The 576,716-nt window shown below is 42.8% G+C and overlaps 4 protein-coding genes across 9 annotated transcripts in view; 1 reads left to right on the top strand and 3 right to left on the bottom strand.

Annotated features, from left to right (window-relative positions):
* Positions 1 to 49,134: 49,134 nt before the first annotated feature.
* PLD5 (phospholipase D family member 5) lies at positions 49,135 to 374,048 on the top strand. 5 transcript variants are annotated; one of them, XM_084785899.1, is made up of 10 exons: positions 49,135 to 49,735; positions 205,629 to 205,765; positions 245,679 to 245,847; positions 260,837 to 260,948; positions 293,448 to 293,575; positions 345,098 to 345,295; positions 355,639 to 355,775; positions 360,920 to 361,088; positions 365,934 to 366,048; positions 372,616 to 374,048. In XM_084785899.1, exons 1-10 carry the CDS (start codon positions 49,547 to 49,549, stop codon positions 372,870 to 372,872), a joined length of 1,611 nt encoding a protein of 536 aa, XP_084642025.1. In that variant the 5' UTR covers positions 49,135 to 49,546; the 3' UTR covers positions 372,873 to 374,048. The 5 variants fall into 5 exon arrangements, with proteins under 5 accessions (XP_084642025.1, XP_084642028.1, XP_084642029.1 ...); XM_084785902.1 differs by having other exon boundaries at positions 49,600 to 49,735; positions 205,629 to 205,772; XM_084785903.1 differs by lacking the exon at positions 49,135 to 49,735 and adding an exon at positions 106,359 to 106,673 and having other exon boundaries at positions 205,629 to 205,772.
* A 41,643-nt stretch (positions 374,049 to 415,691) lies between these two features.
* Positions 415,692 to 417,552, bottom strand: BECN2 (beclin 2). The gene has a single exon (XM_084780171.1). The coding sequence runs from the start codon at positions 417,138 to 417,140 to the stop codon at positions 415,884 to 415,886; it is 1,257 nt and encodes a 418-aa protein (XP_084636297.1). The 5' UTR covers positions 417,141 to 417,552; the 3' UTR covers positions 415,692 to 415,883.
* Positions 417,553 to 429,653: 12,101 nt separating this feature from the next.
* Positions 429,654 to 453,337, bottom strand: EXO1 (exonuclease 1). Its single transcript, XM_084777287.1, has 15 exons — positions 453,202 to 453,337; positions 452,724 to 452,944; positions 450,537 to 450,710; positions 447,978 to 448,097; positions 447,251 to 447,374; positions 445,645 to 445,782; positions 444,383 to 444,595; positions 443,413 to 443,600; positions 442,640 to 442,733; positions 440,798 to 441,023; positions 439,401 to 439,644; positions 437,683 to 438,256; positions 433,639 to 433,740; positions 432,463 to 432,656; positions 429,654 to 429,958 (listed from the first exon to the last, which is right to left on the bottom strand). Exons 3-15 carry the CDS (start codon positions 450,695 to 450,697, stop codon positions 429,823 to 429,825), a joined length of 2,514 nt encoding a protein of 837 aa, XP_084633413.1. The 5' UTR covers positions 450,698 to 450,710; positions 452,724 to 452,944; positions 453,202 to 453,337; the 3' UTR covers positions 429,654 to 429,822.
* A 47,883-nt stretch (positions 453,338 to 501,220) lies between these two features.
* The window catches only part of WDR64 (WD repeat domain 64), a 106,455-nt gene continuing 30,959 nt past the window's right edge, over positions 501,221 to 576,716 (bottom strand). The window contains exons 9-28 of one of the 2 annotated variants that reach the window (XM_084785885.1): positions 565,304 to 565,383; positions 553,732 to 553,871; positions 550,254 to 550,380; positions 547,309 to 547,457; positions 544,509 to 544,632; positions 541,639 to 541,814; positions 538,436 to 538,615; positions 526,437 to 526,567; positions 523,766 to 523,867; positions 522,536 to 522,605; positions 521,624 to 521,660; positions 520,637 to 520,773; positions 518,212 to 518,317; positions 516,452 to 516,510; positions 515,280 to 515,389; positions 509,882 to 510,070; positions 508,151 to 508,256; positions 507,170 to 507,250; positions 505,116 to 505,229; positions 501,221 to 501,842 (exon numbers count right to left, since the gene is read on the bottom strand). In XM_084785885.1, coding sequence (XP_084642011.1) covers positions 501,762 to 501,842; positions 505,116 to 505,229; positions 507,170 to 507,250; positions 508,151 to 508,256; positions 509,882 to 510,070; positions 515,280 to 515,389; positions 516,452 to 516,510; positions 518,212 to 518,317; positions 520,637 to 520,773; positions 521,624 to 521,660; positions 522,536 to 522,605; positions 523,766 to 523,867; positions 526,437 to 526,567; positions 538,436 to 538,615; positions 541,639 to 541,814; positions 544,509 to 544,632; positions 547,309 to 547,457; positions 550,254 to 550,380; positions 553,732 to 553,871; positions 565,304 to 565,383 — 2,299 coding nt within the window. In that variant the 3' untranslated portion in view covers positions 501,221 to 501,761. Of the gene's footprint in view, positions 501,843 to 505,115; positions 505,230 to 507,169; positions 507,251 to 507,308; positions 508,012 to 508,150; positions 508,257 to 509,881; positions 510,071 to 515,279; positions 515,390 to 516,451; positions 516,511 to 518,211; positions 518,318 to 520,636; positions 520,774 to 521,623; positions 521,661 to 522,535; positions 522,606 to 523,765; positions 523,868 to 526,436; positions 526,568 to 538,435; positions 538,616 to 541,638; positions 541,815 to 544,508; positions 544,633 to 547,308; positions 547,458 to 550,253; positions 550,381 to 553,731; positions 553,872 to 565,303; positions 565,384 to 576,716 lie in introns of those variants that run through there. The other variant, XM_084785886.1, reaches the window with a different exon arrangement.

Raw genomic sequence — 576,716 nt, forward strand, 5'->3', positions numbered from 1 at the left:
TATTATTCTTTTGGAGAAAAAAATATTCTAGGAAGAGTCACAAGAAAGGTCATATTTCTAAGAAAAAGAAATACACATTCTTTCTTCACAAGCTTATCATGACCTGATTTTTAAGGTATTTTACAACTCTCAGAGAACTCATTTATACTTTCTAGTTTAAAGAGTATTAATAGCTTCCTCCTGGGACTGCAACAAGTGTGCCTTGAGCTCTTTTCCACTTGCTTACTCAAGCATGGTTCTTACTCTGATGTCTTTAGTGAACCCTAATATTTACATCTCTCTCTTTGGGGCACAAGGATACAGAAAAAATCCACACTAATTTGTATTCATTTCACTTAGAATGTGTATTGCTCATGGATAATGTGTAGCTGTCATTTCTTTGCTCTATCAATTAGATACAAAGTTTTCTTGAATGATAATTATTTAATTAGTATTACCTAGTGATAGCACACTTTGTGTAGTTGACTTAAAAAGACAGTTAATGATGACAGCTGATACTATGCATGATTCTAAGTGTTTTCTATAAATTCACTACAAATTTGACACAACAGCTTTTAAAACACTCTATCTAGTTGGGGAATTTCAGAAGAAATGTATCTAAGTAATGTAAACTAATAAAAGAATAAGAGGCTGAAGGTGAAGCTTGGTGACAGCCTACTTTCCTAGCATTCCTAAGGCCCTGGGCTCAATCCTTAGCACCACAAATATAAAATAAAACAATCAAGTATACATACATATGTGTGCATAATCATCATGTTACTGAAAATGAATTCTAGCAATATGAGTGACTGCTAGATTCTGATTGAAATAGAAGACAGAAGACAAAGAGACCTTTATAGGCAAAGGGAAAAACTGTTAACCCATATTTTTCTGTAAATATATTTTTAAAAAATTGAGGTGATCACATAGCAGTTGATGGAAACAGACACAGAGACCCACAACCAAACAACAGGCAGAGCTTGGGGAACCTAGTGGAAGAGTGGGAAGAAGGATTGAGAAGCTGGAGGGGCCAAGGACAGCACAAGAAGACCTACAGAGCCAACCAACATGGGCCCATGGGAGCTCACAGAGACTGAACCATCAACCAAAGCCCATTCATGGGCTGGACCTCGGCCCCCTACACCTGTGTAGCAGATGAGCAGCTTGGTCACCATGCGGATCCCCTAACAACTAGAGTAGTAGCTGTCTCTGACACTGTTGCCTGCCTTTGTATCCCTCTCCCCAAGCTGGTCTGCTTTGTCTGGGCCACAGAGTGAGAGAATACTCTCAGTCCTGCTGTGGCTTGATGTACCAGTTGGGTTGGGACCCATGAGGGAACCTCCTCTTCTCAGAAAAGGAGAAAGGGAGTGGGGAGAGGGTGTGTGAGGGTGAAGCTGGGAGGAGAGGAGGGAGAGGGGACTACAAAGTGATTAAATAAATTAATTAATGTAAAAATATCAAGGTGAACATTATTGGTGTAATGAATAGCACAGTCACATCGCAAGACAGATCCATAGCTCCTTACCAGCCACGCATACTGTCACCAGAGGACCCAACCATAGGCACTTCTTGGTTTTTACCCGTAAGCTGAAGAATGTGTCCACATGAACACGTGAATCCCTGGAGCAGTTTCACAGTCATAAGTGAAACTGCAATCAACCACGGTACCCTCCAAGAGTGGATGAGGAATGGTGGTAACATTCATGGATGGAGTGGAAGATGACTTCAAGACAAAATAAATGAGCATGAAGAAAAGCTCAGTATTAGAGCGCATGCTTAGTATGCTGAAGACCCTGGCCTCAGTGCCTGAAGCCCAACAGAGGGAGCTGAGAGAGCCATAAGCCTACAAAGACATGGAAGACACTTAGGAACATCATGCAAAGGAAGCCAACCTATACAGGTCTTATATTGTACGCATCAGTTAGAGTTCTTCAGTAAAAACAGCAAGTATAGTATATGTGGAAAGATTTATTACAATAAACCTGATAATATGATTATGGAAGCTGAGCAGTATGGTATCTTCCGTTAGCACCCTGGGGACTTGGGAGAACAGTGGTGTGGTTACACCCGCATTCAAGATTAAAGAGATGAGACTTATGTCCTAGCTTGGAGTCTATGGGGGAGAAATATGCCTTGCTCAGTCTTCCTACTCCGTTTGCACCTTTGGCACTTTGACTGAAGCTCAGCATCACATCCGGAAGCACATCCCAGATGCAGCCAAAGCAATGCTCAACCCAGGTGGCATGTGGCCAGTCCAAAGTGATGCATGATATCAACTATGTCCTATGATTCTAACTGTATGGAAAAGCAAACCATGATGCTATTAAAAAGATCATGGTTTGCAGGAGTCTCAGGGGTGGAGTAAAGGATGAATGGATACAACCTGGGCTTTTTTTTTTTAAACCATGATAAAACTTATTCTGCATTGTGCTATAATACCCATTATGTGATATTTTGTATTTGTCAAAATCCATAGATTGTGCAACATCCAAGGATGAACTCTAATGCAAACTCTAAACTTTAGTTACTCATATTGTATCAGCATTGCTTTCACAACTACGACAAATACATTGAGTTAACATAGGAAGTTAATAACAGAAATGGAGGAGAAAGTAGAGTTTATGGAACAACTTGTGTTTTGTGGGGGCTTTTTGTTTGTTTCTTGTTACTTTCTGGTCCTTACACGTGCTAGACAGGTACTCCACCACTGAGTTACAGCCTCAGCCCTCTGTTTATGTTTTATTTTGAGACAAGGTCTCATTACATTACCTAGGTTGGTTTTGAACTCACTGTGTAACCCAGGCAGGTCTGGAACTTGAGATCTTCCTGCCTCAGCCTTTCCAAAGTGCTGGGATCACAGGTGTGTGCCATTGCATCCAGCTAAAGCATTTTCAGATTGACCAAAAAAAAAAAAAAAGCTAAAGTTCTTCATGTTTAATAGAAAATGTCACCGAGTAGAAACTCTCAAACCTCTGGAAGAAAAGAAATATGCTGGTGTTCATAAGCATGTGAATAAATATAAAATATTTTATTTTCTTTATTTTAACTGCTCCTCTCAATGATTTTATTAGTCAATGTAATGTCACCCTGAGGCTAGTTAATATGAGGAAAATGCAAATTAATTTTTTCAAAAACAGTCAATAAAATATACTTTTATCATTTAAGAAGTCCATTTATCCTAATTAAGTAGAATTTATGAGATTTCACCAAGAGAGGTTGTAAAAGAAAAATAACTAGATAAAATAATTCCTGCTGTTGATCTCTAAGTTTAGAGTAATTCAGTCTGGTGTGTTTCCGCAACCAAGGGGTGGGAGTCTCTAATGTCTGCAGGAGAGGTCTGTTAAACAGATCTGTTTTGTGTGTGCCATTTTATTTCCTCTACCTCCAGCTGTTGCAGTGCTTTTGGGATCCATGGCAGCACTCAAGCTAAAAACCGTGAAAGTATCCTGTCTTGGACATCTCCAGCCAGAGAGGAAGAGGGGGGGAGGGAGGGAAGGAAGGAGGGCTGGGGCTCTAAGGAACATGCAGGTGTAGTGTGAACGCAACCCCTTGTCTGGGGAGCTGTGAGCAGAGGGGCGGGGTGAGCCAGCTCCTGCTTTCAGGGGGTTCCTTAGGCTGCTTGCTGAGGATGCCTGGTGAGTCGGCCAAGGCATGCTCCTGGTCCATTTCTCCCGCAGGATGTGCTTCTTCCAGATACCACATCTTTGGCCTCATTGCTTTCAGGGCTTGATTCAGAGTTATTTAGTTTCAAATAAATATTTACTCAGATCCTCTTCAGTAAAATAAAAATGTTTGCGTCCTCTAGGATTTTTATCTAACTCGCTCCTGCTAGATTCCATTGCAGTAGGGCTAATGATTTTTGGAGGAGTTACATTGTTTTAGAGTTTCACGTTTCTTGCATTACTGCATTGGGATTTACACATCCGGCATTCCTCCTTTGCTTGGTTTATTTATTTATTTTTGTCAACTACGTTCTTTCGGTTGAACTATCTCCCGGATCCATGGGGGCTTGGATGTGTTGAATATGTAGTTCAGAAAATAACTCCTTAGACCCAAAGAAGTTCTATGCTATTTCCTGAGTAGGATATAAGCTGGGATAGCAACAGCCGCTGTTTGATGTCACCACTACGCAGTTGCCACTGCAGCCAGTTAATAACTGTGCCCCCTGAGCTTCAATGTTTGTTGGAAGATAAATAACCAAGGACAGTATGGAGTCTAGTCAGATATTAGGTAATGAGATTATAAGTGAAAGAGAAGTAGGGTGCATAAGGATAAGAATTAAAGATAAGATTGATTTTGAAAAGATAGGTGGGAGGTTGACAGATAGCCCTGGGAATAAGAGCACATACTGTTCTTTTAAAGAACTATGTTCAGATGCTAGCATCCATATTGGGCAGCTCACAACTACCTGTTACTCCAGCTCCAGGGGATCCAAAGCCTTCTTCTAGCTTCTATAGGCACTTGCACTCATATGCACATACGCCTTTATAGGCATATATATATATATATATATATATATATATATATATATATATGTATATATATGCATATGCTCATAGATAAAACATTTTTAATTAAACAAAGAAAAGATAGGGTGAATAAGAATAAGGATTAAGGATTAGGTCAACCTTGAGACACTTCTATGGTGTATGGATTTTGCAGACCAAAAAAATTTTTTTAAAGCAATGGAAGGTTATAATTAAGAAGTAAGAGGAAGGAATCAGGGTGTGGGAAAGAAGAAAAAGCATAGGAATGCAAGAAGGAGTAGATGAAATGCAACTTAAGAATGTAATGAAGAATGCTTTGTAGTAAACTGGGTGGAAAAATCATAAACAACAGTCCTAAAACCCATCTGTGCAGTGTACAGACAAAAGCAGAACCGCATGAGACATACGGGAAACAGTGGAAATCAGGTAACAGAAAACAAGGGAGAGGAAGAACAGTTACTGGGTGAAGAGCAGGCACAGCTGTCATGGGCTGGAAGCTGGACTTCTTAGGTCACTCTGGATCTGACAGGCAACACAGAGTGCTGTGCAACAGAGAGGAAAATGGGAGTTGTTTGTCTCCGTAGCCATGGTATCCTCAAGGTTCTCTAAGGATGATGGAGTAGAAAATATCCCACTGGTGCCACTGAAGTGGGAAGGCAGGTCTCTGCATGGTTCCCTTGTCCCATTGGAGTGTGAAGCCTGGTTTTTGGTACTATTGACCCTCCAAAATGAGAAGCCTAGTCCTACACCACAAATTTTCTTCTTTTCTTCTTCTTCTTCTTCTTCTTCTTCTTCTTCTTCTTCTTCTTCTTCTTCTTCTTCTTCTTCTTTGTCTTCTTCTTCTTCTTCTTCTTCTTCTTCTTATTATTATTATTATTATTACTATTACTATCATCATCATCATCATCTTCTTCACCACCACCACCATAACCATCATCATAGGTTGTTTGAGACAGAGTTTCTCTGTGTAACCCTGGCTGTCCTAGAACTCTCTCTCTCTGTAGACCAAGCTGGCCTCAGACTCCCAGAGATTCTTCTGCCTCTGACTCATGAGCACTGAGATTAAAGATATGTGCCATCACCACTCAGCTAAACTTTCTTTTTAATAGGCAAACTGCCTTGTTTGGGGATAGCGTCTTTCACTATGACCTCAGACTGATCAACTATGCCAAGACAGAAGGGGGATCTGCCTGCCTCTGCCTCCCCAAAGCTGACGCTCTCTGTATGCCATCACACCTGGATTTTTAATGCTGATGCTGAACATCATAATCAGGCTCCCATTGTGTGACCAGCACTATATAATCTGAACTCTTAATTTTTCTGTAGTTTTTTTTTGGAGTGTTTTCTCACATCCCAGAAGCCAAGAGATATATTTATTTTAGCATAGCCATCTGCCTGGCAGCTGGTGGAATGTTCGTCTTGATCTTGAAGAGAGCCTTGGGTAGCATCACCTTATACCTTTGGGGCCTTAACTTCACCAACACATTTTCACTTATTAAAATGAAATATCTGTATTTGAGACTGGCAAGTGGCTAGAGCACTCATTCTTTTTAAAATTTTTAGTATAAGGTAGTAGCATTACATATTGATTGTTATTCCCTCACTCCTATCTTCCCCTTCCTACCATCCCTCCCTCCCTCTTCTGCCTTATTCCCCTCCCCTAGACCTCTTATGGGAAGAGATGCTCTTCCCCCACCGTCTGACCTCAGACTATCAAGTCTGATCAGGATAGCCTGCATCCCCTGCATCCCCTGCTGCCCTGCCAAGGGGCAGTAATCAAAGCACAGGCACCAGAGTTTGTGTCAGAGGCAGCCTCTGCTCTCCTCCCCCATGCGAACATGAAGAGTGAGCTGTCTAACAGCTACATATGAGCAAGGGGTCTAGGTGCCTGCTTGTAATGTCCTTGGCTGGTGTATCAGTTTGTGCAGGCCCCCTGGGTCCAGATCTGCTGGGTTTGATAGTCTCCTTGGAGAGCTCCTGACCCCTCTGGGTCTTTTCATCCCCCAACTCTTCCATGCAACTCTCAGCACTTTGCCAGAGCCCAGGCTGTGAGTCCCAGTATCTGCCCTGATGCCCCGCTAAGTGGAGTGCTCATTCTTGAAGATGACCTGGGTTAAGTCTGTAGCACTCCCATGGCGGCTCACAGCCATCCCTAACTGCAGTTCCAGGGGGCCATGCCACCCTCCTCTGACTCTGAGGATATCCAGCACACCTGTGGGGCACATAACAAAACATGTAGGCAAAACACTCATACTCATAAAATGAAATAAATGATTAAAAATAAATATTTGTATTAACTAAATTATTTAATACATTGGGGTTTTTTTTTAAAGAAAGAAAAGGTCCTCTCCCACATGCATATATGCATAGGCTATTGCTGTATCAGCTGAACTCCTGGAAGCAGTCCCAATAGGTTTGTTGTTTTCAAGCTTAACAGCTGAAATAAGTTGTAAAAAGCAGAAGTCCAGGCTTAAGTGGGCAGTGCCAAGCAGGAGACTGAAATTAGACAGACAATCCAAGATTTAGAGTCGGCGAGTTGGCTGTACATTCACCAGGCTTGACACAGGTAGACCAGCTGAAGATAAATCTTCTAGCATTGTGCTGGGTGAATCTAATGTTGGGAGGCTGTGTGTGTTCCTGGGCTGTTCACAGAATTTCTGTTTGGTTTCTTCCCTTGGAACATTGAGCTGATACTTGTCAACATTAGGGAAAACTAGGTGAGATTGTCTTAAGTACTATCATGATACAGCACAGTGGCACATGGTGTGTGATGAACGTTGATTCCTTTTTTTAAAAAATGTATTTATTTTAAAGTGTGTATGCTTGTGTGTTTGCCTGTGTGAGTTTACATGCACCACATATGTGCAGTTACCCAGGGAGGCCAAAAGAGGGCATTTGGTCTCCTGAAACAGGTTATGAGGCACCTGAACTGCGTGCGTTCTGGAAACTAAGCTCTATTATAAAAGCATCATGTGATCCACCTTTCCAGCTGCAAATGTTAATTCCTAACTGTCCATGACTATTTTAAAAATATAGATGTTTTCTTTCTCATTTTCAATGGTAATATGCATTTGAGAAAACTAATTAAATTTAAAATGTAAGTAACAAATTAATGTCTTATGCCTGTATCAATATTGGATATTAAAATCACCGTAATGTTGCTTTCTTTGTCTGAATCAATAGTGAAGGGGTCTCAGAGTTGGTACAGAACACACCCAGACACCAGATTCTCAGCACAGAGGAGATTTTATTACCCGGGGGTGGGGGGTGAGGGGAGGGGAGGACAAGCAGGGGGTTGTCTCTGGCAAAGACAGCAAGTGTCTCTGCAGGAGTGGGGCTTTAGGAGGAAAATGGGAAGTCTGTTATGATGAGTTGGGAAGTCCTGATTGGACATGTTAGTCCGTGTGGCCAAATAGTGAATTTTGATTGGTGGACTTCTTCAGTGTTTTGATAGCTGGACCTTGGGGATCAGCTTCAGCCATGAGTTAGGCATAAGGAAGTGGCCAAATAAGGGAAGGGCAAGACCTGTTGGGGCCACATTTGCAAGGCCTGGGCCTGTTAGAGAGCCCTTCAAATCGAACTTCCTTCCCTAAGAGCAACAGACAGCTTCTTCAGGACAGCAGGACTGTGGGAGGCTGAGAATGGGGGAAGGGAGCGTCGTACTTAATTTTATTCCAGTCAAAGGGACAGGTTCATGAGTTATGCCTGCCTCAACAGGCAAGCATGTCTTCTCCTGGCGTGTCAGCCTAGATGAAGGTGAGGGGTAGCAGGCAGGGACTGTGGAGGTTAGGGATCTTGAGAGCTAGTAAAGGGAGAGGAAAATGAGGAAGCACCCTGGTCCTTAGCACTAAAGAAAGATCACAGGAAAGCTTCAGGGAGCCAATCAAATCAAAGACAACCACTGGAGATATCCCTTAGCCTCAGGTCTGACCTATTACTTCTTTCGAATAGGTTAGAACCACTGGGTCATTGGCTCAGAGCTGCCAGGAAGGTGGGGTGTCTGCATGCAGCCTGGCCAATGCAGGGGTTTACAGTTAGCCTCTCCTGAGCTGGGGGTGGGGTGGGGGGTGGATGGGGAGCTGGATGTGAACAGAAGAGAAGTGGGGATCCCAGAAGAGGTCCACCTACTAAGGTTGTAGCCTGCCCATGTGCTAGCTCCTTGGACCATTTTAACATAGGCTATGGCGCTGTCACACTTACTGTGCCTCATGTGTCACAGAACAGGATTGTGCTATTCTGATGAGCCTGAGAGCTTCTCTATAGTCTGACAAAATGTCCCTTGCCTGAGGAGCCTTCCTCTGATTGACGAAGTCCTTGACTGAGTTCGTTACTCACAATCATGACTTAAACACCTCTGGGGGTGAAGCCCGGGCTTCAAGGACAAACCAAACACCCTAGTCCCACCCTGAACACCGGTGTTAGCATGCAATTTTTGGTAATGCCTGTCATTTCTCTTCAGGAATTTGAAGGCCTGGGACCTCACAGATCAATCTTTCTAGTAGCAAGTTTGAAAGGTTATATTATGTTTGTAAGAAATACGAAGGAAAAAAAAAACGGGATGTGGGGCATGGCTAGTCCTGTAAATTGCTTTTCCGGGAAGCATGAGAACCTGTGTCACTGCAAGAGGCTGGGCCTGGCAGTGTGCACCTGTAATCCTAGTGCTTGGGAAGAGAGGATGCTGCAGGTCACTGGGCAGCCTATCCACGCCGACTGTGACATCCAGGTTCACTGAGAGACCTGGCCTCAGAAAAGTAAAGCCCAACAGTCGTTGAGTAGTCGTTACTGGTATGCATGTACAACACACACACACACACACACACACACACACACACATACACACACACACAAACACAAACACACACACAGAGGAAAAACTAGCTGGTCCTAATGACCCAGGCCTTTATTCCTGTACTCAGGAAGCTGAGGCATGAGGACCATGAATTCAAGACCAGTTACATATCAAGACACTGTCTCAAAAGTCCCCCAAGATGAAATAAGATGAAAGATTCCCTCATAGCACACATTTAAAGCTTTGAGATTTTTCTTACTAAACACTGTCTGCAGAAGTACGGGCTGACTGGCAATGCTGAGCTTTGGGGGCCCGCAGAAGCCCTCCCCTCCCCCGCGTTTTGGGCCTCCCAGACACCAATTCCATTCTCTGGATGCTGATTTAATTTTCTGCCAAGTTTGATATGAACTTCAATAACAACATTTACATCCTTCTTGTGAAGTCCTGCCTGGTTGAAGCTCTGCTCAGATTTTGATTAATTTTAGCCTTTATTTACTCTGTGTACTCTCATGGCAGAATTAATTATCTCTGGGGGTCCCACTGCTCCGACTGGCAGTGCAATCAATGGGTGTCCCTTGAGCCCTGGGATGGAGCACTGCTTTCCCATGGCCTGTTCCTCAAGGGTTGTATTTGTCATCAGAGAGGGAAAATCCTCTACCAGATTTATACACAAGTGGTCCCGAGTCATGCAGATGGCAGGCAGTGAGTTCCGGTAAATTTCGAGAAAATGCTACACATATTTCTACCCTGGAGTCGTAAATATCCTCAATACTTCCTCCTTAGTAACAATGTTACCTACTTATAGGGAAAACTCGTAGCTTTGCCTTCATGACCTCTTCTTGTTGGTAGAAAATGTGGCTTACCAGTTATTTGCTTGCAGGAATCAAGATCATTAAAAACCTACATTCCATTTAATATCAAAAGAGATGTGTTTATGGACTGGGGAGGTGGCACAGTAGGTGAGACCACTTGCTTTGCAAATACAAGGACCAGAGTTCAAATCCCCAAAACCCAAGTAAAAACAGGGTGTGGCTGTGTGTACCTGTAAGTCCTGCATTGGGGGATTCTGTACATGCATACACAGGTGTGTGCACCTGTGTGCTTGTGCAAAGGCACCACACACATGCAATCTATACGCCCCATTCAAATACATACCTTTAAGAAAAGGAGGGTTTGTCTTAGGTGTAGAAGTTGAGGTTGAGTACTCTGAATGCTATAGAATCTTGGTGATTCTCCCAAGTGAGGGACATTTGATTAGATGTACAAGTGAAACCGAGCAAGAGGAAGCTCCCTTCCTGTAAGTGGGTCATGCATTAATCATCCTGAGTGCTGAGCTTCAATCCTAGACAAATTGCTTTTCACCACGTAGTCTAAGGGCACCCTCGCATCGGGCTCACACTGCAGTACGAGCCATCCAATTAGCTCAGAGAACTAGTCTCTGCCTCTGCTCTCCTTTAAAGATCTTTTGGCTCATTATGAATTCCACTTATGTTGGATGCCATAAAAAACTGAAATGTGAGCCTTGGGGGTTTCTACTTTTGTAAGACATAGGTGGCCTTGGGTCAGACCAGTTCTCACTTAACCATGACTGCATTTTCTGTTACCCATTTTCTGTCATCTATGATGTCAGGCAGTTTAACTCAAACTTTGGTCTTTGCTCAGTAGTTAGGATAAGCGTATTGCTGTGCACTGTTGTAGGCCCTGTCACTAAATGCTTACAGATTCAGGACTGCTAAGCCTGACACTGAGAAATACAGTTGCCCATTTATAAGCATGGATACTGAGATCGCAGAAGGAGAGGAGCCAGCTACATACCAGTAGACCAGGCACTGAGGAGGAGAATTGCTTGGAGACAATTCCCATGGGAAAGAGATAGCTGAGGGTGTTTCCACAGGTATAATACAACATCTGCATTGTAAGTTGTTGCCTTTCCTATTTCCCACTTACCTTGCACCATCCTACAACCTGTTGAAGACCTTCAAACATGAAAGAACATTCTTTCTGGCTCAGTCTTGTGTCGGTGTATGAAGAAAACTTAAGAGATGAGCAATAATTGTGACCATGTCTGTGTCTACCTGCCAAGCCTCCTAAGGCCATGGAGTTCTGGGACACAAGAGCTTCAAGAAATGGCAGTCTATCCATCTTTTATGTAGAATCAAAAAGTGGCAAGTCTAGAAGAGGACCAATGAAATGGAGCCAGTCACTCTTTGCGCATGGGAAGTCTCATAGGGAAGACTGATTGGTTAGAGATAGGCTAAGTTTGATGCTGATTTCCCATTGTGGAAGGCATTGTAAAGTGTTCTTGGTACTTACAATGCTATAATACCACTTGAATCTTACTCCCCAACACACACTCTTTGGGAACAACTGAGCCCAGGACTACCAAGGTGTGATAGTTAACATTCTATATCAACTTGACATAACAGAACATCCTAAATGACAGATTATCTATATCATGTTGGACTGTGTGCATGAATTTGGGGGGGTGGATGGGGTTTTAACTAAGTTAATTTGATGTGAAAAGATGCAGCCCAGGGTGGGTGGCATCATTCCTTATGCTGTGGGTCCTCAACTATATGAGAGTGGAAAAGTTGAACTAAGCACAAGCAAGTGAGCTTGTATGGCTTCATCTTTTCCTGGTTTTGACCAGGGATGTGATGTGAGCAACCATTTGAGGTTTCTGTCTTGGCTTCTCCCCAGTGATGGAATGTAACCTGAAACTGTAAGAAGAAGAAAACCTTTTCTCCTCTAAGTCATTTTTTGTCAGAATGTTTTATCACAGCAACAGAAACAAAACTGGAACACAAAAGTTAATTGCTTTTGTTCTTTTCTATCTGACAGATAAGACTGTGTGTATTTATAACATACAACCTGGTATTTAAAAAGCTATTCAATTTTCCCAAGACAGAAATGATTGGATGGATCCAGAGTGGCATGATCAGTGAGAAAAACTCGATTTTCATCTGCCATTACTCTTTGCAATAATGTCCTATCCCTCCCCTTCACACCACCTGACAATCTAAAGGAAGTTGGCTTTGTACATTTAAGCTAGCAAATCCTACTCACTCACCAGTGTCTGGTATTTCTAAAAGAACAGTTATTTATTAGATAGCTATTGGTTTCTCCAGCTTGTCAAATGGAACTTACAGAGATGGTGTTCGCTGAACCATCACACACAGATCTCTCAGTAGACCCCAGCATGACAAACCACTACCAGGTGAGCCTCATCCTACTGGGGTCAGTCAAGGTGAGGGTAGGGGTAGGGGATGGTAAGCGTCAACTTCCACTGGAAAGTCCCAGAGAAGGAAGTCTCCCCAGGTGGCAGACAAATGACTGATGACCACATATTGGCTACTTTCATTGGAGAAAAGAAACCTATAGCAAGCCATAGGGCCCTGACAGAGAGAAGACACTGCTGCTGAGAGAGTATGAGCATCCCTTCAGGCCATGGAAACACTATCGTTTTTGCCATCTTTCATTGGTACAAACCAATGATAGCACTATTGGGAGATGCCTTTATTCTGTGCTCTTCAGTGGAGGCATTACCTAGAATACAGGGCAATCTTCATTATGGAAGATTTGAACCATTCCTAGTTACTTTCAATTTTTCTTTAATAATCACTTTTACCTTTTAAAACTATGCTTGTGGTGTCCCTAGGATAGAGCAGTGAAAGAAACAGGCTTTGGAAATCGATTTGAGTTTAAAAGCTCCTGTCAGTCATGTAAAGTGCTTTGGAGATGCGGTTTGTCTGATTTTCTGATCACCGGAACTTAGAGACCATGCGCCCCCTTCTCATATAGTGAGTGCCATTTCTGTGAGATGACCAGATGGAAAATTCCAGGTACATAATCAGGTCTTCATCAGTGCTCATCTTCCACACTCTTTGGCCTGGGTCTCTAAGCATGGAAGCCTAGATCATGGTGACTGTGCCTTGCCATCCCGTCCGGGAAGTCAGACTTCATTGGATCCCACATGTTTTCATTTCATGTTGTAGGCTTGCTTTACTCACCAGGATCGAAGAGGGTCCCACGGCCGAAGACGCTCATCATTTGCCCTTTAGATGAAATGCCTGCAGACCTTAGGTTTAGAGCAATGCTAAGGTCAATAGGATCCCGAGTTAGTAACCGAACTATGAGTATAGTTCTTCTCTACTGATACTCTCAGCTCATCAACCTGTGTAGAATCAGATGCTTCCCTTCCACTGCCTTGGGCAGGAAGGCTGGATAAAACTCTAGTCAGATAGATACTTAGATGACTACACTTATAAGTGAAAATTGATGGAAGGCATTGATGAGCAGGATCATATGGCGAGTTGCTTTCTTCCTCAGAGTAGAGAGGCACATCTTGGCAAGTTAGATTTATGGCTTTCACATGTTTTGGCCGACTTCAGTTCTGGAGGTGGATGGGTGTGGGTGGGAAGATTGTTGGAGGGTGGGATTCAGGGTGAAGTTTCACTGATGAATACACTGTTTTTCTACTGTTGATCACATGAGGCTGAAGATGAGTGCAAAGGTGGCCTCTGAGGCCTTCCTTCCTCAGATAGAACTGTACCCTCTGCTTTTTATCATAAGTTGGTACATACTGCAGTTCTGTATCTCCAAAATGTCCCTCGAAGTTCCATGTAGTAGAGCTTTGTCCGGTAGTCTGGTGCTATTGAAAATTGATGGAAACAGACCAGTGAGAGGCCTTGCGTGGTTGGTGCCTAACTTTGAAGGGGGATTCTCCCTCTCTCTCTCTCTCTCTCTCTCTCTCTCTCTCTCTCTCTCTCTCTCTCTCTCTCCCTCTCTCCTCTAACCATAGAATGACTGTATACTTTGCTATCTCTTCTTCTCCATTAGTTGCTGCCTTTCCACAGGCCCAGAGGGATGGGGCCAGTTAACCTTGACCTCAAGCCTCTGAAACACAAGCCAAAATAAATGTTCTCTCGGTGTTTATTAGAAAAATGGGAAGCTGGCTAATGAACCATGCTTGCCCACACTGAGAGGAACCGAGATGTCTGTGAGAGCATCACTCTGACCCAGACACTCTATAAGCATTACAGCACTTTATCCTCTCAGTGAAATCAGGGGGTTGTTAATTTAATATGCTTATTTAAATTTATATTATTCATTTATTTATACTGTGGTTGAGGAAACAAACTCCTACTGTAAGTGGCAACCATGACCATGAATGAGCACGTCCAAAGCTTGCCTTCCTTCCATAATGACACTCAACCTGAAACCTAGCCATGTGCAGGGATGCCTTCAATGACATCCCACTGGAAAGATGGTGCCTATCATGGTTAATGTTGTCACTAGACGAGACCCAGGATCACGGAAGAGACAAATCTCTGAGCGTGTCTATGAGAGGCCATCTAGACTCGGTTAGCTGAGGCTGGAAGAGCCACCTGAAATTTGGTTCCATCCATGGGCTGGGATCCTGAACTACGTATCAAGAGAAAGCAAGCTGGGCACAAGCGTTCCTTGCTTTCTTTTCTTTGACTGTGGGTGTGATGTGATCAGCTGCATCTGGTTCCTGCCACCATCATTTTCCTGCCATGATGAACTGTGTCCTTGAACTGTCTTCAAAACAAAACCTTCCTGAAGTTACATTTGTGTGATATTGTGTTTCTGCCACAAGCCAAGCCACTTGTACAACTCTCCCACTCACATCCCAGTTCATAATTTAGGCTTTTGTTGTTGTGCATTTTGAGCAATAGGCATCTCAGAGAGAGATCACCTGATTCAATTGTCCACCCTCCATGTGGCTCTTTTCTCTATGAACAGTGTAATGCGGAGATCCATGACTTCATAAGCCATCCCGATCCACTGCAGGGCAAGTCGTATCAATAATTATGTTTGTGTTTTGACAGGCTCTCATATCTCATTAGCCTGGCCTAATGAATACTCATTGCAATCTTGTGAGGAAAGAAAACAAGAGTTATTTCACCCATTATTGATTGCTGGAGGCTGGGACTATGGATTCTGAGTTGTCTGTCTCTGCTATCTGAGCCAGCATCTATGCTACAATCCCAGCTCTTCTCCCACGACTCTGTATGAAGTGTGTGTGCTCCTTGTAAAACCACCTTACTCACTCAGGCACTAGCTCCCCTTTCCCTCACCTACTCAAGAACATTATTCCAAGTAATCTCCTTTGTCTCACCCCCATTATTGATTTCCTGCTCTCTATTGGAGCATTGTGTCTGCATACGAATAAGTTCCTCCATATGTATGTATGCTTCAAAAAATTCCTCCTTAGATCCCATGCCAGAGCCCAGCCACTTCCTTGCTTTCTTCCTCAAAAAATGCCGACAAGTATCGATGCCCATGAACTCTAAGCCCATATTGCCTAATGCTTAAGCATTTAAAAAAGAAGAACAATTTAACATGAAAGCAAATGTTTATTAAGTATGTTTACTTGTATAGCCCAGAGAAGACACCACCCTCCATGAGTCTCTTGTGCTCTTTGACAATTATTATCTTTTCTTCACTAGAAGTAGCTATGGCTCTGATTTCTCTTACTATGGATTCATATCACCCATTACTGACTTTCATATATTAGAAAGTATCCAGTACTAAATTACATATATTAGATGTGGTTTTTTTTCCCTGTAGAATGTGTTAGTCTCAGCTGCATCAGTATTTTCTGTTTTGGACTTGCTTTGTAGACCAGGCTGGCCTCAAACTCACAGAGATCCACCTGCCTTTGACTCCCAGATTGCTGGAATTAAAGGCATGTGCCATCATACCAGACTGCAAGCTTTTCATTATGGGAATTATTACTAGGAATGATTTAATTGTGGACCTTAAGTAACATTGCAAAATCCTCTCACCTTTGCCATATGGCATAATATAATCATAAGAGTGACAACCATCAAATTCTCAGAGCCTGTGTACACCAAGGGCAAGTGTTGCATAGGGCTTATAAGCCATGGGTAATAACTTTGGGTACCATATTTTAATTATACTACATAACATTTCTATAATATGTATGTATGTATGTATGTATGTATGTATGTATGTATGTATGTATAATCTATCAATCCATCTATCTATCTGATAGATACCTAGAAACCATAAAGTCTGATAGATATCTGGTAGATAGATGGATGGATTGATAGATCAAATATCTGCTGAAGAGAAGTCTATTGTCAGATATGGGTATTTTTCTCCCAGGCTCTAGTTGCAGTATATTTACTTAATGTTGCCATTTGTTTGTGCGCTTTTTTTTTTCCTTTAAGAGAGGGTCTTGTGTAGCACATGCTAGTCTTAAACTTGCTATGCAGTTAAGTATGATCTTGAACTCTTGATCCTTCATCTAAGTCCCAAGAGCTGACAATATAAACTTGATCCGTTGTACAGGACCAATGTTGCCTTCTGATGAGAAAAAGTTTTTAACTTTAATAAATAGCAGTCCATAGTTATGTCACTTTTTATGGTTAGTGATTTTTATCTCTTGTCTAAGACATATTGTCCTTCCCATAAATGGTTGGTAGGCTTGTAAGTTATTTTTTCACTCAAGGCTGCATAGTGTTGCTTGTATATTAATCCTAGGATCCACTTAACAAACATTGCATGTTGCGTGGGTGCAGGTGCTGTGAGATAAGATTAAGGTTCACTTTTCATCCAAGTACAGTCTAATAAAAAGTATTTCTTTCTCTATTGAATTGTTTTGATACGTGCACCAAAAAAACCAGCCTTTCATAACCCTCTGTCTGTCCCTTTAATCTACCCGACAGCCATTACGTCAACAACACACTCTGTCTTCCAGCTATGTTCCCCTTCAGGGCTTCTGGGAAAAGCAGCATCAGGTCCTGGTCAGGCCTTTTTCACACATGCCAGAAAAGGTCTGTGAACAGGAGCCTGGCATGGGTGGAAACTGTCTCTGCTTCATAAGGACTGTGCCTTCTCGCACTAGCCCTCACTTGCCTTGTAGTCAGTCACTACCCACTTGTATGGCGTCCTGGCTCCCCATATCATAAATGAGAAGCCTCGTGTGTTGTCACCAAGAAAAGAAGAGATGTTATTTCTGACATTTCAAGCTGTTTTCCAGTCCCTGGCAAATCTGCAGGCCAATAGAGCATCCTCCCTCTCCCCCCCCCCCTCTCTCTCGTGTGTGTGTGTGTGTGTGTGTGTGTGTGTGTGTGTGTGTGTGTGTGTGTGTGTGTGTTGGGGAGGAATGGAGGGAGATGGGAAGTGCCTATGAGTGAGTTTTGGGCACACAGATTCATAGATAGCCTGTGTGCACACAGAGGCAAGAAGAGCATATGGTTGTCTCCCTCTCTTACTCTGCATCTTTGTCCTTTCAGACAGGGTCTCTCATCACACTATCATCACACTAGGAACTCACCACATTGGCTACACTGGCCGACCAGTGAACACCCGGTGACCCACCTGTGCCACCCTCAGGCCTAGGATTACAAACTCTGTCCATTACTTCCTGGAACATGTGGTAACAACGTGCTTATGCTTGGACACTGATCACTTTCCTCCCTGAACCATTTCCTCCCCTCCCCTCCTGATGTGGCAATCATGGTATTTATGTCTCTTTACTTTTTCTTGATCAGGTTTGTGGAGAATTTTTAAAATTGTTTTAAGCTTTTTTAAAGAAGTAAACTCCAGTATTGTTAATCTTCTGTTTGCTGATTTCCACTCTTCACTGCTTTCTCTTACAGACTTCAGGCTAAACATGCTTTTCCTTGTCACTTCTTTCTGTTTTTAATTTTTTAAAAAGTTTTTATTAAATATTTTTACATATACATTTATATTACTACACATATATACAATAAACTACACTAAGAAGAACAATGAAACAATAATATATATATATATATATATATATATATATATATATATATATATATATATATATTACATTCATAGTGTTTTGGCTATTTGTATTTGGCAGCCTTAAAGAAAACATCTTTCCTATCTTGGTGAGTCTTGCCACTTCTTAACATGAAAGCTTAGATAATTGATTGTGAACTTTGTTCTTCCCCCATATAAACATTTGCAGTCATAAATTTCTAAGGCTTTCCTTAGCTTTATCCTTCCCTCAAAATTCAACACTTTCATAGCAACTTTAACTATCATTCATTTAAAAAGAGTTCTCAATTCCCTTAACTTTTCTTTGGCACATGGTTCAAGGAGAAGAGCATCTTAATATCCTGATATTTAATTTTTTCTCCATCTATCTTTTTGTTGCCAGTTTTTAATTTAGATTTATTTTTGGTCTGAGACTATACTTTTAGAGACTTCAACCTTCAATGTGAAGTTTATAGAGGACTTGTTTTTATGATCGAGAATATTTTTTATTGGTTAATATACACTTAAAAATAATGGTCACATTACAGCTGTTAGTTATCTTGTACAAATGTCATTTTTCATAGTTTTTGTTCAAGTCTGATATGTCTTCACTGCTTTTCTTCCTGTCAATACCCCCCTTGCCTACTTGCTTGGTGACATGAATTTTCAACTTGACTGGATTTGGAATTACCTAGGAGACACACCTCTGGGTAGGTCTTCAAGGGCCTCTTTGGCTATTGACTGAATATCAATCTGCCACACACTAGGGTAACCTGGAAAGAGGGATCTCAGTTAAGAAATTGCTTCTAACAAATTGGCCTGTGATTATGTATGTGGGACATTTTCTTGATTAATGATTGATAGGGAAGACCCAAGCCCACTATGGGGAGTGCCATCCCTTAGACAGGTAGTCTTGGGTTATGTAAGAAAGCAGTGAACATGCCATGGGGACCAGGGCAGTAAGCAGTTTCTCTCCATGGTTCCTGCCTCTGCTCCTGGTTGACGTCCTTCAATGATCAACTATGATAGGTATGTGTAAGCCAAGTAAATTCTCTCTTCCCCAAGTTGTTTTTGGTCATGGTGTTTTTTACTACAACAAAAAAATCAAACCAGGACATACATTGGTACCACGAACGAGGTAATTACCGTGAATAACCTGGCCATATGGTTTTCAGGGATGATGGTTGTCAAAGTGTTTGAAACTTTGGGCTAGAGAAGCTGTTTGATGCTAGGAGTATAATGGGCTTTTCTGTGAGAGCCTGGAAAATAGGAATGTCGAGAGGAACATATATATTGGAAACCTGGGTTGGAAAGTTTAGGGGAAAGAAAAGATTCACTCTGTCTGGGCTATTTGTGTTACATATTTAAAGTAAGGATCTCTGGACATGGGAGCTCTGTTCCACACAAACCATTGATCTCTCTCTGCACTGGGCCCAGTTGTGGTTTTCTGTGATGATCTCGATCTGCTGTAAGGAGAAGTTTCTTTGATGAGGAGTGGAAGCTATGCTTCTCTGTGGGTGTAAGAATAAGTTTTATGATGCAGCTAGGAATTATGGTGGTCTAGTACACTGATAATGGGTTCTTCCAAGACACATGATCTCACTAACACTGGGTAGTTGGCTAGGTTTCTGATACCAGGCACAATTTCCGTTCTGTTGAGTGGGCCTTAAGTCTACTTAGAGAGCTATTGGTTATCACAAAGACATGAATGCCACATTGCACATTGTTATAGTTCACAAATGGAGAGGACTGTTGACTGGGTCCTTCCCTTGGCAGCTTACACAGTACTTTCTGGTACTCTGGAAGCTAGACTGCAGGAAGGAGGTTTTCAGGTTGTATGCACCTAGAACCTTCCAAGCCCTGTGCCCAGATTTTTCAGTGAGTTAAGCAATGGGAACTTACTGGCAACTTCTGAGAGGGAACCAAGGGCAACAGCAATAGCCTGCATTGTTTTGGGAATCAATTGGATTACACTGACCAACAATTCAAAGGAAGTTTCTCATGCCTGGTACTGTGGGGTTTGTTGATAGTCTACAGCTTTTGTGAGGAACATTGTCAGACTGAAGGACATAACACACAATTTTAGGTAAATATAGAGTAATGTTCTTTGAGGTTTTAGCCAAAGTCTTAGAACTATTTGTCTATCCTTTCTCCTTCTCATTCCACACTGACTTGCATCCCTCCCTTTTTTCTGTTTGCTCCTTCATATACTCTGTAAGCTGCTATTACCCTCTCATGTCTCCCTACACCTGGCCCCTTTACACTTTCCAGGTCTTAGTGACTACTACGTGTTTTATACCCACATCTCAAGACTTGCTTGGGAGCACAGATGAGAGAGGTCACTTGGCAGTTGTCTTTCTAGGTCTGGGTTACATCACTGAATATAATTTTTTCTAATTCCACCCATCAATGCTCAAATGTCAAGATTTCACTTTTCTTTACGTTAAATAGTATTCTATTGTGTGTGTATGTATTCCTTATTCATTCATCTCTACCACACAACTCCTGCACCAAGGCTCAGGGAACGACATGGAAGAGGAGATGGAAAGGTAATATAAGAGCCAGAGGGCTGGGAAATTTTCTGTGAGATTGTTTCATCTAGAAACAACAGGTAAGTTTTACCTATGATACGTCAACAAGATGGCTACCTAAACAAGGCTCAGACAAAGATAGTTTCAGTAGACATGCTAATGCAGAAAGAGGAAATCCCACCCCTAAACAAAAAACTATGGACAACTAATGACTTCTGAGAGAAAGAGCAAGAGGACACACACACACACACACACACACACACACACACACACACACACACACACAGAGAGAGAGAGAGAGAGAGAGAGAGAGAGAGAGAGAGAGAGAGAGAATAAATTAGTTTCTTGCAGTCTCCTAATTGGTTATCTAATACAAGTGATTAGCTCTGGAATCATCATATACACAATGTCCATACTAAATGAACTCAGAAGGTTTGTGTGTGTGTGTGTGTGTGTGTGTGTGTGTGTGTGTGTGTGTGTGTATGTATGTGTGTGTGTGTATGTGTGTGTGCATGTGTGACACAATAATTTTAAAAGGCCATTAACAAGATCAGAGGAAGGACAGAGAAAAAGGAGAGTGTGATGATTTTACTTTGGCTTCAAAAGTTCAATAATACTAAAAGTTTAAAATGAAACCAACAATAGGCAGTGGGACCTCTGCTTACTGAGACAACGGATGCTGGTAAGTGAGAACTGAAAAGTCAGCTGTGGTTAGTATGGGCTCAGCATCGCTGAGGTGCAATCCTGGTAGGCAGCACACCGAAGCCGTGGTCCAGAAGGAGCCGAAGCTGCATCTCAAGCTAGCAGATGAAATTACTGATGTGTAATAGTGCCCTTTTCAAAGGCGTTTGGTCTAAGGACTGATGGACTTTTTCTTGCTTCTGCCAAGTTTCTCTTTCACGTAGACCTGTTTTTCTGTTCTTTTAGTCCAGGTGTGGGAGCTATGAGGCTCTTTGACCTCCTTTGCATGATAATTTCTTTTGGGAACTCAATTCATCATAAAAGTCTTTGCCTCTAAAGTTCTTTGCTAGGCCCAAAGAAAAATATGATTATCATTGTCCCATGTTTTTCTTTTTGTTACCATAGGAACAAAGGACTTTCATATCATTCATACTGAAGCTGGAGCATCTTCCACAGTCTCATTTTTTTAAAAAATACACTCGAGTTAGGCTTTCTTTCATTCAGAGTACTCAGGTGAAGCGTCTTTTGTCAAAGTCAACAACGATTTCCATGTTACTAAGCCTAGCGGCTGATAATTAGTCTTCTGCTTCTGACTCTGTCTGACTACAAGCCACAGCTGACCATATTGTTCTTCAGATGCTGTCACTGTACTTCACATGGCTCCTAAATCGTTGGTCTCTACTAGCTCTTGTTTTACACCACGGCTGATTGTGTGTGTGTATGTGTGTGTGTGTGTGTGTGTGTGTGAGAGAGAGAGAGAGAGAGAGAGAGAGAGAGAGAGAGAGAGAGAGAGAGAGAGAGAGAGAACATATGTATGGGTCACCCAGTCTTCCTTACTTCTTGTAGTGGGAGTGATTCTATGTGATATCTGTCCATGTCTATGTCCTCCCTGGGTGATCCTATCCATCCTTATGGTATCAAAGTGCCACTGTTTGATTTATATTTTGAACTTATATTTATTAATAAACTTCCAACTTATATATATATATAACAATATTAAATAGGTGAATATACATTATAATACATATAGTATATAATTATATTATATATAATGTATATTATAACATGTAATGTACTATATATTCACTTATTTAATATTATACTTTATTCTGGAAAAAAAACCTCTGAAACTAGACATACTCAGAATCAAAGTTCTTCATCCAAAGACCACTTTCTCTGTGTTGTCTCCTCAAAGTGCATGACAATATCATTTTTTAATTGCACAAGTCAAAACCTACAAGTTCCTTTTGATTCCTCTTTACAAATTTTCAAATAATCAGACAGCAAATTCTGCAAATCTATCTCCAGATCACAGCTAGAATCCTAACTCCCTGATATCACCTTGTTCCAGCCACCATCCCTGGATTATTCCACAAACTTCCTTGCATTGTCTTCCAGCTTCCGGCCTTCTTCTCACTCATTACCACGCCCTGCTTTGCATTCCTGTCCACATAGCTGCGAGAAAATCTGGTAACCCCTCAAGCAAATCATCTATCCGTTCTGCCAAGTTCTAATGGTTTCTTCTCTTTCGCTAGATTAAAAGACCACATTTGATTTGCTCCCTTCTGCATCCCTAAACAGCACCTGCCAAGTGCTTGGGCTTACCTGTTACATTCTCTCTCTCTCTCCTTTGCCTTGTCCCACCCATGCTAGTCTACCTTGTATTTCTTCACCCACAGTAAACAGTTTTACTTTGGACCTTAGTCCCTTTGTTCTCTGCTAGAACTTGTTCTGTCAAAAAGCTTCCCATTTGTTTATAACTTCCTTTGAGTCTCAGATCAAGCATCGTTTCACCAGCCTTGCCTTTGCTGGTAGTTCTCTGTGCACAGGAACATCCCCTACAAGACCTACATGCCCAACCCTTCACACTTCTGCTTTATAGTTCCTTAAAGTTTCAATTTCTCTGTGACACGATGCACTTGGTCATTTGCCTACTGCCTTTCTTTCCCTCCGTATAGTATGCTTAATTGTAGCAAGAATCTTTGTGGTTCTGTGCCTCATTGTATCACTGGGATCTACAAAATGCCAGGTATACAGCAGATGCTCAGAAAGAGCCACTGAGCTAGCAGGAGGCCCCCTTATCCACTTCTACGGCTCCTGTCGTGTTCTGCAACTCAGCCCCACATTTGTTCCTGATGAACACTCTGAAACGTTAAGCCCTTCCGGCATCATTTAGGGAAAATCTTTCTGGTGTCATCATCACTGATTCTCACTTCCTGGAAGCTAGTGATAAGGATGTGAGGCAGTGACGCATCATACAACACCCTGCTGTGAAGGCCTTGCTCTCCTGCATCGTCCTTACCTTGACATATCTCTACCAAGCCTTGGAGCTCTCCTTCCCGCATTACTTTTCAAACCTTTGCTACTCTGTCTCAAACCACACAGGTCCCACGAGTGGCTCAAAACTCTTCCAGCAAATGCTATCTCCCATGGATTAATAGACACAGACTATTCTGGTATCTGTGCAAATTCTAATACAAAAAAATGAGCCTAAGAATGCTTTGTAGCTATGTGCATGTATGAAAATTAAAATAGAAAGAAGCTATGGACAACGACCTTCTATACAATTACAGTGTTGGCTCTTTCTTTCTCTCTGCAGGCCAAAGCAACAGAATCAAGTGACATAGGCCCCATATGTATATAAGGGACACAGGTCCTGCACTATCTCTGGTTATGGCTTTGGTGAGTTGAGTGATTGAGATGTCAAGTGTACTCTTGCTTTCTCAGCCCTAAAGCTCTGTTTTCATTGCAAATTTCCTTTTCCTCTAGTAGTCCATGTGCCATTCATTAGGAACTGTGTAGCACCATCTTCAGTTATATCCAGAATTTAAGCATTAACTTTGTTAGTAGCACCTGGTTCCAGCCACTGTATTATCTTCTGCTTTATTTTATCTTTCCAAGCCCAATAGTTCCTAAGATTACCTTAATCTTTTGTTCCCTACATGTCATGAATCTAGAGGTACAGGGACTTTGAGATATCTTCCCATTATAGAACCACTGTGTGGTGTTTCCTGGAGAAATGTGGACAATTGTCCTCCCAGATCAGGGCACTAACAACAGGCAAAAGAAACTGTTTCATCCAAGTCCAGCATGGTGAGTCAATAAGCCTACTGGGATTATTTACAGGAACATGGGGGATGGGTGCCTACAGGAGCTAGGTGTCTTAAGACAGTTGAATTACCCAAGTGCCCACCCCCGTATGGGTGATTACTCGTGGAAGCTGAATTTCCAGAGCTCTCTGCAACAACTGAGGTCCTCTCCACTGGGGAGATGCTTCTCGCCTCAGCAATGACGTGTTGCCATTATAACCCTGGGGAAGACAAAGAAGTTTGTAATGTCACCCAGGTGTTGGTGGTGCACGCCTTTAATCCCATTACTCGGGAGGCAGAGGCAGGCAGATCGCTGTGAGTTCAAGGCCAGTCTGGTCTACAAAGTAAGTCTAGGACAGCCAAGGCTACACAGAGAAACCCTGTCTTGAAAAACAAAACAAACAAACAAACAAACAAACAAAAGAAGTTTGTAATATACTGAACCTTTTATGTCTCCTTAGTTTTCAGGCCCTATATGGGTGAGGACTCACAGCTGGGTTACAGGTGTGAGCTGCCAGACTGAGTTTATGGTTTGTGCCTTGTAGGAGATTGAAGTCAGTGCTTGCTGCATACTAGGCAGCAGTTTACCAACTGAGCTTCATCTTCAGGCCCCCGATACAACTTTTGACTCAGAAAAATTAAATTTTGCCTCTTACTAAAAATTAAATTCCAAGGGTTTCGGAGGTCTTTTCCACTATGAGTACCTCTTCAAATTAGAACGCACTTATCTACTATTAATTCCCTAGCCCAGGGTGAACTTTCCATTTTCCAACATCAAATTGACAAGAGTGGAAATGAAAAATGTATTTACGCCTCTGTGCTCTCCACTGGGTAGGTAATGAGCCACGGGTCCTCTTCCGCTATGGGATGAAAGAAATAATCAGAAGGTTGGATAAGGTTGCAAATCTTTCACCATGGCATTTAGGACCTGCCTAATCTCATTATTGCCACCAGTACATCCAAGAAGGGGTGGCAAGATAAGAGAAGGAAAAAAAAAAAAAGAGAGAGAGAGAGAGAGATCTCCTCCTTTGGTCATTTTAATTTATAGGCTAACAGATTCATTTCCACAGAAATAAACACAAAAAATCTTATACCAGGCAAGCAGCATGTCATCTTCATAACACCGGAATCTGATTTTCATTCTTGGCTCCTCCTCTCTCCAATTCCAGAAACTCCCTTCTCCCTAGGCCCTGAGTTAGTGTGGGTACCCTAACAATTCAGTCAATAGGAAGAGGGACCCTGAAGGAGCATAGTACAGGGTTCAGAAAGTAATGACTTGGAGTTTCACCTTCGTACATGTGGGGTCTGAGGGTCCATTTTTTGGAGGACCAATGTGATTAGGCACTAAGGTAGAGCCTGTCAGTCATCTCATGAGATTTGGTCTTCATTCTGTCTTTACCCTGGACAGAAATCGCTGCCCCATCTCTCCCCTGCCACTGGTCTTCCTGTGGCCCTTCATATGTTTTTTTGTTTTGTTTTGTTTTGTTTTGTTTGTTTGTTTGTTTGTTTTCTGCATTTGTTATGACTTCCGTAAGTTTCAGGACAGCACATATGCGACTCAGCACCCCCATGAGCGAGTAGAAGTGTTGGCCACTTTAAGAACAAACCCTCATGTTTTGTATTAATGTGCATTCTTCATTTTCAAGCTAATTCTGTATTGGGTAACATTCTTTTTCAACATTCAGCTATCTGATTTCAGGTAGGTTCTCATTCACACGGAAGGGAAGGGTTGGGATGCTGCAAAGACAAAAAGACTTGGTTTGGGGGGATCCTGAGGCAAAGACAGAAAAAGATTAAACAGAACGTTATGTCTGGACTTCACTAAGTTTATGTCACCATCCATATGTGAGAACTGGAGTTTTGGGTTTAGCTATCTAAATGCTAAGATCTTGCAAAGTCATCCCTTCCTCACCCTCCTTCCCACTTCCCTTCCGCCCCTCTTTTCCTTTGTCCTAACTTTCCTCTTCTCATGGTGCTGGCAGCATGGCCTTGTCTATATAACAGATTTATATCTTCTTCATATAAAAGGGCCCTTTTTTTTTTTGTAACATAGGCACTCTTCCCTAGGTCCACAACCCATCACCAACTCTGACGACGTTACACAAGGGGTCAGCCCTCGCTTCTTCTTGAGCACAGCACAGCCTCGGAGTGATGCACTGATTCTTGCCCGTGTTAATTAGCTTTCCTTAGGCAGGCTACTTTGGATCTCTTCCCCCTCATTCTGTAGATCTGAGAGATAAAGAAAATAATGCTAATTGAGAGGATGCTCATGAATGCTAAATCAATAGCTGTAAAGACTTTGTCCTCAATGGACCCTTTGAAAAAAATACCTGGTTTTATATATAGGATGTCTCTGCCCTCAGCCTTGGTGTAATTGTGCCATGGAGACACCCTCCCTCCGTGTAGGAAGTTGGAGATTGCTGGGTAATGGAAGCTATAGGCAAGCATGATGTCTGGAGTTAGAATATGAGGGTTTGGGGTGTGGGTCTTCATTTAGCAAAGGCTGGGGGTAGGGAGAAGTAGGCTAGATTTCCAAAGACTTTCTAGAAACACAGGTCAAGATGTCAGAGTAGCAATAAAGGCCCATTAAGGAAAAAGGGCTTTTTTTGGTCAAGAGATTTAATCTTTGACCTGAGCAGGGACTTAACATTCAGGTAAGACCTGTCAATCACCAGGCCAAGGAACCTCCTCTCACAAAGGAGGAACAACTCCCCAGGAAGACAGGCTTGTCTCAAGTCATGCTAAAGAGATGGTGAGCTGTGATGAAATAACTGGCTCTTCCTTCCCCGGATTCCCACCTCTGGCTTAGTGGCAGGCAAAGCTCAGCCCTACAGCTCTGTTAGTTCACTGCTTTCCCAGCTGCTTTTCTTCCTTCTTCTTCTAAGCATTCCTTCCCAGTGCTTTGTGCTTCACTCTTGCTCTAACGCATAAGTGTTTTAATAGAGGCAGAAAAGACTGGAAAAATGAAGGGGCTGCCACAGAAGGAGAAACTCCTCATTGCAGGCTCTGGTCTAGCCTTTTGCCAGCCGAGAAACAAGAATGCCGACACAATTAACAACATAAAGTGGGAGTGTTATAGTAACAATTTTCCTTTTATACAGCTACAGTTTAAATAAGAATGTTTGAAAAAAATGAGCAAATGAGCTAAAGGCCCAAGCATTGATAGTGTTTTTCCTTTCCTAGATAAAAATCTGAAATTTTCTAAGAACCTCATAAGAAACCCTATTTTCCTATAAATGTAGGAAGGTATGTATTAATTCCTTTGTGTAAACCTTGTGAATCATGACTGAGACTTAAATAAAAAAACAGTGTCTGCCACAGAGACCATAGTCACGGGAAGGAACCAGGGGACCCTCACGTAGGAAAGGGGTACAACTAAATAATACATGTACTTTCACTTTAGTCTCATGGTTTTCTATAAACTAAAAATTGTAAGATGCTGCCAACACAGGCATGGTAGAGAGGAAATTAATTCCCTCACATAAATTTTGCTACCTTCTACTTGGCCAACCTGTAAAAAGAAAAATCCATTTTCTTTTAACAATTCTGGTTTCTTGTTTTCTTTTGTAAGACAGAGAAAGGAGTAGGTTCACAGACTTAGGTGTCGAGTCATACCACTAGGTAATAGTAAAAATAGGAAGAGATAACTAGCTAGCTGGCCATAGCTAGCTCTCTCTAATAAAAGGTCTAGGGAACAGAAATACAAAACAATCCTTCCTTGAACATTCTGGATAATTACATATATGTATGTGAAATGAGTTTCTGTATTTATCTAAAATAGCTATCTGTATGTTACTATAAAGTTTGAGGGGGTACCATCTTTGGGTTCTTAGTGTTTTTCATAAAGTAATTTTAAAAAGCTGACTCAGGAAGTTTGAAGACAGTTTTATTAGAGCCTAACATAAAACGGCAAAGTGGCAAGCTGTAAATTTTGGCAGCCACTGAGAGGCACATACAGAAGACAAGAAGAGAGAAAGCTGTACATCGTAGGCACGAGCTCATCAAGCATTTAGGCCAGCAGGACCATGCTGAGTTAGAGGACGCTTCAGGGCCCAGGTTCTGACTCGTAGCCAAAAGAAAGAAAAAAAAAAAGATATTTTTAAAAGAAAAAGAAAACCTTTCACATTTTAAAGTGATTCAGAAAAGCAGGCAGGCTTACTGGAAGAACCATGAAATGGCGACTCCGTGAGTGACTGCACTGAGAGTTGGGTTCACTAAGGGCATAATTACTCTGCCCATGTCTTTGAGGTTTCTCTAGATGAGCCAGTCTTCTTGAGAGGGTCAGGTGATTGACCGACCAGCTAGGAGGAGACACTAGTGTAGAATGTCTAATCTTTGGAGCAGGTCAGAAAGTCATGACTCCCCCCACCCCACCTCCAAGGTCAGAGGTATTCTATTCTTTTGACCAGGACTTACAGGGCAGCAGAGCTGATGTTCGCCTTTCAATGTTATTGTAAAAATAGAAGGTGAGATCCAAAGCTTCCGTGGCCTCCAAGCTTCTTGTGACCTATGTATCCACTTCTTTTGTTGTTTTCTTGTGTATATATAACATATGACATCATGTGGAGGCCACTATTATTGTAAATTCCATTTGACATGAGCTTTCACCTCATAGTGGATAAGACATCATGTATTTTGGAGCCAAATATGAGCAGCCATAGAATGGGAAGACAAATTTAGGTTCCTTCAGCATCCAAGTTCAGCACATTAACAATTGTATGGAGCTTTTCTAGTAGCAAAAGAAAGAGAGTCACAAATGAAGTCACTCTTCAAATATATTGTTGGGTGCATCAGGAAGATGTGTGCTGTGGCAAGGTGAGGAATCTCAATGACAGGACGCAGATGTTGTCTGAGGACACCTTTAGCTTTTGGGTTAGTAGAAGGCTGGGGCTCTGTACACACACTTCCAAAGGAGGTAGCACTGGTCACAGGATGGTAACCATGCACAGACATGACTTATAAGTAACTATTTAAAGGAGGCCAAGATAATTCAAGATAATCAATCTTTCATTAGGCTCTGGGCCTGCCACAGTCCAACCTTTCCAGAACTACTGAAGTCTTCCTAATCAGTTCATTGGTCTTTGTGAAATATTCAGTGTCAGGTCCAGTTTCTCTCCAGGGACTTCCATCCATACAATTGTGTTGCTATTCATCTCAGCTTTTTGTTTCCTTGTCCTGCAAGACAAATTTTCATACAAGGCACCATACCTACTCTTCAAACAAAACAAAACAAAACATTTATTTATTTGTTGTTGTTGTTTTCTGAAAAAAAAAACCATTTATTTATTTGTTGTTTTTTCCCCCCGAGACAGGGTTTGTTTGTGTAGCCTTGCCTGTCCTGGACTTGCTTTGTAGACCAGGCTGGCCTCGAACACACAGCAAGCGCGCACCTCTGCCTCTGGCAAGGAAGGGCTGGGATTAAAGGCATGTGCCACCATGCCATTTATTTGTTTGTTGTTTATTTCTTTATACAATGGTCTGCCGGCATACCCACCAGAAGAAGGCACCCAGATCCCATTATAGATGGTTGTGAGCCACCATATGGTTGCTGGGAATTAAACTCAGGACCTTTGAAAGAACAGTCAGTGCTCTTAATCTCTGAGCCATCTCTCCAGCCCCATGATACCTACTCTGTAGAAATCAGAAGCACTTCAGAAAAAATTAAACAGATACACATTTTCATTTTACATCAGAAAATTAAAATATTGAACAAAATGTAGGAATGGCAAAATAATGAATCTCCTTTCTTCCAGTTTTCATCCTTAACATGTTTTCTCTTCAATGTTTAAAAAGTCTCTTGGTTTAGTATATCTATTTAATAAACTAATTTGGTCATCATATTAATTGTATTATCTATTATGCCTCCTCCTGGTAAATTTTAAGTTCCTTTAGGTAGAATCATATCTGATTTAAATTTCTATTTCCAATTTTCTCACCCGCCTCCCAAGGCCTATCTCAATGACTTGTACCTAGCAAGTATTTGATGAATGCTCCTGAGTCATATTTTGCATGAAAATTGTAGAAGCCCTAAGAAGCCCTGGGAATAAAGATTCAAGTGTCAAATGAAAAATGAGTTTTAAATTGAAGACATAGTAACAAAGTATCTACAACGTTCCCAGGAGACCAGCTTCATTCCAAATACGCACTTGGCATTGGGGTTTCCATTTTCTGTTCCAGATTACTGGGTCCATTCAGGGTACCAGCAGACTCCTGTCATGCAAATCAGGTCAGCCCACAGAAATGGATTTAGGCAGCAGGGACATGGAAAGGAGATTTTGATTAACAGACGTCCCCGCTTGCTCAGTCTCCCAAAGGAAACGGCAGAATTGCTTTCTCACGATAAAGAGAATTGACTAAATGAACCACAGCAGCTAATCTCTGAGTGTCCAGATTATCCCGGCGTGCTCTTTTCCAAAATCAAATAGGAAAGTCCTGATTCCACTGGAGCTTGTTTGTTTGTTTTGGTTTGGTTTTGCCCACTTTCATTCAGTCTGCAAAGTGAATGAATTGTAAAGGATGTGTGTGAGGGGCACAGTCTCACCTTTGTCTGAGGTTTTGAATTTTATTTATTCACTTTTCTTCTAGTTTTTTAAGTCTCGGTGTGTGTATGAAGTACGCACATATATGGTGCGTGTGCAATGTGTGCGTGCATCTGTGTATTTATGTGCAGGTGCACAAACGCACAGTGGAGGTCAGAGGTCAACTCAGAATGTTGGTCCTTGCAGTCTGCCTTGTTTTAGACAAGGTTTCTTTTCTGTTGTTCATGAGTGCAAGAATCCGGAGTCTAAGTGTCTGAAGAGAAATATGAATGTTTTTTGTTTAGATCACCAGTTGGGGGGGGGGGTGAGAAAAAGATTTGTCAGAAAGCAGGTGATGTTTATCCCCTTAGAAGTTGAACCACTGTGTGTGGGAGATGGGTTGTTAACTAGCTGAAAAACATCCTTGAACAAATGCTGAGAAGAGGTATAAATGTGAGCCAAAAACAAGAGGCGGGGACTTTGGAGACTTGGGATAGTTTTGGCTGTTCATCGCTCCACTTTGAGATGCTCCTAGGGAGAACTGCTCGACGGAAGGCTTCGGGGCTCTGGGCCCCAGCTGAGGTTCCAGGTTCTGGTTGCCCCAGGTTCCAGCAGAAGAAATCCTGCTGATTACACCAGGAGAATCATTCCTCGGAACGGATACTCTTACAATTTCGTTATTGTATTCTTTAATTTTTTCCTATTGTCTATGTTAGTCAGGTTATAAGTGAGATACTCTCAGTTAATAAGTTTATAATAAAATATATTTGCTAAGAAAATTGAGCCTACAAGTACCGACTGACAACTCATGTTGCCAACCCTGACAGGAATTTGCAGGTCTTTTTTTTCTTTTATTTGTAGCATCAACCCTGAGGTTCAGACAGGTAATTGACTTGTTGAAAGTAAATCCAATTAGTGAGAGGCAGGGGTTCAAACAAGATTTGATAGCTCCAGAGCCCATAATCCTACCTCCCACAGCCCCTGTACTGGCACCCTTCCTGGCCACTAACATGTATGTGTACAGGTGGGAGTGAGTAGCTATAGGGTATCTGGGTGTCAAGGTGTTCTGAGAAGACCCAAATACAGACAGATAAACAGGAGTATAGTCTTAAGTCATTAGGGGAATGGTAAGAGATGGCCGGCCACTAAGAACCAACTGTACATCAGGCAGAATTCTAGAGACCTGAAGTAACAATAAGCCAGATGGTAGATTTAATGAAAAAATAATAAATAATTTCTGCTTTGGAAAGTAAATATTTCCAACATAAGATCTATGGAGGAATGATTTTTCTTGAGTTCCATACACTTACAGATTTCCCTCTAGGTCAGAGATTCTTAAATTTTTTTTCCATTGAGGCATATTTACACAACTGTGGGCATATAGCTACATCAAATAGATATGCCAATCAAATGATATAGATAGTGACCCATAAAGTCATTTCTTTTAAAACAATTTTTTAGAGTTAGGTGTTTTACTCAGTGATAGAGGGCTTGCCTAGCCGCCAGCCCAAGATCCTGGGCTTAACTCCAGCACCACAGACATGAACAAATAGACACAAACCACACAGACTCTGTGTGTGTATGTATAGATATTATATAGCAAATTTGAACATTAATGATATGAATATGTTTATGTTTACATAGAGGATTAAATCTTGGCCAAATATTTGATACTACAGGACATTTTTCAGAGCTGACTAATGATTTCATGCTTGCCAGTTATGAGAAGCTGATATATATATGTATATATATATCTATATATATATATGTGTATATATATGTATATATATATGATATGATAAGAAAATAAAATTTTCTTCCACAAAAGTAAAAAGAAAGTTTAATTGCCGTGTTTACCAACACCCAATAAGATCTTATGCTAGAACAACTAGGGTTAATACATAAATAAAAAACCTTCCTCCGTGTACATACAAGATGTACCCGTGCATTCATACAGGATGACACATGCTAAGTATGCTACACAAGCAGACAAATGAGATGAAGGTTTTAAACATAAGAGGAAAAAATATGAGAGCCATTTTATTGCCCTTGGACTTCAAAGTTCAGTTTGCAAACTTAGGAAGGAAAAAAAAAAAAACCCTTTAGCTCTTGCAGGTAAAACAAGTGCCAAACTACTCATTAAATGACTAATGATACATGCAAGGGGTGTGGCTTGACAGCCATCCACCAATACCTACTGCTTGCACTTGGTGCCAGAGGGATTTACAGAGAAGAAAGGGGCTTGCTGAGTTTCAGTCAGACACATGTGTGTGGTCAGGTTTTCTTTACCAATAGCTACGTCCTTAGACAGTGAATATGGTTGCTGGTGTCCACGTGGCTCCCATAACATCACCTGTGAAACCTTTCTTACCTCTCCTTGGAAGGGCAATCTGTTAACTCTCAGAGGCCAAATGCAATTGTATATTCCTATGTAACTCTCACGGGCCTGGTGAATTCGATTGGTCTGTTTTCTGATATTTTGTCTTGGTCATTTCCAAATGCCTTCAAATTGTTTTTGCAAGAAAATAAATGGAGTTCACCGAAGGTTACTAAGGTGATGCTTGGGAAGGATAAATGTGGCATGTCTGGATTCCGAGTTCATTCGTAAAGAAAATGCAAGGGCAGAAAACTGAAGTGTAGATGCTGTGAAACTCATGGGGAATAGGGTGATGCAGGGTCGGAGGGAAACAGCATCTTGTGTGCACACAATGCTGGTAACCCAAAAGGGGTTGCTCAGTGTCAGCCCTTAGGAGGCAAATGGCTGCAGCGCGTACCTTTGCTTCCCCATCGTGACAGGCAAGGCAAACGCTGCAGTTCTATAGAGTCACAGAGAAAGTCTGTGCTGCCCATTTTCACCAGGAGCAACTACTTAAGCTAGATAAGAACCATGCTGATATTTGCTGACATTTTCCAAACCTACCATGTTGGGGAAGGAACCTAAGGTTTTAGGCATGCTGGGTAAGGACTCTAGCCCTGTACTATGATCTAATGTTTTGCTATAATGAAACTGCTGCGTGGTAACGAAATAGACAAAAGGTCATCCCTCCGTCACTTTAATTCTTCTCCCATGTACATATAATTTCCTGGAAAATGTCTTAGCAGTTGGTTCTCAGGAATGGGGGTGGAAGTGACGTTGTGACATGGCATCTTGCCTGATCCCCATGATATTCCCATCATCGCTGACATCAGCTTATCAACCAGAAGTCTCTGAACACAGAGTCTGGAAGTTATACATATCTGCCAATGGCAGTGATCTGGGCATCACAACACCACATTGAGTGAGCAGGAGTCTACAAGTGACGTGTGACCTTAGACTGGGCCCATTATATATCTTATGATTGAGTCCTGGCTTGGCAACTTATTGCATTCAACTAGGATAAATGAGTTACTATGACATCATCACAGTGAGTACTGGATTGGTTAGGTGTGTTTCCTGTCCAAGCAGCCCATGACAGTATGATTGACCCTAAGAGTAAGCCCTGCCACTTAAAGCTGGCTTCTCCTTGCCTGTACTCACACACATGGCTCGGTGCTTTCCTGAAAAGTCACAGAATTCAATGCTTTGTGGGGCCTCTTTTGGTAAATGACTGTAATCCCGTAGTGTCGTGTGTATCCCCAGGGGCACTCTGGGATGACAATAACACGATGTAGCAGGGAACCCCTTTGGAAATATTTCCATCAAATGATTTTTTTGTTGAAGCTCTTAAAATAATTTCATCTCCATTCCTCTGGATAGCCTTCCTGTGGAGTTCAGATTGCTCCATCAGAAGGTCTACAAATTGGGATGAGAACTCAGGTCAAATAAAAATAAGTGATTTCTAGAGCTCAGTAAAATGGCTCAGTGGGTAAAGATGCTGGCCACCTGAGGATGTGACCCTGGCTACCCAAGTTCAGTCTCTAGAATCCAAAGAGAGGTGGGAGGAGAAGATGGGCTCCACAGAGTTTTCCCCTGACCTGTGTACTGTGAATATGGGGTGGTAGCATGCACACCCACAGATACACATCACACACACACACACACACACACACACACACACACACACACACACAGAGTTAATTAATTTTTTTTAAAGAAGAAGTGTTTTCTAAATGATAGCAAAGATCCAATTGGAAGAGGACACTTAGGGACTCTGAGGCACTTGAGGTGACTGCCAGGCACAGGTCTTTCTTATTATCTTTATTGCCTTTTCCTTTGATGCATAGCCAGTCATCCTGTGAACTCCTCCTAGGAAGTGGACACATACTCTATCACTCTGTGCTGTTGGTGTAGTGTAAGACATCACGCCACATCCATCACAAATGTCCATGCACTCTTCCACCCTTGCCCTCTCCCTCCTCTCCTGGAAATTTCACCTTGGGAGCCAGATGTTACAGTATCCTCCCTGTGTAAGGGAGCCATGATGTCTGCTGCTACTTAAAATGGATGTATCGCTCTCAGCAGAGAGCTTAGCTTCCCTCCCTCACAGTTTTGGCTTGTTAGCTCTTTGAAACAATTGTTTCCTCTGGTTTCTTGACTAAGAGCCCACTAGGGACAGAGGGAGACAAAGAGTGCTAGCACTCTGCCAGTGCATAGCCATCTGAGAGAAAGGAGGTGGTGCAGGGAAAGGCGGGGGATCTGTGGCCAGGACAGCAAGGTGCTGGTGACACTTTGTAAGGAGCTCAGTGTCTTTGTACAATGACAATGTCCTTATGTTCTTTGCTTCTTGACTGCAGCAAAATTCAGAATCCAGGATTTCCTATGAATGCTGGTGCAAGTATTGGAATGTACCAGGCCCTTTCCCTACTAGACACAGACTGTACTTTTGTTTTATTGAAGCCCAGAGAAAGAATTACAATCCTTCCTTCCAAGATCACTCAAGGTGAGGATCCCAGTTAGCGCCCCCCCCCCCCACCAGCTCATAACAAGCATAGCTCTTGCAGCTGGGAGACGGTTGATTGAGCAAGGGTGTTTTCTGCCCAACCTCGATGAGGCCTGAGTTCCAGATCTCCAGAAACAACATTTTTTAAAAAATGAGAAAGAGCAGAACACAGTCAGGAATGTACCTATAATCCTGGCAGTGTGGTGGACTGAGCTGGTGCTTCCTGGCTGCCAGCAGTATTCCAGGTTTGTTGGGGGATGGTCTGATGTATTTTGATGCTAATTACAGCTTGCTGTCTCTGTGACCCAACTTTTGCTTAATCAAAAGCTATCCCACCTGGGCAGGGCAGGAGATAGGTGGGGCTAGGAGAGAGAGGAATTCTGGGAAGAAGAAAGACTGCCAGGAGGAGAAGGAGAGAGACCTGAAGAGAGGAGAGGAAGGCCGCCATGGGTTAGGTGGAGGAGAAGCACACGGCCGGTGGCATGGATGGAGAATCCAGCCCAGATGAAGAACATGAGCAAGTATTTGGGATTATGGATGGGAAGTAGCTTGATAGAAGTTATTAGAAGCAAATGGCATGGGATTGAGGCAGGGATCTCATGCCTGCCCCACTATGGGAGGTAGTTTAGAGGATTGATATCTGCCCTGCCCCAGGTTAACCAAGGCTATTTTAAAATATAACAAGTGTCTGTGTCTTGATTGCTAGCCAGGCCTACAGGTAATACAGGTAATACAGATAATTTTACAGGTTCAGAGAGAGATTCTATGTCCAAGGAATAGAAAGCCATACAGAGGACATTCACCTCTAACTTCTGTGCACACATAGTCATGTACACATGCACACACTGAACACACACACACACACACACACACACACACACACACACACACCTTAAGATTAACCTAGAGGAGAGTCTTCTCTGCCTTTTCCTTAGCAATCCTGTCTAGTGCCTTAACACCCCCTGATGCTTTGGAGTCCCAAATCAGAGCAGCTGCTTGATAGGAATATTTTTCACGAATAAATGGGACCATCCGTGGGCTGTGACATGGAGACATGTCCTCTCTTCATCAACCTTGTGCTGGAGAAGCACAGGTAAAGGAAGTGCTGCCTGCGAGGGTCGCTGGGTGATGGTGATCAGCTGAATCTAATCAGTGCTTGAGATAATATTTGTTCTTTAGATTTACTTTTTGAAAAGCTAAACTATTTGCTCATTGTGAACCACCTAGTTCCCTCCCTCCCTCTTCCCCTTCCTTCCCATTCCTTTCTTTTCTCCTCTCTTTCAAGGTCTCACTCTATGTCCCAGGCTGGCCTGGAGCTCAGTGTCACTGAGGTTGGCCTTGAACTCATGGCAATCTTGCCTAAACCTTTCAAGCACCAGGATTACAGGTGTGAGCCACCATCACACCCAGCAGCCTAATTGTGTCTGTCCCCTACCAGTGTTAGCCCTTGTTGACTGGCCATGTGTGTCTGCTCCTTGCCTTGTTACTTGTTTCATAATGGCCAAGGAAATGAATGGATCAATAAAAGTGCCCATGCCTTTGTAACCAAGACCAAGTAATTTTGTCAAGGAGACGAGTGCTTCCCCCATCCTGGATGAGGGAAAAGCCACAACTGGATGGAGACTGAGTTTCCTGGCTCAGATTTGGACTGTGGCTCACTCCAGGCTGAGTGGAGGTAGCTGGAGATGCTCTACTGTGCCTTACTACTATGGGATCAGTTATCCCTACAGATTTTGCCCAGTAATTGATTTACTATGACTATGGGGATGGGAGTTTCTAGCTTATCCTATAGAGCTATGTAGCTCTGCAGTGTGGAGACAGTGGCAAAAACAGCTGAAAAATGTGAAGGGCTATTAGCTCAGGCCAGTGTGAGCAGAACTTCCGGTGAGAAGGACCTGACAGCCTGCCCTGCACTTCAATCAAGAGCTGCTCTCTTCTAGCTCCTGGAATGTGTTGCCTGTTTTATTCCTTAACCTTAACACCTGCTGTGCCACAGGCAGGGCACAGTGTTCTGTATCTTTTTCACACCCTAGACGGCAGAAGCGAGAATTGAACTGAGCCTCTGCCAAGTCAGGGAGGAATCAGAGCTCTGTAGAGACCACAGAGCACAAGTGCTTCTCATAGGTACTAGGAACAGGCACTTGACATTTGAACCATTTTTCCCTCACCACTTAAGCTGGCAGCTCTACCAGCACATTTTTGAATGTTTGTGTCTGCTCAGGGCTAAGGTGTAGGAATTATATTCTCTTGTACAGATTGTATAACCCTATGAAAATTGGCTCTCACAACTTGGCAAAGTACAGGAGTGACCTCCACACTTCCCCAAATGCAAAAGTGAAGGCAATTCCAGAATGACTGGGGGCAAACGATTGGAGGAAAAGAAACACAAACAGTCAGGGAGATTGCTTCAACTTTCTTCTTTAAAATATGTCAAGTAGTCGAATGCCCTATCACCCTTAACTTGTCCTAGTTAGCTTTAAATGTCAACTTGAGATGGCCTAGAGTCACCCAGGATGAGGGCCACAGCTGAGGGATTGCCCTGATCAGATTTGCCTATGGCTGTATCTGCGGGAGATTGTTTTGTTAGTTTTGTTAGTTGACGTAGGAGTGGTCAGCCTACTGTGGGCAGCACCATTCCCTGGGCAGGTTGTCTTGATCTATATAAGAAAGCCACTTATGCGCATACCTGAGAGTGAGCAGTGATCCATCAAGTAGTGTTCCAATGTAGTCTCTGCTGTGCTTCCTTGGCTGTGAGTGAGTTCCCTGGTCAGAGGTAGTGCTGGAGCCAGCGAACAGGGAGGGCCTGGCTCCAAGTTCCACTTAAGTTCACGCCCTGTCTTCAGTCAGTGGTGGGTTGTGGCCTGTAAGCTGAAATAAACCCATCCCTCCCCTAAGTTGCTTTTGGTTGGTGTTTTATCACAGCAACAGAAAGAAAGCCAGACAGCTCCTGACCTTGACAAAGGATGTTAAGTTTTGGAAATGTGTAGGGATGTCCATAACTTTTTAATAAATATTATCTACATAACCACTGAGTTGAAGAGATAGGAAGGCAGATGAATGTGACAGATTTGAAATGTGGTACCCTTCCTATGTGAGTCTTGGTAGCTTTCTCATGTAACAGATGAATTGTCTGCCCTTGACACTCTGTAGGAAAGGTTACTGTGGATGTCACTGATATCTTTACAGTGGGCTTCTCTCAAAATTTCTAGAATGAAGCGATTCCGGCAATGGTGAAAAGATTTAGTAGTGTAGTCAACTAAATATTGAGAACTCGAGAAGGCACATTCAGGAGGAAACATTGGCAGAAACCAGGGCTAGACCTGGTTAAGGTGCCCTTGGGAAGGCTGCAGTATCAATGTCACACTAAGTCTCTGCTCCTTGCTGGGACAATCAGAAAGCTGGATGTGGCTGCATTTCCCCCCTAGGCTGAATGAATGACTCATAAAAAGCAACACAATTTTGGATACATAAAATAAAATTAAGATTGAGTAGAGATTAAATTCTTGAAGTCAATGGTCAAGGCCAGTAGTTAGCCAAGGGGTGATGACTGCAGAAACTTCTGTCAGACCTGTTCAGTAAGTAAGCGAGCAATTTGGGTTAGTCTTTGACAGCTGAGGACCATTCTAAATCAATTAAGTGATGGCATTATGCAAAAGGAACATATGCAGCATGGGACATTGCAGTCATGTGCTATCAGTCAGACAATGTAGTGTGTGTGTGTGTGTGTGTGTGTGTGTGTGTGTGTGTATGTGTGTGTGCATGTGTGTCTGTGTGTGCACATGTGTGTGCATGCACACGCATATACCCACATGCATGCACACTTGCACATGCAGGTAAACTCACCCCCATGTACACACGTGGAGGCCAGAGGTTGATGTCAGATGTCTTCCTCTATTCGTTTCCATATTATATTTTTGAGACAGGGTCTCTTGCTGATTCAATTGCCTGGGCTCGCTGACCAGTGAACCCCAAGATCCATCTGTCTCACATCCCCAGAGCTGGTGTTCAGACTTATGCTGCCACTCCAGGCCTCTATGTTGCCGCTGAAATCAGATTCTCATGCTCACATAGCAAGCCCTTTCCATTCTGACCCACCTCTCAAGAGTCTCAATCACTATTTTTGGAAGGGCCTTGCTGTCTTGCGCTGTGTATGCCCTCTTCTCCTGTCTTGTTCACTCCCGCTTTTCCCCTTCCTTCTCTTCTTCCTTTTTATCCTCTCCCTCTCTTATTATCACTCCCTTTGGTGAGTCTCTGAGGTGAGCAGAAACCTGCTATGCTATGGTCAGCTCTGACTACCCATCTCAGCTTTAGGGAGTGCAGCCAGTTTGGAGAGATAACTGACAGGAAGTAGTCTAATGAGAGTACATGTAAAATGATACATTGGAGTTTCAGAAGTCCAACAAAGACCCTTCTTAGAGGACTCTCAAGGTACTATACCACTCTTGAAGTACCTATTCCCAAACCAGTTCTTCTTTTATTAGTTCATCAGAGAGAAGGAGAGAGACAGAGAGACAGAAAGCGACAGAGAGAAGAGAAAATTCCCTGAGACCTGAAAGGGCCAGGTGGGGAGGATTTTCCGGTGGAAGGTATACTTTCCTTGAAGCAACTCACACCAAGGGAAGGGCCTTTTGGAGTGTGAGTCTGGGAACTCAGCTGATGATCTTTGAAGTCTGACAGACTCTAGACTTAATAGCATATATTCCTGGGAAAGCCTGGACGTAGAAAAGCATCCTCCTTTCGAATGTCTGCATGTAGGGAGAGATAGGATCCATGATGCCCCACCCATGGGCAAAGAGTGCTCCCAGTAGATATTTCTGACACATCACCTGTGGGTTACCCATCAAGGACCCCACTTGGAGGGTGAAGTGACCTGAGAGCAAGCCTTCAAAACACAATCACTTGGTGGCCAGACACAAACTACAGCAAAAGGTGATCCTAAAAATGCTGAGGGCTTATCATGTTAGAATTCTGATGCAGTCAGAGATAAGCAATTGTGCAGATGACTAACAATTAAAAGGAGAGAGACAGCATGAACCTTTTATTTCTGTGTTAAGTTCGAATATTCCTCACAAGCCCACTTACGATAAAGAGGTTAAGAATACATTGTTTACTTTCTCACTTTCAAACTGTTAATTATCTATTGTAACCCCAAGCCTAGGTGAAGAGTGGACTCAGCTCTTTCGTTTTGAAGGTGGCCTGTGCGCCCATCTTATCCCACAGGCATACTTGAGCTCTATCTGTTGATCACTGTTTCTTTTCTTTCTTTCTTTTTTTTTTCACTGTTTCTTTTCTAAAGAAGGTGTTCTTATTTCAGCTCAGACAGCTCAGACCAACTTCATACTTACAATGAACTGACTTTTCAGCCATTTGGACCTACTTTCCCAAACCAGGACGCACACCCCAAATTCTGGGAACAAGTGCTTTTACCAGTTTAAGATGCTGTCTCATTTGGGAACTATTGACTTAGCATTTATTTTCTGTGTCATTAACCTTACCATCTCATCATGGGCTTATGATATTCATAGCTTTATTAGAATCTGTCTATTTATAAAACCTTCAGTTCCTTTAAGTTACACTTCATGGCTTCTCGGAATTTTGGCTTCTCCACGACACGTGCCAAACTCTCCTTGTTCACTAGAAACTCAAGACGTTTTTGTCAAGTAGAAATTCTGAGTTCCAGCTCAGCAAATCTAATCCCCACTCTCTCAGCTAGGATTATCTAAACGTGCAGCCTTGTTGTCTTTGAGAACCTTATCTCCATATGGAAAAAATTTCTCCCTTTTCAGGCTCACCCCCAGCCCAGGGGATTGGTGAGAGCCAGGAGTTATGCGACAATGTTTGTCTGCTTTCCCAGACAGACCAGGCTGGAGTGACATTTAGTCTTTTTTTTTCTTCTTCTTTTTTTTTTTTTGGGTGTGTGTGTGTGTGTGTGTGTGTGTGTGTGTGTGTGTGTGTGTGTGTGTGTGTCTATGGCCTTACACACATCAAATGTTAAAATGAGTGCTCTCAGGAAAAAAGCAGCACTGACTTGAACGTAATTAGAGAAGAAATATTGAAAGAGAGAAATGACAGATATTTAATATGCCTCTTCCAAGTTTGTATATCAATTTAATACTTTATATAACTTGGAACCTATCCATCAGTCTGACATGTTGTGAGGCAGTGTTGGTTCATGATAGATTAACTAATTCTTCATCTATTATTTATATTCTGCCTGTATTAAAAATGTCATTAGAGCAGCAAAAAGTTAAAAAAAAAAAAGGCCACAAATATAACACCATTATAGGAGAGTACAAAATCAGAAGAACTTCAAAATCAGAGTGGAGGAAGAAATCATTGGTTCTGAAAATGTAAGATCAAAGAAAACTTGCATTACTAAACATAAAAATTAGCTCTTGGAGCCAGATGCAGTGGTACATATTTACAAGTCTAGCACTTGGGAGGTGAAGGCAGAATAAGTGGTCAGTAGTTGTAGCCAGCCTGGGCTACAAGAGACTTCTTGAAACTATAAACAAACAAACAAATGAACAAACAGGCAAATAAAAATTACCTCTGGGTTTTCTGACTTTCGCTCCCAGGAAACATAAATTTACCCCCTCGTTTCTCGTGTGCTCTAATCCGTACAGAGCCATCGACAACGACCTGAGCCAGCACCGAGACACTGCATGCTGGGCTACCCTTGTTTAAGTGATTTACTGTAGGGACAGTTTCTCTATGTGTCAGGGATGAAGTTCTGAGGCATCAGCAGGTCCCTCTTTAGCACCGACAGCAGATGGCAGGTGTCAGTGATGTTCAGATTGTTTTATGACACTAATTCTATATTGCTGTTCTCAGTAACAGCAGGCTTCTGAAGCAGAAAAGTTTTACAAGCTCTGAATACCAGCATCGTGCAGGATATGTACATGCAGAAGGAATGGACCATTTGACTTCATTTAAGAGTAGATATCAGTTTCCAGAATCTACAGATGCATAAGAAATAGAGCCCAGTCAGATATGTCCTTCTTCATTGTTGAGTTGCACATACTTTATTCTGGGTACCATGTTAAATATGCAGATGACCCTAGATACGTTATACCTTGTTTGTTGAATACTCCACAAAAGCCTGTGTAGTTAAACATCTTACCCAGTGTGGTGCTATTGGAAATCTTAAATAGAAGATGAGGTCTATCCAGTGAGTCTTAAGTAATTGTGGGTGCATCCTTGATGGAGACTTAGGGACAAGTAGCGTAAATATATTTCACTCTGCAGTATAATCCCAACTCTTGCCACCTCAACTTCCTACATGCGTCTCAAAATAATGGAGCTTCTCAATCATGGACTGCAACTACAAATTTTCAGTCGAAACACACCCTTTCTATTTTAAGTTAATTTCTTAGGTATTTTATTATAGTAATGGAAAGTTGACTAACACAATAAGTAATTAAAATGAAATTTACACTATCAAGGGAAATAACTTGGAGGTACTCAATTAATGTTTCACAATTATTTAATCATAACTCACAGGCCATGGGCTGAAGGCCAAATGAAGCGGAAGTTTAATCAATTGTCTGATTAACCCATCCACACCATGAGCTGGGAGAACTGAAATGTTGGGTTTCTTAGTGGAAACTTTGAGTGTGCTGAATTATCAGGTTAACTCTTTGGACTACCTTCTTTATGTATTTGTTTCCCAGTGAGACATTGTTACATTTCCTACCCAAAGCGGTGGCCAGACACTAGCAACTTGACAGGCTGGCTAAGCAAAGCAGCCCACTTGTGTCTGCACAGCTGGTACCTTGTCAACTGAGCTGGGTAAACTCAGAACATCGCAGTCCCGTGTGGCTTGGTTTTTCTTGTGGAGATAAGATGGTAAGCTCCATATCATCATAGAAAGTTACTCTACTTGGATCTTACCTTGGGAATTGGATGCCCTTTCAATACTCCCTGACTCCTTCTAGGTCACCACTGGGGTTCGTAACCCACCAGAAATACTGGCTGTGAAAATACACATGGGATGCAGGCCCTATATTAGTCACAGTGCTTTTTCATCCCTTGTATCTTTGAGTCTTTGTTGGTTTATGTGTAATACTGTTCTATAGTTTGAAATGCACCTCTTTAATTCATTATTGGAGGCCTGTCCCCTCAAGGCAGTGATCCTGAGAGGTGGCCTAATGAGAGGTGGTTGGATTATATATGGGTAGAACCATCACAGACAGGATAGGTTCTGTTAGGATTCTGTGATAGTCCGCCTACCTGTGATGTCACTGCTTACCTGCCACGGGGGCGTGGCCCACCCAGAGCCATATAAAAGGACAGCCCCTCCATGTGGCTCTCTCTCATTTTACCTCTCTCTCTCTCTCTCTCTCCCTCTCCCTCTCCCTCTCCCTCTCTCTCCCCCCACCACGTGTGCTTCCAGAGACAGCTCTCCCCATTAAACCTCTTAAGTGGATCTGTTGCGTGGTGTGATTTCATCCCTCTGTACAGTTCCGCCGTTCACCTCAAACCTCCGCAGCTCAGCTTTTTACAGGTTCGTTATTATGAGAAGGAGTTACAAAAGCAACTGTACCCCGTGGGTCTTATACTTTGTATACAATTTCACCTTCTGTTCCAATGCAACATGAAATCCCTCTTCATTCATGACCTGTATACCTACTGAACCAAGAGCAAAATAAACTTCTATTCATAAATTACATAGTCTGCACTGATCTAACATCAGAAAGCAGAATCTTAACACACAGGGATAGTTGTGTTTATCTTGAAGGATTTTTTGGGGGGAATTAAATGATAGGATGCCTTCGAAGACCAGCCAATACTGTGCCTAGCACAGATTCCCAAGTGGGAACTGTTAGTCTAAAATAAGTTTGTAGGTAGATAGACCTACTTTATTAGTAATTAGCTAATTAATCACTCCCTTTATCATATTCCTTTCAAGGAAAAAATAACCCAAAAGCACTCTTGCTATTGTATACCAGCTCCATTTCCCCCTTAAGGTAGAAAATTAAAGTCCAGGGGTATTAAATAACCTGCTCAAATTCACTGTCTAATAAGTCACAGAGTGTGAGATATAAAAAATTTATGTAATGTTAACATTATATTAATTATAATTATAAAGAATTAAGATTATATATTTATATATTACATAATTGTATATTATAATTATAAATAAATAACATTATACATTTATTTTCTACATAAAGATAACCTTTTAAGTAAAGATAATAATGCAAAATAAAACATAATTTTCAGTGAGAATGAATGTTTGCATTTCCATTCAGGAAACATTTTAAATCTGGGGATACTTTAATTTTGTTCAAATAAGAGTGCTTTGTTTAAATTTTCTACAGAAATAAGCTTATAATTAACTTCTATTTTGAAAAGCAATGCCATTTTAGCTGTTACATATGTTTTTTGATAAGAAAAAATAGAGTGATTCTCAGTCCAGTGTTTCAGCACAGACTTGCATAGTGCAGAAGTAATTTGGATTTATCAGAGAATGTCTAATTACTGAAGATTTTTTTTTATTCATTAGTGGCAAGCGTCTGACAAAATCCAATGATACTTAGTGAAAATACTCGTGCAAAAAATACACACCATCATTTAAGAAGTGAGCTCAGCAGGCGACTCAGCGGGAAAGTCGTTATCACACAATCATGAGGACCTGAGGTCAGATGCTCAGCAGCCACATAAAAAAGCTGCAGGAGGGGGCGGTTTCTGTCAGCAACCCCAGTTCTAGGAGAGCAGCAGAGACAAGCAGATCCCATCCTCACTGGCCAGGCAGTCTAACCAAACTGGTGAGCTCCAGGCTCAGTGAAAAGACCCTGGTGGAGACCAACTGAGAAAGACACCCAGTGCTGACTCTTGGGCTACACACACACACACACACACACACACACACACACACACACTAAAAAGTAATCATTTGAAGTTTTTTTTTTAATCTGAAGTGATGGTGAATGAATCTTTATTTAGAGTTAGCAAGCTTGCCTTTTATATCTCACACTCTGTGACATATTAGACAGTGGATTTGAGCAGGTTATCTAATACTCCTGGACTTTAATTCTCCACCTTGGCCGGGAAAATGGAGCTGGTAGCCAATAGCGGGAACGCTTTCAGGTTATTTTTTTTTCTTAAAAAATGTGATGAAGGGAGTAAGCACATGCCACAGGTGTAGATATTATGGAACTATCAGGTGTCACCACAGGTGTGGGGGCTCTAACAGGATACTCTTACTTGTCAACAGAGCGGGTGTTAGGTTTTATTCCCATGAAGAATAGCTAAATCCACACAATATTCACGTGTCATAGTCAAGGACATCTATCAAATTTGGGTTTGAAATTAATAGATATGTGCTTTAGTTGCTATTCCATGTGGTTTTAAAGCATACAAGTACAGATAGCAACTAAGATAAAGTACTCCTAGAATAAACACAAATATCAGTGAGATGAGAGTTTGTGGCTGGATGCAGTTTCTGTACTAAACAGTTGCAGTTACTCAAATGGTGTAACTATTGAAGGGAAAGATAACTGACATTCCAACAGTGCAGGGAGCATCCTGGTACCTAGGAGTTCTAAGAACAGTAAGAGCTCCGTAGTTCCTGAAGTTTTGTTTGTTTGTGTGTTTCATTCTATCTCTGTAGCAGTCATTGGAACAAGGGACAGTTATTCCTCTAGTGCAGTTTTAAATAAGAGGCCATCAAAGGGCCATGTTGCCTAAAGGCTTGTGCCCCAGCCTGTGGCATTATTAGAAGGTAGAGAACTTTTTAAGACATGCAGTCCTGTGGGATGTATTCTGGTCATTAGGGGATGCCATTAGAGGGCATGTGGGGCCTCGGCTCCTGTTTCTTCCTTGCTTTCCTTCCCCATTGGGAGGTGAGCAGCTCACCATCTGCTGTGATATGCTGCTTCACCACAGGCCCCAACCATGAATGTAACTGACTGTGGACCAAGCTCTCCAACACCCAAGCCCAAATGAAGCCTTCCCTCTTCTCAAATGTTGGCTACTTCAGCAGTTCTTACAGTAACACTACATCCCCATTATATACTTGAAACTAATGGAAACCAAACAAAAACTGAGAAAGTTATAACTGAGCAATTAACGGAGGTGGTCCTAAAATCTGAATTTTTATTTATTTCGCATGCATGCGTGTGTGTGTGTGTGTGTGTATGTGTGTGTGTGTTGAGGATGGGGTGAATGAGTCGCATGAGTTAGTTCGACCGTGTGCAGTTCAGGAAGTGAACTCCAGTTGCCAAGCTTGGTGGCAAGTGCCCTTTCATGCTGAGCCATCTAGCTGGCTCTAAGCTCTTGAGTGTTGTAGTTTTGAGTTCTCTCAAAGAAAAAGAAGCCATGAGGTATTAGCACTCATTAACCTATTCTGTATGGTTTATTGTGTGATTATTACCACGAGGAACTGCCAGCAGAGTCAAAGACCATGTATGCACTGCCCAGCTTGCAAGCAGCCAGTGGGTTGGTAGGATAAACTGTGCGTAACACACTGCATCCAGCTAGCCAAAGGGCTGTGAAAATGGCCAGGAATAAGTGTTATGGGAGTAATTTGTGAGCGTTCCATAAGGCTAATCCTCTTCTAATGTTTCTTCCAGTGCAGCAATCCTATATAACTGGTCATCTTTAGAAATATTTTTCTTCCTTCCAGTACTTAGAACCAAATTCAATTTGATATAAGATGTTCCTTTTGAACATCACCTGGAAAGTTCCATATTAACATCACAAACAATAAACTTGAACCGGAGTCAAAGATAGAAGAAAAGGCTGGGAGTAAAGACGCAGACACTTCCTGGACTCATTGAGTCCGGTCTATGCCTTGTGTGCTACACCAATGAGGGGTCAGCATGATGCAGTAGAAATTCATGCTTTGCCTGATAGGTTTTGAACACAGCAGACATTGTCTGCGACTCGGTGACAATGCTCAGTTCAGTAGTTTACTGTGTGTTTTAGGTTTTTTGAGACAGAGTGCTTTTAAGCCTGGCTTAGGTGTTTGTGTTTGGAAGTGTGATTTCTTCTTCAGTCTCAGATCTCTCTCACTTTCTCTGGGAAATGGACTTTGTAACATTTACCTTGTAGAATTAGATGTGAGGTTTAGCAACAGTACGTACAGGTCACCCTGCCCAGTGGTTTAGACGCTAAGGCTGAAACATTGTGGATTTGAATTCAGTTGCTTCTTCCTTGCATGGACTGCCCACGGGATTCTATTTCAACTATTATATATATATATATATATATATATATATATATATATATATATATATATTTTTTTTTTTTTTTTTTTTGCATAGCCATTTGGAGAGACAGTGTGAGCCTGGGCCTGGTCATGCAAAGTTGGGTCTGTGCTTTCTGCTACCCTCCTCCTTCCAGCCAATCTTATAAAATGGGGACTCAGAATAGACAGGGGACCGCTGTCTTCACAAGTTTGACAGATTCCAACATTCCAGGTTCCTATGAAACCATCATGTGAGCAAGAATGTTAGGGTTTGGTTGGGGTGTGTGGGAATACTGCCCTCAGCAGCTTTTTCAACAGCCCTGGGTGCTTTTCAAATTTTTATTAACTTTCCAGGCTTTTAAAGCCGGATCTCATGAATTCTTAACAATAGTTAAGGTTCAGTTTTCTGATTAAAACAACAAACCAAAAATGTTTTCATCAATTGGCTACCAGGGAGAGCGAAGAATTTAAGAGTCAACATGTCACCCTGATCCTCAGGCTTGGTTGTTTGAGATTGAGCTTGGTAGTAAAGCCCTTGTGAGCCTAGACGCTGATAAAAGAACTGCGCCGGAGTCAGCCACACACATCTAAGGAACACACCACAAGGGGTAGACCAGTGCTGGGTCGCCTTTCCTGAGGTAGCAAATCCGGACAGCTCCCGGGAGTCTGACTCAAGGTGGACCCTGAGAGCTAAGGAGTGACAAGTCCGACAAGCTGGACAGGAAAGAGCTACCCTGGCTGGTGGAGAGGTATGCATCGCGTCATCCTCAGATGAAGTACAGTGCAAGGTTCGCAAAAACACATGTCCTCTAAGCTATTTTCTCAGCCAAGTTCCCTGGGGTGAGATGCCTGGGCTTCCGAGGTGGGAAGTTAGTGAACTTTCTAAGCAAGGATAGATGGTAGAATCGGAAGGACCTGGAGCAGCGCTGGGCGGAGGTAGTGGCTTGCTTCATCCTCCGAAGCTTTGCTAGGCATCGCATGGACGGCGCTCACTTCCCCAGCCGCTCGCTTGGTGGTTTGCTAGCGAGAGCCCATCCGGGCGAGGGCGAGAGCTAAGCAAGCCGGCTAGGGAGAGGCGTGCTCAGAGGGCGGTGGCCGGATTCAGTGCTCGCCTAGGGCTGCTCTACACTGCATCAACCTGCGGTCTCCAGCTCGGCCGCTGGGCCCCTCCCACCGCACCCCACCCCCGCCACCGCCCGCCCGGGGGCCCGGGTTACAGTTGGTGCGGAGCAGCCGCGAGCGGAGCTCCCGCCCGGGACCGCAGTGGCAGGCGACATCGCAGCCACCTCCGCTGCACCCTCACTTCTGCTACTCGGGAGCAGTCATCCACTCCTTTCCTGTCTCCCTTTGTCCGGTCTCCCCCATCCGCCCCCTCCCCCATCCCTTCTCCCATCCCCTGTCCTGAGACACCCTCCCCCCTACGTCCCTCTCTCCTCATCCCCGCTCCTGTGTGCCTCTAGCCAGCAGGCTGCGCACCCTCGGGCGATCCACACCCCTGCTTTCCGAGGGCAATAGGCACCCCGTGATCCCCTCCTTCAGCTCCACCTCACCGCCCGCCTGGCCTCTCGCTCTCCGGCGGCGCCCTGCTCCCATCCCGAGTGGGTTGCGCGTCGGGCGGCCGCCTGGTCATGTCAGGATGGAGATCCGGCAGCACGAGTGGCTCTCGGCCTCCCCCCACGAGGGCTTCGAGCAGATGAGGTTGAAAAGCCGCCCCAAGGAGCCCTCGCCCAGCCTGACCCGAGTGGGCGCGAACTTCTACAGCAGTGTCAAGCAGCAGGATTACAGCGCCAGCGTCTGGCTCCGGAGGAAAGATAAGCTGGAACATGTAAGGACCGCTTACTCCCAGGGCTAGGTGGTCTGAGAACCCAGCACTAGGGGTGTTGGGACGGTAGTGGGAACCCCAGAGGGCTGCTCCCCCCCCCCCCCCAGGACCAGGGTGCTTGTATAGTCAATCCTGAAACATCTTCTGCACTTTTCCCCCCTTCAACTGCATGGAGAAAAGAAAGGTTCCCTTTCAGGTACCTCAGTCCTGGCATCTTGCAGACCTCCTAACTAGCTCTTACCTGTAGGGTTCATGTGCACCGTGTTCTTGGGGTACCTGTGTGAAGAGTGGTTGATTGCGGGGGGGGGGGGGAGACTGGGCTTTGCACTAGGAGTGTTACAGCGGGATGTTTAGCTTTGAAGCTGTTTCTGCTCAGTGCAGAAACTACCAAAAAAGCTGCAATAAAGTTGTCTGAGGCGATCCAGAGCTTTTGGCAATGTCGGCTGGGGATGCTAGCAGGAGTTTTTAGGGAGCCTTTCCACCTGAGCCTAAGTGAAGACAAATTCTGCACTGAGAGGGGACAGACAGAAGGTCCCCAGTCATCTGCCACTCTGTTGAGAGGGACCCTGCAGGTGTGGATTCCCCGTTTTTCTCTCCCGGTTGAGGATTTGGGTCTTTGGTTCTTGGGCTACGTCCCTAAGACTGACCATTCTAGAAAGAAAACAAATCCTTTGACAAGGACCGTTTGGGAATCCACACTTAAAAACCTGACCTGTCAGGATCTCCTCAACCAAATGTTAAAATGAAACTAAGACTCTAGTATGCCAGCGGTAGAACTGCTGTTAACCTCAGCAGACCTGCAGAATCCAAACTGAGTCCGCTAATAGCTTGTGGCGGTGTTTGGTTTCCTGGTATTTGGGTCACCAAATAAAAAGATAAGACAGAAAACTCTGGAAACTCACGCATCCCCCAGCGCTGTATGGCCTGAATCCCATCTGGCACCCAAATCCCTTTCTGATCTTTGCCTCACCAACAGTGTCCCTGGAAAGAAGCTTGGAACTGGGTATTTCTGTTAGAAGCCGGAAGGACAGCCCGTGCCGTTTTGAGGGCCCGATTAAGTCACACCAATGACTAATTCTAAGGCTCTTATTTGAAGCTCCTAATTGAGTTGAGTAACAGGGTCTGTTTTGTGCGGAGAGAACAGAAAGAAGGCACTAGAACCTTAAGACAGGGGAGGTCGCTGAAGGATCGCTGGGACAGGAGTGCAAGTTGGTTGTTTGAAAGGCAAGAGCAATACCTGTTTAAAAACTCTAAAAAAACGTTCACTCCAGGATAGTGCTTGAAGGGATCAGTAATATCTGGAGTTTACAGAGGCTAGGTGGAATTAGCATCTTTGTGTAATGTAGCTGTGGATGCTCCTGAGAAATCTGGCCCCAGCCTCGGGCCTCAGAGTGGTGACGGAACACGCTTCATTTTCGTTCCCTCATAACTGTGTTCGTTTGTGGTGATTGCTCTAGGCTGCCCCATGTCTTTTATACTCTTACTGAAAATCAATAGTGCAACCCTCTGTGTGTCATCCCAAGTCACACATGCTGCTGCATACATTATACTGGAACGTTTTTTCCACTATTTGATTTGCATTGAACTTATGAGGTCAGCCTCATGGACCACAGCAGCTTCACCTTTCTGCTTTAAGTGTGAGGGGCTTGGCTTTCCTGAGGATGAGAGGGAAAGCAAAGGGAGATCTGGTTATTCATGAGTATGTGGGCATTTGCACTTCTCCTCACCCAGATGCGCTAAAGAGAGCATTGCATTCATTAAAAAAAAAAAATCATGTGCCCCATTTGGTGTTTAAATCAGAGCGTCATTTGTTTTGCTTTTTAAACTATGCTTATATGAGATGCATGTTCTATCTTCCTCTATATTTACCTTCAATTAGAAATGGAGCTTTTGTATAAAATGATTTTTTTGTGTTTTCTCTGGCCCCTTGAAACATTAATATTTTAATGAATCAGTGTTCATGAGAATGTTATGAAAAGTTAAAGCCATATAACGATGCCCATTTTATTCGAACTCAAGAACTCAGCATTGATATGGCCCATTTTGTATGTTATGATATTTAGGCAGATTGCTGCTAATTTGTAATTCAGTGTGTAAGATTTAAAAGCCCATAACAAACGTAATCTGGCATATAGTGGCTACATAAGGCATGAAGATAATCACGTTAAATTCATTATAAACAGCATGCCGAAGCTATGTGGAATCTTCCAGTTTAGATGTTGCAGGGTGTCAAAGAAAGTCCAGGGTAACTTAAAAACAACTCTTCTGGTCTGTCTAATCAAATGAATGACCACCGTTTTTATTATGTTAAAAATAATTATGATGGAGGCTATATGCCTGAAAACAGCCTATTTAGTTGCTTGGTGCTTTGAAAGCCAATCTGAATATTAAGGGAATAAATAAATTATGACTACAAATGACACATGCATTTAGTCATCACAGTAACGGGATTCCCCGAGATGAAATGTGGCAGTGTGTGGATTCTAGCCAAACTGTAGAGGCACAGCTTAATCTGAAAGTCAATAACATAGTGTAAAATGGCAGTTAAATAATATATTTCTATCCACTTTGCTAAAAAGTGAGAGTAAGTTATCTCTTAGTTTTCTGAAAGACATCACACAAACTCCAGGCTGTACAAGAGAAAGTGACACGAGTTTGATTAAAATATATTTAATTGATCTTAAACTTGATTCTTATTATTAGTTAGTTGATACCCAAAATGAAGATTTATACACAAATAAGTGGCTGTGATGGTGCGTGCCTATAATCCCAGTACTTGGGGGTGCTAAAGAAGGGTCTCCTGAGCCACTTAGTTCTGTGTTGGCTTGGGCCACAGAGTGAATAAATACATGGTTGGACATAGTGTCACATGTCTGTGATCCCAGCCCTCAGCATGCTGGAACAACAGGATCTGTAGTGAAAAGCCAGCCTGGGCTACAAAATAAGGTGCTATCTCAAAAACTGACTTAACCAACTGAAAGACAGAAATATGTGTAGGGAATTTTCCTATTCCTAAATCACAGTTAGAGTGTGCAAGAAGGCTATGTTCCGTACTGTGATCTCTGAATTTCAAACTCTGTTTGTACATTTGAGGCAAGTGAAAAATTTGGTTACATACAGAATATTGTCTTTCTCTCTGTGAGTGAGGCTTTTGATGCTTCTTAGATCGGTGATTCTCAACCTTCCTGATGCTGCGACCCTTTAATACAGTTCCTCATGTGGTGGTGACCAGCCAGCCTGCAACCATAAAATTTTTTTGTTGCTACTTCATAAACTGTTATTTTGCTACTGTTATGAATAATAACATAAATATCTGATACGCAGGATGTCTGATATGCCACCCCAGAAGAGTTCGAGACCCCCCAGGCTGAGAATGTTGCTTTATAGTTTTTTTTCCCATTCTTTTCTGTTCTCGAATTCCTATGGCTTGGGAGAACATTGGCGTGGGAAGCAATGGAAGTCTTATTTGTTGTAGGACTCTAGCATTTTCTTGAGGGATGATATGAGGGACTGTTATTTAGCAAAGCAAACTGGACAGGTGCTACCTCTGGAATCTCTCTAGGTTGGATCTCTATGAAGCTCTTGATTGTCTTGGATGACAGAATGACATTTGATACCACGTAGTGCTGTTCTTGAACTTTCTGCTATATATTTTTTTTCTGTTGGAAAGAGGGTGAGATGAGTCTGCTCTGCTCTGTAGGCAAGCAGTGAGTCTCCACGTTATATGGACAGCTGAGAAGCCTTGGCTTCTTCTCTGTGTAGTCCATTGGGTCTTGCTAATGCAGCTGTAAGTAAAGGCTCTAGTTAGACAGACCTGAATTTGGATTTCACTTCATTTTCAGTAAACCAGGCAACTATAAGTGAAGGGCTTAAAGTATATGCAGTCACATTTAAAAGTTCTGTATCCCCAATGGTGATTAAATGGGTTGTTCTCTGCCTATATTTCAGGAACAAATGTGCTGTATGTATCATGCAGAGTTTCTCATCGCTTTCCTCATCTGTACAGGCTGGTAGGGACTCTCCTCCTCTTCCGAATCTACCTGTTCGGTAGAAGGGTAGTTCTTATTTCCTTTCTTTTTTCTTACTTTATTCTTTTTTTCTATTTTCTTTCCTTTTTATTTTTTTTTTTTTATCTCTTACCCACAAGAGAGGAATCTGTATAGTTCATACCTAGTAGCCAAAGAAAGTTTCATGGGCAAGGTTCACCTGAAAGGGATGGAAAATGGGACCCAACCAAAACCCTGTGAAGAAGGAGATATATATTTTTTTTCCTAGCTTTTCATAGGACCACCATGAAGCACTCAGTGGAGTTATATTAGATGACCATAGGGCTATATTAGAAGATCAGTCATGCGCCTATTTGTAAAATGACTTCTCCAGCCTTCCCTTATCTCAGCCTAAGCACCTCTAGTACTCCCAGATTTCACATTAAACATCAGCCTGTGTTATAGTCCTAGACCCAAAGTATGGGTGTTTTGGCCAACAAGAATGTTTCCAGGCTTTCATTTTTGGGGGGGGTTTGACTTCCTGGCCGGTGAGTCTCTGCTTAGTCCCTGCTTGGTCAGTCTCCTCTCACTTCTTTGCCTCTCTTGATCTCTGATGGCTAATGCAAGGGAGACCAGCTAATTACAGGAGTCTCCAACCCTCATTTTCTTCTTGGCTTGTGCCAATGAGATGAAGTTGGAAGATGGGCTAGGGGGAAATCTTTTTAAACTGGAAGGAGAAAGAGGAAGAAGAGATTGGTAAAGAGTAAGTGACAAGGGACTGGAGGGATGGCTCTGTTGGTACAGCACTTGCTGCACAAGCATCAGGACCCAAGCTTGGGTCTCTAGCATGTGCATAAAAGCCCAGAGCTGCACTTCATGCCTGTCACTCTGGAGCTAAGGTATGCAAGCACATCCCCAGAACTCACTGGCCAGCCAGTCTCAGTGAACTGGTGAAGCTCTGGGCTCACAGAGTGGCTCTGACTTTAAAAAAAATAAGGTGGAGGGGGACTAAAGAGGATAACGGACATGGACCTCTGGCCACATGTATGCACTTGTTCACTTACATGTATGCACACGTGCATATATACATATCTATATACACACACACAGAAGAGAAAAAAATTTAATATTTTCACTTGTAGTGAGCATTGCATTTTGGTCTACTATCTTAACTTTAAAGAAAAGTCTCCTCTAGGTGTGTTTTACACCTGCTTTAATTGTTTGTGTTACTAGAAAATAGTAAATAAATGTCAAGTTCACACTTGCCTCCTACAATGAATTATTCATGCGATGAGCAAAGAATAAGTGGTAGGCTTGTGTTATATAATGCCATTTATGTCCCACAGAGCACACCCATGAAAGTACGATGCCCCACCGAGCAGATCAGCAATGCATGGGGAGACACGGTTCAACCCGAGGGAATGAATCTTTAAAATGCTGCTTTAAAAACCAACCAAACACACAGACTGGCAAATGCAGAAGGACAACAATGTTTGCTAGGGTTAGCTCCTGTGGTTTTAGATTAGCTGCATGGACAGTCTGGGCAGAGGCAATGTCCTCTGCCTCTCTAACTCATCCATTGAGAAAGGTACATTAGGTGTCTCAGGGTGCCTTCTAATGGCTGTCATTGGGTCCACACAGTGTCCTTGTCCCTACCATGGTCAGCATGGATTCCGTGCTAATGGACTTCTCATCCCTAGGATTGGCATGGCAGCTTGTTTTGAAGTTTTGTTTTCTCTGAACTCCATTGGATGTGGCTTCTTATTGACTATTGAATTCAATCATAGTGTGTGACATATCACATTCAGTACATTGAATTTGAGAAGTTCAAGATGATTGGATTGAAGCTTTATCTCCTCAGCTATGTAACTGTCAAATGCCAATTTTGGCTCATGTTTGTAAAAGTTTTTCCTTTTCTTTCTCTGTCTACCTCAGGCACATGTCTGCGTTTCATGATTCTGTGTTAGCTTTAGGGTTAACGACATCTGACGATGATTTGGGGCCTCTAGGATGTGACAGTGACAATAGTATGTTGTCAAACTGAATTGATGGGTGGATGGTATACAGGTAGATTGGTGGATTACGTGGCAAGATCTTGCTCCAGAAATATTGCCTGCATGGGTAGCATCAGAGCGAGTTACCTGGGGTTAATACATTTGCAAGTTGTGCTGGGAAATCTTAGGATGTGACATAGATGTCATGGTACGGTAGAGCTGTCAAAGTCTCATGCTTAAAGGCACAGCGCTTCTAAACAACAGGTATGTGGTCATTCTTTTCTTCCTCTTCTCCTCTTCTCTTTCTTCTCTCCTCCCCTTCTTCCCTTTCCTCTTCTTTGCTCCCTCATATTCTCTGGCTCGTTACGTAGTTCAGCTGTCCTAGAACTCAGTATAGTCCCACTTGCCTCTCTTGTTCTGGGGTTACACGTGTGTGCCACAGGGCCCAACTGCCTAATTTTGCTTTAAACACAGAAAGATGAGTTAAGTTTTGAAAAATCACAAATCTAGCCCTTAATACAAATTTACATGGAGACCATGGCAAATTTTCCCAGGTAGCCTTACCTCTATTACAGAATTCACTCTTGACTGACGTCAGTATAAAGTCCAAATTGTGGGATGGATGTCATGACAGCTGGATGATAAATATGCTTCCTTATTCTCCAGAACACAGTGATCCTTGTGAACACGGCATTTACCTGCAATGAGCTGTGACCTGCATCCTTCTCTTAGTAAGTTGTGAGATTAGATCCAGAAGTGGCCTGAAAATTTCGGTTGGGAAGATGGTGTCCACTTGCACAAAAACCACCACTAGCAATCTCATCCATGAAAGCATAGTTGTTGAGAGTGTCTTTTGTGTGAAAAACACAGTCAGGAGACTGCTAGGACTTCAGTACGACAAGTATTATCTGACATATGAACTTATCAAACCTGAATAATGGACAAAGACCAGGCAGGGGTACCTTTCTGCAAGCTGTTTACAGTTTTATAAATACTGTTGCAATATGATTATATTTTTGTGAGTAATAACGAAAAAGCAAAACAGTATAATACTGTTGTCAAAGGTCTCCTTGTTTAGAGTTGGATACATTACAGTTTAAAAAAATAAGCAATTAATACTATTATATACTGATACTATAACATGACAAAAAGTTTATTCCAATATACAAAGTTTATACAACATTTTACAATTAATGTAGTTCACCACTAATAGGCTAATAGAACAAAAGCATATAGATGGGCACAGTATCTGTGATAGTTAGTGTTAATTTTTAACTTGACACAATTTAGAATCACTTGGGAAGAGAGCCTCAGTGAGGAATCATCTGGATCAAGATGGCTCGTGGCATGTCTGTGGGAGATTGTCCTGGTCCATTAGTTCAGGTGAGGAGGTGTGGGCAGTACCATTCCCTGGCTTGTGGTATGTCTGTGGGAGATTGTCCTGGTCCATTAGTTCAGGTGAGAGGGTGTGGGCAGTACTATTCCCTGGATTCGCATCTGAGACCATGTAAGAGTAGAGTGGGTGGGCGTGAAAGGAGAAGCATGCATGGATGCATTCCTCTCTGCTCTTATGTACAGTTGTGGCCTGACTAGTTGTTTCAGGTTCCTGATCCCTTGTCTTCCCTAAGATAGCAGATGAAGAAAAGGCAAAGCATTTGATTATTTGATGAGATCAAGTATCCATATGTGATAAAATTATCAATGAGAAATAAAAACCTTTAGTGTTCTGATAATGGATTTCCTTAAAAACAATCCTATGTAATGGTGAAATATTAAAAATTATCTGCATAGATTGTGTGTGTATGTCATACTTTTTATTCATCACTGTATGAAAACTCTTAGGCAATGCAATCAGGCAAGAAAAAGAAATAAAATTTATAAGAATTAAAAAGAAAATAATAATATTGTTATTACTGCCAGATGATGTGATTTCCACATTTGAAAATCAAAGATAAACTGTATATATCCTCTATGAGTTAATAATTTTGCTAGATTTGACAGGTAACACAATCAGATAAGAAAAAGACATATAAAATGAGAATTTAAAAGGATTTTATTGTTTATTATCATTAAAAGATTCAAGGTAAACTATAGACATACTTAAGAAAGTAGTAATGCCCTTGGACTTTTCAGGGTCACAGGATAAAAAGGTCATTTTGTAAAAATAAGATTGAAAATAATTCCAAAGAAAAATTGAAGATGGTATTATTTATATTATCATAAAATAACAAATGCTAAGAATAAGTTTAACTTAAAAAATGATTTTTAATTTCCCACCAGATGTAATTCCTATGAAACTTTCAGCGTGTTTGTGTATGTGTGCAAATTGAAGTTTATATGGAAAGCAGAGGTTTGAGAACAGACAAGACAGCAGTGAAGCAAGAAGGAGACTGATTACAGATACCAACACTTATAATAAAGAGGATTTCATTAAGTCAATATTGTGGCAGTGTGAATGAGACTGGCTTCAGAGGCTCCTGTATTGGAACACCTGGTCCCCAGTTAGTGACTCTGTTAGAGGCCTAGGAGGTGTGGCCTTGTGAGGAGAGCTGTGTCCCTGGAGGGGGGACACTGAGATTTTAAAGACTGGACACTGCTTAGTGACTGTGGCTCAGTGTATGAGCTCCCAGCTTACTGTGTCAGCTGCCATGTCTGGCTCCTCCTGCATTCCTCTGCTTTGCCATCATGGACTCATATCCCTCTGGAACCATAAGCCAAAATAAACCCTTCTATAAGTTGGCTTGGTCATAATATCTTATCACAGCAACAGAAAAGTAACTAATATGATCATGGTCCTGGCACAAGGATGGGGAATAGATCAGTTATTAGGTATGAAAGTAAAGGAGCAGAGCTGTGTGCAATACAAAATGAATCATGGTTTCTCTTTCAAAGCACCAACAGTTGTCAGTTTAATGTGAGTTATAGACTTAAGTTATAAATTGAAACAATGAAACTTCTAGACTCAATAAAAAAATGCCACAAGGGAAAAACCTTAGCATTTTTAATAATCTTGATTTATTGAGATGAATAAATTAGACCCCAGTGAAATTAACCACCTTGTCTCCCGAAGATTAGTTCTAGAAGATGAAGGCAAGTCACAGACTAGGATGCCATATTTTCTATTTCTGCTCTGACAAAGGGTTTATATCCACAACATAAAGTATATACCTACAAATCAGTAAAAATAGACAACTCAACAGAAAGGAAAGCGAGCGTGGCATTTAAACAGGAACTTTACAGAAAAGAATATCTAAGTGCCCTTTGTCATCAGAAATCATGAATGTGCATAGTTTGTGTCTTAAACCACATAGCCAGCAAACAGATGAAATTGAAATGATTGATGGCACCTAAGATGTTAATGAAGATAAAGATTAGGTATACCTCAATAATGGACCATGGTAGAAGACGACTAAAAGACTGCTAAGCTAAGTGTGTGCATATCTAGTGATCCAGTGATTAGAATTCTGTGTGTTTAGTAGATGTGTGCTCATGTACACCAAGGATGTACACACATATTTACGGAAGCACTGACTTGGCAGCTCCCAAAAGAATGCATCCCATAGTAGCCAAGCATAGCTAAGTGACTATATAATTTCTTTGTGTGTGAGGGGATGACACATGTATGTCTGTCGCCCTTTCTCTTGCCTGCTGCTCCTCCCTGTTGTCCCCATGTTTTCTCTACCTTACTGTCTTGAACATGTCAGCCTGGGCAACCATGACTCCTGCTTTTATTTTCTTGAGATGGCTCGTTCCTGAGTCTTCCCTCATCTCACTCCAGCCTGCTAGGCTGCACACATTTTGTAGTATACTTGAATTGATTGTTTATTTCCCATCTCTACTAGAGGGTTCTAGTAAATTCCTACCAGTCTCTCTCGAGGAGCTCAGTGAATTGTGACTCGAGCAAAGAGACCTTCTGTGCCTGTTATTATTTTTGTCATCTTGACATGAACTAGAGCCAAGAGGCAAGTGTAACACCCAACTGAAAAACTCCTCATATCAGATTGGCCTGTGCCTATGTTTGTGAGGCATTTTTCTCAATTGCTAATGGACATAGAAGGGCCCAGGACACTGTGGGTTGTGCTGTCCCCAGGCAAATAGTCCTGGACTGTCTGACAAAGGTGGCTGTACACGCCAGGTAAGGCTAGTCTGTGCGTAGCCTTCTGCCTTCTTCCAGGAGCCATATAGCCTATAGGTCTTGATGCCTCATCAGTTTCACTCTGGGTGGTTCCTACAGGGCTACTGGTCCTTAGTCCAAGATGGAAGCCTGGAAGCGCTGATTCTGAATCAGTGAAGGAATCCGCAGCAACTGGGTGAGTCAACGCAGAGGCAAGAAGGAAGGCCAAGCAGGCAGGAGACCAGTGGTCCACCTTATCTATCTGGACTGCTCTCAGGGTGTGTTAGGAACTGGAAAAACTGCTGTTCGTTGTCTTAGGAATCATATGGGAATCACCAAAGAAATAACAAGAAGTGATAGAGGATTAAAAGTAAAGAGGCACAGAGACAAGACATATCATGGTTAAGAGTTTTTAGATCTTGGTGCTGGGTTATATGCTGAGTGTCTTAGGAAGCACCTTCACTTATTGAGTGCCAGGAATGACCCAGAAATTCCAACTGGCATCGTAAATCTAAGAGTGAACAGAGAATTAAAAAAAAAACAAAAAACAAAAAAACTCCTTGCAAGTTGGAATTTCTGCCTTGTTCAGTTTCATTTGTTGGACTCAAGACATTGGTATTTCCTCAATCCATATTATCAGTATTATTATTGATCATTGCTACATGCCAGTAGCTGCTCTTTATTAAATTCAAGTCTTGAAAGACTGAGATGGATACAACCAGGTCTTTTCCCTTGGGGTCATTTATGATCTAGCTGTTCTTCAGAACTCAAATGACATTCCCTAACCCATAAACCTAAAGTCTGGTTGGGTACCTATATTGGTTGCATTTTTTTTTTTAAAAATGCTGTCACGTATTTGACAAAGGCAGTACGAGATAGAGAGGGTTTATTTTGTCTCACGGTTTAAGAGTACAGCTCCTGTGGCTGGGAAGGCACGACAGCACAGCTGTAACTGAAGTGTCAGAAATGTGAGGCAGGTGGTCACATTGCATCGGTGGTCAGGAAGCTGAGAGAAGAATGCATTGTCCATTCATTTCCTCTTTTCTTGCCCTTTTTTAAATTCCATCTGGAACACCAGTCCATGGGCATGGGGTTGTCCACATTCAACATGTGTTTTCCCTCCTCAGTTAATTGCATAGAAAGAACCTCACAGACACGGCCAGAGCTGTGTCTTCTGGGAAGTTTCTAGATTGACAGTCAAGATTAAGCTTGTCTTATCTCCTAACATCATGACGGACATCAATTACAGCACCCAGCGCAACTTTTTAAAATTGCCAGGTGGTTTACCTTCTGCTTGGTCACTTGGGTAAATGCAAGTGCGTGTCAGGTTTTGTCATCGTAACGTTGTTAATTTTTCTTTTTCATGTTTTTTTTTTTGTCCAAAATTAAGCTGCAGACTCCCACATTCAACAGCTCCTAGAATAAAGAGAAATGGCATTTATTTTTGGAATATATTTTAGAGATATTTATTTTTTCTCTTTCAACATTAATTTGTATAAATCTTTTATTTATTTAGTAGAACTCTGCCATTTATCTTTTAAAAAAAGATTTTTTTTATTATTATTTTTAAGTATGGACTTATGTGAAGTATGTATGTGTCTCTATTTCAGTTTGTGCACTTGAGTGTAGATGCCCGTAGAGGCCAAACGCATGGGGTTCCCTGGGTAGTTGTGATCCACTTGACACCAGTGCTGCGAACTGGATCTGGGTCCTTTGCAAGAACAGTACATATTTGCAGTCATTGAGGCATCTCCCACCTGATATTTCTTTGATACTGAGATTATCATCTATTTGTGTTTGTTTGCTCCTTAAGGTCTTTCTACTTTGATCACAGGAGGCTTGCAGAAGGTTGACTCTTATGATCCTGGGACGTGTCTGCGTGTTCTCAGTTTGGGAGACTTTTCTTATTTTCTGATGTTACAGAACTCCACAAGCTTGTTTTGTGTTTTTCTCGTTCCTTCTCGATATAGCCTTAGAGACTTAAAAATAAATTAGTATCCTTTGGTTCAACTGAGTCCAGTCTCAAGTCTCCGGTGAGAGAAGTACTGAGTTACATGAAACATTCCCAGCAAAAGCTCAATGTACATGTTCTGATGAGGATGAAGTGTTTTTCCACAACTGGTTCTCGCCTTTACTGTATATATGTAGCTGAGGTAAGTCTGGTAGGGGTATAGTGTTTAGAAAAGGAGAACAAGTGCAGGTAATATTAGGTGACGAGAGAGGACAGAATGCAGGTACAGGACACACGAATCATAAAAGAGAATATAAAGGTAGTTACTTTCTAGTTTTTTGTTTTGTTTTGTTTTGATTTGGTTTTGGTTTTGGTTTTTTGAAATAGGCTTTTCCTGTGTAACCTTGGCTGTCCTAGACTCACTTTGTAGACGAGGCTGACCTTGAACTCACAGAGATCCACCTGGACACCTGCTGGGATTACAGGTGTGCGCTGCCAAACGCCCCCCACCCCCACCCCACCGCCTTCCTTTCTAGTTTTAACTCTGTCATGTTTTTTTTTCTTTTTCTGTCATTGATGAATATACAGAACACGGAATTGACAATAAACCTGTAAAGTCCTGAGCAAAGCACCGTAGCTTCAGAACAGTTGTTCTAACTGTATAGAAGTTCACTGAATTGCATCAAGTTTTGGATTGGGTGTTTGTTCCAGTGGCTGCTTTAATCTAGCTAGATATTTTTCATTTGTGAGTTCATTACAATAAAATAATTTGTATATTTTAAAAACTTGCAGATGTAGCCTCAGTTACAACCTTTCCCTGCGTAATATGATGAAAAGAAATGAACAGTGGAGGTGCCAAGTGACACAGTGACTTTGTGGTGTATCTCAAGGTGTGTGTGTGTGTGTGTGTGCGCGCACGCGCGCACATGTGCACTCATGTACATGTGTATGCAAATTCCAGTATGTGCATGGAGGTATTTCTATATTTTTTCTGTTGCCAGAATTAGGATTGTTTTGAAGATTGAAGAATAAACCCAGGGCCTTGTGTGTGCTAGGTAAGGACTCTACCTCTGAGCTATAATCATTAGGCCCAGGCTTGGGAATTACTATCCTCACTCATATTTCCTGGTTCCTGTTTTGGCATCATTCTTCCATCCTCCTTTTTTTTTTTAATTGAAAAGTGAAATCATTCATATTACATCTCATTTGCTATCCCATCCCATGCATCCTCCCATTCCTCTCTCCTTCCTGCTTTCACCCCATTCCCCTTCCCTATGACTGTGACTGAGGGGGACCTCCTCCTTCTGAATATGATGCTAGGATATCATGTCTCTTCTTGGTAGTCTGCTATCCTTCCTCGAGTGCCATTGGGCCTCCCCATTCAAGGGGACATGGCCAAATATGGGGCACCAGAGTTCATGTGAAAGTCGGCCCCCAGTCTCCACTTAACTGTGGAGAATGTTCTGTCCCTTGGCTAGATCTGGGTCCATCCTCCTTTTTAATGCTTAGACTGTTTGGCCAGTGTATAGAAAAGGGTCTTCAGTGATTGTGTGTTTTGTAGTTGTTGTTTTGGGTTCTTTTCGTATATTTTGTTTTCTGAGCTAAGATACTGTCATCTGATGTTTGAAATTCTCTTAAAAACTTAACTTGGGAACTTTTCCATACCAACATGCTCATCCCAAGAGAGTATCTTCGAAAGACCAAGAAAAGAAAGGGGGAAAAGAGAGGAAGCACTATGGTGAGCGAGGCACTGAGCAGCCTTGTACCCCAGGACACACACTGACTTCCGGTGGCGTGCTTCGGGAGAAGAAAACTGTGCAAAACGACCTTTGCTTCCAGTTCCCCATGTGTTCGTAGGATGCTTTTCTTCCATTCTGCCCTGCTGATAAAAACAGTGTAATAGGCAGCTCCTGCAGCTTTGCAGAAAGCAGCTGTGAAGAATGGGGTTTCCTCTCTGTGCCCATTTTGTTGAGCACTGGGCATAGATGGGCTGGAAGCCCATTCTCTGAGTAGGAGGAAGAAGAGCTTGCAGGTTCCCATGGCCCCGGGGAGCAGAGGAGCTTGGGCATGGTGCCTGTGTTGCCACTGTAGGGAATCCAGCAGCGAGATATTGTGTATAAGGGGACATTCAAAACAGGCCGCCGTTCGCACACTGTGGCTTCTCCATGGTTGCTGCTCTTATTTTATGAGATGACTGTTTTCTCTCTTTACGTTGCAGTGGAGTTTTGACTGGGTTTAGAAAAAGCATCACAGAGTTGGTACTGAAACCAAGGAAAGCTTGTTTGTTGACTTCCCTGAACAAAATAGGAATGGTAAAAGACCATATCCAGGAGGAAGGCTTGCAGATGACAGGGCGCTGGTGGGTATGGATAAACTAGCTGCCTCCCTTTAGTCTTTATTTCTTTTCTGTGTTTGAATGGTAGAAGGGAAGGATGTGTGTTCACCTACATAACAACACAAGGGCCCTCTGGACTTCTGACTAAATACCTCACATTTAGTCACTTATGCATTTAATTTTTGTGGTATTAAATGTATTTCTTCAGCTTAGAAACCAGCTAGATATTGGATAAAGGGTAGATCAGTATTGGAAAAAAATAACTAAATAAGTCTTTCTTTATAAAATTATTAGAAGGAAAAAATACTGCCTTCCATGGAAGGAAAAATAATTCCCATAATCATTAATTAAATTTCATTTCCACTAAAACAAGTCAGTCAACGCCGACACCTGCTCTGCAAGTTTGGTTTGCATATTTCTACACTGAAATAAAGATAAATGTTTTCAGATAAGCCACCGAGTTGTAGTTTGAGCTATTGGTAGAGAGAGACTTTTTGAATTGTATTGCTATAGCCAATAGGCATATTCAAATGAAAGGGAGATGCAATTTAATTATTGCCAGACATAATTTCCAGATTAGTCGTCTAGTTTGAAGATGTACTGAGTGTGTAGGTTTCGCCTGGGCTCGGTATTTACTTCTATAATAATCCACAAGGTATAGACACCCACATAGAGAATATGGCACTTTATTGCCTGTCACTGTCTCTGTGACAGCCCATTAAGTGTCTACCCTAAAGACATATTTCTTCCTAAAGAAATAGTGAAGCTGACTATTCTTTCCTAAACACAGGCCCAGCAAAGCTGCTGCAGGACCGAGGCTCCAATGTGTGGCATCTAAGAGTCAGCTTTGTGGCCCTACATTTTATTAATTATTTCATTTTATTAATTATCTTCAGGGTTAATTGTGAAAAGTGTAGACCAACTGCATTAAATGCCTCTGGTGTTCTATGGCCCTTACATCTTATTCGTATCTTTAAAGCACTCATATACTTATTTTTGAGACAGGGTCTGATTGTGTAGCCTTGACTGTGTTAGAACTGATGTTACCTCTGCCTCAACCTCCTGAATGTGTGGACTACAGGCAGGTGTCACTCCACCCAGCTCACAGCATTTTAAAATCAGGAACAAAATTATCTGAGTGTTAAGGTTTTTAGTGATCAGGGAACAAAAGACTTTCAAGATACTAGCTTTGCCAAGGATTACTCTTTGAATTCCCATAGCTGGGTGGAGAGATAATGGGCCACGGAGGCAGACTGGCAAGTCCAGGATAATATGTCCTGCTGCTCCCAAAGTCGTGAGGCCACCTGCCTGGGGTCTTCAGCCCCTGACTCCTCTGCTGAGCACAGTGGTCACACTGTATCACCTTCATTTCTGCTGCTGTTTCCCTCTTTGCAGACTGAGGGCTGAGGCCAGCCCCTCAACCCGTTCTGCTAACTGCTGTCCTCTCACTGAAGTTGCTCTTTCCACTGATGTTTGGATTTTTTTTTTTTTAGCACTGTTGATTTGCAGAGCCGCTGGGATCTTCTGTGGAAACCAACTTCACCGTCTCTATCCCCATCGCCTTCTTAGGACCAATAACTTTACAGAGACAAAGCTTGGAGGTGGAACCAAGAGACAAAGGAATATATCTTTCTCGAAAGTGGCTCTCGAGTGGCAGGAGCACATCTTGACTTTCTGTACTTTCTTTCAGGGACAGTTTCTTCTTGGGAAGTTCGTTATACCTCATGTTCCTGCCTTTAACCCTTAACATTTTTCCCAGGGTGTGTCAGTTCCTTGGAACCCACCTGTGCTTCGTATTTCACCCCCTCTCCTCGTGCTCCTGCCTAGTGAGTTCATCTTTCATTGCCTGGGCAACAGAGGTGGATGGTTCAGGAAGGGGAAAGCACCACAACAGAGCCTCACGTCCTGGAACCTCACATAGGAATAGCTGCCATGCAATTTAATGTCTCCACTGTAGACCACTAACAAAGGAAAGATAATGAACCACAGAGGCAGATCTCTCTCTCTCTCTCTCTCTCTCTCTATATATATATATATATACTCTTAATTTCATATATATAATATTCCCTCTTAATTTCATATATATATATATACATATATATACATATATATATATATCTTAATTGCATTAGTTTGTCATCATACAGTGAGCCTCCTCTACTACCTTTCATTTTCGATTCCTGTTTCCATTGCTTTTGTGATGCCATCATTCTGTTGAGAGCTCCTGATGCAGAATGGAGTAGGGGTAGCGATAATCCCAGAAGGTCGTTTGGTAGGTCAACACAGGTGTGATTGGAGGAATCTGTGCTCTTCATTTCCTGGTGCCCATCACTTACCAGTGCCTCAGGCACCTTCCCCTTCATCTTGAGGTCTGAGGATGCATGTTTAATTTACAACTCCACATTATACTTTTACTGCATCCCATAAATATCACAGCTAGGTGGTATTGTCTTACTAGAGTTAAAGGTCCTATATAATAGGCCAGAGAACAGGAGGTCTTCCCTCTAACGTGGACAGGCCTATCACAGCCTTCCTTACAAATGCATGCCACTTTCTTCATCTATTCATTGGGTATGTGGGTTTATTCTACAGCTTGGCCATTGTGAGTAATTAAATAAACATGAGACGAAGCTCTATAAAGATACATGATCATAATTTTTCAATGTTCAGTTACAAAAGAAACAGATCCTTAGAAATACCTTGCCATCTGATACCTCCATTATAAATGCATTTCTTCATTGTTCTCTTCTCTTCAGAGCATGGGACAGCTTATAGCTGGGTACCCCTTCCACAAAGGCCTGAAGTCCTGGTCAGCAGCTTCTGGCATTGCTTAGAAGTGATGAGACCTTCATGAGGAAGGGTCTGATGGAAGGAAGTTAAGTCATTGGAGTCAAGGGAGAATATCGTGACCCCAGCTCTTCCTCTCTGCCTGTTTCTCTTCCTAACTACAGTGATGTGGAGAGTTGAGAAGACTCCTCCACAGTGGGCATCTGCCATGGTGTACTGTGCTGCCACAGGCCCCAAATCAACAGGGCCTAGCAACCACAGGCTGACAAATGAGCCAGGAGAAGCTTTTTCATTTGCTAAGTTGATATTCTTTGGTATTTTGCCATAGAGAAGGAAAGCCGACTAATAGAAACAGAATAAAGCACGTTGGTTCATTCTGTAGTTCTTTCTAAAGGAAGATGGCCTCAAAACATAAGGGTAACTTCATAGTAATGTTAATTTTATAATTTTTTGAGTCATATAGTATTATATACTACATTTCAACAAAACTGTAATTTGCAAGTAATATTTTGAAGTTAAGGATAATTTGGGAAGTTCAATTTCTAAACTCTAAATAGGATAACTTATTATTTACTTAATATTTATTTTTAGAGTTAATAAAGGAAGGTAAAAAGTATGCTTAAACAATGAACTTGTTTTAGGGATATCTTATAACATATGTTTAGGAATTGTAGTGTTAGAGGTGTTTTCATGGATCACAGGAGACAGCAGTTTCTATAGAACAACTTAAAATTGTCCTTTGAGTGTTCAACTTGCTTAAACTGAAAACAAATGGAGGATCCCTCTGGCTATGTACAGCTACAATGGCACCAAAGGGCTTCTGGACTATAGATTTGGGTTGCAATGGCATGCGGTTTAAGTTTAATGGACCCTGGGATAGTGTGTATCTTGAGATACCTGTATCTGTCTTTCTTGAACTTACAGAAGCCCAAGAAGAAATCAATTGAAGGCAGATAAAGTTCTTGATTTTGATAGGAGTTGAAGGACCACCTCAGTTACTTCTGTAAGCACATAAACATTTAGTTCTTTTTATCTTTTTTTTCCAAGTCGATGGGACTTCCTCTCTTTTTCTTTTGGTGTTTTTACACTTTGATTATCTTACATCTGAAAATTATAGAAAAATAATTTCCTATTAGTTTATGAGAGAAGAAATGGCATCTATTTATTATATGCAAACAAAGCACAGAAGGCACTAGAAAATAAGTACGCTCTAATCTTTCTTAATTCTGATACATTCAGACTTGTTGTAGTTTCAGTCCCACTGGTGTGATAAAATTCCCTGACATAAAGCTACTTAGAGAAGAAAAAGTTTATTTTACTTGCAATTCCAGATTAGAATCCATTTTTGCAGGCAAGTCAAGGCAGGAATTCAAAACGTAACATCCTCAGTCAAGAGCAGGGAAAGAGCTTTGCTGGCGCAGACAGGAGCCTAATGTAACTGTCCTGTAAGAGGCTCCATTCAGCTAGCTGCAGACTGAAACAGATGCTAAGACCCACAGTCAAACATTACGCGGAGCTCGGGGAGTCTTATGGAAGAATTGGGGGAAGGATAGAGGGACCCCGGAGGGGACAAGAACTTCATAGGAAAACCAACAGAGTCAACTAATGGAGGACCACGGGGGCTCATGGAGTCAGAACCACCAACCACACAGCATGCATGGACTAGACCTAAGGCTCTACACATATGTAGCTGATGGGCAGCTTAGTCTTAATGTGGGTCCCCTAACAAGTGGAACAGGGGCTGACATGGACTTTGTTGGCTGATTTTGGATCACTTCCTCCAGCTGAGCTGTCTTGTCTGCCCCTAGTGGAAGAGGCTGTGCTTAGTCCTGATGTGACTTGATGTGCCAGGGCATGCTGGGCCGGAGGGGGGGGGTCCCCTCTTCTGAGAAGAGGAAGGGGTAAAGGGGAAAAAGTGTGTTGTGAGGAGGAGAGGAGGGAGGGAGGCTGCAATAGGGATGTAAAAATGAGTAAATAAATACTTTTAAAAGAGAAGAGAGAAAAAATACATAAATCCAATAAATGGGTTCTTCCTTGCGTGATTGCTCTCAGCCAGCTCTCTGCTCTCATACAGGGTTGAGGACTGCCCTCCTCTCCCCACTTAGGGAATGGTGCCACCCACAATGGGCCCAGACTTCCTGTATCCATTACCAATCAAGAAAATTCCTCATAAAGACTTTCTTCCTGGGCAGTTCTAGACCATATGAAGTAGTTAATTAAAGCCAACCAATGTAAGCCTTATCAACACAAACACCCAAATAAGGAAGCCTTAAATATTAAGGAAGAAATCTTAAAAACAAAAAAAAAACTTCACTGGGTTGATAACTCAGCAACTATACATCAAATTTGAGGACCCTGGCTTCTTTTCGTCTTTCCGCTGTGGCCCAGCCTCTAGATGTCCCAGGTGACAGCATGCCATCAGTAGTATCTTCATGGAGACAACACTAAGGGCTTGCTTACTGCTTGACCTTGTATCCCTTACCAGAACTATACAAGACCATTCCTGATCCAATTGAAAGGGAAACTGCAAACTCCCCATGCTAGGCTGGGGCAGGACACTTCTTCGAAAGGCCAGAGTGGTTATAACATCCCAATTGGGAGCCTCTGTGCAATAAAGAGGAAGCCAGCGGGTGGCCGGGGTGATTGAGAAGAGTCTCAAGCCTGCCATGCCACTCTTTACGCCGTGTTTGTATCTTTTCTCCACCTCAAGGTATCTGCAAAGCTGGGAGACACACAAACCCGCCTGCACATGTGCTTACACACATGGACACATGCAAGCACCCACAAACAAGTCATTGTCTCTGATTTGATTGATTATTTATAAGCATCTTGAGACTTTCTTAAATAATAAATGTAAGAAAACTCATGTAATATTTAATAGTGTCATGTGATCCATAGTGCTTTCAGCATTTGAAAAAATAGCTGTTTTTATCAGCTATTAACTATTAGAGTATATAATTGCATTGTGTTGCTAGTGTGTATTAGATCTTGCTAGTCAATAAGAATTTTACCTGAGTTCATAAAAATAAGCAGGTTACCAAGATGAGACTTGATAGCCTATGACCATATAGTGGGGGAGGAGGTCCCCCTTGGTCTTAGACCTAGGGTAGGGGAATAGGGTGAAAACAGGAGGAGCAGGAGGATACAAGTGATGGGATAACAATTGAGTTGTAATCTGAATAAATTAATTAAATTTTAAAAAAGGTTGTTACCTGAACTTCATAAGAAGTAGCCATATGTGTTCTCATTCACTGCTGGATAAGGGATGTGATCAAAATATTAGCTACCCTCTCTTGGATAACATCCTAGGTGGTGGCCATCGACATTATGAGCTTAAAGGCAAGCTCAGAATTTGAAGGGAGTGATGACGAAGCCTGTTTTGAGTGTGTGTAGTTTGAAGTTCTTGGGAGGCAACAAGAAACAGGTTTCCAGTAAAAAACTGGAAGTATGCATGAGATTTCTGAAGATGAGGGCATAGGAGTGGTCAGCACAGGAGCGATGAAATGAACAATTGAACTGCTTCATAGCATCATGGTCTACCTCTGGCTTCAGGCCCCCCATCTCTGTGCACAATGTTATTAGCATCTTAATAGCTTAATTTTAGACTGAACAAGCAAACATTAGAAAAATAAATCTTTTCTACTCACTCCCTGTCCCCAAATGCACGATACATTCTATAGCTTAAAAGATATAATATTGGGATTTTTTTTTCCTTTGCCTTAGTCCTCAGCATGTCAGAGCTCTCAATTCCAGCAAGAAGTATTTAGCCTCAAGACAAATAGAAAAATGTTTGCCTTACTCCATTTCTATTACTAACATTCATTATTAAGAACTTACAGCATCTGTGTCAGTGAAACAGGAAGATGCTTGGCCCTAAGGGCGACAGAGTAAACCTGGGAAAGCTCGGAGGGAGAGGGGAGAATGTTGGGAAGAGTCCCAGGGTTGGGGCAGCAGCCGTGGTGGTTCTGGCCACCCATTTGCTGGTGTCATGGGGTATGACCAGCTGTGTTGCTCTCTGCTCAGGGCTATGCACTGGGATTTCTCATAGCACCTGTGAAGGAGAGCATTTAAGAGGCATAGGCATGATGGGTAGTTTTAGCTTCTCTCAAAAAGAGAGTGGTTTCTTCTGTTCTCCTCTAATTCTGCCAATGCAGAAAAGGAGAAAAATCCCAATTCAGTGTCACTAAGCCTTTGACAGCTGTCAATCATTAATCTCTCTTACTGGCAGTGAGAAAGAGAGAGGGGAAAAAAATCTAGAAGTAATAGTTTTCCAAGTATAATATGGATACAAACCTTCTTTTCATTTTTACATAAACAGATAGTAAGCCTTCTATAGTTTTTGCATGGATTGTATCATGCATGGATTCAATCAACTTGGGTCAAAAGCACTGAGGAAAAAAGAGCCTCATGAATGTGCAGACTCTGGCCCTCACTGCCGTTCTCTAGATGAGTGGTTCTCAACCTTCCTAATGCTGTGACCCTTTAGTATAGTTTCTAATGTTGTGGTAGAGCCATAAGTCCCCTTAATCATGAAGTTATTTTTATTGCTAATCATAAGTGTAATTTTGTTGCTTTTATGATTCATAATACAAATATGTGATATGCAGGATATCTAGCATGAAGTTCTCAAAGGGATCACGACCCACAGGTTGAGAACCACTGCCCTAGGCAGTACACTATAACGACTGTTTATGTAGCAATCATCACATGTGTTAGATATAAGTAACCTAGAGATAAGTAATAAATGTGGAGATTTGAGGTTAGATGCAAGTAAGACATTTTATATAAAGGATTTGTCATCCATGGACCTTGATGCTAAAGAAAATCTAATAACGATGTGTCTGTGAACACCCAAGAATGGCTATATTTAGTTTTTAAAGACACAAGCTGACTTAATGTTAAATAATATACTGTGATAGACGGTAGGTGTGTGGATTCTAACGCTGAAGATTTATAGATGTAGATGCAGACAGATGTAAGTAATGATACACAAAGGCTTTAATGTACTTTTAACATAGTCCTTTTATTAGCACATTTGATCTCTCAGTTCTTTATACCTTTGAATCTATTTAAAGTCTTCCACAGCAATTATCATTCTTCCTGTTAATTTAGGTTGCTCTGTGGAACCTACTTGTTACATGTTAAAGCCTAAGAAAGAAGAGATATTCAAACTTTTCCCTGAGTCATTTTCTCTCAGATGTTAATGAGTAACTCATCCATGAAATAGCTTATCTTATCAAGAACTAGAGTTGAAAAATAAAGACTAGAAGAGCTTTAGATGTTCTAAAAGTGACACTTATTAAATGCTGGAGCACATGGGTGCCATGGCTTATACCTGTAGGCTTAGTACTTGAGAGGCTGAGGCAGGGGGATTATCATGAGTTGGAGGTCAGCATGAGCTGCAATGTGAAATCATGTCCCAAACAACAACAGCAAAACCAACAACAACAACAGCAATAACACAAAAATATAAAATACTAGTGATGGTGCAGAGAAATGGAATTTTTCTTTGGGGTGAGTTACTTATAGTCATTGTTGACTAAATAACTTGACACTGTAAGAGTTAATAGTGCCAGTATTCTTTGACTCACAAGTCTTTTCCCTTTGGTGGATTTCCTTTTAAGGAAATTACTACTGTAGCATGAACCGTTTGTTTGAGAATGTTCATCACAAACTCCCCTCTTGCCCACATTCACTCAATAATCACGTGTTAATATGATCAAAGATTGATCTCCAAGCTGTTCTACTAATGATGAGCAGGTCGCTGGCCATGTTGGGCATCAGTTCTCATGAGAGACCAAGCCATACGCCATGCACATATGATGTAATTTTAAAAACCCAAACTGTGCTGAAATAAAGAAGCGAAGAGCAGCTAGCTGTCTTAATGGAAAGGGGAAAGAATTCAACTTCCTCAAACAGAGACTTTCGAGTGAATGCTAGTACATCCAGGCAAGGGAATACACATGAACAATTGAAGTGGTAATGGCATAGAATTTTGTAAATTAATTTCAATAGTTTTTTTTAATAAAAAGCCTAATACATTTTGCACATTTTTATAGTTTGAAGTAGAAGGAGGGGTGTATCCCCAAATACTAACAATGCTTATTTCTAAATGGTCAAATTAAAAGTATATATATGTATCCAAAAAGCACCATGAGTTCTCTGCACCACCTTATAAAAGGAAGTTTTTTATAATGCAGCAAACCATTCTTTTAAAATACCCTCATGCTTTTGCCACCCACAGAAAACCCCACAAGGGTAGCCACTCTCTCCTGAGTTCTCCAATTCATTTCCAGGACCATGGTATGTGGTACTTTATAAATAATTATTGAGTGAATAAATATATACAGGTGCAAAAGAAAGTAATTATTAAGTACTTCTTCATATGCCAAGTGTCAGGTACTTAAAATATATGCTATCCCAATTAGCTTCTGCAGCAACAGCTTGACAGCATGAAACATTTTCATGGTCAGAAAACAGGCTTATAGAAATTAGATAATGCGTTTAAATAGATAAGGAGGGAGACCAGCACTTATGCCCCAGCCTGTTGCGCTGGATGGTAGGCCTCTAGTTTGTCACCACAGCAGCATCCCTACTTAGCCCCAGTCCACGACAAATCTGCAAGCCATAGACCTCTCTCTCTCTCTCTCTCTCTCTCTCTCTCTCTCTCTCTCTCTCTCTCTCTCTCTTCTCTCTCCTTCTCTCTCTCTCTCTCTCTCTCCCCCTCTTTTGTATGTGTGAGTGTGTGTGTGCATCCCACACATATAATGTGACTCCCAAAGCTTCTACTGCCTCTGAGGGCCACCAAGCTGGGACTAAGCCCACGAGACATGGGCTGTTTCGGGGGAGGGGGCGATTTCAGATCCAAGCTATAACATTACAGTATGAGTGAGGCCTAATTTGATGTAGGTGAGTATTAAGAAATTGTTAATAGTTTAGAAACATTACAGCAAAACATCATTTTAAACTTGTCTACTATTTGCTAAGGTTATTTGGTAGAAGCAGAAGAACTCTATTAGGGGCAGGGCAGAAGGAGAGTATGGAACTTAGTGGTAAAACATACATTTGACGCACAGAAGGCCCAGAGTCCAACACCTATACCCTAGTTTGTTTTTATAATGCAGTGATAAAACATCAATCAAAACCAACTGTGGAAGGAAAGGATTTATTTGTTTTAAATGCCCCAGGTCATAATCCAGCACTGAGGGAAGTCAAGAATGGCAACAGAGGCCAGGAGAAATGCTTCTTATTGGTTGGCATACCGCGGAGTACTCCATTTCCTTTCTTAGATCACCCAGGGCTGCCTGCCCAGGGGATGATACCTCCCACAGTGGGCCAGGCCCTCTCACATCAGTCACCAACCAAACCAAACCAAACCAAAACAAACCAAACCAAACCAAACCAAAACAAAACAAAACAAACAAAACAAACAAAACCAATGCCCCATAGGCTTGCCTGCAGGCCAATCCGATAGAGGCATTTTTCTCAGTTATGGGTTCCTCTGCTCAGATGACTCTAGGTAGTGTCAAGTTGACAAGAAACCAACCAGCACAGCACTGTAGAAGCATAAACAGAACAAAACAACAAACAAGCAAACAAACAAACAAAAAACTGCTCAAAAAGCAATAACAAAACAGGAAAAAGCAAGAACACTGGGACCTAAGGGACCTCGGTGTCACTCTCAGCTGAGTAGTATGGTGTCTCTACTGTTACAGTTTGGGTTGACAGTTCTGGGGACAATGACTTGTGCAGCTCAAACTTCATGTCTCATGCAGGAGTCCACATGTAGGCAGCTCATTAGCTTGTGTGGAGGTGCCACTGTCTCTCCCGACAACCTCAGTTGTCACCCAGCTTCTGCAGTATGGAGAGAGCCTTTTCTTCTAAGACACCTAGTCCTTTTTTTTTTTTTTTAACCTGCATGATGGAAGAAAGGCAAGACGAGGTTCTCCTCCCTGTTAACTAAAGATTGTATCATGGCAAACCCCATTCACCTCATTGTCTAGAACCCAGTCACAGGCACACCTCACAGCAGGGGAGGCTGGGTAGCTGTGTGCAGTTCTCTGAGAGCGTAGGGCCCTGAACATACCTGGAAATCCATGTGACAGACTCCGAAGGACCGCTAGCATCTGGTGGTTCTTAAGTTACCTCTCAAAGCAACTGTTTCGTGTGTATGTGTGTGTGTGTGAGTGTGTGTGCTTGTATGCTTGTGGTGTGTGTGTGTGTGTGTGTGTGTGTGTGTGTGTGTGTGTGTGTTGTATATGAAGACAAAAGAAGGGAATTAAAAATGACAGTACCAGCAATTTTAAAGTTGCCATTGGACTTACTCATTCTGCTGAAACAGGCTTTCAAAAGTCAGCTAAAGTGCAAAGCACCTGAATCCACTCAGAAATGCTTTTGTAAAAACTGCCAGCAGGCACATGATCAAGCGGTGTTTGATAAGGCTGCAGTGGAAGCTGCTAAGTCCTTACCTTAGATGACATGAATGAACAGAAACCTTCATTTTGAGAGAATTATTGAAAGGAGTGTCAGCCTGTGCCCATTGAAGTCAAAACTGGCATTTTCAAGAACAATGGTATGGAACAATATTTCCTTCAAAGCTGCCTTCTGTTGTGGGAGAGCAGAGAATTCAAGCAAGACAGGTCTTCCCCCCCCCCTCCCCTCCTCCTCCTGGCTTTATCTGCCTTCCACAGTTTAAAAGACAATTAAGCTTATTTTAGTTCGCTAACTCCCACCCCCAGACCCCTACCCCCACCCCGTTGCAAAAAAAATTTCCCAAAGGCATGTAATTTTGTGTTCTAAGATTCTGTTGTGGCCCAAGAAGCGTCCGTGGTCGTGTAGCAGACACACTAAAGAAATAAAGGCTTTCCCTGCCAACGACGGTCGCAAAAACACAAGGCATCATTTGAATGTAAGTACTGGCAATGATTCCTTTACTTATATTTTACCAGTTTGACGCTCAGAGTTAATGAGGGTGTTGTGGTTGTGTGATGTAACACAGGCTATGGCATGTTAGGACTCCATGCTAATACTTTTTCTGTGTGTATGTGTGTGTGTGTGTGTGTGTGTGTGTGTGTGTGTGTGTGTGTGTGTGTGTGTGTAACATGGTGAGTTCTGATTATAAATAGCATTTTCAGTACTTTGGGGTTTCTCGCATGTAAATGACTAATGTGGATGTGGCTTCTCTGGGTAGTGTTCTCTGAGCCGCTGGGAGTCCGAGTCCAGATGAGGCTGTGCTGGACTGCCGCCCGCAGTTATCAGAAATGCAGATCACTCTAATCAGATTTACCCTCGGAACCCTTTCTTTTCTCATTCACGGCCCCATTTTTTTCCACATTTCTCCTTCACCCACTTTCTCATTCAGAGATTTTCCTTGAACAGGCACATGTCTGCAACAAGATTATGCTAAAGGTGTCCCGGAATAGGAACAACAGCTGAGCAATAGTGACAGATTATTTCACTCCTAATTTTAGAAGGGTTGTTACGTCTTTGCCTGTCTTTCTCCATGGGATCCTGCTGGTGTCTTGTGTCTGCTTGGTTGTTTTCACTTCTGTGTTTGTTTGAAATCCAATTCTTCTAGGGCTTTCCCTCTTTTCTCTTCTTGAAGAAGGAAAAAAACAAAACCAAAAACCAATGGATCCCGTGCTGGAGGAAGAGGAGTTAGTCCACCTCAGGACCCTCCCTGGGCTTGGAGTATCAGGTGCTGGTAGACAACTGATAAGCGCCAGTCAGGAGCTAAAGGATGGGAAACTGGGGAGAAGCCTGGAAATCCAGTCGTGGGAAGTTGGTCCCTTCGTCTAGAGGGAGAGGTCTGGATGCTTTGTTAAATCTGGCTTTGAGTCTAGGCAGATGCTTCCTTCTGACTTAGCTAAACGATGTGTCTCTGTGTGTAAACATCTCTTAAAGTAGGTAGAGTCATAACGTCATTCTGATGGTGCCTTAGGAACCTAGTTACTACAATGACATTATAGGCTTTCGCTTTGATTGGGGGTTGAGGACTAACTGTGGCATGATTAGAGAGGGAAAAGTGACACAGAGCCAAATGAAAGCGTTGAAAAAAAAAAAAGACACAGACATGGCAACATGGTGGCAGGGGCTGGGCACTGAGGGGGCTGCTGCTGCAGGGGCAGCTTTGTCTTCGGACTGAATTTTCACTTGGAACTCGGTAGAGCTGTGAAGTGAGTCGCAGCGTGGTAGAAATCCACATGAGCAAAAATAAAATAAACCAAGGCAAGTAAGGGAAATTTGGATTGATTCTCCATAAAAGTTAAAAGGAGACATTTATTATCATGTTAGCTGATGCCTCTTGACTCACAGTGATATTGTAGCCTGATACACTCAGAGTAAGTTGAAAATCACAGAAGTGAAAACGCAGGTTAGTATATCTAACCTTGTAAGTGCCCTCGATTCAAAATGGCACGTTAGGCAGCTCCCTCATTGGTGGCACAAGTGGCTTGGGAGCTGTGGCTGGGTGGCCCTGCCCACCTTCACTGCCACTAACCTGGGGTTGGGGGAGGGGGAGGGGGAGGAATATCAAAATTTGGAACTCGAATTGTAGCTTCTACTGAGTGTACGTTGTGAATGCACAAAGTTTCCGGCTAAGCCATCGTGAGTTGGGAACAACCCATGCTCTGAAAAAGGGAAGGACTGCAGAAGAATGGAGACCGAGCCAGGGACAGAACCGCCTCCAAAATAATTAGTGAAAAGGTAATGTTCCTTTTCTGTCATTGCAGCTTTGTGGGTGAGAGCCAGAGCTGAGTTTCGGACTGTTGGTGGGCATTTTAGAATAGGACGAAAACCTTGCAGGGCTGAGGTGTTCTGCAACTCCACGTACCAGGCAGGCCTCTCCTGTAAACCCCAGTGTGGGGGCAGCCTGCCTGGCTTCAGGATCTGCAGGGGGAGTAAGCAAGTGCGCTCTGAGATGGGACGGGGGGGGGGGGGGGGGGAGTTGGGTGATGGGAAGCCAGTGTCCTCAGAGTCTGGGAGAAGCTATCGGTGTAGGCGGTTAGCAGCAAGGGAGGGCTCTCTGCTGCAGACCTGCTTTGTGTAGCTGGCAATTCACATGGATCTGTGGGACATTCTATTAGGGACTGTCACACACTAAGGTGTGCCGAGTGTACCAAGAGGGGTTTTGTGGGTTGAGGTGTAGAAACAGCGTCTTGTGTAGTAGCCTGTAGGAAGAGTGTCACTGGTTCTGGTTCGAGTAAGACACAGGAAGAGAAGTCCGGAAGGAAGCTTAACCATGGAATCCAAAGAGAAAAATGTGAGGACATCAAAGCGCAGACACATAGTATTATCTGAGGTGACTAAAAAGAAAAGGATATGTTTTTTTTTGGGGGGGGTTGCTTGTCTTTTCTGTCTGTCTGTTTGTTTTGAGATGCCTGGGCTCCCTTGTTAGGCCACATTTAAATGAAAAAGCTCACTGCTTTGTTACGTTCTAGCAGAGCTCAGCATGGCAAGAGACTACAGTCAGGAATGCTAAAAAGGGAGCTAGAGGGAACACAGATTAGAAAACTTGAATCATGAGCTCCCCTCTGCTAGAGCTGCATTTGGGGGGGCTGGCTCCGTATGTCTTGGCTGGGGCCATAGGTAAGGAGGCTTGAGTAAGGTTAATCTGTAACTGACCTATTCTGGAAGCCTCTGGAAAGGCTGTGGGGAAAAATGGGGTGTTCTGATTTCCCATGAGGCCCCGACTGGTCAAGAAACTTCTCTCATTGGTCATCCTAGAGAGCCCTGGGCTGGCCTCTGGCTTTTCAGGTAAAAGGGGGACACTAACAACAGTCACTGAGCCTTAGACAACCTGCCCTCCTTGCCAGCATTTCCCATTTGTTATGGACCTGCTCCTTTCTTCACAGTGCCCTGTGCCCACTGCAGCCCTCTTGCTCTGATTAAGCCTTGTTGTAGAGGCTTGGCTGTGACATCAGATAGGAACTGCAGGAGAGGGTAAGCTGCCCCCTGTCATCCCTGGGGAGTTTACAGCTTATTCTTTTTCACTCATTCTAAAAAACAAAGTAGTGTGCACAGGCAGTGGCTGGTATGTTAGGGCAATAATAGGAAATCGCCAAGGAAGATACTCTGAATACAGTTTGGAAAACTGAGGACTCCTTCAGAGTGCATTAGCTATCAGTCTGGGACTATAACAAGTACCAGAGACAAGCAACGTTAAAAAGAATAAAGGTCTCTTTTGCTGCACACAGTTTCATCTGTTTCCGTCTGTGCCCCCATTGACTATGTTGTTTTAGGACCACGGTAGCACACAGGGCATCACAATCATAGTAAGGAAGATTGAGGAAAATTGCTTGCCACGTGGTAGCGGAGACAACAAAGGCAACCAATGGGAAAGTGCCACAGTCCGGCTGTCCCCATCAAGGTGACACCTTTAGTGACTTGAACTCTTCCTACTAGCCCTCACTTCCTAAAGGTTTCACCACCTTCCCCCACAGCCTGGGGCATGGGGCAAGCCTTTGCCATGCAGACCTTTAGTCCATTTACGATATGCATTGTAGCAGGTAGCAAATGCTATTATTTCTGACAGTTTTTCCTAAGGCGCCTTAGCTAGAACAGTGTACATGGGATGAGTACAGATACCTGCTCCAACATTGCCCTGGTCTTAGACTTCCTAATACCCCAAACTGAAAGAAATTAATGTTTATCATTAAATCACCCAGTCTTTAGAAGTTACAGAAGCCTGGCCTAAGGCATGCAGGTTGTTGCTTTGCAAACTCATTCAGGTGTATGGGGTGGCAATACTCTGTGTTCATACACTGTGTGATGCTGCAGTCATATAATACTGTGCTGGCTGTTACGACGCGGTGGCACACACGCTTTGGCACTGGTGACTAGGAAGAAGAGACAAAGCGTTAGAGAGTGGGGTGTGCCCATAGAAGTCCTGGCTGTCCAAATGGACAGTCGATGCTCTTGGGAAAGACTGTTTGGTATATTGAAAAGCAGTGGGGTAAGAAGGTGATAAAAAAAAAAAAGACATGTTGAGACTGATATGTTGCTTACACGGATAAAAGTGATGCTGACTAGCAGAGAGATGGATTGTGGATGTCAAGCCTATGATAAATAACTGGAGTTCCAGCTCAGGATCTATAGATTACGTCAATGGTGAAGCTGCAGGGAGACTGAGAAGACGAGGCATGAGGGAGCGGAGTCCTAAGAACGTGCACAGAAACAAACTTCCACGGTTTCATGCAAAATCCTCTGCCTGCGTGTCAAAGGACTGATGCGCCCAACTATAGTCCAAAGCCAGCTTTCAAAGCGAGGAGTAGAAGACCATGATCAAGAACACGGGAAATCCCAGGGGCGGCTTTAGGAGAAAGAAAGAGACAGCACTCAGCTGGGAAGTGAGAAGAGAGAAAGCCTCGAGGTGATGAAGCTTCACTGAAAACGTCTGAAGTTCTTGCATGTGGCAAGCTGAGGGAGGAAAAGGAAGCGTTTGAGACCAGCACCAGCTTTACATAGTGAGACCCAATCTCAGGAAAACAACAATGGATCTGAAGTGCTCAGGAGCACTTGCTGCACATCATGAACACCGGAGTTCAGAAACCAGAACCCACATAAGCAGCTGAGTGCCCAGCACAGCCCTTAATCTCAGCGCCAAAGAGGCAGAAACAGGGAGGATGGCTTGCTAGCATCTGCTCACACATGTGCACATACACCTACCCATGGAAACACAAACACATGAAGCAAAGACAACAGCAAAATGTCCTCAAAGCTTCAACACAGGTGGATTTGAAAGGACTGAAGGAAGTGCGGTGTATAAGCAAAGCAAGGAAGAAAGGAAAGCGAGATGACGAAAAAGACGGGGGCACCGCCAAGAAGTTTTGGGCATGCAAGATTACCAACAGGAATTAGAAGTATAATTTAGGCCAGCTGAACCTGAAAATTCTTTAGTCAAGGTCAAGACCATAAATAAAAGGAAGAGGAGTCTAGCATTCCCCAAGGGTCCATGTGGTAGGGGAAAAAAAACCAGCACTTGGCAGCCTGAAGCGCTTGGCAAACTTTGCTGCTCTAAACGTCTGCAAAGGAGCAGCTGCTTCTCCAAGAATCTTGCTGGAAATACAAAATCTCAGATGTCTCCTCCAACCAAACTGGAGCAGGGATGAGTATAGCCAACCACGGTCTGATTGAATCTAAATCCTATTCCTAAAGATGAAACCCATACCTAGCACCACAGTTGGGGCAAGCACTTATGGCTGTATAAGGAAGAACCTATTACCAATCTTCTGGCAAATGTGCATAGTATTAAACAAATTAGTGTATATATATATATACACTATATATATATGTATATATATATATACACTATATATATATATATACATATATATATATGAAGAAACCATGTCTCAAAAAACCAAAACCAAAACAACAGCAACAACGAAAGCCACAAACCAGCTTCTAGGTAAAAGGTAATCCTGGGGATCACCAAGTCTCAGGCCTGCCTTCTGAAGCCATACTTTTCACCAGGACTGCCACCATTGGTCCTCAGTGGCAGGCATCAGACTGTACCAACCTGGCCCAAAGTTCTGTGTGTGGATGAAGCTGGAAAAAGGCATCAAGCACCAGGAAGATCAAAGTTTGGGTGCCGGTACCCACGTAACAAGCCAAGCATCCCCCAAAACACCTCTAACCCAAGCTCTGAGGTTGGTGGAGACAGGAAAACTGCTTGGGCTTGCTGGATTGTAGCATAGCTGAGAAAATGTGAGCACCAGCTTGAGGGATGAGACCCTGCCTCAGAGGAGTAGGCAGAGAGTAACGCAGGTTCAGGCAGCAGCCTCTTCTAGACCCGAGTAAGTGCAAAGATGTATACAACCACATATGGATATGGCTAGGAAGATGAATAATACATTATTTTAAAAAACAAATAAAACTTACATAAGGCTTCCAAACAGCCCTGCTCCCTTCCTCAATACAGCTTCCCCTGGTAACACCTAACATTAATGTTATCACAGATGAGTCAGTGTTTTACAGTGCTAACTGATTTCCACAGTTTACGTTAAGTCCTTGGATGATACCTTCTATGGGCTTTGGCAAGAGCATAATGGTGTCATACACAGTAGTTTCCCTGCTTTAACATCCCTTTGGTTTTAACTGGTGCTTCCCTTCCCTGAATCCATGGCCTACCTCTGATTGATCTTTGTACTTTGTCTGTAGGTTCCTCTTTCCAGAGTGATGAGCAGTTGGAACCACTTAGCTTGTAGCCTTTGTACACTGGCTTCTTTCCGTTATCCTTATCCATCTAGACGCCTCATGGTCATTCATTTCTTTTCAGCACTGAATAATAGCCCCTGGTGTGTATATGTTAGCTCATTATCCAATCAACCAATTACCAGTGGGATTGCTGCAAAGAGTGTGCAGGGGTTTGTTTCTTTGCTTATTTGTAGGTATGCTTTTTTCTTTTTTAACTCACTCGGGTAAAAACCAAGGGCCATCGTGGGAGAATGGTTAGCTGTGTGAGAAGCTGCTGTGCTATTTTCCAGAGTGGCTGTAGCATCCTACATTTCCACCAGTAAAGAATGCATGTGCCCACCACGTCAGAACAACCTGAGTCTGGAGTGCTTGTTCTGGCTTAGTTGTCTTACTCAGTGTTAGACATCCCCCGGGTCATCTGCATTCTCCTCCCATGGAGAGGAGTCCTGCTCCCTGCTCCCTGCTCTCTGCTCTCTGCCTCATGGTTGATCTCATCTGAAGTTCCCTGATGACAAGTCTTATCTAAAATCTCTCATATGTCTGTTTGTTTCTTTATTCTTTTTTTTTTTTTTTTTTTTTTTTTTTTTTTTTTTTTTGACACAGAGTCTCACTCTGTAGCCCAGGCTGTTCTGGAACTTACTATGTAGTCCAGGCTAACCTCAAACCCATGGCTGTCCTCCTGCTTGTGCTCCACCAGGTCAGGATTCTTTTTTTATTTTTCTTTCTTCAGTGAAGCATGCCTGGATTCTTTTCTCTGTATTTGATGTAGGGTGTTCGTTTTCTTATGGTTGAGTTTTAATTAAGAGTTCCTTGTATATAATGGCCACCAGTTCTTCATAAGTTGTATGCTTTTCAGATTTCCTCCTGGTCTCTGGATTGACTTTCATACTCTTGATGATGTTTTCCACAGAGCAGAAGGTCCTAGTTTTAATGCCATATAGTTCATCAATCAGTTCACTCACAAAGCCTCTCTTTTACATTATGTTTAGAGACTCATGGCCAGATGGGTGTGTTGACCCATATGTATAATCCCAGCACTGGGGAAGCCAAGGCATGAGGGTCACACACTTGAGGCCCCATAAAATACATACATGTCAATATACTGTCTCATCAAACAAAATAAAATAAGGCCAAGGAGATGTCCTTGCATGTAAAGGTGCCTGTCACCAAACCTAATGCCCCAAATTCAATCCCCAGGGAACTCACATATTGGAGAGAAAGAACTAGCTCCCATAACTTGTCCTTTGACTTCTGCATGCATGTAATGGAATGTGTGTGTGTGTAAAGGCATGCATACACAAAATTTTTAAAAATGTCAGTGCCAAACCAAGGCCACCTATAGACATTGTAGGTGTTTTAAATTTTATGTTTTATGCAAATTATAGCTTGGACTCACTGATGAATTTTTGTGAAAGGTAAGATGTATAAACTAGATCCCCCTTTTTTGTTTGTTTTGTGTGCATATGTTTTCTTATGCACATAGAATTCATTTTTTTTGTTTCTGACATGCAACAGATAGCATACTCTGACATTAATATTCCATATTTTTCTTGCTATTCATCCATTAATAGTCTGTTGTGATTAAATGCTAGTTGTCCCTATGTGAACATTGTATTGTTTTGATTATGATAGGCACTCAAGTAGAGGTACATAGAGTATAGAGACATAGTTTTTATTGATCATACATAAAACCTAGGATTGGGATGGGCATGAAATGTATGAAGTGTACCTTTATTTTATTAAAATTAATTAATTAAAAAAATTCCAAATTATTTCTCAAGTGATTATATCAGTTTAAACTCCCACTATCAATATAAAAAAAGTTTAATTTTCTCCATATCCTTGCTAACTCTTACTGTATTACACCTTCATTAATATGTGTACATGCAGTTCATTTGTATTAGATTTGCATTTGTCTAGTAACTAATGGTGTTGAATATCTCTTTATGTAGAAAACTTTTATAAAGTAGACACTCAGGTATTTTGCATATTTTGATAGACTATCTTATCTTAGAAGTTCTCTCTGGCAAATCCTTTTTTTCCCCAGCTATATAGTACAAATATTTTTCTCTATCTCTCTGGTTTGCACATTTACTTTCATAATGGTGTCTTTTGTAGATAAGATATTTTCCACTTTGATGGCATCCATTTTATTGTATTTTTGTGGTTCATAGTATTTGTGCCCTATTTGAGGTATTTTTGGCAAGCTGGGTTTGATGGCACATGTCTGCCATCCCATGAGTGAGAACAGTGTTTCATATTTGTAAGAACTGGAACTTGTCCCAAAAGAAAATTTTAAAGATTTTTTTTTTGCCTACTCCAATGTTTACATTTTTATCATCAGTGTTTTCCTTTTGGAGTTTTAGACTTTTGGCTTTTACACTTGTCCGCTATCCACTTTTTAATAATTACCAAACATGTGAGATAGTGACCCAAGTTCATGTTTAACATCTGGATCACCGTCCTTTGATTCCAGCAATGCGTTTTGGAAAACACTAACCAGACACCTTTCATTTTCCTAGCGCCACTACAAAAAATCAATTGACCAGATTTGTGTTAATCTGTCTTTTGACTCAGTGTTTTTTCCATTATCTTTTTGCTACCTCCATGCCAATATGACACTTTATTGATGACTTCCATTTTCCAGCCAGCCTTGAAATCAGATTAGGTAACCGCTCCAAGCTCCTCATCTCAAAGGGTCCATTCTCATTTGAGGTTGTGTTAAAACTGTCAGCCAGCATCAGAGGACTGAATTCATAACAGAATCAATCCCTCCATCTTTAAACATAGACTATTTCTCCATTTATTTAGACTTTCTTTCATCTACATTTGAACGGGCTTTGTTAAGCTTATCCTAAACTACGCTTGCTTCCAAGGTTTAATAAACTGTTCTCTTAATCAGATTGCCACACTTACGAGTTCCTTACTTGGATATAAGACTACGGATTGTTTGTGGTTGTTGGTTGTTTTACTTGATAGTTATTATATGACCTGTCTAAACTTTAGTAGATCTAGTGGCTTTTTAATGGTTCCTGAGTGGAGACAATTTAATTTTTTGGTGTGCCTACTGAATTCTTTGCTCTATTTGCTCTGTTGTCTACAATCCCATGTCTGAAAAGAAAACCCGTGTATTTTATTCAATTTACTAGCCTTTCACACTTATTCTAAGTATCTTACTTTGTTTATTTTAAATCACATGTTATCGCTAACGTTTTGTATTGTTAAAAACTTCTCCGTGAAAGCTCCCCTCTACAGGCTGTCTAGTATTCCATCACATGAGCATAATGTAGTTTACTCAGTTGTCCCTTTAGTGTCAGACTATTAGATGACTTTCATTAGTTTAAATATTGCTATCACAGACCTCTTAAGGTCAAATGTCTCGGCAAGAAAATAGGTCCTGGTATTCTGTAAAAAGTGGCTTCCCAGGAAATAAGCCTTCTATTTATGGAAGTAAGAAGATTTTTTTCCAGAGACTTCTACTGCCTCACATATCTGACAGGCCAGTAACTTAGATATCTTAAGTTAAGTCAACAAAACAGTTTTGCTGTGTTTCAGACACTTACATGTAGGAAAACCGGACGTTGGGCCAACTAGCTGGTTCCTGGCAGTGACAGGACCAGGGTGCAATCGCCTCACTCCTGCTCCTATTTTTATCCTCTCAACTCAGAAGTCCAGAGAGTTTTTGTGCTTCAACCTTGCATATCCTTCTCCAACATCAGACAAGCACTATGGGCCTTCTCATGACGTGTGCGATTCTGTGGTTGACTTCACAGTGCCCTCTCTTTTCTCCAGGACATTTTTCTTCTATCACTTGAGCCAGCCCATGGCAAAACCCCACTGCTTGCTTGTTCCAAGCCTGATGGCCAGGTATTGGCCCATCAGTCAAACTTGCAAGGCTCTTAATCACCAGTTAATACAGGTGGCCACCTGCCGCTCACCTGGACACTGTCCTTCACCCTCTGCTGCCTGATACTCTTCCATTCCAGGGTCCCACTCTACTCCCCTCTGCCTCTGCAGTGGGTGGAGTTCAGTATTCTAGTGGAAGACTGGGCGTGGTATTCTTTCCCTGAATCACCAGGAGAGCACACCTCTTCTGTACTTCTTGCTTTAAGTGGCCCAATACCGTGTTGCTAGGTCCAGACACTGTACAGCATACGGGAAGGCAGCTTTGTCACCTTACACATACCCTGCTGTTTTTGTGACATGAGTGTGTTTGGCATTGCATTCAAACACTTCTTAACAATTACCATGAAATAGGTTCCCTTCTGTCTTAGTTAGGTTCCTGCTGTGATAAAACACCATGGACAAAAGCAACTTGGAAGGAAAAGGGTTTATTGCCGCTCACAACTGTTAATGTTATACTCCGTCATTGAGAGACATCCAGAGCAGGAATTGGAGGTAGGAACAAGCTAAAGAAGACACTGGGGAAGAGTTCTGATCCCCACCTCACTCTCCATGGCTTATTCAGACTATTTTCTTAGACACCCCAGGACCCGACTGCCCAGGGGTGGGTGGCCCTCCACATCAACCACTAATTAAGAAAATGCCCCCACAGGCTTGTCTACAGGCCAGTCTTGTGCAGGCATTTTCTCAATTGAGGTTCCCTCTTGTCAGGCAATTCAAACTTGTATGAAGTTGACAAAAGTAACTCAACCAGGACACCTTCCTACCCTTTCTGGTCCTGAGAATAATGTCTTTCTAAGGATTTCCTTTTTTCTTCCTCCATTTTTTTTCTTCTGTTGCTTTACTCACATACACTACACTAGGCTTTCATGGTCCTTACTCTACATAGTACACAGCTGTCATTTCATGTCCCAGGAAGCCTTTTCATGGCAATCAATAGAAGAGGACAATTCTACTATAGGGGGAAGTAGGAGAAAGTAACAAAGAGCCAGAATTCCAGTTTGATCTGGGCTTGATCTCTGCCATCCTGTGATACTTAAGTGAAGCCTCACCAAAGATAACAGTCTATTTATAGAAGTGCTTTGACCGCTTAAGGGGTGATCTTGGCCCTGCGTGTAATTGAAGAGGATGTCTTTTTCTATGCTCATAGAGTATCATGACTAGATGTTATCTTGACAATGACCTAATCCTAACAATTGGCCCCTTTTTATTTTGATCTGAACTACAATTCAAATGGAATATGAATCCGATGTATTTCTCTACCTACTATGAGACTTTCAGATACTTGAAGACAAACTTTATTCCATCTAGGGATCATCTTTTTCTGAGCAGATCCCCCACAATGGGTACAGATGTGCAGTGTTTTATAAGACTGGAACTCCACGGGTGAGAGTCTAAAACAATAAAAATTTTGTCATTCTCACCCATTCTTTAGGCAGGGATCCTAAGATCAAGGTGCATCAGAGCTGATTTCTTCTGTGAATATGGAGGTAAACCTCTTTTGAAGAAATGCCCTTTTGCTAGTCATGTGGTGGCGTTTCTTCTCATAGGATAGTTTCGCTGTTAACTTGAGTGTTTCTAAATATCTTAGCTGTTTGGTTTTCCTTCCTTCCTTCCTTCCTTCCTTCCTTCCTTCCTTCCTTCCTTCCTTTCTTCCTTCCTCCTTTTCTCCCTCCCTCCCTCCCTTATTCTCTCCCTCCCTCCCTTCCCCTCTTTTTGTCTGTTTGTATGTTTCATTTTAGGCCATGGAAGCAGCTTATTTGATAGATTGTTTGCTTAGCATGCATGAAGTCCTGGGGTCAATTCCCAACAAAATGTAAAGTCCAGATTGGTGCCACAGACCTGGAACCCAGTGCTTCTGAGGTAGAGAAGTTCAAGGGTAGCCGGAGCTCTGTGAGATCTTGTCTTGACTACACAGCAAATTCCAGGCTAGCCTGGATGAGGCCCTGGGATTGTAGTTCCCACAGTGCACTTTGAAGGAGAACATGGTGCTGGGATTCTTTGCAGTGTTTTATTGTCTGTTGTGACACTCCTGGGCTCTATCTGGAACAGGTTGTCTTAGGAACAGGCACAGGGAATTTCAGACACAGATTTTGTTTGAAAAATCATTGGAAACTTCCATTTTCTCTCATGGTAGCACCTGACTTTTATTATTTTCTTGATCTTTGTTTTCTTCTTGTCTCTGTCTCTCTGTTTCTCTGTCTCTGTTTGTGTGTCTGTCTGTCTGTCTGTCTCTGTCTCTGTCTGTTTGTGTCTCTCTCTCTCTCTCTCTCTCTCTCTCTCTCTCTCTCTCTCTTGTCATTCTCTTTCTTCTGTGTGTACTTGAGTCCAGAATTTTAGGACAGAAGCCTTGACTCAAGCAGCTGTAATAGGCTAGGCTCTGGCACCTGTCCCAGTACACCAATTAAAGAGATGAATAATGGTAAAAAGTGGAGAGAGAAGGTTTAATTGGTGCTTTTGGCCAGCAGATATCTTTAGATGTCAAATGACCCCAGTACATCTTCAAGGTACAGATATGAGGTTCAGTATGAATCTGGGAAGAGTTAACATAGGGTTAGGAGGTATGCATAGTCTGGGCCTGTTCAAGGTGCATTCTTGAAGATCATTGTCACATCTCAGGCCCTAAAAGGTGGCCACATAAGAAGTTGCTTGAGGGGACGAGCTGGTTCTCAGAAGGTGCTCTATCCTGCGCCAAAAGTATAAACTCAGAAAATGGTTAAGTCTCCTTGTCTGGTTCTACTGCTCCTGGAATCCAAGGTGACTGTATGTTGGGACAATGACTAGAGACTTTCAGTGTTCTTTGAGGATCAAAAGAAGATCTAAAGTGTCCACAATCTGTGTGTCTTGAGCTTCGAAGGAGAATGACACAGGGTCATTGTTACTAGTCTCATGTGGGTGCTCCATGTGTGGTTAACATGTGTATACACAGAAACAACACTTCACCCAAAATAGAGGACACAGATAAAAAGGAAGACAGAAACACCAGTTCTCATCCTGTTTTAATTAGCTTGTTATGCTTTTTTAAAAAAAAAAAAAAAACAAAGCCAGCTTCCAACTGTACTACTAGTATGTGTGTGCATTGTGTGTGTTTGTGTACAGGCGTGTGCATGCCTTTGTATCTATTGCTTAGCCACCAGGAACAAGGGAAACAGCTTCCCTTGTTTTTCCAGTTGAACATTCATTTCTTGATTTCAGTTTCTTCAGACATGATGGACCCAAGAGACACAGAATAAATAAGAAATAGCTCTGCTCAGTGAGTTCCAAAGTTAGGGACAATTTGCATATGAGCACACATTTACAACGCAGTGTGCTAACAGTGGTAGTGTTAGGAGTACACTGCAGACCTGGCATAGAGAAAAGTATCGACCCACATAGAGCAGGTGGAGAAGACTTGACCAGAAAGGGTTACAATTAGCACAGTGCCTGATGGAGGCTATGGCAGCTGTGTACGCTTTTGAAAACACCTATGCTTTTGAGAATGGTAGTACATATGAGTCAAAATTAAAGAAGGCTGAGTGGTGGGATTGCTTGGAAAGGAGTAGATCACAGCGGGTGTTCTGCTTTCATTGAGGGGTTTTATCACGGTCCGTATTTGACAGATCTTTTTTTGTGATGTTGTAAAGGAGCATGACGGGAGAACCGGCTGAGACTCTCTCTGTTGCAGTGTTTTGGATAAGGGAAAACACGTAGCTATGTTGATGGTTAATGTGAGGCTCGTCATTGAGGAATGGTGCAGGTGAGACCTGGGAGCTGATGATCCAATTGGCAAGGAGGAGGTGTGGCCTGTATCTTGGTCCTGAATCTATTAGCTGAGCTTTGAGCATAGAAGATGCTAGGGTCTAGCTGTGGGAGCAACTGCCACTCCTGGGTGTACACTGACCTTGAGACCCATAGGAGTCCTTCTGGACATGGCCAGCGGCCTTGAAGGCGAAGTGGACCCCCCTCCCTGACTCTCTACCCAAGCTTTCTTCTCTTGAGAGTCCCCACTCAGGGAAGTGTCTCTTCTCAATTCATCCTGTCACACACCTAAGGGATAAAGCTCCTATTGTACAGCTTAACAGGCCATTTGGTTGGATTTATTTGTTTTAGAAACTTAACAGATTTACAATAATTTTCAGTAATTCCACGGAATTACTCTCTTGGGAATTCGAATGTTCTCTAGTAGTTGATGCTTTTTTTTTTTTTTTTAAGAAAAACTAGAAGTAAAACCTGTAACTAAACAGAAGCTTGTTAGTTCTTTATTCAAAGCTCTTGCCATTTTAAGAGATGTTTATCAGTACTTTGATCCAATATAACTCCTAATAAGTCCAGTAAATCCTTTTAACACACAAACTGTGGTGTGTTTTCTTTCCTTGTTACCAGGAAGGGTGAAGCTCTTGCCAGGACCCTGGTGCCCACAGCTCACCTGTGACTCTTGGCGTCTGTCCCCCGTCCTTCTGATACAAGATCACTCATTTCATGGAGGGGGAGGAACTTTTCTGTAATATATTTATTTCAATAAACTCATGGCACATCATAGAACACACCCACTATCCTCTTTAAAAAGACTGGAAACCCAGTGGAGTTAGTTTTCAATTATCACTAGTGTTTTAATTGGCCTGAGTCTCGTGGATTCACCTTTATGCTCTCTGCCCTTACTGTGTCCTGTCTCATTTGTCCTCACACTGTGCCCATGAAAAGGAAACAGATCAAAATTGAGAAGTCACATTTGACTCAAAGACTTACCGCAAATCGGTATTGAGTCAGAGAGAGCCCAGATTTTCCAGTTTCTTTTGTCTTCCTAATTCTATTTCTATCTACTTGTTTTAAGTTTCTCTGCCATTTTTTTTGGGGGGGGGTGTTATTTTTAACACAGAAGAATGATAAAAAGAAAAGTCTTTAAATCTCAACTTGGGGAATCTGACAGCATGAAATACATGGCTAATTGAAGCTTTCTTTGGGGGGCTCTCATGAAACATCCTTGCTTTCCTGGATGCTGGAGTGCTATTTTAGACTCACACCTCAGCGTTCTTCTTTACGTTCCCTTCCGCCTCTTCTCTTTCTCCATTTTCCTCTTCATAAAAATCTCAAGGGGCCAGGAGATTAAGACTATAAAAGGAAAGATTTTTCCTTTGGGTAAAAGTGGAGACCGTTAGCCAGGAAAGCAAGACACTTCACTCTTATTTAGTTATATTTTCTGAATTTTATTTGGCGATGTATATTTTTGGCTTGACACAGTCTCATAGAAGTTGGGCATATTAATGGGGTACACTGTGGCCCTCACGTCATTTCCTCTGTTCTCTTGTAGGCAACTGAGATAAGAGGGGGTGCTAAAGGGCCGCCTAGGTATGTGGAAGCTCCCATGGAAGGTAAAACGAGGGAAGGAAAACCTAGATAATAAACATTAATTTAACTTTTGTTTTTTATCTCAAATAGTGACTTGTACTCTGAAACATTAAAAGGTCATGGGCTGTAACAAAGGCCCAGGGATTTGCAGGTTAAAGACAGGAGCTGGGAAGTCTGTGGGGGGTGGGCATGGGATTTTAAGGCACTTGAAGTAGAGAAAGAATCTCTCTCTCTCTCTCTCTCTCTCTCTCTCTCTCTCTCTCTCTCTCTCTCTCTCAGACACACACACACACACACACACACCACACACACACACACACACACACACACACACACTTACACTCTGAGCTACATAGTCTAAGTAAACAAGCAGTGTAAATCCCAGGCTGCACCCATCCACAGCCTTTGAGTAAGGTTGGTCCTCTGTCATGGTTGAGCTGACCCTCCCGACAAAGGTCCACCGCTGTTAGTGGCAGAGCTGGGCCACCTGAAGAGAGGTATTGAAAGAGCCCAAAACCACAAACAGGAGTTGAGTTGAAGTCATAACTCTGACGTAGTGAGCAAGCTGGGTTTGGAACACAGCTGAGGTCGTTGGAGATAGAGATAGAAGAAAAGGGTGGAAATGGAAGACAGATGACTTCCTTGCTGAGTACATGGACACAGACATGGATTTTTATTTAGAAAATTAAAGATATCACCTGGTCTTTTTTTTTTCTCTATACCTAGGTTAATACAACCAATCACATCAGTTAGTAGGCAAGCCAGGACCTTTGTATCCTTAGTTGCCATCCGTATTCTTCACATTAACAATGAGAGTAACAATAACGCATATTAGTAGCGCTGATAACTGTAGACCAACTATGTGTAGAGTTTATGAGTTTTCATAGGGCTGGTGATGTAAGTGACAAACTTGGCACAAAAGAAGATGATAGGACATGGACCACTCATAAGCCTCAAATATGCTTTGTCATCTATTTGTTGGGGAAGTGACTGACATTATGAGTTCTGGCCTCAACTCTGCCTATGGACAGGAGTCTTTATGATGCAGCAACTGTGGCTTCAGTCCAGGGTGGGAACTCCTGCTGGGCTTGGCTCATGGTCACTGGATGCCCAGCCATGTGGATAGAGAGTATGTACCAACCCAAAAGAAAAGAATAACCCAATAGTGTAATAGTCCAACCGGTGAAAAGATGATAATCAGAGGACCAGCAGACACATGAAGACAAGAAACACTAGCAATGCTGCTGGACTCAGAAGCCAGCAGGGCCATTAAAATTAGAGATGATTTGTATTGCTCTTTTCTGTCAATTTCTTAGTACCTGGGGTCAGTGAAAGGCAAAATCACAGTCCTTCTTGGAGGGTTATAGGTAGGCACCGCTGTTCTTTGGGCCAATTTGGTATCATCCACCAAAGTTTTGAACACTGTATAAGCAAGATCATTTCTAGAAATGAAATTTCATAAACTACTGATATACATAGTTTTATCATGTTGTCGTAGTTTTGCTTAAAATAACAGAGCTGGAAAAATGGCTCAGTAGTTAAGTGCATATGCTACCCTTACAGAGGCCCCTAGGTCCATTCCTAGGGCAACTCACAATGGCATGAAACTCCAGCTTCAGAGTGTCTGATGCCCTCTTCTGGCCTCTGTGGGTACCTGCACTCATGTATACACACAGACACACACACACACACACAAATGCACACATATACAAACACACACCTTTTGGTAAGTTTTTTAAGGCCAGTTTTATTCAGTTATGCCCAAACTTTTGACATTATTATCTACAAGGTTCACACCTGAAAACCTTAAAATCAAGGTACCAAAACAAACAAACAAACCAACCTGGTAAAATAATAATAATTAATTCCGAGCATCCCACAATATTTTACATAGCATATGGTTTGGTATGGGCTAGGTGGATAGCCTTCCTCAGCTGCGGCTGACTGGACATGTCTAAATGAGTCTAGCCTGGTGCTTGAGCACAAAGCACTGGCTGCCTGAATTCACATTGCCTGTCATGGCTCACTAGCTCTGTGACATTTGAGGAATTTATTGTTATTACCAGTATTTCTCTCCACAAAGGGGATAGAACATAGCGCTGCCTTACAGGGCTCTTGTGAGTGAGAGTGAGCTAAAGTGCACAAAGCCCTTGGGGGCAGACACATAGTCGCATTCACAGACGCTCTGTGGTCTGTCTCCCCCTTACCTGAAGGTTCTCTGTCAGTAGCTCTTGTGAACTGTAACCAACTACAGTAACAGAACAGTAAGGAGGACATTCCAGAAATAAACAACTTGTGAGTTTAAAACAACTTTCATTAGAGTGTGTTGCTACAATTTGTGTTTTATATTATCAGCCGTTAACCTCTCCGTGTGGCTAATTTATGAGCAGCACTGCCACAGCTGTGTCACTCTTACCCTGTTAGTCCCCCATCAGCCAGCTTTCTGTCACTGCAACAAAAAGTCTGACGCACACTCCTTTGAAAGCATAGAGGGGTAGGCTTTGCTTTAAGTGTGGGGGTGTCAAAGCTCAAGATTAAGCAATCCCATAGGTTTCTTCTCAGAGAGTGTGGGCATATGTTGGTTCCTGCCGCTGAGGCACAGAGAGGACAAGAGTGGTCCCATAACTCTTGAGGGTGTAATCCCTCAACCAAACAGCTCCCATAAGACCCTATCTCTGAAAGGTATACAGCACCTGCAATTAAACACCACCATGGACACCAAGCTTTCAAGGACAATAGACATTGCAGCAATGCTAAGCAGTTAAACAGCATCCAAATGACCTTCGGGAGGGCACACCATGATTCTGACATAAAATGCTACGGTTATAGAGGGCTGTTCTGGAACAGTGTGTATTCATTCCATTTAGTATAATGAAAATAAAATTATACTTAAAGGTCTCCAAATGTGTGCATGAAAGCAGCAACAGCAATGTATGCAGGGACATATTTAAATAATTAAGTAAGACAAGCAGGATGGAAAATAAGGGGAAAAGTAAAACGTTGCGTTTTATTGTCCATATCTCTACGCCACCTGAGTTTTGTTTTCCACAAGGCAGCGTTGCTTCTGCAGTGAGGAAGTCAAAATAATTTACCTTTCTGGCTAGAATATCATGGGCGTGTTATATAGCCTGCGATGGCTTAATCTAATCTCAATGTTGGATTGCCTTGCAGTTGTTGGCATAGTTTAAAAAATGAATGTATTCAAATTTTGGTTGAGTCTACAAGTATGTAAAACAGTGAATCAGAAAAAAAAATACTCTACCATTTGGGGACGTGACTTGTTTTGAAACTTAAAATTCTTTGGCTAAGTTAAAAGACCTTGTTTTGAAAATAACAGATTTTCGTTTCCTCTCTAATTTTATGACTCTTGGCAATGCAACCTGTGTTTTGCCATGGAATGTTAGAGAAGGAAATGAGTACAGACACAGAGGGTTTCATTTTTGATTTTATTTTATTTTTTCAAAATAAATCCGCATTTCAAATTCTGCCTAGGTATCATGGTGTTATGAAATATGGGGTATTGCTAAAAAAGGTACCCCTGGGAGTGTGGAGAGGGGCTTTCTTGCGAATTCTGAACTTAGGCACCCGTGTCAGAGTCACAACTGGACTGAAATAGTTTGTGAACTTTGCCACAAGGGAAAGGAAACCACAGCAGGTTTCCTGGGACTCTTGGGAGCCCATATTCCCGAGGACAGATAGCGACTCTCGTCCAAGCACGCCACCTGGTGGTCTCTCATGGTAACCTCAGAGTGGGCCGACTTGATTGCAGCTTGATTTTTCAGATGGCGAGTTAATGACGAATCAAAGATCTTATATTTGTATCCAAAACTCTGCAGGATCCTTACATGATAAGAGATGGATGACGTAACTAGTAAACAACGGTATGTTGTCAATAAAGGAGATTACCATGGGGAGTTTTGTTTCTATGCTGTTTTGTTTGTTTGTTTTGGAAGAACAAAGAAAGTTTCTGCAGCTAAAAATGTTTATTTTTAATTAACAAATGATAACTACACAAACTTATGGAATTCAGCATGATACTGTCAAACGAGTAAATAAAAAGAATAGGTAGGACAAACCTATCACCAGAGTCAGGCCTGGACGTTCTCAGCTGGAATCTCAGCTACTCTTTCCACAGGGCTGGGACAGGAGGATGGCTCGAGCCTGTGAATTTAAGATCAACCAAGGCAGTATGGCAAGACTTCTTACCTCTAAATAAATAAATAAGTAAATTAATTACTTAACTAATATATGCCTACTTACTTTTATAGACAAGATATTAAAAACACACCTTCTCCCCATGATTGAAATCTATGTTAGTATTAACTACCATGGCTGAGCTACGCAGTAAGTCATGAAGGCTTGCTCGTCCTAACTGAACCGATACATATCCTTTGCCATTTGGCTCCCTGTTACCCGTGTCCTTGCAATCATCCTCATCATCCTGAAAATGACTGCTAAGCTTTACTTCTATGAGTTTGACGCCTTCAGAGCCCTCAAATAAGTGGGACCATGCCGTATCTGTCTTGCTGCCTGGTGTACTTCATCTAGCCCATTGTCCTTAATGACAGATTTTTCTGCGCCCACGGCAGAATCTTGTGTGTGTGTGTGTGTGTGTGTGTGTGTGTGTGTGTGTGTGTGTCACATGTGTGTGGTGCATGTGTGCATGTGTGTGTGTGTGTCGCACATGTGTGTGTATGTTTGTGTTGCTAGGACCCAGAACCTTACATATGATAGGCACATACATACAGTACCCACTAAGCTACTGCCCCGTGCTCTCTTTTTTAAATGCAGGCTTCAGTTTCCTTTTTCAAAGATGAGTCTCCTTTGAACCTATGTATAATCTCATGTTATTCCTAACCCAACTATTAGTTGGGTTAATATCTTTAAGGTGGGTTTTTATATTTTGAAGTTCGATATATTTCACCAAATATCTTGTACTGATGTCAAGTACTGTTTTGGTCGCCTAGGATATGTAAAGGGATGAAACAGACAAAGAGACTCCTGTTCATAAAGGCTGCACTCTAACAAGAAGGGTAAAAATCAATATATACTCTAACAAGGAGTTCTAAGCAATATATTACTCTAATAAGGGGATGTAAGCATTCTATTGCATTACAAGACCAGCATGAGATGGGGAAAGATAAAATTAGAATAGTTAAAGGAGAATCAGAGTTACTGTAATACAAGGGCGGTTTGTAGTACAAAGTGGGTCCGTCAAGATAAGCTCCTTTGACAAGGGGAGATTTGAGCGAAGACTTGAAAGAGATACAAGACTTAGCTGAGAGATTTTTTTTCAGGAAGAAAGGCATCCAGGCTAGATGGGTGCTTCTGCATTTCTGGTCTACAGAGAGGCACGAGAGGCTGTTTGGGAGAAAACGAATCAAAGAATAAAAGTGGATGAGGTGGAGCACCCAGGTGGCTCCTAGGAGACTGGATTGTGCCATCATGGGGGGACTTGGGACTGTCTTTGAAACTTTAGCTTTCACTCTTGAGAAAGGTGAGAAGCCACCCTAGGGTTCAAATAGACCAGTGCCCGAGCCAGCTGGATTCTGTGCTGAGAGCCCGTCATAAGGAGAGCGGAGGCGAGCCATTGGAGCACATCATAGCGTAATCGGTGTTCACTACTTTCTGGGTTCTTCTTTCTTCCACCCTTCTCCACCTGTTCAACCCCAGAACACTAGTTAAAAAAGAAAAAAGATGAGTAGGAGAGGAAAGAGATCTCTGCCTAAAGGGGACAACTTTACCGTTACATTACTCCCTGCTGATTAGGGGAGTCGGTTCACTGATGCGAGTTTCATCTTTGCTGTCAGGATATCTAATTTCTTGTTTCTAGTTTCATGATTCTTCCGTGACATGACTATGTTAACAAGCTACAGCCGACAGCCAGCCAACAACCCATCATTGGGGTCCTAGCTTTTATATACACTCTGAAAAGTCCCCAGAATTCCAAAAGTCACACTATGGCAGAAACTGTCTGCAAATGAGGCAAATCATAGTCAGCTGCTGTAAAACAGGCCCATATACCCACATCTGGGATTAAAACAAAAACATATTCTTATAATATTTTTTGTGTTTCTAACAGAAATCCAAATTCCAGAATGGTCACTACATTGTAGTCACCTAAAAGGGAGGCAGTACTAGCCATGTCTTGTATAACAAAGAGGTAAAGTGACCAAGTTTTGGATGTGTCCTGAAAGTAAAGTCAGCATTCTGACAGATTCAGGACATCAGTAAAAGAGTCTTTCCTAAATTATCATTATTGAGATGAAACTTGCATAACTTAAAAAGTACATTTTGGTTTTTTGTTTTGTTTTGTTGTTTTGTTTTTTGAGACAGGCGTTCTCTGTGTATCTCTGGCTGTCCTGGAACTCACTCTGCAGACCAGACTAGCCCCAAACTCAGAGATCCACCTGCCTCTGCCTCCCGAGTGCTGGGATTAAAGGTGTGAGCCACCACTGCCTGGCTCAAAATGCATAATTTTAAAGCGTATGACTCAGGGGCACGCATTAGATCTGTGCTCCTGAAACAAGTGCCTAGGGTACATCATCATAAATGAAGAAAGGTTTATTTTGCCCATTGTTTCAGAAGTTTCAGCCTGGTCCAAGGTCTAAGAGAGAGGAAAACAACCCCCCATACCTGTGTGGAGTTCAGAGGAAAGCTTGTAGCCCCCAACAGTGAGGCAGGAGGGTGAGGAATGGATGCTAATGTCCGAATCCATGAATCAGTCTGTTTATACAGCATAAAGCACCGTGGTGTTTACAAAAGATATTTAGTGATGGGGTTGGGGTGGTGGCTCAGTGGGTAGGAGGGCTTGCTGCACAAACATGAGAACCCAAGTTCGAATCCCCAGCACCCACAGAAAACATCAGGTGTGAGTATGCTATGCCTGTAATAGCGGTGCTGGTGAGGGTGAGTACAGGAGAATCCTGAGGCTCGGCAAGCTTCTAGCCTGGGTCCAGGCTGTCCCTGAGACGACATCTCAAAGGAATAAGATGGAGAATGATTGAACAGGACACCTGATGTCCTCGTCTGGCACTGTGTGTGCATGGGCACGTGTATGGATACACACACGTGTGTACACCCCTCCTCCAGTCACGGTTCCCTTTCTGTGACCCGCATCTTATGGAATCTGCTGCAGCATACCCTACCACAGCTCCAGCAGAGTCCCAGCATGCAGAAGGCCTTCTCCTCCTGTGGAAAGAATGGATAGAAAGCTCACTGTCAGGCTGCAGTCAAGGACACGTGATGAAAGCTCACCTTTCATAGGACAGCTTTTGCTCTTGTGAGGCTTCTGACCCTGAGAACTGAGTACCTATTACATGGACACTGAACAGGACACATGATGTCCCTGATGTGCTTATGGAGCTTAAATTTAAGTGGGTGTGATCCATGGGAGTAAGGCTAGGCCTTGAATGAAGATAAATATTGGAATGAGTTATGCTCACCAATATAACTGAAAATTGTATTTAGAAGTAGGTTCTTTATAAGTAAGCAGACTCCTTTTTTAGCCCATCACATTTGAGGTGTGTGTGTGTGTGTGTGTGTGTGTGTGTGTGTGTGTGTGTGTGTGTGTGCATAGCAATACTCATGCTATGTGCGTGAGTATTCAAGTGTATGTATGGGTGTGTGATATACAGAATGTGTTTGAGCATATATCAATGTGGTGTATGTAGGTGTGTGCATTCCTGTGTGGTATGTGTGCAATTGGGTGTGAATATATCTGTAGCGTGCATGTGTGTGTTCTGTGGTACATGTAGGGAGGTCACAGGACAGCTTGCAGGAGTTGGCTTTCACCTTCACTAGGTGGGATCCAGTGATAAAGCTTAGCTAAGGTCTGATGGCAAGAGTCTTTACGTACTCTGCCACCTCATCACCCCTCTCTTTTAACAGTTAGGAACTAATTCTGCCATGCTGACAACAGAGCAGAAACTAACTAATGTGCCCATCTTGCAAGTGGCCAGTTTCATGGGCCATCATCAAGCAAATGCCACCACTTTCAATCGTCATGATGCCGTAGGCCGTGATTTTGGTGTGCAAGCCTACCTATCTGCTGGCCTGTGCGCACGCTATGGAAATGTTTCCACCTTCCCAGATCTTACACTGATTCTTGAAGTTCTGCACAACACTTGTGCCCGACAGAGCATCCTGAAGTGATGCTGGAGTTTTGAAGGTTCACTCTCCAGTGCAGCCACCATCCTGGGGCGTCAAGTCAGATCTTGAGATTCAGGCCCCTGTGACTTACGGGACTGAGTTTTAAATTTTATTTAATCGGAATTAATGTAAACTTAAATTTAGATGACCACTTGCAGCCACTAGCTAGCAAGCCTTGCCTAGAGGTCCCCTGTGTACTTCTCGCGCCTGTAGAAACCCAGCTGGAAGTTATTGACTTTCTGGACCAAGGCATGCCTTTGATGAAACAGGAAGTAAGAAGAAAAGAGAGCATGTCCATCTAACACTGGTAGGGCCATGACAAAATGTCATGTCTAAGTATATGAAATTTATAAATCAAGTTGGCACAGTCTTAAATAAAATATCTCCAGCCCCATTTCCTGTTGCTCCTTCAGAACAGTCTAGAAGGACAGTGCAAATTTAGAATTCCTAGACTCCCAGAGTCCTACCTCAGAGCATGGTTGTACGGTGGCACCTGGCCTCTGACACCATGCATATATCTGGTCTCTGTGGGTAGCCAGGAAAGCCAGGTGGTGGTGGCTAATGCCTTTAATCCTAGTACTTGGGAGGCTAGAGGCAAGTGGATCTCTATGAGTTCAAGGCCAGCCTGGTCTACAAAGTGAGTTCAGGATAGCCAAGGCTACACAGAGAGAACCCTGTTTCAAAAAACAAAAAACCAAGCTGGAGCTTAGAGACCATCTTCAGGCATCCCCTACAGCTCTTATGGTATTATTTTTCTGCATGTGGATATGGTAGTGGCGTTGCTGTGAAGACAGCACATAAAGCTATGCAAAACAGGCACATCATATGAGCTCATATGTTGATTTGAGGACCAAGCTCCCCATGAGGACAACCACTATGGTTTGGTCAATACCTTTTGAGATTCTGAGTGAACACAACTTCATTGCCTATAAAATGAGGGATAATCATTTGTTTTATTTCTGTTGTTTGTTGTTTGCTTTTGGTTTTTGTTTTTCTAAATGGACTTGTGTTGACTTCTTCAGAGGCAAATCAGAAGCAAACTTTGCTGGTGCTCTGGATGTGCTAAAGAGCTGAAGCAAGGAACAGGTACCAATGTGACATTGACCAAAGGTTAATAAGCAGAGTTCACATCGTTAAACTGCTCATTTATTTACCATCACTGAACGTTCTGGAAGTGTGTCGTGGCAGACTTTGTGTGCTTGGATTAATCATTTATGCCTAAAGAATTAGTAAGTGGAAGATAAATTACAGACTGCTTTTAATCCATGCTTTAAAAAAATCAGTCCAATGAGTTCCATCCGATTGCAATAATTAGTTTTTTTTTTTTTTAAATCAAGCATAAAGTGTATCTGGATCATGATTTAAATAAACTCTCAGGTGATTTATGCTTTCTGGTATTAAAGTAGATAGAAGAGGATTAAAGCAAGAGTTGCGCTTTTTGCACACATGAATATATCAGTTGGGGCACAGCTTCTGAAGCTTTATGTTTTATTTTGTCTGAGGTAAGGCTTGATGGAGCCCAGGCTAGCCTCACACTCACTGTGTAGCCAAGACTCGTGTTAAATTCTTGATCTTACTTACAACTCCTGCCTCTCAAGTGCTGGAATGACAAGCATTGGGATTATAAGCCTGTGGTGTCACACCCAGCTCTGAAGTATGTATCAGTATCAGAGACAGTAACCGAGGTATCACTTTGGGGGCGGAAGAGAGGTGTTGCCAGGGTTGCCACTGGTAGTAAATGCCATTCGGTTACACTACCCTTACATGTCACAGCTCCCTCTTGTGGTGGAAAGGGCCAGGTACGCAGCCGATCTGACTGGGTGGAACAGGAAAGTGACCACTGGGATTGAGATGGTCCGCAGAGCTCTCTATGTGTAATTTACATATCTCCCTGAACACAGAGCCCTTGTTTTCTGAAGGTCTCAGGCCCACAAAACACTATGATTCGTGACTGCAACTGCCTTGCCAACAGTTTACCTGCCTCCTTAACTTCTTCCCTACTTTGGCCAGGTTAGAAGCTTTCATGTTTAGTTTTTGTATCTCAGAAGTGATAAACTGATTTATATCAATGTAAATATTTTCCTAAGAAGCTGAAATGTGTTTTCTCCACACCCTTATTTTCATACTTGGGAATGCCTGCCAACCTTGGGAGTGGTTTCAGGAAATCCTCCTCCTCCTCCTGCTCCTCCTCCTCCTGCTCCTCCTCCTGCTCCTCCTTCTCTTGATCTTCCTCCTGTTCCTCCTCCTTCTCTTGCTCCTCCTCCTGCTCCTCCTTCTCTTGATCTTCCTCCTGTTCCTCCTCCTTCTCTTGCTCCTCCTCCTGCTCCTCCTGCGATTCCGTTTGAAGGCACCATCTTGCCTGTGTAACAGCCTCTGTAGTCACTGGCCCCTAGGCTCTCTAGCCTGACAGCTTGGGTTGTCCATGTTAACGGGACTGCAAAGAAATGCATGCATTGCCATAGAACAGCACAAGGGCAAGTCAGGATCATAAGATTGGGGGCATGAAACTGCATACAAGAGAGGCTGGGAAAGAGAAACAGGCCAGGCTCTCTCTGTTCTCTGCTGGGGAGCAGGGCACATGGATGTGGGATTGCTGCTGGGGAATAACTTAAAGTTTTTATGTTCTTCATTTCCTCTACATTCTTGCCCACAGGAGAGCCCTGGTTTGAGCGGGTGTCATCCCAACTGTAGAAGGCTCCATCTTGTTACTATGTGCTAAAGCATGTAGTAAAATTTCCATCAGCAAAAGACCAACACTCTGAGATATTGAACTGGTAAATAGCGAGTATTCCATGGAGAGGTAATGATTTTTCTTGTTAGGCTTCTCAAATACATTTTAAACACCTTTTAAAGGTGCAATAAAGCTTTCATTTAAAAGATAAGACTTGACTATAAGAAAACACTAAATGAAATAGGTGCTACTAATACACATTTTGTCATTGTTTGGATAGCAGTTAGGTGCCATCAGTTAGGTGAATTACAAGCTATGGGCATTCATGGCTCACAGTGTTAGAAGCTGGGACGTGCGAGGTGAAAACTCTGGCAGCTCAGGCTTCTAGTGAGGGAAGACTTGGTCTTTACTGCCTAGAAGACATCTTCTCACCATCTACGAAGTATGTGCTCATGGCCAGAGGAGCAAGAGGACTCTGTTGGGCTCTTTTACAAGGACACGTGACCTTGTTACACTTCCTTCTGCCCTGTGAGCGTTGAGGAGCAAGGCAAGAGGGAGACTATAGCATCCTGTGTAGGGTGTCCCCCCCACGTTCACAGCAGCTCTCCCCTGGGTCTTCTACACTGTCAGTCTGAGGCATTTCATTATTCCAAGTGGATGGTCCATCTGTTTGGATGTGTGGGAGGATGTGATTCCAGGGCTGTGGGGAAAAGGCTGGCCTCTTGGATAGCCACACTCATTTTAATGAAAATGTACAAACTTCTGATTTATAGAAAATTCTGTAATTTTTTTTCTACTTCTCTCTGCAAAAATTTAAATTTTTCTTGCTGCTGATATCTGGAGCATGGAATTTTCCATCATCTCTTAGCAGGAAAAAACAAAAGCCTCTTTCTTTTTTTTAAAGCTTTACTTATGAAAAATATTTATTTGTATATTTTTATGTATATAAATGTTCTGTCTTAATGCAAGCCATAAGAGAGAATCAGATCCTATTACAGATGGTTATAGGCTACCATGTGGTTGCTGGGAATTGAACTCAGGACCACTGGAAGAGCAGCCAGTGCTCTTAACTGCTAAGCCGTCTCTCCGGCTCCCAAAAGCTGATTTCTAAAGGAAAAAAAAAAAAGGACCAATACACAGTATGAACATTTCTCAGTCATGCAGACAGGGTGCTGATCCTAAATCTACTCATGTTTGTGTGGAGATTTGACAAGGCCATGGGGACAGTACGTACACGTTGAGATTTAGTGTACTTTCTGCCTTCAGTCTGTCATTTGGTCCCTGAGGAGGAAAAAGAGAGATGGCAAAGACAGTGGAGATGGAGCAGGGATGTCTGTGGGAACAATTTTTCAAAACCATCCCTTGTGGAGAGCAGGTAGCAAGACTGAGCACAGTATTTTAAGGGAGCTGTGAAGAGTTCTTTGCAACTAAATATAGGATGCCTGTAGGGGTGTGATAGGAGAGGAAGTTTCAGGAAGTACCCCTGTGTGGGGTCCTAACCAGCATGGAGAATAATCTTGGTGTGTGTTAAACCAGTAAGGATTAACTTTGAAAAATTTAGATAGAATCCAGGGGCCTGGGATAGAATAGTTGCTAAGCATGTAAGAGGCCCCCCTCCAGCAAGAAAAAAATTAATGTATAATTAAAAGCATGATTGGTAGACATGTGCCTGTCACACTGGTGGGAAAGAGTGTCATGGTTGAAGCCATCAGAGGCACCTGCCAGAAGATGGAAAGAATACTGCTGCCCCTTGAATAACCAACAGAAGAAAAGATGGTGCTTCCCTAATGCTGTACTGGGGCCATCCATTGTTCCTGAGAACAAGGGTTGCTGGAGAAGAGCAAATACGGAAGAGCTGAGGCTGTGCACCAGTGTGTCCTCAAGGAGGGGATTCGGGTATAGCCCAAAGTAAGCAACATGGGTCATCCCAGCTTGGGAAAGTACCTGGCTTTCTGAAACTTCAGACTGGCACTTTGCAGCAGGCATTATAGGCACCCAGGATGTGTTTAGAGTACAAGCACCAAGCAACATCTTGTCCAGATACAATCTTCTCTGGGTACCATATTTGTCCTCCTCGCCAGCTTCTCTATTCTGAACGACTCCTGCCCAGGAAGAGCAGAGTGTTGAATTGGCTACTTCTAAATGCCATCTAGGCTGATGAATGCCACAGGCTCCTCCACAAACTCACGTTCCTTGGCCATTAGCATGAATTTCAGTCCTTGGCTTTTCTTCTATTGGTTATTCAAGGGGCAGCAATATTCTGAGACAAGAGCTTCACTGTGCTGGAACTTATCCCTGGTCATTCTAGATCTAATGAGAAGTGTGTGTATCACCTCTGGGTACCTGTGTGAAGGGCTGTGATGTGTGTACTTGTGGCTGTAGGTCAGCTCGCCCATGCAGGTCCATGAGGAAGGCAGATTTAGACATGGGAATGTCTTCCTAAAACATTTCTCCACCCTTTGTTTTTGAGACATGGCTAGACTGGCTGATCAGCCAGCTCCAGGGACCCACCTGCCACTGAGTCTCAGTTCTTTTTTTTTTTTTTAAGTCTCAGTTTTTATATTATAGTCATCTTACTATGCCTGGCATTTTATGTGGGTGCTGGATTTAAACTGCAGTTAAAAGGATCATTGCATCGACTGATCTTCATAAGGACATTCAGACTGTTAAGATTAAGGGATTAATAATTGTTTCTCTTGTAATAGTTAACTGTGTTATAGAGTTCTTATCTTAAACCAAAATGGGAAAGATGTAGAGGAATTTTAATCCAGCAGCACGGTTGCTCTGGCAAGGGATCACATCCAAACCTTCTAGGTCTGTGTGATCCTGCTGTACTGCAGACACACTCTGGATTACAGTGTGATCTGTCTGGAAGGCAGGCACGCCCTTAGTACATACTTTTAATTCCAAACAGTGAAAGTAAGATTAGTTTATGGAAGGAAGCAGGCATGTTTAAAAGTGACATCTAATTGAGGGGCAGACAAAGTGATGAATCAGAGAAAGGTTTCACAGAATGAGTCAGAGATAGGATATGCCCAACTCTCACTAGAACAGGCCAGGAAAGGGAACTGAGTTCCACGCAGCTCAGTTGAGTTTGTGCAGGTCCATTCAGTTTGTGCAGTCAGTGCATTTTTATTTCATGGAGTTCAGAGGCAGTTTTTCCAAGCAGAGCAATTCAGTCAGAAGCTGAGAGAGGCCACTTTGAATCTGTCAGCTTGGAGGAATTTGAGCCAGACCCGCTGAGTTGAACCAGCCAGCCAGAGTTCGGAAAGAACTAAACAGGGTGAGCTTATTCAGCAGTAAGTCTTGGAGACTGAAAACATCCTAGGCTTACATTAGCAGGTAGAGGCTGGAAGCTGAAGTCTTCAAGATCGCGGCTTGCCGATTTGATTGTGTGGAGGTTAGAAGCTTCAGGACCTGGGCCTAGGGATAGTTAGATAGAAACTTGAGGGCTCAGCCCAAGCCATGTATTCACAAAGCTTGAGTATGGCTCTCTTCTCATCCCCTCTTCTGAGGAAAAGCAATTATGAAGGGAACTCAGTGAAGGCCTAGAAAACTCCTCTGGTAAATAGTTCTAATAGCATAGATTCTGTGCTGGGAGTGACAAGCGTAGTTAGGTATCTCGTTAGAACTTGCAAGAGGGGAAGGGAAGGCAGGCAAGCGATTTGAGCATCAACACAGATTTTTTGCTTGTGTAAACTGTTACAAGCTGAACTTAGTCAGAGGTGCCATCCCTGCTAAGTGCTAGAGTAGTGATTTGATCCTCCTGAGATGAAACACTCAAACAATAAAATAGAGTCAACACATATTATGTTGTTTTGATACCATAGGCTAAATGAATGCCTTTCAGGAAAGAAAGCCTCGCGTTTGAAGAAGTTCGAGTTTATTTTAGAAGATACACAATTGCCGTGTAAAACTTTCCTTCCCGCCTGTCCAGACTTGACAGCCTCACAGAACGAATTCTTCTGGTTTTGCATAAGTCCCAGACGCTGTAGCCACCGAGTGTTCTGCAGCCCGGTTTACCTCTTCCTCACTCCTCTGTCTAGGTGGGCTTCTCCTTTTCTCTCATTAGGAAGCAAGTTGTTTGTGCTCAGGTTGGTGGCGTGTGGCCATCTGCACATGGAGTGAGTGCCTGCATCTCTCATCTCCCGGGTCAGTGTGAGCTGGTGCTGTAATTTCACTCCAGGAAGCTGCACGGCAGTTCTCAAGTGAAGAGGAAAAGCCAAAGAAATGTGATTTGAGTGCGCGGCAGCCCTCCGTGTTTGCTAAAATGCTAAACGAGGGGCCCGTGGTTCTCAGAGCATGTTCCACGGGAAATGCTGAAAGCCGGAGCTGCAGCCCTCTTCCTTCGTGCTTGGGCTGGCCGATTGCCAGAGCATTCAGGCCAGCAATTGGGGGACTGAAATACAATTGGTGGCGATACGTTTGCACTCCATGAGACCTGCTCTGCCTCGGAAGGCACTGGTGGCCCTGGGAAGCACCAGCTGGGGCAGCTACAATCTGAAAGGCGGGAGGATCGCATCGCAATGGTAAGGCTCTTGGGAGTTTTCTCCAGACTCATTTGTAACCTGGGGAAGGCTGATTAGCGGCTGTTGGGGACCATGGCCATTGGCAGCCTGAGAGTAAACAGTCCCTTGAGCTCTGGGACACAGTCAGGTTATCACTAGAGGGGAAAGGACACCTTTCACACCAGAGCCTGATTTTTCTTTTTCTTATATGACACCTTTCGTGCCAGGGGTAATGGGTAACTGTGCCTTGTAATTAATAATAATTAATAAGAAGCACTTGCTGGCCTCTGCCACAGAGGGACGTTTCTGTGATGACCTGAAATCTCTGCCCTGCCCTAATACTGTGTCTGAGTACACTTTCAGCTCTGAAAATAGCTTTAATTTCCATGTGACTCTTCAAAGAACTGATGGGTTGTCTGCTCAGTGTTTTCATGGGGGCGCAGACTCTCTGTACTAAGCTAGCTTTCTTTTTTGCCTCTTGAGATGTCAGTGTTCTGTGAGCTTTGCACTCTTCCCGCAGACACGCCACAGTACTGGAGAAAACTTCTGAGTGATTTTTCCTTTCAAGACTGTTGTATGCAGGTGACAGCAACAGGAGCCTGAGAGGTCAAGGAAAGCTTTGTGTGAAGTTAGTTCAATTCACTACAGGCATTGTCAGAGTGAAGTGTACCTTACCATAAACACAAGGTCTTAGCATTCGCAGGGGACATGGTTAGAGGCCATTGCATGGGCTGCTGTCTTTGTGGCTTTTTTCAACTGCTTCCCGGTCATTGTCATCCTTGACACAGGGGGGGGGGACAAAGCGGAAGATGAATTGACATTAACAGTGAAGGCTTTAAGTGTTTCCTTTAAAGAATGAAAAGATGTTGGTAATAGCAAGATTATATAACATTTACAAGAAAACAAAAACTATAATTACGTAGAAGGGATGCCTGAAATATACTTATCTCACACGCACAGACGATGTGTGAGAAATAATTATCCTGTTTATAACCCAGATGAATGGAGAGAGTACTGATGGAGGGTTGGGATTTTCAGACACATGTTTGTCTTCCCAACTATTCTGAAAAAGAGGCAACTGAGAAGCATAGATTCCTCACTTCCCTTCTGACCCCTGCTCCCTGCTCGGTCCCTAGGTCGCTCCTAAGCATGCAGTTTCAAGAAATAAAGCTGCAATGACAAGGCCAAGATTTCTACTCCCTTGTGGACATCTGCTGCCATTTGCCCTTGTAAACATTTTAGCAGCTTCTTTGACCTGTTGAGAAGAGTAAGCCTCATCCTTTCCCTCCACATCGGCAGTATTCCCAGCCTGGGGAGGAAAAGGGACTCTGGGTTTTGGTGTGTTCTGCTTAAATTCCTGAAGCATGGCGATTTTCCTTTCCACTTCCCCCTGAGAACATTCCTTTGGGGATTACCAAGGACCAGGCAGAACTGTAGCAAGTGCCCTGCCAGCGCACTGGGCATATAGGTGCAGACATAACACACAAGGCCAGTCTTGACAGTTCAGAGGTAAGGCGAGGAGGAAGTGGGGGGAGGGGGCCTAGATTCCTGAAATGCAGTAGTAAGCTTGCTGAGTGAAGGGATGCAAGTCCCCAGCAGCTGACTTAACCTTGAGTGTTGGGAGGAAGGCGTGACATGGATTGTAATGTCAAGATGCTTGTGTCTAGCCATCCACTGGGTATGTTGAATAGTTGCAATTGAGAAGTTCAGAAAGAATTCCCCCAGTTAAACCTGGTCCGTGTGGGTTTTTCTGGATAACAGACTCCAGAGTAAACGTGCTTACAAGGAAGATAGTCTAAGCAGTTATTCCGTTTCTTGACCGAAAACTATGAGTTGGGGTGAGGCAGCCTTTGATTGGAAGAAAAAATTAGTTCCTCGTGAAGATTTGTTTGTTTGTTTGTTTGTTTGTTTTTCCCCCAGGAGGGAAGGAAACCAATCAGGCTTCTCCCCATGCAAACCTGATCAGTTTTCCTAGTTCCCAGAGAGCAGACACTGCTTAGAATGCTCTCCTTGACCTTATTAGAACGGGAAGCATGTTGGGGCTTGCTGTGTGGTATAGCAAATAACCAGTCTTCCCAGGCGGCTGGCCTCTGGTTCCTTTTGTTTTATTTAGAAATGTAAAGGAAATGTGAATAATTAAATTCACCCTCCTTGTTTGCACACAATTTGAAATTATTCCAAAGCAAAGGAAATGTGTGGATGACCCCAAACAGTAGTTTGTAATCACGTGCTTAGTCATTTTTATCTTTGTCTGTAAGGGTATATTTTATTTATACTTGTGTTGATGGAAGGCACACGGAAGAGCTTTTTGTATGGACACACGGCTAACTAGTCTTTGCTCTTATATTGTGTGTGTGTGTGTGTGTGTGTGTGTGTGTGTGTGTGTTTGTGTTTGTGTGTGTGTACAGGTGTGCGAGTTTGTGTGGACTTGTACACGTGTGTGTATATGTGTGAAGAGGCCATGGGTTGACATCGGTTGTCTGTGTTAATATTTCTCTCCCTTTCTTCATCCTTGTTGTTTTTGACACTGGGTTTCTTGCCTAACCTAGAGCTAACTGTTTAGATAGGCTGACTGGCCAGTTAGCTTTAAGTATCACCCTGTCTCTCTTGCCTCAGCACTAGGAGTTTCAAATGCACATACGTGGTGTTTACATGGATCCGCATGCTTGCATGGCTGTCACTTTGCTAACTGAACCATGTCCTCATTTCAGAACTCCTAGTCATCACACAGTCTTGTCATACTATAGGAGGAGAGCAAGGCCTAGACAAGCCCTTGGCACCTAAGTTATGGAACCTTCTGCGACTGAACTCACTGTTGACACTTCTCCTCTGTTCCCAATGTCAGCTGTTTGAATTTTCTGTCACTTGTGTGTTGCATTTCTCTGGTTTGGTTCATGTAATAAAATAGCTAAAAAACAAAAAAGGAAAAAGAAAAAACCCACACACATTTGACCACTTCCCCTTGGTGGGGAGACCTGGTGGCACTTGGAGGAAAAGTAAGCAGGCCACCAGGATAAGACCTGATAGGCTGTGATCATATGGTGGGGGAGGAGGTCCCCTTCTGTCACAGACCTAGGGGAGAGGTACAGGATGAAAGAGAGAAGATGGAGGAATAGGAAGATACAATTGATGTGATAACAATTGAGGTGTAATCTGAATAAATTACTTAAATTTAAATTTTTTTCTATTAAGAAAAACCCACACAGGTTAACTTTGTAAAGAAAGGATGCTTATTTAGCTCCCAATCTGGAGGTTTGAGGACACAGACATCAACTCATGTCTGTTATAGACCTGAACACCACCATAGGGGCAGAAGTGAATGTGAGAGTGAGAGGCCGCATTGCCAGGCAGGAAGGTTGAGAGCTATTACCACCAGCCTTGGCTTTTATAGTAAATTAGTCTTTTGAGGTCTAATTCAAGGGTCCTGCAGGAGCTACCTTGATCCCTTAAGGCTCTTAGAGACCAAAGGACTTCCATGCAAGCCTTGCTTCCTCACATGCTAACCTGGGAATCCAACACACAAAGCCTTTGGGGAAAACTGTATCCAACCTGTCCAAAGTATCAGCCAACTAGGATTGCTAGGAGACGTGAAAACGAAACCAAAGCAGGCTATGATGTAAAAAAAAAGACATTTCTTCATGTTGGCCACTGTGCAGACAGAGTGTGAAAAGAAGCAAAGGTCGCCATGTGAAGCAAGTGTCATGAAAAAAGTGAAGGAAGGGGCCCCTTGTAACTCATGCATCACTAGTCAGGGTCCCTGCCATAGTCTCTTTGGGTTGTTACAACAAAATACCTTTCCCTGTGTCCATTATGAGCAACACAAATTCATTTCTTACCCTTCCAGGGGCCACAAGTCCAAGGTCACATCTCCTGTACCTTAGTGTCTGGTGATGATTCATAGATAATATGTTCTGGCCATCACAAGGTGAAAGGGCCTAGCTTATTCTCTGGGCTTCTTTATAAAGTCACCTGTCTCATTCATATGGCTGATGGCATACGGTCTCATTGACCCCCAAATGCCCACATTATGTTATTACCATACTGCAGATCAGGATTCGCTATAAAATGACTGGGAGAAAAAAATACTATTCAGGTAACTGATAACTGTAGTGCCTTTTACATAGAAGGTTCTGTTAGTGATTGATTAATAAATTAAAAATATTAGTAAAGAAAGGAAAATATGATATCATTTCTAGATATCATATACTTTATCACCTCAGTAATGGATCTCTCTATATGTGGTATATATTATTTTGTATATTGGACCATACGTAACAGGCAATAGAGAATATATCAAATAGTTAAATATGTGTTTTGAAATATTTTGTGTAGTATATATTTCTCTGCTTTCTGTCTTGCACATGTATGCACATGTATGCACACACATGTGTGCTTGCATGCACACACACACACACACACACACACACACACACACACAATGAAGTCGGCCCTACAGCTTAGTACCCAAAGTCTAATGAAGTGTCTTGAAGTGATTTGATATTCACTTCAACAGTATAGTGTGTTCTAGGAGGACCATGTAGGCGCAAAGTCTGAAATAGACTTTGATTATGTTTCCAATAAGAGGCTGGGGACTTAGAGGAGCCTAAGAACAGAGGAATACAGAACACTGTTCGTTCACATGTCCACAGGCTTAGGGGCTGATGTGTAGAGGACAAATTGAATAGATAGAAATTAGGGGTGACTGCAGTGGTGGTTTCTTAGTAACTTGTGGCCACATGGATGGTGAATAGAAAGATGTGAAGGTGTACAGAAAAGCTCCATGTCCCCAGCACCAAACCAAAGCATCTACAATAAAGGTACACATGACCTTAATGACATCTACAAGTGCTGACTATTAGGAAAGGGGGACCAGATGTGTTGTTTGGCTCTGAGTTTTTTCTTAAAGATCGTGCCAAGAGCATCAAAAGTTATAGCACACAGTGTTATAATGCTAACCATATAACGAGAGCATTTGTCTTTCATATATATATTGTAATATTTTGAGAAAGGCCTACTCATGAAGCTGAAAATAAACAAATTTGGAACTTGATTCATATTTTCATCACCAGCTTCATGGACGCTGATGATCCACTCTAGATACTACACCTCAGGTGAAGAGAGAAAAGAACACTATATGTGGGTACTGGAGAAAGTGCCAGTGGCCTAGTTGATGGCTGTGCTGCTTTTTTGTTTGTTTGTTTGTTTAGTTGTTTTGAGACAGAGTTTCTCTGTATAGCCCTGGCTGTTTCTGCCCCCTGAGTGCTGGGATTGCAGGCGTGCACTCTCATGTCTGGCTGATGGATATGACTCTTTTGGGTGATGTAGAGTGTGAAATCACCATGGTAGACACAAGACTTAGCACAAAAACACAACTTAGTAGACAGCTAGAGTCCAAACAGGCTTGAGGTGAGTGAGATCTCTAAAGAGGTGTTGGGGCCTTTGTCCATGTTTTCATCCTTGGCTGCAACTGACACATCTTTCTCTAAATACGAACACAGCAGTAGCATGGGGACTTCCTTGGGTCTTACTTTTTATTTTTATTAATTTTTATTAAATTAAAAAAACTTTACATAGAAATCTATTATTATTACACCTACATAAAACAAACTACATACAGTGAAAGAAACACAGAACATTCAAGAATTACATTCATGTACACTCATAGTGTTATGGCTATTTGTATTTGGCAACATTGAAGATAACATTTTCCTATCTTGATCAGTCTAAAATTCTGAATGTAACTCAATATCTATCATATCTGATCTCTATCAACTTAAAACATCTATCTAGACCTAAAGGCATCTAAATCCTCAAACAATTAGGCTCAATTGTGACACTCAACTATTTGGTCTTTAATGCCATCAGAGACTTGAAAAGGAGTAAAATTTGTTACCTGAGTAAACAGAAAGTGCAGATTAGCAGCTTCCTAATTTAGTAATAAGAGGGAAAAATGACAGAGATAGTTTGCTGCCTGTACAGTCACCCATAGCTCTCAAAAATGTTGGAGCATCATCTTCAGCCTTCTGGCCCAGTATATCTGACATATTTGTGAGGCAGGAACCATTGAGGACTTGCTTACCGTGTCTTAGCAGAGTTTGGCCATCAACTCTGCCTGCATCCAAGCTTGCCCTTTTTTAGGCAGCATTCTTTCTGAGGTAGAAACTAGGCCATTTTACCCAGTGGTTTGTTTACCATATTTGAAGCCATCTCCATAAGGAGGCTCTTTAATGCTCATCATCCTCTTTGAGGTAGGCTGGGTGTTGCCTGTCTTGTCTTGTTGACAAAGAATCATTAAAACACTATAAACATCTTTAAATGCCATCTTCTGTAAGACTCTGAGGTTTTTAAGACCTTAACTAACTATTTTATATTATTTGTCTATAGAATCATATCTCTCTGTTATATCTAGGATGTATAAATAGACTAGTAATTGAAATGACCATGATTTGATCAATTTATAATTAAACTTGTCTAACTAACTTATCCTATACACCCTGCAGTAGCATTTTCAATGTTTTGGAGGTAAACTTTGTATTCTATTTGAGTGGTATGGGTACAATACCTTAAAATAGAGTATCAATATATGTAATGTGTGTGAACATCAATCTTAAATTTGAATTATAAACCAATGTGTTGAAATTAAACTTATTTTGTATCAACATATACATTTCTACACCAATGAATTAAAAATAACCTTGTGTGCACAGTTAAAGCCTTAAGTTGAGGAGTCAACTCAACAATCCACTTTTTGTCATATCTTCACCATGCACCTCCACATTCCCCTTCTCTCTTTTCACCCCATCTCCAACCCCAAGAAATAATGATAAGGGAACAAAGAGAGATCCCTGAGTCCAACCTTGTTTTCTCTCTGGGTAAGACCAATAGTAACTTATATCCAACTCCCCATGAAAATAAATACCTAAAGTCCAAGAAAGCACCCAAAAACCTACCCAACCTCCCTTAAGGGAAATGAGCGTCACTCTCTTAAGGTTTCTTCTGGCTGATTTAGGATGAATAATACCTTTGTAGGGGCCCAAATAAAATTGGGGAAAATGGTTAAACAAGGTAGAAATATCATCTATGGTCAGTTTTCTAAATGTTGAGAACTTCCAGGCTTAGTAAAGTCCTGTGTGTGACAGTCTGAAATGCTGCACCAATTGAGTGCAGAAGCATTTTTCGAAGCTGTCTTGGGAGCTGTCCTGTTCTGATGGAGAAGAACAGCTGAAGCACTTGATGCTGGAACATAAAAGGTGTGGGATGTCAGCATCCAGCATGCTGAGGAATGCATCCTTTCAGGTCTGATCCAGCTTCAAAGTCTGCTTCTTTTGATCTGAAAACAGAGTTTCTCACAAGCATTATACCATCCTAAAATTATAAGTGCGTGAGGTGTGCACGGTGCACATAGCAATTAGGGCCAGTTCTCTGCTCTTTGCATGAGCAGAAGAAAGAGATCTGTAAATCTTCATTCATGTCGTACGAAGAACAGCATCTAGTCCTAAGTTACATGTATTCTGTAACCAATAAGAAGCATTGACTATGTATAGACATTCATGTCTCAGCCTGTCTCAGAGCTATTCCCATGTAGTGGGATTAGAAATGTAAGCTACCCGTTTGTTCTACAGTTTTTTTTTTACATCCTAATTATAGTCCCCTCCCTCATTACCTCCCAATCCTACCCTCTATCATCCCCTCCCCCTTGCTCCCCTAGCCCTCCACAAGGGGGACCCTCCTCCCCTAATATCTGATTTCACCTCTTCAAGTCTCATCTGTACTATCTGTATCCTCTTCTTCTGTGGTCTGGCAAGTCCACCTGGCCGGGGGAAATGATCCACACTGGGGGACCAGAGACCATGTCAGAAGTAGTCCCTATTCTCCATATTGGGGGACCCACAAGGAGCCTGTTCTGCCTATGTACTACAGCTGGGCTGAGTGTCTAGGTCCTTGCCATGCATGGTCCTTGGTTGGTGTATTGGTCTCTGCAGCAAACCCTGCCTCTATCCAGACTTTTAGTGTATATTTTATTTATTATAGTTTATTTACTTTACCTTCACTTCCTTTTGCCACCCTCCCCCTCCCTCTTCTGCTTATTCCTTCCTCTAGACCTCTGGGAACAGCCTATACTCAGGGTAGCCCACATTTCCTTCCACGGCATGCTCACTCGGCCATCTTGCCAAGGAGCATTGACCAAGTATTGGGCCACCAAGTGCATGTCAAAGGTTCAGCAGCAGTCCCTCCCTTCCCCCATGAGGAGAATCCGCAGTTCATTGGCTACATCTGAGTAATGGGTCTTGGTTCTCTGCATGCATTATTCTTGACTGGAGCCTCAGTTTGTGCAACCCCCACCCTCCCATGCCTCAGTCCACAGGACCCTCCCGGTCCTTCCAAGCCCCCACTCTTACTGGCAATTCTCAGCATACTGCCCAGAGTCCAGCTTCAAATCTCAATGACTGTCCCTATCCTCTGCTTGGTGGAAACTCTCAGAGGATACCTATGTTCTGCTAAAATCCACTTCCCTTGAGTCTTTTAGGTTAAGCTTAAACTGTTGTCCCTCCCCGTTTCTTTTCTGTCTTCTTGTTTGAATACTCTTCATTTGTAGCACCCCAGGGTCCTGGGTGTCTTCATGCACATCACCTTGATTAGGAGCCTCAGTAGATGAATAGTATTATGGCTTTACACCCTATTGCTATATGTAAGACTTCCTTAATTTATTCTTTGGTGACGAGTACTCTTTATAAAACTGCTTATAACTCAACTACAATACCAGTGTAGAAAAACCAACACTCATTTATTCAATCTAACACTTGGGAGAATTGCTTATTTAAATGTGTGTGCAAATGCATCAACAAACAACAAATTATTATTTTAAGGCCCAGAAAAATTAAACACTACACAAAAAATTGTTTTTTCTGAATTCAAGACTGTTTACATTTCTCTTCCCTGCCCATCTTCTTAATTTATTTGGGGTGTTGATTTACTTAAGCATGGTTCTTTTAGTAAAATGATCTGTTAAGCTAACTAAAGAACTGGAAAACATGCATAAATCATAAATGTACGACTTACATGTTTCTGACGGGAGCTCAGAGAATACAGTGTCACTGGCTCCGAGAAGTCATGATGCAGCTGTTAACAGTCCCGTCTACCTCCCTCGAGTTCATATCTACTTATTTTTTAGCTTAATATGTCCTTCTTTGTTTTTGCTTTTATAAATAAGCAAATAGTCTCATTGCTTAAACTTCTATCAATGAACGTTGCCTGTACATGGACAGAGATATGGGGGGGGAGCTTTCCATCCAGCTGATGGTGGTAGAACTGGGAGGAGATTTTAAATTTTTCTTCTTGCTTTCTCTTTAAATGATTCTCCTTATGAGCACGATTATACATCTTCTACAAAGCAGAAGCTGATTGAACATTTCTCACAGGGTCTATGTTGTTTAGAGTGAACCCCCAGGATGCCGTACAATGGGCTGATCCAGAACACCCTGTACATTCCCTGGAGACCAAGGCCAGGCCACCCTTTGTGCCCCAGAGTATGTGTTCTTGGGCCACCAGAGAGCTGTAAGCTGTCAGCAGGAAGACCATTCCCTCTTGCCTTAGAGCAAATATCAGGGCTGAGCTTGTAAAAGTACTGGGGACTTTTAAATAGAAGAGATAAATTATAAATTGCAAGGGCTAAAGTATGTCACAAGTTAATTTCTGCATATCTTTATAGGAACTCAGAAATAATTCAGTAGCCTTTTGAAGACTGTCATATTGAGATATAATGGATGCTTTGGCATTGGCAGAGGCTCAGTTATACAAAGTTGCCAAGTTCCAGCATCAACCACTTTGGACCTCTGACGACGTTTCTATCAAAGCTTATTATTACTCTTCCTTTTGTTGTTTTCGTTGTTTTGTTTGCTTTTTGTTTCTTTAGTTAGGGTCTCCGTATAGAACACAGGCTGTCCTGGAATTTGTGATCCTGCCTTAGCTGTCCTGCTGTTGGGATGCCAGGAATGAACTACCATGTCTAGTTTACTTTTAAATGTGCCAAAGTAATATATAATCAAAAACCAGGAAATATAAAGTTTTGATTTACTTTAAGAAAAGATGGGCAGAGCGTGTAACTCCAAATGTAAAGATAGCCTATAATGTAATAATAAAGCAAGATAATTTTAATATATCTCCCAGGTGAAAAGATGAGTGGTTGAGTACTTGCTGCCCTTCCAGAAAAATCTGTTTTCTTCCCAGAGCCTAAGTCAGGTGACTCACAAACTGCCTATAACTCTATCTCCAAGGATTCTAGACTATGCACACATATATGCACACACACACACACACACACACACACACACACACACACACACACACACATCCAAATAAATTAGTGACAGTGTTTTTCAACTGTCTATCTTCACATGAAGAACAAGCTGAGCACCTGCTACATATGTGTAGGAGGCCTAGGTCCAGCCCATGCATGGTCCTCAGTTGGTGGTTCAGTCTCTGTGAGCTCCCATGGTCCCAGGTAGGTCTTCTTATAGTATCCTTGACCCCTTTGGCTCCATCAATCCTTCCTCCCATTCTTCCACAAAACTCCCCAAGCTCTGCCTATTGTTTGGCTGTGGGTCTCTGCGTCTGTTTCCATCAGCTGCTGCATGAAACCTCTCAAAAGACAGTTATGCTAGGCTCCTGTCTGCAAATATAGCAGAGTATTATTAATTAATATCAAGGGTTGGCCCTCTCCCCAGGGGTGGTTCTCAGGTTGGGCCAGTCATTGGTCATCCATTCCCTCTATCTCTGCTCCATCTTTATCTCTGCACATCTTGTAGGCAGGACCAATTTTGGGTAGAAGGTTTTATGGTTGGTGTACCCTCCCTCTATTGGAAGTCCTATCTGGATACAGGAGGTGGCCACTACAGGCTCCATGTCCCCCACTGCTAGGAATCTCGTCTAGAGTCACCCTCACAGACTCCTGGGGGCCTCCCAAATCCCAGGTCTCCAGCTCTACCAGAGATGCCCCCTCTCTTTTCCAACTGTGTCCCCACCCACACTCCCCTCCATATCCCCTCTCCAACTCTGTTCCCTCTCTCCATTCACCTCAGATGTCTATTTTGTTTCCCCTTCTGAGTGAGGTTCAAGCATCCTCTCTTGGGCCTTCCTTGTTATTTAGCTTCTTTGGGTCTATGGATTGAAGCATGGTTATCCTGTACTTTATGGATAATATGCACTTATAAGTGAGTACATACCACGTGTGGCTTTCTGGATCTCAATTACCTCACTCAGGGTGATATTTTCTACTTCCACCCATTTGCCTGAAAATTTCAGGATGTCCTTGTTTTTAGTAGCTGAGTAGTATTCCACTGTGTAAATGTACCACAGTTTTTTTTTAATCTATTCTTTGTTGAGGGACATCTAGGTTGTTTCCAGATTCTGGCTTTTATTAATAAGGCTGCTATGAATATAGTTGAGCAAATGACCTTGTTGTATGATGGGGCATCCTTTGGGCATATGCCCAGTAGTAGTGGTGTACCTAGGTCTTGAGGTAGCACTATTTCCAATTCTCTGAGAAAGTGGTTTACAAGTTTGTACTCCCACCAGCAATGGAAGAGTACTCATCTTGATCCACATCCTTGCCAGCATGTGCTGTCACTTGAGTTTTTTTAAAATTTTAGCCATTCTCATGGGTATAAGATGGAATCTCAGAGTTGTTTTGATTTGCATTTCCCTAATGGCTAAGGACGTTGAAAATTTCTTTAAGTGCTTCTCAGCCACTAGAGATTCCTCTGTAGAGAATTCTCTTTTTAGCTCTGTGCCCCGTTTTTAAATTGGGTTATTTGGTTTCTTGGTGTTTAATTTTTTAAGTTCTTTATATATTTTTTATATTAGCTCTCTGTAGAATGTAGACTTGGTGAAGATCTTTTCCCAGTCTGTAGGTTGCCATTTTGGGCTATTGATGGTGGGTTTTTTCCCTTTCAGAAGCTTTTCAGTTGCACTAGTTCCCATTTATTAATTGTTAATCTTAGGGCCTGAGCTATTGGTGTTCTGTTCAGGAAGTTGTCTCCTGTGCCAATGAGTTCCAGACTTTCCCCGATCCTGTCTTCTACCAGGTTCAGTGTTTCTGATCTTATGTTGAAGACTTTCATTCAGTTGGACTTGAGTTTTGTCCAGGGTGATAAATATGGGTCTATTTTCATTCTTCTACTTGCAGACATGCAGTTAGACTGGCATCATTTGTTGAAGATCTTCCCCCGCCCATCATTGTATGGTTTTGGCTTCTTTGTCAAAAATCAAGCATGTGTGTGTGTGTGTGTGTGTGTGTGTGTGTGTGTGTGTGTGTGTAGGTGTGTGTGTGACTTTGATTCTATTCCATTGATCTACCTGTCTGTTTTATGCCAATACCATTGGTTTTTATTACTATTGTTCTGTAGTACAGCTTGAAACCAGTGATGGTGATACCTTGAGAAGTTCCTTTATTGTACAGGATTGTTTTAGCTGTCCTGGGTTTTTTATCTTTCCATATGAAGATGAAAATTACTCTTTCAAGGTCTGTAAAGAATTGTGTTGGGATTTTGATGGGAATCACTTTTAATATGTAGATTGGTTTTTGTAAGCTGGCTATTTTTACTATGTTAATACTATCAATTCATGAACATGGGATATCTTTCCATCTTCTGATATTTTCTTCCATTTCTTTAGTCAGAGAATTGAAGTTCTTGGCATACAAATCTTTCACCTCCTTATAGTTACATTATCTTGGTTACAGTTATATTATTTGTGGCTACTATGAAGGGTGTAGTTTCCCTGTTTTCTTTCTCAGGCTGTTTATCATTTGCATAAATGAGGGCTACTGATTTTTTGAGTTAATATTGTATCCAGCCACTTTGCTGTAGGAGTTCTCTGGTAGAATTTTGGGGGCTATTTTTGTATACTATCATGTCATCTGCAAATAGAAATACTTTTTTACTTCTTCCTTCCCTATTTGTATCCCTTTGATCTCCTTTAGTTGTCTAATTGCTCTAGTTAGAACTTCAAGTACTATATTGAATAGATATGAAGAGACTGGACAGCCTTGTCTTGTCCCTGATTTCAGTGGGATTGCTTTAAGTTTCTCTCCGTTTAATTTGATGTTGGCTATAGGTTTGCTGTACATTGCTTTTTATTGTCTTTAGTTATGAACTTTGTATCCCTAATCTCTTCAAAACTTTTAACATGAAAGAGTACTGGATTTTGTCAAATGCTTTTTCAGTATCTAATGAGATAATCATAAGGGTTTTTTTCCCTTTCAGTTTTTTTTTATATGGTGGATTACATTGATGGATTTCCATATATTGAACTATCCTTGAATCCCTGGGATGGAGCCTACTTGATAATGGTGGGTGATGCTTTTGATGTGTTGTGGATTCAGTTTTCAAGTATTTTATTAAGTATTTTTGCATCAATGTTCATAAGGAACATTGGTCTGAAATTCTTTTTCTTTGGTTGTTTTGTGGTTTAGGTATCAGGGTGACTGTTACCTCATAGAATGAGTTTAGCAACATTTTTTTGTTTTATTTTGAGAATAGTTTTGGGAGTATTGATATTAGCTTTTCTTTGAAAGTGTGGTAGAATTCTGTACTAAAACCATCTCGCCCTGAGCTCTTTGTTGTTGCTGTTGCTATTGTTGTTGTTGTGAGACTTTCAATAATTGCTTCTATTTCCTTAGGGGCTATACAACTATTTAAATTGTTTACCTGATCTTGATTTAACTTTGCTAAGTGGTATCTTTCAAGAAGATTGTCCATTTTGTTTAGATTTTCCAAATTTTTGGAGCATAGCTTTTTGAAGTAAGACCAACAATTCTTTGGGTTTCCTCAGTGTCTGCTACTATAGCCCACTTTCATTTCTGATTGTGTTAATTTGGATATTGTCTCTCTGTCTTTCAGTTAGTCTGGCCAAGGGTTTGTTTATCTTGTTGATTTGTCAAAGAACCAGATCTCGGAGTCTTTGTATTGCTCTTTTTGCTATTAATTTATTGATTTTAGCCCTTAATTTGAGTCTTTCCTGCTATCTATTCCTCTTGGGTGTGTTTGCTTCTTTTTGTTCTAGAACTTTCTGGTGTGTTTTTAAGTTGATTGTATGAGATCTCACTAATTTCTTTATGGAGGCACTTAGTGCTATGAACTTTCCTTTTAGCACTGTTTTCATTGTGTCCCGTAAATTTGGGTCTGTTTTGCCTTCATTTTCATTGAATTCTAGAAAAATTTTAATTTCTTTCTTTCTTCCCTGGCCCAGTTGTCATGGAGTAGAAAGTTGCCCAGTTTCCATTAGTTCATAGGCTTTCTGTTGTTTCTCTTGTTAAAGTCCAGCTTTAATCCATCATGGCTTGATAAGATACTATTTCAATTTTCTTGTACCTGTTGAGACTTGCTTTGTGACCAACTATATGCTCAATTTTGGAGAAAGTTTCATAAGGTTCTGAGAATAAGGTATATTCTTTTGTGTTTGAGTAAAATGTTCTGTATCTGTTAGGTCTATTTGATTCATAACACTGGCTAGTTTCATTATTTTCTGTTTAGTTTCTGTCTCAATGTCCTGTCTCTTGGTGAGAGCGGGATGTTCAAGTCTCCCACTATTAATTTGTGGGGACTGATGTGTGACTTAAGCTTTAGTAATGTTTCCTTTATGAATGTGGGTACCCTTTCATTTGGGGCATAATGTTCAGAATTGAGGTAACATCTTGGTAGATTTTTTCTTTTGATCACATAAAGTGTCCTTCCCTATCTCTTTTGATTAATTTTGGTAGAAAGTCTATTTTATTAGATATTAGAATGGCTACTCAAGATGGCTTCTTGGGTCTGTTTGCTTGGAAAATCTTTTTCCAGACCTTTACTCTGAGATAATGCCTATCTTTGTTGTTGAAGTATGTTTCTTGAATGCAACAGAATGATGGATCCTGTTTTCAGATCCATTCTGTTAGCCTGTGTCTTTTTAGTGGGGAATTGAGCCCATTGATGTTGAAAGATAGTAATGACCAGTGATTGATAATTCCTGTTATTTGATGTTGGTGGTTGTAGTGTGTGTGTGTGTGTGTGTGTGTGTTTGTCCCTTCTTTTGGTTTGGCTTGTGTAGAGTTATAGTTAACTTGCTTGGTTGGAGTTTTACTTCTAGTATCTTGTTTAGGGCTGGATTTTAGATAGGTATTATTTAAATTTGGTTTGTCATGAAATATATTGTTTTCTCCATTTATGGTGATTCAAAGTTTTTCTGGTTATAGTATTCTGAGCTGACATCTGTGGTCTCTTAGAGTCTGCAAGATATTTGCCCAGGTCCCTTTGTCTTTTAGAGTCTCTGTTGAGAGTCAGGTGTAATTCTTATAGGTCTGCCTTTATATGTTACTTGGTCTTTTTATTTTGCAGGATTTTTTTCTTTTTTCTCTTTGGTTGTTGTTTATTTTTTTCAAGACAGGATTTCTCTGTGTAGCCTTGGCTATCAGGAACTTCCTTTGTAGATCAGGTTGGCATTGAACTCAGAGTTTCGCCTGCCTCTGCCTCCCTTAGTGTTGGGATTACAGGCAACTAGATCCCTTGCAGCTTTTAATATTCTTTTTTTCTGTACATTTAGTGTTTTGGTTACTATGTGGCAAGAGACTTTTCTTTTTTTTATTAATTTATTCATATTACATCTCAATTGTTAGCCCTTCCCTTGTATCCTCCTATTCCTCCCTCCCCCCTCCTTCCCCCCTTCTCCCCTCCCCTATGACTGTGACTGAGGGAGACCTCCTCCCCCTATATATGTTCTTAGGGTATTGAGTCTCTTCTTGGTAACTTGCTATCCTTCCTCTGAGTGTCACCAGGCCTCCCCATCTAGAGGACGTGGTCAGAAAAGGGGCACCAGAGTTCGTGTGAGAGTCAGATCTCGCTCTCCACTCAACGGTGGAGAAAATCCTGTTCATCGGCTAGGTCTAGGTTGGGGTTTGAAGTTTACTGCCTGTATTTTCCTTGGCTGGTGCCTTAGTTTGAGGAGGACCCCAGGACCCAGATCTGCCTGTCATAAAGTTTTTCTTGTAAGTTTCCAGGACCCTCTGGATCCTTCTATTTCCCCATTCTTCCATGCTACTCTCACCTAAAGTCTCAATAGGATGTCCTCCCCTCTGACCCACTTTCCTGGTAAGTAAAGTTTTTCATGGGACATATCCCTTGGACTAGTGTCTCGATATACGTGAGTATATACCATTTATCTCTTTTTGCGTCTGGGTGAACTCACTCATTATGATAATTTCATTTCTAGTTCAATCCATTTGTCCACAAATTTTGGGAATTCCTTGTTTTTAATAGCTGAGTAGTATTCCATAGTGTAAATGTATCACAGTTTCTTAATCCATTCTTCTACTGAAGGATACTTAGGCTGTTTCCATGTTCTGGCTATTATGAACATGGTTGAACATATGTCCCATGAGGCTGAGAAGCTTCTGTAAGGCAGGAGACACTGTCAGAAGAACAAAGCGACAGCCTACAGACTGGGAAAAGATCTTCACCAACCCTTCATCTGACAAAGGTCTAATATCCAAAATATATAAAGAACTCAAGAAATTAAACACCACCAAACCAAACAACCCAATTGAGAAATGGGGCTCAGAATTAAACAGAGAATTCCCAACAAAGGAATATCAAATGGCTGAGAAACACTTAAAGAAATGCTCGTCCTCCTTAGTCATCAGAGAAATGCATATCAAAATGACACTGAGATTCCATCTTACACCCATCAGAATGGCTAAGATCAAAAACTCAAGCGGCACCACATGTTGACGAGGCTGTGGAGAGAGAGGAACACTCCTTCATTGCTGGTAGGAATGCAAACTAGTACAGCCACTTTGGAAAGCTATCTGGTGCTGTCTCAGAAAAATGGGAATAGGGCTTCCTCAAGACCCAGCTATCCCACTCCTTGGAATATACCCAGAGAATTTTCTTTTCTGTTCCAATTTATTTGGTGTTCTGTAAGCTTCTTGTATGTCTATAGGCATCTATTTCTTTAAGTTTGGGAAGTTTTCTTACATGATTTTGTTGAAAATACTGTCTGGGCCTTGAAGCTGGGATTATTCTCCTTTGTCTATTCTTATTATTCTTAGGTTTGGTGTTTTTTGTAGTATCCCAGATTTCTTGGATTATTTGTGTCAGAAATTTTTTAGATGTAACATTTTCTTTGACTGCTGTATCAATTTCTTCCATCTCTTGTATCATACCGTTGATATTTGTGTTGGTAGTTCCTGTCCTCTTCCCTAGGCTTTCCGTCTCCAGGGTTTCCTCAGCTTGTGTTTTCCTTATTGCTTTTATTTCAATTTTTATGTCTTGAGCAGTTTTATTGATTTCCTTCACCTGTTTGTATTTTTCTATATTTCTTTAAGGAATTTATTTATTTCCTCTCTTAAGGCTCTATCATCTTTATAAGTTTGAATTTAAGGTCATCTCTCTTACTACATGCATTAGCTGTGTTGGGATATCCAGGATTTGCTGTGGTAGGACAGTTGGACCATGGTGGTGCCATATTGCCCTGGCTCTTGTTGATTGTGTTCTTATGCTCATGTTTTGCCATTTGCTTGTCTCTGGTGTTGTCTGGATGTTCCTGAGGCTGGTACAGCTCCTTGGGGGGGGGCAGACAGAGCTGTGGGGGCCCTGACAGTAGAGCTCAGGGGACAGCATACGGCTCACCTCCGTTGGCTGTACCCAGGTAGACCTGACAGCAAGAATAGAGTTCTATATTTAGTTTGTGGATTGTGCTTAATCTGAGCATAAAGAGGGAGTTAGGAAGCCAAGAAAGGGAAATATGGATGGGTCCAGCATGTAAACTCAGATGCTTTGTAGCTCAACTCTCTGACTCTGAAGCTGGACCACCTTGAAGCAAAAGACTCTCTTATCCAGCTTCCCAGCTTTGTTCTTCCTTTGTTTCTGTTGTCCTACATGTATAGAGTTTTACAAGTGAGTTCTAGTCTGCCCTTGATTAGGCTGAGAATACAATCAGCCTTGTGCCTTTGTGTAATTAATGATCAGTTTCTAAGCATTGCACATTGAGCATCATGATCTAGAAAAAGTGCTCAGGTAGGCTACACCCTGCTTACCCTTGGTGTGCAAAGGCATCATTCTAACTTGCCCACTCAAGACAGAATAGTTGACTTGTTTCAGTGAAGTCATGACCCACTAGTAGCCCACTCTCAAGCTTCTGACTTTTGGGAAAATCAGCTGTGGCTCCTTAGAATGATACATTCAAAATCATACAACTACCTAAAATGGATGAACTATAAACTTTTAAAAGTACTTTTAAAACTTTTCAGCAAGGCACTTCATGTAACTGGAGCTTGTCTAGTCAATCTCAAATTGAACTAATCTGAGAAAAAAAATCACACAGAGCTGTCCCCAGCACTCAGTAGCTAATCAGAATGTATGATGGTGTCAAGTCTTCTAGACTAAACTCTGGTTTATATAGAACCCAAAGCTACCTGAGGATTTGGTATCTCTGCCATTCTTTCTCTCAATACTTGGGCAACATAAGGATTTTGCTTTGATTTTTTTTCCCTTCAAGGGTTTATTTAATATTAAGTACCATCATGACTTGCATGACCTTATTTTAGAGAGCTAGATTTAAGGAAAGGCTATGAATCTTATGGAGTTTTCTAAACCAGAGAAGACACAGCGAACACATACATCCACACCTATAGTAACAGTGTGGTGTCACAGCCACAAGCCTATGCGTTGAAAACTTGATCTTCAGCTTATCTTTGTCAGAAGGTTGTAGAACTTTTAAGACATGGGGTTTAAGTAGATATCTGGTCTTCAGAATGGATAGAGGATCTAGGTCCTTCCTTTTCTTCTCTCTTCACCATAAAGTAAGAGCTTTGTTCTAACATATCATGCAACAAGGATGTGATTCCTTACCACGTCCCCAAAACGACAGGGCCAATGACTCATGAACCCGAACCTTCAAGACTGAGCTTGTCTAAAAAGAAAAGTAACCCTTTTCTTAGCACAAGTTCCTTGTCTTGGATGTTTGCGAATATAATAGAAAGGTGAACAGTGGGTGGACAGAAAGAGCTGTTCCTCTAGGAAAAGAATCCAGCTACTCACCCATACCAGGGGGAACCTATCTTCCTTCTTCCTGCTTCCCTTGTTACTGCTTCTGCAGCAGGTATCTGTGGCCTGCTGACTGCTCATGGGCTACCAGGCACTAGTCTCCCCCATTCCAGACATACAAGTATACCCTATTCCCTTTGCTCTCCCAGTGAATGGATATGAAGACTGGATCAGTTGCACGTGGACCTTTCTGGGCCTGCCATAAGCACTCCCTACACATTCTTGGTCAGTGGTGAGAGTGCTTGCAATCCACGTTGTGAAGGTTGTAAAGCTATCATCAGCTTCATCTTCAGGGGACACTACTAAGAGAGCCCCACCTTCTCCTTCCACGCCTGCCCCTGACTTGATTTCTGCATGAATAAAGAGAAACTTTTGCTTCTAGCTGAGTCATTTCCCATCTTTTTTCAGCTTATTATAGCAGCAAACGATCTTTGTTTTATCCTCCTAAGTTTAGGCTTCATGACTGGTGAAGAGGATGTAGTAACATCTGGGGATAATGAGGTTTCTGCCTACTACTTGGGTCTATTTGGGGGAGGGAAACAAAACATGGAAAGAATAAACAGAAACTTGGTGTCTGGTCATAAGTGCTATAGTGGAGGAAACAAACAGGGCGAGAAGGCTGGTAAGTCCCACAGAAGACACCAGGCCTTGTGGGAAATGTAAGTCTTTAGTCTTAAGTAGTTGTTGCAAGTGAGATGAGGAAAATAAATATCAATGAACAATTCCAGAAACGCAAAATAGCATGCCACATTTACCTTCCAAACCCATTTTCACTGTTTCCATAAAAACACAGAAACCTAAAATTAAAAAAAAAAAGAAAGAAAGGAAAAGGAAAGGAAAGGAAAGGAAAGAAAGAAAGAAAGGAAGGAAGGAAGGAAGGAAGGAAGAAAGAAAGAAAGAAAATCTGTAGGCCATGTTGCTCTGGCAAGTTGAAGGTGGTTCTTTAGGATGATTGGTTTGGGAACATGTCCTTGAGGCTCTTGACAATCTCAAAGGCACTTGATGATTGTGCCGAGGGGCCCCAAGTGGCTTAGTATCGATTTTTTTTCCTTTTGATACCTTTAATGGTCAAAGGGAAAATAGCATTGAGTAAGAGACACTGGGGAGTTTCCATAAAGTCTGAATAACCCTCTGTGAAACAACAATTTGAGAAGGTAACTCCTTTTTCCTTAAATCCTTCAAAATATGGGTAAAACTAGGATGTTTATGTTTACATTGAAAATACAAACTTACCTGTGTCACAGGTTAAAATCTTACTCATAGAAGAATTTTTTTTTTACATCTAAGATGTGGAAGCATGCTTAAAATGGCCTAAGTTAATTTTAAGTTATTATTATGAGCAACTAGGGTGTTGTAACTGTGGAGAGCCTTTCAGCAGGGGCTTCTCTCTCCCCCTCTCTCTCTCACATCTCTGCTTTGGTGTTGGCACTGGGTTCTGTCTCGACCAAGTATCCCAGGTTCTCGGTGTCTTGTTAGTGAAATGGAAGGAGGACACACAACTAGCCTAGTAATAAAGGAGTTTACTTAGAAGCAAAGTCGAAGCACAGGGAGGCAGCACCACCAGGGAATAGCAGCTCCTGGGTTGGATTTGCTCAAGAATTCCTGGTTACTGCAGGAGACTTCCATTGGTGGGACCTGAAGGAGAGCTGCTTATGTGGGGTTGCGTAGGGGTTCTGTTCTAATAGATAGTCTTGGCTTGTTGTGTGTGCCCCTTCCCACGATGCATTTTTATTTTAATCATATGCATACCCAATCATGCATAGACACAGGATGATAAATGGGGGTGCTTCCTAAAAGTTCACATAAAGGACATAATTTGCTTTGCCACGCAAGCAGCACAAAGGTGGGAGTGTGAGAGGGTGGAGCCCAGATTTGGATCTCAGTTCTGCCGGGGGCACTGAGTGTGTGACCGTATGCAAAGGGCTTCTCTGTGTCTTAGTACTGAAAATAAATAAATACTTACAAAGCACAGAGGGTATTTATAAAGCTGCCATGTAGTATTTATGTAAGCTCGGTTAACTCTCAGAGAACAGAGGTAGGAGGGGAAATGAGGAGCGGGGATGAGTCAGGGGTCAGTTTTCCTAGTTGCTTCCTTCGCAAGCAGGATTGCTGTGATCCTAAAATGTCAACAACTCCAGAACTTGCTTGCTAGATAGAACACACAGTTGTCCCCAGTGTCCTTTGCCTCCTCTGAGGACATAGGGAATACTCCTCCATAGTTGAGGATGCCCTAAGTCACCACTGCTCTTAGGCCTGAGACCTGGCCACCAAGATCAAGAATTCTAATTCCTTGTATGCTATAATAATACAAACAAACAAACAAACAAACAACAACAACAACAAGTACTCGATCTTTGTCCCTGATGCCTGAGGCAGCCTTTGTGATTTCCTGAGTGGTAAGAAGAATTTGTTATCCATGATACGTTTGCCCCTACACCTCAGTTATGGTAATTGTAACAAATGACTCCAGGCCATCCATATACAATTAGAATGTGACAAAAATGACTAGGTATTAATTTACAGTTAGGATCTTTCGGGCTCAGCCTTTACATACTCCTTCCTGTACCTCTGGGAAGGTGAAAGGGGCTGGAAATTGAGTTCGCTTGCCAGTGGCATCCCATTAATCATTTATGTGAACACGATGGACTTCCATCGATCTCCAAGACAGCAATGCTAGGGATGGAGCTTCCAGGTGGGGCACATAGTGATGCCCTGGGAGGCTCTGATCTGGAGAAGGCATCGGACTGAGAACCTTCCTTCACACTTTGCCATATGGGTCTCTTCCATTTGGCTCTTCTCCTGCTCTAACCATTCAAATCAAACTATCTTTGGAAGCACAGTGTTTTCTGGAGCTCCATGAGTTATCTTACAGAACTACTAAAGCCTGGGATAGGGACATTGCAGGTTTCACAGTTGAATAGTTCCCTAGATGGAAGTGCAGACATATAAGGTTCTTCTTCCAGGCAGGTGTGAAGCCATGGGGCATTGTATGGCGGGCCATGCCCTCTTAACATAGAGGATCTACATCAAATCTGGGTAGTTAGCATCAGACTCCAGGACTCTGCCCTTAACTTTTTCTGGTGTGTGTGTGTGTGTGTGTGTGTGTGTGTGTGAATACTAAGCAGTAATGTCAGGATTACATTAATTACATTAAATCACACCAGAACAGTACTGGCCCATCTTTGGGGGAATGGTGCACCGTGATTATTGGAAAATAACATTCTTTGGTTTGATCTCCATATGTGAGCTATGGCATTGTATGGTTGACCCTATGGAGAGGCACAAATGGGATATCCAAATACAATAAGCATACTCTGGCTTCAATTTTGTTCTTATGATAAAAGTCTCTGTCAAAAAGTAACTTCAGAAAGAAAGGACTTTATTTCAGATTATAATTTCAGGGTACAGTCTATCGCTGCAGGGGAAACCCAAGGCAGAAACGTCACATCTAGTCCCATCACACTCACAGTCCAGAACATAGACCAACCAATGCATATGTTCTCATTTGCTTGCTCTCTTGAGCTCAGCTCAATTTCTTCATTCTTACACTCTTCAGAACTCCTTGCCTAGGGAATGGTGCTACCCACACTGGGCTGAGTCTTTCAACATCAGTTAGCTTAATTAAAACCATTCCTTATAGACATAGCAACAGGCCAACCCAAATGGAGGACACACCCTTTGTCATATTTAGAGTTGTATTGATGTGAAGAGGTACCATGACCAAGAAAACTCTTATACGGCAACATTTAATTGGGGGCTTGTTTTTACAATTTTAGAGAATTAGTCCTTTATCATCATGGTGAGGAACAGGCGGTAGGCAAGAAGGCATGGTACTGGGGTGGTGAGAGCTTTACACCCTGATCCACAAAGGCATAGAGACATTAGGGCTGGTGTGGGCTTTGAAACTGCAGTGACACATCTCCAATGACACAACTACTTCAAGAATGCCACGCCTCCTAATCCTTCCAAACGGGTGACTAAACATGCAAATATGTGAGCTTATGGGGGAGCATTCTCATTCAAAGCCCTGCATCCACTTCTTGGCCCCCATAGGTTTTTAACCACATCATAACGCAAAATGCATCTAGTCCAACTTCAAAGGTCCCCTGTAGTCTTTCAATTGAAGCCTTCTTTACAGTTCTAATGGATACCACTACAACCCCATTGAGACTCTCTCCCCATAAGATTCGAGGTTGCATACAGTGGACAAAGCTAGGCATTATTCCATATCCACTCTGTGAATTCAGTTTTGATGAGTTTGTGCTTGTCACTATATTGTGTTCAAACTCTGCTCACTATAAGCATAGGTTATATGAGTGTGTGTGTGTATGTGTATGCATATGTTGAGGCCAGAGGTCAGCTGTTGTTTCTCAAGTGCCATTCACCCTTTTATTTTGTTTTATTTTATTTTATTTTATTTTAAACAAGGGCTCTCTTTAGCCTGGACCAGGCTTTCAAAGGTGCATGGCATTTTCTGATCCTTCATAAGATACTTAGATCCCAGAAGCCCAAGTGATTCGTCTGAAGCTTCCGACGACTTTCTTCTAGAGTGACCCAATTCCCAAGATCCCTGGGAGGTACCTTGGTCCTTGTTTTTGCTAACCACATGATGGCTTAGCTTTATAATCCAAGGACTTTCTCTTACTTCTTTTAATTCCCAGGCTCATTTCTTAGAATATATATTTGTGTTTTTGAATTCAAAGTCTTATGTTGCCCAAGCTGGCCTTGCACTGGCCAGGTATCCAAGGATGACTTTGAACTCTTGATCCTTCTGTCTCCATCTCCCAAGTGCTGAGATTGTAGGTGTATAACACCACACCTGGCTCATTAGAATAGTTATAGATGATAGAGAAATGCTTGACAACATGATAGTAGACAGGAAACAGCACAATTGAACCAATGGCCCAAACTAAAAGATTTATTTGTTTCTTCAAAAGTTGAAGAATAAGACAATTACAAGACACACTGCCAGTTAGAACTGAAAAAAAAAAGACACTTGATCTTTTTCTTGGGTCCCTATGTCCCCAAAGTGGGCCTGTCCTAAAAACAGGTCAATAACCCATCAAATCTCTTTGTAATTAGCTTACATTTATAGAATGAGACTTTTTATTTTTATTTTATTTGTTTTTTCTTTGTTTTGTTTTTGTTTAAAAGCTTTTACTGCCTGTGTGCCTGAGCTATTGTGTTTAAAAATTAACATGGTTTCATTTAAAGGTATGTCTAGTTTTTTAAAAAAGTGAATCGTTAAGTAGGAAGGGCAAGTGAATAATTACATATTAAAGCAGTTGCTAATGGGGAACCTGTCTCGGAAACACTCATGACTAGCATGTGGGCTCTGAGAGTAGTGAACATGGAAATGGCTGTTGTCTAGGGATCTTTCAACAGGGTAGAAAGAATTAAAAGGTAGAAAATAAGCCTTAGAATGGTTGACTATGTTTGAGTGTGTGAGGGACTAAGACCAGGCCTGGTGACTAATGGTTTTGATGTTACCATGAGCACAAAGTGTGGACAAGATTGAACTGTGTGGAGGATTTGGATATAACCGTCTCCTCATGGGTCTCCTCTTTTCTCCTCACCACAGTAGTTGGAATGGCCATTCTAAAGTCCATCTGCTAGATTCCTCTTGTGCTCTCAATGTGTCAGTGACTGCCCATCTCACTCAGAATGAACAGTAGTTGGCCACAAGGTAGCATTGGATCCATAATCTGGCTGCCATTTCTTAATCCCAGACCTCACTTCCTGTCTTTCTCCCTCTTGTTAATCTGTGCAGCCCATGGTGACCTTGGCTGCTCCTCAATAACTGTAATATCACTGGGACATTTACAGATATTCTAGCTTCTCTCTAGGCAGACGACCCTTGGATGCCTGCATAATCTGATCTTGAGGTCAGTACTGACATGTCTGAAGGTAGAGTAAGCCTCCTAATCCACTCCTCCAGACCAAACCACCATTTCAATGCATACAACTGGAAATGATCACATCAAAGAAAAGAAGAAAGATGGTGTTGTATGTTCTTTCATTTGTGATTCCTAGATTTTATAGAAATATGTAAGATTGCTTATGAATATGTGACATAAAATAAAAAATGACACCATGTAAAGGGACAAGGATACAAAGAAGTCATTTAAGGGAGGAGTATGTTCAACATACAGTATAGATATATGAAAACTAATTTTAATTAAAGAGTCCCTGGGTCGTATAAGTGGTAATAGAAACAAAGAGTTTATACTCTGCCCAAAAATGTCATTGTTATGTCAAATTGTATTTGCACTCTATTCAATCTATGTTTAAGGATATTTCAGGTATGTACTATGCCACCTAGTTTTTGAAAAAGAAACACATGATGCCTTTTCCCATCCTCTGCTTTCATTTGGCAAATCTTCCCCAGTACATTCTAACACTGGATCTATTTTCTGGACACTAGTTTGTTCTATAACATTCTCACCTAAATAGAAGCTCCTTCAAAACAAAGACATCTATTTCCTGAAGCACCAAGTTCTCTCATTATGAATAGGAGTGGATTCAATTGAATGGATAGATGGATGGATGGATGGATGGATGGATGGATGGATGGATGGATGAACGATAGATTAATATCTTCAGTATAGTAACTGAGAAAAACTAAAACACAGGGAATTTGTTTAGATTGTACTCTTTTAATAAGAAGGGAGACCAAAGCCGCTTGGCACCCTAGGGAGAATGCTTAATTCTCATTCAGAAGGGCAAATATGATAGATCGCAGAAGGGACTGAAGAGAAGGAACAGGATGGGAGTCTACCATAGAGGTCCTTTGAAAGACTCCACCCAGCAGGGGATCAAAGTAGATGCTGAGACTCAGAGCAAAATTTTGGGGTAGAACAAAGGGAGTCTTATAGAAGAGTTGGGGCACAGAAGGACCTGGAGGGGACAGGAGCTCCATAAGGAGACCAGTGGAGCCAACAAATCCGGGCAAAGGAATAGGGTGCTGCAGAGACTGATGCACAACCAAAGTCCATGCATGGTGAGGACCTAGACCCTCTGGTCAGATGCAGTAGATAGGCAGCACAGTCTTCCTTGTGGGTCCCATAATATGGGGAGTAGGAACTACTTCTAATGTGGACTCTGGCCCCCACAGGTGGATCACTTCCTCCAGGAGGGGTGGCCTTGCCAGGCCACAGAGGAAGAGGTTACAGGCAGTCCAGATGATATTTGATAGGCTGAGGTCAGATAGGCTGAGGGGAGGAGGGCTCCCCTTTCTGAGGACTAATGGAGGGGGGAAGGTGATAAGGGAGGGAGGACGAGACTGGGAAATGACAAGAGAGGGGGCTACAATCAGGATGTAATGTGAACAAATGAAAAATAAAATAAAATAAAACCAAAAGAAAGAAAGGAGTTGCTTCGCTCCGCAGCAGTTCGAAACAAATGCCGAGACTCATAGGCAAGCATTGGGTGAAACATAGGAAGTCTAGTGGAAAAGGAGGGGGAAGGATAAAAGGAGGACCTAGAGGTGACGAGAGCTCCACAAGAAGACCAACAGAGCCAGCTAACCAGGGCCCAGAGGGGTCTGAAACATCATCCAAGGACCATGCATGGGCTGAGGATTGGGGAGTGAAGGATATCTCTGACATGGACTCTGTTGCCTGCTTTTTGGCCACTTCCCCCTGATGGGACTGGTTTGCCAGGCCACAGGGGAAGAGGATGAACTCAGCCCTGATGCCACTTGAAGAACTGGGGAGGGTGGGTGGGTAGGGCTCACCTTTTCCCTGGAATAGGGGATGGGGAGGAAGGGAGGAACTGGGAGGAGAGGAGGGATGTAAAGTGAATAAATAAATTAATTTTTAAAAAAAGGAGTTGCTAGTTGGAAAAAAAAAGAGAGAAGGGAGACAAAGCTGGTGCCCTCTCTCTGGGGACCACACAAGAGTCTAGAAAGGACTGCTGAAAAGGAGAACTATTTTGGCAGGGGCGGGCAGCCATATTCACTAAGCACACCTCTTATAGCCAAATGTTACATCCTCCCCAGAGGAAACCAACTGAATGGGTTAAGATCAGTTTTACTCTAAAGTGTTCTGTTCTCAGAAGTCCTGGTGAGAGAGTCATATCAGGAAATCAGTATGTGATGCCCTATTCCCTAAGAATTCGCCAGTTTCTTCTTTGCTTTATTGCCTCTGTTTTGTGTAGTTTCAAGATGTGTGTGTGTGTGTGTGTGTGTGTGTGTGTGTGTGTGTGTATGTGTGTGTGTGTGTGTGTGTGTTAGTAGCTTTCATTCTTTTTATTATAAGAAAAATAAAAAGATTGACAATTCTGGGTCATTTTATGCCTTGCCATCTGCCACTGAAGTTTTGACACTGGGAAGAGATGGGCAGCGAGTCAAGTTGGCAACGTCTTCAATGCTATTTCCATCTGTAAAGTTGAAGTGCTGTGTCGCAGTCTTATCATACGGTGTCACACTTTACTGTAAAAACCTTCCTTTTGTCTCTTGGACATTTCTTGCTTCCTGTGGCTTTTCCCCCTCTGGCCCTCCATTTGGGTCACTGGAGCTGCAAATACATTGGGAACAGTGGACAAAGATGATCTGGTGGCAGTCTTTGTCAGCCCTATTTCATCCTTTGCTGGGCTCCATTCCTGTGACCTCAAACACTCAGCAGCCAGCCAAGCTGTCTTGCCTGGACATCTTCTCGGGTACACCTTGGAATAAAAAGACAGATGGTATCCACTTCTTTGTAGTTATGCCTCAGCCTGAATTTCTGCAAATAAAAGTCCCAAAATCCACCAGGAGGGCCAGCTAGATGGCTTAACAGGTGAAGGACCTTGCTGCAAATCTTAGTGAGCTGAGTCCACTAGATCCACATGGCAGAAGAGAATTGCTTATAGAAAATTGTCCTCTGTCCTCCACACATGTTCTGTGCATGCACACATATGTGTACACACACACACACACACACACACACACACAAATAGATGTAAAAAAAGAAGCCATTAGGAGCTTATACTCCTGCAAATAGCAAGTTTCTAAAGCTACAGCCTCTTTAGAACTGTAGAGATGAGAACACAGAACAAAGAGGTGAGTGAGGAGCCTCTTATGAAAGATAAGTTCTTAAATATATATAAGTCCATATATATACATATATATGTACACACACACACACACACACACACACACACACACACACACACACACACACGGACTCCCCTGCTCCAACAGCTTCTCTCCTGGCTTTGTTTGCAATGAGCTACTTTCCTGCTTTGGATCCCCCCATCTCCGTCTATTGCCCATTCTTGGTAGTGTTGGAAACCCCATGAATACTTTTCTATTCCATTTCCCCTGACCTGCCCAATAGTCTCTGAGAGTTTTGAGCTTCTGTGCTTATAGGGTAAGTGAAAAAGCTTGGAGCAAGCCAAAAATGTTACAGTGTAAAGTACTCCCCAAAGCCCATTGCACAAAGCAAAAAGCAGCAGCCCAGATGTGGTGGCATGCCTGTCATCTGCCACCTGAGAGGTGGAGAGAGGAGAATCATGAGTTCAAAGCCAGACTTGGCTGCATGAAAAATGAACAAAAACCAGGTAAACAAATCGAAGGCTTGGGATATAATGCAGGTGGTAAGGCACTTCCCTAACATGTTCACAGCCCTGAGTTTGGTCCCCGGTACCTTGGAAACTATGTGTGGGGTGCACATCCATAATCCCAGCATTCCGGAGGTAGATCAGGTAATCAAGGTCATCCTGGGACACATGAGACCCTATCACAGAATGAAAAGCAAGCCAATTGCATATCAGTCATGGTGGGTTACGAGTTAAAGCCTGTAGTTTCAACACTCTCCACCCTCCTCTCCTTGCATTGTGCCTACTCCCGTGTTGCTGCTGAGGCTGCGGATCGTTTCCTCTTAGCTCCAGGATGAGCGCTCAGGTGGGAAGGCCTGAGAGTCACCAACTCACCTCCAGGGCTGGGACTAAGATCTTACGTAACCCATGAAACCACAGATACAGCGAGCTTCCTCAGCTTACTAGATTGAACTGTCCGACGTCATGATCTGCTAACACAACCCTGACTCTGTGATCTGGTTTTTATCAGCTAGTGGGGAAAAAAATGGGCTATTTAAGACATAGGCCATTGGAACCAAAGTTCACTCAGCTCAAGAGAGAAGAGAGGGGGTACCTCAGGGGTAATCAAATGCTTGACTCTTCATACCCATGGTGCTAATTTCTATGGCTCTGGTGAAAAAGTCCTACCTGTTATGAGGCCGTTGGTGGACAAAGTTCATAACCGCTATGAATTCCTTGTGTATTTGTTTCCACTTAAAGGAGTAAGAAGGAAACACAAGGCACGAATGAGAAGCATAGCAGGGCCATAGGGTGTGAAGTCACTCAGATCCCGACAGGGTGATTTAGGAGGAGCCTGGTAGAAAGACTCAAGGACCACAGGGAGCTGACTCAGCTCTCATCTTAAATCTTGGTTGAACATTACTCAGGGGCATTTGTTTTCTCTTTTAAAAGAGACGCTCTGTGTCTATCCTCCACAGGCATCTGTGCTCTTTGGAGAAAATGGGTTGGTTGAGACTTACCTGTATTTTAAAAAAAAATTGATGAAGGTTGTTATTTTAGAATTTCATGTCCAAGTACAGTGTGTTCCGATGACTCTGTTAAGCTTTTTTATCTTCCTCCTACCTGTCCCTGTCATAGAGTAATGACTTTGGTTTTGTTTCATGACTTACTCAGTTGAGCTGGTGTGATGTGGGTGACCATCGGATTGGAACCATTTTCTGGAGCCTGGTGGAATCATGACTTTACGCAGCAATATTTAAATAAAAACATGTTTCTTTTTTTATTAATTTATTCATATTACATCTAAATTGTTAGCCCATTCCTTGTATCCTCCCATTCCTCCCTCCCTCCCACTTCCCCCCTACTCCCCTCCCCTATGTCTCTGACTGAGGGTGACCTCCCCCCCATATATGCTTTTAGGGTATCGAGTCTCTTCTTGGTAACTTGCTATCCTTCCTCTGAGTGCCACCATGCTTCCCCATCCAGGGGACATGGTCAGAGATAGGGCACCCGAGTTTGTGTGAAAGTCAGATCTCCTTCTCCACTCAACGGTGAAGAGTGTCCTGTCCATCGGCTAGTCTGGGTAAGGGTTCAAAGTTTTAGAGAAACTATAGATTTGTTTTTAAAAACCATTTTCTAAGTGATTAGTTAATTTTGAGCCCTGTAGATCAAACTAATGTCTCAAGCATGCTAAGGACGTATACTACCACTGAGCTGTACCTTTGTCTGTCCTTTGCTTGTTAGTTTTTCTATATACCCTTTCCTAGTTGGAGTGGGGTTTCTCTTTATTCTTTGACATTTTTCTTGGGTTCCTATGTAGTGATCTTATACATTCCTATGGTGTTTATTACAAGCTAACTGAAGGGTTTAAGATTGTATCAAAAATTATTCTTCTGTGATTCAGTTCTCTGGTTTTTGCTGGGCATGGTGGCACACACTTAATTGTGGCACTTGGGAAGCAGAGAAAGGTGGATCTCTGTGAATCTGAGGCCAGCCTGGTCTACATAGCGAGTTCCAGGACAGCCAGCACTATATAGTGAGACCTTGTCTTAAAAGTAAAATAGTTCTACCCTGATTTTATAAGTATTAGTAATTCATTATAAAGATTCTATATGTTTTCCACAATCAAACCACCAATAAAAACTCAATTTGTTTCCTTTCAACTCTTACATTTTTCCTCACTTTAATATAACCAGTGACATTAGTATAAAGCTAGATAGAAATAACAATTCTACATATTTCTTTATAATTTTAAAATACAGATTAAAACTATTAACAGTCATCATTATGTAAAATTTGGGAAGTAAAGCCAAGTAGATTTAATGATTAAAAACAAAGAAAATCACCCAGAATTCCACTAGCCAAAGATAACCACTAATATTTTTTCAATATTTATAATTTTAAAGATTCTAACTACACATTCCATTGAGTAGCCTAATTTCATATACAAACACACGATAATTGTAAACTAGGATCCGCACAGAGGAGAAACTGTGATGCTTGTACTTAGTTCATACAGTTTATGTTTCATGGAAGGTTATGGTTTTGTGAGATGGAAAGTGTTCATGGATGGTGGTGACAGTTACACAACACTGTAGGCATATTTAATGACACTGAGTGGCACTTTGTCATATGGTTATAATTGGGTTATGTATGTTGTATGTATCTTACCACATTTTTTAAAAGTGCTGGAGGCATGCGTAACAATTTGTAGCTTAGACACAAAGCTAGTGGTTGGCTTACAGGAGCACAGGATAGCCAGGACCAGGGAAAATTACAGCCTTAGAATCAATTGCTGATTCCAGATCCAAAGTGAAATGAATGCAGACATCCATTTCAGAGGCCCTGTCTAAAGGCCCTACGAGAAATGCACTGTCAGAACTCATCTTGATTTGGTGATTGTTGAGAGCACAGTGTCGGGGACCCAGCATCCAACTCTGAAGCCCAGCAAGCAAGTGACCATCTTTGCTGAGACCATCCGATCAGCTGGGTGCCAGGCTGCAGGCATAGTGGATACAGCAGGAAGGACCGACTTACCTGCACATGGAAAGGAGCAGATGGCCTATGCAGTAACTATGCAACCACTGGGAGCAAGACTGACAGTGAGATGAGCACAAGCACAGGACAATCCATGATCAGTTCTGGGGGCTATGGACTTGAATGTTTATGCCCCCAAACCCTAAGTAAGGTTCTTATGGAGACAGGGCTTTTGAGGGATTATAAGATTCAGATGATGTTAGCAAGGTAAGGCCCTATGATGAGAGGGAAAGAGGCCTTTGAGGACACGTGGAGAAGGTGGTCATTTGCAAGCCATGAAGAGGACCTTACCTAGGACCTGAACTGACAGCTACCTTGATCTTGAGCTTCTGATCCCAGAAATATAAGAAACCCATGGCTTGGAGGCTGAAGAGATAACTCAGTGATTGAGAGCACTGTTTGGTCTTACAGAGGACATAGGTTCAGTTCTCAGAACCCACATGTTAGCTCACAGCTGTTCGAAAGTCCATCTCCCAGGGAATCCAGTGCCCTCTTCTGACTTTTGTGGGCACCAGACATGTGCATGATGCACAGGCACGAATGCAGGCAAAACAGTGATGCACATAAAATCAAATAAAAACATACAAAAGTTAAAATTTAAAAAAGAAAACAATATATTTGTTGTTGCCTAGGCAACCTTCACTACCTCTAAGATGAAGGCTTCCTCTATACCAGAATGCACTCTGCTTGGACCTAAGCAACGGGGCCAAGTGACCATAGGCAGAGACCTCTGAAACCAAACCTTTCTCCAAATTAAGTTGATTCTCTCTAGTGTTCTGTCACAGTAACACAGTGGTCATGATGTCTGCCCTTTCTTCTTCTTCCTCCACTGCTTCCACTTCAAATCATGCCATTTTGTCGTAGCAGTCCAGGTAGACAATGACATCTAGGATGTCATGCGAAGCCTGATGTCGCTGCAGGTGTCTGGAAAACTATATACAATCTCAGTATTATGTTTGGATTTAAGAGGCATGAAGATTCCAAAGTGGCAAGAACCACTGAGCCAGTGTTTCAACATTATGGCCTAAGACTTAGCTAGTGATTTTTTTTTCTGTGGTGAAACTAGGGACCAGGAAGTACTGGCTCGTGTAGAAAATTGGTGGTGGGGAGAGTAAATTGTCTAGAAAAACTACTCATAAGTGAATTCCAAATGTGTCTTGGAAATAAATAAAAATTGCATTCATATTATAAATATTTTCACTTGAAGATTATTGCACAGCTAAATGTTGTTTGGAAGAAGAATGGGTTGGGTCGGGTGGCTAATTTAACCCATCTATTTACATTTGGCCCTTTTGCCTTAGGGTCAAATAGTCGTGCTGACTTAACCACACAGAAGTGGTGATTAATCCTGACTAGAAGAAGGAAACAATGATTTAGATGCTGTTGGCAACGTACTTGCAACGAGGAGTAAAACATGGCAATCAGGCGAGCAGCTAAAGTATTTCATGCAGTTTTCCTGCATGGTGGCTGCTCTCCAGGGCCATGTTGATAAACACGTGAGGAGCCAAGCCATTGTTGTTGTCCTCAGCCCCTCCCTTTAAATGCAGGCTGCTGATTTGCCTTTTCTGTGGCTTAAATTATTTCTGGAGCGTTTTCCTTCTCCCTCCCGAGTTGAATGCAAAAGCTCTCTGCCAAGCTGAAGTCAAATGGCTTCTGGCCAACTTTAAAGTCGGAGTAGCATCCAAGGAAATTCCATTTGGTGTGAAGGGTTATTTGAAGTCCCTCAAGATCAGATGTTCCTTTCCTTTCCACATGACAGGTGGCATCTTGTTTCTCACAAGATGAAGGTTTTGCTGTTGTTTGATTTCGCTCTCTCATCTTTGAACTGGAGTTTGGGGTTCAAAAACCATGATGTCATCAGGACTGAAGGGACTGTGAAATGTCATCTGAAGGGACTATGAAAAAGCCTGGCAGGACCACATCCATCTTCGGTGGAGGGTGGAGACCTGTTTCTGAGATACGCTGACAATCTCTGTGTGGGAATCAGTCAAGGAGGAGTGTGGCCACAGATCCTGACAAGATGAATCACTGCCCTTTCTTTTGCCCCATTTGTGCCTGTGTTCATCATTACCTTTGCTGTAGTTTAATCTTGACTGACTTCCAAAGCCCATGTGAATACTTGGTATGCATCCTCTTAGAGCTATAGAAGAAGAAGAAGAAGAAGAAGAAGAAGAAGAAGAAGAAGAAGAAGAAGAAGAAGAAGAAGAAGAAGAAGAAGAAGAAGAAGGAGCCATAAGAGAAACGTCCTAGTGGGAAAAAGATAGGTACTGGAACTCTGGCCCTTCCTCCCTCTTTCTCTCTTTGTCTAGTTTATCGAATATAAAGATCTCTCTGCCATAATGCACCATGCTTAGACCCAAAGCAATGGGACCAAGTGACCATGAACAGAAGCCTCTGGAACCCAACCTCTCTTCATATGAAGTCATTTCTCTCTCATGTTCTGCCACAGTGACTTCTGAGACTTCTTCCCCTTTCTTCTCGTCTTTCACCATTACCACTTCCAAGTACAAAGTCAGTACAGTGAGAAGTTTATTCTACAAGAGCACTGTTTTCAGTGTAGAACCATAGTGAAAGATTAGGAACGTCAAGGAAAACAGCCTGGGGAGCCGTGTGTCATGGATGCTGAATGAATAAACAGCCTGCAGCTGGGAGCTGAGACAATTGAGACCATGCATTACACCCCCAACTTCGAGAGATAACCTGACACTGTGCATGAATAGCAAAGGCTTGGAGAACTGGGCTGCAGTGTTTCTATTTTGGAACAGGAGCATCCATATCCATTCTAATATAATTTAGTATTTACTTATTTATTATAATTTATTCATATTACATCCCAATTGTTATCCCCTCGCTTGCATCTTCCTCTGACTGGGGATGGGGGGGGGGCTCTGACCACAGCCTATCATGTCTCATCTGGATAGCCTGCATCCCCTTCCTCTATGTGCCCACTTGGTCTCCCCACCAAGGGGAGATGGCAAAATCTTGAGCACCAGAGCTCATGTCAGAGGCAGTTCCTGCTCCCCCCACAACCGTGGAAAATAAGCTGTTTATTGGCTATATCTGAACAGGGGGCCTAGGTTCTCTGCATGCATTGTCCTTGGTTGATGCATTAGTCTGTGTAGGCCTCCTGGGTCCAGATCTGCCAGTCTTGATGATTTCCTTGTAGGATTCCTAAACTCTCTGGGTCCTTCCATCCCCCCATTCTTCTGTATCACTCTCAGTGCTCTGCCCCGAGTCCAGCAGCAGGTCCCATCGTCTGTCCTAATCCCCTGCTGCATGGAGTCTCTCAGAGGATATCAATTTCGGCTAATATCCACTTATAAGTAAGTATATACTATGCATGTCTTTCTGGGTTTGGGTTACCTCACTCAGGATGATCATTTCTAGTTTCATCCATTTGCTTGCAAATTTCAAGATTTCCTTGTTTTCAGTATTCAGCTGAGTAGTATTCCATTGTGTAAGTGTACCAGTTTCTTTATCCATTCTTTGGTTGAGGGACATCTAGGTTGTTTCCAGGTTCTGACATTACAAATTAAGCTGCCATGAACATAGTTGAGCAAATGTCCTTGTTGCATGGTAGAGCATCTTTCAGGTATATGCCCAGGAATGGTATAGCTAGGTCTTGAGGTAGCACTATTTCCAATTTTCTGAGAAAGCACCAGATTGATTTTCAAAGTGGTTATACAAGTTTGCACTCACACAAGCAATGGAGGAGTGTTCCCCTCTTTCCACATCCTTGCCAACATGTGCTGCCACTTGAATTTTTGATCTTAGCCAATCTGGTAGGTCTAAGATGGAATTTCAGAGTCATTTTGATTTGCATTTCCCTGACAACTAAGGTTGTTGAGCATTTCTTTGGGTGATTCTTGGCCATTCAAAGTTCCTCAGCTGAAGATTCTCCATTTAGCTCTGTGCCCCATTTTTAATTGAATAATTTGGTTTTATGGTGCTTAATTTCTTGAGTTCTTTATATATTTTGGATATTAGCCCTTTGTGGGATGAAGGGTTGGTGGCAATCTTTTCCCAGTCTGTAGGTTGTCAATGTGTTCTGTTGACAGTGTCCTTTGCCTTACAGAAGCTTTTCAGTTTTTATGAGGTCCCATTTATTAATTGTTGATCTTAGAGCCTGAGGTATTGATGTTCTCTTCAGGGAGTTGTCTCCTGTGCCAATGAGTTCAAGGCTCTTCCCCACTTTTTCTTCTAATAGATTTAGTGTCTCTGGTTTTATATTGAGATCTTTAATCCAGTCCACTTGGACTTTAGTTTTGTGCAAGGTGATAAATATGGATCAGTTTTCTACATTTTTCTACATGTAGATATCCAGTTAGACCAGCACCATTTGTTGAAGATGCTATCTTTTTTCCATTGTATGCTTTTGGCTTCTTTTTAAAAAAAATCAGTGTCCCTGCCACAGGGGTATGACCCTGCCCAAGGCTATATAAAAGACAGACCGTCCACATTCTTCTTCTTCTTCTTCTTCTTCTTCTTCTTCTTCTTCTTCTTCCTCCTCCTCCTCCTCCTCCTCTTCCTCCTCCTCTTCCTCTTCCTCCTCCTCCTCCTCCTCTTCCTCCTCCTCCTCCTCCTCCTCCTCCTCCTCCTCCTCCTCCTTCTTCTTCTTCTTCTTCTTCTTCTTCTTCTTCTTCTTCTTCTTTTCTCTCTCTCTCTCTCTCTTTCTCTCTCTCTCTCTCTCTTGGGTAACCCTCCCCCATTTCATTCTCCCTCATGCTCACTTAATAAACTTCATACAATATTTTTAAAAATCAAGTGTCCATAGGTGTGTAGATTTATTTCTGGGTCTTCATTTAGATTTCATTCCTCAACCAGCCTATTTTCTATGCCAGTACCATGTTGTTTTTATCACTGTTGTTCTATAGTAGATCAAGTGGGTGATCAGAGGTCAGACTTAGGAACTTTCCGTGGACCAGCTGGGTGACCTGAGGTCAGATTCACTTCTGTTCCAGTCTGTGGGGTCTCCTCTGGGTTGGAAGATCCAGACACTGGTGTTTTATATTCCACAGTTCAGTCTGAGTCACTGAGCTCAGGTGTTGTGTGCTGATGGCAGGTCTGTGCTTACACCTTGGGGCCTGTGCCCATGCCTCTGTGGACCCGGGAACTTTCTGTTGATTAGGAGGGTGACCTGAGGTCAGATCCACTAGTGTTTCAGTCCATTGGGTCTCCTCTGGGATAGAAGATCCAGACACTGGTGTTTTATAGCCCACAGTTCAGTCTGAGACTCAGAGTACAGGTGCCACATACAGGCAGGCAAATAGCCAGAATTTAGAGACTGCCTACATGCTGGCAGAGACCCAGGGACATTTTTGTGGATTCTCCGGGTGGCCTGAGGCCAGACCCACCCATGTGGACCCCTCTCATCAGGGAATCACCAGCACTGGTATTTTGTAGCTCTCAGTATTGTCGTCAGGTCACTGTGCAGTCACTGTTGTCCCACACATCAGACATGGTGTGTGATGTATGCCGCCATCTTGGATCTCCTCCCATCGCCATTCTAACCACTACTCACTCACTAGGACCTCTATCCACTAAGTTAATTTTTGTTTAAGAATAAATATTAGAAGAGCAATTGGGTTAGTTTTCTAACCAGAGAATGAATATTTCCCCATGCAGAGCAAAACTGTGAGAGTCCTGCACTCAGTTTATAAGCCAAGGCCGTGGAAAGCAAACTAGGAAGCAGTCTTGGCATCTGCCGGTGTCTACAGCAAGTTTCAGCAATGAGCATTTTCATTTCCTTTAAAAGCTCACTGTATCAGAGAATCTAAAATAGCTGCTCCTCAGAGGCTTTGATGGTACCCTGCTCTTCCCCCAAGCGTCTGTTAGAATTCATTATGCCTGCTTTAAGTGGAGACAAAGGGAGCCAGAGAATTATCACAGAATTGTATGTGGAAGTTTCTGAACAAATTCTAGGATGAAGCTGCTCCCATCTTAGTTCAGGAGAAGTTCACTTGGGATTCAGAACAGTTTTGATTTGATTACATTTTTTTCTACCATCTTTTCAACTTCACTTGTTATTTAAATTTTTTAAAATGTCTTTTTGTGTATATGTGTGTGGCTATATATGCATATAAGTGTGTGGGTATCTATGGTGTGTATATGTGTGTGGTTATGGTGCATATATGTGGGGGGTTATCTGTAGTGTGTATATGTGTGTGGTTATGTATACATGTGTGGGGGGTGGTACCCGTGGTGTGTATATGTGTGTGGTTGTGTGTACTTACGTGTGTTGCATATAGAGGGCTATAGTTTCCTGAAGTTGGAGTTACAAGTAGTTGTGAGACCCCACTATAGGTCCTGGAATACAGCTCCAGTGTTCTACAAGAGCAGCACTCTAAGTCCTGAGCCGTCTATCTCTCTTACTCCTTTCTTGTGATTTATCCTAGAGAAATATCATTAACAAGAACATTGAAGACAGTCTCTTTTTCATTTTTAAAATTTTTTAAAATTAATTTATTCAGATTATATCTCAATTGCTATCCCCTTGCTTGTCTCCTCCTGTTCCTCCCTCCCTCCCTCCCTCTTTCACGCTATTTCCCTCTCCTAGGTCTGTAACAGAAGGGCACCTCCTTCCCCACCACATGGTCACAGTCTATCAAGTCTCATCTTGGTAGTCTTCCTATTCTTTCTCTGAGTGCTACCAGGCCTCCTCACCAAGGGGAAGTCATCAAATACGGGGCACCAGAGTTCATGTCAGAGTCAGTCCCTGCTCTCCATACAACTGTGGATAATGTCCTGTCCCTTGGCTAGATCTGAGTAGGGGTTCAAATTAAATGGAGAGATACTCAAGGAAATTCCTCTAAAACTGGGGCCCAGGCAAGGCTGCCAATTTTCTCTATATCTCTTCAATATAGTTCTTGAAGTTCTAGCCAGAGCAATAAAACAACAAAAGGAGATCAAGGGGATCCAAATGGGAAAGGAGGAAGTCAAATTATCCCTATTTGCAGATGATATGATAGTGTACATAAGTGACCCCCAAAATTCCACCAGAGAACTCCTACAGCTGATAAACACCTCCAGCAAAATGGCTGGATACAAAATTAACTCAGAAGAGTCAGTAGCCTTCCTACATACACATGACAATCGGGCAGAGGAAGATATTAGGGAAACTACACCCTTTATGATAGTTCTTTTTCATTTTAAAAAACCTGTGTGTATAGTGTTTGCGTGTGTGCTCATAGGTGTGCAGGTAACACATACATGTGTGTGGAGGACAGAGGTCAACATCAGGTGTCTTCCTTGCCCTTCAGCTCATTTCTTTGGAGAGAGTTTTTCACTAAGCCTGAAGCTCACTGATTCATTTGGCTGTCTGGTTAACAAGACCTAGCAATCCTCCTGTCTTTGCCTCTTCAGTGTTGGGGTTGCAGGCCCAGACTTCTGCACCTGGCTTCTTTTCATGAGTGATGAGGATTAAACTTAGGTTTTCATGTTTTCACAACACACATCTCACTGACTGCATCATATCCCAGCCCTGGAGAAACCCTCTTACTATATCTGCTCAATAAGATGCTGGGGAGGGCCAGCAAGATGCCTCAGTGGCTACAGGTACCTGTGGACAAGTCTGAGCAACCTGAATTCCTTCCTCTGGGCCCACATGGTAGAAGAAAGGGAATGAATTCTCACAGACTGACCTCAGGTCTCCGTATACATGCTGTGGCATTCACATGACAAATAAATGACGGGTAGGACAATGTACTCACCCGGTGTGCAGTGGCAGTTGCAGCCACTCAGTCACAGGCTGCCTGCTGTTTCTTCAGTACAGTAGGCAAGATGGTAGCATTTTATCAGTGCTCACTGATGGAAATGATGCACAGGCTGGTGTGAAAACAGTCACACTAGGAAGAAAACAGCCCACTCTCCATGTGGGAAGATGGAGCTGCTGCCTTGGAAGTTTTCCAGGAGTTTCAGATTCAAAAGTATCAAGAGGAACGGGAAGACCTCTGTGGTCCTGCCTGCCATCGCTGATCATTCTGTTTTCCCCACAGTGGAATGGAAGTGAAATAGCATTTGGGCACCACAGCATGGAGTGCTAGAAGACTTCCATTGTGGCTAATGCATGTGACATCTAATAGCTGTGTTGGTATAACCAGAGATTATTAAATGTTTCCCACCTTTTACAGAGAAAGTCTTATGTTCCCCCTCCATGTATAACCATAGAGGTGCTCTGAAAGAACTCCACCCAGCAGAGGATGGAAGTAGATGCTGAGACTCACAGCCGAACTTCAGGGTGGAGCACATGGAGTCTTATGGAAGAGTTGGGGCATAGAGGGACCTAGAGGATTCAGGAGCTCCACAAGGAGACCAATGGAGCCAACAAATCCAGGGGGGGTGGGGGGGTACGGAAGAGACTGATGCACTAGCCAAGGACCATGCATGGTGAGGACCTAGACCCTCTGCTCAGATGTGGTAGATAGGCAGCACAGTATCCTTGTGGGTCCCATAATCCAAGGAGTAGGGACTGCTTCTGACATGGACTCTGGTGCCTACTCGTTGACTCCTCCTTCTGTGAGAGCAGCCTTGCCAGGTCATAGAGGAAGAGGATACAGCACTCCAGATAGACTGAGGTCAGATGGTAGGGAAGGAGAGCTCCTCCTTTCTGAGGACTAGGGGAGGGGAAGAGGGGGCATGAGAGAGAGAGGGTGGGACCAGAAGGTGACAAAGGAGAGGGCTAAAATTGTAATGTAAAGTGAAAAATTTTTTAAAAGGTCTATGCAGTAGAAATTTAACACAAACACTTACTAGTAATAAATAATGAGAAAATGATATTGAAATAATTCTTTGTTGATATATTGCTACTACTTATTAAAGACAGAAGCAAATTTGCACATTGATGAGATGGATCTATTTTTTACTTTTACGTGAATAATTAATCTTAGTGGGATATTTTATACTAGAGGATTTAGAGCATCTTCATTAGTCTTCAGAGTTGATTGGTACTTTGATTTTATCAGTGATGAGAGCAATGCTTCACACAAGCATATGGCACAAAACAGCAGAAGTATGTTTAGGGCCATTTCAGAATGGGCTGTTGAACATTCCCTCCTAATCCCAAGGAATTACTCGCTGATGGCTATCTTTCATGAAACCTCTGCCAGCAATTCAAATAGCAGCATTTAGAATAAAATATTTTAATCAAATACAATTCTAACATTACAATATAAATGCGGTACTCACATGCTAAGGAATAGTGGTGCAAAAACACTAAAAGCCTTTGTTTTTCTAAACTAAAGCACTTAAAATGCATGTACAGTAAAATCCCTCCAAGTCCCAGCATACAGCCATCTTGACTGTGAGCTGAGATGTTGCAGGCAATGTTGACTGGAGTTTTGGGGCTCACGGGCTTGTGCCAGGCAAAGTGGGTATGCTGTATGTTAAGAACTAGGGCTGCAGTGACATCACACAGCACAGAATGGGCAAATGGTGCCAGAAGCACCTCAGTCTCATTGTATGCATGACTTTGAATTAAGTTGTGGTCACTGTGAATTCAAAAACTTTTTGCTGTTGTTAATTTTTTTTTCAACCCTACCCCACATTCAGGTATGTGACTGGCCACCTAATAGGGAGTCATGACCATATTATAAGAAGCTATGGTTTGGTTTGCAGGCTTCAGGGAGGAAATAGCTTAGTTGATATAGAGCTTGCCACACAAGGACACTGGATTTCACCCCCAGAACACAGATAAAAAAAGGTCAGATGTGGTAACAGGTGTGTATTTTATCATCTCTAGGGGCAGAGACAGACAGACAGACAGACAGACAGACAGAGACATAGAGACAAAGAGAGACAGAGATACAGATAAAAACAGAGACACAGAGACAAAGAGAGATAGAGACACAGAGACAGATAAAGACACAAAGACAGACAGAGAGACAGAGACAGACAGAGAGAGACACAGAGACACACAGAGAGACAGAGAGAGATAAAAACAGACAGACAAAGAGAGACAGAGACAGAAAGACAAAGAGAGACGGAAACACAGGGAGAGTCAGACAGACAGTGAGACACAGAAAGAGACAGACAGACAGAGATACAGAGAAAGAGAGAGACAGAGTGACAGAGACAGAGAGAGAGACTGTGATTTGGGTGCTACGGTATTTTCTCCTAATTAAAATAAAGAAAAGGAACTCAGTTGAGGGTTTTTAAATTTGGCAATAGTAGTGATTCATTCATCAGTGACAGTTGACACAGATGCTGCCATCTGCAGTGAGACTTTTGATCCTGTGGATGAATGGCTTAATACTTAGTGGACAATAATTGTACTTCAAAATCATGTGTTAATTAGAATAATTTTCAGCCATTCCAAAATATTATTGATTTAGAGGATTTTACCAGTTTTTGCTTGTTTTGTTTTGTTTTGTTTTTTGTCTCCAGGGAAACTCAGACACTGTGGCCCTTTGTCTGAGCTGTGATGCAGAGCCCATCCACTTTGCTTTATCACCTTCATCATGTAGCTCACAGGGTGCCAGAGTTCATTCATGGAGGCCAGAAAACTATGAGAGCCCGAAATTCCTATTGGCTGGGGTAGAAGACCTAGAGCTGTGGTACTTTCGCTCACATCCCGGGGGCTGAAACTCAGGCACAGGGCCACACCCACCTACCAAGCAGGCTGGCAATGCAGCCTAAATGAGTTCTCAGGGGGAGGAAACCGATTTGGCAAAAAAAAAAAAAAAAAAAAAGAAAAAGAAAAAAAGAAAAGAAAAAAAAGTATTCTCTTTCCTAATAATCTAACAGCAGATTTATATAAGCTCCAAACACAATCTTTGTTGTTCCGGCTGCAGCTTTTATTGCCCTTCCCAAGTTTTAAATGGAAGGTCCTGTCACATTCATGCTAATTTAAAATACAGAGAAATGTTTGTTTGGTGAAGTTTTTAGATGTGTAGGCAGGAAGTGAGGGAGGAGAGAAGGGAGAAAGAGAGCTTTGGACTGGGGAGGAGGAGGAGACGGAGAAGAAGAGAGAGGGGGAGAGGGAAGGAGAAAGAGAAGGAGGGAGGGGTGGATGGAGAGAAGGATGGAGGGACAGACAGACAGATGGATGAAAGGATGGATGGACACACACACACACACACACACAGACAGACAGACAGACAGACACACACACACACACACACACACACAGAGAGAGAGAGAGAGAGAGAGAGAGAGAGAGAGAGAGGGAATTATCAATTTTGGTCACTGCAGTAATGCAACGGCTTTGTGTCTGTGAGCAGGGACCCACTTCAAGAACAGTTCTCGGATGTGGAGGCTAGGATTTGCTGCTCTTGTAGATCTGAGGTTCCAGGAAGAGAGGAATCAAGAATCATTCTCATTTTCCTCCCTGCAGCCATTTGGAATAAAGCTTAGGAATGTGACAAGAGGCCTGAGCTCTGTTCCACCCACAAACTATGAAGTCGCCAGAGGGAAGAAATGTCCTGGAAACAATTGGAAGTTACACGTGTAATTGAGAGCAGGTCCAGGCCTTGGGCATTGCCTATCTACCAGGTCTTTGAAGCAATGGGATCAGCTCAGAACACCCAGAAAAAATACAAACGAAAAAAATGATGGGTGCACTAGGGGGTTCAGGCAGGATCATGCTAAGAACCTGGGCTTGGCATTTAGAAGATAGTGGTGAGATTTATCATTAGGGCAGGGAGGGCATAAGTTAGATTGAATTGGGGTAAAAGTAAAATGGAAAATAACAGGAAGAGAAATTAGTCTCTAAATAATGATGATAGATAGATAGATAGATAGATAGATAGATAGATAGATAGATAGAAGTAGGTAAATAGATAAATGATAGACAGATAGAGAGCCTATATTACATTGATTTACTGATTGTACATATGTGTGATGTATGTACCACAGCACGAGTGGAACTCAAATGACAACTTTCAGGATTTAGTTCTCTTCTTCCATCCCGGGTCCTGGGTATCAAATCCAGGCCCCTCCAGGACAAGCAGTTTTACCTGTTGAGCCATTCAAGCAGAAAGCAATATCTATAAAGAAGAGGTAATATAAACGTGGATCTCACTTTCACCATGACCCCAAAGCAAATGCCAAGCAGAGGAAAGCCACCTTGGCCAACAGCACTGTGGTCACAGCGGTGGTTTCTTTTTGCCTTTCCTATGTGGAAGCAGCATCCCAAGGATTTTCTGGCACCAGTCCCATTTGAAAGACAAGTGTTTGAGCTAGACCTGCACAGTGAGGACTTATCAGAGGCTGATGGAAGTGGGAGAGAAAAGCATTTTGCTTCTGTGATGAATAACCTTCCTCTGGCAGCACTCCACCCAAACTGACGGAATTCTCTAGTGCTGTGCAGAACACCCCACTAGGCAGCCCAGGTGGGGCAGCAAGCCAGAGAATGCTCTTTTCATGGAGTCTAGCCTTCCAAAAAGTGGTGGGTGTGGCAGTGTGTGCAAGCACACTTTATCATAGGAGCACTGACTGACATATCATGGCTGTGAGCTGCCTGCGCAAGGCTGAATGGTTCACTTTCCTTTTATAAACAGAGGCTGCAGGCCACATAGCCTAAGAGTCTCCAAGGTCACCAGTAAGCCTCTAGTGTCTGAATATAAAGGTGACCCTGAATGCAGAATGCATCTCATGTAGCGATATTGCCAAAGTGTTCTGTCCTTCCAGAAAGGAGACTTTTGTCACTCTGCCATGTGTCACCTTGATCTTACATCTCCCAGATGACCTTTGAGCTCTGCTGAGGCCTCATCTTATTTCTCACTTTTCTGATGTGTTTGCATTTACTGTCTTCCTTCCCCAGGTGTGTGTGTGTGTGTGTGTGTGTGTGTGTGTGTGTGTGTGTGTGTGTACACATATACATACATACACAATACACAATACACAAATGTATGTATTATACAAGCTGAAATCCCAGCAATTTCTAGGAAATGTACCTAATAATAACTTATTATAAAATCTCTTATTATAAAAATGCTTTTTCAATCATCCTTCATGTTAAGGTACATTTTCCCCCTCTCCTAACGTAGGATGATGAGCTAGAAGCTGGCATAGGCTGGAAACAGCTTTGTAGCGAATGGATATACCAGCCAAAAATGTCGTGCTATGCACTTGGCAGTTGGCTTTGCAGCAGATGTTGCCCTTCTCTGTGCCTCCTCTGCTGCCCTTCCTCTTCATGGTAAATAAGTAGAGAACAGTATGTATATATTTAGTAGTTTTCATTTATCTGGGGCAAGACTAGTGCTTTGCATGAAAACTAAGTGTCTCTAGCAAAAAGGAAACAGACTGTATCATAAAAATACTTAGGAAGCAGACTGGAGAAATAGGACTTTCTAGAGCCAGCTGGAATTAGAATCAGGTCTAAGGGTTGGATTGCAATCCCTTCTTGTATGTCATGTTTTCTTCAGTTGAATTGTATTGTGCTTCTGCAAACAAGACAGGGGATGTTGTACTTGAGGGAAACATGCTGCTAACAACATGTATTAATCCCTAAGATGCGAGGAGAAATATCACAGGCCCAAACTATCATGGCCAAATTAATTAAAGCAAGAAATTTATTAAAGCAAGCTTTTTTTTTTTAATTTGTGTACACGGTCTGCCTCCCCTTAAAGATAGGATTCAAGAGATCAGCTTCGGATATGAAGAAGACAAAGTTTTTATAGCTCAAGGGTAGGAGGTTTCTAAATGGGCAGATTTGGTGGGAAAAATAGACAGGGTTACAGAAGCAGAACATAGCAAGGCGGTCACAACAAGATGGTAATAACAACTTTTTGAAACAAAGGTAGGGTGGCAAGGTGCTTATAATAACTTTTTGAAATAAAGACATGGGTTGCCAGTTCCTGGAAGAGGCAGTACAGAACCATTTGTAGATAAGGTCACAAGGTAGGACATAACCCAGTCCTTGAGAAACAGAGGTCTAATAATAAAAAAGGAATGAGCCTACTTTGTTTTTATTATAAAATGGCTTTTAAGCCCAAGATGGAGACAGGCTGGTTCATCACATGTTGCAGAAAACATCTGCACTGCACAAGGATTCTTCATCCCATGAGTTTTTTTGTTTGTTTGTTTGTTTTCTTTAAAACTGAGGTCCTTTAATATCTTCAGCATACCTTTGAATTTACTAAAAGCAACATCAAGGACAAAATTGCATATGTGGAAAGCTTACATGTAACACTACATCTACAGTGACTAGGACTTGGGTCTCTGAGATGCTTCCAGATGCTCTTAAATGACACAATTGCATGACTTTTCATATGTCCTGTGCAGTCTTTTAACTTCCACATCCTATGGTCAGTCTTGGCTGTGATCTGTTTGGCAAATAGAAACTCGATTATCCATCATACCCTACAGGAAGAATCATGTCCTCATGGAAGTGGTTTCTTAGCTTCGTTTCTAGAGTCCAGGCGACACGTGCAGTATCATTTACTTGTTCAACAATTTGTAAGGAAATGAATGGGCATTGGTGATACAAAGAGAGAAAAATGTCTTTATTTTCATGCAGCTTAAAATTAAGTAATGTAAGTATCCCTTTTAATAGTGAAACCAAAGAAGAAGATACAAGATATAAAATGGATATGTATCCCCCTTGTTAGTTTTGTTGTTCTTATTAAAAAAAAACCATAAGGTCCCATTATGTCACCTAGACTGGCCTAGAAATGTCAGTCATTCTGCTGCCTCAGCCTCTGGAGTGCTGGGATTATAAGCATGCCCATCATACCCAGCTGGCATTCCTTTAAAATAGAGAGCGTTACAATTCTGTGAATATTCATGGTTCTGATTTAACAAACTCCTCATTGCCTGAGGTACACACCATGAAATCCATTGTAGCTGGAAAGTTCAGGAAGCTTTGACTGGCAGGTATGAGTGTAAGATGAAATGGAGGTATTTAAGGAGAGGGGTTGGGGCCCGACTCATGCATCTATTGAGGCTTTCATAATCCTGAAATTGTCTCCATGTAAGAGAATAAGTCATAAAAGGCGTGGAATTTTCCACTGACTTACATCAGAAGAAGTGAGTGCAGAACCAAACTACTGAAGAGTATTAATTACTAAGATTATTCATGGTATTAACAGTTCCATTTATATACTGAGAAATCTGTCACTGACATATCATTTGCATATATAAAAACTGTATACGCAATGTAATTTGCGGTTAAACATGTTTTCATGTTTACAGAGTCAAGTAATAGCATAGAAGTAAGATGCCAGCCATAAAACATCTCAGTTACTTTGCAACCTAGATGTAGAGCTCGAGGTTGTAAAACTGAGATGCCACCTCACCCCAGCAGGAGAGGAAGCATGCCACTAGGGCTCTGGGGCCTGAAGTCCTGGGTTGGTTCTGTCTCTGATGGTTTGCTTGTTATGAGAGCTTGGGAAAATAACTTAGTCTTCCTTAATATCAGTTTTCTCATGCATGGGATGGAACCTGCTCATCAAAGCTTTGTGAGTCTTAACGAGACCATGCACGTACACTGTTTGAAATGGTGCCAGGCTCCTTATAATTGCTCAATACAGGACAATTGTGTCTGCAGCATCAACAGAAAGGCTGGGGAAAAGCCCCTACAGCAAGATTCAAGAGTCTCAATGTCGTGAGTTTTGGTGAGGAATTCTCTAAGCATCTCTGGTTGAGTCTTATTTCTTGCCTGGGAATCCCTAAGCAAATGCCACTTCTTAATAGGATTTGTTTTTATTATCAGAACATCCTGTGCTGTAGCCGAAGCAGAAAAGCCTTGGATTAAACTCTGGCTGATATAATTCAACTCTGATACAGGGTGTGAGTCAGGCTACTAAAGCCTTTTAAAATGCAGCAGGCAAGGGTGGACTCTGAGGACTCATGAACTACTTTATATGTGGGCAGCCTGAGTCCCGTATTCCCAGTTGTTTATAATCAGATTCAGGAGTACATTCAGAGTGTTCCAGATTCTGACTGTAATATGGGACAGCTTGAGACCAAAAGTCACACTGCTAGCCTTTGTTATAAATTTGTGTCCTCTACTGACCACCGAGGGAAGCTCTCTGCTTTCCTTCATGACATGAGAAATGTCTCTCTGGTGATAAGAAAAGTAATACTCCATCCACCTTGCTGTCACCATGCTAAGCATGAGGCCAGCTGTGCTGCAGGTGTGACTCTTACTGTGCCCTTTGGGCTATAGATCTTGTCTGTCTTCTGTGTTTCAGAGGGACCTTAGGAGGCAGTATTAAAGCCTGGCTTAGCTCTACCTTGATGGGGGATGCTATGTCTCTGTACAACATCTCACTCACTTAGGGCCCTTTTCTAGCTCCAACCCTGGAACTAAGATACTGATTGTTAGTCTAATAATGCATATCCTCAGTGAACGTTTGCAGTTGTTCCAAGTTATTATTCAGTGCTAGCATTGCCACAGACCTCTAGGATAAAGAACGCCTCCCTTAATCAAGTGTGTGGCCATAGCTTCATGTATAGCAGAGGTGTTGCTGGGTGGAGCAGAGCACAGGATGTTGGGTATATGTTGAATTAGTTGATAAAACTGAGAAAAGAAATCATGTGCAAGAAGAGCTTCACTGTGCTCAATTGCCTTTCCTCTAAGTATACCAGCAACCCTTAACTAGTGAAGTGGCTTGTTTTCAGTTCCTGCCTTGCTGAACTTCCAAGATTCCAATCTCCTGGCTTTTCTGGGTTCATCTTTGATAATGACACTTTATTTTATTCACATGGAACCATTGAGGTATCCCAATGTACTTCTTTTAAAATATTTTTTATTCAATTCTTTAAAATAATATGTGTGTATGTGTATGGGCACCTGCACCTGAGTGCAGTGCCCATAGAGGCCAGAAGAGGGAGTTAAATTCCTTGGAACTGGAGTTACAGGTAATTGTGACCCACTGATGTGGCTGCTGGGAACTGAACAATGTTTCTTTGCAAGATCGGTAAGTACTCTTAACTGCTGAGCCATCTCTCTAGCTCCATTGTGCTTCTCTTGATAATCTTACAAGGCAGTCTATGTAAGAACCACTGCCTTTCAACTTCATTCCCATGGCTTGCTCATTGCTGGAGAGTGCTCAATGTGTGGCCACCTGACTTTACCAAACCCTTTTCCTTTACTTCCAAATGCAGTTAAACTGCGGCAATTCCATTCTAGTCATTTGAAACTCTGCTCTTTCCATTGTTAAGGCCAAACATTTAAGCTCTTATAGTCCCTTGTCTATAAATAAATAGAGAACTTTTCAAAGCATATTCAAAATTTGATCATTTTTTTCACAACTTCTAGTGCAATGTCCTACCTTGAAGGTCCCCCCCCCATTTGTCCCCTTAGATAGAGATAACAGCTTCCTCTTTCTGCCCTCAGATTCTTTTGAGTGGTCATTGTTGGGCTGTTTATTCTTCTGTCAAAAAGCCTGTGTAAAGCTAGTGAACTCCCAAAGATAAACCAAATTTAGCCCTCTGCCAAGCATTTTCTTGTTCTTGTGTCCTGTCAAAGAAGGAAAGAATTCCGAGAAGTGAAAAACAAGGAGTGGGAGGAAAGTTGATGAAGGTCTTAGATGCAAACTCAACAGTTGAATGTGAGCTTTGAAAGACAGAGTCGTTGCCTGAAATTTTTAAGCAAAAGATTTCATCTTAGGTAAGATAGGGACCATGCAGGGCATTCCAGGAATTGGGGGTGGGGGGGGTAGTTTTCCTAGAATAGTGCTTCCTTTTTCTTTCTGTCCTGTTTGGATGTGACATGGCATCTGTTGCATGATAGAAAGTGCAATTCTCCAGCCTGACCACCCATGGTTAAACTATCAAAGGTGCACACCTTTAGCCCCAGCACTGCGATCACCATGAGTACTAAGCCAGCGTAGTCTACATGCGGAGTTACAGGACGGCCAAGGCTATACGCTAACATCCTATCTCAAACATAATTTGTGGAAGATGTAAGTCACCTTATATAAGTACACAGGCTGGTGTCAGCAACACAAGAATTGCTTCTTGGTATCCATTTGTGAGATATTATAACACAGGTCAGCAATGACCAGGAAGTCAAACTGTTGCACTTCTTAGCAGTTGGTCTCTGCAATAATTATTTCCTAAAGGGTAATTATATTTATTTTGATGGGTTTTAAAGTTCATGTTTAGTCAGTTTGTTGAGTTCTTGTCCTTTCCAAGTACTGATCCTGCACACAGTATTTTGAGATCCTGCTCGCTTTCAGCCCTCTTAGGGAAGTATCACATTTGCATATTCTCTGAAATCTAACATACCAAATTCTCCTTCCAACGCCTGTAGAAAAGTGTGCTCCCATTTTAGCGTAGCCGCTTCAGTTTTAACACTTACTATGGAAATATTTCAAACATACACAAAAGATAGGAGAGCATATGAGTCTATAATGCAGCTTCAAAATGTTTGGACACGTGAGTGTAACTTCTGCTTCTTTTGCTGTTTTGTCCATCTTCTCCCATATCCCAGTTAATGACAATGGAGAGGCTATAATTAGAGTACTCCACAATGTTTCTTTTTTTGCTCAGTCTCTGAAGTAGACAGAAAACAATCTCAGGAAACAACATACAACATTGTCACTAACAACACAGTCACTGAACTTTTAGTTGTTGCTGTATTTTTTTCCTTCAGGTATATGAGCATCCAAGTATATGCATATTCAAATAGTTTTGTTTTGGGTTTATTTAAAGGTTTTAGGCATTACTTTTTAAGGTTAATTTTGGTGTATGAGTCAAACACACCAAATAAAGTACTTTAAAATAGCCTATAATCATGAGCACTCCAATGCAGAATACTCTTTTCTTGTTTTTAGTGTTTTGTTTTAGCTTCATAGTTTATTATAATAATTTTTATTGCCTTTGTGTCTGATGCATACTGTTTGGTGGGATTGGGTCCACAAATACATGGTTGGTAGTTTTATTTCAGAGCTGGGTACTTCCATCCTGTGATGGCCACATAGCTGAATTAACTAGTGTCCATAGATGTATTATTTCCAGTCTTTGACTGATTGGCCAATCTCTGTAAATGCTTTCATCTTTTCATATATACACATATATACATCATGTACATGTAAATAGCATTAACTATTTCATGTATCATAGAGCATTCTTCATGTGTCATTCCTTCCACTGGATTGTGAGTTTCTCATGAAATGGAACTTTATTTTATTTGTCTGTATTCCCTTGAGCCCAGGACAGAGTGTCACCTGTAATAGGAGGCCAAGAAAGGCCAATTTCCAAGTAAAAGAAAAAAGAAAGATCATAATGACGAAAGTCTGTAAACCTGATTCTGCAGAGATAATTGGATAACTGAGAGTGGCAATCTTAGAAAACTCACCATATATGAGATGAGGAGGAAAAGAGGTAGTGTGTAGAAAAGGGAGAGCCGAGCTCTGAAAGGCAGAAGGAAGGGCAGGCAACGATGTTACCAAGTGACAGATCAGAATTTCATACAGAGTAATGGAAGACTTCCTTAGAAATTGTGGGACTTTGGGGCTGGAGAGCTGGCCTAGAGGTTAAGAGAGTCCTCTGCTCTTCCAGAGGACCCATGTTCAATTCCCAGCACCCACATGGAAACAGTTCATAACCACCCGCAACTCCAGTTTCAGGGGATCCAATGCCATCACCTGGCCTTCGTGGGTATGAGGCATGCAAGTGGCGCACAGACATATATACAGGCAAAACACCCATACTCATAAAATAACAACTAAAAAAAACACTGTGAGACTCCTATCGCTAGGTATTTCTGAAAATCCCTAGTAAAAAGACACGATACATGGCTGAGCAAAAACAAAGACGATGAAAGCACGAAGTGCTGGAAAGGATGTAGAGAAATTGGTCCCTTATCCATCACTGATAGGCATATAAAATGGAGCAACCCACTTTAGAAGACACCTTCCTAGCCTCTCGTAAAGTTAAACAAGTAATGACGATAAAGATCAGCAAGCAGAAAATATATCAGAAGCCATGTAGAATGGTGGCAACACAAAAATAAGCACCTCACAAAATAAATAAATAAGTTGTTAAGTCTGTTAACAAAAGCCCACACAGCACAGATCTCTGTTAACTAGATGTGATTTCCGGTTTGGAAGTCTCCATAGAGAACACCCATTGCTAACTGGAGGATCTCTCATGTGTTGCGAAACCAAGGAGATGTTCTTTGCATTTTTTTTCTAGCCTTACTTTTTAGTACTTATGATCAAATTTAGCATGAATGCAGTTGTAAACACTACCCTGACAGAGATTTGTCTTTGTTCAAAATCTTAATGTAACTGAGCATGTTTTTCAAAACTAATGCCAGGGGCTTAGCTCAGCAGCACAAAGATTGGAGTAAATGAAGCCTCTGGGTTCCAGCCCAAGCCCTGAAACCCACCAGCTAACCAACAACAAACGTAATGATAGAGTTTGTTTCTTTACAGGTTTTCCTAGGTTTTTATTAAAAAACAAACAAATAAACAAACAAAAAAACCCCTCTTGGGCTGTCTCAAGAGACCTGGACCACAAGCAAGTTGGTTTTATCCTACCTACTACCCGCCTACTGCTAAATAGACATGGGGGAATCCACATTTTTCATTAGGATGATATTTTTCATGGCTACAATTACATTAGAAAACATGTCCTAGGTTCTCGGGGGTTATATGGAGAGAGGGAAGCAGTCAAAAGCAGTTAGCAGGCAAGTTTGTTTGTTCATCCCTTACACTGCCATCTTATGGAGTACCTTTTGGGTAGCAGCCCTTGTCCTGAGGCTTGGATAGAGTATAGTGAACCAGAGCACATGTAGCTGAATCTCTTAGTGTTCGCACCTGATGACAGCTGTCCCCAGGAAGATATGGGTAAAAATAAGATGACAGAGAGGACAGAAAATAGACTGCATGCACAGAAGTTTGTGTTATCATACTTGCAACTCATGGTGCAGTTGCTGGAAAAGCGTCACCCATGCCAGCTGTGAGGAAATATAGAGAAAGAATTGAAGACAATGGGGATCCATTTTAGGCAGAGGATGCACAATTGCACTCAAGGAACTACAACTATCTTGTCAGATCAAATGAAATCATTACATTTCTGGCTTTTAAAGGTCAAACTGGCAATTTGCTGCGGTGCAAACCCCAGTCTCTTGTGGCTGCAGAAAAGAGTGTGGAGATGAAACAGCAGAAGGTGAGTGGCGAGCTGAGCTGGGCTAGATGTGGGAGGAGCACCCCCGCACTCTTTGAGCCAAATAATTTGGGTATTGGGAATTATAAGATGCTTAACAGAATCTCTGGTCTTCAGTTAGGTACCAGTAGCTTTCTTTATCAGCTGTAATACAACAACAGAGACAATAGCAAAGCAACCAAAGCACAGACATTGTCAGATGTCCTTTTGGGGTGTTAGGAGTAAATTGTCCCAGTTGAGAAACACCGAGGTAAAGGATCTGAACCCAGAAAGGCACGGAAACACATCGCTGAGAATATTGGAATTGTTCCAATGGAAAGGCATTCTCAGAGTCAGAAAGGGCTGCAGAACCACGTGGAGCTGTTGTGAGAATCAGACAGCTGCGTGAGGGAAGGTGGCCATGCAGCTGGTAAGAAAGAACATGATATGGCTTGAAAACGTGATTGTGAGAGCCTGGTAGGGGAAGTGGAAAGGTGAATAAAAGGAGGGATTTGATGTCAATTCCAAATTCAAAGTCAGCAGGAGAGAAGGTAAGTGGAGCAGTCGGGATGGACTTGCGGCATAGTCAACAGCATGAGGTAAGGCTCCTTTAGGGCAGCCGTACAGGTAGGTTACCTGTCAGAATGGAACGGTGGTCAGGGGAAGTGTTTCTGACCAGTGAACCCCAGGATGCCTCCTTCAGTCTTTTCATTCTTGCCTGCGCCTCATCTTCTAGAACCCGACTATAAACGTTTAGTTCTTCATATGGACTAAGTGAAAATGACTGATCTTCCTGGTACCTCCATGCGCCATGCTCTTTCCTGCTCCAAGTCTAATTCTGCTACCTGCAAGTGTTTCCTGCCTCTCTTTATCTGCCACTTTCTTGGAGGTCTTAAAAAGTATTTCATCTCAAAATCCATCCATGACCTCTCTCCACAGTCCTAGTTTAGATGTGCTTTTATCATTCTTTCGCAGCATGTGTGTGTACATGCATGTATGTGTGCATACATGTGTGTATGTGTGTGTGCATGCATGTGTGTGTGTGTTACCAGCCTCAAATTATGGCTAGTTTTCCATGCCTCTCCCTGATAGTCTATAAGCTTAGTGGGAACAGGGGGGGCATTTACATTGCTACTGTGTGTTCTTCAGCATCTGGCATTGCACTTGACACCTATAGGTTCTCACTAGGGTTGGGAATGTAGCTGCATGGTAGAACACTTGCCCAGATGTGCAAAACCATTGGTCCTATTCCAACCACTGCAAACCAGTAGCAGTTGTAATGATGTGGATGGTCAACAAACAAGTTTGACCAACTGGTTCCAATTTTGACATGTTTCTGAGGCTGGGGACACTAGTAGATTCTGTGGTGTGTGTGTGTGTGTGTGTGTGTGTGTGTGTGTGTGTGTGTGTGTGTGTGTGTGTGCAGAATTGGCAGAAAACTTACAGTTCATCACTTCACACTCCCACTAAATGGAACTGAAAGAGAGGGAAAGGAAGAAAACCTCACCCAGCATTTTGTGTTCTCAAGGATTCCCTGTGGGCACATGGGACCCATCCCATTCAGAAACACAGAGAATATGTACTCAGAAAATAATGGAGAGAAGCCCAAAGCCCTGTCTCCTTGGGTGGCAAACTGCCTCGGAGTTAACAGCCCCCATGACTTTGGCATGCACTTATATGCCCCATAGCAGAATCATATGCTGTGTTTAAAAACCATCCTACAGCAGGAAGGGAGTTTTGGACCACATAGGCCTGGCCACAGCCCATAGCAGAGACCGAAGGTCCATGGGACGGGGCTGAGAGACATACAGTAACTGCACTTGCACAGTCTCTGGTCGATGGCCTCTGAACCTGGGAGTTCGGTTGCTAAGTCGTGCAGAAGGCACTGCTGCACTGCTGTGCTTTCCCTCCAGGGAGGTGAGCAAGCTCCTTCTAGAAAGAAAGAAAGCCACCTCCGCAAGAACTCTGTCTCCCAGGCTGGTGCTTGAAGGATTGGTGGGTAAAGTGAGGGAAGGGTTCTAGAAAATACTGCTGTGAAAGTGACATGAGAATGAGGATTTCAAAGTGTTCTCCTGTTCTTATTCACCACTGTGTACTTTATCACTGCAGCACAGAGCTTGTAATTCTTGTCATCATTATTGGGCCCTCAGGGCCGCCTTCACTTATCAATTGTTGTGTGGCATGATTAGTTCATACAAAAATTGCATTCACCCTACTCCCAGTTCCGTTTGTATCCACAGTGAGATGTGATGCCATTTTTCATTTTTAATGGAAACTTCCTCTTGAATGCTTTCATATTACAGGAAAAAATGAGCTTTGATATTAAACAACAAAATGTTTTGATTTATAAGGGGAATTATCTCATATGCAGGCATAGTAAATAAAATCTATCTTTCATAGACACATTAAATCCATATTTTACAAAATGGGTTTGTGCCTGTATCCATGGACAGATAGATAATAATTTAATACTGTAAAGCTCCCAACACATAAGTAAATGTTATATAAGGTAGACAGCCACATGCTTTAATTATTCCCACTTTAAATTATTTCCTTCTGTGTTACGTGGAGCTACTTTGACATCTATTGCCATTTGCCATATAATTCTATATTCTGCCTTTTTAATAATGTGCAAGAAATCTTAAGTAAAAATAGCTCTTTGAGAAACTTGATTAACGCAACAAAGGTCAAGGTAGTGAGGATTTGTGCAAAAATGTGTCCTATTTGTGATGTTCTATTTTTATTATGGGAGCTATGAAACTATGAATAATCTTATTTATTCCATTTATTCTCTAGTTCATATAAAATTATACCCTACTGTTATCCTGTCACAAACATAATTGACCAGGCTGGTGCCTGAAATGCATTCCATTTTATCTTCCCAGCATGAATAGGCTTGAAAACCTCCTGGTCATTTTTTTTTTAAAGCAGCCCTGATGGTTGGAAGAAGACCATATGTAAAACAAAGGCTGAAGCCCACGCAGGAAAACAAATAGATTATCTCCCCCTGACCTTGGAACACGACTCCAATCTCACGTGTTTCTTCATTCCACAACTGTTGGCTCTTCCTCTACGCCAGCAGCTGCTCTAGGCACTGGGGGTGTGAAGGTGAGCACAGGCAGGGTCCTCACCCGGGGGGGAGGAGGCAGCACCTGTGATCAGAAAAGTGGAGTGCATGAGAAAATGCCAGTGTTCAAACCAGTGGCAGCCATGATGGAACAGAACAGATTAGGGATGGAGAGCACAGAGATATCCTTCTTGACAGGCCTGTCAAAGGTGGCTTCTCAAAGAAGTGGGCAGGGGTGTGTAGAATGACACCAGAGCATCTGAAAGAACGTGGTATATAGAGATTCTGGAGAAGGGCTGTGTAGATGGGGCCATGGGTGTCACATCCTCATGGCTAAGGGACCCTCAGGTGAGAAACACGGTGGGACAGGGGAATGAAGAGTCAGATTATGGGGGCTCTCGCGGGCCATGGGGAGGAAGCTGCATTTTTATCTCAAGACTGATGGAGGAGGTGGAGAGGAGAGTTAGAAAGATCCTCTTTCCAGCTACCTAGACCACTCTAGCTACTGGGTGGACATAGAGTGTGGAGTTCCCAATAGACACAAAAGAATCTTGATGCTACGTGGGCAAGAGTTGATGGCAGCTGCGAGTGCCACGGTGATGAAAATAGAATGGGGAACTTCAGTTTCGGCTGGGGTTTAGAAGTATGGCTGATATGGGTCATGTGATCCATGTGATCACGTGATCAGTACAGATGGAACATAACATAATCAAGGACCATCTCTAAGTTTGGTATTACAATAGGATTAGTTACACTCTCTCTCTCTCTCTCTCTCTCTCTCTCTCTCTCTCTCTCTCTCTCTCTCTCTCTCTCTCTTCTCTAGTTTCTATTAACTCCAGAACTTTTTCCTGTGCCATGGTCCATCCAGGCTTATACCTTCAATGGTCTTTTTCTCCAGTGTGTGCTGAAAAGACCAAAATACAAGAGTTTGACTGACAAGAAATTCCCAGGGTGGCTGGAAGAGCTGCTGATACTGGAAAAGATCCCAAGATTTGGAATCAGAGAGCCTGGGCTCAAGGTCTATCTTGGACCATTCTCACTTTCAGCATCAAGTTCTCTGTATGAAAAAATTGTGGGGATAGTAGTTAATGTGGGATGACAGGAGACTTACGTGTATGCTATAATCGTGGTTGCTTAAACATTGATTGATATGTGGTTTCTGTGTCTGCTGTAGTCGTGTGTTACTTAACAATGGGATGGATTCTGAGACATGTGTCATTTGGTGATTTCATTGTTATGAAAACATCATAGATTGTATATAGACTGTGCTTACACAGACCTGTATGATATAGATCTGTCCCTCAGTGTGACCTCTTGATGCAATAAAGGGATTTATAGGAAGCTGACTGCTGACCACAGCACACTAGCATACATTAAGAAAAATGGGTAAAAGGGATGTTTAATGTGCAGGAGGTCCTGGGTTAGATGCTGCAAAACAGAAGAAAAATAAACAAATAAATAAGATAGTAGAGTGCACCCTAACACAGTAGTTAGATGTGCTGTATAGTAGTAAGGAAGGCACTTTGGTCTTTCCCTACTTCCCAGCATCACATCCTGAGATTATGTGCACCACAGCACTCTTGCATACAGCAGCTTTATCACATGCAGGAGTAATAGATGGTTTACACCATCACAGTTGCTATGCCAATGTGATATATGAATTTTTACTTCCATTAGGTTTCTTTTCTTTTTTCAAGACAGGATGGCACTGTGTAGCCCTGGCTGTCTTGAAACACACTCTACAGGCAATGCTGGCCTCAAACTCAGAGGCCTGCCTCTGCCTCCCCAACTCTGGGTTTAAAAGTGTGTTCCACTACTGCCCCACTCTTTTTTATTTTGGAAACAAAGTCTCACTGTGCATCCTGGCCTGGCTTTGAATTTGCAATCATTCTACCTCAGCCCCCTGAGCACTAGCATCATTGGCTTGCATCACCCTGCCCGGCATTTCCTTAGCTGTGGAACCACGGCTGTGTTTGAGATGTGTACTGGCTGAAATCCTGTTACGTGGTGCCAAGCCACAGACAGGCAGATTGGTGCTTTTAATCAAAGATGAGGTTTCACCTTATCTTGAGGTATCCATTAGGGATTACAAATTTCTTTCTTTCTATATTGTAACTCTTCAGGAAAGCTTGGTTCTTATCAGAAGCAACCTCAATGGAGTATCTTTTTTTTTTTAAATAATCATACCAGAAGTGCTTGCTTGGTATTCTGTACATAGTGACAAAAACATTATCATGAAGTGGCATTTATTTCTCCAATTAGCCACCATCGCCTCCTCAACAAAGCCCAGAGATAATAGGTTAAACCGTCACTAAAAATCCTTTTTATTTTATGATTAAAACACATTTTTGAGCCCGATTATGGCTTTATTTTCCAGAAGTGCTCCAGAAACGTGACTGCTCCAGAAGCAGGAATAAGCTCAGCTAATCTTATACATCCTGTGTTTTCTTAATTGTTGTTGCTGGTTTTATTTGATTTTTCTGTCCAGAATGCATTTAATTTGGAACCATTCCCAAGACATGTAAAAGTGGGTGCCAACATCTTTTCAAACACAAATTGGATTTAATAATGTTTATGCTGAATGCAGGCAATTTAGTTATTCCTTTTCACATAAATCTCTCCTACTCATGCTGAGCAAACCTCTAGGAGACTGACACTTATTATAGCTTTTCTCAATCAATTAATATTTATTGAGCCTAGCGTATGTGTGGAAACCAGCACTAAGGTGGGAAGAATTCAGAAACTGGAGAGCAGTCCTGTTCTCCAGCTTGCAAATTATTGAGAGAAAGCTGAGCAGCAACCCACTGTTAAGACAAGAAATTCCCACAAGAACCTAAGGCTGAAAGGAGCCCAGGTGTCCCCACCTCACCTGCTGCTCAACTTGCTTGATGCCTTGCGTGGGTTCTTCTTATATTGCTGTTTCCTTCCACTTGGTTCCTGTTAACATGGGGGACGATCAAGTCCCTGGGTTTTCTTGTTGGAATCTGAGAACGCTTTGATGCTTAAAGTTATGTCATAGTTTGGTATACAGATCTCTGTGACCTCTATTTGAGACTTACATTCCCTTCTCCTGACAAGTCTACAAAAAAAAAAGGTGAAAAATCTCTGAAGTTTCACACTTGTTTTATTCGTGTTCATACAATGCTGAAAGTATGTAAAAAAGGGCTTGCATACTTTCTCCTTACAGTGGTAGTGAGGCATGTGTTGGGCTTCTGTTATTGTGACAAGTGTGTGATACAATTGGTTTATAACGAAGAAAGCTGTGTTTGGGCTCACGTCTTTGGAGGTTTCAGGTTCTTGTCTTTAGGACTGTGGCAACGCATCACATCATAGCAGGAATGCATGGCGAAATCCCCTGCCTCGTTTCCAGGATATGTCCCCAGTGATGGAGAGACAGAGTCACACGGACTTCTTTGAGATTTCACCTCCTAAATATACTACCACCTCTTAATAGTGTCAAGGGCTGGGGGCTGGCTCTTGAATACAAGAACCTTTTCTGAACACCTATCAAACCATAGCTAAGATAAAGTCCTATTTTCCCCATTTACCACGAAGGACACTATATCTTGGAGTTAAACAGCTCAGCTAAGGTCCCCAGCTAGATAACAAACATCTAAACCTTGAAGTTGTGACTCCAAAATCTATGTTTGTTCCACCTATCCATGGCATCTATGATTATAAGAGGCCCTGCAAAGCCCTTGATGATGGGCAAGCCGAACACTATGGGGAAAGATACCTACTATGCTCCCAACTCTATGGAAGAAAAGAAATACATTTCTCCCCCATCCCTGCCCTGCTGTGGCCCAAACATCTTAGAGGAGACGTCTTCAATGGATCACAGTAGTTTTAAAGGAAGGGATTTTTTGACTAGTGAGAGCTTTCCGTAGATAAACATACCCTCCTCCCACCTTTCAAGACAGGATTTTTCTGTATAACAGCCTTGGATGTAATGGAATTATCTTTGTAGACCAGCCTGGCCTCAAACTCACAGAGATCTGCCTGCCTCTACCTCCTTAATGCTGGATGTGGTGGCACACACCTTTAAAAGTCCATAATAGTATTTTTATACCTAGTAGTATATTTCATCCATACTAAGACAATATGTAGAGGTCTAGCCATTCTCGTCCTTAACCTACATATAATTGCCTGTATTTATGGAGTGTGTGAGTGTGTGAGTGTGTGTGTGTGTGCGCGCGCGTGCGCGTGGGTGCTGTATTGTTGGCTCCTTCGGCCATCCTTTGGCCACCTGTGAGAGGTTTCCTGCTTTCTGTTCCTTTATTTAGTCTTTCTTTGGTATCAATTTACCCCTATTTCTTGAGAGTCTGTATTTTATTCCTATAATTAATAGGGAAGCTTTAATCTGAAAAATAATCAAGTGTTTTCAAGAAAGGTACTAGAGTTTATGTATTTAGCTTTGGGGCTTTTTTATTTTTCTTTTGTGTTTTGCTCTTAGCTTGGCCAGTCATCGCCCAGCTTCTAGAATGGCACAAGTGACAAGTGTGAAGCACTTCCTACCTTACACATCTTTTCTAAATAAACACTTGTGTTTGTTTCTGCTCTGTTACAGAAACTCTGGAATATGCAAGGTGTTGCAGTTATTTTATCTGTAAGGCCTGGGAAGCCAATAACTGACACAGTGAGACTGAAGTGTAATTCAAAACTGTAAGCACTATGCAGGGCAGAATCTAAACTGCTACTAATGTACTAGTAAACTAAACTAAACTGCTCTAATCCTCATAACCTACTGTGTCCCAAGCATTCGCCAATCTGATCCTCCTCGGGCAGCTTCTCACCATCAACTCAGCTCTCACCTGTCAGCCCACCCACCCCCACCCCTTACTCCTCCTCCTCTCCAGGAAGCCCTGCCTTCCTTCCACTTCCTGTCCCTCTGCCCAGCTGATTGGCTAAAGGGTGCTTTATTGACAACTGCTACATCCACTCAAGGCATTCCTCCACAGCAAGGCGGTCCCAGAGAAGGTGATAATAAGGGAATCTTAAGTGGTGTAAATAGTGAGCACATTATTGTGGAAAGACGCTGTGTCTTCTAAGCTTTTTTCCTATGTAAGCATGGAGTCTCTGTTCTCTGGCTTCTGTTGGGATGGACAAAGGCCATAGTGATTTGCCTGCTCTGGTCTTATGGGCATTAATAACCACAGGGTCATAGATTTCTTCCCCCATACTAATATGGTTCATACTTTTCTATTTCATGTTTCTTCCCCCCTTTCGTTAATTTATTTTTGAGTAGTTTCATAGATTATGTAATTTGATTATATTCACCCCTATTGCCTTCTCTTGTCCCCCTCCCACTCTTACTGAACCCCTTCTTCTCAACTAAGTTTCAATTACTTGTGTGTTGTGGGGAGGCCACTGCACCTAAGTATGGTTATGAAGTTATGAAGGAGAGATAAACATGCTTTTTGTTAGATCACAAGTCTGGGATGAGAAAAAGACTTGTGAGAGAGCAGGTGATGTTTATCCCCATTGAAGTTGAACCAGCGTGTGGAGGAGATTGGTTGTTAACCAGCTGAAAAACATCCTTGAACAAATTCTGAGAGGAGGTATAAATGTGAGCCAAAAACAGGAGGCAGGGCCTTTGGAGACTTGGGATGGTTTGGGCTGTTCATCACTCATCTTTCAGATGCTCCTAGAGAGAACTGCTCAAGGGAAGGCTTCAGGGCTCTGGGCTCCAGCTAAGGCTCTGGGTTCTGGTTGTTCCAGGTTTCAGCAGAAGAAATCCTGTTTATTTCCTGGAGAATCCTTCCTTGGAACTGATAGCCTTATGGTATCATTATTGTATTCTTTAATCTTCTTTTCCTATTGTTTAGGTTAGTCAGGTTATAAATGAGGTACTCTCGGTTAATAAGTTCATAATAAAATATATTTGTTAAGAAAATTGAGCCTACAAAGTTATCCACCAGAACATGAGAAATTAAGTAGTGGCTACACTGCTGAAGAAAACTGCCTTGCCTTCCTCCAGAATCCTTGAAAGAAGGGTGTGAATGCTCACGATCCCCTCTGCCACTCGCAGTGGAATAGTTGTGAGCACAGCCTTGCACAGCTGACCATGAGTGCTGTGAGTTCAGGAGCACAATGTCCATGCTGTGTGTAGAAGACTGTTCCATAGCATGCCTATCTTCCAGGCTTTTTACCTTCTCTCTGCCCCGTCTTTTATTATGTTCTCTAAGTCCCAGACTAGGTAGAGTAGGACTGTGCACTTGTCTCTTATTCTCAGCTCCTAGGGCAGCCATGAGTTTCTGCAGTGAGTACCACCCACACAAAAATGACACATCCCAACCCAAAACATGTTTTTTTCTTCCTTTTTAAAATTATGACTGACACTAGGATTGTAGCAATTGAGATAATGCAGAATAATACTTTACTAATTCTAAGAGATGCATTTCTGAGATTTTCCTGTATATACAGAAACAGTTTGCCTTTTCCAGTTTGGATGCCATTTGCTTATTTGTGATTTATTTGTTTGGTTATTCTTTTGTCTGCCTGCTCCATTTAGGACCTCCAGTATTGTGTTGTAAGAACGTTTTGAAAGCAAGCATCCTCTTCTTGCTCCACATTTTCAGGAGAATGCTTTCAGTATTAAAAGTTAGTTGGTGCCTTACTACCATCTGCACAGATCACTAAAGGAACAAGAGAAAAGAACGGCAAATGATGGTATTGGTAGAGCAAGAAAAGTCAGAGCTCAGAGCTGACCCAGCCATATGGATGCTATGGGAAATGTAATGCTGATAGGTTGTCTATGAAGTAGTGAGACCCAGAGACAGTGACTGCAAATATTGTAAAATATTGTGAAAGTCTTAATGTGACACCAAGAGGAGGATACAGGAGTCAGTACACTTTGTGTGTGTGTGTGTGTGTGTGTGTGTGTGTGTGTGTGTGTGTGTGTGTATAAGCATCATTCCTTAGAGGCATTTCTGCTTTTGACACAGCTGTTCTATTTTCCTAGATCACTAGAAATTGTACTGTATATTTTGCTTTAGTAGCTGAAAAAAAAAAACAAGCCTTAATTTTCCAGTCATGGTTGCTGGGTAACCTCTATTTAGTCTTATTTCACTAGGTTCTAAGGCCAATATCTCTTTGTGGTCTGTGTTGCCAGGAGTCACCATTATCTTCTTATCACCCTAAAGGTCCAAGCCTGCCCCTCCCCCACACCAGCTCTCCAAGCATCTTCAACATTTAGTACATACTGCAAACCCCAGCTGGTCTTGTACCTGCTGGCACCTGGCTATAGCACGTATGCCTTGTCCCCTAATTCTCTAATACGTCTTCAGGAAAACGGGGAGTAACTTAAATGGTTGAGGAATGCTTTGGCATATTCATGCAAGAAGAAATGAGGTCTTTATTCAAACAGGAAAAAAAAAAGCAGAAAGTAGATTTCATGTAGAGAAAGGGGACAGAAACACAGATGGACCGGAGGATACTGTGTCAAGCGAAGTTTGTCAAGCACATAATGACAGACACTGTATGATCTCACTTGTAAGTGTTGACTTTGTAAAAAACTGAGAGAAGAGTCATTACCAGATATGTAGAAGGAGGGTGGATGGAGAAGGGGAGACATCTCTCAACCAGTGTAATACCGCGTGTTAGAGGGAGTGAGTCCTGGTGGTCTGTGGCACAGTGTGGTGAATGTAATTAACACTAATGTATTAATACTTCAGAATACTTGAGTGTTCAGTTTGAGAAAGTATTTACCATATATGGTAGAAATGTAGGTGAGAGATATACTAATTACTTTGAGAAACAAAATTTCACATTAAGGTTGTAGATGTAGCTCAGTGGTGAAGGGTTTGCTGGACAAGGCTCTAGATTTGCTGCTCTGCACTATAAGGAACAAGGCTAAAAGTAATGTCTCAATTAAAATAGTTCAAAAACCAACTAGTACCTAAATGCCGGGTTGAACAGGTTGAAAACTAATCGCTACCAATGAAGCCAAACTTTAAGAATTAGTTTTGAGTTGGTAAATGAAAACACCTAGCTTAATGAATTTTTTTTTATTTTGGAAATGTTTCCATTAAACATATTTTAATCACTCATCTAATATGTCATGCATCTAAGTCCTTCATTGAAACCTCAGTTTGAGCAGAGAGAACAGAAGCAAAACGTATTCAAAGCTTCTATTTGTTCATTTTCCTAATGGCTCGACAACTCGTAACTTCCTGATTTACTCCCTGCCTCCATGTCCACCCTCCCGTCTTTGTGAGCCTCTAGCCCTCTGAGATGTCAGGTCAGGTAGAGCCAGTTTTAGTCACAGGCTGCTGGGAACCCTGGAGGAACAAAGAGAAAAGCTTTGTCCCATCCAGGCTGCATCCGCTTTGAGCCTCCTTTCTGTCATGCGCCAGGTGTAATTCTCCAAAGACAGCTTTTGCTCCAAGCTTCTTCTAGACTGGGTCTGCAGGAGATAGCACAGCTGGCTCCCGGGAGCTTGGAGGCCAATGATCCTCAGAGTACTTCCTTGAATGGCATTGCCCTTGTCAGGAGACATGCTTCTTTTACCACTCACCAAAGCATACCCTGAGGCAGAGCCCAGAGTATCAGCGATACCACACATCAGACTGCACTTGCTTTATTCACAGAAAACCTCACTTTTCACCAGGTGGATGCCCTGGTTCTTGGACAACCATATATGGAGCAGATACTATGGTCAAATTCTTTATTTCATTATTGGCTGCCTTCACCTATGTGGCTAAAAGAATACCAAAACCTTTCTTCAGTATTTAATTTTGTCACTCTCCAGATTGTAATAGCTTTCCATACTCTTACATTTTATTTTAAAATTTTAATCAATTCTTTGCCTGTCATTTTCTATTTACTTTGCTACATTATAAGATAGTCTAACTTTGCTGCACAATAGAATTATTGAACTGATGATCACCCCTTAAAAACTGTAGAAACAGAATCAATATACATTTCAGGTGGAGCCCCAACTTTTGACCATCATAGAGGCTACATATTTTCTTTCATTCTAAACACAGTCATGTCTCCCCAATCACTCCCTAAGGTCTTTTGCATAAGAAATGGCGGTCACCTCTCATTATGGTGAGCACAGTCTTCCTGCAGTCTAATCTGGATGTACTCTCCTAGGGTTGACTGAGTATGGTTTTTTGTTTTTATTTTGTTTTGTTTTTGTTTTTGTTACAGTGGACTGCATACTGAAATGAAAAGATAGTATTTTTTGCTACTAGCCATATCAACATGCTACTGAACATTTATATTGTATTATTTTCTCCTTCAGCAGCAGGTACATCACCTCTATTATTTTCAGCCTTTTAGTGATTGGGATCAACAGTCCCACCATGGTTTACTTGACCATGGTACCAAATAACAGTCGCTTTATAGAGTTTGCCTTGCATGGTGTTGTAAAAAAGCATATTCCTTTGTTTGGTATTGTAACAAAGAGTGAATCTAAGAGGTGAGAGCTAGAAAAACAAGTCCAAGCAGAGAGCAGGAGGGGTGAAGATTGTATCTCTTAGTTATCTGTATCTGTCTCCAGAATAAGCCTCATCCGGTGAAGACTTTTCCCCCAGAAGGCCAGGGCATGACCTTTATTGTTTATCAGTACAAGTTGCTCTAGGCAGAGCCTTTGCTGAGCTGTATGGTTTTGCCCAGCACAGAGTGCCAGGATGCCTGCACACTATAGCTGCAGCATAGCAGAGTGGATGTGTATCTCACAGTATGGAGAAAATGCCTTCCAGTTGTGATTATATGTGACTTCTTGGGATCATAAAAGAAGAAGGTTGATGTGTCCAGGTTTAGTGGGTTGTGTATAAATCCACACACTTGCCCGCTCCTTGGAGCTATTAAAGGATATATATTTTATGATCCTATTGTTTATTAATCTCCCAATGAAACCCAACTCTACACATTATAGAGAGATGATTGGTATGTATGCCTATGATTTAAGCTAGTTTGGCTCTTTTTATTTCATTTTATATTAGACAAGGGAGCATGGGGAGCCTAAGCAGGTTGCCTTCTTGGACTGTTGCTTTAGATATGCTATCAACGACCTTACTTCCCCTTAAAGCAGAGGTTCTCAACCTTCCTAATGCTGCAACTCTTTAATACAGTTCTTCATGTTGTGGAGACCTCCAATCATAAAAGTATTTCATTGCTGCTTCATTACTGTAATTTTTCTACTGTTATGAATCATAATGTAAATATCTGATGTACAGAATATCTGTGACACACAGGTTGAAAACCACTGCCTTAAAGAAAACTTAGATTTTTTTTTCCTAGTGTAGTGAGGTTTCATCATCCTATATGGTTCTATTAGGCCTAGTTATTGGCACCATGTATAACCATAGTATTATCATAAAAAATGTCTAAACAAGATTCTTTGTAAGAGATGCATAGTTCTTAATTTAGTGTCTCAATGTATGCAAACTATTGTAGATAACTGAACACTTTTGAGACCAAAATGTGCATTAAATTATAAATCTTCTTTCTATTCATTATCCAGAATTTACCATACACACCAGGGAACTAGTTTATAATGTTTATTAATAATTAAATTTTCACACTTAAAAGTAATAGGGCCATGTGAATCCCTCACCTCATCATGGTTGACCTGAGAGAAGGTAATATAACTTCATGGTGAATTTTCTAGAAAATCAGAACCAGGGATGTCATCCATTTATTGGTCTGCATGTGCAATGGGTTGGGATATTATAGAAGGACTCCGGAGTCCCTGAGAAGATTGAAAAGATAATGTGGAAAGTAAACACAAATTGTACTGGTTGCAAATGGAATTGGAAAACCCATGGGTACGGTGGCTCAGGAAATAGCCATCCTTTGGGTAAACTGGGGTTTGCCGTGGATTCAATAGCAATGCCCTTAATTTTGTCAAGCACTCATCCCTGTGTGTGGCTGCACAGACTCTTGTCACAATGGGTGCCAAGCTCTGGGAATTTTGTCATCCAGGAAAAGCTAGACGTTGTCTTTGGATAAACAAGCATACAAAAGCAGTGCAGTGAAGGTGCCCCAGAAAAATATGCTGGGTCTTTGCAGTCAATAGCCCCTAACAGGTGGGGGCTATTTTATATTGGAAAAGTACACAAAAGCATTTTGTGTCATGTTTAGGGTTGTGCAGAGCATGAATGCATCCTCATTGTCAATTTAAAAACACGAGATTTTTCTAGTCTTGGCATGGCTGTTCTGAGGTTGCCCAAAAAGCATAGAACTAAAGACAAAAGAGTGAGCAGATGCCATGTTTATGAAAATTAGCAGAGCTAGCTTCCATAGAAATAGGAAACAAAACAAAGGTTGGGCAGATGCTTTCAGGGCAGTAAAGGAAAAGAAAGTTAAGCAAAAAAGAAGCTTAAAAAAGCAGGCCCAGAAAGAAATACAGGTGGTGGGGGAGGTAAATATAAAACAAGGCAAAGGAATTGTGTATATATATATGAGTACCGGGGAAAGTATCAAGAGTTAAAAAAAGAAGTTGATGAGGAACATTTTGAGAGGCACTCACTGCTAAGTGGCAAATAAGAATTCAAGGTAAACATAGTGGGAGTCTGAGAAATGCTGATTCCATGTTTGCGAAGAAGGGGAGGGGAAGGGGGTGCTAGCCCTCCATTTGGTAGACAGCTGATGTCTGCCTCTGGTGCAAGTCAAAACCTTCACCGAGAAGCTAATTCTATTGTGGAAGCTATCACTTCCAACCCAGGAGAAATGATTTTACACCTGCAAATAGTTTGTGAAAACAAAGCAGCCCTTGAAGCAATCTGTGACATGAGGCTCGTCTTTGACAAAACATTTAAAGTTCTTCCTTTCCCTGGAGGCCTTGCGCTTTCTTCTCAGAGCCTCTCAGATGTTTCAGTACGTGTGCGTGTGTGGATGGAAGGGTATGTGAAGGTGAGTGCAGTGGTGAGCCTCACAATGTGGGTGCTGGGAACCCAACTCCAGGCCTCCGCAAGACCAGGCACATTAATGAGTCTTTAACGGACTATTTTATGTATTCAATTAGCAATTTGTTTTTTCAGTTCTCCATGATGTTAGGAACACATACTTTATTCATGCTTCACTGTCCTGTAGCCACCCTTCTGCCTATACAGTTTTGATGTGTATGATACATGTGGGTATGTGTTTGGGTGCATGTACATGTAAGGCCAGAGGTCAATGAGTGTATCTTCCTCTGTCACCTTCTTCCTTAGTTTGAGACAAGGACTGTCATTGTACTGACACCAAGTGTGCAAGCTACTTGCAGGTGGTTCTAAGTAAACCTAAATTCGAACAGATCATCCTAGCGAGGCACGCTGAGGACCTGCTGTCTGTAGGCTGATGAGGACTGTGAGGCTGAGCTTCCCTGCTGACTGAATCTGAAGTCGGCTGCCTGGAGCCGCTACCAAAGCAGAAGCACACAGGAGTGAGCAAGGTGAAATGGGTTTGTTTACAGTCTGGGCTACAGCGGGAGAGGAAAATTACAGGCTTTCCTCAGCCTTGCCCATGGCAGTGGTACACATGGAACCAAAGCCAGAAACCGTGCACATGTGGCCTTAGCTATGAGGTGAGTCAGTGGCTTCTCTCTCTCTCTCTCTCTCTCTCTCTCTCTCCCTCTCCCCCTCCCCCTCCCCCTCCCCCTCCCCCTCCCCCTCCCCCTCCCCCTCCCCCTCCCCCTCCCCCTCTCCCTCTCCCTCTCACAGTTTCCTCCTCTGCTCTTGCACCAGCGCTCAGGGCTATGCTCATGCTGGGCATTTCCTCAAGGAATTTTGATTCTTTACAGTCCTTGACACATAGTTATTGTCCCTCTTCTTTCCTGTCCCTTCCTCAATCTTGAGAGAGTTGGAGTGACTTGAAATTTCCAGAAAGATGACTGTGCTGAAACACCAGGAACAGAGTACAGTAGAAATATAGTACAGTCAGAAGATGCCCAATTAGTACCAAGTAACTATGCCTAGGAACCCTTTCTTAGTAACCTCTCAGCTTCATTTTTGGAAGGGCTGGCATTAATAACTCTCTGTGTGTGCGTGTGTGTGTGTATCTGCACGTGTGTGCTGTTTGTTGGGATGAAGCCTTGCTATGAACTCATAATCCTTTGGCTTTGTCATCATGTATGTCATAAATGCATTTTGATGCTGACAAAGCTGTCTTTGTCCTTTGCTGAAGACATCACTGATAACCATCTTGTGGTTTGGTTGTAACTGTCCTCCTTGCTGAAATGAAATCTGTCTCAGTTAGTCTGATCCCACACTGGTTATTGGGAGTTAATGCCCCCTCCTCCCTGAAAAAAAATCCTCAAGGATCTGAGAGGTCAAAGGTGAGGACTCTCAAGCTGGGTTTACCCAGAAGCCATTTCTACAATGTTGTCCCTTTTCTTTTGCTACAAGTTGTTCTTGTGGAAAGCTAACATGCAACAGCTACAACACTTTACAAGAAATTATAAAAGCAAACCAAGGAAAATTCAGTCATTTACAAAACAGTCTATTTTTATCTCACAGGCTATTGTCAAGATTCTCTAGGTAACGTCAGTTGATCCTTTTAATTTATAGGATGGCACTGTTGGAAAATAAGACGTTCGGGCACATAGAATTATTTGTACTTTACACAATGATTGTAATATAATTAAGATGGCATTGGCTTGGTGAGGGACTGTCTAAGCTTTGTATTTCAGAAGACCTCTAAGGTGGAGGAACACAACTTACGAATTAGTATAAAAAATAGTCTCTGTGTGTGTGTGTTAACTTCCACTTTTGAAGTAAAATTGAAAATATTTACAGTTTTAAACCTATAAAAATTTAGTGAAGAGTAGCTATGATCTAAAGGACATTTATTATCCTATATACAAGTACATTTCACATATACAATAGCACAAACAATTGTTTAGTAAGAGCAGAAAAAATGCAGAGCAGTTTTTCAATTGCAGCACGACCCAAGCAATAAATTCCCTTTATCAGAATGGCACCAATGCCAACAGCAGACAAGCCACGAGCCTTCTTGCATTTAGGGTTTTAAGATCTAATCTAGACACCATGTATGTTATATAAAAGGCAGTATGTACTTGCTACCTTGTGTGCATTAAGCCTCTGTGCCCTTAATGCTACAGATTTTTCATAACATTTACATAAAGCTTAGACACACTGAATTTTAAGCTCTCTGATGCATATACATCTTGAGTTACAGACATGCATAGGGCACCAAACATAATAACCTCGAGAGGTGTTTATTTAACCAGTGTTAGAAAGCAATCATAGAAGACTTTAAAACAGACTCCCACTTTTAATGATTTTAGTTCTTCAAAGCAACAAAAACCTAAAATACAACAGAAAACAAAAGACATTTTCTTGATAAATGCAAAATATTCATGTATGCTCTTTAAACCAGGTTTTATGAGCATTCCCAATGGCAGGTCAGTGTCCTAAGAAAGCCTTCTTGCTTTAAGCAGAGCCAGGTTCTAGCTCCACATGGGTGCATTAAAATGTGCACTTTGGGAACTGCTTCAAATAACCCCGATGTTCAGCTAGCCTGACCAGTCACACAGCAGTATTTTACATCGCCCATAGACCTTCTGTGATGTACTTTAACCATCTGGTTTTGCCCTTATCAGCTTACACGTTGGAACAAGAGTTTTAGGGCTGAATTGTATTTGCCATATAAAAGTCATTCTCATTTGAAAGGACTTTTCTCCTTATCTTTGCCAAAAAATATTTCAACGCCTATAAGTTTTCACATCTTTCTCCCATTTGAGGGGTTGTTTATTCTTTAATTTTGTCTCAAAATGTGTAATTTAGCATCTGTAATTGTCTTACCCACAGAACCTGAGAAATGTCTATCCAGAGTGCAAGAGAGGCAGCAATGGGAGAATATCTCCTATTGCTTACACTTAAAAATACATTTTCTTCTTAACAGATGACTTTTTATATGTTAATGAAGTCTCAAAAGCTATATCTGAAACAGAAAACATGGACACTGTGTCTTACAGACCTAATCGTCATAAATATAAATACAGGCAAGACATGTGTGTTAACACTTATGGAGATTTTTCTACTTTCTCTTGCCAACAAATAAAACGTTTCTTAAATATCTATCTAAGTCCTATGTGCTAAGAGGCATTTGGGATAAGCTAACAGTTTCAATTTATGTGAGTGCTCATTTAACTATAAACTATTATGGCACATGAAAACAATATACAAATATAAAATGTATTCATTTAAACATTGATTATAGGAATAAAAAGACACAAAAGCATTTTACTGCTCAGAGTCATCATTTGACAATTTTTTAAAGCAGCCATTCTGACTGTTTCTGCCACAACACTAATCAACCCTCAATCCTAAATCCATACTTTAAAAGCATGACTCTTAGTTCAAAGACCATAGAGAGACAGGAGACAACCTAACTGGCACAGAAAAGGGCCTAAGAGGCCAGCAAAAGCAGAAAAAAGGCTGATGCTGAGGCTTGCCGTGTAGACTTAATAACCTTAAGAGTTAACCAGGCACATATGGTGGTATACACTTGTAAACCCAGCAACTTGAGAGGTCAGACATCCAAGGCCATCATTTCTACATAAGGAGTGTGTGTGTGTGTGTGTGTGTGTGTGTATGGTATATGCGTACCTGTGTTTGCATATACTTAAATCTATGCATTGAGCAGAGGCTGGATAGGAAGGCCTACTATCCTGCTGTATCACATCCCACCCTATTCCCTGAAGACAGGATTTCTCCCTGATCCGAGGTAGACCAGCAGCCCAAAGGACCCTTCCTGTGTCTACCCCCCAACCCTGCACCTGGGTTGCAGTCATGCACACTGTCACAGTCAACTTTTTATGTGGGCGCCAGAGACCCCAATTCATGTCTTCATGCTTCCTTGGCACATACTCTTACCCAGTCAAGCCATCTCTCCTGCTCTTACAAAGGGAATTTGAAGCCACCGTGAGTTTCCTTGTCTCAAAAAGAAAAAGGCAGAGCTAATCAGCCATGGGAGACTCCCTTACAAATGCGAGCTTCCTTTGGAATAAGCTTTAACGAGTCAAGTAAGATAGCAGAAGTCTCTTTGAAGAATGACACCAAAAGTTCCTATACCCACCTGACCCAAGAAAGCTTCCTTTGAGCTCCCTCTTCCCTCTCTCTCATACGAGGGAGGTGGGCCCTGGAATCTGAGGACGGTGTCCAGAAGGCCAGAAAGTTGACAACAAGAGGGCATCTCCTGTTGTAGTCAGTGGGGTAGGGGGCTGGCAGGGGGAGGAAGACCAGTAGTTTAGTGAACACTGGGAAGCTAACATTACTTTTTTTAAAAGTAATACTGGCTCTATCCTAACAACCTTATAAGCATTTATAGTTGTCATAATGTATATGGCCAGTTAGGTATTAAAATACTTAACCAAGCATAGGCCAGGTGTGATGGCACACCCCTTTAATCAAAGCACTCAGGAGGCAGAGGCAAGTGGATCTCTATGAGTTTGGTAGGGGCCAGTCTGGTGTATATAGTTAGATCCAGGACAGCAAGGCTATGTGGAAAGACTCTTGCTCAAAATACAAACAACAACAGCAACAACAACAACAACAACAACAACAACAAAATAAGGAGAAACAAAAAGTTTAACCAAACAGCATTGTTTATAATCAAGACTACAATATATCCATCAGCAATGAACTAATATTGTTACCTTAATGTTTATTATCAACTTCATACTAATGGCATAAATAGCCACCCCTAATGTTTACAAAATATGTGTGTATCCCTTGCCTTCTCACATGCATCCTAGGAGCTATGCAAAACTGTCTTTTTTGCATGTATACCAGTCTCCCAGGTTTCATTCTCTTAGTTCACAAATCTACATTTTAAATTTGTCTATTGTGGACTCATCTAGATACTTCTGAGAATTGGCAAAGTCACCTTTTACAGTTTACCCCTCAAATGCAAAGCATCTGTCACCTCCCTTCTTGGCAAGACTTAATATTATTTTCTGAGAATAATAAAAGCCTACCCAACCCCAAATGCTATTGCTCAGACAGACTGGGCATCTTCCAAAATTTCATCACAAAGAGGAAGTTTGTGCCATACAAATGTAGCCAGTATCTTTGATAATATATGACAATTTTTATAGAAACAGCAGTATTAGTTAGGCATGGTGGCACATTCCTATAATCTTAGCTATTGGAAGGTTACAGCTAGACAGAGGATCAGTGCTGTGAGTTAAAGGTCAGCCTGGGCTATGTAGCAAGATCCTGTCCCAAAGAGAAAACAGAAGTCAAAAAGAAATCTTAATAAAAATTTCAATTTAATAACTGTATATTAAAATACTCTTAAGATATTTTAAATGCTATTGTATATATGTATACACACACACACACACACACACACACACACACACACACACATATATATATATATATATGTTATGTAGGACAACCATTCTTAAAAATCAAAGACTAAAAATTTAAAGATTTAAATCAATAACAAAATTACTCATTTTGACTCTTTTGTAACACAAATACCAAATGATTTGCACTGATATCAGTTGTTAAATAGGAAGACACGGGTAGCAGAAGGCAATGGCGGCACATAGCCGAGAAGGGGCAAGCCACCCTTTATTCCTGTTTGTCTGGTTCCAATGATCTCTTGCTCAATCTTAGCAAAGCAGCAACAGGATTCTTGACTACCAGTCATGAACAGTCTCAAAAGTGGCAAAACAGTGTCTGCTTTAGACTTTGGTTGTAGAGTGGGGACATACACTAGGAGGACATAAAAGGCATCATCTTTTAAAGCTACCAGACAAGGAACAATACGGCAGAGCACAGAGGTAGTAATCCAAGACTTTGTGGGCTTTTCCTTCCCTGGGTGGTGTAGTAACATCCCATGGCATCATGTTGAATTCTTCTCTGATTAGAATACAAGAAAAAAGGAAAACTCCTGCAACACATTAGAACCAATACAAGGACATTGGAAGACAAATACTACCCTTAATTATCTTAAGCATCTGTTTCTTCCAAACCTATGAGCTTCCATTAGATGAAGTATACTTTATCTTGAGATGCTTCTCTCTTTGTTCTTAATTACTAGATCAGATGTCTCTAACAGATAACAGATAATACCAACCTGTTTATATGCCAATATTCTAGAAACATGTTTAATAGATCTAGATATGTAGATTTTAAGAAGCCAAGAATACTTGAAGTCAGAAGTATAATAATATAAACTTACCATCCCTATAGACAATTGAATATAATTTCTATATATGATAATTTTAATGAGCACAGGCCATTAGGCTATATGGGTAAAGCATCAAATTTAACTGTAGGTTCTAAGTAAGCTTCAAACCAAACAGTTCTACATAGCAACAGCATGTTTACTTAGTCCCTTATTTCCTTCAATCCTAATTTGAAACTTCAAATATGTAAAATTAGAACTGACTGAGACAAATTTTTTAAATAAATAAATAAATAAATAAAGCCAATTTAAGAGGGCAGAAGAAGAAAGGAAGAAAATCCCTAATGTTGCAGTTTAAATGAAAGATGTTCACATACACATGTGCACACACACACACACACACACACACACACACACACACACACACATGAGAAGTAAGATTTTTACATTAGGCATGCCAGGAATATCATCTTAGCCATGCCAAAACTCGGATGAGTTAAAAAATGCAAAACCAAAGTAACTGCAGTACACAATTGTTAAGACCAGCAAATAAATAGTGATCTCAAACCCCTTTTTCCTCTTCTAGTCTTTCTCTGCTAGTCACAAACACATGGATACTTTCCTGTCAGATAAACAGAAAAGAAAGAATCCAAGATCATTTAAAAAAAAAAAAGATTTCCCCCCAAAATGACAGGATTTCAGACTTTCCTTCCAGACATAACTCTGTGTGTGTGTGTGTGTTTGTGTGTGTGTGTGTGTGTGTGTGTGTGTGTGTGTGTATGTGTGTGTGTGTGTATGTGTGTGTGTGTGTGTGTGTGTATGTGTGTGTGTGTGTGTGTGTGTGTGTGTGTGTGTGTGTGTGTGGTGTTCTGCCTGCATATAGGCCTGCAGGCCAGAAGAGGGCACCAGATATAGTGTCTGGGAATTGAACTCAGGGTTTTGGAAGAACAGTCAGTGTGCTTAACTTCTGAGTCATCTCTCCAGCCACCACACCAAAATGCTCCCGCCAGACATCCTCAAATGGCTTAGAGTTGACTAAATGACAAGAATCCAACATTCTCTATTGGATAAACTCAAATGTTTTAAAAGAGCAGGACACATAACCCCCCCCCTTGCCAAAAACAGCAGAAATTCAAAATTTCTTAATAGTCACTGCTGAGAGAACCAAGAGCATCAAGCCAACTGCAGAAGCAACGTTCCTAGTTCCTCTTAAAACTGGCAACAAATTGGAGCCAAAAGCACAAAGGGCAAAGTTCTGAGAAACCAGCAAAGCCAAACGACAAAAACAAGGCATGCTCTAGAACTTTATCAGCAGTGTTCCAAAAGTCAGTAAAGCACAAAGCCAAATACTCTTCAGATGAGACTGGACAAATGGGTCCCCCAAACCAAAATACTTCCTTTTCAAATAAAGTCGAGATGCCTTGAACAAGAAAGGACAGACAATCCCAAAGTGATAAGTAAGTCATATTGGTACCTGGTGGGTGATCATCAGTTTTCTAACTGGAGACAAGTGTGCTAAGGGCAGATCACGCTCCTTTGGGTTCATCTCCTTGGCTAAAAGCTCTGGCAAAACTATTACCAAAACCTGAGGTCACACTGCTTCAGATATTACCACAGTGGACACAGGAATTGGTAAAATTGAGCCAGTACTTGGGAGAGAAAGCAAATTACCAGAATCATGCTCTGGGGCATGGCCCCTCCTTTGTAAATTCTTCTTCTTCTGGCATCAGAGCGTGAGACAGTTCTCACACCGAACACCAGTTTCCGGGTGAAGTTTTCATTCTTCAGGGCTCCAAGTATGTTGTTAGACTACTTTTTTTTTTTTTTAGACAGGGTTTCTCTGCGTAGCCTTGGCTGTCCTGGACTTACTTCGTAGACCAGGCTGGCCTCAAACTCACAGAGATATGCATGCCTCTGCCTTCCAATTGCTGAGATAAAAGGCATGCACCACCATGCCCAGCCTAGACTAACATCTTTTGAGCCTTTCTCTTCTTCTAAGTATCATGGCGTATCCCCAGTGTGTATCAACCGGTTACATCTGTAGTGCCTGTTTCTCCTCATTTTGGGTCAACATTTTCCTTTAGTGTTCTCCAGTTTTCCCTCCTTTGTTTTACTTTAAATTTGCCCCCACATTGCCGCCTACCTTGTCCTTCAATCCATCCTACTCCTTGTCTCATTCCTTATGGCCAAGCAGTGAGGAGCAGAAGACAACTAAGGAGCACAGGGTGACAGAGGTGATGGGCGTGGCCATACTCGCAGGGGCGTTATGTTTGATGAGGTCTAACATATATTGTCCTTATGTGCCTTTGCCTCCTTCTCTGACTGAAAGTTGATAATGTTTCAATTAATTGGATTGTTCTTAATGGAATTTTTTGGGGTGAAGAAGTTTATTATAATATGCATCTTTACCTATCCCCTGGGATCTGTCCAGTTAATTAAAGGTGGAGTTGATGATATTGAAATGCATTGTGAAAGCATTTTGTTTCTAATGGTTGAACACAAAACTGTGTTTTGGTTTGCTTTTGACTAGTTTTGAATTACTCAGACATTTAATGCTACGGGCACAAATTCCAGTGATTTTTTTTTTATTCCTACTCAAACTTGTGTGGTTGCAAACTAATTTGAGTTGCTCAGATGTATGCTAAATTCTGAAAGTGTTTTTAAGTTCAAATGATAAATGTTAAAAATAAATTCAAGTAAATTGATAGGCCAAGTAATGTTTGTGCTAAATGCTGTAAAGGTTCTGAACCCAGTTCCTTTGATTAAACATAGATGTAAGAGTTTCAGGTAGGCTCACCCATGTTGGCAGCTGTCCAACTGCTGGGAGGCAAAAACATATCTTAAGCCACAGAAGGAAGCAAAATGGAATCTAATAATTTTATTTATTATTAGAAATACTATGACTTTAAGGAATCTGACTTTTGTCATTTAGTGTGGAATAAGCTGACATTCCTTTTTTAAAAGACAAAATGTATTTAAGAACAACTGTAGAAGTTTCTACTAAAGTAGTTGACGCATTTTGGTGTATCAACAACTGACATGAGGCAAGTAGAAATGAGCAAAGGTTCTTTTCCCAAAAATGGTTTTATAACCCAAACATAAAGTACAAACAAACACACCGAAAAATAACAAATGTTTAAAAAATGAAGTAATTGTTGAAAATTGTTGAAAAAGTAGTTGTTGCAATTGTGGTGTAGTTGTTAGCTTAGGAAGGTTGACTGCTGAGTCTTACCTACAGCTAGAGTCTTACACAAAAACCTAACACTTACCAATTTTGCTGGGGCTGAGTCCCCAAGCTTAGCAGTAGGCTACCAAGGGACTAAATGGAGACTGGCCAAATGTCACACGAACAATAGTTTGGGTGGACAATAATTTGTATACAGCTTTTTATTTTATCTTATATTTTCTTAACCGCTACCTAAATCATAAGCGATCCAATTCTGAACAGTTCTAGTTTTATAGATTATTTAGATCTTAAGCATCTTCACAGTGATTGTTTTTTCTCTCACCTTTCCAAATTCCTCCCTTTTCGTCAACTTTTCTATAACATCAAAATTATTCTTCCTCACCACTAACATCATTTTGTTCATCAAATTCTTCCTTGTCACATCTCCAAGTTGTCTCTTTGGTGTTTTTTTTTTCTTCTCCTCATTCACAGGACTCATCTGAGCCAAGGGCTTCCGAGTCCTGTCAATCACAGCCTTTCAGAGCCCTCACCTAGGCTGAAAGCTTAAGGCACTCTGGGTTCAACACCTCACAGTTAAACAGACTCAGATTTTCCTGACAACCCAATTCAAATACTTCAGTTAATTTCCACACACATGTGAAACTTGGAAATTCATCTGCTGACATCTCCCAACATCCAAAGATTCTGTTGTCTCTCTGCTCAAGCCATTTTAACGTAAGTGTTTTGGGAGAAATAGAAATTAAAATCAAGTCTACTTAGAAACCAGTGAGTTCATGAATTCGGCTCTTAACCTGTAAACTTTTCCATTTTATTTGCAGTTGTCCAAGACACATTCTTAAACAGCCACTGGGTCCATTCTTAGCTCCAAGTGGGTCCTCTTTAAGCCAACTCACTCCCATCCTGACTCTTCAATCTTAAGTATCTGTGATGTGGGTAATAGGGATGAGACACTTGTCACCTGTGCTGTGAGCACAGTTGGAAAGGAGTCTGCTGGCAGGTGGGGACAGCAACAGAATTGGCTTGCACACTGCAATATAGTGTGTGGTATGCAGGATGCAGATAAGCAGAGCCAATCCTCCCACTGCCAACTTACACATGGAAACCAAGAGAAACCAACGAAGTTTTATTGACATTTGTGATTTCTTGATGTGTTGGATGTGTCGAAAGAACAGTAAGAGTGGAAAAAAAAAAAAAACCTCGCAGGAATCTTAAAATTTAATCTTCAGATCCTGTATTCAGTAAGGTTAAATTAATTTAAGAAATTATATATATGCCCAAGTTCTAAAACAAAATGTGCAAATTCACTTAAAAAAAATTACAGCAGTTCAATGACAAACCAAGTTCAATCACATCACATCAGTTTCCTGTCTTAAATCCTTCTAATGCTTAAGAAGAAAATGTGTCTTCTTAGCCATAGCATGAAGGCCATCATGACCCTCCTCTGCTTCCTCTCCAGTCCCACCTGCTGCGTTCTACTTTAGTGAATTTCCATCCAAAGTTCTTTGCACTTTTGTTCCCATGCCCTGGAATCTCCCTCTCTGGGTTTCCTTGGTTAACTCCTTCAGTAACCAGATGGAAGGCCATCTCTTCAAGTAGGCGCCCTTCAACCATCTGAGGTACGCAATGGACCCTTCCCCCGTCACTGTCACCACCCTGTATCCTGTTCCTACGTAGCCTTTTTATTCATGTCTCTGCCCTTCTATTTTCTGTCTCTTCCATTAGAATAGAAGCTCTTAAGGTGAGTTTTAGGTACTACTGAATCACTGGGCCTGGGATGGAGTTCTGGGATTGATAAGCTCTGATAAATATTTGCTTCATGAATGTTCTACCCCTACGGTTTTAACTGTTTTGAGACAAGGGACCCCTGTAGCTCTTGTAATGAAACCACAAACTTATAATGTGGCCCAAGATTGCCGGCATCGATCACCACAGTGCTGTACTCACAGGTGTGTGCCACCACACCCCTCATTGGTCACCCCTGCATTTCAATGATTAGGCATTCTATGTAATGCAAAACCTCTTCTTCAAAATATATCTATGAAAAAAAATATCCCATTATGTGTAGTTTCTATCTTGGAAACTAAAGTCCCATATGAACTATTTTATTGTTCCTTTTCTAAGTCAAGTTCTTACCTATGGACTTAGTTGCTTATTGTGAAATGATAAACAGTGTCATTAAAATGCCTTAGTTTCCATGGCTACAGCTCTTTACTGGTCCTTGGCTTAGGCAGGAGGGTTCCTCCTTAATAATGACCCTTTCTGTTTCTCACTCTGGTCTTAATACCTTCCCCCCACCACCACTAACTCAAAGCATACCAATAGTATCCTGATAGTTTTATCATCCATTCTAGAAGCATTCTATTTGTTGCTTCAGCATGGGTTCATTGGGGAAAACTCTTTTATTTCTGAATGTATTACAAAATGGTAAAGTAGTATATGATGCAGAATATGCTAGTGAAGCTTCAGGATAATACAGAATTCATCACAGTCTTGGCCATCTTGGTCGCATAATGACTGTTATCTCATAATAACTGTGGCACAGAGAATGACATCAGTTAGATTCTAACTTGAATGTGTTTCTTGTCAGTAAAAGGAAGTTTTTTGCTTCATTAAGATGCATTATCTTTTGATTGATGTGTGTGCGTATACATGTGCATGTGTGTGCATATGTGTGTTGATCCACTGTTGATTTATACTATTTCTAGGTTGAAATTGGTAAATATGGTATTATATTGTTGCTAAGCATATCTTTATCTATTTTATGAGGCTTTGGGTATTCTAGGGAGATGATCTCTTCCAGGGTAGCTAATCCCTAGAATCATAAAATAATTTGCTTGCAGAAATGCTTTTTATATGCAAACTGACTATTTCAGGCCTAGACCATTTCCTTTATCTGAATCTCCCACTCCAAGGCAGTATGTCTCCTGCCATAATTCACACATAATTTAGGCACCAGATAGCTAGAGACTTCTGTATTCCAGGGTCTTCCAACATCATTCAAACCACCCAGAGCTAAACTTGCTCATTTGCCTATTCTGCCTTTTTTCATTTATTCCCACATAAAAACCCTGGATTCTGCATTCCCTTCACTCTCATATGTGTAAATGCTAGTGTTCCCGTGTGACTTTATAGAGATGGAGTGCCTTTTCATTTTGGGTATTGTCCATATTAAACTCTTCTTTCATACTACTAATAATCTCTGTTGTTTCATGATACCTGAGAAAGCAAGTCACACTTACAGTTTAAAACAGTTATACAAAACAGAAAAAAAATATTTTCATCCATCTTCAAATCCCACAGATTTGTGGTTCTATTGTTTTGATACCTTTGGTAGCAAGCCAAATTAATTATCAATCTACCACCCTATACTTCACTCTTATTCTTTTTAGTTACTTTTTTTTTTGGTGGAAATTTATACAGAGCAGTGACCTCTGTGTGTAGGTAGAGCTTAATTATACTGCAACCTCAAGGAACTTTATTCTCTAGTTTGCACTTACCCTACCTGCAACATTGAAGGTAAGCTTTTGCAGGCAAGCAAGGCTTTGACTCACAAAACAAGGTCATAACATATAATTTTTTGCTGGGAATAAAGCATAACCATAAAAATACAAAATGTACCTGTTCCTCCAACACAGACCACAGGACCTGGAGATTGCATTGAACATAAAGACAGGAAATAGACTAGCACAAACATTTGGAATAAGGCATGTTATGAAACATAAGATAGCAGGAGAGATGGGAACTCTGTTAAAAGAGTTCCCAGTGAGTGATCTCAAGGTATTTTGAACATAGAAATAGTAAAATCTGAAGATGAATTGATATGCTTTATAATGAGCTATAAATGAAAATTTCAAAGGCTGTCTAGGTTTCCATATGTACTTTATGGAAAGTATCTAGATGTATCTAGAATAGGTTCTGAAGTGGCGAGTTAGAGCCAATGGGGAGGGACAGGTCTGCAAGAAGGGAATCCAAGATGAGTGCCCTGAGGTGGCCTGAGGATATCTCTGGCTGTGTTTCAGTGATGTGCTATGCTATGTTTGCCTTCAATATCATGCCGTCACTGCAGCACATCTTTAGGTCTTTAGGTTCACAACTCACTCCTTCCTGAGTCCATAATCCATCATAATGTCAGTGGTGCTGCAGTATTGATGAAAGGAATAAACTTCCTGTTGGAATACTCTACAGGCAAGAAAAAGCACATACTGGTTCCAGTGATTTAAGAATTTCCCTACTGTAAATAGAAAATTTCCTAGTGAGCTCAATACACTATCAAATTCGAAATAGTCAAGAATGTCCATAAATGTTAGCTTTGATACATGCAATATATCCAACTGTTCCAAAAAGGGTCCCCAAGAAAGAGATCAAAAGTAAGTATGCTTTTAGGGCTGGCCCTTCTGTATTGGATAATACTCTTTCTCCCAAGCTTAACATCCTTGCCTATAGTTCTTTGTCTATGGTGGGGGGCCTTGTGGGCTTTCTTCCATTAAGGTTAGCATGTCTATTGGTATCTTGTCATTTTTCAGGTTGTGTTTAGGCAGCCATGTTGGTGAGACTTCACAAGTGTTGTGTCTGGCATTCTTAGGAGACACAATGCTACAGTAAACTCTGTTTCTTTGGCTCTTATATCTTTCATCTCTCTCTTCCACAATGAATCTGAGAGCCTTAGGTATATGTATGAGGTCAAATGGATGGGTACATGGGAAGATTTGGAAGGAGGAAAGGGCCAGAGGAAATGAGGTCATTATATTTTAAACTCAAAAAATTAAACTATTTTTTAAACCAAAATATGCTGGGCAAAGCCATTAACAGCCATTGATGTACTGGCATGGGCTTATTTTTGTAGTTTGGGGAAGCTGATGAATGTTGGCACTGTGAAAAGTAATAAAAACTGGGTGAAGGCAATAGGTGCCATATTGGTCTTTCAATGCTGTCTTTTGCATAAGCACATAGAAAGCAATAGAAAACGGGTGAGTTTATCTGTCTTCTCCAGATAGAACTGTTGAAATGCCAGGAAAAGAAATCACAGCACAAACAGTTTTTGAAACATTGGTTCTGCTTCTCTGTTTGATCTCAGACACTGTGGAAACTGTTTTTAACAAGGGGAGAAGACAAAGGCAAATCGAGCAGAGATTTGCTTCTGCCCCACTGTGATTGCGTAACTGAATTAGCCCTGTCCCAGGAGGCCTTGCGCTGGGGGTTCCAGGGAAGATTCTTCTAGCACCGTGGTTCTTGGAACACGTTTCTCCTTATCATCAGCATCTCCTGTCTTAGCAGTGCTGGTTGTGTCTCCACCCCTGGCAAATGTGAATACAGATAGTTAACTCATGTAATCCCTTGAGTTTATGGGAATGAGCAGAAACTGGTTGAAAGGGACCAAAGCCAGGTACATGCAGAGAAAGAAGGTGAAGCTGAAGGCTGGCCCCCAGGTGTCTAGGGCTATCTCACAGAATGAAAGGGGAAGGGTTTGAAGTTCTGAAGATCAGGGAATGGAGTGACAGGGCCTAAGGTCTCCAAGGGGAGCTTTGGGCTGCTTATGAAAAGACTTGTGAAAGTCTGGGTCTCAGCTTGTTGTGATTTTTCCTTTAAATTACTTTTATTATGATGTGTCTTGCACATGTTTGCACAGCTCAGTGCCATGGATTGTTTACATTATACGACCATCATCATACTTTCCCCTTTCCTTACCTATACTATACTCCAGCCACAGTTACTGTTTGCTGTCTATATGAACTTGATTGTCTTGAGTGCCTCGTGTAAATGAAATTATTCAGCATTTAATCTCTCCATGTGGGCATTAATCAGTTTAGAAAGGCCCATCTTCCAAACTGTGGATATGTCTGAAGCTCCTTACTAGGGGTAAATAATATTTCCTTGATTATATATACCACGTTTTATTTGTGTGTTCATCTGCTGGTTTGAATTGTTTCCACTTTCAGCAGTTATGGAACAAGTTGCTATAAACATTGGCAATGCAGACCTGAGATGGGGACCCTGTTATCCATTCCTTTGCCTGTATGTTAGTCTTTACTTAGCCACAATTTCCCTTTCCTGTGGCTTTAGTTACCAATAATCAACTGTGGTCTGGAAAATGTTAAGTGGAAAGTTCTAGAAATAAGTGTTATGTAAGTGTGATATGAGACTGGAAGGTCGTCAGTATCACAACGTCCCTTTACAATGCCCATGTTATGCAGTTCACTGCATCTCATTAAGAGGGGACAATATCATCTCAGAACATCAAAAGATACAAGAGCATGCATAGTACCAGATAGTCAGATATCTCCCCCTTCATGGTCTTTTTTTTTGACATTGTTATAATTATTCAATTATTAGTTGCTGGTAATCCTTTACTGTGCCTAAATTACAAATTAAACTTTATTATAGGCAGGTACATACAGAGGGAGTTCGCATAGTTTGGGTGTGGTACCATCTGTGGCTTTATGTATCTACTGCACCTTTGAATAAAAACCCTGTAGGTAAGGGAGGGTGGATTCACCTAGAAAAGAATGACTTCATACAATGGTTCTGTTTGCATTTGTAGAGAAAACACCACACTGTGTTTCACAGTGTCCTCTTTACACATTCCTACTGTCAGTGTGTGAGGGTTCTGCTTTCTCCACGTGTTCAACCCTGATTTCTGTGTTTTGGATACTGTAGTTTCATTTTGGTTTTTGTTTGAAAACTTGCCCTTCCTGTGCACGTGCACACCGATGCCATGTAGCATGTGTGTCGTAGCATGTGTGCAGAGGTCAGAAGACTGCCTGCAGGAGTCGGTTGTCTCCTCCCACAGTGTGGTCCTAAGCTTTGCACTCAGGTCACCAGAGGCTGGGCAGCAAAGCATCCTTACCTGCTAAGCCAGGGTACCAGCCTGCTACTGGCATTTCTGATGAGTGTGAATTATCTTACGGTTTTGATTTACAATTTCCTTTAAAGATGTGGAGTGGGTTTTATATACTTACTGGTCATTGCATATCATCGTCTTTGGAAAGTGTCTCTTCAAGACCTTTCCCACTTTTAGACAGGGCTATTTTGGAGTTTTGTGTTGTTATTGTTTAGTTGATTTTCTATCAGCTTTTTTTTTTTCATTTGTACCTCTAGAACTGTACACATCTGGTATAATATGTGTGTAGTTGTCCTGGGAACAGGGTCCCACCCCTAACCAGAATGGAAATCTCATTGTTTAGATAGATTGGGCGGGCAGCCATTTGCTAAGCTTTTGTAGGAATCGTTTGTTGCGGATGTTTTGGTTTTTGTTTGTTTGATTAGAGACAGGGTTTCTTTGTGTAACAACCCTGACTGTCCTGAAACTTGCTCTGTAGGACAGGCGAGCCTCAAATTCAAAGAGATCTGCCTGCATCTGCCTCCTAAATGCTGGGATTAAGGGCATATGCCACCATATCCATCTCATTTGTTGATTTCTAAAGACGTAAACAGTCCTGCAGAAAGGTGACAAAACACTCCTTTTGATGTGCGACCTTTCAGAGAACTGAACGCATGGGTTCTGCAGCCAGTACCCACGTACCTTTGAGAAGAATGGGGTACCCATTACAGATGGACAGACAACACTGCAAAAAGCCCTCAGGTGGCATACTCTGCCAGGATGCAGCCCTAATCCTTTCATCTGTCTCCATTATCTGAGACAGCAATTAGGAGTAAGGCCAGACTGTATGATCAGCAACTCAGGAATGGTGACTAAAGAGAGAGGGAGGACCAGGGAAGGTGAGAAGATGGACTGACAGATGAGCAGAATGTCACCCTGTGTGAGGGGTTACTTACTGGTCCTGTGTGTGAAACCTTAGCTCTAAAGTAGAGCCCGACACAGCTGGCAAAGACAGGTAGGATAGAAAGAGCATTTCTCTGAGAGAAGAAAGAATGTGTAAGCCACACTTACCTTTGCTTCTCCCTGGGCCCATGATGGGCTAATAATTTATTCTGTGGTTCAGGAGTTTGTAAGGTATGTATGCCTCCTTTGAAGAAATAATAAATATTTATGCCGGGCGAAGGAATGAAGAACAAGACTGTCAAGAACTAAGCCAACAATTTATGAACGGCCTGACAGCTGCTCAGACTGGCTTGAGTGACAGCCGCCCTCCCAGTAGAAAGCAATAGCTGTAAGGTCAGTGGAGGAAGCTTGGTGGCTCAGGTTGCCTTCTGATTTCCTCCCACTCTATCTCGCTCCCTGCGATGTGCCAATGGCTTGCCCTGCTGTGGGTGGAAACAACAGGGCTCTCTGCATGGCTTGTGATGAGGTTTTTTTTCCCCCTGAGTCTTTGGGAAAAAAAACCAGGAGGATAGTGTAGCCTCCTCAGAAGCAGCAGGCTGTGTTTCATTCCCGTGGTGAAGTCAATTAAGCAAGATTCTCTGCATCTGTCGCAGCAGTTGCTGGGATCTTTAGGCCCTGCCTTTCCTACTAGCTTAGTGACCCCCACTGGTCTATGCTACACAGTTGCCTTTCTTTACCGGGTTGCTCAAGGATGCTCCCACTTCAGCTCTATAAACCTCATGTGATGGGAGCAACAGGACCTTGTGTCCTGCAGGGGAAACCCCACTCAGACCAAGTTGTAAATGGGAGCCAGAGTGGGTATCATATAGTGAAGAGGGCGGATGGGGCAGCACTGAGAGATTTGCAAGGGAGCATGTATAGTGGCTGATTTGCAAACTGTGACTAAAGAAATGGCATAAGTCATAAGAGCATATAAAGCTTTTATTTCTAGTTTTAACTCCATCATAGCTTTATTTTTGTTATGATTATGATGATGATGATGATGATGATGATGATGATGTCTTATTTGTTTTGTGGTGCATTTGATTGCGATTTTGGCTTCTCTGGATACTAAAGTAACAAGAGCCATTTTTGTATCCAAAAGACTCTAACCGTGAGTTACTACTCCTTGAAGCAGTAGTTGTGAACACTGGGCTCACTTTTTGTTATTATTGTGGCTAGTTTGCTTTTATCTTTCCTTGTGGGTATGTGTGTGTGTGTGTGTTTGTGGGTGTGTATACACACATGTGTGGATGCAGTTAAGGGAGTCACTTCCCCTGAAGCTGAAGTCAATGGTAGTTGGGAGCTGAATGGTGTCGGTGCTGGGAATTGAACTCCTGTCCTCTGAGAGAGCAGCAAATGCTCTTAACAACTGAGCCATCTCTCTAGCCTCTGGGGTTTCTTTTTAATTAGATTGATCATTATCGTTGTGTCAAAACAAGTTAGACACAACTAGCCACTGAATAGATTTGTCACACTGAGCCACATAGACAGGCTGATGCAAAAAAGCAAGAAGGTTTTTGAGGGAAGGGTTTTGTTGAAACCGCCCATCCATCTTCCTTTCTCCCCCTCCCCCCAGCTCAAAGCATTCTAGTACAGCATTATTTAATATGTAAATAATACAGAACATGCTTTTGTTAAATAGAATAGGAAGGTCTCAAAACAGAGAGACAAAAGAAAGCAACAAAGGTGGGGTAGGGAGCAGAGACCTCAAGGGGAGTGAGGTCAGGAAGATGCCTTCAGAGGAGGGGCCTGTCCATGCAGATGCTTTCTTGTGGTGTTCAGCATCCTTTGCTCATCACAGTTGACTTTTCTTACCACTGTGACAAAATGCCTGGTGAACACAGCTTAAGGTGGGGAAGGCTTGATCTTAGCGCACAGTTTTCAGCAATACATTCCATGGTGGTGGAAACAGAATGGAGGAGAGAGGCAACAGGCGCATGGGAGCTGGTCACAAGGCATCTGCCATCTGTCCTGGAGCGCAGTCTCTGAGTTGGTGGCCCCTATGTTTACGGAAGGTCATTCTTCCTCAGTTGAAGAGCTCTGTAAACTTCTCTCACAGGTGTTTCTCCTAGACAGTTCCAAATGCAGTCAAATTGGCAATGAAGTTGAATAGAAACTTTCTCGATATCAGTGGTGTCTCATTAAGTAGTAATGTGTGTGTTTAGCAGTGTCCAATCAGCATCCGCTGTGGGCCCTCAGGGGAAGAATACAGAAGGTAAGGTCTCTAGAGTGGACTTTCCCTCTCATCCCCTCCTTAAGCTTGGAATGCACTCTCATGAAGGTATCCGTACCCGTACAGTAGGCAGGCCTTTAATTTTTGAAGACAGAGAGGAAAATGAACAGTGGGGACACCAAAAAAGGATTTCACTTTTAAATTTCTTGTTATTACACCCAAACTCAACTTTGCTTTTCAATTAGTATAAAGCTTACTGAGTTTTGTCAACAGTGGTTTTCTGTCCTACTGGTTGGATAAACTATCAACCTTTGAAGCCCCTGGAAAATGAATAACTTAGAAAAGAAACATGAATACATTGTGATCAGCTAACTTCAGAGTAAATCCCCATCAAAGCTGAAAGAACCTTGACTTAGTTTGATGTATCGAAATGTTCAAAGCTTTCTTCAGCTTGTTAAGGCAGAGTGTGCAATTCAGGTTGCCCAAACAGCCATCAACTTATCAGAGGCCAGCTGGCAATTTCTTGTCATTTTCTGTTCACTTTTATCTGTAATGAAGGGGAGGAGTGTGGAGAACACGAAAGTGCAGCATTTTAGCTGTTCAATCCTGGCTGCTTCGCCTTGACATCCACAGTGTTTTCACTCAGACACTGGTATTCCAGATCACAGGGAGAATTCTTTCTTCTATATGTAGGTAGCAGTTGAATTAGGTAAGCTTTAAATCCTTTGTGAAATGAATCCCTCATCCTTTCCTGCCCCTGACTCAGTCATTACAATGCTAGAATGATGTGCTCATCCCCTGGAAAACACACGAACATACATACATACATACATACATACATACATACACACACACATATACACACGTGAACACATGCACACATACATACACATGTGCATACACAGACACACATACATGAACACACACACATGCACACACACATACATACATGCGATCTTTATACTCAGTCTCTTAATAAAGAGGCCATAGCTGTGAACTACCAGTGTGTATAACATGCATACACTTCCTTTGTAAAAGAAGGAAGAAAATAAACACCAAGGATGCAGGGGATAAATTTTGTCCTTTGTGAAATTTTCTTCTCATTTATAAATGTGCACATGTTAGATACTTGATACATATTTTTTTAATTGAACGAAACACTTTTTTTCCCTCTCTTCCCCAATGACTGCAAGCTAGAGCAAGGCACTGATGAGGTCCCTTTAGTCCATGGGGGAGTGTCAGGAACACTTGCCGTGCAGGCAGACTGCCACTTTGCTCTTTTGTGAAAGCTAGGGTTCATTTTACTTGAGGGAGTATCATTCGATTAATTAAATATAGGGGCAGGCAGAGAAACAACCTGGAACCAACGCCCTACTGTTAGTGATTTCTAAGAAAAGGAGAGACTGGAGGATTGAACAAGATGGTCTCTGGATGCTCTGGATGTTTAAAAGCTGCCCTTGTAATTTGTGAAATTTGGGTTCGGGCACATTCTCTGCTTTAAGCAAATGTAGAGGCCATGGCTGATTATGATCAGCAATAAATTGAGACAAATGATTATGGGGAAGGGCTGGGAGTGTAGCTCAGTGGTAGAACACTCCCCTAGCACACACACACCCTGAGTTCTGTCACCAGTGCTGCAATGTGAGCGAGCGAGTCAATCAATCAATCATCAATCAGCCAATCAATCAATCAATCAAACAATCAAATAAGGTTGTATTGAAGATGAAAAGCGTGTCCTTGGAGAGATGTGGTCCAGTAGACAGCTAGCTCTTTCTTCTTTCTTGCTCTTTAGATTCAGGGCTAATATAAAATTCCAAACCATGGAGACAAATACAGAGTAAACTTTGTGCACCATAAACAGTATACCTCAGTTTCCCTCACAAGCCTCTTTCTTCCGAATAGATATGCGCTGATGGTGAAGACATAAGAATGTGATCCCACAATTGTTCTCTGTTTATTTACAAGCATGTGTGTATATATTAGTAGCTGAAAACATCACATAGAAATCTCCACATAAAATCCTCTGCTTTCAGGTACATTACCTTCCTAAATCCATTTTTAATAAAAACTCTGCTGTGAACTTCTTTATGGCTGTAGCCTTGTGCATGTGTGCAAACCCTTTTGTGGAAAATAAGTCTCAAAACGGGAATGTGAGAGTCAAGGATAATGCTTACTTCCAACTGCTGGTTAAGCAAATTCTACCGGGTTGCATTTTTAACCAGTGTTCATCACCCTAATCCCCACCAACTCTTTATCAGTCTCCTGAACTGTTGCCAAACTAATGTGGGGGGAAAAGTACTTATTCGGAAGAAATGCGCTTCACCTATTGAAGATTTTCTTCCTCTGTTTCTTCATGATTAGCACTCCTTCACTCTCACTATTTGCAATGAGGAGAAATTACTTGACAGGCGCTGACTCCTGAGTTTAATCTCCACCTCCTTGAGTTTCCCACACACATTAAGGCTATTTCAAGATGAACTGAAGCTCATTTTTAAACATCTATTGGGGAGATAATGATTCATGAGTTGGGTGTCCTTAGAACATAGGTGCTGTGGCTTCCATGCTTTGCTTATTTTGAATTTAGCACAGCATCTCTTTATTATTCGCACTAACTTGCCTATTTTGAACTTAATGGAATCTTTTCCTTTCTATATTTTTAAAGCACATGTTAAAATTAAAGCCTATGCATTTAATGGTGTAAACCTTCCTGTAAGCGTTTTGTTGGCAGACTCTTACATGTTTTCTATATGCTGTACATTTATTTTCATTCAGTTCAAGATTCTGATTCTTAATATTTTTGACCCATGGTTTATGCGAATTAGCTTTAAATTCCAAATATTTGAGGATTTACCAGAGACCTTTCTCTTATTGGTTTATGTTTGATTTCATAGTCATCAGAGAATATAGGAGTACTGGAATTGCTATTCCTCCATTGAGACTTATTTAAAATTCAGAATGTGGTCTTTTCCCTTGAATGTCCTATGTGATCTCAGATAAAGGCTGACTTCTGCTAAGTCTTTGCTGGAATGCTCCATAAGCCTTAAGTCAGTGAAATTAGCTGTTAGTATTCTTCTGGTTTTTTACATGCATACTGATTTCTCACTACATAATTCAATTCATTAATGAGAAAGGTTTTTTTTTTAAATCACTGAGCAGATGAGAATTTTTAATTTCTCATCCTGTTTGCCTCATTTTCTTTTATACATGTAAGCTTGCTCACTAGTTGATGTATGTCTAGTCATCACCCTCTTGGTTAATCTGTTTATCATTAGATGATTACATCTTCGTCAAATTTTCACAAATGTTGGCCACTTACATTTAAGACAGACTTTCTGCCATTCTGCACTTACAGTCTCCAAAAACATGTATCCTAGGTTTCATGAATGGACACTGATATTATATTTTCTCTGTGTTCTTATAGAGGTCTCTACTTTGTTTTTTATGTTATGGTTAATCTACTAATTCCCCTCAACGAATGTCCCATGTCTGGAATTTAGATGTATCTTATTTTTAAATTTTATTTATCCTACTTATGGAGTATATCTACAATAGTCATTTTAATGTCTGTCTACAAGGAAGTCATATATATATATATATATATATATATATATATATATATATATATACACACACACACACACACACACACACACACACACACACATATATATTTATTTATTTATATAAAATTTCTGAATTGATTTCAACTGATTATTGTTCTCGTGATAGTTCATAAGTTTTCTCAATTCTTGGCATGCCTTGAACTCTCATCCTGGATACCAAACCCTGTGGCGTTTGCTTTGCTGTGTTCTGGCTAATGGATTGCTTTAACAACATCCTTGAGTTTTGGACTTACATATAGTTACTCTTCTATAGTTTGGAGTTTCAAGGCTTGCTTCTTTTTTAATATTAGTATTGCATTCATTTATTTTTGTGGATATGTGAGTTTGCATGCCATGGCAAGCATGTGGGTGTCTGAGAGACAGCTCCTGGGAACTTATTCTCTCCTTCCGTCATGTGTTCTCTCAGGATTGGTTCCCATGTAGTACAGGACTCACCCCATCCCTACCCCAGCCCACTCTGGGCATTAGGAATACTAGCTCTCTTTGGGTCTATTTAGTTCCAAGATTGTTCTATCATTCCTTTCAAGCGGCATCTCCTACATGTAGCTCACTCACACATGCATGCTGATCCACACTCAACTCAGAACTCAAGGAGACTTTCTAAAGCTCATCAAAGCTCTTCTGCGGAGCTTTGTCTCCTGCCAGCTTTAGCTGCCTTCATCTTTCTAAACCCCTAGCTTTCTCTTCTCAGCTTAGATTGGTGGACGATGGATATGCTTCCTCTTTCCTGTACTGTTCAGTGGACTCACTCAGTGTTCCTCGTGTGTGTGTGTGTGTGTGTGTGTGTGTGTGTGTGTGTGTGTAGCAAGATCCATGCAAGCTCAATGACTACATAGTATGTGGCTAGTAAAGCTTTGGAAGACAATCAGCATGCTTCAGGGATGGGCTGCAGGGCACAGGAGTATCATACCGAGGACCCTAAAGAATATGAGGGTGACGCGCTGTTCACTGTTAAGGTTCCCCCAAAGCACTTATGGATACATGGTCTAGATCTTCTGATTTGGTTCTACAGTGATGTCATTATCCTGCAACTTGATTAAGTCACCAAATGCGATGACTCTGGATCTTCCGGGTGATGTGTTTTCCTGAGAACACGACTAAGGACTTGATGTATAACATGACCTGAGTTACAGGAAAATCTTATAGACACAGCAACTCTGTGGTGTCAGAGCACAGAGCCAGCTGTCCAAGCTTGCTTTCTACACTTTGCAGATCTGTGGACTAGAGCTAATAACAATAAGAAAATAACTAGGTTTGATGTTGAATAGAAAATGAAGGCAACAAGTTGAAAACCATAAAGGAAAATACTTGAATCATTAAGACAGATCTGTAGACCTGAATTAAATACCCATACTATTTCCAACTCATTGGATCACCTTTGTCACTGAATCACTCAAATGTCTTTGAGCCTTTTTGGTACATCTCTCTCTGAAAAAGAAGTTTTCTAGAACTACCAGGTTTGCAGAGATTAAGAGTTAGATACATAAAATGTGTTGTATTTTTAAGACTTGACCATGTTTTAAAAACCTTGTCATTTATTTTCAAAAGAACTTGTAATACTATATGGACCAAGCAGATAATATTTAGGAATGTACATGTCTATACATACCATATATGTATGTGATAACAACTAATGAAAGAGGAGACCATTAATTTGAAGGAGAGTTGAGAAGGATTTACGGAAAAGTTTATAGTGATGGAAGAGAAGAGGGAAATGTTATAATTATATTTTAAAATCAAAAATAAAAATGAATTTGTAAATAAATGAAAGACAATATGAATTTTTATCAAGGTCAGGTGTGCAGATTCCTTAGTGCTTGTTAAATAACATAGAAGCCCAGTTAAAAATACATAATATTTCTCATTCTCAAGTCTCTAGTCAGAGGTCTTTCATATCTCTTTCTTAATTGAGGTAAATGCATATAGTAAATACATAACATCTGGATGCTTTGAATGTTAGCATAAGTATATGTATTTCTTGACCAAGAAAATAATTCATTTCCATTTGTAGAAATTTCAGTGACAAGCTTGACTAGTTGATTATTTCAAATTTTCCTTTTATATGTTGAGTTCATCATTAGAGATTGGATTTATGCATGTTTATTGGTTCTTCTTAAAACTTTATTTCCCTTGAGTTCAATAAAAACATAAAAGTATGGTTCATACCAGTTTCTGGAATGATCTATTCAGGAGTTAAAATGAATAATTCTCTTTATTACCTGAAATTTTGTTCTTGTGAGACTTTTACACAGTCATTTGAATAAAATCTTTCACTTTAATGAGATAGAAATTAAATGAAATAAAGTCTCAGTGTGGCCTCATGTTGTTAGGTGCACTGCTCCAAGGACACATCTTAAAATGAGGGTCAGAGTCTGAATTTCTCTTCTTTGACAAATGAAAATCAAAATATTGGCTAAACTGCTCTAACGGAATTTAATGACATAGAATTAAATTAATAGAAGTTTATGGAAATGTGAACATTTATTACATCAAAGAACTTCTAATAGCAAACAAATTAGGTAGGGTTTTCATTTACTGTTTAGCCATGACATTGAGAACAAAGAGAAAAAAAATCAATATTGTTGTAGTTCGAGCATTTAGTGTTCACCAGGACTCATTTGTCAGGCTTCTACTCTGTACCTGATATGGTGTGTTAAGGATGCTGTCTACAGGCCTAAATTTTAGGTAATGTTTAGTTATGTTGTTCAGGTTTAGCTCCCCACATTGAGACATTTAGTGGATGATTTTTCATTTCTCTACACTCCTCTAAAGGCTTTGGTTATTTTTTTTTCTGTGCATAACTTATAGGGAAAGTATACGAAATTAATCCCAGTTCATGAGAGTGTGCGGCCAAAGGATTGTGAATTTGAAGCCAATCTGGACCATATAGTGAAACTGTGTCTCCACAAGTTAATTCATTACATTAAAATTAGTACTATTTTTTTTCCTTTAGATTTTTTAGAGTGAAGATGACAAAGGCATGCTCATGCAATGGAATAGTAAGAATTTAAAGCTATGGTATAAAAATACTTAATAACATTAAATCTGGTCAATTGCCAAACCTACAATGTAAAGCTCATGTACAGAGGCCAAAGACGGCAGCAATCATGATCGAGTATTACTGTGGAGACTTTTTTTACATTATGTTTATTTTACTTTTACAAAAAAAGCAAACAGCAAACATCCCTTGACTATACAAGCAATGAATATTATCCTGAAATTTAAAGGCCAGGACCAAATCCTTTTAAAAACATTGTTTAAATCTCCCCAAAGAAAATAAATTGTAAGACTGATATTTAAATCATTAGGATGTAAGTACTATGATTCTTTTTTGGGTTTGAAAAATAGTCCCTACTCTCCATCCCTCACCCCAAGCCTACTTATCATTTCAACCTTTTGCAGTTTCAGTGACCTTTTGTCATCCATGGTCAGAAAATATTAGAATCAAACTTCCAGAAACAACTTTCTGATTTTAATTTCCATGCTATTTAGAGTACTATGATGAACTCTCACACTGCCCTGCTCTATTCAGCTTGAAACACAGATCATGCCTTTGTCCAGCGTGGACACACTGTGTGTGCTACCTCTCCATGGCTTAGCTGTAAACCAGTGTATCCACACTGTGTGCTGTCTCCCCACTGCTTAGTTGTTACTCAGTTATCAGATCAGCTGGTGAGGTGCTGTGGGGTCTCTACATTCAAATGGTGCTTATTTCAGATGCCAAAGAACATGTGAGAGATATAAACCAGCGTCATCAATCGGTGGCTCTGGAAAAACTGGAAAGCCTCAAATAGAAAACTGAATATATATTTCTATTTGTCATCTTGCAAAAATTTTAATTCAAATCTCATCAAAGGACCTTAATGAAATTCCTAAAAATTTGAAAGTGTCAGAACAAAAAAAAATAGGGGAAACAGCTCAAAATATAAGCATAGGATGGCTTTCTGAATAGGACTCCAATCATTCAGGTAATAAATGGAAGAAATGGCACATGGGATCATTAGGTTATAAAGCTTTGACAAGGCATCAGAAACAACCTCTAGAATAGGAGAAAGTCTTTCCCAGCTATTCAGTCATGAGATTAATATAGAGAATATATAAAGAACTTAAAAACGTAAGCAACTCAAAATATTCCATTTCATAAATAGGCAAGTGAGTTGAACACCAAGTTTCCAAAAGTAGCAGTACAGGAATGGGGGGGGGCACCCCACTCAGCAGAATGGCTGCAAGAAACTGAGTTTGATCCCCAGAACCCTTGTTTAAAAAGCTAGGTGTGGAGGTGCATACGTGTAATTCCAGAGCTAAGGCGACAGAGACAGGCAGATCCCTGAAGCTTGCTAGCCAGCCAGCCTAGTCTATTTGATGACTCTCAGGACAATGACAGACCTGTTTTTTTTTTTTTTTAAAATGAGGCTGGAGAGATGGCTCAGTGGCTGCTCTTCCAGAGGACCCAAGTTCAGTTCTCAGCACCCACACCATGGCCTCACATTTTGTAACTATAGATTCAAGACATTTGACACTGCTGGCTTCCTTGGGCACTTGCACTTGAGTGCACATGTCCACACACAAACACACACAGATACACATAATTAAAAGTAATTTAAAAAATACTTTTAAAGAACAAAATTGAACCTGGTGGTGCACATTTTTAATATCAGCAATCGAGAGGCGGAGGTAAGAGAATCTCTTGGAGTTGGGGGTTAGCCTGGTCTACAGAGCAAGTTCTAGGTCAGCCAAGGCTACATAGTGAGACCTTGTCTCTAAAGAAAACAAAACAAAGCAAAACACATTGAGATTCCATCTTAGCCCAGTCACAATGAGTATCGTAGGGGAAGGCAATGGTCAGGATGCTGAGGAAATGGGGAACCTTTCCATATAAAACACTGTTTGGAACCCATCTAGTCACTATAGAAATCAGTATGGAGGGTCCTCAAAAAATTATGGTCTGGCTTCACCACTTCTGTAAACCTAGTCATGTAGCTCACTATAGAGATCTGTGCTCATTGCTGCAGGATTCACAATAGAAAGACAACATTATGTTGTTAGCAGGGAAAGAGAGTGAACTCCAGATTATCCTGTTAAGTGAGATAAGCCAGCCTTACAAAGACAAATCTTGCATGTTTTCTCCTGCATGTGGAGTCTAAGGAGAAAAAAACAAAGACCGTTAACATACAAATAAGATTATGAGGGTGAGGAAGGGAAAGTGAAGAGGAGTGGGGAAGACTAAGAAAGAATAGAGACATGGTCAATACGATTGATCCAAGTACATTATGTGAGTGTAGTAATGAAATGTCATAGTGAAACATTGTAGCAGGGGAGAGGAAGGGAAGGAGGGTAGAAAGAGGCAGGAGAGACGGATTGAATATCAGGCGTGGTTGCACACTCCTATAATCTACGTACTTGCATGGTAGAGGTAGAAGGACATTGCATCTGGGATCAGCTTGGGTAACAGAGTGAGACCCTGTCCTAGAAACAAAACCAACTACCACCAGTAACCTTTATTTTACTTAATAATGGCCTCAGGGTTCCAGAGTAGTTGTGTTTCTAGATATTGCTGTTGATCTCTTATTGTGTCTAATTTATAAATAAAAATTGCCATAGGCGTGTGTGTGTGTGTGTGGTGTGTGTGTGTGTGTGTGTGTGTGTGTGTGTGTGTGTGTGTGTGTAGCCAAAAACAGTGTGTGCAGTCTTTACTCGCCATGACTTAGGCACCAAAGAGGACTCCTGGGGCATATCCTTACAGAACAAGGACCACTGTTGATTCAGTGCAGCCCATGGCATCAACATCATCAGTATCTCTTGGGAACTTGCTAAACTGCATATCCTTGGTGCTCCACCATCAACCAGCTGAACCAGAGACACTGTAAGTAGGGCCCAGGCATAGCTGTCATAATAAGCCCTCCAAAATGTTAATACGTGTTAAAGTTGAGAAATATCTCCTTAAGATTTTGAATTCTGGGACTGGACTAGGATAATTTCTCAAAAATTACAGCCTGCTGACAAAGACTTATAATCCTAGCTGTTTCAGAAGCTGAGACAGGAGGGTGACAAGTTCAAGGCCCGGTGGAGTGCTATGGAGAAAAACCAAGATAACCTTTGAAGGAAACCCTATTTCAAACTGAAAATACAAAAAGGACTGAGGACGTTGCTAGAGGCAGAGCAACTGCCTAGTGTGTGCCAGGTCCTAGCTTTAATCCCAGGACCATGAAGAAGAAAAAGAAAGAAAAGAGAAAAAGAGAAAGGGCCAGTGTGGTGGCACACACTTTTAATCCCAGCACTTGGGAGTCAGAGGCAGGTGGGTCTCTGTGAGTCTGAAGCCAGCCTAGTCTACATAGTGAGTTCCAGAACAGTCAGAGCTATATAGTGAGGCACCGGAGAGGGGGTGAGAAGGAGGGTAGAATAAGCCAGTGCTATTCCTTGTGCTCCTTTTCACTGCCTCTCTGTCCCCGTCCACACACATTCTGGTGCTTTTGCTTTGCTCAGATAACCATCTTGTTTCCCTACAATATTTGAGGCAGCTCGCAGAGGTGGCTCTCAGCAGTCTTCACTGAGTGCCTCGCCTACTGATGACACATGCAGTCTACGTAAGATATCTCATTCCACTTACTTTGATTCCACCTTGCAACCTTAAAAAGCAGCTGTTTTGGTTATCCCTGTTTTACAGGCAGGAAAGAGAAAACAAAGACAAAGGACACCATTCCTGGCCCCGACTTCTTCTTAATGTGGTACAAAGGACAGAGATTCTCTCTATGACTGTTAAGGTCACCTCTCGGGTTAAGGAAGGCCCTGTTCTCCCAACCTAGTTGTCTTCCAAAAGACTCCAGCCTGAAAGCCATCACAGGGATGGGGTGGATGTAAGGTGGGGTGAGATTTTTAACATGACCTTGGGAGTTGAGGCACAACCATTCAGACCCCCTGCAGAGGGAAAGCAGGCTAGCACCATTCACCCAGGTGCTCATGGCTTATGGCTTTCTACCACAGTTAGCCTTAGGGCCCTAGAAATAAGGACACCTGTGATTACAATGCTTGAATCTGAAGGCTGAGACAACTACTGGCTTTCACAGCCAGCACCTATGGCTTCTAATTGAAAATCAAGTGTGTGAATGTTATTCACAATGAAGAAAGAAAACTATGTCAGACACATAGCACAACACGCTGGCATCTGTACTTTTATTTTGTTGTTGTTGTTATTGTTTTGGTTTTTTATTAAATAATTTTTATTTTTACATATATATTTATATTATTACACATATATACAATAAACCACCTACCTACAGCAAGAAGAACCATGACACAATCAGGAATTATATAAATGTTACATTCTTAGTGTTTTGCCTTTTTGTTTTTGGAAGTCTTGAAGAAAACATCTTTCCTATCTTGGTTCATCTAAAATTCTGAATGTAAATCAATATCTATCATATCTCATCATTATCAACTTAAAACTTCTATCTAGATCTAAAAACATCTGAACCCCTAAATAACTAAGCTTAATTGTAAAACAAAGCTATCTGGTCTTCAATCCTATCAGAGACTTGAGAAGGAATAAAATTAATTACCTGAGTATTCAAGAGGTATAGGTTAGTAACTTTCCAAATGAGAAGATGACAGAGACAGTTTGCTACCTGAATAGTCACCCAAAACTCTCTATAACAGTGGAGCATCATCTTCAGCCTTCTAGCCCTATGTATCTGACAGACATATTTGTGAGACAGGAACTATTGAGGACTTGCTTACTTTGTCTTGGCAGAGTTTGGCCAAGCTTGCCCCCTTTTTAAGCAGAATTCTGTCTGTGAAAGTTCTTAGTTCATCAAATCATAGTCATATCAGTTGCTAGTCTATTTTCATCTCAAGAATATACATCTTAGGTGCAAGAGGTAGATATGATTCTATAAAAAGATAAGGTTAGTTAGATAAGGTCTTCAAAAACCTCAGAAACATACAAAATATGGCATTTAAAATGTTTTTATTATTTTAAAGATTCACTGACAATGACACAGGTTAACTCCAGCCTACCTCAAAGTGGATGATGAGCATCAAAGAACCTCCTAACAGGCATGGCTTCAAATGTGGCAAACCAGCCACTGGGCAAAATGTCCTTGTATCTACCACAAGCATCTGTAGTTTTAGATTTTGTAGCCATCATTTGTAGCCTATATTTGGGTTGGAAAGAACAGGCTGTGTCTGAAGCCTGGGTACCACTGAGAGTTGTTTAGCACGCCATAACATAATCTACTAGGGGTGAGAGGCTGTGCTGTGGGGTAAACAAAGTCCTCGCTTGTTTCTACTTCACAGCACCTCCTTTTCATAATAATGATTCCCAAAGAACAGACTGTGTTGTTTTCAGGAAAGTCTCAGAGTCCTCCTAGCGCGGCCCCTGATGTTTCTTTTCCGTCTCACTTTGCAGTCACAGCAGAAGTGCATCGTGATTTTCGCTCTGGTCTGCTGCTTTGCGGTTCTAGTCGCCCTGATCTTTTCAGCTGTGGACATCATGGGAGAGGATGAGGACGGACTCTCAGAGAAAAATTGTCAAAATAAATGTCGGTAAGAGGTAACAAACAAAAATTCTCTTTTAGGGGGTGGGCGAGAAGGTCAGGGAGGGCCCTGGACTGGGAAAAGAAGTGTCTGCTGGGCTCTGTTTTCAGCAGGACTTGGCTGAGGCCTCACTCTCTCTGCAGAGATGCTTGCATTTGGCTCAGGCATTGAGCATGGTTGAGGGTTTCATTTGCTTTACAGCCTGGCCCTATTCTACTCAGAGAAGTGCTTGGCCAAATAAAATGTCTGCATTTCTGGAGACTTCCCGCACATGACATTTTGATCCATTCCCTGATAAAGCCAGGCAAATGCCAAGTGCCTTGATGGACAGAGAACATGGTTCCAGTTGTTTACGCAGTGGAAGTTACGCGTCTCACGGGTACCTTCTATCAGCTTAGAACAGACACTTCCCCAGCTGGCCGTGGCTTTGCATGCAGTTGTCTGTATGTTTATTCATTTTGAATTAGGTGTTACAACCGCTTTACTAATCACTTCCCGTCACAGGCGATATCTTGAGAATTCAGTAATTCATATACGCCAAGGGTCCTATAAAACCAGTCGCCTCCTGGCACATATGCAAATATGCTGCGCTGTTCACGTGGTGATGAAACCAACAAAGGATGTGTTTCTCAGAGTATGTCTCCATCCTTGCCTGTATTGTTTGACTCCAGTTACATTATGTGGCATCTCCCTGGAATTGTGCCTTAGCTGTAGAGCTATCGAGGCGTGCATTGAGCCCAAGAAGTGCCCTCTTCCACTCTTCCCTGAGCTGTGACTCTTTACATATTTAAATACATGTATGTATGTATGTATGTATGTATGTATGTATATATATGCATGCATGTATGTATTATATATGTATTATATGTGTATGTTTTTATATATGTATGTGTATATATATATATGTATGTATGTATGTATGTATATATGTATAATGTATTTTGTGTGTGTGTTTATAGATACATGGACACATGTTCCAGAGCTTCCAAGTGGAGGTCAGAGAACAACCCATGAGAGTTGATTCTCTCCTTCCGGGCACTGAACTCAGGTCATGAGCTCTGCATCAAGCACCTTTACCCGCCAAGTCATCTTACTGGCCCTGACCTCTTTTTTTAGTTTTGAGGTTGGGGACTGAGATAGACACACACCAAGAAGAGGCTGTTGTTGACATCAAGCTAGGGAACATGAGGGCTCATGCTGATGGAAACTACAATGGAAGCTCATGCCCAGCTCTACCTCACAATTGCTATCAGAATTCTGTGGTCTCAGTTCAGTGTTACAGTGACATCTGACATCTATGTAAAAAGAGATCATGTGTTGACAGTGTCTTGGCAACAGGTACACACACTTTATCCTGGGTATTTTGCCTTGAGGTTGAATGTTCTAACATAAGAAATGTTCTGAAAAATCAATGGATTTTTCTGCTTTGATTCAGTGCAATCTAGTTACCAGGCAACTAGTATTATATGCAGAGCAAAGGGCAGGAGAAAGAAATCACTGCCCATTTTGGATTTCTATTCTCAATATTAGAAACACGTGTCATAAGTACATTTCTCTCTTGGGCTAATAAGAGAACAGTTGAATTTGGGTCATTGTTTTAAAAGCAATACAACAATCACACATGGCTGTTGTCTTCTGTTTTGCTGTTTGTCACAAGTCAGATCTGAACACCAGTCGATGAGGGTCAGGGGCAAACCCAGAGCTGCTGAGTAGAAGCAGTGGCCTGTTTTCTTCCACCTCACTCTGCCATGGAGACCCCTCAGACCTTTAAGTGCAAAGCCCAGTATCTAGAAAGAAATGTTACACAGGCCAAACTAGAAAACTTACTTAACACAAAATATACAGGCATTTTCAACCCTCACTAACAGGTCTTGGTAATTTTTAAAAACAATAACAACAAAAATGATGTAGTTAAAATTACCTTCTGTTTTACTTAGAAGACATTGTCATTTACTCTAATTTTTGCTTTTTAAAATTTTTATTAATTTTTTTCATACAATATATTTGATCATATTCTTTCCCCTCAAGTCCTTGCAGATCCTCCCCACAGGAAAGAGAGTGAGTGGAGACTAGAGTATTTTCTAGGTGACACAGCACTGAGTCACAGACTTTAGATATCTAGTTACTAAGATAGGAAACACAGCTGGCTGTGGTGGTGCATGCCTCTTGTCCCAGCCCTTGGAGAGGCAGAGGCAGGCCAATCTCTATGAGTTCGAGGCCTGCCTGGTCTGCAAAGCAAGCCCAGGACAGCCAAGGCTACACAGAGAAACAAAACAAAACACCACTACCAGGCTCAGATTTCAGAGGCATGGATTAAAAGCAAATTTTTGTTGTTTTTCTTTGGTTTTGTTTTGCTGTTTCTATGTTTTGGGGTTTGGTGGTGGTGGTAGTGGTGGTGATGGTGGTAGTGGTGGTGGTGGTGGTGGTGTGTGTGTGTGTGTGTATGTATGTGTAAGTGAGAAAGACAGAGACAGAGACAGAGACAGACAGAGACAGATAGACAGAGAGGGAGAGAGAGGGAGGGAGGGAGGGGGAGAGGGAGAGCGGGGTGGTGGTGGTGAAGAAACAGAAGAAAGAACCTTCCTGTGGGAATGTGGACTCTATCTGGTTGGTAGGTGGCATCCCGGTAATTGACCACATCTTCCAGAACTTTCTGCCTCCTCAAATCTTTCTTCTGCTGCCTCCTTCCCAAGCCCCATTTCTATTTGTTGTCTGGACCATCAGCCATGTTGTTGTCTATTGTGTATGTGGCAGGAGCATCTTGCTCCGCACCTCCACCACGCCCACTTGGACGTCTCTGCTTTCCCACCACGCTCCAGTGCGTGGGAGTAGAAGATAAGTCCCTGCGAGGCTTTACGCCTGGATTCACCTTCCCCACCATGGTTCCACCATCCTTTCTGACCACTCTCACTTGAATTTGATATTTTCTTACAGAGGCAACTGCCCCTTTGCCATGGGTGACATCTTTAGACTTTCATCGTTTGCTTCTTTGTTTGTGTCTAATATGCCTCCCTACTATCAGTGTCACCCTTCACCAACATCCTTAGTACTTGAAAATGCCCTACCTCTACCTTTAGCCTCACTATTGCTTAGCCTACACCTCACTTTTGTATCCACTCACCAGCAAACTCCTCTACGTCAAGTTGGGAAGATGCAGTGAGTGGCCAGGTTTGGAAAGAATGAGGATGTGAATCTAAGCTGCATTCTGTCCTCTTAGGGTCCTGTTAATTTGGGGGGAAATTAAGTCTCTTGTCTACTGAGAGAAACCCCAAAAGACTTAGCAGGGTGTCCTAAAGCAGTGAGGTGAGTTTGTCACAGTAGACCATGGCCAGAAGTACAGTGGGAAGGACCAAGGAATGTGGGGGGGGGGCGGGGGTTGACCCGATCCCATGCAAACAAGCACATCTGTCCTTGGGTTTCTCTCCGCCCCCCCCCCCAGATGTGTTACTAAGGTGACTTTAGTCTTATCTATCTTCATCTTGAGTTTAGTCTTTGGTTCTGTGGAAATATATGAATGCCACCTCATGAGAACATTCAGAGCTTACTGTAGGCAAGGAGTCTCCAGAGCCTCTGAGGCAGGCATGTCTTGGCGGGGGTTGGGGGCAGGGAGCAGCAGATGTAACCTCTCTAAGGGGAGACAGCCTCTGTGGGCAGCATAGGGTAGTCAGAATGGTTGTGACTGTTTAGAGGAAATTTGGCTTGGCTTGGCTTGGCTTTCCCTGGTTGGCCCCGAAGCAGGAATAAAAGTCAGGAAACCTGGAATTTACTCATTCCAAGCCCTTTGGGGCCAGTAATCATCTAAATTATTCTGTAGCTTCCTGGACTGTCTCTCTCACTTCCTATAGGCCTGGCCTGGTATTATAGGGAGTTGGTTTCCTAGGCAACTTGCTACAGGATATGGCCAGAGTTGAGTCATGTCATGTTCTCACTTATGGTATGGCTGCTGTTCCTTTGTATACCCACTCTGCATTCCATAAACTTTCCCTGTACTTATCAACCACTTTTAAGTGTTCATTTGCTTGTTTTCATTTTTTGAGGCTAAGCTGGCCTTGCCTTGCTCATTTTTCTGCCTCTGCCTCCCAAGCACATGGGCTACCGCACCAGCTAGACTCTTCTGTTTTAATTTGCTCTAGCTCTCTGCTAGCCCACATGTTCACATCTCCATCTGTCCTCCAGCATCAAATGCTGCTCATTTTTACCCTGGTTGCACTCAATCTTGTCCCCAGAGTGGTTGGGCTCCATATTTTCTAGCTCTATATTCTTCTAGACCCAGATGCCACCTGCAAAAATGACCAGGCTGTCCCAACAGAGATGCACCCCTGAGTTCCTGAGACTGGTGCAGTCCGGCAGGAGGAAATGCTCTGGTCTATAGGTGCTCCCCAGAAGTCTGTCATCAGCCTCAGCTTCTGTACATATCCAGGCTTCTCCTTTAACTGCCTCACCCCTTCTCTGGCCCTCCTCAGATTTTATGGGGGCACTCGGTGGATCTAGTGACAGAACTGTCCAGTGGCTGTGATCTCACAGAGGTACAGTTTCTCTTTGGCTTCCCTATTCTTGGTAGTGTTGCCAGAAACAGTGCCGTGTGCCCAGTGCCACTTTCCTGAGATCTACCTAGAAATTAAACTCAGCCTGTTTGCCTCTCTGCTCACTCCTGAAAGTGAGAAGGCAGCTCAGCCTCTCCCCAAGTGCTTTCTTCCCGTGTTCTTTCCAAATATCTCCAGCAACCCATCGTGTTCCATTCACTAGCCCAACTATGCTTCAATGGATCTTGGGTCTGAATCACGCTGCTCAGTCAGCTGGCCCAAATCTTACACTTATGTATAAGTTAATGTGTCTCGCCATGATCTTTTCTGTCTGATTTACTTTATTTCTTTGTGTCCCACATGTAACTTTTCTGCTGTGTGACTGTACTTATAGGAGATAATCATACACTCTCCCACCATTTTCCCATGTAGATCTATAAAATACAAATTGTTTAAAAACGGTCCTCTTCTCATGCCTTTATTTAAGTTTAAAGATGGGATCTTACTGCATTGCCCAAGCTGTTTACTGCTGTGGTTGGGTGTGCATTCCTCTGCTGTCTTTCTCTTCCGAGATTTTCCTGTTGTAAAGACACCTGCCTTCTTTTCATCTCAAGACTTCCGGCCCAGAATCTCAATCCACTTCGAGTCTTCATATTTTTCCTATATCCTACATATAATTGACCAATTCTTTTGTGGCAACTTTGGCTTCTGTTGATCCCATTAGCACATTTGATCCCATTATTGCATACCAGAAAGGATTTTATTTTTTAAATCTTGAAAACAAGAATCCACAAATTCTTCCCCCTTCATCATGTGTAAGTACTTCATAACTCAGCACTAAGCTTTTAATGGGCAACAATTTTCATGTGACCCAAGAATAAATTACTGGGATAGTATTGTTTATTGGGCTAATATGTGTGACTTGGGTCAATTTCTTATGCCTCCACAGTAGAAGGTTGGGGGATGGGGTGGTAACAACTGAGGATTATGGGAGCAAAGACTAAAGTGTAGTTGATACAACTAGAGATGATCATGAAAACACAAAGTTCTCATCACTGCTCCGTGATAGCAGAGCAACAGAAAAGGAAATAGCTTTACAACCGCTTTGCCTTATGATGGCTGCATTCCCCGTTTCCCTAAGAGCATAATCTTTGATGTAGTTTATCAAAGGAAGGCATATGAATTCCAGAGAGAAGGGTACCATTGGCTGTCAGTGATGTGGAAAGCAGATCCTTGTGGCCTGTGATGACGCCTTGCCTCACTGGCAGAGATTTATGACAGTAGCATCCCATGGATCTCAGGAAGACTCACCTGACCAAAGTTCTGTGACTAAAGTGCCCGGTGCTTGGCTTCTGTGGCCACTGTGCCTGGAAAGTTTCTTCTTCTTCAACCTGGGACTAGGGACAGGTGGTGTCAGAAATGGTGGGGGTGGGGTGGCGGGAGCGGCTTGTGCATCGCTAGCTAACCTCAGTGCTGGCGGGAGCAGGGAGATACTGTTGAGAGCTATGTCTTGGTCAGTCATGGGCAGAGGGGCTTCTATGCGCTTTCAGGGAAAAGATATTTGTGGAGTAATTACTAAAATGAAATTGAATAACTTGAGACTATCTGGCACCGAGTAAATAACTTTCAACAATAATTAGAAGCGGAAGATAAAAGCTTAATTCTAAATGAAGTCAAAGAGAAGCCTCTAAACACATTTTAGTGCAGGCATTCTAATGCTCTCCGCTTGACTTCCATACATAGCAGCACATATTAACATTTTTATTTCATGATTGCACCCAACCAAGTTAGTATTTCCTAAATTATGAGATTTTTTTTTATTAGTACTCAGACTCAGAAAATTATATCACCCCAGCTAAAAAAGCACCTGAGATTATTTTTTGAAATAATGCCTTATCTTTAACATGTAGTACTCTAAAAGAGGAAATTTGGGTGCACGTGACACTTCCTGGTGGTCTGTAATTACCACTCAGGGAAGCATCAGAAGCTAATTATTTCAAAGTTTTGATTTTAATGAAACTTAATATATGACTAATGATGCTGACATTTCCTGTTTCCAGGTTGGTTCTCCAAGAAGATCATTTGAATGTAGTATACATTTCTCAAAAAGTTCACTGAATCCTTGTAGGCAGAGCCATACCTGACAAGTCATGACTAATGCCAAGAATGATTGTCAGTGGCAGACAGCAAGGTGAAGCCATTCTTAGTGTGCCAAAGAGAAGCCAGACTTAACCAGAAGCAACAGAAAATATTACTGCTGCTGTGTCATGTTTCCTGGTGGAGGTCCAAGATGTGCGTGTGTGTGAAGTTCAGGGGGTGACTTGTAGAAGTTGATTCTTTCTCCCCCCCCCCCCACCATGGGGGTCCCAGGGTTCTAACTCAGGTTGCCAGCCTTGGCTTCAAGTGTGTTTACCAGCTGAGGAATTTCACCGGCCCTTCGCTCATCACTGCTCTATACTTACAGCAATTCCTTTCAGGTTTAGACATTGGTAATTACAACCAAGCTGCTGAGTTCAGCACCCAGACAAAAATCAGTGCAACAGTGCAGACCTGTAACTCAGCACTAGAAGAGGGAGAATCCCAAGGGCTTACATGCCAACCAGTCTAGATAGAGTGACAGATTCCATTGGAGACCCAGACACACATACACATACAGGACAGAGAGAGAGAGAGACTGAGAGAGAGAGAGAGAGAGAGAGAGAGAGAGAGAGAGAGAGAGAGAGACCCAGACACACATACACATACAGGAGAGAGAGAGAGAGAGAGAGAGAGAGAGAGAGAGAGAGAGAGAGAGACCCAGACACACATACACATACAGGAGAGAGAGAGAGAGAGAGAGAGAGAGAGAGAGAGAGAGAGAGAGAGAGAGAGACCCAGACACACATACACATACAGGAGAGAGAGAGAGAGAGAGAGAGAGAGAGAGAGAGAGAGAGAGAAAGAGAGAGAGAGAGACAGACAGACAGACAGACAGACAGACAGACAGACAGAGAGGAGCAGTTTTTTATTCTATTGAAACAATCTCCCTTCAGAAGTTGTTCCTCCTCCTCTTCCTCCCCACCCTCCTCCTCTCCCTCCCCCCTCCTCCTCCTCCTCTTCTTCCTCTCTCCTTTTCTTTACTTCTTCTGGCATTTGCCTGACAGATGAGACTAGACAAGCCTTCTTGTATATATGTTTAATCTCCTATATCTGATTGACCTTTTGGTCCTTATTACAACTGTGGCAAATAATGGAGATGTGACATTTGTCTTTGTAAACATTATCACCAAATTTGCATGCCTTGTTGGATCCCAGGGATGCTCGCCATGTCAAGAAGCACATACTCTTTGTTGCTGCAAGCACTTGAGAGAATGCGTCTGAATCGTTGCCTTCTAAGCCGCCTGCTCTTCCAGACTGCAGACTTGCTGGAGTTGGAAATGCTTATCTCATCTCGAGATTTGAGTTTCTGGTAACTGTCACGCTGCCAGAGTGTTTGAAGGACAAAGGGGATCAAGGATTACAACACTGACACAATATGTCTTCTAACAGCACCCACAAAGAGTGGGCAGTGAAATTAATTATAAACTAGACTACAGAAAGAGCAAGTTGGTATGGAAAGAAAGAAGAACTGGGTCAGGAAAAGAACAACTCTCACATGTCTGCTGAACTAGTTAAAGATATTTTTTATTTGCATTTTCCTATCTGTCAAAGAAAAAAAAAAGCAACCATCTAAGATGACCTATCAAATATCTTCTTTCTCTAAACTATGTAAGTTTATAAAATACCAGACTATCGAACCAGGAGTGGTGGAGCACACCTTTAATCCCAGCACTTGAGAGGCAGAGGCAAGTGGATCTCTGTGAGTTCGAGGCCAGCCTGGTCTACAGAGTGAGTCAAGGACAGCCAAGGCTACACAGAGAAACCTTGTCTTGAAAAAAAAAAAAAACCAAACAAAGAAAAAACAAAACCAAAAACCCCCAGGAGATTGGAAGAATTGATGACATGTTTCATTAACACATCTGCAAAATACCTAAACATAGCTACAGACTTTTTAAGCTTTTAGGATCTCTGTCAAACTTTAATTGATGCATGGGATAGGTTTTCTGTCAAAAAGCTATGTTGTAGAGGAATCACGTTGAATCTAAAGCTACAAAGAAAAATTACCAGTGACTGTCGTTAAGCATATCTGAGACGGATGAGTTCAGACACACATTCATCACCCATCACTATATAAAAGTTTAAATTGAATGATGGCTACTGTCAAAGAGTCCCAGAAGGAGCTGATGACTCCAGGGAATAGCCGAGCTGGCCACAGGATTGAAACACTGCTATTTCCAAGTGGGAACCATAGCAACAACTTGAAGGCATGCAAGCTCAGCTGTAACAGCAGCAAGTGCCAGGCTCCTTGTCGGAGCGCCAAATGTGAGCAAGAAACAAAGAAAGAGGAAAGGGACCATGAGCGCTGCAGGGGGCCATACACACCAGGCTTAGACACCTGTGCTTCCTTTTGAAACTCACTGGGAGCCACTAAACAGTTAAGCACATGCACTCGGGAGACTAGAGAGTTGACTCTGTGGCTAGGGGACACTTGTTGATGTTGTAGAGAACTCAGAATCACACCACCCACATGGTGATTCATAACCCTCTATAACTCCAGTTGCAGAAAATCCAGCACCTTCTTCTGACCTCTGTTGATGACAGGTACACACACAGTGCACCTACATACATGGGGGCAAAACATCTACACATATAAAATAAATCGTTTGGGAAATCTTTGAAAAGAATATGGGCACAGTTCTGTTTGCATTTCAGGAGAACATGTTGATATGGTCACAGTGATGGACTGGCCAGTTGTTACTCAAACACATTCTCGGATCGTGTAGGTCCATGCCAATGCCCGTTCCTGGGCTTGACAAACCCCAAAGAATCAGAATTCCTGTGAGGTTAACTTAGAAATCTCCATTAACAAAATACAATTTACTACTAGGGCAGGTTAAAGTGTGGGAACCTCTGTGAGAGTTGATGGAAAGTTAGCTACAAGAAGCTCAAGAGATTTTCAAATTAGGAAGACACTGAGTCTAGGAGATGTCTTGAGGACTGGTCTCACTTTAATCAAGTCGCTTTCCTTGCTGAGGCTGTGTTTGGCTCTCAGTAGATGGCTTCTAAGAGTCCCTATCTTATAGAGTCGCAGCTAGGGTTACCTAGTATAGTATAGTTAAGACACCTAATGGTATGTGCCATGTGAAATTAAGTCATTTGTGCGAAATGCAAGAAGTCCCAGATAATTCTGGTTAGTAACCGAGAATCACACAAGACGTGATCTAGCTCCTGTGACCTGTAGGTTGGATGCTAATGTTCCTTAAAGATCCATGCCTTGCAGGCTTCGTCCCCAGCCCATGATGCCGCTGGGAGGTGGTAGAAACTTGAAGGGTTGGAGCTCAGTGGAGAGAAGTTGGTCCTTAGCGGGCATGGCCTTGAAGAGGATACTGAGACCTCAGCCCCTTCTTGCCTCTCTCTTTGCCTCCTGCCTGCCAGGAGGTGAACAGGTTCCTCTGTCACCTACTCTCTCCTTAGTGTATTTCTCTGTTTCATGTCCGAAGCAGTGAGGCCAAGTAGCCATGGATTAATGCCCCTGAAACCAGGAGCCAAAATAAGCCTTTTCCTTGTAAAGTAACTAGTCTCCGGTCAATTGTTATCGCAGTGGAAAGCTAACGAATAAAGCTCTTTCCTAGAAAATAATGGCTCTGAGGATATTGTTTTTGAGAGAAAATCTCATGTGGTTTGGTCTGGCCTCAAACTCCCTATGTAGCACAAACTCACATTGAACTCCTGATCCTTCTGCCTCCACATTATACAGTCTGGGACTACAGGAGTATGCTATCACACCTGGCTAAAAGGAAATAAATTTGAGATTTTTTTTCTTCCCCAAAATGAAACAAACAAACAAACGAACCACTATCCAATGCATAGGCGACTGCTCGTTTTTAACTGTACGTCAAAATGTGGAGGAGAAGTTCAGTTCCGTCTGGATGTGGTGCTGTGTACCGCTCTCTGAGCGGAAAGGCGTGGTGCCACTCAGTGTGGAGACTGCTTGCCCAGCACACACAGGGCCCTACGCCCCATCGGCAGAAGCCTGTATTCTGTGTGGAGATGCCCAGAGCGAATGCAAAATGTGAGCAAACACTGTTGGTGGACAGAGGCCTGGGGTGGTGCCCAAGCGTGAGCTGTCACAGAGGAAACAGAAAAGGGTGTGGTCTCCTAGAATTTCAGTGGAGAATAAAAAGGGACTCATGGTTACCTCCAAGTCAACATCAAAATTTTAAAAATTTTCAGGGAAAAAAAATGGGAAGAAAAAGAAATGCGTACTAAATGGGTCTAGTGCCCATGCCCAGAACAATAAAACTCAGATTGGAAACTTCAGGACAGAGGATTATTCCAGTGTCAAGTGCTTGCCTAGCATACGTGAAGTCCTGGGTTCCAGTTTTAGGACTGAGGAAGAGAGAGAATTCAAAATTGTTCCTACTTGTTGGAAATATTGCAACAATGCTACACACCTCAAACTGAAAAGGGGGCAAAAATAGCATCATTAGGACTGAGGCTATAGCTCAGTGGTAGAACACTTACCTAGAATGCAGAAAGCCCTGGGTTCACTCCCCAGAGATGGAAAATAAAGAACCATTTCTAGCACATATATTGATAAATTTGAACATCTCTTATAATTGACATGAGCCAGTTTGTAGAGTTCACTGCATTTGGAGTGTTTATTTTTTACCCCCAAAGTTTATTCTGGTGGTTGGGGGTGGGGTGGGGGGAGGAGCCTTTTCTTCACATTCAAATCTTTGTTAGGGCTTAGGAGTGTAGCTCCGTGTAGAATACATATGTAGCATGTGTAAGGCCCTGACAAGACGTAGTTATGCCAACAAGACCACACCCCCTAATAGTGCTACTCCTTATGAGCCTATGGGGGCCATTTTCATTCAAACCACCACAGTCATATGTAAGAAACTTTAAATAAATTGTGTCTTCTCATGCTTTGATTGGGCTAGAAGAAGCCACGTGATGGATCCACGTGATAGATCCACACACCAACAGAGCAGCTGCCTCACTGGGAATCCAGGCCTGATGGCTTAGGAATCCTGAATCAGCAAGTGTCCCCACCCAAAGGAGGAGTAACCGGAACAATAATAGCATTATTTGTCATTAAAAAAATAGCACCCAGGTTTGACTCCCAGAATCCTGAAAGTCTTCTTGCACCCTCCTGGCTTCCTGGGAAAAAAAAAGACCTCACAGTAAGCAGATTCACAGGAAGAAAAGCTAGAACAAATGTATGAGACACCAAGAAGCCAGAGGACTGATGGCTTAAACTTCATCTTCATAGGAGAGAAGGCAATGGGGCCAGGGTTAGAGGCAATTTTAGAGGGATAGTCAATGCTTACCAGGGAGATAGGATGGGCTGGGGAGACAGAAAGGAATGTGATTATATAGGATTCGCACGAGCCAATGGACATGTCCAGTTGTGGATACAGTCCCGTCCTGTCTTTGAGCATCCTCTTCGGTGGGTCAAGAGAGTTCTGGAGAGAGTCTCTCCCTGTGCACTGGTGGCTGGGACAGAAACAAGACGAGATTAGAGGGAGGATCTAGATAGTGCGACAGCTCCTGAAGCTGCCTTGTCAGCATGCCAATCTCTGGGGTGTCTTTTTCTGAACCCCAACAGAAGCATGGTTTTGAACAAGTAGAAGACGGACAAGGTGGGTGCTTTAATTTCTAATCAGAAGTCCTGCACAGCTATGATACAGTAAGACTCTACCCTAAATTCTTGGCTCTCGGCATAACTTTGAAATGGCTCTCCAGTGTGAGTGCACTAGGTCGGAAACGCACTAAGCCATGTTCATGTCTTTCCCCGGTGTGAGCGTTTACTGAGTAACCATAAGCTACATTGGGTTTACTGGCTGCCATTTGTCAAGTAGTTTAGATTTTCCTTGAGAGATAGCTGGAGCAAACACAAGGCCTTTTATTCTGATCTTGTTATCTCTCTGACCACACATGAAACATCATACAGTAAATGTCTCTGTTTATCTACATGTGTATGTTACAGAATGGCTGCAAGGTATAAAAGCGGCTGGAGCAGATTTGAGAGAGGTGAGAGACAGAGAGACAGAAGAGAGAGAGAGAGAGAGAGAGAGAGAGAGAGAGAGAGAGAGAGAGAGAGAGAGAGAGATTCCTGAAGAGCAGGTAAGGCTAGAGCAGAAGCAAAGCAAGTCTTTATAGGAATTAGATAAGGAATCTCTTTGGAAGTTAGTTGGAGGCACAACTGAAGAGTCAAGTCCAGCCATGGGTTGAGTTGGGCTGCCCAGGGGAGCTACAGGACCATGGCAGCCACAGTGGCAAAAGAGAGGACTGAGCTGAAGATTCTGGGACAGAGAGAGCCCTCCTGGGTCCTTTTATGCACACCCTGGGTGATCAGATGGCAGCCCAGTGATGGCTGTGACCGTCACAGTGACTGCTGTCCTCTGTGGAGTGCAGGTGAGGGTGTTGCACATTTTCCTTAGTCTCACGTGTGCAGTAAGTCCTCAGGCCTGGTTTTCTATATATGATGTAGATACACCAATGTGCTCAAGTGGCACAGATTCACTTTGGTAAACTAATAAGATGGCACCCTTTTTACTTTCAGCAATAAGTTATCAGTCTTTGCCTAATGGTGCGGGACAGATGGTGTTGTTTGTGTGCTCACTGAGGTGTAGTCGTTCTGCCTGTGTTTGTACTCAAATGCAAACAGAGTCGCCCAGGGCAAGGCACAGCCTGAAAACCTACTATTTTATAGAAGGTGAACCAACTGAGAGCAGGGCACAGCCCAATCTCAGCATTCTAAATAGTTACTGAAAGCTTCCAGATTTCAAGGAAAAAGCACACCTCCTGAGAGGTCCTGCATGGATGTGTCCCTGTCACTCTTGTTACTCCAGATGACAAAGACTTCAGGTTCCAGGGCATGATGAAATGTGTTAGCTGTATAGCAAGGGCTGTGCTCTAGGAAGGATGGGAACACTTACTTTTGAGCAAATAAGAATTAAGTGTGTGTGTGTGTGTGTGTGTGTGTGTGTGTTGTGTGTTCACTCTCCAGTTGCTTTTGCACTTAATGTTTTTGAGACAGGGTCTCTCTTTGAACCTGTAACTCATTGAGTTGGCTAGATTTCCTGGCCAGCAAGCTACAGTAACCTCGCTTTCTCTGCCTTCCGGGTGCTGGGATTACAGGCACACTGATGCTGTACCAGGTTCTTGTGTGGATGCTAGGGATCTAACTCAGGCCCTCATGTTTGCACAGCCAGCACTCTATCTAACAAGCCATTTCTCCAGCCCTGAAAAAAATTTTTAAGCATATATAGACTCAAACTTTTTATCCATGGCATCGGCCCATTCATTGCTCGAACTTCAGCTTTCCACTCAGAGCAGCTTGCAGGGTAAAGAGAATGTACCAGAAACTGCAACAGATTGGGGTATAACCATCTAGATGCCACATTCTACTGTGTGTGTGTGTGTGTGTGTGTGTGTGTGTGTGTGTGTGTGTGTGTAGGATGTCCTAGAGGTGGGGCATGTTTTCTACCTTTATGCTCAATAAGCATTTTATCAATGCAAGCATGTACTTTACAGATACTTACCTTGTGTTTAGCAAAGAGTAATTGAAACCATTTCTGCTTAGCATGCAAATTATCTCTGTAATTGAAATGCAGTTCTGCCTTTGATCACTATAAAGAAGCGGCTTGCCTTTTCCTCTCCTAGCTTGGTTTATCTAGATTTATTCTCATATTGTGGGTTTGGACTCAGTATTCCTTTTATATATTTTTTTCTTTTTTATTATTAATTTTTTACATATATGTCTATACTATTACATCTACATAAAACAAATTACATACAGCAAAAGAACCACAGAATATTCAGGAATTACATTCATAGTGTTTTGACTGTTTGTATTTGGCAGCCTTGAAGATAACATTTTCCTATCTCAGTGAGTCTAAAATTCTGAATATAACTCAATATCTATAATATCTCATCCCTCCCAACTTAAAACATCTATCTAGACATAAAAACATCTCAATCCCATAAAAACCTAGGCTCAATTGTGACACTCAACTATTTTGTCTTCAACCCCATCAGAGACTTGAGAAGGAGTAAAATTAACTACCCGAGTAAACAGGAAGTGCGGGTTAGCAGCTTCCTAATTTAATAATAAAGGAAAAAATGACAGAGATAGTTTTCTGCCTGAACACTCGCCCATAGCTCTCTAAATTGTTGGAGCATTATCTTCAGCCTTCTGGCCCAGTATATCTGACAGACATATTTGTGAGGTAGGAACCATTGAGGACTTGCTTACCCTTTCTTGGTAGAGTTTAGCCATCAACTCTGCCTGTATCGAAGCTTGCCCTTTTTAGACAGTATTCTGTCTGTGGTAGAAAAGAGGACATTTTGCCCAGTTGCTTGTTTGCTGCATTTGAAGCCATCTCCATAAGGAGGTCCTTTGATGCTCATCATTCTCTTTGAGGTAGGCTGGGTGTTGCCAGGAGTTAACCTGTCTTGTTGTCAAAGAATCATTAAAACAATATAAACATCTTTAAATGCCCTATTCTGTCAGACTCCGAGGTTTTTGAAGACCTTAACTAACTATTTTACCTTACCTGTCTATAGATTCATATCTATCTGTTACATCTAGGATATATTCTTGTGGTATAAATAAATTAGAAATTGAAATGACCATGATTTGATCAATTGACAATTAACTTGTCTAACTTACTTATCCTAAAAAAGATGAAATAAATAAAGAAATGTAAAACTTCCTAGAATTAAATAAAAATGAAGGGCCGGGCGTGGTGGCTCATGCCTTTAATCCCAGCACTCGGGAGGCAGAGGCAGGCGGATCGCTGTGAGTTCGAGGCCAGCCTGGTCTACAAAGTGAGTCCAGGATGGCCAAGGCTATACAGAGAAACCCTGTCTCGTAAAACCAAAAAAAAAAACAAAAACAAAAACAAAAATGAAGGCACAACATACCCAAACTTTTGGGACACAATGAAAGCAGCACTAAGAGGAAAGTTCATAGCACTAAGTGCCTTCATAAAAAATTGGAGACATTGCATACAAGCAACTTAATGGAACATCTGAAAACCCTAGGAAAAAAAGAAGAAGACACACCAAAAAGGAGTAGACAGCTGGAAAATAATCAAACTCAGGGCTGAAATCAATAAATTAGAAACAAAGACAACAATTCAAAGAATCAACAAAACCAAGAGCTGGTTCTTTGAGAAAATCAACAAGATAAACAAACCCTTATCCAAAGTAACTAAAAGGCAAAGGGAGAATACCCAAATTAACAAAATCAGAAATGAAAAGGGAGAGATAACAGTGGACATCAAGGAAATCCAAAGAATCACTAAGTCCTACTTTGAAATATGCCACAAAATTTGAAAATCTAAATGATATGGACCATTTTCTTGATAAATTCCACCTATCAAAGTTGAATCAAGAGCAGGTAAACAAATTAAATAGTCCTATATCCCCTAAGGAAAAAGAATCAGTCATCAAAAATCTCCCAACCCCCAAAAAACAAAAAACAAAAAACAACTCGGGGCCAGATGGATTCAGAGCAGAATTCTACCAGACATTAAAATACAAACAAACAAACAAAAAAACTAATACCAATACTCCTCGAGTTATTCCTTTCATATTTTAAGGTACTCCCAATTGCCTAAAAATAGTCCCAAGGGCTGCCTCTTGGAGTGCAGTTACACAAATTGCTTTGTTGTGAAGCAGAAGGCGAAACCTGTTCTCTCTCTCTCTCTCTCTCTCTCTCTCTCTCTCTCTCTCTCTCTCTCTCTCTCTCTGTCTCTGTCTGTCTCTCAGTCATAATTTTGTTTCCCATTTGATGCACTTGGTGAAGATAAGCATCTTAGTACCTGGTTGCTGCGATCAGACTCCACAAGTATGTGCCTTCTCTTCATATGAAGATAGACTGTTTCCCCAAGATCCAGCCCCGGAGCACATTCCATTTGCTTAACTTGATTTCTCTTCTCCTCGAGTCCCCCTCACTTGCCATCATCATCTGCTGACCATCTGGGCAACCTCTGATCCTAAACACTTCACTCATTAGAATAGTTCAGGCCTATAACCTTCTTAAAGAGGCCAAATCTTGCTAAAAAATAATAATAATAATAATTCTTTTCTGCTGTTACAGTAGAAGCAAAAAGAAATGCTGTGAGGTGTTTTCCTAGTGTGTAAGGGCTTTAGAGTTTACCTGTAGAATTCTGAGCAGAGGCAGCATCCTAGAGAACTAAAGAGAACCTGCAGGCCTTGGTAGCAAGGTCCACCATGGGTCTGTTGTGTCCGCCCTACTATCAGGATAACCCCAGATAGAAATCAGAGCAGTAGGAAGCAGAGCACAGCCATAAGTGTGCTGCTCTCTCCCAGTCTGGAGAGTGCCTCTTTTGGAAATGGCATTAGTTCGCTAACTTCAAAGGAGGAAGATAGAATAACCAAGGAGAGAGTTAACCAGCAGTGAACCGCATGCTAGTCCTTTGACACTCATGGAGTAAGAGCACATTAAATCAACAGCCAACTGAAGCTTTCTCCCTCCCGAGTCCCTGTTGTTTGTTGTACACTTTCATCTGTTTTGTTTTTAACTAAACAAGCCAGTTTATTTATTTATTTAACAAAAAGGATTTCTGTCACTGAAAATAGAAATAGCAGGCTTCAAGTTGGTTCATTTCATAGAGGTTCCTGCTGCCAAGCCTTATAATGTGAGTTCGATGTGTGTACACACACGGGCGAGCATACACACACACACACACACACACACACACACACACACACACACACACCACACCACCACCACCACCACCACCATTACCACCCACTAAAAAATAAAAATAGAAGTAACAATATACTGTGATATTGCTAAATCGCTTCTTCTTTGATGATTTACTAAATGACAAACAAGACTGAACTTTGTTCTATGGAAAAGAGGGGACTGTGTAGAAGGCACACAAGACAGGTGACGCAGCACTGTCTGGGGATGTTAGACACTAGCAGGGAAAGAACAAGAATAACCCAGAAGAGATCAGTGGATAGAAAGGCAGACACAAGTGTGGATGGGTAAATGATGCTAGCGAAGGAAAATGCTAGAGAGAAAGCACCTGTGTGGGGAGCTGGGAACACAGCAGGGCAGAAGGGCATACTGTTTTGTACATAAATTTGTTTCTACCAATGATTTTAGAAACCTCAACATAAGGTTATGTGCTTTCCTTATTAAACAGAGAATGTTTGCCCTTTACCCACTCACTTAGAGGAGGCACTTTAATGTTGGCTGCTACAGAATCTAAAGGCACCGTTCAGGTGGTCCCGAGTTCATTTGTCTCTGCACAAGGACTGAGCAGAGACACACAGCTGCAACAGAAACACTGGCAGATTATTAAGTGACAGAACATTTCTGAAGCTGGAAAGATGGCCCAGTCAGTAAAGTGCTTCCTGTGCAAACGTGCCTTCGATCCCTAGAGCCCATGTAAAAACCCTGCCATGGCGGTATACACACCTGTTATGGCAGTGCATCAGCCACTCTCCAGAGACAGAGTCAGGATGACTCCTAGAGCTTTCTCTCAGCCATTGAGCAAATTTGGTGAGCTCCAGGCTCAATGAAAGAATCTGTCTTAAAGAATAAGAGGAAGAGCTGGATGCGGTGGCACATGCCTGTAATCCCAGCACTTGGGAAGCAGAGGCAGGTGTATCTCTGAGTTTGAGGCTAGCCTGATCTACAAAGTGAGTCCAGGCCAGGCAAGGCTACACCCTTTGGGTTTCAAATGACCCTTTCACAGGGGTCGCCTAAGACCATCAAGAAAACGTTATGATTCATAACAGTAGCAAAATTACAGTTATGAAGTAGCAATGAACATAATTTTCTGGTTGTGGGTCACAACATGAAGAACTGTCTTAAAGGGCTGCAGCGTTAGGAAGCTTGAGAGCCACTGCATCTGTAGCACAGTGTCTGGCGTAGAACCAAGGCTGCAGAGCAGGGGGAACATTGCCTTCAAGGAGGCGTTAGTTCAGTCTGCCTGTCAATGGTATGAAACCTCCTTGCAGTAACATAGGAACTCTGCTGGGAGGCTGTACCAGAGACCTGTGTTGCCGTGACAAAATTCCTAAGATGTGATGGCGGATGCTTGTAATCCCAGAACTGAGTAAGCTGGGGCAAGAGAATTGCTATGAGTTCCAGGCCAACTTGCACTGCACAGCAAAACCTGTTCTCCCTACCCCACCCCACTCCAACCTCCGCCAAAGGAAATTTATTTTGGTTCAAAGTTTCACATGGCCTTATACTACTGGGGGACAGGGTGGGTGAGAATGTGCAGGGTCATAATGTCCCCTTTCAGGTCATGACCCGGATGACCTCATTTCCTTCCCCTGGTAGTAGGCCCCATCTCTTAAAGTTCATCAACTCTCAATAGCAACAGAGTAAGGAACAAACGTTTAACTCATGGGCCCTTGAGAAGTATGTAAACTATGAATGACAGTAGTGATCCTTGGCATCTTTGGGACATTGACATCTGTCTTGAGAAGACCTAATCACACAATTTCGCATTGCACACCACTGTCCCTGACACTTTGATGGGCAGACCATCTTTCGGCTTGTTAAACCCTTCTAGGTTTTAGGGTGAAAAGAGAATTTGTGAGTGACTGATTATGGAACGCTTTATTTTATTCTAGTCTGAGTTGTTTTCAAATTAGTCGGTTTATAACAACTCTTTCAGGGGTTCTTTTTCTCAGTGTTTTAGGAAATGATTCTCACCTGTGTCTTAGAGTCACTCAAAGAGCCTTACAACACGCCACTCTATAACTTCGTGCCCCACCCTCTGGAGATAGAGCTAAGGATCTTTCTTCTAAGTGTCCCTGAAGGTTCTACCAGGGTTACCAGAGATAAGAACCCTTGCCAAGTGACTGGACTGAATATGGCCACCAATGTCCTGTAGGCTAGTGCCAATAGGTTTTACATCTACTGTTGGTGTCTGCTTTTTCAAGTTCCGTATCTCTAAAGGCCAGACTTTAAAACACCAACCCATCCTGTCTTCTCATCTCAGCTTAATTTATGACTTGTTCACACACCCCAGGTCCAAAACCAGAGCTAGCATGTGGTCCAACTTCTGTCTGTGTGCGATATCCATCCTGGTTGCTTATGTTGGGGACAGTTCTCCAGATATAGATCTAGGGGCTCTGAAAACGGAGCATGTCTTTTGTGTCCCCCACTCCCAAGGTTTCCCCTCAGCTCTGCCTGGTCTCCACTGGTATCTCAACGTCAGCGGACTGTATGACACCATTTTCACTAGGAAGCCGTGAGGAAATGTAGGTTCAATATGTGGCTAGACAGAGTGTCCCCAAGTTACATGTGAGAACCAAATTTGTAAATGCCTCAAATTAATACAATCTCAACTTTTGGTATTTGCCTTTGCAGCAAATATCCATGAAGTCAGCATGTGAGAGAACCTATGGTCCCTACATCTGTATAGACATATGTACATTCGTGTGTATATGCATCAGTGTGGATGTATAATATCATTACAAATACAAATACAAGCTGCCTAAAAGTCAGCTGACCTCTCTTCAGAAGCCTGTTTTTATCCTGGAATTGTTTTGTCATTGGGGTGAAGAATGTAAGATTCATGGTTTATTGATGACATTCCCACTCCAGTTGTAGAATGCTTTTCCCTGTCTGCAAAATAAAAAGTGAACAATTCAGTGTTATCTAATGTCACTTTTCTTAACTTTACTGGTTCACGACTTTAAAGCAAAACCAGTGGAGATTTGACTTAGAGCTCCAGCACCCAGGAGGGTTTCTTGAGTTCCTTCCTGCCCCTCCATGGCTCCAGGGTCAGCCCTTCAGCAGCATCCCCAGGCCTCAGCCCATCAAGATGGTTCTCATCATCCTTTGATTTCCTTTCGTTTTCTAAATGCCCAGTTTCCCAGAATTCCAAACTGACAGAGAAAATCTGAGGCTAGGAGTGTGGCTCAGTGAGCTAGTGCGTGCTTGTTATGCTGAGTCCTAAGTGTGACCTTCAGCACCTTTTAAAAACATACTTATTTTCCAGTGAAGTCAACATTTTCCCCGAGGCAGGTTTCTCCCAGCCCAACTTGAGAACTCACAACAAATAGTTTCATACAAACCAAAACGCAAAGTAACAAACTGAGTGTAGGACTGGCTGTGGGGGCGGAGGTGGGCCCTCACCCAACGAATTTGCCTGAGAATTGGCACAAAGCTGTCCAAGTCCTGGCAGTCCTTAGCAAAGGGGGCAGCAAAGAAGTCTGAACGATGGATAAAGTGCTCACTTCCTTAGCACGGAGGGAGAGCAGGGGCCTCTCCAGGTTCCAGGGTCTTCAAAGCACACACGCTCTGCAAACCACCTTGCTTGCCCAGCATCCCTCATCATGTTGGCCAGGAGTACTTACAAACTAAGCCTGTGTGAGCATCTCCCCTTCTGAACGCTGTCTCCTTCCCAGCCCCAGGACACACACCAATTTGTCTGTATCACTGCCACTATTACTCCTCCTTTTTTCTTTTTCATTCTTCCCAGGCAATCCAGTTTTCCAGGCTATTCCAACATCTCCATTTCACAGCCCTCTTCTTCAGGTAGCAGATAAGGTCTCTAATCTAAACAGAACGCTTTGTTTGTTTGACAAGGGGGGTCTCATGATTTAGAACTCACTACACAGCTGATGCTAAGCTTTCTGCCCATCTTGCCTCTGCTACCTCCCAGGAGCTGGCCTTGCAGGTGTGGGCCGCCATGGCTGACTTAAGCAGATGTGCAGCCCTTGTTCTCCTCAGCCATAGAACTCAGAAGCATGGAGCCAGAATGAGAATTCACCGACCCCATCCAAAGGGGCCCAGGGCGACATCCCGGTCAAGCTGACAGAGTTTGCACTGCCCTTCTTCTCCACCGAATATTTCTTTGGCACTTTTCTCAGAAACCTCATGATTGTCCTGGAATCAAGAATAGCTTATTTTAATCACGGAACACTGCCAAGTTTTTTCTTTCTTTTTTTTTTTTTTTTAAGCAAAGTTCTTAGCTACGAATCTGTTTCTTCTTTAACTAACTTCTGACCCAGTTCGTAGGATTATCTCCAGAAGCAGAGCTTAACACAGAATGTGGTTCCTGTTTTGTGAAGTTGAAAAGACGAATGGGGTAAAGTCTTAAGAGAAAAGCACTGTTCGTTCTGAGATGAGGCAGCTGGCTTTGGTTTGAGCTTCTCTTTAAGATTGTCCAAACCAGAGCAGGAAGGAAGATGGACTTAATATTTTTCTAAGAAAAAAGTATTTGACCAGATCTCGAATGGCTCCCTGGGAAGATGCCTAAACTACAGGAAGAATTACATAGGAGGCCTGTTACATTCTGAGGGGGATGGGTGCCTAGATCTCAGGCCGTCTGCGCACAGCGTGTGTGTAGAGAAAACTCAAGCTGCTTGAGGTGAAGCTCACATTCTCATAGAACCTTTGTTCCATTGCTGCTCAAGAGTCCTGCCAGGCATCACTTGGTGTAAAAATAACAAACAAACAAACAAGCAAATGAGTTGATCCCGTTGACCAAGTCAGCTTTGGCATTTAAGCATGGACACAAAATCAACTATCCAAAATCAAGCTTTGCGTGCCACGTCTTACCTGCTCTTGGCTGTTGTTGTGGCTTCCTTTTCCTTATGTATCTTTCTCGGAAACTGGGTTTCATACTGCAGCCCAGACTGTACCCGTGTCTGGTGTTGGACTCCCTGTGTAACCCAGTCCAGCTTCAATGTCAAGGCAATCTTCCTGCCTCAGCCTCTCGAGTTCTGAGACAATGGGCACGCACCACCAAGGCCAGGCTCATCTCGTCTTTTGTCATGTCACCTTCTCCAGGTGACACAGCATTTGGAAAGCTAGGGCTAGTGTCTGAGACTAGCTTGGCTACATAGTTAAGACCCTGTCTTGAAATGTTTTTAAAAATTAATTAATGTTTCCTTTACAGTTAGCATATTTTAACCTAGAGGTTACTGTCAGTACTTCCTATGGTTTTATTATTATAAGCAAGTTTATTTCTTGCTTATATATATATATAAGCTTATCATATATAATAACTATAATATATACATGTACATTCATATATTTTATATCATGCGTCTTTCCTACCTATAGACATGCATCTTAACTTTCATTATTTTAATGAGTTTAAATAATCTTATGAATTTAAAAAATGAATAATATCTGCATTACTACTTCTAATCCTTTGCCATTTTATATTATACACAAAGGACCTCTCAGAGTGTCCACTGTACCCTTGGCATAATACAGCTGCACACAGTCACAGTTTCAGTGGGAGACAGACTGGCCTGGAGTCAAATTCCTGCGACTTTAGGCTCAGCCTTTCTCTACTGAATTCAGTATCTCCTACACAGATTCTAATTTTGCCTTATGAATTTTTAAATTTCCAAGATTAGAGAATTATAAGATTGAATTTTTTTTCACGGCCTTGCTGTAAAATGAGAGCAAATATAAATTAGAAGTTGATTGGAAGTGAATCAGGCATCCAAATTTATAGCTTCTAGGATGCTACTTAAATTAAAAAGTTAATTATAATGTGAATACAAATGAAAGGTTTATTGCTCATTATTTAAAATATTTACATATTTATAAGAAACCTCATAGAAGGTACTTGAATGCTAATTTTTCTTGTGTCTATACTAACCTAATAATTCCATCATATTGTATAACATAGTTCATAAGTTTTAAAATTTGTTAAAATCCGTAGAGACATTAAGGAGAGAAATTATACCCCTGAGAGCATTGAGTAGTCTTTTGAAAGATTGATAACAGCTGCCACAGCCAGAATTGGCTAATTAATGTAGTGCTTACAGTATTAAAAATTCATCAATGTATTAATGGAGTATAGACAATATTTGATAGAGATAATAAATATGTTTTATTATACGACAAAGGAGAAGCCTGGCTTGCAAACATCCTTTTCGGCGCATACCCACACTGTTGGTGCCCCTGCTCAGCCTCCACTGGTCTTGCTTGTGTATGTTGCCTAGCATGGCAATATACATACAAACAACACAGAGGACTTCAAGGGTGAAATATTAAACAAGCTGGACTTTGGCCCCATACAGAACAAGCTCGGAAGACTGGTTCTGCTACTAATGATAGCTTTGGTTCTCTCTGTTGTCTAACAGTCACTGTCTTCACCTCATTTTGCTATAATCTGAACTCATCATGGTCCAGCCATTCCATTTCCATGTGCATAACCCGGAGAAATGAAAAAGAGATTCAAGTTACAGTCTCCACTCCTTGTTTTAACTGTTTCTTGTTACTCACTACTTAATTGTTTTAACACTACACATGGTAGCTACCACATGGAAACAACCTATAAGTGTCAACAACCTACAAGGATAAGGAGTATGCGGTACCTATACACCATGGCATACTGTGTAGCCACAAAAAGAACAGAATCCTGTCACTTGTGATATCATAGGTGTTTCTGGAGATCATTTCATTAAATGAAGTAAGAGAAGCTCCTTACTCAAAGGGTTGAACCTGACGTCATAGGAGCTGAGAACAGAGCAGAAGTTACCGGAGGCTAGTGAGGGTGTGACAGCAGAGCACAGGAAAGTCTGACCAATGGGAACTAAGCTGCAGTTCAGCAGGTGCAAGAAGGTGTCATGTGCTGTTGCATGGCAGGGACCCTACACAGAACAGGAGTCGGAGCGCATTCCCCACAAAGAAATGCTGATTGTCTGAGAGAGAGAGACTTAGCACGATTTGAGCATGACCCAAATTATACCTGTGTAAAAACAGCACCTGGCACTCTGCAAATATCTACAACCATTTTGTCTGTCCATTAGAATACGAAGAAAAATTTACAACAAAATATCTAATACTTACATCATACACAAGTGGTGCGATTATGCACCAAACACATGTTCATTATTAATCATTGGCAGCTAACGTCACCGCTGCCACCGTAATCCTTATCACCACTATCATCATCATCAGCAGCAGCAGCAGCAGCAGCAGCATGGTTGCCGTCATTCTGATATCTAAACGTAAATGACTGTAATGGCGCCTCTGTGCATTTTCCCCATAGTTTCTCCTGTTCACTGTCTTGCTCTCTGAGATGAAAGGCATCGCCTGCTGACAACCATACATAGCTACACACACCACAAGCTTGTGCAGCTCCTTGTTGCTGGATGCTGCTGAAATAGTTAAGCCGTACGAGGATCCAACTTAATATTCTGCATCTGGAAGACCGGGAGCCCCATTGGTACCTGGAGGCTTCCTTTTCAGTAACATTTAAATCTCTCACCAGAGACAAATAAGCCGTCTAACGAAGCTTTGCCCTATAAACCAATAATGAGACAAGAGCAAATAGCAGCTCCGACCAGACACACAACTCTCAGGGCCTTTGATCCATCCCTCTGGGAGCCTTGCTGCAATTTCCCTATCAAAAAGTTAATGGAAAATGCTACCTCCCGACCAGGGAATTGGTGCATCAGTGCCATATTAAGTGTTTTGTGGGATGCGTGAAGTTTCACCTGGGTTTCCTGTTTACATCCTGTATTTTAAAATACATTTTTGCATAAGGATGTACATTTTGATGGTTCCTAAATCCATATTCCCGCCAAGCATGGTGTCTCTGTTTTCCCAGCACTCAGGAGGCTAAGGCAGGAGATATGAAAGCTCAGGGCTATAAACTGAGACCCTGTGTCAAAAACTAAAATGAAACAGATTCATATTATCATTTAAGTAATGTTTTTTGGTGACAAGAGTTTTCTTGTCCTTGTTCCTTGATGGAGTTGGCTTGTATAGGGGAAAAGCATGAATTATGCTAGTGGACTGGCTGCCATTTGTAGTCTGCACTACTTGGGAGGTGATGTCAGGAGAATCACTGAGCCCAGGAATTCAAGGCCAGTTTGAACAACGTGGTGAGACCCCTCCAATACCCTAAAAAATTATACATCTAAATGTTATATTGTCTTCCTTTTATCATAGAGAAGCAAATGTTCATTTATGAAGACAGACTTGTATGCATTATATTTAAAAGACAGCATTGCCTAGAGAACACCTTTAGTTTAGTTTAGTTTTGTTTTGTTTGTCTTTTATTGACATCTGGTCCCTTGCCAGAATGAGCTACCTGGCTGGGTGCAGCCACAGGACCACAGGATGCTCTGTATGTGTCAAAAATTATTCCCTGTCAGTTTACTGAGCAGGCTGCAGCATAGGACGCGACGCTCAGGATCACCTTACCTGTCTGACCAAGGGCTGCATCTGTGCATTGACTATGAATCTCAAAACTTGGGTGCTGGGAATTCCAATCATTTAAAAACTAGATTTAAACAAACTTGTGCTGCCAGAGTGATGACTGTAAGAACTAAGGCTCAGCACTGACTGCCCAAGGCTCTACAAAAATCCTGCAGACTTTTCAGCATCAATCACTAAGAGCCCTTGGACTATTTCCCTGGGACCGATTGTCACTAGAACCCATCTATATAGCTTCATGTCCATTCCGTCCAAGAACGTAGAAAGCTAGGTTCCTGAGCCCAGAGTCCTGTCTCAGCTCTTGTTGGCCTGGGAGAGTTTCTCCTCTCCTGGGATGTCCTGGGTGATGAAGCTCTTCCTGAGACAGTAGTGCTGCCCCCGTTTTAGGCATGACATCTTATCCCTCTCTGTCCTGCGGCTTCTAGGGGCATTCCTTTATCCACTTCCACTAAGGAGCATTCAGTGTCATCTCTCCCCTGCTCCGGATTTGGGAGAACAAAGTACAGAAAGAGAAATGCTGTGGCGGTGGGGAGCCTCTGTTTTAGGCTCTTGAATAAACCTCTCCTGAGGACTTATTTTCTTCCAGATGAGAACAGGAAGAAGACAAGTACCTTAATGAACTATCCTACATGCACAGAGTTAGTGGGTTCACGAGTGTGTGTGCAGAAACACTTCAGTTGCAGAAAATAACTGCTGCTAATAATGGCTGACTCTGAACTGGAGATCTTGGGCCCAGAGCCACAAGGAGTGGGTTTGCCTTATCCTGTGGGCCATCTGTAGCCTTTGAGTCTATTTAACTAACCTATGCATGTAAGGCTTTCTGCATATGCAGAGAAGTTTCTTTGACTCTGAAAAACAAAATAGAGTAATTGATTTAAATACCAATTATCTTTATTATTAAAAAATGAAACAAAACAAAACAAAATAAGCAAACAAAAAAACCCTGTTTGTAACTGGCGATGTAGGCCTGTAGTCCTAGCAATCTGAAGGTAGTCCCAGAAGAGGTGGGAAGGACAGAAGTTCAAGGTCACATTCAGCTATCTCTATAGTAGCAAGGCAACTTGATTTAGAGACTGAATCTCAATTTTTTAAAAAGGGCTCCTTTAATCAGTTTGTTTCAACAAACCAGTTAAAGTTCTTTTTCTCAATTGATTGGTCTAAAAAAGTAAGATAATGTTAGATTGAAGTCAAGTTTAGATTTGATTGTTAAAAATTCTTTATGTGTATAAAGTTAATAGAAACTAATTTAGTGCACTGCCCTGCTTAGCCTTTGTTGTCAGCTTGATACAGCCTGGACTCATCCGTGAAGAGAATCCTCAACTGAGGAACTGCCTAGGTCAGTTTGGTCTGTGGCCATGTCTGTCAAGGGCTGTCTTGGCTATGGATTGACCGAGGGTATGGATTGACCTAGGCTATGGATTGACCTAGGGTATGGACTGACCTAGGCTATGAATTGACCTAGGCTACGGATTGACCTAGGCTATGGATTGACCTAGCCTACCGTGGGCGGCACCATTCTCTAAACACAAACCTGTGAGTGAGCCAGAGAATGAGCCCCAAAATCAATGTTCCTCTATGGTTCCTGCTTCTAGAATTGTCCTGACTTCCCTTAATGATGGATTGCAAGCTGAAAGTATAAGCCAAATAAACCCTTTCCTCCCGGGTTGCTTTCAGTCAAAGCGTTTTATCACAGTGAGAGAAGGGAACTACACCATGTGTTAGGAAAAGTCTTTGCACGTAGGCTTACCTGTGCACTCCTTGGGGCCCTGAAAGTGAATCAACCTGTAGAATTTGACCATCTAGCACAATTCAGTCCTTAGAAAGTCATTCCATCCCCTCTCAGTCACCACCCTCTGAAGAAGCTTAACCCACATTCGGGCTGTGAAAAGGCACATTTAGAAGGACTATTTTAAACCTGTGTCGATGGCACACGTTTGAAGAGGATGCAGATCGCGCCTAGCGAACGTGGACCACAGCCACTGAAATCATTTCCATGCTGAGCAACGATGGTCTGCAAGGCTGACGCTGCTGAAGGGCTCACAAGGCGCCTCGTGACTTCTGAGTTTCTTGCTCCAACAGGGCCACTGGTTTCACACTTTTCCTTTACAAAATCCTCCTTTTCACTCTCCAAGTAGTGCCAGCAACATGCAACTTTACTGAATAAGAAAAAAAATTGCCATTTCACCAGGTTGTTTTCCTGATCCTAATTCTCGCCAGAGTCTGAGAAGTCTTCTCAAGGCATAGAGAAATTACCATTACCTAAGCAAGGTGTTGGACTCCATGGAGGCCAACAGTAGTCACCTGCTCCTTTATCCATTATCAGTGAGGCACAAATGAGTGCACCATGGCTCTTGGTGCAGGGCAAAGAAAAAAATAGTCAGATAATATGACTTAATAAGATGGATCCAAATGCTGGGATCCAACATCAGGGACAACGAGAGAAATGTGAAAAGAGATGGAGAATACGTGGTAAAAGACTTGACTACCACCACGCCCCCAAGTTGTGACAGAATGAAGCTTAATTGCTTCTTAGTTACTGGGTCAGAGTTGATACCAGGGCTGGCATGTAGGCCATTAGTAGCTCACAAGCCCTGGGTTCCATCCTAGGGAAGTAGGAGGAAGAGGAAGAGGAGGAGGAGGAGGAGGAGAAGGAGGACAGCAGCAGCAGCAACAACAACAACAACAAAAGCAAACTAGTGTTAAACGATCCAAGTCAGCCCCTTCACCTGGTTCCAGGCCCTTACTTCAGATGCAACCAGTAATAACTGACTCTCTATTAACTAAAAAGTCATTAGGCTTTAATTTAAATTACAGACAACTTGAATCTGAAAGTTGTTGGTTTAGAATGTATTTTAAAATAAATAAATTCAGCTAGAAATCAAATTACAGATACCCTGATACCCCAACATAGAGAATGGAGCCCCTACCTTTAAAATATTTCACATATTTATTTTTGCCTCTGTCTCTAGAACTCAAGCCCCTGACATTTCATCCTAGCAGTAGGTGGCTCCTCCTCCTCCTCCTCCTCCTTTTTCTCCTACCTCCCATGCTAGTGATCAAAACCAGCACCTCACATATGGTAAACATGAACTATACCACTGAGCTACACTCTAGTCTAATGGTCTAAATGGCCTCTTGCTGTGTTTCTTTCCCTCCCTGCTTTTCCATTAGTTTTCATTTCCTTTTTACTACACTGTGTGGAAATACTAAGGCAAGACAAAAAATCTTCCTGGCCTTATAGATTTCCTGGTTGCTGTGGACTGACAGGGTAATGTGTAGAACAAGGGCTGTCGGGGAGGAAGTCACTCACTGACATCTTCCGTCCCTATGTCTCCTGATGAGATCAGAATTTTAGTTCAAGTTACTGCTTTATGGAAGCACAGGCCTCTTCTCTCCAGCATCAATCTGCTTTGCTCACTCCCTCAGTGGACACACACACACACACACACACACACACACACAGAGAGAGAGAGAGAGAGAGAGAGAGAGAGAGAGAGAGAGAGAGAGATGAATAGATAGACAGATAGATAATAGATAGATAGATTGATTGATTGATTGATTTAAAAGTTACTAAGCAAAACCCCTATGAGAAAAAGCATCAAAAGTTGAAGCCACGGGTCTGGAGAGGAGGTTTACTATTGGGAACACTTGCTACTCTTTTTATTATTTATTTATTTATTTATTTATTTATTTATTTATTTATTCACTTTACATCCTGCTTGTTCTTCCCCCTCCCAAGTTTCCCCCTCACACACCCCTCACCCCCTATCCCCCCCTTTCCTTCTCCTCAGTGAACTAGGAGGTCCCCCATGGGTACCAACCAGCCCTGGGACATTAAGTAGCTGCAAGACTATGCACATCCTCTCCCACTGAGACCAGACAAGGCCGCCCAGTTGAGGGACCTGAGTTTAGTTCCTGGCACCATGTTAAGTGGCTCACAACCTCCTGTAACTACCAGATCCAGGGGGCCTATGCCTGTGACAGCACTAAAGTATACAATACCTACATGCAGACACACACCTACACATAATTAAAAATAATACAAATTAAATCTTTTTTTTTTTTTTTTTGAGACAGGGTTTCTCTGTGTAGCCTTGGCTATCCTGGAATTCACTCTGTAGACCAAGCTGGCCTCAAACTCAGAGATCTGCCTGACTCTGCTTCCCAAGTTCTGGGATTAAAGGTGTGCACCACCATCACCCAGTTATAAATAAATTAATCTTAAAAATAAAATGAAGCCAAGTTTACTGGCTCACAGCTGTGAAGCCAGAATTGAGGACTTCAGAAACTAAGGAGAGGGAATGTGCTGTCAAGCCTGAGCTACATACACAGTGAGACTTCATTTCAAAAACAAACAAAGAGAAACAAACAAGCAAACAAAAGAAACAAATTAAAGGCATAGGTAAATACAACTTCCAGGCTTCCGCTAACAGCATATGTACAACAATTTTAGCATTGTAATGAGCAGAATAACAAATGATAGTACTTTGATTTTTAAAATTAACACAGGTGCCTGTGCTAATAAAATAGCTTTAAATATGAAAGGGGGTTTAAATATGAAGATACAGAGGATTGTCAATAACAAATACACAAGTGATAATAATTATTTTTAAATGCCAATCTGCAGGCAGCTCAGCAAACCCGGTCAATCAAGAATCACAGATGGAAGTATGTTAAATCACCGAATGAAATATTAAAGAGCAACTTATTTCTGCCGCCTAAGCCGGCTGTGCACAAATAATTGATTATAGAGGGAGAGGCGTCCTGGTCAGCTGGAGAGACAGGACATACCTCACAAGGCACACAGATAAACTGAATGTCACTACTAGTGGGAGAAACCAATATCCCTCAATTCCTGATGGCACATTCTGAGAAGGACATATCACCCATGTCCAGGTGCTGCCAAAAATACTTACCCTCAATTGAATGATAGGGCAAAGGTCAGGCAGCACTAAACCCAGTACTGTTCAGCAAAGGAAGCAGCCTGGAAGCTAGTGAAATGTCACTGCCATAGGCACTACTTCTAAAAACGCTGGTGTACTCTCCAGGGCTACCAGAGACGAAAGACACTGTAAGTTAAGTAACCCAGTGAGGCAACAACAAAATGAAACAGGGGCAAAGGATGTTACCAGAACAAGGAAATGTGAGTGTTGGACAGCGAATCGATATTAATGTCTTATCGCGTGTGTAACGCTGTGTTTTGGTTATTTAGAAAACTTGGCTTTCAGAACAAGGCATGGGAGCTCATACCTGTCATCCTAACTCTTGGGAGGGTGAGTGAAAAGGATGGGAAGTTCAAACCCAACCTGGTCACCATGGTGATCCCTCCTTTCAAGACAATGACAAAACTCCAGCTAACGCTTAGAGCACCTGTTCAAGCTAGCAAGTGCACACCTCACTTTTTACCAGCTTAGTACAGAAACACACACACACACACACACACACACACACACACACACACACACACGAGATTGTACAGTTTTCATTCCCAGATTAAAAATGCTGATAATCACAGTAAGTTTAGAGAATAAATACATACTGTTAATAAGGGAATTAATTCTATTTTAAATGTATTAACAAGGTAAAACGCCTTTTCTTACATCTGTTCCTTCCAGCGCCCTCAGCTCCTGCAGCCCACATCATCCAAAGTTTATTTTAAAGCACCATAAAAAGAGACCTGAAGATTTTGGCCTCATCCTGTCCTCCCACCCCTTCTTCTGGTTACTCAGAGTCAGAAGGTGCTCTGGCCTTAGGCTGAGTTCACTTAGAGACCCAGCAACCCTCCCAGGGATTTGCCCAAAGGTGCATTTTAATGAGCTCTGCCTACTTCTCTCTTTCCTTTCTGGAGAATCTGGCTGGGGTGGTAATGGCATGTAAATGAGTTCTGAGCATAGACTAATTAGAGAGGGCCCCTGGAGAGCAGCCAGCTGTTGGTTGTAAAAGGAAATAAAATAATAGGTCACAGCAGTAAGTCAGATCATTTCAAAGCTGGTTTCTAGGCACCTTTCCTTGCAGCGAATAGTAAGCAAACACAGAGGGAGCAGTGGAGACCTTCAGGTAAAGCCGAGAACCAAAGAAGCACAGTCACCATTTGGGGAATCGGATCATCCCCTGGAATTTGTTACCAAAGTGAAGTCTGACCCCAGCCCCACTTTGAGGGCTACCTCCCTTGGTATTTTTACTCTAAATTCATGATTTCATATTCATAAAAGTGACAGTCAAGTTGGTTTTCCTGGCTTTCCAGGCAAGTGTAGTTTCCCTCCGTCCAATTCTCTCCAGTACTTTCTTCCCGTCTTTCTCTTGCCTCAATTTCACTACTAACCAAAGCAATGACTATATTTACTATATTTGCCCTTGACCCAATTCTCTTGAAAATCTCTTCAACTGCCAAACCCTCAGACATGAAGGAAATAAAGTGAAATAAAGAAAAAGAGTTAAAAAAAAAAAGGAGATCAAAGGTCATCACAAAGGCTCATCCATTTAAGGAAAGCTCCTTAACCCTTCCCATGCCAGGGACCCCACGACCAACCTGCCAGGTGTGTGGTTCTTTTCCATCAAATGCATAAGTTGAAATAAAAATTATTGTGAAGGATACCAATACGCTTGAGATAAAGTTATAAAAATGTGTTTCAGACACAAACTTCTGATATGGGAATGTGATCTTGCGGTCCACACTCCTGAAATAACAAGTGGGCCACCCCACAGCTCCTCCGAAGCAGGCACAGCATCTTGAGAGCTCTTGACAATGGCTGTTTTTGCTTTCTTTTTTCTTGTTTTCTCTTCTTTTGAAGACAAGAGTTTCACAATACATCCCAGGCTAACTTCGATCTTCTAATCCTCCTGCTCAGCCTTGTGAGTACTGGGATCACAGGCATGCACCATCATGCCGAGCTTCTTTTAAAACTTAGACCAGCTCTCTTCAGTTATATGACAGATACAATCCTCCGCTAACATTTTTCTTTCGATGTGTCTATAGCTGGGAAGAATCACGTATCACCCTCCATTGCGTGTATTACCACGAAGCAACTTCCTGAATGGAAAAGGTCATAGGGACAAACAGTCTCAAACATGTGCAGAACCCTGAGTGGTTACAATAGCAGATGGGCACCCATGGGCGCAAAGCTATTCTGTGTAATCAACATGTTTAACAGAATGTGTGTGTGTTGGTTCCTGGTAATCAAATGACTTTCCGTGAATTTTAACTCACTTCTGAGTCTTCACCTATGTCCAAGTCTTCCAGCCTAGAGGGCACACTCTCTTTGCAAACACTTTCCTCCTGGCTTTATCATGTATCCTGGTTTCTGCTGTTTCTTTTAGTTACTCCATTGATTACAAATTCTTCTTTAGATTTTCTATTGTAATCATTTGATTAATTACTTAAATGATTGATTAATTTTGCTTGGGATACAGGCCAATGGTAGAGTGCTGGCCTGCCATGTGGAAGGTCTGAGCTCAATTCACAGCTCTTACAAAAGAAAAAAAAAAAAAAAGAAGACAGCTAAGTACCACCGAATCTGGACTCTTGTTACTTTTTGCTTCCTGCTTTATAGCTTTCAAATCTCCAACTATTAATTGATTGGTTGATTGATTGATTTTTTTCCAGTGTCTTCTTGTCCTTCTAGTTCATTTGTATTTGTTTTTATTTTTTCTTGTTATATTTCTCTCTGTCTCTCTGTTTCTGTCTCTGTCTCTGTGTCTCTATCTCTGTGTCTCTGTGTCTCTGTCTCTCTCTCTCCCTGTGTGTGTGTGTGTGTGTGTGTGTGTGTGTGTGTGTGTGTGTGTGTGTGTGTGTGTCTGGATGTTTGTTTTTGTTTTATTTTGTTCTGAAACAAGGTCTTGCTGTTTAGCCAAGGATGCTTTTGAGCTAGTGACCTGTCTGTCCCTGCATCTGGCTTGCCGGGACTATCAGTGGGTCACCACACCCCACTGGTTCATTTCTTGAAGCTGGGATCTGTGAACAAGTCTAGTCTCTTTGCTGAGTACTTCAAGTGGAACTGCTTGGTAAGCTACTGTTCTGTGAAAATACTTCATTCAAAACTTAAAGCTAGGAAACTCACTGTAATTCTGCCTATGCTGTAATTCTCCTTGGATGAGACACAATATAAAGCCAAGTCATGTACCCAGTATGAAAGTGTAACTGTGAGCACACATGTATGACAGCATGGGCTGACTATCTAGACATCAAGCAAACTGTAGGATCAGAGCCCACAATAAAATAGATGTGTAGTGTTTAATTTCCTACATTCCATTTATTCTGTAAGAGTCTCCAATCTAAGGAGGTCTAGTATGTCTATTTTAGAGTTGTTGCAAGAACCAGTTCCATAGTCAAAATCCAAGATCACATATCAGTTTGAAATTTCTCATTTTGAAAACATAAGCAACTCAAAGCTCAATAGAACTGTTATTCCAAACACATGCTAAGTGATGTGGGTTGATGTCTGTAGCCCTACAATAGTTTCACTTATATAGGTTATTTTGGGGTAAGAAATTACTTCTCTTGCTGGCGAAATGGCTCAGCAGATAAAGGGACTTACTTGAAAAGCTGAAGAACCTGACTTCAATCCCTGGAACCCACATGGTGGAAAGGAGAAGTGATTCCCCCAGATTCTCCTCTCACCTCCATGTATACTCATGTACACACACACCCCTTATAAATAAGCAAATGAACAAAAGAAATCATCCCTTAAGTGAGGAAATTATTTTCCTTGGTAACTGGTAGCCTTTTAATGTTTCATCTTTTCTTTTCCTTTGTTAGTATATATTAACACTACAAAATGGTGGCTTCATTATGACACTTCTTTTATGTGGTGACCTTTGATCTTATTCACCTCCTGGGTATCTCTGTGTCTCTGTATCTGTCCCACTAGTACCTGTCCTCCTCCCCCTCTTCTCTTTCCTCCATGGTCCTCTTCCTCCTCTTGCACCAATCTTTAAAGATTCATGCATGTGCTGTCTTGGGCACAAGCTACTTCAGAGCTACTTTGAGATATGAAATAGGAGTGGCCATCTGAATTACACATTCTCATCTTTCCTCAGAGCATGGCCCTTATTGGTCTATTGCAGGTGTGGTACTGGGGTCCTCTAATGGATGAGGGGACAATTTCACTCATTAGAAGGCAACACCTATATTTATGATTGTGCTAGAGATAATATCACAAACCATTAATGTTTTTCGAGTGTAATTTTTCTGTAGTTGTATTAAAGTCGGTGTTTTTAAAGAATTAAATATCACCATTAACACTTCAGTCACAAGTGACTGCATCTTCAGGACAGGATTGGTACTAGTTGTCTTTGTTTGTTTGTTTGTTTGTTTTCTTTCCCTAGAAGGGAAATTCGAATATGGCCCCATTTTTAATATGCTAATGGTATAGGTTCAATATTTTTTACATGCTAACATTATAGGTTCAATATTTGTATCATCTTGAGAGTAATGTGAAGTTGCCATGTTGTCAAGACACTAGTTTTTGTGTGTGTGTGAGAATTCCTTGCAAACTGCCTTTAGGAAGTTCATGGAACACAGTGGTCTATGGTTTGTGAATTGACAGTATCTGCTTTCTCTCCATTGGCCATGACAAATAAGGCGAGATGTTATTAAGGTTTAAGCTGGTCAACTTCCCCTGACTTCACAGTTGTGAGCAGTCCTGATATTGAGAAGGCTGAAGGCTTTCAACATGGATATTTTGTGGGAGACGCAGCAGAGCACCTTAGAAACCTGTGCTTTTCTGTAAAATGTGGTGGGCCACTCACATGCATTCTCTTTATATTTGTACTGTGAAGCGTAGTGTACATGACATCATCTTGGTCTCAAAACAGTATTTTCAAATTATTTAATATTTATGCATGCACATAGTGTACTTGGATCCAGTCCACTGTCCCCCACAATTCCTTTTTCCTGCTCTCCAAATCCTCCCCAATCCTGTGCCCACTTTTTCATCTCAACCTCAACTTCTCTCTCTTTCTCTCTACTTCATCTCTTCTCTCACCCTGTCTCCTTCATTTCTTCTTTCCTCATCCCTCTAATTTGGTACCCACAAAGTCCATTTAGACTTTCCTGTGTGTGCATGGCTGTAGGACCATTTACTACAGCGTGGCTAATAGTTTCTCAGGGCCTGCTTCCCTGAGAAAAGTAACTCTCACTTTCATCAGCACCAACTGCCAACAGCTCTCTCAGCAAGGGTGGGACTTCAGGGCTCTCCCTCATCCATTCTGCGATTTGGGCTGCCTTGATCTTATGTGAGTCTTGTAAGTACGGTCCCAGCCTTTGTGAGTTCATGTGTACAACTGCAGCTGTCATCTCAAAAATGTTGTTTCCCTGCAGAAATCCACTCCCTCCAGATCTTACTACCTTCCTTCCCCATCTCTTGTGGGAAATAGAAACAACCTTGAAATCATTCATAAATGAATAAATAATTTAGACAGGCCCTTGATATCCAGCTCTATCTTCCTTTGAACTCCGAGATCCACCTGACTCTGCTTTCCCAGGGAAGGGATTAAAGGTATAAACATTCTTAATGCTGCCCAAAGATTCAGCTAAAATTTCTCTGATTTAATCCCTGTGTTCATAAATGAGAGAATAATGAATTTTAATTTGAGAATAAAGAAAATAAAATGCCAAAATCCAAGTTCATAGATCAGCCATGAATTCTATCTATAGATTCAGTGAAAAGAACATCAGGATTTCCAAATGAAAGATGGAATATTGACTCATCTATATCCTCAGCAGAGGCCACACTCAGCACAGTAGAAAGAGTGGCTTGGCATGGCGCAATCTACAGGTGCAGCATCATGCCTTAACTTTTGTTAGTGTTTTCAGTTTGAAGGGGGTGCCTCAGTGTTCCTTGGATGGTTTTTGGAATGTGTGCATTGTTTGCCAGGGAGCCTGAACCTGCTGGGGGTCTTGAATCATTTATTCCTGCTCTGCTCAGCTTCTCCTTCCAGTTAGTGGGGCTTCACATGTGGATGGAATTAAAATAGCTACCTTCTGTCTACTGCCCCTGTGTGTTCTGGAGTAGACAACATTTAATGCTGTCTCGCCTTGACTTCCCGAACACTTGAGTCTTCTGAGCCTGGCTTGGCTCCCTCCTTAGTGGTCCCCTCTGAATCCTTCTCATTGGCTTCATCTTCTACAGGTCAGAAAAACAAGTGTTTCTTTTACATCAGGCTTTAGGGTGGTTTTCTCTTCATCTCTTCTACATTCGACACCATGTCAAGTCCCATTTTACCTTCTTTTCCAAGTTCCTTATTATCTTTAACTGACCTAATCCCCATCTTTCCAGTTGTTCAGATTTTTTTCCATGGTACAGACTGATGATGAGAAATGTCACCTATGTTGTAGGCATAGGGAAGACTATAAAGAAGTAATGTTTAAATTAGAAAGTTTATTGAGAGATCACTCAATGGCTGTATAGAGGGATGCACTCACTTGCTGTGTCAGTGTCCAGAGAGAAGAGCGGGGAAGGAAGAAAAGACCCAGCTGTGGTGGAAAACCTCAGACAGGCATTTGAGTCCCCTAGAGCAGCAGAGAGGTAGGCAGAGTGAAAACCATGTGCCATCCTCAGAATGGGTCGGGGGTGGCAGCACCCTAAGCCAGTGCAGAATCCCTAGGAGGACGTTCAAATTGGGTAAGCCCTTGAATTCACTCTTTCAAAAGATGAGTCCAAGCATGGCTTGGAAAGGGGACTGGCTCCTGTAAGGAGACCATTGATGGGGACTCCAGAGCCAGTGCACAGACAGCATGCTGCCCTGCAGGAAAGTCAGAGTCTGCGTGAGCTGCCTGTTTCTGGTTCACATGTTCTCCTCCTCATAACACCACTACATCTTTTAATCTCGCTCCTCAAATGCCTGCTGCGTGCTTACTTACTTCAACCTTGCGGCTTCTCTTGCCAGGAGTGTTTCAACCTGCCCTAACCTCTTCTACCCATTGTCTAATCCCCATGACTCCCTTCAAGTCACATGCAGGTGTGCTGCTAGAGCCAGCCCTCGGAAACACATTTGGTTGCAGCCAAATGCATCAAAGCTATGTCCAAACTCTACCTCCCTGCTCACAGCCACCATGGTATTGTCTCTATGGATGGTCTCCTCCACCTCACGAGCTGCTATGGCACTCTCCTACGTCACTTGCTCCTTGGCCACCAACTCACAAATGTCCCCCTCGATCCTGAGTATCTTCGTCTATCTTCTGGCTTACTCTCCAAAGCCCCTGTGTTTCAGACTCATATCAGGTCCAGGCTCCTCCAATTCAAGGTGTCCCTAACCAGAACTAGAGTTTTCCTCTCTATTCATGTTCTGGTCACTTCTTACTCATGTCTTATCTCTCACTGTAGTGTGCTTCCTACTCAAGTCAGTGAGTCTGGGACAAGCTCTCCACTAGATTGTAAGTTCCTGAAAGGCAAGGAGATCTTTCACAGTCACCTCTGTGTAACATGTTATGACTTGATTGTTCTTCCATGGTAGGGAATTAATGAACACTAGCGAGCTTGTAGGATAGAAGTGCATTCCAACATTGAGAATGTCATGGGCCACATACCCAAACCTCATTCTGGCTGTGATATTCTAGATTCATCCATTATACAAAACCATTTTTGGCATTTTTAAAAATTTCTAAATGTGGCTAAATGGAATCTCAAAAAGAACACCACTTAATAATTTTATTAAGTTGTGTGATGAAAGCTGAAAACCATTTGATAATGATTTATTGAGCTGTGATTGTATAGAAAAGGAGTGTATGGATGTGCGTGTGTGTGAGTGTGAGTGTGTGTGTGTACATACTGCATACAAATCATGACCTTATGCATAATAAGTATATAATTTATTACTGATTTCCATTCCAGCCCTGAACAGTGCACCTATCTCTGGGCATTCAACTGTGAATAAAACAGATCACTGTGGTGGAAACATTTAACACATGATTTCCTGAGATTGGAGATTTCTCCATTTACAAAAGAATATACACTTAGTAAACTGAAAACAAGTTTTTCATCCTCTCATTAAAAATCCATGTGTCTGAATTAACAACTGGTGAAAAGGGGGCCGTGGATTTGAAGAAGAATGAGGAGAAGTGTATGGGGAAGCTTGACGGCAGGGAAGGGAAAGGGAAAATGTAGCAGCTAAAATGCAACCTCAAAAATAAACAACAACCACAGAACCTATGCGCCACCTAAACCTTAGGGGGGAAAGTAGTCTGAAGTGAAATGTCAAAGAGAGGTGCCCACAGGGGCTTGTTTTCATTATATTAAAAATACAAAAGCAGAAAGATCACTAGGATGCTGTTAGGTTATCTAAGCTGTGGTTGTTAACATCCTTTTATGTATGTATGTATGTATGCATGCATGTGTGTATGTATGTATGTATGTATGTATGTATTGGTTTGGTTTGGTTCGGTTTGGTTTTTGTTTTTTGAGATAGGGTTTCTCTGTGTAGCATTGAATGTTCTGGAACTCACTCTGTGGACCAGGCTGGCTTCTATGGCACAGAGATCTGCCTCTCAAATGCTGGGATTAAAGGTGTGCCCCAAGCCCCACTATTTTACATATTCTTTATCTCTGGCATTAATGCAGCTCTAACCCGGCCAGTTTTATAAATTTGTCTTGGTGTTTCTTTTCTCCTTGAGCTGGAAAGCACTGATAGAAGAGTTAAACCACAATAACCACATTTATTGAATTCCAATAATGTCCAACATTGTATCAGATACTGCAGATATGAAAACATTAACTCACGCCCTCAAACAGCTTTCAGAAGTGATATCTTATAAAGGAATTGAATTGTTCAAGGAAAACACTAGGCCTATGTTTCTGAAGAAAATGCCTTTATAGAAGCATTGATATATTTTCATTTTCAAGACTAATTTAAAACTCAACATTAGTGGCATGTTCTAGATTTTTCTGATATAAAGGTGAGTGCTAAAGAAAAACAGCATCAACTTTTAAAACATGTCAGGTTAGGGTCGGAAATATCTAAGAGGAGTTGGTAGACAAACAGAAACTGTTAGAAAAACTGTATCCAGGAAATTGAAAGAGCCCCCACCCTCTACATTTCTCTGAGCACATGTGTTAAGAAAGATCACTGGCTTCAAATTTTGACTAACTGTTGTTTGTTTTTCAAAATCTTTTTAAAGAATCGCTCTTGTGGAAAACATTCCTGAAGGCCTTAACTACTCTGAAGACGCCCCATTTCACTTACCGCTTTTCCAAGGCTGGATGAACTTACTCAACATGGCCAAAAAGTCTGTTGACATAGTATCTTCCCATTGGGACCTTAACCACACCCACCCATCAGCCTGTCAGGTAAGCCGCATTCTCTACACCTGTGATGGTTTTATGTACATTTTACTCTCCTTACTGTCCTTACCCTCAGCAAGACCACGCCTGCTCAGTTTTCAAGTTCCACTTTCCCCCAGAGCTCATGCACACTCAGGTGTTTATGCATCTACGCAGTGGTCCCATTGTTAATCATGTGTCTGTCGGCTATTGCAAGCACCCCAGGTTTTGGGGGGGGGAGTAAAACCATGCTTCCTCTTGGTCTTCAGGAGACTCTCTGTACAGCAGGGCCAAGCAGCATGGCTCTGGGCATGCCACCCACATCGTAGCACCTTCCTACAGCATGGCCTAGAATTCTGCTTTGTGTAGTATGCGTGCTTACACATCTATCTGACTGCTGAGGCGTGTGTTTGGTCAAACTGTGTTATACAAGTCACCTTCATGCCTCTGGACTAACTTTTTAAAATAATGAAGTCAAACTTCCCAAGATAGTTGTACACTTTTGAGTCTGTCATTTTCATGTAGACAAGAAAAGGGTAATTTCTGAGTTAAATACCCTGAAGTAAAAATGAAAAAGACCTTTGTAATTTGTAATGCATTCTTTTCATATTAGTAAAACCATGAAGGTTTGCATTGAGCTGCTACCCATGTCTATGCCCATTAGCCTATATTGAAATGTCCCATGTGGGTCACGGGTCAAACCAGTTTTGTCTTTTTGCATACAAATCATATAGACAAAGCGTATCATCACTATTAATTGCCGTCTGTTATTCATCCAGCTATATCACTTTGACTATTTAAAAGTAACAGTTATCAAAAAATAAGTAAGACAAACAAACAAACAAAAACCACAACAGTCATACTGAAGATTTTGAATAAACACATTAAATGTATATTGTGTTCAGCATGTTCCAACTTCTACCACTTATTGTTGGGTTATGTATCATCACAACTTAGAGACTGGGCAAACAAAGATCATTTCTTTATTTATGGTTTGGGGCAGGGTTTGGCAGACAGTAATCTATGTGGTGATTGGAGGATGGATTACCGGAGGCCAGAGGATCCAGAGTGAATGAAATCCCTGCCGCATCTCAGCTGAGAGGGCTGCAGTGTGGGGACTGGCTGTGTCTCTCTTAGACTTCTGTAAGTGGACTTGAGTTTAAGCAGGAGCTCGAAAGCTTTTTAACCTGTGTTCTGCTACTCCAGAGAGCTGTATCCACTGTATTTCATTGGTTTAAGTAAGTCACGTACACAAGATGAAAGGAGACACATCCAGGAACTGAGTGGACCAGTTGACTGCCATCTTTGGGAGTGATATAGCACAGACCACTTTCTGACTACAGCGATTCATTCTCTTCCACAAATCACTGTGTCCCTCAAAATGTAATTGACTCCAAGGCACAGATGGCTCACTGCTCTAGATCTTGATGTCATGTGGGATTCTCTGGCTTTGGAAACATGGGGGTTTAAAAGACTGCTTATATTCCCTAGTGGCACCCCAAACACTCAGTGTCGAGACAGGGGTGAGGTGATCACGGGCACTTTTGGTCAGAAGGAAAGAAAAGCAGAGAGCATGAGTCATTAGGCTGTGGTGAGGCCAGATCCAACCTAGCACATAGCTTGAGTGTTACAACTTTAGAAGTGTGAATATATTCTAGCATCTACTTGTGGCTATTTTGTTTGTTCATTTGGGGTGTGTGTGTGTGTGTGTGTGTGTGTGTGTGTGTGTGTGTGTGTGTGTGTGTGTGTGTGTGTGTGTTTTGAGACAGGGTCATTCTAGATAGCTCTGGCTGTCCTGGACTTGGTATAGAGATCAAGCTGGCCTTGATTCACTGAGATCCACTCGACTCTGCCTCCCCAGTGCTAGATTGAAGACCTGTGCCACCATGCCCAGCTAGGATCTAGTTCTTTACAAGTGGCTTCCTACGCTGCTCATCACATATGATGTGTCTGTGTGTTTTTCTTTGATTGTGCTGGGAATGGAACTCCAGCCCTCTGTGCCAGGAAAATGTTCCACTGTGGAGGCACACCCTCAGCCCGTATTCTTTTCCCATAAGAAACAGATCAAGTTTCTTTCATGTTCTTTGTTATGATGCTGGATTTTGTTTACTTGTGTGTGTGTGTGTGTGTGTGTGTATGTGTGTGTATGTGTGTGTGTGTGTTGAGAAAGAGTTTCATATATCTTAGACTGCCTCAAGCCTGCTGTGTAACCAGGGTAATCCTGAACATCTGGTCCTCTTGCCCTTGCTATTCACATGATGACATTGCTGGTTTAACCCACCATATCGAAGCAGGGCTGGGATCGAACCCAGGGCCTCATGCATGCTAGGCAAGCACTCTACCAACTGAGCCACATCCCTACCCCTCCTTTCTTCTATTTTAAAGAAACTATCTTTTAGTTAATGGATAGTAGTCAAACATGACAGTTATTTCTAAACTAACGGAGCCCGCAAAGTGCTTGAGGGGACCATAAACAGAGAGATAAACAGCAAGAACAACCCAGAGCACCTATTTATTACAGTGCAGCTGTAAGCTAAATATACCAAGGAACCACAAGCAGTGGCAGGCAAGCCCAGCTCAGCAGCAGACAGACACAAATGAATATGGTCCCTGGGATCAGCGTCTCCTCTGAATGGGAGTGAGCTTGTAAGAACGAGTGATGGCTGTTCCCTAGGAGTGATGAGTGTGCGTGTTACAGAAAGACTGTATGGAAGTTGGCATCGGTTTAAAATCTACTCTGTATCTGACTCCAAAGTGCTGCATGTGTGTGTGTGTGTGTGTGTGTGTGTGTGTGTGTATGTGTGTGTGCATGCGTGTATGTATGTGAGGGTACACATGTGTATATATGCTTGCCTGTGGAATCCCAGATGGTCAACGTCAGGTCTCATTCCTTAGGAACTGTAGACTTTGTTTACTAAGACAGGGTCTCTGAATGGGTCACCTGCCAGATGATTAGGCTGGACTGCTGGGCCACTGAGTCCCAAGGATTCACCTCTGTGTTCTTCCCCAGCACTGGGGTTAGAGTGATGTTTTGTCATGCCCAGATTTTCATGGGAGTCCTAGGGGCTGAGCATGGGACTTCATGTTTACACCAAAGGCATCTGCTAAGCTATCTCCGAGCTCCAGGGATACGGTTTTAATTCCCACAGTGTTTCTGGAACACCCACACTCATCACTCCTTCTAGGTAACAGCCATCACCCGTTCTTACAAGCTCACTCCCATCCAGAGGAGATGCTGATCCCCCACTTTGTCCTCCCTAACTCTCACTGTGGTCATTAGCCTTTGTGCCTGTTTCCTTCTGTTTTGGCACTGCCTCAAGGCCCAGTTGAGGGCAAGGGGAGCCTACAGTGCCATGGCAACCATACCTTACAACTAATGAAAATGCTTGGTCAGAAAAAGAGAGTTTATTTCTTTCTACCAGGATGATCACTTTAGCCAATATGATATTAAAATTTACAGGATGTTTTGATTGCTAATTTGTGAGATGAAATGATAGGATTTTATGAAATCAAGATTTTTTGAGGGGAAAGCCAGGAAATGTGGCTGCTGGAGTCTGATCAGCAGAGCTACCTAACCCATCTAGGGCGAGTACCCACGTATTCTGACTTCACTGTGAGGCACCAAATGAAATAATTAATGAACTGAAACAATGCAATGCTGAGGAGATGCATTTATGTGGAATCAATTAGATGCTAGCCTCCCAGTGAGCTCCCAAATGGCATGATTGCCAACTGATGATACATTGGCAGTGTTTGATTTTGGAAAATTTGGATTGTTTTTAAATTACACATGATTTGGTGGAGTTAATGAGGAGCGAGAGAGTGCAATGATCCAGAAAGCCATTTGCAAAGTACAACTCGGGTCTTCTCTCCACATGCAAAGTGGGTAGCAGATTTCAGAAAGCCCGCAGGATTTGCCTACTTAGCAGCTATGCGACCTCGACCAGGAAACAGGACTGTCTGTGCCTCCATTTTCTCAGCATCAAAGCCAGGGTGGTAGCAGATACTGTTGATTAAATTAAAGCCTATTTGTGTGCTTATTACTACCATACATGTCATTGTGTGCATCCACCCGCCTGTGCATACACCACAACTTGTGTTCTAGTCAGTCATGAGTTGATAGAGACTGGGTGATTATCTGTAAAAAGGCAACTACAATTTTTTTTCAACAGTGAGACTCTTGGTAGATAAGGATTAAATAAACTCTCATGATGTGTTTGAATTGTGACCTTCATTTTATTTACTTTTTATGAGTTATTATGCATGTGCACACAGAGAAAGAAGAAGAGAGCAGGAGGAGAAGGAAAAAGAGGAGATAGACAGATAGATAGACAGACAGATAGATAGATAGATAGGCAGACAGACAGACACACAGACAGACAGACAGACAGACAGACTCATAGTCTTTCTCTGCCCCCCTCCCTCATCCTCTCATCAGGCTTTGAGTAACTCACTCACCGGAGAACATTTTCCTATCCCTGCTATTCAGGAAGTCAGGATCCACTTCAGCTTTGGTAAAGATCTCAAACATATGCACTCACCAATGCCCCAAAAACCCACTCTTAAGAATTCTATAAGCTTCTCTATTTACCTTTCTATTGGCTCGTCAGTCATTATCTGGTACAGTTTCCACCTGATAATATTTTTGACACACTACATATTGGGAAAAGTGTCACTTTATTAGAACATAATCTCCAATCTCAGTCTATGTTTGTTTGCTACGGTTAGAATCAAGCCAAGTTGGGTGGCACATGCCCAATGCTCAGGAGGGTGGAGGACTTGAGGCCAGCCCGTGCTGCATGACACAGGTAGGGTGTATTCTGAAGTCCTGACTCATTCGGCTGTACCCTGTCTGCAGGGTCTCCCTGGTAACCTGCCCATTCCTTCCTTGTAGTAGTAACAGTCCAAATGACTCTTGCTGTGGCTTAGCCAATGGCCAGGGGTCTTGGCTTCCTCTAACTTGTAAAGCTTTTCCTCGCCAAGCTTGTGTCATACCACCCTATGATCTATTCATAGGCAATAATGACATTTTGTATTGTAATTGCTCTTCATATTAGCCCATGATGCCCCCATCTAGTGGCATCATCTGTGGGTCTGTGGACTCCTGTACCCCTTCTCCCCAGCCTCTATCTCCTCCATTCTCCATCATTAGTGACTCTCTAGGTCCCTCTTCCTTTTATGTCTGTCCCCACTGCCCCTCAGTTTCCAAGTCTTGCAACTTGAAGACTTGTGAGGTCTGTTCACTCCTCATATCCATGGTCAGGATCCACTCTGTAATAAAGAACTATTTCTGGAACCCAGAAGAATGCTATTTTTTAGTGGTGTTGGACATTATACATTTATTATCTCTTACGTATAAAGTTTTTTGACTGGCACATATTCATATGTGCCATATGATGTATGGATTTATATACACACACATATAAGTGATTCTTGTGCAGATTAATTAGCATATCCATTTCTTCTGTCATTTCCTAATGGCAAATACATCCAAATTCTTCTAGCTATATTGAGGTATACAAAGTATTAATGTTAATTATATTCACCATGTGAGACCTAAAACAATAGCATTTATTCCTCTGGCCAAACAATGGAATCATACCTATTGATCCCACTGGTTCCTTCCCCCCTTACTCCAGCAACCCTATTCTCCCTCGGATCTCTGGTAACCCCTGTTTGTATTCTCAGCTTCCATGGGTTGGTGAGGGAGACCAATGCCCATGTTTCTGTGCTTGACCTTTTTCACTGAACACAGTGCCCTTCAGGTCTATCTATGTTGCCATAGATAGTCTCAACCCACTGGGGACCATTAGAAAGTGGTAGCACCTTTGAGAGGTGGGGAGCCTTTTCTTTGGTCACTGAGGGTGTACCCTCAGATCTCAAAGGGGACTGTGGAATGTTGAGTTTTTTTCTCCTTTTCCTCTGATGGCTCATGTGGTGAGTAGCATCTTCAGACATGGCTCCCATTCTGAGGTGCTGGCTCACCTGGAGCCTAAAGTCATGGAGCCATTGTTCACAGATGCTCTGAAAGTAAAAGCCACACAAATACATAAATGCATGTTTGTTGTTATATTCTGTTATAATATATCAATCCGAGTCTTCTCACTATGGTATATGCCACTGGCTGCAGGGACCCATGGGGGACCTTCAGCACACAACGGCTATAGAGTTTGGCATTTGATGCATTTGATATACCAGTAGTTAGTAGTTTAGTATCTGTGGCCACACTGAACAAATGCCATAAGTCCTCCAATTCTTATTTCCGCATCTATAAAACATACATGATAATGTCTGCCGTATGTTGCGTTGTGAATTTGGTTTAAGGCCAAGAAGCTCACTGCTTCTGTTTTTTTACATCAGGATCTTAAGTTTAGTGGACACCCAACTCTGAATCATTGCAAAACAGGAATGATACCTGGTTGCCCACAAAGACTTCAGCCCCTGTGAGACACGGCCAAGATCTTATCCAGAATATGCATTTAAATCGTCCTTCAGGCTTAAGGGTTAGAAAGGAGAAGGACAAATGTGCTTTGTCCACTGTAGATCCTCAGTTCCCACTCCTGATGTGCAGTTTATAACTGCGACAGCCCAGAATAACCTGGGGGCTTTGAAAATAGATGGATGTGCTCCTCCAACCCCCTCCCAGAGCTCTTTTACATTATAACATTTGGAAAGAGGCCAGGCTTAAAAATGGCTAGGGGAGTCCACCGCGCAGTCAGATTGAAAACGGCTGGTGAAAAATGTCTAGGAGGCCTAGTTTGAGTTTCATGTTTTAAGACAGCCCCAGGTGGTTCCCTTCCCCACCTGTCTTGTCAGCCTCATTTTTGCCCACTTCAGTTTAATCCTGTGTATTAAAATTGTTCTCTCAGTAACTAGACAGCAGCTTATGCTTGAGCCGTGGAGTCCAAGACTCTCGAGCCTGGGTGGTCCGTATCCCTGTGTCCTGATTGTCCACCGCACCGCCAGAACGAGCACAGGGCTGTGGGCTGGTGTCAACCCGTAAACGACTCCTGAGAATTTACCTGTCACCTCCAGAGAAAACGCAATCTCAGCAGATCCTGGTGCGGTGTCAGCAAAAGCCAGCACAACATAAAAGGAAGGGTGTCGCTTATCAAAACAGCACCTTTCCGGCTCCACACCGTCAACGCTCCCCAAAGGCTTGCTTACGTCAGCGTCTTCCCATTTTGAAAAAGTGACAACAGTTTTGAATGTGCAGAACGTTTATGGAGGAACTGTGCTGTTTGCTGGAAACACAAAAACCAAATACACAGTAGTAAAACTTGAAATACATCCAGGAGACCCCCCCAAACCACCTAGGAACACCCAAGAAGAGGGGTACAACCACACAAGGAGCTGTGAGAGAATGCACTGAGAAAGGCCTGCCTCTGCCCTCGCGGATCAGCAATTCTCGGCCCCCGCGGATTCTGTACTCCCTCAGTCTACTCCCTCAGTCTACTCTTTCTTGACACTTTCTGTTGTTTTTTCATGCTCCCCTCTCCCCGTCTATTGGCAAATTATGGTTATGCTCTTGCTTGCATTCCAGTATATTTCCAAGGGAGATCATTATTCTGATACAAATGCATAAAAAACATTCTTGGCAGGTCTTTAACCTGTGTAATTTCTCCCAGAGCCAGTAATGTAAGTGTCAATAAATCATGGCTCCAAAAGCATTCTTCTAATTCTCTGGATCAAGCGAAGACTAAGCTTGACTTATCTCAGTTTCTGGGCTTTGGTTGGTTGGTTGGTTGTTTTCTCTTTTCCCTTCTGTACATTTCCTCTCTTACAGTAGCTCTCCTTTTAGTTCTCTTTCCCTTTCTTTCTTTCTCTTTCTTTCTTTCTTTCTTTCTTTCTTTCTTTCTTTCTCTTATTGTTTTGCTTGTCATTTTTTGCCTGATGTTTTGAGTTGAAACTAGTTCTCAGAGGTGACCTCAAATATGCAGCAATCCCCCAACTTACAGATGTGTGCCAACATCTGTGGCTTAGTACTTTCTTTTTAAAAAGGACAATTGGATACTTCCTTATTATATTGCAATAGCCTCTTGCTATGCATTATCTGAAAAAATACAGCAAAATATAACAAAGAGGCAAATCATCTCTCTGTGGCTATTAAAAAGTTTTGGACAGTTGATATTTTATGAATAATTTATATACACACGAACACACACATATAGATGTACACACACACAGAGGGGGGGGGGAGGATTCATTACATAGCGACAACTAGCTGCTCTTCTGGCACCAAGATTCACCCTGCATGGATTCCCTGGAGAAATTTTAATTTTAATTCTTTGGGGTCTATTATTTCAGGGTTCCTGATGCACCTGCTCCTATTTTAAATAATGCATCTCTTTTATAAAGAATTTTTATTTAGCAAACGTATTACATATTAATGCAGAAAATATTATGGCCCCACTCTTTTCTTTTTCCTTCCATCTTCTTTTATTGTGTTCAGAGGTGTTGTTTGCTTGGTTGGCTGGTTAGTTGGGTTTTCTTTTTAATATTTGGTTAGTGTCCTCCCTTAAAGCTTTTCCTCATATGGGGTATGCAGGCAGGGCAGTTGCTAAGTCTCTACATATCTGCAAATGCTTCTCTCTTTCACTCTTGCATTAGAAGTTCTTACGGGCACAGGATTGTTGGCCATGATCTGTCCACTGGGTCCTCGCCAATTACAAACGAGTTCCTTTCTGGGTCACTTTATTCCTTCCTTTGGCCAGAGTTGTACTAGAATTTCAATTCTTGGTGTCCAGTTGTTTTGCCAAAGCATCTAGGTATTTCTCCCCTACCAAATGTGCCTCTGCTTTCAGGTGGGTGTTCAGGTTTCCTTAGATGCATGTCTTTTTTAGATTGGACAGGGTTTTTTTTTTCCACATTACTTCAGACTTTCTTTGTCTGCTTCTTTTTCCTTCCAATGCATTGATTAGCTGAATATTCCCCCTACCCATTGGATTATCCTTCTTCTGTTAGTGTGTGTATGTGTGTGTACATGTGTTCATATATACGGATGTATGTGCATTCAAGTACACATTTATATATGTGCATGCACATCTATGCTTTGGATTGCTTTTAACACTTGGTCCATGGCTGTAGTGTACTTTGTTTCCTTGTCTAAGTTAGTGCTGAACTCCTAGTTTCCATCCCAACCACATCTCTCTATCTTGGAGAACTCACACTGCTGTCTGTTCCTGGCTTCTAGCTTCTGAATCACCATTGGGTGCCCACTGTGTTTGTGTCAGTCACATTTCCATCCCTCTGGTGAACACCTAAGATAGCCAACTTATAAAGACCAGAATTTTATTTTGACTCACAGTGTTGTAAAATGCAGGCCATGGTCAGGTGGCTTTGTTTAGATACTCAAGGCAGATCAAGACTACTCTGCTGTTGGATGGGAATTAAAAACAAAAGGGGGGGGGGCTGTCCTCCATTCTCTTCAAGGGACGTCACCAAGATCACTAGACCACACCTCCTCATGCCTCCCTCTCTCCCAGTAATGCCAACTAGGAGACCTAGACAGTAACATATGAGGCTCAGGGGCGACATTCAACACTCAAGCCATGACATGCTCAAACATCCACACCTTTTTTTTGTCGGATCCATTTAAATGTGTGGCTACTTCTCTTTATCAGAATGATGGTGGCCTTTTCCTTTCATGTGGAGAAAGGTAAAGACTGAAAGGACTTTCTGGTCCTCCATTGGGGCAAATGGGGAAACAGCTTCCCATCAGTCCTTTCCTCTCAGGCCCAGGCCTGGGGGTTCTGCTTCAATGCCTGCCTTGCCTCTTGGAGAGCAAGCATCTCTGGGTCATTTGAGTGAGGTGATAGATACCCCGCATATGCCTTTGCTCCTCAGAATCTAACTCTGCTGCTGTGGGAATGGTTTCCTGAGAAATACTGTTTAAAACATCAACCTTTCACCCAACCTATTAACAACCAAGTTAATAATGTGCTTTGAGGTTATTTAAAACTATGTACTCAATTCTGCTTACATACTCTGTAGGCAACCTGTTCACAGTTAACTGACATCTAAGAAAAACATTGTAATCAGTCCTCCTCTACTGTGGACTTCAATGTAATTAACTCCTACAAGCTCAGCTGAAGGCACAGCCTAGGTTGTATTATGTCCATTGCTTTTTCCTTGTGACTCATTCATGGCCCTGACTTGGCTTGTATATGTGAAGGAGATGTGGTGACCAGGACTAAACCACTCACTGGAAAAGATGAGACACTGAAAGCAATGCCCCTCCACACAAAATACGTCATGAGCCACAGGTGGGTATAGGGTGATAAGACCTGAGTGTGGCTTTGCGTGCTGTCCTGAGTCAGACAGAAAACCACTCCCCACCATGACACTCCTGTAAAAGGAAGAAAAAGGCCACATTTCCTGTGCTGTTCATTGTATACAGAGGATGGCTTTCATTCAGGACTGCCATTACTTCAGGTTTTCTTAGACTAGACTCTCTTCAATTAGAACAGATTGAAACCCTATTGAATAAATCAGACCCACTCTAAGGTGAACAACACCTCGGATAGGCCTTTCTTCTTTCATGTTGAATCACCACATGCTAGTTTGGTTGCCCCCACTAACCTGCACTGCTTGCCTTGGGAGACTCAAATAAAACCTAGCTCAGGAAAAAAAAATGGCTCTGTAGGTGGAGCTACACAGACTCACAACAGCCAGAGCCTTGAGGCCTGACTCACTAGGAGCAAGCTGAGCATCATTAGTCTTGCCCTCATGTTTTGCTTATTTCATTATTTTGGGGTTTTTGTTTGTTTGTTTGCTGCTGTTGTTCTCATATGTCCTTATGTACAAGAGGAGGCTGCCAGAGTAGCTTCCTTCTATGGCATTCTCATTTGGTTATCAAATCTGAGAATCTTGATGATTCCATATGATACTTGATGAAGCAGGGGCAAAGGTCACTGGCTTGCCAGAGTGTTCTGTGGAGCCCCTGGGTTCTATACAATAGAATACATGAAAGAGTCAAGGAGATGTTAACCTTCAGATTTTAGGGTCAAGAGAGATAGCTCTGTTGGTAAAGCCCTTTCCTTGCAAGCATGAGGCCTGTCTTAGAGTTTTATTGCTATGAAGAGACGCCATGACCGTGGCAGCTCTTAGAACAGAAAACTTTTAACCAGGGCTAGCTTACATTTTCAGAGGTTTAGTCCATTGTCATCATGGTGGAAAACATGGCAGAGTGCAGGCAGACATGGTGCTGGAGAGGGAGCTGAGAGTTCTACATCTTGAGCCTCAAGCGGCAGAAGGGGAGACTGTGCCACACTAAGCATAGCTTGAGCCTAGGAGACCTCAAAGCCTGCCCCACAGTGACACATTTCCTCCAACAAGGGCACACTTTCTAATAATGCCACTCCCTATGGGACAAGCATTTAAACACATGAGTCTATGGGGGCCATACCTATTCATACCAGTGCAAAGACATAAGTTTGATTCCCAAAACCCACAAACAAAGTCAGACATGATGGCACATGCTTGCAATGCCAGGACAGGTAAGATAGAATTAAATTATCTTTGCCCTGAAGCTTGCTAGCCAGCTAGGCTTGTACACTTTGGGAAGTTCCAGTCCAATGAGAGACCACTTAAACACGAGAAAGCAACAGTCAAGTTTATTTTCTGACCTCAACACACGTGTGCACACAAATACACATGTACACATACACAAAATGAACACACATGCACATACACAAATAAAATAAAATGATATTTTATGTAAACAAAGAGTTTGCTTGTAAGGCAAGTTTGAGAACCAGCCCCCCATAGTTTACACACTTCCCTAGAGTTCACTATACCCAGCATGACTTCTCTGTCACGCTTAGCATGTTTGCTTTTTTCTTTCATGTTACATTTGGGTGTTTCATTCTCTCTACCAGCTGGTTTGAGTCAACAGAGACAAGGATAATTTGTAAGCCCTACTCACAGGGTTTGAAGGGCATGTCACCCTGAAGTATGTGTCTTGAACGTGCAGATTCTTTTTGCCCAGTGGCAAGTGAAAGCAAGCATGTGCAGCTAACGCTCCTTTGACCTCTGCCTACAGTAGAGTGTATTTTCCCACTGCTGCTAAAAAATTTTAAAAAAAAAGTTGCACTTATAAAGGAAAAGTTTTTTTGTAAAGCATGCCTCTGCACTGGGAAAAGAGCTACCCCTGAAGACAACTCTTGTCATCTGGGGATCTTGTCTCCTCTAGGCACTGGAAGACTCCCCAACCTGACTACCTACTTCCTCTGTTCCCCCCATAAATGTATCCTTTGCCCCACGGCTCCAACCCCCTTTTCACTGTCTAGGTTAAGTTGTATAGAGGCCTTAGCCATTTGGTCACCTCAAGACAGAAATAAGAGGTTTCCCAGGGCTTGTTGGCCAGCCTGCCTAGGTCTGTCTCAAAAACAACTCAAAAGACAAGGTAAATTGCATCTGAAGAGTGATGTGCGAAACTGACCTTGAGTTCTCATGTGCACACACAGAGAGACCTGTGCACCCTACATCATATGTGTACACCTCTCTTACACATAGAGAGAGAGAGAGAGAGAGAGAGAGAGAGAGAGAGAGAGAGAGAGAAGAGAGAGAGAAGAGAGAGAGGAAGGAAGGAAGCTGATACATTCTAAATGTTATAATAAGATGTTGTAATAAGAATATTGTGGCAGGAACATTACATGTCAGAAACAGATGACTTAATACAAGTTTCTTTCAAGTCCATGTACAGAAGTTCTATAAGTCTAAGTTTATCATAGTGAGTACTATGGCTGAGCTGTTCAGGTTCCCTAGGATGAATAATCACCACATACTGAAGGGGAAATGTGGCTTCATTTAATGGTGGCCTGCCTGTATCTGTAGGTATCAGAGTTTCTGTTTTCATTCATGTGTAAGACTTCTGTTCTTTGTTTTAAATTGCACAAAAGACTACAAGGGATATAGTTTAAGGAATAGGGCCAAGAATGAAGACAGTATGGGTGACAACTGCTATTTTATTTGTGCTAAGTATGTTTTGTTGAGTAAAACTTAAAACAAGAAAAAGAACTTAAGAGAAAATACTGATCCACTATCTATGAGATATTGCCAAAACACAGAGTGTGTAAGGGGAAGCGTAACCAATTTGTGTGAATATTTGCTGACCAGGGTGAGGGGTGGTATAGCAATCTGCACCTGGCAGACAGCATTAGACCCTCAGTAGTATGTGGCAGGCACAGCACGGGGCCAAAGTTGACAAGGAAGAGCTGCTGATGTGGATTAGAAAGAGCCATACACCTCACAACCTCACAGTGTGGACTTGACCTCATATTGTATATAAAGCTGCATGTCACCTGTGCCCTCGTGTAACAGTCACACACCAAGGGGAATGGAGAGGGGGCTCACTGGTTAAGAGCACTTACTGCTATTCCAGAGGACGCATGTTCAGTTTCCCGCACACACGTCCAACAGCTCACAACCACCTGTCACTTCAGCCCCAGGACATCTGGTATCCCTGTCTGGCCTCCACCAACCCCTGTATACACAGAGTACAGGCTCACACTTACACAGACACACACAAATAAACACACACACACACACACACACACACACATACACACACACACACACACACACACACACACACACACACAATTGTAAGGAAAAAAAGAAGCCTAACATTCCAAGGGCAGCAAACAGCAGCCGGGGGAGTCACCCTCCCCCACTTTCCTTTCTATTAGGGCTTCTTTAAAAGGTGTTTGCATCTGTCAATTACACACCCACACTCACTGTCTGCTAGGGGTGAAGGTGCCCCCAGGCTCTGGGGTACTGAGAACTTTGGGAGTCTGGAGTAAACTCCACATTGGGAACCTTAACCTCTACTAACAGAGGCAGAGGGTATCCTCCAGTACCCAGGGGATGTAGAAATTTGGCTGCTGGCCAGGTCCAGACTAGAGCGCACATGGCTGGGTGACTATGCCAAGCACCCTTTTCTGCTGTCAGCTGTCACACCAGCTCCTTGGAGTGTCAGGCTTTTAATCTGTGATCAGTCTCTGCCATAAGGAGGTTTTTCAGGAATGGATGCTTGGATCTCATTTGCATCCTCATTTGCATGCTCATTTGAATCCTCATTTGCATCTTCATTTGCTTCATCAACTCCTCCCAATCACCAAATCCTTTATAAATAATCATTACCCACCACAGATTTTTATCAAGATAGCTTAATGGTGCACTTGGGGCCCATTAAGACCTAAACTTTCTTATCTGGCTGGCTCTTTTGAAGGTAATTTGTGTTTGAGGTCCAGACATATAAACATGCAAAGTCAATGACAAAAGACGCACTCCTTTTTAAGATAAGAAGTGTCAGTCTAAACACAGAGAGAAAACAAATGCTATAATACTTCAGTCTCATCCCTGAAGGTAAGATCATACCTGGACCCACCATCACTCAGTCCACACGAGATAAATCTGAGATTATATGCTTGTGAGACTCTTACCAGAAAAGCCTGCATTTTACATTTTTATTTATTTTTATACAGACCATTCGCTCCCTTCAGCAAAATAGGTTTCAAAGCAGAGGAAGTAAATCGTAAGCACTCACAGTAATTTCAATGATTTCTGTTGACATTATAGAAATCTTTCGAAGTAAGTATGGTCTGTATTTACAAAGGAAGAAACTAGAGATCAAAAAGCATGGTCTGTAAATGAGAAAAACAGTTGGTCTTTCTGTGCCAAGTGTGACTACTGAGTATTTTTAACTGTCTCTCTATGTGCAGATATCTACAGCTTTAAAACAAAGGGGAACTAAATTTGTATTGTGTTATCAAAATTGTTATTGCACATTGCTGAGTTGCATGGCTCTCAAAAAGACAGAATGCCAACTACGTTCATGTTTCTATTCTAGTCATGAAACCCGGAGAATTTCACACATCTCTGAATATCTGTCACGGAAGCACTTGCCTTTTACAAACTGAATAAATAAAGTTTAAAAAGTTTATTTATACCGATTCAAGATGGCAAATATTTAGATTTCTCTCTTCCTTTGTCTCTGAATATTTTTTCCCAGGGTCAACGTCTCTTTGAGAAATTGCTCCAACTGACGTCACAAAATATCGAAATCAAGCTGGTGAGCGATGTGACTGCCGATTCAAAGGTATTAGAAGCCTTGAAGTTAAAGGGTAAGGCCAAGGTTGATGCACTTTACCATGGACATTCTATTACGATATCTTGAATTTCATACCAAATAATGTCATTTCTCTCTTCAGTACATTCCACTTAATATGCTTCCTAGTTCTCCTTTGATAAAAAAGAAAGAAGAAAGAAAGAGGAAAAGAAAAAAAACAGCCCACTGAGAGCTTCTACATGAGAGATCTAATTAACCAATGCTTCTGGGATTTGTAAAGTAGCATTTTGTACATTGGTTTATGAGAAATAATCTACTAACCATGAAATGGTATTTAGTTAAGAAGCCACGCATCTTCTGTACACATCAGTAATTTGATCCGAAGACAAGAACCACTTCCAGGGATTTTTGTACTAGGTTTCCATTTCTCTCAAGCCAGCCTGGTAGAGCCCTGTGTTATGCAATCTTCATTGTGATTGGGTCTGCAGGCCTTGGAAGCACTGTGTTGGCCGACTTTAGGATAATTCCACAAAACAAAACAAACAAACAAACAAAAAACACCACCACTCACCCAGCCACTCTGCAGTGTATCCCCACCTCAGCCAAGTGGAATAATTATCTTTTCCTGTCATCATCTCTAGTTGGACTCTCAATTCCAAATGTTCTTAAATATTTTATAAAAAAGTGTTTACTCGGCATTCCCCATGCAAACTGTTAGTCTGTAAAAAAGATTGATGCATGAAAATGGTCAAGCTGCAGGAAGAGAACCAGGTGAAATCGTCAGCGAGTCTTCATGTTGTAATTGTGGCCGCGGGCCCCAGGTGTCTGCTGTTGGAAGAGAGCATGCATATTCGCCTGCCATTGTCCCTACATCACTACATGATAATAGTTTCTAAAACCACAACAGATTGACACAAGTAAGTGAGCCCAAATGTCATAAAACCAAACTGAAATAGGGAAATAAAAGACCCGAGGTTGGATATACACATCAGCCTTGTATAGTCCGCCTTACATTGCTGTAGCAAAATACGGAGATAATTAACTTCATAAGGGAAAAGTTCTTCTTTGACAGATTGTTTTGTAGTTGAGTCTGTCGTTGTTTGTCCCTGCTGCACTGAGCCTTTGGTAAAGTGGGAGCACATGGATAGGGAGGCTGTTCAGCACAGGGCAGCCACATTATATTAGAAAAACAGGGAGGGACCAAAATGTCAAGCTCCCCTTCAGGGGCATGATGTCAGTGATGGAGCTACCTTCCTTTATCTAGGCCTTTAGGCCACCTAAAGCCTCCACCATCCTTCCATACAACAGAGCTGTTGGCAAAGACTTTCTGCTGTGAACTGAGGTCTAAACCCCATGACAGTCATTGTGCCTTATAGAAAAGGAACTGTCTGAATTTTTCAAGTTTATGTACATCCTATTCATAACAGAAGTTACTATCACAGTAAGAAAATAACTAGTTTTCTTCTACATGGCTGAAGCAATAGTCCCTATGTGCCTAGAGTTAGGCATATCTGGCTTTTAGCAGGTGTTCCATGTATGTGTAGTGTCAGTACAAGACATATAATATGTACAGTCTCCATACAAGATACAAAAACCTTCAGCAGCCAAGCACTACTGACCCCTCAGAAGACACATATTGACTAATAACCTGCTATACTTTAGAAATGGCTTTTATAAGGTCATTTAAAATTTGTCTTTGAGTATCTTGCTTGAGAAAGAGAGTTAAACTATTTTTAGGGAAAAATCATTCTTTCAGTAAAGTTTTTAAATATTGTGTCCAAAAATACAAAGGTAGACAAAAGAAAAGTATAAAGCTAGCCATAAAAAATTGCATTTGCAGGGGTATTACTGAATACAGAAAAGAATTAATTATGCTATGAAAAAAGGAAGATGAGGTTTGCCAATAGGGATAGAGAAAATAGAGATAGATGATAGATAGATACATAGATAGATAGATACATAGATAGATAGATAGATAGATAGATAGATAGATGACTGGGTGGGTGGATGAATGGATGGCTGATGAGTGGATGGGTGAGTGGGTAGATGGTTGGATGATACACAAACAATGTCTTAGTCAGCTCTAATTAAATGCAGAGACTGAGAAATTTATAAAGAACAGAAACGGGATCTGAAACTTGAGCCTCAAGGCACTCACAATGGTGTCTGGCAAAGCCTCTTCTCTACGTCTAAGACAGAGCCTTGTATCAGTATCTCCTTGCTGTGCCTTCATATGAAACAAGATAAATTGGTAGACATGACATAGCAGTTTCCCAAAGGCCTCCCTTCTTGTTACCAATACAAGAGGAAGGTAGATAGATAGATAGATAGATAGATAGATAGATAGATAGATAGATAATAGATTGAAAGAAGAGAGAGAGAGAGAGAGAAAGAAAGAAAGAAAGAAAGAAAGAAAGAAAGAAAGAAAGAAAGAAACATAGATGGTGGTGATAAATAGATGATGGTGATAGATAGACCAATAACAGAGTGATCTTCGGATATTGCCATGAAGTTTTAAAATTCAAGTTTCTGGCTTCTTCTTTTCTTTCTTTTTGCTCATATTATCTTCTTAAACAAATTCTAAGACAGAGGAGTTTTGCTATGTTGCCCCGGTTGTCCTTGAACTCTTGAGCTGGATCTGCCCTCCTGCAAAATCCACTGTACCTTTCTCAATTCTGTTACCCTTTGTTGTGAAGAGAGTACCTGTGTGCCCAACTAGACTCTCCATCACTGTGATAGTGCTCAGGCTCTGCATCCTCTGCATCATGCCATCTGTGCCCTTTGAGACTAAGATCTTAGGTGATACACAGGGAGACAGCCTGTGGCTTGAATGGATGCCATCTGGGACCTCCCTCATTAGCAAGTGAGCTCAGTAGGCACAGCGCTTCCTATGCTATTGAACAACTGACAGCCACAGGACCCTGCAGAACACTGGGGCATCTTCAACAGCAGGCATTTGACCAGTATTTGTTTACTCATGATCAAAATTCATTTATTCAGACAAGAAATTTTATTTTACTTCTTTTGTGTTTGTTTTCTGAGACCGTGTCTCAGACTGTAGCCCAAACTGATTTAGAACTCAGTGTGGCCCAGGCTGGCTTAGAACTCACAGCAGTCATCCAACCTCAGCTTACTAAGTACTAGAATGAGCTGAAGGGCCTAGCTTTACATCAAAAATTTAAATGTGAAATAAGATTAAAATCCTTTTTACCAGTAACACCATGTTTAAAAATTTTCAGTATTGGGGCTGGAGAGATGGCCCAGAAGTTAGGGTCACTGTCTTCTCTTCCAGAGGTCCTAAGTTCAATTCCCAGAAATCACATGGTGGCTCACAACCAGCTATAATGTCATCTGATGCCCTCATCTGGCATGCAGGTGTACATACAAAGAGAGCACTCATACATTAAATAATAAGTCATTTTAAAAAAAACAAAAACTCTTTCTGTATTTATTTAAAAAGTAAAACAGAGGCCAGGTATGGTGACATGTCCCTTTAATCCCAATATTTGGGAGGCAGAGGCAGGAAGATCACTGTGAGTTTGATGCCAAAGAAACCCTGTCTTGAAAACTAGTAAAATAATGATGATGATGATGAGAAAGAAAGAAAGAAAGAAAGAAAGAAAGAAAGAAAGAAAGAAAGAAATAGAGTGAGTTTCTGTGTTTTGTTATCAGATTCCAAAGGCAATCTTCACGTTTTTTAATTTGAATTCAAGGAAATTATACTCATTCATCTATAATAACTCATTTTCATTTTCACATCCACTCGGTGGACTTAACAAAATTTTAAAGAAAAACCTTTATGACTGAGGTTGGAGTCATTCGAACTGTAAAACTAATAGAAGTTGTTATGGTTTCCAACTTGAACATTTTACAGGCGTCTGAGCCACTTACTCCACGTGAGTGGGGCATAACCTAAGACAGTGTGACTGTTGGGGGGATGTGTGTGACTCAGGTCCCGTGGCTTTATGATTATTCCTAAGTCTGGTTCTCAGGTAGGCAAGCTTCTCCGTCTAAACGCCAGCATTGAGAAGTGCGTTTTGGAAAGTTCCCGAGGAGTCACATCACATTATTCCAGTTTACGCCATCTGGAAGCATGCCAGTGGAAAGGGACTGGAAAGCCACAGTGGTCTCCTGCTGAGGAGAAGCTTTATTCCAGCGGCCCTTCTACACATATGCAATCCTGGACCTCAAGGGTCTGCCATGTCTTTACCCTGCCCTGACGGTGACCCGGACAGAGGTCAAGATGTCCTACTGCCTGCTGGTGCCACTCTTTGCCAGTCTCTGCTTTCATTTCACGCTCTTATAAGGTGGTGTCACTTGGTAACTTGCTACAGAACATAAAACTGGTACTGTTGTTTTGTATCTGGCAGTTAGCATTCGAAGGACACTGTCTTCCACTGTTCTTTGCAGCACACTGCAATATTTAATAGGCAGGCACTCCTACGCATGTGTATATTGGAACAGCATGCTCTCATGCTCTCTGGCAGTGACCAGCATAAGCTTTAGATACAGGTCCATCTGTGTCATACACATAGACCGTGCTTAAGTGCTGGGCCTGCCATTACTGTGGAGGGCGGTCTTAGTCAATTACTGTTTTTTCTGAACCTCAATGTCCTTGTCAATAAAATGGTGACAATAGTAACTTCTCTGAAGGGTATGGGAGTTAAACAAAGGATGTTTATTTTGCCCATCCGTGTAATTCGTAGCATGTTACTTTAGTATTTCGTGTCTTAGTCTATACCAGGATCATTTCTACCCCTACAGCTTACCCTAGCCCCGTGGTCTTCTAGTGAACAGAAAGTCCAGTTCTAACTGTGTGTTACAGGACATCTTCCAGAAGGCCAGAGGTCTCCCTCACTTTCTGTTTATGCAGTGGCTCCTACTGCATCCAAACTCCACATATGTTTCCAGTCTGTATTCTAATAGTCCTTAAGTCAGGTTTGCAGCTCAGTGTGTTTGAACATCTGGAAGATTGCATTCAACACATATGTTACGGTCATATCAGTCATCGGTAGTATTAAAATGTACACTCCTGAGCCATAGGTTCTTTTTTTTCCTTTTTTTTTCCTGGTACATAAGTGCTCTGGCAGACTTGGCCTTTGTAATGAAACTGGATCGATTATATATAAATGAATTTTATACATTTCAACTCTGGAGAAACTTGAATCTGGGGAGACAGTGGGGATAAATGCAATAGCATATGTAAATGAACAAATGCTAGTTTCCCGAGAGCCCATAAATTCCCACAGATTTCATGGGCATTACTTTGTGCAAGGAGCCTTGGGATGCTCGCTGAGCTTTGTGAGGTGGGCCTCCTGGTATCCAGATTCCAAAGGCGGCTAGAGACAGGCTCTCCTCTGGTCTGTTATTCCTATCTTTGAGTAGCACTGTGCTTGGAGCAGGTGCCCAAGGAGAGTTCGCATCACACCACAGTGATGAGGTCCCCTACTCCTTGATAAGTCTCTGTCTCTAAGTTGGACACACTAGAGTTCTGGCCTGTTTAATCAACACTATGATGTGCAATGTTCCAAGTCCAATGTTCTCAAGAGTGTGCTGGACAGCACATTTCATGGTGACTTAACTTTTTCTTTTTGTTCCTAAGCCGTGTTTTATCCTTTAAGAGAATAAAGATCTAACGCCTTCCCTTTCTCATGCTGAGTCTAATGAGCTCCTCTTCTGTTGGCCATAGCAACAGATATTTGAAAGAGTATTAAGGTCCTGACATGTCCACACTGAGTCCTTATTTGTTAAGCACAACAGCCAGCGAGCCCACCAGGTGGAGATCTTCCAGTCCTGCATCACCCATCCCACAACCCATCTCCGCCTCCTGCCCTCGGCCTCAGAAGAAAGGCACCTTGGGTTCTCTTCCAAGTTTCACTGCTCTACTGCAGCATCTGGCCCCTCTCTCTCAGGGATGATATTCAGATTTCCCTTGCCATCAGTTAGGTGCTGCCTCTTAAGTGGCTCTATGGCCCAAACACACAGTTGCAATTGAGCCAACCAGGGAGGAAGGAAGAATTCAGAACCATCAGCCTAGGTCCGCTCTGGCCACCGATCCTTTCTTCTGCACTTTTCTCCATGTTTATAGACTCTTGTATGGTTCCCAAGTCACAGTAGACTGGCTTCTGCTCTGACCCATGAAAGCATCTTTTCAAAATCACCAGGGACTTGAGGGTAAGCAACTTCAGGGGGTTTCTGTCTAAGGCTCTGCACCCAGCGTGCCCTGACCTTCTATTCTTCCCACACTATTTGCTTTCTCTTTCCTCTCTTTTCTGGTTCCTCGGTTTCCATGACACTATTCATTCTGCATTTCCCCAGCATCTCTGGGTCTTTTAGGCTCTTTTGATGATTTTTTTTTATGTTCTATCCATTGGCTTATTTTACCCTCCCATTCCCTTTTCTTGTTCTTTCAGCAACTTCTCTGTGGCTTCATTCCTCCCTGACATGCAGCCCTCACCATTTCATCCATCTCCCAGACTCTAGGTGGAGAAAAAAAAGAAGAAGAAAAGAGTCCAGCTGCAAAACCTAACACTTCCACTTGGATCCTCTTAAAATACTTCAATGTATCTAAAAGTTAAATGGACACATCACTGACCCTCAGAGCCTTAAATACTAGAGCTATCTGTAACTCCTCCCCCAACCCTAAAATCAAATCCATCTACAACACTTTTAAATGCAGTCTTACTATTATTGGAAATGGCCCCTCCTCTTACAAATTTCTCTTTTCCTTTTATTGAAAATAGATTTTTTGCATAATATATTCTGATTATGGTTTCCCCTCCCTCTGCTCCTCCCAGTTACTCCCCATCTCTCTTCCCATCCACCCCATTTCTGTCTCTCGTTATAAACAAACAGGCTTCTAAGGGATAATAATAAAAATGGTAGACAAGTGTGGTGACACACGCCTTTAATCCCAGCGCTCAGGAGGCAGAGGCAGGCAGGTTTCTGTGAGTATAAGGCCAGCCTACTCTACAAGTGAGTCCAGGACAGCTAGGGCTACCCAGAGAAACTCTGTCTCGAAAAACCAAAATAAATAAATAAATAAATAAATAAATAAATAAATAAATAAGAAAGATAAAATAAAAACTAACACATAGAATAAGACAAAACAAATGAACAGGGGGACAAGAGCCCAAGAAAAGTCACAAGGAACAGATAGAGATGAAAAGACCCATTCATTCACACACTCAGGCACTCAGGAATCCCATAAAAACTGGAAAGCATAATACATGCACAAATGACCTATAGGGTGAAAACGAAATAAAAAATTACATATATATATGTGTATATATATATATATATATATATATATATATATATATATATATAATGAAAAAATGATAAAAAATTTAAAGCCCTGACATGACATTATGATACAATGACCCTCCAAAGATGCCATTGAGTTCATTTCCTGTTGGCCATCTACTGCTAGGCATGCAGCCTACCCTTAAGAGTATCTTCTTTCCCCAGTGAGACTCGCTTGGAGGAAACTAAATTTCCACTTGCAAGTGGTTATCAATTGGAGAAACTTCCGTGTTAGGTATGGAGGCTTGTGTCCCAGTGCACACGGCTCAAGAACCCAGTCTGGTACAGCCCTGTGCAGACCCTGTGCATGCTGCCAGTCTCTTTGAGTCCATCTGTGTGCCAGTCCTGTTGATTTAGAGGGTTTTCCCCCTTGGTGTCTTCCAAGCCCTTGGCTCTTACATTCTCTCGGCCTCCTCTTCTGCACCGGTGCCCTGAGCCCTGAGGAGAAGGATTTGATAGAGTTACCCCCAGGTACCAAGAGGATTAGCTCATAGGAGTGAAGGCTCTAAGTAGACAGCAGTTTGATTTCTCCATGTTCAGTGAAGTCTATAGGTGTTTAGCAACCCAGGCTGTTGACAAAACAACCCTCCCACATTTCTATTCTAATTTGGGCTTTCATATTCTATCTGTGAAACAAGTAGAGAAGACATCTTAACCATTCTTCCCAACTCTAGCCTTGCTGTGTGCTAGTCTCCACATAAAAGGATACTGCTAAAAATAAAATAAAGGACAGAGACAGACAGATCTCTCTGAGTTCAGGGCCAGCCTGGTCTACAAAGCAAGTCCAGGACAAGCAAGGCTACACAGAGAAACCCTATCTCAAAAAAAAAAAAAAAACTAACTAAATAAATAAATAAATTATGAGCCAGGCCTTGGTGGCTGAGCTGGATGTTGGTGGCTCATGCCTTTAATCCCAGCACTTCGGAGGCAGAGACAGGCAGATCACTGTGAGTTTGAGGCCAGCCTGGTCTACAGAGTGAGTTCCAGGATGGGTAAGGATACACAGAAAAAACCCTGTCTTGAAAAAAAAAAAGAAAGAAAAGAAAGAAAAAAGAAAAGAAAAGAAATTATTTTCTCCTTCTTCGCTTATCTGAATCTTTTTCAGCAGCTTGCTGTCATTGTTAGTATTATACCTCAATCAAGAGCACTAACTTCATAGAAGGTGTGTGAGTTGTTATTTTAAGTTTTTTTTCATGTTTTTACATTTTGAATATATTTGTTTACTAGATATTGGGATAAAATAATTAATAGGCCAAACATGCTCTCCTATAAATATGCAGACTTAAGGTAATGCTAAGTTACAAAGGGAGTCATTTTAAATTTGACTTAAAGACAATTAAGTAAATAATACACAGATATGAGATAGGAGTGGAAATAACCTACACTGAAGCCAAGAACAGTTCGCATGTGGCTCTAGCTACTTGGAAGTCTGAGGCAAAAAGACCTCTTGAGCCATGAGGGTCAGGCCAGATTGGGCAGCAGAATGAAACCTAGGCTGGAGAGTAAGTAAGCAAGCAAATAAGAAACTCAAGTGATGGGTAAGAGGAAGCACACTGGATCTTTCTACATGGTTCTCCTTCCAGCTGAGGCCTGGGCGTCTCGGCATTGCCTCAGGCCCCAAGACATCCTCCGTTAATGGCCGTCACCAAGCTGCAACACCATTTCTACCTCCAGACTTTAACGTAGGTTCTAGGACCTCAAGAAGGATCCCTGGTGCCCAGCATACCTAGGCAATGAATAAATGTTTGATGAAAGAACCGAAGCCTGCCTGTGGGAAGGATCGCAGGGTGTTTCCGCTCTTCTATATCTCCCTGGTGTCTATAACACTGAGAATTCTAATTCTTTTCTAAAGGGGAATATGAGGTGTCAAGTTCCCAAGTTTAAAGTCAGGAGATTTGATAGAGCTGGGGGGATTTTATCCAATGTGATAGAGACCCAGAGAATTTCAAAGGGATATTTTTCTCTGTGTTAAGAGAAATCTCCTAAACAGAGGTGCCCTAAGACTACACCTTAAAGCACTTCTCAGTGACTGCGCTAGGTGTCAAATGATGAGACTAGCATTTGAATGTGTAGATGCTGCACACCTCTGCACTAATGTTAATGCTGACTGTCTCCGTGTGTGCATGTGTTAAGGGGTGGGTCCTGGTCTTCAGAGCAGTGCTATTGGGAGGCAGTACAACCTTTAAGAAGTGGGGCCTGGTGGGAGGGCAGTGTCTTTGGGTCACTGAGGCACAGGATTTTGCAAGAGATCATGGACCTCTGGTCTCTTCCTCAATCCAGCTTATTTCCTGGACAGGGGGCTGTCAGTTTTTCCTCCTGCCACAGGCTTCCCGCCATCATGTGATGCTTCACCATCCACCCAAAATGAATCCACTAGATCATAGACTAGAACTAACTGGAACTGAGAAAAATCATGCTTTTTTTTTTCAAGTTATTTGTCTTAGTCACCTGTCATAGAAACTGAAAGCTAACGCAGATGCTGATGCCATGCAAATGCACATGGTCCCTTCCTCCTATCAGAAAAGTGCATCAGAAAAATTGCTGGAATTCAAACTACTGTGGCTTGTCAGTAACTTTTTAATAAGTCCCTGTGGAGGTCAATGCTGAGTGCCTCACTTTGAGTATGTCTTTCCTCGTGGTCACATGTCTAGGTGGATGGGCAGGGAGTTCTGCAGTTTGCTGAGGTGTCCGACTTCTTCATCCATGTGGCTAATTAATGAAGACAGGCAGAGGCATGAAGTGCCTCAAAATGCTAACTGCCTCTACTGTAGCTTTCTGCTGACTATCGTATTTCTTTGAAAGAAGGTTTGAAGCTGTCTTATCCTGCTGTGGCAGAGTACCCAGAACTGGGCAATTTTAAAAGAACAGAGATTTCTATCAATTTGAAAGACTGGGAAAGGTAAGGTCAAGGTTCAGGCAGCTGTTGAAGGCCTTCTTCCGGTGTCATCTCATAGCAGAAGGCAGGAAGGGCCAAAGAGAGGACCAAGCCCCCATCAAACCTGTAAGAGCCTTCGTCAAATTCACAAGTAGCTCTACATGACCTAACTATATTTTAGATCCCACCTATTTATATTGCTATAGTGGCCACTAAGCTCTAAGTATATTGACAGGGCCACCATTAAACCACACTGGAAGGGAAATGGAGATGCAAAATTTTGTAGAATTATTATGAAAAGCTACATTTCGGCTCATCTAGAGTAACGGTCACATGCAAGCCAACTACATGACAAAATGTAAAATGACTAGTAACTATGAAATTGCTGCATTGTAGCTTTACAGACAGACAGAACACAAACTACTGTTCAACATGTGACTTTACCAGAGCTATGACAACTGGACAGAAAATAGCAAGACCACAGGTGTATGCAGCATGGTGGCATTTCACTAGTAAATGGTCCTAACCTCAATAGAAATGGACTTAAGGTAGGATATGTCTTCAGCCAACCCATTGGTTTCCAGACCTGTTTCCCTCAGGTTGCCATAGCAGCTGATGTGAGAAAGGTTCACCAGGAAATAACACATGATAAGGAGCCAGTCATCTGAGAGAGAAGATGCTGAGGGAGAGCAGTTGACAATGTGGGAAATGCTCAGATGGCATTTCTAAGAGAAAAGCAGTCACCTGCAAGGCAGAAGCCACTGTGTCATTTCATCCTATCCAGGAATGACTTGAGAGTGTTAATGTGGTTGCCTAGAAGTGACGAGATTACAGGTGTTTTTGCTTTTTTTTGTTCTGGTGGTGGTGCGTGGGTGGTGGTGTGTGGGTGGTGGTGGTAGTGGTGATGGTTGTGGTAATGTTAGTGATGAAGGTTATGTTGATGATGATGTTAGTGGTTGTAGTGATGGCAGTGGTGGTGGTAAAGGCAGTGATGGTGGTGGTGAGGGTGGAGGTGATTATGATGATGGTGGTGATGATGGTAGTGGTGATAGCGGTGCTGGAGCTGGTGATGGTAATGATAATGGTGGCAGTGATGATGGGGGTGGTGATAATGATAATGAAAGTTATGACGATGGTGATGATGATGGTGACAGTGAGGATAATGGTACTGGTGATGGTGTTAGTGGTGACAATAATGATAATGGTGGTGGTGATGGCGTTAGTGGTGATGGTGATGAAAGTTGGGGTGGCATTTCTATGGGAGCATAGGGTAGGAAACCAAAGCTCAGATTCTAGAAAGGAGAATGTGTCTATGGTTTTGCTTCTGTGGCACTTTGAAATATTTAACCTCTTCAACCTTGTCTCCTAATTTCTACATTGACTAGCAGTAGTAGTTGCTGCATTGTCCTATTAGTGAGATAATTTACAGAATGTATTTAATACGGTACCTGTTAGGAACTTTAAAACATTTCACCCCCACCCACAAAAATACTTTTTTGCACTTTTTTGAGATAAGGTTTCTTCGTGTGGCCTTGGGTGTCCTGGAAATCACTCTATAGACCAGGCTGACCTTGAATTCAGAGATCTGCCTGCTTCTGCCTCCCAAGTGCTGGGATTAAAGGCATGTGCCTGGCTCAATTTTTTTTTTAATGAGGATTTTTAGCCAGGTGTGGTGATGAATGTCTTTGATCCTAGTACTTGGGAGATAAAGACAGAAGTTATCTCTTGTGAGTTTGAGGCCAGCCTGTTCTACATAGTAAGTTCCAGGACAGCCAGGGCTGCATAGAGAGACCCTGTCTCAAAAACAACAGCAATAATAATAATTGAAAGATAATAAAAATGTGCATTTTAATAAAGGGAAATTGCTAGGAAAACTTGGGCAGCAGGGCCATGAGTGTTCCTCACCTTGGCAGTCCCAATAAAGTCATGTAAGGAGACACAGTAGCTCAGGCTGAGCTGCCAAGGCTGCCTGCTCCTTCTCGTCAGCTTTGCTTAGGAACAGAATTGTTCATCAGCCTCTTTATTGACTGTAATAGCCTCCAATCAGGGCCCTCTTGTTCTGCACGCTGTGTACAGCCCCAAGGTGCAGGCTCTCGGTGGAAAATTTGGCCTCATAAAAAAGCCTAGACACAAGCTCAAGGTTGGGGGCACAAGCTAAATTCTGTTGTCTGTGCAGCAAGAAAGATTTAGTTGTCACTTGGGTTTTAAGTCGTTCTCATCCAACATTTATGCGTTGGAATTTTTAGCCAAGAAACCCTTTAGGGTATATGTGAGGAAAGTTCCCAGGAGAACAGGGGGAGGGGTACAGAGTTGCCCTACAGGCCCCAAGCCTCAAGGACATACTTGCTGACCAAGAGTCTGTTTTCTTGTTGTATGGCTTGGCACTGTAGCCCTCACTCCCAGGGCTGTGTGCAAATCTTAAGGCATCATTTATGGACTAATGTCCTACCCCAATTCTTCTCCTCTATGGTCCTTTCATTTCCCCTGCCCTCTTTTCCTAGCAACTTTCCGTTTTTAAAAATGCTCATTTTTATTATCTTTAAATTATTGTTATTGTTGTTGCTGTTGCTGTTGTTTGTGAGACAGAGTCTCTCTGTGCAGCTGGAAAATATATATATATTTTTTTTTCTTTAAGTTCCTAACAGGTACCATAGTAAATACATTCTGTGAATTATCTCATTAATAGCACATTATGCAGCAACTACTACTGTTAGCCAATGGTGGTAGTGATGATGGCAGTGATGGTGTTAGTGGTGATGGTGGTGATGAATGTTGGGGTGGCATTTCTATGGAAGCATAAGGTAGAAGACCAAAAGCTCAGATTCTAGAGAGGAGAATGTATCCATGGCTTTGCTTCTGTGGAACTCGGAAATATTTAACTCCTTAAAACTTGTCTCCTAGTTTCTACATTGGCTCAGGAAAAATTCAACAAAAAAGCTATGTCAAAAGCTGTTTGTAGTTCAGAAGTTTATGGATGTTCAGCAGGCAGTGGTGAGCTACCTGCCAAGCCTCTATATTATGGCTGAGGACAAAATGTCTCTCACAGCTGTGTGTTTGAATGTTTGTCCTCCAGCGGGTGGTTATGTTGGGAGCTGTGGACTCTTGATGAGGTGGTGTCTAGTGTGGGTCAGTGAGGACTGCAGGAGAACCTTTGTTGGTTATAGGCAGGTCCCTAGTCGCTACTTTAAAGGCCACTCTTAAAGGCTCACAGCACACTCCTGGCCATGGACTTAGCCACGCTCCCATGCCTTCTCTGCTGTGGTGGACTGAGTCCCTCTGAAACCATGGACCAAAATAAACCTTCTCTCCCTCGAGTTGTTCCTGTCACGTGTTGTAGTCACAGTGACATGCAAGTCACAAATACACCACTGCTAGGAGTCCAGGTCTTTGACCCTGAAAATCTCAGAACAGTGGTGAGCTAGTCTAAAATTTCCATGAAGTGTTATTTTCCAAAAAGGCAGGGCACTCCCTTGTGACACCTGAGTAATTCCTTAGTAGCAGATGGACACCACACTCAAGTCACTCCTATCCTCTCAATTGCTTCTCAACTCATGGTCTCTGCAGACGCACACTTATTCACACTCAGGTAAAGCAAACGCTTGCCTGCGTGAATCTGTTCTCACCAGCTCAAGTACGCAGGGAATTTCTCCTTGTGTGAGTCCCCATCCATATCCGATTAACAATGTAGTCTGCACTTAGTTTGTGTATTGCCTATTTGTGTATCCTGTTCCCTTGAGTAGGGACCAGCTCCTGCTGGGTCACTTCTGCTACTCCACTGAGATTTGGGGCAGCTTGGTACCCACTGTTTAGGTTCCTCCGCAGGCTGCATCGTCCTATTACTCAGGAACCCATGTGGGCACACTGGTGAGTGTCTGTAATCCCAGCTCCTAGACTGAGGCAAGAGGATCTCTTGAGCTCAGGTGTTTGAAGACAATCTGGACAACAGAGTGAGACAAAGGGGGGAGCAATGAACTAAGGGCTGGGCTCAACTGCGGAGTGCTTGTCTGTTCTGTGCAAGGTCATGTGCGTTTTCCTAACACACAAAGCCTTACTATTAATGGCGGGTAGGGTCAAGTTAATGAATAAAACAAAAAGCAGCTCCCAATTTCTTATGCTGTCTAAAGGATAAATGGGGTGAGCATTTCCCTATTCTAAGACACTGCCCATTCTTCCACTGACTGATACGCCTATCAGGTAAAGTGCTCAACTATTTCATTAAATGGGAAACAAGGTCCTTCTGGATCTATTGTAAGGCTTTTAAGGAAAAAAAAAAACATTCCAGGAAACCCTAGGACTGCTAACCAGCTATGAAACAAAACATTTGAGGTCTAGGGAGCTTCTGTATCAATCTTGAGAGAAGCACACCAGATATAAATGGATATGATATTACAGCGTTTGAGATTTTGAAACAGAAGCCCTGAGGAGGCTTCCGCAGAGCAGTTAGGCTGTGCTAAATCATTCAGTCAGCTAGTGGTGCCCAGGCAGAGACAGAAGCTCTGCTGTGTGCTCCAGGGCTGAATTTTGTGGTTGCTTGAATGTCATTGAATTCCTTGCTAATTTAAGTGTCTTAAAATTGCTGAAGGAAGACCCAGACTCAAATCGTATATAAAAAAACAAAGAGCATTTATTCTGCAGCAACAGCCTGCATGCAGAAGTCAACCATCCATACAAAATGGCGGCAACCTGGACCAAAGGCATGCAAGCCTTTTTATAGGGAACGAGGAGACTCCTAAGAGGATGTGCTATGTTCTAGTTTGATTAGGTGAGCTAAGGAGCAGTCACAGGGGTGTAAGCTGATAGGCTGGGGCCAAATGGCTGCTCACCTGAGTTACAGTCCAGAGGCATTAGGCCATATATGGTCACATTAGCGGCTGATTGGTTCAGATCTTTCCATCATGGTCTTTCTGGGACCAGGAACATCCTGTTATGTGACTCCAACTGGGATTGGCTGGTGCCAGTCAGTGCCTGTGGGGGCTAAGTGACTTCTGCCATGTTGCCATAGGTCCAGGGCTACGTGACTCCAGCCATAGGCCTTTTGCCAGTGTCTGACCCTCTCACTATGTACTTAGCACCACTGATGCTGGCTGAATGTTTACTGATTTGAGTCTCCAGACAAGAGCAACTTTTCCTCTCCTAAACCGAGAGTCAGCTCCTCTGGCCATGGTCATGTCTTCTTGGATTATGCTTTTCTTTGTTCACTCTATGTTCTTCCTGGTGGGCAGCCAGGAGGCTAGGACTGCCCTGTCCATTCAGCTTTCCAGAAAGGACTAGTGCTTACCCAGGTCACTTCTTCTCTTATTTGTTCAGTTGAACTTGCCTTAAACTTCCTTTTCCTACTGCAAGTCTCCCCTTCCCCTCAGCTCAGCGGTCACCCTGCTGGAAGAAGCTAGCAGTCCCTGGAGCACATGGTAAACTTGTGCCAGCCTGGCATTTGTGGCCTGGTAAGCTTATTCAGATGTGACTAGCAAAGAAGCCCTGCCCCCCTCCTCATGCTTCCATTGATTTTTTGCCACAGTGAAGATTTGAGAATAAACACCAAGAGAAAGGTGGCACTCAGGCAGGCCCTACCAGTCAACCCTGCCTACAGTGAAGGCTTGGCGTATGTGTTCAACTGTGACCTTGCTATACAATCTCCAACATAAAATGCAAGGTCTTTTCTATGCCTGCCCTAGCTCCCAAATAATGACGCAGAGACCTATATATTTATCAAAAGTTTCGGTACTATGGCTGGGCAGACGCTGGACTATTCTAACCCAACTATGCTGCTCTGCCCTACTTCCCAGCCATGTGACCTGTCCTTTTAGTCTCTCTGTGGCACCTCCTTGTTCATCCATGTCCTCATGGAAGCTCCTTTCTCTCTCTCTCTCATCCCCACCAGAGTCCCTCACCCTGGGATCAGAAGTCCTGCGTTATCCTCTTCTACCCAGCTATAGGCTGTCCAGCTCTTTATTAACCAATCAGAAGGTGATGGCGAACAATTTTTACACAACATTGAGACAGGAGATGCTTTATAAAAATGACAATGCCAAAGGACCACAACAAGATCTCTGGGTACAGAAATCAGCATTTGAATACACAGTGCACAAAAGCATCACCCACACTCCAAAGCAGGGGGGTGTGGTACAGTGTGCCCTCCATGCATGGCTGCAGTGCTGTAATACCAACACGTGGGAGGCAGAGGCAGCAAGGAGATTGCAAAGTCAAGTCCAGACTTGGCAACATGCAAAAATTCTGAAAAAAAAAAAAAAAAGCAAAAAACAAAAATAAGATTTCCTCCTAAAAAACCTTCATGAAAACACCTTCCATCTAGGGTTCTGTAATAATAACACTTGCTCCTGGCAGGTGTTTCGCATGCTCTGCCTGTGTTCTGGGTCCTCTAGCATTCCTAAGGTATGGAGAACATTACATTTATGGGTTTTATTGTCTTATCTACAGTATGTATTATTGTTTATCAGATGAGGAGACTAAAAGGTAAATTCTCTTGGTGCTGGAGAGATGGCTCGGATGTTAAAAGCACCTGGCTTCTCTTCCAGAGGACCTGGGTTCAATTCCTAGCACTCATATGGCAGCTCGCCACTGTCTGAAAATTTCAGCTCTGGGGGATCCAATGGCCTACTACAGACATATGTGCAGGCGAAACACCATTACACAGTTAATAAAATATATATATATTTTTTTAAATCCAGTGGTCATGGATGACAGAAGGAACCGCTTATGCTCATTCTTGCCATAGTGCCCAGATCCTTGACTGTCAATCTTTTCAGGTTTGGGAAATTATGTGTCTAGAATCTTAAACGATTACAAACCCCTACCCTACCCACTCCACCCACCCTACATCCAGTCTGTTTAGCAGCTTCAGATTGCACTGATAAGGGCTGGGAAGCTAACTCAGTTGGTTAAATGCTTTGCTGTAAAAGCACTGGGACTTGAACTCAGATCCTTGACCCCATGTAAAAGCTGGACACCACAACACATTCCTGCAATCCCAGTGCTTGGAGTGGGCAGAACAGGAGGGGGACCTAGGGCTCACTGGCCAGCATAGTGGACCCATGAGCAGATTCAGTGAGAGAGAACACCTTCCCACCTACATGTGGAAAATAAACAGTGGGGAGTGACTGAGAATACCTGACATCCGCCTCCACTTGTGCATACACACACACACACAATTCTAAAAGGGTTCTATGGCCCTACTCACATATAATCTGGATACACTACAATGTCTATTGTGATATTAGCCAAAGCATGGTTGCTAAGTTTCAGGAGGACTAGCTAGAAAGCAAGGGCTGGCACTACTCCTGGGTCCTGAGGAAAGCTGCATGGTGTGAGGTAATGAAGACTTTCCAGAGCAGCGGTGCTCAGCCTTCCTGATGCTGCAGTTCTTTAATATAGTTCCTCATGTCATGGTGAGCCCCAGCCATAAAAGTACTTTTGTTGCTACTTCACAACTGTACTTTTGTAATTATAATGTAAATATCTGATATGCAAGATATCTAATATGTGACCCGTGTAAAAGGGTCATTCAACCCCCAATGGGGGGGGGTCATGGCCCACAGGTTGAGAACCACTGTTCTAAAACCTTCCTTCCATTCATCTGTCCATTTATCCACCCTTTAATCCATCCATCTATTCTTTTGAGGAATATTTACTGTGCTTCTACAACATGCCAGGCTCTGTTGGAAATTATCTGAATTTTTAAAGATTATTTTGGCTGTTTGTAGAGGATGGGTTAGAGGAGAATTGAGGCAGAGGAACAAGCTAGTGGAGTGTGGGTGAGTCCTCGGCAAGAGGTAAAAATGCCCTGGACTAAGGATGACAGAAGGAAATAAGCATATTCAAAACTACATGTTGGGGCTAGATCGGGCAGATATTATATATTTATATTTATGTTTATATAGACACATACATGTATGTATTGTTTAATACATTGTTTAAATATATATGAGGATTGAAATGGGGAAATATATCAAGAATAGTTGTCAGGGATTTCCTATGAATGACAGACTACAAGCCGTCAACATCTCCTGACATGGAAGTTTAATAGGAGAAGTAGCTTGTCACTTGGGTAAGATGCAGAGCACTGTCTGACTTAGCAAGCTCTGCTTGATGCTTCCTCCATAGCCAAGTGGAGAGATTTAGATCTGATTTCTGTGAGTTTAAAGAACAAAGAAGAGTCAGGATTAGAAGTCTGGGATGTCCCCAGCATCTAAATAGCGTTTGTAGCCACAGAACCAGATAAGACTCTCATTTCTGAGACTTAAACCATATGAAGAATTAAAATATGTGACAAGAATAGGGCAGGACAGGAAAGGGAGGCAGGGAGTTTGTGAGAGTGCGAGTTTGTGTCGTGCCAAAATATATAGGTACCATGGAAGTATTACTTTAAGTCAGCTTCTACTAATTCAAAAACACTTGTCAAGTTCATGGCTACTTTGAATGAGTGGGTTAGATAACTGAAAAACTAATTGCAAGTTGATGCTTTTAGTATTTTAGCAATTATATTAAATAAAAACTGTCTGAATCCTCAAAATAAAAAATAAAAGAATCCAGCTGGATTAATATGTGTATGTGCACACATGTATATCTATACAAATCCCACTTTACATATTTTAGGTCACAGACAGTGTGGCAGAGAAAGGAATGAAAAAACGTCTTACATGTGATATTAACTGCAGATAACTACTATACCTACCCTAATAGCAAATGGTGTTTTCATTTGTCATTACCACCATGATGATCAGAGAATCCATGGGACAGGAAGCTGTAACTATACTAATTTTATATGAAGAGAAAGCTTCAAACAATGAAAAGTTGGCAGAATTAAAGGGAGACACATCTAGTTAGAGATTTTTATACCAATAGAAGCCACAAGAAAAATCAATACAGAGAAGAGGTTTGAGCAGTGAACAAACATGACCTCAGTAATGTATGCAGAACACTCCAACAAGTGCATACTCTTTCCAACTGGGTTATCCCCAAAAATGGACAGTCTAAAATTGATGCTCTACAAAGCAAACTCAACACACATCACAGAATTTAAATTATGCCAAAGATGCTCTCTCACTACAGTGAAATCAAGCTAGAAACCAACAGAAAAAAGATAGCTATAAAACCTTCATATCACTGGAAATGAAAGTTCCTGTTTTTTTATCCTTAAAAGATGCTATTCAACCAAGATCTCACAATGAAAATCAACAATTTTAAAAACTTTTCCATAACACAGTATATCAAAATTTGCAGTAGCTGACTTGGTGTTTAGAGGCAATGGTGTCTTTTGTTTTGTTTTTGTTTGTTTATTTGTGTTTTTGAGGCAGAGTTTCTTTGTGTAGCGCTAGCTGTCCTGAAACTCATTCTGTAGACCAAGCTGGCCTCGAACTCACAGAGATCCACTTTCCTCTGCCTCCTGAGTGCTGGGATAACAGTCATGCACCACTACACCTGGCCAATGGTGTCTTCTTAAACAGCCATGTTCTGAAAGAAGAAAAGCTGAAGAGATGCCACCCATGCATCTATCTCAGGGAAATCCTAATGTCAAGAATGCAGCAGAGAAGACAAGTTATTAAGCGCAAAAATTAAATTAAAAAATGTACTACGGAAAATTTCAATTAAAACAAAGTTGATTTTTGAAGAGATTGATAATTCTATAACCCATGGGGTAGGTAGACTGCTCAAAAAATTAAAACAACAACAACAAATTCTGTAACCCACAGGGTAGATAGACTGCTCAAAAAACAAACAGGAAAGGGAAAGCCTTGCTAATGTGTGAAGGGTTGCTTGGATTGAGATTTGATGCAGATGACCCAGGCCCACTGTGGGGAGTAACATTCCGTGAGCAGGTGTTCTGGGAATAAGAAAGATGAGCCTGAGCATGAGTGAGCCAGCTCACACAGCAAGTCACCAAGCAGCAGGGCTCCTGCCTCCAGGTTCCTGCCTTGAATTCCCACCCTGCCTTCCCTTAATGATGAAGTGTGAGCTGAAAGCCTAGGTCCGAATAACACTTTCCTTCCCGAAGATGATTTTGATCATGGTGTTTATCACAGCAATAGAATGAACTAGAACACCTTATAGAAAAAAATGACAATCATACATGATCAAGGCCACTGGGGTCTTTTTGTAAATTTCCAGGTACCAATTGTCACGTGGAATACAGAGGATGAGACAGAGCCCTTGGCACAGACTAGATCTCTGAAAAGGGTGATGGAAGAGTTATGCCCAGTGTTGGGAAGCAGCTGTACTACAGGCTAAACAGTCAGCAGGTTCCTTCTCCATTAAGAATGTCACACTAAAGCCGGGTGTGGTGGCTCATGCCTTTAATCCCAGCACTCAGGAGGCAGAGGCAGGTGAGTTCGAGGCCAGCCTGGTCTACAAAGTGAGTCCAGGACAGCCAAGGCTACACAGAGAAACCCTGTCTCAAAAAAACCAAAAAAGAAGAAGAAGAAGAAGAAGAAGAAGAAGAAGAAGAAGAAGAAGAAGAAGAAGAAGAAGAAGAAGAAGAAGAAGAAGAAGGAAAGAAAGAAAAAGAAAAGAGAAGAATGTCACACCAACATCAACATGCATTCAAAAGCAACTGGGATGAATGTATAAGAAGGAGATACAACATCGTGTTAGAGGCCCAACATGAAAATTTGCCAACTTTGCCCTACAATATTCTTTTCACGAGCTGCACTTGTCCGTGTTCACTACCATGAGTCAGTGGACACAGTGGGAGAGCCCTCTCATCTCCATGGTCCCTGGAACACCCCTGCTCAGAAATCTGAAGCTGCGCTCTCTGCCTGTACAGGACACTTAGGAGACTGGCTTCCATCATACTGGAGCATATATTGAAAAGCAAATTGGAGCTAAAAATTAGAAGTTATTAACCATCAGATGAAGCCCTTTTTTTTCCCGAGCCTCCACAGAAATATTTACATTTGCCTGCTTTCTGCATTCTCTTTCCTGTGGCACGAAATATGATGGTTGCAATGCATTACTCACATGCATTTTCTTCAGGAGAATGTGGCAGGCTATCTTTGGTATTTGTATAGTGCCAAGAGCCACCCTCTGACAGTATAGGGTCATGGAATCTGGTCTTTTTGTTCCCTAATCCCCTCAGTGTTTTTGTTCTTCAGGCATTTGGAAGAAATAAACTTAGGGGATTCTCCTGAGCTGTCCCGTGCCACACCATACAAGCTCTGTTCCTCACTGGTGGGGGGAGTCACACACTCATTGCTCCCCAGTTGTGGGGTGGTAATAACACTGTTCCTGGGTTCTAGCTTCCTTATTTTTAGCTAGGATACCACAGCTGTCAACTAGACAGTTCAGTAGATTGCAGCCCAATTCCTTCTCAATGGTTTCCGCCTAAAGGATAATTCTGAAGGCGGGGGGAGGTGGGGTGGGGGTGGGGTGGGGTGTCACATTCTTCTAACAGGGGAATTGGAAAAAGGAATTCAAAACTGGAAAAAAAATGGCCACTGGAACCTATGGCTAGGCTAGTTTAGTCTGACATTTGCTATTCTTGCAATAAATGAGCCTGTATTTTAGAAGCAGGTGGGACCCCGCCCCCGTCCCTACCTTGTAGAAAAAGAGTTTATAAAAACTTTATTCAGAAATCGTATTTTGTCGAAGAGCAAAATATTTCCTATGTTGTAATTCTCTCTTCATATCACTTAGTAATATTTAAATTTCATTAACTTGAAAGCATAAGGCTTATAGGTTAGCTTGGGGGAATGTATCTCCCCAAGGCAAAAGTAATTTCTTCTAGAGACTGGGGGACAGCTCCTTACATCTTGACTAAAGACTTTAATTTTTTAAAAAATTCCATAAAACTTTAGACCAAATGGAGACCTTGTGAAAACAAATATGGAGTTTGGTCACTTTGTGGCTTCCGTGCTCTGTCGATTTACATCAGATCCCTCTGAAGCATATCTCATAATTCGCCTGTTTTAAGTAATGGAGCTCCCTTTATAGTGCAGTGATGCTGTATTTAATCCAGTACCTCTAAAACATGATTGCTGCAATGGGAAATTGATATAAAATAATAAGTCATTGTTGCTTGCTTTTATTCACAGTCTTAATGATCAAGCATCTTGTAACCATATGTCACACGAGTGTGCCTTATGTACCACAGGAATTCATTTCTAAGAAAAGTCGAAGCTGAAAAGGCAGAGACCAACATATTTGCTATCTATCAGGGACCCATCTTCTGGACCATAAATGGCATGGGAGTCTGCACAGGGTGCTTTCTTTGTAATGACACACTCATATTCATGTGTGATGTGTGACCCAATCTAGACTAGAGCATCCCCCCAATCTCATGTGCACCTACATAAGAAATGTTTACTCTGACAGTGACTATGGAAACCAGAAACATGTTCAAGTTCTTTCTTCCTTGTTTGTGGTTGTTTCTTGAAAAATCCCTCCCATTCTCTGCACTGAGTGCAGTGAGGGAAGTGGGAGGGAGGATTGCTGTTTATAGTGTACCTATCAGGGAGGTGTGTGACAGGGAGCTCTAGGCCAGAACAGCCCCTCACTGAAAGGAAGCAGGACACCAATATGGCAGGTTCTGACTCTGATTGTTGCCTGACCTGGATTTAAGGTGTCTCCATTTTCTTTCATAACCCAAACTTACTGGGTCCCATTCTCTTCCACGCACTCTCCTCTCCTCTCCTCTCCTCTCCTCTCATCTCCCTCCCTCCCTCCCTCCCTCCCTCCCTCCATCTCTCTCTGTCTCTGTCTGTCTCTGTGTCTACCCCCCCTCTTTCTCTCTCTCTCTCTCATATCCTTGGAACACTTCCTACTTCAAAGTTCTAAATTTCCCAAGCTGGATGAACTGGGTACGCACTGAGTTTTCTGTTGGGGGTAGTGAATTAACTTTAGTCACATGGGATTTAATCTTAGAATGTGAGTATTTCTCTTGGTTGTGTATGATTAGCTTGTCATGTGATAATAAAGTGCGTGCTTTGATCTCTCAGTGACTTCTGAAGGAAGTGTATCTGCACCGTGATTCTTCAACAGGAGTTGATAAATGTCTCCAGATGTGGTCAGAGCTCGCATTCCCCCACCCCCCATGGCGCTCACACCCTAATAAGGAAGACAATGCTCAACAAAGGATGAAAGGATTTTTATGGATGGTCACAGGAAACAGTTGCACATGGACTCACATTTCTCAGCCCTCCCTGCATTCACCTACCTCATCTCTTGACATGGAGGTCTCACGATAGTTACCTAAGAAAACTTTTCTTATTGAATACCCATTTTTTCAGAGAAAACTAAGGCACAGGAAGCTAAAAGCATTGCTCAGAGATCTCAGCCACTAAGTGGTAGTGGCTCAAATGAGGGCATCTGACATGAGGGCCATTTCTCAAGTCTGAGATTAGCTAGAGATGTCTTCCACATTTCCTATTTTTATCCAGATCAACCTCCTCACCTCCGTCTCCCATATAATCCTTCCATTAGGTTTACTGGTAGAACTGAGGAAAAATGTAGCGCAGTGGATGAATTTGAGGATGTCTAGTGCTAACACGTCTAGGAAGGTGCCTGTGTCATGATATGCCATTAAGATTCAGGGCCGGTAAATTCCCAGGAGGTACATCTTGAGGTAGTAGGTTAGATGCCCAAACCCTAAGCCATTGTTTTCTGCCCCATCAACTGTCTCCCCAGGGACTAGATTTAACTCCCTCACCCTCACAGTGACTTGGTTGTCACTTATGTCTGGGACTGCCTGTTCACATTGGCCTTGTCTCATATGTGATTTAATTTTTACCCATGGCACTTTCACAGTGTTTCAATATCCCTGTCTCTCTCTCTCTCACACACACACACACACACACACACACACACACACACACACACACACACGATTAATTAATAGGAACTCAGAATTAACGGCTACGGGGTGGGTGGGTAAGAAGACTGGGAAAAAAGCCAACAAGGACTTCGAGCCCTTGGAGCTGTCCAAAGCTGTCAGTAGCAAGCTTCATTCACTGAATGCAAGGTTGGCAGAAAGGAACACTGGGAAGGAACCCTTCTTCCTTCCCTTTCTATGAGTTCTGTGGGATATTGATAAAGAAATGAATTCCTATCTCATTTCCAGTGGAACACAACATTCTTGACAGAAGAATAATGTTGAAACTATTGGGTCTCAAAGGAAGGAACAATCGAAATGTCAACATTTGGGAGTTTTATTTAAGTCACGTTAGTAAGTACTGTCTCAGTGTCTGATGTTCCTTTTGTTATGAATTTTGGCTTGGAATGGAACCAGCTTTGAAGTTTAACTTAACCATACTTCCCACATAACAAAGGATTGTTCTCCTATCTTATTTCCTTCACAGTGCTGGGGTCTTTCCTGCTTATGAGGTCTATTGTGATACAATGGAAGTCAGAAGTGATTGCCTAAGCTGTAGACAGACATGAGGTGCTCACATTCATTCATTCATTCAACCATTCATTCATTCATTCAATTAGTCTGATAATTCCTTTCATGTCTATTGGACCCCTAAAACCATGCCATCTCTGTGCTGCCTTCTCAAGCTAATCAGTAAAGCCCAGACATTGATGGTATCCCATGTTCTCCTTCCTTCCATCCCTCTGCCCCTCATCCCGCCATTTATTCTATCTTATTTGCTTTTAACCTTTCATTAAAGATATTGACTCTCTTTTAATAAATGTGGTTCATGCATCATTACTGATAAGGGTAAAGTCTATATAATTATGAGAAAAGATTGTCATTGTGATTCTGGTCACGAAGCAAGTAGAGTCAAGACTTTGGTCCAAGGTTACAGATGTAGCTCAGTGCCCAGTGTTTGCTCACCACATGCAAGGCAGTGGATTGAACCCCCAGGAATGCAAAAAGAGAAAAGGAGAGTAGGGGTGAGGGAATTTGTCACTGTGGCACCAGACAAATTGTATTCTTCCCCTGAGACTCATTGCCTTGTGCTTGTCATAGACATAACACTGGAGAAGGTGCTAAATCTTCCATCCATGTACTAATCAGGCTGGACCCTGTGTGGTGTCTAAAATCAGACTGGGCATGCTCAGCGTGGCATGGCCATACATAACAATGAGCCAGTTCTTTGCTGTCCTTTTTTTTTTTTTAAGTAGGTGAAAAGATAGTGATTTTAGGAAGACACTCATGACCATTTGCTTTTAGCAACCAAGTTTGAGTGACATAGAACATACATTCAAAGTTTAAAATCTAAAGAGTTCCCCTTCAAGTAAATACACTGACAACACATATAGTGTTACAGCTCTGACCACTGTTGTCCCGCCACCCCAAATTAAATTCATCTGCCCCAAATTACATAGGTATAAAATCTTTCCATTTGTAAATAATACTTTAAAATTTTATCAGTTCCTGGAAGAATTTGTGCTTTGGTTAGAAGAAAAAAAAATAATTTTCATTTACCTTCAATCTTTGCTACAAGCACAGATTTCCTACTTTTTGTTGTTAGCATTAAAAATCATATTAAATAATTCTTGCATATTATCATTTTGATTTGTTCAATTCACTGCAACAGCTTTTGGGGTCTCCATTAGCAGCTTGTGACATGCGAGGTCTAGTCTTTTTTAATTTTAATTTATTATAATTTATTCAGATTATATCCTAAATGTTGTACCCTCGCTTTTATCTTCCCATTAACTGCCTCCCTCCCTTTTCTGCCTTATTCCCCTCCCCTAGACCTCTGACAGAAGAGGACCTCCTCCCCCACCCTATGGCCACAGCATATCAGGTCTCATCCAGATAGCCTGCTTCCCCTTCCTCTGTGTTCCCGTCCCCGGGCCTCCCCACCAAGGAGAAGTGATTAAATCGGGGTACCAGAGTTCATGTCAGAGGCAGTTGTTGGTAGTCTTTCAAGCTTAATTTTTTCCAATTCTTAGAGGCTTTGCTTTATTTTAAAGTTTCTTCTACTTTGACTTTGCTTCTTTCTCAAACTACCATGATTGGATTATACACGTAGCACTAGTGGCTTTTCTGGTTACTTTGACCAAAAACCTGGCAAGAAGCACTTTAAAGAAGTAGAGATATTTGGACTGATAGTTCCAAGGACACACAGTCTGTCATGGTAGGAAATTATAGCTATGGGAACAGGTGGCCATCTTGCTATATTACATCAGCAGTCAGGAAGCAGCAAGTCAACAGGAAGTAGGGCAGGTTATAACATCTCGAAGCCAGCCTCCAGTGATCCACTTCCTTCAGCAAGGCTCCACCTCTTAAAGGTACAGCCAACTTCCAGCACAGGGCCACCATCTGAGGAACAAATGTTCACGCACATGAACCTATGGGACACATTTCATGTTTAAATCACATTGAACATCTCTGTCAAACTCTGCCATTCCTTGCTTTGTGTTTTAGTTACCATTTTTCCCTTGTAAATTTCCCTCTCTGAAGGAACTTTTTTCTTCCCTTGTGACATTTATTGAGATATTAACTGACCCTGATAACTCTGCCACACACTGACTTTTCAATCATAGTCTCAATCTCGTCGTGTCCTGTGCCGTCAGTTATTACATCAATTAAAAAGTTTGGATCCTCATTGTTTCCAGTGCTGCCAATCAAATCATTGATTGCTTCAGTTGAATTTTTAAAATGTGTAACCATGTACACACCTTAATCCTGGTACTCAGGAGGCAAAGGCAAGTGGATCTCTATGAATTCCAGTCCAGCCGAGAACTACATAGTGAGACCCCGTCTCAAAAGCAAAAAAAAGAACAAAAGCAGAAAATGCCCAATCACGTCACCATGTAAGCTTTTGCTTGCCATGAGAGGACACTTGGCATTCCCAACTGAGAAGCGACAAGGGTTCTTTTGGCTTTCAGTTTCCTAAGTTTAGATCCAGTCTTGGTCTCTTGGTCTCTAGCTGTGACTTCTCGTCTCGTGGTTTCCAGGAGACACGGAGAGAAAGAACTCCTACAATCTCCTCCAAGAGCACACCACAGTGTCCTAATTTCCTTCCCTGAGGACTCACTCCTTGGAGGCTTCATCAGCACCTAGCTGCACCACAAGGTGGAGGTGGCCAACCTTTAACATGGGGGCCTGAGAGAATATTCAAAGTGCCTTATTCTTAGATTTTTCCTCATTATTGAAAAAAAGTGCCCTTATTGATGTCCCAATGGATGCTTGCTTCTTCCATTCCGTCTGACCAGTGTGACTTTTCTACCTGGTGAGCCTCTAAACTGTTGAAGTGCCGTGCGTAAAGGAGGCACAGGGATCACTCTCGGACTCTTGGGAGACAGGCTGTAGAGCTGGCCCGACCCACAGCGAATGGCAAGGTGAATAATGGACTCTTGGGAGACAGACTGTAGAGCTGGCCCGACCCACAGCGAACGGCAAGGCGAACAAAGCCTTGTGGGGATCAAAAGTGGTCCTCGGTCTCCTCCTCCCCAGTTTGGTGGTTGAAAGGTAGCTATAGGGCTTCAAGGAAGGGGAGGGTGGACGTCCCTAGCATGGCTTCTTGCTACTGGACCTTATCGTCCTGTAATTAATGGTGAGCCACTGTAGCAAAGGTTTCCACTGATCTGTTTTGAGTTCAGAACTTTGAATGTTAAAGAATCATTAAGAGATGTTATTAGCAGTAAATTGTTGTTTTTTAACCAGAACATTTACTTTTAAGTCAATTGTTTCTAAAATCACCATTCCTTCCTACACGTGACCTAAGTGATAGCGTAGGAAATAATAACCCAATCATGATTTTGTGCAGGAGGTGGATACCCTAATTGTCAGAAAGGAAGAGACAACTCCTAAAAACGGTGGTTCCAAACCAGAAAAGTAAAGACAGACTTTTATGAGCCAGTTACAAAATTCCTCATTACGGCCTCAGAATATTTGAAGAGATGTTGGTGGTGAGCTCTGAAGTTTCACTCTGTGTATGTGTGTATGTGTATATACATGTATATATGCACATACATGAGTGAGAATGTACATGTGTATATGATATGCACACATGTATGGTACATGCATCTATTAGTGTGTACATATGTGTGTGTGGATACATGTATACATAGATGTGTGTACATGCACAAGTATATACATAGATATGTATGTTTGTGTTTGTGAGTATGTGTGTGTGACATATGCACCATGCTATGAATGTGAAGGGTATTGATAAACATTGGATGCTGGAGTTCACCCTTCACCTTGTCTGAAACAAGGTCTCCCGTTAGCCTCTGGATGTGTCAGGTGAGCTGGTCTGCAGCTTCCAGGGAATGTCCTGTCTGTTTGCCGTCTTACCATGTGAGCACTGGAACTGCAGGTGTAAGACAGTGTGCTTGGTTTTAGTTGGGTTCTGGGGATTCAAACTCCAGGCTGTCAGGCTTGTGTGGCAAACGCTTTAACTGCTGAGCCATCTCCTTGGTCCAGGATTCACTCTTTCCACAACTGGACTATTTATTGATACTCTTAAAAAAGTTTTTTCCTCTACCTTACTGAACGGTTTGAAAGCAGAGATATGTAATTATGGGGGCACTTACTCTTTAATGTTCCCCTTTAGCCTTCAAGGCTATGAATTCTAAGTGCTGTGAAGTGAATTGATTAAACTATACTGAGTGATTTTTTAAAAGTGAGGCTTACAGGAACAAGCCGGCTGTGACACTTTTCCAAAGAGAAGATGGATTAATAAGATAGCTTCTGCACAAATCCGACTCAGGAAACATCTGAAAGCTTCTCTAGAAATCTATAATAACCAATGTGACTCCTGCTGATACTTGTGCAAGGCTCACTAGTAATTGGTTCAAAAGCTAGTGACAAATGTGTTTTTTATAATGCTATTTGGGATTCATATATATGTAAGAAAATACATTTTAGGAACAAGAGACTGGTAGCAGAGAGGTTTTTGAAAACATGATTGTCAAAACAACAGGGATACAAGGTCAAGAGCAAACACACACACACGTGCACACACACAGCTGTAATCCAGGCTTTCTCGTCCTGAGGACTGGGTTACTCTTGTTTTGGGGGTTAGTCTATGCTTTGTTAAATATCCATTAATGACCCTACTCTACTGACTGCTAATAGTATCCCCCTGACAGTTATTGCAAATCAGTAAATGTCCCCAGACATTATCCACCAGAGATACTTAATAAAACAGAAATAATATTATTATGTATTGCTTCATCTCCACATCCAATTCTGCTGGCTTTTGTGTGAGTACCTCTAGCCCTGGACAGAAATACAGATTGCTCACTGTCTTCCTTGGTCTCATCCTCCTCATGGGTTTGCCTAATACACTGACGGGGACTCCAGCTCCTTTCTGATCTATCTCTAAATGGAGCCCGTCCTGGTTGTGTCAAAGAGTACATTGCCTTGGACTGTGAAATTTTTGAAATTTTGACACTCAAGAGGATGGTTTTGGAAGACAGTATTTTTAGGAGGTTCTGAGACCGTGAACATAAGCCCTTTTGAATCAGATGGAGGCTATACATGTCTGTAGTCACTATAGGAATCCTGCAAGCACAAGGATTATGAGTTTGAGGCCAGCCTGGGCTATATAGTGAGACCCTGTCAGACAGACAGAGACATATTCAGAGACATATTTGAGAGCAGCTCCCTGCCCCATCCACTATGTGAAGACAAAGGAAGAACATGCATGCTAGAGAAAGCAGACCTTCCACTGTTAAGGAATATACTCATGGCTGCATCTTGAGCCCCTCAGCCTCTGGATCTACAAACAAGAAAACTCAGGTGTTGATAACTGTCTACTTCATAGTGCTTTGTTGAGGTAGCCTGGATGAACTAAGAACACTTTAGCAAGCCGGAATTGTAATCAGTTGGGTTAGGCCTTTCATCTTGACTTTTATGCAAAACAGAATTTTGATATACATTGTTCAATAAACATTTGCCAAAGAAAAGCCACCATTTCTTTGTATCCATGCCTAATCATTTCAGGCATCTGTGAGTATCTACAGAGGCTGTAGCCAGAGGTTCATCTAGGACCCAAATAGAAACTATTGAGGCTAAACTGCAAGGTGAAGTAGCTGCCAGTAGCAACATGTAGCAATGTGTAAGCACTGTGGGATGGAGATGTCAAAGGGGAGAGTTTACATGGATCCAGCAGCTTAGTGAGCTGGGGCTGCAGCAGACAGTGCAAGAACAGATGGGGAAGCCTGAAACTAAGAAACAGTACCCCGAAGATAACTGGTCCCCAGCCAAGATTTAACACTGTGTGAGGGGCAGACAGTAGCTCAAAGAGTTCAAATTGTTTCTAGATAAGAAGAATTTGGCTGTTGCTTGGTGCTACAGATAGAATCCAGGCCAGGTCCCAAAGGTGCCTTCATTCCCTGGCAGAACAGAGGAATGTCCTTTCTATGCTGCTGGACGTTTTATTGCTGTTGAAAAAAAAAATACATCCAGTTAAAGTTGAATCACAACCCCTAAAAGATTCACTGGAGACTTTTCCCTCTGCGCTGCAGAATGTCACTTTAGGTGAGAATAATACCGTTGCAGATGCAAATAGTTAAAATGACTAAAATAACGTGTCTATGGACGGGCTGGTCCTTCATCAAAGTCACTGGTGTCCTGATAAGAAAACAAGCCCAGTAAAAAGATAGCAGGTGGCAGGAAAGGCTGACCGAAGTGCTGCAGGTACCAGAGGCACCTAGGATCCAGGCATTAGCTAAGAAAGGTTCTCACAGGTTTCAGAGGAAGCAGGGTCTGCCTCACAGTGTTGACTTTGAGTGTCTCTTTGATAGTTTGACTTGGTTTGGTTTAGTCTGGTCTCTTCTAGTCTGGTCTGATGGTTTGGTTTGACAATACTGAGTAAACAGCCTGGGGTCATATGCACACCAGATAAGTGCTCTCCACTGTTAAACTCACCACCCAGGCCCAGTTTGGACTGCTGACTCCCAGAACTGAGACATTAAATTGTCTTAGACCACTCTGGTGCCCTGGCATGGCAACCCTGTGGAGACCAGGACCATCTCCAAGGCCCAAGTGACCTTGCTCTCTGTGTCTCCTCCATAAAGACTCAGCTCCCTCCACAGTTGTCATGGATGAAGACCTCCTGTTCTAGTGTTCAAATTCGGCTGTACCTGGTGGCTTCTCCCTGGGATCCATCACTCTTCCTCAGACACTCTTATGCCGGGATGGCTAAAAGCTAAGGACCACATGGCTGTTGCTTCCAGAATTCAAAAAGAAAGAAACAAAGCTGTTCTCTCAGAGAAAATCTGCCTGTGTGTTCCTGTCCCCACAGATCCTACTCTATGACTCCTCTTTCATCCTTGCCTCACGGAGCCAGGAGAGACGTATCTGTGTTTTCCCTAGTGAGAGGCCAAGTTCATGGTGTAAATCACCCTCTTTCTTTTCAAATATCCCAGTGATGTTCATATGTATTCAATGTTATTTACCCCTGGGAATTGTGATCCTGACAAGGAAATGTGTCAGTGGCATATGTACTCTTCATCAGTTCTGAATACATGAAGGTAGACTACCTTAGTTCATTAAATACACACATGTAACTCTGCTCTTTTAAGAGAATTGACTTTAATACACTTACAATGGCCTTGCAACAGAATGAACTAATGCTGTAAATGCATTGGGGTTGGCAATACTTCTAGACATGGCAGCAGATTATACCACACTCTGATTAAAACTACAGGTCAGATTCAGCTTTTAAGGTGTTTCTGGTTTTTCATGACAGTCTCAGTGATGGTTTACTGCTCTGGGTTCCATCTCATTAAGACCTGGATGATCATGGCTTGCATTAATAATGATTAATTAAAGGGCAAGAAGAGACCAAATTCAAATTACATCATGAGTATGGTAAGTGACGATGTAAAGACAATGGAAAGAGTAGAAGACTGAAGTAAGGTACGGAGGCATAAGCCAGTTGGTTCCTACTGAGACCTGGGTTATGTTGAATGAGACGTTCTTTTAAAAGTTACAAAATGTAGCTGGGCACAGTGGTATACTCTGGTAATGCCAGCACTCACGGAGGCACAGGCAGGAGGATCTCTGTGAGTTCAAGGCCAGCCTGGTCTACAAAGCTGCCCAGGAAAGCCAAGGATACACAGAGAAACCCTGTCTTGAAAAAAAAAGTAATTAAATTACAAAATTTTATTGCCATTATTCCAAAATAAGAAGGAGTGGGTATTATACGAATCTCACCATCCAGATAACTAGCAGAACGGGCATCTCTGCCAGTCTGGGTGACTTGAGAAGCCTTGGTCTTATCACAATGGGCGGCGCCTGCTTACATAAACATGGGCAAATCCTTTTTCTTCTTTTATCATGGGGACCAAAGTAGCATCACTAGAGCCTTCACCACCTCAGCCTATGCAAACACCTGGCTTCTACTAGCCTCTGCTGTGGTGAGCACACCCCTGGGCGTTAGTGCTCATAGATGCCTGATTACTGGTAAGCGCAGGGCCCAGAAGAAGAGGCTGACTGCTGTCTGCTTGACTTCCTAGGAGCAGAAGTGACGTACATGAACATGACTGCCTACAACAAGGGCCGGCTGCAGTCGTCCTTCTGGATCGTGGACAAGCAGCATGTGTACATCGGCAGCGCCGGCTTGGACTGGCGCTCGCTCGGACAGGTAATCCTTCTGCCTTACCTAAACGTGTGTGGCGATCAAAACGTCTGCCTCCGGAGAGCAGCACTCAGACACTTGCGGCACTTGTTGTTGTTGTTGTTGTTGTTGTCATCGTTGTCGTTAATTTAGGATGTCAAGCACTGAATTCAGCATGCTTTCTACCACTGAAGCATGTGCCCCAATTCACTGTTTTTTAGGTTTAGCTGCCTGAAAAGGCTTGACTTTGTTTAATGGGAAAGGAAAACCTTTCCTTGGGAGAATCATTTTATCAAATAAATGGAACCCAAACGCTACTGTGAGCATCTTCAGAACAAGTTACATACAAGTAATAGTACCCAGACTCGAGTCTTAGGGATGACACCGCACCGTCAGTGAGACAGGAAACCATGCCAACTCAACACAGAACAGTGTGATTTAGGGCAGAAATCAAGTGAAGTGTTCCTGTAGACAGTCTGAAGATAGAAATGCTATCATCTCGCGCTTTCCAGCTAATTAATGCCAAATATCTTGAAACTAAATTTAGGAAGTCTTGTAAGTTTCGTATATTTGTGCTTGTCAGGGCTGGTCCAGAGAAGATTATAAAGCTGTTATGTTTCCATGTGTCTATAGGAACGGGAAGCTCCTAGTCTCTGGGTGCTTCGGGGTCCTGACCACTCATGCTACAGAGGCCACACATGCCCATTTTTGCTGGGTTTCGAGTAAGTGGCACGAAGGGGAGGCGGCATCAGAGTGCTTGTAGTTCTCTGTGACCCATGGAGAAAGATGGTGTTGTGTGAGATGGCTGGAAATGGGAGATGGTGTTAGTGCTGTCGGCTTCGCATGTGTAAGCGTTTAGCTCTCTGATTCCACTCTTCCCTTCACCTTCTTAATAACCCACTGCCTTTCCAGCTCACTCTCACTCTGGTTCTCCTACTTTACGGTGAGGCAGGCCAGAACACTCAGTAATAGAAGAAATAAGCGGTACACCAACAGGATGTCAGCGGTCCAGTTGTTTCCCTCTGCACAGAAGAGATGGCATACAGCTACAGGGAACATGCTGAGTGCGTTGGTGTCACATTAAGGAATAAGACAGAACTTCCTCTTGAGATGGACCAAGAGCAAACCACGTTTGCATTCTCCATGACTTCCCTTGTGTCATTCATTGACTGAAGCCTGTGGCTACCAGCCAGTCTGTAGTTGGTGTGATGTGCCCTTGTTGCCTGTCTGTTGGTCTGTCTGTTTGTCTGTCTATCACATCTAACAGTGTTGCCTGTCCCTACCAAGGGGCTTTACTCTGTATTTGTTGAACGGCACAGAAAACGTACGGGGAAAGAATGAGAGAGCCTTGACAGAAATCTTTAACAGGGGTTTACAAGGGAAGAAGTCACTTTGCTAACCCAGAATAGCACTCAAAACCACAAACAGATGTCATCAGCCTCTGTCCAACGTTTACAGTGGATACTGGTTTTATTTGAGGTTGCTTTCAACCTGATGTCTGCTTTCAGCAAATGATTACCACAACACACGTGCACACATGCGCTTGCACAACACACACACACACACACACACACACACACATACACACACACACTATTCCTGGGTCAGGGCATGAAAGAGCCTACAACTGAAGATTAATATGTGCTTATCCTAGGCTGTATAAGCTGATTACATGGACAATTGGCATAGTAAGCTTATTACATTGTTTGCTTAAAGGCAGGCTCAACTGAAACAAGCTGAATACACAGTAGAGGAGCAGTTTGCTTGCATTGTCTTAAATAATCTCAAGGCATTTTATAAACATGGCTGCAAGTCTGGCAAAAGCTCACTGTCTTCTGAGGCAAGAAGTGTCTTCACACCACAACCACATCGCAGCCAAGGTTGGTTTTTCCTAGTTTCAATTTTAGAAGACAGTGGATGTAATCTAGACTGACTACTGTTGCTAATATGATAGTCTCACACCCAAGCCATAGATGCGACCACTAAGGAAAAAAATGTAACAATTCTCTGGGAGAGGAAAACACCATCAAAGAAGACATTACTGATTTTATATCTACTCAGAAAATTAAAAAGGGCTGTCTATAGAATTAACATTGTTCTGGGGAGGCTAGAGCAGAAGCATGTGTGTGTTTATGGGAAATATTTAAGCCATATGATGGTCTCCATCTGGGCTTTCTTGTGGAAAAATGTGTTCCTCTGATGGTTGTAAATTTAATAACAAACCAAACTCCTTGTAGATCAGAGATGTGGTCTAAGACAGGAGAAGGGGATCCTTTCCTAAATGCATCCACTAACATGTCAGACACTGAGCCTATGAATATTTTTAAAGATTTTATTTTTTTAAGGGATGTGTGTGTGTGTGTGTGTGTGTGTGTGTGTGTGTGTGTGTATCCAAATAAGTGCAGGTGTCCTAAGACCAGGGACATTGAATACCCCAGAACTAGAGTTACAGACAGTTGTGAGCTGTCAGGTGTGGGTATGGGGAACCACAAACCTGGGTCCTTTGTAAAAGCACTGTGTAATCTTAAGCATTGAACTATCTCTATAGTTTCTGGTTTTTTCATTTGTCAAAACAATCTAATGTTAGATATTATTTCTATATTCTGGTAATCCCAGACAAATAAGGAAACAGACAGATTCTATTCCTATGCTTTAATCATTCACAATAATAAAATATACTTTAATCTGTTTAGGGTCAATTTTGACAGTCTTAGATCAACAGTTCCATCAGCCAAATCTATGTCTGTAGTTCTTAGCAATTTGGAGTGCTTGTAACAGTCAACCCAAAGTTACAATTTTTTATTTTGTGGCCGCTAAACAAAACTCTTAACTAGGGTTTTATTGCAGTGAAAAGACACCATGACCATGACAAATCTTAAAGGAGAACTTGTAATTGGGGCTGGCTTACCGTTTCAGAGGTTTCTGTCATGGCAAGAAACATGGCACTGTGCAGGCAGACATGTTGCTGGACGATCCTTACATCTTGGTGTGCAGACAGAAGGAGACTGTGACACTAGGCCCAGGTTGAGCATCTGAGCCCTCAAAGCTACCTCTGCAGTGACACACCTCCTCCAATAGGGTCACAGCTACTCCAACAAGGCCACATCTCCTAATAGTGTCACTCCCTATGAGCCAAGCATTCAAACACCGTGAGTCTGTGGGGGCCATTTCTATTCAAACCACAAAGTCTAAGACAAATCTTGGTCCTATGCTTTTAGCCATCTTCCCTGGGCTCCACCTGGAGCAGACTGCACTCTTTTGATGTCGGTGTCGCAGAGATACCATCTGGAGAGCAGGAGGGCGTTAAGGTTCTTTCACAAGAACATTTGCACTCCTGGTAGTTCCCCTGCATCAACTGCCACTCACCCTGGACTTCTTTCTCCCTAGTCCTTCTTGTTCTTCTCCATACCTGAGCACAAATGCTGCCTCCTCTCTGGCCCACCTTTCCCACATCACTCTCGTTTTTGTGTTATTCTACATGAGGGGGGCACAGTAAAGAAACCACCAAAATGGCTGGCTCATGATTGGGGAAGGTTTTTATTGTGGATAAGAGAGAGAAAATATCTTGAGACATCTGGATAAATCCAGAGCAGAGAGAGAAAAGGGAGGACTGGACATGGCCTAGGCTCTCTGTGAGAGAAAGGAGAATAGTGGAGAGAGAGAGAAAGGGAAATGGTGAGAGTATAAGGAGAGGGGTACCACACCCCACCCCATACCCCACACCCCCCAGGCCCTCTAAGAGAGTGAGATCTGAGGTGAGAAGGGCCAGGAGACTAGCCTGGGGTTTGAAATGTATACGAAGGGCACTTGTGAATAGGGACTGAGGGAGCCTAGAGGCTGGTGTGGACTTTGATATGCTGATAGTTGCCACAGCTGTCTGTCCATGGAGAGCCATATGCTTCCTCATTGCCAGAGGCAGGGGAAATGACCCTGTTTGGCAGAGGAGACCCCAGTTCACAAGTTCCTGAGGAATACTGGCTTTTATCTAACAGCCAGAAATCCTTCCATAGTCCAGCTTGAACTGAGCCTAGACTGTCATTTCTGGACAGATGCTCTTCCTAAGACCTTTTACTCTGCACTAAAGACCTTTTACTCTACACTATGGTTCCTTTCAACCATAATACATCTCCCAAAAGTCAAGTTCAGCTTATGCCATCAGATTTACATTTTGTGAGTTCTTCTAGTGAAATCTAAGATTATTGTTAATAACGATCATCTTAAATCTATGACAAGAAAAAGAAACTATAGAGCTGACCTTCCAGTCCCCATGCACTATGAGCTTTTCCTGTCTGGCTTCTATCTAAGCACATGACAGGAACCATTCCATTTTCACCATGTCTCTTGCTTGGAAATAAGTCTATCATCACTTCATTCTACAGAGGAAGAGAGGCCATGGGTCAGCTTGAGGTCATGTGACCTTCCAGTCAAAGGTGAAGCTAAAATTCAAACCTATGCCCTGTAATACTAAACTTTTCCCTTTTATTTGACCTTGACCTCCATTAATTTTGAAAAATTGGATATGCTTAGCAAGAACTATTTTTTGCTTTACTCTGTTGGGGGTGAGAAAAAACAGTATCACAATTTTTTTCAGAACTCCTGTCCACTTCCATCTGGTAATGTGCCCTTGGTGATGGTGGTGGCCATCGAATGGCATCTAACTGCTCCTCATGCCTGAAGGTTTGCAAACTCCCTACATCTCTGGGATGGATTGCAAAGACCAGAGGCTCTCTGTGCATGTTTGCTTCTGCATCCTTCACATCCTGTTGTTCCTTCAAGGACTCTCTTAGAATTCTCATCCACAGGGAGTCATGTGGGAAGAAAGAAAACCTCTCCACACTTCCCACTTCACAAATACCTCAAAACACCATGGAGGAAAGAAAACTGTAGCTCCATGAAAGAAGTGAACAAAAGGCCAACTAGTGTGAGAGGCTGAAAGGAAAGCACACAGTAGTCCCAGGCTCTGGAGGCGTGAGGCTGAAATGGGAGAAGCTGGGGAGGGAAATATGAAAATCAAGCTTTTAGAAAAAAGTTACATTTATAATCTTTGAACAAACCCTCCTAGCTTGCAGTTGAAAGGTGGGATTCAATAGGTCCATTGATATGAGGAACCTGGCAACTCTGGAAAAGAGAAAGACTTAAATAGTGTTCTTTAATGTAATTGCAACAAACAAGAGCAGGCCTTTTTAAACCTGGAGCATGCACACATTTTCATCCTAGCTACTTTTATCGTAGAAGGAATTCAAAGGTGCACAGGAAGATAAGTCAGCTCTTGAGCAGGGGAGTGTGGGGGATGATGAGAGCAGAACCTGTCTCTGCCTCCCCAGAGCTGGCATCACAAGTACATGATCCCATGTCTGAGGTGGCTTCTGAGGGGTTGGGGCTGACACTTGGGTCCTTCATGGTTACCCAGGAAGCAATTTACTGACTGATCCATTTTCCCAGCCCTTGAGTCTGTCTTGTTCCTTTTTTTTTTTTTCCACTCAAAGAAAAGGTCAGAGACAGGGTGCTGAAGCTCCATCGTGTGTGCAGTAAGCAAGAGTCACTGGTGCAGGCAGATCTGCCTTTCCTATTTGCTGCTAGCACTGAGCTGATGTTTTTCTTAACATTCACGAGCATCTGAAGGTATGTTGTAAGCTCCTAGGGACGAGGGGCACCTGAAATTCAGGTACCAATTATCAAGACCAAAATGTAAATGAAAAGTCAAAAGGCAATTCATCTGCAAATACAGCAGGGAATCATTAATAGTCCTTAGACAACATTTAACAAAGGAAAGCAAATAATTAGTTCTCCTTTATTGGCCGGGAGATTACCTGAGCAGATCAGAAAGGCTGGTTTTTTGTTTGCATGTGCATTTTAAAGTAAATGAGGGGGCGGAAGTCCCTGCTTTTAATAAAATATATGTATTAGGAAACCGTGTTTTCAATAACAACGCTGGGCAAATTTTCCTCAGTTTCAATAGTGGCAATTCTGAATGTAATATTATTCAAAGAAGCATAAGTAAATCTTTTCTTCCTGTCTCCTATGGGAACCATTTCTTACAAATTCACTGAATTGTCTCCTGCCTCCGTTTATGTGGTGACACGGAGGAACAAGGGTTTGTTTCACCTTGCTCCTGCCCTTCCTAGCACAAGGAACAGTTAGTTGCACCGTCATTTCTGAGGAAACTTTACGTCTGAGCTTGTATTCAATGTCCTGTCCGCCTTCACTTTCTGTTCTATATAGCATGGCAGCATCAGGTCTCCTAATATGGCTTGAGAAGTCTATCCTGATCATTTAAGGCAAGGGCTGCTGCTAGCTTTTCTTTCTCCAGCCTCACTGTTCATGTTGGCTGTTTCTAAGCTGTTGATTCTGTAGCAAGACATAGGGGTTGAAAGAAATCTGATTTTTTTTCCCTTGCTCTTATAGTTGTATGGCCCAGAGCAAATTATGCCACCACCTTGAGTTTTCATTTGTTCATCTCTACAGATGACCTAACAGCAATGATCTCTGAAGTTGCTGGGGAACCATATGAGTTCCAAAATTATATTGGGAACCACACCCAAAACATGGGGACTGTCCAGGGACCGTGCCCACTGAGCTGAGGCCAAGGAAACAGAGTTATCTAGGCCAACAAGGAATGCCAGTATTAATGCTTGTTTCATGGCATCAGTGATGGTGCCATCGATCTCTCTCACAACCACATGGCCTTCTTAACAGTACAGAAGGGGAGCAATGGCACCACAGGGACACGGCCCACTGGTTGTGATCCACTGAAAGCAAGGCTTTATTTCATAGTCTTTATCAAAGGCAAGGCCCAGATAACTAACCAAAGTGAAACAATAAGGAGGAAAGTAGAGCTGAAACCATAGTTTTTTGGAAACTAGACTTGGGTTTTCATGTGAATCAGACCAGTGCTCACAAGAAGGAGTCAAGGGGAAATGTAGACCCTACAATGGAGGAACGTTTCAAGCTGGGCTCTGAGTAATCCACACCTGCTCTATCAGTTTTAAGTTGGAAGCAAAGGAAGCTAGAACTCACCCATCAAGCTCTGGCCCCTGGTGCTGATCGCCAAAAATGCTGTTATGGGCTTCTGGCAAGAACTGTGGGAGCCAGTAGAGCCCTGGCTGGCTGCTGCAAGTTGTAGGTTAGAGTTCCAACTTTACATGTTGTCTGGATGACTTCTGGCTATATATTCAAGATCAGAGTTAGGGTAACAATGTCTTCAACCCCACGTACAATTTCCCCATAAGTTAGTTTTTCAATCCCTGGTAGGTATCTAAGAGCCCACACTGAAGATCATGGCAAATGTCATCTGAATACTGCTAATGACATAAAATCCTTGTTTCCTTCACTTCTGCCCATCATCTCCCCCTCTCTCTTGCCCCCTCCCCACCCCAATCACTTGAGTCTCGACTCATATTTGGGCTTACGTTGGTTGATTCTTGCTTTTGAATCCTTGTTTATCAATTTCCAAACTAACTCCTTGACTAAGGGTCAAATAACATGATGGTTCCCATTCCGTGATCTTCTTAGAGGAAGAAGATTTCAGTTTCCCAAATCCCTGTGGTAACCTCCTGGGAAGAAGCCTTAGGTAGAATCCTCCATAAGATGTAGACACACACACACACACACACACACACACACACACACACACACACACACACACTGTGGGGGAGCAGAAGCTGGCCCTAGATCCTTCCCTGAGTGTAGAATTGCCTGTCAGAGTCTCAGAGACTCATCTTAGACAGATGGAAAATGGCAGCTTTACATGTTTTTGTTTTCAAGTTATTTTTAGTTGTCATTGTCATTTCTGTAGTGTTTGTGCACAGCACTAGGAAAAAGTAAGAGCTAAAGGAAAGGCATAGCTCACTGTTTCAAACAGAAACAAAAAACAGGAGGAACTAAAGAATAGGAGGGCATGGCCTGGGAACATCTTCTAAGAAAAAGAAAATCATTTAAGGGAGCTTGTCTCTCTTCCTAATTATACCAGAACCCTCCCAAGACAGCACCTTTCATCGGTGACAAGTTTCTGCTGCACACAAGTGACAAGGGCTCACTTCTGCCTGTGCACTTTAGTCTTGAATTTCTCTTAAACACCTTCTTTGCTGTTAATCCCAAATCTTCTCCTAAGCCTTTGGTTAAGGTCTGGGCTACATGCTCTCATAGACTCCAGCAAAATAACAGCAATTCACAGTAAGGTGTGTATGAGCACCGCACCCAGTGCTTATCCCATCAGAACACTGAAAAGTGAGGACCTTGGCCTCTGAGGCCAGCCATTCCCAGAGCTCCCTGACTTGGTCTTGGATACAATGGGGTAGTGACACCTAACTAGAACCCTATCTAGAACTTTCATGAAGAAGTGTAGCATTGGACCCTTCCAGTCTAAACCCACCACAGATGCACAGAGGACCTATCTGTGTTTTTTTTTTCTAAGTAGCTCTACAGTTTTTCCACCCCTTGGAGAGTAAAACTCTTAAGTGAAGTACTATTACAGAAAATAAGAATAACTACTGTTGTGGATTTTGAATAGTCCCTTTTATGTTCATTTATCTGATTCTCTCAAAGCCGATGACAGCAACAGGAACCTTTGTTATGGTCCTAGAGTCACAGATGAACTGAGAATCAGATTAAACAGCTAACCTAAGGACATCGTGGCAGGAAGTGGCCACACAGTGGCAACTGCTCTGGTTTCCACCGTGGAAAATGAACAAGTAGTGCCCTGGTGAGAGGCACTGGGACGATTGGCTTGCTGCTCCAGTTTCTAGGCAAAGACTAAACAATGAGACAAATGCTTCCTGTGGTCCCAATTCCAGAAGCAATCTGGGGAGCAGTGGCACTGGCTCTGTGCCATTTGCAAAGTGAGGCTCTCAGTGGAGACTGTTCCACTGTGGCTGGCCTTCTCCAGGGGGTTTGCTGTCTCCCCAGAAGAAGCTATTCAAACCCCTTGACTTTTTTCTCGCCGTCTTAGACATCACCCACAAAGCATCCCCGAGTCCTCAAATGTCCCCCAAGCAATATTAGGAGTCAATTAGTTTTCCATTACTTTGACCAGTGCCTGCCATGATCAATTTATAAAGAGAAATTTTTAATTTTGTATTTTGAATTTTTCTAAAAGTGGTAAAGATAGACTTTTGCCAGTATGCTGCCAAAGGCGGTAGGAGGATCACAGTGTGCAGCAGAGCTCAATTGTATACACGAATGTAGGGCTCAGGGTTTATTCCTTGCAAGTAGGGTCAGGTGCATCAGTGGATGGACAGTTGCCAAGAGGAGCTCTAAGTAGACTAAATTGCTGAACAGAATTCTTCCTAAGGCCAGGTCAAAGACTTTGATAAGGCGTGGATGACTTCATCATGTTCCATGGGTAAGGAGAAACATTGCTAAAAGGAATTACCAGGATGCTTGCAAAAATAGCCTATGCAGGCCAGAGGCCAGGATCAAGGAAAAGACTTTGATGAAGTGAGGGTCAAAGGAACGTGTTTAAAGTTTGGTGGCAAGGATTTTGTCAGTCTCTGAGAATAATCTATTTTGAGTCAAAGTTGTATTCATTTAAGTCCATGGTGGGTTGGCGCTATAGTGAGGTAGAACATTGTGGCAGGTGGGCAAGGTGGTACACAACCCCATCACAGACAGGAAGTGCAAGACAGGAAGAGGAAGAACCTGGGGTCATATGATTTCAATAGCATTTCCTCAAAGTCCTGAAGGTCTTCCACTGGCTCTGCTTCCTCAAGGGTCTACCTCATCCACTCTAGTGTGGTAGTGTCACTGTAGGAAGCAAACCATTGACACATGGACCTTTGGGGATATGACAGATTTGAGTCACCTAGGAGACACACAGCTGGGAGTGTACTTGTGGACTTTCCAGAGAGTTTTAATGGAGGAAGGTATAACTACCCTGAATATGCTGGCACCATCCCATGGGCTGGGGTCCTAGACTGAAGAAAAAGAAAGCCTGTTGGGAGCCAGGACTCCCTGCTCTCTTCCCGCTCTGGCTAGATGTGAGGAGCCCCAGACTTGCTCTCCCTCACCATGAACTCTGCCACACCTTCATGTCTGCGGTGGACTGTGACTCCTTGAGCTGTGAGCCAAAATAAATTGCCTCCCCTCAAGCTGCTTTCTGTAGGGGCACAGTAGTGACACAAGTAACTAATACATGAGACAGCCAGATCCTGATGATAGCAGTAAGAATTTGTAGAGAAGAACTAGAAAATCACTTCTACTCTTTATTACTGACTCATTTTATATAGACCATGACAGACATCGTGAATCAGCTTATAAGTATATAGCAAGTAAAAGAAAAAGAACAAATAGCAGGTAGTGGGTAGATAGCAGAATATCTAATCAGGCACTACGGCATGCAGAAGCAATAGTCTTGCTCACCCCCACCATGGGATACACACTAGTGACCTCTATTGGAAATGATTTACTTCCTAGCTATTCTCAGAGGTACAGTGTTTCTAATACCCTTTGCCGGTTTGCTGTTCTTTCTCTTTATCACACTGTCAGGAAGGCAGCCTGTTCCAGGACAAGAAATCTCAGAGGCACTTGGATAAACACGAGGAGTCTGAGGCAAAGGGTCCTGCTTTGTTCTCAGAGTTGGCTCACAAGAAGCACAAATAGCTCATGACAATTGACCAATGTAATACGCTAGAGAAATAAAAATAGAGACTAGGGAAGTATAGCCTTGGTGTCCATGAACTTGGAATTTGAAGGAAGAGTCTGGTTAGAGAAATGGCCGAAGGAATAAAGAAGAGTTAGCCTGTGCCAAGAAAGGAATGAGCAGGCTGCCGGGATAAGTGATGGTGGAACCGTAGGAAGCACCAGATCATTTTTGTCTTTCCTGTCACAAAGGGAGGAGCCTCTAAAGATGCAGAACATAAACCTGTGAGATGGTAATTGCCATTGATGACAGAGCCTGACTCTGTGGAGGAATGAAGGACTTGCAGAACCTTCCTAGCTTGGCTTATCAGGGAGCTTATAGGGAGGCCCCGAGTATCCAACACCAACACAGTGGTTTGAGAGCCAGGGAAGAGCCCACACATTCCCTCAGCTCCTTCTCCTTTCTTTTCCTTCCTCACCATTCTGGGCTCTGTATTCCATCTCCTCATCCACCATGCCACCACCAGAACCTTCAGTAGCCCCAAGAATGTCAAGACCCTCATCTGACTGCCTTCTCTGCCCCAGTAGCTAACGGCTTCCATGCCATGAGGCTCTGAAGCCCAACGGTCTGCCTCCATGTGAGTGTTTTCTTACTTTTTGACAAACTCCCCTCACCACCACCACCCCTAAAAAATGCTGTGACTAGGCACAACAGGAATGTGTTTAGTCTCGGCTCTTAAACATCTCTCTTGTAGCTTCTGCTAGAAGTGCAGTGAAACATCTGGACACAAACATCTGAACTGTCTGTGGTTAGGTCACTCCGATTGAGCTGTGCACTGGACAAGGATGGGATTAGGTATGGCTAAAGGCAGCACGTGGGAAGAGAGGCTGGGTTTGCAGCCTCCCATGGTGGTCAGCCGTGCACATCAGAACCCGGAGAGGCCCATGCAATGGTGATGTCATCCCCCTTGAACCAGGAAGCTGGGTGGCAGGGGAAGATTCAGACATTTTCATTTGAAGATACCTAGAAGAAATGTAAGAGGCAACGTCATCTAAGTGGTTAAGCCCCAAGCTCAGTGAGGAAGGAGACAGATGTGCTACCGTGTGAGTACGCAGCCCTTACACCCTGGCAGAGTTGCCAGCGTCCTGCCTGGTCACACGTACTAGTAGGCTCTGTAAAGGTTTTGGCGGGAAGGCATGGGCCTCTCTTTTCTTCTTTGTTCTTTCCTTCCCTCTCTGTTTCTACCCCAGGTTCTGCATCACCCCCACTCACCCACCCACTTCACCTTTTCCGGTCTATCTATGCCTATTTTTTTTTCTTTCTCTCTTTCAAATTTTGGCTGGTTTGATTGTTTTTACTGCACTCAGGGTGCAACCCAGGATCTAGCCCATGGTTAACAACCACCCTACCAGGGATCTATATTCATCTTCTTTTTCTGTTTTTTTTTTTTTAAACCAAGATGGAGCCTGGCTTCTCTGCTTCCTAGCTGTGAGTTTTTCTGTACGCCCTTCCGTCTATCACTTGTCTTTTCCCAGTCTTTTCCGTGCCTCTCCTCTCCCCATACCCAGATTCATTCCTTTCTTCACAACCATGTCTGTTCTTTCTTCCTCCCTGAAGATAAGTATCACTGAACTTCCTTGAACATGTAAGTAAATCACGATTCACGTCCTAACCCTAACCGTGAAAGGTGGGAGAATAGAAAGGTGTTTACGGCACCTCCAAGGAAAACACGGGCACAGCTCATGCAGCTTGGGCCATTGCTCTGGTCCTGGGCTTCTGGTTAAAGCCAGGAGGAGGCCTCAGATGGCATCAAGCTACCCCCTATTCTGATCTGTCACCCACACATTTCCATATGAGTAAGGTCACTTGCCCCTCTTCGCTTCCATTGGTGGTCCACAGGCCGCCTATGAAGGCAGATTCAAAGCATTCCAAAGAACTGCCTCTTACTACACCCTGTGAGAGCCCAGCAGAGGATCAGGTCCAAGACTGTCTTGTATCTGAAGCTCAAGCACCATGCCTGTATGACTTCATCCTGAAGCTTCCTCTGGGCTCTGTAAGAGCAAAGACCAACCGGCATCTTTTGTCTTTTAATTTTAAAGTAAATGAATAGGCATGTGCATCCACAGGACACAAGTTGAATGAAGGCTTGTAATGGGAACCACTCCCTGCTTGCTGCTCACGTGGGGGGTGTGATCATGTCCTGGGAGTAATAACCCCATGAAGGAACCCTATGACAGGAACACAGACGAGGTCTACAGAGCAACCGTGGAGGACAAGATACCCAATGCTGCCTAAAGAGACCTAAAGGGAAGGTCTTCCCAGCAGGACAAGATCTGACTTTGCAGTTGGATTCTCACACCACATCTCATTTCTGCAGCTTCTACTTTAGGCACCTCTGACCTTGACTTCTCCCCCCTTTCTTCCTTGTTTCCTACATCCCTCTCTTGCTCCCAAGCTTGGCACATCCTCCTGTTACCCTAGCTCCTACCTACATGTTGCATCATTTATCCTGTGCTCCTCAGCACTCCTTCAGAGCATCCCTCCTAACCTCCCTAGCCTGCCCACCCATCATTCCTGGTGCTGTTGCCCAATTTCATATTCCCACCCCATGTCCCTTGCTTGTCAAAGAAGTGGTTTGTTGGTTTGTTTGTTCGTTTCTCATCTGTGACATAGCCGGTGTAACTTTTGTGGGAAAACAAAAAGAAAGGTTCAAATTAGGGGAGCTGAGCCATGAAGGGGCTTGCAGTGGATTTTCTGATAAACAATTCCCCTCCTAGAATCTCTCTGTGGCCCAGGCAAGCCTTGTGCTTTGTCATCCTCCTGTCTAAGCTGAAGATTAGACAGGATTTGGGTTACGGCTGTTCAAAAGCTAGCCACAGTTTAATTCTGACTCACCACCTCCAGAGTTCGAGTCCTCACTGGCTTGCTGTCCCTTCCTTGTTCAAACATCAATGACTCAAATACCCAGAACAGTGACAAACCAAAGATAGTCCCCAAACACACAACTGATAGGTAAGCATCCCTCTGCACTATCTAGAGAGATTTCTCACTGCCTGTAGCCCCTTCCTCTCTCCTTTGCTGCCTGCTCAGCACAGGCAATGTCAAGCCAGAGCAACTTCTGATCTTTCTTTCTTCTTGTTCTGTCCCCTACAGATTGATGTTTTTAGTTATAAAGGACATTTCTCTTTATTTGACAGCCTACCCAGGACCTATGTTTGGAAATAACGTACAGCTCTAGTTTCAGTGTTTCTAAAATGCTTGAAAGGGTGCAAAATAGTAGTAGTCACCTGCAGCTGCCTGTGATTCAACTGGGCACCTGAAGTAGCCACCATAAGTAATCTCGCAACTTGTTACATGCGTGTAACTCGTGGACAACTCTATGACTCAGGTCAGAACAGCCAGCTGCCAGTGACACACAGTGTACATTTACTGGCCTGCCGCTGTGTTCTGCAGCGTCCCTCAAGTCCTCAATCCTGGAAGACCTCGAGCCATGCAGGCATCCTTATGTCTGCATCTGTACCCCCAGGGTTGGCGCCTCTGTTCAGCGTTTGATCCTCACGCCATGGCTTCAGCCTCAAACCCTGAGCCCATGCCACTGCCACCTGGCACGTCATCCCTGGGCCCAAACCCCTTCCCAGCTCTACGGTCAATTTATAACCACAAACTTCTGCCCTCGCACTCCCCTACCTCTCCATGGCCTTACAAATAAACACAGACAAAAGTTTTCCATCCCCCTCCCTCCCCCACAGTCATCTCTGTTTCTGTTCTTTGGCTCTGTTCTTCGGCCACTTCGACTCAAAGCTGCAGTCATCTTTAATTTTTCTCTCCGTCCTCCTTCCTAGTCCACACATACAGTTAATTCCTAAGTGGTAAGAAGTCTTCACTGCCTATCCCACAGATGAAGTCACCTCGCTTATGTGTGCGCTCAGTGTGGCATGAACCATCCTGCCTGAACTGATGAGTCCCCGTGATTTGTATTTGCTCTGGCTTCTTAGTGTCATTAATTCCAATCTCTATTCAGAGATCATAGTCCTAAATTACTCCACCTCCCAGCGCTCATACACTTCCAGGAACTCCTCACACCCTGACATGCAATCTTCACCTTGATTTTGCTCCCATCCATCACAAGCTCTTCCAGTACCTTCTATAGTCCCGCCCACCAGCCGACTGACACAACTGACTGTTCTCTGAACAAGACTTAAGTTCTCATCTCTTTGTCTTCCCTCTTGGTGCCATTTTCTTTTAACCCATTACATAGTCAAAGCTGTCATACAGTGAGATAGATACAAAGATTAATTTACAGTGTCCGAAAAAGAAAGAAAATTATGCATGTAAGGGTAGTAAAACAAATAATACCATATTTATTTAAACCATGTGCAGGCATTAAATAATATATTCTCAGGACATAGTTAATGAAAAGCTCAATTTTCAAAGTTGTATACGTGGAAGGATATCTGAATGTATAATAACATTACTAGTGTACGTCTCAATTATCAGTACATTTCTACAAATAACGATAAAAGCTAATGTACGCTTGAATAGAACTGTGTGTGTGTGTGTGTGAGTGTGTGTGTATAAAAGCAGAAAACAACATGTCAGCAACCATTTGGTGCCATCATTTCTGAAATGCTGCCTAGCAACCTTTTTTTTTTTTTCTAAGATAGGGTCTTCAGAGTCCAGTTGTCTTATGTAAGAAAAAGCCCATGGCCGTACTATGATAGTGCTTTTACCTTCGCCATCCCACTGGGAACATTATGCTCACAGGTGAGATGAAACTTCATCTTCCAGGAAGCAGACTGTAAGAAGGCTGATAGGGCACAAGGCAGAGAGCAAAGTGTCTTCTCCCAAGAGTGTGTGTGGCCCTTGGCTGGGGTGACCTCCCTAGCCCCTACTCTTACCTCCAGGCTCGTCTAACTGGGGAGAAGAGGCTAAGACTGAATGCCGAGCCAGCCAACTAGGCAGGCTTACCTGGATATGCCTGGGGAAGTAGCCTGTGGAAAATCACCAATCGATTACACTATTAGGAGGTTCTGTGGGTGTCATTTTTATATGAGCAAATCGGAGAAAAGAAATTCTTACTTGAAAATGTTAAGAAAAGCACCCATCTGTCATGTTCCTTCACAGGCCAGACTGTCATGAAGGCCTCATTTTAATGTTATTGTGGGGTTTTTCTGCCTCAAGTAACATGTGGAAAGAGAATAGATTTTTAATGAAAAGTCAATTTCTTGTGTGTCCATGACATTACGCCGCCTTTGAAAAACCTGTTTCCTGCTCTCTAAAACAGCGGTTCTCTTATCTTATGGGCCTTTTGGAGAGTATATGGAAATTAAAGGAAGAAACGGTGAGCGAGGATGTTCAGTAATTCCCCACAGCTACTTCTCTTCCTTGTGGGAATTCATGGAATACAGTGTTTTCCTCATGCTCCCTCTACTTTGCCTTCTATGGTCACTGGCTGGGGAGCTGCAATTTCTCGGCGTTTTCCTATCAAGGCCATGACATTTCCCCCCATAGAATACAAAACAGTTTCTAGCACTCAATACATGGCCAATAAATAGATTAAGGTTGAGCTGCTAGTTTATTAATTGAATTAGCCACTCCAGAATAACTGCCAGGCGACTGCCTAGCTCTTTCTGCGGCCTGGACTCCCATGAGCTGAGCCTGTCACCAGCACCTATTTCGGGTTGACCCCTGGGAGCAGTCCTGACAGATGCTGCTCCACAACCGCCATCAGTGAGCTGCGGGGGGTCCTGGGTCTTCTGAACCGCTGTCAACACCACAAGCTGTGAAGAGTTTTTTTTTTAATTCTTTCCAAGAAAACTTTTTAAAGGGAACAAAATAAAATCTCAAGTTAAATTTAAACCACCAACCTTTTAAAAAAAAATTACTCAAGTGACTTCTTTTTCAGTGTTTTCCGTGACATAATGAATGTAAACGGGAAAGAGACACAATAACGTTCTATTTGAGAGACTGAGAGCCCCAGGAGACCAGAGTCTGATTCTCTGGCACATAAACAACTTCCCTTCTATAATCTCTTGCAGCCCCAGGCAAGCCTTGTGGTGCTTTCTTATCTTAGAAATATAACAGGATTTTGTGCCTGGTCATCTAGAAAACAGCGCTCAAATCACAATTTTAAAAAAGAATATATATTAGTCACCGTTATTAATATTCTCTAAAATAACAAGTGAGTTTAATCCTTCTCTTCCAAGAGTTTCTAGTTGGATGCATTGCTAATTACATTTACTGAGCTTCACTCTCCTTACACTCCAGCTTCCCACTTTTGAAAGCCCTGGGCCTGTGGTAGGAATAAAGCACCTCCTATGTGCATAGGGGTGCAAACTGCTTTCATGCCATGTGGCCAGCCAGAATGTGCTGTTGCCTGTTTCAGAAATGGACCCATGATAAACATGCTTGTGCCTGCTTAGATTCCATATGGCATAAGCACACGCAATGAACCAACACTGCCCAGGTCTTCAGTTCATTGTTTTATGAGATGGGACCTAAGTCAAACCACCATGCTTAAGAATCCAGCTATGACGTAGAGAAAGAAAAGTAGGAATTGCTTTGGGTTGCTTGGAAGTTTGGGTAGTCCACCCCAGACGTGGTTCTTGGATGACATTTCAAGAGTGTGTTTCCCTGTCCAACATTGAAACAGTCAGTCCTGTCTTCCATGCACAGCCTCCTTTTTCTTAACATCCCACTTCCGCTGCTACCACAGTGACTGGTGAGTGCCATCACTGAAGAGTAAGGAGTTTGAAATGTCCATCTCAAAAATCCTTTTTACTCCTCAGAGTCAAAGGACGGTATACAGATGTCCCCAATTGCATACTTAGGAACCCTAGGACATGGCAGCAGGTCCACAGAGGCACTGTGGGGTATGTAAAATCTCTAAACCGTGCACAGCAAAAATGATTGCTGAGTTTGCTCACCTTGGAATTCTTGAAGTAATCCATCATTTTGGTTGCCTCAGTGGCGCCTCATATCAACCACCGTTGGCAGAAATTACAACCTTGACTTTTATAACTGGGTAAAGACTAAAGTAATCTGGCCCCGAAAAGCACATGGTAGGCCAGGCTGTTTTAGAAAACACTTTCTCAGTATTGATCACCATCATCATTAGCCAGACAGGAAGCTGATATTCCGAGCTTTGTCTTGAGAGACACAATTATCTATCAATTGGGAAAGAAGATTACATAGACTGCAGGTGGCCTGGAAAGCTGAGTCAAATTTGACATTTATCTTCTAAGGCAATGGAAGGCAACTGATGATGTTTGATGCTGACTTTATGAATGGCATAGTTTGAGAGGTGACGGTAAAAACAGCATGAAGAGGGCAAAGCGATCAGTGGTGTTTTAAGCCCTTCATTTTGGGGCATCTTCAGGAGTAGTGTTGGACTCCGTGGTGGAAGACAGTGTCTATTCTTGCCACAGTGCTATACAATGGACTAGTGAGACTCATGCATGATATTTTAAATCTTCTACATAGCAAAAGGAATTTAAATATTAGATAATTAAGCCAGCAAGATAGTTCCCAGGGTAAAAATACTTGCTATACACACCTGACTACCTGTGTTTGATCCCTGAAATTTTCATAAAGAGGTGTCCTATGACCTCCACACATGTAACATGGCACATGTGCCTCCCCCATCATCAATACACATACATATTAGTAACAATAAAATTATTAATAGTAATTATTAATAATTAGTAGTAATCAACATTTTATTTATCCCAAGACATCAAAAAATATTAGCATTTTAGACATAATCAGTATGAAATAGTTTGACTTTTTAAAAAACTCTAAGTCGTGTGTGTTATACTAATAAGTGCTTCTCAGTGCAGACTCGGTCTGTTTTAGGTGGTTAGTAGCCACAAGTACTTGCTGCCACTTGAGAAGACAGCTCTAGAGCTGGGTTCTGCAAGTGTGGTCTACAGACCACCACCATAGGGGTGTCATTCAGAACATTCTAAAAATGCAAAATTCTCACACTTGTCTCTGTCTGGCATGCTGGTCTTTCATTCATATCTTAGTGATATTTTTCCGGGTATGCATGCTAAAGTTTGAGAAACACCTTCTTCTAGAACAATAGGTCTCCACGTGGTCCTTGGCCAGCGACAGCTCGCACCCCTGACAAGTTCTCAGGCCACAGGTACAGACCTACTGAACCAGAAACCCTGAGGCCAGAAATCTGAGTTCCAACAACCCTTCCAGGTAATTCTGGTACATATCACTATTCTGAGCTGGACAGATGGCTCAGCAGTTACAAGCCCCTGCTGTTCTCCCAGAGGACCTGGGTTCAATTCCCAACACTGACATTGTAGTTCACAAGCATCCTTATCATCAGTCCCAGGAGATCCCATGCCCTCTCAGGTCGCTATGGGCACCAGGCACATACATGGTACACAGATATACAAACACCATATACATAAAGTAAATAAGGGGTTTTTTTTTTATTCTTTTTAAAGAATCACTATTCTAAAACACCTTTCTGAGATATCAGAGTTTGAGGTGTTTTTTTAAAAAAATGTATGTATGTATGTATGTATGTATGTATGTATGTATTTTGGTGTTTTCAAACCAGGGTTTCTCTGTGTAGCCTTGGCTGTCCTGAACTTGCTTTGTAGAACACGCTGGCCTTGAACTCACAGAGATCCATCTGCCTCTGGCTCTCTGAGTGCTGGATTACAGGTGTGCACTGCTGCACCAGGCTGAGATATTTTGATATTTTCATTCTTCGTAATAAATTGCATCTCTTAGAGAACAAATAGAGAATTACATGTATTAGAAGACAAAGAGTGCTGAAAAGACTAGTGGAGGAGGGAGACACCAGCTGGAGGAGGGGGACACCAGCTGGAGGAGGGGGACACCAGCTGGAGGAGGGGAACACCAGCTGGAGGAGGGGGACACCAGCTGGAGGAGGGGAACACCAGCTGGAGGAGGAGGACACCAGGTGGAGGAGGAGGACACCAGGTGGAGGAGGAGGACACCAGGTGGAGGAGAGCAACACCAGCTGGAGGAGGGGGACACCAGCTGGAGGAGGGGGACACCAGCTGGAGGAGAGCAACACCAGCTGGAGGAGGGAGACACCAGCTGGAGGAGGGGGACACCAGCTGGAGGAGAGCAACACCAGCTGGAGGAGGGGGACACCAGCTGGAGGAGGGGGACACCAGCTGGAGGAGGGGAACACCAGCTGGAGGAGGAGGACACCAGGTGGAGGAGGAGGACACCAGGTGGAGGAGAGCAACACCAGCTGGAGGAGGGGGACACCAGCTGGAGGAGGGAGACACCAGCTGGAGGAGGGGGACACCAGCTGGAGGAGGGGGACACCAGCTGGAGGAGGGGGACACCAGCTGGAGGAGAGCAACACCAGCTGGAGGAGGGGGACACCAGCTGGAGGAGGGGGGCACCAGCTGGAGGAGGAGGACACCAGGTGGAGGAGGAGGACACCAGCTGGAGGAGGGGAACACCAGCTGGAGGAGGGGGACACCAGCTGGAGGAGAGCAACACCAGCTGGAGGAGGGGGACACCAGCTGGAGGAGGGGGACACCAGCTGGAGGAGGGGAACACCAGCTGGAGGAGGAGGACACCAGGTGGAGGAGGAGGACACCAGGTGGAGGAGAGCAACACCAGCTGGAGGAGGGGGACACCAGCTGGAGGAGGGGGACACCAGCTGGAGGAGAGCAACACCAGCTGGAGGAGGGGGACACCAGCTGGAGGAGGGGAACACCAGCTGGAGGGGAACAGCAGCTGGACGAGGGGGACACCAGCTGGAGGAGAGCAACACCAGCTGGAGGAGAGCAACACCAGCTGGAGGAGGGGGACAGCAGCTGGAGGAGGGGGACAGCAGCTGGAGGAGGGGGACAGCAGCTGGAGGAGGGGGACAGCAGCTGGAGGAGGCGGACAGCAGCTGGAGGAGGGGGACACCAGCTGGAGGGGAACAGCAGCTGGACGAGGGGGACACCAGCTGGAGGAGGGGATACCAGCTGGAGGAGGGGGACACCAGCTGGAGGAGGGGGACACCAGCTGGAGGAGGGGGACACCAGCTGGAGGAGGGGCACATGAGGATGGGCAGTGAGAGAGGAGAACAGGTGAGAACAATGCATAAGGACATATGTGGACAAAGATGCTATGGTGAAACTCATTACTTGATCTCCTAGCTTTTCATTTTCAAGCTAACTTTTAATCTGACAGAGACATAAGTCTGGTTTCTCACTGCTGTTATGCAGGCACATTTATCTCCACTGAGTTCACAGGGAGGAAAATGAGAGTGACGTTGTGCAGCTATGAGCTCATCAGGCACGTTCACAATGGTATGGCCGTAGACTATGAGCTTATCAGTAGAGATGTCTGTAACACTGAACTACTGACATCATTTCCGGTGAGAATTTCTCACCAGTCTACAGTAAGAGCTACCCTTTCCTCTACACTCCACTCCATGCCTTGGGTTCCGTATTGGATATTTTGCTCATATTTCCTCTGACACCCTTTCCAACTCTACACACGGCAGGCAGGAGTTGCCACACCTCTCCAGGTAAGGCCCCCTAGCTGACCAAGGGTCAGCTCGAGGCCAAAGCTGTGTACATAGCACTGGCTCCCTGCCTCAGCCTTGCTCCGCTGAGTTTAAATAATGTAAATGGAAAGCCACAGTGCGAGAGGCTCCAGCGGGAGTGCGCATTTAAATACTGGGAAGACTCTCAGGCTGGCTGTGTGAGCTGCTCTCCTCATCCCCACCCGTGCTCAGCCTGTGCTGCATAGAACCACTTCAGCTTAGAACACACGGCCCCGGGGTCACCCCAGCACAGAGGACATAAGGACCCAGGGGCAACACCTCATGCACTGTACTCACAGGGAGACAGCAGTGGGATGGTATGTGGGTGAGAGTGAGGCAGAAGACATCCAAGTCCCCATTAGTAGAGGAAGACTGCTTAACCACAGACTGTTTCAAATTGCTGGCTCAAGGGGAACCAGTGCCTTTTGTCAGTTTTAACGTCTTGAATTTCCCTGCAGGTAAATATTCTCTTGCTGTCGCAGCCAAGGCCAACTGCTTTGCTCTGCCCTCTCCACCCCCTGACCCTCCTCTTCCTTACAGAAAACTATGGGGCTGGGGGATTGCTAAAGGTCTCTCTCGATGATTTCCTGAAGTATGACACATTCTCCTGATGGGGCATAAGAAATCAACTCTAAAGCAGGTGTGGTGGCTCGCACTTGAAATCCTAACGCTGGGGAATCAGGCAGGAGGGTGAGGACTACTGGCCTGTTGTCACTCACATACTGAATCTGAGACCAACCATTCTCTATATAAGATCCTGTGTCTCCTTCCTCAACTCCCAAGCAAAACGTAAATAAATTTAAAAAATAACAAACAGAAAGGAAGGAAGGAAGGAAGGAAGGAAGGAAGGAAGGAAGGAAAGAAGGAAGGAAGGAAGGGCCTGGAAGATGCTCAGCTAATTCAATGCCTGCCACTCAAGCACACAGAGCTAAGTTCAGCCTCCCAGTGTGCAGCATCCTTGTAAAAGCAGAGCATGGTAGAGTATCTGCATGCTCAGGGGAAGGTGCAGGGGCAAGCAGAACCCCAGAACGTGCTGCCAACCACTCTAGCTCCAGGCTCAGGCTCAGTGAGATACCATGTCTCAAAAGATACAGCAAAAGGCCACTGAGGAAGATGCTGGCATCAGCCTCCAGCTTCTACATTCATCTCCTCACTTGGCCCTCTCTCACACGCCTTTGTGGGCCACCTGGTAGCGGGATTATCCAGAGCAGTTGTGTAGACATTTAAATGCAGCTGCTGAGATAGTCTCTTGAGAGTGTCTTGATGCTTCCTTAGCCTCCGATGCTAAGGAAGGCCCTGCCATTGTCTCAACTCCTTTCAGTCCCACAGCACAGTGTATTTTCCCTGGCAAGCCATTTTTCTAAACCATAAAATGTGTGTGTTCTTTCTCCACCTGTGGAGAGGTCACTGGCTTTGTGATTGGCCCCAATTCAGTACTTGTTTTCTGAAGCGAGCCATCACTTTTGTTTCTTCCTGTAGTGGCACAAATTCTACAACCCGGCAGCAGATTGTAATTTTGCAGAGATTACATTGTAATTTGAGTGTTAATTAATGCTTTCAAAGCTGGCAGCAAAATATGAACATCCTGCTCACTAAACAGAACCATGGAAATGGAACCTTCTTGTCTCCCTTGAAAACTTACGCTTGACGATTAGCTGGAGAAAATCAACACCAGAGTAGCTAGTAGAGGAAAGTCACGGAGGAGAAAATTATGGCCCTAGGATGAGTTCATGGAGAAAGCCCCCCCCCCCCATTCTGCATGCTTTACGTCACTCTAGGACACAGAATGGAACCTCATAGATAAGAGCAATGCAGGGAGCCCTGCATGGGTGACACACACCTATAATCCCAGCACTTGGGGAAGCAGAGGTAGGCAGATTTATGTGAGTTAGAGGCCAGCCTCATCTACAAAGTGAGTCTAGGACATCCAGGGCTACACAGAGAAACCCTGTATTGAAAAAAACTAACTAACTAAATAAATAAATAAAAGCAATTCAAGGGCACTGTGAGAGGACTCAGGGAAACGTGATAAATAAATGAGAAGGAGGTCTGTGCTACCTCCAGCTGGGCGGTAGGTAGAGGCTGAAACGTAGGCTGCATGAGAGTGCTTACGATACCTACCCAAAAGTGGATGAGTTGGAGGTCCATAATGAATGTGCATCGCTGAACTCTAACAGGACCAGTCACAGAAGCAGTTCGGTATACAGTTCGGCAAGAATTTGTCTCTAGTTGCTGAGTCATCTTCCACCTGGATGGATGCTGGTTCCCAGCCTTGGGCAGTTTACGGAATTCACTTGTGCTCCATCGGCTCATTTTACCAGACGCACATGCCTTGTCTTCCAGAAAGCTGTGGTTCCTGGGACCGTTCTCAACAGAATAGTTATTCACAGATTTTAAGGGAAGGTGTGAGCTTATCAGAAAATTTCGGTCTGCAAAGAGGAAGTCAGTTCAGGCAGACCTGTGACGTATAACTTAAAGCCACTTAGCCAGGACTACCCTCGGGGTCTTAAGAGGTACTAATGGTCGGCCGAGTGCCTCAGTTAGGGGCACAGCTATTGCTGTGAAGAGACGCCTTAGCCACGGCAAACTCTTTCAAAGGGAAACATTTCACGGTGCCTGGCTTACAGGTTTACTCTGTTATCATCGCCCTGGGAAACACTGGGGCACACAGACAGACATGCTGCTGGAGGGTAGCTGAGAGTTCTACACCTGCATAGGCAGGCAGCAGCAAGAGAGTGAGGCAGTGGGCCTGGCTTGAGCATTTGAAGCCTCAAAGCCCACCCCCCAATGACGCTTCCTCCAATAAGGCCACACCTATGCCAACAAGGTCACGCCTCCTAATAAATAGTACCACCTTTATGGGCCAATGGAGGCCGTTTGTATTCAAATCAGCACAGGGAGAAAGGAGGCCTCTGTGTACCTTCTAGTTGGTACTCTGAGCTGGTTATTAGGGAGTTAAAAATACCTCTAGCCTTGCAGAGTGCTTTGAAATTCTTGATTCCTTCTGGTTGGGACAGATGCTCATTAAAAGCCTCTCCATTCCTTGTCTTCGTAAGGATCAGAGGCCCAGAAGTTCAGCTTATAAAGCGAAATTAATTCGGAACTGTCACAGATAATCTGCAGACGAGTGAAGCTTGAGATATGGGATATACCAACGGAACTGTTAGATTACTGTTTAAAACACATATTTCATGCGCAGAATCAAAGTGGCTGCAGATGCAGCTCCCTACCGGCTGTGCAGCAGCAGATTGCTGTTTTAATGAACCAATAACTCATTCCTAACCAGCCTCCTTTGAACACCAGCGGTGGCATTCAAATAGCACTGGTGTGTGTAAGGTCGCACTGTTGTCCCCGTAGCCCTCTCTGCTCACGACGAACTGGAGTTCCAGCTTCACTCTTATCATCTGTTTTGCTTTCTGCTGTTCATTGAGGATTGTAAAAAAATTATTTCTTTTATTTTTTGAGATAATAAATAATTACATCATTTCCCCTTGTCTTTTCTTCCTCCATACTATATACATATGCATGTGCACATGAGAGGTCCTAAACATATAGGTACAGGCTGTGCAGTCTGTGTAATAGTGTTACTTACATGTATGTTTTTATGGCTATTTGGTGTTAGATTACCAAGTAGTGTTCTCTTTCCTCGGAAAGATGGTTTCTGCCTCTCTGAACATTCCTCAGTTGTTTCTTTATGTAGGGTTGAGGCCTAATAGGCCTTCCCCCATCCATGTTAGTGAAATTATCATAACTTTAAATTTACAGTGTTAAAAATTAACAGAATTTCCGGGTTCATTTTGAACGTGGGCTGGGGAAAAGCTTACTTTTTGTTTGTTTGTTTGTTTTTTGAGACGAGGTTTCTCTGTGTGACCTTAACTGTCCTAGGTTGTAGACCAGGCTGGCCTCGAACTCACAGTGATCTGCCTGCCTCTGGCTCCTGAGTGCTGGGATTAAAGGCGTGCGCCACCACTGCCCAGCCGAGAAGAAAAGCTTATGCTTTAACCACAGTTTCCACTGTTTCAGCTCACCCACAGGGTGGTCCCAGTACTGAGGCTCCAGTGTTAGTGGTTGTTATAGAAATGTGTTGCAGGTTTTCTCTTAACCTGGCTAACCGCTGAATAGTTGAGACTGAACTATTATATTTATTTAACAAGCTTTATGGCACAAGAACTGAGCAATATTAATCTATTTTAACTAAAGTAATCTGGCTTCCTCCCAGAGTAAATCCCCATGATTCTTACACTTTATGGCTTTCTCTGCTCTCTGGTGATGTCTCCTGGACCTCTCCTCATGGCTGAATCCCCATTTCCTCTCTCTTTCTCTTCTTCTCCCTTGGCTGGCTGGAAGGCCAGCTTGTTCTCTCCCCTGCTCAGTCATTGGCTGTTCACCTACTTTATTGACATATCCAGGAAGAACTGGGGAGCAGTGTTTACATAACTGTGACAGGAGATTCTCAGCACAAGGATTGCAACCAGATATGGGGTGCACAGAGGATGGGGTGGGCACAGAAGTCAGCATTTGAATCTTTACACGGTGAGCAATAACATTATGCCTAAACTCCGGAGTGTTCCTTTCACAATCATTGAAATACTTAGCAAAACATCTCACTAACTAAAAATTCAAACACTGAAATTTCTCAGTGGCTTACTCATAATACTGGGATAGCAAAAGAGATGCAAATATATTTGTTGATCAATGAATATATTGTGTTCCGTTAGAGATTTTCCTTCAAGGAAAATGTTATTTGTATAACAAGTATAATGTTAATTGTACATTATAACAACAAGGATAAACTACTACAGGATTATTCAAAGAACTGGAGATTTAGCTCAGCTGGCATTGAGCTTGGCTAGCATGCAGGAAGCCCTAGGTGTGTTCATCAGCACTGCAGAAACCAGCATGGTGGCGAATGTCTGTCATTTCAGTACTCAGGATATAGAGGCAGAGTGATCACATGTTCAAGATTATCAATAGCTACATAAGAGTTTTGAAGCCAGGCTGGAGAGATGGCTCAGAGGTTAAGACCATTGGCTTCTCTTGCAGAGGTCCTGAGTTCAATTCCCAGCTACCACAATGGTGGCTCACAGCCATCTATAATGAGATCTGGTGCCCTCTTCTGGTATGCAGGTGTACATGCAGACAGAATACTATATATATAATCTTCAAAAGAAAAATAATAAGAATTTTGACGCCAATTTGGGCTACCTGAGAACTTGTCTTGTGTGTGTGTATGTGTGTGTGTGTACACACACATGCTTCTAAATAAATACAACCTACGTACATAAACACATACATATAAGTCTTATAGTGAAAGACTGATTGCCTCACTGCCTTAGGCATTTGTTTCTGTTTTCACAATACTAAAGACTCTGGGTCCACCAGCTTGCATTTGTAAATGTCTAGTGAATTCTAATGCTCAGCCTACTGAAGCAGCTCTCCTTCTCAAGCAAGCATCCTGTGCTCATGTGTAGCAGCACAAACTCCTGTGGCTTTTACCTCCTTGGCCAGTAGTGATAGAGAAGACAGTTACTGCAGCATTCTGAACCGAAGGCAAATGGCAGAGCAGCGCGAAGCCAGGAGCCCTCACTCAGCACCTGAGACGCACTGCTGTGCTTGTTTCCATCCCAGCCAGACTAAAAAACTCTCAGAGTCACGTCACAGAGGCCCACGGGTGTGCCTAATGGAAGCACAGTCTGGAGCTAGGCCCGGTACTGCTCTGTGGCTTGCTTGCCTCCTTTGGGAAACGGGAATGAAAAGCCGGTGCCTACCTCCCAGTGCTATGAGGGCTTACGGAGATTCGTGTGACCTTTGCTGGGGAGTTATTAAAGTCTGTGTTAGAATCGTCACATTTGTCACTGTGAATGCTGCTGGTGCTGTCACTGCTGCTTCCCAGGGTCCCACGCTGGCTAGACTAGATAGCTGCTCAGTCCCTTGCTGTTGTTGTTAAATTAGCAGAATTGCCTAGCAATTGTTTATTATCAGGCCTGAAATTATTATTACTGTAGTATAACCTACTAGCAATCAACCAAGATACAGGCATCTGTTGTATTTTAAAATAGCCTTAGTTAACTTGGGGCAGGGCAGACATTAATCCTCTAAACTACTTCCCATAGTGGGGCAGGTATGGGATCCCCATGCTAATCTCATGCCATCTGCTTCTAATAATTTCTATCAAGCTAACTCCCATCCAGAATCCCAAATACTTGCTCATGTTCTTCATCTGGGCCAAGTCTCCATCCATGCCGGCCACATGCTTCTCCCCCACCTAACCCATGGCGGCCTTCTCCTCTCTTTTCCTCCTATCTCTCTCTTCTTCCCAAGATTCTCTCTGATTCTTCCAAGCCTGGGAACCTTCTATATGACTGTCTCATTTGCCCTCCCCGCGTGCGTGTGATGGCTTTTTATTAATTAGCACCAAAATATATCAGACCAACACCCTGCCTTTGCCTCTTTCTCAAAAGGATACTAGAAAAGCAAGTGCCTGTGACTCTAAAATGGAGAGTGTCAGAAACCCACTTTATTAAACTGAAATACCACTTAGTCTCAGGCTTTTTGAAACCAAGAAGCTTCTACGCAGCTAGGGCAGAACATCAACATCAAGAGAAGAGGCCTACAGAGTGAGACACAGTATTTGGAGCCTCTTTATTGGACAGGAGATGAAAATGAGGACCATATGACACCGTCCCAGGCTAAACACCAAAACAAGCCCAAATAATTCAATATTTTAATTGAATAAAGATCATAACAGAGACCTCTCAAAAATAACTCACAAGCACCTCAGTCTGTGACAGAATGTTCTTTCTCACAAGTTAGCAGAGAAATGCCAATCCAAAACACAACAGGATATACAGAATCTCATCACAGTGTACGTTGTTAGCAGAAAGACAAAAAATAAATGCTGGCAAGGGTGTGAAGAAAAGGGGGATTCCTACATACAGGCAGTAGGGAGGTAACTAGGGCCACGCTTACAGGAAACAGTATAGTAATGCCTCCAACACTAAAAGCAAAATCCAACATAATCCAGCAATTGTACTACTGGACAACAGGAGATGAAATCGTGCTACCCTAGATGCCTGCAGACCCGTGTTTAGTCACTGCAGCTAAAGCTGTGAAATCAACCTAGATTCCCATCAGTGGATGATGAGTGGATGGGATTTTAAGCATGCAATATGTATACACACGGATTATTTTTCAGCCACCAAAAACCAAATTCCTTTCCTGTTTTGCCACATGGAGGAACTGGAAGCCTTCAGGTGAAATAAGCCACTCACAGAGCGGCAGAGACCACACGCTGCTCTCACTCATGGCAACTGGAGCTTTGCTGTGGAAAGAGCAGATGAGGAGAAGGAGGAGGCTCAGAGACTAAGAGGGGCGGGCGGAACTGACAGGAAGGGAAGATAGATAAAGGGCAACAGATCAGAGAGGACGAATTAGTTCTGGTTTTCTAAAGCACAAAAAGGTTACAACAATCGATGATGTGCTACAAAATGACAAGAAAAGCAAAGTACAAAAAGCCAAACATAAAAATGGTTTCATGCTGACAGAGATAAAGGGCTTTTTATCCTCAATCTGATCTCTTAGGAATCCCACGCCTGTGCAGAGTCTCCATTGTGCACACAAACTATGTATAAATACTTTCTCTATTTAAAAAGAAAACTAAGTAGCTAAAGTGGTGGAAAAGGATTTGGTGAGTAAATTCAGTATCTTTCCTGATACACTCTCCTTTAATTGCCTTGGAGTTTGGAGAGCCTGGGTTCAATGCCTGCTTCTAAGCCAAGGATAAACCAGTTGGATATGTGGTCCATGGGCATCACTGTACGGAGACCAGTATGCTTGAGGACAGCATTTGTTTTCATTTGTCCTTTGATCACGTACCTAAGACCAGGAAGGAGCTATGGGTGCCTTGTTGTTTTCTGGATGTTTCCTTCCACTTGTGAGGGTTTAAAAGACATTTGTGCACAACCTATATTCCATGTCTAGCTACTTGCTAGCAGCCGATTGTTTACCTCAAGGCCACACACGCATGCCATTTATCTGGATAAGGATATGGACAGGCTTTTCTTAATTTTCCATTAATAAAAGTTAACAACTCATGTTAAGGAAAATGCTCCTCTGCAAAAAGTCAATGAAGTCTCAAGTTGCTGTAAGCATCACGCCCTGTCGATGTTGCTGGGCAGTGGCAGGCCGCTCAGACCACACTCACTTGTTTTTCTTGTTGAAGCCAAGCAAGGTCTCTGTTCTGACTCCCTCACAAAAGGAAAAAAAAAAAGAGCATTTTACTTCCTTGTGAATGACGAAGGGAAGGAGAAGAAAGGGTGGGTAGAAAGGTCATCAGGGGAAGACATCTTTCCCCAGGATTGTCTTCCCCTGAGGAGAATGGCTTCCTCGGCCTGGTAAAGCCCTTCTCGGGATGATAGATTTCCTGTGACACCTACGTTGATAGTGGCAGCTGGGATAACAGTCAGACCTGTGCTCTGTGCCAGGCTATGAACAGAATTTGCCCTTTAGTCAGAGCAGCGGGAAATCCATAAAAGAAAAAGGCCTCAAAGATTTACAAGTGGGGTTTAAATGCGCAGAAATTACTCACATATAAACTGAGTGCAGAGGTGTTAGGCAGCTGTACAATACTTCACAGACGTAGCTGGAAGCTCAAGTGAGACCTAGGCGGGGGCTTTCAAGGTGTGTACGACTCTGAAGGCTTGAAAGTGAAAAGCCTCCTTCAAGTACAGTAGAGGTGGGAGTTCCCTTCTAGTCAGAGCCCTCACGAAGGCCCACCACCTCTGGAGAATGAATGCACCCACTGAGCATGACCTTCTATGCTTAAAAACAGAGAATTTGAGCTTAAGAAAAACATCTTTAAGTCTTTATTCGGTGTTGTGTTGTGTGGGCATGTGACCCGCGGCAGGCAAAGTTGTCAGAGGACTTTGTGGGGTTGCTTCTCTTCTCCCACCTTGCCGTGCGTGCTGGTCTCAGGTGCAGCAAATGCTCTACCCACTGAGCCACCTTGCCAGCCATCATCATCATCATCATCATCATTATCATCATAATAATAATTCTAAAGCTCCCTTTCCCCACCTTCTCATTCATCTTTCTCTTGCCTTGAAGTTCATTGCAGATGAAATATCCACACCATGATTATTCACACACTGGTTGTTCAGTATTTGCAAGTCTGTCGGTGAAGCGAGACACCGGCTGTGCCTCCACAACAATGCTGGAGAGCATTCTTGAAGCTCTAAAACATGCCCCAACTCACTAGATACCCTAGATAGGGTTTCTATTTCTGTGATGAAACACCATGACCAAAGTGACTTAGGGAGGGAAGGGTTTATTTGGCTTACACTTCCACAGCCACTGTTCAACACTGAAGGAAGTCAGGACAGGAACTCAAACACGGGAGGAACTGATGCAGAGGCCATGGAGGGGTGCTGCTTACTGGCTTGCTCCTTGTGGCTTGCTCAGTCTGCTTTCTTACAGAACCCAGGACCACTAACTAGTCCAAGGATGGCTCCTCCCACAATGAGCTGGCCCTCCCCGCAACAATCACTAATTAAGAAAATACCTTACAGCTGGATTGTATGCAGTCATTTTTTTTCCAACTGAGATTACCTCCTTTCAGATAGCTCTGTCGTGTGTCAAGTTGTCAGAACTCGAGCCAACACACTGGAGAAACATGGTGGAGCCTTATAGCTTCATTTGCATAGTCTGGAAGCTTCCACAGTTTTAGCAACCATTGGGGCTAATAGTGATTTGTTTTCCAAGAACAGTATTTTAAAATACTTTCCATTAGGGCTCAGTGGTTAAGAGCACTGACTACTCTTCCAGAGGATCCAGGTCCATTTCCCACACCTACATGGGTCTCAGAACCATCCATAAACTCTAGTCGCAAGAGATCTGCCACCCTTCTCTGTCTCCTTGGGCACCAGGCATCCACGTGTGCACATGTGCACAGACATATATGCAGCCCAAACACCCATATGCATTAAAACAAACAAACAAACAAACAAACAAAAACCCTTTCCATTTATCACACATGCATACATTTCCCCCTCTACTTTGTGATGCAGAGCAATGCTGAGACCGGCCTCTTCCATATCCGCGTGTCTTTCGGTGCTGGCATTGTTTGGGTCTTGTTTATTCAGCCATATTGTTGCAGTGTCTTATGTGGCACTTTCCTGTCATATTTAGGAGACAATCTCACAAGAAACTTCCCATTCCTCTGGCTCTTGCAGTGTTTCCACTCCTTCCACAATGTTCCCTGAGCCTTAGGCGTAGGTGTTGGCAACACCAGGCTCTTGACCCTAAGAGGGGACTGAACTGAACATGTGCTCAAAAGAGAGGCGCAGTGATAGTCTGTGTAACTGCAAGAGACTCTTCCCGGGGCATTTTTTTTCCCTTTCTTTTTAATACATTCACGTTTTCTACAGAACTAAGCCAAACGAACAGCCTAGCCTCAGAAATAACAGACACTGGCTTCCTAGGGGTTCTGGGCTAGACAGATTCCTTTGTGTGTCAGGTTTCTCAGTTACAAAGTGACAATTCCCATATTGACCTGCTTCATAGGTAATGGTTGTAGTTGTCGCCTAGTGGCTTTTCAGCTGATAAATTAGTGGCCTGCTGCGGGTGAACAATTGATGGAGTGGGACAAAGGAAAGGCACTTTAGCTACAACCAACGCTCAGCAAAAAGTTTTCAATTTATTCAGAGGAGAAAGAGCTGTTCCTTCCCATTGAATCTAAACAAAGGCTCCTGCTTCCTCTTAGACTTTTTCCTTCCAGGATGTCAGACTTGGGAAATTGTAATTGGAAATTCAGTTTTGTGTGAGACCTAAAGCAGAATTCAACTTCCCATCCAATTTGTTACTTGAATGAATGTCCTCATCTTGATGAAGTTTATTTTACTTAAAAAGCATGCCAAGTCGGGAGGAGGGGAGACGGCTCGGTGTGTGAGAGTGTTAGCAGGACAGGACCTGAAGCCAAATCCCCATCACACACACACACACACACACACACACACACACACACACACACATACACGGGATGTGTGAGGGGTTATGCCTGTGTCTCCTAACGCTGGTGCTGTGAGGAAACAGAGGTGGCATTGAGGGGGTTGCTGCCTGCAAGAGATCCAGGTTCAGAGCAAGATCCTGCCTCAAAAAGTAAGGTGGAAAGTGATAGAGTAGAACCCCCAAATCTTCCTCAGGCCTCTGCAGCCGAGTATGGGTGTGAATACCCAGACACACGCATGCTACACACACACACACACACACACACACACACACACACACACACACACACACACACGAGGAGGGGGGGAGGGAGGGAGTGCACCAAGGACAGAGAGAGGCAGAGGGAAACAGAGCAAGACAGACAGAAGGAGAGATAGAAATAAACAGAGAGAGCCAGAGAAAGACACAAACACACACATATGTCAAATATTTATTTCTTGCCCACTGTGTTAGTCAGGATCCTCTAAAGGAACAGGACTGATAGAATGAACGTATATATTTTAAAGGGGGATTTATTAGAGTGGCTTACAGGCTGTGGTCCAGATAGTCCAAAAATGGCTGTTTCCCAATGTAAAGGTCAAGATCCCGTAATCATTGAGTCCACAGGGCTAGATGCCTCAGCAGCTCTGAGCTGCGCTGGAATCCAGGGAAGTCCTCGAGAGCTGCTAGGTAGGTAATATAGATGTCCTATTTATAGCTGAGTATTCCATAGATACTTTTTTTTTTTTTTTACTTCAACCAGTTGTGAGGTTCTGATTTAACTATCTTCTGTTACCCAAAGTAACTTCTCTCGTGATGCCCAAGAACTGCACAAATCTATGGGTACAGAGATACAACTTTAGAAAACGGTTTGATATGATGTCATTTAGCAAAGTAGTAATAGCAGTTTCATACCTAGGACCTGTGAGCTCCTTAACCATAGATTCTTGGTCAAATTTACAGTACTGGAAACACATCGCCTCTTGTGCAATGGGCCTTAAATACAATCTGAGAGGAGTTGGTTACCCACATGATATTTGTGGACACATCAGTCATTATTGTACCTCAAAGGATTCACAGCTGGGTAAAACAGTTGATAAGTTGTTTTCCCCCCAAGAGGTCCAATGCAACACTGGGGGCTATGAAAACTATGAACTGTGAAAACTAGCCAGCACAGAGAAAGTTTCTAGGTAGTAGTAGCTTCATTTCTCCTTGTCCTATTACCAAAGTGTGCAATGTTTTCAGCAGAGGGGTCTTACTGTCCATTTCTGGTGGGCTCAAACCTTTATTTTTAATAAACCTGATGTTCTGTGGGGCTTCTGCTTGCAATGGGAAAAATTTTAATTTTATTCTAAGAGTAATAAAAAAAGAGGTGGAGAAGAACGAGGCAACTAAAAAGTACTAACTTTCCTTGAATAAAGCATAAAATTGACACTGTGATTAATCAGTCATCGAGGGACAAAGAAACATGACACAGGCACTTAGGTAGCTGAAGAAGTCACACCTCTCTATAGGCACAAATAAATCACCTTTTTTTTTTCATGGCCTCCTAAAAGCAAGTTTGTCTTCCAAAAGACCAGAGCACTGAGGATGATGCTTCTGTATTACCAGAAGGCAGAGAACCCAGTCCTAAGGTCAGGTATTACAAAAGCTACTGTCAAGACTCCTGTGGGGAAGCCTTCCTTACTGCACAAGCATAAGGATTCCTGGGGGAAGCCTTGCTTATCACATGAGTGTGGGTTCAGAAACAGTTGAATGGATAAAATGATGAAATAAGACCCAAGTCCTTCTTCCCTGACTGTTCTTAGACAACTAAGGAAGAGCAACAATCTCTTTATGGAATTGACAGAAATAAAATAATGTTGGGGGGATGAACCTCCAAACCTCCTACCCTTGGGAGGTAGGAAAAGAAACACCCGCCCATCGTGGAGGAATGCCTGGAAATGCTCTACCTCTGAACACCATACACACAGTGACGGAGAGTAAAGCTTCACGGGGAAGCAAAGCAATTTCTACAAAGAGTTAGGAAGGGGTTTCCTGTTAGAAAAGGGAAAGCGCATGGAAACCCCGTGCAAAGCAGAGACCTGAACTACGGAGGAGCAAAAGGATCAGTAGAGTTGTGTGAAGCTCGTGATTGACTCCCTCCTCCCCCACCCAGTAACTAAGTGCCTGTCATCTACCAGAATCAAAGTTGTTTGTCTCCATCTGTGCTATCTCATGCAAGGCAATCTGCTTTCATGGAGGAAAAAAAATGTCTGAGCCACGCAGCATACTAACATCTTTCTTAAAGGGACAATACAAAGAATCACAGTCAAACATGAAGCAGATATTGCCACAAGCAGATTAGAGAGTTAAAATAACTATGGTCAACATATCAATAAGTTTATTAGAAGGAATAACATCATCTTCGGACAGATGGACAGTTTCATTAGAGAGGTGGGATATCTGGAAATTTTATATGAAAGTGCTAGATCCCCAAAGCAGACAGACGACAGAGAATTCTGCCAGTCAGGCTCACCGGGCTGCTAGACATAACCGAGGAAAGAATCAAAGAACTAGACCACGGGTCAATAGAAATTACTCACACTGAAGGGACAAAAGAAAAAGATTCTAAGGGGTTAGGGGATTAAAGTCCAAAGGCTGAACCGTGTCAAACGCTGGACCTTCCTGTAGTTGAATTATCAAAACAGGAGAAGAGAGACTGGAACAGAAAAAAAATCTAAATAACTAAAAAGCTCCCCAAATTGACAGTCACGGGGAATCATGCCTCCAGGAAGTGAGACTATCAGGACACTGTCCTTTCATAGCCTCGTCAGTGAGGTGGGACAAAGGGGTTTCACGTATACGGAAAGGATAGCGTTAACAACTCTACGGTAATAATTTTAACAACGTAGATGGAATAGGTAGTCTTGAGAGACACCAACTATCAAAATCCAACTAAGAAAAAAAAACCCACCAGAATACCATTACTTTGTCTTCTAAAGAAATTAAAAAAGAGATAAATAATTCATATCCAAAAAAAAATGCCAGCCCCAGATGGCTTCACCTGAATATCCTATTAAATATTTAAGGATGAAACAGAAGCAATTTTGCATAAACTCTTCCATGGCATGAAAGAAGAAAGAGCTTGCCAGCCTCTTTCGTGATGCCAGCACCTCCTAAATGCCCGAATTCGACAGATACCTGATGAGGAAGACCTACCCAGCCATCAACACAGATGTGAGGGTCCCAACAACCTACAAGTAAATCAAACACAGCAATATATTAGAAGATAATGTGCTATGGTCAAGTAGCATCGATTCTAAGAATGCAAAGCCACTTTAGCATTTAAGACCTGATCAGAATAGTATGTCCAAATGCTAAGAGAGCATCATAAAATTATCACAATAGGCCCAGATAACACCTTTTAAAGAGATTTCTATTACTATGTGTGTTTGTCTATGGTGTACGTGTGGCCACAGTGTGTGTGGAAGTCAGAAGACAACTCCTTCTTCCTTTACACAGGTTTCAGAGAGTGAACTCAGATCACCAGGTTTTCCAGCAAGTGCCTTTTCACAGTGAGCCACCTCAATGGCCCCAGATAAGAACTTGGACAGAATTCCGTAGCCACCCATGATACTCTTAGAAAGTAGAACTTAAAGACCAACGTGTTGATCTGGTAAGGATTAGATACCAAGATCCCACAGAGAGTATCACATTTAATGATAAAAGACAAGACACTTCCCAACTGAGGTCAGCAACCAGGCAAAAAGGTCTGTCTATCTTACCAATCCTGCACATTGGAGGCCATATCCAGTGCAGGAAGGCAAATAAAGAGAAACAAACAGCACATGAATTGGAAAGATGTGATAAAACTGTCTCTATTTGCAAAATAGAGGCATATCTCTGTAAAAGTTCCTGGAGATGCTACAAAACAGTCACTGCATGTAAGTTTAGAATTTTTATAATACAAAGGCAATATATAGATTTAGTGCTTCTACAAAGAGAAATATAGTGTTAAAACGTTATTGTAAATAACTATCAAGTAAAAACCACTGCACAGTGAGAGTCACCAGATCTGTTGTTTATACATCTCAGCGACATTCTCTTCAGTTAGAACAGCCGTTCTGAAGCCATAGAACCTCCCCTTTGATTTTACACTTTTACTATCAATTACATTTTAAGTACCTATCCACTACAAAGAACCCAAAATACCAATGACAGAAGAAGAAAAACAACAAGCATTATGTTCTCTTTCATGACTAAGTGTCCATTGTCTAAATTTCATCCTCCCTCATCACTTAGAATTATTACCCTTTCTTGTTCTCCTTTCTACAGGTCATACTGTACCCATATATATATTTTTATATATTTACACACACACACACACACACACACACACACACACACACACATATATATATATGTGTGTATGTATAATAGGCTATGATCTTCAAATGAAGAACATGTAGCTTATTTCTTTCTGAGGTTATATGACATTGCTTAATGTTGTATGTCTAAACTCATGCAAATTTTGTGATTCAATTTTTCTTTAGAGCTAAATAGTATTCCATTTTATATATGTACCATATGGCAATTTGAATGAAATGGCTAATAGGGAGTGAGCCTATTTTACAGGATTAGGACATGTGGACTTGATGGAGTAAGTATGGCCTTGTTGGAGGAAGTATGTCACTAAGTGGTGGACTTTGAGGTTTCAAATGTTCAAGCCAGGCCCAGTGTCTCTTTCTCTTCCCACTGCCTGCCAGTCCAGATATAGAACTCTCAGCTCCTTCTCCAGTGCCTGCTCACCACCATGCTTCCTACAAGATAATAATAAACTAAACCTCTTCACAGGAATAGAAACTCTAACTATGGTATGTTATATTTTCATTATTCATTTATCTGTTGATAGACAATTAAGTTTGGTTCCATTTCTTTGTTGTGTAAATAGAGCAGCAATAAACAGAACTGCAAATATTTTTATAGTAGGGCATAGAGTTCTCAGGGTATATACCTTTTTATATTCAGTGTTTCTATATTAAAATGTCAGTATTCTATATAATGGCACAAATAATTATAAATTAAGATAGTATCATTTACAATAGGACCAAAGCTATGAAATATTTAAGTACAAATCTTATGAAAGATGCTAATACTGAAAAGCCTCAATCAAATAAAGTTTAGGAGTATCTTAAAATAAAGGGGGTGGGAATAGAGATATGGCTCAGCAGTTAAGAGCACCTCTTGCAGAGGACCTTGGTTTGATTCTCAGCACCAACATGCTGGCTCACAACCATCTGTAACTCCAGTTCCAAGGAATTTGATACCCTCTTCTGACCTCCATGTGTACCAGACACACATGTGGTACACAGGCATTCATAGAGTCAAAACCTTCATACACATAAAAATTAATCTTTTTTTAAGTGGAAAGGTTGGGGAGATTGCTCAGTAGTTGAAATATTAGCCATTCAGGCAAGGAGATTTGAGCTCAGATCCCCAAAGCCATGTAAATGTTGGGTGGGTCCAGCAGCCTACTTATAATTTTCACCTTGGAAAGTGGAGACAAGCAGTCTGCAGAGCAAGATGTCTAATGATACTAGCCATATCAGCAGCTCTGGGTTTAAGTGAAAGACCCTGCCTCAAAAAATAAGGTAGAAAGATGATTGAAGAAGAAACTTGACATCAACCTTGGGTCTTCACATGCACACAGACACATATACAAGCATACATACATACATACATACACATGCATACATAAATATGCCTACACATATGTGAACATGCAAACCTAGATGTATACATACAATACATACAAAAAAAAAAAAGGAAAGTAAGTAAGAAAGAAAGAAAGTACCATAAATGGAGAAGTGAGCTTCAGGAGTTGGTAGTTGTAATCTTTTTATAATGTCATTTTGTCCTCAATCTGATCTTCAGGCTTTAATACAAGTCAAATCCAAATGCAATCATGACTGTCATAGAAACTGACAATTGTACTTTAAAATTTATTTAGAAAGACCAGAAAATGAGAATAGATAAAACAGTTTTGTGACAGAGCAATGGGAGGAGGCTTATGTGACCTGATATTCTGACCTACATGACGCTAGCGAGTTTAGACAGTGTCACACTAACAGAACAATAGGCTTTAGATTAATAAGACAGAACAGAGAGTTCAGAAATAGACCCACAGATGTATGGCTAATTTGTTCTTAACAAAAGTATAAAGCAACAAGTATTCAACTAATACTGTATAGAAAGAGTGTCCCTGGGACGCCTAGGAGAAGAGTAGGAGTGTGGTAGGCTGGATGGAGATGCTGATGACCCAGTCACAATGCACCGTTCTGTATCCTACACAGCCTTACTAGCTACTCTTACATGAATGGCTCATCCTGGGGTAATCGGCAGCCTCTTTCCCTCGGTCTCCCTTAGGAAGCGTCCCTGGATGTTTTGTTTATCAGCTTGCAATAGTGATAAAGCTGAGAAGGGGAATATATCTAATCAGGTGAATTTCCCACTTGAAACTAGGAGGAGAGAGAAGGGCAACCTGGGTCAGACCGCAGCAGGGCACTGCGAGGTCGCCATGATTTCCACACATGAGCACAGCGGGTCACGAGGCGCCTGGCAGCCCTTTACTAAAGAGTATGGGTGTGATGGAAGTGAAGGGCCAGCAGTGACCACCCTGCATGGTCACTTCCAGTTCCTGGTTGCTTAGGAAGACCCTGAGTCAGAGAGAGAAAGAGGAAGATGGTGGCAAATACTTAGTATTGTATTGCAAGACTTTGGCCTACACCACACACACACACACACACACACACACACACACACACACACACACACACACACACTTTGGTGGTTCAAATGATATGTCCCCCACAGTCTTAGGCAGTCAAGTACTTTAGCCCCTGTGTGGTAAGCCTGTCTAGGGAGGTGTAAGAGACGCAGCCTTGCTGGAGGAAGTATGCCATCGGGGACAAGCTTCAAGAGCTAACAGATTCACACTGTTCCCAGTTTGCTCTCCGCTCTCTGCTTGCAATTCCAGGTATATGAGCTCTCAGCTCCATTCCACATGCCTGTCTGATGCCACACTTCCCCACTGTGAGAGTTGTTTCCCTCTGGAATCACAAGCCCAAGCAAACCTCGTCTTCTATATGCTGCCTTGATGGTGGTGTTTTATCAGAGCAATAGAAAAGTAGCTAAAGCATATATTTGCATTTTATATTATATATTCATGTATATGTATGTATATATTTGTTTCGTTTTTTAATTAAAATACAATTCTATCATTTCCTCCTTCCACTCAGTCCTCCTATATCCCTCCCCTGCTCCTTTTCAAATCATGACCTCTTATTCTTTCATTATTGTTGTTCTATGTGTATGTGATTATATAGATGCAACCTGCTAAGTCCATTTAGTGTTGCTTTTATGATTTTTTTTCAGCACTGACCATTTGAGATAACTATTTGGGGTCCTCGTTTCTGGGGAAGGCTAATATTCTCTCTCTCTCTCTCTCTCTCTCTCTCTGTCTCTCTCTCTGTCTCTCTAGTTTTTAATTGTCTATAGCTCTTTAACAAGAGGTAGGGTCCATGAGATTTCTGTCACCCACACTGACACGGCAACTGGTTGCCGATGTTTAGGTCTTGTTTAAGCAACCATAGTGTTGAGATTTCATGGGTCCAGTTCTCTTGGCCTACACAGAAGACTCAGTCTCGCAGCGGACTTCCTGGTCTCTGGCTCTTACAACCTTACAATGTTCTCTGAACCTTAGAAATAAGAGGAACATTGTCGATGTCTCATCTGGAGCTGGACACCCCACAGTCAATTGTTTCTTCTCAGTTACAGCTTTCTGCGGTAGTATCCATCTGCAAGACGAAGCTTCCTTGTTGAGGAATGAGAGCTATACTTGTTGTAGGTATAAGGATATGTATTTACAATACAGTTAGGAATCTTACCAGGAAGTGGCAGCAATGGCTTCTCCCTTGAGACGTATACCCTCACCAGCCATGTATGGTTGGCTGGGTTTCCAGTACCAGACATGGTTTCCTTTCTGTCCAAATAGCCTTAAGGCCAATTAGGAAGCTACTGGTTACCACCCAAATAGGGGTACAGCTGTCACAACCTTAGGGATATTTGCTGTGTGGATCATTGTGCCCCATAGGCATCACAGCTGGCTAAGATACTGAAGCTTGGAAATGCTTCCCTTAGGAAGCTACTATTATTAAAGTCCTCACAAAGGAGGCTTTTGAGTCAGATTCCTGTGAGTCCTGTGTTCTCCATCCTTCACTCACAGATATTAAGGAAGCTGCCATTTACAAGCCCAAAAGGGTGAGAAACTGTCCCCTAAGTAGGACGGGGGTAGTTAAAATTCAACCCTGAGCTGTTGCTCACATGATAATACAGATGAACTCTGAGGATGGCCATCTGTTGCAATCAGGGCTTTAGCTGGCCTAGTGGGAACCTCTGATCTAGAGAAGCCATGTATCCTCTAGGCATCCTAATACAGTCCTAGAGTCACATGGGCAGGGAAAAGGGGAAGCCAAACGGGGCTGGAAGTCTAGATACGATGTTTCCTTTTGAAAGACTCACCACTCCTCATTTGTCCCATTGTTAGGGTACAAGTGCCCTGAAGCATTCCTGACTCAGAGGCAATCCTGAAAAGATCTGGGGCCTGCAGTCTGAATTAAAAAGGAACAGACAGGAGGAAATGTGGAGGTCTGTTTCCTCTGAAAAAAATCTTCAAACCAAAGGCTGTATCTCAAGATCTCCAGCTAGATCCTGAACATCTAATTAGTTGTGCAAATTACAAACTATAAGCTGAGAGGCTACTCACTGCATCTGCTTGTCCATGTCCCTCTAATTTAATGACTTCACTTTGACAATGAAAAGTAGAACAAGATTCACAAATTTTCCTATGTATGTATATAATAATATAATAAATATTATTATAGAAGTTATAAAAATATTGTTGTTACTACTATTATTATTATCATCATCATCCTTGTGTGTGAAGGAAGCGGAATGTTTTATAAATGTGAAGGAAAGATGGAGTTGCTCAGATCTAGCCCTGTGTTTCATCAAAGTCAGTATATCCTTGGAGGAGACTTGAACAGGTTACCAAATACAGTCACCTGAAGCTGAGATGATTTCAACTTTCCTGTGGCCATTAAGAGAGCAAGAAGACAGAAACCAGATGTGGTGGCACACACCTGTATAAGGAATCTCTTCCATCAGTATGGAGGTATCACATGTCAGTAAGAAGCTAATGGCCTGTTAGCTGAAGCAGGAAATAAGAAGGTGGGAGTTCCATGGGTGGGTGGGGACTCCGGGAGATAGTCAGAAGCAGAGATTCACCTGTGACTCTGAAGAAGATGGACGCATGAAACTGAGCAGAGGCAACCAGTCTTGTGGAAGAAATTAAAATCGAATAGATAGGAAGTTAGTTATGAGCAAGCCAGGGAATATGCCTAGCTATATTGGCCTAGGCTTTTGTAAATATATTTAAGCCTCAGAGTCATTATTTCGGGAGCTGGGGTGCCCAATGTGGGCACCATTTATAAATGAATAATTAGTATCCAGTGCTCCAGAAAATCAACATGGTGGCAGTTTTCTTCATCCTAGCTAGTTCCCACTAATAACACGGACAGTCTATGACTCATTTATAGCTTAAGAGCACAAATACTGGGCACTATAAATCTAATCTTCCTCACAGTCAAAAGCCCCATAACACTTGCATTTATAGTTTTCTCTGGAATTGGCCCTTTCCTATAATGCCTTCTGGACATCTCCGTGTGGCTGAATTCTCCCACTTCTTCTCTCCTTCTCCCCCCCCCCCTCACTAGAAATGGATGCTCCACCCTATTCTATCACCCAGCATTGGCTTCCTGCTTTCTTTGGCAAAGCAGAGAACAAATGGTGAGCATGTTTATACAAACTTGAGAACCAGAGATCTTTAAAATAAGCATTACAAGGCCATGCCTGGATTGAAACCAGATAATGGGATAGAGACATCAACATGTGAATAATGCGAGGGTAAACTTCTACACAGTGTACTGTAACATTATGGCAACACACACCTGTAACCCCAGCACGTCACAGACTGAGGCAGGGGGATGAAGGTCTGACACAGCCTAGGCTATACAGTAAGACCCTGTTTTAAAAACATTAAAAACAATGCTGATAATAAGGCAAGACCAGGAATGCTAGAACAAAGGTGCCAGTTTCGAATCATTTCGAGTCATCTAAAGGTGGCAGATGAAATGGAAGTACCCCTAAAATAACTGAAGTGGTTTCCAAACCGGTTTCATCCCATTCTGCTCTCTGGCCTCCTTCCGCCAAGATTTCTTCGTGGATATTCCTGTCCTTAACCTGTCAAGGTTTCGTCTACTGATTTCCCTTTTCCCAAATAAGGTCAAGAGATTGTCGTATGGATTTTTACTGCAGAAATTAAATATTATTATTATTTTTTAAATGTGGTAGTCTGGAAAGCTGTCAGGTCCTTAAAAACATGAAGCATGCGGGCAAGTGATAGGGCTCAGCAGGTAAAGGCGCCGGTCCCTAAGCCTGGCAGCTTGAGGACAGTTTCAGGATGCACAGGGTAACAGGAGAGAAGTGATTCCCCTAAGTTAGTGTCTGGCCTCTACTCATGATCTGTAGGATGCATACGCATGTGTGCACATGTGTACATACACACACGTACACATGTACACACGCATAAAATAAATAAAACATTTTTTAGAGATTAAGCACCGATGAAATCTGAATAAAGGAAGGAAGGAAGGAAGGGAAGGGAAGGGGATGGAGAACCCAGGGCAGATGACGCAGTGTGGTGCTTTCAAGGCTTTAACTGGAAAGGGTCTCGCTTGATTTCCAACACTCAAGCCAGTTTTTAGTGATAAGTCATTTCCTTTTGGGAGCTTCCATTTCTTTAGTTTTGACACAGTGCTGAGCTAGCTGTCCTGAGATTCTTGCACCGCCTCGTGCCTCTTCCATTAGTCTTCTTCCTTCTGTCAGGCTCTGTTACTCCCCTGTGGCAGACACAGAAAACAGGACAGCGGGGAGTTAAGTGGTACCAGCCACCTGCTTGGGGGTAAGAAGCCAGGACTGACAGTATGTTCCTGCACAGGAGTCTATCTTGAAGCTACCACGGTGCGATCATTCCTTTATTTCCAATACCAAAGGTTTCCCCTTCAAGGTTGAAATAAAATGAAGCTAGAGCTTGCAGTGATTAAGTTTCCTGCAGTAACTCACAATATTAATCAGCAGCTAACCGGGCACCCGGAAGTTCTTCACAGTTGGAGGATCTTTTGTCTTTGTCAGGAAAATTTTTTAAAAATACTTGTTTACATTTCTATACAATTATGGAAGCCGCAGCCCGGACATGTGTAGATGATAAATTAAGCTGTGGTTTGGCTCATTGCATTAATTACTCTGAAGTACAGCCGACAATGAAGCGAATGCCTTCCTACTCCCTGGGATGCAGACAAGAGCATCCATCAGATGATCGCCTTGGCTGCTGGGCCACAAACCCATCAGGCCTGGCTGTTGCTGAATTTTCACTCAAGTCCTAGCGACAAGGAATCTCTTCATTCATTCTGATCACTGCCATCCACCATTCCTAAGAAAACAGTAAACAGAAATGTGTTATAGCGGTGCATAGTGGCATAGCGCTCTGCAACCCCTGAACTAAGGGATAAAGGCAGGAGCATCACTGTGCATTCAAGGCCAGCCTCCCCTACACAACCATTTCTAGGCCAGCCACGGCTACATTGTGAAACTCTACCTCAAACAAATAACCAGAGGTAAAAGAAAAAAGATCTAGTGTGATATCATGTTTTCCCTAATTTTTCCTTACTTTTGAGATGCAGAACACCCATCAGACCAAATGAGGACACAGACATGAACGGTAGAACTTGGACTTCACCTCCAGGAAACACCCTGACTCAAGTACTCTGCTTAAGAAAGGACTCTTTCTGCAGTGAATATTGCACATTTTCTCTTATTAGTGGAGCCTAGATTTCATATGATACATAAACTCATCTTGTTATATATGATATGAAAATTGTCTAGGAGGATGAAGGAGACGAAAGGAATGGAGAAGAGAGAGAAAGGGGAGGGTAGCTGGAGAAACAAACATGGCCAAAATACACTATATTTTTTACTCAAATATCCTTATAAAATCCAGTACTGTAGACAAATGAAATAGTATGTCTACAACACAATCTCTACACCTAGGGGTCAGAGAGCATCACAGAAGAGGAGTAGAAAGATTGTAAGAACCAGAGGCCCGGGATGTCTGCTACGTGTGTGTGTGTGTGTGTGTGTGTGTGTGTGTGTGTGTGTGTGTGTGTGTTAGAAAGAGAGAGAGAGAGAGAGAGTGAGTGAGAGAGAGAGGGGGGAGTTATACTCACAGAATATCAACAATATGATTGTCTAAATAAGGCCAACACAATGACAACACTAGTTGGCATGACAACATGGGTGGGAGAAATGTCATGGAACGTGGGCCCTACATGAGAAGCTATAGGAAATTAATGGCTACTGAGAGAAGCCGATTAAGTCTTCTTCAAGGATGAGCCCCTTGGTAATCTGTCCAGTTCCAAGTGGTTAGCCACAGACACATGCACATAGGGGCAGCACTAAGTAGACTCAGTACATTGTATTTATATGCCCATGCTTGCACATGTGTGTGTGTGCATGCATGTGTGCATGTATGTGCTTTCATGTGGTGTGTGTGGTATGTATTTCTCTGTGTGTATGTGTGTGTGGTGTGCTTGTATGCATGCGTGTGTGTGTGTGTGTGTGTGTGTGTGTGTGTGTGTGTGTGTTGTAACAATAATCAAGGAAAGGAGAGGTCACGTATGAATTTAAGATGGAACCGGCGAGGACACAAGAGGCTTGAATGCTGGATGATGTGAACACAGTATTCATGTTTGCAATTCTCAAGAACATCAAATTCATAAAAAGAAACTAAAGGCACAAATAAATGAAAAGATATCCCTCCCTAAAGAAGTATTTGTACAAATGCAGAACCACCTGTCTCTAAGTCCTGTGAGCTCAGCTTCTACCTTGCTGTGCAGCTGTGTAAGCCATTCGATTCCTCTATACCTCAGCTCCCGTACATATGAGGTTGACTTCAAGAGAAGTTTAAGAAAGCAGATGTCATGCACCACTACTCACGATAGCCACGTGTCCACCAGCAGCTCAACAGATGGGGAAAATGTGGAATAAATGAACCACACAGTATTATTTGGCCATGGAGGAGGACAAAGGTGGGCCATTTCCATGAAGATGGATGCAACAGATCGTGGCATGCCTTGAACTTAATCACTCAGGGAAACAAGTGTCATGTTTTTTCACACGTGTAGACCTCCTCTTTTATATAGATATATGAAACAATATACCATATAAGACATGAAAATAGAACCGAGACTGCCTGAGAGAGAAGATTGGGAATAACAGAACAGAGAGGAGAGGAAGGGCAGGGAAGGGCGAACATGGTCCAAGCACCTGATATGCGTATATAAAAATGTCTCTGTGAAACGCATCACTGTGCCAGAGTGAAAGGATGCCTGGTAAGGAACATGATTTTTAAGCCACAGATGTGTGGAACATCTGAAGCAGACCCAGGGACATAGCTAGTGCTGCTTCTCTTATTTCTCCCCAAGAAGCAGGTTGAGAGTGTGTCCCGGATCCTATGAAACCCAAGTGCCCTTACCTAGGCCTCCCGCACTTCAGTGTACCAGCGCAAAGCAGGAGGAGGAACCATTAAGGCAAACTGAATTTTAGATAAAATAATCACTGCACTGCAGCATGTTGATCACTCAGAGCGGTCACCTGAGATCTTGGGTCCCTCTTAGCACCACAGGATAGTTTTTCCATTTTGTGGAAAAGAAAAAACCTTATCCTCAGAATAATTCTCTTCCAGGAATAATCAGCAGGTGAGCCATCAGCTTTCTCGGGACAGATTTATTTCAAACAGATAACCCATTCATCAATCAACTTAACTCAATTACGTCTGTATTGATCGGCTGAGTACCTCAACTGGAAAGTCAGGGCAGCCAGCAGGATGCCCAGTGGCATGTGCAGCTGAAGCTGGGCCAGGTTGAGCATCACAGCCACAAAGCACAGGCAGGCTTTGGCTGGTGGGGTTGATCTCGATGCCAGGACAACATTAAATAATGGCCCTACCCACCTACTATGCCGTTAGCTCCCCGCCCCCTTTCTATATACACAAAATTCACCGGAAGTCAAAGTCTTTCTTGACTTTTGCCCACTGCTGGCATTTTTAAGGTTTGTTTTATGCATCCATCCAGAGCTCATTCTCTGAGTTGAAAACCTACAAGACAAAAGCCAGTTTCAACATTACAGCTTCAACAGTAGTTTCAAACCAACATGTATTTTATGGCTTGGATGTGAATTGTCCCTCACAGTGCCATGTTTGAACACTTATTTCCCAGCTGGCACCACTGTCTTGGGAGGTTGTGGAGCCTCTCGGATGTGAGGCCTAGCTGTCAGATATGGGGCCTAGATCCAACTTCTGCCTCTCAGCTTCCTCATCTGTGGAGATTTGAGGAAGGTGGGTCACAGAAGCTCTCTACCCCAGACCAAGCTAATCCTAGCCATGGTTCTTTCCCTACCACGGGGGGACCATAGGCCCGAGTGTCAGAGCCCACGTAATCCTTCCTCCCTTGATTTACTGCAGGTCAGGCATTTGGTCACAGTGATGAAAAAAATAAAATAACTAAAACAATACATAGTAACTAGAAATGTGCCATGTCATCTTGAGTTTGATTCTCTGCATCTCTAGAGAGTGGGGTGAGCTTTCTCTTTTGCCTTCAGATTCTACAGTTATAAGTAAGCCCCAAAGTAGAGTGAGTCTAGGCAGTGTAGACAAAAGCTCCTGAACCACCCGACAGATCACACTACAGGAGCAGAGGATGCTAACTCTTTGCTTACATTGCTTGAATCATTGAATAAAGAGGCTATATTACGAGTAACTCTGGAAGGAACATGAAGAAAGAGTGTCCGTTGTGTCTTCACAGTGACAATCAGGTGAGGAAAGTCAGGGGACCCGGGATATTTAAAATTATGCTTCCCTCCGTTCCATCACATCTAAAGGGAAAAATAACACCCACAATTTTCCCGTTCGTCTTTGAAGGTTTGACTCACCTGATAGCTCAGATTGAAGTGTGTGATGGCGTGCATTGCAAGATGAACTCTATCACACAGAGACCAGAACCTTCTCAAGAGGACTGGTTGGCTTTATGCCCAGTGGGCAAGCCTCTTCCCAAATGCACCATCCTTCTCTGTGCTTGTCCATGGGTATCGCTATTGCTTTTCACTTGTTCGTTTTCCATCAAGCACCTCTGCACCGCTGAGGACGAGCTTGCCACTTTAACTAAAGCGATACCTAGCACTTTGTCTAAAAGTAACTCTTTGAACGTTGTGCACTGTGCCGCCGCAGTGGCCTGTCTGTCCTCACAGCCCTGTGACATCAGCATAGGAATCAGGTAGCATCACTGGTCCCAGCCAAAGGCCAACAAGAATAGGAAGACAGCCAGCTGTTGTGAGAAGGTTTGTGGGGCATCTCTGCAAGGGGGTTTTAGGTTGTGTTATGGTTTGGGGGTTTCTGTTAGGTAGTTTTGGGGGGAAGTGCTTGAGGGAGCGGGGCTTTGTTCATGATTGGATGCCGGTGGGAAGTGAGGGAGATCCTGATTGGATGTCTTACTAAGTCTCACCTGTACGTGTGGGTAGTGACAAGGAAATAAGCAAAACTATAGTGAATAAAACCATAGAGAGTCAGCTTGGCTGAGGGGTGTTTGGTCATTTTCACAGACTGAATGATGTTCACATTTGTGTGTGTGCGCACGTGTGTGTGTGTGTGTGTGTGTGTGTGTGTGTGTGTGTTCAGTCACGATTAGAAGGTCTCACTTTTGCCTCGATCCATCCTGAATACCGTTCTACAAAACTCTTTGACAGAGAGCTGAAGGCTCAAACCCGATGCCAGCAAAGACCTGGCTAAGCTTTGCGTGCCAGTCCCCAGGTGTCATGGCTGCTTCTCCGTGACAAAAAGCAGTTGGAGAGCTTGTCCACAGCCTCACAGCAAATGAACTGAGGAGGCATGATGCTAATATGATCCTTCCTGTCCCTGAGTTTAGCCACATGGTTGTGCTACAAGCTTATGAAAAAGTCTGTTTTATCCGCCTGATTTTCCAGGAGAGTCCCTCTGAGCTTCTTGGTAGAATCCATGGAGAGAAGTGCATTCAGTGGCAATAACAATGCTGTCTGCTGGTCTCAGTAAGATCCCAAGCCCAAATAATTTACCTAATTTCAGTGGCAGCCATTTTCCCACCCTGTTCTGCATCTCTGGAGAAGATGGGCTTTTGTTCACGTAATCACACCTATGTAAAGAACACTGTTAGCTGATGATGTCCAGTGTGGCTTGTTTTAGATTGTATCATAATTTTATGATGTCTGGAGATGGGGACTGTGCGGGCATCAGGGCTGGGTTAACAGTAGCTGGTCAGAAGTTGTCTCCCGGGTGAATGTCTGGCCTTTGAAATAACTGTCAGTCCAGAATGCAGACAAGCTGTGTTCCAACCAGATGTCCTCACGCCCCAGACCAACCTCATGCCCCAGGATTCTGAGATTTGAGTTTAACAGAACAGCCCTTGTGGTGCAAGCACCCTGGAATAGCAAAGGTGAAGATGGTCAGACAGAGACCACCTGGCAAGGCTAGCCTGAGACATCCATCTGGAGACATCCACACACCTGACGTTCAATCATCAGTACAAATGCCTGGCCTTAGATGGGGGCCAGTGAACCATCTGTCCTCTGACAAACCTCCTCACACCCACAGATAATGGGGTGTAGAGCTTAACGCAGGGTGTGTTCTCAGTGGCAGGCTGAAGGAAGCAGATGATGTCCTCAGTAAATGTTTCTTGTAAATATGAGCTCAGAATAAAGGTGTGCTATTTATTTAAACACTGCAGACAGTTGGCTTGCCATGAGGAATCATTAAGAGTTGCTGTGGAGTGCTCATGAGCAGGCTCAGTGGTTACAAGTCTTACTGATCCTGCATAGGACCCAGGTTTGGTTCCCAGCACCCCCACAACGGACCCTAAGTGTTTGTTACTCCAGTTCCCCAAGAACTGATGTTCTCATCTGGCTGGCTTCTGCAGGCAATTCATGCATAAGATGCACATAAAACTCACAATAGAACACAAATATAAAATTAAGGAGATTTTTTTTTAAAGGAAAGGGGTTTCCTTGTCCTGAGATAGCTCAGTGGTGCTTACTGCTCTTGCAGAGGACCTGAGTTTGTCTCCTAGTACCAACGTCAGAGGTTCACAACTGCCTATAACTCTAGCTCCAAGAGATCCAATACTATCTGCTAGACTCCTCGGGCATCTGCCCTCACACAGGTAAATACCCACCTACATACACACATATACACATAATTAAAAATAAAATAAATGTTTTTTAAAAGATTTTTTAATATGTGTGTGTGTGTGTGTGTGTGTTCTATCTGCATATACAGCTGCAGGCCAGAATAGGGGATCAAATCACATTATAGATGGTTGTAAACCACCATGTAGTTGCTGGGAATTGAACTCAGGACCTCTGGAAGAACAGCCAGTACTCTTAACTGTTGAGTCATCTCTCCAGCCCAAAGTAAATGTTTTTTTAAACAGTTGCTATGCGTGGTTTCTGCAAATCTCTGAGGCTAGGAAGCAAATGTGAACATGGAAATTGTGCTGTCAAACACTGCCAAAGCCTGAGAGCTGAGCTCCTGACTTCAGCAGCCCATGTCTTCTTTTCCCATATCTTCTCCATACTGTGGCCAAAGGAAAAGCCCCAAATTACAGTCCGATGATGCCCCTCCCTTGTTACCTGCCTCCCATGGCCTTCAGTAGACACATCAAACTGCTCATCCCAGCCCCAAATGCCCTGGAATCCAACATCCTAACCCTCTAGTTCTACCCCTGTCATCTAGAAAGAGATATCTGCACACTTAGACCTGCACTCACATTCTCCCCTTCCTTCTCAGCTCCAGCCACTCAGCTCTGATTAGATGGCCCATGCTGCACAAGTCTGTATGTTCCTGAACCACCTGCCCACTGAAACCTTTCATTTTCTTAACCGTAATGTATTTGTTCCTCTGACTGTGATAAGCATTACTGGAGAAATACTTGTACAAACACACACACACACACACACACACACACACACACACACACACACACACACAATTATTTCCAATGATGTTTATGATATTTTTTTCATTAGCAAGAAAATAGAGACAAGTTCTGGAGGGTCTTAAATAATCTGTGTATATCTATTTTGTAGTTGTTAAGGAGCTAGAAAAATGAAGACAGGTCGGAAGAGATGACCATGGAAAGGTTCCCATAGTATGTTGTCATGGGAGGACATATTTCTACACAATGGGCAGTCTCTCCTGGGGAAAGGGATAGATGAGCAGGACATTTCATAGTCCTGGGCTATGGCTCTTCAGCACCGCAGGACCCTCAAACAACCCTGAGCAGGGACATCAAGTCATATAAAACATGCACATGCATGTTCTGCTCTTTTCCAACCAAAGTTTTTCATTGTTACTTTGAGTAAATAAGATATAATGAAGAGTTGCCACAAAGACATGGTAGACTCAGAGGAAGCCATTGCAATCTTTGCCTGGGTATATCTAACTACAGTTCACAAAACCTGTGATCAAATTCTTAATTTGTCACTGATTTGATCTCTGACTTGTAACTTTACTTAACTGGATTTCACTTTCTTTTTCACACACCAAGGACAGAGGGGAGAAAAATACCTCCATGGTCTCTTTGGTACAGGGTGTTAATCTACTACAGTCAAGAAGTGTGAAATTTCAGTAAGAGTAACAATTGTCATGATTTTTAATGGTTATAAGCACTGTTCTTATGTGTGTTCTATGACCAGTCTGCCATAGAAACTGCAGCTATGCACTTAACACTATTACCTCCATGTCATGGAAGAAGACACTGAAGTCCAGAGATGAAATGTATTACCCTGAAATTACACCACCCTAACACCGTGGAGCTGGGGCCAATTTCCAGGCAGCATGGTTCCAGAATCTATGATGATCACACTGTGTGGTGTTGCAATGGAGGGTCATTGTCTTGTTGCTTAAGTATTCATTTTTTTAAAAAAATGGTGTTGAGTGGGGAAAATGTGAAAAGCCAATATTAAATCTGTAGCTGGTAAAGTCATCTCTGTAAAAGGCCAAATGCAAAAAGGGAGGAAAAGTTCTATTCCTGTATATGAACATTTTAGGATACGTTTCTTCTATATGCTATAATGCGGTCCTGTCTACAGGCTTCTGTGTAACAAAAACATGCATTAAAGAAGGCGTCTCGGCTGTAGCGTTCTTAGGCATTTTTCTCAGCATCAATTGCACCCCACGCTGATGCTCTCAATTTTAATTTCACAGATGAAAGAACTCGGTGTCATCTTCTACAACTGCAGCTGCCTGGTCCTAGATTTACAAAGGATATTCGCTTTATATAGCTCATTACAATTCAAGAGCCGAGTACCTCAGACCTGGTCCAAGAGGCTCTATGGAGTCTATGACAATGAGAAGAAACTTCAGCTCCAGTTGAATGAGACCAAGTCGCAAGCCTTTGTGTCGGTGAGTCATCCACCCTCACTGCTACCCCCCCCCAACTTTTGTCCTCCAAAAGCTATGCATACTGGTTCCTCCACGCCTCCAGACACCGCCCCCCCCCATCACATGCCAACCTCATAGCCTTTCTTTCTTGTAATCCATTATGCCCAGTTAGCACTGCCCCCGTGGGCATGGGTGTATAGGTGAAAGCCTATTAACTAGAAGGCGGGCAACATACTAAAGGCCTTCGAGGAAAACGGACTCTCCTGGAATGCTGACTGGCTTAATATCATGCAGGTCTTACAGGCAACCACAACTTCTGTGTGAGTCTGTAAACACGACAGCCCTGCCACATCCAAAAGATACTATTGCTAAACAGTCCCGCACTGGGTTTAGGCTCTTACAATATTTCTGCACTTTCTTTTGCATCTTCCCTGAGCCCCTGAGGGTGGAGTGATAAAGATCCCACTGTGTCCATTTTACAGAAAAAGACACTAAAGCTTTCCAGTGGCAGAAAGCCCATCACGTGGGAAGCACCACAGAGGCCCCAGCTCCTTGGGCTGACACTATAGCTGGTGAGCTCGTCACCCGTGACTCCCAGATGGATCTGACAGTAGGACCCTGATGAGACAAGTCAGAGCTAACCCACTCTGTAAAGCAGACAAAGACGGAGCTGAGCTGTTTCCTTGGGGCAGGCCAGCACAAGGCCACCCCTGATGTCTGGGACTCCTGCCTCTGGTGAAAGCTAACACTCAGTCCTTACCTCCTGTCCCATCATCCCACTATCCACCCCACAATGCTGTCACTAGGAACTGGGAGTGTGTATATCTGGGTCTCCAACTCTGGTCTCCAAACTCTAGAACAACTAAAAATCACCTAGGAGGCATTTTTAGTGCCAATTTATAGGGCTCCCAAAGCCCCCCCCCCCCCGGGCCTGAGCCACAGAATCTAGGGTGAGACGTCCTAAGTCTCACCGGAGTCATACTCCTGAGCTCATCGTAATTCTCAGCAAGTCTTCTCTGGACCGGTTCCCAAGTGACTGTTGTCCTTTGTGCATGGATGGATGCCAGGGGGCTCACACCAAGGACTCTTAGGTACCAGAGAACAGTTATCCAGAGCAGTAAACTATATTCTTTTTACCTTTTTACATGAAAGCATGATGTGAATGCCCAGAGGACAGTGCAAGATGGTCAAAAGGAAGGTGGTGTTTGTCTAAAATAAAATAAAAATAAAAATTCACATGAATGTGAAGTGCAGAAAAAGGATGTGAAGGACTTCGATGGGGCAGCGAGACTTATTTTCTAAGGTGGAGAATGCAGTGGCAAGTGGAATCGCTCCAGAGAGCCTTTTAGAAGCAGCATTTTCATTGCATCTCCAGACAACAATAGTACCTGAACACTAGAGTGTGTTCTCAGTAGGAAACAAATGACAGGATGCCTCAAGCAAGGGATCCAGAAAGATAGATGAGAGGACTAAACTAAAGGAATGGGCAACGTTTTTAGACAATCATGTAGCTTGAATTTAAGGTGTGAGTCTTAGAGATAAGCGAGTATGGTTTTTGTCAACATTTTACAAAGCAGGTATTGCCATATATACCACAGAGAGCCTTGGGTCTTTAGTTAAACCCACTGAAACTACAAGGTCTTTGGTATTGGTTTGGTTGGTTGTTTTTGTTTATTTGTTGTTGTTGATGGTGGTGGGTTTTTTTTGTTTGTTTGTTTTTTTGTTGTTTTTTGTTTGTTTGTATTTTAGACAGGCTGGCCTTGAAATCACAGATATCAGCCTGCCTCTGCCTTTCTATCTCTCTGTCTCTCTGTCCCTCTGCACCTGCACCTGCCCCTGCCTCTGCCCCTGCCCTTGCCTCTGCCCCTGCCCCTGCCCCTGCCTCTGCCCCTGCCTCTGCCTCTGCCTGTGCCCCTGCCCCTGCCTCTGCCTGTGCCCCTGCCCCTGACTCTATCCCTGCCCCTGCCCCTGCCCCTGCCCCTGCCCCTGCCTCTGCCTCTGCCCCTGCCCTTGCCTCTGCCCCTGCCTCTGCCTCTGCCCCTGCCTCTGCCCCTGCCTCTGCCTCTGCCCCTGCCTCTGCCTCTGCCCCTGCCTCTGCCCCTGCCTCTGCCTCTGCCCCTGCCCCTGCTTCTGCCTCTGCCCCTGCCCCTACCTCTGCCTCTGCCCCTGCCCCTGACTCTGCCTCTGCCCCTGCCCCTGCCCCTGCCTCTATCCCTGCCCCTGCCTCTGCCTCTGCCCCTGCCCCTGCCCCTGCCTCTATCCCTGCCCCTGCCTCTGCCTCTGCCCCTGCCCTTGCCTCTGCCCCTGCCTCTGCCTCTATCCCTGCCCCTGCCTCTGCCTCTGCCCCTGCCTCTGCCCCTGCCTCTGCCTCTGCCCCTGCCCGTGCCTCTATCCCTGCCTCTATCCCTGCCCCTGCCTCTGCCCCTGCCCCTGCCTCTATCCCTGCCCCTGCCTCTGCCTCTGCCCCTGCCTCTGCCCCTGCCTCTGCCTCTGCCCCTGCCCGTGCCTCTATCCCTGCCTCTATCCCTGCCCCTGCCTCTGCCCCTGCCCCTGTACCTGCCCTTGCCTCTATCCCTGCCTCTGCCTCTGCCCCTGCCCGTGCCTCTGCCTCTGCCCCTGCTTCTGCCCCTGCCCCTGCTCCTGCCTTTGCCCCTGCCCCTGCCTCTGCCCCTGCCCCTGCCCCTGTCCCTGCCTCTGCCTCTGCCTCCTTTGCCAGGATTAAAGGAGTGCACCAGCACTGCTTGACTGTAGAATCTTTCTTCTGACCCCTTTTCACTAGAAATGACAGTGAAATCTTTGCTCCAATCTAAGGACACTTTTGACTTTTCATCCAAGAGATAGCCACAAAATGAACTGAAAAAACACATATTCTGATACTTTTTTAAAATTACATTATGCTTATTTTCTATTTTCACTTATTTGATATGTTATTTTATTTTCTCATGCATAGTATCATATCTACCTTTAATTTAAACCCAAGAAATACCAAATAAAAACCAATTTTGACAATATACCTGTCAGAGAATTAATGCTTATCAGCTATGAAAAATTATATCATCAGAAAACTATATCATCCAATCAATAAATGAGCAGGTGAGTCGAGCAGACAGTTTTTCAAGGAAGAAAAACAAATGGCCAGTAAAATAATTTTAAAACCAACATCTTTAGCCATCAGGGAAATGCAAATTAAATCCATCTCATCCCAGTTAGAATGACTATCATCAAGCAAACAAATGAAGGCCGAATGTGGTGATGCACACCTGTAATCCCAGCACTTGGGAGGCAGAAGCAGACGAATCTCTGTGTGCCAGCCAGGTCTAAAAAATGAGTCCAGGACAGCCAGGACTATAAGAGAAACCCTGTTTTGAAAAAAAAAAATTAAATAAAAATAAATTTAAAAAAAGGAAAGAAAAAAGAAAACAAATGATGGAAAATGCTAGTGAGGATGTATGGAAGAGAAGATATATATGTATGTATATATATATACACGTACTGTTCCTAGTGACGTAAACCAGTATAGAGACTATGAAAACCAATAGAGAGCTTCCTCAGAAACCTGAGAATCATATTAGCACATGACCCAGCTATACCACTTTTGAGCTCCTACTGGAAAAAATTTAGGTCAACACACCATAGAGACACTTGTAGATCCTTGTTTATTGTTATGGTTTTCACAGAGTGTGAGATACAGAACCAACCATGATGCCCTTCAGCAGATGAAAGGCTTTTTTTTAAGTGAGTGCACACACACATATGCATTAATTTTATTCAGCCATTAAATAATAAAATTATGGCCGGGCATGGTGGCACACACCTTTAAATCTCAGAACTTAGGAAGCAGAAGCAGGCAGATATTCGTGAGTTCAAGACCAGCCTGGTCTACCAGACTTCCAGGACATCCAGGACTACACACAGAGAAACCCTGTTTCAAAATAGATATATAGGTAAATAGATAGATGGATAGATAGATAGATAGATAGATAGATAGATAGATAGATAGATAGATAGACTTTTTAATGGTATTATTTATTCTCAGGAAAATTGATGGAATTGGAGATATTGTTTAATCTCATCTTTTCTCTCATTGTCTTAGTTTGCTTTCTATTGCTGTGATAAAACCATGACCAACATGAAGCTGGAGAGGAAAGGGCTTAGTTCATCTAAGTTTGTAGTTCATCATGCAGGGACGCCAGGGAAGGGACTCAAGGTGAAAGCTGAGCAAAGGCCGTGAGGGTGCTGCTTACTGGCTTGCTCCTCATGGCTCGCTTAGCCTGCTCTCTTGTGTAGTTCCAGAACCACCAGCCCAGGGATGGCACCATCTACAGTGATCTGACAATACTTCCCAGAGTTGCTGACAGACCAGTGTCATGAAGAGACTTTGTTTTCACTTAAGATTCCCTTTTCCCATATCTGTCTAGGTCTGTGTCAAATTGACAAAAGCCAACCAGTGCACTCATATGCAGTTTAGATTTATGTGTGTGAGCATATGCAAGTACTTGTATTTGTCTATGTGTTCATGCACACACACACACACACACACACACACACACACACACACACACACCAGGATTTCATAATTAGTTGTTTATGATGATTTCCCCATATTTTATAAGGCTCTGAAAATTACATTCCCTCTTTATAATTAATAGTCCCATGACCTCACCAATTCCTGGAAAGCAGCAATAAAAAAATAAATGTTATATTGGGTTTATTGGTAGTGATAATTGGTAGAAATTTCAAGAATATATATAGCTTTTTCAATGATATATGCCAAGCAAACGGCAAGGCAAGCTAATTTAAGTTCAATGTATTTGTTGTTAAAAAAAAAAAACATAAAATAGCACATCATATTTTTGGAAGCTGACAGTCCTAAAGTAAGTTGAGTACACGCAGAGAAAATCTGAAGACTTGAAGAATCATCAGTCCTAAAATTATAGTTTTGATCATTCCTAACTCATTACAATTAAATACCAATTTCCAGTTATACGATAAGTAGAGTGCTGATCATTTTTAACTCAGTACAATTAGATACAAATTTTCAGTTGGGATGTAAATAGGGATTATTTATAATTTTCTCATGAACCACAAATTGGTACTTGGTTAGATTTACCTATATGACTTCAAATGACTGGGTTTGACAGAAATGGGTGGTGGAGGAATTTGTGTCTTGTAGATTTTTTTTTCCCACAGACCTTAATGGCCTCAGGGGGAAAAGTGTGCATTCGCTTTCTAGGACAAAGCTTAGTTTGCTCACGGTCTGTTGATATTGATCTGGGTGTGAGACAGGTTTCATTTCTTGTTCTTATTCGGTTCACCTGCCCATTAGTCAGGGACTGAGCTACATAAAAGGAGAGGGGAAGACACTGAAAAGAGCTCAGGGCTGATCTGGGGGGAAAATATACTATATTCCTTCTTAAAGTATCCACTCTATTTTAATACTTGTATCTTAACATTGTATTGAGTGTTATTTGCTGTGAACTCAGTCCTTTTAGAGTTTGTAGTTGCATGAGCTTCGCTGTACCCACAGGCTCGTCAGTCATCAGCACTGTCAAATCTCAGAATGTTTTCTTCACCCCAAGGGAACTCTGTAGTCATTAGCAGTTCAATCCTGTTCCCAGCCCTCAGCCCTGGAAGCCTCTGGTCTGGTCTTTCACGCATGTGCCCTTCCAGGGAGATTTTATTTACATGCAGTATTACAAAACGTAGTCTTTTGTGACTGGCTTTTTTTAACCTCACATGTTCCAAGGTTTTAGCATGGATTTATATATAGTTACTTTGTTTCTTTTTATGCCTAAATAATATTGCATTGTAAATATGCCATATTTTTGTTTAGGTGTCTTTGGTTAATAGATCTTTGGTGTTTGTCTTCTGGCTTTTGTGTATATGGCCCTGTGAACATTCATATCCAAGATTCTAACTACAAACTTCTTTCAAGTCTTTGGAGTTTATGCTTAGGAATAGAGTTGCCGAGTGCTGATTTTTTTTTTTTTGATACTATTAAACTGCTTTCCAAACGGATTGAGCCATTCTAAAATCCCACTTGCCATGTGCTTGTTTCCTGTCAACACTTGTTATGTCTGTCTCACGTTAACCTTCCTAGTGAACATGAGCTAAGCGTCACTGTGTGCTGATTGCATCTTTCATTGTACGCAGTGTCCACTGGGAGCTCTCTTAGGAGAGTTCTCTGCATTCTCCACATGTGGCAGATTTGCAGATGGACCATTTGCAAATCCTTTCTCCCATTTTGTGAGTTTTCCTTCCATTTTTGGTTCTATCTCAATATTATATCTTCTGGAAAGACAGCATGGGCCTTCTGAAAAAACCAGGAGACCATTATGAAGTAAATCAGAAACCTACTAAATTTTCTACAAAGTGCATACTAAGTGAGTGTGCAAAATAAAATATGCATACATCCAGCACTTACCGATCCAAGAGAAAACCTAGACCAAGCCAGACACTGGGTGCCTCAAGAGTTCTTGATTGGTAAAAAAAGGCAGCTGAAACATAAAGCGGGCTCTGCAGTCACGCTTTCCACTTCAGCTGTGGGATAAGGAAACACCTCAGCAAGCTCACCACATTCTTTCTAGTGCTGAAAGGAATGTAGCAGCCTCCTCTGCACAGGAAGTAGTTAGCATCCTAGCCAAGCACTGCATCTTTTTTGTGTTTTTATATATTAGGGAATGTATATACTGCTTATAAAGGTAGAACCAAGCTCCTAGGTGCAAAGACCCTGGTGGAAATAACCATGCCTTCCCCTGACAAACACACGGAGCTCCTGCCGAGCCTCAGGCATCGTGTTTTGCAAAGGGAACCCAGGAAAGACTACGGCGGATAAATGCTGATAAAGATGTCCACGTGTGCTTGAGAAAAAAAATTAGAATGCACCCACTCCAACTAGGAATAGAGGGAGGTCAGGGTGAGACAAACCTACAACACTTATCAATTTATGCAATGCATTTGTGTTCATTTCACAGCATGCAATATGTGCACTGTACAAGGTGCGGGAGTTGTACAAAAGAAAAAAGAAAAAAAAAAGAAAAGAAAAATAGCACAGTCCAAAAGCTGGCAGATAAGTAAGCACACCAACAAATGAGACTGTATCGTGTAGCAGGCGCTAGAGTGACGCTCCACAATAAAAAGTTCACCTTGACCACTGATACATGCCACCTGCCTAGACCTGAGCCCGGAGCATGATGGGCACATGTTCTGCTGATGGAAGAGTAGCTGCATGCCCGTGACCCAGCAGAAGAGCAGACTGTTCTCCTATTTGGTCCTCAGAGTGTGCCAGAGTAAGAGGGTGCGATGCCTGATAACTCCATTAAGAAGCAAACTAGACAGGCCTGGTGGTGTCTGTAGTCCCAGTACTTAGAGACAGAGGGTTGAGGATTGCTGTAAGTTCAAGGTCAGCCTGGGCTACAGAGAGATTCCCAGGACAGCTAAGGTTACACAGTGGGACTTTATCTCAGGAGAGGAAGGAAGGGAGACTAATGGTGGAAGGCGTATACGAGCGTTCTTGGGTGGAATCCGGTCTAATTCACTAAAGACCTCACTCTGCCGTGACATCGGGCGCAGTGGCCCATCAACCACTCCCCACGGAAACGTGCTTCTCTCCGAAAGCAAAGGCCAGTTTGGGATCCCAGGATGAAACTCAGGAAGTTCTTACTGAAGCAAACCCTTGGGAGTTTTTGACACATTTAGAAGCCTGGGAACCTGTCCAGAAATAATTTCCTCAGCTGTGCCGTGGCACACACTGAGCCATGTCTAAGACAAACCAAACAGACTGAGGAAATCAAATCACAAGAATGAATGATTATAATGATATAGGAAAATGAGTAAAACACAGCCCCTAAAATCAAGATCAAACAGTCTAGCTGGCAAGAGGCAAGTGCATGCAATTACTTCTCTGAATGTGCTAAGTAAATATGATAGGCAGCAAGTTCTGGGGGTGGATTGTGGAAAGGTTTGCACAAGAGTATGGAGTCACTTGATGCCATCGGACAGCATGATTGGGATGGTCAAGATGGGACTGGGATGTGGCTCAGTGGTAAAGGGCTTGCCTAGCCTAAGAAAGCCAGGGATGGAGAGACAGAGAGAATAAAGGGGGAGGAAGGGAGTGGATAAGAAAGAAAGAGAAACATATACCCTGGAGGCACAGAGGTGAGAGAGGTTAGCCTCTGTCTGAAGATCTAAGAAGAAAGAAAGAAACTGAACTAACAAACAAAGAAAGAAAATTTCATGGGAGGCATATATTTGAGTTGCAATTTAGAGAGCAGATCCAGTAAGACAAGCCCGGAAGGCCGGGAGGGCCCAGCTGAGTCAATGTCCAGGTGCAGAGAAGCCAAGGACAGCAGCCATGGGCTGGGGGTGCATAGGGGAAGGACAGCAGCCAGGGACATTCATCTGCAAGGTGGGAAGGAGCTCATCTTGAAAACCATGTGTGCCCATCTCTTAAGGGCAAGGCAACAAGTTAGGAAGAGCATTTAGCATCATAAAGTCACCAGGGATAGAATGAGGCCCTAGTTCCTGAAGGAGGGGGAATCAGGAGAAAAAGGACCAGAAGTTCTCAAGTTCTCAGTTCCAGTAAGAGATAAAATTCTCCCTCCCTCCCTCCCTCTCTCTCTCTCTCTCTCTCTCTCTCTTTCTCTCTCTCTCTCTCTCCCTTCCTCCCTCCTGTCCCCCCCCCTGTGTGTGTGTGTGTGTGTGTGTGTGCGCACACATACACACACACACACACACACACACACGTGCGCATGCTAGGAAAAACACAGGACTGTCTTTGCTCTGCATCTGTTTGAATACATTTTCCCCACTAAAGAATAGATGTTTATTTTCATTCTAAAATAAAAATAGTTAATAAAAAGTATGGAGGCTCCATTTTCAATAAATCTGACTCCCTCGCACAGACATACATGTATCCCAAACACCAAATGTACATAAAAATAAATAAATTATAGAAAATATGCCCTGTTTATCACTGGCCAAGAGGACTTCATCACCTTTCTCGCTGCTGACGAAAGCAACTTAAGGGAGGAAGGGCTTATTTTGACTTGCAATTCAAGGGGAAATCCATCATGTGATAAAGGCGGAGAAACACAAGGAGGAGACAGCTGCCCACATCATACTTGAAGCTGGGAAACAGCAGAAGATGAATGCTGGTGCTGTTTGCTTTCTCTTTTTATGCACTTCAGGATCCCAGCCCATAGATCAGCATCAGCCACATTACAGGTGGGTCTTTCCACCTCAGTTTACCTAATTTAAAAATTCTCTCCAAGGCATGCCCATGGGCTCATCTCTTCAATGACTCCAGAGCTTGCTGAGTTAACAATCAATTTTACTTATCACAAGAACTTTCTGGTCAGGGATTCCCAGAGTGTGTATACCCTTAATATGCCTCTGTATAACCTCTTTCCCTCTACTGTGGGAGGATGTCCATTGCAGTACCATCATTCTGTGAGCCATGCCATTGAATTTCTACAAATGCAGGATAAGGAATGGGGGGACAAATGCCTTGGGAACTGTTATTGTCCAGTGTTGCCCTTTATTCCATAAACCTTTATCCTCGCTTTTGTGCACCTATGCTGAACCCAGGGAATTTCTTGCCAGAGAAAGACAGGACTTACAGCAAATATTCTTTTCAATCCTCTCTACTGGAAAACAAAATAGAGACTCTGAAGTATGTCTTCCCCTTACTATATCAACTGCATCTAAAGACAACTTGTTTTTATAAAAAAAAAAAAAAAAAAGTTCAGCTGTGAGAACAGTACCTCCAGCCTAATTTGCCTCTTTTTTCATTTTGCTCATGTCTGGCAGAATATCCTTCTCTGCCTCTCTTGATGGATTTAGGCACCACCAGAGCTTCAGTTTTTCTTAGAAGTTATTGATGACTGTCTACAATCAGCATTCTTCCTCCAGGAAAAAAAAACTAAGATTTTTAAATTTGTGTCTTGGATGTTTTTATGACCAACATCACTTTCCAGATGCAATGACTTCTAGGATAAATTGCTTGCTACATATGTATATAAATCTGTAAATAATATTTTAGAAATTCATCAGCCATATATAACAGGGAGGGATCCTAGAATCACATAAGGCTGAAGCAGGTAACTCTTAAAGTAGCAGGGTCTGCACTGAAATAAAAAATTCTTCCCTGAGACAAACTTCAAGGACTTGAAACACATCCTGCCTCAGTTGACAAAACACGAAGTAACTTTGTTGCAATCTGATCAAAAAGAAAAAGGGAGGTTAATATACCATGTAACTAACAATATACCAAGACCTACCATTATGAAGAAACATTTTAAATGCTTTTGATATTTAACTACCTAAAGTTCAACTCTAACATCTTGGATTTTATATCTTTACAGAATTCTCCCAAACTCTTTTGCCCTAAAAATAGAAGCTTTGACATCGATGCCATCTACAGCGTGATTGACGATGCCAAACAGTATGTGTACATTGCTGTCACGGACTACCTGCCTATCTCCAGTACCAGCACAAAAAGGTCAGGAACTTTCCGACCTACCATGGGGTCCTCAGGCCTCTGGTCTGAGATGCTGTCAGGCTGTATCAGGAAGAGCACACTCTGCCAGGGTGCCTCATGTGCATCTGCAATTTTCCCATTGTGCATTTCTTCCCCAAGTGGGCTCAGAAGTTAAGAGCACTAACTGCTTTTCCAGAGGTCATGAATTCAATTCCCAGCAACCACATGGTGGCCCACAGCCATCTTTAATGTGATCTGATGCCCTCTTCTGGCCTGCAGGTGTATGTGCAAGCAGAATACTATATAAATAATAAATACATCTTTCTTTTTTCTTTTTTTTAAAGAGGGCAGAATTTAAAGGCTTGGGGTGTTACTCTGCAGGAGTACCTCACTAGTTTTTTCTACAATCATAGGTGCAATCTCAAAAAGAATGTTGAGTAATTAATAGAAAACTGTACCCCTCTGTCCCTCAATGTGAGGGAGAAAAGGATTTAAAACATGTGCTCTCAGACAGTGCACCCTTCCATGTGAGAAGAAAAGTATCTTTACAGTGGATAGTGTCTCAGTAATTACTTGCTGTTTGGTCACATAGTAATTTGGAAATGATTCGGGGCTAGAATCTACTACAGACAGTTAGGGAGAATAATCACACACAATGTGGGACCACTTCCAGTCCTTTGCTTGCTTGCTGGAAGGGCAGATCTTTGGGTGCCCTTTCGGAAACACTTTCCAAAATTCTCATTTCTGACTACAAATGAAGACTTTCATATTTCAAAAAAATTATAATTTCAAAATAGCCATTTAGTAAGCTTACATGATTAAGTGTGCCATACATTACTTGAATACTTTTCATCTTGCCAATCCCACATATGCATAATATGCTGCATCTTTATGCAAATGATTGTAACATTGCAAAAAAGCCTTCCAGAAACCGGTCACCTAATGACAGCAGGAAAGCATTTTGAGCTGTAAGAGGCACATTGTTAACACAGAGCTACTTTAAAATATTACCGTCTTTTGAATGCTCATGGATCTCCCCACACATTTTTTCCCATTGTTCCTCTTCTTTATGATCCTCTTATTTCTTTGTTTATTTGGCTTTGACTAAATTTTAGATGTCAGCTTCTGCTAGAATCATAACACATGGTGTCTGGTTGCCCTATTACTAAGGAGAATGGGGGGCCAAGTTCATGGGGTTCTAGGAAGATGATGGCTCCAAATTTTGCTCCATGGCCCCTTGTGGGCAAAACTGAGGTCTTTCATAGTCTGAGGGGGTAGGTTGTGGTAGTTGGTGTTGCACACCTGTAATACCAGATCTTGGGAGGCTAAGACAGGACTGAGTTCAAGATCATCCAAGGCTACCTAGTTTAAAACCAGGCTAGGCTACAGGATGAAGCCTTGTCTCAATGAAACAAAAACTTTACGAACAGGGGAAATGTGAAGAATGTTAAAAAGCCAGAGACCAAACTGAAAGCTCATATCTTGGTTATTTATCCTTCCAGCTGTCATTCAAACACTTCTTGTACTGCCTGTGAAGACTGCATGATGAAACTCGTTGTTTTGTGTGCTAACCTTCAAAAATTAAATTATAAAAGGAAACACTTATTCACCTCAAATACAGAGGGAGTCAACAGACCAAAGAAAGATTCCACCAAGCCCAGCTCAGTAAATAAATAAGTTTATTAGGACTACTTACAGGGACATGGACAGAAACAAAATAAAATTTCAAGCCTATACTTTCAGCTTTCCAAACAAAAGGGCACCAAAGAGAACTACGTAGCTCAAACATTCTGATTGTAATTACGTTCTTCTCAATCATGTGAATAAATTTTATTTAGACTCTAGATGAGAGAAGCATGGGAGAATGACAAAGTAGAAGGATCCAGAGGGTCTTAGAAAGCTACAACTAGAACATTATGATAGGCAGATTTCGGCCCAGGGGTCCCGCTCAAACTAAGGCACCATCCAAGGACAATACAGGCCGTAAAACTTTAAACCCCTACCCAGATCTAGCCAATGGTCAGAACATTCTCCACAGTAGAGTGGAAAGTGGGATATGACTTTCTCACATACTCTGGTGCCTCACCTTTGACCATGTCCCCTGGAGGGGGAGACCTAGTGGCACTCAGAGGAAGGACAGCAGGTTACCAAAAAGAGACTTGATACCATATGAGCATATACAAGGGGAGGAAGTCCCCCTCAGGAACAGTCATAGGGGAGGGGAATAAGGGGAAAATGGGAGGGAGGGAAGAATGGGAGGATACAAGGGATGGGATAACCATTGAGATGTAACAAGAATAAATTCATAAAAGAGGAAAAAATAAAGCTGATTCTTTCATTAAAATTTTTTTTTGATTTAGAAATCAAACTTCCCTTGTGCTTACATAATTCTAAAGAGGGGGAGGTTCAAAGATGAATTCAGTGTGCTTGTAGAGTTAATTACTCTCTTGGACTTAAAATTTACTCTCCTTACTGCCAAATACCTGAATGAAAGATGGAAAGTTGTGAACTCTCAAGAGTCCGAAATTATATAAACACACACTGTTTGTTAGAGAGGATGCTGGAATTTCTGCCTTTTGAGGTAACAGAGAGTGATGCAATAAATTCTGAGTGGAAAAACACATATCAGAAGCCCACATGGGAATCCAGCTCAGACAGAGAGCACTTGCCTAACACTCGCTCTAAGTTTATTCTCCCACACCACAAACAAATCATGACCACCAAAACTAATGAAGTAGAGCAAGGCATGACAGCAGACATGTATGAAGATGCCACGAGAAAGCCTATGACTTTGGATGCTAACCTAAAAGGTTATTTTTTTTATTACATTAAAAAAAAAAAAACCAGAAAGCCCAATTTCACTTGTTCCTGCTGGAGCAGACAAACGCTCTTTCTCTCAGAGATCCGCCGGCTAGGTCTCAGTTTGGAGCTGTCCCTGATTTGTCCCTGATTTTCAATCATGTGGAATGTATCTTTCAGAAGGAAATAGGTAAATGTGTGAAGGATTAGTGAAAATGTGAGCTGATTCACCCCTGAGCTTCAGTTACCCTCTCCTCTTGCAGTTTAATCAAAGTCTAAAAATATCAAATGGAAAGTTCCAGAAAAAGCAGTTTGTGTAGGGGAGGATGAATATGATCAAAATATATTGTATGAAATTCTCAAAGAAATAATAAAATACTGGTTTAAAACCAATTTATGGGTTTTAATAGGTTTTATTATAGTATAATACAATGCTAAAATTGTTCTACTTGTAGTTATTATTGCCAGTACCTTATTTGCTGAGTCTGCACATTGAAGAACAGAAGTTTTCCAGGCCTCCACTGGGGAGGTCTCTGGAAGATCTCCACAGATAAGGGAAACTACTATACTAACAGCTTTCATCATATATAAATTTGACAACCGTCTGCTGAGATGTGTGCACTTATGGTTAAGGCACGAATGTATGTGGTCCCTGGAATGCCATCTGAAGAGGACAGAGGAGCTCAGGGAAGATTAGAACACAGACGTGTGAGTGACTGAAGGTGTTTGCAGAGACTAGCACAGTGAAAGGTGCCCACGATGCCATGCCAGATTTAGAGGGAGTTCACTGGAGGAGTGTTACCTAAATTGCATCATAAAGCATTCATGAAGGAGACAAGAAAGAGTGGGCAAGTGGAAAAGAGATTTTTTTTCCAGGTGAAGGGGACAGTATGAGCAAATATCAGGGTGAAAGAGAAAGCCGGCCACGTGGGTTCAATGCTGGGTGGCAGAGCCGAAGGTAAGGCAGCGAGAAAGCACACTGGAGAGGAAGCAGGCATGGGGAGCAAGGCACGTGGGTACGGGAAGCTGTTTACTAGAGAGTCTCATGATCTTGGGGGAGGCTCTTATGAAAGGAGTAGCAGGACCGCATCTGCTTTTAGACGTCACCTGAGTGGTCCCAGAGGTGCCAGGCATAAGAGCTGAGGCACAGGGGCCAATGTAGAGTACAAGGATGGGGTGACGGTTCACCATCATCCCTAGAAATTGACTGAGAGAATTCTAGGACCATTCAGGATTTTGGTCATGCAATGATCAAGAGGAAGGTAGGGGGATAAGTACCCTGCAGGTGGTCAGAACTGGAATTGGGTTGTCCAGGCAAAAGAGACCAGGAGGAGCTAAGGGAGCGGGGACTTCAGGTATCATAAATTTGTCACCCACTAGGACTAACGTACAGGCATCATGTGACAAGAGAGGGAGCACCTGGGGCAGGAAGGTCAGAAACGGAGAGCAGCCCCCTGGAGATGCTGCGGTTACAGCACCGACAGGCCACAGTTCCTAATAACATGACCCGAGCAGTGTTTGAATGAGAAAACAGGATCTCTACAAAGAGGAGCGAGAAGATGGCACAAAGCTTAGTGAAGACAGGACAATTTCCTGATTTGTCTTAACTTGAGGACTAAGTGACACTCCTGAAGTGACGCAATGGGGGATGGGGAAAGCTGAAGGCTACTTGCCTACCTTAAGCCAAGTGGTATAGGAACACATGACAAGAGCCTAGATGCCATGCCTTCCGGAAGAACTGGCAACAGAGGAGACTGTTAGCCTGATGCAGGATTCCCAGTGTCCATCCCAGAAGAGGCAGAGAAGAGAGCTGTGGGAGCCTGGGTCCAGAAGGAGGACAATCTGGAAAGAAGGACATGGGACAACTCAGATAAGCAAATCAGAAGCTCACTGGGGTGGCGGGGGCAGGGAGAGAGGGAGGGAGGGAGGGAGAGAGAGAGAGAGAGAGAGAGAGAGAGAGAGAGAGAGAGAGAGAGAGAGAGAAATGTGTTGGGGGTGTGGCTTATCAAAGAATACAGACTGGCATGGCACTGTGCAAGACTCCTAGCTAGAATTCCACTCAAAAGCAGATGCTTAGACCGCAATGAGGCCTGGATAGTGGTGGAGGTCCACTGAGGACAAGCCGGGGTGGTCAGTCCATCTGAGCACTAGATACACATAGTTCACCCCCACGGACCTGAGGTCCTCTCTAAGGCAGCAGGAGGTCCCAGAAAAGCATCACTTCTTGGCGCCTAATTCCAAAGGCCGGTATCATTGGCCAGTCCTGCAAGATGGTTGACATGTTACAAAATAACCTAATGCACAAAGGAACAGCTGTCTAGTAAAATTTCTTTTGCAAGCAGTTTTCTTTATTTGTTTTTCTGCAGGACATACTGGCCAGATTTGGATGGGAAAATAAGAGAAGCCTTAGTCTTACGAAGCGTTAAAGTCCGGCTGCTCATAAGCTTCTGGAAAGAGACGGACCCCCTCACGTTTAACTTCATCTCGTCTCTTAAAGCTATTTGCACTGAGATAGCCAACTGCAGCTTGAAAGTTGTAAGTGCAATGTTGACTGTGTTATTAAATAAAAAGGGCTTATTCCCTTTGCGTGTCTATGAAAGCTGTCAGCTACACACACACACACACACACACAGAGAGAGAGAGAGAGAGACAGACAGACAGACAGACAGACAGATAGAGACAGAGACAGAAGGACAAAGAGAGGTATAGAGGCCAGAGATCAACTTCAGATACTTTCCTCAATTGCTCTTCACCTTGTTGTTCTGAGACAAGGCCTCTCAGTGAGCCTAAAGTTCACTGAGGTGGCTAGATTGGCTAGCCACCAAGCTCCAGGGGGCACCCTCTCCATCTACCCCCAGCACTCATGTTATAGACAAGTGCGGGCGAGCCCTTATGTGGATGCTGGGAGTCCAAACTCAGTGTCTCATGCATGCACAGCTAGCAATTTACCCTTCTAATTGTCTCCTCGGCCCCTTCAGAAACACAGCTTATTTGACCTGCTTCATTCACCTGCTAATCTTATTTGTAACATTGACAAAGAGTTGAAACGTCTATTAATACACACCGACCTTGCCCATCATCCCACTAGCCCAGACTCCTGGGCTTTCTCCAGTCTCCCATGTCACATGCTAATCCATCTCTGGATTCCTAGAGGAAAGCAAGGTAGGTAAGGCTAGTTCCTTGTTTCTGTGACTTTTGTCACTACTGTGACAGAATGTCTGACAAGAGGCAACTTAAAGGAGGAAGGGCTGATCTGAGTGCACTGTTCGGTGGTGGCTGGGACTCGTGTCACGCTGGCATGAGTTGACTTGTTACATCCTGGCCTGTCAGGGTTTGGGGCCGTTCCTAGGGACAGAATATAACCCATAAATCCCACCCCTAGTCATAGACTACTTCTTCGGATAGGTCGTACCTCCTAAAGGATCCCCATCCCTCTGAAATATCACCAGCCCCCAGAGACCAAGTGTTCAAACACATGAGCCCATGGGAGAATCTCAGGTTCAAACCATAGAGCACACGGAAGTGCTAACTTAACTTAGGTTCCTCTTTGATTTTTTTTTCTTGCCTCCTCCCCTCAGGACCTATTTCCTCTGCCTCCAATCCTTTAGGCCTCCGTTTTCAAACCAAGTCCCTATACTCAAAAGCTGTGTGCTGAGACCCCACTCTGTGGCAGGCCCTGGGCTTCCTGAGGTTATTTATCAACACATAATGACAGAGTCTCTGAGCTATCTATCTTGAATCAGTTTCCAGAATGTCCCTGGCCCTTCGTGATCCCAGAGATAAACAGAGCAGAGTAGTGGGGGGCTTGATAGTTGGGCCTAGAGGTGGTATGTGTCCTTTCGGCTGCCGTCCCATTACAAACATCACTCTCAGAGTGACACCCAAAGGTGGGGGAGGCGTATGGGTATGGTCAGAAGAGCAGCTGTGTCCCACCCAGACGAAGGAATAGGCGCAAGGATTGTCCTGGTTGGACAGTCTCAGTGCCTATTATATGTTTTCCTTTCTTCCCACACAGGGAACCCTAGAACTTCTTTCCCTGTCTCTGTACAACTCTGTACTTCACTGCTTACTTTTTTTTTTTTTTTTAGCTGAAGCAGACACCTTCACGTCTGCGCACTCACAAATCACTCTAAGTATTGAAAGTATGAAAGCAGGGTCTGCGGTTACTACCAATCAAGTGTCTTATAGGCCAGACCTGAAAGTAAATGAAATATCCAAGACCGGGTGAGGATGCTAACTGGGATGCGAAATCAAACACTGGGGATGGAAGCAGAAATTGATTCACGGAGCCAGGCAAGGCCTGAATGACCAGCCTGGCTATGTTTGATGCCTCTTCATAGAGAAGAGAATTCTGGGATTGTTTCAGTGCAGGGACAGCATCATCCAGAAAGCTGAAAGGGCATCCAGGACTCCAGGGAAGTCAAAGGATGTCTAGTCGCCTGTCACTATACCTAGTGCCTGGCAGGAGGCTGGTGTTGTTCAAAATATGTGCTAAGCTGGTAGATTCACAAAGGAAGGCAATAAAAGATGGAATCTGGGGAAAGCAGTGATAAGATAAGCTCTACAGGCATTGAGGACAGCAAAGAGAACCCAGAGCACACCGAAGTCTTTTCTTTTCTGCCCAGTGAGTCTCATTATGGTTGTGTACAGAAGCATGGGTGGACATTTGATTACAGGGACATGGGCCCATTTGAGTGGCTACACTCTTGAACAAAACACCTCTCCCTTCCCCGTCAGCCATGATCTGCTTATTAATCATCAGAGACCGATGCAACCACACAACCCTACCACCTCACTCCCCACCTCGCTTCCATAACAGTATCGACGGATGAAATCTTACAGAAAATTTTCACAACTTTTTGAAGGGTGCAACAGCTGTGTCATGCCGAAGAATGAGGGTTTTTCACCTCCCCTGCCCCTTCCCCCAGCTCCTCTATTCTTTCTGATGTTCTCTGTGCCTTGGAGTACAGAGATTCCATCTATGGCTAGGGCTTCAGTAGTCATTTCTCCTTGATGTTTTGACCAATCAGGAGCCTCTGTATTAACACTGACCACTGCAGAAAAATGGTTTGTAGCCCAAAGCCAATAGCAACACTAATCTGTGTGCATAAACATAGCTATTTAGAAGGCAATTTGATAAGCACATCACGCCCATTAAGCAAAAGAAAAGCAGTAGCTTTCCCAGTAGAGCATATGGTCTCCCAAGACATGGGCCTTTGCCTGGGTTGGCAGTACCTGACGTGGACTCCATCCTATGAATCAAGCACTGCCCCAATTTTCCTCAATTGTCTTCTATGATCTGGTATCCCCGGTGAGCATCGTACATCCAGGAAGTGAGTGACAACATCAGAGGACCTGCTCTCATGTTTATGAGGTGTCCAAGAGCTTGGGCACACAGCATGGCACATTCTCTCCCACAGTGGCTCTTGATCTCCCTTCAACCAAAGGCACACCACCACCACCACCATGTTGCTTCCTGACTGGAAGGCTTTCTTGCATCTCAAATCCTGCAAGGAAAGAAGAATCCATCGTAGTAGCCTCTGTAGAGCTCCTTTGGCTTCACCGTTTTGGACACAGATGGTCATGAATCTTGAATAAGCCATACATTAATAGCTCGCTGTTGGCCATTTTATAAAACAGAGGCCATGTATTTTTAAATGTCAAGACAAGCCTGGAAGGAAACTTATGGCCCCATCATCTAGGACACAGATGGTAGTCAGCACTTACAAGAAAAGTAGGGTATGGAAAACTTTGAAGACAGTATATCTTCAGGAGGCACAGAGCCTGACAAGGGAGATAGATGACCTGGGACCAGGCAGAGCACTCTGTCTCTGGGAAGTAGATGCTCTCATTACCTGCCCAGATATGGCCTGGTGTCACTGAGGAAAACAGAGACTGCAGCTTCCAAGGCTGTCACAGTTCATGTGTGACAAGATAAGAGCTCAGCGGGCAGGAGAACACACTGCTCTTACACAGGACCAGAGTTCAGTTCTCAGCACCCACATTAGGGGATTCAGGCGACTTATAACCATCTATATCTCCAGCTCCAGGGAGTCCAACACCTCTGGTCTTTGTGGGCACCTGCACTTACATGCACATACCCACATTTCAACAGACATGCATACATATATACATACATACATACATATATACGTACACACACATAATTTTTTCTAGGAAAGTTTTTTTAACGTTTTTCATGGCTGACTTGAGTTACTTTATTTAACAAATTACCCAATTCTTTTTGTTCCTTTCGCGTCTCTTCCAACTTCTAATAATGTCAGAGAGTCAGGTCTGGTTTCTGATGTCTCAGCAGTCTCCCAGATATAGCTCAGAATTGAGTCTTTGAGAAAATCTGGAAGCTCCCTTAGCAATCACCAAGTTACCCCTCTCCAAGCATGAAGCGTAAGGCTAGACCAACTATCATTATTTTCCTCAAACCAAACTGGAATGAGCAGGCCTTTGAAACTACACAAAAGTAGACACAGAGACTCATCTTTCACAGATGCCCTCCTCCTTTTTCTCCCCTTCCAACACAGAGCGAGGCGAGAGCTGCGAGACATTCTAGAATCTGTGTTCTCCACTGCAGTGCACAAGGAGACCCTGACATCAATGTGTGTCTCCTCTCAGCTCAGCTCTCGCAATCCCATGGGCTGACACTTCATCCAACACTGGCCAAATTTCTAAAGCCTTTCCTCCCTGCAGCCAGGCCTCGTTCATTCCCCACATTCCGAAAGCTCCTCCATTTTTGGTCTTGGGTCAAGTAGACTCCTCCTGCTGCTGCTGCTGCTGCTGCTGCTGTTATTTTGGAGTCACACTGATATTAGAATTACATAGTTTGATTTTGTGATTTTTTTTTTTTTAGTTGCCCATTCAAAAAAGCCTATAGACTTAGACGTTCCAATGGAAACTATTTATTTGCTCTTGTGGCAAAAATCTCTTTTGACCTCTGCGGGTTCTCAGATGAATCAGCTAGTCACTGGCATAATGTATGCACCGGGTAATAATATTCACTCAGTTCAGTTCGTTGGCATGCATGACACAGAGCACCTGGAGGCTGCTGCCTCCAGTGCCCGTGTGCCCTGCTGCATAAGACAGTGAGGATTAAACAACCTTCCAGCCACCACCCTGTTCAGAGAAGGAATTTTGTGTTCATTTGTTAGCTTTGCAGAGTTAATTATAGAGCTGGTTGAACATGCTAATTTTCTTTGTTGTTGCCTGTATGGATGGGGAGTAAAAATAGCTTCCTCTATACAAAGTAACATGAGCGTCATTTAATAACCCAATGTGAGGTCTATTGATGATATTCAGATAATAGACTCTTTTGTGCTTATGAACAAGACCCAAAACATTCTCAATTGACCTGCTTTTGTCTTACAGAAATTTTTTGATCTGGAAAGAGAGAATGCTTGTGCAACAAAAGAACAAAAGAACCAGACCTTTCCCAAATTAAACCGCAACAAGTACATGGTGACAGACGGAGCAGCTTACATTGGTAGGCACACACGGTGGCAGAGGTGGGGGGGAGGAGTTGAAAAACTCCTCAAGGATCACCCAGATCGTAGGGGTCAGCGGTGTTCTGAAAGGTCCCCAGGGGAGAAGATGGCATCTTGGAAGCTATAGCTATTGATGAGTTTGTGCAGGAGGGAAGCAGGAGGGTGAGGGCCCGAGAGCTCTTCAGGTACTATAGAACCTCTCTCCACTCCATGGCTGGAGATCACGGAAGACAGTTTGCCACCCACATTCCGCAGACATTTCCCCCAGTCCGTTTGTTTGACATTGTATAGGTGAGGGGCCAAAGGGCTCATCAGAGGTGTGAGTTCCAGCATGAAGCAAACACAGTGCTCATTGCCTTGTCTGAGACAGCCTGTCTTGGGGTTCTAGAGAGTTGTTACACTGTCCCCGGGCAACAAAGACGCCCATGCCATCTTCTCATGACGCCTCGGCCGTTTTCTCAATACCTACCGTGCAGCAGTTCCCTGGAGGTCCATAAATTTCAGTTCGCCGATGTGTCAAATGGAGCTGGTGGCAGCTTTCACTTCAAGGAGTGACGTTTCAATGGGAGATGAAATACACAAAGCACCTGGCACATGGATGGTGCCCAATTAACATTAGCTATTAGAGCAATGAAGTTCCAGGTGCATAAATCATTACATTGGTGAGATTATTCTAGCTCCTCACAGCTTGTGGGAGGCAAGGGTAATCCCTACACTGGAATCGGCACAGGTAGAGCTGACGTTGTCTTATAAAAAGAAGGAGACGTTCAAATCTGAAAGAATCAGGGTGGTTATTAAATGGCGCAGGTAAAGTGGCAGCCTCAGCAGAAAACAAGAACGTGGTTGTGCAATTCCGGAGTGGATATGGAACCTATATTAATTATTTCTCTAAATTCTGTGGGTGAATGAAACCCCTCTTTACTTCATGGGGCACTTTTGCCTTCCTTAGACCTCTTAGCACTGCTACCAACAGAGGGGAGAGTGAATCCAAGATTAGAGATGAGGACAGACCTTCTGGAGGAGGAGGTAACTCGGCCACATGGGTGTCTGGAGAGGGCTTAGATGTCCAGTTCAGGCTATGAGGTAACTGCAACCTCAGCCTGAGGATGTCAGTCTCTATTTTTCCTAATTATGTCATTCTTAAAAATAGAGCATTTGTTTTTGTTTTGTTTTGTTTTGTTTTTGTTTTTGTTTTTGTTTTTTTAGTCTTTTTTAATACATTGGGCTGGAGAGGTGGTTCCGGAGTGCTTATTGCTCTTCCAGAGATCAGTTCTATGCACTCTACATTGGGCCCTTCACGACCACCTGAACTCCAGTCCCAGCGGATCTGTCGCCCTCTTCTGGCCTCCATGAGCACTGCATTCATATGTGTACACACCCCCACACAGACAAATACAAATAAACAAAAAGATAAGATAAATTTTCACTTAAAAAAGATTTTGTCAGCGATGTGGCACACTCTTTTAAACCTTGGGAGTACAGGCAGCATTTCTGTGAGCTCAAAGCCAGTCTAGCCTACATAATAAATTCCAGAGCAACCAGGGCTATATAGAAAGACCCTGTCTCAAAAATTTCTTTTAAATATGCAATTTTGATTGTTTTGGATTATAAGCACATGCAAAGGTGATTCAAAATGAGATTGTTTGAATTCGCAAGTGGCAAGGAAGGACTGGAGAGATAATGCAGCAATTTAGAGCACTTGATTTTCTTGCAACATATAAGAGATCACAACACTCATTAACTTCAGTGATAAGGTAGCCATTGTCCTTTTCTGACCTCTGAGGACACCAGGCACATGGTGACTCACATATATACATGCAGGCAAAACACTTATAAATATTAAATAGGTGGATAAATGAATAAGTAAATTAATAAACAAAAAATTGAAAAACAAGTAAGGAAAAGACAACTCAAAATTGCTTACTAAAAAGTAGGCACTTTGGCCTAACTTATCCAAAATTCAGGGGTGACTCCAGCCGTGTACACAGAGGCTTAAGACCCCAAATCAAGACCTTTTATTGTAGCACTTATTTAAAGTAAGTTCTTTCCCCAAAGAGGAAAACAGAATGCAAACCAAGACCAGACATGGGATGCTGGTAGCTTATCAACTGCTGTTTATTGATCTTGAAATGGCCCAGGTGTTAGCCAAGCATTCCTTGGACAAATTGAATAAGTGCTTTGCAATCAGAAAACAATCTCTATTTGAGTTACAGCACTGACACAAACTGGCAGAAGGGAGCAGGTCATGTGACCTCTTGTAAGCCTCAGTCTCCCTATCTGTGAAAGGGGGATAATGGCCGCTCACCCTTTTGATGGTGGTGCTGTGGTTAAATGAGATAATATGTGGTTAGCTCCTTACACTGACTCTGGTGGACTCTTGCTCTCTTCATCCCGAGCTAAGATATTATTGAGTGAGTTCATTTTATAGGCAGCAGTTTCGGCAAAACACTGATTCCCTAGAGAGAAGCAGAGCTCTGATACCAAAACATTCAAAAAAACATCAAATGGGAAATCACCTGATGATTTAAATAATTATCAGCACACTCTGTGATATCCTAAATCCTTTCTTAGATACTCATTGATAATGTGGGATGAAGAAAACTCCCAGTGCATGGGATAGTTTGCATGAGACTTCCGGAAGCATCTTCACACAGCATCTCTTTCTCATTTTCCAGAACATATCTGAGTTAAGCTCTGAAGATTTGTTAGGAATGTGTCTGAGTGACTAGACAGCTAAAGAGGAGGCAGGAGGTTAGTTGAAGGTGCTGGACAGATGCTCAAGGATGCCTACCAACCAAGTAAGCTAGCTCTCTAGTACCCTCAGCAACACACACACACACACACACACACACACACACACACACACACCACAACACACACCACACTACATTCTGGATATTGCAGCCTTAGTGTGCATTTTGGGGAGCTGAAATTGTCCTAAAAGATAACAGATAAAAATGTAGCCCAGCTACAAAAAAAAAAAAAAAAAAAAAAAAAAAAAAAAAAAAAAAAAAAAGGAAACATATGTCACCTTGAAGGTCTGCCAAAATTCCTGTGTCAGCATGAAGCTTCCCAGAGCTGCCCTGAAAGAGGCCAACTAAAGCATGTGAAATCCACAAACAGCCTTCTCTTGGCTCGTTCACTGTCTGGCAGGAAAAGGATAGATTTACAGGATAAGGCCCCAAATTCCTCACTGTGCTCTGTCCTCTTATTCCCTTCCCAGGGCTGCACCCAAAGTGTTTTTTTATATGTGTTTCCTCCAGGAAATAGGATCTGTCAATGCACATAGCAGAAGTCTCAGCATGGCTGCAGTGCCCCAGAGCCTAAGCTGAGGTTATTGTCCAGGGCTCTGGAGTTAGATTTGACTTTGAACCCAGCTCGGATGGGTCTCTTTGAAGCTCTGTTGGTTAACCGTGAAACAAGGGACAAATGTAGGGACTTCTGTGAACATCTTCTTTGCAGTAAATCCTCCCCGTCATACAAAATATTGTACATAAACACAAACACTTTGATTTGCCCAATCACAGTTCTCTCCTCTCAGACTCCCTTGCAGCTTGACTACATCCCCTAATATTCCAAACTCCCAACCTGTTCTCTGCCCACAAGCTATCATCCTCCTTTTGGAGCCTGGGTCTCTCTTCTCCCTGTTAAGCTTCAGCACACATTACTCAATGCACAGCTTCTTCTTGACACATTTAGCCAGGGAGAGAAAGCCTTCTCTCCGGTGCTTGTGGCACTGGGTGTGACATCCTGGTGTGCTCCTTCCTTCCCATTTGTGTTCTGGTGATTTTTTTTCTCTCCTGGACTCCTTGAAGACAGGAACTTTCATTTTTAGTTTTAGGTCCACATTCTTAATATCGGACCTGGTAGAACATTAGAGACTCATGAACAATCCGGTAATTAAATAACACTGTCCCCTTTTAAGGGCAGACTTTGATTTTGCCCATTAGATACCAAAGAGAAATACATGGGAGGTTAGGGTTGCTCAGCCATTCCCCGAACCTTTGTTTCAGTTGGTGTTCTGTGGCTGTGAAGAGACACGATGACCAAGGCGAGTCTTAGAAAGGAAAGCTTACAGTTTCACAGGCTTGCTCTATTATCACGGTGGAGAGTATGGCGGCCTGCAGGCAGATATGGTTATGGTGCTGGAGAGGCAGCTGAGAGCTTTACAACCTGATCCTCTGGCAGCAGACACACACACACACACACACAGAAAGACGCTGGCGTTGGGGTGGGCTTTTGGAACCTCACAGCCCACCTCTAGTGACACCCCCCCCAACAAGACTATACTTTGTAATCCTTCCCTGAGAGCTAGTCAACTGGAGATGGACTCAACACTAACAGCATCGCCAGTCTCAGCCTCTTCTGAAGTGACTGCAACCTCAAAATTCATACACAGAAGCCCTGACTCCCAAGTATAAAAGAATGAAAACATATAAAAATCACTCCAAAGTGAGGTCATTAAGGTGGGCATTAATCTAATGTGGCCCAGGTCTTTTTAAAAAAAACAAACGAAACACAGAGGAACTGTGCACGGTGGCTCATCCCTGTAATCCTAGCTCTCAGAAGGCTGACGGAGGACAGCTGTGAGTCTGAGGCCAGCCTGAACTATATGGTAACATCTGGTTTCAAAAGCAAAACAAGGGTTGGGCGTGGTGGTGCACACCTGTAATCCCAGCACTCGGGAGGCAGAGGCAGGTGGATCTCTGTGAGTTCAAGGCCAGCCTGGTCTACAAAGCAAGTCTAGGACAGCCAGGGCCACAAAGAAACCCTGTCTTGAAATACCTAAAAAAAAAAAAAATTCTTTTAATTAAAAATAAAAAGCAAAACAAGGAAGAAGGCTAGATAAGGGCATACATAGAGGAAAAACAACATGGAGAGACAGGGAGAAAGGGGCCGCCCAGAAGCAAACGGGGTTAGAATACATCCTTTCCACCCTAGTTTGTTTCTCTATGCCCCTAATGAACACCATGACCAAAAGCAGTTTAGGGATCAAAGGGTTTGTTTCAGCTTGCGGATTATTGTCCATCATCAAGAGAAGCCAAGGCACCAGAGTATGAAGATGCGCACACGCCTTTAATCCTAGCCCTTGGGAGGCAGAGGCAGGTGTAGCTCTGAGTTTGAGGCCAACCTGGTCTACAGAGTGAGTTCCAGGACAGCTAAGGCTTCACAGAGAAACCCTGTCCTGAAAAACAAAAACAACAAAACAACAATGAGACACACACACACACACACACACACACACACACACACACACACACACACGGAGGAAGGGAGGGGGGAGGGAGGGAGGGAGGGAGAAAGGGACGGAGGGAGAGAACCAAGGCAGGAACTCAAGACAGGAGCTTGAAGCAGTAACCACAGGGGCAACGCTGCTTACTGTCTTAATCTTGGGCTCATGGCCAGCTACTTTTCTTATCCAGCCTAGGCCCCACATATACAAGGATGCAGTTGCTCACAGTGGGTTGGGCCCTCCTACATTAATTAGCAGTCAAGGGAATGCCCCATAGCCCTGGAGGCTAATCTGATGGTGGCAGTTCTTCCTAGATGTGTTAAATTGGCAACAACAACAACAAAAAAAGTAGCATCATGCTTCCCTCAGCTCCCAGAAGGAACCAACCTTGATTTTTGCCTCCAAAGTCATGAGAATACATTTCTACTATTTAAACCAACCAGTTTCTGACTCTTCATAGAAACAGTTCCAGGCGGGGGGTCGGGGTGGGGGAAGGCATCAGCCATCTATCTTTTTTTTTTTTTTTTAATTTCTTCAGTTGTTCTCAGTTGTTATCCCATACCTTGTATCCTCCTGTTCCTCCCTCCCTCCAGCTTTCACCCTATTCCCCTCCCCTAGGTCTGTGACTGAGGGGGACCTCCTGCCCCACTATATGGTCAAAAGCTATCAAGTCTCTTCTTGGTAGCCTGCTTATTCTTTCTCAGAGTGCCACCAGGCCTCCCCACCACAGGGAAGTGGTCAAATATGGGGCACCAGAGTTCATGTCTTAGACAGTCCTCTATCTGATGGTGCAGGCAGACCCATGGGCCTATGCTGTCAAGGGGGATGCCTCCCAGTGTCTTTAGGGAGAGGTGTAGCCATTTCTCTGTCTTCAGCTTTGTCTCAATTGTGAAGCGTCTCCGCATAATAATGTTTATACATATGGATTCGATGTTGTCTCTTTGAGAAGGTAGTAATTGTTCACAGGATTCTTAAGTTTATTCCTATATATTTTACATGTTGCTGTATTTAGTGCATCTTGTGAACATCAATAAGAAATAACATTTACAGAAAAAGAACAGCAGATTTCTTGTTTTGAGTTTCAACTTGTGCAAAGCCGAAGAAAATGCCAAAATAATATGCAAATATTAATCCACCATATGTAGGGTTTCTTTCGATTTTTTTCCCCAGAGCTGTCAACACCATTCCACCTCTCTTGTTATTCTTTCATGTCTATCTGTCTGTCTGTCTGTTTATTTATTTATTTATTTATTGTGAATCTGTCCTGTATTTCATTATATTGAGAATTTTTCCAGAGGATTGTATCTTCTCACTGTGATTTCTTTGTTTGCAGGAAACTTCGATTGGGTAGGGAATGACTTTACCCAGAATGCTGGCACGGGCCTTGTCATCAACCAGGTGGATGTGAGAGACAACAGGAGCATCATTAAGCAACTTAAAGACGTGTTTGAGAGAGACTGGTATTCACCTTATGCCAAATCCATACAGCCAACCAAACAGCCGAACTGTTCAAGCCTATCCAAACTCAAGCCTCCCTTCAACCAACCTGCCACTTACAATGTCACCGGGAGGGAGCCACTGAGTGTGTAGCTCGCTGACACACAAGCAGGGCATCAGACCTGATGCAGGAAAGACCAGAGGAAAGACGATTTACTACATTTTTTTTAAAAGGGGGGAAATAAAAAAAAAAAAGCACACTTATTTAAAACGTTCTCTGGATGACATGTAATATGTAGCTAACAGCTAACACCATCTTAGCACCATCTGTTAAATTTAAGACCTTTGTATCCATGAGCTCTGACAGAGAATGTCATTCTGCCGTAGAGGTTGGTTTTTAACAGCTGCAAACAGATTTGATGACTTGGTTCTTGTCTCCTGTTTCTTACTGGTTTTAGAACTGGCTTCACCCGCACTGGTTTTAGGAAGCCTAGCATGAGTTGAGCCCTTTCCTTTAATATTGCTGAGTTCTGGAGTTAGAGGAAGGTGGGGGAAAAAAACACACAAACAGAACCAAGCATCTGCCCTGATAAATCGTCTCCAACACCCATCCAGGCGGCCGAGCACTGGCTCCTACATTGCAAGCCAGCCTTCAGGACTCCTCAGAAGTACACATTTTGTCCCTGTGTTCCTTGTCTTCCGATACCAGAGGACTTCCTTGGTATCAGTTTGTCTTCTCACAAAATGTTCTTGTCCTGTGTATCCCTGGACTCACCTTGGCGCTCAGTCAAAGTGGGAGAAATCTTTGGGAAAGGTATGAATTCCTCAGAATATAAACAAAATGGAAATAGAAGTCTTTCGTTTCCACCTTTCAGCTACATTTCCCTACCCTCAATCAGCTGGTTATTTTTAAAAACCACAGTCAGCTCTCTCTCAGATATATATATATATATATATATTCTTTCCTCAAGCTCAGAAAAATGAAGTGCCCCTGCTAATATCCAGCAAGCCATTAAGATCTGGAGAACAAAGCAGTTTTACATTTGTGTTTGGTTGGCAGTATTATAAAGGAAAGGTCTCTATGCTTCGGTGGATTTTAGTTTATTTAGAATTATTATGCTGTTAAGAGTATGCCAGCAAATGTTTATAATAGAGCTATTTAATATACCTTCTGCTATTTAATATACCAAATGCTTTTCAGACAAATGCAATTTAAATACTGTGCTTAACATATTTTACTAAGAAACAGAAATATTGGAATATTGTTCTATAATGTCACTGTGTGTTGTTGTTTTATATCTACACAATATATAATCCTGTATTAATGGAGACTGTTGCTACATGAGAGAGGTGACTTCTTCAAAGCCCAGAGCAAGTGGCCAAGATGCCCACACCCAGTACGCTCACAACAGAGTCCTTTACTCTTTGGCCTCTGGTTTCTATTGTTAACGTAGAGACAATAGTATTCACCTACCTCGCAAAGACGCTGTCATGGTAGGCGATATTTATAAGTTGTTTTTGAAATCAAAGGAACTATATAAATGCTAAGCATTATGTTGCATAATCTTTTTCTTGAAATAATCTCTCTGGTATCTAGATAGAATCAATACCAGGTACTCCCCCCAAGAATCTGAGGGGAAAATAAAGCGCCTTCTGTTTGCAAATGCAAATGATATGGACGGGAGTGGGGGAAGGTTCAGTCCTAGTGAGGATCTGGACTGTGGATATTTGAGTGGAACATCCTGCCCGGTCACCGTGACATAAATAATAACCAATAACTAGAGGCTGTGCTGCAAATGGACCTTCAGGACCAGTATGCACATGTGTTTTAAGAACAGGGATGAGCAGCCGGGCGTGGTGGCGCACGCCTTTAATCCCAGCACTCGGGAGGCAGAGGCAGGCGGATCACTGTGAGTTCGAGGCCGGCCTGGTCTACAAAGTGAGTCCAGGATGGCCAAGGCTACACAGAGAAACCCTGTCTCGAAAAACAAACCAACAAATAAATAAATAAAGAAAGAACAGGGATGAGCAATCTCACTTATTTGCTCTCATTTCTAGAGACTTGGTTTTAATTATGCCAATGAGAGTTCCTTACTCACGGGTTCCCTGAAGGCAGAGTGGCTGTTCCCAGTTCCGCTGACCACTCTGGTTCCTTTCCCGTCATTTCCACCTCTTACCTCACTGGGTGCTTAACCCAGTCAAGAGGGCTGGGAGAGGATCCAGGCGTGGCGGTGCACGCCTGTAATATCAGGAGGCAGAGACAAGAAGATCTTTGTATGTTGGAGGCCACATAGGCAGCTCCAGGACAGCTAGGGGTACATAGAGAGACTCTGTCTCAGAGAGAGAGAGAGAGAGAGAGAGAGAGAGAGAGAGAGAGAGAGAGAGAAGAGAGAGAGAGAGAGAGAGAGAGAGAGAGAGATTGTTGCCAGGAGAAAGCTGGTTTTATGGACTGATTTTGAAACTCTCAATGATACTTTTCGTTGATAATGGACAGCCCATAAGACTCTTAACTATTACCATAGTAACTCTATCCTGGAATTGGGTGTCATCCTGGCAGTTGTCCAAAAGTAGCTTTGGAGATAATTTTCAAAAGAAGGAAGGCAATGAGTAGAGCTGGAGACAGCCCACCCTGTTTATTCTTGAACAGACAAAGGGATCCTGGGTTGATCCAAAGGGGGACACGAGGGAAACGTAAAAGGTTGCCTTCCGTTTGGCTCTGGTGTCTCCCAGGTTGCTTGCCAACAGTCTCATGAGACAAACATCGGTTTGGCGGTATGGGCCCTTTTCCTGGTGCTACGTTTGGTATTTCTCAATAGGGACAAAGACTATTATCAATTATGAAACCACCACGACTGTCACACTGTCGCTTAGTCCCAGCTCCACCAGCATGGCAGCCCCGTGCACTGCATCACAGGGTTTCTGCCGCACACCAGCATCAGTGGAACCCTGCCTGACCTGGTGACCCATGACTGTGCCACCGCAGCTACGTGCCTCACCCCACTGTGCAACACTATTCCCCCACAGAACCCAGGAAAATGAGGCCTGTGCAGGGTGCCCTGTGTCGTCTGTCTCCTAAGAAAACCATGAAATTCAGGAGACTTTTCTCCTTCATCAGGATGTTCTCCTAAACGGGGGACGTTCTTTCTTTCAGACCTCAAGTCTCGGCTGGATAGATAACGAACCTGCCTTCTTCCCTTCCCAAGTAGCTTAGGGTATATGAAGCACTCTGAGGCTACTTATAACATGAAGATATAAACCCACTGAAAAATATGATCTACTTTTTCTCCATGAGTGTTCTGGGGGCCTGTTCTCCAAGGGAATAGAGACCAAACACAGTTTGAGATACATTTTTGGACTTCTCCATTACTAACACTGAGTTAGTGCCTTATTTATTCTCAAACATTGGTTTTCAAAATTCAACAGTGACCCGGCCATCCGGGCCACATCTGCTCACTTTGGAGTCCAGTATGGCCTCAGGCAGACAAACTGGTTGAAAGCAGACATATGGGGCCCACAGTTTCTTTGTGTCACACTTTTTTCCCCCAAGACAGATAAAATACATCCTCATCAGTCATTGGCATGCACTCTCCTATGCCTGTTCTGTTGGCTTCTGTTACACTGTCACTGGCTACTCAGATGAAATCACGGGGCTAGCGGACCACAGGAAAGGCAGTGGAACGGGGAAGTTGTATCTACACTGTGCAAATACCATACTTTGTGGCCATGAAAAATGACAGAACTGAGACACACTGGAAATGGTCCCCGCTGCCTTTAAAAAGCGTGTAAGAGATGCTGCCAAGGTCCTATGGAACATAACGTGAAAATGAATGTCTTTGAGTCTCACAGATTCAGCAAGAGAAATGTGTGGAAGCTGCTGCTTCTGTGTTACTCCGAGCAGCTTCCCCGGAATCTGCTTTGCTTTATGTCAGGGTGACACCGTTCTTCGTCAGGTGGTATTCTGTTGTTTGATCTACACTTTGAAAAAGGTGCTTTATGCCACGCCTGGTGGCGCACATCTGTAGTTCTAGCACTCAGGGAGCAAAGGCAGGCAGATCTCTGTGAGTTCAAGGCCAGCCTGGCCTAGAAAGAGTCCAGGACAGCCAAGCCTACACAGATAAACCCTGTCTCAAAAAGAAAAAGAAAAAGGAAAAGAAAAAGAAGAGTGTTTTATTGAACCTGGGACTGGCAGAAGCCCATCTCTCACCCACCTATATAGCTCTTCTCAAGTGACTTGGCTTGATTCCTTCTGAGAATTCTATTTGCTTGTAGAAACTTTTATGGAGCTAAGTTCTGGCAGGGGTTGGGGGGAACAGAGTAAAAAAGACTGAGAATTTCTTGATAAGATAGGATCCCAGGTCCATCTGTCTCAGGAATTCTATGCCTTTTGAAATCCCCAATCCCCCTAAATTCATGACTTTTATAAGGATTTCTCTCTCCAAATTCTACTCCATTATTTTTACATTTTAATGTGAAAATCTGCCTTCCCTAGATAGAGCAGTCAATTCTGTAACGAAGGACACTTTGTTGAGATTATTCAAATTCCGCCCTTATCAACAGCCCCATGGATTGTGGGTGGATTTCCCCTTTGTCTTGCTTATTCCCAGTGAACTGGTGCACTCAATTATAAGCATTTTGACTGAGAATATGTATTGGATAATTATTCTGTATCCCCGTACTTTCCAGTTTGCTGTAGATTCAGCATCCTTCCTTGCCTACGCCTACAAACAGCTGCATGTCATTTCCTACCTTAATGACAGAAGTAAGGCTACCCCTAACTCTTAGCCTACTTTTCCCATTTGAGAGAATTCCCACCTTTGGATGAACTAGAATACGTTGCTTTTTATGGTAACTAGTTTGGAATTCTAAAGAAGTTTGTTGTAACTGTGAAATTGAATCTTCTTGTTTTTGACCCACTAGCTGGCCTGGACTTGACTTGTAGACCAGGCTGGCCTCAAACTTACAGAGATCCACCTACCTCTGCCTCCCTGAGTGCTGGGATTATAGGTGTGCACCAACGTGCCTGGCTGTCCCACTAGCAGTCCTAAACTCGGAGTTGTATAAGTAGTTACAAAGGGAAATGTGATATCTACCTGTGCGAGCCGGTGCATATCTGTGACCCGGGCCTTAGGAGGGAGAAGCAGGGGGGTCAGGAATTCTATGTCATCTTTATCCACATGGAAACTTCAAGACCAGCCTGGGCTACAAGAGACCCTGTCTAAAAATTGCTATGGGTGAAGACACATGCCACCAAACCTGACAACCTGAGTTCAATCCTCAGGACCCGATGGGTAGAAAGAGAAAAACTGACTTGGCAAGATGTACTCTGACTTTCACAAATGAGCCTTGGCACGTGTTCTTGTATATGGTATGCACGCACACACACACACACACACACACACACACACACACGTATCCACTAAGTGAATAAATAATAAACATTTAGGATAAATAAACACAGAAAAGGTAATAAATATGAGATTTAATAAGTTATCATGCACTTTCTTTTGTTATGTGCAACTACGGACTTGATTCTGGTATAGAGGATATTTCCATTTTTAATATCCACTTATGTAAATAGGATAAACTTATCTAGGCCTATCATTCTTCAGGTAACTGAAGAATAAATTAGTTAATAAAAGGCTAAATAGGGGGGACTTAATAGTGATCAGTTCATTCATGTAACCAAATGCTAACGCTAAGGTTTTCTTCCTTAAGCATAAATATTATAACATATTGTCATATTGTGAAGCTGGCCCTTTCTTCTTCCCTCAGCTTGGTCTCAGAAACCTCATACACTGAGCAGTGAATAAGGGAGCTACAGTTGGCTCCACAGAGCTTGTACCACTGGATAGTGTTTCAACCAACATGCTTCTTTGCAATACTATTCCTAACAGATTATTTAAAAAAAAAAAGTTTGCCCTCAGTGTGCATAGACGTTGAGAAAATAATAGTTGATAGCTTTCACAAGGCTGAGGCTCTGGTCTTGATCCACAACACCAATGCCTATTATTCCAGCTCTCAGGAGTCAGCAACAAGAAGATGCAAAGGTTCAAGGCTTCGTAGTAATTACAAGGCTAGCCTGGGCTACATGAAGCCACCTTAAAAAGCAAAAACTCTCCCTACAAAAGTGGGCCCTCTTGCCTGAATTCTAGAGTGGACAACACCCAGTTACCTAGCCTGGACCCTTCATGTGACAGTCTCTGACAGTGGAGGTTATAGGCTTGTGGGAGGGAAGCAGAACAGTTTATGGACGGGTATAGTCCTGTCATTTCATTCCCCTTAATTCTTTCTACTCTGGGTAATTAGTTACTTCTCTACTTCTGTGATCATGGTCAATGCATCTTGTAAGTGTTAATTGAGTGCACAGTTTCAGAGTGTTAGAGTCCATGATGGTCGAGCAAAGACACAGTAGCAGGAATGGTTGAAAGCTCGTATCTCAAAGCTGCAAGCAGGAGGCTTGCTTACCGGGGGTTGTGGGGATTTAAGGAATCTCCAGCCCATTCCAGAAACACGCTTTCTCCAACAGGGCCACACTTACTAATCCTTCCCAAACAGTCAACAACTGGGAACTGAGGACTCAAATAGATGAGCCTATAGTGGTCACTCTCCTTCTGACTACGTCACTGGGTAAACATTTATTTGGACTGGATTATTTTGTATCACTCTGATGGAACTGGGCAGGAAACTGTGGTAGGAAAGTACTCACAATTTAAGTCCTCAAAATAGACTTTATGTTTAATTTGTTTTCTCTACTAGGTCATAAATTCTGTTGAAGACAGACAGGGTCTAATAATTATTGTCTCTTCCACATCAACAGCTCAAATATTGTTGAGAATCTGTGCTCAGGAAATGTTAGTTACATTTTGGGGCTCCCCTCTGTGTTAGTTCACTCTTAAGAGCCTCCTCTGCGTGTTTCAAATTTGTCTCCTAAAGCCATCCCAGCATAAATAGTAGTAAAAAAAAAGTTTTTTTTTAGACAGCAGTTACTTTTTAAAGATATTCTTGGCCTCCTGAGATAATTTTAAGATGAATTAGCAATTTAAACCAATGGAACACATTACTTTTAAAAGGGGGAGGGGAGCCAGGTATGGTGGCACATGCCTTTAATCCCAGTATTTGGGAGGCAGAGGCAGGTGGATCCCTGTGAATTCAAGGCCAGCCTGGTCTACAAAGCAACTCCAGGACAGCCAAGGTTACACAGAGAAACCCTATCTTGAAAAAACAAAAAAAAATATTTTTATTATTAGTTTGAAATTATGTGTATAGAAGATATAAGTTTAGTGCCCACAAAGGTTAAAAGAGGGTGTTGGCACCTCAAGATCTGGAATTACATGCATTCATATATGCAATTTATGAGGGTGTTGGTGCTGAGAATTGACCTTGGGTTCTCAGAAAGAGTCATAGTTGGTTGTAACCACTGAGTCGTCTCTCCAGGACAGGCCTTTCTTTTCTTATTGCACTGACATTGGGGACCTATTCTCTATTCCTCATTCCAAAATTATATTCTTAATCATTCTTAGGAAAACACATATTCACGCTTGCTGCCTCTGTCAGATGACACCTGTGCTATCTTGGGACTGACAGCAAGAGGGTCATCACCTGACGCAAACCCTTCATCTTGGACCTTGAATCATAAGACAAAGTAAACCTGTCTTCCTTACAGAAACTGCAAACAGTTGTTCCTGTCTGTCCCTGTGGCTTTGCCTCAAAGACTGAAGTTTTTTAATTAACAGTGTGAGGTAGATGGGATATTTGTTGAATGCCACGGGTTCTCCACCATTCTAGAACTGTTAGGATGATATTTCTTGGCGTCAGTCTGGGTGAGATGCTTGTATTTTCAGCAAAAGTGACTCGTGCTACTTCCAGGCTAGAGAATTGGTTTGCATGTATAAGCCCTCCAGCAGCCTCCTTCCTGTTGAGTTGGTTTCTTTTGACCCTGATGGACAGAGAGCTCTGGTTGACTCACACTGAATATTCATTATGAGAAAAAAAAATCTTAGCCCGGTGGCACATGACTTTAATCCCAGCACTTGGGAAGCAGAGGCAGGTGGATCACTGTGAGTTCGAGGCCAGCCTGGTAAACAAAGCGAGTCCAGGGCAGTCAAGGCTACAAACAGAGACCCTGTCAGGAAAAAAAAAATCTTTTATGGTTTTAGGCAATTAATACACATGTTCACACATGTACACACATACATACCACACACACTATATACACCACACACACTACACATACTACACACACATACACATGCTACATATATGCCACACACACTACATATATACACTACATACAGATACACACCACATACTATATATACATGCCATATATACACATACATTTACACACACACACACACACACACACACACACACACACACGGAGAGAGAAATTGTTAACATGTACTGATATGTTATTGTATGGGATACTAGGCAAGAGTGAAAGCCAGAGGGCAGCCTATCTTAGTGGTTGGCTGGACCTCAGGTAGGGATAAATGATGACCAACAGTGCCATTTCCTCTTAAGAAAAATTTAGTTCTGTCTTTAAGTCTTTACATTAATTGGTCCAAGCTCACACAGGTTTTTGCAGATACATGGTAACAGTGGTGGTTTGAGTAAGAATGTCCCCTATTGGCTCATATGTTTGAATGCTTTGTCCCCAGCCAGTGAAACTCTTTGGGAACAACTAGGAGGTGTGGTCTTATTGGAGGAGATGTTTCCAGGGGATGAGGATGGGGCTTGCCTTTGAATTTTCAAAAGCCTCTGCCATTCCCAGCTACCTATCTTTCTACCCTGTGCTTGTAGATCAGACGTAAGCTCTTAGCTGCTGCGCCAGCCCCATGGCTGCCATGCTCACTCCCATGATGGTCATGGTCTCTAACCCTCTGGAACTGTGAGCCCCAAATTAAATACTTACCATTATAAGCTGCCTTGGTAATTGAATTCTAGCATAGAAATAGATGATAAGTAAGACAGTTGCTCACAAACGTCCCTCACTTTTAAGTGTGTGCTCACTCATGAGAGAGACAAACGTAATTCTAGGGTGTCTGATCTTACCAACCTCCAGCTAAACTGAGCTGCAAAAAAAGCCAGACTCTATATGTCGTGATCTCACCAAGACTTCCTCCATCCCTTCCAAGTCACCTCCAAGCCCACCTTTCTCTGTCTGGCTTCTAAGAACTGCTTTCACCTCTGTCTCCTACAAAGCCCTGTAAACTATCTACTTATATCAAATATTTAGCATATTATTAGCATCTTCTGCATTTATTTAGTCATTATAGTTTAGACTTTAAAACATCATCTAAATTTGCCTCACATCTGCCTCTACTTAACTCAGTGTGTGCTTTATTTCCCTCATAAGAAAAGAAATGGATGGTGCATCAAGACTTCTAATTTATTTCTCTTCCATTCATATCTCTCTCTCTCTCTCTCTCTCTCTCTCTCTCTCTCTCTCTCTCTCTCTCCTGTTTTTGGTTGGTTGGTTGGTTTTTGGTTTTTGTTTGGTTGGGTTTTTTTTTTTGGTTGGTTGGTTGGGTTTTTTTTTGTTTTGTTTTGTTTTGTTTATTTAGATAGAGACTCACTTTGTCTAGTCCTGGCTAGCCTAAAATTCATTATGTAAACCAGGCTGGCCTCGAACTAACACATATCCAGAAGCTTCTGCCTCTTGAGTGTTAGCCCAACAATTTCTGTCATGTAGTTATTACCTCTGTGTGATTTCTGTGCTCTGTGCTTCTAAGGAGAAAAAAGGAGAGAAGAAAGAAAAGAAGAAGAAAAGAGAAGGAAGGAAAGAAGAAAAGAAAGAAGGAAGGAAGGAAGAAAAGAAGAAAGGAGGCCCAAATGTACACTGTATATTATGGTTTCAATTATGTCCCCCACTGGCTCACATCTCAGGCACTTGTCTCCTGACTGGTGCTATCTGAAAGACTGGAGCCTTTAGGTGGTAGGGCCAGCCTGGAGGAAATAAGTCACAGGGCTGAGCACTTGAAGGTTATAATATGCCATTGTTTCTGCCTAGCTCTTTGCTTCCTGGTCTGCCATCAGGTGACTAGTCAGCCACTGGTCCATACTCCTGCTGCCACGGCGACAAGCAGCCCTCGTCCTCCCTGTCCACTGCAACCCTCTGAAACCACAGGCTAAAGTCAATCCTCCTTTCTATAAGAAGCTTCCTTAGGTATTTTGTCACAGTGACACAAAAATAACTAACAAACTCTGTTAAAAATTAAACTCGGGACCAGAAATGTAGAAACTAAAGTAAAAAGCCAAGAACAATGAGCAGAGAAAATGTGCACTACTATCTTCAAAGACTCAACAGTAGAAGCCAGCAGTGGTGGCGCATGCTTTTAATCATGCGCCAGGGAGGCAGAGGCAGGCAGATCTCTGTGAGTTTGAGGCCAGCCTGGTCCACAGAGTGCATTCCAGGACAGAGACGGCTACATAAAAAGACCGCGTCTCAAGGGTTCTCATGTGGAAGGCAAGCAAATCTGGTCACACATGTACAGTACCACCTACTCAAGAGGACAACATAGAGAGATCCTGTCTCAGAATATACTAAAGTAAATAGACCCAAATGAAGCTCAGAAATGCAAAAAAAAATTTGACAAAATTCAAAAGATAACACAGTGATTAACTATGTGTTACATAGAGAATGAGATAGAAAAAAAGAGAATTTAAACTCATATCATCAAGGGCATTGGTGCAAGATGGAGGTATTGATTTGGTTTAAATCTTAATAACTTTCTTCCCTTGGGCTGCAGAGTGGCTCATTCAGTAAAGGCTGTCAACTTTGACAGCCTGAGTTCATTCCCTGAACACACACACACAGTAGAAGGAGAGAACCAGCTCCCATAAGTTGTCTTTTGACCTCCCACGAACACCTGACATTCATACACATACACACACACTAAATAAATGTAAAAGCATCAAGGATGCATATAATTATGCATGTAAACATTCAACAAACAGAAAAGGCTAAATCACCAATAAGCTAATAAGAAAATGGAAGGTTTTAAAATAATCCATTCTGAGCTGGAGAGATTCATCAGTGGCTAGGCATACTTGCCGCTCTTCCAGAGGACCAGAGTTCCATCCCGAGCACTCTCATTGGGAGGTCCATTTATAAGTCTGGCTCCAGGGAATTCAAAATCCTCTTATGGCTTTTATGGGCAACTACACTCACATCTACAACCTGGCTGTCCTGGAACTCTCTTTGTAGACTAGGTTTTATCTTTAACTCAGAGAGATTCACCTGCTTCTGCTACCTGAGTACTGGGATTAAAGGTGTGCACTACCATGGCTTGGTTTTATTTATTAACTAAAAAGACAAAAACAAAAAACAAAAACACAGGAGTCAGGAGGTGGTAGTGCACGCCTTTAATTCTCAGCACCTGGGAGGCAGAGGCAGGCAGATCTCTGTGAGTTTGAGGCGAGCCTGGTTTACAGAGAGAGTCCAGGACAGCCAATGTACATAGAAAAATCCCTGTCTTGAATAACAAAAAAAAAAAAAAAAGAAAAAAGAAAGAAAATAGTATTGAGGCCCAGTATTGGTGGTGCACGCCTTTAATCCCAGCAATTGGGAGGCAGAGGCAGGCAAATCTCTGTGAGTTCAAGGTCAGCCTGGTCTACAAAGCAAGTCCAGGACAGTCCGGGGTATTCGAAGATACCCTGTCTCAGAAAACAAAAAACAACAAATAAAACAAACAAACAAACAAAAGTACTGGGGATGCAACCTGGTTCCTTGGACATTCTGGAAAACACTTTAGCACTAAGATTATCCTCAATCCTTGTGATTGGACTTTTACAAAATGCCTAACCTTGCTACTTTAAGATTTTCTGTAATATGAGGACTCAGAGAAGTTGAAAATAAACAGAAGAGCATCGTTCTCCCTTGTTTTTCTTAAGTATTTGTAGGACAATGCTTGAAATATTGCCCAGCCCATTGGGACTCTTGAGAGAAAAGCCTTTAATAAGCCAGGGATGACCATTAGCCAAAGAGAAGGATTCATCCTGGAAAATGTAACGCCTCAAAACTGTAAAAGATACATGGGTGACCAGGAGCAAGAAATAAAAACAGCATTATGGAAAGAAAATAGATGAGGATGTCAGCTCAGTAGAAATGGGCATGAAACAAATGGATACGGGATGACGCAGCCAAGTCTCAGTCAGGTCCTAGCTCCTGGTCAAGTTATGGATTTTCTGTTTTCATTCTAGCCACGTTTGGCTTTAAACAAAAATACATACTGTGAGCCGTAGTGACATCTTGATTGGTAAAAGCACTTGCTAGGAAGTTTGACAGCCTGAGTCCAATGCCTGGAACCCACATGGCAGAAGGAAAGGACTGTTTCGTGTGAGTTTTCCCTTGACCTACACACATACCCAGACAGGCAGAAACACACACACACACACACACACACACACACACACACACACACACACACACACACACACCTTAAATGAGAATGTAACTTAAAAATATTTTTAAGTCAGCCTTCAAAGGAGTGGGTTTGTAGTTCTGTTTCTACTGTGGGGATTTTTGACTCTCTTGGGTGGCAAAGTGAGCCAACTGTGAGGGTCGGTGGTGGTGCTTACCTTGTGGTCATGTTTAGAAAGCTCGCCTAGCTGACCTCCTGAGACACTAGGCTAGAGAGCTCTGAAGGGCTTCATAGTTCTACCAGGGAAACCTTGCCCCTCAGTGCCCAGCAGTTCCTGAAAACTTCACAGAAAACGGTTTCTCACCAAATGAGAACTTTGGGATAGAAGTCTACAGAGAGAGCTGGGGTGTGTGTCTTAGCAGTAGAGCACTGGCTTTATGTGAGACAGGGCTCTGCCAGGCGTCAGTAACGGAGTAGACTTTAAGTAGTGGGCAATGTCAGATTTGGCCCCTCCCACCTCCCTCCCCCTCATCCTCATTCCGTTCCCCTTACTTTCTGCATGCCCACTCCCCAACGCATTCCTACATCATTTGCTTTCCTACGTTTCCGCGCCACGTTTTCTGTTGACACCCTGCTCCTACGTCAACTGACACCTGCTTACTTTGGGTCCCAAACAGCCTGTCATCACCCCTGCCCTCCCTCCATATCCCGCCAGACGGTGTGTGGTGCCATCCCAGCAGGCTCCTCAGATGCTCAACCTCAGCCTTCACCACGCAGCTACCCCCCAGCACAACAGGAGTGTGGCAGAAAGCAACACTGTTTGTCGCTACTCACCCAGGGCTCAACGTGCATTTGTGGAGCCAACAACCAAGTCTGGTCATGAGAGCAACAAAGACTAGAATTGGAGCATTCAGTAAGATTTGGATACTGGGTCTGCTACTCAGGGGCTGTGTGGGGCTTGGCCATATTAACTAATCCTGCACTGCTCCTCCCTCCCTTGAAATAAAGGCATTATGAGAGACTCACTTCAGGCTTGATCATGGCCTGGCTTCAATCTGCGCACGACATTGCTCTTGTAGAGTAACAGCATGCAGCTTTCCTGAGACCACACTCAGTCCTCGTGAGTAAGTGGTTTTTCCTAAATCTCTTCCCCTGTCATTCATCAACAAGCACTCTGATTCTACAGAGGGATAGTCACACATCTGTGGTCAGCTTTACTAGTTTCTTTTTCAGCAGAAAGTTTACGTCTAAGTAATTGCTAGGCACTTCATTGACTAAATGTTTGCCCCTCACTTCCAGGTCATTTTCACAAACATGAAAGCCCAATATTAACTTGCTTCTATAGCCAATGCTGTGGCTTCTATGCCTCAGTGAATTGGCACACACTAAGTCCAGCTTTGTGGGACACTTAGATCCAGCCAGTCAGAACCCCTTTGCAAGTACCTACCCACAAGTGTCCCCAACTACATATTTCTCCAGTGTGATGCGAGGCAGGGTCTCCTCCGGAAAGAAGTGACAATTGCAATACAGTGCCTCCTCCCTAGACTATACTCTGACACATATGCCCAGTGCAAACATGCACTGAGTAGGGAGGCTGGAAATGAAGATAGAGCACACTCAGATGTGCAAAATAGTAAGATGCAGGGGCCAAGTGACATTTGCAGCAACATAGATGTAACTGGGAATCCATACATTAGGCAAAATAAGCCAGATGCACAAGACCACAAGATAAACACCATATGCTTGGGGCTGGACAGATGGCTCAGTGGTTAAGAGCACTTACCATCCTTGCAGAGGACAGTTTCCAGCACTCATGTGATGGCTCCTAAGTATCCGTAACCCCTGTGCCAGGGAAATCTAATGCTCTTTCTACTCTCTGCAGGCCTGGGCCTGCACATGATAGATAGATAGATAGATAGATAGATAGATAGATAGATAGATAGATAGGGTACTGAACCATATATGCAAGTAAAGCACTCATATAAATAAATGTTTCTAAAATAATTTTTAAATACCATACATTCATACATAAGGTATACATTAAGGATGCAAATAAATTCAAAGCAGGGAGAAGAGAAACAAAAGAATATTTCAAAAATGTTATTTCCTAATTTATTATTTGAATTTTCCACACTAAAATATAATATATCACAGGACAATTTTGTTCTGCCTTTGTAGATATAAAGCCTTCCATTGTGCCATACACAAATGCCAAAGTGGTGTGCAGGACTTAGTATGACTTTGAGACTCAGTACTTTTTTTTTTTTTTTGCTAGGCTTAGTTTTCTTAAAATGCTACATTTTTACAGTATGACAGACCATAACACTATTTTTGAGTCCATGCAGGAACTGGGCCAGTATCCACACACTTTATTTTAATAACCTACTATATAATAGTTGTTAAAAAATCTATTACTGGGTTGTTCTGGTGGGAAAGTTTTTAGAAATGTGTTGCAGGAAAAGCAGATCTATTTTCTTCTTTGAGAAGGAACTGCAGCCTGCCACATCATAGTCATGTTCCTACAATAAAAGTAGGTGGGTACCGAGCACCTCCCTGTGTCAGGGACTATGAGAAACAGCTTCTCTCTCTCTCTCTCTCTCTCTCTCTCTCTCTCTCTCTCTCTCTCTCTCTCTCTCTCTTGTTTTTTTGTTTTGTTTGTTTGTTTGTCTGTTTTGTTTTTCAAGACAAAATTTTCCTGTGTAGCCTTGCCTGTCCTGGATCTCACTTTGTAGACCAGGCTGGCCTAGAACTTACAGAGATCCACCTACCTCCACCTCCCCAGTGCTGGGATTAAAGGCATGCACCACCACTGCCTGGCAGGGCACAACTTTCCAAAGGATGCATACAGAAATTAAAGCAGCCTTGGTTCCCATAGTAGGAAAACCTATGAATGCTCACCAGAGCCTTGACATGGTGACCAATGAGAAGCCAACAGCAGCTTTTCTGTTTCTTTAGCTCCTCCCTGAGTCCTGGCAATCCTGACCATTCTTACAGTAGACAGAGAAAAGGAGGGTCACTTAACAGACGTGGTGGAACTCATCATGACCTGCAGCTTCTCTTAACCCAGAAGTTGTGTCCTGTCATGTGATGGAGGGGCGTTTGGTGGGCACTTGGACCTCCGTTTCAGTGAGTGACAGACATAACTCTGTATGCACTGTTAGCTCAGAAAGCCTGACCCAGTTTAGGAAGATGCCCGTTTCACCTGGGACACTACAACAAATGGGTGAAGAGGCATTGAAAGTTTTTCCTCAGAGCTCTGGGGTCTGGGAAGTCCAAGCTCAAAGTCCTGGCAGGTTTGATGTATAATGAGGGCTTGCTTTCTCATCGTGTCCTTACATAGTAAAAAGAGCAAAGAAGCCTCCGCAGCCTGATTCTTTTTTTTTTTTCCCGAGACAGGGTCTCTCTGTGTAGCCTTGGCTGTCCTGGACTCACTTTGTAGACCAGGCTGGCCTCGAACTCACAGCAATCTGCCTGTCTCTGCCTCCCGAGTGCTGGGATTAAAGGTGTGCGCCACCACGCCCGGCTTACTAAAACCCCTAATCCCATGTGTCTTAGTTACTTGTCTTGCTGTTGTAATAAAATACCCAACAAATGCAGCTTGAGGAACGAAGGGCTTATTGTGGCTCTCAGTTCCGGGAGCTGCCCATGACTGCCAAAAAGTCATGGTGGAAGGAGCATCCACATGCAGGAAGCAGGGTGGTGAATGACTGTGCCCAGATCACTTTCTCCTCATAACAAAGTCTCATGCGACTCTGCCCTAACTTACGTGGTCTCAGGAAGGGTACAGTACATATCAGGGAGAAACTGGCAAGCGAGGCACCATCTATATGGCTACGGGAAGGCTTTTGTGTCTGCTGGGTTAAAAAAAATTTGTGTCTGTGTGTGTGTGTGTGGTCTTTTGGGTGAAGAACACCCACAGCCCTGTAGATCACCCCCCCCACACCTATGATCTGTAAGGAAGCCCTCCTTTCAGATAGACTCCTCATCGCTCCCTCAGAATGAATTTTAATGGACTTGTGCCTTAGTTTCTCATCAGAACTCTAAGGGAAGGGGTAGATGTTAATTATGACTCCCTAGCGAAGAGGTTTTAGCTGCATGGGGGCAGCTAAAAAAAGTGATAAGAGCTTTAAGAAAAAAGAAAGAAAGAAAGAACGAACGAAAGAAAGAAAGAAAAGAAAGAAAAAAAAGAAAGGAAGGAAGGAAGAAAGAAAGGGAAAGAAAGAGAGAGAGAACCATGAGGGTTGAACCCTAGTAAAGCAAATGCAAAATAGTCTCACAAAACAGAAAGAGGCACCAGGGCCCTCTCCCACCTCCTCAGGAGGGCACACCAACCCATCACCAGCCTGATCTTGTACATTCAGCCTCCGGAACAGAGAGAAAAATACATTTGTTTTTGCTTGAACCATCTAGCCTATGGTATTTTATGTCAGTCCAAATAAAAGGCTAGAGGCAAGAATTTATACAAAACCAGCCCTGTTTCTAATACCAGCTGCAATCGCAGGGGCTTCTCAAGCCACACTCAAGCTCCGTAATTCACTAGAAGGATTTACCGAGCTCAGTGGAAGATATTATGACCGTGTTATTTCTGCAAGGGAAGACAAGGAATTAAAATCAGCCAAAAGAGGAGACACGTGGGGCCTCTGGAGCTGAGAGAAAATGCATGAGATTATTTTGTTAAACCATCCATTGTGTTGTGACCAAAACACTCATTCATCTGTGGGAAGAAAAAAAAAAAAACCTGCATCAAGCCATCAGCATCCTGTGATTCTGACAACTGAGGATGGGAGAGACAGAGGAAAGAAGGGCACTTGCTTTTTTCTTTCTTTTTTTTTGGTGCAGCTCTGTGTTATTTGGCTGATTATAAGAAGTGTGTACAGATCTCGCCCCCAAAACATTGTTTCAAAACAAAAGTCCCAGACCTGAAAGAGGCTGATGGAAGAAGGTGTTGCCTACTGTGCATCTGTGGCTTTTAGCTCAACATCCTCTGATGCCAAGAACCCAAATTATTATTAGCTACTCTCCTGGAAGATTTATGATCCCCACTGCTCAATGGTGTGTAGCAACTATTTACTCAGAGTGACTAGAAGACAAATGAGGGAAGACAGCCTGGTTGCCACATATGACAGAATTGTACAAGAAATGGCTTTTCCTGTCTACCACCTATCCTGCCTTGCTACACAGCACACATGTGAAAAGAACACATTTACTTCACTGTAAGTGCTGCACCAAGAAGGTGATTCTTCTATGTGTAATGGTATTTAGTTCTGAGAAAATAAATCTAAAAATACTACTATGATACATTTTAGAGCGTCCAAAGATTTTTATCTCAATAGCCCACATGACAATCTATGCCATATATTCAGTGACAGACATGCTTACTCAGCATGATCTCTACTGTTTTTTATATCAAGACCAGGAATAGAGGCCTGGAGAGATGGCTCGGGGGTTAAGAGTGCTTGCTGATCTTCTAGAGGAGTAGAGTATAGTTCCCAGTACCTATACCAGGCAGCTCACAACTGCCTGTAACTCCAGCTCCAGGGGATCAGATGGCTTCTGGTATTTGTGGGCACCTGTATGTACCCATGTGCATATACCCAAACACACAGACACATACACACAAAAGAGAAAAGAAAAGAAAAATTTTTAAAGAGCAGGAATAGTGGGGAAACTAGATAAAAGAAAGAATATGGCCAGATTTTTTTATAATGCTATATGCACTTTGCTCTTGAGTAAATCATCTTAAGAACTCTTATGTGTAAAACAAAAGACATCTTCTAATTTATTTAGCTATGAAGCAATTCCCTTGTGTGAAGTGTAATTGCTGCTCTGTACTAAGCACGTGCTTTAACTATGTTCTGTTGCTAATCTTCATCGGTGAGGCAGACCTTGTTATCTCCAATTGAAAGATAATGTGAGATTCCGAATGGCTTTCTGTCTTCCCTCAAGGTTATACTTTTTAATGCTGGTGGGTTAGTCAGCTTTCAACCACTATAACAAAGTACCTGAGATGATCAAGTTATAAAGAGAAAAGGTCTGTTTTGGCTGACAGTTTTGGAGGATCTGGTCCATAAAGAGTTGGTCTTATTGCCTTGGGTCTGTGACAAGATAGCATGACATGGCGGGAGACCAAAGAGAGCAAGGAGGGAACTGAGATTCCACAGTCCCTTCAAGGACAAACCCCCAATGACTTAAAGACCTGCCATTCATCCTGACTCTCTTTTAATTTACTTTACATCCAGATCACAGCTTTCCTTCACTCCGCCCCTCCCAGTCCCTCCCATTCCCATCCCTTTTCCCCATCTCCCGCCTCCCTTTCTCCTCCGAGATGGGGAGGCCTGCCATGGATATCACCCTGCCTTGGCATATCAAGTTGGAGTAGGACTAGGCACATCTTCTTCTATTGAGCCTGGACAGGGCAGCCAGGTAAGGGGAAAGGGATCCAAAGGCAGGCAGCAGAATCAGAGATAGTGCCTGCTCTTGCTGTTAGGCGACTCACATGATGACCAAGCTTCAGTTCTGTTACATGTGTGTAGGGGGCCTAGTACCATCCCAAGCATGCTCTTTGGTTTGTGGTTGGGTCACTGTAGGCCCAGGTTAGCTGGTTCTATAGTTTTTCTTGTAATGTCATGACCTCTCTGGCTCCTTCAATCCCTCTTCTCTGTCTTCCACAAGATTTCCCTAATGTTTGGCTGTGGGTCTCTGCATTTCTTTTCATTAGCTGGCGAGTGAAGCCTTTCAGAGGACAGTTATGCTAGGCTCCTGTCTGCAGGTACAGCAGAATATCATTAATAGTGTCAGGGGTGGGCTTGCTCTCATGGCATGGGCCTCAAGATGGGGCAGTCATTGGTTAGCCCTTCCCTCAATTTCTGCTCCATCTTTATCCCTGTACATCTTGAAGGCCAGTCAGCCCTGACTCTTTAAGGCTCCTTCTTCTAATAGCACCACACTAGAGATCAAGCCTTCCACCATGGCCCTCTGCAGAACTTAAGAGACTGAATTCTGCCCATCTTTAATTTCCAGGCCATGTTTTGCTTCTTACCCTGAATCCCCTCCTGCCAGGGATCTACCTAGCATTGCCAGTGCAAACCTCCCAAACCTGCTGTATTCCACTAAAACCATTTTCACTCTCTGCTGCCTGAGAGTCCATTCTTAGAGCAGAACTGCCAGGGACCTCTCCTTTGCCATGTTTATAGCAGTTCCTGTTGCACTGGCTTCTTTCTAACCCACAAAATAGGTTCCCCAAGTGGAATTTAAACAGAATCTTGAGATCACACTACATTGATTTCTTTCTCATCTAATAATTATCTATCCTGTTTTTCATTGCTCTTCGGGCTGCATCAGTGTTTGTTATGTTATCTAGAGGAGGGGGGAAAACCCTTGAAACAGTTTATGATGTCTCGCCTGGTCACTAACAAAGACAGATGAGACAGAGGCCAACGTGTCGGGAGGACAGACAAGTATGCAGGGGCACTTGACTTCTGACCGTGCACTCTCTGCTCTGTGGGTGACAAAGGATGATGCCGTGTTCTTGTGATGCGCCTCCAGTGTTTGGGGATATACAGATCCTGAACTCTGCCAGACTCACCCATGTTGTTGTCCCAAAAAGCCCATGGGAAATGGGAACTCAGAAGAGAACCCTCAATTTTTTCCTCACTCTTCTCTTTACACCCTACCTGCTCACCCAGTCCCCCAAAAAAGGCCTTTAAAATGGAGACTTTCAGATTACTCACTACATTGGGAGCTAGAAAGTAATTAAGAGCACTGGCTGCTCTTCCAAAGGACCCGAATTTGGTTCCCTGCACCCACATGGAAACTCACAACTGCCTGTAACTCCAGTTCCAGGGAGATCTGACGCCCTCTGCTGGCCTGCATAGGCACTGTATGCCCATGATGCATAAGCAGGCATGCACGCAAACAAAAGGCCCACACATTATTATTGGACTGTGGATTTTATACAAGAGATCCAGAAAACCCAGCTCTCAAACCAAAAAGCATGTGAAATGAAGTCATATGCCACTTTGGTAAAAAGCCAAGCATCACAGAGTAGCTCTAAAGGGGTCCTAGGAAACAATCAGAAATTATGCATCTGGAAAAAAATTACATTCATTTACTTTAATGTTAAAAATTTAAGATGTTTATTATTTGTATGTGAGGTGTGTGTGTGTGTGTGTGTGTGTGTGTGTGTGTGTGTGTGTGTGTGTGTGTGTGTACACCATGACGGTCACCTGAGGACAGTCTAGGCAGCAGATCTTTGCTGCTGGTGTCCTCTTCTTAGACTTCCAGCCCCTAGAATTATGAGAAATGAAAGCTTATTGTCTGTGATTTGTCTGATAGCCAGCCTATTATCTGGGTCCAAGACTTTCACAAAGCCTGCATGCCAAGGGACTAGCTTCCAGTCTGGCTCCACTAAAGGTGGAAGAACATCTAAGCAATGGGTCCTAAGGTGAGGTTTTAAATTGGGGTTCTGCCTTAAAGAGGATTATGAGACCCAAGTCCTTTGCCCTCTCTGTGTCTTTCACTCTTAAACATGAGATGAGCTGTTTATTCTGTTTCATGTTCTCTGTAGTTGGTGGACGTCTCACCACAGACTCAAAGCAATGGGCCATGGACTGAAACCTCCACTCCTGTAAGCCAAAATAAACCTTTCATCATTATAAGTAGTTTATCTCAAGTGTTTTGTCATAGCCACATGGAACTAAACTGTAACACAAGGATAGAGAAAAACAGCTTCAAAATGAGTCTTACTACAAAGTGGACGAGCCCTTCCTGACCTAGGCTTAGAGTCCTGTTGCAGCCACATTGGTCCTTGACTGTTGTTCTTGTTCCTCACAGTGACCATTCCCCACCGAGTGTGGTGGTGCACACCTTTAATGCCAGCACTCAGGAGGCAGAGGCAGGAGGATCACTGTGAGTTCGAGGCCAGCCCTTCTACAACCTAGGACAGCTAAGGCCACACAGAGAAACCCTGTCTCAGAAAGAAAAAAAAATTTCCTCCAAAACTCTCAGCCCACATCTTGACATCATTCTACTTAAGGGTCATCACCACCAGTGTGTCCAACTCTGCTCAGCCTGTACAGGTATCCTAAATAGTTTCATTTTTATCCCTTGTTGTTCACCGTCTGGCAGGTGGACCTGGGTTCCAAGTCCCAAGGTCAGTCCAAGTGCTTCTTGCTTCCAGACCAGAACCATGGGCCTTGAAATCAAAGGTCCTATTTCTTGCTCAGGGGTGGCTAGAGTGCTCTAGGGTGAGGCTCAAGGCCCAGGGCACTAGGCCAGGTTCCCAGTCTCACCAGGGGTCAGCACCAGGCTAGCAGCGGTGGAGTGGCTCTCAAGGCAACTCTGCCATAACTGTCTTGACTGACTTAATTGGCAGTCAAGCCCCAGGTGCTCAGCAGCCATTCCCTCCAGAATAAATGAGTCTCAGATGATCATAGTAGAAGAATGGTGAGCAAGAAAGTGAGAAAGCTTGAGCATCCCCTATAAGCCAGCCAGCCTTTATTTATAAACCCTTGGGGAGTGCGCAGGGGTTTTGAGTGTGAATGTGTCTGAGTCCCTAAGGCTAAGGGTGCCAGGATACTTAATCTACACGCAGTGGTACAGTGCCTCATTTACATACAGTAATGTGTGGCTTGTCACAAAAGGAGAAAAAAACACTTAAGTGTCTTATATGTGAGGGGATGAGTTCTAGGTACAGTTAAAGGTCATTTGCTGGACTCTAGGATCTGCTCAGCATGGGGTGGGGTACATTCAGGAATTCCTTGTGCTTGCTGGTGAGGTTTCTCTCTCTTTTTTTTTTTTCCTGAGACAGGGTTTCTCTGTGTAGCCTTAGCCATCCTGGACTCACTTTGAAGACCAGGCTGGCCTCGAACTCACAGCAATCCGCCTACCTCTGCCTCCCGAGTGCTGGGATTAAAGGCGTGCGCCACCACGCCCGGCTTGGTGGTGAGGTTTCTTATCAGGAAAGTGTCCTACCTGTTATCTTCCCTGAGGGCTTTGTGACCTCCTTACAAGAGGTTCCCAGATCAGGGAGAGTGAAAGCCCTGCTAAGAAAAGTGAGTCCACACCTTCATAGACAGAGTATGAGAGATGGCTATCCGGAGAAGTCAGACTTCACCATTATTCAGCAGAGTCCCACAATCCCTCTCTGTCTTCTTCCTCTCCATTGGCTCCTTTTGGGGGAACTTAAACATATGTGGTTTGTTCCATTTTTCATCTCCATCTTCTCTGCATGGCCTTTCTCTTTACTTTCCAGCTAACTTTCTAGAGACAATATATCCTCCCCTTCCAGCAGCTCCTTAGCTGCAGGGAGGCAGATCCTTCTATGACTTCTAAAACCTCAGGCATCCATGGCAACACACATCCCTTTCCTAGATTTGTTTTCCTTAAGTTACTAAGGGCTTCAGACTGGATCCTTATGGAGAAATTTTAATTCAGAACGTGGCTGCTCTGGCAAGAGATCATACCCAAAGGCCTTCTGGCTGGAATGCAGACACACCTTTAATCCCAGGAGACAGAGGCAAGCAGATCTCTGAGGCCAAGGCCAACCTGGTATAAGAGCAAGTTTCAGGTAAAGAAAAGCTGAGATGCAGGCATGGTGGTACATGCCTTTAATCCCAGCACTCAGGCGACAGAGGCATGCAGATCTCTGAGTTGTAGTCAGAGCTACTCAGGCAGTTCGGTTGAGTCAGTGAGTTGAGAGGCAGTGCAGTGGAGTTGAGTTGGTGGCCGCTCAGTTTGTGGAGTTCAGAGGCAGTTTTTACTGGCACAGCCGTAAGTCTCAGAGGTTGAAAACATTCTAGGTCTAGATAAGATTGTGCAGAGGCTAGAAGTTTCCAGGACTGGCCCTAGGTTATCAGATGGAGGCAGTAAGCCTCAGAGACAATTAATTCAGGTGCATAAAAGTTACTTTTATACATCCTCTCTTTTACTTGGAAGAAATGCTGTCTGTCATCTCCCTTGGTCTCCCTGTAACTTAGAAGCACTTGGATTGCCTCTTGTCCCTGTGGCAGCTTCATCTTGGGCCCCTTTTCATGATGAAATTGATGTTATTCTCATTAAGACATTGGTGCTGAGCCAGGCAAGGTAGATTGTAGCTGCAATCCCCAAACTTCAGTGGCTGAGGCAGGGGGATCATGAGTTTTGAGACCAGACAAGACCGCAGAGTGATACCCTGTCAGGGTCATTCCTCGTTAACTGTCAACTTGACACAGACCAGAGTGCTCGATAAGGGAAACTGATGGTTGAGGGATTGCCCACATCAGATTGGACAGTCTGTGGACACGTCTGTGGGGATTGTCTTGATTATTGCTTGATGTGGAGAGACTGTGCTCACTGTGGGCAGAACTACTCCCTAGGAAGGTGGTTCCGGGGTGTATAAGAAAGCTGGCTTAAACATGGATCTGGGAAAAAGCCAACAAACAGCCTGCCTCCATATTTTCTATATGGATTTCCTGCTTGAGTTCCTGCCCTTCCTTCCCCCAATGATGGACTGTAATCTATAATAGCCGAGTAAACCTTTCCTCCCTGAAGTTGCTGATGGCTTTGGCATTTGCCACAGAACAGAACAATGTTAGAACAAGGTCCTTCCCTGTCCTCTCCTCTTCAGAGACTCTTCCAGAACTCCATCCCCTTCCTTTTAATGTTTCTTCTTGGATGTCCCATCTTCACTCCCCTGCCTTTTTTTTTTTTTTTTTTTTGAAACAGAGTTTCCTTGTGTAGCCTTGGATGTCCTGAACTCACTTTGTAGACCAGGCTGGCCTCGAACTCACAGAGATCCTCCTGCCTCTGCCTCCCTGAGTGCTGGGATTACAGGCATGCACCACTGCACCTGGCTCCCTTCTATGCTTGTTTCTCCTCCTTTAGCAACCTGGTCCTTATCCCCCAGCTCCCTCCCATTTCTACCCATGTTTTTAAACAGGGTCTCACTATGTAGTCCAGGCTGCCTTCAAATTCATGCTTCTCATGCCCCTGCCTCCTAAATGGTAGGTTTACAGGTGAGCAATCATGCCTGGCTCCCAACTGCTTCCTAATAGTTCCCATGTCTGGTCTTGCACTTTACAGTAACAGATTAATTCTTCACAAAGCATCTGTCTGTGTATCTATCTATCTATCTATCTATCTATCTATCTATCTATCTATCATTGTTTTTCCCCTGAAACAGGGGTTCTCTGTGTAACAGCCCTGGCGGTCCTACAACTTGCTTTGTAGACCAGGCTGGCTTCACACTCACAAAGATCAGCCTGCCTCTGCCTCCCAAATGATAGGATTAAAAGTGTGCACTGCCGCTGCTGCCACCCCCCGCCCCAGCTTTGTCTTATTTCCTATCTGTCATTTATCAATCAATCAATCAACTATCTACCTACCTATCCATTTGTTCGTCTCTATCTCCCTGTCTGTCACTGCGTGGCCACCAGAGAGAAGCAGTCTCATTGGTCATATACTTTCTCTGCCATGTGTTGCTATCTCATAAATCTAAAAGTTGCAGGGAAAAATGACTGTGTACTAAAACTTTGAGCCAAAATAGACTTCTTGTTATTCTAAGTTATTTGTCTCAGTGTGCTTTGTCACAATGATGGAAAGCTGTCACTGCTTTCATTATTTCTTGACTTAAAAATTCTTATAAATCTTTGTCAACTTGTTAGAAATTGAGCCTTAATTTTAATTTTTGCGCTTGTGTTCTTATTAATGAGTCTGCATGAATTTTCTTGCCTATTAGATGCTTTATTCCATCATCTATGAATAATCTTTCCATATGCTTAGCATTTCTATGGAGCCTTAATATCTTATAAATATGCATAAGCTCTTTATATATTAAGGTTATTAGCATTTGTGGAGATCATTTACCCAGTTTGTGATTTGTCTCTCTTTTCTATTTGGTTTCTTCTAATTAAAAGCCACAGAATCATATTAAAGTCTCATGTTTACAACAGTAACAATTCAACAGATATTTCCAGCTGCCATGATGTGTGGTTATCAACAGCTCCTCATGAGTTTAGACTTTCTGATACGGAGTCAGTGTTTTATAAACCAAGCCCTTAAGAGGAATACAGACCATTATAGAAAGAACACAAGGCTAAGGCTATTGCAAGGCCTCTAAAAGCCATGACACATGCCACAAATATAGATGGATATTGTAATGACAATGGAGAGTGAGCTCAGAGGACCACTGGTAGGCAGTAACCCACAAGTGAAGCTGGACCCACCCCCACCCCCTAACCCACCTCCTTCCTGCTTAGACACAGTATGAGCAGCTGCTCCAAATCCCTAGGTGCATGCCTCTCATTTCTGAAACTGACAGTGAGATAATGGTCTCAAACCTAAGTAAAAAACAAACAAAAAAAAAAAAAAGAAAGAAAAAGAAAAAAACTTACTTTAGAGATTTAATTGCTGACAGTCTAACTTATCTCCTTATTTTATGAGTATTTAGTGTGTGTGTGTGTGTGTGTGTGTGTGTGTGTGTGTGTGTGTGTGTGTGTTAGCATGCATGAGCACTACTGCCTGTGCAGTTTGTGTAGACATAAGAGGACAACTCACGGAAATTGATTCTCTCTTCTACTACATGGGTCCCAGGGACTGAACTTGGAGCGTCAGGGTTGGTGGTGAGTGCCTTCACCCACTGAGCCATCTGGCTGGCCCAGATCTTATTTTAAAAGACAACTTTTCCTTTCTGGGCATGGTAGCACATATGTGTAGTCCCTGAATGGCTCGTGGAAACTAGGCAAGATTTCAAAGGTAAACTGAACTGTTAAACTGGCCATGGTGGTACACACCTTTAATACCAGCACTCAGGAGGCAGAGACAGGCTAATCTCTGAATTTGAGGCCAGCTTGGTCTACAAAGTCAGTTTCAGGAGAGCCAGGGCTACACAGAGGAACCCTGTCTTAAAGAAGAAGAAGAAGAAGAAGAAGAAGAAGAAGAAGAAGAAGAAGAAGAAGAAGAAGAAGAAGAAGAAGAAGAAGAAGAAGAAGAAGAAAGAATCTGTGTCAAAGAGAGATATGTGATGCATGTTTGCATACAAATTGCCAAGTCCTCTTTATTGATTTAAAAAGACCCATTGTACTGTCATAATTTCAGCTTATGTGTTTAGATCTTATTAAAGGTGGAAGGTAGCTGCCATGTGCTCAAATTCAGGCAGCCACTATGAGAGACTGGATCGTCCGCTAAGTGACCAGGGTTCACTACTAGTATGGTGGTTAGTATTATTTGTTACATTGACAGACTCTAGAATCACCAGAATCACCTAGGAAACAAGCCTCTGGCGTACCTGTGAGAGTCTGTAGACTGGGTTAACTGAGGTGAGAAGCCCACCTTTAGTGTGCAGGGACATTCCCTGAGCCGTGTTCCCAATGGAAGCAGGCTGAGCACCAGCCTGCTGCTTCCCCAGGAAGGACCCCCGTAAGCTCCTTCCTGCTGCTCCTAGAACTGCAAGCCAAAGGAAGCCCTCCCCGCTTGAAGTCGCTTTTGTCAGGTCTCTGTTACAGCAGCAAGGAAAGGAAAGGAACAACACGAACACAGCTGAATTCCTGATTGACACGGTGGGCGTGGCTCTGCGCACTCACTTCATTTTGATGAGTGCTGGGCTATTTTGCAAAGCAGAAACCCTGACTCTCCTCCCAGTGGGCGGGGTGATGATGAGAGGGGCGGGCAGTGTTTGCTCACTGGTAGCTCCCCTCGCCTCCACTTTGCTGAAGCTAGATGTCCACAGAAACGTGATGGGGCTGGGCCAGGTGATCCCTTCTGCCTCAGCCATGGTCTATCAACCACTGAAACCAGCACAGATGTCCCTCAGGGAATAAGGAGGTTACATCCTAAGAGACCCATCACAAGCTGGGTCTATGGTTAACACACCAAAGCCACAGAACACTGGCCTAGTGTGTGCCCCATCGGGCAGTAGGCTGTCTCATCTCCATGCCCAACATGACAGAAAAAGAATTAACTCACTCACTCCCACAAGTTCATACACATAACACACACACACACACGTGTGCACAGATACATTTTGTTTGTGTTTTTCTTTTTTTTGGGGGGGGGGGGGAGCCAAGAGAGAACTTTTCTGTGTAGCGTTGACTGTCCTGGACTCAATTTGTAGACCAGGCTGGCCTTGAACTCACAGAGATCAGCCTGCCTCTGCCTGCCTAAGTGCTGATTTGACACATTTTATTATTATTAATGTGTATCACACGTATGGAGAACAATTGTTGAGATGTGAACAAGATGTTCCAGGGCACTGTAGAAGATGAACTGTGCGGGCTTTGAATGAGAAAGGGTGAGGTCATCGGGTGAGACTAAGTAAGAAGAAAAAAAAAATCTGTAATATAGGCTTCGAGCCCAAAGCCACTGCAGTGGTGGCCCTTCCTAAGCCCTACAGTGACAAAGCCTCTCTAGGTGAGATGGAAGGTGCGTGTGTATGCTATCTTTAGCTTTGGTGTAGTAGCAAGCAGACATTACCACAGAGGAAGCCACAACGTGCAGAAGTTGTTAGATTCATGTCCAAAGAAATTTCAGCAGCCTCATGGCTAAAGAGAATGGACTGAAGATTCCAGAGGTGGCAGGTGAGGTTGGGGCAGCTAGAGGAGGTGTGATGTCAGCAGCTAACAGGTGTCCAAGAGCACATGAGCCACCTGCTGCGGGTGAGCAAGGGTTGACAGCTGTGGTGGTTTACCTGTAGCTACTTGGGAGACTGAGCACTCAAAATGAATAGTTCAAGACCATCCTGAACAACCTAGTCATATCTTTTCTCAAAAAAAAAAAAAAAAGGGTGGAATATTGGGCCTGGAGAGATGGCTCAGCAGATAAGAGCACTTACTGCTCTTATAGTGGGCCTGACCTTTGTTCCCATCACCCATGTTAGACAGCTTGTAAATGCCTGTAACTCCAGCTCAGTGGGCTCAGGCACCCTCTCCTGGCATCCGAGGATGTGGTGGGTAAACTAAGAATGGTCCCTAGAGGTCTTGTGTTATTTGAATGTTTGGATCCCAGTTGGTGAAACTGTTTGGGAAGGACTAGAAGGTGTGGTCTTGTTGGAGGAGGTATGTTACGGGGCGGGGGGATGGGGGGGTGGGGGGTGGGCTTTGACACTTCAGAAGCCTACATCAGGCCCAGTCTTGCACTCTCTCTGCATTTCGCTTATGGATCGGATGTAAGCACTCAGCTACTGCTCCAGCACCATGCCTGCCAGCCAGATGCCACAGTTCCCACTACGGTGATCATGAAGCTGTAAGTAAATCGTAAGTTAATTGCTTTCTTCAATAAGTTGCCTTGCTCGTGGTATCTCTTCACAGCAGTAGAACAGTAACTAAAGGCAGAAGGTACTCACACATACACATGCATATACATACATACAAGTATAAAAAATAAAGTAACAATGTGAATGATCGCAGTTTAAAACATTTGTTACATACATGCATATATATAAAAGAAAATGTGTCGTGGTACACACCTTTAATCCCAGCACTTGGGAGGCAGAGGCAGGTGGGTCACTGTGAGTTCGAGGCCAGCCTGGTCTACAAAGCGAGTCCAGGACAGCCAAGGCTACACAGAGAAACCCTGTCTCAAAAAAACAAACAACAAAAAATTTAAAAATTTTAAAAGAAAATGGGGCTTAATTTTGAGAACGGCGTTACTGAAGTTTTGCTGAACTCGTTTCAAGCTAATCCCCTATTTCACACCCCTTAATTTTTACATACTTAAAAATGAAAATGAATAGTGAAGAGCAGAGCAGAGCATGGTGGCACATAACATATCTGTAATGTCCAGCTCTGGGGAAACTGAGGCAGGAGAATCAGGAACTTGAAGATGATTTAGACTGAAAGAGAGAGAAAGGGCGGGGGGGAGGGGGAGGGTGTTGGGAGCATGGTGGGGGGAACCATCAGGTAGGAGAGACATCACATGATTATTACATTATCAATTCCGAAGCCAAGTACAAGTGACGAGCCTTCTCCTGCACATTCTCTCCCCTCTACAAATGAGTAATTAAAAGGAGACCTTAACAGAAATGAGGAGCCTGACAAGCGCTTTTCTACTGAAGGCCAGAGCAACCCAACCCTGTGAACTAACAGTTCAGGAACTCAGCGTTGAGCATCAAGTGTGGTGTGACATCTAGTGGGGAGAGACGCTAACTTCCCTTCCCTTTTAACTATTCATAAGTAGACACAGTGTTCCCCAATACCAAAAAGCATGGAGCAACTACCACATGTAAACCGCCACACTGAATGCTGAGGGGCGAGTCAGCAGTGGAAATGTCCCTGTGCTGTGTTTCCTTTGGAGCTTGCAGACCTGACAGAACGCAGAGAGGGCGGTCTTTAGCTATTTCAACACTGATGTAGGCCTAGCCTTGAGGGAGAGACTCAGGGCCCATCCCCAAGAAAGTGACTATGGAGACTTGAATGTGGGTGACACACAGGAACACTAGTGAGTACAGAACAGTAGTTCAGTATATATTTCCTATTGATAAAAATTGCTCGATTAAAAATAACAAAGTCAGCCCAGTGTGTATTTGTGGCTATAATCCCAGTACTTGGAAGGTTGAGGCAGGAGAATTGCTAGTTTCCTAGTTCGTTGAAAAAAGCCAGGCACACTGAATTTTGTTTGTTTGTTTGGTTTTGGTTTTTGGTTTTTGGTTTTTCGAGGCAGGGTTTCTCTGTGTAGCCCTGTCTGTCCTGGACTTGCTTTGTAGACCAGGCTGGCCTTGAACTCACAGTGATCCACCTGCCTCTGCCACCCAAGTGCTGGGGATTAAAGGCACGTGCTACCACCCTCAGCTGAATTTAACCCTCAAAGCAACATAAAAGTAAAAGAACAGGCTACAAAGAGAGACCCTGTCTAAAAAAGAAAGAAAGAAAGAAAGAAAGAAAGAAAGAAAGAAAGAAAGAAAGAAAGAAATCATAGTTCCTAGAAAACCGTGCCCTAGCACAGAGACCATGTTCATGTTTACTCCTTTGGCGTCTCCCCAAAATCTCTGAGGGCATTTACCACAGGTAGGTAGCCAACGATTAGAAGTCAGGTGTGACAGTTCCTGCATAGAACCCCAGCATCTGGAAGTAGAGGGAGAACATTCTCCTCTCACCCCAACAGGTCCTAACAATGGGTTTCCTCCTGTGCAACAGGTACACTCCTGGTGTCTTTGAGGGTTATGCGGACCCTGTATAGCAGGAATGCCTCTGGCTCTTAGAAAAACAGGCTTAATTCTCTTTTTCTGGTTGCTTCCAGAAAGGCCGCTCTCCAGCATCCTTTCCCCCCATACCAGAGTCCTTTTTTCTTTGTCCTTTCTTTCAGGTCCCTCTGTGTCTGAGAATTAGTAAACCATAGAATACTTCCTGCAGCCAGCATATCATTTTCCACCCAGGGCAGTAGGGATGGGAGTCAAGAGCCCACAGCTGCACAGCTGAGTCAGGGGAAAGGGGAGCCAAGCTCTCCGGCTGTGGACATGGGATCCGTGAAGCCAACCCACAGCTGGTGTCCCCTGGCAGCAAAGACTCTGGATTGTGCCTGCTCAGCTCCAATCTGCACCACTCAGCCTTAACCACTAAGGGTTATAATGAGAGGATAGTGACTTGATCTGGGCTATGTGTATTTGGGGAGGGGGCGGGGTGGCTATCGGGCACACAGTCCATTAGGACTAAAGTTGGGGACCTTGTCAGCAAAGGGAGAGGTGCATATGAACTTGTGAGGCCAGTACTGCCAATGAGAATGCTTCAAAGAGTGCTTTCCCAATAACCATCACGGCACCACTCTAAGCTCGAGCTAAATTCTACAATGTGAAGCCTTATCTTGGGAATGGGGTTGATAGCATGTGGTCACGGGTTCAAATCTCACCACCCCAGGCCATCCCAGTGCCTAACCTAAAGGTCCCTGAATGCCAGACTGATGGGATGTAAATGCCAAACCTTGTCCATCATGGCAGGGGTGATGACTGAGGAGGCTGCGGTCCACTACAGGGCTCCCTGCTGTACTGAAGGGTGGGCTAGTGAACTAGGTAAGGTGGAAGGGATGTGAGAACTAAAGATCAAAGAGTGATCATATGGATTATGGGATTTCACACCTAGTGCTGAGGGGTATTGATGCTTTCCAGACCAGAGTAAAGAGAACACTGAAAGTGATGAGTTAAAGGGCAAAGTAGAAAACCCAGAGGACCTCCTGACAGAGGAGACTCTCATGGTAACTCTATAGCACACAAAGGTAAGGATCAGGCCTAGGGGATAGATGTACCAGCAATAGAACACCCAGGAAGGTTGAACCCCCAAGCTAAGCATGTTTGTAATTCCAAGGTCAGAGTACTCAAGACGGGACATTGTGGATACTGATGTCTGGGGTAGGTACATCTGGTTCAATCCCCCTGAAAATCTTGAGCCTCAAAGTTTGCTTGAAAGATCTCTTCTGGGTGCTGGAGAGATGGCTCAGTGGTTAAGAGCACTAGCTGCTCTTCCAGAAGACCTGGGTTCAATTCCCAGCACCTATGTGGCAGCTAACAACTGTTTGTAACTCCAGTTCCTGGATATCTCTCTCTCTCTCTCTCTCTCTCTCTCTCTCTCTCTCTCTCTCTCTCTCTCTCACACACACACACACACACACACACACACACACACACACACACACGGGTGGGGGGGATGGGGAGGGAGGGAGGGAGGAATAAAACACCAAAGCACATAAAATAAAAATAGTTTTAAAGAAAGATCTGCTCTGTTCTAACCAAGCTATGTTAAATCCTTTTCCTTTCCCCAAAACTATGAGATCTTAGAACACAGCATATATCCCTGCCTAGAAGACCCCCATCTCTCCACCTGGACATTCTATTAACAATTAGGTTAAGTTAGAACATAAGCCAGTTGCATAAATTGTACCTTGAACCTGGTCATTAGGAATATGGCCGGTTGGAGCATTGGGCATGTCCTTTTCAAGCAGCTGCAGGACCAAGGAAACACATGTACATACCCCCAGTAGTCTGGACTGTTGATTATATGAGAGGAGAGGTGAGTGGTAGGAATTCATGGATTACAGTCAGATAGTGAATAAGTTATTTTTAAAAAATATTTATTTATTTATTATGTACACAGTGCTTTGCCTGCATGTACACCTACATGCCAGAAGAGGACATTAGATCACATGATAGATGGTTGTGAGCCACCATGTAATTGCTTGTTCGGAGCCAGCCCAGGGTCATTCAAGGCTAAAAGAATCTACTGGCTATGGAAAAATACTGATGCCCCATTCCAAAGCTAACTTCCTCCTTTCACCCCCTGTAGATGTTGTTCAGCAGGATAGCTCGGGACTTTCCGAGAGATAGTGTTCCGAGATGAACCACAGGATGTTCCCCTGATGGCATCATCTGGAGGCATTCTCGCCCCCCTCCCCCCCCCCCTTAGCCCCTGCCTCCACCCCATATAAGCTTTTGCTTTTGATTTAATAAACACACCTTGATAGGAATGCTACTTGGTCTCTTTTCCGTCCCATCCCCCAGGTATGGCTCCCCTCGCGACCCCGTAATTACTGGTCCTGCTGGACGGGACAGTTGCTGGGAATTGAACTCAGGAGTTCTGGAAGAGTAGTCAGTGCGCTTAACCTCTGAGCCATCTCTCCAGCCCAGGATAAGTTCTTTGTAGATGAACATTCTCCCATCACATGGACTTGCTCTACTGCCAAGGAATGAAGAAGACGCTGTTGCTAGGGCTGTGCCAGGGTGCCTTGGAAGCTCAACTAAGCAGAAGCCCCAGCTGTCGCTGCTTATGACAACATGTGGGGGTATCTATTGGTGAATACTAATGTTGCGTTGGGCGTGGGATAACTAGCCCTCCATCTTATAAGCTGATTATTTTCCATCCATGTAAAAAAGAACTAAAAATAGTTTGCATTTAACTTGAGGTAGATTAATCGTGCTTACTGGGCACACTGCAGGGCTGTGTTAACTTTCCCAAGCTCTGCCATATTGCAGTCCAAAGAGACACAGAATTCAAATGGGAAGGGGAGAGATGAGTGAAGGAATAGGCCAGGCTGGGCGTGGTGGCGCACGCCCTTAATCCCAGCACTCGGGAGGCAGAGGCAGGCAGATTGTTGTGAGTTCGAGGCCAGCCTGGACTACAAAGCGAGTCTAGGACAGCCAAGACTACACAGAGAAACCCTGTCTCAAAAAACCAAAAAAACAAAACAAAACAAAAAACAACAACAACAACAAAACTAAAGGCCATTTGAGGGGCCTTTGGAAACCTAATACAGTAGACGCTTCCTTTAACATATACATATACAAAGGTCATCTAAATGAAATTACCAAATAATGGGAGACGGAGCCCCAACTGGACTTCTCTCATCACCCACCTAATGAAGCATCGTAGTCCCAGCCAATGACACATTCATCCTCAAAGCCCCTCCTACTGCCCAAAGTTTGTAAGTCCCCGTTTCACATGAAATAAAGAGGGACGCACCGTCGACTTCATCAATGACCGTCTGAGACTCATTTATTCTAGGGGAAAGAAGGCTCCTCTCCTCCACAAAGAATTTTTGCTGCTGGACCCGGGACTTGACTGTTCGTCAAGCAGCCACAGCAGAACCACCTCTGCCACAGTTAGAGGCTGAAACCTTCTGCTGCCGTGCCCGACTCTGCGATAGACTCACTTCAGTCAGGTAAGGCCCTCGATGCCACCTGGCTCAGGTTGTAGAGCCCTGAGCTCCCTGCTGCTATCTGGCCTGGTGCTGACAGCCCAGCTGAAAGAGCAGCGACCTCTTACTGCGGAGAAATCTTTTCTCCCACACCTCGGGACTAAACCAGAGATCTTCTGGCATGGATCTTGGTTCAGTGTTCCACAGTTTTCAGCCCAGAGACCCCAGTTACTGGGAGTGGGGGAACCTTTGACCCGCTGCTTCACTTTTTTCCACCACGACGCCAAAAGTGCTCGGACCTTCGCTCGAGAGGCACGTGCCCTTCCAGGCCACCACCAACAAATGTCAACTAGAGGGTGCAGTCGTGTCAAGGGCACATTAGCAGTGAGCTCTTTCATGCAGTGTTACTTAAATGAGCATCCCTGGTGTGTGTGGAGGGCACTGGTCACCAAAGATTTTCTACAGGGAATACGGTTTGAGCTGAGTTTTGGAGCATTTTTTAAGCATTTGCCTAAGTGAGAGTTTTATTCAGAGTCAGTAAGCTTACTGAGTATTTGGTGTATCTCAGTATCAAATAAGGCCAAGTGGCTCTCAACCTGTGGGTTGTGACCTCTTTGGAGTCATATATCAGATTACAGAATATATCTACATTAGGATGCATAGGAGTAGCAAAATTACAGTTATGAAGTAGCAATGAAATAACTTTATGGCTGGAAATCACCACAATATGAGGAGCACTATTGTGCTAAGCTAGTCTGGGCACTGAAAATACCTTTAAAAGTAGGCAACAAAAGAAAGCCAAATAAAACAAGACTAATCAATTTTTCAAAAAGATGTATTTATTTATTATGTATACAGTGCTCTGCCTACATATACACCTGCAGGCCAGAAGAGGGCATCATATCACATTATAGATGGTTGTGAGCCACCATGTGGTTGCTGGGAATTGAACTGAGGACCTCTGGAAGAGCAGCAGCCAGTGCTCTTGACCTCTGAGCCATCTCTCCAGCCTGACTAATCAGTTTTTAAAAATCAAATGAAAAAAGGCCAAAATAAACATGGTAGACAAGATGTCAGGTCTCAGAAAATTAACTTTAATTCTTGCAGGGAGGAAAAGTATCTTAATCAGGGTTTCTATTGCTATGATGAAACACCATGACAAAAAAAACAAACAAAAACAAAAAAACAAAAAAAAAACAAAACAAAAAACAAGTTGAGGAGGAATGGGTTAATTCAGCTTACACTTCCACATTGCTGTTCAGCAGCAATGAGTGAGGACAGGAACTCAATCAGGGCAGGAACCTGGAGGCAGGAACTTGGAGGCAGGGACTGATGCAGAGGCCATGGAGGGGTGCTGCCTGCACGCATGCTTATAGCTTTGCTCAGCCTCCTTCCTTCTAGAATCCAGGACAAACAGCCCAGGGATAGCACCACCCACTGCGGGCTGGGCCCTCCCACATTGATTTAATTAAGAAAATGCCTTAGAGCTGGATCTCATGGAGGCTTTTATCCCCCATTTGAGGTTCCGTCCTTGGAGATAACTAGCTTGTGTCAAATTGACATAAAAGCAGCCAGGATTAAAAAAAAAATTGATCAAATACAAGAACAATAAAAAAGAAATCCCAGTGTGATGGCGAGGTGGAACCCATGATGAGACTAGGAGGAAGCCGTAGGTCACGAACCAGCATGCTGAGGAGGAGACAAACTTTGTGAGGCAGCTGAGTTCCAGAGAAGCCACACTTTCCCTACCATTTCTCCTTTAGGTGCTTGGCTGGTGTTTATCCTCATTTCCCCCCTGGTTCTCCTGTCTCCTGCTTCTCCTGTGGTGGTTAATAGATATCTATGGCGATTTGAATAAGAAATGGGCCGGGTGTGGTGACACGCACGCCTTTAATCCCAGCACTCAGGAGGCAGTGAGTTCAAGGCCAGCCTGGTCTACAAAGGAGTCCAGGGAACAGAAAGAAAGAAAGAAAGAGAGAAATGCCCCTTTCAGGCTCTGGTATTTGAATATTTGACCCCCCCATTAGTGCTCCTGTTTGAAAAGGTTAAGAAACATTTAGGGCAGTGGTTCCTAACCTTCCTAAAGCTGCAACCCTTTAACACAGTTCATGTCCTGGTGACCCCAACCACACAGTTATTTTGTTGCTACTTCATATCTGTAATTTTGATAAAGTTATGACTGGTAAATATCTCATCTTTAACTCCCAGGCTGAGAACCCCTGCTTTAGGGGGTGAGCCTTGCTGGAGGCAGGGCATCACTGGAACAGGTTTGGAGGTTTGATAGGCCGGCCTCACTTCTGTTCGTACTCTTCTTCCTTTATGAGGATGAAGGTCTCGCTCCACGCTGCCCTGCCTTCCTTGCCTATGGCACATCCTCCACACCATGATGGACTATCCCCTCTGGAACACTAACAAAATTTCTCCCCAAGGTTGTTTGTTGTTCAGACAGAGAAGTGATAGACACGATCCGCGGCCCTCTGATGTGTCAGATCCAGGCAGCTTCTCCACACTATAAAAAGAACTTTTATTCTCCTATTTCAATTATCTCTGAGGTTTACTGCCTCTTTCTGCTAACCTGGGCCTAGTCCTGGAAGCTTCTAGCCTCCATAAAATCTAACCTAGGCCTAGAACATTTTCAGCCTCTGAGACTTACTGCTTAATAAGCTCACCCTTTCTTGTTCTTACTAAGCTCTGGGCTGGCTGGTTCAACTCAGCTGTTCTGGCTCAAACTCCTCTTTCAGCTGATTTATATAATCTGGCTTTTCTCTCAGCCTTTGAATTGCTCTGCTTGGCCTCAAACTAACTCCAATAATCTTTTCTAATCTCCTGGGCCATTCTCACTCTCTGGCTTGTTCTGTCTTCACCTGTGTCCAGCTTGTTCTCTCATTCAACCTCTCTCTGTAAAGCTCTCCTGGTAAGGATCGCTGTGAGTTCAAGGCCAGCCTGATCTATAAAGAGAGTTCTAGGACAGCCAGGGCTATTACACAGAAAAACCTTGTCTCAAAAAAACACACACACAAAACAAACAAACAAACAAACAAAAACCCAGAGCAAAATAAAACAAACAAACAAACAAAAAACCTCTCCTGGTAAAACTGCCTCTTCTCTCTCTGCGTTGCCTCTTTCTTCTCTCTTCTCGGCGGAGTTGGGCATATTCTATTATGTCAAATCTTTCTCTGATTTGCCACTTTTTATGCCACTCATAGACATCACTTTCAAACATGGTGCTTCCTTCCACAAACTAACTTTACCTTCATCGTTTGAGGTTAAAGACACGTACCTAAGCTTTTCTTTACCTGAAACTTTATACCAGGCTGGCCTTGAACTCAGATCTGCTTGCCTCTGACTCCAGCCAAATCACATGGATCTAGAAGGCCTTTGGATATGATCTCTTGCCCAAGCAAGCAACCATGTTCTGAATTAAAATTCCTTTACACCACACTCTTCCTTCAAGCATCCTTGGCATATACTAAGATGCAACACTGTCTCCCAGACTCATTGTCTGGACACATCTTGCCACTGTTTCCTGAGCCAGTGAATTTCTTCCTCCAGTTAATTCTGAGCATGAGAGCTTGAGTTCTTGACATCCGCCTAACGTGTGTAGCCAGCTCTCATCCTCTTGTGGCCAGCTCTCTCCACTTTGCTGGTTTCCCTGGGAACCCCAGTGTTGAACACTGTGTTGCCATACTGCAAATGCAAAGGTTTGAGTGAGCTCTTGTGTCTCGAAGGCCCTCACTGATGTAGCTTCCTGTCACATCCTAGCCCCCTTGGCTGATGACTGTAGGGGGTACTAGGGATGCCTTTAGACCCTCTGCTGGAGTTGGTATTGTTCATTACATAACATAAAGCATAAGGAACATAAAGCAAAAAGCAGTTATTATTGCAGACAGGCTCAGAGCCTGTGGCAGAAGGGATGACAGTGAGCTTTTGGGTCATGTGCATGTCACTGTGCACAGAGAAATCTAGCCTCTGCTCACGTGTGTCTGGGGGGGCTCAGCTATGAAGAGACGAAAGACTTTGTACTGACTTGGGGGACTGACAGCAGGAACCATCTGGAGGCATTCCAGACTGAAGCCTGGGCCCAGCAGGACTGAGGGCTGGAGTGACTGCGAGGCGCCTCTTATAGCACAGTGGCTGCACTCCAAATCCTTTAAAGCAACTGCTGGAGAACATGAGATGCAAGAAGCCAAGACAGTAGCTGACCATCTCCAGGAGACAATCTCAGACCACGCTTCATCTGGATACAGCCTTTTCTTTTCTTAGCGCCCACTCGCACAACTGAAACTAATTGGCAATTTTCATGCTATGGATGGTATCACTTTGCATCTAAGTTGTTTATGGTTTTCTGTTAAATTTTCCCAGCTGAGTAATTAACCTCACTGTAAGCCATGTGTTTTAAAGCTAATTCCATGATTCCCTCTGACCATAAGGTCAATTTTCTCACCTAGGTTCTTATCCTGTGATCTCTATTAATGTTCCCTTTGTGGATTCTCCCAGCTCTGATATTATAAAACAAAGGGTATCCATTCTGTAGCCTCACAATATGTTTATACATGATGTTTTGAAGCAACCATAATATATTTGGGGACCAGGAGAGCATGTGCAGGCCCTGACAATTTCCTAAATGCACAAGCAGCGGTCAGTGTGCATTTAATGACTGACCTCTCTCCACGGACATTTTGAATTCTCTGAGACTATAAGTCTATTTAAGCACCATGCCAAGACCAAGTAAACCCCTTACGATCATGGAGCAGAACTATTTTAGGGAGTTCCCCACGGCATCAAAGAAAGTTGAGTAGCGTAGGTAGTAGGCCATCTGATCTAGGCCTGTTTGTAGATTTTGTTCTTCAAGACTTTTCCTGGAGCCAGGCGTGGTGGCACATACCTTTAATCCCAGCACTTGGGAGGCAGAGGCAGATGGATCTCTGAGTTCAAAGCCAGCCTGGTCTACAAAGCGAGTCTAGGACAGGCAGGGCTAACATGGAGAAAACCTGTCTCAAAAAACAAAACAAAACAACAGCCGGGCTTGGTGGCACACACCTTTAATACCAACACTTGGAAGGCAGAGGCAAGCGGATTGCTGTGAGTTCAAGGCCAGCCTGGACTACAAAGTGAGTCCAGGACAGTCAAGGCTACACAGAGAAACCCTGTCTCAAAAAACCAACCAACCAACCAAGCAAACAAACAAAACAAAACAACAACAACAACAAAAGACTTCCTGAAGCTTATCAGGGAGGTACAGGAGGTTTCTGTGTCTTTTGGTTCCTTTCACTGATGGGAAAAACAGTGGTGTCTGTATCCAAAACTGCTTCCTAGTTAGAGCTGGGCTCACAGGAGTCAGATCTACATCATACAACACCCAGTCTGGGGCAGAGACTCCAAGTTTTTACATAATAGACATCTGGGAAAATAATTCTTGGTGATGACATGTTTTTATAGCATCCTTGGACTGTATCTAACGGGGGTGTATCGTAACACCAAAACTGCCTGCCAACGTTGTCAAGTGTGCTCTGAATGAAGAGTGAAGCACTGGTCTGGAGGCCGCTCCGAGTTTGGTCAAACAGCCGGCAGCATCAGCATCACCTCAGAGCCTGAAAGAATGTAAAATACCCCAGGTCTCTTAGAATCGCCTCCCAAACCCCCGGTTTCTCAAGATTCTCAGATGATTCCAATGGCCAGGAGCGGGCAGCTCCTGAGAAAGAAATCAACAGGATGGATTTTTCCCCCCTGTGCATCCTGACCCATCTAAATTTATGATCAACTTATGGAGCACATATCTTGAGCATGCTGCCCAGGGAGGGGCAGCAGTTTTGGCATCAGATGGTCCTTCATACCTTAATAAAATCTTCCTAGGCTTCAAAGCAGAAAGAAAGCTTCTAAGCAGGCCACGTGGGATCTGCACCCTTCGATTCAAAGTTACCCAGTCACTTGTCTTTTCTTCCCAAGTGATAACAGCCACCTATCTGATGTAGCGCCCTCTGCCAGCCAGTTCAGAGCCCACAGGCCTCTGCTGATGACTGTAGGAACCGACAACTACCACCAGGGGGCGGTAGCGACCTTCTTTAAGTTTTGGAGAGCCGCATTGTGGCTGCTGAACTCAATTTTAAAAATGGTGAGTTTATATAAACATCATAAAGATTCCCTTTAGCCAAGTGGAAAATCACATATAAATGTTGGGCTTGACACACGCTAGAATCATCAGGAAGGAGCATTAACAGAAAATTCTTCCAAAATATTGAGCTGTGGACAAATCTGCAGGACATTGCCTTATTTAGTGATTGATGGAGGAGCCAGTCCATCATGGGTGGTGCCAGCCCTGGGCTGGAGGTCCTGGCTTCTATAAGAAAGTAGACTGAGCCGGTGTGGTGGTGCATGCCTTTAATCACGCAGCACTCAGTTTGCAGAGGTAGGCAAATTACTGTGAGTTCTAAGCCAGCCTGGTCTACAAAACAAGTCCAGGACAGACAAAACTATACAGAGAAACTGTCTGGAAAAAAAAAAAAAACAGAAGAAAAACAGACTGAGTAAGTCATGATGAGAAGCAAGCCAGTAAGCAGAACTCTGCGTGAACTCCTGCTTCCAAGTTCCTGTCCCGACTTCCCTTCAGTGATGAACAGTGATGTGGAAATATAAGCCAAAAAGCCCTTTCCTCCCCTAACTTGCTCTTTTGGTCACCATATGGTCTTTCACCACAGCAAATAGTAATATTAAGGCATGAGATTACAGAAAAATAAACTCATCTTCTTTGGAACGCTAGCGGACTCTCAGAAAAACTGAGGAGCAAGACTTCTGGCTGGTGCTACTAAGGTAACCAGCGCTCGTGGTGACATCATCCAAAGAGGTGCTTGCTGGTGAATTAAAGGGCGGGATGTGAGGGTCTAAGATTACTAGAATAAGCAAAGTGAGGGTCAGGATAAAAACAATCTCTGGCCACTGAAATAGGTTCTTTCCCAAATGTGACTGTGATTGTATCTTTATAGGATGTCATTGCTGAAAGATAAACAGTTATGTTAATTCATCCCAGAGAGCCTAAGAGGGGAACATAGAGCAGCCAGCAGCTAATGCGCTAAAACAGAATGCCGCTTCAGTCTGGAGCAGGCACTCACTTGTAATCTTTCAGGAGATGCTGAGGCAGGGGGATCAGGGACTTCCAGACCTGGACTATATAGTGAGTCCTGTTCATGGCTGGTTGGAGCAACTTAGCAAGACCCTGTCCCAAAAAGTAAAGAAGTTGGAGGTATATTCAGCGGACCTCTCCCAATCGATGCTATCTCTCCCTCCCTCTCTTCCCATCCCCTCCCTCCCTCCTCTCTCACTATATAGTTTTAGCTAACCTGGAACTGACTCTACAGCCCAAATAGGTCTTGAAGTCGCATAGATCTGCTTCCTGCATGTTGAGACTAAAGGCATGCGCCACCACACCATCATGCCAGGCCTTAAGACAATCCTTTCTCTTTGTGTGTGTTGGTGGGGGCGTGGGGGGTGGAGGGAGGAGGTTGTTCGAGACAGTGTTTCTCTGTGTAACAGAGCCCTGGCTGTCCTGGACTAGCTTGGTAGGCCAGGCTGGCCTCGAACTCAGTGACACCCCCACCCACCCAGTACTGGGATTAAAGGCATGCTCCAACCCCGCCCAGCCCAGCTTTTAATACATTAAGAGTCACTGATTCAAACGCTATCAAGTGCACGCCTTTAATCCCCAGGCAGGTGGGTCTGTGTGAGTTTGAAGACAGCCTGGTCTACATAGTAAATTCCAGGACAGATAACTAGGGCTATGTAGAGAGATCCTGTCCTAAAAACAAATAAATAAACAAAACAAAGCAATAATCTCTCTCCTTAAGCTTTTTTTTTAAAGACATGTTAATGCTATTAACACAAAAACTGAGAAAAATGAAGTCAAGTACTCTACTGTCTATCCGTTTGGTTTTGTAATCAATAATACTTCAGAGTACAACTGTCCCCACCTCACAGATGAGCAGAAAAGAACAGTATGTCTCCCTGGAAACTAGGGGCATTTTCACTGATTCCGTTCCATCCTGGAGCTTTCTCTGAACCCATCACTTCTACACCCCATTTGGGAAGATTACTTTGTTGTAGTAACTAGTGGCCACAGTGAACCCACCTTTTGACACTGTAGTGGATTACAAAGTCCCAACTTATTGCCAGATATTCCAGGCACTGGACTGCACTGACATTGCAGTATCAGGCAAGGTGTTTGCTTTAAAAAAAATTAGCTGAGGGCTGGAGAAATGGCTCAGAGGTTAAGAGCACTGTCTGCTCTTTCAGAGGTCCTGAGTTCAATCCCCAGCAACCACATGGTGGCTCACAACCATCTATAATGTGATATGATGCCCTCTTCTGGCCTGCAGATGTACATGCAGGTGGAACACTGTATACATAATAAATAAGCCTTTTAAAAAATTAAATAAAAAATTAGCTGATCAGACTGGCATACTGATGCACTCCTTTAATCCCAGCACTAGGGAGGCAGAGGCAGGTGAATCGCTGTGTGTTCAAGGTCAGCCTGGTCTACAAAAAGAGTTCCAGGCCAGCCAGGGCTATTTCACAAAGAAACCCTGTCTCAAAAAAAAAAAAAAAAAAAATAGATGAATCAAACCCACGGGCTCATGTATGCCAGTCAAAAACTTAACTGAGCTGTATCCATAGCCTTCAAAACTAATCTCAAACAGAAAGTCCTGGGTGTGGTGCCACAAGCCTTCAATCCAAAAACTTAGGAGGTAGAGGCAGGCAGGTAGATCTCTGTAAAGTAGGGCACGGACTGATGTACAAGAGAGTTCCAGGCTAGCCAGAGCTATATAGACTACGTCTCTGAGAAAACCGTAATCTCAACATAACACAGGCTAACTAAGAGACGCCTCTCAGTTCTATGTATCGACGAATAAATTCCATCATAATAGAGGTTGAAGCATGCCAATATTGAATGCCAGGCTAGCTTGAGCTTTGGGCAATCCTCTCTCTTGCACTCACACATGCACAAAGTTGCACTTGTCACTTTTAACCCTTTAAGAAAATGTAGACATTTATTGATGAATGTCTTTCCGTCTCAGAGATGGAAAGGCAAGGCTTATGCTATACATCACAACAACGACAAAACTCAATCCCCCGAACAATCTCATCCCACGACCGCTAGGAAAGCCAAGCAGCAGTGACATCCAGGTCACTCTGAGCAAATACATGGTATTTCCATAAATAGTTAGTGCTGCCAATACCTTAGGGAAGCCCAGTCAAGAATCAACTTCAAGTTGGTAAGCATGAACTTCAGGGCCTTGGTCCACTCCTCCTCGGTGTTCAAATGGGTCCTGATGGCGTAGCGCTCCCCACTGCCGCAGGCATCCTCCATCACGCCTTCGTTCACGTGGATCCTGTAGGGCAGGCAGAGACATCCCTCGGCCTTCTCCACGAACTGCTCCAGACAGTCCAGGAAGGCCTTCATCCCGCAGTCAAACTTGTTATTCAAAAAGACGCTGTGGCTCCCGTCGGAAAACAACAGCAGCACCTCATCCCCAGTCAAGGACTTTAGGTAGGAATGGGCCCCGCGGGGAACCAGTTGGTACCTCTGGAATTGCAGTCCAGCTCTCTTGGACAAGCTGAAGAGCAGTAAGGCTGTCTGTCCCCAGGCGGCGTTGATCTCATTCCATCCCACCTGGAGTCCCGGGAGGCAGCCCAGCCTGAAATTGTTGATCACGCCCAAGGGACCCTCCACCGAGATGGTAAACGCGCTATTGAAGATACTGGTCTCTTTCAAGAGCCGCTGCTGCCTCAGGGCCCACGCCAGTTGGTTCTCTACACTGCATAGCTGGTCCATCAGCTCCAGCTGTTCCATCTTCAAGGCCGAATACTCCATCCAGTACTGCTGTTCCTGTTGATGGAGCTTCTTGTTCTCTGCCTCGGCTGCTTGGAGGTCAGCGGCCACTCTTGTGTGATGGTGGTCTACGTCCTCCAGCTCCTGAGCCAGCTTTGCCTCCTCCTGCTCCAGACACGACAGCTCAGCCTGGAGTTTCTGGTGCAGTGCCTGCTTCTCCTCGTCAGTTACCATCAGCTCTCTCTCCACTAAGCTCCTGTAGGTCTGGATGTCAGACTCAGCGAGAGTGAGTTTGGCGTCTAGTTCCATCAGAAGGTTATCGGTGCAGTCCACACACAGCGGGTGGTCCACATCCTTTTGGCCCGAGAGGATTTCAGCGGTCTCTAAAGTAGTATTTTGGAGAATGGTCAAAGATCTCAGAGAGAGAAACTCACCAAGCAGAGTAAAGACACGTTCCTGGGACTTCTCGCCACCGTCAGGGTGAGACGCGCAGGAGGTGCTGGCCTCTGGTTCCTCAGAGACCGGCATCTCTGTGGAGGGGCTGACATGATCCCGGGCTTCCGAGGGCGCCCTCTGCAGCGCAAGGAGCTCCTGTGAGAGTCTGAGGGGCTCATTGCAGCGCTGGCACAGGAAGAGGGTGCAAGACATCCTGAAGGTTTGCACTCCCCCCGGAGTCCAGGTTTTGCTCTAGCCGTGTGAACTTCTGGCAATGTATCTCTCCTACTTCCCTCTAAACCTCTTCACAGTACTGGGCCACCTATAAAGTTCCTAGAGTTCCTTAAAGGGTAGTGACTCTCTGGAGAAAGAAATGCCAAGTGTCTTCCACCAGCATCCCTCCTTTAAAGTCGTTGAGACACACCTTAAACTATTCCTAAGCTTTAACTCTGCTCATGAGTTATCCCACCTTAAAATTCTTAATGCTGCCAGGTGGTGGTGGTGGTGGTGGCTGCGGCGGCCGCAGCACACGCCTTTAATCCCAGCAGTTGGGAGGCAGAGACAGGTGCATCTTTGTGAGTTTGAGGTCAACCTGGTCTACAAGGTAGTTCAGGACATCCAAGAATACACAGAGAAACCCTGTCCCCCCCCCAAAAAAAAATCTTAATGCCTTTATCTCACCTTTAGAAAAAAAATCTAAATGCCTGGCAGGTGCAGTGGTACAGGCCTGTAATCTCAACACTCTGGAGGCAGAGGCAGGTAGACCTTTGTGAGTTCAAGGCCAGCCTGATCTATAAAGCAAGTCAAGGATAGCCAAGGCTACACAGAGAAACTCTGTCTCGAAAAACCCAAGAAGAAAGAAAAAACAAAAGAAAAGAAAAAGAAAGGAAAAAAAATCTAAGTTGGGCACGATGGCACATGCATGCAATTCTAGCATTCAATATATGGACGAAAGAAGATCTTGAGTTTGTTTATTTATCCATCTTTGAGGCAGGATTTTGCTGTGTAGATAGCCTGGAGCTCTCTAGACCCCACTGCCCTTCACTTGCCTCCGGCTCCCAGGTGATGGGATTAAAGGCGTGTGCCACCACACCCATTGACCATGGAATCTGTTACCTGCCTAAACTATGCAGTACTGGGAAAGCCTGGCAAACATACTGAGAACCTGACTTTAAAAAAAGAGAAGAGTCAGCCAGTGGTGGTCCATGTCTTTAATCCCAGTACAGCAGAGACAGGCAGATGTCTGAGTTTAAGACCAGCCTGGTCTACAGTTTGAATTGCAGGATAGCCAGGCTACACAGAGGAACCCTGTCTTGAAAACCAAAAGAAAAAAAAGAGAGTCCAGGTGTAGTTATACATGCCTGTGATCCTAGGATTCTTGCCACCCTTAGCTACATAGTTAATACCAGACCATCCCAGTTACATAGCAAGACTGTCACGGAAACGGAAGACAAGGACATGCATGTCTGTAATCCTTAGCACTTGGAGGGTAAACGCAGAAGAATCAGAAGTTCAAGGCCAGCCTCCACTATGTAGTAAATCTGAGACCAGTCTGGGTTCTAAGTGGCTGGTCCTATCTCAAAATATAAACACAATGTGAAGCCTAGTCATGCCAATGCAACTCCAAGGTCCAGACTGTTGCAGCCTCCTTCATCCTGTCTCTTCACGTGACTTGATTTTAATTGTCAAGATGTCATATTTCCTGCCACTCAAATTGCTCTGTTTCCCTTTTAAAATCAGTTTTTGAACCGCATATTTATTGCTGGGGGAGCATCCATGTACCATCATGCATATGTGGAGGCCAGAAGATGCCTTTCAAGAGTTGCTTTGCTTATCTTCTACCATGGGGGTTCCAGGTATTGAACTTAGGACGTCAGTTTGTGGGCAAAGGACCTTTACCCATTGAGGCATCTCCTCCAGGAAGCCTACTCTGACCTACAAATTTAGACTGCTCTCCCAATTCACTTAGAAGACTTTATCATACCACAATCTAGCAGGCATTCATGGTAAAATGTTCTCAATCAATGAAACAAAAATAATTTGGATACTGGGTGGTGGTGGCACACACCTTTAATTCCAGCACTTGGAAGGCAGAGACAGGCGGATCTCTGTAAGTTTGAGGCCAGCCTAGTCTACAGAGTAAGTCCAGGACAGCTAGAGCTATTACAGAGAAACCCTGTCTCAAAAAACAAATAAAAATAGTTTGGAGCCAGGCGGTGGTGGCGCACGCCTTTAATCCTAGCACCTGGGAGGCAGAGGCAGGCAGATCCCTGTGAGTTCAAGGCCAGCCTGGTCCTCAAAGTGAATCCAGGACAGCCAAGGCTACACAGAGAAACCCTGTCTCCAAAAACAAAAACAAAATAAAAATAGTTTGGAGATATGCATTTTTATCATCAGCTCAGCTATAGGCTAAAGTGTCGGTCAATATTGTAATCCCATACTTCAGAGGCTGAGGTGAGAGGATTGTGAGTTGAAGACCAGCCTGGGCTACATATTAAGACTGTGCCTCAAAATTAATTAACTAATTAATTGATTAATTAAAAGAGTGTTCAGAGGAGAGTCAAGAATTAGCAGTTCTGGGCTGGCCAAGATGGTCCATGTCCGTACTCCCAGAATTCAGGGAGGCAGAGGCAGAGACAGACAGATATCTATGAGTTTAAGGCCAGCCTGGTCTACAAAACAAATCTAGGACAGCCAAGACTACACAGAGAAGCCCTGCTCAAAAAAAAAAAAAACACAAACAAACAAACAAACAAACAGAAAAACAAAATAAAACAACAACAAATTAGCAGTTCTATTAACCCTTATGGCCTCCTGAAAACATCTTTGATGCAATTAATAGGAATGCCCTCTCTAAGTCAACTATAGACCCTCTTCTCCAGTCAGCCAATATTCCAGGGCCTGACAACCAGGCCAAAGATGAGCCGGGCAGTGATGGTGCATGCCTTTAATCCCAGCAATTGGGAGGCAGAGGCAGACGGATTATTGTGAGTTCGAGGCCAGCCTGGTATACAAAACAAGTCCAGGACAGCCAAGTCTACACAGAGAAACCCTGTCTGGAAGGAAAAAAAAAAACATGAATGAGGCTTAAAACCATGGTGGGACATTAGCTGAGGCTTTAGCATTAACAGTCACAAAGGCGCTGAGGCCCTCCAGCTCTCCTAGTCAGAGTTAGGAAAGATGTCCAGAAAGCCTGCCTTTCCTTTCACAGGGTTTTCCCTCAAAAGACTGATTTACATTCAACGACATGGTCCTGGAGCTATGCAAATCACAGGCCAGGGCTATACCATTCCAACTGAGCCTCCATTAAAACTAACAAAATCTCAGCACACCTGACTAAGGTTGGGTCTTCTGAGGACAGTCCTCAGAACAGGGGATGGACTGGTCCTTCCTCAGTAGAGGAGTAGGTGGAGCTAGCATGCTGCTCTTGGAAGAAGAAAATCCTTCTCATTTCTGGAGACTCCCTGACCAAGTCCTTCCTTCTCATCCCCAGATCCTGATGCTGAGGAGGGGCCCAAAGAGACCTCTGTGGACTGAAACGTGACTCCTGGAGGGTTTTTGTTTTTGTTTGTTTTTTATTGAATTGCTGGTACCAAGGAAGCTCATGACTCCTCACTAGTCCCCTGGGTCCTGTTTGCTGCAAAACTCTGTGAGGAATTATCTTTTTCACTGTGTCCCAATTCCTTCATTTTAGGCTCGTTGATATCAACCTCCATTCTCACCACACCACTGAGGCTCCTCTTGCAAGGCCACAGATGCTGCCGAGTCGCTACGTGTAACCTCACTCATAGAATGGGAAGCATCCTAATACTCACATGACGCAATATTTGGATTCAGGCAGCCCCAGATGCTAATTTTGTTTCACTAACAGTTTGCTTAAGAAGTTGATGTTCAGATTCTGAGTTGGGAAATGAGTGAAGCACAAACTATCTCAGAATGCAACCTAGGTGATCAGGTAATGTTGCCCGTTAGACACAGTGATGCTTACTTGGGGTATGGTGGCGCATGCCTGCAGTTCCAGATGAAGGCCAGTCTGGGCCCAGAGAAAAGGTAGGAGTGAGTGTCTGGGCAAGCAGACAGGTATTGGAGAAGGAAGACGGGAAGAGGGAAAGAGACGCCGCCGTTCGTGAGTTCAGCCGAGCAAAGCAACTGTGCCGAGGGAAGGCTTCTCTGTATTTAAATGACTGTCTCATTCAAGGGAGCGTTATTACTTACATTCGTCTAGCTTCAGGTGTATTACGTCTGCATTTTCTGGCTTCAGGATGGGGCTGCCCAAGGGAAGCTCAAGTGTATTATCAGCTGGTGCGGTGGCACACACCTTTATTCCTAGCACTCGGGAGGCAGAGGCAGGCAGATTGCTGTGAGTTCAAGGCCAGCCTGGTCTATACAGTGAGTCCAGGACAGCCAAGGCTACACAGAGAAACCCTGTTTTGGAAAACCAAAAAAAAAAAAAGGGGGTGGGGAGGTATTATCAGCCAGGTGTGGTGGTGCACACCTTTAATCCTAGCACTCAGGAGGCAGAGGCAGGAGGATCTCCATAAATTCAAGGTCAACCTGGTCTATAAATTAAGTCTAGGACTGTCTAGGAAACCCTGGAGAGAGAAGGGGGGAGGGAGAGAGGGAGGGAGGGAGAGAGAGGGAGGGAGAGGGAGAGAGAAGTGTATTATTTGCCATTAACTACACAAATTGTCTTGGAGGAAGGCATTTACTGACATTCATAAGTCTCAAATGTTGTCCAGGAAGTACTTGGCTATGGGAGGAACTCACAGCCTCTTCTTTTCCACCTAGCTTTAGGTTTAAATACAACAAGAATTGGGATTTGAAGCAAGGCTGTGTATAATCAGTCCTAGTCAATGTCTAGTCCCATCCACCACTGTCTCGGCTCAGGACCAGGAGGCGGTCTCGATGAGTGAGATATTGCATATTAGCTCAGTTGGTCAGAAGAATGCTTGTCTAACATGTGGGAGGGCTAGGTTCAACCCCCCTCATCACATGAACCAGCAGTGGTGCAATGTGCCTGTTATCCCATCACTCGGGAGGTGAAGACCAGAAGATCAGAAGGGTCAAGGCCATCCTCTGGCTGCATGACAACTTTGAAGCCAGATTAGGATGCAAAAGGCTTGGCCTCAAAACAAACAAACAAAAAAGGACAGGTGTGTTGGCGCACGCCTTTAATCCTCGAACTTGGGAGGCAGAGGCAGGTGGATCTCTATGAGTTCAAGGCTAGCCTGATCTACAAAACAAGTCCAGGACAGCCAAGGATACACAGAGAAACCTTGTCTTGAAAAACAAACAAACAAAAACAAAAGTTGCTTCATTTCTGAATGGCTGTCATTGCCTGAGGGGACAATCTGAGGCCTCATTTACTCTTCTCTGTGCCATTTGACCTACTCTGCCAGGCCTCAGTGTTCCCACAATCCAAGGTGACTGCTGAGTTAGGACACGGATTCTTTGTGGCTTCAGCCTTAAAAGAGATGAAATGGGTTAGGTATCCCTGGTTTTTATATAGTTACATAGTCACACTTTAAGTGATTAACTTCCCTGTGTGTAAAAGTAAGCAGATGGCCCGAGGTAACCCAGACTGATGTACAGATGCCAAGTACAGGCAGAGATGCTAGTCTCCCACCCTCCACTTAGTTAACTTGTGCCTTTTCATCCTCCACATCCTAAGGAAGTTGATCTCATGGCTGCTCCCAGGTGCGTCTTTGGATCTCCAGGCCTTTAGTGGGTCAGAGCTATCTCTGCAAGTGCAGCCCAGTGCATCTCCAGGAGTGTGGGCACCACAGGCCTTCTTCACTGAAGCAGAACTTAGGAGCTACTCCCCCCCCCCCACCCATACTTCAGGACCCCAGAGCATCCCTGGTGTCTTATCTCTGCCCCCCATCAGCATCTTATCCGGCTGGGTCACAGCCTGCCTCTGAGGTCCTCACACTGCTTTGAACACACTTTGTGCTCCTCAAAATACCAGGGAAGAGAGGCTGATAGGAACTAGAGATGGGGAGAAGAAAGTGTCACTAATGAAGGGGGAGGGCAGCTGGAGCGATGGCTCGGCTGTTAAGAATGCTTACTGTTCTTGCAGAGGGGACCTGAGCTCAGTTTCTAGCCCCCATATCAGGAGGCTCACAGCCACCTATTAACTCCAACTCTCAAGGCAACTGCTCTCTCATGCACATACACACACACACATGCACACACACACACACACACACCACACACACACACACACACACACACACTAAAAATAAAATACATGAGCTGGGCTTGGTGGCACACGCCTTTAATCCCAGCACTCAGGAGGCAGAGGCAGGCAGATCACTGTGAGTTAGAGGCCAGCCTGGTCTACCAAGCAAGTCCAGGATAGCCAAGGCTACATGGAGAAACCTTGTCTTGAAAAACTAATGACGACGACGACGACGATGATGATGATGATGATAATAATAATAATAATAACAACAGCAACAACAATAATAAAAATAAACATTTAAAAAATAAGGATGGAGAAAGCTCAGAGCTGCCCTTGCACACATCCCAGGGAAGTTCTGTGTTCAGTGGGGAAGGGTACTGGGGTACTTGACTCTGCATGAGGGGTCAGGGTGCAGGAATGTCTTTGATTCGGAGTGAGGGTGCCATATGCATTGTAACAGGGCCCCAGGTCTCTTTTGTGAGGGTGTATTGTTTCCAGACAGCGTTCTCTACATAGCCTTGGCTGTCCTGAAACTCACTATGTAGACCAGGCTGTCTGGAAATCTGCCCATCTCTGCCTCCTGAGTGGTAGGATTAAAGGCATGCACCACCACTGCTTAGCTAGCACCCCAGATCTTAGTAGTACCCTGGACCTTAGCATAACTGAGTCTATGAAGGAAGTACCATTCAGGCTGTAAAACTCAGAACATAGAAACATCTGGCAAAATGAAAATAAAAAATGTCCATGGTGCTGGAAAAGTCTAAATTGACTGACCTTGCTTTTTGGCCTTTATAATTCCACTTCTGGCTAACTGTTCTTTTGTTTGTTTGTTTGTTTTTCAAGACAGAGTTTCTCTGTGTAGGTTGGCTGTCTTGTACTTGCTTTGTAGGCCAGGCTGGCCTGGAGCTCACAGAGATCCACCTGCCTCTGCATCCCAGAGTGCTGGGATTACAGGTGTGCGCCACCGTGCCAGCCTCTCAGCTAACTGTTCTTGTTAACTAAATTATATCAACCCAGAACATGGGTTTTGTACTTAAAACTCATCCTGAGAAAGGCTCAGGCAATACTGGTATCCCGAACACCCAGTATAGTAGTCGCCAGCTGGCTATTAACTTTCTATTGGCTTCAACCTCTGTTCAAGTGATTTTCTCTGGTGAACACTCCACAACAACATATATGATGTTTGTATGGTTTGATGGCTGGGTCACCAAGACTTCTAAAATAACCATGAGAACCTACTGCCTAGATAGATACAAATTGGTGTGGCTGCAGAGATGGGGCCAAGTTCCCATGAGACATCCACACAAGGAAGCCCCTGGGAACGCATCTTACTATAGTTACCAGTGGTCTGGCCTTCCTGGCCTAGCCCCAGCCCTCAGGAGCCCTATAGGCAGACTGCTGTAGGGAGGATGGGGAAGAGCTTCAGCCAGCCCATAGCTCATCTCTAGCAGGAAGTAAAGCTTCAGATACAACATCCCTGGGAAGGACTAGGGGTAAGCTGGCTGCCCATCTGCTCTGGTCTATGACCTTATCCTTTCGTACATGATCTGACTTGGTTACCAATGAGGCTACGACAGCCTGTCTGTAGCGGGTGAGAGGTAGATCTGGGAGCCCTGGGACTGAGTGGCCTCTGGTTAATCACTAACCTGCATGGGTCAGAGGCATCCCTCTGACTGCCAAGAGTACCTCCTTCTCTCTGACCAATCTGGTGCAGAGAGTACTTCAGATCACCTGCAGGCAGTGGCCTCTCTCACCTAGGTTCCCTGTTTCTCTCTTGCCTGGACTCAGCTTTTTGAGCCCCAGCATCCCCCAAAGTACTGCTGAGGTCCCTTCAGGAGGCAGGACCAGGCTCTGGGTGATTCCTTTGAGCTCACTAGCCTCTGAGAGTCCACACATTTGCCATTGCACTTCAACTCCTGCAGCCTTTTGAGAAACTTAAGAGACTTATAGTGTGGACCAAATTAAAAAAAAAAGCGAAATTCTCTAGTACTTACATCAAAAAAGAAAAATAATATAAAAGTTAAATAGTTTTAGTAACATCTCTTACTTACCCCAATAGATACAAATAAGATTGTATCAGTATATAATTGATATAGGTATAGAATTCTATAATTCTTTTGCGGCAGCATCTTCCAGTAGGCTTAAACAATCCTCTTGCCTTAGTCTCTACATAGCTGGGTTTAATTTTTGTTTTGTTGAAACAGGTTCTCTCTCTATAGCGCCGGCTGTCCTGGAACTCACACTGTAAACCAGGCTGGGCTTGAATGCACAGAGATCTACCTGCCTCTGGCTTGCAAGTGCTGGGTTAAAGGTGTACACCACCACACCAGTACACTACACAGGTTTTGGTTTTTGTTTGATTTTATGTTAAAGGAAACAAACAAACAAACAAACAAAAAACTTGTACTTTTTTTTTTCATCCTGAATCTTTGAAACCCAGTGTGTATTTTTCACTTTTCACCCATCTCAGTTCAGATCATCAGTGCTTCAACACTTCAGGCGTCCTGGCAGTAGGACAGCCTGAGGAGAGGGGAGCAGTATGTCTTCTCTCAGCCTGCTGTGGGAAAGTTCTTGGGTACCTCTGCACAATGCTGGTATTTAACTTAATTTTCATTGTAATAGAGTCCTCAGTTCAGAGACTTTGACTTTTAAGACTTTGGGTTTTTAAAGAGATTGGCTATTTTAAAGAGGCTGAAATGTTAACGTGCTTTAATTTGTAAAGCGTATGAGATTTTTAGCCAAGCGTGGTGTCGCACGCCTTTAATCCCAGCACTCGGGTAGCAGAGGCAGGTGGATCTCTGTGAGTTCGAGGCCAGCCTGGTCTACACAGAGAGTCCAGGACAGCCAGGACTACACAGAGAAACCCTGTCTCAAAAAAAAAAAAAAAGACTATGGGGTTTTAACGTTAGTTATGATTTTAATGTGAGATCTTGGGGACAAAAAGAAAGGAGGGGCTATGGCTTAATAATGATGTATTTGTATATCAAGTGCTAACTAGGTTTATGTCAAGCTGACACAACCTAGAGTTAATCTGTAAGGAGGGAACCTCAACTGAGAGAATGCCTTCATAAAATCCAACTGGGTGACATTTTCTTAATTAGCGATTGATGGGGGAGGAACCAGCTCATTGTGGGTGGGGCCATCCCTGAGCTGGTGGTCCTGGGTTCTGTAAGAAAGCAGACTGGGCAAGCCATGGGGAGCAAACCAGTAAGCAGCACCCCTCCATGACCTCTGCATCAGCTCCTGCCTCCAGATTCCTGGCTTGTTTGAGTTCCTGGCCTGACTTCCTTCAAGGATGAACAGTGATATGCAAGTGTAAGCCTAATAACCCCTCTCCTCCCCACTTTGCTTTTTGGTCAAGGTGTCTCATCACAGCAATAGTAACCCTAGCTAAGACACCACCTAACAACCCAGTTTACAGATTTTAAAGCTGAGGCCCAGCCTGTAGGTTAACTAGCCTGAAATCGCACGAAGAAGCAGCATGGTACAAGGCAAAGAATCTCCTTTAGGACGCCATGTACTCTGGGGGCTGGGCAATCCTAGCTGCTGCCTAGCTCAGCCACATCTATACAGCTGATTAGTGTATGAAATAGTGCCTGGCAGCCTCGAGCTCTCCCTACCAATTAGCTGTTTAAATATTTTTTTTTTCTCCCATGGTGCATGGATGGAGGTCAGAGCCATTTCTCTCCTTTGCCTTCAGGGGTTTCCAGAATGTAACTCAGGCCCTCCAGCTTGGTGGCATGAGCCCTTCCTTACCTGTGGAGCCATCTCACAAGCCCAGTGTATGATCTTTGACAAAACTTGAGCACCTCTCACGCAGGTGTGCCCAACCTTTAGATACTGCAACAGGTCATTGTTATCTACACACTGCCCCCCAAAAAAAGTTACCGAAAAAGCGACAGAAAGAAAATGTCATAGGACTTGAAGTTTAGAGTTGTGTGTTGGGCCACATTTGTAGCTATCAGAGGCTGCCAGAGGACCATAGGTTGAACGCATCTGATAGGCTCTACAGGACAGAGGCTGCGCTCACTCCTTTTGATTGTAACAAGGTCCCAGATGTTAGTAGCGCCCCCCAGCCCCGCCCCCACCCATTTGTACGACTGACTTTATGACAGAAGTACCTTTCAGGCTGTAAAATTCAGCACATTGACAGCAGCAACTGCCAAAACTGTAACATAGGTCCACTCCATCCAAGTCTGTAGTCTGGGGAAGTCTCTAAATGGACTAACCTCGCTTTTTGGCTTCTATAGTTTCAATTCTGGCCAACTGTTCTTGTTAACTGAATGTCAACCCAGAATATGATTTTTTTTGTTGTTGTTTTAGAAGTTCACCCTGTGAAAGGCTCAGTGATACACTGGGATCCTGAACATCCAGTGTAAGTTGCCTTCTGATTAATAGACTTTTTTTTTCTTTTTTTAAGATTTAATTATTTTTTTTATACAGTATTCACCTGCATGTGTGCCTACAGGCCAGAAGAGTGCACCAGATCTCATTGTAGATGGTTGTGAGCCACCACGTGGTTGCTGGGAATTGAACTCAGGACCTTTGGAAGAAGAGACCTCTTACCCATCTCTCCCGCACCCCTCCCCACTTTTTTTTTTTTTTTTGAGATAGAATTTTCTGGGTAGCTCTGGCTGACTGGCCTCAAACTCAGAGATCTGCCTGTCTCTGCCTTAGTGTGTGGTCCACCAACAGCCGGCTAAAAATGACTTTCTATTATTGGCTTAAACCCTTGTCCAAGTAATCTTCTCTGGTGGATACCCAACATCGATCCTTTCCAAGTGCAGCATAGAATCTGTTACCGATAAGCTATGACTTAATCCCAGCATTCAGGGAGGCAGAGGCAGGTGGATCTCTGTGTAGCCCTGGCTGTCCTGAACTTGCCTTGTAGACCAGGCTGGCCTCAAACTCAGAGATCCACCTGCCTCTGCCTCTGCCTCTCAGAGTGCTGGGATCATAGGCATGCACCACTGTGCCAGGCTTACAATTACTTATTGTTATTGGGATTTGGAGACAGGGTTTCTCTGTTTAGCTCTGGCTGTTCTGGAACTTGGTCTGTTGACCCACCTGCCTCTGCCTCTTGAGTGCTAGGATTAAGGGCATGCACCACCATGCTTGCCTTGGAGATAATTGATTTTTTTAAAGACATTTATTTTTATGTGCATTGATGTGTTTTGCCTGCATTTCTGTCTGTCTGAGGAGCCAAATCCTCTGGAACTGGAATTACAGACAGTTGTGAGCTGCCATGTGGGTGCTGGGAACTGAACCAGGGTCCTTAACCTGAGCCATCTCTCCAGACAATATACTGTCCTTCATTAGACTTAGGAGCTACGCGCATGACTTTTGGCTGTTCTCTTTCCATCTTTATAAGCACTGATAGCTTCCTGAGCAGACAGGATAAACTGAACACCAGCAAAACACAAGGCAGAGCTGCAAGCATGACCTGGAACGAAGACAGATGGAGGATGAGGGCTGGGGATTCTGACTGGGACACAGTCCAGCTAGTAACTCCCGGCCTTACCCCCTTCTGCCTTCTGCCCACTCTCACACAATAGGAGTTCAAAATTAAGAATGGAGATGGGAAGAGATACTGGCTATGCAATGCTTCCTCCCATGACGTCATCTTCAGGCTACACTCCTGTGTCTGAACTTCCTTCCTTCCTTCCTTTTTTTTTTTTTTCAAGACAGGGTTTCTCTGTGTAGCCTTGGCTGTCCTGGACTCACTTTGTAGACCAAGCTGGCCTAGAACTCACAGAGATCCACCTGCCTCTGCCTCCTGAGTGCTAGGATTAAAGGTATGCACCAACATGCCTGGCCCCAGCTCCCCGTTTTTTAAAGGTTTTCAAAACTTCCCCGTTTCAAGCCTTTCCTTCTACCGTTGGCAGACAGGAGCTCGGCTGTTTCTCCACTGACAAGAGGCCGTCTCTAACTACCTCTTGGCTCCTGCCAATAGAGAGCCCACCCTTCCTTTACTCAACACCCCTCAGCCTTCCCTAACGGCTCCTCCATTAGGTATTTTCCATATTCACCCAATTGTGTTTGCCCCTCCCCTACTCCCTTTTAAAGATGACAAGTCTCTCATATATCCTCTGTGTCATAAATGCCTTCATTGCTCCTTTCCTTCTGGCTGTATCAGACTGGCCCTGGGGTAGCTGGTTCCTTCCAAACCTCTGCCTGGATCTTTGCTGAACGTATTGATCACAGGCCGTGCAGCTTCAGCATCTTGTGCTAGAGACCTTTTGGGCCACACTTCAGAGATACACTGAGAAAAGCAGGTGGTGGATTTAAGACCTAAGTGTGTTAACAAGTACAACCTCACAGAGCTCCGACTGCCCTTCCCACGCCAGCAACATTATTTCCAGTTTATTAAAGGGAAGAAAGGAAAGGCAGCTGGGATAACTGAAAGCTGGCGAGTTAGCTGTTCTTGGGTGTAAGTGACTATGGAGGTCTGCGGCTTTCTACTTATGACATACAAGACGTTACAGAGTCTCTTAGATTGCTACCACAGTCAGATTTGCCCAATTAGCATTCAAACTCCCCAAAAATGTCAAAGATAGATTTATTCTTCTATTTAGCTTTCTATGAAAATATAAAAAGCCGAGTAAAAGAAAGTCACAGAGTTAATATACAAAATGTATTCCATCTTAAAAAACAGCACTGATAATAGTGAATCTCGAGTTGATAAGAGTCTCCTGAGGCAGCGGCCTGCACCTAGTGGAATATTGCTCTCTGGGCACGCACACACTCAGGCTTGTTAAAGATCTCGTCTTCCGTCTCTGGAGTGAGTTGGATGTTGTCCTTGACTGGAGACAAGGGCTTCTTACTAGAAGCAAGCTTTTCAGAATCTCTGCAAAAATAGAATAAAACAAAATTGACTTCAGGTACTGACTGAGTATAAGGGAAGCAATAACCCAAGTAGAAAAATAGGAGCACTCAAGCCCAGTACAGTGTATTTGTATAGAGCATATCAAGGTTTTATTCTGAGTGCTTCCAACTATTGAACTTTTCTTCTTTGTGTCTTTATATCTATGTCTTTCTATTTATATATAGAGAGAGATGGGGAGAATTTATGTGTGTGTGTGTGTATATATATATATATATATATATATATATATATATATATATATATGGAATATCTGTAGACAGGGTCTCATTGAACTGGCTATGTAGACCAGGTGAGCCTCGAACTCAGATTCTCCTGCTGTTGCCTCCAAAGTGCTGGATTAAAGGTGTGCATTTTAATAGTGTCCTTCAAGTTGGGCTAAGGATGAACACAAACAGAGCACGGCTAGCAGCTGAGCTGCATTTTTCTTAACCAAACTCCTTAACCAAACTCCTTCTGCTGGACTCTTGCTCTACACCCATTAAAAATTCTATTATGACAATAGCACAGTAACATTTTGTCTCCTCTCAACAAAAACTAAACACCACTAAATTATTTTTTCCAATCGATCTGTAAAAGTGGTATTGTAACTTTGATCTCTTCTAACGCCAGCTCTGTAAGTTCTATGCACCCTGGAGATTTGAGTCCCTTTCAGGAACTTTGTAAGGTCAGGTTATTTTCGTAATATTGGGACTTCATTTACCTTTCCTACTGTGCTGATATTTGTACCAATAAATGCAAAAGCAGAATTCAGTGAAAGCTGCCAACTCAGGGTAAGTGCAGACACCCAGGCTGCACTCAGGCAGTAGTTTCCATCTGTCCTGACCACCTCCACCCCGGGCAGCTACAACAAGGTAACAGCCACGGAAGCGTATACCCCAACCTCATCTGAGACAGAGGCGGAAGGAGTTCTGTGAGCTGAAGCTAGTCCAGGGCAGCCAGAGCTACACAGTGAGAGCCTGTTCCCAGAGCAGACAAATAAGGAAAGCCATTTAAGCGGGGTGTGGCGTTGCATGCTGTGCACCCCACCTCTGGACAGCAAAGTCAGCCTCCCAACCACATGCTAAACCAACTGGTACAGTTTTGACATGCAGGTGTTGCCTGTGCCGTGAGGTATGTGGAGGTCAGCTTCTTCTGGGAGCTGGTTCTCTCCTCCTACCATACGGCCCTGGATCAAACTCAGATCAGCAGGCTTGGAGGGGAGCATCTTTGATGAGCTATCCCAATGGCTCTCCTAAATTTCTTCATTTGTTTTTGTTTTTTTTTTTTTGAGACAGGGTTTCTCTGTGTATCCTTGGCTGTCCTGGAACTCACTATGTAGACCAGGCTGGCCCAACTCAGAGATCTGCCTGCCTCTGCCTCCTAAGTGCTGGGATTAAAGGCACGTGTTACCACCAGCCAGTTTCTCTTTTTAACTAATTAATTGGCTAATTAATTAATTAATTACACATATGAGTGTTGTTTGCACGTACACCTACACACCAGAAGAGGGCATCAGATCCCACTATAGATGGTTGTTGAGCAGCCATGTGGTTGCTGGGAAGTGAAGTCAGGACCTCTGGAAGAGTAGCCAATATTCTTAACCCTGAGCCAATTCACCAGCTCAAGCTGGTCTCTTTTATTTTGAAGAAAAAGGTTTATTTTATTTTAATTACGTGTACATGTCTATGCACACTGAGTGCAACGGTGCAGAGGCTACAAAGGATGTAGTGAGTTGGCTAACGTGAATACTGGGGAGCTGGGAACTGAACTTGGGCCTTTTGAAAGAGCAGCAAGTGCTCTTTTCTTTCTTGCTTTTGTTTTTGTTTTTGTTTTTTTGTTTTTCAAAACAGGTTTAGACTAGGCAGGCCTCAAACTCAGAGATCCCCCTGCCTCTGCCTCCCCTGGTGCTGGGAGTACAGGTGTGCCGTCATCAGATCTTCAGTGTATGTAGTAAGCACTGCCTGTAACAAATGGACCTGTCCTATAGGCACCCTTTAACTGCAGCACTTCCGTGGGTTAGGGCTCAGTGTCAGCCAGAGAAATATCAGTTTATAGTAAAGTGTCTTGTCCTTCTCAATAAACCAAATGTCCTACAGTAGAGCTGGTGAGAGGGGGAGGACTTGACACCTGCTGCTCAATTCATGTTGTGGGAGTCTCTCCCACAGGAAGCTTACTTAGCAGTTGCCAAGCTCTGCCTTCTAGAACCAGCCACGTTCCCGAAACTTCTGTCTGTCTCAGTTAACCACCTAGGAACACAAGTTAGTACAATGCAGACCCCCTCCCTCTCAGCTCCTGCCAAACCCCTTCTCATCCTAGTCCTGAGCAACGAGAAGAAAAGGAACTTCCGGTCTGGAAAAGCAGCTCCGAGCTGGCCTGGGAGCTGAAGGTGAGAAAGAGGGGCTCAGTCTATGAAAGTGGGGGGGTGGGGGTGGGGCTACAAAAGTCAGCGCTCTGTCCTGCTTCAGAAAAGGAAACTGGGAACTCACTTCTTAAAGCCGAAGTTTTTCCAGAGCTCGCTGATCTTTATCTGCAGCCCCGGCTTGTTCTCAGCATCACGGTGTTTTCTTTTCAGGATGCTTCCCAGCTTCTTGCTCAGGCCGCTGACCCTGGCCGGCACCAGGGGCTTGATCTTGGTGTTAGAGAGAGAGTCCATAGAACTAGATCTGCACAGACCAGGAATCTGAAGATAAATTAGAGTTTCGTTACTGGTATTTTGCTTGCTAGACATGGGAACGTGGGTCTTCCCAATCGCCAGTTTTAGCCCTGTGCTTCATCTAAAAGAAGTGCCTTTAATTCCTAGAAACAATCAGTTATTATTTTGTTTTCCCTGATCCCACTTAACAATACATTTTAGAGACTCTTGCACTTCAACCTGAAATTGAATTATACTTAAGAGTAAGTTTGTCTGTTCTACCATTGTGGGAAGGTAGCACAATCGGTTTACATCTCTTGATATTTTTGTTTCCACTCGAGGGCTGAAGTTTGTTTGTGACAGGGTCTCTCTACATAGTCCTCGCTGCCCTAGAATTCAGTAAGCTCCTCCTGCCTCTGCCTCCCGTGTTCTGGGACTAAAGGCCTGTGCCAGCACACCCAGCCGTTAAGGGCTGACTTCTGTCCTGTACACAGTAACACTGTTTCTCAGGACAGAGAGGGAGGTGAGTAGACACATCTTTACAACCAGATTGATCTGGCAGAGCCTACATACAAGGCAGAGGCAGGTGGACCGATGTGAGTTCGAGGCCAGCCTGGTCTAAAAAGTGAGCCCAGGACAACCAAGGCTACACAGAGAAACCCTGTCTCGAAGAACCAAAAAAAAAAAAAAAAAAAGGTCAGACATTAACACACAGAAGAACCCCACAGCTCTGCCTGGGTCCACAGCATGTAGGGTTGTGGCAATGACAGCAAGGCAGTCTCACCCAAGGGAAAAAAAGAACATAAGCCAGGCAGTGGCGGCCGATGCATTTAATGCCAGCACTCAGAGGCAGAGGCAGAGGCAGTGAGTCCAGAACAGCAAGAGAGAAACCCTGTCTCAAAAACCAAAACAAACAAAATATTCAGAACACAGGCATTTTAATTTTCAATTTTTTGTGTGTATTTCCCATTTGTTTCACAATAACTACACACTGCTTCTGAAATTAAAAAAAAAAATCTAAACGTTTTACCTTGTTCCTTACAAGTATGTCTTTCTTTGAAGAGAGAGGTAACTGCTGCTTGGAGTTCTGATCTTCTTGGTTATCAAGTGACTTATCGTTACAATCCGATTCCTAGATCCCCCAGATGAAAGCAAAAGTTTACTTGAGTTTTTATGACAACTCAAACAATACTCAACATGTGAAATGAGAAACTCAGGTAAATAACATAATTTCACAAAAAGACATAGGAACATGAGAAAGAACAAAAGACAATGAACTAAAATGGGAATATTTATCAATTTCATGGAAGAAAGTACGAAAACACAGCTGTAGAAATATTCTATAAAATATACATTATGATCTTGAAAGCTTTTTTTTTTTAAGATTTATTCATTATGTATACAGTGTTCTTCTTGCATGTGAACCAGATCTCAGTATAGATGGTTGTGAGCCACCATGTGGTTGCTGGGAATTGAACTCAGGACCTCTCTCAGGACCTCTGGGAGAGCAGTCAGTGTTCTTAACCACTGAGCCATCTCTCCAGCCCTTGAAAGCTTTTTATCTGTCACTTGAGGAGCCCATAAAATGCTGACGCTTAGCCCTAAACGGGATCTCTTCCTCATCCCCCAAAGCCTGCCAAGGGTCGGGGAACACCACAGAGGAGGTGGCAGAGCGTGCTGTGAAATGCTGTTTGGACATGGTGTGGCTACTGCACACATGAACTCATAGCTGTGCAAAACCAAGGCAGCTACAATTCCCAGAGAGCTGTTTGAAATGATCTGCAGACCCGACCCCTCCCTCTACTGAGGAGCTGTTGGCAGGTGACAGTTTCAGAGGGAGGAAGGCATTCTGTGAGGTTGTGACTACTAGCAGGTTTCCACGCACCAATGCATGGCTCTCAACTATGCACACGTGGATGGCCCACAACTGTACATCTGATCATATTCCATTGTGTGTACAAAATTCTCAAAGACTAAATTAAAACAAACACGCTGGTGCAGAAGCCACTGGACTCTCCGGCTGTGAGGGGATCCAGTCTCCCTGGCAACAGCTCCAAGACACTGAGTACAGAAAGCTGAACCAGCAGTCCCACTGTCTCTTAGCTGTGTTGTAAAAAGGACTAACACTAGAAAGAAAAAAAAAAAGCCTCCTCCCTCAAGATGGGCCCCAGCCTGAGGTGCTGTGTCAAATGCTCACTTCACTTTAGCAGTGACTGTGAGGGCGCCCTCCGCCTCCGCTCCTGGCACAAGCCTCTCCATACACAGTGAAACTTCCCTCAGGGTTTACTCCCATACATCAAGTAGGAAGGAAGGTCAGGACGTGGAGCCTGAACTTGGCATTTCTCTACTGTATTTCTCTTGGGAGTCTATACTGTATCTTCACTAACACGAGACAAGACTGCCTGTGCCTTCAGATTCACCTTTCTCTGCTGTAGCAAACAGTAGCGCTGTAAGTGGTGAGTCAGCTGAAAATTTTTTTCCTTTTTTCTTTTTCTTTTGGAGACAAGGTTTCTTGCTGTAGCTCTAAACGGTCAGGTATTCACTATATAGACCGAGCTGGCTTCAAACTTACAGCAACCTTCTCACCCTGCTTCCTAATTTCTGAGACGACGGCTATACAGCGTCACACCCATCTTAAGTGATTTATTTTCCAGACAGGATCTTGGTGTGTAGCCAAGGCTGGGGCCAAATTCACAACCCTCAAAATTTGAGGTTATAGAGCTGAGCCATGCCAATTGGCTAAACAGTTTCTTACAATAGGACCATGAGTGAGAGTCTGAGATAACTTTGACTCTCCTTCGTGAATGGCTGCCTTTTAACAACGAAATTCCCCCAAAGGCTCTGACACTGCTGAGACACTTTAGAAGTATACAATGAAAACTGATATTCAAAACAAAGGCTTAACACTTGTGTGGACTGGGAACATTTGTAAGTCAAAGAAACACCATGCATAAGATTATGAATTCCATTTTTTGAGCATTAACCATCTCTCCATGTGTGGTGGCAAGAGGCTATTCAGTGAATAAGTCAGTTGGTTTTATTTTTGTGAGGAAACAAAGTCTTTCTTTCTTTCTTTCTTTCTTTCTTTTTTTCTTTCGTGCTGGGATTAAAGGCGTGCACCACCACTGCCTGGCATTGGTCCCTATCATAACACACGCTCAGGGTAGAAGATTTTTATCCCAGAAGACAGAGAGGCTCTCAGCAGGAGCAGCCCATAGCTTGTGAGCTGATGAGGACCTGCTACTCAGCTGAAAGCTCACAAAGTAAGTGAAACAGAAAGGCATGTGCTGAAGGAAGGAAAATAAGCTCCCCCTCCACACAGGACTCAGCAGGCCTGCAATGCCCTCCAAACAGCCATGCTTCTATGGACAATGGTCTGGCCACTGCCCTGGTCACTCAACTGGCGCGAAGGGGCAACACTGCATGTAATGAGGGTTCACATTAAATGAAACAAAGACTCCCAGGTACAGAACAGTGTTCGACATAGAGTGACTGAAGACAGAGGAAGAGAAACGGAGTTGGTGAGATGCAGGGCAGGGCAGCCCAAGTCCAATCCCTGTGGTAGAGGGACAGCTCCGACTTCATGGGTTAACCTCTGATCCCATCTCATATACCAGGGCACATGCCAGACACATACACATATGCATGCTTGTAAGATAAATAAACCTAGTTAAAAAACAAAAACAACAACAACAACCAAAACAAAACAAAACAAGATAAAGGGAAATAAAGGGCAGAAGTCTGGATGGCAGCCAATGGCAGTCCTGGCAAGTTCCTAAAACAATGACAAATGGGATAGACTTGGAATCCAAACATGTAAACCGATTTCAGTTATCTCCAAGTAGAAATACTTCATTCCCACATTTTAATGGCTGTTTTTTCTTTCTTTTGTTTTGTTTTGTTTTGTTTTTTCAAGACAGAGTTTCTCTATGTAGCCCTGGCTGTCCTGGAACTCACTCTGTAGAACAGGCTGGCTTCGAACTCAGAGATCTGCCTGCCTCTGCCTCCTTAGGGATTACAGGTATGGGCCACTGTGCCCGGCTGGCTATTTTCTTGATTGAATACAATAAGATTTTGAGTATTTCCAGGCTAGCTTCATGACTAGGCTGGTGATGTATTTTCTCAGCTTTATGGATTAACTACTATTAAATATTAATGCCATTAAATATTCAGCATTGTCAGGCATCAAAATTTTGCCAAATATTACTGTGACTTGAATTGTTCTTACAACTTGGTGAAGATAAGACAGTTGACAGACTTAAGAGAAAGCCTAAAGCCATTAAATCATTTTAGAATGTCACTTACTTATTTACAAGCAATATTCAGTTAAGGTTTTGATGTCAGTCAAATCAAAGACAGAAATAAAAAGATATCAAAGCCAGAATGTTCTACATATGTAAAAGGATTAAATGCTTTTAGAATTGCAAACAAAAAATGCTATTTTGTCTTACAAAGAAAGTTTTCTAGAAAGAAAAAAGAATAAGGGAAATTGCTTCTGAAGTACTAAGATGCAACACTCAGGAAAACATTAACATAGCCGTTTCTTTGTATCTGTGAAATGCAACCAGAATTAAATTTTATATTAATAGCACATTTATAGAAGCTTAGAAGAAGCTTGCAACAAGTCAAAAAGTCCCAGTCAGTGGAGCACATAGGCATCCAGGAAGTGCTAGTCTAGATGTCGAGGCGTAGAAAGCATGAATAGAGAGAGGCCCTTCGAGTGAGTAAAATGCGATCTTTCTACACAGGAGGATTATTTTAATGACTTTTTAAATTTTTATGTCTACTGGTGTTTTGCCTGTATGTATGTCTGTAATTTTAGACAGTTATGAACTGCCATGTGGGTGCTGGGAATTGGACCCAGGACCTCTAGAAGAACAGCCAGTGCTCTTAAATGCTGAGCCATATCTCCAACCCTGAACACAGGCGGATTCTGAATAAAAATTGGGGGGGGGGGGGGAACCAAACAAAACAGTTCATTTCTATAATGCTGGCAAAATTCCCTCCCTGTCTGATCAACGCTCCAGTTTTCCCTGCGTTTGAGTCTGAAAACAGACTTCAGAGACAGACTCACCTCTGAATCCGAATCCTCTCTGGAAGGCTGGGAAAGGGCAGAGGAATTTAAACTGCGTGGTGAGTCTACTCTTTCCTGAGACCCTGAGGGCCAGCCTGCTTCATGTGAAGGCTGAGTCTTGTCACCTGGCACCTCAGTCTTTGGATGACACGTGTCAGTCACGGCACAGCTCTCGGGAAGAGAGGTTGGGGGCTCACTCTTCCTTCGGAACTGCTGTAATGCCGAGCTGGCGGAGGGATTTGGAGTTCTTGAAAAATCACTGAGAGTTCCGGACCAACTGAAACAACTTCTTAGTGTCCTCGGGGTGGGTGGGCACGCGGTCCCCATGAACTCGCTGGTCTCACAAGACTGAGTCTTGTCATCAGGAGACACAGAGGCATTGCCTGGAAGCTGAGAACTTAGACTCTGTGTCCCACTTGAGCCAGCTGGGGCTGGCTTCTGGCCTTCCGTGTCTGGGCAGTCTGATGCCCCAGGGCTGGTGGTGGCTTTGTCTGTGACAACAGCTTCATTTGGAGACTGACTGCTTGCTTTTTTTGGTACAAAGTCATCCAAATCTGGAGAACTGCAAAAAAATCTAACAAGAAACAGAAAGAATGGATTAGTTCAAGCATTTCGGGGTCTACTCGCAAATGTAGATTCATGTATCGACTCTCACGCAAGAGCACAAAGACCTGAAGTTTTAACTGAGGTTTAAATTCTACTTTTTTGCTTTGTTTTGCTTTTTTGAGAGAGTCTCTCTACACAGTACTGGCTTTCCTGGAACTCAGTATGGCCTCGAATTCAGAGCTCTTCTTGCCTGTGTCTCCCAAGTGCTAGGATTAAAAACCTGTGCCACTATGCCCCATGAGGGTTACATTATAATAGCATATACATTTTTAGAAAGTTATTTACATAGTGACACACAGACCAGGATTCTTTAATGCCTGTATTTGAAAGACAGTGACAGTGGTCCCAGTGAGTTTCAGACAAGCCTCATCTACATAATTCTAGGCCAGCCAGAAACCAAAAGAACCAACCAAATCCCATCTCAGTTCACAGCCGTTCTTTCCCAATTAGTCTATGGTATTATTCTGTATATTTCTAGATCTTAAAATTATTTATAGGAAAAGTGTTAACATTAATAAGGTAATTAAGATAAGACAGATCAGCACCTCATGATACCATAAAAGGAGAAACAAAGGAAGCGAGAACCCTAAAAGAACAGAACTCCAGCCACAGAGTGGAGCTGCAGGAGCTGCAGTCCTTTGTACTTGGATTCTGCATGGGCAGATCACAGCAATGCGCTCTGGTCTGAACTAAGGTGAGGTGACCCGAGGACTAGAATCACCTAGGAAGGAAGGGAGGCTCCAGCGTGCTCGTGAGAATCTTTCGGATTGGGCTGAGGTAGATGAAGACTCGCCCTATGTGAGGGTCACACTATTTCATGGCTAGAGTTCTGAACTGAACACAAGAGAGACGGGGAGCTGGGCGACAGCGTTCACTGTCTCCTCCTCCTGACTGTCGGTGCAATGTCACCAGCCGCCTCCTGTTCCAGACACTTTTTCACAGACATGACGTACTCTTGAAATGTGACCTAAAACAAACCTTTCTTTCCGTAAGACACTCTGTGAGGCATTTTTGTCACAGCAATAGTAAAAGTAACTGATAAGAAAATCAGCGCGCAACAGGCTTCCGCAAATGATGCACCCAGCTTACATGGCGCTCTGAAACCACTGTACCTGCTTCTGGTCCCTGGAACTACAACTGCGCCACGCTCTTCATTCTTCCTCTGTAAAAATGTTGCGAATTTATTCCTTGTCCTGGATGGGGTGTGCACGTCTGTCTTGTGAGCAGTCCCACCATCCGGGTTGGGTGCAGGCATTTCAGAAGAGTTAGACGATGTGCCATCCCCGCAGCTAGTTTGCTTGGCCTTCTTTGTGAGGGAAGAATACTGACTCAACAGGTCATCTTCGGACAGCGTTTCTAAACAAAACCAGAAGCAGGAGTAAACAACCGGTGTCTTCCTCACTGGCTCTTTGCCCTGGTTTTCAGCCCGGATCCCACTTCCCGCTCATCCTAAAGGCGAAGCATGCTTTCTTCCTGTACATGCTGGGCAACGGTTCTACATGGAGCCCTATATTTAATCCTATTTTATTTTTTGAAAGCTATGCCTCCTTGTAAAAGGAAGGATTAAGAATAACTGAAAATCCATTAGCTTCGCTGTGTTTTACCATTTTCCAAATTGGTTATCATTTAATGATGTCAAATATCTGTATGGTTTTATATGAGATTACCCTATCAAAAGATTTCAAAAGGGCGTAACAGATTCTGAATGACCTGGAGGCAGCTATCCTGTATTAAAGGCGTGGGATTTCATGTTAATAATGACTCCGTTGGCCGGGCGTGGTGATGCACGCCTTTAATCCCAGCGCTCAGGAAGCAGAGGCAGGCGGATCACTGTGAGTTCAAGGCCAGCCTGGTCTACAAAGGGAGTCCAGGACAGCCAAAACTATATGAGAAACCCAGTCTCGAAAAAAAAACAAAACAAAACAAACAAACAAACAAACAAACAAACAAACAAAAAGATGAAATCCCAGAGCCTTTCTTTTCCAAGACAGGGTTCCTCTGTGCAGCTCTAGCTGTCCTGGAACTCTAGACCTGCCTCCCGAGTGCTGGGATTAAAGGTAAGTGCCACCACTGCTGAGCTGCACAGCCTCTTTTTAAAAGAAGGTGACACGTGAATCCTAAAAATTACACAGAACCAAGAAGAACCCCAGACAGCCAAAGATAGCTTTTAAAAAGCAGAACCAACTCCAGGGATTAACACTGGATGGACTTGAGTGCCGAGGAGTGTGTGCTGCCAAGGTCGGGGTGGACAGGAGGAGCAGAGTGAGTGCCCACCCAGGATGCACTGCACGGTAAGGGATTTCCAACAGCTGAAAGGCGGCTACATGAGAAAAGGGAAACCCGAGGAGCCTGGAGTCTTACTGTCCACCCTCTATCTTGTCTCCAAACACAAGAGCCACAAGTGCAAAACTAACAGGAGAAATCAAGGAAACTGCAGCGACCTGCCTTGGAAAAGATTTCTTAAATCTGACTAAAAATTACTAGCATTTAGAGAAAATGAAATACATACCATTCCTTGGTCTCTTCATGACGGCACACTTCCTGGGAAGATTTAACCCTTTACTGCTAGCCACTTGTTTAAGGCCCATAGGACTTGGATTTTCCTTCAGTTGAGGAGCATGGGAAACAGCATTCACCTCAGGTCTAGGACAGTAATTCCTGTGCCAAATGCTACTGGCAACAGGTGACTTCTGATGTGCCTTGTCATTCCAACTGTGACTTCGTGAGTGGGCCGGCTAGAGAAGAGAAAGAAGAAGGTTACCTGAGCAGGAGAAATGGCCGTTTCTCTGTACCTGCTTATAGTCATGTTCAATTACTGCTCAGCAGAAAGCCCTCTGAGCCTGGCCTGTTACCCCAGCGACACGGGAGGCTGAGGCAGGAGGACTGAGACGTCAAAGGCTGCCTGGCCTACACAGTGAGTTCAGGCCCAATCTGAGTGACTTCGTGAACACTAATTTTTTTTTTTTTAAACTTTGAATCTAAAAGGGCTCAGTTGTAGAGTGCTTGCCTAGCACGTGTGAGGCCTGGCAGGAGAGTGCAGAAGAGGGAGAGGGAGGGAGGGAGGGCAGGAGGGAGGGCAGGAGGGAGGGCAGGAGGGAGGGCAGGAGGGAGGGCAGGAGGGAGGGCAGGAGGGAGGGCAGGAGGGGTTCTGATGATGTCTGGGCTCTAAATCAAACTGCCTGCTTTCCTCCACCGATCTCATCCTTCTCCATTAAACACGTCCATTTTCCTAGGCCTGTCTCCTAACAGCTACCCAAGGCTCATTTCTAGGAAAGAAACCACGAGTTCCCAAGCCTGAATAAAAATTTGTTGAGTTCAAACCTAATTTGCTGTGTAACTGATTTCCCTATGAAAAAGAGCTGGGATAGTTTTGGCCTTCTGAACCATGGCTATCTTAGCAGCTCAGAACCTATAGAGCCGGTGCAACCATTTGTGGGCTTGTGACAAACCTTTAGCAGCACTCCTGGAGAAATCACAGAATTGCTAATCCAAATGTGTAAACACAGCACAGCCAGCATTTCCCAGACTCCTGTTTCAGTAATGACTCCCCCAACAGCAAACTAACGCAGGCTTTGTGCACAAATGGCATCACACTGTAACCACGCATGGGGCTCTCAAAGAACAAAAGAAATTACAGCAACAAAAAAGAAACATGAATGAAGAGTCGGTAGAAACTATCAGGACACAGCATCTTCAAGAGTGTGTACAATAAAGACAGTAGTGCAAAGTTCAGACACACATGGTGGGCGTGCCCAGTAAGTAGCTGCTAATTTATGAATGAGCCTAAAACAGCTTGTACTCAAGGGTCATGTTTGGGGTTTTCAGTAATGCCAGGTACCACAGAGTCTGAATCATACATTGGTCTTAAAAATACCATGTAGCCACTCTGTAGTATTAAAAACCTAACTATGACACCTACTCTAACAGCTAATTTCTTAGAGTCAAGTTAATCATATATTTTTAGAGTGGTTGGCTAGATGTGGTGGCGCAATCTTTAACCCCAGCGTTCAGGAGGCAGAGGCTGGCAGATCTCTGAATTCTGGTCTACAGAGTGAGTTTCAGGACAGCCAGGACGTCATAGTGTGACTCTGTCTTAAAACAAAACAAACAAAAAGACAAGAGCTCACTATATAGCCCAGGCTAACATTGAACTTGTGGCAACTTTCTTGTCTCATGGCCCCAAGTCTTGGGATTACAGACCCTACCACACCAGGTCAGGTTGTTTTCCATGCACACCCTGCATAGCACAAAGTACAGAAATATTTCACAGCTGCGGAGCAAAGAAAGACATGCCTCAAAGTCCTTGAGACAAACTAGAATGTGCTTTTATGTAACAGCTGTTCAATGTTACCGTGGTGTCTGGACTGTAGTCATCAATCTGCTCGAAAGTATTTATATCTCTATTTCCAAGTGCTATTTGAAGAGCCAGAGAATCATCGACGTACCTAGTTGGTAAGGTTAAGGGAAAATGTCCTTATCAGCAAGCAACCAAATCCTGCTACACTAAGATATGAAAACGCTCGCTGTTGACACGAGTCTTCAAGGCCTATGACGCACATACCTGCTCACTGTTCACATCAGCATCCCTGAGACAGCAGGCAAGGCTGCTGGCCTGTGTCCCCGCAGGAGCTGCCTGCCTTCTTGAAGGGAAGCCCAAGTCATTCCTCCCTTCCAGAGAGCTATGAGGAGAGTTCTGGCCACTACCTAAGGAATTCAGAATTCTGCAGCTGCCTGGGTACTGGTGACCAGTGGTCACGGAAGGGGCACCCTGCCCTGGTGTACTGGAAACCCTCCTGAGGAATCAGGCTTGCCTCAGTGGCTCTCAGCTGACACTTCTGATGTGCTTGCTCAGGGTGTCTGACCCGCAGCCAGTTCTGTCAATAGCACTGTCAATATACAGATGAGCCTCAGCTTTAAGCTTAGATACCTAACTTTCACTAGCATGATTTTTTTTTAAAGACAAGTAAAATATGACAATTTGTACCATGAAAAATAAAACCAATTTCCAAGGTTTTCTGTCTAATGACTCACTAAAAAATAGTATACTACTAAAAATAGTATACTACTACCAATAACGTTAAGAGAAAAGTAAAAAAATTCAACCACATGGCTTAGAAAGGATACCGCCCAGCGTAAGTCAGTGTTTCGGGATTGACATCATTTCCGTAGGCATTCAAAGGGACCAGCTTCCTTTGGATGGGGTCAAACACGAGCTGGTAGAGGAAAGTATTGTTGGCTCGAATAAATCCTGTGATGTAATCCTCTGGCACCGTTATGTTCATCTTGAGATAATGTCCAATTTTCTTGATAACCTAACAGTGGATATAAAAATAGTTCATGTAAAGCTAAAGACAGGGAGCAGAAAGAGTTTATTGATCCCCACACCGGACACTGGACAGTGAAAGGCAAAAATCAACTAAGTTTATCTACACTAAAAAAACTTTTTTAACAGAAAACATGGCTACACAACATCACTCAAAATTCTGTGGTCTCCTAAGCACCGCTGGACGAGCACTGTTCATCCAAAATGCCAAATATCCAGCCCGTGTCTAGTGTACACTTCTAGAAATAGTTTTTTAAAGTCCTTTCAACCCAGAAACAAACAAACAATAAATCTGAGAACTAAAGAGTTCAAGGCTATCCTCTGCTACATAGCAAGTTCAAGGACAGCCTGGTATTCACAAAACCTTGTCTCAAAAAAATAAATAAATAAATTAATAATAATAATTTTAAGCAGGGGATTGAGATGGTACAGGAAGGGGTAAGAGTGCTGGCTTTATGATTTCTGTTAACATATTAAGAGCTTTTGGTAGTTTAATGAGTATTCAAATTTTTGTTTAAATTTCTGATTCACTATATTCATAGCTATAATCCACGTAAACAAAAATTCCTATCTCACAAACCTTCTCAGAGCATGAAGATCATTAGACTAGAAAGCCTGAGAGCCACTCCCAGGCACCAGGACGCAGGAGCAGTCTCATGTGTTGTCACCCTGCCACTTTTATTAAGGCTCACGGGCTATAGACATAGTACTTAAAGCCCATTTTGAACTTGTTATTTTACTGCTGCTTCATAAAGCGAAGGTCTCTCCTACCTTCACGATATCCGGGTTGTTGGCCAGTCTCAGGACTTTGCAGGCCTTCGCCAAGCCAATCCCACGCAGGGAGGCGAGGTAGTCACAGCCTGACAGGATGCACATGTACCGGAACTTCTCCTCCGTGAACACGTCCCCAAGTTGCTTGCACATTCCCAGCCGTGCCTGATCCACCTCCAGTCCGTTTCCAAACTGATCCATTTTTAAAATCACCTTCACAGAAGAGAGGCGGTCAATACCTGGAAAGGCCGCTTTATCACCATCACCTAAGTCATCACAAAAATTCCACGGCATCATTCTTGCCCTGTACTGTAACACCGAATGCAAGGATTTCTTCTAACCTTCCTTATGCTCCAAAGTGGCCAACCTTTTTATCATTGGTATTGGGGCAGTATGTGCTTATTGCAGGAAATAGGAATATGTGGAAAATTTCAAAAACCTGAACTTGGCCACACCCCATCTCTTGGTCACCCAGTGTTCATCTTCTGATAAGCATCCTGCAAGCAATGTGTAAGGATGCATATACACATCAGACCTGTTATCAAAATAACCCTACCTGTGGCTGTATATCTTAATTCCCTGCTTAACAGATCATTATAAAGTTTACCATTAAATTCGTTTATACATTATTTTTAAATTCTGATTAATATCCCACTCACGGATAAGTCAGTTTATCAAAACTAATTTTAAAAATGTAAGGCAAGTTTAATTTATATTAAAAAGGAAAACTAGTGGGGCCTGGCAGCACAGGAAGGAAGGAGAGCTCAGGTTCAAGGCCTGCCAGGCTACTGCTTGAGTCCAAGTCCAGGCTGGGCAGCTTAGCAAGGCCCAGCCACAGAGCGCAGAGCAGAGAGGCTGTAGCTCAGTGGTGAGGAGTGCTTGCTGGCAGTCACAGGTTTGAGTCAGGACCCCATACACAGTCGCCCAAAGGAAAAGCTAAACACGAGAGGAACCTCAGGCTGGATGTAGTTTACTGGCAGACACTTATTTGCCTAGTATGCATAGAACCCCAGGTTTGATCACCAGCACCCAAAAAAGCACACTAAACCAGAACCCGAATGACAAAAAAGAGTCCTTTACCCTGAAGGCGTGCAGAACCTAAATCATCAACTAGCAAAACCAAAAAGGAACACTATAAAGACGACGTAGATCACAGACGTTAAATGACACAGACAGGTACTCCAGGTAAGGAAGTCTTGAGCCCCTTGCCACCCACGACTCTCCCCCACAGAGCATCATACACGGTAACTGCAGTTCAATACCTTCTTACAGCCGAAGGCGAGGAGGTCAGAGTCCTCCGTGATGACGGCTTGCACGACACCAGCTTTGTTAAGGTAGGCCAATTGAGCATCGGCTTCATATGGAGCCACGAGGCAGTCCACTCCCAGGGCCCGAGCAGCCTGTGGGAGACCACAGTGAACAGCAGCCCGGCACCAGAACAGCACTGAATGGCGTTACCAGCCTCCACCTGCACGCTAACAGTGCCTTCCTAAAACCACGTCCTTCCAAGTAGAATCTTTCACTTTTAGTTGTAATATATTTGACCCTGATCTCAGAAGTACTGTCTTGTTTTAATCAACTTACAGGCTTGGGTGACAGCTAGCTTGCCACACAATTCTCAGGACCTTAGTCCCAATCCTAGAACTCATGAAAACAGAGTGCAATAGAGCCTGTGCATAACTCAGGCACTACTACAATAAAATAGAAGGGAGAAAGGAGCTAGCAGGCCAGCTATCACGGATAAACACTGACAAGTTACAGAGACCCTGCCTCAGACAAGAGGAGAAAGGGAGGACTGACAGGCAACACTGTCCTCTGACCTCCCCACACAATCTGTGCATGCCTGCACACACACACACACACACACACACACACACACACACACACACACACCACTCACACCTAAAACATCATTTGTAAATGTGAAAAGAAGTCCCGCTATACATCTGGTGGTATGGTGCGTCTGTTGGCTACAACATCCATGATTCCGAATTATAAAACTTCTACCATAAGAACAGGGGTATTCTGAAAGTATACAAGTTTGGACCTGCCCAAGCACTCCTCCCTGTCAGGAGGCACGCCTGTCTAACTCGGTACTGACAGAGTCAGGACCGCCATGGCTGCCTTTCTCCTTTCTCTCTTGCCCACCAAGTGTCCCTGTGGCACCAGTCAAGGTTTCTCCTCTGCTATACACAGGAGCACGTGTCTTCTGTACCCCTCACTCTCCTATACCCACCCCCACCTTCTTGATTCCCAATCCAAGCCATCGTCAACAGTCAAAAGAAACGTCCATGTGATAAAGGACGATGGGAGAAGCCCGGGGTACATATTTTAGCTCACAGCCAGGCAGCAGGACACCATGACACCAGGACTGACCCTGCCTGGAGCCTATGACACCAGGACTGACCCTGCCTGGAGCCTAACTTTAAGAAACAGTTCCACTACAAACCTAGAATGAAAACGGGGTCTGGGACTAAGATCCAGATTGCAGGGGAAGGTGGCCACTAGGAAGCTTCTAAGCCGGGCAGATTACAGGGGTTCTGCAGAGCGCTCAGTGGAACGGGAGTTAATGGCTGAACAGATCCGACCACAGTGGTGTAAGAAGCAAGCCTGTGGGAATAGTCCTTTCCACTTCCACACACAGCAGCCCAATGCAGTGCGTGCACATAGGGAAGGGAAGAAGTGTCACTCGTGGCCCTGGCTCCTCTCCTGAAGTGACACCCTCCTCTCTTTCTGCCATCTGCCCTTTACTCCAAATCAATTCCCACCCCCTGCTTTCCTTGCCGTCTCATTAACAAACAGCTTAAGGCAAGCTCGAGTGAGCTCAGCCATTTGTTCTTGCGGCTTTGTTGGTTCTAACTAACTCACTTTTATGACTTTGTGGGCCATGGCGTGTGTAATGTTGACAGAGCGAGTGAAGCACTCCCGGGCTTCTGACACTTTCCCCTCTCGAAGAAGCTGCTTCCCTTTCAGAAGGTTGCTTTGTCTTCTCCTGAAAGGGAAAAACACGACTAAGAAACACTTATAGCCAGACTCAAGAAACAATAATAAAGCTGCAATTATAGTCATTTTTCTAAAATGAAAGAGTTGGATTCATTTGCAACTGCACTTCAGATCTGCTGGCATATCAGCCCAGACTAGAGCATATGAGCCTACTTACTTATTTATTTATTTACATGTTGGCCAGATAAGAATTAATGAGGTCATTGATTGATTGGAGACTGGGTCTCATATAGCTCAGGCTAACATCACACTCACTAAGTAGAAGATGCGTTAGAGCCGCCGGCCCTTCTGCCTCTACCTCCCAAGTATTGGGATTTCAGGCAGCATCACCACTCCAGCTGAGTGAGTGATTACTAATGGGTGCAAAATGGTGCAATACAGCTGACAAGACTTTTCCACAGCAACGTTTCATGTCAGAAGATAATTACTTTTAAAAGTGATTAACAGTGCAACACAAACAGAGCGTTTAAGGAAGTCTGTTCATGTACTATGCTACACACAAAATTAAGATTTTAGAAATTTGTTATCACAGGACCTACAGCATCTGGCCTTAGCACAATTCAGCCAGATGTTCAGTACGGAGTCAACTTACTCTCTTCGAGACCGCTCCACTTCCTTTTTAGAAGGCAAAGTGCATCCATCAAATATAAGAATAGGTTTGACCCCGTAGGCCAGCAGCATATTAACAAACTTCATACAAAATCCTACATACCTGTGGGATGGAAAAAGAGAACACATTTACGCACTTTGAAACTCTTACATTAGTATTTTGCTTTATTTAGGACCAGGTGAAACAACCACGAAGAGAATTTTGAGTTTTGATACTAAAGTTCCCAAAGGAAGTGGCGAGTTACACGAGTTCAAATCCTACTGTGGATACTTAGGGAACACGTGGTGGTCAGGAAGTCATTTGACTCTTAGGCCTTTCACCACTGTAGATGAAAAGGCTTTGATGCCCTACGATTCTCACATTTTATTGTTGTTCCAAATATCTTTCATTTTCTATGAAACAAAAAATTGGTTTGAAACATGTCAAATCTATTGAAAAGTTTTAAGAATACAACACTTGACTTCTCCCACAATGCCTTATCATTCCCAAGAGATCTGACAGAATAATCTACAGTGAGCCCCACATGGAATCCCCCCGGCAGTGCCAATCATGTCTCTCAAGACCAGTGACATCCTGGTTAGTGCTGGACAACATGGTGCTCGGGGTGTCCAATTGTCACAACTTTCCACACAGCCACATGTGAGCTCCACCATCTTGCAGCCAGATTACGGGGAAAGGGAAGCTGGATGCCAAGCTCCCGAGGGAAGACAGCAGCAAACTGTGCCGTTACTGTTCCCACATCCAGGATCTAACAGCACTTACGCTGACCTTTCAAATCAAATGTAGCCTCTCTGTGACCAGGGCACTGCACAAGTGGCCGCAACTCAATTAAACACCAAACAGCGGAGGAGAGCAAACAAGGAGCTGTCAATTCTTAGAGCAAGTTTGTCTTTCTACCTTGAAAGCATCCCATCGGGTACCACCCACTCATTTTACTTCCGCATGAGTAGATGTCTATCTTTCTAAAGTCCATAAATGTTTATCATTTGTTTATCCCCAAATCCCAAGGTGATGACCATTTCTGGCCAATACTGCTGTCTCCATAAGGAAGATTAGGTAAAGCAATTAATTATACCAAGGCTAGTTTCTAAGTTGTCAGGAGAAAATTTAAATCCATAGCAGCTACTATGCATTAAAAAAAAAAAAAGCCAGCTTTGGTTTGAATGAGGAGGGGCCTCAGGGCTCATATATTTGAATGCTTGGTTCCCAGTTGGTAGAATTATTTGGGAAGGATTAAGAGGTGTGGCCTTGTTGGAAGAGGTATGTCACTGGGAGCAGGCTCTGGGGATTTAAAAGCCCACAGCACCCCATTCTGTTAGTTCTCCCTGGCCTCGTGCTTGTGTTTCTAGACTGAAGCTCTTAGCTACCGCTCCAGCACCACGCTTGCCCGCCTGCCTGCGGCCATGTTCCTTGCTATGACGATCATAGATTCTAACCCTCTAAAGTAAGTTCCCTTGGTCACAGTGTGTAATTACAGCAATAGAAAAGACATCTGCTATAGTGACACAGCCCCATAAGCCAAGCACTTGGGAAGCAGAGGTGACAGCAATCCTGTGCTATGAAGTAAGGTGGAGGCCCACCGGGGCCACACAAAACTCTTGTCTCAAAATGTAAAAACACAAAAATCAAACATGTAAAGTAGTAACCAAAAAAATGTGTGGGCTTTTCTTTTGGGAAAGCAGAAGTGATATGGCTTTATTTTCATATATTAAAAAGGCACATACATAGGTATGTGCAAAAAAAGGGGCAATTAAAAAGAGCGTAGTTTTATATGTAAATACATGTGAATCTTCTAAAATGAGGTCACAGTTCAGACTGGATGGTAACAGGACCCCCAGTGTTGGCCAGACTATACTGTTCCTTTCCTTCATTTTGCTAACAGAGATTTGCAGTACTGTGGGGAGACATAACGGATTCTGAAAACATTGCAAAAGTTTATCAAAGGGGAAAAACAAAAGTTTCTCTTGAAGTAAGAATAAGGAGACAATATTTGACTTTCGCCTGTCTGATCCTGCCACTCTGACTTCCGAGAACAAACGTCACGTCTGTACAGCAGAAAGAAGTCTGGTAACACTCTAAATCCAAGCCCCTAATAAATGCTAGTATTTATTGACACAGTGACTGGAAAAACAAAGATAAAAAAAGCACTGAGCGTCGTCTGGTGGTAGTAATGCAGACCTTTAATCCCAGCACTCAAAAGGCAGAGCTAAGCAGATCTCTGAGTCTGACGTCAATCTGGTCTGCAGAGTGAGTTCCAGGAAAGCCAAGGCTACACAGAAAAACCTTGTTCTGGGGGGGGGGGGGGGAGGGGGAGGAAACAACTGAGATGCTGGGGATCGCACAGGTCCCAAGCATCGTATGCGATCCCCAGCATCGTATGAAACTGGGTGCTGGTGGTGCATCCCAGCTCTTGGTAGCTGGAGGAAGAAGGAACAGAGATTGAAGGTCAGCCTTGGCTATAAATTCCAGGCCAATCTGAAATACTCAAAACAAAAAGCACCAAATCATCCCACTTCTTAAAGGAATACACTCCAAACCTACCTATCTGTAGGTTCCCCTTTGGCTAGCTTTTCTGCACAAGCGATAGCTCCTTTGTGAAGCCAGCAATAGGTATCCACAGCCACCGCCTGCCCTTTGTACTTCTTCACGTTGATGGGTTCAGAAGCTTCCTTGATGAACTGAAGTAATCCTTGGATCCCCATAGTGCCAAGTTAACTACAGGATACAAAGGGACAAACAGCAATATTAAAGCAAAACTTGTTTACCAAAATGATTTAGAAAAATAAACCCAGCCTGGAGTCTGGCACAGAAACTCGTATTTAGCTAATAACCGCCTTCTCCCCAACAAGGTCCATGGCTTAGAGCTTCATCCATTACCAACGCTAACCTGAGCAGCACTGGGTGTTTCTTGGTTAGTCTTTCCAATACTTAGAATCCTAACATGGTCTCCCATCTCTTAACACAGTCCTAGGCACACAGAAGGCATTAAACTTTGAGTCTCTCCTTTCACTACCATAGTGTTAGAAGCCTACAAAACTGGGCATGCTATGGCATCATATTCACCCCTGCACTAAAGGGCCACGCCCAAAGCTGCAGTGTAGAAACTCAAGTTTGGAGAAAGTCGGATATTTCAATGAAAAGCGATCAGAGTTATGGAAACAGATCCGTATGTTATATGACGGCATCCAACATCATCAAACGCATTACTTAAAAAAAAAAAATGCTATGGTAACCCAGCCATGGTGGAGTCTAGCGTCCGTTTCATCAAATCCCCTGAAGGCTGTAACAAAGCAATGTGAAAACATGCTTGCTTTACAAAAACATGGCCCCAATAGAAACACTTGAAAGTCCCACCTGGTACAAGAAATGGTGACTTCATGGTCCATGTCCCCTGCTATTAGGGATCTCAGCCAGGGCAACCTCAATAGACGTAGGGTGACAAAAACCCACCCACAAAACCTTCGACTCAAAATTTGTCTTGCTTACAAGAAGTGTAGGGATAAAGATGGAGCAGAGATTGAGGAAACGGCAAACCAATGACTGGTCCAACCTGAGACCCGCCCCATGGGGGAGAGCCAACCTTTGACACGGTTAGTGATATTCTGTTATACTTGCAGACAGGAGCCTAGCATAACTGTCTTCTGAAAGGCTTCATCCAGCAGCTGATGAAAACAGATACAGAGACCCCCAGCCAGACAACAGGCTGAGCTTGGGGAGATTTGTGGAAGAGTGGGAGGAAGGATAGAGGAGCTGGAGAGATCAAGGACGCAAGAAGACCTACAGAGTCAACTAACTTGGGATTACGGGGGCTCAGAGACTGAACCACTAACCACAGCACATGCATGGGCCAGACACAGACCCCCTACACATATGTAGCTGATGTGCAGTGTGGTCATCATGGCGGTCCCCTGACAATGTAAGTAGGGGCTTCCTTCTGACTCTGTTGCCTGCCTTTGGATCCCTTTCCCCTAACTGGGATGCCTTGTCAGGCCCCAGTGGGAGAGTGTGTGCTTAGTCCTGCTGTGACCTGAGGCGCTAAGGTGAGCACCCCTTAGAGGTTCTTAATAGGGGTGTTGGGGATCCTAACTTAGGTTCTCATGCTTGCAAAGAGCAAATGCTCTGACAAGTGTATGATGCATGTGTATCGGAAGTTGAACAGGGGCATGTCGAGGGCAGTTCACCTTGCTTGAGACAGTCTTTTAGTAGTTGCGATGCATATGCTAGGGCCTTTAGTTGAACTTCCTGGGATTGTCCATTCTTAGCCTCCCTTCTCTCTCTCAGCAGTGGGGCTTACAGGAGCAGGATCTGGGCTACCAGGCTCAAGATCATATTCTTAAAAATCAAGCCATGCATTGGTCACCAAGGCCTTTAATCCCACCACTTTGGAGGCAGATCTCTGTGAGCTCGAGGCCAGCTTGGTTTACAGAGCTAGTTCCAGGACAGCTAAGGCTATACAAAGAAACCATCTCCAAAGCCAATTCACCACTGCCTTCCCCCACAAAGACTACAGGATTAGGCCACGCCCAGTAGCTAAGATTTCCCTAGAAAGGGCATGACTTCTGAATTTTAAACATCGGAAAATTTGGACGCAGGTGGGCCTTCAGCCACGATCTGTGTAAAACAACCAGCCCACTACTTTTAAAGACAATGCCTCTAAAATGTGTTTTCGCGCATGCTGATGCGGGGGCGAAGGGCGGGGGGCGGGGGGGTAGCGAAGAACATAATTACGTTTAGTGAAACTTCGGTAAGTTTCTTCTAGGCCAAGTAAATCTCGAATAAGTATTTCCTCTTTAGCACAGGAGTGGCTGAGCGCCATATGGCACATCAACCCCAGGAGATCGCCGGTGGCACCCAAGGTAACAGCAGCAGCAGCTTTACAGTAGTACTGTCTCCCGGGAATGAAGAGGCATGGCCCGCAAGCCCATTCCAGGCGCTGTGGTTCCTCAAACCTGCATATGACAGGAAACATACAAAGGAAATTCGTCTCTAGATGCAGTGGAAGCAAGGACACTTGCCATCCAGCCTCTGCGGAAAACGAGAGCCCAGGCGCGGGCGCGTCTAATGCGCACACCACGCTCGCGTTCTCTTCCCGGAGATCCGAGTCTCGCGCCGAGGGGCAGAGGACACGTGGATCCGGGGCGCGGGGAGCCCACTTTCCTTCACACAGCCCGCCCCTCTTGATACTGCCCGCGTAGGGCTCACTCACCTGGGGCGCAGAACACTAGCAAGTCGCTGCAGCTGCAGGGGTAGCCATGGACCTTTCAATTTGCGCGGGATCGCAAAGCCCCGCCCAGCGGACATGACGTCCAAGCGTGTTCTAAGCCTTAGGCTCCACCTCTTGCTCTCTGTGACCCTGCCTTCCTCTCTTCCGGGTTCTGTGCCCTTCCTCACAAAGTAGGGTCTTCACCGCCAATGGCCAATCAGTGTCATCGCGAACCCGGAGAAGCTGGAACTCATAGGCGCCGCTTGTCCATAGGGAACCGGCGCCCCGGAAGTTGCGTTCTCACCCGTGCTGCTGGGAGTTGTAGTTCTCGCTTGACCAAGCCATCGTTCATGTATTACTTGTTTGTGCTCTAAAGAACGCCCAACTTGGTGTTAAAATTGTTTTATTGTTTTAAACCTGGAAAAGGAGCCTGTCTTATTAGTTGCTTATTCCTAGGCCAATCCCACGATCTTTTGTCTCTCTGAAACGTCCTCACCTTTGTGCAAACTGAAGCTGAGTATGCTACAAGGTTTCATGTTGAAATAGCCTGATTATAATCTGCTTTTAGCCACTTTATCCAATATCCAGTTTTATCCCTGATACGAGTTGGGAAAATGTTATCTTTATAACTAAACAACAAGATGGACCTTATGGTTCACAGTCATTAAAAACATCTTGCATTTTGGTGGCTGCGTTGGGCCACATTTCCTAATGTTATCAAGGAAAAAACAAAACAACCTAGTTTCACATCCTCTTGACTTTTAAAAACTCACTAATTTTAGAATTCACACAGCCAGACTGTGCATAATGTAGTCTCTCGCTGTCTTTGCCGTAGTTGACCCCTTTGACCGGTGCCATCTAAGTGTGCTTAAGAATCTTCCCTGCCCATATACTTTGGAGAAAACTTTTCTCTCTCTTGCCCTCCAGGTAAAGGTAACCATTTGCGATCTTCCCTGCTTTCTGGGATCACCTTTAATACCCTAACAATTAAGTGATGAATTAATTATTCCTGGGGAAAGGAACTCAAAAGACTCACGTTGAGATTTTCTGTTGTGTTACTTTTCTTTAGACTTCAGAATCCCAGACATCCATTAATATATAAATATTAATTAACCCAGGTGACCATCCCATAAGTCCATCCAACAAGTTCCTAGATAAGACGTGTAGGAAGCTGGTCTTGGTTGGGGAGCTACTCCATCTTTGGTTTGCTTGCTTTCCAAGTAAATCTTTTTCTTTGCCCAAACAAATTTCCTTTAAGCCATTGGGCTTTTTGAATGGAGCAATGAATGTGTGATTACAGTTATAGGAAATTCCCAGATCTGGCTAATGTTCCCTTTTCTTTGTAATATTGTGGTAAAACTATATATATAATCATTTGACTTATGTAAATTTAAAAATAGTACATATTTTATAACTTACAGAAGCAAAAGGATAGTCACTGATTACATTAAGAAAGCTGGATATGTACATGGGTGAAGAAGGAATAAAATAGGCCTGAGAGATGGCCCACAATTTACAACTGGCTGCTTTTCCAGAGTAGCTGGATTCAGTTCCCTGACTCACATGGTAGCTCATGACCTTTTATAACTTTAGTTCCAGGGGGTCTGATGCAGTGTCTGGTCCACCAGGCACCAGACATCCCCGAGGTGTACAGACATACATGCAGGCAAAACACACACACACACACACACACACACACACACACACACACACACCCCAAAATGCTGGGGCTGGAGAGATGTTTTAGTAGTTATGGAGAAGGTGTACTCTTTCTAAAGGATCTTAGTTTGATTTCAATACCAACACTGGCTGGCTCACAACCATCTGTAAATCCAGCTCCAGGGAATCTGGCTCTTCTGGCCTCTGTAGACTTCTGTGGACAACCCCCCCCCCCAACACACACACACACACACACACACACACACACACGCTAAAAATTAAAATAATTTTATAAAGTAAGACATCCTGAGACAGGCCTGTAGCTCTAGCACTGAGGAGACTGAGGCAGCAGCAGCATAAGTTTGAGGCCACCGTGAGCTGCATAGTGAGGACTTGTTCAGAAAAAGAGGTCTTAACAACTTAAAGGGAAAAATATGGACCAAGAATCCAAAAAGAGGTCTACAAAATAATTGGAAATAAGGAACAAACACACATCTCGGTTTCTTAGTACCAACTTAGGTTGACTCCTTAGCGTCCATAGATATAGAATGTAAGAGAAGATTGTGGTCATATTTATGGCCTTCATAGAGTGAAAATGGTCTTACCAAAAGTATCTTGGATTTAGAGGGAGTCCTAAAACGGGCTCTCCTAAAGTGCTGGTGGTTTAAATAGATAATCCTTTTCTGGAGGACCGTCTGGCAGTGCATACAAAGAACATAAAAGAAAAAAGAGTTCATAAAGCCTTTTTTAATTCTGCAATTAGTCTTCAAGGAATTTAACCTAAGAAGATTGCTGGATTAGAGGACAGAGGTGTAAGTGTGCATTTTCAATAAGAACAGAAACAGGTGAAGTGTCCAACAGCAGGTGGAAAGTTAACTCGGTGTGGCCCACCCATAATGAAGGAGTATAAAATAGGACGTTAGTGCAAAAAAAATGCTCAGGAAATCATGATATAAGAGAAGCTCCACATATTTTATTTATATACGCTGTAGAGGCAAGCTTATCAAAACAAGTTCATAGTCACACATTAAAAGCAGAAAAAGAGCCTGGCGTGGTGGCACACGCCTTTAATCCCAGCACTCGGGAGGCAGAGGCAGGCGGATCACTGTGAGGTCGAGGCCAGCCTGGTCTACAAAGTGAGTCCAGGACAGCCAAGGCTACACAGAGAAACCCTGTCTCGAAAAACCAAAAATAAAAAAATAAAAAATAAAAAAATAAAAGCAGATAAAATGAGGAGTTAATAGCAGATATTTCTAAGTAGTGGTATGGCTGAAGATTTTTTTATTTGTTCTCCATATGTTTGTGTTTTAAAATTAGCTAATTAATTTACTTTATATGTGTGTGCTTGCTTCTCCTTCTCTGTGTATGTATGTATGTGTGGGTCTCTGTGTGTATGTGCATGTTTGTGTGTGTATGTTTGTGTGTGTGTGTATGTGGGTTTGTTAGTGTGTGTGTGTGTGTGTGTGTGTGTGTGTGTGTGTGTGTATGTGGGTTTGTTAGTGTGTGTGTGTTTCAGTCAGAGAACAGTTAACTGAGTCAGCTCTCTCTTTCCACTACATGGATTCCGGAGATTGAACTCATGTCTTGAGGCCTGGAGGTAGGTGTCTTTACCCACTGAGCCTTCTTGTCAGCCAATAGAAAATATTTGCGTTTCTACTACAATTCGAAAATAGATGTTAATCTTGAAGTAAACTGACATCTTGACTTGTGATGAATGAGTAACAGGAGAAGGAAGGACATGACATTTGGTCCGAGTGCAATACTGCCTCAGATGACAGAGTAATTGCTAGACGCATCTTTGTAGATACCATTCTGTAGGAGTCAGAGCTTGACAAAATACACAGGAGGAAAAAAAAATAAAATAGAAAGGTGGGCGGAGTCACTCTTGCCACTGCTGGATGATTCTAAGGAGCTATGATGTATGAATGAAACAGAAGCAGGAGACAGACTGTTCCACCATGAAAGGTCACCCCCCAAAGAAGGCACTGATGATGAAGACAGCCAGCACCTCTCTGCGAGCATGAAGGTGTGTCATAGAACCTATATAGTTTCTGTACCAGGGATGATTTCTAAGTAGTCCTGAGCATTTCTAGGAATCTCTGTCCAGCGTTTCACCAGTGCAATTTACAGATACTCCTGGGTCCCCAACGTTTAAAGTCATTGTATCATTTGAAGAACTATTGAAGATAGGATTACAAAGATAAAATGTCACGGAGAAAAAAAGGTATTTCCAGGTGTGTTGTGCAAGTGCAGAAGTGATTGTATATGTTAGAGATTCCATACTGCCTTGTAGGAATTGGGATGTGGAAAATCTAATCTCGTGCCTAGTAGACACAAAGCAATGTTTTCTGCTTTACAGAATTGTGTTGGCAACCTAGCCAGTGTCACCCTGTAACCGTAGGCACCATAGATGACTGGAGCCTTCCAAGCATAGAACCTTCTCGCTTTGGTAGCAGTATATCATTTCCCTTTAGGAAGCTACCCTTCAGCATGTGATCAAGTGATGCTAACTAAGTCTTTCTGCCTCTTTTCCCAAACCTGCATTCTAGTGTAAGACCTGCCATGAGCCATATTAGCTGGGGAGCATTTGCTTGGGACCTGTTATTAAAATACTTGGTACAGCCTTTTGTTGTTGTTGTTGTTGTTGTTGTTGTTGTTATTATTATTATTATTATTATTATTATTATTATTATTATTATTATTATTCCACTAGGGACACAAAGTAACTGAAAGGTTGAGAGCTGCCATGTAGGGGGTCAACAAGATGGCTGGACAGGTGAAGACAATTGCTGCCATGCCCCACAAACTGAGACGGGCTCCTAGAACCCATATGGCAGAACTGACATCGGGGTGTCGGCAGGGTTGCGTTTTCCTCCGGCTGTCCTTGAAAGAACTGTTTGGACCTCACTCCTGGCTTGCACAGGCAGCAGGCGAGGATGTACCTTAGTTGGTGGAGCATTTGCCAAGCTTGCAGGAAGCTCCGTGGATCCAAATACTGAGCACAGCATAAAACGAGAAGCAGGGTGGCATGTGCCTGTGATCGCAGCACTTAGGGGTTGGAGAAGGAAGGTCAGAAGCTCAAGGTCACTCTGGAGTCCATATCGAGTTTGAGGCCATCCTGGCTTACATTGAGCCCCCATCATAAAAATCAAATAAAGAATAATAGATGAAACCTACAGACATGTAAATCTAAACATGCATATGTAATCACAAAAGAACAGCGGGAAAACTGGCCCCAGATGTCTTAGTGCCAATACTTATTAGATTTTTAAATGGCAGGATTAAGGCATGTGTTTATCCCCTGCTTCTGAAAATAGAACTGCTGGCTGAGTAAGTCCCCTGGAGGCGGAAAGGCCAATAACTGCACAGAAATTCATTATGGTGTCATTCTGAGAACAGCTGCTGCATACAGACCCTGGCACTCACCGCCCTGCCCGGTGATCAATGCGACTCCTTCGTGCCCAGGAGCCTCTCCAGCTTGCATTTCTCCTCACTAAGCTTTCCGCTACGGGTTGCTTCCCTCACTCTGTTGATTTATTGGTACTCGTTTCATGGTTTCAGGTTATGTTTCACTGAGTTTTCAATACAGGTGTCCCTTCTGGCTAGCTGGTGAATGAACGCCCTTCATCATCGTACCTTCTTGGAACTTCAGTCTGATGCTCCCTTGCAACTCATGCTTTTCCATTAAAGGAGCTGTGCCTATTATTGCCTAGGATGGAGTCCAAAGCTCCCCAGGGAAACAGAACAGCATCCCTTATTGACACCAAGATGGGTGAATTCCCCTGAGCTGTGACAGAGCTCTGGCATCGCCGAGCCATTAGAGAGGTGTTTGCTGCTCCACGTGCTTTCTCGGCCTGGACCACTGTGTAGTTATGAAGGATCTCACGAAAGATGAAGAGTTGGACTTGGTGCTGTGGCGTGGATGAGGTCCCCCCTGTCCTAGGACTTGGACTTGGGTCAGTCTGCAATGGGCCCATAATAAAAAGTAATGGGGTCTCTAACAGGTGGAGCTTACTTCTCCGGCCTCTGAGGTAATTAGGTCATCTGTGGTGCTGCTTAAAGGAGGGACTCATGCAGTTCTTGTAGGATGCCCATGGTTCTGAAAGAGTTGTCACAAAAGGGGAAGATGGCCCCTCCCTGCTCTCTAGCTTCCTGAGGTTTTTACCATGTGACCTGATGCCATTGGCCATGCTGTAATGCTGTCACTTCTTCCCTAAAGCTGACTGGAGGATGGCATGGCACTCTTGGACTCCCTGAACTGTGAGTTAAATAAGGCTTCTTTGTGAGCCATCCCTCCTTAGCTATTTTGTTTCAGCGATGGGAAATGGAGAATACACTTGGATCCTGGAGGACACACCCAACTTACTTATCTTGACTTACTGGGAAAAGAACTCTGAAGACTACGTTGCTAAGCATAGAAACATTCTCTGATCTGGAAACAACTCAGATCTTTTAGCAGTTGAAAGAATAAATTGTAATGCATTTATACGATGGAATTCTATGTAGGAATGTAAAGAAAAAATGGATAGGTTCTCTAAGTAATATGGATATAGTCTCAAACACAATTTTGAGGTTAAAAAGGTCACATGCTAAAATTTAAGCCGAGGAAGTCCTCCTAATTCCATGGCCACTGTAGTTACTACCAGCTGGACCTGTACATTCCTCCTTCACGCTGGATGCTCCCCGTTTCCTAGGTGACCAGCTTCACTTTGTCGTGGTGAAGAATTCAGGCTGGTGGAATGAGGCAGGTCCAGCCTGAGTCACATTTTTACTCACATCCGATAACAGCTTTAGACCAATAACAACATCTATTTTTTTTGGCTTCAGAAACTTTTCTCCTGCCAAAGAAGCAACAATAATAAGGAGCTGTTCCTCGGATCTGCCTTGGGCATCCCAGTAGGGAACATATGCCAAGCACAGCTCTAAATAAAACTGGATTCTTTCTCTTTTTTTCTTGCCAAATCATATTCAAAAAAGAAATTCATAAAAGTATTTGGGTAACTGATAACTTTGAAGAAGTTTGTGTAGACCCTTTGTGTTCCTGCCTCTACAGAGTGGCGACCCTCCGTGTAAAGGCACCAAGTGGAGGGCTGAAGCACAGGACCTTCAGGTCCCTTTGCACTCCAGCTGTGCCACCTGCAAAACTGGGATAAAAATGCAACAACACCAGAGGGCGCCCATGAGCATTAAATAAGTGTAAAATTTGTAGGACATATTTGAAACGTACAAAATACATCCTGTGTATTATAATTCAGGACAGCCACAGTCAAATTTATTTTACAGAAGGGCAGAGATATAGGTGGAGGTAGGTACCAGATTTTAGTCCTCTGAAAGACACCTTTGCCATACGCCTTTTCACAAATACACTTTTGGTGCCGGTCATATTTATTTTTCAGAAGTGTCACTTAGTGATAAGACATTATACAGTGGTTTTATTTTCACAGTAGAAGAAAAGGAACAAACTCAAGGTTTTATGCACGCTACGCAAGCATTCCAGCACCTACACCCCCTAGCCGTTCTCTGACTATTTTAGATGCAGGGTATTGACTAATTTAAATGTTTATTCATTCATTTTGTCAACATGGCCAACAGATAGATAGATAAAATATAAAATATGTCAAATTATTGTACGTATCATGGAGAGACATAAGTCAGGGCGTCAAAGATTGGGTGACTCAAGGTAGGAGTAGCATCTTCCGATTTAAAACAGCATGACACGGCTATCGAGTTACTCACCAAGGGAGGGCGCAAGAGCACCTCTGGTGCAACAGCATCTTCAGAAGAACGGCAGAGGCCAGTGTGCAGCAGTGAGCCAGAGCAGCAGTAGCACTGCTGGAAGTTAGCACAAGTGGGAGTCTGGGCTGGGTGTTTCCTGATTCCGTTTGTGGTCCCTGCTCCAAAGAACCAAGACAAAGGTTCATACAGAGCTCCAAAACCAAAACAACCCTTTTACTTGGAACAAAGAGATAGTGCAGATTAAAGAGAGATACGCTGTCAAGATGGGCAGATAAGAGGACACTCAGGGGCCCCATTGTTTCTTGCTCTTTGTAAATGCTTCCTTAACACTTCTGTTTATAAACGTGTTCTTGCTTATTTGTTATTCTTATTCATTTGTAGTGTTATTTTCATGGTATATAAATTTCCATGAATATATCCATCTATTTCTAAACTCTTTTCTGTTCCACTGATCCTTTATTTATTCTTTAAAATCCATACTTTCTTACTACTATGAGTTCTGTATTTTGCTTTATGGGCAGGACAAGCGTTACCTTTTTTATTTTTAAATTTATGTGTATGATGGCGGATGCTTGAAGAAGTCATCTCTCTCCTGCCAACATCTAGGTTCTCCAGGATAGAGAACTTTGACATTAAATCAACCCATTTGAAGTCATTTGCATATGTGAACATCAGTGCCATTTTTATCACTTAAAAATCTCTCCAGCAGACTGGGTATGCTAGTTTAGGTCAGTTTTGATACTTTGTTGCTTTGCTTTCATTGTTATTTTGTCTTTAAAATGTTTCTCATGGGTTAATGCTGATGCATAAGAATGCTATTCAAATGGCAGAAGCTCTTTTTATATTAAGAATATTCACTATTTATATGTTATAGTTATTTTCCCCAGTTTGTCATTGTTAATTTTGTCTTTTGTCTTTTTAAAAAATATTTCTAAGCCTTAAATTGACCAAGGGGGCAATTCTGTTGATAATAATTTGTGGTTTTCTTCCATTCATAAATGATATTTTGCAAAATGTTTTGGTTTGTTCTCTTCTGCCCTTGCCATCTGCTTTCCCAAAATAAAGAATGTCAGACCTGTCACACTTTGTGTTTGCACTTTTGATCCACTAGAGGCCAACACTCCCTTAAAAGACACTGCTGTCCCATCCTAAAACATGTATTTTTCTCTCTAAAGAGAGAGAAGACTAACTATGGAAACCTCGCAAAAAATAACCAGTTTCCATTCTAATTAGATGGCCAGAAATCAGTCAAATTAAATGTCAGAAGAATCTAAACAGAAACCAAAAGCTAACATGGGAGGCAAGAAGTGACATAAGAAGGAGACAAAATTGTTTTTGAAATAGATAAAAATACAGATACAAAATACAAATAAGACAATTTAAAGTTTTGTTAAACTTTGACTTAGAAGGAGAGACGACTACAGGAAAAGAGGATCCAGTTTCTACTCAAAATCCACACTGAAGTTAGGCCTGGTGGCACACACATCCCAGCCCTCGGGAGGCAGAGGCAGGTGGAGGCCAGCCTGGTCTACAAAGCGAGTCCAGGACAGCCAAGGCTACACAGAGAAACCTTGTCTCAAAAAAAAAAAAAAATCCACACTAAGTGCTAGGTAAAAAGCTTCAAAGGCTTTTCTCCCTTTCCCCTTTTTCTGTGTTGGGCTGGGGGCAGGGTGGGAGTGAGGGGGGCTAACCTGCTCCCACATGCTGGGCCGGGGGTGGGGCTAACCTACTCCCACATGCCCTAGGATTCTTGCACAGGCCACTGAATCAAAAACAATTTTCAAACCCCAAACAATTCAATGCAAAACAAAACAATACAGGAGGAGGAGGCCTTCAATCCAGTGAGCATCTGTAGGCAAGGATGCTCCCAGGGCACTGAACTGGCCCCACACAGGCCACGGAAAGTGATATCTCTCTGAATCCAATTAATGGTCTCAAAACTCTCATTTATCACATGAAAGTAAACTGTGAAAGAAAGGAAAGCAAAATGGCTGGGAAGGAAGAAACTTGTTTGGACTAATTGACAAGGCTACAATTCACCTTATTTGTGAAAACCAAAATATCAGCTTTTTTTTTTTTTTAAGAGCTTCTTACATATAGACAGCTTCTTATATTTAGGTCTGGCATGGAGAGATCAAACAGGGCACATGCCAACTGCTATAAAAAGCAAGCACTGTGGTTACAAAGGTACATATCCCAGCTCGAAACTTGTCTTCTGAATGCCCTTCTTAAGTAGGGCAAGTACGTCATATCAAATATGAGAACTCATTCCATAAAAGGAATTTATTTTTACATCAATTAAAATAAACGTATAGGCTGGGGAATGTAGCTTACTTAAGCAGAGTGCCTTCCCAGGCCTGCAGGAAGTTCTGGGTTTACCCTCCACAGCTGCAAAGAACAGAACTGGAGGCTTACACCTATAGTCCCAGCACTCAGGAGGTAGAGGCAAGAGCATCAGGGCTTCGAGGTCATCCGGTGTTTAGCCAGTGAGAGGAAGCCTAGGCTAGAGACCTTGTCCCCAAACAAACAAACAAACAAACGAATAAATGATAAATTTGTTTGCACATAAGATAAAGTCTAGTTTCTAAACAGAATATTTCATTTAATATTTATAACTTTGTGCATAAAAATATATGGCATCTTTAATATATGACCCTACTCCCTTTTTCCTGCACTTCCAGATGCAGACGCCCTAACTCTTGCCTCTCAGCTCCCCATAAGGAATAATCTTAAAAACTAAACTAAAGTATGTCTTGATTATGACCAATTGGATAGAATGCACTTTCAAATTAATCCATTTTCTGCTGCTTTGGATACAGTAGTACCTTCCAAGACTGAGCATGTGCACAAGAACAAATGCATTTAAGAAACTAAGCCACATTTACTTAATTCTCAAGAAAGCTTACCTTTAAAAATCCTTTTTATTTATTTTTATTTCATATGCATTGGTATTTTGCCTGAATGTATGTCTGTGTGAGGATGTCAGATCCTCTGGAATGGGAATCACAGACCGAACCTCAGTCCTCTGAAAGAGCACCCAGTGTTCTTAACTGGCTAAACATCTCTCCAGCTCCTAAAAATGTATCTTTATGGGTAATAAATGCCCCAAGGGAAAAAGTACAATAAAGTGATTTCTTCTTTCTAAGAAGCAGGCTGAGGCAGGAGAATCACTGGGTTCTTGAAGCAAGTCTGGGCTACCGAGTGGGCTCTGGGGCTGGCCTCAATTTGGGCTACTACGTGAGTTCCAGGCTGCCCCTCATTCTGCGTTACTGGGTGAGACCTTCAAAGGGGTGGGGATAGCACAAAGTCTTCCACTCCTTGAAGAAGCAAAGCCAATATGCCTCCTCTCCCCTTGGAAGACAGTTGTCCCATGTTTTGTCACTGATGGTTAAGGAACCCAAAACAATCACACAAAAGCACCAATCAGTTCTGTAGCTCTATGTGTCTTATGTGCAATGTCATTTAGGGGCAGATTCCTGAAGAGGAACTGACAGACCAAAAGATATTGTCTTAGTTAGGATTTCTATTTCTGTAATGAAACATCATAATCAAAAACAATTTGGGGAAGGAAAGGGTTTATTGCACTTACACTTCCAGGGACAACCCATCATGGAGAGAAATCAGGGCAGAAACCAGGCAGGAACCTGGAGGCAGGAGCCGACGTAGAGGCCATGGAGGGATGCTGCTCACTGGCTTGCTCCTCATAGCTTGCTCAGTTTCTTTCTTGTAGAATCCAGGACCACTAGGCCAGGGGTGGCCCATGGACCTCCCCCATCAATCACTAAGAAAATGCTCTACAGACTTGCCTACAGCTCAGTCTTACAAAGTGTTTTCTCAATTGGGGTTCCCTCCTCTCAGATGACTCCAGCTTGTATAAGGCTGACATAAAACTAGCTGGCACAGGTGTAGGCATTTTAACATGCAGAGATTATTGTCCTTGTATGGATGGTACCAACCTATATTCTCACTGCAGGGTTCTTTTTCCATCTTATTCCCCCCAAAATTGACTTTTTATCAAATATTTTGTTCTTTTTCTTTCTTTCTTTCGTTTTTGGTTTTTTGAGACAGGGTCTCTCTCTGTGTTAGTTTTGTACACCAGGCTGGCCTCGAACTCACAGCAATCCACCTGCCTCTGTCTCCTAAGTGCTGAGATTAAAGGTATGTGCCACCATGCTCAGCTTAGAAAAATTCTTATAGTGATTTTATTTTATGTTTACTCCATTATGGTAAAAATGTAGCTTTTGTTTTGTTGTTTTTCAAGACAGGCTTTCTGTGTAGCCTTGTCTATTCTGGTCTTGCTTTGTAGACCGGGCTTGTCTTGAACTCAGAGATCTGCCTGCCTCTGCCTCCTTGAGAGCTGGGATTACAGGCATGCGCCACCTCGCCCTGCAAGTTTGGCATCTTTTAGTTCTAAAGTCATCTAGAGACAGAAGAATAAGAAGGGACCCAACTCTCTCTGTGAATGTTTGTCTAAGTGTGAAGCACTGTTGGATAAAGTTAAGGATGCTTAGGAGTGTCCTTGCTGTAAGCATCCTTTACTACTTACTTTTCCATTGCTGGGTCGAGATGGCTTGAATATTCAATTGATTGGTGCCTGGCTGTCCTGGGGCCAGCCCTGCTGACTGAGCGATCCCTGTTAGCCACCGACTAGATTGCCATTGTGACAGCAGAGCTACTTTGAGCTCTGCAAGTCTCGAGGAAACTATACACCAGCTATAAAACATACTGGCTCCCTTCCTCTTCCCCAGTGATTTCCCTTCTATTTCTATGAGCTATTTAAAATTCACAATATAGACAGAGAGAAGAGGTGGGAAAAGGAGAAGTGGGAGGCAAGAAGGAAACAGGTTGAGAATTTATCAGAAAAAACTAAGTAGTGAGATCTTGGCAGCCAAATATACGAACGTAAATGAAATGATATGATCATTAATGTCTGGTCAGACTTTTGCATTTTGGCATCTTTGACTGACCTTCCAAATGAAATCCTTAATTTGCAGCAGACACAGTCAAGCTCTGCAATGAATCCGCTAAGGCTGCTGTACTGGGGCACGGGGCTGCTGCTGCTGGGAACAGTCTTTCAGGCCTGCTTCTTGTTTCTCCTTAGCTGATAATGGAAGAACTTTTGTAGACTCTTAGAAAAGGGAAGTGAGAGGTAGGATGGCACCTCTGGACTCTGTTGGCCTAACTGGGGCATGGGTCGGCTGGCTGTAATGTATCTCATCAATTCTCTCTGACACGACCTTGGCTTGTTTGCTAACATGTATTGCACTAGGGCTGATGGTGGAGCAGTGGAGGACCCCCCCCCAGGCTCCACCCCACTTCCAGACACTGCCCACCAAGCTCCTGTTTGTCTACTGTCTGTTGCCAGTGTTGAGAATGAGAGCAGCAATGCCAGCATCTGAGCTCCAGCTAGAGGAAGGACATTTTCTCGTTAGAGCAGAGCCATCAGGTAGCAACCTGGGTCAGGGAAGACCTACTGTGATGAGGGTCACCAGGTTGATGACCTCGGTGAGTGACTTGGCACTAACAGCCACAAGAGCAGTCAGGATTATAACTTCAAATCATCAACGTTGGGACAGGTGACAGAACACTAGCTGTATTTATTTTCATCATCTACAATGCCTGCGACAGCACTATCATTAACAGCATGTTGTGCAAGTTGTCATTGTGTTGGTGCCAGGACCTTCTATACATTGTCCTGACAAAATAATACATTTGAGAGTGAGATGTGTAAGAGCTATTTGTCTCTTACCTAAATCCCTCTAGAGTAACACGGGAATAAGTTGAAGCGATTTCTTGTATGGAAAAACAGCCTATTTCTTTTTTTTTCAAATTTTAATTTATTAGTCTTTCATATATTGCATCCTGACCACATTTTCCCTCCCTCCTCCCAGTCTCTCTCCCTAGCCCCTCCCCCATGTCCACTCCTCTTCCATCTCCCTTCAGAAAAGAGCAGGCCTCCCAGGGAGATGAGCCAAACATGGCATGTCAACTCACAGTAAGACTGGGCACTTCCACTCATATTAAGAAAAACAGCTTATTTCTAAGAAAATAGATTGGTGCCTCTCAGGAAAGAAAAGGAAGAGGACGGACCACAAACTTATGAGCCTCTTCAATTTTTTCTTATGCTTTTTCTTTCTTACTCTTCTTTTTAAAAAGGAATATTTCTTTTATTATTTGTGTGTGTGTGTGTGTGTGTGTGTGTGTGTGTGTGTGTGTGTAGAGAGAGAGAGAGAGGCGGGGGCAGAGAGAGGGAGAGTCTATGTGTTTATCTGTATACTACATGTGTGCCTGATGCACCTGGAAGTCTGAAGGAGGCATTAGGTCCCGGTACTGAGTTACAGATGGTTGTGAATGGTTGTGAGTCACCATGTGAGTGCTGGGAATCGAACCCAGGTACCCTACAAGAGCAGTCAGTGTGTTTAACCACTGCCCTGCCCTATTTTCCCTAGAGTCACTTCCTGAACTGTTATATCCATTTCATTCAAATTATATTAAGGCTCTCTCTCTCTCTCTCTCTCTCTCTCTCTCTCTCTCTCTCTCTCTCCCTCCCTCCCTCCCTCCCTTCCTTCCTTCCTTCCTTCCTTCCTCCCTCCCTTCTCCTTCTCCTCTTCCTCTTCTTTTAGTTTTGGTTTTTTGAGACATGGTTTCACTGTGTAGCCTGGCTGTCCTGGAACTCACTCTGTAGACCAGGCTGGCCTCAAACCCACAGTGATTCACTTGCCTCTGCCTCCTGCCTGCTGGGATTAAAGGTTGTGCTACCACTGCCCCGTTTATTAAAGATTTCTAGGAACTAGTTGGGCCAAAAGATACCATGGAGAAAATAAAAATTCCTTTAAAAAACAAAACAAAACAAAACAAAACAAAACAAAACAAAACAAAAGCAACTTAGCCTTATAAGGCATTAGAAACTGGGAATAATGAAACCAAACAGAACTCTGAATATTTTTTTTATAGGAAGTTATATATTCCCAAGTAGTTTTTAGTTTCTCATAGACTAATTCAGTGGCATAGATTAATTCAGTGAATAACCTTCTGCCATGATGTCCTACATGGGTCTAATCCATCTGTGGACCAGAACCTCCCAAACTGTGAGTTGAGACAAGTTGACTACCTCAGGTCTTCATTATAGTGACAGATGATACCCTCCCCAATTATTTTCTTTTATCTATTTGTTCTGCTCTCATACATTGTATCCTGATCATAGTTTCCATCCCTCCACTCCTCGCAGCTCCTTCTCCCCTCCTCTTCTCTTCTCCAGATCTATTTCCCTTCAAAAAGAACAGGGCAAGCTGGGTGTGATGGTGCACGCCTTTAAGCCCAGCACTTGGGAGGCAGAGACATGTGGATTTCTGAGTTTGAGGCCAGACTGGTCTACAAAATGAGTTCTAGGACAGCAAGTCCTACACAGAGAAACCCCGTGGAAACAAAACAAAACAAAACAAAACAAAAAAGCAGGCTTCACAGTAGTATCAACCAAACATGGCATAACAAGCTACACTAAGACTAGGCACCTGTTATCCCAGCACTCACATATTGAGTCCAGGAAAGCCAAGGCTACACACAGGGACACTGTCTAGAGAAACAAAAACAAAACAAAAGAAAAGACTAGGCACAAATCTTCATACTAAGGCTGAACAATGCAACCCAGTAAAAGGAGTCTCAAGAGCAGGCAAGTGTCAGAGACGCCCTGCTGCCTACGGCTAGGAGTCCCACAAGAACACCAAGCTTCACTGCCATACAGAGATGCAGAGGACCTAGGTCAGACCCATGCAGGGCGCGTGACTGTCACTTCGGTCTCTGAGATTCTCAGTGAGCCCTGCTTAGTTGATTCTGAGGGCCATGTTCTCGTGGTGTCCTTGACCCTTCTCGCTCCTATAATCCTTCTTACCCCCTCTTCTGAGCACACCCGATTCTTGGAAAACAATGCAGAATGCTGTAAAGGTATACTTCAATCATCTGTTGGGTCAAGGTAGGAAAGAATAGATACGCAAAGAGAAAGGGTGGAATTTCAGCAGTCGGGTATAATACGCCTTAGGAAATGGGGCTGAACAGCCGGGCGTGGTGGCGCACGCCTTTAATCCCAGCACTCGGGAGGCAGGCGGATCGCTGTGAGTTCAAGGCCAGCCTGGTCCTTGACAAAGCGAGTCCAGGACAGCCAAGGCTACACAGAGAAACCCTGTCTCGAAAACTAAAAACAAAACAAAACAAAACAAAAAACAAACAAAGGAAATGGGGCTGAGATGCTCCACAGCGAAGACTTGCATTTGGAACCTGGAGGCACAGACTCCAGAAAACGGATTCTCTCATGAGCTTTAGGCAACGTTTTCTCTGTCCATCAATTCAGCAGATATTGTAGCATTCTCCTACCTCTCTCAAAGGCTGTTTCAAGGTACAATGAATAAAACACACCAACAAAAAGCCAAAAAGCTGTTAATCCCGGAGCTTTACATCTGTTTCCATTAGCAAGACCCTCAGGCAAATATTAGATGGAGCTCAGGGAGCCTTGTGGAAGAGTTAGGGAAAGGATTGACTGAACTGCCAAGCAAAGCCCATGAATGGATGGGTCCTAGGCCCATCATACACATACAAAGCTGATGAGCTGCTTGCTTGATCCCCTCAAGTGGGACCCCCAACAACTAGAGCCGGGGCAGTGTCTGACTCGGACTCTATTGCCTTCCTCTGGAGCCTGTTTCCCTAGCAGGGCTGCCTTGTGTTGCCTCAGTGAAAGAGGAGGCACTTAGTACTGATTCGACTTGATGTGCCAGGGTGGGTCAGTACCCTGAGAGGGGTGGGATAGGGGAAGTGGGTGGGAGGGTGGAGTTGAGAGGAGAGGAGGGAGTGGGGTAGCGATTGGGGTGTACAATGAACAAATAAATAAATTAATGAAGGAATAAGTTAGAGCTCAGGCTCTGAGTATAGAATTGTCTTTCTCAGAAAAAAAAATAACACTGGAAAAAAAATCAATCAATTGATTTTAGTTTCAAACATCTCATATCGATGTTTTCTCCTACATCCCTTTTTCTTGAATGCTCCTTTGCTCTTACATCAGCTTTCCTGACTTCTGCTTCTTCTAGGAGGTGGCATCCTGCTTCTCAACATTTCACATTCTAACTCCAGGTACCACTGACTGAGTCACCACCAGCTCCAGGAAGGAGATGCAAACTGTGGACCTGTGACTGCTGTATCTCCCCCTCACATATCCCTTGATGCCACGCTTCCAGGAAGTTTGCCAGTTCAAATGCTCATGTTGCAATCGTACTGACTTCTGGGCAGATGGGAAGTGACCTTTCCCCTTCTGCATTAGTCTCTGAAGTCATTTCTCACAGGGAAGGTGTCTCTATGTGGCCCAGGCTGGCTTTGAACCCTCAGTCATCCTCCATGCGCCCCCTAAGTGCTAACATCAGCACACCATCATTGTCTTTAGCCTTCTGATCCCAGTTTTCTTGGCACTTCTAGGCCTCTTCCTTCTGACTATTTTTTGGGGGTGGGGGCAGGGGCAGGAATCCAGGTAGTCTGTTTTATTTATCAGTCTAAAGCAGTACCCAGAAGCGTGGCTCCCTGGGGCTTCATTAGGAAACAATTTGAGGAACACTGGGTGTGCATCATTAAAAATCTTCCCTCACAGCCTTCCTGCGCTTTTTGAACCTGTAATGTCTTGGACTCTGTTTCATCTGTGGAAAGGCTTGCCAGTGCAGGTCACAATGCTAGGTCTGAAGGACTTTATTTCTCAGTAGCCCTGAAACACTTGTTTTAGCTTTGGAACCAGGCACAGAGTCCTTTATTCATCCCTGAATCTAGGCCCACAAGCAGAGCAAAAGGCCACTAAGCCATCAGAGGTCCCGCCTATCTATGGGTCTTCAGCCCTCCACAACCTTGGGGGAAAGGGGTGGCTTGGTTATTGAGGAGATCACGTGAACTGATGAGGATGCCAGAGCATCAACTGCTTTTTAAAACGTGAGTGTGTAAACCATCTGCTGTGGTTTGAATAAAGAAGGTCCCCATAGGCTCATAGGAGTGGCAATATTGGGTGGGAAGTGTGACCTTGTTGGTGTAAGTGTGCCACTAAGAACGGGCTTTGAGGTTTCAAATGCTCAAACCAGGCCCAGTGTCTCTCTCTGTTTTGTTGTTGTTGTTGTTATTGTTTTGGTTTTTTTTTTTTGTTTTGTTTTTTTTGTTTGTTTTTTTGCTCCTTGCTGATCTTGATGTAGACCTCTCATCTTCTTCTCCTGCACCATGTCTGCCTGTGTGTCAGCATGCTTCCCTCCATGACAGTACTGGACTAAACCCCTGAACTGCAAGACAGTCCCAGTTAAATATTTTCTTTTGTAAGAGTTGACACAGTCATGGTGTCTCTTCACAGCAATAGAAACTCTAATTAAGATATCATCTCACTATAGCCCAAGCAACCTGGAGATTACTGTGCATCCCAGACTGGCCTTGAACCAGTGACCCTCCTAGGCATGCACCACCCCAGCCAACTCCATTTTGACTTTCTCCATTCACCTTACTGGTTGATTTTGCGTTTCTTCTGCTTAGAGGGAGAAGTCCTGAGTATTTCCTGGGAAAATAGTATGTAAGCGAGAGTAAGATTTCTATAAAACTATCCGTTCTCCTGCCTGGCCCTACACTTAGCTCTATTCTAAGGAGCTTTCCACCTTACTGTTTTAGATTCATTTGGGTTTGCCTTGGAATTGAACCAGAACCCCTGAGAGAAAGGATGCTCTCTCTCTCTCTCTCTCTCTCTCTCTCTCTCTCTCTCTCTCTCTCTGTGTGTGTCTCTGTGTCTCTCTGTCTCTCTGTCTCTCTCTGTCTGTCTCAGTCTCTGTCTCTGTCTGTCTCTGTGTCTCTGTGTCTGTGTCTGTGTCTGTGTCTGTCTGTCTGTCTGTCTGTCTGTCTGTCTGTCTCTCTCTCTCTCTCTCTCTGTCTCTCTGTCTCTCTGTCTCTCTCTGTCTGTCTCAGTCTCTGTCTGTCTCTGTGTCTCTGTGTCTGTGTCTGTGTCTGTCTGTCTGTCTGTCTGTCTGTCTGTCTGTCTGTCTGTCTCTCTCTCTCTCTCTCTCTCTCTCTCTCTCTCTCTCTCTCGGCAGAAAGCTACCTGGTGGGCTTTCTTTCAGCTTTCTGAAATTCATCTGAGGCTGCTCTGACCATGACCTGGAGCTCCCAGGACTCTAAGTGGTGATGGGAAAGAACACATTATCAATTGCCCAGGGTGGCTTTATTTTCCTTTTTGCTACTGAAAACAATAACTGAAATGTCACAGCTGACAGGAATGAAAGTTTGACAACTACTGAGCTGTAAGACTGAGGCTGCTTGCCTTCCTGGTTAAGTTTGTTGTGTTTATTCGGCAAAGGGCAGCATCGAGTGAAGGATAAAGAAAGGGAAACATGAGAAAATTATATCAGATGCAACCCTTGTAAGACAGGAAGATGGCAGAATGACTGGCTAGGTGAAGAGATGTTGAGAAGTATATAAAAAAAAGAATATTTATATGTAAGTATTCATTGCATGAATTGTCTGTATTTTCCTAGGTAGCTTCCTATGAACTATATAATCGTCAGAGACAGCCATGATGAAGGTGCTGCTGTAATTATTATATTGCAAATGAATTAACTTGTGCACAAAGACATAACCAACTCTACCTGAATCATTTATCTGTGAAACCAAGATTTGAACGCAGTGAGGGCAACTGCAGAGGCGCTATTCTTTGCCACAAAGTCCAGATTTACCTCGCCGCGCTGTGAAGTATGGGGTTTTAGGACGTTTCCTTGACAATTCAGTGCCGCTCAAGGACACTGATTTAGTGTGTTTGTGGTGATCATCTTGTGTGATCCCCAGAGTCAAACAGATCTTGACGGTCAGTCCCCTCCAGAAGAAGCTTTGGAAGAATTGAAGCAGGTCTGGTAACTCAGCACTAAAGCATATTTTGAACTCGATTTAACTGGCAACTTGAGCAGAGGAAGAGGGTTATGCTACTTGAATTATTCTGTAGACAACATCCAAATTGTCACAAGGCCCAAGTTTTTTCTGTGATTCTAACTAACTTTTGGCCTAGTTTCCCAAGTAACAGCATTTAATAATCCGTAGTGTGTTGCTTCTGCCTTCAGTGGGGCATAAACAGTAAAATAATGGAACTCCGAGCGATCACTTCAGCAGGCCATTTCCTCATACGTGTCAGCTATTTATAACTGTCCTCATTAGAAGAATCTTTTGTTCTGTGTGGTCAAAATCTTTTACATCTGTCACTTTCTAAGTCTCTGGTGTCTTTTATTCATCAATGATTAAGTCTGTATTGCTTGTTCCAAGTAAGGAATAGAAATGCAGAAATTGAGTTTCCTAGCTGAGCAATGTGTCCGAGTCATTCTGGATGTGCATGAGCAATCCACATAGACTCATTCATTGTGCCTTGGCACTACAAGGCTTTTTGAGGACTATTGGGGACTTTTAGCTCATTTCCATTCATTGAGAATTTTTATTAACACCCGTGCCTCTGTGCTCTCTTTTTCTCTATGATCTTTCTTTCTTTCTTTGTAGAAAACAGATCTAAAAGCAGACATTCTTTTTTTAAAACCGAATGTATTCTTCAAAGATGTTTCCATAATAAAAATAGTAATACAGATGGCATGTAGCTATGAAGTCTATTTTAACAGAGACATAATTATCTATTATTTAATAGTATAAAAGTGGGGACTGGTAATAGAATCATGAACCCTCTTAGCTATAGTCTTTCATCTTTACCTATCTGGACATTAAATCCTGCCAACTCTTATACATCTATTTTCTTTCTACTTTGGCTAGGGTGTGTATTTCCTGTAAAAATGGGGGATAGTTTTCACTCAGATTACCGAGCTTAATTTCCTTCTCTTTGAGGACTATGCCCATAATGCCTGTGACTGACACAAAGAGGTGTGTACCTATCAGAATGGGAAAGGCTCTGTGCTGGGTTACCTGCATTGGTCTCCATGGCTGCTCCTCCAGATCTCTGCTTCTCCTCCAGATCTCTGCTTCTCTTCCAGAGCTCTGCTGCTCCTCCAGAGCTCTGCTGCTCCTCCAGAGCTCTGCTGCTCCTTCAGATCTCTGCTTCTCCTCCAGAGCTCTGCTGCTCCTCCAGAGCTCTGCTGCTCCTTCAGATCTCTGCTTCTCCTCCAGAGCTCTGCTGCTTCTCCAGAGCTCTGATGTTCCTCCAATGCTCTGCTGCCCCTATCTGGCTGCTAGCTCCTAGGTGATATGTACCTAAAAAGCAGAGGTCAATAATTTTATTTGCAGGGAATCTCTATTTTTATGCAATAGTTATTTGATAAAATTAATATCCCATTTCATCTTTTATCCAGTTCTTTATATATCCAGTTTAAAAAAAGTTGCTGTCTTTAATAAATATGTAAACATGGACCACCCATGGCTAGGTAAATAACTTTTTGGGATATAGATAGTGTAAAAAACATCTGAAGTATATAGGCAGGGAGATGGGAAGGAAATGCCAGACATAGTCACTCTGCCTTATGTCTTTCTTTCCTTCCTTCCTCTCCTGTGGAGAATGAACTCTGGATACTCCAGGCCAGTGTTCTACCATGAACTATTTCTTTACCCATTTTTCTCTGAAGTACTTCTAGACTAAGAGAGTACAACTCACACAATATACAGCTACTTCTTAACAAGATGAATACATCCACAGCCACATAATAGAGCCTGTTTGATTGATACCCAAGTAAGAAAACCTTGGGTCACATTTTACTCCTGAAACACTTGGAATTCTAGCAAAGTTTTGCTGACATCTCCCAATGTTATCGCCGTTCTCTCCCCAACTACACAGATGGTTTATGGACAGTGGGTAGCATAGCTCTTTAGTGTTAATTTATAACAGAATTCACGAGGTTCATTCCTTATGAAAAATACCATAGTATGCATTTCAATGCCAAATTAAAAAACAAATAAAAAATCTCAGACTTTCTATTCTACTTACCTAGGGACCTTGGCTAACTGCAGTCTGACTTGAATTTACCTCTTGTTCTTTACTGTCTTTACTCTTATTGCTCAAGAGAAATTTAAAAACGATTTATTTATTATGTGTACAATGTTCTACTAGCATGCCAGAAGAAGCTACCAGATCTCATCATAGATGGTGAGGCGCAACCATGTGGTTGCTGGGAATTGAACTCAGGACGTTGGAAGAGCAGCCAGTGCTCTTAACCTCTGAGCCATCACTCCAGCCCGAGGACTTTTTTTTTGTGTGTGTGTGTGTATGTGTGCATGCATATGCATATGTGTGCTCTTGTGTGCAGAAGCAGTTGTGGGTATGTCATGGTGTGCATGCGGAGGACAGAGGGCAGTGCTGGTTGCTGGTCCTCACCTTCCACCTTGTGTGAGGCAGGATCTCTTGTTCTGCTGCTACCCATGAGCTTACAGGGATTCTCCTGTCTCTGCCTCCAGCACAGCCATGGCAGTGCTGTAATTACAGATGTGTACTACTGCATCTGGCTTTGTGTGGTTTTAGGCATCAAACACAGGTCTTGATGTTTGCACAGCGATTGTCTCACTTACCGAGGCATCTATCTCCCCAGCCAGAACTTATTTATTCATTTTTTCATATGTATGGGTGGTTTTGACTGTATGTGTATCTCTGCACCACATATACGCCTGGTGCCCACAGAAGCCAGAAGAGGATGTCAGGTTCTGGGTGTCTGTAAATCCCCTGGAATTGGAGTTACAGATGGTTCTGAGCTACCATGTGGGTGCTAGGAACTGAAACCCAGGTCTTTGGAAAAGCATCCAGTGCTTTTAACCTGAGTCATTTCCCCAGCCCCAGAAGCTGAGGCCAGGCTTGAACTCTTGATTTCCTGTGTTCCTGCCTAAACCTCCCAAGTGTAGGGGTGAGTCTTTAATTGTTTGGTTCTCTCTCTCTCTCTCTCTTTCTCTCTCTCTCTCTCTCTCAGACTTTCCCCTCAAAACATACATTTTTCTGTCTCCTTTCCCCTCCCCTCCCCTACCCCGACTCTTGTAATTATACCACAAAGCTTTATAGAGGGAACACCTGCTATTTCACCAACAAGAACTTTGCCCCTGCAGACCTTGCGCATCCCAAAGCTGTCTTGACCACTGACAGACAGGGAGTTCCAACTTCCGTTTTACCTGAGAAGCTGGCCATCAAGGGGAATGATGTCAGTTATCTGACATGTGGCATTAGGGTTGACATGATGTCTGTCACAGAGGATCTATCACTGCAGTTTCTCCTATCACAGAGCCTTGGGGCTCACCTTTGCGATCTATAACCCTCTCCTTGAACACTAACATCTACTGAGGTCTTTACCTCAGTGAGATGAGATTCTCCCTTGTCAGGATAAGCAGCACTAACTTGTCTTTCACAGGTGGCACCATCTTCAGCACCCCCTGTAAATGTTAGGCTCCCATTGTTTTGGTTGTTGGTCACATTTACAGAGTGTGCCTTTTATGTGTTTTTATTATTTCATGGATATTTCTGGATATTACAGTTTTCTGCCATTATATTTCAGATTGAAAATTGCTGGTTAAAGTAAATCTCTTAGCTTGGTACTTATGCAAATTTCACCTGCTATTTGCACAATTTTTCCCAGGTGAATAAATATATCTTGTTATCAAAATCCTTATTTATTTGCTTTTTTTTTTTTTTTTTTAGACAGGGTCTCTCTGTGTAATCTTGGCTGTCCTAGACTCACTTTGTAGACCAGGCTGGCCTTGAACTCACATAGACCTGCCTTTCTCTGCCTCCGGAGTGCTGGGATTAAAGGCGTGTACCACCATGCCTTGCTTTAAATACTATGGCTTTGTTTATTTGTTTTGTTTTGATTTTTGAGACAGGGCCTCTTTACATAGCCCTGCCTGTCCTGGAACTCGCTCTGTAGACCAGGCTGGACTCGACTTCAGAGATCCTCCTGCCTCAGCCTCCTGAGTGCTGGGAATAAAGGCCTGTGCCAACCATGCTCGGCTTATACTTTAGCAATTTTGATCTTTGAAAGCTAGTTACTTTCAAACAACTACTGTTGATTGCACCCACCTTTTGATGCCCCTCCCCCACTTGTGTGTTATTCTCACGATAAACTTCTGCGGGCATCTCCTGCCTCTGCCCATCCCTCTACCTCGAATTCCTTTTCACTCCTCTTTCTAGGTGCACCTACTCTTGAAATGCCCTGTATTCCTTAGACTGAGGTCTCTTTTCTTTCCTTTCTTATTTTCTTTTTCATTCAGTTTGCTTCCATGTGAAATCCTAACAATTGCCTCATTGCCCTAAACTCTCCTTCAGTGCCAGCCCCTCATTTGAAAGGGCCTGTAGAAGACCTCTCAGGGTGTCTGCAGCGCACTCCGAGGTCACCCCGCCAGCCTTAACACACGTTTTCCCAGCCCCCTAGACAGTCGCTGTCTTCACTTGGTGATGGTGGAAGACTTTTAGAGTCTTCTTTCATGGCTTGCTGCATTATCTTTATTTAGTTCTGTGTCCTTTACTTCTGGGCTTGATCACTTATGAAAGATTTCACTTCAAGTGGGCTGTGATAGCACACATCTGAAATCCCAGCACCGAGGCCAGGGGATTGTGTGTCCTAGGTCCTTCAGGGATATACAGTGAGAACCTGTTTCATAGAAATCAACAACAACAACAACAACAACCACAAACAGCTTGCCCTCAGCACTTCTGATCTGTTCTTCCATTTTAACACAGCTCCTGGCTGAAGTAAGGGTACAGGAAGTGCTTGTCGCCTATCTGACTGCAGATATGCTTTGTGGACTGAGCTGGGTTTTCTACAGAAAACAGCATGACAATAAAACCCATCCCCATGGCTCAGTTTTTTGACCCATACAGACATATCAGGTCAGCCCAAAGACCCAGGTGTACTGAGCACACCGGCTTTGCCATTCATGGCCCATCCTGTTCTCTCCCCAGCCTTGAACTGTGTGGTGACCTTTCCCAGGAGGTTGACTTTGAATGATTCCGGTAAGTGAAGGAGTTCTTAAAACCTTAGCAATATCATTGTTCAGTGAGACTTCTTTTAAGACTATTTATTTATTATTATTAGCAGGTGGGTATGCGTGTGGGCTGTTCATGCCTCACCATGCACTCGTGGAGGTCAGAGGACCACTTTGTGGAGCTGGCTCTCTTCCTCCACCTTAGCGTAGGTTCCAGGGATTGACTCAGGTCTTTAGGTTTGCATCACAGGTGGCAAGTGGCATTACCTGCTAAGCCGGCTAGCAAGCCTGAAAATGTATCTGTCTTCATTCCTCATTACTTGAGACTATTACAGAGATGTTTTCCTCAGTCATAAACAGAGTAAAATGGAATTAAATGAGGTAGAGTCTAAGACATTTCCACTATACTCAATCAGTCATCAAACCCTGTTGAGACCCTTAGAGTGAGCAAGCCATTGTATTCAACACAACGGGTGATCAAATAAAGAGAAAATGTGATTTTCTCTTTTAAGGACAGCTGTATGCTGGCTGACTCATTCGGAAACTAATCGTGTCGTGTGTGATGACCTGAGTCAGCCCCAACAACATAAATTTGTCTGCACACCATGATCACCTTGGTCTCTTTAAAATAATAAGGATACTTTGGTTTCTCACCGTGAATGTGAAACTTGCATGAAGGGATTTGGGTCTGGGAATGCATATTGCATTCTGAACAACAGCAACAAAACAAATGAACAAAGTCTCCCAAGAAGACATGGTGTTTATATTTGTTTGTCCTTCACTGAATCAGAGGGACATGTTGATGCCCTGATCCTCGCCTTGCACGTTACACCATCATTACTCATGTTCAGGGTTTGACGTTATTTCACAGCTCACTTCCTACTTTTTATGATTTTTTTCAGTGGTCCTCACACTCTGCTCAGGACACCGTAGGTTGTATATAACATTTGGTTTTGTAGCTTTGATTTGGTGATAAGCTCTTTTCAAATGTGCCACATTCTCTTCCCATTGGCACCCGTCCAGGAATCGGATCAGGAATCAAGTGGCAGGCAGAAAAAGTACATGGGGAAGAAAAAAAGACAAGAGTTCTCATTCAGTCTCTGAGCTTTAATTTCACCAAATTGTAAACTAAAAATTCCTGAAAATTGTCTCACTAAAAGTGGAGGAATTGACATGGCTTTATTTATTTACTTTTTTTAAAAACCAGAAAGTTACTTACTATCCAGAAGGCTATTCACAGAAGAAGAGGAAGGAGAAACTGAGAAGGCGCTTTGAGAGCAGAGTATATGCTTTTCAAGTCTGGAGGTGCTATGTGTAGCCCCACAGACCTCAGGATGGTGAAACTGCTCTGGGTGATACTTCAAGGATGGGTCTGAGAAGGTGTGATGTAAAGACTTAACGGTAGCATCAACCACAGTGGAGCTTAATCTCCACGGTCAGCTGCATGGTTTTTAGAGTTACCATGGAAACAAACCTCTTGGTGTGCCGGTGAGAAAGGACTTTCTAGATTGGTTTATGGATGTGGGAAGACCAACCATAAATGTAGGTGACATCATAGAGCGGGATGAGGCCTTGGGACATGGTGACAAGGAGAAAGAGGGCAGAGCCAGAGGAGTCCTTGCTCTTTGCTTCCTGTCTCAGATTCAGTGTGGCCAGTGGTGTCAAGATCCCACAGTCACACCTTCTCCACAGGATGACTGTAGCCCCAAACCATGAGCCAAAATAACCCTTCCTCTCTGGAGCTCTGCCACCAGGTACTTTGTTACAACAGGGAGAACAGCAATGACTGTAATGGTGGACTCTGAGTGACAGTAGGTCACATATGTTCAGCAGCTATATGGAGAGCATGGAGACTGTTAATGTGTCAGAGCAGGTGGAGTTCAGACAAACCAACCAACAAACAAACCTCTGCAGTTTTTCTGCTCAGTTTGGCTGTGAATCTAAAAATGCTAACAATTCACACACATACTCACACAAATATATGTCTGTAAACACATTCTCACACAAATACTCATACACACTCACACATACACACATCCGCACACACAATATATATCCATGTACATACACTCATGCAACACACTCACACACACCCATGAACAGATGCACATACAAACACTCATATACACACTCAAACACACACATACTCTCTCTTTCAAACACACACACACACACACACACACACACGCACACGCACACGCACACGCACACACACACAGTCTATCCACAACAAACCTTTGCCACAAAAGGACTGCATTAATCTTACAGAAATACATGTAATACAAAAGCATGAAAGAAAAGGAAGTAGGAAATCTGGAAAATTGGAACATTTGTGGGAGAGTATAAAACATAACCATTTTCTGAAACAGATGTGAGCCTCACAGGTGATATACACCCACAATCCCAGCACTTAGGGGCCCAAGTCAGGAGATCATGAGTTCAAGACCAGCTTGGGCAACTTAACAAGACTCTATCTTAAAAATTAAAAAAAAAATCAAAACAGTTGCTGGGGGGAAGAAAACAGATTTAATGTAAATATGCTATCTTTTAGAGGGAAGAGGGAACAATCTCTAGCTGTAAGTATTACAATGCCAATAGGTTAAAGCTGATTAGTTTTGTGGAGAAAGCATGGCTTTTCCTCACCCTGAGACTTTCTGTAAGAGAGTTCATATGAGAGAGATAATAACCTATCACTGTGTCTCTGGAGGAAGGGCAGCATTGGGTCTCCCCCCCCCCCCTCAATTAGTCAGTGTCTTTTACTTTAGGTCCAACAAAAGTAAAGCCAATGAGTTACCCAACTGTGGAAGTCCAAGTATTCAGCTTTCAAAGTGTGTATGTAACTTGTCAACTGTTCACTAAGGGATAAAATGAGACAACTCAAGTTATAATAGCAATGTTATGGAAAGCCATAGCATGATTTAAGAATGCAAGGAATAACTTGCTTTATATTAAACAAAAGAACACTTTGGTTTAGTCCTTCTGCCATGGGGATAAATTAAGCTTTCCTGCAAGAAAGATGCAGTGAGGTAATAATTGCCAAAGTCGCTCTATGTTGGGGAGGCAGCTGTAGGTGTCAAACCCTGCAGCCCCCACAGCTTGTGTTTTTCCACGTGTCACTAATATTTGATGGCCTGTCTGTCTACTGATAACAACAGCTCCTTGAAGAGTTGGCTGTGAGTATGTTCAGCTTCTGCTTGGCCTAATCAAGAGGACTGAGGGCCTGATGTCCTGGAGGTCAGCTACTAGGGATGGCTCAGCTGCAGGATAGAAAGGTTACAACATGCCTCGTGTTGTCGCTCAGTCCTTTGCTTTCGTCTGTTTTTATTCAACACCAGGACGTTGGAAATGAGCTGTCCAGTGAACAGACAAACCATTTCTTCTCTAGTATCTTTCACTGGCATGTGGTGGCTAGAAGACAAAATTTGTAAGACATCTCAGCTCTTACTGAGTAGCCGTGCTATAGCATGCTCAACAAAACAGCACACAGGTTTCCTGTCAGAAGATCTCTTGATAGCTTCTGAGGCATGGTAGGTAACAGGGAAGGGCAGCCCAATTTTCCAGATAGGAAAATCCAGGATTGGGATACTAAGTAACTTCTCTGATGTTTCATAGATTGTGAGTTGACACAGGATGAGCCCTTAAAAATATTTTTGGGGGGCTAGAGAGATGGCTCAGTGGTTAAGAGCACTGGTCTTCCAGAGGACCAGGGTTCAATTCCCAGCACCCGCATGGCAAATCACAACAGTAATTGCAGATCCAGGGGATCCGACAACCTTACCCAGACATGCATGAAGGCAAAACACCAATGCACATAGAATAAAAAGAAATAAATCATTATTTTTTTTTCATTGTATATGTTCACTGAACATGGTAGTGTTGTTTGTTTGTTTTGGGTTTTTGGTTTTCTGTTTCGTTTGGTTTGGTTTGGTTATTCAAGATCAGGTTTCTCTATGTAGCCTTAGCTGTCCTAGACTCACTTTGTAGACCAGGCTGGTCTCGAACTCACAAAGATCTGCCTGCCTCTGCCTCCCAGAGTGCTGAGACTACAGGTGCATGCCACCACATCCAACATAGAACATGGTAGTGCTGCATAAGGACATACTTCCATGCAAGCATATGTATTTTACATCGTGAATGCCACCCATATTCTTCTTTCTTACCCCCTTTTTATCTCTGCCCCACACTCCCTCTTTTTCACCTTTATCCCCTAGTTTTCCTTCAACTTTCATAATACACACACATATATGTTACCTTAAAAACAGTGTCTATTGCAGTGACAAAACACTGTGATCAAAAAGCAAGTTGAAGAGGAAAGGATTTATTTGGCTTACACTCCCACATCACTGTTCTTCATAGAAGGAAGGAAGGTAAGACAGGAACTCAAACAGGGCAGGATCCTGGAGGCAGGAGCTGATACAGAGGCCAGGGAGGGATGCTGCTTACTGCCTCGTTTCCCCTGGCTTGCTCAACCTACTTTCCTTTAGAACCCAAGATTACCAGCTCATGGATAGCATTGCCCACAATGGGCTGGGCCCTCCCTCATTGGTCACTAATTAATAAAACTCCTCACAGCTGGATCTCATGGTGGCATTTCCTCAAATGAGGCTCCTTCCTCTCTGATGATTCTAGCTTGTGTCAAGTTGACACACAAAACCAGCCAATACATATACCCTTATGTATCTACATAGAATCTAAGAACCGCATGTAAGAAAAATAGTTGATATCAATATGCAAAGTAATATGTTGACATGCAGTCTTTTGAGTAAACACCTGGGAATGACAGGGATGGCCCACAAGGTAGACCTAAGTCTAACATTCAGAGCCTTCTCCGTATTGATTTCCACAGTGCAGGCTGCCCCCTTCCCAGAAATTCAACCCCAACCCCTTTGCTTGTTTTACTACTTCCTCAATACATTTTTAAAGCTATCACCCAGCAAATATTTCCTGACGCTGCTCTGCCCAGCCCAGCGCTAGATCTGAAAGGTACTATGTGTGATCTAAGCAGTTTCCATCCTGACCCTGCTTACCACTCACAGAAGAAAAGCAGACAAAACAACGACCCTGCAGTTACTGTCATCTGGGAGCTGTTAAGAATAGGAGTGTGAGAGGCCTGGACAGAGGTGGCAGGTAAAGGGTGTCACTTAGTAAAGGGCAGTGGGCGAGGGTGGGGGTGGGGTGGGTGGTGAGGCTCTCTTATAAGCATATCTTTGAGCAGGGATCTGAAGGAAGTAAGAAAACGCCAAAGAGGATATGTTTATTGTATATGCTGATCAAAGTATACAGCTCTCTCTTTTGACACCTGTGTTAGAGGTTGTGTTGTGTGGCCTGCATATTTTAGATATTTTTTTTTTTTGTTTCGTGTAAAAAAATATCACTGGTGATTATTATCACATTGGGAATTATTATGAAGTGTTCTCAGCTTTGTGGGAGTAAAATCTGCTAGACAAGAATCAATTTAATTTTGTCCTCAAATGTGACAAGATATGGTAAAAAATAGCCTGGCCACTGAATGGAGCGGTGGGTGGGTTTGGCCTCGAAACTGGAATGAGTTGCATCGCAGATGGGTTTGCGGATGCTGTAGGATAAAGATAGCCAGCACCATGGCTGATGTTTGTATCCTCCACTGGGTTTATTCTGATAGCTCAACTCAATAAGGCTGTATAAAGTATAAAGCTGCCTTACCCTCTAGAAGTTTGTAGCTTAATACCTCCCCCAAATGTGTTTATGCTTGTGATGTGTACGTGTGTACATATTTATGTGTGTGTGTGGCCAGAGGCTGGTGTCAGATGTTTCTATTGCCTTCTGTCTTTGATTTTGGGGCAGTATATCTCACTGTACCTGGAGCTGTCCAATTTATTAAGAGTGGATGGTCACTGTGGTGGTTTGAATAGGTTTGGCCCTCATAGACTCATGTGTTCGAATGCTTGGCCCATAGGGAGTGGCTATTAGGAGGTGTGGCCTTGACAGAGAAAGTGCATCACTGTGGAGGTGGGGCTTTGAGGGCCCAAATATGCTCAAGCTAAGCCCAGTAACGGAGTCTTCCTTCTGCTGTCTTCAGATCTTAGCTCCTTCTTCAGCACCATGGCTGCCTGCACACTGCCATGCTTTTTTCCATTATGATAATGGACTAAACCTCTGAAACTGGAAGCCAGGCCAAATTAAATGTTTTCCTTTGTAAGAGTTGCCTTGGTGATGTCTCGTCACAGCAGTAGGAACTCTGACTAAGACATCAAGCCCCAGGGATAGTCCTGTTTTTGTCCCCCTCACCTCTTGGAATGCAGGCTAGAAATGCTGCTCCTGGCTCTTTATATGGGTGCCAGTGCTCAGACTCGGTCCTCATGTTTGCGTGGCAGGCACTTTAATGACAGCCATCTGCCCAGCCCCAAATTTAGTGTTGTTTAAAAATGAACAAAAAGGCCCCTGTAGAGTGCATTTTCTCTGTCTTCTGGTCTTCTAAACTCCCATTAGTATAGTCCACTAATCACTGGTTCTAGGGCTTTCTAGCCCAAAGTTTCAAACTCTTCCATATCCCCCCCTTCCACACAAGCCAGTTCTAGCAGCAGCAGCACTTCTTTTTTTTTAAAAAATCTCTCTCTCTCTCTCTCTCTCTCTCATACAATGGTCTGCCTGCATCTGTGTCTGTCCCCCAGAAGAGGGTACCAGATCTCATTATAGATGGTTGTGGGCCACCATGTGGTTGCTGAGAATTGAACTCAGGACTTGTGGAAGAGCAGCCAGTGCTCTTAACCCCTGAGCCATCTCTCCAGCCTGCAGCCTCACTTCTAATATTATGCACTGTATTAAAGTTCTCTAGTGGAACAGAACTGGTAGAATGAAGAGATGCTGATGGGGAATTTATTAGATTACCTTACCCAGCATGGTCTGGGCAGTTCAACAATGGCTTCTTCATACTGAGGAGCTGAGGACTTAGCGGCTGCTCAGTCCACGAGGCCAAATAACCTCAGCAGTTGCAGAGCCAATGTTCTATGGTCCATGTTGGGTAGCCAAAGAAGGTAGCTCTGGCTTGATCAAAGGATACTAGCATCCCAGTCAACAACAGTAACAACAATAGAAATGCACTCTGTAGGTGAGAGCAAGGAGGTACAAAGCAACCATTTCCCTCTTGGCTTTCCTCATCTCTGAGATGCCACTGGAAGGGGTAGTTACTTTGTAGAAGGGTCTTCCTCATCATTTATCCTTCCAAGAAATACCCTTAAGACTCTCACTCAGGTGAAAGTCTCTCAGTTGGTTACAGATCTGGTCAAGTTGACAACCATGATCAACCACCACAGGCCTATTATTCTTGAAACATTTAATTTCTTCATTTAATTCTCTCCTCAGGAGAGACCCAAGGAGATTAAAACAACCATACACATCCAGTTGAAATATAATTCCATGGATCCCATACTTCTCCTGCTTTAACAGAATCCTACGGGCTGAAAATCCTAATTATCTTAAACGCTCTTCAGACCAGAAGTCTGACATGACTATTACAGGGCTTGTCTCTGTTTTGGTTTTCATTGCTATGAAGCAACGCCATGACCACAGCAACTCTGATAAAGGCAGACATTTCATTGGGGCTGGCTTACAGTTTTAGAGGTTTAGTCCATTATCGTCATGGCAAGAAGCATGGCAGCACGGTGGCAGACACGGTGCTGGAGAAGGAGCTCCTCTGCTTCCTACAGAGGGAATTTTGGAGAAAATTACATTATCTCTCTAAACCTATGTTTTCTCATATTTAAATAGAGGCAACAATATCATTGAGCAAATGTATAACTAGTGCGTGCTTAACACAGCTTGGCAAAAATTAACACTTCACCCAAAATAAACCTCTTCTGTCTATAAGATAATCAAAGTGATATTTAAAATAAACCACTAAATACATGTTAGTTATTATTCATTAGGGAAACCAAGCCAAACTGAAAGAAGTTCCTTTACCTTTCTCCTGTCATAATTGCTAATTCATCTTTATCGGTGCCCATTTTTTAAAAATTTGTTTTGTGATACAATGGAAGACGAAAATGTCCTCTGGTCATCTGGGGATGGAGTAATAAACCATTTTCCTACCATGTGGAGACTCTGGTGTGATCTCCAATATAACAAGAAAGAGGGGAAAGAAGAAAGAAATGAGGAGGAGAAAGAAGAAGAAGAAAGGGAAGAAGACAAGGAAAAGGAGGAGAGGAGAGAAAGGAGGGGGAGGAGGAAGAGTGAAAGGAGGAGGCAGAGGAGGGGGAGGAGGAGGAGGAGGAGCAGGAGGAGGAGGAGGAGGAGGAGGAGGAGGAATTGTCTCAGGTCTAAGGCAAACCCTACTCTATGAAATCTCACAAGTACCCTCCCCAGGCCCTGCCATTTTCTCACAAGCACCCCCGCCATTTTCTCACAAGCACTCTCGCCATTTTCTCACAAGCACCCGCCATTTTCCCACAAGCACCCCTTCAGTGTCGCATAAACACCTGCCTTCTATTTCTCACAGGTGTGCCTCTCTTTACTTTCTCTTTCTGCTCTTGCATTATTCACTTCTCAAAGTCTTTCAACAAGTTCCAGCCCCTCCCAGCTCAAGAGAACCCTCTAGCTGTTCTATATCTGGCTCTCCTACTTTCACAGCCAAAAATATGTTATTTTTAATAGAGAAATATAGGCTGGATGACTCACCATCATCAGAATCATGAAAGAGCTGAATAAAAACATCACATACAGACCCACGCGGTTTCTTATCATTTGACTTGATCTCGTCACCAAATTGAATATCATGGATAGTTTCTTCCTTGGAAATCTTTTTCTATGCTCATGGCTTCTGAAATGTGAATTTTTTCCCCTCTGGATTTTTCACCTGTTTCGATTCTAAGCATCTTTCTTTTAAAAAAAAAATAATAATTTATAGCCTATAGCCTGCTATCCTTCCTCTGAGTGCCAAGAAGAGACTTGATACCCTATAAGCATATTCAGGGGGAGGAGGTCCTCCCCAGTCACAGTCATAGATAGGGGAGGGGAGTAAGGGGAAAATGAGAGGGAGGGAGGAATGAGAGGATATAAGGGATGGGATAACAATTGAGATGTAATATGAATAAATTAATAAAATATATTTAAAAAATAAAAAATAATAAAAAATAATTTATTTATTTTTACTTTATGTGCATTGGTGTTCTGTCTGTGTGTATGTCTGTGTCATATCTTTTGAAACTGGAATTACAGAGGAGCAGGAGTAATAAGAATAAGAATGATAATTTTTTTTTTTTAGGTTGAGGCAAACCCTATGTAAGCTGCCTTGTGGATGCTGTGAATCAAACCTGGGTCCTCTGAAAGAAGAGCTGGTGCTCGTAGCCTCTGAGCCGTATCTCCAAGCCCAGTTCTAAGCATCTTCCTAAGCAAGTCTTAGCCTCTTTATGCTGTCAATTGGGGGAGGGGGAGGGGGAGGATCCTGTGTTTGCTACCATCACCTTCCGCATTCTTGAAGAAACTAATTGGTCCTCATTGATCCTGGTGTGTGACTAAGACTCAGCTTCTGACGCCCAGAACTCCACCCAAACATGGGAATCTGGAAGAGCATATCACCGCCTGAAATAACTGCAATCCATGGGGAATGTGTTCAACAACATAAAGGAGGCTCTAGAAAACAGCGCATTGCTGTGAAAGCCAAACAGATGGAAGCTCCCACTGCTGGTGGGATCAGTAATAAGTAAAGAGTTCTGGTGGTTGTTCTTTCTTAGTTTTGTACTTTTATTTTTATTTTATTTTACTTATTTTATTTTATGTGTGTGGGTGTTTTGCCTACATATATATATATTTGTGTGTGTGTGTGTGTGTGTGTGTGTCTACTATGTGTGTACGTACAATGTCCATGGAGGCCAAAAGAGGGCTTTGGATCTTCTGTAATTAGAGTTACAGGTAGTTGTGAGCTGCCATGCTGCTGCTAGGAAGTGACCCGGGGCCCTCTGGAAGAGCAGTCAGTGCCCTTAATCACAGAGCCGTCTTTCCAGCTACAGATGAAGACTATTTTTTTTTTAATGGAGGTGGTATAGTTGCTCAAGCTTCAAAGAAATAAATAGGAAATGTCTGATGGCCAGTAGCATGGAACAGAAAACTAAGGGAAAGATTAAAGCTGGCTGGGGTGGCGAGCAGCCCAGGTTGTCCAGAATTTAACTTGTCCAAAGAGATAAAAGCAAGCAGATAGAAAATAAGTCTTTTTTTCCAGATTAAAGTCTCAATTAGTTGTCAGTGAGTGCACAGCCTATGTGCCTCGATGTCCTTGTCATTAAAGTAGTCACACCAGCTGACGTTGGGATTTGGTGTGACCTCCAGAGGGATTCTGGGTTCTCGTGTCCCAGAAAAAGGAACTGGAGATACCTGGATAGGGGTAAGCAAAGCAAGGGGCTTTGCCGATAAAGGATCCATTTCCCACAACAGGGAAAGGTCCTCATAACTCAAATGGGAGTGATGCACAAACGATCGAGGCTTTTATGTCACTCAGCATGAGCTTTTGGAGGGCAGTCATTTACATAGTGAGGGGTTGCCCAATGTATGTTTCATCTCTGCTGCATGTGGCACAGCATACAACTTCAGGGGTCGCTCATATCATTAGCGTCTTAGATTTCCGCGTGGCTGTGTGGGCTTAGTGTTGCAAGGAGGCACAGATGACCCTCAGACATCCAGAGTGGCCCTCTGCATCTGTACCAGCGGCTGGATTTAGCTGTCTGCTAGTGGCAGGGCAAGAGATGGAGCAAGAAGGGTTGACAGCTGCCCAGCATGCTGAACGGGGACTTGTGTGATGGCAGCATCTGATTTAGCAGAAGTCTTCAGAGTTCTAGTGAGAGGCCGGCGTTACGTCCGTCTGATCAGAATTCCTAAATAGCATACCAGTGTGTCTGAAGCATTTCAAACATAGTCAGTGAAGCAAATGCTGTGGTTGTTGTAATTAATTTGACTTTTTACATGTTAGGGAAAAATATTGCATCCCCAAATGTGTTCTGTTTCAGAGAAGAACCTGTAATTAACAACGTGAACACTCCTCTCATAGCTCTTTGCTCAGAAACAAACATTAGGTTAAAAAAAAAGTTTATCTTTAAAGATTTGGCCACATGCAACAGTTGCCAACATCAAGCATGACAACAGTCTTATTCTGGTTTTTTTTTAAATGTTATAACAGGTAGTCCAAAAACTTTTATCCTGAAAAATAGCATATCTACAGAACATTTAACAAAATGTGGACATGACGCCTTGATTTCTCATGGCACAGAACAATACTGTGATTTCCCTCAGCAGAAGAAACCAAAAGTTCCCAGCACCCAGGAAGTGTACTAGCCTCTGTGCACCCATCAGAGTCTGTCAGAGAAGACAGGATGACTATAGAAGACAGACCGGCTTGTTAACCGGCTTTGCCTTAACACACCTTGGGAGCTTGCATGTGTGTTATAAGAGCTACTGCTTCGGGGTCTCCTTCCGGGTTTGGGATCCGCAGGTCAGGCAACCAGGGAGCAGAGAAGCTCAAGGCTGAACCTGGTGATGGGGGCAGAGGTTGTTCCTCTGTCTAGAGAGCTTAGGCACAGGGATGGCATGTCCTAACGGCAGATGCAAATGTCGCAGTGTGTAGTACATCTACCTTTTGTGCAAAATGATGCCTGGCTGTGGATTCATGTTTGCTTTCCGTGCGATGTCCATGTTCCGGTAAAGAGACTGAGCTGGGATTGCTTCTTTGGGTCTATTTCTGGGCTCTGTTGTTTGTTCTTCTGATGTTTTTGTTTCATCTTTGGGCAATAGTGCTCGCCTAGGTAATATCAAGCCTTCGAGTCTTGCCGTTTGGTTGACTCTAGTCTGACGTCCTCCATCAGCGATGCTGTTTCATCATATAGATCATTTATGCATTTTTCTAAGATTTATACCCAACCATTTAATTTTGGTGGGCACTAATGGAAGTGGAATTGTGTTTCTAATTTCAATTCTGTCTGCTCAGGGGCAATATATCAAAAAGCAATTTACGTTTGAGCATTTATCTTGGGCCCTGCAACCTTGCCGGCTGAGGGGAGTATTTTTGTTAATTCTGCTGAATATGATTTTGATTAGTGTTACCCTGACTAAAGAGATTGGTCACCTTTTCTTAGAGATGTTGGCAACTGGTATAGTCTCTTTGTGGAGCGTCACTCATGCCTATTATTTTCCGGTTGGACTGTCTTTATTCTTCGTGTTGATCTGTTGGTTTTCCTCATACATTTTGGATCTTCCACTTCAAATTTATACGTGCAAAACCTTTTCTATTCCGAGGCTTGCCTTTTTTTTTTTCACTTTCATGGGCTATTTTTGGTGAAAACAGATTTTTAACTATAATACAGCTTAATTTACCACCTGCCAGCGCCCTTTTTCCTGTGCCAACAGTTGAACCTAGTGCCTTGTACATGCTAGGCAATTACTTCACCACTGACCTATATCCTCAGCCTGTTTGTGTGTGTGTGTGTTGTTTAAGAGACCTTGCTCAGGGGCAATTTTTTTTATTTTATATTTTGCCTTTTATATTTAGAATTATAATTATATAAAACTAATTTTTACAAATATTTTATTTATTTTATGTATATGACTGCTCTATCTGCATATAGATCTACATGCCAGAAGAGGGCATCAGATCATAGAGCAGATCATTCTAGATGGTTGTGAGCCACCATGTGGTTTCTTGGACTTGAACTCAGGACCTCTGGAAGATCAGACAGTGCTCTTATCCACTGAGCCATCTCTCCTGCCCAACACTAATTTTTTGTTTGTTTGTTTTTCAAGACAGAGTTTCTCTGTGTAACAGAGCCCTGGCTGCCCTGGACTCATTTGATAGACCGGGCTAGCCTTGAACTCACAGAGATCTGCCTGCCTCTGCTGGGATTATAGGTGTGTGCCACCACACCCAGTTGACACTTTTTCAAAGATTGATTTTATTTGTGTGGGGGTGCATATGCACGTGTGTGTGCATGTGTGTGCATGTGTGTGCATGTGCGTGCATGTGTGTGTGTGTGTGTGTGTCTGCCTGCACATGTGTGTGTGAATTTCTGTGCAGCCTGCAAGGGAAGGTTAGGTCCTGTGGACCTGGAGTTAGAAGCACTTATGAGCTGTCTGGGTGGGTGATTGGGACTGACCTCAATTCTTCTGATAGAGCACTGGGCACTTTTAATTTCATAGTCATCTTCCCAGCCCCCATAAATCTGATTTTTGTGCATAATATAAGGTAGGAAATATTTTCAGTGTAACTAACTATCCCAGAATCATTTATTGAGAAGGTAACCCTTCTTATTCTGTGCCCTGATGCTGTGCTACAAGTCAGATGTCTAGACATATGTGAAGGCTGTTGTCTATGCTTCCTAGTTCAATGCACTGGTCTATTTACGTATTCTTATGCTAATTATCCCCACACTGTCAACTGCTGTAGCTTTGTTACTTATTTTATTTTAGGCTTTTTTTGAAACAGAGTCTCACTGTGCAGCCCTGGATGGCCTGAAAACCACTTTGCAGACCAGACTGTCCTTGAACTCATAGAGATCTATCTGCCTCTGCCTCCCAAGTGCTGAGATCAAAGGTGTGCACCATCATACCCAGCTGCTGTAGCTGTATATCAAGTCTGGTATATAGTGAAGCAAGCATAAACTTTATGCCATGTTCCAAAGCATCTGTTTAATGTTGTCCCTTTATATGGTCTCTTTCTTCCTATTCAATTGAATTTAGCCAGGCTTTAGAAGAAGAAGAAGAAGAAGAAGAAGAAGAAGAAGAAGGAGGAGGAGGAGGAGGAGGAGGAGGAGGAGGAGGAGGAGGAGGAGGAGGAAGAGGAGGAGGAGGAGGAGGAGGAGGAGGAGAAGAAGAAGAAGAAGAAGAAGAAGGAGAAGATGAAGGAGAAGAAGAAGAAGGAGAAGAAGGATAATTCGGTAGGGACTATGGCTCCATTACTTAAGTGCTTGCCTTGTAAGTATGAAGATCCCAGATTAATTCCTGGAACCTGCATGAAAAAGCCAAATGCAGAGGAATACATTTGGTAATTCTGGCAATGGAGAAGTAGAGAGAGGTGGACCTCAGGGCTTCGGTGGGGTGGCCACACCCATTCAGTAAGCTCCAAGCCAAGAAGAGGTCCTGTGTCAAGAGCAAAGGGCAAAGGTGGATGGCTCCTGAGTAATTAATTATACATGAGTTGATCTCACTTCCTCATGCATGTGTACATATGTGTACACACACACACACACACACACACACACACACACACACACACACACGGAAGCAAAAGCAGTCTCTCAACACATGTGATTTGGGAGTGGACACTATATCTAAAATGTACCCAGGCATGTGATAGTTCACAGAATAGCCACCTTCATGTCCTATTTTTGTGTGCACGCACTTTTATCTTGTGACTTTCTCCATTCCTTTGAATCTGGGTTAGCCTTGGGACCTGCCTAGCAACATCAGGGACAAGAAGGGACAGCAGGGCATAGCTTCTGCTCTCAGCCTCCTGAGAGCATTTATGAACCATCATGACTCAGCCTCTTTACTGATGAGGGAACCCACAGAAACAAGAGGTCCAGTCACTGACACAAGATGGTGAGGGAGGCCATTGGACCACACAGCCTACTCACTGCATAGTGTGAGTGATAGAGTGAGACCTCAGGAAATGCCTAGCTGGGCCCAGCCCAGACTGCTAACTATATTCACATGTGAAATGATTATTGTTTGGGCTACATTTTGTTGTTGCTGTTTTTTAGCTATATCAGATAAAATACTTGATGATTCAAAGCTCTAAGCATAAATATTCATTTGCATTTGTATAAGATTATTTTTATTTTTCCCTAAACTGTTATATTGATATAACTTGCCTCTCAGCTTTTATTATGGAAAAAAGGAACATTAAATTACGTTGAAAGAATTTTATAATGAATACCTACATACCTAGTGCCTAGAGTCTATAATTTTGATGTAACCAGATTTGATCTGTTACAAGTATATTCTATTCCTCTACCCATCTGCTCATATTATTATTATTTTTTATTGGATTTCAAAGTAAGTCTGAAGAAACCAATAATCATACTGTCATACATACCATTAACTGGAATATTTTAATGTATCAGAAATATCAATTTTGAGATATACACATACCTGTATAGCCCAAATTCTACTACCATAAAGAACATTACTATTAACGACATTCTGCTATGCTTGCAGATGGAGCCTAGCATAGCTATCCTCTGAGGGGCCCCGCCCAGCAATGGATCAAAACAAATGCTGGGACTCACAGCCAAACATTGGGCAGAGTGCAGAGAGCCTTGTCGATGACTGGCAGGAAGGATGAAAGGACCTAGAGGGAACAGAAACTCCACAAAAAGGCCAACAGACCCAACTAACCTGGATGCAGGAGGACTTGCAGAGACTGAAACACCAACTAAGGACCATGCATGGACAGGATTTAGGCCCCCTACACATATGTACCCAATGGGCAGCTTGGTCTTTCCCTAGTAAGGGGAGCAGAGGCTGTCTCTGACAAGGACTTTCTTGCATGCTTTTCGATCACTTCTCCCTGGTAGGGCTGCCTTGCCAGGTTGCCTTGGCAGAGGATGTGCTCAGTCAGTCCTGATGTGGATTTGATGTGCTGGGATGAGTAGGGGAGGGGAATTCCCTTTTCTGAGGGGTAGGGTAGAGGGACACTGGGAAGGGGGGAGGGTGGGACCAGGAGGAGAGAATGGAGGGGGCTATTATTGGGATGTAATTGATAAATTAATTTAAAAAGAATATTACGATTGTTCCAGAAAGTTATTTAATTCCCTCTTTTACTCAGTCTGTCAGGCAAGGGAAATAGTATGGTGGTGGTAGAATTGCTTGCCTCGCCTTCCTGATACTGTGGGTTAAATACTCAGTACAAGAAAAACATCACATAATTAACTTGTAATAACTTCTTTCCCTCCAGAAGCTATTGCTGTTTAATCTTTTCACTGTGATGTATGTAAATAAAAGTACAACTTATGCTGTCTCAATCTTTAAAGCTATACAGGTAGAAACACAGAGACTGAATTCTACTTTGAATAGGTCAATGAGGGAAAATCGGTGTCTATACACTAGACATTTTCTCTCTCTGAGTGGCAAGTGTGCTATTAAATGTCTTGTTTTATGATGGAGCATGCACTCACTTCTAGGTTGACCTTGGCGAATCACACAAGGTTCAGTGGCATTAAAAAGAACCCAGATTTTGTATTTCTTTCCCCTTCTTATGTTTCTTTTTTTCCTTCTCAAATTATTTGACATCTTGGCTCCTGCAAATAACATGACTTATTTCTCTCATCTTTCTTAACAAGTGACTCTTTGGAATGAGTATTGTACTCAGTGAAGTACACTTCCAACAGCCAGCCAAGCGAGTGTGAGGATCTGATTCTACCTCAGTACAGCCCACAGATACACATGTCACACCTTACCTTCATCTGAGAGTTCCCATCTTCCTCGGCAACTGTAGCCTTCTGCATCAAAAGAGTCAGCTTCAAATTCTTCATTAAGTTGATCTGTAACTCAATCTGGATCTAACAAGGTACTTGGATATTTGCTTAAATCAAGATCTGAATTTGACCAGGTCTGGTCACATATTCACTGCAGCTGTTTCTGGTGCACATCAATAATGACATAGGAGCTGGACTTTCATCAGGATAAAGGGAAGCACATCAGATCTATCTATCTGTCTATCTATCTATCTGCCTGTTTCTGTCTCTATCATCTATCATTCAGTCTATTATCTAATTATCTATCTATCTATCTATCTATCTATCTATCTATCATCGACCTACCATATTTTGTGACTTTTAGAGTTACATGTTCAGAGGGTACAACACAAGAAGGTTTAAAAGTTAAGTGAAATGTAACAAGTAAGTAAGAATATGTAATATGTGACCTGGTTCATTTATTTCTCTTCTCTTAATTTTCACTTCTAAATTGTAAGGTGACTTTATGAGCTGTGTATTAGTTACTTTTCTGTTGCTGTGATAAAAGACCACGACCAAAAGCAACTTAATGAAGAGAGAACTGATTTAGGTTTCTGGTACTGGAGGGCTTGAGGCCATAGTTGTGGGGGTTGGGAGCATGGCAGCTGGAGCAAGAAGCTGAACGGTTGGTCATCTTTCAGCCTCACACAGGAAACAGACAGGAAACAGAGAGAACAGGAAGTGAGAGATGCCATAAATGCCCAAAATCCTGTCCCCAGTGAATACTACCTCCAGAAATGCTCCAATTCCTAAAGCTTCCATAACCTTCTCAAAAATACCTCCAATATGTGAGGCTATGGGGAGTATTTTTCACTCAAACCACCACAAATTGTAGAGAAATGTCTTGAGTGGATGTAACAAGTGTCAATAAACTGTTAGCCAATCAGCTAGGCAGAAGGACAGGAAGTGGAAGGTGGGACTTCCTGAAGGAGGGGAGGATCGAAGAGGTGACAGTTGACAGGGGAGAGAGGACAATTTACAGTTGAATGGCGAAGGAGGAGAGAAGCCTCCGAGGATCAGATTGACAAATGCATGTGATATACTTATGTTACGAGGTTTAGAGTAGTTTATTTTAGTTTATGAGTACATAGTATCAGTTTAGATTCTGCCTGGCATAGTGCTTGCAGTTTTAAAATACGTTTTAGTCTCTGTCAGTTATTGGCTTTCTAGGCCAAACAGATAAATTAAATGTAACAACAAGGTACACTGCTTATTTAGATTTAGGGACAAGAAAAGAATGCTGATGCAGTTAAACTGAAGTCCCCAAAGCATTATGAGCCTGAATAGACACAGCTTATTTGTTGCATCTTTGAGGTGCCTTTTAGGAAAACAATTCCTTCCAGATGCAGGCAATTTTGATTTAATCAGTCATAATAAAGTTTTCTTGTTGTTGCTGTTTTGTTTATGAGACAGCGTCTCACTGTGTAGGCCTGGTTGTTCTAGAATTCACTATGTAGACTAGGCTACCCTTAAAACTCACAGAGATCTGCCTGCCTCTGCCTCCTAAGTGCTATGATCAAAGGCATGTTCCACCATGGCCATCACACTGAAAAATTTCACTCCCAGCTAGATTATTGAAGACTTTGGCCTCCCATATCCCTGAAATTTTTCTAGTCTATCATATCTCAATACTAGAAAGGAAAATGTGGAGGAGACCATTGTTTTAACTAATGGTTAAATATTAGTTTTCTATGTTTTTTAAAAATCATAAAGATAGATTCATACCAAATCTTTTCCCTTAGAACTTCTGTGAGTTGTGCTCTTGGGAGTGAGGGAGCCATGTTACCGTAAGCATTGGTAGTATCTTTGCTTTCATCAGTGAATGCACTGCTCTCTCAGTGTGGCTTGCTTAGTCATTATTTTGTTGATGTCAACGAGGCCTTTTTCAGTTTTGAGTGGCTGCAAATGAAATGATGGCAAAGATCCAGTCTTCCTTTATTTTAATATGTACAGTGATTTTTAATATACTATGCCACCATCCTTTAGCGTATTTTCTATTTTTGTTTGTTTGTTTTTAGTTTCTCAAATCAAGGTTTCTCTGTATAGCCTTGGCTGTCCTGGATAGCTTTGTAGACCAGGCTAGCCTCAGAACTCATAGAGATCCACCTGCCTCTGCCTCCCTGAGTGCTGGGATCACAGGCATGTGCCACGGTGCCCAGCTTATTTTGTTTTACACTTGTTCCTGACCTTTTGTGTTGAACAACATATGGCTGTTATATGAAATCAGTTCATTAGTTTCAAATTAAGCCTCTTGAAAGTTCCTAGAACAGGAGTAGAAAGCAGCTAGAGCCTTGGCTGATACATCACAGGAATGGCCTTACCCAGTTGCTAACATTGTTATTTTCGGAAATTCCTTGAGTTGGGCTTCTACCATGTGCATTGCTCCCTGCACTACCATCTTCCAGGCTCCTAGATTGACACCTTAAACTCTGTAGAGGAGTCTTAATTCAGCAACATGGTTACAATAAAGGCATGCCTTTAATCCCAGGAGACAGAGGCAAGCAGATTTCTGAGTTCAAGGCCAGCCTGGTCTAGAGCAAGTTTCAGGTAAAGAAAAGCTTAGGTCCAGGTGTGGTGGTACATACCTTTAATCCCAGCACTCAGGAGACAGAGGCATGTGGATCTCTGAGTTCTACTTAGTGCTGTTCAGGCAGGTCGGTTGACCGTGGGTTGAGAGGCAGTGCAGTGGAGTTGAGTTTGTGGCAGTTCAGTTCATGGAAGTCAGAGGCAATTTTTATTGAGAGAGATTTTACCGAGAGAGGTTGACGAGAGAACATGCTAGACACAGGTGCAGACAGAATGAGCCAGAAGATTAGAACAGATTTCTAGAGTTAGATTGAGGCCAAGCAGATCAATTCAGTGAGAACCAGAGAGAAGCCAGATGGAATCGGTCAGCTTGGAGAGGAGTTTGAGCCAGAACAGCTGAGTTGAACTAGCCAGACAGAGTTCAGAAGGAGCAAGAAAGAATGAGTTTATTCAGCAGGAAGTCTCAGAGGCTGAAAACACTCTAGGCCTAGATTAGATTGTACTGAGGCTAGAAGCTTCCAGGACTAGACCTAGTTTCCCAGACGGAGGCAGCAAGCTTCCAAGATGACAAATTAGGCGAATAAAAGCTTTTCACAAAGCTCTGCTGATAGCTTTCAACTGCTGTTTCAGTTCAGAGTCCTCCATATTCTCCAAACAAACCATGGTCAGGTTCTTTTCAGCTGGAGCCCACTCTGTAGTAGTCACTTTTCTGTTACTATGATAAGATTCCATGATCAAGGTGGCTATGGAAGAGTCCATTTGGGCTTTTGCTTCCAGGAGGATGAGAGTCCAGCAGGGCAGCGATGCTTAGCAGCAGGTGGCAGGCATGGTAGCAGGAGGGGGAAGCCAAAAGATCACGTTTCATCAGAACCATGAGCAGAGAGCAACCAGGAAGTGGGGAAGTCTACAAACACAACCTCCTTCAGTAAGACTCCATCCCCTAAAAGGCTCTATGACCTCAAACATCACTAAAACCTGGAGGACCAGTGTTCAAATATCTGGTAGACATTTTTTTTTTATCTCAGAACATTTTTTTCTCTTTTCTCCCTGTGACAGGGATTATTATTTTTTTATTTTTTACACACATATATAATATATATATATATTATACATATATGTAATAAGCTGCTTACAGCAAGAAGAACCATGAAACAATCAGGAATTATACAAATGTTACATTCATAGTGCTTTGGCTATTTGTATTTGGCAGTCTTGAAGAAAACATCTTTCCGATCTTGGTGCATCTAAAATTCAGAGTGTAGGTCAATATCTATCATATCTCATCATTATTAACTTAAAGCATTTATCTAGACCTAAAAACATGTTAAACCCTAAATAACTAAGCTTAATTATAAAACTAAACTATCTGGTCTTCAACCTCATCAGAGACTTGAGAAGGCATAAAATTAATTACCTGAGTATATAGGGAGTGCAGGTTATCAGCTTCCAAAATAAGATAACAGAGACAGTTTGCTACCTGAGCAGTCACCCAAAACTATAACAATGGAGCATCACCTTCAGCCTTCTGGCCCAATATATCTGACAGACATATTGTGAGGCAGGAGGACACTGTCTTTCACCCCACAAAAGATATATTTCTTGTAACAGTATATAGTTGTGCATTATTTTCTTTTATGCATTCTGAAAACCAGGCTGAATATACAGTCTATTAAGTTTCATAATTCTCTTTAGGCTTACATCTGTAATGTCACTGCTATAACTTAAGAGGGGTGGCGGGGTTGTGGAAAGAAGCTAACATGAGGTCAACCTTTTATAAGTGGTTTATTAGGCTCTGGGGCCCTTAGTGGGGAGGACAGGCCTTCAGGTTGAAACAGGGGTTTGATTATTTCATTAGGAGATAGCCTCCCTGTGTGGAACATGACAGGCATAGGGGGTTGGGGATGGGCAGGTGAAATGTACCACCAGCACAGAACAGGAGAAAAGAGCCTCAAAATGCCTAGAACAAAGAGGAGGTATTGATAAGTTTCAGCAGGTGGAAGACCAACTTCGTATCATGTGGTCTAGCCTGGGCTACACTCTAAAAGGCACAGAATCAGATACTTGATGGGACCATAAACTCATAGCTTCAAAAAGGAGAGGCTGAGCTTCCCTTCCCTGCCCTTCACCCCAGACTGATTTTCTGTCGGTTCTTTGTGATAAAGGATAGGTTGCAGGTGTGTGGCCTTATTTCCGGGATGGGTGTGCGGAGACAAACCTAGGCCTGAGACCCAACAGCTGCAGTGTGGTTTTCATTTATCTGATCCTTTCACGAGCCTTTTTGTTGCTTTGTTTTTAGAACGAGTAATTTTTAGTATTCTCAATTCCCATCTGTGTTTGACCTTAGTCATGTGTCATGGCTATTCGTCTAGCACTTTCCACAGAGATTATGCACACATTACTGACACATCAGAGTTGAGACTGTGGCTCTGAGTCTTATATTCCCCCAGGCAATTCAAGAGTCTCAAATATTTTAACTATTCCTCTTTCTACCTTTCTGTTTTTAATTAATCTCTCCCCCCTCTCTCCTCTCTCTCTCTCTCTCTCTCTCTCTCTCTCTCTCTCTCTCTCTGTGTGTGTGTGTGTGTGTGTGTGTGTGTTGTGAGTGTGTGCCTTATGCATATGGTGCCAGGAAAGAGCATCAGATGGCCCTGGAGCCACAGTTATAGGTGGTCATGAGTTTCTCCACCAGGGTCCTGGGAACTTCGTGGGCCCTCTGAGAGAGCAGTATGTGCTATGTGCTCCTAACCACTAAGCTGTCTTTCCAGCCCCAACCCTGTAATCTATTACCTGTTTAAACCCCCGATGCTGTGGCTTCATCCTGCCAGTGTCCTGGGGGATAGTAACATGTTTTTTTTTTTTATTCTGGTACTCTTATCTTTTCTCCATCCCTGAGGGCCCATCTGTTTTCCTCTGCTTAAAGCACACTCTACAATATTCTCTTTAGCGTGTGTCTATCACTGTTGATTCTCTCCATTTTTGTTTGTCAAAACCGTATTTGACATTTGGTCGTCCTTCCTGGTTGGTAATCCTGGGTTGGCATTTGTTTTAGGTCAGGAGTCTTTTGTTTCCTGGCCCTTCCTCCTTCAGCTCTGTAGAAACTGGCTAAAGTCAGACTACCAGTGTAGTGTCCAAGGACGCTGTATCCTTCCTTTTCACTTTATTGCTCCTGTACCTTTTCTTTTTTTCTTTCTTCTTTCTTTCTTTCTGGTTGGTTTTTTGAGACAGAGTTTCCCTGTGTAGCCTTGGCTGTCCTGCCTAGACTCGCTTTGTAGACCAGGCTGGTCTCAAACTCACAGAGGTCCACCTGCCTCTGCCTGCCACGTGCTGGCATTACAGGCGTGCACCACTGTGATTGGTCTGTACCTTTTCTTTACCATTTCTTTTGGCGTTTCTTTTCTTTTTTCTTTTTTACAAAGAATATAAAATTGCATTGATTTCTACTAATATGTATCTCTTAAAATGCTAATGGCATTTTCTTAATTCAGTGGGTTGTACATGTTATAATAGAGACATAGCGATAAAACAGCAGCATTGGTTGGCTTAGGAAAAGGATGCTGCACACGAGTCCCTTCAGGAAAACGCAGTTTATTAGGAGAAAGGGCCTCAAAAACCTCCAATAAGCCTCCAGAGCAGAGGAAGATATGTGGAGATAAAAACATGATGGAGCCCTAGAGGGAAGTGGAGGCTTTATTTCAGAGCCTGGAGTGGAGCTTCATTAAGGGTGAGAAAACATTTAATACTAATTTTCTCTTTAATTGTACTTAGTAAGTATGTTTTGTTTGTATTTTTGTCATTATTGCTTTAGAATTCCAACATAATTCTCTCACAGAATGAGAACTTAGGACTATTTTTTTCTTTCTTTCTTTCTTTTTTTTTTTTGGTGGAGGGGTGTGGGTTCTTTAACCAAGCAGTGGAGTGATGCTTTGGGAGAAAGTAGACTAACAGTTGTTACCATGGCAACACTCAGGGCTCAGAATCATTTCCTGAAGAAGCCCAGGTTATCTAATTCTCACATTTCAATTCTTATAGCTTTTTCCATGCTTTATGTTTAAAATGTGCCTCATTATTAGTCATATTTTGATGCTCTCATTTTTTTTACATGCATATTCATCAGCTAACATTACGTTAGCTGCTAAGTGACTGACACTGTTAAGGGCAAAGTCCTTTATCAGCCTGTCTTCAAAATATCTCTTCCTTTATGCTCAGGGCAAATTTTATGTGGTAAGCTGAGCATACCCAGAGCTGTCTGTCCACCATTTCAACCCTTTTAAACATGTGCTTCCATTATCTTGAGCACAAAATTATGTCTCCTAGTTGGGTTTTTTTAAACTTAAAATGAGTATGTTCAGGAATGCAATGCTTTCTGGACAAAATGTGGCTCCTAAGGAACCTAGGGACGCCACCATGATCATTTGGCTCACAGGACCCTGAAGTTCTAACTAGCCAATCAGCTGTTGCAGCCACAGCTTCATTCCAGGAATTATCCTTCACAGCTGGCAGGTGACACTACCCTGAACGAAGCAGACAGATGAGAGGCCAGTCAGGGATAGTCCTCTTTTTTAAAATAATATTATTCCTGGCAGATCTGGAGGCTGAAGCAGGTTGACCTTAAATTCAAGGCCTCCCAGGTCGTTCTAAAGAGATCTTATCTCTAAACAGAGCTGTTGATGTAACTGACTTGCCTAGCATGTCAGGCTCTTGGGTTCAATCCGTAGTACTTCAAAGATACAAAGTAACACCAGTAGTATTGCTTTTTTAAATATATACAAAGCATGACACACACATAATTTGCATACATTCTAATTCTGATTAAACACTAGGGTGAACAACAGGTAGCAAATACACAGCATGACACACACGAAATGTGCCTCTTACTACACACACTCTAATTCAGGTTACAGACTGGGGTGAACAACAGGTAGTGGTGCAAATGTAATCATGATTAACCATAGCATTTGGGTCTACTCGTGCTACCAGCTTCATTGGTTTCCTTGGGCCATCTTGTTGACGATGACAAGAGACGCTGTCCATGAATTACGTAGTTTTTCTATGTGTAAAAGAAGTAGGCAAACTGGCTGCAGGCTCATTGTCAAGGCTGACGTCACCAGAGCCCCTTGAGCCATCTTGTTACTATGACTGCCTGAGGCAGAGAGATGAATCACCCTCTAGTGGTGCCTCATCCTCATCTTGCAGTACAGATCTGGGCCTTGTGGGCTCCTGTGCAGCAGCCAGTTCTGAGGCTCCTCTTCATCTGGGCATGGTTGGGAAAAAGGATGAAGCCAGATTTATTTGCGGGACTAAGTTCCTCTTCAGGCTTTTCCTTCGTGACTGTGGAATAAAGGGGATGTTCATTAGTAAAAAAGCATTATAGATGAGTGGACAAGAGGGATTTCCCAACCTTCACCATTAAAGATTTCTTTCCCCCTCTTAGACAAGCAGCGAACGCAATCCTGTGCGTTTCCAGGCAGAAGTGCATTGATGGGAGAAGGTGGGACTCCTAAGGGGTCCTGGAAGAGTTTCTGAGCGACTTGACGGGGTGCTTATCCATCCTAGGACCCATGTACACCAACTGGGAAGGGGAAGCAGGAGCATCTACCACAAGCATGAGTACAGAGCAGGACAAAACAAGTTCCAGACTATCCAGGGCTATATGGTAAGTCCCTGTCTCAAAAGGACTCCTTGGGACCACAGGATGGCTCATCTGCCAGCTGAGTTCTAGCCTCTGATCTCACTGTGGAAAGCGACAAGTGGCTCCTGAAGGCTGTTTCCTGACCTCCACATGTTTGCCAGGACACACACACACACACACACACACACACACACACACACACACCAAAACCCATAGATTGATACATAGGTGCAAATTTTGTCAGTAGCATTCAGTCAGCATTTATGAGACTCTAGGTGAACACCCTGTGTTTCTGAGCGATTTCTGGGAGTTGCTTGCAAACCTTTGTAACACAAAAAGGAAGAGGAGATAGGTAGGGTAAGGAGAGAGCTCTGAGACCCAGCCTCAGTCTTCAACTCCTTTAAGCCTGGACACGAACAAGTCTTGTCTCTGCCCCTGTCTCCCTGAGACAAGCCAGGAGGCTCAGCTCCCTTCATGAGCCACGTGCCCAGCAGCGGGAGTGTCCCCTCTGCTCTGGATGAGCCCCTCTCTGCCATCTTCATGACTTCATTTCTTGCCCGTTTCTAGCAGGCTCTACATCCTTCCCATTGTCAGTCTGAAAGGATGACTCGGGCAAAATGTGTGGCCCCCTTCTTAGAGGCCTTGCAACCCAGTAGAATAAAGACAGCAGAAGAGAAATGAGTTTTCAGGGAAAAACAAGATGCCATTGTAGAAAGGGGGAATTACTGTATGGTAAGAAGACAGATGATGGTGGGAGTAGGGAGGAAAAAATAATCTTGAACGATGAGTTTGCTGTCATTTGGATACTCTCAGAAGGTTATTCCAATCCGGGGAGCTCAGCACTTCACATACCTCTGAATTATACTGTTATATTTAAACACCCAGGCACTGGGGCCAAACTTCCGGGTTTAAATCCTTGCTCTGTCAACTAACTTTGTTGGGGGCTCTTTGGTAATTATTTTATGCCACATGCTTCAGCTTTTGTAACTGCAAAATGGGAGGTGTTAATTTTAATGCGCTGTTGCAGAGATGTGAGAGCGCATGCCGAGCACACGGCCTCAGACTTGGCACGTTCATTTGAAGGTAAAATTAACCATAGTTATCAATTTTATCACCAAATTTAAGGTGTGTGTGTGTGTGTGTGTGTGTACACTCATGCGCTCTTGTGTGGATGCTAGAGGTCGGCATCAGGTATCTTTCTCAATCACTCACCATCTTGTCTTTTCTCTCTCTGAACCTGGAGCTCACCACCTTGGCTAAACTGGCTGGTCCCAAGGTTTCCTTGGCTCTGTCTCTCCAGTGCTAAGATTATATGCATATACTGTTGCACCCAGCTTATTATGCGAACCCTGAGTATCCAAACTCAGGTCCCCATGCTTGCAGGGCAAGCCACGTAGCACAGAGCCATCTCCTCAGGTCCCTGGGTATACTTTTTCATCTAAAATAGCATTGTGAGTATTTCTGCCATTGGGTATTGTTTGGAGAAACCATGGAGTATGCTGATGTATATACCATCTTCATAACCATTTTTCTGTGACTGGATGTTATATAAGTTTGAAAATGGGTCACCACAGATTTCATGTTCTTATGGTTTTTCCACATTTAAATTTGATTTTTTTAAAAAAAGAATGGGTCTTGCTACAGAGTCGAACTCAGAGATCTGCTTTGCCTCTGCCTCTTGAGTGCTGGGATTAAAGTCACTTGCCACCACACCTGGACCTTTCTTGGGTTTCCATGGTGCTTAGGGGTTGAGCTTGCTCGTTAACCACCACAGAGTTACCAATCTCTTCCTTTCTAGCCATGACTAATTTTTAGTTCCATTAAACTGGTTCTTAAGACCTATGTGGCCGTCTTCTTTTTTAAGCTTAGCATTTGCTTAGAAAATAAACTTATACTTAATATCAGGTTAGATCAAAGTGTAAAGAATAAAAATATGGGGCACTAAATTTATGAATTGTAAAATCCAATGAAAAAATATTTTACCTTCTTTTGCTTTTTGATTATTTGTGACATGCTGTTTCATCCATCCTTACAACTAAAAGCAAATATTACTTTTATAAAAAAAAAAACCTCCTCTATTGCCAATAGCTCTTTCTTGGATAATTGGCCATATGGCTGATTAATGGGACTCATCCATAGTCTCATTCAGTGCAAAAGCTCACAAAATTACGAGGACGTTTTCCACCTCGATTTAATAAAATGGCTTTTAGAGGTGGTTGGGGTTGCTGTCACTGTCTGCAATCAGTTATTGAGTTAGTGATGGACAATAGAAGCCATAACCTGGGCTACATCTACATCTTAGGGCTTAGTGTTGGACCTATGCTGATGGCGAGATGAAGGAGCACAGGTTAGTTACATCAAGCCCATGGAAGCTTCCAGAACTGTCACAATAGAATGATCTCTGATCATGAATTCTGAAGGGAAAGATCTCAGGCTTATCATGTCATTAGTCTCTGGTACCAGATCTCCACATCTAGGGAGCTGTTTCCTTTAACTTAATTGCATCAGGATAGTCTCATGTATTCAGACTCATGGGTTGTACTTTTCCTCCCCTCTACCCAACAAACACATAAATGTTATCTCATGGAGCTAGCACATGTACACTTGGTTTGTTTGTTTGTTTGTTTGTTGGTTGGTTTTTTGAGAGAGGGTTTCTCTGTGTAGTCTTGGCTGTCCAGTACTCACTTTGTAGACCAGACTGGCCTTGAACTCACAGTGACCATCTTCCTCTGCTCCCGAGTGCTGGGATTACAGGCTTGCGACACCATGCCTGGTCACATATACACTTGGAATATTCTTGAATTTATGCACTGAAATAATTTTAATTTCATAATGTTTGGGCGGGGGACAGAAAAGTAATCTAAAAATGTGTGTGTGTGTGTTTGTGTGTGTGTGTGTGTGTGTGTGTGTGTGTGTGTGTGTGAGTGTGTGTGTGTGTGTTTAGAGTGCTCTGTGGGATCTACGTAACTTACTTTGTCATGCTGGACATGGGTGGCCTTCTTCTTCCCATGAAAGCCGTTTATGGAATCTCTTTGTGCGTCAGAGCCAATGAGTGGAAGGAATCTTAGACTTGTGGGACTTGGTACCTGCAAACCAAAGACTGAGTCAAGCACACCTAAAGTGTTTACTTCTGGAATGCAACCCTGAGTTGGCGGGAGGGGTGCAACACGAGAGGTGTATCTGCTTCAAGCTGCATGCCCTTTGCAGCTGTCCATTGTTCTCTTCCTTTCTCCCTGTGTTAGTTTGGTTTGTCTTATTTTACTTCTATTGTTTTGTTTTGTTTTTCAAGACAGGGTTTCTCTGTGTAGCCTTGGCTGGTCTCAGACTTGCTTTGTAGACCAGGCTGGTCTCAAACTCACAGCCATCCACCTGCCTCTGTTCCTGAGTGCTGGGAGTAAAAGCGGGCGCCACCACTGCCCAGTTGATTTTACTTTTTTAATTGAAAATAAAATGGATGTGTTTGGGTGTTCTGCCTGCATGCACGTCTGTGTACCGTGAATGTTCTTGGTATTTTCAGGAGCCAGAAAAGGATGCTAGCTACCCTGGAACTGGCGTTACCGGAAGTTGTGAGCGGCCATGTGGATGCTGGGAATTGAACCCAGGTCTCTGGAAATGCAATCATCTTTCCAGCCCCTTACTTTGGATTTTTTGGAGACAGATTTATGTATTTCAAGCTGGCCTTGAGTTCTACACCCTTCTGCCTCTGCCTTCCTAGTTCTAGGAATATAGGTGTGTGCTACCTTATTGTTAATTCAGCTCACGTGTGTGTGGGCATATGTGTATGTGTGTGCACATGTGTGCACGTGTATGCATGTGTGCATGTGTGTGTGTGCACTCGAGCGCGCACGTGTGTGTGTATGTGTGTGTGTGTGTGTGTGTGTGTGTGTGTGTGTATGTGTGTGTACGTGTACATAAGTGTGCAGGTATATGTGTGTGGTCATGCTTGTGGAAGCCAAAGGTTAATATTAGTTCTCTTCGTGATTACTCTCGGCTCTATTTACTGGTGCAGGGTAATTGGAGCTTGCCACTTTGTGCTGGTCCAGCCAGTTAGCTTGCCTAGCAGATCCCGCCCCCTGCTGCCTTTGCATCCTAAACACTGGGATTACAGGCGAGCTGCCTCGACTTCCCAGCTTTTATGTCAGTCCGACATATCTGAACTCTAGTCTTCACACTTGTATAGCAAGTCCTTTATCCCCTAAGACATCTCCCCAGCCCTCCATGTTAAGTTTCTGAGGCCCAGTGTCGCACTGAGCCTCGCATTCATTGATTAGATTAGAACAGTGGGGCAAGAACCTGGGGAGTCTTCTGCTCCCACCACCCCAGCACAGTGATCACAGATGCACCCTACCATGTTCAGTTTTCTTGTGTGGATGCTGGGGATCCAAACTCAGGTCCTTAGGCTTGTGTGGCAAGCATTTTAATGACACCTCCCCAGCCCTTTCCTGTTAATCCTTGATCACTGTCAGCATCACTGTTGTTCGTTATCTACCACAATGGGCATGTCTTTATAAAGATAAGGAATGCTTAAGGTCTGTGTTGATATTAAGTTGAAATTTGGTACTTGGGTTATTATTTCTTGGTTGCACTCATTACTTACTTAACACTGGTTTCCTGGGGGTGGAGACTTGGGTGAGAGACTTGATGACTATTGGTTAGATAAGAGCATGGGCAGAGTGATGGATCCTCCAGTGACACTCAAGCCTTGCTGGAATATAGGAAGAGTATGGGGAGAACGTGGCAGAAAATGGGGTCTGAAAGTCTGGCAGAGCCAGATCATAGAAAGTTTGTATGCTACTCTAAGGCATCTGGATTTTACCCTGAAGGTATGAACCACTAGGTCAAAGTTCAAAGTCACTCTTATGTGCAACAGCAGAGGTGAGCAATTCCAACTACTCATACACATGGCCCAAGGCTTTCCTGGCATGGGACTCTTATGGGAGCATCTATGGGCTGATTGTGTCAGCAAGGAGAACTCAGATTTTGTATTGTCTTGTAACCACTCTAGTTCTAGAAACTTCTGACTTACCCTGTATATAGGCAGAGAGCCAAAAACGATCCCTGCCTCTCTGTTTTCTGTCTTGAAACCTTCCAAAGCCTGCCGGTGAATCTACAAAACAGAGCAATGATTTACCAGAAAGGGCACATTCTATTTATCAAATATCTATCAAAGTGCCAACAGCAAACACGGCTCACTAATGTAGGATCTTAGGCAAGTCCTCTGTTGATGATAAATTTAGGAAAAGGGGCTACCCCAATAGAAGTTTGACTATCACGATATTGTTAGTGCTGTAAATTGTATGCACAGTTAATTACAGTAATTCCTGACTTCTAGCCTCACACTACATCCATCTTCTAGCATGGTAAATAATAACCACTCATTTTTCTCAGACTGCACCATAGACAAAATGTGGCCATGAATGCGGTTAGATTGCCAGGGATGTCTAGACCCCATTTCCCACTCTCAGCCTGGGGATACTATGTACAGACCTTCCTTCTGAGGGCGGAGGCTCTCCTGACTTAACCAAGTGGCCCACAGCAACCACAGAATACAGAACCTTTCCCATTGAGTCAGGGGGCCCTGTGACCATAGGTCCGGAGAGATCCTGTATTTCTCACTTTGGTGATGAAGGGAGGGGCATACAAAGTAAGGAATGTGGAGTTTCCCACCCACCTCAGTCTCTGGCTACACTTCAGCATTTTGAAAAATATACACAAATTCTCATCCACCCCAGATTGGCTTTGAATTTCATATGTCTCTGAGGCTAGCCTCGAACTCCCGACTCTTCTTTCTTCACCTTCCCAAGTGCTGGGAACATAGACAAGCACCACCATGCTCTGCTCGCACTTCAGGCTTTTTCACCTACAAACCTGTAAGATAATTCATCCCCCCCCCAAAAAAAGTTGCAGCAGTTTTTAAGAGTAGCAACAGAAAGCTAACATCTACCATAATGGGAATATCTGAATTCAAGAATTCAAAAAGCAAAGGTAAGTTTGTTATTTTAGCTACCTTAGGAGAAGAAAGAGACTTGAAAAATTTAAAATCATGTTGCACTTCAAAGGGCTTGGGAGGGGCACGTTTGAAAAGCAAAGACATTGAGCTCATTTTTTTCCACCTGCATACAAAAATAGACAAAAAAAAAAAAAAAAAAAAGAAAAAAAAAGAAAAAAAGAAAAAGAAAAAAAGGTCAAGCACATAGCTATAACTTTCATTCTTTGCCAAATGAGCAAACATCCATTTGTCCTTCCTCTCTGCTCCCCACATTGCCTGACTGTCATGGCACCAGTCCCAATGACACCAATTCTATACCTAATTCTTATTCCATTTTGCTTCCTAGATTTCCCTCTAGGGAAACTACAGCAATTTCTACTCTGCCAGAATAGTCCCTGTAATTAAAACCATCAATTGTCATTTAATGGGATCCCTATATATCAGGAATGGGAAAAAGTCTTATAAATGCAATGCTTGATTTTTGAGTGACCTTGGGAAACGTTTATCACTAAAACCCATTCACATGCAGATTTAGAAAGTCGTAACTATGCATTAGAAACATCTTTAAGAAGCAGTCAATAATATGAGATAAGGCCATTCAAAGGCCAGAGAGATGGTTCAGTGGGTGAAGGTACCAAGCCTGATGATCTGAGTTCAATTCCCAGGATCCACATGATAGGACAGACCTGACTATTGCCTCCTGACCTTCACAGACTTACTGTTGCATGTATCCTCTGACCCTCCCACACAAGCAAGCAGGCAAGCAAGCAAGCAAACAAACAAATGCAACATTACAGAGTCACTCTATAGAGAAAGACTTAATTTGCTATAAGGATGCAAGCTTATTTTTTAATAGCACAATGTAAGCATAAGTCACACAGTTAAATTATCCTGGCTATGATCCAAACCCTTTTGTAGTTTGGTATCTACGACTTACACTTGTACCCTGTGCTTATAGTATTCACTACTAGTTTTTTGGAGCTATTTATTTATTTATTTTTAGTGCCTCTTGAGTACTGGCATTGATCTAAGAACAGGGGACACAAAGGTGCATAAACAGGGCTCTGGTCCTCACGGATTGAGAAGATTCACATTCACAAAGCAGATTCATAATTGGAAGCACGATATGGACACATGGTAGGTAATAGTGGCAATTCAGCAGGTGCTGAAATCACAGGAAACAAGCTTCTGGGTGCATCTGCGAGGGATTGTGTGTCTTAAGTTGGTTAAGGTGAGAAATCCTACTCTAACGTATTCCACGGAGTTCTGACAGAATACAAGAACAGTACGTGCTCTTTACCACAAAACTTCTTCTTCAGCCCATTTGTAACTGTGGTTTGGCTTTGTTTGTTTTTACACAGAATTTTGCCAGGTAGCCCATGATAGCCCTCGGGGTACTAAGATTGCAGCTATCAGCAAATGGGGACCCGATTCTATTAAACGTTCAGAGCTTTATCTCTTATGCCCTACCCTGGGCTCCAAACAATCATCGTGATTTGGTGCCTCTGCTGACACAAATGCCTTTGTGTTGCTTTTTGGTATTCCCTGTTGGTTATTAAGAACTAGGTGTACCCAGGACTACTGCACTGAATTATAATGTTTTTATTTGCACATTTCTCCATTCCATGGGGCTTCAAAATTATTGAAAAGGTTTGATTTTTGAATTCCCTACGCTACCACAGTGCCACCCCGTAGCAATAATTTTTCTCTTGTCTGTCTGTTTATTTAAAGAAAACTGAATGGTCTCACCTTTCCCGGTCAAATATCAGAGGATATTCATAGCTTTGTGTCTTCTCTGTGAACTTGCTTTCTTCCTTTATCTCTATGGGGTGTTCAGTAACGTCACAAGGCAAAATGAAATCACTTGTTTGAGTTAAATCAAACATTCTTCGTTGTCCGAAGTACCCACAGTAATGGCCACTGCTGGATTGCCAGACCCTGAAACAGTTTCAAGGGAGAGGGGGAGCTGAAGAATTGAGCTTGACCACAGTCACAACACATATGGACTGCTTTGGCTTACCGAGGCTCTTCAGGACTCTTGCCCCTAAATGCCATGGAACTAATCATATGTAAACCCTTATTTTTGATCTTGGGGCCTCAAGCATACGAGATAAACAATCTGTCACTGGACCATACCTGCAGCCGCTCATGTCAACATTTTTATCAGTCAGAATTCTCACCTGTAACTTTTTGGCATTAGCCGATTTGAACTTGTGCCTGCAATCTTCATTGATGGAAGCTAAGAAACAAGGAGGACGTTTCTCTCTAAGCAATTGTGCGAACACAAGCTGGTCAGAACCCGTGCTGAGAGTCTGTGAGCTAATCTAGGTCCTACAATGGGCTATGGTTCACCAGTCCATGTAGGAAATCATCACCACCAGAACTCATGAGAAGAGAGATCTGGGGGTGCCTTTAGTAATGCTGAGTCCTCAACCTTCCAACCATGGTCTCTACTCTACAATACTCCCAGCTGAGTAATGAGGAAGAATGATAAGAAAGTTCTGCCTCGCTCATCTGTATTATTTCCCTATCTATTGGCCCCACAAGCTGCCCCAGTTTGCTCAGGTGATTGACACTAATACAGAAGGCCTTTAGCAGGAAGGTGTGCTCTGTATCTTACAGAGAGATGTTTTGTGTCTTTGTTTTGGTTTTTGAGGGTAGGTCTCATCATTGTAGCCTAGTCCAGCTACCCAGAGGTTTATAGGAAGTTCCTACCTAGACAAGGCTACTTAATGAGATACTGGTCTTCCCCTGTTGGCCTCCCAGGTTCTGGGAGTACAGACATTCCTTTATGTCTTGGTTTCAACACTAATCAAGGGGTTCTGCTGAAATGATGGAGAAGGAGGCCAACCTAAAGGAGCTAAGAGTAGAATCTACAGGATTCAGGTAGTGGACTGCCTTAAAGAGGTAGCTACCGAGGGAAGGCACCAGCATAGATATCCAGCCGAGATTCCTCATGTTTGACACTGGCTCACACAAGCATCTTACATACATGCTATTTTAGTTTACAGCATTACTGAAGGAGCATGGCCTTCCGGGAGCTGTTACCAATATGGGAACAGTTAGGAAGAACATTTATAACAAACCCTTTAAACAGAAAAGCAAGGATGTTAAAGAGGCTAAATGAATTCTGCTCCTGGCCCACAGGAAAGCAGCGTGTTCTCTGCCTCCACAGTGTTTCCTTTTCCTCACGGCTCTGTCCCAAGTGAATAATCCCACCTGACCTCCTGAGCCTTAGACATGGACCCTGAGCCATCAGGAGGCTTCCCATTTCCTGCCCTATGGCCCAGATTTAAATCTTATTATGTAGTTTCTCCACTGGAAAGTCATAATCTCTTCATAAACAAGATGTAGAATGTTAGAGTGCTTGCCTCTTGAGAACGTGGCAGCATATATTAGCCGAAGGATGTGGCTTAGTTACAAAGGTACCAGTGCTTTGAGGCAGCTATTAATAGAGACAAGCTCTATGAATTGAGTATCTGGGGGAGCGTTCCATTTAAAGGAATCATAAAAATAATTTCTCCAGGCCAAGGACGACTGGCTTGAACAGTGAATTAGTCTAAATGTCTGTGTCCCCCCAAAGTCATGTTGAACCTCAGTTCCTAGTAGGATGCCATGAGATGGACTCCCTGGGAAGCATTACGTCATGAGAACTGCACCTGATGGAATTGGTGCCCGCTTTAGTCTATTTTTATTTTCTATAACCTACTGCATGATGTATTGAGACTGAGAAGTTCAAAACTGGATGGTTATATAAGGTGTGGTCCTTCATACTAGTAGTGGCACTTTACAGAGTCTCAAGGCTGCCTAGAGCATCACAGGATCAGGAAAATTATCCTTCCTTATTCCCTTCATCCTTTAAAAAAATTAAATTTATCGTGTGGTATTGTGTGTGTGTGTGTGTGTGGTGTGTAGTGTAGTGTATACCTGGATGCTTATGTGGAGATTAGAGAATAATTTGTGGGAATTGGTTTCCTCTTTCAAGACCAAACTCAGACTATCAGGCTTAGCAGCAAGTGCCTTAGTCTCATACATCGGTGCCCCGCCTTTCAGCCTCACATAACCTTGGCTACTTCTTAGAAGTCCTAACCTCTGAATATCACAGTGAAATCAAGTTCCTACTCTTTTAATACTTCACAGCAGTGATTAAATTTTAACAGGAGTTTTAGAGGGAGCATTTACATTATAGCGGTGTCCCTAACAAAAGAGGTCTGGTGAGCTGTTTCACCATTTCCTCTGTGTCGTGGTATAGATATAGAATGTCTCTAAGGGATAATGTGGTAGATATTTGGTCTCCAGTTGGTGGCACCAGTGAATGTTGGTGGGACATTATAGGTGCTGACCTCATCAATGGATGAATTCACAGTTTAATGGGTTCTAAGGGAGCAGGATATAGTTGGACTGGTCTCAGCATCATGTCTTTGAAAGTCATGTTATAGCTCCTCTATGAGTGTGCTTTGTGGTCTTAACAAAGTGATCAGCTTTCCCCCACCATGCCTCTGTCAAGAGCCTTGGTCTCACTACAGGCCTGGCACAATGACACCATCCCACTCAGGACTCAAGTCTCCGATGCTCTGATCCTAAGAAACACTTCCCTTGTGGGCTCCTGACATGGCGCAGAGGGAAAGCCACTTGTTGCTCGGCCTGATGACAGGAGTCTGATCCCCTGAATCCACAGAAAAGGGAAAGGAGAGAACTGACTCCATGAAGTTGTCCTCTGACTGCCACATGTGCATCCTCGTCATTTGAAGGTGATTGTGTATGCACACACAGGCACATGCTCTCTCACACACACACATATGCATACACACACACACACACACACACACACACACACACAAAAGCACATACACAGATACACAAGCTTAAAACTTTTCATCTTTAAGTCCATTTAATCAAGTGCCTTGCTGTAACGATGACTATTGTAATGACTGTCATACACCAAATTAGGAATTAGGCAGGTAACATTTATGAAGCAGGAAACAAGCTCTAACTGTTCAACCTGCTGACACGTGGTTTTGGACATTCCAGCCTCCAGAAACACCAGCAATCAATTTCTCTTGTTTGTAGCAACCCATTGTAAAGTGCTTTGTTATAAGCAGCCCAAAGAGACAGAAACAAAAGGGTAATGCTCTTAGCAGTGGAGGCTTATATACCTGTGGTTGGTATGTGTCCGTGTGCACATGCACTCACACGCATGCACAAACACGCGGACTACAACCTTCACCAGACATTTCTGTGATGAGTAGCTGAAAACAAGCCCGTGTAAAGACCAGAAGACCAAGTCATTAAGGGCATTTGTAATAATACACTTTTCCCTACAAAGAAAACACAGGATCACTTTTCTCACACAAGAGAGCTCTATCCGTTTGTTTCCCCTACCAGATCATCTTGATCTTTATCTTTCTAAATGCTCCTCTGGATCTTTCCACATCACAGTTTTTTAGTGACGTCTGTCTGGATTGACATAAGGGCTTCCTGGTTGTACATGGCAGGGGACTCATGTTGATCTCTCATTTTTTCCTTTAGTTGAAGCTCATGTCCTTTTGATTTGGCCTGCCACACAGCCTTCAACTGTAAGTCACTTGTTTCTAGTCTAAATCCCTCTAGTGGCTACTCTAAAGGTTAATGATACAAATCTATAGCAAGCCTCCTATAGGTACTACACAGCTGAGTCCCCAACCTAACATCTCTTCTCAAGACCACAGAGTTAGCCAGGATCATTTGAATTTAAATCAAGGGCCCCACTAACAATATAAAACATTCCTTCTTTCTCATTTGCATTTTGATTGGTCTCTCATATACTAGAAGCCTCTCTAGATCTCCTAATATTGCCTAACTCCATTTTTTAAAGAACATGATTTGTCGCCATGATTTGAAAACATTTCAAGTAGGCAGCAGTTTGTCTCTAGAAATGTCGTGACATTTCCTTTCTTTTTCTTTATATATGTTTATGTATTTTTAGTATTTTGGGCACATGTGCTTAGCATTGATTATAATCAATTAGTTAATTCAAGTAAGTAGGTTATGTAAAAGTCAATCACATTGAGATAACTAGCCTGCCTCCCTCCCTCACTATTGGGTGATCTTTTGTTTGGGTGGGTCTCTCTTTCCCCTTCTACACTTGTTCCTTTTCCACCCTCCTCTCATTTCTTCCTTTACTCTTCTCCTGACCTGTTCCTTCCCTTCCCTTTCCTCCCCTTCCTCCCTTTTTTGTCCTTCTCTTTTTCTCCTTTCTTCTTTCTTCTTTTTCTCTTTCTTTTCTTCTTTCTTTCTTTCCCTGTCTTTATATCCTTCTCTCTCTCTTCTTTTCATAATTCCTCTTTCTGCTATCCTTTCTTTTTCCTCTTGCTTTGTTTTTCTCTCTACTCCCTTCCCTTCCCTTCCCTTTTTCTTTCTGACAGCATTTCCCAATCTGGCTCAAACTTCCTGAGCCTGAGAGATACCCTGCCTCTATGTCCCCCAAAGATCTGGGACTACAGGTATGCCCTCCTCCACGTGGCTACACGTTCTTTCCTATGACTATTTTTTAAAACTTTTGGCCCCAAACTTTCTGTAGCCCTCCCCAGGTTTGAGTCTAACTCTCTGAGCTGTCTATTCTGTTTAATTCTCCAGAATAACCATACAGATCCAATTCTACTGTAAATGTTTGTCATGGATTTTTTTAAAAGCAGCATTTGCTTAATGAGTCTGTGTAAGAACAAACATTACCAAAAAAAAAAAAAAAATGATTCTCAGATCCATGTCTCTGCCCTCCTTTTTTTCATGGAGAAGTATATCACCTAATTCCCTTGGATATAGAAAAATAATCCAAGTCAATGCCAATCTTTTCAAAGCTTCTTTGTATAATTTTTTGGTTTACTTATGAATTTATTCTAATAAGTGGATCAAGACCGTTTTTCCTTAAATCCCATGAAGGGGGCGTTCCATTCACAGAGATCCCAAGTCTATTTACTGTATTGTCCTCAGATAGAGGACATGTCAGATATTAAACTGATAAGAATAGATGCACATTTGGTCTTAGCCAAAAGGCCATGAAATGATCCAAAGCACTGCATCTGAACCGAACACATCAACATTAGCATCAAATCTTCCTCCACTCACACCAGAGACCCCCACATTCATGGGATGAAGCTGTATGGCTTACCTCACTGAGCCGTCAACGGAGGCGGTGAGCACCAGCTGCTTGTCTTCCACGTAGATCACTTGAATAATTTCTAAAGAATGGGCACGCCAGGAAAGCAACTGCTTGAATTTCTAGATGACAACAAGAAGACGCATCTCTTGGAATGATTCAAAATATAATCTTAAGCAAAATCATTTCTCACTGAAGAGCTACATGTATGAGTGGGCACGATAGATGGTGATTAAGCCTCTGCTAGAGGAGCTTGTCTCTTGCTTACTGAGGTGTCAAAATACTTCAATTTTAGGGAATTATTTCTTTGCACATCTCCCTGCTGGAGAAAGGAGCTCAGATCTTTATTAATTTGTCATGTGCTTTAGTGGATGCTTGGTAGCTGTATGAGACACAGTGAGAACCATCTGGAGGGAGGGAAAGCAGAGCTGAGAGGTGAAGGCCAAGGGTGAGACTGACCAAGAGATTGTTTTCACTTGCAAATGTTATCTAGACAAAGCATTGCCTGTGTTCCTCATTGCATGAGGTGTGGGGTAGGAGGCATTTGCTGTAAGGAATTGGTGAAAGAATGGTCATAGCTTATTCTTTTTCAAAAGCATTGTGAGGGCCAACTGATACCTTCTTTAACATTTGTTATCAAGTTTGGAGGCCCCACGGGGCTTCAGAAGGTATCCCACAGTTTGTTCTGCAGTCACATATTCTGTATGTTTCTCTCGAACCATAGGTCGACACATTAAGACTACACTTCCCCTGGACCATGTACTGGGTGGGTGGGTGGGGTCATCTCTGTGACCAAAGTCCTAGGAGCTTGCATCTCTCCTGTACATCTCCAATTTCTTGAGACTTTAGTGGGGTTAAAAGATGTTTTCTTCTGAGTCTCTTAGACTGCTGACTCAGTTTCCTGTGACTGTTCTGAAGAAGGCAGGCTAAAAGTCTGCACTCCTCGTACTCCATATTGTTTTAGAGCTGTTCGAGAATGTTTGCTCATCCAAAGGTTCTCACTGTCTTAAGATAATATTCACCCAAGCAAAGGCTGGGGTCATGTGGCTTAAATTGCAGTACAGTGTGTGCCTGGAGAGTACTGGGGGCACTTGAATTTCCATCATTTGGGTCTCTACTTTAGGAAGATGTGCAACAAACATGACCCGATTTCTGTTATTTATGTGGACAGCTAAAGTTCATACCTTTTCATCGTGAGGTGGATCCAAGAAGGAACTAATACTGCAAAGGATAACATGTCCTTCTGTATAAAATTTAAACATTGGAATCCTTAATTAGATATTGTATTCTTTAGGTAAAAACTCCCTAAGTTTACAAGTCATTTTGATTCAGTGACTTATATTAGTAGATAGAATAGAATTTGAGAAACCACATATAAAAGAGGAAACTTGGAGTCTGGGGATATAGACTGGTAGAGGGCTTGACTAACATATGAGAAATTCTGGATTTGAGCCTCAGTAGTGCATCACCTGTAACCTTAGCTCTCAGGAGGCAGAGGCAGGATGACTAGAAGTTCAAGGTCATCCTTGGGTATACAGGAAGCTTGAGGCCACACTGGGCTACATGAAATCATATCTATAATTTAAAAGAATAAACAGCAATACTAACTTACATTGCTTTATAAAACAGAAGTAATACCTCTAATCCCTTTTTATTAAGCCAGGATTACCCTGATACCAATACCAGATAAAAATCCAACAAAAAGAGAATTATAGTCCAATTTCCTTGGTAAATACAGCTGAAATTTTTCTTGAAAAAAAAAAACATTGCGAACTGAATTCAAGAATACATTAGTAATACTACTAATATCGAAGTCTCTTCATTCTAGGGATGCATTGATGGTACAATGGAAATAAGTCAGTGAACAAAATTGGGCAACATAAATGCACTCAAGGGCAAAAACTATATGATCATTTCAACTGGTGCATAAAAAAACTTTAAGAAAATCTAGTATATCTTTATGATAAAATCCCTGGAGAAACTTGGGATTGAAGAAACATATCTCAACATAATAAAAGCTGATACATGAAAAATCAATATCTACCATGATGTTAAATAAAGAAAAACTCAAAGCATTTCCACAAAGATCAGGAACAAGACAAGGATGCCCCACTTTCACCATTCCTAGTCAATATAGTACTTGAAGTCCTAGCTAAAGCAATAAGACAAGAGAAGAAAATCAACAGGCTATGAATAGCAAGATGAGTAAAATTATTCCTATTTATAGATACTATAATATTATACAAAAGAGGTCCTCAAAGTTCTACCAGAAACTTTTGGAATTTCAGAACAAGAAATTATCTGCAGGCTGGGCATGGGGGCACATACTCAGAAGGCAGAGGCAAGTTGAATCAGCCTGGTCTACACAGTGAGTTCCAAGCCAGCCAAAGATACACAGAAGGACCTGTCTCAAAGAACAAACAAACAAACAAAAAATTGTTTGGCCTAGATCCCTTGAATGGAGGAAAGAGCCTTGGATGCTGCTCTGAGATAGGAGTATGCAGCCATTTGGCATTAGCTGATGACCTGAGGCGTGCCAAGCACCAGTCGGCAGCTGTGTCCAATTTCATAATCCTGGGACTTCAACATATAGGAGGCCCAGCACATTCATAGAGTCTAAAATGAGTACTGAGGATGTCCAGAAGAACTGAACACTTTGTAAGGTGACAGATAAGTTCCTGGGTGACTTCACCTATATTCAAAAGTTGTCTGTGCAAAGGCCTCCTAGATAAGGACTCAGAATCCAGGCCCCATGGGACAGATAAAGATGACACATGGCACAAATGTAAAAAGTTGGCTTACATGCCTACCCTGCTCTAGCTCTAACTTTCTCACTTTGAGCATACCTCATTTGCCCGTGTAAATGACATGATGTTTCTCAGAGCCGTTTTTGTCTCACACAGGTTCTTAAGATGCAGCTTAACCAGCCAGGACAAGGACTTACCCACATTCCCAGCCAGCAGTATCCTGCAGCATGGGTCGGTGTACAGTGACGTCAGGGAAATGGCTGAGTGCTTTGTGAAGGGCAGTATGTCTTTCAGAAGCTTCCCCTGAACAGAGGACAAGGCAGACAAGGCTCTTCTATAATACATTCTATAAAATCACAATATTAAAGTCGAATTTCACTCCACCTAAGACATCTCAATTTTTATCTATATTTAACAGGATTCTCTCTTCTGTACTAAAAATAACTTGACACTATCCATGAGGACTTATTATTTTGAAATGAAGAGTATGGATAACTCAAAATACAAATCACTATTAGCTGTTATTAATTTTCTCTTTCTTTGGTGTTTTCCATGGGTCTTTTCCACACAATTCCTTGTGTGGGATTTCAACTCTATGGTCTACCCTAACACAGGTATTCCCTTCAGAATCAAATGTAACTCCATGGTTACATGGCATATCTCAGCAGGCATATTTACCTGCTAGGAAAACATACTTCTGAGTATTGGAGCAATAATGGATTATAAGAAGTTTAAACCAACTCTTTTGAGTGGTATCAGCTAGCCCTTGGAAGGACTTCCATCATATCACCTCACTGGAGACTGAGAACAGAATTTGAATCAGTAGCTGTTTTTTAAGACTACTTTGATATCATCTCTCCTGCTTCTCTTTTTTATTCATCACAGATGAAAAGGCTTTTTATTCTACGATCATCTTGAAGCCAGTTTCTGTTTTTAAGCCACGGGTTTCACTATGAAGCTATAACCTGGGAGCAGCCTGGGACGGAACTGGCAGAAAGACATACTCCCTTATGTTCTGAAGTCTCAGTGTGGGTCACCCAACATGGCCGCCACCTCCTGGGTCCCCTGTAGAAGCAGCTTCATCACAGTGTTCACACCTTCTTGTGTCTCTAAGAGTTTCAAAGTGGGCAATCTACCAACAACTCTCTTACCTATTTATTTATTTTGGGTTTTGGTTACACATGGTTTTTCTGTGTAGCCTTGGTGGTCCTAGACTATTTTGTAGACAAGGGTAGACTCAAACTCACAGAGATCTGACTGCCTTTGCCTCCCGAGCATTGGGATTTAGGGCGCATGCCCCCGCATTCTGCTTACTAACAACTCTTTATCATTTTCTGTTCTCCTAATGCCTCTTACTTTGAATTATTCTTTAAAAAACATATTATTGATATGTGTGTGTGTTAGTGTGCATGTGTGTGTGCGTGTGTGTGTTCCACGTGTGGAAGTCAGAGGAAAAATTTGTGGAGCCAGTCCTCTTCTATTTTTACATGGGCTCCAGCCAGGGATTGAAGTCAGATTTTCAGGCTTGTGCGGCAACTCATTTTTACCCACTGAGCCATCTTACTGATCACCAGTTTTCACGTTTAATTTGGAATGCTCACCCTCCATCCCAAGTCACTTGAAATAACCTGGTGAATTAAAGCTACTGTTTTCAGAGTAAAAAATTTAAGGACACTCAAAGTGATGTGAAACCCTCTTTGAATAATTTTCATCATTAAAGTTTTATATTAGAGTTCAGCCAGTAAAAGGGTTTGCTGCCAAGCCTGGCAACCTAAATTTGATTTCTGGGGCATCCATGGTGGAAAAAGTGACTCCTACAAGTTTCCTTCTGACTCTTTCATTATTGCCATGTGTGCATGTCTGTGCATATATAATCACATATACACAGAGATACATAAAGATAATGAAAAAGTTTATTTTATATGCTACATGTCAGTATTCTTATATTGTTTTATGGCATGGAAATGTGAATATTTCCTCTCTCTGTCTCTCTGTCTGTCTCTGTCTCTCTGTGTGTGTCTCTCTCTCTCTGTATGTGTGTGTGTGTGTGTGTGTACGCGTGCGTGCATGCACGTGAATGTGTGTGTGTATCAGTCAGGAAACAACCTTGGGTGTCACTCCTCAGGAAAATCATTCTACTTGTTTTGGGACAAGATGTCCCCTGGCCTGTAGCTTGTCAGCTAGGCTAGGATCTCTGGCCATCAAGTGCAAGGAACCTGCTGCTCCCTCCTCCCCAGCACTGGCATTATAAGTGTGCTCTACTGTGCTCAGACTTGTAATGTGGACCAGGGGTTGAACTTGCTTCCCTAGCTCCTTACATCCTTTCATATAATACATTATTGATGACATTTTACTTAACCATCCAGTAAAATACTATTATGAATTTACAGCTCAGCTTGCAAGACTTGAAACCGTTAACAGTTTTGGTGATCTAATGCTTTGAGTAGTCAATGGGCTTAGTGTATAGTTTGGCAGTAGTCAGTAAGTGGACTGAAAAGCCATGTTTGGCTAGAAGAGTGAAATGTTTGAATTGGATGCCATGTGGAAGAAGGCCACAGGGCACAACTATGCTCTTTATCATCCCAGGCTCTCTGAGTCCCTGCCAAGGCCAAACTTCATCACCTCCAACGTCCACAAGCGGAGGTGTCCATCCTCATGTGCAGTGACCAGGATAGGAGGCTGTGCTTCCACTGAGCTGGTGAGTGTGGGCTGCTTCCTGCTCGCCGGCTGCTGCTCCCCCACCATGTCTGTTTGCTCACCTAGTAAAGAAACTCATGAGCGCTGCTGGGATTTGCAATCCTTGGGGTTTCAAGTTTTTTGGAACACCAAAGAAGAAGTGGGTGGGAAAAGGGAAAAGAGCAAGGCAGGACTTTCTCATTATTATTATTATTATTATTATTATTGTTGTTGTTGTTGTTGTTGTTGTTGTTGTTATTATTATTATTATCTTGAGAGAACTCACAGGGAGGAAAAACATTTGTATAATAGAACCCTGGATCACTGGAAAAATCTAAAAGCCTTATTTTGGGTCCTAGAAGATTCTGCATGTAGTGGCTAAACCTTGTGAAAGTTGTAGCACATCTAGAATGTTTTATAAACCTAGCATAAGTTTTAGAAAAATGTGTTGGAGATGAAAAAGTTCAGTAATGTTTTGGATGTTAAAAACCTGGAATTAGCATAAAAGGCATCATTTGTTTTTGTCCATGTTGAGAATGTGTCTAAGCAGGGCATCCTTTTAAAATTAGTGTATATTAACTATCAGTAATAACTGATCCCATTATGACATTTTCATACATGGATAGCACATATATTAGTCATATTTTCTCTACAGCACTCTTTCACACCCCTCTCCCTCCCATTGATCCCTAAAAGGCATCATTTTAACAGAGCTTCTTCCCATTAGACTACCAAGACCCCCAAACATTTCAGTATTCAGTTACTGAAAGTGCAAATCAAGAATATTCTGTCAGAAGAAGTCCCTGTTGTAAGGGAGCTGTCTGGTCTGGGTCATAACTCCATGGCGGAGTGCTTGCCTGGCATGTGTGCAGCCCTAGGCTTGATCCATAGTGAAGCAAAGAGAAAGAAAAGACTCAGCTGTCTGATACTGACCTTTGACCTCGGTGTCATGTATGCTCTGTTTACTCCCCTAAATGGATAAGAGAGAGAAAACCTTTCTGAGACATGGCAAGTGAATGAGGCCTCTAGGTGGGCAGCTTCTGCAGAGAGCTGAGCTGACATTCCTAATCAGCAATGGTAAAAGATGTTTCAAAATACACATTGAAACAGTGTACTTCAGAGATTTTCAGTCATAAATAAGGAAGAGCTATAAAACAATGGCATTTCCTGATGGCTTGCACTAGTGACAATGATTAGAGCCCCCAGTGCATTCCCAGTTCTGGGTATGTACTGTCTCTAATTCTACAGGCAACAATTTCAGGTGTCTTTATTCCTCCTATCTTACTGATAAGGAAACAGAAACTCAGCTTTAGTGACAAGGCTAGACTGATTCAGGCAGTGCACAGAGAACTTGGATTTTGGCATGATTCTGTCTGGCTTTTATATCCATCTGTGTTAAATTTGCTTTCTATCACACTAGTTCTTTCAAAATAACTTTTGCGAAAAAATTTGACTTAATAAAAATCCTGATTGGAAAAACACTATTTAAATATATGTAAAATTGGAACTGAGAACACAGAAGACTGTTTCATTATATTATGGGCTCTGATCTACTTACACCACATGTTAAATAATATGGAAGAGATGTTCAAACTCACTGGATTATTTTACAAGCATAAAAACATGTTTAACTTATAAGTACTCTTATTTTATTAATGGTCATGTATTGGTTGTTCACACATGTGAAGACCCTGAAAATAACTGAAGAAAAAAAAATGTAATCATTGATTTTTTTTTCTTTTTAGAGAAAACAAAGATTTCACATGTACACATGGGTGTACACACAGGTGCTCAGAGCCACTGTTTCTGAGCCACAGTTACAGCAGGAAGTGTAATCGCACTCACCTTGCTACTTTGCGGACCTTTGCTTGAGTCACACTGGGTTGAAGAGCATATGGAATCCTGACTTGTTCTCCTGTAGAGGGATGGAGGAGACATAGGATGGAAGATTCAGATGCTCCACAGAACTCAGTGTGTCCTCTACTCCAGTTTCAGGTGGTTATTTCCTCCTCACTCAGGAGGCCGGCCATACCCTATGTCCCACGCAATGAATGCTCTAGTGTGGTGTTAGAAGGGAATTCTGGGAAGCTATGCATTGAAGGGGTATTGCTGCTTCCTTGGGTCTCGGAAACACAGGCCTGCCCCACCTCACTTTTAATTGAGGTTCTGATTCTGAAATGCAGGGGTGGATGGTAGTGGGTGCCGATAAGCCTCGCTAACTTCTTGCAGTGTGTTAGTCTTTTCTGGCCTGAGCCTATCTCTTCTATGTTTTGTGGGCATGGACTGAAGGGTTGCTCACATACAAAGAACAGGCCTTTATAATGTTTTCCAAAGAATTTTGATGTAGCTTTGAGACAATGCATAAGGAACGTGTTAGATTCTGACTCACCCACAAGTAAACCCTAACTATAACACAGAAAGCTTGAATTTCCTCTAGTGACTTGTTTAACATTGTTGCTTAAAACTAAAGACTTCTAAAGCAAATAAAGGTAGAAAATAGAAGAAGAACTTTTTATTAGACACTTTAACAAGCAATCTTTTGCTCTACAGGAGTAAATGGAGGTTGCTCACCTATACTGGATGGTATATGAAACCTGCAATGCCATTTCCATTTATTCCCTATAGTCCTAAATTTGCAGCACATCTGTGTTGATTGTGGTAGATTTAGCTAAAAGTCTGATCCACTGGGCACTATTCATTTATTCTTTTGTTGTAAAAGGAGTTGGGAGGCCAGTAAGGTAAGGGTCTACACAGTGAGGCTGCCATGTCAAGGGTCTACACAGTGAGACCAACATAGTAAGAGTCTGCACAGTGAGGGTGGCATGTTAAGAGTCTGCACAGTGAGGCTGGCATGGTAAGGGTCTAAACAGTGAAGCTGACATGGTGAGATTCTACCAAACCAACATATCAGACCCCCGCCCCTAAAAATTTCAGCAGTGAGGAAAGCAGAAACAAAGAAGTCAAGTCAACACACATCTGCCTTCATCTGTCCCTTCCTTAATGCTGGAGATGGGCAGCCCACCTCACCTACCTGCGTTCCAGATAGCACTACACAACCATGGAGTTCTGGGTTACCTTGCACAGTCAGGAGGTCGGAAGAGGAACACTATGTCATTAATTCGAAAGCGTTTGGGATCCAACTCAGGATCTGTAGAGAAGCAGTCCTCGGGCCGGTATCTGAAACAAGCATGTCCTTGCCTCGTAAACTGCACCAACCATCGCCTTACTTATGTTGTCATAAATCCCATGCATGTCTAATAACTTCAAATGCTATCACTTAACATGAAGTGAAAGCCTAGAGGGATTGAATTCAGATATACCTTCTTTGCTAAGCCTTTATAGAACCACATGATCATCAGGTGATCTGTAAGCCTTTAATTCAACTAACCAGACAGATTTCTTATCTATAATAACAGTGTCTAACCCTGTAGAGGAACCACCCGGAAGTCTCACACAGTTTTAAAAAAAATTCTATTCTGCACATATGAAATGACAGAGTTGAGTGAAATGTGGTGCCTACCCACAGGAGCTTATTATAACTGAGTAGACAAGGGGAGGTAATCCAGACATTACCCAGCCCCCACTTCTGTAGTCTTCCATGGACCCAGATCTCACAGAATTCCCCAGGTAGTGTCTTGAGAATAGAATAGTAGTCTCTAACCACCTATACTACACTCCAGAGATGCTCCATCTCTTAACTACTTTTATTCTTTAGGGAAAACTGACCTCTTAGCAACATACTCCTTTCCTTTAAGGAAAATTACTTCTACATGAGAGATCGCTAAATTTTGGATATGGAACATCATTCCAAGACCCATATTTTAAAGGCTTGCTCATCAGAATGCTGCTCTTGGTAGGTGTTGAGCTTTTAACGGATTGGCTATAGTGGAAGTTTTCTAGTCCGTTGGAAGGCAGATCCTTGAAAGAGATCAGGTACCCTATCCCTTTCTTTTTATTTTCTCTCTATGAGATGTTCCAACACTCATTCCTACTCTGATCTGATGCCTTCTCACAGGCTCAAAGCAACAGGGTTCAATTAATCACTTGAACCTCTGAAACAATGAGCCAAAACAAACAAACTTTTGTTCGTATTAAGTTGTCTTAGGGATTTGTTACAGTAACTGAAAGGAGACTAATACAGTGGTGCAGGAGTCTTGTATGGATGGATCCAAAATAAAAAAAAGAAGTTTTAGAATTTTTAATGACTTTTTTTTTTTTAGCTCAATGCTTTTAGATATATTTGATCATCAGTTAATCATGAAATTGATGGTTAATTAGCAAGAAATGTTATCAACTTTGAATCTTCAGATCATGGTGTTCTTGAGAAAGAAAGGTTCTTTCTCTCTGGTGAAGGAGTCAGGCAAAATGAGGTATATTAAGGAATGGCAGGTTAGAGAGATGGTTCAGTGGTTACAAGCACTGGTTGCTCTTATGGTGGTCCTGTGTTCAACTCTCAGCACCCACATGGCAAATATCAACTGTGTAAATCTAGTCTCAGGGAATCTGACGCCCTCTTCTGGCCTCTGTAGGCACTGTACACATAGGTGGAGCACAGACATACATGTGGACAAAACACCCATACACATAAAATTAATGAATGAATGGAATAGTAGAAATGGCCTCCACCATAAATATAGGAATAACATTCAGTTTTATAACCAGTAAAGATGGGACTATATTACCTTACACAATTCTAGGGTAAGCTGTACTGTTTCCAAAAGGCTAATGATTCTAAATTTAAAAAATTGCTCTATGTGTATATGTGGATGTGAATGTGTAGTGGCCAAATGGCAGCCTCTGTGTTGATTTCCCAGTACCCATTGTTTTTGAGACAGGATCTCCCACTAGCTTAGTATTTGTCAAGTAGGCTAGACAGGTTGGTGGCTACCAAGCCCCAGAGATCCTCCTGTCTCCAGTCATGATCCAGAACATCTCAATATAAGTGGTTGAAATCCAAGTTAGACCTGCAACATTGGCTCTTGCTAGAGCCATCAGGTAATAAACTGGACAATGTTGACATGAAATAAATGCTGACATGCGTGAGAAGGAAAAGACTTCTAGAATGCCTATCACAACTTATATTTGGTAAACAAGTAGACATTGCTGGCACCAGACCTCCTGAGGAACGAGAAGCTTGGTGAAGGGGTAAAGCCAGGAATTGTGAAGCTTAAGTGACTGGGGAGTGACCAGGTGAGAATTGCCAGTAGATGACAGAACAGGTTCTTGAAAGTTTGTGGATATTACTGTGTCAAGTTATTAAACATTTTTAAAATTTGTTGGGGCTAGACGTATGGCTCAGTAGTTAAGAGCACTGGCTGCTATCTTAGAGGACTCGTGCTTTGATTCCTAGCATCCACATGGCGATTCACAGCTCTTTGTAACTCCAACATCAGAGGAGTCAATGTCCTCTTCGGGCCTCTGCCAGGCACCAGGCAAAGCATCCATAGACATACTAATAAATAAAAAATTTAAATAAAATAAAAAGCGTTTGTTGACATCATAATTTTAAATATGGAAATATCATATATTTATGTAAAGAAAAAAATCTCTTGGGTACACAAATATGTAAGAGTTTTTTTTGGTGTGTAATCATGGAATTTAGATATTCAGAACATAATGTGCTTATAAACATAACATCAAGGAAAATACTTCGTTGAGGGTCATCACCATCCTTACCAATGCATCTTTTCTTTGAATATTGCTTGTTATTTATATTCTTATTATTTAGGGCAAAGACAACACTTACATTTCTTTGACAGTAGCTGTTACGAAATTCCATAAGATAATCATGCCATTCATAGTTCCAGACACTATCAAATTATATCCCTCTGTTTGAAATACATCAATGCAGTTCACCTCAACATTGATGGCAGGGTTCTAAAGAAAAAAAGATGATCGGAATGAAAATTCAGCCTAGTTCAAATGGCACACATGCATGGGGTTAGTATAATTAACTTAAAGCAGTGTCATAGCATGTTCAAAGTCATTGAGCATGAAATTCACTAGCCACTTCCTTCAATATTAGAAAGTTTAGCTTGTATAATTCACTGAAACAACAAAACATTCTCCACTTGTCTTCTGGCCCCTTTTGATTTAACCTTCACTCACTCTGCTTTATCAACTATTAGACTAGCTCCTGGTTTGTTTGTCTTCCCTTCAATCTTCCTGAAAAAGAAAACCAAAACAAAAACAAAAACAGTCCACAGTAGCTGTTTTCACAGACAGGCCAGTCTTTCCCTGGACAAGCCCATTTGTCCAGCTTCTGAATCACAGGGCCTTATGGAAGCCCTGTCTATGTGTTGCCAGCTAGTTATATGTGCTTCTTTGCAGTTGTCTTGGATGTTTGTTGAGCATCTTAGGTTCTTGGAATACAGAGCTAAATATGGCATCTGTGATCTGAAACGTGTATAAGAATTTAAAGCATGCAGATGAAGTTTTAATTACTGAGAAATCTGAAAGTGCCATATTGAAGGCACATCTAAGACTTGATGGGGACACACAAATGACATCTAGTTAAGATGAACAGACTCTTGATCTTAGAGCATTCCATCTTCTCCTCCTCTGAGATTCCTCACTCTCCTTATAGCGGCTCTTTCCTGGTTTTGCTTGTATTCTTGTTGGCTCTTGGATATTTTCCCACAGTCCATATACTAAAGGCTTGGCCCCCCCACCCCAGCCTGTGTCACCAATGTTAGGTAGTGGAGCCTTTGAAAGGTTAGGCCAAGTTGGAAGAACTTATGTTGGTGGGGACATGGCCTTCAAAAAGGATATTGCATCCTTATCCTTTATGACCTCTAAGAGGAGTGGATTCCTCTGCTGAGAGTTTCTACCTGACCCCAAGGCACTTGGGTCAAGGACTCTGGACTGAGGCTTTGCACTAAGAAAATCAACCTTCCTTTTAAGTTGTTTCTCTCAAGGATTTTTGTCCTGGTGGTGGAAAGCTGGCCGACAGAGCTTGTGTCTCTTGACCACTTTTTTTGTTTCTAATTTAACACTCTCTTGTTCTTTATGACTAATATCTTTAGTGTTTGCACCTTGCACATTTGTCTGTCTTTCCTTTTCACTATCTGGTTCTGGGCAATGTCCTATCTTAAGAATAACCTCAGTATTAATGCTCTAACAATCTCGTCTAATTCCCTCTCCAAAGTTATAGGTTTGAACATTTACTATTTAGTTACTCTTAAGGTTGGCCTTCATCACCAAGTCTTTTAGGAACATGATACTTCCCTTCATCCGTCTTCCACTGTGTGGCCTTTACCACCAATGGATTAATGCTGAGTTCTACTAATTCTACTGTTTAATTTTTTGAGATTTTATTTATGTTTATGTTATGTGTATGAATGCTCGCCTGCATGTATGCATGCCTACACATCATGTTCTTCAGGAACTTCCCCCTCCCCCAGCACTCTAAGAGACCAGCTGTACTCCTCTGTTTGTATTCCCAGTGGTAAGAACAGCACATGTTATGCAATAGGTGCTCAGCAAAAACTGCTTCATAAACGAAAACCGTTCACGAAAAGAATTTCTATGTACAATCTAATTTGCTAAGTGACCTTGCATTTTTCTCTATAGAGTAATTTTAACTGTAGGCTGCAAAAGGATGTGCTAGGATGCTAATTATGACAAATACCAAAAATAAGAGGTGAAAAGCAGAGGTAATTTAAACTTGCATAGAGTCTTACGAGGCGCTTTCACTGTACTTTTCTGCCTCATATGCATCTGTGCATGCTAGTCACATGCATGGTTGCAGGTAGAGACTCAAAATTGACATTGGGAGGGTGTCCTCTTCAGTCTCTCCCCACTTTAATTGGGGAAGCGTTTTTCAGCTGAACTCTGAGTTCATTAATTTGGCCAGGCTAGCTAGCCAGCTCTTTCTAGGGATGCCCTGTGTTCACCTCCTGAGCTCCTGACTACCTTTTATGTGAGTCTTGGGACTCCAAACTCTGGTCTTCATACTTGTGTGGCCCCACGTCTGCTCTACTTTCCTAACTTATCACCGAATTTGAAGAGATCATGTTTCAATGCTTTGTCCCCTGTGCAATTGTGGCTCTAGCTCACGGTGCAGACATCTTCCTGTCGTTAATAGCTATACACAATGTTTCCCACAGTACATACCAGCATCTACACACATCCAAGCCCAGTTCCAGTGACAAAACTGGATGAGGTAGGGTAGAATCATTCTCCAAAGTGCTGAGAATTGTATGGATTAATTTCAAAGTCCTTTAATCTACCAGTAAAATCTCTTATTGAAACCTCCAATGCAATCTAAGTTCAGTGCTGTGCCGACATTTGCTTCTGTATAGGACGGCAATATCTTTTTTATATTTAAATGATCCAACAGACAGGTTTCAAATTCTATAAGACAAGCTATGTAATTTTTCTTGTGGGTTACATAACAGTTATTTCACTAGTTATGAGGGAAAGCCTGAAGGCTTCCTTTGATTGGCCCTCTATAATTGGCAGTCATCTTGTAGGTTTTGGACCTACTAGTCCTTGTAAAAGCTGAGAAGGCAAGGTACTGTAAGCTAATCGTAGAGTACGTTAATAAAGTTAATGAAGAAGCATTTAAAACATTCAAAAGGCCTAAGTAGTTCCAGAAACAAAACAACAACAACAACAACAAGATGACTGCCCCCTTACTTCCCTCAGCCTCGGCTTTAAACATCCTGGAACGTTTGTCCTCAGGCATATATGCCTGCAAGCTTGTCACAGAAAGAGCTTTTTGAAGAGACTTTCTATCAAGTCGTCTATCTCAATATGTGCAGACATTTCTGAAATATTTTGAAAGGTGCCTGAGCTCCAGCAGTAGTTGTGAATCCCAAGTCATGTATCCCAAGAAATGTGTGGTAACACAGGGAATGTGAGGCTGACATGTACCATGGCCTGCTCACATCTCAAAAGTTTGGCTAAAAAAGACAATGCATGCATATACAGTGAGAACCACTGTTGTAACCTGTGGGAAAACAATTTACACGGAAGAGACACAGGTGTTGATGTGGCGGGGTCTGGGGTGACAGTAATAGTCTCTGTCTTGACAGAGATTGGAGCTGTGCATGCCTCTCTTCTAGTTCATAGAATACCACACTCATATCTTGCTCATTCTCCTCTCATCGAATTCCACGGAAATCAGTGCTGTAATGCAGCACTTGACTCCAGCTACTGATGCATATATTGAGGCATTCAATAGATGCCCACTAAAGTAATCTTTGCAAAAATGGTAGTTATATTTAAGGCCAGTCATCTATATGTGTTCACTCTATATTTTTTTCAACAATTTTATAATAAAATATTTGTGAAGAAAACATGCAGGCTGATCTCCTGACCCTGCTGCTTCTGCTTGGGTGCTGAGCTAACAAGCCCCGACTCAGTGGCTATGCTAAGACTTCGGAAATCTCTTGGTAGGCACAGATCAGGATCAGGAGAGATCTCCGTTTCCCTGTGTTGTGGGAAGTGGAGTGGCTCCTTTCAGTTTGCTTACAATGTTTTAATTTAGAGATTTACCTGAAATAAAAAAGACTGATATGTCTGCTCCTTGTTTGTATGTTTTTTGTTTGTTTGTTTTTTGAGACAGGGTTTCTCTGTGTAGCCTTGGCTGCCCTGGAATCTCTTTGTAGACCAGGCTGGCCTTGAACTCACAATGATCCACCTGCCTCTGCCTCCTAAGGCTAGGATTAAAGGCGTGCACCACCATGCTCGGCTCCTTGTTTGTATTTTAAAACAACAATGTAACAGCCATAAGCGCACTCATGATTAACCAAAGGCACTTCCTGAGCAAGGTGAGAAGGAAAGAAAAGACCCAAAACTATGACAATGAAAGATGCAGTTTGACGTACTGATTTTGGGCATGATGGACTGTGCCTGTAATCTGAGCTCTAGGTAGACCTAGAGAAGACGCTGGAGAGGTCAAGTCTAATTTGAGATACACAGTGAAATTCTTTCTCAAAACAGACAAAAACTAATGCAACACACATACACATGCACACACTAACCAACCCGCCGAACTCAAAAAGGTCTATAATAATATACTAACTGCACAGAAAAATTAAATCCTTCTTATATTATTTACATATACATGTTCCTAATATATGAAGAAAAATCGAATGTAAAAAGTAAAAGACAAGTTTGATAGAAAACAGACGGAGGATATAATAAATGCTCCATGAATAAACAGAAGACATGACAAATACCCCACAAGAGAAGAAAGGATGTAATAAATGTCCCACAAATGAACATAGGATAGAACAACTGTTCCATGGTTAGAGGACTAATAACCACCCTATATGCATGAACAGAGGATATAACAAATACTCACGAATGAACCAAGGATAGAGCAAATGTCTCATGAGTGAACAAGGAAAGGTAGCTCACTCACAAGTTACAAAAAATTGCCACTAAAATATGCCAAACTGAAAATTTTCATATAAAAATTTTAATGCTTGGTAAGACCCTGGGGATACATACTCTTTCACGTGGCAATGGAAATGCAGAGTTATACGACTGCTATATAGAAGAATTTATTAATACCTAGGAAAACGTCACAGGATTTATGTTTTCCTCTACGTTTCATACACTACCTTATATTCAATCTTTTAAATCCATATTTCACCTGATGTTTTGCAAGGTGAAAGATATGAATATAATTTCATTTTTCTGCATGTGGCTGTTCAGTTTTCCCAATACAATTTGTTGAACAATTTGGTTTTTTTTTTTCCCAATGTGTGCTTTCAGCACTTTTGTAGCCATATGATTTATGGGTCTTCCTTCCATTGTTTCTCTTTCTTTCTCAAACTCTCTCTTTCTGTCTGTCTTTCTTTTTCTTATTTATTTATTTATTTATTTATTTATTTATTTGCCAATACCATGTCCTTCTTGATACTATTGCCTTGTGACATAGTTTGAGATCAAGTGTTCGATGCTTCCAGCATTGTTTTGGCCGTCTGGGATCTTTTGTATATCCACATGAATTTTAGGGATGTTTTTATGTTTTTGCAAAATTTTTGTGAATAATGTACTTGGATTTTTATGGAGACTATATCGAACATACTGCTTTTAGTTTTATAGACATTTTTACAGTATGGATTTTGCAAGTCCATAAACATGGGAAATCTTTCAATCTTGGGTTTTCATCAGTTTATTTCAATGTTTTTAAGGTTTTTCTTTTTCTTTTTTTCTTTTTTCCTGTAGATACCTTTCACTTCCTTGGTTATTTCTAGGTGTGATGGTTTGAATAGTCCCTTGTGGACTCATGTGTTTGAAGACTTGGCCCATAAGGAGTGACACTATTAGGAGCTGTGGTTTTGCTGGAATAGTTGTGGCTTTATTGGAGAAAGTATGTCACTGGGGGGGTGGGCTTTGAGGTCTCAGAAACTCAAGCTAGTTCTCTGTCTGCTGCCTGCAGATCCAGATGTAGAACTCTCAGCTTCCTCTCCAGCACCATGTCTGCCTGCATGCTGCCATGCTTCCTGCCATGATGATAATGGGTGATAATGGACTAAACTCATGAAACTGTAAGCCAGCCCCAGTTCAATGATTTCCTTTATAAGAGCTACCATGGTAATAGCGTCTCTTAACAGCAATAAACAACTGAGACACTATGTATTTTTAAAATAGTTGTATTAATTCTTTGATAATTTAATAAAATGTTTCTAAGTATTTTTAAAGTCTATTGCAAATGAGACATTTCCCTGATTTCTTTGTCAAAGAATTGATTATTGACATGTGGAAGGCTGTATGTTGATTTTGGTTTTTTTTTTAAATGTATTTATTTTTTATTTCATGTGCATTGGTGTTTCACCTGCATGTCTGTCTGTGTGAGGGTGTCAGATCCTGGAGTTACAGACAGTTGTGAGCTGTCATGTGGGTACTTGGGATTGAACCCAGGGTCCTCTGAAAGAGCAGTCAGTGTTCTTAACTGCTGAGCCATCTCTCCAGGCTGAATGTTGATTTTGTATCCTGCTACTTTGCTATAAGTGTTCTCCAGGCCATAGATTTCTGGCAATATCCATCAGGTTATTTAAGTACAGGATCATGACATCTGCAAACAAGTTTTTTTTTAAACTTCCTTCCCAATTTGCATTTTTTTTCTTTCCTTTGTTTGCCTTATTTCTCTTAGAATATGGTAGAAAAGACATATTATTAGATACTGATTTAGAGATGTGTTTAGTGATTTGTGGGGGTCCCTGCAAGCTCTACAGCCAGCAGGTGTGAGGAGCCATACTAAATTCAGCCATGTTAGAAATCCCGTGCTTAGGCTGTATGCTGTGACCTTTGAGTTGTTGACCCTTGCTGAAGGAGGTCTTGTGTTCTAGGCTATCTTTGGATTGTCTAACCAGAGAAATAGGGGAAGTTCTTACCAGGAACTACCAGAGAAATAGGGAAGTTTTTACAGGGAACTACCAGAGAAATAGGGAAGTTCTTATAGGGAACTACCCAGAAGAGTAAGGAAGTTTTTATAGGGAGCTATTCAAGGGATTGTATTCTTGCCTGGGGCCTAGGAGAGGTGAGATTACAATAGATCTTGTGTTGACCTTGCTATATAAAGTCTACTCCCCTGCATTAAAGGGAGTCTTGATCAGAAATCTCCAGACTTGATTCAATATTTCTCACATCTCTGTCTCCCACTTTCAGTTCGCACCCCCTCTTTCAGGTGAACCCTGGTTCGATTTGTCCCGCGGGCCAGGACAAGCAGGGAAATGAGCTGTGAGGCAAGAAGGAAAACTCAGCTCAGCACAACTTTGTCTTTGTTGGCTCTAAACTTCTGGAGTCTGACACCAGGCTGTTCACTGTGAGCATAATTAAATACAGTACAATTTAGAAAAAAAAAAGGTTTTCTGGTGTAATATGGTCCCTAGTACACAAAGAGGCATAGTTACATTAAAATTCAACTCAGAGTACATATAACCATGAAGATGGTTTCTATAGCTTAAGGGCCAGGGTAGCATAGAGATCGGCAGGCCATAAAGTGCTTGTGACATCTCCCCTAAGGATGAGTTCTATTGACTGAGAACAAATATAGAAATAAAGTTCTTGTGGGGGGGGTAGAGTCTGGGATGAACATTCCAGGTGATTTGTCTGGCTCTACAGATGGCAAATGTCACCAGGTTATTAACAGCATCCACTCCCAGCCTTCTAGATGGAAAACAGGCACTCATTTCCTCCACTGAGGAGACAAACCCCGAGTGATTAACATTCCTGGTTTCCCCAATGCTCACTTCTGAGCACTCATGCCTTCTATAGTGATGTACTTAAAGCACTGTGTGCGCTGTCTGATTGCCGGCCATGACTTCACTTGCTACCTGGAGCAGAATGACCTGGAGAAATACCTGAAACAATGGGCCATTGTCCTTCACAACCTGCTGACCCTGGTCCCATAGCAACCTGCTGACTGTCACATAGCCTCTATAAAGTCATGCTTGCTTGCTCGCTTGCTCTCCCCACCTTCTGGTTTTAGAGTATAAACGGAGAAGACGCCTAGACCTAGGATGGAAGCCTTTCAGGTGCTGTGCTGGCTTAGGTCTGCCAGTGGTTTCTCCTCTCTTCTACTCGTTGGTCTGGAGTGCTTGTTTTAGAGAGATTCCTGAAGCACTTTAGCTAAGACTTCAAGAAGTATCTTGAATCAAAGTGGCCTGAGAGAGGGCATCTTCACCTCCCTCCTGATTTTAGAGGAAGTGTTTTTCAAGTTTTCTCTATTTAGCATAGTGCTCATTGTGAAATATATAACTTCTATTGCTAGTTTCTTCAGGGATTTTTTTTTTTTTTATCATGATGCAGTTGTTGGACTTTTCAAAGGCCGTGTCTGGGTCAGCTCATATGAATCATGTTATTTCTGTACTTAAGGTCTATTTATGTGTTGTTTTACCTGTATATTGAATCCAGTCTTGCAATCCTTGGTGCTAAGCTAGTTTGGTGACTGTATATGATCGTCTCTATCTGTTCTTCAGCATGATTTACAAGAATCATTGCAACTACATTTGCCAGGGAACTGGCCCATGGTTTTTGTGATCTTGTTTTGGAATCACCATTGGATTTATAGAATGTGCTTTGTCCTGTTCCTTCCCTTTCAATTTTGTAGAAGGATTTTTGGAGTATTTAGTAGAATCCAGCAGTAAATCCATCTAGTCCTGGGCTTTTCTTTGTGAGAAAACTTTTTATTACTGCTTTAATCTCATTGCCAATTATAGATCTGTTTAAGTCACCTTGACTTAATTTTGGGAGGTCTTATGTCTAGTATTTAGCCCCCCCCAAGCCAGCACCCCCCTTTATTGTTTTTAGACCTTCCAGGTTGTTGCTTTTTGTTTTTGAATGGCTGTTTTAAAACCATTACCTAATGAACTTCTAGTTTTCTTTGGGATCTGCTATAAACATTCGCTTTCAGTTCTAGTTTTAATAATTTAAGTCTTCTCTCTCTCTTCTTTTTGTATATTTTGGTTTGGGGTTTGTGAATTTTTATTTTTTTCAGAAAACCAACTTTTGTTTGTTTGGTTTAAAACTGTCTGAAGATGATAGTGATGGATGTACAACAATTTAAAGGCCCTTAAGCCCTCTAAGTGTACACTGAAAACCAACTGAGGTGGTAGATTCTACAGTGCATGTGCATGTGTTATCATCAATTTTAGAAAACAGAAAAAATGAAATTTCTATATAAAGCTTATAATTATTTTCAAAATATATTATTAAATGGAATAGGGGATAACTAAGTGTGACTGTTTTATTACATTCTTTAAAAATAACACCACAGACATAAACCTGGAACTTAGAAGCAAAAAGTTATCTATCTGTTCAGGTTTGTAAGAGAACAAAGTGTCAGGGAAATAAAAAAATTAATACAGACTTTGTCTTGTATCTCAGAATAGAAATGGTTGAATAGATATTATTTTGTAACTGTTGCATGTTCTGCATAATACAAGGGAAATTTTTGGTGGTTTTTTCAAGAAAGGGTTTCTCTGGGTAGCCTTGACTGTCCTGGAAAACTCTCTGTAAACCAGGCTGGCCTTGAACTCACAGAGATCTACCTGCCTATGTCTCCTGAGAGTTGGGATTAAAGGCGTGTATCACCACCACCTGAGAAGGAAAAATGCTTTTTAAAAACCAAATAACCAGCACTCAGGAGGCAGAGGCAGGTGGATCGCTGTGAGTTCAAGGCCAGCCTGGTCTACAAAGTGAGTCCAGGACAGCAAAGGCTACATAGAGAAACCCTTTCTCAACCTCCCCCCTGCAAAAAAAAACAATAAATCAGAGCCAGAGAGATGTCCCAGTAGACCAATGACCTGAGTTTAATCCCTGGACCCTCCAATGCAGAAGGAACTAACAGAGCAGTGAAAGTTATTCTCTGACCCCCACAGGTGCACTGTGTATACACACACAGATGCATGTGCACATACACACACACACACACACACACACACACACACACAAACAAGCATATGTACACACAAATAAAAGTCCAATAAACAACAAATTTAAAAATGAAACAGGTAAAACTAATTGGGTATAGACTTGGTAGCACAAGGAATTATCTTAAGTACTTCTTACAAAACATTTAATTTGATGGTACATTTCTAGTAATATACACCCTGAGGCCAAAAAAGCACTGCAAAGGCAGGAAATTCTTAACTGTTAGCCACCATTTTGCTAATGATTTTATTTTTCTGCAACTATACTATGCAAGGTATAACATAGATGTATTAAATAATAATCAGCTAAAGTATGCCAGAAAAAGAGATATCATTTAAAATAAAAGTAGCAAAAGGCATTTACTCTAAACTTTGAATTGGGAATATCAATGTTAAAGAGAGAGATATTTTCTTACAAAATTTCTTCCTAGTTATATCCATTGAAAAAGCTATTTTTTATTCCATTGAAAATGTTTAAGACTCTACACACTGTATATGTACACACACATACACACACACACACACACACACACACACACACACACACACACAGAGGGAGAGACAGAGAAAGACAGATAGAGAGACAGACAGACAGACAGACAGGCAGGCAGGCAGGCAGGCAGGCAGACAGACACACAGACAGAGAGAGAGAGAGAGAGAGAGAGAGAGTATGTACCTGTCACAGAAGTAAAAGAAAGATATGAAGAGGAAAAGACCAATAGGAAGGGGAAAGGGAGAGGACAGAGCAATGGGGCGTGGATATGTCCAAACATATGGTATACTTAAATAAAATTGTCATTATAAAACAAATCATTTAATGAAAAGAATAGATGCTGATAATCTTAAAACATTTTTTAAAGAGTGTCTCACTCTGTGTCCAGGTTTGGCCTGGAACTCATGTCCATCCTCAGGCTCCAGCCTCCTGAGTGCTGTGATTATATGTGTGAGCCAATGTCCTCCATATAAACTTTGTTTAAAATGCAATTTATGAATAATAAGACTGAGAAAAAGAAAATGGATAAAGTTGTATGCATTTCACCATATTTAGCTCCCAAATCACAGGAAATGTGGGAGATCTTACAAGGCACCAGGAGGGGACACTCAGCAAAATCCAGAGTAAGACACAGTAACGTCCAGTTTCTTAAGTGCACAGATGCTTAGGGAGGAAAAGGCATTTACTCTTTCAAAGCTACTTTGTAGATCTGTCAGATCAAGTGGATCTTATTTGGCCTCTGGTTGAAACAATGTAAGAACAAGGTGTTAGGAAGAAAGCTGGAACTGTGGATTGAAGACTGAACATGTTGTAATACTAAACATTTTTGTAAGTTATAGTAAACATGTCTAGAAAACAGTGATGTTGCCAGTTTTGAAAGAATCGTTGTTTAGCAGTATATACTGAAATAATTAAGGTTGAAAAGACACTACAGATGGCAAGTGTGGGGAAGTGGTATGAACAATGAAAAGAATCTGGATAAACAAAAGGAATTGACTGCCTAGATGTCAACCGTACTATTTAATGTCATTTTGATATGTTTTTAGTTCTTAATAACAAAATGTGAAAAGATAAAAAAAATTAAGGAATTCAACTTTCAAGGCTATATTACAGGAGGAAACACATGCATGGTTAGAGATCATAGGCCCCAGGGCTGAACCTGTTACTTTTATTGTGCTAAATAGACACAGTATCAAACTGGCTTCTCAACTCATATCTCTTTACAGAGAGATCAGTGCAACCCTCAGACCTCATCAGCAAAGTCCCTCGCATGGTGGGTGGTAGTTAACTGGGAAACTTACAACTTGTCAAACTGCAGAGAACAAGTGATTGTGGAGTGCTTAGTCACATGTGCAACATCTGCCTCACACCTCTCCAAAGCCCAGGGACCATTGTGGCAAAGGAGGCAGATAGATTATATGGGCCAAAATTCAAGGAGGACCAGACTGAAAGCATCTTCTGAGTGTGATAGGACCGCTGCAGTCATGAACTCACAACAGCGGTTGTTGCTGTAGCAACGTGGGTCCAGTCTCCATTCTGAGGGGGGAGCGGGAGGGGTTCACCAAGCCCTCATCCACAACTGAGAACTAACAGATTGTTGATGGCTTCTGTGGGAAGGGGCGGATCGCTTTTCTTAAGGATGTGGTTCCTGGTAAGTCAACCATGCTCTAGCAGACGGCCCCATACCCAGACAAATTGGAGCCTACAGGTTATTAAATAAAATAAATAAAAACATACAAAGTCAGGGGTGGTAGCGGAGGATCTGGAAAGAGTTATGGAGAGGAGTTGGGGTGAATATGATCAAAATACATGTATGGATTTAATCAGTGGGAAAAAATCTTAAAAAGAAAGAGAGCATACATTACTACTTTGTTGAGCAGAGCTCTTCTGGACGATCAACTCAACATCTGGGAAAGGAATGGCCATGGCCCGTTCTCTCGCTGACGTCTTCATATGGACAATATGGCTCCCGTACTGTAGGTAAGGCATGGCATCCGGCAGCTCCCATATCACCACAAGGAAGAGATCATCCTCCTTTCCCTTGTGCAGAGAAAAAAATATTTTAATGAATTATTTCCTTTGAGCTGTTCTTCAGCAGAGAAAAGCAAACAGACGGATACCCTATCACCCCGCATCACCAGCTCTCAAGCATTGCCTTTCTGATCAAACGTAATTTTCTTTGCTTCCCACTCTCCATAGCAACCAGAAACCTGAATCTGATACTAGTCGTGGATGTTTGAATAGCTCTACATGTGTATGTCACCTTTATATCTGCGTTGGTTATATCATAGTTTTTTTAATGACAGTTTTATGTCAAATTAACACAAACAAGAGTCCTTTTACAAGAGGGAACCTCAATCACCCACCAGATTGGCCTGTGGACAAACCCGAAGGGCCTTTTTTTGTTTTTACTGATGATTGATGTGGGGAAAGACCCAACCCACCATGCATGGTGCCACCTCTGAGCTCATTATCCTGGATGATATAAGAAATTAAGTTGAGCAATCCAGTAAGCAGCACTCTGTCATGACCTCTGCACCAGTTCCTGCTTTGACTTCCTTCAGTGATATGATAAATTCTTTCTTCCTCAAGTTATTTTATTTTAATGGTGTTTTATCAAAGTAATAGAAAGCCTTATTAAGACAATATAATATTGTTTTTCTAATTTATTCATTTTTTCTGTTTTCATGTGTATGTTGTGCTTATGTGTGCATGTATGTTTGCATGTAATACATGTGTGCACAAGCATGTGGAAGCCCAAGGTGAAAATCAGGAATTATCCTCGATTGATCTTCCACCTTATTTACAGAGACAGAAGCCCTCAGTAAAATTCACACTTGCACGAGTTGATGCACCTTATATGTTTATTTGCTTTTGTATTATGATAGTTTATTCTATTATAGTTCTGTTTTCTAAATAGTTGTTGGTGGTGATGACTTTAATTTTTGTTTGTATGGGCATGAAAGCCCAAATTTAAAGGCTGGTACCTAACAGAACAGGGAACCTTCCAGAAAAGAAAAGTGGTCATGGTAGAGTAGAGATGACTGCCATGGGAGTGGAGACAGTGGGCTGCGTTCTCAGTTCTAGTGCCCTCTGCATCCGAGAGGACCAGGCTCCCATTTTCTCTAACTGTAGATGGATATTATTTCCTCTATTATTTAAAGCCTTTGGATTCTAGATGTGGCTCTGAGGTTTCTACTTTTGCATCTTTGTGTGTGTGTGTGTGTGTGTGTGTGTGTGTGTGTGTGTGTGTGTGTGCGCGTGCATGTGTGTAGGAACTCTTTGGTCAGCATTTGTTGGGGTGACAAGAATTTCAGCAATGATCAAACAGTGAGATTTGGGGGTTTCAACAAAGCAATGCTTCAAAGCTGTTGCTTGGTCTGGGTGTGGGTCCTGTGGCCTCTCATGCTATAAGTCTCCAAGATCAAAGTCCAGTTTGCTGTGAAAAGCTCTGAGAGTGAAAGACACAGTGGTCTCAGTGAGCATGCCTCAGTTTCCCCTTTCATTGAAGTTCTGGTCTGCTTTACATACTATATTGTTAACTCTACAATGTAAACTGGGAGCTTTTAAAAGTCCCTAAATATCCTTCCTATACTCATTACTGTGTGCCTTTCAAGAAATTTTTTTAACAGTTTAGTCTTTAATGAACATCTACCATGGGCAGGGCAAGAATAGAGGTGCAAAATGAGGCATTCGGTTCTTACCAAGCTTAGTCCAAGGCTCTGCATGGGGATCAGAATTACCAAAGTTGACATAGCTACAGCAGAACTCAAAACATTTTTGCTATGTCATGGTCTCATGTATCCCAGTCTGACCTTGACCTTTTTCTGTAGCTGAGGATGACTTGAACTTCTGGCCTCCTGCTTCTGCTTCCTGAGTGCATGGATTGCATGTGTGTGCCACGACACCCTGGTGATGTGGTACTACAGATGAGGGCTGTGTGCATGCTTAAAGCAAGCACCCTACCATCCCAGCTGCACCCCAGCCTAGGATCCTGGTTCACTTTGCAGCCCTTGAAGTACAAAGAGCATCTGTGATCACTGACACGCTGATGATGGATTGCAGAACTTCCAAAAGGCAAGTGGCACTTTGCTTTATGTGTGCTGCCAATGCATTCCTCTCCAGTCATATTTTGGACTATGCAGACAACAAGGGAAGAATCTATTGACTGGGGAAGATTTACCCTCCTTTTTCATTAGCTAAAAGATATTAATCATCCCAGGCAATGTTGGTACTTCGTCACTGAAATTCTATTCAAGACTGATTTTCTGATCCTAGCCTCCGGAGAAGAACAACAAAGGCAGTGTTAGTCCTTGAGGTCTAGCTGACCGGGTGAAGGCCACACATCCAAGATAAATGATGTTGGCTTCTTTTTAAATCTGAAGAAGGCATTAGTATTCCTGGGTGGTAATAGACTCACAGGAAAAATAAATTAGCCTGTTTCAGTCCTCCCCAAACAGCCCTGAGCAGATTGCATCATTAACCTTAAAATACACAAAGTAATTTTGGTGAGAAATGGGAAAAAGTGACTTGAGCCTCTTTGAATGTTTTATGGGCCGCAAGGGACAGGATTTGCCGAGGAACCTTTCTGAGGAGCAGAGGGTGGGTGTGAGGAACATCAGAGTGGTAGATGTATGGCACTTCAGCCTTTCTGATATCCATTTTAGGGCATCCTGAATGATGCTGAAGCAAAAATGTGATGGGTGGGCTGCTGGACCTGAGCAGCTGTGCTTTTCGCCATTTGCTTGGACGTGAGCAAAGTTGGTTAGGAGCATCCTAACAAGACAGATGGTATTATGTTTGCAGCCCTAGACTCAGTCTCAGTGTCACATAAATTGAGCAAGTGGTCATGGCGGTGTCTGCACTGGAGAGGTGGAGGCAGGAGAATCAGGAGTTTGAGGTCAGTGTGGGCTACACGAAACCAGAGAGGAGAGACAGATAGAGATAGAGAGAAAGAGGCAAAGATATAAAAGACAGAGACTGACAGGGGCAGGGGGAGAATCACCATTGGACTTCCCCCAAGAAGACCGCCCACAGCGCAAGCACAGAAGCAGGATTCGAACCTGGATTATCTTGATAGTCCCATTACGCTCCAAGGCGAGGATGAGGTACTGATGCTTCACCAGGGGCTTGAGGAAAAACAGGCGCAGCAGCCCGTGTTCCTCCTCCACCCAGTCTTTCCCTTCTGGTAGCATTTTCATCTCCTGTCCACTGCCAAAGTCCCAGATCTTAACTGTTCCTAAGGGCATGGAGGAAAGTGTAAGATGGTGTGCACACAGCTTCACTCTTACCTCAGGGGACAATGATCCTGTTGAAGTGCATCCTCTGAAAGGGCCTCTGTGGGCCTTGATTTATCACAGGCTGTTCAAAGAAGCAAGCAACACAGGGTGGCGCCTTGAAAGCAATGGGTATCTACTTTGGTTTGGATAAGTGTTTCCCAAAAGCCTGAGTGTTGAAGATTTGGTTTCCATCTTGGTGCTGTTAATGGAACCTTTAGGAGGTAGGGCCTGGAGGTCCCCAAGGTCATTTATGGAATCACTTAATCATTTATGCCTGAAAAATTATGCCCACTCATTCCATTAGCTGGCTCATGAGGAAGCATTTATTTAACAAATATGGCCCAGAAAAAATATATTCTGAGTAGTGCACACAGTTGACCACACCATCTACTCTAGAGCAGGCAGCACTTTGGTAGGAGTTCAGTATAAGTTGAGTTATGAGGGTAGGGCAGTGTGCTTCTCCCCAAATCCTAACACCCCCTCTCCACATCTCAGTCCTTAGCACTAACACTGCCGGATGTGCAATATTTTGACTGTGTGTTTCTCCGCCAGGCTACCCTCAATAGCAGCACTCTCACTCCATCATTTATTTGCTCATTGCTAACACCAACCATTAATTATACCCAGGATACCCTGTGCAGTGGCAAGAACTCTGTCTTGTAAAATGAAAACCAATTACTGCACTCAATCTCTCTGTACTTTGTAGGAAAGCGATACAAAGAAATCATCCCTAATCTGAGATCTCAGGAGGCAGAAGCAGGCAGATCTCAGTTTGAGGCTAGCCTGGTCTACATCATAAACTCTAAGCCAGCCGGAGTTAGATGGTGAGACCATGTCTAAAAAGATGGTCCTCATGTACATCAGGTTTGCATTCATTCCTCACTTGGGCAACTTTGTCTTATCACCCTGACTTGCTTGTACTTCAGTACTTTGACCATCCAAATGAGGCAAACACCAGTGAGGGGCACTGCTCAGCTACTTCTAAATTGTGATGGGCCTGTGCACAGGCTTGTCCTGAGATTCAAAGCATCCTACTTTATAAGGCATATTAAAGCCAGATCCCTGTCACTCAAAATTATGGACAGTCTAGAAGGATCAACTGAGATTTTTTGTTGTTGTTCAGAGACAGGCTTTTGCTGTGTAGCCAAGGCTGTCCTGGACCAGGCTGGCCTTGAACTCACAGAGATCCATCTGCCTCCACCTCCAGAGAGCTAGGATTAAAGGATATGCCACCTCCCTCACCCCCAACTGAGAATTCTTAAGAGAATCCAAGATTATAGGACTAACAAAATAAAATAACATGTTTGTATGCAAATAACATTATTGCATACAAACTGACATATTTGAAGTCAATTAATCTTTGTCTGACATAAAGGCTATGCTGCTGGGCATCTCCAATACTAGGACTTTTGATAGGAGTGCCAAGCACCTGTACACAGTGAGGCTGCTTTTGCTCAGCCACACTCCTTAAGAAGGAACATGGTGCCTCTGCGCATTGTATGCCAATGCTTTCCCGCACCTTGACCTGGCATTCATGATTTTATTCCTGCTGTGTTATCTTCTGTTCACATTTTCAAATATCTGACTTCCACACCGGGTGCCCACTCATTCCAGCCAATGCTTCATGAGAAAGCATTTATTTATCAAATATCCCCAGGAATAAATATATTCTGCACAGTGCACACAGTTGGTCACACCATCGACTCGAGAACGAACAGATCTTTTGTGAGTGTTCAGAATAAGATGAGGTGGAGAGGTGGGGCAATCTGCAGCTCTCTAGTTACTACAAGGGTTCTCCAGAGGAAGGAATATAAGACACAGATAATCCAAGCCCCAAAGCCCCCCAGGTTTGATGTACCTTCATGGAGCCTAGGCATAGAAGTGTATCCAGTATAGAACTCTAGGCATACCATAATACCAGAGCTAGAGGAGTAATTTGTGTGGTTCCCCAAAGATACTGTGAATAAAAATATTGTAGGGATTGGAAGTGAACCTCAGAGGTAGAGTGTATATATAAAACTCTACATTTAATTCTCAGTACACACCAGCACACACATGTGCAAATACACACACACCACAGCAGCAGCACGAGACCCCAGGTCTAATGCCTTTTAGCTAACAGCATGTAAAAGGCATTGAGATAGAATGAGCCAGGGCAACACAGCCATTTCCCACCAAAAGTTTAAATGAAGTGGCATACATGAAAGTCTGTTCATTCCTAACTAAAGCGTCAAATGGCTTTCTGTAATGTATTAACTCATTGTAAGTAGCTATACATATTAAAACTCAAACTGTAGGTGATACTCTGTGGGCTAATAATGCATATTTTAAAAATGATTTTTAAGTTAACATACAAAGTAGTGGGTTTCATTATATTTTCACACACATGTGTCATGATATGAAAGGCGCTTGCACACAGTTGCACCAGCCATGCAAATAGAATATAAGTTAATGGTTTGTTTTTCACATCTGTATCAGGATATTAGTGCCCATGAGATGAGACTCTCGGTATTCACCAAGGCATACCATCTCTCCGGAGTGTCTGTATGTCAGCCTGATTCACATTTCCCCCCAAACCACTTAAACTTAGGAGTCTTTGCACAAACTCTCAAGACACCAAAGTGGAAATGTCACATTCTGAACACTATACTCACCATTATATGCTCCTGTGGTAAAAAGATACCCACTTTCATCAATATCCGCACAGGTCAGCTCAATATTGAAGCCATGAGGGTCTAGAATTTGGTATATTTGGAGACCAGTCTCAAGTTCCCACACCTATAGAAGAAAAAAAAAACAAAACCAGGCATTCTATATATCTGCTCTTCATTTCTGTGTCAAGTCTTTTTCTTTCTTTTTTATTGTTTTTCTGTCTCCTCCTTCTTTTCTTCTTTTTCTTCTTTTCTTTTTTCTTTCTTCTTCTTCCTCCTCCTCTTCCTCTTCCTCCTCCTCCTCCTCTACCATTTTCAGTTTTCAAATTAGAACTCTGCACTTCCAATACCTTTCCAAGATCTATGCTCTGAGTGTTGGTCCATTCAAAGTCAAGCTGTGAAAGTTGACTTCTGTTATACTGAGGACTTTGCTGTCCCGAGTGCGTCTCCCTGGTTAAGGCAGAGTAGTCAGGAGGCTTCAAACAAGTGAGGACATGTTTTTGAGGGGGATACTGGACCTCAGCCTCTCCCTCCCCCCTTTCTCTCTCTCACTTCCTGATGACTAGCATGAGGTGAGGACCTCATTCCATCTCACATCCTACCCCAATGTATTGCCTCATCAAATGCCCAAAATCAACTGAGCCAACCCACCATGGACTGAAATCTCCAATACCATGCACTAAAGCAAATATTTTCTCTTCTTAAGTTGATTCTCTCAGGCATTTTGTCACAGTAATGGAAAATTACTTTGTAACTTACTGTAAGAGTGAAGCAAAGGTGGCAGCCAGATAGAAATACAATAATTAGTAGTGCTCAATTAAGTCCTCAGTAACAGCAAGGGGCATGGGATAAAAGTATGGTGAGCAGCATAAGATATGGATAAATCATAAAGAAAGAGCTTTCTGTTCATTTTAAGTAGTTTTCTGACTAGATATATGAGGTGCGGGATAAGAACTAGACACATCATCTGTGAAACAGGCTGGCAGTGTCGGGAAAAGTCCAGAAACATCATGCTTCACCAATCCCTCTCACTGAACACACAGAGGACATAGACCCATACAGTTATGATCTGCATCTCTTCTACTTTGTGGCTGAACCAAGTTCATGTATAAATGTTCTAGTCAGAGAGCAATTGAGCCACCTGATGGTACTCGACCTGGTGAGGGTGGGGCAGTACATCCAGACGCCAGAGGCAGAGAGGTGTACTTTTCTCCCTGGGAATGGAAGGGAAGTTAGTTATGGCAGACAGGTGAGAAAGAGGGAGGAAGCTGAGGAGCAGGGCCAGGGCCAGACGATGGCCACTGTCTGGAAAGGAGCAGAGCCAAGATCCAGATGCTGTCAGCTCAGTCCAGAGGCCACGTTCTCTGCCTCTGGATACCGTGTATAGACATGGTCCTTAGGGGGGAACAGAAGAATGTGGGTCCCTACATAACTGAATCTTGAGGTCACCTATCTCCACATCCGAATTCCAACTCCTTTAGACACTTCTCCTCATCTTGTGTTGGCAAAGATAAGACAGACCACACATACGAGCACATGACTACAAGAATGCAAGGCAGGGCTTATTTTAGTCTATTTTATCTGGAACAGCAGGAAAAAAAAATATCCTATCATAATGAAATGGGTTCAGAGGATTCAGGCTTGAGGAAATATCCAGCAGCTGACCATAGAAGGTTAAAATATGAGAAGGAGTTTGATGGGTTCCTGGAGGGGTGTGGTTGACAGGTCCGTAGGCCTCCTCTGAGTGCATTCATGGAGATAGCAGGATGGAAACCTCATACAAACATCACTGCTGGGTGGCTTCTGTGGTTGTTGTGACAGACATAGTTATCATGGCCCAGTTGTATGCCCCTAACTCAGCAGCGGCGGGCAGGGATGGAGGTACAGAGCCAAGGCATGGGTGCTCACAGTACACAGACCCAGACTCATATCCCACCTTCCTGTGAATGATGCCATCTGAGGCAGGTCACATATCTCTGAGTTTCATCTTTCCCATCATTAGAATAGAAACCTGTGTCTGTCAGCGCGGACCTTTCATGAGATTTAAATGAGGTCGTAGATTTAGTGGTCTCGGCACATAGCCTGCACCTGTAAAAATATGGTGCAAGCCTGTTAAATGCCTTCCCTTTCTTCTTAGCACACACCCTCCGGTGAAATTTAAATGCAGGCTAATTCATTCTCCTTAATATATTTCCTTCAAATTTTCTATTTGGCTCAGGGGATGAGGATGCTTGCCACCAAGCCTGATGACCTGAGTACAATCCATGAAACTCACATGGGGGAAGGAGAGGAGACAATAAACTCCACAAGTGGTCCTCTGATCTCCACAGACACCTACCCCTTCCCACACCAAACCAATATATAACTGTAATATATATTTTTTAATTTCTGTTTTATTATCTGACTTTATTTAATCAACCACATGACTTGAACTGGCTTAAAACCCTTCCTCATCAGGTATTCATGAAATCTTAAAAGAGAGCTTCAGTGTGTTGTCCCAGTCTGTGGACCACTGCATAGAAAACGTGATGTTTTAACTTGTAAGAAGATAACATTCCAGCCGGGTGGTGGTGATGCATGTTTTAAATCCCAGCACCTGGGAGGCAGAGAGTATTGGGTGGATCTCTGAGTTTGAGGCCAGCCTGGTCTAACAGAGTAAATTCTAGGACATCCAGGGCTACACAGAGAAATCCTGTGTCAAAAAAACCAAACTAAACCAAACCAAACCAACCAAACAAACAAACAAGAAGATAACATTTCACTTTCTCCACCTTTTCCTGCCTGGGAATCATTGTGCACTCACTTTGATCACGGACTCTGAGCAGATAGTGAGCACTTGGTGGAAGTATCTGTTGTAGAGCATGACGTTGATTTCTCGCTCATGGCTGTGAGGAATCTGCTTCGTGTCCTGTATCATCCTGGTCAAGGGATACATGTCTATAACACTTGATCCTGGAAAAGACGGAAGGAAGGAAGTCACAAAGCTGTGCATGGCTGATGGTTCACCCTTGATAGCCCACAGGTTGGAGACTGAAACCTGGGTTGCCTAGTGACATCATCTTAAAAACAAAACATTTTATAAAGGCATTGCACTCTTAATTGTCAACGTCAGAAGTCTAGAGCATCACAGAGGATTTGACCCAACCATCTGGTCAGTGAGATTAGAGTATAAAAAAGCCAAGTGCCTTAGCATTTAACGAGGTGACGATACGGTTGCCTACTCTAAAACATCTCTGACAAATACAGCAAATGTGATTCAGCCAACGGAAAGTGTTCCCTGCAGACTTCATTATCTTTCAAACATGGGTCATCTTGACCTCTGCTTTCCTAATTTTATAGTCTGCTTCCTGACTGTGCCTCCCTGAACGCTGCCCATCGGCCTCTGCTGAACTGCTGCTTGCTCTGATGGTTGAAGTGGAGACAGAGTTCTTCAAGCCAGAATATAATAGCACACGCTGGGAACACGGTCTGATTAGATCTAATGATGGGGAATGATTGCAGGCCAGTGATTGCAACATCAATAGTAAAATTAATTTCCAAATCACTATAATAATAGACGTAGTTAGCATGGCCAGGGGACGGGGAAGCAGTATGCTTGCATTTTCCTATGAGTATGACTTAACTTTCAAAATCAGATACCCATGAGCTTTAGTTTAATGTAATGTCTAGAACATATATACTCTGTCTAATGTCTAGAACCTATATACATATAAACATATCAGAGTATTCTATAGCAATTTATTTTTTGTTTTTGTTTTTTTTCTTTTCAAGACAGTGTTTCTCTGTGTAGCTGTCCTGAAACTCACTCTGTAGACCAGGCTGGTTTCAAACTCAGAGGTCTGCCTGCCTCTGCCTCCTGGGTGCTTGGATTATAGTTCAAGCAAAAGCAAGACTTCTAAGAATAGGAAACTGCTTCCCACGTCTTGGATGTGGCCATCAAGTTGCCACTGTGGATGCTTCAGTGACTTTCTCAAATCATTCCCAAGAAACTCTCAAAGTCTTAGCAGAAGTTACTGTTTCCTTAAGTGTTTAGATTTTGTGATATAGCCTATTCATATGCAAAAGATGGAGCTGGTTCATCAGGGCAATGTTACTCAATTCAAATACCGCTGCCTCCAACGTGATAAATGGATGGCCATCAGGCTCTCAGAGGCACACTTGGAGCTTTGCCATAAGCCTGTCCACCTGATAGTGTCAGTTAACATAACTAGATTTGCATGTGTAGAACTGACCTTCTTCTATCTTCTTGGCTAATTGTACTACAACAACTGAAATAACGTAGGAAAAAGATTCAGGAGTCAGAAGTTCCGAGATTGAATCTCACCTCTGTTTCAACGTTCTATGGGTCAGTTGGATGGTTTGAGGTCTGGCTTTGCCATTTGTAAAACTTCAACAATTCCTGACTCAAAGTGTGACTGTGCAGATGAATGACAAGAGTAAAAAGGCAGCAAATAGTTAGCAGCAGCAGCATTGTGACAATGGCACTGACAGTGACAATGTGTTATGCCAAGCATTGAGTGCAGTGCTCTTGTCCTCATAGCTCCGAAAACTACTCTACATGATGTCACTTTCATCTAAATACAAATTAATACACTTGGTGTAACCCTGGTGCCAAGCTGATGGCTGTCCTTTTTAGTGATCAGACAATACACAGAGCTTGGTGCTTTTGCAAATAGGAGCATCACCAAAAGTATATAACAGTGAAAAGAATGCTCAGCTTTTCTATTCTCTGTCTTTTCCTCCGTCTTGGGATGCTACCTTCATTACTCTGATGCTAATTGGGATGGAGATTCTGGACACGATAATCAAGCAGGCGAGTGTTGGTGGGAAGGGGTGACATTTATGTGTAATCATGAATACATTAATCTCAGAGCAGGTCAAATAGGGGAGAGGCCTTCATAGCTGGGACTAAGTTCTGTTTTACAAGCTAGAAAATTATTTACTGAGCATGAAGTGATGGTTTACTTCTAACCCAGTAAAAATAAATAACACAAAATGAAAAATAATTATGTTCTCCAACAGAGACAGCACCAATCATTTCCCTGCCTTAATTAATCTCCCAGGAACTCAGAGCAGGTGGTCAGTGGTAATATGCTTGGGGAAGGCAATTCTGGCTTAGTGCTCCAGAGAGTAGAGCTGCTATTAATATAACCATTTTTCTTCTAAGAGTTAAGGCCATGCATGTAAATGGTGGCCAACTTAAATGCCTAACAAGGTTCTTTGTCTTTTTAGTGTAGCTGTCAGAAAAAAAAATAATCCGTAAAACAATTTGGCACCAATGCTTTGTATTCAGGACCTATCTTCCTGGATTCTGGCCCCTCTGTGGCAAAGGCAGTTGAGAAGGTCTGTACCCATCTTACAGAGTGAACAACTCCTTGTCAGACTTGTCCTGCTTCAGAAAACAAATTCATGCTGGCACATGTTACTAAAGTACCAATTTACTGCAGCCCAAAGTCAAACCAGGGACCCTAGACATACTAACAGCTTTTTCACCCACATCTGCTTCACCTGTGCCATGTATTCCTAGGTCATCATCATATAGAACTAAACTGACATTTCCATAAGACTAAGACTGTATATTTCTTTAACTCACATTGAATGATAAGAAATTGAAAGAAATATATTGTCATGAACCATTGATAGTCATTTTCTTTGTGCGGTTTTCATAGTAGGTGCTCAAGAGCCATCTTTTTTTTTTTTTAAAGTGAAAGACATGAAATTAACTTATGATGCTTTAGGTACACATACCTGTAATGAGCATGCCATGGTTGGCATCATATATCATGGAGTAAATCTGCATGTCTCCTGGCCCTCCTTGGCTATCGTGGAAGACTTGCAGTACTGATAGAGTCTGTATATCCCACACTCGGAAGACCTGGGGAGTGAGCAGAGTTCACCAGCTTATACACTGTTGCTCTCACTCAGGACAGTTAATTCTTTAAAGTGGATTATGCTCTAATAAGCCTGCAGTGAAATGAGACTTACACTGTGAGCTCAGAGATGCTCTGAGTCAACTGGGTTCTTGGTTCCCATATTGTCTATTAATGCAGAGTGACTAGCTACAAAGCACTGCGTAAAGGCATGTCTTTACGCACTGGACTTTTACCCACTATTCACAATACCCAGTAAACAGAACTAGTCTAGATGTCTATTAGGAGATGAATGGATAAAGAAAGTATGCTATTCATATAGAATAGAATCTTGTACAGCCATCAAGAAAAATAAAGTTATGGCACTCAGAGGAAGATAGATGCAACTGGAAATCACATTAAGTGAAATAAGCCAGACTGAGAAAAAAAAATACTTCACATCTTCTCTTATATGGAAACTAGACTTTAAATTGAAAGTGTGTGTTTATATGTGTGTCACTAGGTCATAAAGCTAAAAGGGGTATTGTGAAGAAGGAGGTAGAAATGCTAAGGGAAGTTAAAACTAGTGAAAGTAACAGAAGAGAAGGGTGTCTGAAGACAAGGAATCAACTGTGGGGGAAATAAATGACACAGACACATGAAGATGCCATGCTTGGGTATGTGTAATATGCTAGTGTCTTTGAGAGAAAAGAGTAGCAATACTGATGAGGTTCTATGGGTGCCTGTTGTGCTCTGTCAACAGCTCCACCCAGAGGCTGCAGTCTTCTCGGGAAGGTGCCGGTGGCAAAGCTTGGGAGAGCCTACCTAAAACCAGTCAGCCCTGGAGAAACTTAGGAAGAAAATGAAAACAAAGCATTTTAGAACGAGGTTGGGTTGGTTTAAGGGACAAGCACAGGAGATTCTCACTCTCACTAAACAAATCTTTGGGGTGACAGAGTGGCACATTTACAAGCCATGATTAAATCTTGTATATATGTACAGTGAATATAAATAAATTATATAAAAGATCATGGTCTGGCATCAGTATAAGTAAAAATGCTGACTTTTCAAACGAATTGGGAATGCGATCATTTTTTTTAAAAAGGACTTTTTTAGTCTTGAGAAAAACATTGAATTATAAAGACGATTAAACTTTCAGAATAAAAAGGGGGACTAAAGTCACTAGCCACAAAATATCATAGAAAAGCACAAGAGAAAGTCTTTGCCTGCAACCCTCTGTAAGGAGCAATTAGTAAGTAATGATAAAGGGAGTTTGAGACTTTAAGCACTATGTATTCAAAAAAATGCATGCTCTGATTCAGCAATGACGTCTGGCTTTTCTTCTGGTAAGCTTCATGACAGTTATTAGTCAAGGGCATTAATACATCCACTTTCCCCCTTGATGAGTATCTGTTACAGAATGAGCACAGTAGACAGACTATTGGAGTTTTAGGAGTTGGTCTCAGATTCATAGAAGACAGTACAGTGTCCTTGTCCCTAAAGGTGCAACACTAACAAGACACTCACTCAGAATTTGTGTGCACACAGCGACTGGGGATCTGGGACGGGGGCTTCACTCAAGTGCAGTGACCAATGGAAATGCTATTACTGTCACAACAAACAGTACAGACAGATGACAGGAGAGGATGGGTCATTATGCTGCATTTTAAGTACTCTTTCTATGGAAACCATGAGCAGTGTGACATGGTGAAACATCATTAGAGCCTGTCTTTAAAACCACAGTACCATTTAGATGGGTTGAGCATTTAGGAACAGATTCATCTGTCATAGATCAAGGGAATCTGGGATTTGACCTGCCTTTGTAAACTTTACCCACTGGCTACAAGAAGTTAATTACTGAATCAAATTGGGCTGACTCAATGGATCACATAATTTTACGTTGTGAGGAGCCTGGAAATGTGCGAGGTGATAAAACCCCTTTGAGAGACATCATCATGGACAGATGGCACATTTGAGAATTGGGGTAAGTACAAATGGAATATGTACAGCTGTACTATACATCGATGGCAGGTACTTATATGGTATTTATAAGGAGTTCAATGCAAAATTGTTTACTGAGTTGCTATACACACACACACACACACACACACACACACACACACACACACAAATCTCTTAGCAATGTTTAAGTGGGCTTGCTAATTTTATTATCTTTTTCTCATATTTCCCCCCTGTGTGATAATTTTCAAGTTAAAAAAGAAAGGTGATGCTTTCCTGGAGGCCTGCCAGACCCAGGGACAACAGGTGAGCCCCTCGGCCCCCAAGCCCCTGCCCACTAATTTCTTTGAAAGTACACCCAACAGTGGTAGACTGCACCCCATACCCTGATCTCCATTTCCCACCACACAACTCTGCCTGCACTTATGGAGGCCTGCAGTCACCAGGGACAAACAGGTAAGATCCTGCTCCAAGCACTTAACACCCATATTTCTGTAAAACACACCCATCAGCCTTAAATTGCACCCCTCTCCTGGACTCCATTTTCCAGCCTAGAATCTAGACTGCTTTCCTGGAGGCCTGCAAGCACCAGGTGCCCCAGATCACACACAGGCATTAGGGACCTTAGAAACAGAGTAGCTAGCACCCAAAACCCCAAGGACCATGCAGGTTACAAAAGACCAGAGGAGACACCCTACAGGACCTGAAAAACTCCAGGCCACTCAGGCCAGTAGACAGAGAGAAAACAGAAGCCATGGGGAAAATATCAAAACAACAACAACAAAAACAAAGAAACCCACCCATCCAAAAAAGATAAACTCAGAAATCAGCATCTAAACCTATAATAACTAGATGCTAAAGGCTGACATAAAAACACAACAGCAGCCAGGGGAATATGGCGCCACTAGAGCCCAGTTATCCTGGATACTCTAACACAGCTGAAGCACCAGAAAATGACCTTAAATTCAATCATATGAAGATGATAGAGGCCATAAAAGAGGAAATGGATAAATCCTTTTAAAAATACAAGAACATACAGTCAAACAGGTGAAGGAAATGAATAAAACTGTTCGAGACATGACCATGGAAATAGAAACAATAAAGAAAACACAGACATGGGGAATCCTGGAGATGGAAAACACAGGGAAGAAAACAGGAACTACAGACACAAGCATCACCAACAGAAGATGCTTGTGATGGAAGTGAGAATCTCAGGCATAGAAGAAACAATAGAAGAAACCAATTTAGGGACTAGCCCTAGGCCCTCTATACAGATGTAGCCAATAGGCAGCTCGGGATACATGTGGGTCCTCGAGTAAGTATCCATGTATGCACAGGTACGTTTGGGCTCAGCCTCCATGTGGTTGACCTTAAGAACACACAGCTTCGTTTGGGTTCTATTATTTTCTTCCTGTTACCTTTGCGGAGGAAAGGCTGATGACGTGTTGCTCTTTCTCATTGCTTACGATCTCTATGATGCTGAACATGTGCCCCACCAGCTTCCCAACTGGCTTGGTGCTGATGTTGGGGTGCCACAGCCGGAGGACTTTATCATCTCCTGGAAAGGATGACAGTGACAGAGGCCTTGAATTCTCAAGCGCTCTAAGATTAACCATGTTTTTATCTCGGTTACTGTGGTGAAACCCTGGGACCAAAGCAACTTAGGGAGGAAAGGGTTCATTTTAACTGAGTTTCAGGTTATAGCCCATCCCAGCAGGGGCTTAAATGTAGAGGGAATTGAAAACAGCTGGTCACAACACACCTGTAGTCAAGGGCAAAAGCAAATGAATGCACGTGTGCTTGCTGCTCATGTAGCTTCTTCTGCTTTTCTACTGTGGGGATTGATGTAGTCTACTTCATGCTGGGAGTTTCCTACATTGATTAACACAACAAAGATGATCCTCATAGGTATGCCCAGTGGTCAACTGGAGCCTGCCTAGGTATGCCTAGCAGCCAACTGGAGCCTGCCTAGGTATGCCCAGTGGCCAACTGGAGCCTGCCTAGGTATGCCCAGCGGCCAACTGGAGCCTGCCTAGCCCTCTCTGAGGTCTTCCTGCAGGTGACTCCAAGTTTCGGCAAGCTGACCACTAAACTTCACCGCCACGAAAAGCGTCTCCCAATCAGTTAGATCCTGATCATTTTTTTCTTGTTTCTTTTTCGTTTTAATTTTTTTATTTAAATAATTTATTCCGATTATATCCTGATTGTTATCCCCTCACTTGTATCTTCCCATTCCCTTACCCCCCTTTCACCCTTTGCCCCTCCTCTGGGCCTGTGACACTGATCAATTTTTCTAACAAGTCACAGCCCACATTTTCTTATAGGTGTCCTTCTGTGAGTGACTTGTGAGGCATTAGCCTTGTCTAAGATCTGACTGTAATTCTCATATTTTCACATGCAAATGTGAATTCTCATAAATATTTCATGAGTACTTTTCTTGATTCAATACTTCCTTACTCTGCCATGCATTAATCCATTATTTATACTTTATTTACTTGCAAAACATATTTCAGGCAGCTGGTCTTTTGTTTTTCACAGCCGTAAATTATGCAAACGTTATAATAATAAAAGAAATCAAGGGGAGAGGCAAACTGCTCATAATCTCTAGCATGAACAAATCATCTGCCTTTTATTTGCCCATTTTCCTTTTTCCTACAGAGCTACAAGCACAAGCAACTTATATGTAATTACCATCATAGCATAGTTTTTGTCTCTTAATTGTTAAAATCATCTGGTACATAGTAAAACAATGAAACAGTATAGAAGGGTGACAGTTTTGTTTAACAAAAAAAAAAAACTTTTCCTAACCTGTCCCCACTCAGCCTCAATTTCTAATTCTATTTCATATAGGAAGACATTGTTAACATTTTTTGTTTGTTTGTTTTGTGTGTGTGTGTGTGTGTGTGTGTGTGTGTGTGTGTGTGTGTGTAAAACCACTATGTGTCAGTGTGAACATCAGGGGTTAAGTTCAAATAAATGTCTTCATCAAGTGTGCTCCATCTTAGTTTTGAGTCAGGGTCTGTCACTGAGCCTGGAACTCATCCTTTCACAAGTGGGTGGGAGTCTGGGGAACCAGCCTGTCTCTGGGCCCCAGCACGGGGGGCTTACAGGTGGACATTGCTGTTCCCAGCTTTGAGTGGGCTTTGGGGATCTGAATTCATGTCCTCATGCTTCTGCTATTAATGTTTTAAATATAAATATGATCTCTGGATTTATGTCTACACCCATTATATTTTGTTGATGAGGCAGGGTCTAACAATATGTCTCCCTGGTAATAAACTTCCAGGCTACCATGATTTTCATTTTAAGCTCAATTTCAGTTTCTCTACATTTAAAACTTTCTCCTTCTTTTTCTCTTCCTTCCTTAATTGTTGAGACAGGCTCTTAGTGTGTAGTGCAGACTTACCTGAAACTCACCACCCTCCTGCCTCTATTCCCAAGTGTGGAATTACAGGTATGTCTCACCGTGCCTGGCTACTCACTCTTATTGTCGACTGACACTGTAATTGCATGTATGTGTGGTGTGTGTTATAACATTTCAACACTTATATATAGGTTGTAATGATTAGATCAGGATAATATCTTTTTATCCCAGAAATGTGTTAATGAATATATATATATATATATATACACACACACACACACACATACACATATATATGTATATATACTGTCTACTGTGAAATATTCAATTAATTGCTTTCATTTTAAAATCCTGGCTAATATTAAACTATTCAATTAATTGATTTCAACCATAGTTTACCCTACTATTCAGCAGAATGTTGCAAGGCATTCCCCATGCCCAACTGCGTGGCCCTAACCACCAACCATCTGTCCTCATTCCTCCCTCCCTTGCTCAGGCCCTGGGTATCCACGATCTATTCTCTTTAAGATCAACTTTGTGGTTTCCCATAAACAGAGAATGTGTAGTATTTGTCTTTCTGTGTTTGCCTTGTCTCATCAGCATGATGTACTCAAGTTTGTCCATGATGCTACAAATGACGGAAGACCACTTGTTTTCTATATAATTAAATAACTTTCCATTGATAGTTCATAATTTCTTAACCATTGTCTAGGACATACTGTTCTCTGGTTCTGGATTTTCTTTTTTTACATATACATTTATATTATTACACATATATACAATATATTACCTATAGCAAGAAGAACCATGACACAATCAGAAATTATATAATTGTTACATCCTTAGTGTTTCAGCTATTTGTATTTGACAGCCATGAAGAAGACATCTTTCCTATCTTGGTGCATCTAAATTTCTGAATGTAAATCAATCTCCATCACATATTGTCATTATCAACTTAAAACACCTATCTAGACCTAAAAACATCTTAAGTCCTAACAACTAAGCTTCACTGTAAAACTAAGCTACCTGGTCTTCAACTCCCTCAGAGACTTGAAAAGGAATAAACTTGATTACCTGAGTATGCCGGGAGTGCAGGTTAGTAGCTTTCCAAATGGAAAGATGACAGAGAGTGTTTCTACCTGAATAGTCACCCAAAACTCTCTATAACACTGGAGCATTTTCTTCAGCCTTCTGGCCCAATATATCGGACAGACATATTTGTGAGGCAGGAACTATTGAGGACTTGCTTACCCTGTCTTGGCATAATTTGGCCGTCGACTCTGCCTGCATCCATGCTTGCCCTTTTTTTAGGAGGAATTCTGTCTGTGGTAGAAATGAAGACCTTTTGCCCGGTGCCTTGTTTGCCACATTTGAAGCCATCTCCATAAGGAGGTTCTTTGATGCTCATCATCCTCTTTGAGGTAGGCAGGGTGTTACTAGGAGTTAAACTGTCTCATTGTCAATGAATCTTTAGCGTAATAAAAACATTTTTAAATGCTATATTCTGCATGTCTCTGGGGTTTTTGAAGACCTTTTCTACCTAAACTTCCTTATCTTTCTATAGAGTCATGTCTATCTGCTGCACCTAAGATGTATATTCTTGTGATAAGAGTAGACTAGCAATTGACATGACCATGATTTAATCTACTAACTGTCAATTTGTATAACTTAGTTCTTCTAAACAGCTTGCTATAGCACTTTCAAAGCATTGGAAGTAAACCTTGTATTATAATTGAGTTATATGGGTACAATACCTCATATTAGAGCAGAAATATATATAATGTGTATGAAGAATAATCTAGAATTAAACTTATTTTGCATCTCTATACAAAATTCTATAGCAGTGAATTAAAAATACCTTGTGGATGACAATTGAGGCATTAAGTTGAGGAGTAGATTCACTAATCTACTTTTTGTTCTATCTTCCCTATATATTTCTATTTTCTCCCTTCTTTCTTTTCAACCCCTTTCTTCAAACAGGGTATAAATGTCCAGTATGCTGTGAGGAATGCATCCTGTCAGGTCTGATCTAATATCAGTGTCTGGTTCTTTTGTTCTGAAAGCATACAATTTCTCACAAGCGTTATAAAGTCCTAAAATTACGAGTTGTATAAAGTGTGCATGATGCACAGAATATTTAAGCTGGATTTTTTTTTTGTACTTGATTCACCAATGCTGTAAGACACAGCCCATTTGCATGTTCACACTTGGGTTTTTTTGGGGGGTTAGTTGTTAACAGTAAGTTTCTACAAATAGAAACACTATATTAAATCATGTTTATGACTTTAAAACACACTGCCAAGTTCTTTCCAAAATGCTCCTACCACATCATAAGACCAGTAGATTTGCAGTCTGACCAGCACATGGATGCTGAGATTTAACGTATGAACAATGCTAAGCAGCTAAAAGGACACTACCCTTTGCTTTATATGAGTTCTAATGAGCAAACTCATTGTTCCCTGTGCTTCTGCAGCAAGTGCTCTTGCATGAAGCCACCCACCAACTTCTTCAACCCACTCTCCGTGATTCCAAACACACCCTAAAACACACCCTATCTACATCACTGAACTGAGCAATTTAACATTTTAAATCATTTTACTCCAGTTCTTATAAGAGTGTTGGATCCTGCCACTTCTAGAATATCATCTTGGAATTCCCTGATATTCATGACTCAGCTTCCAGGATGATATTTAATGAGTTATTGGTGAAATAAAAAAATTCAATATCTTTTTTAAAAATTTTATATTTTAAAAATCATTACAGTTTACTCTTTTTAAAAACATAAATTATAGCTATGCATTTGTACAAATAATAAAGGCTGCTTTGAGCAAATAAATTCCAAAATAATATGACACAAGCAATAAAGCATTTCTTCTTAGTCATGTAAAATCTTCTTAGTCATGTAAAGTTCATTCACTGAACATTAGTACATGACCACCCAACTGCAAGGAACCTGGGCAAGACAGTCTAACTGGGTGCCCAGGAAGAGAAGATCTGTATGTGGTGCAAAACTAAAGAGCCTCTGCATGCATGTGCATATGTGTGTGTGACATATGAAAACACTCAAGCATACCCTTGTGTGTTTTCATAGTGTGTGTGCACACCTGCCTCATGCTGCTTGAGGAAATCAGAAAAGATCCTTTGGGTACCACTCTTTCTTTCTACCTTGTTCTAGTCAGGTTCTCATAACTAAAGGACAGTTATATATAAATCCTAAAATTTAACTTGCCTATTTCACTTTATCTGCTAGCATGTATCTGGCCACCCGCAGGACCGACTTGCCTACAAATGCTAGAACTTTTGGTTAAGCAGACATATCTATGCTGAAAGGGCCAGTTAGGTGTGGGAGACAACTGGGTGACTTGGTAGCTGGATATTCATAGGTTACCCAAGTGTGGGAGATACAGATACTCAAGTGATTCTGATTGTTCTTTTGGGGGACCCGAGAAAAAAGAATTATAGCATTTTCTCTACCCTTTTCATTCTTTCCCAATCCAGTTCTTCAGCAGTATACCAGAATACTTCCATCCTTTAAAATAAGAACTGAGTACTATGTCAAAGTACCATCCTACCCCATTATGATTATTTACTGACTCTTCTTTGGGACAGCACCCTCTTCTGGCGTATGGTGGTACCCTACCAGGGAACACACAGTAAGCTCATCAAGCAGTTACTGGAGTGTTCCACTCGGTGGCTTTGAGAAGTCACAGCTGGAGTGTTAAGTGCTAAGTGTCAAAGGATGATGGTGGGGAGACCATGCATCAAACTAAAAAATGGAGCCTTTGTTGGATGTTCATCTAGTCCCCTTGTGAAGGTGAATTGTTTTGTTTAGGTGCTCAGATCTTGGCGTAGTATGAGAAGAAGACTGAAAAGCCACCACTCAGATGGCTATCTCCGATTGACCAAATGTGCCCTCTCAAAAATCCTTGTTGAAGCCATAGCCATCAATGTGAAGGTGTTTGGGAATGAAGCATTGTGGAGACAGCTTTATAGAAGGTCTTAAGAATGCGGTCCTCATAAGAAAGAAGAGGAACCAGGCAGTTGCTCATCTCCCCAGCACATTAGGCCACCGACACACCACAATGATGGCCCTTACTAGGAGGTGACCATCTTAATACTTTGATCTTGGACCCAAAGCCCCCAGAACTGTAAGATAATGAAATGTTGTTGTTTGAGCTATATAAACTATGTTTTGTTGTTATGATAGCTCAATCTTATCAATACAGCCACCAACTATTAAAGGGCAGATAAGCAGGGCATTTTTACATTTATATGTTAAGAGCAATAATAAAACTTTCTTGAAAATTACTACCTACATGGAAATTTGCTAGATTTGTAAAGATACAAAAATTGTAGATATTATTCTTCCCCAATATCTACTTTAAAATTACAACATTTTTACATATTTATTTTGTGTGCACATGTGTATATGTGTGGGGTGGGGAACATGTGTGTGCTATGGTACATAAGGTCAAAGGACAGCTTGTAAGAATTACTTCTCTTCTTCTATTAGGAGCACCCCAGAGCTTGAACTCAGGGTTGGCAGGCTTGGAGGCAAGTGCTTTTACCTAATGAGCCATCTGACCCAAAGTCTGCTTTTGAAGAAGAACAAGTCAAATGCTTTTGACCTGAACCCTGGCATTTCCTCTCCAATGCTTCCCCTGTCCTCCCTTCCTGGTCCCTGTTGGAGTTAAAAGTTTTTCCCATGATCTCTGGGCCTCAGTCTTCCACAACACTAACCCTATAATTGTAGCTGTTTTTCGGCTGTTTATATGATGAGCCTTGGACCTGTCATTTGTGGTGATGCTTGACAAAGAACAGGTGCATGTTTTGCTTACTAGGTAAGTACTGTAATTCTGCTTTAATTTGAAATTGGATGTATCATTTATTAGCTCTCTAATGGAGTATTCTTGGGCTAGTGGTGCAATGACATATACCACAGGTTTGGTGTATGTGTGAGAGAGAGACAGAGGGAGACAGAGGGAGACAGAGAGAGAGAGAGAGAGAGAGAGAGAGAGAGAGAGAGAGAGAGAGAGAGAGAATAAATGAACTCATACACCTTTAACTGAGCAGATTCTGTTTTAAGTCCCTGCTCTGTATAATGCATTCTATAAGAAGTTTGGAGAACGTGGGAGAAGCTTCCACACAGACATGTGAGTATGATTCCTGATTTGAAGTGTTTATAATCTAATATAGCCAGAAGGTAAGTGTGAAATATTTAGAGAGAAATTTATTCATAGGCAAATGCAAATATGAATAATCAGATGATTATATTTGATATAGTGTACTATTTATACCATTTATATTATAAATTATGGGTCATATGAAATTGATTCCCTGATGTGTTATTTTCCATTTAACTCATGCTCTCCTTCCTCTTTCTCTCTCTCTCCTTTTTTCTAAGGCAGAATTTAAGCAAAGCTACTCATCAAAGACAGGCCTTTCTTTCTTTTAGCAAACTCATTTCTGTTGTGCGTCATTCAGCCCCAGCGCATCACTTTGGATGAAATGAGCTGGCTCGGATCACAGAGGATAGTGTAGGAGAATTACCCTGATGCCTGGGATCACAGTGGTCCAGAAAAGAGAAAACTAGACTGAGGACAGAGATGGTTGACTCAACCTTAGCTCCACCAGCTGACTAGCTGCACAGCTTGTGGCAAATTTTCTTTGCAGGAGCCTCCATTCCCTCCTGTATAAAATGATGATCCTTCAAGACTCTCTCCTGATCCATTTTAGCTCTAGGAAGGCAAGGTTACTTCAAGGAGAGGAGAGAGCAAGCTAACATTGTTATGGCAACAAGGAAACCTTCAGGGGCTCAGTACATGCTTCAGAGCAAATTCCGATAACGCAGCATAGTTTCTCCCTCTCTGCTTTTCACCAGCAACAGCCAAGAAGCATGCTGTTACAAGGCATGTTCCAAAATCCGTACCCCAGGGCCCACAAATACTGATAACAGTGACTGTAGCATCCCCGAAGTAGGTGTTACTATGCCCAGAGGAGGTAAGGCTCCCTCTCCATGGACAACAGTCTGTAGAGCAGAGGACTTGTGCCAGAGTCACCAGCAGCATATGCTGTACATGGAGCAAAAGCTCTTGGCTGAGTCGCTAGTCAGTAAAGTGCTGCTCTGAGGAAGAGACGTCTGCAGTTATTGAGGCTTTGCCCTTTCTACTGATAGATTCTCTACCAAAAGAATGCGTCTGGTGAAAAGTACCAGCTGCTCATTGATCACACGGCAACACATCTGATGGCTTTCACGACAGCCTCTTGAGCAGGGTTTTGCCTGTATTCACGGCAGAGGTTCTATTGCATCTATGGATGCAGTGTGTGTGGTGCCACCAGAATGAGCAGAAAGGCCACGGCGGGGGGGGGGGGGGGGATGGGGGCGCACTATGGAGCTCTTGAGACACACAATGCTTCACTTATATCACGCATATCTAGCATGATCATCACCATCATTTATTGGCTCAGACTCAGCTGTGTATCAGAGCTGTCTGAACTTCCCGTATTCCTATCATTAGATTTTGAAATTGTGAAGGTTAGGAACACAGTCTGAGGGTCCATAGCTCCTCATCCTTAACAGTTTTATAAAAACACTAGGATATTAACATGAAAAAAAAAAAGCATGCACTGCTCCTGAGTTATCAGAGATGGGAGACCAGGTTGTTGTTTTTTGTTTGTTTTTGTTTTTGGTTTTTGTTTTTTGTTTTTGTTTTTTGTTTTTTTTTATGTTCAGAAATGATGTACTTAGTTTTTGAAATGATAAATTAAAAACAACACTGTTTTTGTTTTAATTTTTTCTAGTGTTATGGTCAACAAATAATGCTTAGAAACTTTAAAAGTTTGATTTTGTTGCTGCTGTAGTTGTTTGTCGGTACCCAGTCTTGGTGGGTGGGTGGGTGCTTGTTTTACGTCTTTGTTTCCTGAAGAGCTCCTGTTTCTACCAAGCTCATCAAGTGTCCTGGCACACTGAGCAGGCAGCTGTGCTGGGTACCACAGTGCTTGTACATTTGTAGTCAGCAGCAGCACATGCAGTTTAGAGGCTCATGGCTGAGTCACTAATCAACAAGGGTATTGTCCCAGCGATGGGATGTTTGCAGTTACTGAGAATTTGCATTTTCTCCCGATCGAGCTTCCACATCTGTGGGCGCTCATTCAATAAGTCATGCCTGCTGGAAAGTACTAGCTGCTTGTCAGTCACGCTGCTCGACACTTGGTTGCCCCCATGAGAGCTCAAAACCCATAATTTACAGTATTTCTGGGCTGTTGTTGAGGATTTCACAGCAGATTGACACTGAGGTCGATGGCACCAATGCCCTTGTCTACAAACAGTAAAGCCATCCCTAGAACTTCTGCAAAATATTTCCCCTAGAACTGATTACAAACTAAACTTACAAAGAATTCTAAAACTGGTATCCGGAAAGTTTTGCTTTCTTTTGTGTGTGAACACAGAGGGGTGGTTGTCATTCACATCTTAGAGTCAAACCAGCTACTTGAACAGGATGCAAGGTTAGCCTGGTGTGGTGGCGCACACCTTTAATCCCAGCACTCTTGAGGCAGAGGCAGGTGGATCTCTGTGAGTTCGAGGCCAGCCCAGTCTACAAAGAGAGCCCAGGATAGCCAGGGCTCTGTGTATCAGAGAAACTCTGTCTGGAAAAACCAAACCAAACAAAAGGGTAATATTGTTATCTAATTCCAGGCATGCCCTGATGAGGCAGAATCTATTGCAGTTTGATTCTTAGACATTGTTATAGCTTCGAATTGGAATGTTCCCCATGACCCCAGTTTGCTTACTATTGAGAACTAGTGAAAGCTTTGGGAGGGGGAGCCCAGTGGAAGAATGCCCTGATGCCTGGGATCACAGTGGTCCAGAAAAGAGAAAACTAGACTGAGGGCAGAGATGGTTGACTCATTGCCTTAATTCTAAATATTACCATATGAAATGCATACTTTTATTAGTGTCACTAGCAGCAAGTGAATACTAAATGCTGTGCTTTGGGACACTCTGCTGAGTGAATTACTTTTGAGACAGGGGCCTTCGTAGCATAGGAAATCCTTAAATCCCTGCTCCTCCAGTTTCTGTTTTCCCAGTGTTGACATTACTGGTGTGTATTACCACCCCCAAGCCCTTGAACTAATTTAAATATTATAATTAACTCTATAAGTGAGTAGTATACTACTAACTCCACTCAAGATGAAACTGAAGTTTTAAGGGGGTGAGTAACCTGCCCATTACATAGCCTGCTAATGGATTTACACCCTGCCTGACTCCACAGCCTAGACTCCAAGTCATCCCAGTAGATCCAAGCAGAAATCTACATCCCAAAGGATAGCATCATATTCCACCTGTCCATGAGGCTTTCTGTCATCCTTATCCTTCCCCTTGCTCTTGGTGAAGGACCATTCCTGTCTACCTTGCTATCCCTTGAGTGTTGGTGTTCTTCAAGGTTCTGCCCTTGGCCTCTGATGTCATCTTTGTCTCCTGGCTCTTGACCTTTCTGACCGTAGACATGTTTTGGAGATTTGAAAGATTTTAAACTCTCCAGAACAACATACAAATGTCATTCTGCTTACAGGAACTCCAGGATTCCTTTTAAACTGTGGAGCTTGTGGTCTCACACAGAAAAATAAATTCTAGAAAAGTTGAAGTCATAAAGGCAAACTGTGAAACAGCAGTGAAGCAGAGGAAAATTCATTTTGCATTCTTGGGCTAAGGAAGGTGTTTTTCTTTTCTTTTTGAGGTTATAATATTATCACATCACGTCTCCCTTCATGTTCTTTCCCCCAAACCCTTCCATCTTGGTTTCTTTTTTTCATTAATCATTCTTACATGCATGTGTGCATATATCTGTACACATATATTTCTAGACACAATCTTGTCAGTCTGAATAATGTTATTCATACACATGTTTTGGCGGCCGACTATTTGGTATTGGACAACCAGTTGGTGTGTTCTTCCCTGAAGAAGACTATTTCTCCTTCTCTCAGCATGCCCTAGATGCCTGTAGTTCTTTGTGTAGGACCGAGGCCTTGTAGTCTTTCACCATCTCCACATCGGCATGTCTATTATTTTCCTGATTCAGTTCATGCTTGGGCAGTCATGTTGGTGAGACTGTGGGTGTAGCTTCTGCCATTGCTAAGAGACACATCTCCCAGCAAACTCCCTGGTCCTCTGGCTCTTAGAATCTTGCTACCCCCTTTTCCTCAATGTCCCCTGAACTTAGGTGTGTTGGGTGTTTTGTAGACATTTCCACTGGGGCTGGGCTCCACAACTTCGCTTTTTGACTGGCTGTGTTTTTCTGCAGTGGCCCCCATCTTTTGCAAAGAGAAGTTTCTTTGATAAGCAGTGAGGACTATCCTTATCTGTGGTGTAAGGACAAACGTTTAGAATGTAGTTAGAAATTATACTGGTTTTAAAAAGTGGTGGTTGTAGGTTCTCCTCTAAGATGCATGATTTCACAAGCCCTGAAGAAAGGCATCGTTAAAGTATGCTGTCCTATCCAAAAGCTACAGTGAAAGGAATAGACAACATTTAGATTATACTAGAAAGTTATTTCTGGCCACAAAAACCACAAAGAGAGGCCTGTGGGAGAAACCACAATATCCTATGGTGTACATCACCCTCTTACCTCCAGTGACAATTACGTTTGCTTTAATGCAGTAGCAGAAAGTGTTGGCACCTCGTGGCATGGAAAATTCTCTGACTGGCCTAGAAGACAAAGTTGGATGTGAACTGTTAAATACAGCTTAGAAATAGATTCTATTTAATGGGCTCATTTCTAAATTGTTTATAAATCTACTTGTCCATGGTAAATCCAATAAATAACAGCAGAATACTTACAGGGGCACAGAATCTCTCAGTTCCATGGTTTTGGTTGGGTATTTCCCCAAAGCCCATGGGCTAAGTACTTAGCCCTCAGTTGCAGTGCATTGAGAGGTACTAGAGCCTTTAAAAGGCAGGGCCTAATCCTAGGTATCAGGATGCCTAAACCCTCCTCTTTGCTTTGCTTCCTGACTTTCGTTGGGTGAGCGACAGTTTGCCTCCACCATGTGCCTTCCTCCCCACCATCCCTGCCACCATGATATGGTAGAGCACGTCCAAAAGTAACAGGGCCAAGTCGCGAAGGACTGGAGCTTCCAAAAATTGTGAGCCATAATGACCCAGTTTCCTTTTCTATTGACTGATCTCAGGCACTTGTAACAGCAGTGGAAGACAAACTAAATATTAAAATCCATTCTTAGTTTTTTCAATGCTATGAATACTGTTGGCCCACTGGATTTGTCCCTTGGGCCATTATTTTCCAACTCTTGCTTAATATATGGGCACATGAAGCTTAAAGCAGTGTGGGACAGTGATACTATTCAATTTTTTCCTTAAGATCCTTTTTAAGTACCTTAGCTTTTATGTTAACAAGAAAAGGGAATGAAAGCCTATTGTGCACTCAAAGTTGTAGGCAACAAACTAGGCACTGCACACGGTTAGGTTAAATGATTTTATGTCTATAAAGGTCTTCATTCCCATTTATAGATGGGAAAACTGAGGCTAAGTTGAACCAATAGTCATAGATTAGGTGTTGGGACAGAAACTTGTATTGTCCCATTCCATAGAAAATTTAAGGAATGACACTGTCATCTTTCCACTATAATACTCTGCCCCTGAGTTGTGCAACTAAGAAAAAATAATGTTCAGCAGCTGCTTGCTCATGTGAGGGAGACCACCAAGCGGTGACAGGGTTAGAGACTCGATGTGAATGCTACAACAGGACAGCATGCGATGAGGCACTCAATTGCACGCACTCACCAACTTCCTGGTACGTAGCTCGAATTCTGAAAATTCTGCACAAAATCATAACCAGTATGCTAATTATTTCTGAAATTATCATTTTTTGAGAGTTTATTTTCCTGCCTTTTTGGGAGAGATGCTGACTCCTGTTTTACCAGTGGACCAATTATGAATTTGTATAAATACAGTTTCATCAGAGGACTCATTACAGGAGATGGCAGAAATAGGAACATGTTGCATTAGGAACTGAGAAACCCAACTGTGATGTTGTGATCGCTCTCCAGTGGCCATGAAGGTCCAGGAAAATGTGATCATAAGTACTATTTGAGAAATCTCTTCAGCTTCTAGATTTAGAAAGAGTGGCCCTAGAGAAACAGAGAGAGACTCAGGGAGGGGGCTGCGGAGAGGTTCCTGGAACATCTGATGGATCAAGGAGCCCTGTTTGCTCCAGTTGTCTGAGTATTTTTATCTCCCTGCTTCCTGGCTCTAGCTGTAATCAGCAGAGATGTAATTACCACCCACCAAAGTCCAAGAGAGACGGTAAATATTAGGATTCATCTGGAAGGCAGACTTCAGGCTATTGTGAAATAGATGCTCTTTGCAGCAAACACCACAATGCACCAGTTGCTTGGAAAGTTAAACCTTCCAGATAATCTGCTTATGACTTTTAAGGACCAGTTCTGTAGGACATTATGCAGCATAGGAATTTAAGTTTCCTATGACAGATTGTGTGTGTGTGTGTGTGTGTGTGTGTGTGTGTGTGTGTGTGTGTGTATGGAATAGAAAATAAGGATAACAAAAAATAAAACAAGAATGGGAAAACATTACTAAACAACTCTTCTCATAAGCTTACCACATACTCCTGTGCCACACACAAAATTCACTACTAATTTTTGCCTAGAACCCAATAGCTATACTGTCATATTTTCCCTGACAAAACGTCACCATCTGGTCTGAGATTTTTTTAAAAGCCTCTTTGTCTAGATCTTTGCAATAGTCAGTCCTCCATTCACGGAGATCTCTTTTTGTCCATGAACTTCTAAGAGCAGCCCCTCCTGAGCACCCTATCAAAACATTGCCTTCCATTACCCCTGAATGCTACTTCATTGCCATCATCACTTAATTCATATTAATTCATATTGTTTACCTGCCTTCCCCTGTGACAACAGAATGAGTCTTTTTAATTGTTTATTTTATTTTTGAGATTATCATAAATTAGATCATTTCTCCTTTCCCTTTTCTCCTTCCAAACCCTCCCCTATAGTCCTTACTCTCTTTCAAACTCACAGCCTCCTTTTACATTAATTGTTATTACATACATTTTTATATATGCATAAATATTTCTAAATATAACCTGTTCTGTCTGTATAATGCTCTTTGTGTGTGTGTTTTGAGGGCTGACCGCTTGGTATTGGAAAACCTATTTGTGTGCTCATCCTTGGAAAGACTATTTCTCCCACCCTCAGCATTCCTTGGCTGCAGCCTCTAGTTCTTTGTGAAGGGTTGAGGGCTTTCTTCCAGTATCTTTGACATGCCTACTGGTGTTTTCCTTTTTCCGTTCATTTTAGGCAGTCATGTTGGTGATAACTTCATGGGTTATGACATTCCTAGGAGACACAATCTCACAGCAAGTTTTCTTACTCTTTCTGCATCCTCTTCTTCAGTGTTCCCTGAGCCTTAGGTGTGAGAGTTGTTTTATAGATTATATATCTATTAGGACTGGGCTCCATCACTTCATTTTTATTGGTTGTGGTCTTTCTGTAATTATTTCTGATTGCAAAATAAAGTTTTTTTGATGAAGGGAAAGGACTACACTTATCTGTGGCTATAAGGACAAATATTTAGAAGTTAGGGGTTGTACTGGCTTAGTAAAGTGCTGGTAGTAGTAAGTTCTTCTCCAGGATCCATGACTTTGCCAGCCCTGGGTATTTGGCTAGGATTCCAGGACTGCGTGTTGTTTCATTCTTGTTGAGTGGTTCTTAAGTAAAAATTAAAGAGCTGTTGGAGCCAGGCACAGTGGCACACACATGTAATCCCTGCACTCTGGGAGGCAGAGTCAAGCGGATCTCTGTGAGTTCTAGGCCAGTCTGGTCTACAAAGCAAGTCTAGGACAGCCAAGGCTACACAGAGAAATCCTTCCTTGAGAAGAAAAAAAGAAAAAGTAACATACCTTGGTTACTCTCAAGGTATGTGCGCTACTACCGCACCCTTAGGGCTATGGTTCCATGCTGCCCATTGCTCTGATTCATAGACCTTACAACTGGGTATCATAGCTGGGTTGGGATGTTAGTTGCCTCTTTCCTTTGGAAGCTTTCACAGCTCCATGAAAACTACTCCTCAAGGAAGAAGCAATTTTCAGGTCAGTTTTAGTTCCAGGGCATCTGGGCCCTGTTTCTAAAGTATATGGTGTTTTCATCAATATGTGCTTACCTTCTTCCTCTGGGGGTTGCCAAGGGCAACAGTAATAGCCTGTAATGGGTTTTTAGTATGTTTATTTTTGTTTTGTTTAGTATATTTTTGGGGTTTGTTGTTGTTTGTTTGTATACCAGCACATTAGTGATTACAACTAGACTTAATCTATAATAGGCACACAGTAAATGTTAAAAATTTATAAAATAGTAGCCAGCCATACTGGCACACATCTTTAATCCCAGAACTTGGGAAGCAGAGGCAGGCAGATTTCTGTGAGTTCTAGTCTAGCCTGATCTATCTAGTGAATTCTAGGATAGCCAGAGCTACATAGTGAGACACTGTGTGTGTGTGCGTGTGTGTGTGTGTGTGTGTGTGTGTACACAGGTGTGCATATAAGTGTGTGCAGAGGGGGGTGGTCTTCCTGTAGCTTTGCGTTTGACATTCTAGCTCCAGCACAGTTTACAGGTATTTTCATGTCCGCTTTATCTAGCAAGCCTCGCATTTCCCAACTCTTCTCTCCCAGGCAGGGCTCTAATCTAGAACTCACCCTCTTCCTTCTCACCTCCACTTACAAATGCCAAGTCTTTAGTGTGTCTGTTTGCTCACTTCCAGACACTCAATACTGTAACCAGTTCTTCCGACCTCCGCACACACAGCATCTCTCTCTTCCAAGGACTCTTCCCAAGACTGCCTTCTCCATCCTGCATGCTTTGCCCCTTCACCCTTTTACATCTACACTGTAGTGCTCATTGCCCTTTATTTGCACATGGCCAAGGACCTAGTCCTTCCCATCATTAAGTCCCAAGACTAATAACAGCATCTCAAATACAATATCCCTTCAATTGCTAAACATTGACTATCTAGCTCCTTGCTCTACAGTTTCTTTGGAAGTCATCTACGTTAAAATTATGCAATAATCAAAAATAGAATGCTGAATATAATACTTATCTTAGTTTCTTATAAAGACATAACCTAAAACATAATTGAAATGCAACAAACACAAAAGGCAGTGTGTGAAAAAGGACTGCCAAGCTTCCCTTCCAGAGTTGGGGAAAAGTCAGAATAATTCTCTAGGGTAGGTGTTTTCTGACCCTTAAAGAATCATAAAGTTTGGGAAAAACAACTTAGAAAGACTATCTCAGCCTCCAAACAAAGTCCCAACATGGATTCCCTAGGAAGCAGAAAGAAGCTCAGGGTTACAGGGAGCTAAGTAAAAGGCAACAGGGCAGGGGTGGAGAGGAGGGATACTCAGGGACAAGTCCACAAAAGTGCTGTGTGCAGGAAATGTCAAAATATAGAAGTGATTGTGATGGGTGGATGCTCTCTTCTGGACAGCAAGTGAAAAGAGACTGGGAAGTAGTGGGGAAAATGATTAGAACACAAAACAGATTCAAAGAGAGTCTATGAGGTAAACACACACAAATTAGTGACTGATGGTGGATGTAGAGGCTGGAATGGTGAAGAATAAAGAGCTATATAAGGGTGCAAAGCATACAGCTGGGCTAATGGACAGTACTGATGTCAGCAGGCAAACTGCATATGGTACAGTAGGTATATTTTGAGCAGTGGGTTCCATATAACCATTTGAATTCAAGAGACTATGAATGATTTCTGCAGTCCTATGAACATGTACACTTGAGTGTGTTGGTGAAGATGTCCATCATCTTCAAGGAACATGAGGACAACAAAGTAGAAAGCTGTTGGTAATGGAACGCTGAAAAATGCCATTGCGGAAGCCAAACACAACATGAAAGTTCACGTGAATAAAGAATGAATAGCAAGATACAAACAAACTCCTGGACTGTTAGAATCTGGAGAAGATTCTGCATGAGTAGGATGAGTAGTGCTCTCTGCCTGGGGCTTGATGACTTTCAGGAGCAGGTCAGGCACTATGTAGAGGGCTACAGAGGGAGGTAGACACATCAAATGTAGGCAGGGAATAGAGTTACCTTTTCAAAATTTACTTAGAGGGGAAGAAATGATGTTGTATAATCATGAGGGGGCAACTGTTGGCCAGGAAAGATTACTCAGAGCTGGACGTGGTGGTTCATGCTCATTATGCTAGCCTTTGGGAGGTGGAGACAGGAGGATTGGGAACTTAAGGCCAGTCTCAACTATATAGAAAGTTCCAGGCCAGTCTGAGCTATATGATTTCTCAGAAAAAGATTACTCAGATCCAGAGATGTCCATTATAGGATGTAAATGCAGAGTGGAAGAGTTGCAAGGTCTTGGAGAAGGCAAAAGGAATTGAGCAAAGGTCTTCAATGAAGAATCAAATACCTCGTCCTCTATAACCAAAAGAAAAGCGAAGTGACGGCAACCATGGACAAATTTGAAGGTTGTTGTGTGTTGGAAAATCTCCCTTGAAGCCCTAGATTTGTGTATCATAAGAATGGATAACACATCCTGTGGAGAGCACAGGGAGAGAATGTTTGCAGGAGTCACTGAGGTGGGTGGTAAAGAGAACAAATCAAAGTCTGGAAAGGGTGTAGGTGTGGGGTGAGGAGTTGGGGGCTCTGCTGAGTTAAAGGTCTAAGGCTTGGCTGAGTGATGCAGTGGGTCATCAGGGTTGTATGCCAAGTCCTCTGATTGAATATGAGCTCAGGTGCCTAACTTCCTATCCAGAGATGAAAGACAACCAAGAAGATGCATGAGATGTGAGATAACAGGATGTTGGAGAGCTCAGTGAGGTAACTTAGTGGATACAGTGGACGGAGTCTTCAACAACAAGGCACAGAGGCCTGAGACACTGATGCTGCCATTTCTGAAGAGATAATGTCTAAGTGGAAAGTGAGAACCTACCAGTATTGTTGCAGCTCAGAGTCCTGTGTAGGTTTAAATGTCAACTTGCTACAACTTAGAATCAATTGAGGAATTATCATTAATCAAATTTGCCTGAGGGTACGTCTGTAGGAGATTGGCTTGATTGCTTTTGAGGAGGACCCAGCCCACCATGGAGCTCACCATTTCACAGGCTGGGCACCGGAACAGTATGAAAATACAAAAAGTTGCTTTTGATCAGGTTATTTGTCAACTACAACAGAAACGGAACCAGAACATGAAGTTTTTGTTTTTATTTTATCAAGTTATCATCGACAATAGGGAACAACCCATATATTAAGAATATCTTCATCTTTAAGAAGGAAGAAATACAATATCTCATGTCTCCAAGTCCGGATACAATGTGTTTGTTTTCACTGCTGTAACTTTTCTCGTTGATAAAATCATGGCTGAATATACTAATCTATTCATTCCTCCACTCCAGTTCATAATGGAAGATGCCTTACCTCTGTGGGCTTTGCAGAAAGCTAGCACATGACACTGCCACTTCTGAACTTCTGTGTGTATTCCTAAACTGTACTATGGTTCTTAACACACTGCTTGATGTTGCTGTTTATCTCCCGGCATGTTGGTGTGCTGATTATACATATATAATCAGCTGATTATATATATATATATATCAGAATAGATGTGTGCTTCTGGATGCCACTCACTATCATAATTACCTTTGAAATGTTATTAGAAGTAATCATGGTGGGATTATCAGTTTATCAGTGCTGGTAGGTAATATTACAGCTGCAAATTTGCTCTCCTTGGAAAGGAAAATTGGATGACGTCAAGTGTATCTTCATCCACTTGGGCCTGCTGTGGTTCCGTATGTGTAGGGAGTGGATGGAACCTTGAACGAGTGAATGTTTATTTTGACATGGCCTGTCCGGGACTCCAAGACCATCTGGCCCATGAGAAACAGACAATGCCATTACCCATATTACCCAGGCTAATAAGAAATGGCAAAGCTTTTCTTGAGAGTCCGTGTATGAGTGTTTATGAATGACTGATCAGTGTGTGCAAAGGCATCGTCCTCGTCCTCCTGGATGCTGACAGTCTAAGATTGCTCATCTACAGCAACCCCTACCAAGACCAGCTGACCCCTCTGCTTGTGCTGTAGCTAAGAAACACATGAAGGTTTTGTGGTATTCATATTAGGGAACCCTACATGATCCCAACTTTATTGCACATGTGCCTATGTGTCTGTCCCTCTTCATTCCCTCACCACTCCTAGCCCGGGTTCCAGGACCCAAGTCCCGTGGTTGTCCTCCATGGCCATGGCCATGGCCATGTTATGAATTGCTGGCACAGAATGAAATCAAATTGGATATACACTTGCACTGATTTTTCAATTAGTTTGTGTTTCAGAAATGCATTTCCATAAAATGCCAGCAAGCACTCATTTGCAATTAATTATCTTACAGAAACTAAATAAAACTTTCTAATTAATTGCATCATCTAAATGACATTTGTGGAACTTGATCCAGTACCAGGGGCTGAAATTATTGTTAATGTGCTGTGAAGCTTTTACATTTCATTTCTCGATGTGATAATATTATAGACCAAAATAAACATTTTCAGATTCAACATAAGGAGTACAAAATGTGAGTCTTTCATAAAATCCAGAATTTAGAAACAACCTAGATGTCCTTCAACTGAGGAATGGATAAAGACAGTGTGGTACATTTATACAATGGAATAGTAGTACTCAGCTATTAAAAACAAGGAAATCTTGAAATTTGCAGGCAAATGGATGGAACTAGAAATGATCATTCTGAGTGAGGTAACCCAGACCCAGAAAGACACACATGGTGTATACTCACTTATAAGTAGATATTAGCCCAACATATATGTCCTCTGAGAGACTCCACCCAGTAGGGGATTAGGACAGATGCTGGGAGTCAGAGTGATAAAAGTGGTATGGAAGAATTGGGGGGCGGGGGGCTTTGGAAGGATCCAGAAGGTTCAGGAGTTCCATAAGAAGACCACCAAGGCCAGCGGATCTGGACCCAGGAGGCCTGCACAAACTGTTGCACCAGGCAAGGACAATGCGTGCAGTGAACCTAGACCCCCTGTTCAGATATAGCCAATGGACAGCTCATTCTCCATGGATGTGGGGAGGAGCGGGGACTACCTCTGACACAGACTCTACTGTGCCCAATTTGATCACTTCCCCTTGGCAGGGAGGCCCTGTGGGCACACAGAGGAAAGGAAGCAGGGTATCCTGATGAGACCTGAAAGGCTGTGGTGATATGGTGGGGAGAGGAAGTCCCCTTCTGTCAGAGGTCTAAGGGAGGGGAATAAGGCAGAAGATGGAAGATGGGTGGGAAGGGGAAGATGCAAGCGAGCAGATAACAATCATGATGTAATCTGAATAAATAAAAAAAAATTCTAATTCTTATTCATTTACTTAAAAGCAGAGTTTAAAGAAACTCCACCCTGGCATGTTCAGAAGTTATTTATGTTTGTGTTTTGTTTTTTCGATTTCCCTTTTCCACCCATTATGTGTAGGTTAATTTTATTTCTTTATTTTTAGTTATATATAAAGAATGTGTTTCTTGTAAACAATACATATTTGGTCCTTGTTGTGTTTTGTTGTTGTTGTTGTTTTTATCGTCAGACAATCTCCATCACTTAGCTGTGGCCTTTACTATTAATATTTGAAGTGGTTGCTGATCTTAGATCTGTATCTACGACGTTTATTATGTTTATTATCATTTCCACTCATCCCCCTTGTAGTTTGCTCCCATCTGTCTAGCACTCCTTTTCTATCTTTCTGTGTGTTTGTTTTCACTAAAAATCTTATGTGATTGGATTTTTTAAAAATGCTTTTTGTTTTCATTTGCTTAGTTTAATTTCTGTATCTATTAATGTTTGTGCTTTTGTGACGGGCTCATTCGTGACTCACATCATTATGGTTTAGGACTATTGTTTTGCTTGTTTGAATATCAACTGTTTCCTTTTAGTATCATCCCTCCTCTTCTTCTTCCTAAGGTTGCACTGGAGTTTGTGACATCATAGTACACGAATTCACATTGGCATAGGGGCCTTATTATACCAAAACAATACTAATTTTCTCTCTAATCCGGTGTTTATTGTTTTCTTTGTTATTTCACTTATGTTCAAGCATATATTTCTGTACACATGCACAAAAACATTGTTGATGTTGTAACAGATGCTAATTGATTAGATCAATTAAATAAGAAAACATAAGGTATTTTTCCCTTCACCTTTTTTCCCTTTAATGCTTTTCCCTCTTATGTAAACAGGAATCTCCTACCCAAATCATTTCCTCACTTTTAATAACTTCTTGCCAGACAATGGTAGCACACATCTTTAATTCCAGCACTTGGGAGACAGAGACAGACAGATCTCTGTGAGTTTGGAACCAGCCTGGTCTATAAACCAGTCCAGGACAGCCAAAGCTACACAAAGAAACCATGTCTTAAAGGAATAATGAAATAATAATAATAATAATAATAATAATAATAATAATAATAATAATAATAATAATAATAATATCTCATAGTATTCCTAGCAAGGAGGCCTACTCACAACAACTTTGACTTTTGTTTGTCTGAGAAAGTTTTAATTCTTTATTTTTCTCTTTTCTTTCTTTCTTTCCTTTCGTTCTTTGTTTTTTTTCCTATGCCACTATTTTTTATTTTTGTTAATTCATTCATATTACATCTTAGTTGTTATTCCATCCCTTGTATACACCCATTCCTCCCTCCAACTTTCCCCCTACTCCCCTCCTCTATGACTGTGACTGAGGGGGACCTCCTCCCCCTGTATAAGCTCATAGGGTATCAAGTCTCTTCTTGGTAGCCTGCTATCCTTCCTCTGAGTGCCACCAGCCTCCCCATCAGGGGATGCTGTCAAATATGGGGCACCAGAGTGAGTGTGAAAGTCAGTCCCCACTCTCTACTCAACTGTGGAGAATGTCCTGTCCATTGGCTAGATCTGGGTAGGGGTTCGAAGTTTACTGCGTGTACTGTCCTTGGCTTGTGCCATAGTTTGAGCAGGACCCCTGTGCCCAGAACCGCCCATCATAATGTTCTTCTTGTAAGTTTCTAGGACCCTCTGGATCCTTCTATTTCCCCATTCTCCCATACTTCTCTCACCTAGAGTACCAATAGGATGTCCTCACATCTATCCCACTTTCCTGGTAGGTGAAGACTTTCATGGGACATGCCCCCTGGGCTAGTGTCCAGTTATAAGTAAGTATATACCATTTGACTCTTTCTGCTTCTGGGTTAACTCACTCATTATGATCATTTCTAGTTCAATCCATTTGTCCACAAATTTTGGCAATTCCTTATTTTTAAATAGCTGAGTAGTATTCCATAGTGCAAATGTACCACAGTTTCTTTATCCATTCTTCTACTGAGGGACACTTAGGCTGTTTCCATGTTCTGGCTATTATGAATAAGGCCACTATGAACATGGTTGAGCATATGTCCTTGTGCGGTGGACTTGTTTGAAAAAAACTTTAAATCTCTGAAGAAAGAGGTTGAACATGACATCAGAAGATGGAGGGATCTCCCTTGTTCATGGATTAGGAGAATTAATATAGTAAAAATGGCCATCTTACCAAAAGCAATTTACATATTCAATGCAATCCCTATAAAAATGCCTACACAATTTTTAAAGACATTGAAAGTTCAATTCTCAATTTCATATGGAAAAACAAAAAACCCAGAATAGCTAAAACAATTTTGTACAATAAAAGATCCTCTGGAGGAATCTCCATACCTGATCTCAAGCTGTACTATAAAACAACAGTAATTAAAACATCATGGTACTGGCACAGCAATAGGCTGGTTGATCATGGAATCGAATTGAAGACCCAGAAATGAATCCCCACACATATGGTCATTTGATTTTTGACAAAGAAGCCAAATCTATTCAATGGAAAAATGATAGCATCTTCAACAAATGGTGTTGGTCTAACTGGATGTCTATGTGTAAAAAAATGCAATTAGACCCATATTTGTCACCATGCACAGAACTCAAGT

The sequence above is a fragment of the Acomys minous genome (genome assembly GCF_964271855.1).
Source record: "Acomys minous genome assembly, chromosome: 1".
Lineage (NCBI taxonomy): Eukaryota > Metazoa > Chordata > Mammalia > Rodentia > Muridae > Acomys > Acomys minous.

What these genes read in the sequence shown, in the direction of transcription:
- PLD5 (XM_084785899.1), top strand. Translation starts at nt 49,547, where the DNA reads ATGGAGATCCGGCAGCACGAGTGGCTCTCGGCCTCCCCCCACGAGGGC. An exon ending in AGTCGCAAGCCTTTGTGTCG is followed by an intron (nt 345,296 to 355,638) that starts GTGAGTCATCCA and finishes ATATCTTTACAG; the next exon opens with AATTCTCCCAAACTCTTTTG. An exon ending in AGACGGAGCAGCTTACATTG is followed by an intron (nt 366,049 to 372,615) that starts GTAGGCACACAC and finishes CTTTGTTTGCAG; the next exon opens with GAAACTTCGATTGGGTAGGG.
- BECN2 (XM_084780171.1), bottom strand. Translation starts at nt 417,140, where the DNA reads ATGTCTTGCACCCTCTTCCTGTGCCAGCGCTGCAATGAGCCCCTCAGA.
- EXO1 (XM_084777287.1), bottom strand. Translation starts at nt 450,697, where the DNA reads ATGGGGATCCAAGGATTACTTCAGTTCATCAAGGAAGCTTCTGAACCC. An exon ending in AAAGGGGAACCTACAGATAG is followed by an intron (nt 448,098 to 450,536) that starts GTAGGTTTGGAG and finishes TCCATCCCACAG; the next exon opens with GTATGTAGGATTTTGTATGA. An exon ending in GAGAGGATTCGGATTCAGAG is followed by an intron (nt 433,741 to 437,682) that starts GTGAGTCTGTCT and finishes TGGGGGATCTAG; the next exon opens with GAATCGGATTGTAACGATAA.